Source organism: Rhinolophus sinicus, chromosome 6 (assembly GCF_057876585.1).
Source record: "Rhinolophus sinicus isolate RSI-liver-muscle chromosome 6, RSI-T2T, whole genome shotgun sequence".
NCBI classification, from domain to species: domain Eukaryota; kingdom Metazoa; phylum Chordata; class Mammalia; order Chiroptera; family Rhinolophidae; genus Rhinolophus; species Rhinolophus sinicus.
This window is the reverse complement of record NC_142506.1, coordinates 32,273,071-32,812,511: the sequence shown is the minus strand read 5'-3', so window position 1 is coordinate 32,812,511 and position 539,441 is coordinate 32,273,071. Positions and strand designations below refer to the sequence as shown.

General features: G+C 39.6%; 2 protein-coding genes, 2 long non-coding RNA genes and 1 pseudogene across 5 annotated transcripts; 1 reads left to right on the top strand and 4 right to left on the bottom strand.

Moving 5' to 3' along the window:
• Window positions 1-10,977: 10,977 nt before the first annotated feature.
• LOC109436426 (ubiquitin-ribosomal protein eS31 fusion protein pseudogene) lies at window positions 10,978-11,438 on the bottom strand (annotated as a pseudogene).
• A 97,870-nt stretch (window positions 11,439-109,308) lies between these two features.
• LOC148757853 (uncharacterized) lies at window positions 109,309-137,140 on the bottom strand. The gene is made up of 3 exons (XR_016021514.1): window positions 136,995-137,140; window positions 114,435-114,740; window positions 109,309-109,879 (listed from the first exon to the last, which is right to left on the bottom strand). It is a non-coding gene; the product is annotated as an uncharacterized LOC148757853 (long non-coding RNA).
• Window positions 135,416-142,059, top strand: KCNS2 (potassium voltage-gated channel modifier subfamily S member 2). Of its 2 annotated transcripts, XM_088799028.1 has the most exons (3): window positions 135,416-136,359; window positions 136,562-136,705; window positions 137,020-142,059. In XM_088799028.1, the coding sequence occupies exon 3, from the start codon at window positions 137,063-137,065 to the stop codon at window positions 138,494-138,496; it is 1,434 nt and encodes a 477-aa protein (XP_088655154.1). In that variant the 5' UTR covers window positions 135,416-136,359; window positions 136,562-136,705; window positions 137,020-137,062; the 3' UTR covers window positions 138,497-142,059. The 2 variants fall into 2 exon arrangements, with proteins under 2 accessions (XP_088655154.1, XP_074172498.1); XM_074316397.2 differs by lacking the exon at window positions 136,562-136,705 and having other exon boundaries at window positions 135,418-136,359.
• Window positions 142,060-183,551: 41,492 nt separating this feature from the next.
• Window positions 183,552-186,897, bottom strand: LOC141567820 (uncharacterized). The gene is made up of 2 exons (XR_012490663.2): window positions 186,313-186,897; window positions 183,552-184,633 (listed from the first exon to the last, which is right to left on the bottom strand). It is a non-coding gene; the product is annotated as an uncharacterized LOC141567820 (long non-coding RNA).
• A 50,299-nt stretch (window positions 186,898-237,196) lies between these two features.
• Window positions 237,197-538,953, bottom strand: STK3 (serine/threonine kinase 3). The gene is made up of 11 exons (XM_019757652.3): window positions 538,742-538,953; window positions 505,513-505,593; window positions 495,649-495,777; window positions 483,514-483,628; window positions 453,117-453,281; window positions 452,466-452,633; window positions 373,918-374,055; window positions 363,917-364,042; window positions 339,703-339,895; window positions 318,939-319,114; window positions 237,197-239,073 (listed from the first exon to the last, which is right to left on the bottom strand). Exons 1-11 carry the CDS (start codon window positions 538,765-538,767, stop codon window positions 238,915-238,917), a joined length of 1,476 nt encoding a protein of 491 aa, XP_019613211.1. The 5' UTR covers window positions 538,768-538,953; the 3' UTR covers window positions 237,197-238,914.
• Between the last annotated feature and the right edge of the window lie 488 nt (window positions 538,954-539,441).

Sequence of the window (539,441 nt, the reverse complement as noted above, 5' to 3'; positions counted from 1 at the left end):
AATTTAATGAAATAAAAAAAGAATTTGAAATGGGAGGTAATTGTTGTTAATGGTCTTAAAGAACTCTCACCAGATATTCTGGGTTTACCTATATTCAAATTCTGTATTGCTGCAAATAATCTGCAAGAACTTTCTCACCTTGAGAATTCTATGATTCTATATTTTTGCCTAAATCTGTGGAACTTGCAATTTTTTTGTTTACACAAAACTGAGATTCTTCTTATATAATAATGTGCTTTGACTGCCATGACTTCATGAAAAAGAGGCCTTCAAGAAAAGAGAATTGCTGCCTAGCAGGGAATAGGCAGAAATTTTTCAGTGTTTTTTTTTTTAGGGTAAATGTGCAAATGAGAAGAAAATGAGAAAAAATCATTCCAGATAGAGAAAAAACAAGACATGTCATCTGGAAAGTTGTATAGTTTCTTGCTTGAGCAACCGAAAATGTTCAGTGAGCAATTAATGTGGTAGATATTTCTAATTTTAATAGGTTCATTTATTTCAAATAAATATCTAAAGGAAATGTGTCTATGTTTAATATTCTCTATAATATCACATGAATTTGTATTGCTGATTTTATTATTGCTTCTTTAGGTTAGGATACTTTAGGGTACAAAACAGATTATTCAAATAAAAGTGGCTTAAACAATAAGCATCTGTTATCACCAGAAGGAATGTGGCTTTTTGTGGTTCTATGATGTCATCACTTCCATCTTTCTGTTCTGCGATCCCAGAGATATTGGCCTTGTCCCTTTTCACGGTGGCAGCTTCAGGCATCACATGCAAACATGACCACATTTAGAAAAGAAGGAGAGCATTTCTTCTTATGCATCTTTTTATTAGAGAGGGAAACCCTTTTTCAGAATCCTCCCAGCAGCCTTCCCTCTTGGGTCCCATTAATCAGGACTGGATCACATGTGTAAGTTCTACCTGCAAGGGAGACTGGGAAAGTGACTCTTGGGCATTTCCAGCCTTCAGAGGGGGAAGCGAGCTCTGTTGGCAGGGAAGAACCAGGATGGGATGGGAGGGCACTCCCAGCAGAGCCTGGCACAACCACTCTTTAGTATAATATATTCTATCAGCCAGAGTGTAACTAGTTATATAGTCTCTAACAAGCAAAATAGTAAACGGATCATGTTACTGTTCCGTTTGAAATGTTTCCAAACCTCACTATTGACACAATAAAGTTTGCACTTTTGAAGTCTGGCATATGAGACTATGATCCGGCCTCCATACTCTTACTGTATTCAGCTCATTCCCATTTTATATTTTAATTAAAAAAATCATTTTCAGTTTCTTGGCATTTGTTTAAAAACCTCTAATCTTGGAGGAAGATGGCACTTGGTGCAGAATAGGTATGCGGTGTATGTAGCCTGTGATGTGTTGTTCTCCAGATTCCAAGATGACACTGCAGTAGCTGTGGCTGTCCTAGCGAGTGGAGGTGGCGGAAACAAAGAATTCGTGACCAGTGTTCCTCCCACACAGTTCACAAGGAGGCAGCAGCAATGCCTTGCGAGCTATTTTGGTCCCAGCAGTGTAGGCGGAGTTGAAGGCTGTTCAGGGCTTTGTGATGGCCTCTACCTCCTGTGGGGGTGAGGAGGGGGGTGTCTGCAGGGGATATCCTGTTCACTTTACAAGACGCCAAGAGCCATTGATCAACATCCTGTCCTCAGCACTGAAAAAGTGTAGGTCTGTCTTCCTCAGTTAATTCAAGGAATTCTATTTTGAATTCTATTTTGCCACATCATTGGAGGTTGGATTTCATCATGAACTCAAGAGAGCAGGATTCCATTTTGCCCACCTTGCCGGGGATCACCTCTTGCAGCATCCACACAATAATTTGTTTAAGTTCATCTTTAGCATGAATCAGTCAACATTAGTTTAATGATGAGTGTCTAAGGGGAAAGGTAGTTGTGATGTAGGAGATTTTTCTGTGAGTGTGTGAGTGCCGGGATCGTGTCTCGTGAAAGCAAAGAATGGAAACACGGACCAAGGTGAGGTGAAGAGTTGTAAAAGAGGATAGTTTATTAAAAAGCAAAGAAATGCAGCTCCCGAGCAGGGAGGGGGTTCCCGAATGGGATGCCCCATGACTGAGGCAAAAGCTCTTACTTTTATACCTTTCCTTGCCTGTTTGGGGAAGGGGAGCTAGTGACTTTTAATAGAATTAGTCTACCAGGTTTGTTCTGTTTGCCCATCCTGAAGGGATTAGCAAAATAACCCATTCCTATCTATCAGATGTGTTCTGTTTGTCAGGCCAAAAGGAATTTTATGAGATAATTTATTAACCTCAAGGTGCTGTTACATTTTGTCCTGGAGTGAATGAGTTACTTCAGAACCTAGAGTTTTAGGATATGGCTGTCTTTTTAGTTTACCAGGAATCTTTTTGTCTGCCTAACAACGTGCTGACTAACCTGTCTCAGTTATGGTAAAGACTAATTCAGGTATCTCACTTCATATACAAAAGCCAACTTCAGATTATATGCTGCAAGGAGAAAGGCAAACTTTAAATGTTTTAAAATAACACGACACAATCTCTGCAACAGGCAGTTTGAACCGCTGTAAAAATGCAGCTGCTAAAGGTAGCCTATCAGAGTTCAAATCCTGACTCCACTGCTTACTTGCTTTGTGACGTTGACTGAGTTACTTAATTTCTCTGTGCCTTGCATTTCTCATCTGTAAAGGGGAGATAATGCGTACTGAAACATAGAAAGTGCTCAGTAAGTGCTGGCTTTTACTATTTATGACCTTAGGATAAAGATTCCTTAAACACAGAAAAAAATGCAAATGACAGAGGAAAAGATTGATACATGCAATTACAATGAAATTAAATTTTATACATCAGTAGACCATAAGGTATGAAAAGATAAATCACAAATTGAGAACATTTATTTGTCACATATATGACTGACAAAGGATTCACATCCAGAATATATTAATAACTCTTACAGGTCAATAAGAAAAAAGTCAGACAATCCAGTGGAAAAATGGGCAAAAACATAAACAGATATTCTTTTAATAAGAGAATATAAATGGCTGATAAACATATAAAATGCTTCCATCTCACCAATAGTCAGAAAAATGCAAATTGAAACCCCAATGAGTACCATTTTCCAACTGCCTGGTTGGCAAGACATTTTTTAATTTACATATTGTCTTAGTCTGTTTAGGCTGCTATAACAAAATATCACTGACTGTGTGGCTTATAAACTACGGAAATTTATTGTTCACAGTTTTGGAGGCTGGGAAGTCCAAGATCAAGGCTGCAGCATGGTCCTGTTTAGGAAGAGCCTCTTCCTGTTCATAGTTAGCACCTTCTTGCTGTGTCCTCACACAGTGGAAGAGGCAAGGGCTTTCTCTGGAGCCTCTTTTATAATCCCATGCATGAGGGTTCTACCTCCCAAAGGCCCCATCTATTAACACCACCACACTTGGGGTTAGGATTTCAACATATGAATTTGGGAGAGACACAAACATGCAGACCATAGGACATACCAAATGTTGGCAAGGGTGGGGAGCAACAGAAACTCTTATTTACGGCTGATGCTATTGACATTGGAAGTAGATTGACATTATTTGGTAAAGATGGAGATGTGCATAGAAATTTTATAGTTAGATATATACCCCAGAGAAACTTCTGTAATGGACAGCAGAAGAGGTATACAAGGATGATATCACTTTTTGGAATAGCGAAAAATTGGAAACAGTGCAAGTGTCCATCAACAGTGTAGTGGGCAGATGACCTTTGATACATTTATACAACAGGATGCTATCCAGCAATGAAATTGTTTGTACCACAGCAACCCAGTACCCACATCGACATGGGTGAATCCCACAGACATAATATTGAGTTAAAAAAGCAAGCCCAGGGGCGGCCTGGTGGCTCAGGCGGTTAGCGCTCCGTGCTCCTAACTCCGAAGGCTACTGGTTCGATTCTCACATGGGCCAGTGGGCTCTCAACCACAAGGTTGCCAGTTCAACTCCTCGAGTCCCGCAAGGGATGGTGGGTTCCGCCCCCTGCAACTAAGATTGAACACCGCACCTTGAGCTGAGCTGCCTCTCGGGTGGCTCAATTGGTTGGAGCGCGTCCTCTCAACCACAAGGTTGCCGGTTCGACTCCCGCAAGGGATGGTGGGCTGTGCCCCCTGCAACTAGAAAACGGCAACTGGACCTGGAGCTGAGCTGCGCCCTCCACAACTAAGACTGAAAGGACAACAACTTGAAGCTGAATGGCACCCTCCACAACTAAGATTGAAAGGACAACAACTTGACTTGGAAAGAAGGCCTGGAAGTACACACTGTTCCCCAATAAAGTCCTGTTCCCCTTCCCCAATAAAGTCTTTAAAAAAAAAAAAAAAAAAGCAAGCCCACAGAAGATTATATACAGTATGATTCAAAAGTATGCAAATTAGGCAATACATTGTGTAAGAGTACATCCATAAATGGGAAAACCTAAAGAAAAGGGGGATCATAAATACAAAATTTGGATAGTGGTTCAGTGTATTGGCAGTGTTCTATTTTCTAAATTGGGTGATGGACTACATGGGGATTCATTTTGTATTATATGTCTTATACAACATAACTTTTGTAACTATAATATATTTTATAAATAATGCAAAAGACTAATTCAGAAAAAAAATGTAGAGTTTTGTGGTCAAAGTTCAAGGATGGTAGATCTGGATTTAAGTTTAGTATTCTGCTCCTTATCAGCTGCATGGATTTAGGCAAATTCTCTGAGATTTAGTTTCCTATTTTGTGAAGTGGGGATAATAATACTTACATATCTCAAAGACTGTTGTAAACATTCAGTGATAGGTAATGCAAGTGAAAAACACCTTATGGTTCAGTTCAGATCACCAAACACTTTGTGCCAGGTGCCAGACACAAGGATGAATAAGGCATGGACTGTGTACCCAGGAGCTTACATTGTAGTAAGTGGAATGGACAGGCAGGTAAACAAGTAGATTCAAGTTAACTGCAGCATGAGAGCTGGGAGCAAACAAAGAAGATGCACTCAGCTCAGCTTGGGAAGGCAGATGCAGCCTGTGAAGGCTACCGAGAGGGAGGTGATGACTGTTCTGAATCCTGAAGAATGAGTTAGCCAAACGAAGAAACGGGGTAGGGAGTGAACAGGACTGGCAGAGGGAACAGAATAAGCAAAGACCAGAGGCAAGAAATAGCACAGTATGTATGTTTCTATATTAGTCTTGGGTGAGATGAGACATACCCTGAAATAAGGATAGAGGGGTTGGCAGGGCCAGGAAATTGAGGGTTTTGTGTATTGGGTTATTGAAGTTTGGCTTGACTCTTAATGGGAGCCATTGAGTAACTTTAGGTAAGGGAGCAATCAGGACAAGATTGGGGCTATGACATATCCCCTGCTGGAAGGGCAGGGATGAAACATTAGACAAGTTAACAGTCTGCAATGACTCAAGTGAGGATATATGAGAAAGACTGGAGAGTAAAGAGAGATTTAAGAAAGGCTTAGAAGTAAAACCAGCACAGCCTTCTGATGGGGTGTGGGGGTGGGGATAGAGAAGGAAGAGTCTAAGATATGTTCTAGTTTGGGCTACTGGGTGCAAAGCCAGCACCATCACTGAAGTGGGGAATAGGAAAGAGGATTCGGTTTAGGGGGAAAGGATGAATTAAGTTTGAGTTGGAGAATCAATGAATTTGAGGAACTTGTAGGGCATCCAAGCAGAAAAGGAAGTACAGAATTAAGCCAAGATGCAGGGGTGAAGTCAAGGCCCGAGACCTGGATTTGGGAATCATCAGAGTGCAGGTGGATGAGACTGGCCAGGGAGAGCACATAGCCTCCAGCTTTTGGAGAAGGGCTCAGCAAACATTTTCTGTAAAGGGCCAGATAGTAAGTATTTTAGATTTTGTGGACCATGTGATATCTATCACAACTACTCAACTCTGCCAATGCAGTGTGAAAGCAGCCGCAGATAATATGCACACAAATGGGTATGACTATGTGCCATTAAGTTTCTAGAAACAGGTGGCTGGCCGGATTGGCCCACAAGCCATAGTTTGCTGATCCCTGTTCTAGAGAGAACTGAGTGTAGAACACAAGACCAATAAGCACCACCAATGTATTTGCTACACCTCTTGGCATGAGAGTGATAGGACCATGATTGAAAGGGAAATTCAGTAATTCATAACTGTCGTGCGGGGGACCCTGCTCGCTGCGCCATTTGTCGTGCTGGGAGGCCTCCGAGGTCTCTGCTCCCGCTCCCCATACAAGAACGCAGGATATGGTGAGGCCAAAAAGGAACACACAAGGAGCCATAGATATTGGAGTCATACTTAGTATATTCTCACCGGCGGCACTATACTCTCACTGGAGGCTGGATCCACACTGTCCGCAACCAGCCGTCCTAACTGCAATCCGCGCTTGCCAGCCCAGCCACCATCTTCTTGCCAGACCCCATTTTCTCTCTCCCCTCCTTCTTCTCTGCTAGCGTAGCCACAGCAGTTATATTGTGGCCAATGGCTCACTGGTTACAGCTGACGGCCAACTAGCCACAGCTGATGGCCATGCAATCACAGTTGGCCATTTACTACCTGAGCCAGCACCTGTCTATGTGAGGCCGAGAGCCTGGAAACTACTTTCTGGGGCTCTGCCCCCACACTAACTAAAACCTGGGAAGGCAGGGCTGGAACTGGACCACTGGATCCAGGAACCTGAATTTGGGGTATGGGCTTTGTTAGGCACAGCCGGAGGAATGAGTCGCAGAAGACCAAGATTGGTCTATTAGAATTTATTGGGCATGTTTGAGCTGCGGGAAGTCAGGCTAGAGCAGAGGGAAAAGATCATAACCTCTTCGAGCAAAGAGGGGTATGGAGTTTTATAGGAGGGGATAAAAGAGGCTGTTGCCCCTTGTGGGGACAGAACCAGGAGTGCAGTTTCCAGGTTCTCGGCCTCACGTGGGAAGGTGCTGGCTCAGGTAGTAAATGGCCCTCAACTATGATTTGATGGCCATCAGCTGCGGCTAGTTGGCCGTCAGCTGTAACCAGTGAGCCATTGGCCACTAATATAACTGCCGTGGCTATGCTAGCAGCAAATGGGGGCTAGCAAGAAGATGGTGGTTGAGCTGGCAAGCACGGATTGCAGTTAGCACAGCGGATTGCAGTTAGCAGGGCGGATTGCAGCCGGCAAGTGGGGTTGATTGGTTGACAGAGAAGCGGACAGCCGGTTGCAAATCGTGTGGCTCCTCCTGCATCCTGTGTCTCCAACCCAGCCTCCAGCGAGACTATAGTGGTATGACTCCCCTACCTATGGCTCCATGGGTGTTCCTTTTTGGCCTCACCATGTCCTGCATTCTTATGCAGGGAGCAGGAATAGACCCCGCCTGACACCTTGCATGACACCCCTTCAATGACAAAGAGTTTCAGGGCATGACCAAGTCCTCTAGCTCCACACCCTGGCCCCAGGTCACTTTCCAGACCTCCCAAGCCCACTCAGGCCCAGTTAATCACAGGCCCCTAGGAGATAAAGCAAGGGAGGATCAAGACAAGATGGCTTTTAAGATAAGGTTTCTGCTCCTGGTTTAAATATAGCTTAACAGGCTTCATCCTCAGTTCAGCTTCACATGGTGAGGGCATGGCCACAGCTGTTCCTAATGTCCATTCTATGTCAACATAAGAATGTCCAAACCTGTAGAACATTTTTATAAGAGTGTCTGAAATTTTTATTCAAGCCAGAGGATACCCCTGGAAGAAAGCTCTTGAAGGACTGAGGAAAAATGCTTTGGAGAATGACTTTGCAGTTTCTTTCTTACATTTGGAATTAAGGAGGAAACATAAGGAAGATTACTTGAAGGTGGGAGAAAGCAAGGTGGAGATTGGATTACTGGATTGTTAACAAGATTATGTGCTCTCTTGAGGGTGGTTATGCTTCCAAGTGGTCTAAAAGAGAGGCATTTCAAAGGTGTGTGTCATGCAGGGTCTCAGCTCCCGCTCCCCGCACCAGAACGCAGGATATGGTGAGACCAAAAAGGAATACCAACGGAGCCATAGATAGGGGAGTCATACCACTATATTCTCGATAGCGGCTGGTCGAGATGCAAAAGTAAACACCTGCCAGTACCCCAACGAGGGGGTCTTCCTGCATCCCAGTCTTGCTGGTGGCCGGGCGGGACACAGGAAGTAGTATCCACATGATCTGCAATTCGCCATCCATGCTTGCTAACCCCACTTGCTAGCTGCAATCCGTAGCTTAGCCAAGGCAGTTATATTAATGGCTAATGGCTAGCCGGTAACAACTGATGGCCAAGTAGTCACAGCTGATGGCCATCTACCATCTGAGCCAGCACCTTTCCACATGAGGCCGAGAGCCTGGAAACTGCTCTCTGGGACTCTGTCCCCACACTGTGTTAACCTAGATGCATAGAAAGAATGCACAGGGCTGGCTTAAGGCAAAGATAAACCTTTTATTAAAGAAGTTATATGCCTGGGGTATGACTATCCACCATGACCTGCCAAATTAGGAATTTATGATCAGATCACCCTATGAGGTTACTTTCAGTTGAATTTATTACAGGGCCCCCTTTTTGTCCACACTTAGAACCTATGTTTGCAAAGGTGAAGGGAGTGTGGTAAATTAGATATTGTCTCCAGTTCTAGATGTCTCCTAATACAGGGATATCTGCAATATACAACCTGTCTCATTGAACAGTGACTGTAATTCCTCTCACTAGAACAGTGATGTTGTGTTTGGCCACATGGCTTGCTCTGGAAATGTGGACAGATCAACAATGTGACAGTTCTAGGCTAAGACCTCAAGAGGTATCATATGTTTCTGCTTGCTCTGTGTTCCTGTGCTCCATCCTGAGAAGAGCATGCCCCAGGAAGCCACTGGTCCAGAGAGAATGAAGAAACCTGTGAAGCACACCTGAAGCTGATCCTTGCCACATCTGACTTCTAGACCCGTGGACAAGAAAATAAATATTGGTTGTTATAAGCCACTGAGATTTTGAGAGTATTTGTTTACACCGTAAAACTGATTGATTAAAGATATTCCCAATTAGTTTCCTTTAAAAAATCCTGGTGAAAAACTCTGATTGGCCTGATTTGGGACATGAGGCTCATCTCTGGACCAATCACTGAGAATGGAGAGATTTGGTATTGTGCACATTTTGTTCAGGAAAGTGGGGGCCATTACCAATATGAGGAAAAGGGATGCTAAGCAGACAAAAGCAATAGTCAATATTGTGGAGAACCAGCATAGAGTAGTGCCATGGAAACTTAGGCAGGAGAGAGGGACAAAAATGAGGGTGTGTTGAATAATGTTATTGGCAGCAAAGATACACCAAGACAAGAAATGGAATGTGTTTATTTGCTTTAGCAATAATGACCAATAAAAGTCATTGGTGGACCGGCCCGGTGGCTCAGGCGGTTAGAGTTCCATGCTCCTAACTCCGAAGGCTGCCGGTTAGATTCCCACATGGGCCAGTGGGCTCTCAACCACAAGGTTGCCAGTTCAACTACTCAAGTCCCGCAAGGGATGGTGGGCTCCGCCCCCTGCAACTAAAATTGAACTGAGCTACCGTCTGGATGGCTCAGTTGGTTGGAATGCATCCTCTCAACCACAAGGTTGCCGGTTCGACTCCTGCAAGGGATGGTGGGCTGTGCCCCCTGCAACTAGAAAACGGCAACTGGACCTGGAGCTGAGCTGCGCCCTCCACAACTAAGATTGAAAGGACAACAACTTGACTTGGAAAAAAAGGCCTGGAAGTACACACTGTTCCCCAATAAAGTCCTGGTCCCCTTCCCTAATAATAATAAAAATAATAATAATAATAATAATAACAATAAAAACAGTTGGAGGAATAGCTCTTCCCACTGTAAGTCCCAACCTTCTTAAAAAAAAAAAAAAAGTCATTGGTGATCTTTGAACTGTTTCAGTTGAGTGTTGGAGTGACAGCCAGATTATAGTTAATGATAATATTTCAATAAACTCTAATTCACTATTGAAATGTTAGTTATTACTAAGAAGAACCTTAGATAAGGAACAAGTTAGGAGTCTGTTAAGGGAGAGCCAGGAGTTTTATTTATTTGAGCATCACTTTGAAGCTACAGGAGGCTTTGGGGTGGGGAGTGTTGGGATTATCCTCACTAGAGGCAGATGATTCTCAAAGTGAGAGAGATCCTTCCAGGGTGGAACCAGGCTAAAAGGTGGAGCACAGTCCTGGTGTGACCCTCAGGGCCTGCAGCGAATTTCATTTTTGGGAACCATATGGGCGTGAAGGCAAGATCCAAGCAACGTGGAATTTAAAACATCAGAGTTTGATAAGAGATCACAAGGGAGGTAAGAGAGGCCAAGGGAGGAGAGCGCAGATAAGAATATCTGGTCTCAGGCCTGGAGAAATAGAAACAGAGCCAGCCCTAAACACAAGTATTCAATTGACAACATGTTAATTTAGTGCCCACCCCCTTTTAGGACTCTGACCTTTTCTTGACTTCTTTTGAGACCTCTTTCCTTCCCCATCCCTTATGGCCTGTCCTCTATCTCTACCCTGCCTCTCCTGTCTTTATTGATGTCTTACTGTGTAGGACTTTCAAAGGCTGTTTCACCTAGCCCAGTCCTACCAAACAGTACACCAACATCTCTCTCTGTCTCTGCCTTATCTTTCATTGTACTGTCTCATGTCTCATTCCTTTGCGCTCTACTTTCAAAGAGGCATCTGGGAATGAATCCAAGCCAAGATATTAACATAAGGTATCTCCTCCTTCTGCATTATTTGCTTTCCAAATGGACTTTCCTGGTAACATGACATGGTAACCCAAAAAGTGTTATTTGTCAAAGGGGGAAGAATTTGGACAGATGAAGTTAAGGCATGAAAAATTATCCCTCACATTTTACCACCTAATAAGTTTGTCACTGATGAGGCCATTCATGAACCGGAGAAGGTATTGAGGGAAGTTAGATAAGAATCATCTTTTAATGTTAATTCATGTCTTTTATTAACCCATATACAATTACTTATCTTCTGGTTTGTTGAAGCAATAGGTCAGAACAACCTTTGCCAATGTCTGTCAAAGTGGCTGGCCATACAAACTCCAGCACCACATTCATCTGAAGGGCACTCCGATGAAGGTGACTGATTTTGCCATTCTCATCCTGAAATCTTACAATATTTCAGGACAACCAGCTTAATCTGCTTTCTCTTATGCTTATTATTCTTGGGAGTGGTGTAAGACTTCTTCTTCCTTAGCACCATCACTAAGTCTCAACACAAGATGAAGAGTTGACTCTTTTTGAATGTTGTAGTCAAAGTACATCCGTCTTCCAGTTACTTGCCAGCAAAGATCAGTCTTTGCCGATCAGGAAGAATTCCTTCCTTATCCTGGATCCTGGCCTTTACATTATCTGTTGTATCCGAGGGTTCAACCTTGAGAGTGATGGTCTTCCCAGTAAGGGTTTTGACGAAAATCTGCATCTTGGCGGTGATTCCACTGCAGACGGTGGATTGGAAAGGATAAGAATGTTAATTTTAGAAATAAAATATTTAATTTTAGGTGTCAACACAACATATTTTAGATGTAATTGCTAAACAAAAATGCCCTGAAGTAAGAAATATAGGGTTAGACAAATGGCCACAAATCCGAGGTCAAGAGGTGATACCCACATCCTGGTATCACTTTTCCCTTCCAGTTTATAGTTACAAACACTCTCACATCTGCTATTTCATTTGATCTTTACAAAAGCTCTGTGAAGTAACTTTGTGTTTCTTAAAAACATTTTTAAAATTTGCATTTTTAAAAAGCAAAAGCAAAAATTTCAATTTACAGAAGCTAAATTACTTAGCTAATGTTCACTGCTGGTTGATATTTCAGTTCAAGTCTGAAGAAAGGGAAACACCAATGTCTAGTTCAACAGTCAGGCAGCAGAAGTTCCCTCTTACTCAATCTTTTTTTTTACTCAAACCTTCAGATGATTGGATGAGGCCCACCCAAATTAGGAAGATCAATCAGCTTCACTCAATCTACTAACTCAAATGCTGGTCTCATCCAGAAACACTCCACAGACTCACCCAGAATAACATTTGACCAAATACCTGGGCACCCTGTGGCCCAGTCAAGTTGACTGATAAAATGAACTATCACAGTGGTTAATTGAGCTCCTCAAGGAATAAAATAAAGAGTCAGTCTCGTTTTGCATTTAACACTGATGAAATGGCTTACAACACCAGATGTGACAAATCTGGCGGACAGAAGTTTCAGAGACATAAATGTGATCATTTCTATAATTTTTATTTGGCCTCGAGTGTGATCTCTATAGTAGTCAAATTTCTTCTGTAGATTTCTGTGACCATTCTTCTTCTTCTTCTTTTTTAAAAACATTTTTTTTTTTTTTTAATTTAAGTGTGTTTTTCCAGGACCCATCAGCTCCAAGTTAAGTAGTTGTTTCAATCTAGTTGTGGAGGGTGCAGCTCACAGTGGCCCATGTGAGGACTGAATCAGCAACCTTGTTTTTAAGAGCACCTCGCTCTAACCAACTGAGCTAAGTGGCGTCCCTGTGACCATTCTTGAATAGAATTTATTTTCTACCTTTCTCATCCTCCCCTGCTCCTTCTTGTCTGTCATAATTATCATTTTCACTGTCATCACCATCATCAACATCCAAAGGTTACTGAATGTATGGGGTACACATGGCTCTGTACCGGGAAGACATTTGTAATTCATGGGGAAACTAGATTTGTCCCTTGCTTGGAGTGGCGTAATTTCAGCTGAGGAGATAGAACACGTATATAAAAAGATAAAGAAGTATAAACTAAGTATGAACTAGATCGCTAAGTGCTAACTGCAAAAGGACATTAATCTTAGATTCCGGAAGAAGAACTAACTGATCAGCAGGCTCAACATGGTCTGAAAAGGCTTCAAGAAGATTGTGATCCTTGGGCAGAGCCTGAGGGAAGAATGTGACCAAAATAAGTGACGGGAAGTAGAGAGACTATGTTAGAAATAGAGAATACCCCTAACAAAAGTGCAAGGTGCAAATGTGTGCTCAGGGATAGGCAGTGAGTCATGGCTTGGTGGGCACTTGTGCCATTGAACAGTTTCGTGTCTGGAGAGCAGCACCCAGGAACAGATTTAGGCCCAGATTGCTAATTAAAATTATTTCACTGTGTGTGAAAATTCCCAGGATCAGTGTGGAGTGTCGTCACATCCCCTGAAGGCATTTTCTTCCTCAAACACGACTTCCTAAACATGCTTAGCCGGTCAAATATCACTGCTGTTACACAGAAGTCCTCTGAAAAGCCCTTCTGGATTTGCACATGGTTAAAAGAAGAAAAGCAGCCTACCTGTTTTCATTTGCAGACTTAATGCCATTTTTACACTGTTTGTCCTGTTTATCTGGGGGCACAGCACTGGCGTGCGCTGGATTATAAACCAAATAGGGGCAGGTCTGGTACTTCTGTCCCAGGGCCCTGGTCAGTGCTGGGCACAATGTGGGCTCTTCCTGAGTGCTTTGGGGACACATGGAAACTGCATGTCAATGAGACGTGTGGGGACGGAGCCCCAGAAAGTAGTTTACAGGCTCGGCCTCACGTGGAGGGGTGCTGGCTTGGGTAGTGGATGGCCGTCGGCTGTGGCTGGTTGGCCATCGGCTGTGGCCAGTTAGCCAATTGGCCGCTAATATAACTGCTGCGGCTACGGAGGAGAGCCGAGGACGGCCGAGGACTGCCGAGGAGAGCGGAGGAGAGTAGAGGAGCCGAGGAGAGTGGAGGAGAGTCGTTGGTCGGTTGGCAAAAAAACAGACAGCAGGTCGCACGTCCAGTGAACCCAGCCTCCAGTGAGACCATAGCGGTATGACTCCCCTACCTATGGCTCCGTGGGTGTTCCTTTTTGGCCTCACCATATCCTGCGTTCTTGTGTGGGGAGCGGGAGCAGAGACCCCACAGGCCGCCCCACCCAACAAATGGCGCAGCGATCCGGGTCTCCCGCACGACAACATGGTACGCTTTGCCACCTGACAGTCAGTAGTTTACCGTCTCTCCTGGTTACTGAAAGGAAGTGACACCAACCCTTCTAGGGAGGTACTAATCCCTCTCCCTAAAATGTCTTGGGGCATCGGGTAATCTCTAATCAAAGAAGGTTGGCTTTTACCTGCCAAACACTTTGAAAAATAGATCTTTTATGGGTACTTTAGAGAGATAGCCTAGTTAGAGAACTTTAAATGCAGGAGAACTAAGATGCAAATAATACGTCTGAGTAGCTGAACGATCTGGTGCAAGTGACTTCACTTTTCTGCGATTCAGTTTCATTTGCGTGCAGACATACTTTGTTTTATTGCACTTCTCAGATATTGCATTTTTTTACAAATTGAAGTTTTGTGGCAAACCTGTGTTTTTTAGCATTAACACTTTAGCACCAGCATTTTTAACTATAAAGTGTTTTTTAATTAAGGTATGTACATTGTGTTTTTAGACATAATGTTATTGCACACTTAATAGACTACAGTATAGTGTAAACATAACTCTTATATGCACTGGGAAATCAAAAAATTCATGGAGCTCGCTTTATTGCGGTGATCTGGAACAGGACCCACAATATCTGAGGTATCCTATAATAGGTACATTAATAAAAAAACAACAAGAGCAACACTCCTTAAGGTTATTGTGAGGATTAAATATGTAAGTATGAAGTCCTAGGACAGTGCCTACACGTAGTAAATTTCCACAAGCTGGAGACATTAGTGTGACTGTTCCTGTGCATTTGTAAGGAAATGAAAAGCAGTGTATACTGGATTCAAGCAGATCTCTGTTTCAATCTGGGCTTTGTCCCTAACCAGCTGTGTGGCCCTAGGCAAGTTATTTTATTTCCCCAAGCCTCAGTTTTTTCCTCTTTATGGGAATAACAATAGTTCTTGCTTTGCAGGATTATTAATGAAGCTTCATGAGACAGGCATTAAAAATACTTAACCTGTGTCTGATACAGAGTAAAACCATCAACGAATTTAATTATGATAACAAACAAAAACAATAGCAATATTTGAGCTTTCTTTGACCATCTTTTCCCCAAGGATGGCAGCAGTGGAAGGGAAATCTCCCGACTGGGGAGATGGGGTGATTCACGCAGCTACGTAGATGGTGGGCTTGATGAGGACGGGCCATCCCCACCTGGTTTATCCTGTAGCTCCATTACCTAGCAGAATGCCCAGCACATATGTAGCAGGCCAGTTCTACCTGCTGCTTTACAAACAGCTCCACCTAGGAGGACATTCAGAGATATCTAGACCTCCTCTTAAGTCTAGACCAGCATTGTCCAATAAAAATACAATATGAGCCACATATGGAATTTAAAAAGTTTTAGTAGTCACATTAAAAAGAAACAGGTGAAATTAATTTTAACAATGTATTTCAGTTAACCCACTAATCCAAAATATTAATCATTTCAACATACAATCAACACAAAAATATTAATTAACTATTTATATTTTTTGTACTGAGTTTGAAATCCAGTACGTATTCTACACTGCAGCACATCTCAGTTCAGACCAGCACATTTCTAGTGTTCAACAGCTGCACGTGTCTAGTGGCCACTATACTGGAAAGCACAGCTCCAGATCAAGAAAACCAGATAAAGGCTCTCCTTCCACCCCCTTCAAGTCGACCCCTCGGCTCTACTTCCTGTCTGAGGACCCACTTCTTTCTCAGGTGGTTGCCCTGGAGAATGGCTTCTGGCTTCTTACAAGATCGGTTTACCATCCACATGTGTGTGCTTTACTCTTGCATGTCTCACCAGAAAAACCACATCAGAATACATCACCATAACCTCTGCATATCCATTCCACAAGGTAGACATACATAACAGAGAATTAATTTTTCAAGGCACTTCCAAGCTTGTTATTTGAAGTATCAACTAGCATCAACTATCACTATTTGACAGTATCAACTATCATCCTTTTTTTAAGACATACCTTTAAATAGCTTTATGTACTGTGATCTCACCTATATTCAACACTGTATAATTTATTTGTTTATTCAATTTATTGAGGGCCTACTATGTGCAATTAGGAATATAAAAATGAGCAGAAAGGATGCAATGCCTGCCCTTGGGAAACTTAAACTTGAGTTGGGTGGGCAGACAAGTAAGCAGAATTTTTTATATGGTGTGATGGGAGAACTAAGTACTAAGTACTCTGGAAGCTCATAGAGGGCAACTAAACTAACACAGGAGTGTGTGTGTGTGTGTGTGTGTGTGTGTGTGTGTGTGTGTAAGGGGGAGGCAGTCAGGGAAGAAACATCTAACATAAGATCTGAAGGCGGAGTGGAAATTGGGGTGTGGGGTTGTTGGGAAGCGGAGCTGGGAAAGTAGGAGAGCATTCCAGGTAAGGAGAGAGCAATCATATGTCCCAGAAAGTGCAGAGACTGAGCAGGGGGCCTGAAAACACCCACCCAGCTGGTGTCCTATAAGAGTACATTTGTGGCTTAGGCCAATGTAGGGGAGATGAGGGTTAAGCATGATCAACAGTTTGGACTTTATTTAAATTCTATAGTAAAGATCCTGGCAACATCAGCTCTGATTCTGATTTCTCACCTGCCTTCTTATTCTGTATTTCTAGCTGTTTACAGGATATCTTCACATTTCACTTAAATTCCACATGCTTAAAATCACTCATCAGCTTCACTCTTTTATAACTATTCCAAACTGGTTCTGCCCTAATTTCTCTGTCTCTCGTAATGCGATCAGCATAATTCCAATCTCCTACCACAGCAAAGGCATCTTGCATCCCTTCCATATCTTCTCCCGTTGTACCCAAACTGCCACTAAATCTCGCTGATTTTTTTACTGAATATCTGAAGGCTTTGGGTTCAAGCACTTTCTGGCTTCCTTGAAGATAATTCATCACTCATTTTTCTATAATAGCTCTAAATTTTCACCAATGCTATCTAAACTTCAAGAGGTATAACTTGTACTCCTCTGAGATATCCTTTTGGAACAAACCAGCAGTTTTAAAAATCACATCAGATTCTAAAGTAGGAAAATAATTTCAGCAGTCCAGAAAACCCCCAAGTAATTTTTATTGGAAAAAAGACAATTCTTAATGTTTTATTTATTTTTTGATTCCGTCTTTTTATATCTTAAAACAATTCATCAAACTTCATCCTGAAATCATCAGGTTCTATTACCTGCATGGAGACTCCACAAACAGGGACTTTTATTTGTCTAATTGTGTCCCTCCCTTTCTATACCAGCCCTTTCCTGGATACATTACCTGAATGTTCACTCATCCTAAAAAAAATGTTCAACACTGTTTAAACTTGCCCTTGATTACCGAGTACCTTACTTCATACTGGCTCCGCAATTCATTATAACCACACCCTGAAAACTGGACATGGAAAATTTAAAACACAAGAACCAGATTGCATTTTGTGTCTCAGGAATAAATGAGAAGAAATATGATAATTTCCCCCAGTTGTATTTTGTCATATTTTAAACAAAATGTCCACTGGCTAGAAATTCCATTTCAATCAGTAAGTATTTAGTAAGATTTAAGGACTGTGTTCAGCATGAAACTACTTGTTAGAGGTCTGGTAACCACGTTTTCTACAATTAAAAATCAGGCCGTATGATGTGACATGGGACAGAGCATTTGAAATCAGTATGCCTTGGAAAACTTGAGTTATATATTGCAATAATTACAGGAAATGCAAGATAAATATTGTCCCTCAAGTTTACAATTTTATTGGAAACACAAGCCCAACACATATTCATTTACTTGGCCTCTGAACAGTTAGTGAACACCTGGTATAGGAGGTACTTTGTTAGTTAGTAAATTCCAAAGATGAAAAATACAGTCATCTTAAATGCTTTGTCAAACAAGATTGGCCCTTGTGAGGCTAGTTTTATGTGTTAAGTTGGCTATGCTACAATGTCCAGTTGTTTGCTCAAACACCAGTCTAGATGTTGCTGTGAAGGTACTTTTTTGGTATTATTAAAATCATTTAAATCAGTAGACTTTGAGTTAAGTAGTATGAGACCTTTCATAACGGGGATGGGCCTTATCCAATCAGTTGAAGGCCATAAGAGCAAAGAGTGAGGTTTCCCCCCAAGAAAAGGAAATTCTGCCTTTGGACTCAAGACTGCAACAGCGACTCCTGCTGGAATTTCCAACCTACCAGCTTACTCTGCAGATTTTTTATTTATCACTCCCCACAACTGTGTGAGCCAATTCTTTAAAATAAAACTCTGTCATCTCTATCTCTGTCTCTGTCTCTATCTCTATCTCTAACATCTTCTGTCAGTTCTGTTTTTCTGGAGAACCCTAATACAGCTCTCCTAAGTGTTGTCATTTATTTCCCATTCTTTAAGTAATCTATACATTTTTAAGCATAATTGTATAATACCTTTTTTTTCCACAAATGGTAATACCCTACTTTACAATATGTCTTCTAGCAATGGTTTTAAACATGTGGTATTCACTTTCAAGATCCATCTTGCTGAGGAACAGAAGCCAAAGAGGAATTATCTGATGGAACAAAGTTGCCTAATTTCAAGTGGAATGAGAAATGAGGGAATGTGGAGAGCTTGAAGAAACCCAGGCAGTGTTCAAGTCAGGGAGGCCCCAGGCAAAGCAGCACAGAGAAGGCAGTTTGGGCCTTCTGATTACAAAATTTGGAGGAAAGAAACTGCATGGATGATAGGGCACGTGTTTGTATCTTTACAGTGGAAAAAGATCCTGTGAGAAGAAAAGAGGACTGTAGGGCAAAATTGGTCAAAGCAGTTGGGATAACAATATAAATTTCTTAGGATGAAAAAGGAGCAAATGTTTAAGGTCTAGAACTATGAGTTCAGTGCTGGATTACCCTTTGGGGGTATGAGCTTTTGCAGTAGAAAATGGTACAGGTTGATCGGTTTTGAACGGTGGTGTGGGTGCTTTGTAGCAGAATTCTGGGTGGAATAAGTGATAGTTGATTCCACATTTGGTTTAAGCACGTACCTAGCAGGCCCACTTCTCTGCACCGGTAACAGAAACCACTTGGAAGGGGGAAATCTTATGAATAATTAGACATAATTACGTTGTCAGCTCATATATCATTATGTCTTGCCTCTCAGGGACGTTTTTCAGATTAATTAGTTAATGTTTGTAAAATAAGCTCCAAATGCCATGTATCATTGGCACAGAATTTGATTTTCAGTGTGATGAATGTAATTAAGTCATGTTGATTTCATATGAACTTTCACTGCAGGCTTATGTCTGTTCTGGAGTGTTCTGGGGGCATAGGTGCTTGTACTGGCATTTCATCCAAAGAACTCTTGACGTTGGAAGCACCGTGTCAGGCACTTTGCATCGTGTGTGATGCATGTCTCAGGTGAGATGGGGACTTTAAAGTGTAGATTAGAATTGTGGTTTCTACCGATGAATAAAGGTTATGTTTCTACGTGATACCTAGTTTGACAGTATAGTAATCAAAAGCAAACACTTTAAAATCAATAACAGCAGGAGGGAAATCATTAAGGGTCTTATTTGGTGTCCTAAGTCATCCTCGCCTAGTACATGACATGTACATGAAATATTCTTCAGTTAGGAAATTTATTTTTTAAACTCAGAAGTGGCTTCAAATATCCCCAATCCATATCTTAAACAGTATATGGGATTATTGACTTAGAAGCTTAAATATGTGTTAATATTTTTGGAGTTGGTGATTTTTGAGAGAGGAAGCAAATAAAGTCTACCACAGTGGTTTTCAAACATTTTGTCTCAGGGTCTCTTTAAAAAAAAATCTTAAAAATCATTGACGATCTCAAAGAGCTTTTGTTTATGTGTGTTATATCTGTCAATGTTTATTATGTTAGAAGTTAAAGCTGAGAAAAAATTTTAATTTATTTATTCATTAAAAATAATAACCCCATTATATACTAACATAAATAAGAAACTTTTAACGAGAAAAAGTGAGAAGAGTGGCATTGTCTTACATTTTTATAAATCTCTTTAATGTCTAGCTTAATAGAAAACAGCTGCAGTTCCATATCTGTTTCTGCATCCAATCTGATGTGATACATCATTTTGAAATAGATGAAGAAAATCTGGCCTCACACAAATATGTAACTGGAAAAAGTAGGAGTACTTGAACAGCCTTTTCAGATAATTGTGGATGTTCCTTTTTGATTTGACACCCAAATTCAACAAATAGTTTTTTGAAGGTTGTTTTCTTAAAAGTTCGTGGATTCTGAAAATACATCAATGACTTTTTGTACTCTATTGCTTTACACCCCATGGCCTATCTTGTCCTTGTATTATGCATTGGTCACTTGGAAAATATTGATTTACTGAGCTATGCAGATCTTCCAAATGTTGACACATTTCATTATACAATATCAAACAATCACTTTCATTAATATCGCCACTGATTTCATCATAAAATTCTTTAAGTATTGGTATACTCTCAAGTTTAAAAAAATTTTTATTTTCACTATAAAGCTGGAATTTTATTATTGGCAATAAATACTTTCAGTTGTTTTCCCTAAAGTGATGGTCTTACTTTGTTCATTTAAAAGACAAAGTCTGCCAAATACCCACATCTGAATAAGCATAGTTTGTTTTCAAGTAAAAATGGTATTCCACTAAAAAGCAGCTAGCTCAGCTCACAACACATGTGATTTTCCTTAAGACAACTATTGCAATTGGTATGCATCAAGGTTTTTACGAGAACTTATTTCCTCACACAGAATGTTAAAATGATACGTGCTCAAGGGTCAACATTTAATAAAATAAATACTTTTTGCTGCTTTATCAAGGTCACTTTTAAGTGAAATAGGCTCTTTATGAGAAATCTGCAAGTGTATGGCAGTGCCATATAAACCGACCGCTACAGTTTGTGCACTGCCCGCACTTGTTCTAGGGCCCCAGCAGTTTTACGCATGTGGCGTTTGCCCCACCAATGCAAATGTCAGCACGGTGAAAAGCCAAATAATGTCCAAGTCCTACAATAAAAAAGTTTTGAACTTGTAGACTCTCTGAAAGGGCCTAAGGGACCTTCAGGGGTCCATAGACAACACTTTGAGAATCACTAATGTAAGAAATGCACTGAAGGTGGTGCAGAGGAGAGAGGTAGGGTATTTTTTAAGAGCAGTGCTTCAGCAATGGGTAGGATATTGTAAGCAGCATAAATTGATAGAATTAGCTGCTGTTACTGGTTTGTTTTGTTTTGTTTTGTTTTTAAAGCAGCAGGAAGCATATTATATTGCTCTAAATCACTTTTTCAAACTTTTTTGACTGTAATACACTTTTACATTGTAACAGTACACACATACATACAGATATTGTCATGCAGGGTGTCATGCAGGATCTCTGGTCCCGCTCCCCACATAGGAATGCAGGATGTGGTGAGGCCAAAAAGGAACACCCACAGAGCCATGGATGGGGGCTTCATACTACTATACTCTCGCTGGCAGCTGGGTTGGAGACACAGGAAGCAGGCTCCACACAACGTACAATCCTCTGTCTGCTTCTCTACCAACCAAGCAACCCCACTTGCTAGCTGCAATCCACGGTCTGCTTCTCTGCTTGCCAGCCAACCAACCAACCAACCCCTTGCTAACTGCAATCCTCCGTGGTAACTGCAATCCGAATATCCTGGACACAGCCAGACTATCTGGGCACAGCCAGGGTTTCTCAGGGCATCACCAGTCCTTCTGGGCACAGCCAGACTTCGTGGGCTTCAATCGCCACGGCAGTTATATTAGTGCCCAATGGCTCACTGGTTACAGCTGATGGCTGACTAGCCACAGTTGATGGCCCTCCGATCACAGTTGATGGCCATTTACTACCCCAGTGAGCACCTTTCCATGTGAGGCTGAGAGCCTGGAAACTGCACTCCTGGCTCTGTCCCCTCAGATATAATTACTGAAATACATAAAAGTTGAATGAAATAATACCCTTACAATCCGTGATGCACTCTAACATCTTTATTTTATTCTATTTCCTTTCTTTTAAAAATGTTGGTCATGACCCACTAAGTTGATGTCACAATTCACTAATGGGTGGGGAACCACAGTTAGCAAAAGATCTGCTCTAAATAAAGGTGCTTTCATTTTGCAATGCATAACCCTTTTAAAGGCTGTCTACCTTTGGCTGGAGGCTAAATGTGTACCCAGGAGTTTTAAATGGTTGCTTATTTTGCCATTTCTTGATTCAGTTCTAGCAAATGATTTTTAAAGTGTGGTTAAATGAGGAACACTTTGTTTCTAGGATGCAATGTGTATATTATTATATAAAACACATTTAATTTGATAAAATTAAAATGTTTACCTGGGGTTAAAAAATCCTAACACTTTTTCTTCAACATTAGTGGCTAAATATACACAATACAACCTTATAAAGGAGATAGTATTGAGATTGCTATGGTAGTAATTATTGCTCTCATAAAAAGAACTCTTTAGTACATTCCCAGGATCTGGGTGTACTATTTTATACTGCTCTGACTTCCTATTCTGCCAATCTTTTGAGAATGATTGCTCTGACAGGTGTAACTAATTGTAAAGTTGTAAAATGAAGTGGCCATCAATTTGGGGTATTTTGCTTTAATACTAAGTAATGCGAAGTTATATGTATATATATATAATATATATTATAATATTATATTATATATAATATTATATATTATATAATACTTATTATATATAATAAGAATATATTATATAATAATATTATATAATATATATTATAATATATACTATATATATTATATATACAACGTAGCATTACTTAGCATTGTATTATAATATATAGCCAAGGAGGACAAACAGGAAACAGGGTGGGGCATTCAGATATATTCCCCCTTGTTTGTATGTATGTGTATATATATATATATATATATATATATATATATATATATATATATATAATATATTATAATATGACATATATAATATATAATGTTATCTATATTATAATATATATAATATGTATATATACAAACAAGGGGGAATATATGAGAATGCCGCTCCCTGTTTCCTGTTTGTCCTCCTTGGCTTTCAGGATATTCCCTCAGGATCTTTCTCTCGCTCTCTCCTACCACCCTCTACTCCTACCATCCTCTACCTATATTTTCAATATTTTAAAAATATTGATCTATTTTGCCTTTATCCTTAAATGTTTGTTTTCCCTCTGCTTAAGATCAAGGTACCTGCCTAACCCTTCTGTTATTTATTCCCCAGCATCAAGCAATGTGTAGGAAGGGTCAGGGAGACAGAAAATGAGAGAAAAATTTAGATGTCTACTGCAGTTGTTCCAAAGAGAGATGAAGAGGTCTTGAATTAGGGAGATGCCACTGGGAATAGCAAAAAAGGGACAGACTCATAAGATTTATCTCACAATCAGAGTGGGATGTAGGAGAAAGAAAAGATGATTTTGAAGTTCTCACTTTGGAAAATTTTGTAAGGTAAGAGGAGGAGCTGATACGGGAAAAATGATGAGATCATATTTAAAAACAGATTGGAGATCTTACACAGGTAGCAAAAAATATGGTAGATGAACTTGAGAGAGTACAAGGCTAGACACTTGAGCTAAGTAATCTTGAGCAGTTTTTGAAATCATGGATATAAATGAAGTCATCAATGAAGATAACACCAAAAAAGGATGTGACTAAAGATAAACTTTAGGAAACTTTGACATTGGAACAATCAAAAAGAGGATGAGGAGCCCCTGAAAGACGCAGAGAACCAGTTAGAAGAATGTAACTTACGGAAGCAAAGTAGTTGGACAGCACGTGGAATACTGTTACAGTGCTTTGGGAAAGGACCTCTCCTTTCTTCTGAGCAAAGAGTAACAGAGAGTAATGTTCAAGGAGATGCATAATGCTGAGAGAAAGATCCTAGAATTTGGAGCCAGCAGCCATGGATTTTCAGTTTTTCACAAGCGTTGGAACATGGAGGGGATCTAGTAATAGTTACGTGACTTTGGGCAAGTTGTATTACACAGATATGAAACCAGTAGAGAACAACTGAAGGCTAATTGGTGTTCAATATATTGTCAGAAAGATACCAAGTCAAAAAGAGTGTAGCTGTCTGGTTTGAGAAAGTTAGAGAACATTACTGAGTATATCAAACTTGAGTAGAGTGTCAGAGGATGAACAGGATTTTGGCAGATATAATAGAGGAGGGAGAATACATGACTTAAAAGGTGATAGTTCACAGTCTAGAGAAAAGAGAATTGAAGACATAAATTCCTCCAGGAGAGAATCTTTGTGTTTCCTTTTTGCTTGTTTTGGAACTGAGGAACCTCATTTATTTGAGATATTTATTTATATACTATAGTTTGATGCTTGATGGAAGAAGAAAAAGAAGGGAAAAAATATGCATTTGTATGCAAAGTCTTCCTTTAGGACAAATGCGTTGTTCTTTATTTTACTTTATTTGCTGTCATTTTATAAATGTACCCCAAATGTTTTCAACAAGATGCTCCTTATGTTATTCTTAAGGAGATTAGAAACAGTTGACATAGAAAGTTAAGCAATCACTTAAAGATCCCCTACTTTACAAGTAGGAGGTACAAATAAGCAACACATTGTTTAACTTAGAGATCAGAAGGGAAACTCCTACAGTGGAGGCTGGGAGACGTATGTTAGATGTGCTATGGATGTGCATATTGGACCACAATATGAGGAAACTGCAGAGGTTGATTTCAAACTGAAAAGAGACACAGAGGGAATACAATTCAGAGGAATAAACTGTTTAAGAGTATTGTGACTTTTAAGATAAAATATCAGTTTGGTAGTAAACCAACATTCTTGGGCCATGATGCTGGTTCTTTGGGGGAAAAATTAAATCAAGCAAACATAAAGGCATTTTATTCCACTATCTTTGGGGGGAAATACAGTTACAAATTTGACCTTTAAGAATCAGTTCCAGAATACTATGGGCTTTACTGACCATGCACTGGAATCGGATTAGCAGTTAGGTGTGGTGTGTGGCAGACAGTCGGTCATTGCTGAGAATTGTTTGTTAGGCATTACCAGAGGCTCCAGAAAGGGTCTCCGTGTGGTTCACCTCGCTTTGAACGAAACCAGTGATATCACCAGTCCTCACTTCAGTGAGGACAAGCTGAGGATTAGCAGCTTTTCAAAATAAAAAGCAGAGAGTACTAAATGTGTCATCATTGGGACACATACAGGGATCATTATTATGTTATTAAGTGTTTATAAGTTAGTTTATATTTGCCAAATACAAATATAAAAATCACTTCTTAATTATACAGGCATTAAAGTCTTGCATCATTAACCACATATTTAAAACAGCTTTGAATCACTTACAAAAACAATTGAAAATAGTTTTGATTTTTCTCTGTTCTAATGTTCAATTGCCTTACAGCCACAATTAACCTGTTTATTGTCTCATAATTAAATACATTAAAAAGTGTTATTCTCTCATTTATCAAAAATTGAAGTGCAGGGAAATGAGGCAATTTGTGCATATATATTCATTAATCCAGGATTAAATTCAAGAATTGAACTCTCACTTTTTAAAACATGGTCTGTATTTATACAGTATGCCAGGCAGACAGCATACTGTTAAGAGAAAAGAAGGAAAATAATAAAATTAAAAAATTATTAGCTTTGAGTTGAATAACAAAGGAGCACCAAATGGAAACTCATCTACTAGCCAAGAAGGGCTATAGTTCACTCCCCCCATCTATCACCACCAGCTGGCAGATGGGCTCAGGAGAAATGCAAGCCTCCTCAGATGCCAAGTTCTCTGCTTATGTAGCAGTCTTAGTCTTTGCCATGCAGGGAGGGAAGACAGGGAGTGGCCCGAACCTACAGTTCCACATAGCTGCTCATCCCACTGTGAAGGAAACTCTTGGGGTTAGCCAACAAAAATGGAATTCAAATTTGGAACCAGACCTCACCTGATATATTCTAATTGATTGTCATATGATTGGCCATCTGTTTATAATTTGAATGTCTTTTTTTTTTTTTTTTTTGTATGAGAAATGCTTTTGTACAGGGTGGGACCTATGCTCCCCTCAATTTCTATACGGAAAAAAGTATTTTCTGTCTTTTCATTGCTTTGCTGAGTAGCTTTCAACAAGCTTTTGGAAAAAGTCTGGATCCAGATTTATAAAGTATCAACTGATGCTATACTAAAACAACGGGGTATTTTATGGGCTGCAAAGCTCTTATTATTAAGTAATTTTTTGGTTGTGATAAATTTAATAATAGTAATAGTAAACTATTTTAGAGGCTGAAAGATGAAACTCTTAAAATCAGTTGAGATTGTTTAAATTCAATTTACACCTTAAAGACTACATCCAAAATATTATTTGGCTATAGCTTTAGTTCTATAATTTATTTGAATGTCACCATTTAGTTGATTTATAGAATCTGATGCTAGCTAGGTATATGGATCAAAATTACTGGTCCTTAAAATTTCTAGAAATGCAGAAATCATTTTTTTCCCCAATTTAAAATATGCAAATCTTCATGGGTCCAACTTTGATTCTCTTGTCTAAACCTTCCTTTTATGAGGCTCTTATCAAAATTTTGGTAGTTAATATAAGACTTTGGAGCTGAATTTCTTAAGGAAAAAGAGCAGAGGTTCTCAAACTTTGGTACACCAGATAACCGTGGGAGTCCCAGTCCCAGGCCAAACCCATGGAATCAGAATCTGGGGAGTGGGTATCTTTATTTGTCACAATAGGTAATTCTGATGCACCCCAAAGTTTGAGAACAAATGAATTAGACCAGCCCAAAAGCCAATTCTGCCTACTACCTGTTTCTCTAAGTAACATTTTATTGGAATACAGCCAGACCCATCATTTTTGTGTTGTCTATGGCTGCTTTCACACTACAATGGCGGAATTGAGTAGTTGTGACAAAAAACATATGACCACAAGACTGAAAATATTCACTATCTGGCCCTTTACAGAAAAAAATTGCTAACTTCTGAGTGAGATGAATGATATAACATGAAATACATTTTTCCGGATTTAGTTATTTCAGTTCACTCACTCTTTCATTCAGTCATTCATTCATTCACCTAGACAAATAGGAACTAAAAATCATAGAAACACTCATGGGGTTAAAAAACGACTTTTGACATTGCCTTTTAATTGTCTTCAAACCTTTCAATTGTTTCAAACAAAGAAAGGAAAAACTAAGTTGGACATGTTTTTAAAAATTAACTGTGTTTGATTAAGATTTTGGATATTTAATGATTTTCCAACTTATTGCTGCAAAATGACTCATCGCTACTCTCTTCAATTCTGTAATATCATGAATTTAGCAGTAATTAAAGTGACATTCAAATATAAGAAAAAGTAAACCTATTCATCTCAAGTGGTGGGTAAATATTTAAAAGATTATAGGGGCTTAGAAGCGAGTTTGGATTCAGCAAGGCAATGAAGTGGGGAAAAGGGCTAATGATCTTCAGAGCTGCCTAGCCAAAGACAGCACATCATAAAACAGGATGCTTTCTGGTGTACAGTACAAGAATGCTCTGTACACAGTATGAAGCATCTTGAAATGTGAATAAATTGGATTAAGTTCCAAAAACAATACATATACTCAAGTGAATGGGAGGCCTGAGCTGCAGCAAGGCCTTTGATTTACATGGTATGATTGTTTCAAGGCGTGCACAGCCCTTCCCAAGAGCTGGGATGGATTTTCCTCCCAGCGCCTGCAGGAGATGTTGAATTGACATCATAGAAAATTGTCATCAGAGAAGAGAGACTGATTGCCAGGCTGCAGGAGGGAGTTGGAGAAGGGAATTAGGTTCCTTACACCTTGTTCATCATGTCATTAACTTGCTTCTTCAAAGATCTTCAATGACTTCTTATTACTTAAAGGATTAAAGTCAAACCCCGGCTGGCATTTTAGGCGTTCTCTGATCTGCCCCTTGTGCTGGTATCTCAAAGCGTTTTCATGCCTATGACCTCATTTGATCTTTACAGTACCCTCATACAAGTCAGAGGAGGAGGTAGTATTTTCATTATACAGATAAATAAGCTCAGGGATAGCTGGCTTAATAGGCAGGCTAAAGGTCACACAGCAGTAAAGTTCTGAGTCAGGGCTGGAACTCATGTCTCCTACACCATGTGACATGTTTATGAATCTTTTCTTCTAAATTAGACTTGTTCCCAAAAACCACCCTATGTTTGCCTTCCTCGGTTTGCTCTTGCCCCATAGAATGCCTCTCCCTTCTCCATGTGGAATGCCATCTTTTGAATTCTAGTTGACTTCCTATCTTTGTTAGCAAACCTTTCGTGAACTCCAGTATTTAGTACTGTCTTTCTCCTCCTGTAAAAACCATTTTTGTTGTTGTGTGAAAACCATTCCTTTTCCTTAGAATCCTACAATGCTTTGTGGCACCTCTCACCTTGTTGGGTGTTTGCATTGTGCAGTGCAATTCTTGAATTACTATTTAACTTTACACATGTGTATGCACCATATCTCCAATGAAACAGCATGCTCTTTGAGGGAGAGTCTATGTAGAAGATTTTTCATTTCTCCTCCATGATGTCTTGCGTAGTGCATGTGCATAAAGAAGGTGGGAGCCCAATAAATATCTGTTGGATGAATGATTTGATTCTCATGCTATCTCTGAATATGATTAAGAAAAATGAGAAGAAACAGAAAAAGGGAGACCAGGTTGAATGTCCTAAATGTGTTTTTAATAACAAATTCTTTTCTATTGAATCAAAGTATTCCAAGGACAGCAACTGATGCTCCATGTTTAACCGAAGCCCAGAGTCATAAGGGCTGAGTGATCTCAAACTGGGCATAACATAAACCAGCCCATAAGAAATTAAGACTTGGAAAATATACCAATAAGATGTTAAGCCAGCAACTCACAGGCAGTTGGCATAACAGGGAGAAAGAGAAAGACAGTATTTTCCTCCCAAAATGTTGGCCTTGCCATATCTCTACCTTCTTGAAGCCAGTGCTGTGCTATGCTTTTTTGGCCTGGGATCAGGGGTGCAGCTGTGATGAGGCAAACCCTTCCTTGGAGCTTTGCCAAAGTCTTCTCATCTCTCTTTGGTTATGGGATTAAAACTAAACATAGTCGCCTTTGGAAAGTCTGACAAATGGGAAATAAAATTCATGGAATTATCACCTCACAAGTTCAGTGCTTCCTGCAGTGCAGACTTGACTAAGCCTTCCCGACACCCTCTTTGTGCCACTCTCACTCACAGGCAATGTGCTTCTTCCCCAGGTCTTTGTGTTGTGCTCTTCCTTCCCAGTTGCACCGAGACCCTGTTCCCCCCAGGATTAGTGCATGAAATAATTCACGGTTAATCTCACTTCCTACGTTGACCACACCTGTGATCAGTATTCTCTGGGTTCAGAGCCCAGCCAGCTAGGCAGGACTGTGTGGTCTATACCATGTTTCCCATTTCTGGATAAGTACATTGAACAAATTAAAACTAAATGCAAGGTTATACCTACTTACATTGATGACTCCCTTTCAATTTACTAGTCCTTCTGTCACAGAAAGTGATTAATCTGAGTGCTACCTGGGAAGTTGAAAACTTATGTGGTTTTTATTACTCTGCAAGAGCCTCTCAATTATATTCTATGCACATATTTCTTCACTTAAGAGTAAAACAGAGCTGTGTAAAGTGAGCAGCATGTTTACAGTAGATCCCTATGGCTTGCTATCAAATTAGTGGCAAATCAGTATTATAGTAAACAGAGGTCAAAGATCAAACTCACAATTTCACATAAAATTCAAAACACGAGACACAAAATACAAAATAGAGGGCTCGTGTCATGAGACCATCAACTACTCTTAAAAAATAATCAAAACCAGGAAAAGATGAGAGGAAACAAAATTTAAACATGATTTTAGTCCAGAATCTGATGCAAAAGTCAGACCTTACAGAAATCTTTAAAAAACCATGACAACTGACTACATGTCACTCATCTTAAATGGAAACACACATCAAAAGGTGGCAAGAACCAAGACTTAGCAACTCCCGGATTCTGTTCATGGACTTGACACTGACTTTGGACCAGTCAAAATCTGTTTTCATTTTTCACTGAAAAGCAGGGTGGAAACTATTGTTTTACTTTTCTTGATGGACAGCTCTGGAGAGAGTCATGCTAATAAGGAGACAGTGGTAATTCTCTCCTAGATTTGATGAGATGTATTTTTGAAAGGTCAAATGATTTAGTAGCATGAAATTGTACACACCACACCCCATTTTTACTGTGGGCAGCTCTCCACTCTTGGCTTCTAAGCAGGAAACTAGAAGAATCACATTTATTCCACATTAAATTATTCCTTAAAACAAACAAACAGAAAAAAAACATAAAATTGATTATCATTTAAACCTTATTATTAAAATTGGAGTTCTAAATTAGTCAACAGTTCACACCTATCATCATTAATCTAGGATTAATTAACCTTGAGTTAAAATATAACAATTTACTGAAGGCTTTAATGAATGGACTAGGCCAGACAATAAATATAGAAAGAAAAGCAAAGCCTTTTAAAATAGAGTTTACAAACATTCCAAAATAATTCTGAATATTTAAAAGCAATTCAGTCAATAATTTTAATTATAGTACTGCTCATTAATTTGTAAGTACTTGCTCGATTGATTCCACCAGATGTCAGCATATCCTGTAGGATTACCACTGAGTTCTCGAAACCATCCAGATTTTTCATTCCAGTTAATGAAATGATGTAGTGACCAAATAATTAAGTCTCTCCAGAGGATTATAAATCCTATTCCTCAACATTGGTTATTAGGGTAGGGGCCCCTCAGTTTAGATGCAAATTCCCAACTTCCCAATAAATCTTGGTGCTGAGGTTCTTAAAAGTAGGAATGCCATACTCTGAAAATGATGCATGTTTTTGGAGCTCAAGTAGCACATGAAAGAACATAAACTTTAGCACAGCTTCAGCTGGCCCAGCTCTGGACCTTTATCTACTTCTGTGTTTTTCTAGCCTATTGACCTGACTTTCGCATTAGGGAAGTATCTTATTGGCATTTGGTTTTAAACCAGGAGTTATCAATGAGATAAGAGGAATTTTTATTAATGAAGAAGATAACTGGATTTCCTGGAGTATGTTGACGCTGTGCTTACCTCCTCTCATAGTCACATCAAAATTACAACTAAACTACAGAACAACCATCATTGAGAACTTCATGTAGTCTCTAGCTGAACTGAAGTCCTTAAACCATGGACGTACAGAGGAAGCCACCTGGAGACTGATAGGAGGGGCAGAGATGTGGAACGGGTTGGTCCCACACCCGTGTGTAACAGTTAAAAATTGGGAGGGCTATCTCAGCTGCAGTGTTCCATTGGAGGAGCGAGGTGGTCCCAGGCCCACACTAGGCTCCCCAGTCCAGGGTTCCATTGCTGGGGAGAGAACTCCCCACAGTTTCTGCCTGTGCAAACCATTGAAGATTGTGACTAAGTGAGACGTAGGGTAGCTAGAATCCCAGGCAGTCCTCTTAAAGGGCCCACACAAAGTCTTAATTGCTGACGGACTTACTCACTCTGAGCTGCAGTGCTGGGGTAGCTGCTTGAAAGGCTCAAGGGACATAGAGGGAGGAACTGAATTGTCTGGCTCCAGCGAGAGGGCTGGAGTGATAGCTTTCTCCCCAAAAGAAGTGCTGGCAGACTCCATTGTTTCTTTGTTGAGCCTTCCCTTCTCACAGCATGTAGATGGGGGACATTTCTGAGTTTTCATCAACCTAGCCAACACCATTCATTCACCCCAATGTGATCATTCCATGAAACCCTACCCCATCCAACTTTCAGGTTCACCCAAGCCATTTCCAGTGTCTTTTCCATACAATGTCCTGTCTTGGCTCATGTGGCAGACTTTCCTAAAATTTCTCAAAAGGTCTTAAAACCCAAACAAGTAGCATCTGGCTTCAGTATGTCCCATATCTCTTTCTGAGCAGCCTCAAGCTGATACTAAAATCAGCCAGCCTTGGTTCACAGCTTGGCCTCTCGAGGCACCTCCAAGCACAGCACAGGTGGCAGCTATCTGTGGATTGCTTTGTGGCTCATGCCAGGTGGCCCCGGGCAAGGCACAGGTTGCAGCTGCACTTGAGCCATGGCAGGGTCCCTCACAGGAGGCCCCAGGGCTGACACTCCTGGTGGCCAACTTCACACAGAGCCAGAGCATCACTCAGCCACCTCCAAGGATAATGCACTCAAAGGACAGACAGGACAGGCACCAGAGCCCTGCTAAAGTGAATCCTACTCTATAGGGTCAACTCCTGCACAACAATTTCTCCACTGTAGTCATGACCAGTCCTCACAACCAATCAGCCTGAGGATCAGTTCTTCCCATTGATGTGCAAACAGCAACCAAATCTCATTTACAACAGGAGAACAAACACAACCCGTGCAAGGGACACACCTGGAGCACCCAGCTCAAGTGACCAGGGAGACTGGGCCACTGGGCCCCAAAGGACACACACTACATAAGTACACTCTACTAAGACTGGGAGACATAGCAGTTCTACATAATACATGGAAACAAACACAGGGAAATGGCCAAAATGGGGAGACAAAGAAACATGTCCCAAATGAAAGAACAGAACAAAGCTCCAGAAAAGAAATAAACAAAATGGACACAAGCAATCTACCTGACGCAGAGTTCAAAACACTGGTTATTAGGATGCTCAGTGATCTCAGGGAGAACTTTAACAAAGAGATAGGAAGCACAAAAATGAAAATAGAAAATATGAAAAAGAACTAGTCAGAAATAAAGAATACAATAATTGAAATTAAGAATACATTAGAGGGAATCAATAGTAGATTAGATGAATAAGAGATTGAATCAATGATTTGGAAGTTAAGGTAGCAGAAAAACACAATCAGAACAGCAAAAAGAAAAAAAGAATCCTAAAAAATAAGGATAGTAAAGGGGTCTCTGGGACAACATCAAGTGTAACAACATTCACATCATAGGGGTACCAGAAGGAGGAGAGAGCGGGAGAGACAGCGAGAGAGAGAGAGAGAGAGAGAGAGAGAGAGAGAGAAAGGAATTAAAATCCTATTTGAAGAAATAATGACAGAAAACTTTCCTAACCTGGGGAAGGAAGTAGACATACAAGCCCAGAAAGTGCAGAGAGTCCCCGAAGAGGCTCACAGCAAGACACATCATAATTAAAATGCCAAATTTTAGAGACAAAGAGAGAATCTTAAAAGCAGCAAGAGAAAAGTAGTTAAGGGAGCTCCCATAAGACTGTCAGCTGATTTCTTAACAGAAACTTTGCAGGCGAGAAGGGATTGGCACGAAATATTCAAAGTGATGAACAACCAAGATTACTCTACCCAGCAAAGCTATCATTTAGAATTGAAGGACAGATAGCTTCCCAGATAAGAAAAAGTTAAAGGAGTTCATCACCATCAAACCAATATTAAACAGAATCTTAAAGAGACTTCTTTAAGATAAAAAAATGAAAAATGTGAAAAATAAATGGCAATAACTATATATCTATCAACAATTACTTTAAATGTAAGTGGATTAAATGCTCCAATCAAAAGATGGGGTGCTGAATGGATAAGAAAACAAGACTCTTACATATGTTGCCTATGAGACTCACTTCAGATGGAAAGACACACAGATGGAAAGTAAAGGGATGGCAAAAGGTATTTCATGAGAATGGAAACAAACAAACAAAAAAGGGTGGGGTAACAATACTTATACCAGACAAAATAGATTTTAAAACAAAGGCAAACAAGAGACAAAGGAGGACCTAGTAATCCCACTTCTGGGTATTTATCCAAAGAAACACAAAATGCTACTTCAAGGGGACATGTGCATCCATATGTTCACTGCAGCATTGTTTACAATGGCCAAGATGTGGAGGCAGACTTGGTGTCCGTTGATGTATGAATGGATAAAGAGGAGGTGGTACATATACACAATGGAATATTGCTCGGCCATGGAAGGAAATGGGTTCTTGCCATCTGCAGCAGCCTGGTTGGACCTGGAGGGTGTTGTGCTGAGTGGAGTATATCAGACAGAGAAAGACAAATGAAATGTGATTTCACTTATATGTGAAATCTAAGAACAAAATTAATGAACAAAACAGAAACAAACTCATAGATACAGGAAACATTTTGATGGTTGCCAGTTGGGTGGGGGTTTGGGGGTGTGGGTGAAAGAAGGCAAAGGGATTAAGAAGTACAAATTGATTGTTACATGGTAGGTATGGGGATGTAGGTTATAGCACATGGAATATAGTCAATAATATTGTAATAATTATGTATGGTCTCGGATAGGTACTTTATTTATTGGGTTGATTTATGACAGGGAGTTTAGGGGGCAGGGTGAAAAAGGTGAAGGGATTAAGAAGTACAATTGGTAGTTACAAAGTAGTCATGGGGGTGAAAGTAAAGCATAGGGAATATAGTATAGTGACAGGTGGATACTAGACTAGTCAGGGGATTCACTTCTTTAATTATATAAATGTCTAACAACCATGCTGTACACCTGAAATTAATATAAAACAAGATTGTCTGTGAACTCTAATTGAAAAATTATAAAAGGAGGGGAAAGAGGTGAATGGGAATAAGAGGTCCAAATTTCCAGGTATAAAATAAGTAAGTCATGGGAATGTCATGTACAGCATAGGGAATATAGTCAATAATACTGTAATAGCGTGGTATGGTGTCAGATGGTTGCTGGACTTATCATGCTGATCACTTCTTTAGGTATATAAGTGTGGAATAACTATGGTGTACACCTGAAAATAATATAATATTTTATATTAGCTATATTTTAATAAAAATCTTAATAAAAAAAGAAAGCAAAAAGAAAAAAAAAAAAGGAAGATAATTTTTACTGAATGCCCTAAATATGTGCTAGGACTTTTACCTGTGTTATCATATTGAAACAATAAGAAATTGAAAAAGAAAGTTAAAAATGCCCTGTAAACTTAACTTGTGTCTCTTTTGGCAATATTAAAGACTTAAACTGAATTCTCAAGTCTTTCAGAATTTTCATTGCAGTTAACAAAAATGATGACGTGGCAAAACAAATTAAAGGTCTTAGTCAAATTGGCAAAATTTCTCATTTTGAGATTATTATTAAGCAATAACTGGTCTATTCTTTAACAGGATAAATCTGAGAGGCTTTTTAAGAGGTAGTAAGGATAAAATTTTAAATAAATACTATTTAACAATATGCCTTTAATTGTGAGATATATGTGCATTTTGATAATTTTAAGCTTTAGAAATGTTCTAAGTCCCTGGCACTTTGCTATGTTTTCAGGAAGAAAAAAATTTTTGTGTGTAAACAAGGTCAATTTTGGAAGTTCACTTCTTATAAGTTCTCATTGTGATATGGTCCCGGACATGGTCTCTGGGGAGAGCATTGCCAGGTAGCTCCCAAAGGCCAGCTGCATAACGAAGAATGCACGTTTTATCTTAGGAATAAAAGGGTCCTCCTTTATCCTAGAAGGTGATATTGTTGTAAGCTTTGCTCTTGAAGAGAAATCCTTTGAAATATTAATCTTTAGTGTAAGACAAATTGTTATAGTCTTGGTCCTTTAGGACCGGAGGAAAAAAAGACTGACAAAATTTAGTGCACTTTACTTACAAAAACATTGATACACCTGCAATTGTGCTTGTGAAAAGGTAACGGAATTTTTTAAAGCTTATCTGATTTTAAAATATTTGTGAAATTCACTGCAAACAGAACTTCCCCTCTCTCCAAATGCACATTCACACATATTATTTTTTTGGTGCATAAAGATGGCTGAACCAAATAATTAAGGACTCTCTATTGGACAATGTCCAAAAGGGAACTTTAATTTGGGAACATATATATTTCATGAAACAGACCACCAAAGTTATTGTTTAAATATCTGCACTCATGTACCATCCATAAAGCTTTAGAAATCAAAAAACTTTAGCTAGTAACTGAAAGAAGATGCTACAAAAGTCATCTTAGACAAATCTTACTTGTCCTGGAATGTTTCCCTGTAGAAATGCATTTCACAAACAACAGAATTAGTCGTTGATTGAATCGCAGATCATGCCAGCTGGGGAGGACTTTAGTGTCCATACAGTGACAGTGAAATCTACTGCTCCCCCCAGCCCCACTTAGCTTTGGGGAACACTGATGCTCACAGGAGTAACTTGCTTAGGGTCTCATATGTCAGAAGAGCCATGTGAATCCCACCCACTCTCAGGCCCCTGAGCATTTGTACTACTTAACTCTTAATAATAATAGTTTTATTTTAAGTTAATTTTGCTTACTAACATTGGTTTCAGACATTAACTAATCTTAATTAATTTTCTCAACAGGTCATTAGACAAGTAGATAGCAGATATAATTCATCTGTTAAAGCTGGGAAAAGAAAAAAAGAGAAACTGGAAGGCAATTTATACTCACCATCTCATTTATTCTTCATAAAATGGTATGAGCTTCTCCTTTTGACTGATGAGGAAACTGGCTCAGAGAAGTTAATTAACATACCCAAGGTCACTATTTAAACAGCAGAGCTGGGATTGAAACCCAGATCTGTCTGATTCCAGAAACCATGCTCTGTTCAGTCTAAGATGTTTCTGTTTAAGTTATTTATCCAAAATTACATGATGAGGGATAATCGTACTGGATACAAAACTCAGTGCCAATGCACTGGATTATGTTTGAACAGAATCCTCGAATCAAGTCCAACAGTACAGCTTCTAGCACAAACCAACAACATCCTAAATTTTTTCTCTTTTGTTGCTAGTCTTGATTTATCCCACATACTCAGTATCTTAACTAAATTACAGGTTTGCTTTCTCTTTCTTCCCTGAGAAAGACTGCATAAATAAAATGCTAAAAGAAAAAACAATCCCAGCAAGGAATACCATTCAAATTGTGCTTTTAAACACAGATATGGGTATGGTCAGCAGGCTTCTGGGTACTTATGTTCGAATGGAGCATGAAAAGAGAACATAGACTCAGAACCCTATGTGGGCCCAGTGCTCCAAATGTCCGGTTCATACCCTACAGCTCATCTTTCCCCCATTTCTCATCTCTAATTTGAAACATCATTTCCTAAACAGAAGCGAAAGAGAAAGAAAACAAGAATGCATATCTCTGATGATTTTATAATTAAGTTACATGAAGTTGATATTGCATCGACAAGTCTAGGATCAAAAAATTTATGTGTTTAAAAATTCAGTCTTGTTTAGTCAACACGGATCTCAATAGACTTAGGTTGTACTAAGCTCTTAAACAGAGCTCAGTACAAAGGGAGCAATGGGAAATAAACCTCTTTCTGAACCAGATAGTCCTGTTTGTTTTTAACTGGATGATTGAGGCAGTGTCTATTCTGGTGTCTAAATGATGATCCTCAGTGCTCTGGAAAAGTAATAAGATCTTTCGTGGGGCCAGTTTGGAACCAGCCCTCAAAAAGTTGCAGAATACTGGGTCAGAGAGACTCCTAAGGATACCAGCATTTGCTGAGTAAACACTCATGGCCTAATGGCCACCATTTTGTTCTTGAGTGTATGGAGAACTTGCGTAATCAGGGGGAGTGGAGAGGAAAATCATTTCACAGGATTGCACAAGTATTATTTATTGCTTTCCACTGGGGAAGTTCATGGAGTTTAAGATACCATCTTGGTCGGTGTTCACTCGCCAATTGGTCTTTTGAGGGATATTCAACTGGTCATCCAGCTAAAATGTTGAAATTTGTCTCAAAAATTCCAGCTGTTCTGACACAACGAAGAGAAGCTCTTATTCTTGTCTGTTTGCATATTCTATGCAGGAGATGAGGCTTGACTCTGGCTCATCCTTCTGCAAGCCTTTGGTTATGAGTGACCCAAAACCCAGGTCACAGTCTTTGCTTCACTCCAGAGGGCCTAGACTTCCATTGCAAGGTGGCTGTTTCCAAGGTTGGCTGCAGAACTACTATCAGAGGGCACCCTGAACACAGCCAGAGATTTCAAATACTATACATCTTCTGTTTCATTTTGTTTTTAGGTTGAACACACTTCTGTGTGCAAGTAAAGAAAAAATAAACGTCTGGTATTTCATGGCCCAAAAAGGGCAAGCTCTGAAACCTCCACATAACAAAAAGAATCTAGGCTAGAAAGAAGTGACTGACTTTTGCAATGATTTGCACTGACAATATAGTCTATGCATTGCAAAAGGAATTTAGGACACTCAGTATAGGAGTTTGAGGAGTTTGAAACCTATCAAATCATTCTCACCATATCCCTGTTTTTCTTAATCATATCATAATATTTCAAAGTAAATTGACTGGCATTCTTACCTCCAACTGTTCTGATACAATGAAAAAATAAACTTTCTCTTTTTTTATTTTTGGAAAGTGTTTTAATGAAAGTTTGTATTCATCATGACATTGCTCACATTGAGCCTTCCTCTGGCTCTCCACTGTCATAGATTTAGTGCATAATTTCAACGTTAATAATAGAAGTAATAGTAACAGCTATTATTTATTTATCAATTTGTATGGACCATCACTTTGCTGATAATTTTCTATATATTATTTAATTTAATCCTCACTACAGTAAGTAAGCAAATAAGGTTAACACCTAGTGCTTACTATTGTGTGATAGTTAACTTTTCGTGTCAACGTGACTGGGCCAGGGGAAGTCTGGGCCTTGTTAAACATTATTTCTAGGGGTGTCATTGAGAGTGTTTCGGGATAGATTAGCATTTGATTGGTGGATAGAGTAAAGAAGACAGCCCTCCCCAATGTGGGTGGGCATCATCCAATCCATTGAGGGCCTGAATAGAACAAAAACAAAAAAAAGAGGAAAGTTGAATTTGTGAAAGTCAGTCATTTCTTTCCAGCCTAGATTCTTTTTATTACATGGACTTTTAAACTTCTCAAACTCCTAAGTTTTGTATCTGGACTATTTCATTCATTTCAAAATGGTGACACTTTTCTTTCTTACCCATCCATCTTCAGAGATATCAGAGTTACAAGCTTCTTTTCCTTCAATCCATCAATGGTTTGCCATTGCTTCCAGAGTGAATTCCAAATTTCCTAGCATGGCACTGGAGGTCCATCAACATTTAGATGGCCTTGATTCTCATCAATTTTACCATTCACTGTGGGTTGTAACCACCTAATGTGGCATCTCTCAGCCCCACTATTTTCTTTGGTGTCTATGGATGTGGGCATGTGCTACTTGGGTCACTTCTCCCCATCCCTACCTGCCATCACCACTCATTCCTAAACCCCTATTTCTTATTTGAATTACTGCAGCCACCCTCCAACTGGTCTTCCTGGTTCTATCTCTTTCTACCCTCCAGTTCATTTTTTACTTGATAGACAGAATAATCTTTCTAAAACACAAAGTTGAACATGACAGCTCAACCCATGCTTAAAGCCTCTCAATAATTTACTATTGCTAGAGGAATAAAGTCCAAATTCCTTCAAAGCGCTCTTCATGACCTTGTCCCAGCTTACCTCTCCAGTCCTTATCTCTCACTATCTTCCTAAATGGGCCCTTTCACCCCTAGACCCCTGCACAGAATATTCTGCTTCAGTCCTTACTTGGCCAATGCCTACTCAGCCTTCAGGTCTCAGTCAGGGTGTCATCTCCTTTAGCACACCAACCATAGCTCTAAAATAGCCTCAGATTTATGGAACCTATTTAAAACCCTCTGCACATTTTAGCTTCTGGCATCTTGTTTTCCTTTGGTTTGTTTACTCACTTTGATGGAGGGAGAGATTTCCTTTTCCTGAACTTCTCAATTTTACTCTAGTCATTAGCAAAGTCAAGTGGAATAAAGATCTCAAGAAAAACATGGCATTTCATGTCTTATGAGGAAGTGTAATTTGGGGCTCAAGGAGAATTGAGCCTGTGTTATTGACAGAAGAAATATGACCTTGGCAGGGGAAAACAGAACAATATGGATTGGACTGTTCATACTTCAAACATATACCACTGTGTTTAAATAAATAAATAAATAACCTAGAAATATCTACCACGGGGAAAGCACAGTTAACAAATTATGATGTTCATATTCAACTTAGACATTTTATCTCCGTTTGAGGTGTTTGACTTTTGAGTAGTTCCCATAACAAGGCTTTTGCTGTGCTCCATGAGCTACCATTAAGCCTTAGCAGCAGCCTTTGTTGGTATTGTTTCTCCAATATATTATGCTTTACTTCATTAGCAAAGAAAAAAGAAAAAAAAGCCACGGACATAAACAAAGGATATTTTGGGGGTTGTTCTTGTTGATTTAACTTTATTAAAAAAAAAAAAAAGCAGCTGGGGATGGGGATAGGGAAGGGAAAGGAGGGTGAGCGTATTTAAAAACTAATTATAGCATAAAAATCATCCAAGAGTTCTGTTCCAGCCGTTGTCCGAGTCCCAACTTTGTCCTTACGTATGAGTCAGAGCCACCAGGGGTCAAGCTTGTGACTAGCAAGAACTGTTACTACGTTTGGTTGTTTTTGTGCAATTTTGGAATACTGTGTCAACCCCACCCCGTGATATATAGGGCAGGCTTATACAATCTCAGCACTATTGACAATTTTAGTTGGATAACTCTTTGTTATGGGCCTTTGTCCTTGTGTTGTAGGATGCTCATTTAGCAGCATCCTTGGCCTCCATCTGATAGAGAGATGCCCGTAGACTACCCCTTTCCCACAATGTGACAACCAAAAACGTCTCCAGACATTGCCAAATGTCCCCTGGGGGCAAAATTGCCCGTTTGAGAACCACTGACACAGGGCAACACAATCACTGCTATGGAACAAACTTATTCCACAAAATCTAAGTGGGTTGTTCTGAATTTCTTTCCCAAAAGGAAAACAAAAAATAGGTCTTCACCTTTTCCCCATTCAGTCTGTTGTTGCTTTTCTAACCTCTAGAGTCTTTTTATTGCCTGAAAATACACACTCCTCTATAATACTTTGTTTCTATTTGATTTTCTCAGTCCTCTCAGGCAGACCAGGCAGACGTGGCTGCCAAACAAAACCCAGAACCCCACAGCTTGGGAACTGTAGGTGATCTAATAATCAAACATTTTTCAGACACTAAAAGGGAATTTTTTTTTTATGTCTTTTCTTCAAAATACTCTGTTGCAAATGATGTTATTTTTATTTTCAGAAAAACATCAAGGTTATAATCTCCTTGAAGGTAGGAACTATGTTTTGTTCCTCTGAGTATAACTGAATAATTGTCCACAATGCTTGGCACATGGTAGATGCTCAATAAATGTATAATAATTAACTATTTGATTAAGATCAATCAGCTAGTAGTTAAACTTCTAGCAGTCTCAGTTATAGGGAACCCAGAAACAAGCAAACAGACCCCTAGATAGATATTTTTATTTGAATGAATCACTAGTGAAGAAATAAGTATCACAAAAATCCAGATACTCCTCTCAGTTTGGATCTGCTAAGTAAACATTTATTGAGTACTTGGTGCAGTGGGGCTGGTACACAGAGGTGAAAAAGATGCAGTCCCTACTTTTGAAATACTTAAAGTCACTTAAAGGCACATCAGTGGATAATTTTAAAGCGATGTGGTGCATTCTGAGTTACAGGGGCTTAACCAGTACTGCAGGAGTCCATAGAGGGGCACCAACCTGGCCTTTGCTAGGAGATAGGAGCAAGGTTGGAAGGTGTAATACCTGAGTTCAATGTCAAGGGTCAACTAGAAGTTGGTCATGTAAAGTGGAGGACAGTGAAAGAGTGGGGTGGTGGCAAGGATCATCCAGGCAGCGGAGCAGCATAAACAAACCTACAGAAGCAAGTACTGGTAACACATATGAGGGGGAATTACATATGATCTGATGTTGCTGGCACTGGGAATGATGGGAGATGAGTATGGAGAGATGTAGAGGCCAGGTCATAGAGAGCCTGGCACCCCTCCCAAGGAGTGGGGATTCTGCATGGGAAGGACCTTGAGGGTAAGGTGGTCTGATTTGTGTCTTGCTGCAGCATGAAGCATGGGTTTAAAGGACAGAGGCCAGATGAGAGACTAACATGACACTCAAGGGAAGAAGTACTCTAGGTAATGGAAGGAGGGAATGTACAGAATCAAGAAATGGAACAGGATGTCCCAGAACAGACTGAACTATAAGCGGAAACCCCCTGAGCAAGGGAGGGCCCATGGGTGGTTGGGTGCCCTTTGATAGATGTGTCTGATCTGTTGAGATGTGAAAAGTATTTTTCCATCACTCCTGTTCTACTTTCTCTCAGTTTTTTTTTTTTTTTTTTTTTGGTATAGAAGATAAGCTGCCTTGCTGATAATCCTTATAGAGGCTTTTATGTTTTTAAAGTTCTCTAGGCTCATCAAAGAAATAAAGTTGGATATCAAAGAGAGAGCAGCTGCTTTCCCCCAAATAGTGTTGCTGAAGGAATGAGAAGGAAAAGGGATCCAGCTTTTGAAAGGAATGTGTTTTCTAGACTCAGTGCTTCTAAAATGGCAGAGGCTGGGAGGGGAATGGCCTGAGTCAGCAAATTATATTTGATGTGCTTAATACCAGCAAATGCGAGGATTCTTGTGAAGTTCAGGACAATGCTAAGATCTGGAGTGCAGGTGAAGCTACTTGAAATTGAGAAGTTCAAGAATGCAAAAGGCTAGGAGTGTGTTGGATGGACCATCCACAAAGCCATTGAAACATCCTAGAATAAAGCAGGGATTTGGCCCATGCCTAATATTTGTGCAGGTTTGGCAAGAATGCTAATGGAGGTGCCCCAGTTCTTCCCAACTGCAGCCCTGTTCCATTCTGAGATGGTGGGGCAGGGGCTTGCTCTCATGCCTGTGTGACCTCAGCATGCACATCTAAGCCCCACCCAGAGCCCTCCAACCAGAAGCTACTTGGCTATTCCTAAGAGTACAAACACCAGTGTGACTGTCCACCCTCTAGAAGAAAGATGCATAGAAGAGGCTCTAGAAGTAGTCTCAGGGCCATTTGGGCAGGGACTCCCAGGATCATAAATACTCCGGACATGATCTTGAAAGAGGAGGTATGAGCTACCTGTGAGACCCTTCCTTTGGTCCATTGGGCTTCTTGCCCCTTGGAAAGAAACACAGATGTAAGAGGGCTAGATGAGGCCCAGGGTGGGAACCCTGTTGGGTTGGGTCTAAAAGCAGTAATAGCAGGAATTGGGATGGAGAGAAAGGCTGTGAGTCAGGGTCTGAGTCTTTAACAAGTGTATGAGTGTGTGTGTGTGTGTGTGTGTGTGTGTGTGTGTGTGTGTGTGTTTGCGGGAAGTGGGTGGTAGCAATGACAAATAGAGGGTAAAGAGGAAGAACCATCCTTAATCCAACTCTATTGCTTTAGAATCAAATGAAATATATGGATCCTGCTCCAGCAATTGAATTTTTCTTCTTTTTTTCTGTAACCTTTCATTCCTGCAGAGTTCAAAGACAAGCAAGCAGAGTGGGAAATGTTGGGAGATGACACACTGAGAAGTGATAGCTGGCAGAAAAAAAAAGACAAAAGAGTCCCCAAATAGAAAAATACATTAGTTGGGGGTCATTTAGTGCCAGGGCAAATGGCCCTACATGCCTCAAAAGCTCCTTGGGACACAACTCCATTACAGAATGGAACAATGATGAATGTGCTTTTAGAAGTTTCCATTTTTGGGAAAAGCATTTGCTTTCAGTTGTCTGAAAAAAAAAAAAAGAAAAAAAGAAAGAAAAGCATTAATTCAGAACTCCTCCTTCTCCAACAACTCAGGATAAGCTGGTTATCACTGCCATTCCCATTTAATCTGAGATTTTCCGTTGCCTCTTCTTGGGCTCAGAATGGCCTGATCAAGTTTCCTTGTTCTTCCTCCTCCTCTCCCTCCTGGAGAATTCCACCTGCTCCTGCACTGAGCTGCACTGCAGGGCTCATTTCATGGTCAGGCAGCATAAAGTCAGCTCAACTAACCTAAGCCTGAAAATGAAGTAACAATTCTGCTGTTATGCCCTAATTTACAGCCACATCATTAAACTGTACGTCATAACCTTAGATGGGACTTTTAATTTTCTTAGAACAGCTGGCAAATGGCAGGAGCAGACGTACACACTCACTGGAGCTGTCTCAGCAGGAGTAGGAAATAAGAACAAGGATAATGGATAATAGAAAATAAGGTCCTGTCATCCCCCTTTTCCCCAGCTGTCAACCCTGGAATGTCTGGGCTTCCACTTGGGGAGGTTTGGTACAGCTCACCAGGAGTTGGGTAATAGCGTGACTCAAAGAGAGATGTGCATCTCTGGGCTTAGCCTCTTTACCCTGAACAAAAAGGCGTGTGTGGACCAGCCTGGCAAACCAACCATTGTTTATAGTATAGCTTTTATGGACAGGGTTCTAAATGGCAAACAACTGCCTTACAAACGTGAGTAAGTTGGGGCTATCTTGTTTGTACGTGTGTTTATTTTGTGTCTACACCTCCCCAACACTCATCTGCAGAATCAGCAGCCTGGGCTCTGGGGCCAGTCCTGTTCCGAATGGGTGGGTGAGACTTATGATGATAGTGGTGATGGTGGGAGGAGAAGAAGAGCTAACATGTTTTACAATCTTACTCAGTAGTACCAGTGCTTGAAAACAATCATACCACGTAATGTCCATGACTATTCTGTGAGTGTTTACAAACCTCCAGTTAGAGACAGGAAGCTGGCTGGGATTGTCTGACTTCCCCAAGGTCACAGCAGTGAGGCGTTGCAGAGTTAGGATTGTAACTCAGTCAGTGCTCTTAACTAGCGTTGGGCGGCATCTCCTACAAGGCACCTGGTACCTACTCTTTGTACTTTAGGGGGCTCGGCCTCACTCAGTTTTTCTGAGGTCCAGTTGTGATTTTGTCTGTCCATTCAAAAAACTAGGCTTTGCCTTGTTCTCTGTGACCAGCCTCTTTGTTTTAGGCTCCATTTCTGGTCACTGTGTCCTTATTCAGTGCCCTGCATCAAGTGCTTGTCATACTTAGAACCTCCATTTCTCTAGGAAATAATATTTGCCTTGATCTTTCCAATGCTGCCTATGAGTCCCAGATACCAGATGAGTCTCCCAGTACCCTCTAGATTAATAGATAATTACCACTTTCTTGTTGTCCCTGATGGACTATTAATATTTTGTTGCTGCCTGCCTGCCTAACTGAGCCACACCTCCTCTCTCTGACCTCCATACTCTAATATTCTAGGCACACTTGTAAGTTTCTGGTCATCCCTGGTCATTGTGTATTCCCTCATCAACTTTTCCCATTTATCCCCTAGGTTTAAATCCCCTAGGTGACATGGAAGTCTGGACCACACACTCTGCTGTTGCAATAACCAGGGTCATTCCCCAGTCTTCCCTTAGAGGTCTGCCTTTGGGAAACTCTGCCCACCCACTGGGTGGGCAATTAATGATTTTGCTCAGCCTCTTTAGGTCCCTTTTCACCATTATCACTGACCCCAGGGGTTCGTTGGAAGCTTTCTCAAATGTATCTTTCCATTATTGATTAAATATATAAAACAAGAGAGTTTATTTGTAGTTATTCTCCCCTAGACTTATCTGCAAGAAAAGCATTCAAAGCAAGCGAAGAATATAACTTCCAGGGATCCTGCCAGTTTCCCTCTATGAGCAGCAATGGAAGACCAGGGAGTATGGAGCCCCAACGTCCCCCAGTTTTCCTATAGCAGCTGGTAGGTGTGGTAATCCCTGTGACAGCTTCTGGGGAAGCATCAGGGCAGAGAATAATGATCGTGCAGAGAAACACACATGAGGACTCACAGGATGGATGTCAGTGAAAGTTTAGGAGAAGACCGAGAGAGTTAGATGCTATGAGGTAGCTATGGAGTGAGAGAATTGGAGATGAGTGAAAATTTGATTGTACATTATGCTGCTTAGGATTAGAAATTGGATCACCATCTTAGGGAGATACAGGAAAAGACTAGTATGCTTTTAAAAATTGCTTTTAGTTTCTGAACTGCATTTTCTTTTAATGTGATTTTGAAAAGCGATTGGGCCATGTGGGACCCTAAGCCATAAAAAACCCATTTGGACATATTTCCAGGCCACTGAAGAAGACACAATTGTTTCACAAATCACCTGACAAGTCCTTAGAAAGGCACTGCTTCATCTGGAAATGAAGTTTACCTTAATTCCACCATGTTTTTCATTGTCATGGATTCCCTCATCTGGGAATCCATCCCACTTCCTTCCTTGGCTCCCTGCAGCTATGGTTCAAATGAAACACATTTACCTATAATGAATACTCTTAGAATCTCCACAAATTCAGGCTGCCAGGAAAGCCCAGCAGCCCAAAAGGAGAAAGACAGGGCAATATATTCAGCATACATTAGGCCTACTCACTGCCCAGTGCCTCTTTGTCCTATTGGCAAATGGCCTGAGTTTGTTTACAAGAGTGAAATAGACATATCTAATTCGGAAAGAAATATGGCTGGAGCAGGAGAGCATGAGTAGGAAGTTTGGGACTCTTACCGATTCCTCACTCTGTGATGCTAATCCCATGACCTATATCATTGAAATATAGGGTAGTTGAAATCCTGAATTTTTTCTCCAAGTTCAGAAAGGGAGCTATACAATAAAACAAAAGATATGTCAAATATTTTGAGATCCCTAGAAGCACAAAATATTAGAGCTGAAAGTCCTAGGTATCAGTGAGAATGTGGAAATAGAATATTTTCATTAAAAATAAAACAAAACATTGCAGATTACAGAGCCTGAAGTGATTTAAGATCTATATATGCTAGATCTAGCAATACATGCCCAAACTATTGCAGGTCCTCTTGACCCTTACAACAGAAAAATAAACTCATATTTATTAAACAGAAGTAAATAAAGAAGTTCTCCAGGTACCAACACCATCTATTTACACTCAGCACCCACACTGAAGGCATTGGATAATCATCAAATGCTTTTCTCCATTTCATAATAGTAGAAATCCTATCTTTCACTCTTCTTTCCTGGTTTTGGTCTGTCTAGGGCTTTGCTAATAAGGAAGAAGCTCTTTCTTTTTTTATTCTTCAATTACAGTTGACAATATTATTTTATATTAGTTTCAGGTGTACAGCATAGTGGTTAGACATTCACATAATTTACGAAGTGATTCCCCTGATTAATCTACTACTTGTCTGGCGTTAGCTCTTTCAAAATATTGGACACTAGGTACAGAATTTTCAGAAAATGGTGATGATGACAACATAGTTTTCAATCTGTCTGCATCCCCTCATAAAACTAGATAGTGTAATGTGTAACTAGATAGCAAAACTGAAAACCCAGGGACATTTAGATAAAAGTACATGACAAGGTATCCCCACCAACCTCAAAATGTAAATAGAGAGAGACAAAACACTAATAATCACAAAACCTGCCTGGTAGCAGGATCTACATAGGAGGAAGAAGACAGAAGCAACTGGGCGAGGCTTGATGGATCCGAGAACAAATAGCCAACAGGTACACACTGGAAAGCACAGTGGGCCAATTTGAGAAGATAGCTAAAACTTGGAGGGTTGTGGTTTTTCCAACATCAGGTGACTAAAGGACCCGTGTTAAGAATGACTGAAGGAGCTAGACCCGCCTAGGCCTTTGAACTCTCAAAACTAACCCAGAGCTCCCTTCTAGGACAGAGCCACACAGTTAGGGGAAACTTATGGAAATGGAGTAAAAATTGATCAGAACATAGACAACAAGAAAGAGATGAAAGAAAAAGTTCAATCCAATGTGGAGGGAAAGAACAGAGCCTGGAAATATCAGAAAACAAGCTCATCTATTTATTAACACTACACAACAACAGAAGAGGGAGCTCTGAGCAGTTAGAAAAGCTTTCCTGAACCTTATTTCCTGCCTCATTCCACATGCCTAAAAAAAACTAACGTCTCATAAAAATAAGCAGCAGCCAAAGCCCATACAAAGTTATTGTTTAAAAATAGGACACAGTGAGAATAACATCCCTACAAATAATGAAAACACTAGAAAGATGTGTCTACAAAAACAGATCAAAATTGTAACTTATTACTTCAAAATGAACCAAAAGACATTAAGGAAATAATTTAAGACTTGAACGAATAACAAAAGTTAGAAATAGAAAAACTCAGAAATGAGTGTACAAAATTCAGGAGACATGTAAAAATAAAAGAAAAATATTTCAGAATCAAAGACTAAACTATTAATATAAGGAACAATGAGAGCAGAAATACAATAGCTATGGGTACTACCGAAGGCTGGGGAAAGAACCACCTGAAAGGATTAGAGGGAGCAGTACCTGATGCTCACATAGGCCTGTTGTGAACAGGCGTGCAAAGAGGTAGGAAAACATAATCTACAAGGAGGAGGATAATCAATCAGTAGAAACCAACCCAGAACTGACACCGATGTTAGAATTAACATACAAGGATATTAAAAGAGTTTTTATAACTGTGTTCTATATATTCAAAAAGTTCAATAGAAATATGGAAAATAAAAGAGATTCCAATTGAACTTCTAGAGATGAAAACTACAGTATCTAAGATAGCTGGCATTGCAGAAGAGAAAGATTAGTTGATCTTGAAGATATAACTATAGAAACTACCTAAAATGAAACAGAGCAGAAAAAACTATTTTAAAAAGTCAACAGAGTATCAGCAAGCTTTGGGACAACTATAATAGCCTAATAAACATGGAATTGGAGTGTCTGAAAGAGACAAGGGGGAGGGGGACTGAAAAATATTTGAGGAAATAACGTCCAATTTTTCCCCCCAAATTTGATAAAACTATAAACTCACAGATCTAAGAAGCTCAATGAACCCTAAGCATAAGAAACATGAAGAAAGCTACATGAAGGCACACCAAAATCAAATTGCTCAAAACCTCTGATAAAGAGAAAATCATAAAATCAGCCAGAGACAAAAGATACTTAACATGCAAAGGAACAAGATAATGATGAGAGCAGATTTCTTTTGGGGAGCGATGCAAGTGAAAAAGTTATATCAATCTAGACTTCCACATCCACCAAAAAGATCTTTCAAAAAAAAAAAGTGTGAAATAAAGACTTTGTCAGACATAAATGTTGAAAGAATTCATCATGAGCAGACCTACATTATAAAAATTGTTATATTAATAGAAAGTCTCAGGCAGAAGAAAAATGACACCAGATAGAAATATGGCTCTACACAAAGGAATGCAGACAACTGATAATGGTAAATACATGTGCATATGCATAATTTTTTAAATTATTTAAATATAATTGTCTTTAAAATATAATTGCCTCTTTAAACAAAAATAATAGCAATATATATTATGATTTACACATATGTAAAAATGAAATGCATGTCAACAGTAGCACAAAGGCCAGAAAGGGAGAATAGAAGTAAGGGTCTTATAATATGAATGAAATGCTATAATGTCACTTGAAGGTGGAGTATGATAAGTTAAAGATGTATATAAACCCTAAAGCAACAACTAAATAATAAAGAGTTATAGTTAATAAGCCAACAAGGGATTTAAGATGGAATCATAAAAAATATTCAATTAATCCAAAAGAAGGCAGAAATGGAGGAAAATTAAATAAAATACAGATGGAACAAATAGGAAGCAAACAACGGAATGATCTAAACCTACTCATACCCATAACCACAATAAATGTATATGATCTAAACACACTCAATGAAAAGACAGGTTGTTGGAATGGGTTAAAAAGTAAATAGGTTAAAAGCAAAAGGATGGAAAAAAACATATTTTACTAACAGTAATCATAAGAAAGCTGGACTTTTGTGCATCAAAGGACACAACCAATCAGTGAACAGGCAACCTACAGAATAGGAGAAAATAATTGCAAATCATGTATCTGATAAGGATTTAATATACAGAATATATGAAAAACTCCTACAACTCAAACTCCTAGAACTCAAACCAAAAACAAACTATCTGATTTAAAAATGAGCAAAGGACTCGAACAGACATTTCTCCAAAGCACATATACAAATGGCAAACAAGCATATGAAAAGATGCCCAACATTACTAATCCTTAGGAAATGCAAATCAAAATCATGAGATACCACCTTCCACCCATTAGGATGGCTACTATTAAAACAAACAAACAAACAAACAAAAAACAGGAAAAATAACGAGTGGTGGTGAGGATATGGAGAAACTGGAACCCTTCCTTGTGCACTGCTGGTGGGAATATAAAATGGTGCAACTACTATGGAAAAACAGTATAGAGGCTTCCCAAAAATTTAACATAGAATTATCATATTATCCAGCAATTCTACTTCTAGGTATATATCCAAAAAATCTCAAAGAGATGTGTACAATCATATTCATAATAGCATTATTTATAATAGCCAAAAATGGAAGAAGCCCAAGTGTCCTTTGACAGATGAATGGATAAACAAAATCTTGGTATATACATACAATGGAATATTATTCAACTTTAAATAGAAAGGAAACTGTGACACATGCTGCCACATGGATGAAACTTGAGGAGATTATGATTAGTGAAATAAGCCAGTCACAAAAAGATAAATACTATATGATTCCACTTATATGAGGTACCTACAAGGTCGGACAATTAAGTTTGCGAACTTGTTGCAGCGATGTTGCTAACCTTTTTTGATATCAGAGGGATCATTCATTGTGAATTTGTACCAACTGGACAATTAACAAAGTTCTCTATTTGGAAGTGCTGAAAAGGCTGCATGAAAAAGTTAGACGACCTGAACTTTTTGCCAACAATTCATGGCTCCTGCATCACAACAATGCACCAGCTCACGCGGCACCGTCTGTGATGGAGGTTTTAGCCAGTAAACAAATAACTGTACTGGAACACCCTCCCTACTCACCTGATCTGGCCCCCAATGACTTCTTTCTTTACCTGAAGATAAAGGAAATATTGAAAGGAAGACATTTTGATGATATTCAGGACATCAAGGGTAATACTATGACAGCTCTGATGGCCAATCCAGAAAAAGAGTTCCAAAATTGCTTTGAAGGGTGGACTAGACGCTGACATCTGTGCATAGCTTCCCAAGGGGAGTACTTTGAAGGTGACCATGGTGATATTCAGCAATGAGGTGTGTAGCACATGTTCTAGGATGAGTTCGCGAACTTAATTGTCAGACTTTGTAGAGCAGTAAATTAGTAGAGAAAGAAAGTTGAATGGTAGTTGTCGGGTGCTAGGGGAAAGGGAGAGTGGGGAGTTTGTTTAATAGGAATAAAGTTTCAGTTTTGCAACATGAAAAGAGTTTTGGAGACTCATTGCACAGGAATGTGCATGTACTTAACACTACTGAACTTAAACATAGTTAAGATGGTAAATTTCATATTATGTATATTTTACCACAACTAAAAATAATAAAAAAGAAAGCTAGAGTGGGTATATTAAAGTCACATAAAGTAGATTTCATAACAAATAATATTACCAGGGATAAAAATGCTATTTTATAACAATAAAGTCGTCAATTCATCAGGAGGGAAAAGTACATCACATACTTGAGAATACAGACCTAAATGACTAACTCCAATCAATTGGATCTAGGGAGGGCTAGTACTAACATGTAGTGCCAACATGACAGCAACTGCTGGAGCCACTCTTATGAGTAGGTAGTTTGGGTGTAGGACTCACAGGAGAGGTGCAGAGACTTGGCAGACACTGCAAGAAGGTACCCACTACAAGTCTGACTGCAGTTGATCCATTCTGGCTTCCCAAAGCTATACTCCCAGGGCTATGATTGTATTGAGGCTAGGGCCCAGATGGGTTGTTGGCTAGTATAGATACTGCAGAAGGATCTCCACAGTTAGGTAGAAATATCGGATGTAATATCCATGAAAACCACTCACCACGTCTTTCCAACTTTCTATCCTCTGGGCAGGTAGGATTTTATTTCCTGGCACTGCTGAGGTTGGATGGCACCATGTGACCAGTTCTGGCCAATAAGCTATAAGCATTCAGTTACTTGGGGAGGCCTTCTAAGATGGTCCTTTTCCTCTACCATGAGCATTGACAATGTTTCAGATAGTGGTTGTTCCATCAGTTGAATGCTCGTATAAATATTACAATGCAATCGACATGTGATGGACATGTAATAAAGCAGAAACAGTCATTGAGATTTGGGGCTGTTTGTTAGTACCTGCCTACCTTACCATGGCTGATATCATGTGAATGGACTGGGATCAGCATCATTTCTGGAAAAAGGCCCTTGAAGACTCACAGCACCAGGTCTGGCACACGGATCCCTCTTGCCTCTTCTGTTTTGGGTCTCCCACCAATCCTTTATCCTTACCTCAGAAAGAAAAGTGCTATTTCCTCATACTAATATCCCACCAAGAAATAATGCTTTCTCAATTGGAAGAGGGTGGTGCTCAGAGGTGTGCCTACATGGACAGAGTTTGGTTAAGGGAGTTTGGCAACCTCTTCAGACTCAAAAAGAGCTGCCCCTTTTTATGAGACTCAACTTAGCCTGGTTTTTAGAAGGACAGGGTCCCAGGCAGGGCATGTAGCATAACCTCACGCTACCAGGTAAGGCTCCTGTCCTCCTTCCTGCAAAAGTCCATTCACATGATATCAGCCATGGAAGAGAGGTTTAGGAGTCTGGAAAGTCAAGCTGAAAGCCATGGCTGCTCCAGCGCACATACAGATCCCAAATGTGGGAATGCTATGTGATGATTTTATGAAATATAAAAGTCAAATGAATTTTTTATGAAGAAGTTATCTTCCCAAGATGCAATAATGGAAAATTCCTTTCAAGAACTGGTGTTTAGACCTCACAAAAATGCGCAGCAAATTGCATTGTGATTTATTTGTCAATGTTTTTATAGGTTAGGCGTTACTTTCTACCCCACAGCTGGAGTCAATTTTTAATATTTAAAAGTGGAAAGAAAGCAAAACCTAAACACATGCAGAGCTGTCTGTTTTAGATTGAGCTTTTCCCAAACAGTGCTGTTTAGAACTGAACCCTGAGCATGGTCAGTCAGCAGCCAGCTGGCACTTACTTCCCTGCAACATAGAATTAAAATATCTGGGACTGGGCAGATTACATATAAGACCTCCTAAATTGTAGTTGGTGGGTCTGGTGTTTATAACTGCTTTCAAATGCATGTAGCCTGTCTGCCCTCTCGATTGAAGAAGGAAAGAGTCTTTGTGCTTTTTATTCTGGGTTTCCCTTCATGCTCTGAGCTCAAGGTGCCGTGAACATAATTTTCAAGTCCAGTGGTTTCTGGCCCCCTTTGATGGCTGGGTTAGCAGGGATCCCACAAGACAGTTCCTCGGTGATTTCCAGCACACCAACCGATTACATAGAAACAGCCTGCCCTCTCTAGACTTTTACTTCCATGGAGTCTAGTCTTGGAACTACCCTGGGCCCATCTTCCTGAGACTCCAGGTGAAACCACAAGGCCGGCCTTGAAGGTGGGTTCTCATGGAAAGGACTCAAATCCCAAAAGAGATCTAGCCTTGAAGTTTAATTCTGTTAATCATTCCCTCAGACCATGTCTCCAGGCTCAAACAGGGGCCTCATTATATCTGGTGACAGAGTTCATAAAGCAAAACTGGGCCTATGCTTTTGGGAACACCACTGCATGATATTTCCAGAGACACAGCACTCATACCTCAGTGCCTGGCACGTCATACTTCATGCTCAATTGCAGCCCCCATTGTTGAAACCTTCAGGCTGGCACTGGCTGCTGCTAAGGCTGCCATGTGTGTGCTTACCAACAAAGGATCTGTAACACACAACATCTGGAGGGAGGAAAAACAGCTCTAACTGTGACAGGCACAATCCCTTTGGGTAAGTGCTGATACCTTCCGATGGAGGGGCTGTTTCTCTTTGCCCTCTCCTTCCTGCTCCCTCCTGATCACTCTATAGCCACGGCTCACAGGAGGAGTTGACCCATTTCCAAATGTGTGCATTGGTCCACCTGAATCAGTCAGTGGAGGGCCATTGAGGCTGCTGACACATCACCCCCTCCCTTGCACCTCCCCCTTTGAGGAACATCAACCACTTCACAGAGACAAGTTTGGGGTTACAAAGAGCCTCAGCAACCATGGAAATGTCAGATGTGCAAGCGTTGTGGGCTCAGTTTCAGCTGTTGTGGGCTTTCCCCAGGAACCATGCTCAAGGCCTTCAGCAGGAACACCAGAGTGGAGAAAGCCCCTTCAATAGACCCTTAAATTCACAGCATCAACAAATGAAGGTTTGGGGAAGGGCAGTGATTATTCTCCATCACAAAAGGATTTCTCGCCTCACAAACAGGATTTACCATGGATTTCCTTTTAAAAGTGCACACTCCAAGAACACTTACCATGTGATTTGATTTAATGTGCAAATCTCCAGGAACACATTGAATGCACAGAGGAAGATACACAGCAAGTGGAGCTAAGGCTCAGTGGAGCTGCCCACCAGCAGGGGGAGTTCTTCCCCTGGTTCAAGCAGCCATGACAGGCCTCCAACTCACCCACCCCTTCTTTACCTAACGAAAAACACGTGAGGGTTAAGGAGTGAGAAGTCAGGGCTGAACACCACTGTCCAAAAGAACACAGACAACCAGTGGGTTTGTGCTTTATCCTGAGGGCAGTGGGGAGCCAGAGATAATGGAGGATTCTCCATTATTCTCCAGAGATAATGGAGTTGTACTGAGTCATCCTGTCTTTTTTGCCCAATGTCTCTGATGTCTTTGGGGAACCCATTTTCAGGAATGGTGTTCCCTCCATTTTCAACACCTCTTAAAATGCATTACAGTGATGACCCATAAACCAAATACTTTTTAGGGGCCAACGGTAGGTTCAAGTTTATGGGTGTTTTTCAGGAAGTGTACAGCTTTACTTTTTGGGGGGCTAAGGGAAAGGTAAATGAAGTTTAGGGGGATGGGAAGGAGGTGGAGTCAGAAATGCTATTATTTTATGCTCTAGTGGAGCTCCAAACTTTGAAGCAAGCAGCTTGGCATAAAAAAATGGTGCTGTTTGAAAGTTAACAGGCAAGACATTCTGAGAAATGGGTTGTGGAGATAAGCATCGGGTGGAAACTGCACTGTTTGAAGTTCTCCTGCATCCAAGAAACCAAGAAAAGCAGAGCCACCCATCAGCTGGACTGCAGTGCGCACACGGACACGCTCATGGAATCCACACCCTGGCCAGAGACAAACATCTCACAGAAGTAAATGAAGAATGACTTTTCTAAAAAAAGAGTGGGGAAATGTTATTTCCTTCCTGTGCTAGGGGACAAAGTCACAGGTTCTTAATAAGAAGATACAAGTGCCCAAGAACAGAGACTGGGCCCTGTCTGTGTATTCCCACTGAATATTGATAGTAAAAGCAAATGTTTTCACTTCAAAGAGCTCCAAAAACTCAGAGGAACCCAAGAGGAAGTGATGAAAATGAGAAACAAGTGTTCTCTTGAATACTTGACACCAGAATCAGGCCACTGTTATCTTCCTCCAGAGTGACTGCAATGGGTTTTCCACTTCTGGTCTCGATCCTCTCCATTTACCCTCCATAGTGCTGCCAGAGGAGCATTCTGAATTCAATCTGCTTAGAATCCTTTAGTGGTTCCCCACTGCTCTCAGGATAAAGCCCCAATTCTTTGATACAAGTTATGAGACCCTCCATACTCTCCTCTCTGAGGATATCTCTGAATCTCATCTCTTTCCCTTTCTGCTCTAGCCATTCAGAAAATGTTGTAGCTCCCTGAATGTGCCGTGTTGTCAGTGGCACAGGAAAGATAAATGGTGCTGGGTCATTGTGGTGTACTTTGGGTCCTTTCTCCTTACATTGGCTAGAAGTTGCCCATACTCCCATCGTTGATGGACCGCCATGGACTGGGACATGTGCCCTCTTCTGTCCCTCCTTTGCTTTGCCCCTATGTAATTTTCACTCTCCCCTTGGATCTTTGGACATACCCCGGGCTCTCTTTTTACGCCCACTTCTGTTTTATTCTTCAAAGGTAGCCTTGGCCATTACTTCATTAGGGATCCCCTTTCCTGATCCCCAAGACTGGGAGGGCCACTCCTGATGTCTCCCTCCCATGTCACTCCAACCTTATCCCCTTTGTACCTTTCACACACTGTGCATCACTACTTACTGGCCTGTCCATTGACCTCTCTAGACTGTGAACTCCATAGACGTAGTGGGATTTTCTGCCTGCTGTGTCCCCTTGCCTAGACCAGTGGCTGTCATACTAAAGAAAATATTTCTTTCCCCCAAGTTATCAAAGACTATCTTGGCTTTTTGGGACAATCTTTCTCTGATCAAATGAGATCTATTAATAATGCCACAGTTTGGCCTGTGAATTGTGCATCTGTTGACAGATGGGTCAGGTTCTCTGTGCTGTAAGGAATATCCCTCCTTCCTCAAGAATTCTCTCTTACAGGTACTTCCACTAATTCAATCTTTTATTACGCAGCCATTTTTCACAGTGTGAGGCATCATCTCTGTTTAACTGAATATCAGATTAGAGTATTCAAGGCTAGTGGTTCACTTAACATTGCAGCAATTAGGAAGCTTTATTAACAGGCCAGCTGGGCTGAGGCTATGTGATTACATGTTCTCAGACTCTACTTTTTTTGCAAAATCATGTGTAAAAAAAAGAGATCAGGGATTGCTAAAACATTTTCCAGGGGTGTCAGAGGATCACAAAAATAAGTGTTTGGCTCCCTCTCTTACACTCTCCACATCTATAGGACCCAAACTTTGCACATTATTGAATCACAAGGTCAACATTTTATCTCATCAGCCTGATAACCTACTAGTGTCAGATTCTTATAGACTCAGAAACCTGCAAGGTGTATATAATCAGAGTATTAGATTACACTGAACACCCTATCCTCAACCAGAGTGGACAATGGAGAGATTATATCTTTGACTCTAATGAGTGCTCAGAGATGGCCAATGTCTTTGGAGGCTGAAGAGCTGCTTACTGGGCGTTCAAGGCACACGCATCCTGCAGCCCAGGCCCTGCCTCCTGACCACATGGCTATCGGCAGTGGCTTCAGAGATGCAGCATTTCTTTTTTAAATCAGGCATGGCATATATTAAATGTTATTAAGAGCACAGACTATGGTGCATTGCTACCTGCCCCTTACTGACTTTGTGGACCTTGGGAGAATTACTTAATTTCTCTGTGCCCCAGTGTGGGGACAGAGTCCCAGAGAACAGTTTCCAGGCTCTAGGCCTCGCGTGGAGGGGTGCTGGCTCGGGTAGCAGATGGCCATCAGCTGTGGCTAGTTGCCCGTCAGCTGTAACCATTGAGCCGTGGGCCACTAGTATAACTGCCGCAGCTGCGCTGGGGAGTTGAGTCGAGGAGAGTCGAATTGGTCGGTTGGCAGAAAAGCAGACAGCAGGTCGCACGTCGTGTGAATCCAGCCTCCAGTGAGACTATAGTGGTATGACTCCCCTACCTATGGCTCCGTGGGTGTTCCTTTTTGGCCTAGCCATATCCTGCATTCTTGTGTGGGGAGCAGGACTAGAGGCCCCGCAGGCCGCCCTGCACAACAAATGGCGGAGCGAGCAAGGTCTCCTGCACGACACCCAGTTTCCTCATCTGTAGAATGGGGATAGTAACAATATCCATCTTTCAGGGTTGTTGAGAGGATTAGATTAGCTAATGAGGTGCTCAGAACAGTGCCTCACAAAGGTAAGCATTCTAATAAATGTGAGCTATAATTATGATCTGAATAAGGAGTGTGGACAGACTTTAATATCTGTTTGGGTTGCCTTTAAGTCATAAGAATTCAAAATGCCCACCTCCAGCTGCCCTGCTGTGTTTATAATGATGAACAAAGCAGCATATTGTATGTAAATGGTGTATATGTGTCATGCAAGGACTCAGCTCCCGCTCCCCTCATAAGAACGCAGGATATGGTGAAGCCAAAAAAGGAACAACAACGGAGCCATAGATAGGGGGTTCATACCACTATATTCTTGATGGTGGCTGGTCAAGACACAAAAGCAAACATCTGCCGGTACCCCAACAAGGGGTCTTCCTGTACCACAGTCTTGCTGGCGGTCGGGCAAGACACAGAAAGTAAACATCCGCCAGTACCATTACATGGTGGTACGCTCCCAAGCAAACAGTCAAGTGGTCCATCAAATCAGGGATGGAAGGCAATTCTCCATAGTCCATAGTCATTCACCAGGGCTGTGCGTTGGCCTCACAATGTGTGCCCTCTCTGCAGGGCAAGGGCTCTAAGTACTCCCCCAATCTGGTGGTGAGGGATGACCTTGACCTCACCCATATCCTCTACCAAGGACTCAGCAAGTGGTTCCTACTGGGAGCATAAGTCCAGAATCTGGGCTGCCCCATCAAGCACTTCCTAGCCCACATGGCCTCAATGGCCTTCGCTTTCTCCGACCTATGCTGGTCAGAGAACCGTCCACGTCTTCCCACCCCTGCACAGGGGTCCAGCTCTCCTGCAACTGCTCCTCACGGCTTCCTGAAACTGAGTATTCATATACACAAACTGCTCCACCATTCTTTGCAGAGTTCTGGCTGGCACCATATCCTGCTTGCTGCGCCATGTGTCACGCGGGGACTCAGCTCCCGCTTCCCGCACAAGAACACAGGATATGGTGAGACCAAAAAGGAACAACAACGGAGACATAGGTAGGGGAGTCATACCACTATATTCTTGATGGTGGCTGGTCGAGACACAAAAACAAACATCTGCCGGTACCCCAACAAGGGGTCTTCCTGCACCCCAGTCTCGCTGGCAGCCAGGAGAGACAGAGGAAGTAGGATCAATACAATCCGCAATGTAATCTGCTTGCGAACCGCACTTGCTAACCCGAATCCGCTGCTTCTCTGCCAGCCAGCCAGCCAAACAACCAACCAATCAACCCCCTATTGTAGCCACAGCAGTTATACTAGTGGCTAATGGCTAACTGGTTACAGCTGATGGCCACACAGCCACAGCAGATGGCCATCTGATTACAGCTGATGGCCATCTAATAACCAAGCCAGCACCTTTCCACATAAGGCTGAGAGCCTGGAAAGTGCTCTCTGAGACACTGTCCCCACAATATGTTATCAGGACATTGGATATTTTGAATCCTGGCTTTCAGAAGAAACCTAGAAATGAAGTGATTTTGCTGGTCTGGTCAAGCTAGAGTGAGTTGTGGGAACAGGCTTTCAGAATGTGGCCCTCAAGTTTCAAGACAAGAGAGCCACAGGCAAGTTCCATTGCTTCTCAGCTCAGACAATAGACTGTTTGATTCAAGCCATCCCAAAGATTTGATGATCTCAGCAGAGTCCTTACTGCTAGCCCGAGTCCTCTGTAAACTGGAGCTGGCTTTGCAGATGCTGTGCAAGCTCCTTAGCAGAGCTAGTTAGGTTGGATTCTGGGTGGGGAATATTCCTCTGGGGAGGATTGGGCAAAAGTATTCCTTCCCACAAAGTGTTTAAAGGTTAGTTGATCCAGTACAAGATGTACTTAGAAGAGTGTGAAGGAGGATGGTTTGAAGGGAATTCTTTAACAGTCAACAGATCCCTTTAGGGAGAACACTGAAGTGAGCTTGGATGCAGTTAGCTCAGGGGAAAGATGGGAGGAAATGAATAGATTTGGCATCTCCATTGTAGCACTGACAGGACTTGTTGACAGATTGGATGGGGTGGAGGAAGAGAGAGAATGGCTCCAAGGCTTTTGTTGGAACAACTGGGTGGCCACTGGTGCTGCTTGCTGTCTGCATATCCCCTTTATAGGCTAACCTAGGTGGCTGTGACAACCCTGCTGGTCCCTCCTCCATCATCCTATTCAACAAAGCTCTCTTCCCCAAAGGTTAAGACAGACTCACTGTCCTTTAGAGAATTCACAGTGATAGTGGGACACTTTTCCCTGGGGTCAAGTCTGCAACCCTCCAGCAAAATCTCTGGGCATCTAGCTTATTGTCTAGGTGCGTTGTTGGGAAGACGCCCATCTTTTCCCAGATCTAGGACAAAGGCAGCTTACAGGAGGCGAGCATCAGTTCCTTCTGCCTCCCACAGAGTGCTCTGCAGTGCAGTTTTAGAAATTGGGGTAAAGAAGAAAATGAGCGTGATGCTTCCCTCTGAATTATTATCATAGAAGCATGGCGAAATCTAGGGCTGCACAGGACAGGCTGCTCCCTTCACTGTTTAAGTTGCATCTCTTCCCTGTGTCTGCTCCCTCAGCTGGGCACCTCAGCGGCCAAGAAGGAGACTCTGCAGGTCTCCTTCATTTGTAGAAAATCCTTTTATATCTGAAAAAACTTAGCTATCTATTTCTAGAAAGCTCCTATACAACCATTATCAGTCTCTTTCTCTCTCTTTTTCACGCACACACACACACACACACATACACAATTTTATTTACAGTCTAGGAAAGACCCGTACATTCTGAATATATTCTCCACCCTCCCCCAAAAAACACTGTAAAATTCTAAAATATACACATGCATGTAAATAAATCACCCTTAAATAGAGCAGGATCTCTGAATACCCCATGAGTCATGCAGCTAAAATGTCACCCATGGAGCCGGACTTGGCAGCACACATTTTCCTATTAAAAAAAAAATTGAGGTTAGAGCTTTCCATGGCACCCAGCTCTATGTCAGGAAGGGCCCATCTGTGTTTGGTGGGGAAGCCAGCAGTCAGGATATCTATGAGGCCAAATGCTATGCCCTTCACCTGGAGTAAGTCACTTAGCAGAACAATGAAAGTCTCGGTGCCAGAGTAGAAAGAGCAGTAGACTGGGGGGGAGTGTGGAGGGGGCGGGGGGTTGTGCCCTGGGTTCTTGTACAGGCCTGTCCTCACTGTGTTCCCCTAGGGAATAGGGACCAGAATAAATCCAACAATCACCACGTGCCAGATACGTGCTGTGGGAATGAAAATTTTCAAAAGCTAAAATTCAGCTCAGGTCCTCAAGAAGCATGCAGTCTTATGGATGGATAACAATCGTGCTGCATGGTTAGGATTTGGGGCCCCCACAGAGGCTGAGAGCCACCCCTTCCAGATTTAGAAGGCTGAGGTTCTGTGTCTCCCGGACTATGGCAGCCTTAGGTTGTGGTGAGTGGAAGTGAAGTCACTACAGAAATGTCACAGCCAGAGGAGGGCCTGTGGTCTCCTTCTCTCCTTCCACTACTCCCCATTGCTAAGCTATGGAGCCTCTAAATTCACATACCCAGCAGACACTAGAAATTGCTAATGGGAACTGCAGAGAAATACAAAAAGGCCCTGGCCTTAGCTATGTCCCAGGGCTCTTCGCTTTGTCTCACTCAAGCCAAGCCGAACTTAGAATCCCTTGAGAAGCCCGAAGTTGAGAAAAATCTTCTTTAATTGATGGGTGTCACTTTGCTGAAGGGACCCTGGTGGAGGCAGCTAGCTGGGGATACCTGAAGGTATCTGCAGCCCACCTGGAGCCTGGTTAGGGGGACAAGTATTGTTTCTTGTGGGGTCCCAGGCAACCTCAGGCTGGACAGTGGTCTTGGCAGTTCTTACCTGCAAATGCTGGGTCTTACACAAGACCCTTCTCCCTCCCACTCACCTGCTTTCCATCAGCTGCCTGCTTCCTTCTACATCTGTGCACTCAGTAACTATGGCTACCTACAAATTCCCACTTTGAAGAAACAGATGGGGTTTTATAGCCAGTGGCTGCCAATTCCCTCTTGTCTCACCTTAAAACTCCTGCCCCTGCCTTCTGCCCGTTACACTGGGACTAGTGAGGCCTGCTGGCCACTTCTCCCAGAGACTGGGCAAGAGCCCAGATCCCAAGCCCTACTTAACAGTGACCTTTCTCCAAAGGCAGCATGGCCCTGGTCTCTTTTTTGTTCTTCCAAATTAAACTGTGTGCCTATCACTTATTAACTCCATGATTGGGATTTTTTTTTTTTTTTTTTTTTTTTTTAGCGCTTAGCCGCCATAATGATGGCCAGTAACCAGTGATTTTTATGAAATAATACAGCCAACTATTAAATAAAAATGAAAATAATGAGAGGTCCATTTTAGGATTTCTAAACACTAGTCATGTTTCCAGGACAAATCGGGAACTGGCTCTGCTTTGTTCACTGCTGTATCCCCAGTGCCTATCACGGTGCCCAGCATGTAACAGGCTTTATAAATATTTGTTGGATAGATGCATGGGCCTCCCTTAATCTTATGAAGAGCCACTGTATCTTTCATCTTGCTTGGTAATGACTGAGACCATACAGCAATATGGTTCTCAATAAGCACTGGCAATAGTCACAATTTGCTCGAACCCCTACGCCAGCTCTTCCTTACTCTGACCCCTGCAGCTCTTCTTGGGCAGCTCTCAGGGATCTGTGGGCATGAGGCAAGTGGTGGCTCAATGCAGTGTTCTCTGGGTGTTCTGGGGAGTGGCTACAGGCTCTGCATTGGCGCAAGAGCTGAACCTACATTACTTTGTAAAAACGACTGGCCATACTCTGTGACTCCTTGAGACGCACCCCACACCCATCTAGTGCCACATATAGTGGGGCACTCTGGGCTCATGGGCAGCTAGCCCCACCCCACAAGCTGCTGGAGGTGTGTACAGCAGCAGATGGCTCATGGCAGCCTTTTACAGTGGGCAGGTAGCCCCAGCTTGTGCTGCAGCCTCTCTTGGGTGGCTCTTGGAGATCAGTAAGCCAGAGGCGAGCATCTTGCAGAATGGTCACAGGCTCTGTACTGGCACAAGAGCTGAATCTGCATTAACTGTGCAAAAACCACTCGCCACATCACTTGACTCATTGGGACCCTGCCCTGCCCAGCTAGCATGGTACTGACAGGGCCACTCTCAGCTCCTAGGCAGCTGGCCCTATCTCAAACCTGCTGGAGGTCTGTATAGCAGCGGGCAGCCAGTGACAACCAGGGAAACTACCCAACTTGGGTGGCATTGCCAGAGGAACTGTCATCACCAGGACAACCAGCCTGGCTTGTGCACATAAAGAGGCTCTTTCAGCCACTGAGCCTTATGGGCAGCCAGCAAGTGGCAACAGGCTTAGGGGGGCCTTTGGACTTTTGCTAAGTGGCCCCAGGCCCAATACTGGTGGCAGCTGACCTTGTCACAGTAAGGCCACCCACACATTCCACCAGGTCCAACACAGGCAGCAAATAATTGCATATAGCTTTACAGCACCTACCAGGTAGCCCTCAACCAGTCACAGGGAAGGCTGAAATTGGCCTGCATTGGAGCCCCTCCCAACAGGCACAAGAAAAAACATACCCAGAGGCCAGCCTCAGATCACACCAGAGCCCTTCCTAATTAGTCCCACAAGTGTCACACACAAAGGGTAATATCACAGGTCTAAGAGCCCACTTGGATGAATCCCCCTCTAAGGTGTCAGTCCCCACACAGAGGCTCATACGTTATGGCCATAGTCAATCCTCATAACCAGTCAGCCTGAGAGATAATCCCATCCACTGACATGCCAAAGACAATTAATTCTCAACTACAACACACACAAGGGACTCTACTGGAACACACGCACAGGTGATCAGAGAGATTGTGCCACTGGATCACAGAGGACACCGACTATATTAGGTGACCTGGAAAAGATTGAGGGACACAGGAGATCTACCAAATACATTGAAGCAAACACAGAGAGGCAGCCAAAAGGAGGAAACAAGGAAACATGTCCCAAATAAAAGAACAAGAAAAAACTCCAGAAAAGGAACTAAATGAAACGGAGACAACCAACCTACCAGAGACAGAAGTTAAAACACTAGTTATAAGAATGCTTAAGGAACTTAGTGAGAACCTCAACAAAGAGATAGGAAACATAAAGAAGAACATGGAAACCATAAAAAAGAACCAGTCAGAAATAAAGAATACAATAACTGAAATGAAGAATACACTAGAAGGAATCAACAGCAGATTAGAGGAAACAGAAGATCAAATCAGTAACTTAGAAGACGAGGTAGCAGAAAACACCCTATTAAATGATGAAAAGAAAAAATGAATTAAAACAATGAAGATAGTTTAAGGGACCTCTGGGACAACATCAAGCATAAAAACATTCGTATCATAGGAGTACCAGAAGAAGAGAGGGAGCAAGGGATTGAGAATCTATTTGAAGGAATAATGACTGAAAACTCCCCTAACCTGGCAAAGGAAATAGACACACAAGCTCAGGAAGTACAGAGAGTCCGAAACAGGCCCACACCAGGAGATATTATAATTAAAATGGCAAAGGCTAAAGACAAAGAGGAAATCCTCAAAGCAGCAGGAGAAAGACAATTAGTTACTTACAAGGGAGCTCCATAAGACTGTCAGTCAATTTATCAACAGAAATTTTGCAGGCCAGAAGGGAGTGGCAAGAAATATTCAAAGTACTGAAAAGCTAGGGCCAACAACCAAGACTACTCTACACAGCAGGGCTATCATTTCAAATTGAAGGAGAGATAAAGAGCTTCCCAGACAAGAAAAAGCTAAAGAAATTCATTACCACAACGCCAGTATTACAAAAAATGTTAAAGGGACTACTTTAAGAAGACGAAGGCGGGAAACAAACAAAAGAAGATTAATAATATGAAAAATTAAATGGTAATAGCTATATACCTATCAATAATCAGTTTAAATGTAAATGGATTAAATGTTCCCATCAAAAGACATAGGGTAGCTGAATGGATAAGAAAACAAGATCCATACATATGCTATCTATAAGACACCCACCTCAGACTGAAAGTAAAGATGGAAAAAGATATTTCATACAAATGGAAGTGGATAAAAAGCTGGGATAGCAATACTTACATGAGACAAAATAGACATTAAAACAAAGACTATACTGAGACAAAGAAGGACATTACATAATATAATGGGATCAATCCAACAAGAGGTCATGACACAATAAACATCTATGCACCCAACATAGGAGGACCTAAATATATAAAGCAAATATTGACTGACAGAAAGGGAGACATCAACAGTAGTAATACAATCATAGCAGGGGACTTTAACACCCTATTGACACCAATGGATAGATCTTGCAGACAGAAAATCAAGGAAACAGCAGCTTTAAATGACACATTAGACTTCGTGGATTTCATTGATATTTTTAGAGCATTTAACCCCAAGCAGCAGAATATACATTCAAGTGCACATGTAACATCTTCCAAGATTAACCACATGTTAGGCCACAAAACAAGTCTCAATAAATTTAAGAAGACTGAAGTATATCAAGTATTTTCTCTGACCACAATGGTATGAAACTAGAAATCAATTACCAAAAACAACAACAACAACAACAACAACAACAAAAAACGAAACTAAACCAAACAAACAAAACACAAACAAATGGAGACTAAATAACATGGTATTAAATAATGAATGAGTCAACAATAAGATCAAGGAAGAAATCAAAAGATACTGTGCGACAAATGAAAATGAAAGCACAATGACCCAAAGTCTATGGGACACAGTAAAAGCAGTCCTAAGAGCGAAATTCGTAGCAATGCAGGCCTACCTTAAGAAACAAGAAAAAACTCAAATAAATAGTCTAACTTTACACCTAAGGAAACTTGAAAAAGCAGGAAACAAAACCCAAAGTGAGAAGAAGGAAGGAAATAATAAAGATCAGAGTGGAAATAAATGAAATAGAGACTAAAAAAATGATACAAAAGATCAATGAAAACAAGAGCTGCTTCGTTAAAAAGATAAACAAAATTGATAAAACTTTAACCACACTCACCAAGAAAAAAGAGAGAGGACCCAAATAAATAAAATTAGAAATGAAAGGGGAGAAGTAACAACAGACACCACAGAAATACAAAATATTTTAACAAAATACTCAGAGCCATTATACGCCAAAAAATTGAACAATCTGGAAGAAATGGATAAATTCCTATAAGCATTCAATCTTCCAAGGCTGAACCCAGAAGAAATAGAAAATCTGAACAGACTGATTACTACTAATGAAATTGAATCAGTAATAAACAATAATCCCAAGAAACAAAAGTCTTGGAACAGATGGCTTCACAGGTGAATTCAACCAAACATTGAAAAAAGAATGAACACCTATTCTCAAATTATCCCAAAAAATTCAAGAGGAGGAGAGGCTCCCAAGATCATTCTACAAAACCACTATTACCCTGATTACAAAACCAGAAAAATACATACAAAAAGAAAATTATAGGCTGATATCCCTGATGAACATAAATGCAAAAATCCTCAAAAACATATTAGCAAACTGAATTCAGCAATACATTAAAAAGACCATACAGCACAATGAAGTGGGATTTATTTCTGGGATGCAGGGTTGGTTCAATATTCACAAATCAATTAACATGACATACCACATAAACAAAATGAAAAATAAAAATCATATGATCATATCAATAGATGCAGAAAAAGCATTGGACAACATCCAACATCTATTTATGATAACAACTCTCAGCAAAGTGGGAATAAAGGGAACATATCTCAAAATAGTAAAGGCCATATATGACAAACCCACGTTTAACATCATACTCAGCCAAGAAAGGCTAAAAGCATTCTCCTTAAGATCAGTAACAAGACAAGGATGTCCACGTTCACCATTTTTGTTCAACATAACACTGGAGGTCCTAGCCACAGCTATCAGACAAGAAAGAGAAATAAAAGGCATCCAAATTGGAAGGAAGAAATAAAACTATCATTACTTTCAGATATCATGATATTATATGCAGAGAACCCCAAAGATTCCACCAAAAAACTATTGGAACTGATAAATGAATTTAGCAAAGTAGCAAGATACAAAATTAGTACTCAGAAATCAATTGCATTTTTATACGCTAACAATGATCTATCAGAAAGAGAAATTAAGAAAACAATCTGATTTACAATAGCATAAAAAAAAAGTACCTAGGAATAAATTTAATCAAGGAAATAAAAGACCTGTATTTGGAAAATTATAAAACATTGAAAAAAGAAATTAAAGAAGATACAAATAAATGGAAGCATAATCCATGCTAATGGATAGGAAGAATTAATATAGTAAAATGTCTATACTATCCAAAGCAATCTATAGATTCAATGCAATTCCTATCAACATATTAATGGCATTTTTCACAGAACTGAAACAAATGATTCTAAAATGTATATGGAACCATAAAAGACCCTGTATAGCCACAGCAAGCTTGAGAAAGAAGAACAAAATTGGAAGTATCATGCTACCTGATATCAAACTATACTACAAGCCCACAGTAATTCGAATAGCAGGATATTGGCATAAAAAGAGACACATAGATCAATGGAAAAGAATAGAGAGCCTAGAAATAAATCCATGCCTATGTGGTCACTTAATCTAAGACAAAGGAAGCAAAAATTTACATTGGGGCAAAGACAGTTTATTTAATAAATGATGCTGGAAAAACTGGACAGATACATGCCAAAAAATGAAACTGGACCATCTTCTTACTGCATATACAAAAATAACCTCAAAATGGATTAAAGATTTAAAGGTAAGACCCAAACTCATAAAATTCCTAGAAGAAAACAGGCAGTAAACTCTCAGACATTACCCTTAGTAATATTTTTACTGATATTTCTCCATGGACAATGAGGGAAAAAGAAAAAATAAACAAATGGAACTACATCAAACTAAAAAGTTTTTGCACAGCAAAGGAAACCATTAAGAAAGCAAAAAGTCAGCCTAGTGAATGGGAGACAATATTTGCCAATGATACATCTGATAAGGGGTTAATATCCAAAATCTGTAAAAAAAACACAAAACACAAAAAAACCTCATATAACCCCCCAAACAATCCAATTAACAAATGGGCAGAGGGCATGAATAGACATTTCCCCAAAGAGGCCATACAGATAGCAAATAAGCATATGAAAAATGCTCAACCTTACCAATCATCAAAGAAATGCAAATAAAAACCACAATGAGATATCACCTCACACATGTCTGGATGGCTATCACCAATAAATCAACAAACAACAAGTGTTGGCGAGGATGCAAAGAAAAGGGAACCCTCATACACTGTTGGTGGGTGGGATTGCAAATTGGTGCAGCGACTATGGGAAAAACAGCATGGAGATTCCTCAAAAAATTAAAAATAAAACTGCCTTATGACCCAGCAATTCCACTCTTGGGTATTTACTCGAAGAAATCCAAAACACTAATTTGAACAGGTATATGCACCCCTATGTTCATTGCAGAACTATTTACAATATCCAAGATATGGAAACAAGCAAAATGCCCATCAGTAGATGATCAGATAAAGAAGTGGTACATATATGCAATGGAATATTACTCTGGTAGTAGCTGTCTGTGCTGGACCTGGAGATGCATGGGGGAGGCCATGCTGTGAATCGAGGATGGCTGCCACCAGTACCAAGACTTGCATAGCTTCATAAAATGCCAAGAGCACCCCAAGACCTGCTGTCACCTCCCAGCTTCTGTTAGGCTCAGCTGCTGATAGAGCCCCATGCACTACACAAGTTGGGTGAGGCAGAGTCTCAGGGAGTCACCTGGGCTGGATAAGTGGTGTTCACCAGGTTAATGTAGACTCTGGTTTGGTGCCCATGCTGAGCCTGGAGCTACTCAGCAAAAGTCTCAGAGCACATCAAGGACAGCTGCTGCCTGGCTGGGGCCTGCAAACTCCCTAGAGTTTTCCAAGAAAGAGTGCAATGCGGGCGAGACTGGCTGCTCACTGAGAAAGTGCCTTCAGCATTGCATGAGTTGGGTGAGGTCCCAGACAGTCACCAGTGTGGAGCAATCGGAATTCACCACGCCAATGCAGATTCAGATTTGGTCATGTGGGGAAGGGCTCAACACAAGAAAGATGGTTTCTGCATGCCTGCACTGGAGGAGGATTCTACAGAGGGAAAATGATGACTGTCCCTCCAGTCGTCACCCTGCAGCCAGAACTCAGTCTCTTCCTGTATGTCTCTGACACCTCCCGAGTCACTGTCCCTTTGCCAGAGCCCAGGGTGAGTCCCTGCAAGTGAGTGAGTCTGCGCATGGGCCCTTTAAGAGGTCATCTGGGTTTCCTGCAGCCTTCCGTTCCATCCAAACTGTCAGAATCCACTGGTTTTCCCAGCCAGATGTTATGGGGGCTCCTCTTTCTGGCACCTGTACTCTGGGCTGAGGAGCCTGGTTTGGGGCTGGGACCCCTCACTCCTCTTGGGGGACCTGTCTGCCAAGATAGCCCTCCTGATTCTCAACTGCCACACACAGGTGGGAGCCGGCTGGATCCATGTCTCTGCCCCTCCTCCCCGTCTCCACATGACTTCTTTATAGCCTTTGTTTTAAAACTTCTGTTCAGCTAACTTTCAAGTGGTTCTCCAGGTTGATTATTCTATAATTTAATTGTAATTTTAATGTGGTCATGAGATGAAGCAAGCACAGCATTTATCTACTCCATCAACTTGAATCAGTTCATTTTAGATCTTTAAAAAAAGAAGTAAAACAGAGTTAAAATACTCCATGTCCTCCTACCAGACTTGTTCCCTTCCCTCCCCTCCCAAAGTGACCATTATGATGAATTCCATGTGTCCCCAGTACTTGTCTTTACATTTTCACTATGCATTCATGTATTGATAGACGATATATAACATTGCTCCGTGTTTCAAATTTTGTATGAAGAACTGTATCATCCTATGCATAACAGTTGTCAACTCACTTTTATCACTCAACATTATGCTGTCTAAATCTAGCTCTATTGCTACATATAGACTGGATCCATGCATTCTAGTTGCTGTATAGTATTCCATTATATGGGTATGGAATGCTCCATGGTTTGTTCATTTCATACCTACTCTCACTGGTGGGCATTTTGTGTTTTTCACAGTTTTTGTTTTTTAAAGAAAATGTTCATGAAGCACGTACAAAAATTTCTCTAGGCTATGGATCCTAGAAGTGGAATACTCAGTTCTTTGGGTATATATATTTGCAATCGTGTTAAAATTTGTCAAAATTGGTTTTCAAAATAATTTTACCTACCTGCTGAATTCTTGTTTCTTTGAATATTCACTAATACTTTATATTGTCATAATTTTCCATTTTTTATCAAGCTAAAAACATGAAATTGAATTTCCTTGTTTAAACTGAATACTCCTCTTTACTGGTAAGGCCCAGGCATCTTTTCATATGTATATTGGATATTCAGGGTTCTCCTGCAAATTGTTGGTTTATAATCTTTTTTTCACTGGGCTCTTTGTCCTTTTAAAAAATGAACTTTATTTCAAATAATAATCCTTCTTTGTGACTTGCTTTTTACTTTATTTTTTTAGAAGTTTAAATTTTTGACACTTCCCTTTTTGATTTCTGACTTTCAGGTCTTATAAAATAAATCTTTCCCTATCTCCATGTCATAAAAACATTCTCTCAAGCATTTAGGTCTTTACGCCATCTGTTTATTTTGGGGTGTGGTGTGAGGTAGGAATCCAATGTAATTTTTTTTCCATATAGGAAACCATATTTATTAAATGGCTCATACTCTCTCCAGTAACTTATAATACTTCCTCTATCATAAACTAAAGCCCAACTTATGTTGTATCTGTTTCTGGGCCTCCTATTCTGTGTTATTGATAGTTTTGTGTATCCCTGTTATGCCCCCCACAACTCACTCCTGTTGAAAATGTTAGAGAAAACCCATAGCTTCCCATCATCACTCCCCATCTCCAACATCCCCCTCCTCAACTTTGCCCTGCTGTTACCTGCTAGACTTGTCTTTAAAATAATCATCATCACCTAATTTAGCGAGTATCTATCGTGTGCTAGGCTGTATGCTAACTACACATACATTCCTCATTTATTCATCACAGCCCTAAAAGTCAATCCCTGATTTGCTAATTGAGACACTGAGGCTCAGAAGTTGAGTAACTTGTCCATGTCACACAGCCACTAAAAGACAAAGCTGGGGTGGGAATCCAGGTCTGTTTGTCCCAAAGTGTTGATATGGTACTCTATTTCCATTTTCTAGACTTCAGTACCTCTACTTTCTGGTCCCTATCTGATCTCAGAATGCTTCCATTTATAAAATGGGGATATTAAGCCTCCTTTGCAGGGTTGTCATAAGCATTGCATGAGATTATAAAAGTGAAAGCACTTAGCACAGTGCCTAGCACATAAGAGGTACTCAATAAACATCAACTAAATTTGAATAAGAAGTAGGCAGCCTTGCAAGTTTAAAATAAATAAATAAAAATAAATTTTAATTTATTTAATTAAGAGGGATAAAGCCCTCTTATCCCTGCTTTAGAATCCCAGTGGGACTTGGACAAGAGTGAGTGGGAGTGAGTGAGTAAAGGTAGAAGCCGTCTATGGAGAGCTTCTCCTTTCACTCTGCTTCCTCTGGTTAGGGGCTCCCAGGAGCAACAGGATAACTGACAGGGAGAAGCTGCCAAGCATTAGAAACCCTCAGAAGTCTTATGCATTCCTACTGACTCTCAGGGCTGAAGGTCAGTAGCTGTTGTACAGCTCTGGACTTGCACAACAAGCTTGGCTGTTGAATGACCATCATGATCCAGGTTTCACATCTTCAGGCACCCAGACCCATAGTGGGGACGTCTTCCTCCCTCTCTGGGCTGCCTGGGCTTGGACTATAGCCAGCCACCCTTTAGTGATTCCCATGGCAACAAAGCAACTGTATAGGCCTCCCTCAGAGGAAGCAGGTGAAACAAGACAGCCTTTCCGGGCAGCTCTCTGGCTAATGGGAACCACATTGACGAAGGAAGCTGATTGACTTAAAAAATCAAGGGCTAGCATGCAGGCTCCCTTTAATGCTGGAGGATTATGGTCACTTGTAATTTTCTTGCTAATTGAAGTTTTCATAGGAAGGGCAAACACATATATACACATGTGTGTATGTATTTTCACGCTGATTCTATTTCAGAAGCAGTGGGCTGTAGACTTTGGTTATTGGCTTTCTTTGACTCTACCACTCACATCTGCACTGTGTCATTGACAGCTCCGGCCATGGTCCCAAGACACTTCGCAAGGGTCAGAAAAACAGGAAAACAACAGTGGGGAGGGCAGTGCCCTCTCTCCCTTGTTTAACTTGGAAATCCTGCCTGAGTCTTACAAGAAGCAATATGTTGGGTCCTAAAAGAGGTGAAAGTGACTCAGAGAGAAACCCCACAGGGCCACAGCCTATTTTCCTTTGGTGGTCTGTCTTGGGGTGTTGAGACAGCTGCTCATTGCATGGGATTCCTCTGAACATGACTGATTCGGAATGGGCTGGACTTTTCCCTTAAACAGTCCCTATTGTTTTCCCAAACAAAGTGGGGACCCTGGGACCTCATAACCTTTCTATATAGTTGAGAGGAAAGAGGAACATTCAATCTATGTTTAAAACTGCAGAGGTTTGAAAGCAAAGCTGTCCATTATAGGGGGACAAGGGACCCCCCATTCCTCGATATGCTAACATGGTAGCACACAAGTTCCCACCTTGTATCTGCTATCACACACACCCACACATACCACATACCCCCGAGCACGTGGCAGCCATATTTCCACAGACATGTCCAGGGTTAGGCCATTTCCAGCGAGTGGCATACCCATTTCTTCTACATTCATGAAAGCCTATCAGAACACAAGTGAGCTCTAGTAATGTATTAGGAAGGGAATTCACTCACTAAGATCATTCTTGATGATAACATTCATTCTGATGCGTCTCAATAATGATGATGTCATCTGGAGACAAGAGACTTGGTTTCCTGTCCTAGTTCTGATGCTAGCTCAGTGACCTTGGTAGGGTACTTGTCTGAATATTGATTTCCTCATCTGTGAAAGTGTGAGGCTGGGCTGGTGGCCTCTGAGGTCATCGGCAGCACTAACATTCTCTAGGTCAAACTCCTTTTGTGCTTTGTGTCACTAGACTTGTCTGAGGTCCCTGGAAATCAGTACATGCCAGAATTTCCAGGCCTCTGACAATTCTTGCGGAGCCCTATAACCTTTCCTCCAGAGAAGTTTCTGTTTAATTCCTTCCCCCTTGAGCACCAGACATCTTCCTGGCTTCCTTTCCCTCCCCATAAAATTCTGTCTTCAGGAAAGGACATGATAATTACGTGCACACTGGGTATCAGTTACTAAAGGGAGAGTAGGAGTTGCCTTTGAATAAAAGAATGAAGCTTTGATCCAAAGGAGTGGAGCCCTCATTATGGAATTATAACTGGACTGTTGAAGGAGAAGGTGTTTGGGAGCGAGTGGAGCACCTAAGAACACAGAGGCTTGTCTTACCACTGACACCTAAGTTTCCACCATTAGCAAGTGAGTTCTGCTAAAACAATTAAGGGTCTCCTCCCCACAAAAGTAACAGAATTCAGAAGTCATTCAGGCCTTCGTTGGCTGGAGTTACTCAGATCCCCTTTTCAATGCCTTTTCGATAAGTATGTAGAGAGGAGAAGGGAGAGTATGGAGTTGGGCAGAAGACTGGGAGACTTAACTGCCAAGGTACGTGAGAGGAATGCCCTGAAGAAAAAAAACCAAAGGGCATACTTGGGACCCCAGAAAATAAACTTCAAGTATCACACAATTTTGATAAGGCCTGCCTTGTAATGGGAACTCCCAGTCTTTTGGAAGGGGACCCAGTGAAAGAATCAGAAGAAGTAATTCTAGCCATGTTAGAACAGCAATGGCCTTTAGAGATAAAACAAAAGAGGCTGTGTTGAGTCACGCCATAAAGATGGGATATACTCTCACCCAAAATTTTGTTCAGATGTCGAGACTGATGTCATTACACATGCACCAAGAGGGTATTTTAAAGGGTTTTACTCACATGATGAGGCTTTCTAAGGGGATCAGGGCAGGCTCCCAGGAAGATCTGAGAATGGTATAGGATTTTATGGTGGTTAAGCGGTGGGGCCAGGGTCAGCGCTCCTGCCTGATGGCAAGGGTTTGTGTGACTAGAGTTTCCAGCTGGTGCTAGAGGAAGGTGCACCTGGGCATTCTTACCAGTAAATTTTTATTGTTTTACAGGTTTGTTTCCATGGCCGTGAAGACCTTCCCTAATACCACTAGCTCCCAGGAACCCTGGGCCTCCCAGGTCGTCAGTATTGGTCTGGGACTGAAGTGATTTCCAGCATTCTAAGATGAGTGGACCAGGAACTTACATTCTTTTAAGAACTAGGGAAGCCTGTTCAAATATTTTCTGAGTCCACCGACCTCCTAGCTTTGTGTGTGTGCATGTGTGTGTGTGCGTGTGTGTATCTTTAAAGAACACCAACTTTAACATTGACCCCAAGCTTCAGAGTCTTATCTAATGAAATGTCTGGATCCCTTAGTAAGAACTGGCTTATTTTGTGCCTTAGGAATTGAAATGTGCTAAAGAGAACAGGATGGCAGCTCCAAAGGAAAAATTGATCATCTCACAGCTTCTCATCAAACACATATCATCCAGAGTAGGAGAAAGAATAAAACCAAGAAACACACCAGAATGTGAACTCAAACATATGCCATCCTTCGGGGTGGACTTGAGGGGGCCACACAATATCCAGAAAAGTTGACACTGCCTCTCTCTTTTTAAAAAATTTTATTTCTTTTGTTATTTTTATTTTTAAAATTTTTTCAGTTAGGTTGACATTCATTATTATTATTATTATTATTATTATTATTATTATTAGTTTCAGGTGTACAGCATAGTGGTTAGACATTTACATAATTTATAAAGTGATCCCCCAATAAGTCTATGTTTTCCTACAGGATACGAATTGATATTACTATTTTTGTATCACCAGGTTGCATCACAAAGTCAGGTATATAGTAGGTGATCAATAAACATTTGTTGAATTGAATTGGTGAGGTGATAACTGGTTTACCTATCCTTCTGATACCATCTACTAAGGACAGAGAAGGCAAGGAAATGAACACATCATTGAACACTTACTATGTATACTCCCCTATATATTATATCATTTCATTCTCGCAACTCCAAGTAAGTATTGATGGTCTCATTTTCACAAATGAGGAAAAGTGAGGCTCCAAGAAGTGAAATAATACTCCTAAGGTTAAACAGCTCGTGAGTGATGGGGGTGAGCTTTCCTTCCAAAGCCCATGTTCTTTCTAGGCCAGCAGACCACAAGTGCGGGAGGAGACAGTGCATCAGAGGGGAGCCACCAGGCAGGAATGTTGTGCTGATATTTTCTCAGATGTTCAACTCTCCTCAACAAAAACACTTTCCAGATGTTTCCAGGACCTGGCAAATCTTCAGTCAAAAAGTGAGGGATAGTCCCACACCTGCAGAAGAATGGAACTATATAGCATGACCTCTCTGGATGCTTTTTAATTTGTCCAAAGGCCACCTGGCAGAACCATTGTCTTAGCTGCACTGAAGGCTCCAAGGCAATACTTACTGTGAGGCAATATGTTTACCCCACCCAGGTCCTAGGTCATGGTGGGTGTTATGAGTCGAATTGTGTCCCCTCAAAAGACATGTTGAAGTCCTAACCCCCCAGTACCTGTGAATGTAAGCTTATTTGGAAATAGGGTCTTTGCTGATGTAATCAAGTTAAGATGCGGTCATACTGAGTGAAGATAGGTCATTAATTCAATGTGACTGGTGTCCTTCTAAGAGGAGGGAAATTTGGGTCCAGACACTGACATGGAAGAGAAGGCTGTGTGAAGACAGAGCAGAGACTGGAGCTGCAGTAAATACCAAGGATCTAAGGCTACTACCAGAAGGTAGGAAGCAGCAAGGACAGATTGTACCCAGTCTTAGAGAGCATGGCCCTACTGATACTTTGGTTTCAGACTTCTTGGCTCCAGAATTGTGAGGAAATAAATTTCTGATGTTCTAAACCCAGTTTGTATTACTTTGTTAAGGCAGCCCTAGGAAACTACTAGCGAGAGCTCTTCTGGGCAGACTCCAAGTTCCAGAGCCTGGTGGGTAGCCATCAGCTAGGTAGGTCCACATTCCATCAATCAGGACACTGTTCCCCAGCCCCTTCCACCCATCCCTGTTCCTGGACACACATCTCCTCACTGGGCTTTTCATTCAGCTCTTAGCTTTAAACATGCTTCATAAATTTGAGAAATACAATTTTCTGTTAACATAGGCACCAATATCCTTGCTACTATTTATACACTTCCCAAGTGTAGGTGGAGGGTCTAGAACATTAGTTCCACTCCAGGTCTGGAGAACAGAGGCACTTGAGACTTTGTGTGGTGCACAGGGAAGAGCAGGAAATAAAAAAACAGATCTCAGACTCAGTTCAAATCCGAGCTCTGCTCCCTACCAGCTGTGTGACTTTGGAAAACCACTTGATCTCAAAGCCTTGGTGTCCTCGTCTGAGAAAAACAACTCCCACACCATGGGGTTGTTATGAGGATTAGATGAGATAATGCACATGAGGTGCCTGACACATAGAAAGTAACCAATAAATATTATTACTATTACGTTTGTCATCATTGTTATTATTTCATCTTTATTATTACCTTCTCTGAAATGGGACCGTCCACACCATGAATTAGTGTCTTATCTAAGGGGAGAAACCTAGAGAGAGTCAGAAATGACGGGAAGGAAATTCACTGAGTTACCTGCCCAGTTCATACTTCTATTTTATAAGCACAACCCCTCCCACTATAGGTGTTGCATAAATGGCCGTTGTTATTATTACTTTTTTATTATTGCTGTTTATGAGGTCACGTGTCTGAACCAGATCAGTGTCATTAACAGCTCCTCTGCCCCAGACAGGGTCAAAGTCCTGGACACCTCTTGGTAAACTGGATTATTGCTCCCAATCTTCACTCCCCTGTCATATGATTATCTGTCTATATGCTTTTCTTTTCTTTTCTTTTTTTTTTTTTTTTTTTTCATTTATTGGGGTGACAATTGTTAGTAAAGTTACATAGATTTCAGGTGTACAACTCTGTATTACATCATCTATAAATCCTATTGTGTGTTCACCACCCAGAGTCAGTTCTTCCATCACCATATATTTGATATCCCTTTACCCTCATCTCCCACCCCCCACCCCCCTTACCCTCTGGTAACCACTAAACTATTGTCTGTGTCTATGAGTTTTTGTTCTATATGCTTTTCTATGCAAGGTACACTTCCTCTCGCTGTGGGCAGAGAAGGCTTTCTGCATGATTTGTTTTGGTCCATGGGATGTCAGCAGACGTAACATCAACAGTGGGTCTGCCTTATTCTTTGGCATTCTTGATAATACCTATTGAACACTTTGTATATGCTGGGCACTACTCTTCATTATCTTATTGAATTGTCCCAAATCTGTAAGATGGGTACTATTATTTCTGTGCCAATTTTTACACATAAGAAAACTGAGGCCAACAGAGATTAAGTAGCTTGCCCAAAGTGACACCATTGTGGACCCACGACTGAACCCAGGCAGCCTGGCATGCTTGACCACTATACTTCATGCCACCTCATCACCGGAATAGGTTGGCATAAATTTCTCTATCCACAGACACCCACCGCCCCCCAAAATTTGCTTCTTTCTTTTTCTTTTTAACACAGACAATGTGTCAGGCACCACACCATGTGCTTTATATACCTTGTGTCTCATCCCTACAACTGCCTCATGGCTTTTATGGATGAGGAGACTGAAACTCAGGAAACCTAAGTGGCTTACCAAAGTCACACAGCTAGGAATTGAAGAACTAGAATTTGACCCCAGATCTTGAATATCTGAGCCCAAAACCTGTACTGTTTCCATCTTCTCACTATACCACACTGTCGCCTCCTTCTGCATAGTACTATATTATGGGGGAGGGAGGACTCTGTTTCTTTGGATCTAAAATGATGGAATAATCAGTCTAGAATCAAGAATTTAGGTCCTCCACCCACACTGGAGAAATGTGCTGAGAACAGTAGCAATTGTATCTAGGCTTGATCAAAATTCAAGTTAACCAAAAATTTGTACTATTTTTCAAATACATGGGAAAGGTTCTGGGAATGTAATGAAAGGAACATTTTACACGTCTTAGTAAGAGTGGAAGGTTGAGGATCAGTGAAGATCAAACACTGGAGTTAAAAATCATCCTGGCAGAAGCATGTTGGGGAGATGTGCGTCATCTGGTCTGACCAACATGGGGTGGGTGTTGAGGAGTCAAGGTGTCCTAGCTATGGGAAGGGTCCATTTGTCTAAGCCAGTGGTCCAGGCACCAGCCTCTGTATCTGGTGGCTTTACAGAATGAACAGCCATGGCTCAGAAATTGGATGGGGGTGCCCAAGTTACCTTCCAACCTACAGTAAAGTGAAGCCATTTATTCTACAAATATTCACCAGGTAAATGAGGCAGTCTGAGACAATAGCAATTTGAGCATTTATTTCTGGCAGTAACTTAACTTTGGCACATTGCAGCAGACCTGAGTGTATCATATACCTGACTGAACACTTCAGTAAATAGATCCTCCCTGCCCCTTGGGTGCTGTCAGTCCTGAAGAATAAATCCTACTTTCCCAAGGATTTTGCATGTATTGCGAAAACTTTCAGCTAAACCAAACCCAAGACTGCAACTAAACCTTCTCTGAATTTAGGAGCCAAGAATAGCCCTTCTACCACTGATGTGGGGAAAGCCCCAGGATACATTATGTAAAACAAATATGGTATAAACTGTGTTACTCTTGTGAGAAAGCAGAAAAAAATGAAAATAATATTCATATTTGCTTGTATATACATAAGCAAATGTATATACAAGCGTGGGTAGGAATGGGTGAATGGAGGTGGGAGTGGGAGGAATATTTCATTACATACTTTTATGTTTTTATTTTTTATTATACAGTAAAATTGACCCCTTTTTGAGACTTTTGTAGAGTTTTATCAATTTTAGCATATGTATCGATTTATGTAATATCACTGCAATCAGGGTACCAAATAGTTCCATTATCTCAAAAAACTCTCTATGCTATCCCTGTAATGTCATTGCTTCCCACTACCTTTAATACCTGGCAACAACTCATCTATTCTCTATCCTAATAATTTTGTCTTTTCAAGAATATCATGTCATTCACAATAGCCAGGACATGGAAACAACCAAAATGCCCATCAGTAGATGACTGGATTAAGAAACTGTGGTACATTTATACAATGGCGTATTACTTGGTCATAAAGAAGAATGAAATCTTACCATTTGCAATGATATGGATGGACCTAGAGAACATTATGCTAAGTGAAATGAGTCAGACAGAGAAAGACAAATACCATATGATCTCACTTATACGTGGAAGCTAAAGAATAGGATAAATGAATAAACTAATCAGAAACAGTCTAAGATATATAGAGGAAAAACTGAGGGTTGCTAGATGGGAGGGTGGTGGGGATGAGGGAGAGGGTGAGGGGATTGGAAAGCACAATCGGTGTGCTTGGGGAGACAGTTTGGGGAATATATTCAATAATGTTGTGAAGATTTTATAGGGTATACGATGGACACTTGTCTTATTAGGGAGACCACTTCATGGACAGTGTAGGTGCCTGTCCACTGCAGTGTACACCTGAAGCTGAAGCTGAATAATATTGTATGTCAACTATAATTTATGTATATATATACACAGTCATAGGATGTGGAGTACAGCATAAGGAATAGTCAGTAGAACTGTAACAGCTATATAAGATGTCAGAGGGGTAGTAGATTGGGGGAGGGGGGTTGTCACTTTGTGAGGGGTATAAATGTCTAACTATTACATTGTTTTATACACTTGAAACTAATAATAATAAGAAATATCACATTAATGGAATTGTGTGGTATGCAAACTTTTGAGACTGCTCCCCTCCTCCCCCTGCCAGTGAACATAATATATTTGGGATTCATCCAAATTATTGTATGGATCAAAAGTCCATTCCTTGTTATTGCTGAGTACTAGTCCACATATAGATACAACACACATCCATCCCCATTCCCCTGCCCATTCACTCATTGAAGGACATTTGGTTTATTTCCAGCTTGGGACGATTATAAATAGAACTGCTATAAATATTCATGTACAGGTTTTTGTGTGGACATACATTTTCATTTCTCTAGGGTAGATATGCAGGTGTGGGATTATTAGGTCATAAGTATATGTTTCACTAAATGGAAAATGGGGAAACATTTTTCACTGGGGCTGTACCCTTTTGCATTCCTTCCAGCAATGCATGAGTTTGAGTTGCTCCATATCCTCGTCGGCAATTGGTGTTGTCAGTATATATATATTTAAAAACATTTTAACAGATGGGTAGTGGTACCTCATAGTGGTTTTTTAATTTGCATTTTCATAATGACAGTGTTCAACATCTTTCCATTTGCTTATTTACCATCCTTATATCCACTATGGTGAAATGTCTGTACATGTGTTTTACCCATTTTAAATTCTGGATTGTTTGTTTTCTTGGTATTGAGTTTGAGAATTCCTGATATATTCTGGATACAGGACCTCTGTCTGATATATGACTTGCAAATATTCTTTCCAAGTCTGTAGTTTGTCTTTTCATGCTCTTACCAGTGTCTTTCTTAGACACTGTTTTTAATTTCGATGAAGTCCAGATCAGCTTTTTTTTTTTTTTTTTTTAAAGGATTGTTTTTGATGCCACATCAAAGGACTCATCGCCAAACCCAAGGTCGTATAGCTTTTCTCTTAAAACTTCTTCTATAAGTTTTATAGATTTATATGTTACATTTAAGTTCAGAGGTTTAGGAGGTTTTTGCATATGGATATCCAATTGTCCTAACTATTTTTGAAAAGACTATCCTTTCACCATTGAATTATTTTTACACCTTTCTCAAAAATCATTTGGCCTTATTTGTCTGGATCTATTTTTAGATGTTCTGTTGCATTGATCTATGCATATACGAGTATCCCTTTGCCAATACCGCACTGTCTTGATTACCATATATTAAGTCTTAAAGTCAGGTAGTACAATTTCTCCAATTTTGTGTTTCCTTTTCAAAATTGTTTAGGTATTCCATATATTTTTTCTTTCCATATAAACTTTAGAATCAGCTTGAATATATCTACAAAAATTCTGCTGGGATTTTTGTTGGAATTGCATTAAACAGGTAGATCAATTTGGGGAGAATTGACATCTTTGCTATTTAAGTATGCCAATACATGAACATGAAATGCCTTTCCATTTATTTAGGTTTTCTTTGATTCTATTATTAGCATTTTGTAGTTTTCAGCATTCAGATCCTGTATTTGTTTTGTTTGATTTACACATAAGTACTTCATTTATTGGTGCTATTTTATGAGACTGAAGCGCTACCTACTTCGCTAACGAGGCAACTTTATTGATGCTATTTTAAATGTTATTGTTTTCCAGTTATACATTGCTAGTGTATGAATATAATTGTTTTCTTTTCTTTTTTTACTTTTTATCTAAATTTATTGGGGTGACAGTAGTTAGTACAATTACATAGATTTCAAGCGTACAATTCCATAATTCATCATCTGTATCTTGTGTGCTCACCACCCAGAATCAGTTCTCCTTCCATCACCATATATTTGACCCCTTTACCCTGTTATACTATTTCCCTTCCCCCCTTGCCTTTTGGTAACCACTAAACTGTTGTCTGTGTCTATGAGTTTTTGTTTCTTTATTTGTTTGTCTGGTTCCTTTGTTGCTTTCAGATTTATATCCCACATATGACTGAAGTTATATGGTTCTTGACTTTTTCTGTCTGACTTATTTTGCTTAGCATAATAATCTCAAGGTCCATCCATGTTGTGGCAAATAGCAATATTTCATTTTTTCTTAGGGCAGAGTAGTATTCCATTGTGTGTATATACCACATCTTCTATACCCAATCTTCTATCGAAGGACACTTTGGCTGTTTCCGTGTCTTGACCACCATAAATAATACTGCAATGAGCATCAGAGTACATATATCTTTATGGATAAATGTTTTCAGATTTTTTTTGGTAGGTACCCAGGAGAGGGATTGCTAGATCATAGGGTAATTCTATTCTTAATTTTTTGAGGAACTTCCACACTGCCTTCCATAACGGCTGCACCAATCTGCAGTCCCACCAACAGCGTATGAGAGTTCCTTTTTCTCCACAGCCTCTCCAACACTTGTTACTATTCGTCTTGTTGATGACAGCCGTTCTAACAGGTGTGAGGTGATACCTCATTGTGGTTTTGATTTGCATTTCCCTAATAGTAAAGTTGAGCATTTTTTCATGTCTATTGGCCGTTTGTATGTCTTCTTGGGAGAAGTTTCTGTTCATGCCCTCTACCCATTTTTTAATTGGATTGTTTGTCTTTTTGTTGTTGATTTGTATAAGTTTCTTATATACTTTGGTTATTTACCCCTTATTGGAGGCGTTGTTTGCAAATATCTTCTCTCATTCAGTTGGTTGCCTCTTTGTTTTGTTGATAGTTTCTTTTGCTGTGCAGAGCTTTTTAGTTTGATATAGTCCCATTCATTTATTTTAGCTTTTACTTCCCTTGCCTTTGAGCCAAATTCATAAAATCCTCTTTGAACCCAAGGTCCATAAGTTTGGTATCTATGTTTTCTTCTTTTCAGTTTATTGTTTCAGGACTTCTATTTAGGTCTTTGATCCATTTTGAGTTAATTTTGGTATATGGTGATAGATAGTCTAGTTTCATTCTTTTGCAAAAGAATAATTGTTTTTTTAATCGACTTTGTATCCTGCAACCTTGATAAACCCATATATTTATTCTGGAAGACTTTGTGTCTGTAGAGTCCTTGAGATTCCTTGAACTTATGTCACCTTTGAAGGGTAAATGTTTTATTTCTTCCTTTCCAAACTGTGTGCCTTTTCTCTTTTTCTTATCTTATTGTGCTTGCTATGATTTCCAGTACGATGTTGAAATGGAGGGGTGAGAGTGGAAATCCTTGCCTTGTTTCCACACCTAGAGAGAAAGAATTCAATCTTGCACCATTAAGCATAATGTCAAGTAGAGGTTTTTGTAGAGTCCTTTATCAAGTTAAGGAAATTCCCTTCTGTTCCTAGTTTGTGTACTTGGATGAATGGATATTGTATTTTGTCAAAATGCTTATTTCACATCTATTAATAGGATTGTGTGGTTTTTCTTTTTTAGACTGTTAATATGGTGGATGATATAGAGAAAATACCTTGCATTCCAAGGATAAAAACCTCTAGGTCATGGTGCATTATTCTTTTTATATGTTGCTGGATGTGGTTGGCTAACATTTTGCTGAAGATATTTGCACCTATCTTCATAAAAGATATTGGGTGTAGTTTTCTTCTTATCTGGTTTTGGTACCAGAGTAATACTGTCTCATAAAATGAGATAGGAATGTTTCTTCTTATTACTATTTTCTGGATTAGATTATGTAGAATTGGTATTATTTCTTTTTTAAATGTTTGGTAGAATTTCAATGTGAAACGTTCTGTGGCTAGAGATTTATTTTTTGGAAAGTTTTTAACAATAAATTCAATTTTTAAAATAGTCATAGAATTCTTCATGTTTATCAATTTCTCCTTTGGTAATTTTAGTACTTTGTGGCTTTTAAGGAATTATTCCATTTCATCTAAGTTGTGGAATTTGTGTGTGTACATTGTATGTAGTATTTTTTTTTAAAAAAAGATTTTATTGGGGAAGGGGAACTGGACTTTATTGGGGAACAGTGTGTACTTCCAGGACTTTTTTTCCCAAGTAAGTTGTTGTCCTTTCAATCTTAGTTGTGGAGGGTGCCGTTCAGCTTCAAGTTGTTGTTCTTTCAGTCTTAGTTGTGGAGGGCGCAGCTCAGCTCCAGGTCCAGTTGCCGTTGCTAGTTGCAGAGGGTGCAGCCCACCATCCCTTGCGGGAGTTGAACCGGCAACCTTGTGGTTGAGAGGACGCACCCCAACCAACTGAGCCATCCAGGAGAACTCAGCAGCAGCTCAGCTCAAGGTGCCTTGTTCAATCTTAGTTGCTGGGGGAGGAGCCCACCATCCTTTGCAGGACTTGAGGAGTTGAACCAGTAACCTTGTGGTTGAGAGCCCACTGGCTCATGTGGGAACTGGCAACCTTTGGAGTTAGGAGCACGGAGCTCCAACCACCTGAGCCACCGGGCCGGCCCTGTATGTAGTATTTCACTATTATCCTTTTAATATCCGAATGGTCTGTGATGATATTCTTGCTTTTATTTCTGATATTTGTAATTTGTATTTTCCCTTTTTATTTGTAAATGTTGCTAGAGTTTCAACTATTTTTAATTTGTTAAAGTTTGTGTTATGACTCAGGATATGGTCTTTTTTGGTGAATGCCGTATATGCACTTGGAAAACGTGTGTTTTTCTGTTGTTGGGTGACATGTTCTATAATGTCTGTTATATTCATTTGGTTGATGTCATTGTTGAGTTTTGTATCCTTGATGATCTGTCTACTTGTTCTACTGATTACTGAGAAAAGAGTGTTGAAATCTCCAAGTATAATCGAAGATTATTTCTTTTTTCATTTCTGTCAGCATTTATTTTTCAGTTTTGTAGCTTGGTACTTACACATTTAAGATTGTTATGTCTTCTTAATGAACTGACACTTTTATCATTATGTAATATCCCTCCTTATTCCTGAAATTTTATTTGCTCTGAAATTTACTTTGTCTGATATTAATATAGCCACTAATGCTTTCCTCTTAAAAAAATTTATACAGCTTTCTTTTTGATTAGTGTTTATATGATAAGTCTTTTTCCATCTATTCCTTTTAACCAACTTACATCATTATAGTGAAGTGAGTTTCTTGTAGACCGCATATAGTTAGGTCATTTTGTTTTTCATTCTGACAGCCTTTCAATTTGTATGTTTAAATAATTTGCATTTAATGTAATTGTTGAAATGTTTAGATTTAGGTCTACCAATTTTTTATTTGTTTTCTGTTTATTCCCTGTGCTTTCCTCTTGTTTTTTTCATTTTTAAAATTGTGATAAAATACACATAACACAAAATTTACCATCTTACGTATTTTAAGTGCACAGTTTAGTGGTATCAAATATATTCATAACACTGTGCTACCATCACCACCATTCATCTCCGGAACTCTTTTCGTCTTCTAAAACTGAAACTCTATATCCATTTAATAATAACTCTCCATTCCTCCCTTCCCCCAAAACCCTGGAAACCACATTTCTACTTTCTGTCTCTGTGAATTGGACTGCTCTAGGTACCTCATATAACTGGAATCACATAATTTTTGTCTTTTTTGTGACTAGCATATTCACTTAGCATAATGTTTTTAAGATTCATTCACATGGTAGCATGTGCCTTTTTTAAAGACTGAATAATATTCCATTTTTATGCATACACCACATTTTTTAATCCATTTATTCAAAAACAGTGCTGCTAAGAACACAGGTGTACAAATATCTCTTTAAGACCCCATTTCCATTCCTTTGAGGTATATACCCAGAAGTGGAATTGCTGAGTCATATGGTAATTCTATTTTTAATATTTGAGTACTCACCGTACTGTTTTCCATAGCAGCTTTACAATTTTACATTCCCATCAACAGTGCATAAGTGTTCTAATTTCTCCATATCCTCACTAACACTTATTATTTCCTGTTTTATTTTTTAATAGTAGCTGTCCTAATGGGTGTGATGTGGCATTTTATTTTAGTTTTGATTTGCATTTCTCTAATGATTAGTGATGTTGAACATCTTGTCATGTGCTCATTGGCCATTTGTATATCTTTAGAGAAATGTCTCTTTAAATCCTTTGCCCATTTTTGAATCAGCTTGTTTGTTCTTTTTGCTGAGTTTTAGGAGTTCTCTACACATTTGGGATATTAATCCCTTATCAGATTATGATTTGCAAATATTTTCTTCCATTCTATGGGTTGCATATTTTTCTGTTGATAGTGTCTTTGATGCACAATTAAAAAAAATTTTTTAATGAAATCCAATTTGTCTATTTTTTCTTTTGTTGCCTGTGCCTTTGGACTCATATCCAAGAAATCATTGCCAAATCCAGTGTCATGATCCCTTTGCCCTCTGTTTTTTCTAAGAGTTTTATAGTGTTAGTTCTTACATTTAGGTCTTTGATTTATTTTGAGTTAATTTTTGTATATAGTGTTTGTTAGATAAGGGTCCAACTTCATTCTTTTGCATGTGGATATCTGGTTTTCCCATCACCATTATTGAAAAGAGTCCTTTTCCCCATTGGCAGTTCTTGGCACCCCCATCAAAAATCATTTGACCATATATGTGAGGGTTTATTTCTAGGTTCTCTATTCTATTTCATTGGTCTATATGTCTGTCTTTGTGCCAGGGCCTGTAGCTTTGCAGTAAGTTTTCAGTGTGAGCCTGCCAGCTTTGTTCTTTTTAAAAATTGTTTTAGCAGTTTTAGTTTCCATGCGAACATTAGGATGAGTTTTTCAATTTCTGTCAAAAAAAAAAAAGGCATTGGGATTTTAACAAGGATTACATTTAATCTGTAGGTCACTCTGGGTAGTATTGATATGTTAACAATACTGTCTTCCAACTCATGAACATGGGATGTGTTTCCACTTAATCTCTTCTTGAATTTTTTCATCAATGTTTCGCAGTTTTCATTGTACAAGTCTTTAACCTCCTTGGCTAAATTAATTTCTAAGTATTTTATTCTTTTTGAATAAATTCCATTTATAAAAAAGCTATTATATATGGAATTGATTTCTTAATTTCCTTTTCATATTGTTTATGTTAGTGTATAGAAATGCAGCTGATTTTCGTGTGTTGATTATATCCTGCTACTTGGCTGAATTCACTTATTAGTTCTAACAATTTTTTGTGTGTGAATCTTTAGAGTTTTCTACATATAAAATCACGTCATCAGCAAATAGAGATAATTTTACTTCTTCCTTTTCAATTTGGATGACTTTTATTTCTTTTTCTTGCCTAATTTCTATGGTTATAAATTCTAGTACTATTTGAATAGAAGTGGTGAAAGCAGGCATCCCTGCCTTGTTCCTCATCTTAGAAGAAAAGCTTTCAATCTTTCATTATTCACTGTGGGTTTTTCATGTATGGCTTTTGTTATGTTGAGGTAGTTTCCTTCTACTCCTACTTTGTTAAGGGTTTTATTTATTTATTTATTTATTATTATGAAAGGGTGTTGAATTTTGTCAAATGCTTTTTCTGTGTCAATTGAGATGATTATACTTTTCTTCCTTCCTTTTATTAATGTAGTGTATGACCATTAATCAGTTTTCATATACTGAACCATCTTTGCATCCCAGGAATAAATCCCACTTGTTCATGGTGGGTAATCCTTTTAATATACTGCTAAATTCAGTTTCCTAGTCCCTCTGTTCTTTGTCTGTTTCTCCTTTATGCCTTCTTATCGGTGATTAGACCTTTTTTAGTATTCCATATTAATTTATCTGTTTGATTTTGGTTATATCTCTTTGTATGATTGTTTTGGTAGTTACTATATGGATTGTAAATAACACACTTAACTTTTTACAATCTACTTAGAACTGATATTTTACCACTTTATTTGGAAAGTAGAAACCTTAATACCACATAAATCCTTTTACACTTCCCCCATTATGCTAGAGTTACTTTATGTATTACATCTACAAAAATTGAAAACTCCATCAGATAATATTTTAATTGCATCCTTTCAGTTGTCAAATACATTTTAAAGAACACAATAGGAAAAGATTAATATTTCATGTTTATCTAGATGTTTACCATTTCTATTTTTCCTTCTTTTGTGATATTTCAATTTTCCTTCTGGTATCATTTCTCTTCTGTCCAAAGAGCTCTTTATTAATAATTATTTTAGAGCATATTTTCTGACAATTAATTCTTAGTTTTCCTTCATTTGTGAATGCCTTTATCTTGTCCACATTTCTGAAGAACATTTTTGCCAAATACAGAATTCTGGGTTGACAATGTTTTTTCCAGCATTTAAAACATGTGAGAATTTCTTTTGGCCTCTGTGGTTTCTCATGAGATATCTGCAGTCATTCGGAATGTTTCTGTGTGAGTAATACATCATTTTTCTCTGACTGTTTTCAAGATTTTTTTTCTCTGTAGTTTTTAGCAGTTTAAATACAAAGTGTTTGGATATGGATTTCTTTAGGTTTATTCTGCTTAGGATTTGCTTGATTTCTTGAATCTGTATGTTTATGTCTTTACTTAATTTAGGAAGTTTATAGCAATTATTTTTTCATATATTTTTCAACACAGTACTTTTTCTCTTTTCTTTCTGGGACTCTCATGACGTAAATGTTAGAACTTTGTTGCCTTAAAGCTGCCAAACCGTTTGTTCCCCCTGCGCTCTTCCCAGGACTTCACAAGGGAGTGCCTCAGCAAACTGAGGCCCGATGGAGAGATATCGGAAAAGCTCCTTTGAGGGGAAGTCTCAGCAAACTGAGACCCGATGGAATTATATCTGTCCCTCCCCATCAATGGATTCCTTGGAGATGTGTGTGTGTGTGAAGGCAAAGTTCAGGCTGGAACACAATGAGAGCTTTCGGAAAGACAGCCAGCAGGCAACCAATACACAGATCATGAGATTAACAATCATTACCTCTTTAGAAGTTTACCAATAAAAACTGCACTTGGTCCGATTCAGGGTTCAGTCCCTGAGACTGTTCCCCTTGACCCGTGCTTATACTCTACTACTGGCCACTGTCTTTTCTTAACTCTGCGTCGCCCTTCTCCTTCCCCACAACCCACGTCGTGCTGGACATGACAGAACTTTTGTTAATATCCCACAGATCTTGGAAGCTCTGTTCATTTTTAAATTTTTTTCTGTATGTTATTCAGGTTTGATAATTTCCACTGAGCTATCTTTAAGTTCATTGACTGTTTCATGTTATCTCTATTCTGCTATTCAGATAACAGAGGTTTTTATATGCCATTATATTTTTATTTCCATTTGATTCTTCTTTGTATCTTTTATTTCTTTGCTGAGGCTTTCTGTTTTAATATTTGCTGCAAGAGTACTGGCGACTGTTTGTTAAAGCATTTTCATCATAGCTGCTTTAAAGTCTTTGTTAGATAATTCCAATAGCTGTGTAATCTGAACATTAGTGTCTGTTAATTGTCTTTTCCCCTCCAAGTTGAGATTTTGCTGGTTACTCATATGCTGAATAATTTTAGATTGCATTCTGGACATTTTGAATACTATGTGTTGAGGCTCTGGGTCTTATTTAAATTCCATGGAGAATGTTGATGTTTTTGTTTTAGCACACAATTAACCTAATTAATTTCAGTTTGCAACTTACAATACATTTTTGGATAGGTTATGGTTCCAATATAAGTTCAATTTTCAAAATTATTTGTATTGCTCTATGGACCTGTCCCAGATATGTACCACCCAGCGGTCATTCTGGTTCCCAGACAGTGATTTATCAATTCAGTTCTCAAAGTTTTAGGGATGCCAATAAGAATTAGATCCATATTGTGCAGCTCAAGGGTAAACTCTAGAGTTGATAAACACCTTTACTGGTCATTTTCCCAAGCTCCTCCTCCATAACCTCCCAGATACTTTCCAGTTCCCTGGGGCTCTCCTTTTTTTGTTCCCTTGTCAGAAGTAGGGAATCTAGTTACTCTGTTCTGTTGTACTTTGTCACATACTTCCTTGATTGGCCCCTATCTTGGGAGGTCAGAGAGGGATAAAAAGCAACAGGGGTTTATTCCATCCCCTTGGAACTTTAGCTGTATTAAAACAAAGAGGAAGTTTTCCTTCCCTTAGAGTGTTGGAGCTCATGGGTTTGTGTGGGTTGTCATTGCCATTTCAAACACCAGATTGCCTGAGGCCTGGGACACAAGAGAAAGGAAACAAGAAAAATTTAAATGAGATTTTCTCACTCTCTAGATCATGAGAAGTTCCTTTGCTTGGTCCTTGAGTTTGTTGACTGAAAAACAATTTCAACTAGGTGTTACATTGCCAAAAAGGATTTATTTGGGGGAAAGAGATAACGGTTGCAAACCAGTGCATGCAGACATGGTAAACCACATTTATACACTGCTGAGCACGCCAAGATGAAGAAATATAAATAGAAGGAAAAAGGAAGTTAAGGGGAGGGACAATTACAACCATACAGCTTTATTTATTTTAAGAATAGAGTTTTTCCTGTAAGGTTCTTGTGATAACAGAGTGTGAGAACTCCCGTAAGCCCTAGCTCTTCCCACAGACCCATGCTTGCGTGAAGTCTCAGTCATAATCCTTTTCAAGCCAGAACTAGAGCTGGAGCTCTCTCTGCTCAACAGTTCCTACTTTTGGTTTTCTGGATGCTTTGAGCTCAGGTCATGTGATACTGAAGGGAAAAATATGGTGAAACTACCAGTGAGACTCTGTGGTATTTTGAATTCTGGTGTTCTTTCTCAATCTGCCTGCAATTACTTTTCACAGTCTTCAAATTGTCTTTCATATATTCTGTTCAAGCTTTATAGTTGCAGTCAGTGGGAGAGAAAGGGTGAAGCATATTTAGTCCATCTCACATGGAACTGGAACCCAGCATATTTATATTTACATACCTTATGAATGTATTACCTATTCAAAATTTAGATCTACAAAATAGTCAAATTATTTTTTTAAAAATATACTTTATGCACAACTTATGTATACTGTTACACCAACAGGCATTGCGAGCATTAAATGAAGGTGATTTAATGATTAAACCAAGAGGTTTAAAGGTGACACCCAACCCTATTGTGGTCCTGAGACAGCTTCTTCTTCCCTTCACCAGTTGAAAGCAGCTCCAGCCTTTTAACCAGTAGCGATGTTGACTAGGTTGGGGCCTCAGGGTACCCCCAGCCTCAGCCAGTCTCCTCAGTGGAAGCTTGCAGAATGTGAACACTGCAGGCCTGAGGGTGGGTTGGGGGTGGGTTGTTTCTTTAGCAGCTGAGAAGGTTGAAGTTCCCCTCTCTCCTGTCTTTTGCATGAAATCTTTTAAAAATAACTTCAAGGACATAAAGGTCAAGCCAGTGACCACACCAGCCAGGTGCCCAGCTGACTTCCTAAGATGAATCGTCCATAGCAAGGCTGCATAAAATCACATGGATTCTTCAGATCCGGAGGGGTGACAAGAAGAGCTGCTCCAGAGAAACCACAGGTTTAAAATGAGCTGCACTTCACTGAGCAGAACTAGTCCAGGAAAGGAAACAGTCAAGAGCTGAACAAAGATCTCTAGCACTTAGCTTCCTGAAGAGTTACTTTGTGTGTTTTTTTAATGTGTCAGAGCACTATCTGCTGTGTCCTCTTCCTTACTGACCTTCTCCTGTGTTTCATCATCAATATCATTAGGAGGTTAAGAGCTTGGGTCCCAGAGTCAGACAGACCTGGGTTTATATTTTATTAGGTTGGTGCAAAAGTAATTGCGGTTTTTGCAATTATTTTTAACCTTTTAAACCGCAATTACTTTTGCACCACCCTAATAACTGCCACTTACTAGCTGTGTCAGGCAAGTTATTTACATTTCCTAAGCAGTGGTTTTCTTCTCCCCAGGATGGATAGAAGAATAGTGCTCAACCTATGAGAACAATACGAGATGATTATGTGTAACGCACTTAACCTACTGCCTGGCACACAGTGTGAGTGCGTGCTCAATGGATGGTAGCTATCCTTATCAACATACTCCTCCTATTCCTCCTCCTCATCATCATGGTCATGATTATGATTATGAAGGTGCCACTTCCTTCTCTGGCCTCTTCAGTGCTGGGAGGGCCCAGGTTGTAAAACTCCCTGATTGAGCATCACCTGCAAATATCTGACCTACCTACAAAAGACAGCTCCTCACAACAGCCCCTCTCCCCAGGATGGGCATTTCTCCACCAGGTAGGCTATGGATTCTTTGACCCCACTGGCCTTTTGCAATTCTTTCAAAGCTCAGAGATTGGTATGAAAATCCCACTGTGGTGGTATGAAAACCCTGTGGTGTTTTGGGGTGTGTTAAATGAGAGGAGGAAGCTGGGTCCCGGGAGGCTCCAAGCCTTGGCTACTGGAGACATCACTGGGTCCAGGTATATGGGATCATTGTGTTGGTCTCAGCTGGTCTGCTCCTCACCTTGCTCAGGTAGGGGCATGTGGGAAGCATGGTTTGGGTAAGCCAAGTAACTCAGGGGTTAATATCTAAGGAGCCTCCAGAATCATTAGAGGGTCTGGATTCTCAGCTGCTGAAAAGCACCTATAAGGAAAAAGAACCTTCATAAAAATATGCTAAATTCAAGTTAGTTTAGTATGCTGTCAACAATGGACTGATCTGTTCGCATAACTTCCTTAAATGCATCCACTAAGATACATAAGCACTATTTGACCTTAAGGGATTAATTACCTTAAAACTTTTATTAGCAAGTTTTTTCTTAGCTCCTGTAGTGTTAGATAATGTGGTCATTCTATTAAAAAACTTTGTTCTTTATTATTATTATTACTTCAACTCAGCCAAATTCTGCAGAAACCTGCATCAGGCCTTATGAATTCCTCCTACACTACTCTGGCCACATTAGTTAGCAATGACCTGTGGTGCAGCTGGAAATCTGCCTCCACCCTCGTTCCTTCTTCAAGTGCCCTGGGACTGGAGAATTGGACACCACAGCTCCAAAAATCACAGGTGCAGGGTCACCCACACCACACTCCCCTACTCCTTGGGATAATCAGATACTCAAGTTCTTTCATTCTTAAACCAAAATTATTATAAAAGGTAACACATGCTCATTGTAGAAAATTTGAAACATAGAAAAATCAAAAGGCAGAAAATACAACTCACAATCTTTTTTATTTATTTATTAAATTTATTGGGGTGACAATTGTTAGTAAAATTACATAGATTTCAGGTGTACAATTCTGTATTACATCATCTATAAATCCCATTGTGTGTTCATCACCCAGAGTCAGTTCTCCTTCCATCACCATACAACTCACAATCTTAACATCCAGAGATAACCACCATTAATACTTTGATATCATCTACTTATCTTTACATATACTTAAAAAATAATAATCCCCTATTGTTGAACACTTAGGTTATTTTGAACGTCCTGCTAAATAATTTCTTGCTTTATGTCCTGCTAAAGAATTCCTGTTAACATTTTTGCTCACGTCTTTTATGATTACCTTAGGATAAATGTCATTTCAAGGAATGTCATTACTGAGTCAAAGTTTACACATCTTTAAAGCTTTTTATTCAAGTTGACCTCCAGAAACATGATAATCTATTTTCTCTCCTTTCAGCAATGTAAAGATTGCCTGTTGCCTCAGACCCTTGCTATTCCTAGGAATTGTAATTCTGTTTTTAAAGTCATAGTTTGATACAGGGAAAATTTACTCTCCTTTGATGATTGGTAAAGTTGACATGCTTTCCTGGGATTCTTGGTCATTTGCATTTTTTCATCATGAGTTACCTGTCTATGTCTATTGCTTTTTAGGTGTTCTTCATCTTTTTCTTGTAGTTTATAAAAGCAGAACATATAACAAGGAAATCAATTTTCTGTCTATTGTATAAGTTGCAGTATACAGAATACTTCCCCCAGATTGTTGTGTGTATTTTAATTTTACTGTCTTTTTTGGTCCACATTTCTACTCCAGTGCTGCACTTCCAGCCTCTGATGGAGCTTCTGTTGCTTCTTCCAATTCCATCTGTAAGTCACTTCATTAATAGCTCTGGATCAACTTTTTTCCACATTCAATTTAGGTATTCAACAAACATACATGACTCATTTGCCATGTGCAGACATTTGGGCTAGGTGATATAGTGGATTATTTTCAGTTCACAATGTCTTCAGAGATGCTAAGGAGAAAAAAAAAAACCAAAAAAAAACCCTGGTGGGAGCCATGGGGGTGAGAAACAGTATTTAGTGAATACTTCCTGTGTGCCAGGCTCTGTTCTGAGCATTTTGTATACTGTCCCCCATGTAATCCTCACAACAACTTTTGAGGTAGGTATTTATTTGTGGTGGTGAATTTTATATAACAACTTGACTGGGCCACAAGGTGCCCAGATGTTTGGTCAAACATTATCTGGGTGTGTCGGTGAAGGTGTTTCTGGATGAGACTAGTATTTGAATTCATAGACTAAGTGCAGCAAATTGCCCTCCTCAGTACGGGTGGGCCTCATCTAATATGTTTAATGCCCGAAGAGAATAAAAGGCTGAGTAAGAAAGAATTCTCTCTCTGCCCGACTATCTTTGAGCTGGGATATTGGTCTTCTCCCGCCTTCAGACTTGGACTCAAACTTGAACTTACACCATTGGCTTTCCTGGTTCTTAAGCCTTTGGGTTTTGATGGGAGCTATACCATTGACTTTCCTGGATCTGGATTTCTCAGCTTCCATAATCACCTCAGCCAATTCTTTACAATAAATAAATAAACAAGTAAATAAATGTATATACACACATATATATGTATATGTATATACGAGGTCAGACAATTAAGTTCGTGAACTCATCCTAGAAAAAGTACCACATACCTCATTGCTGAATATCACTATGGTCACCTTTGAAGTACTCCCCTTAGGAAGCTATGCACCAATGCCAGTGCCTAGTTCAACCTTCAAAGCAATTTTGGAACTTTTTTCTGGAATGACCATCAGAGCCATCATCGTATTACCCTTGATGTCCTAAATGTCATCAAATGTGTTCCTTTCAATATTTCCTTATCTTTGGGTAAAGAAAGATGTCATTGGGGGCCAGATCAGGTGAGTAGGGAGGGTGTTCCAATACAGTTATTTGTTTACTGGCTAAAAACTCCCTCACAGACAGTGCCGTGTGAGCTGGTGCATTGCTGTGATGCAAGAACCACGAATTTTTGGCGAAAAGTTCAGGTCGTCTAACGTTTTCACACAGCCTTTTCAGCACTTCCAAATAGTAGACTTGGTTAACTGTTTGTCCAGTTGGTACAAAAATTCATAGTGAATAATCTCTTTGATATAAAAAAAGGTTAGCAATATCATTGCAACAAGTTCACAAACTTAATAGTCAGACCTCATATGTGAAATATATCTGTAATTTTTATATATCTATACTACATATAATATATATAAAATATATATCTATCCATTTTACATATATATTATATATATTTATATAATATATATGTATATTATATATATAAATATATATATATCCATCCTATTGGTGAGGTAGGAGATTTTTCTGTGAGTGTGTGAGTGCTGGGATCATGTCTCGTGAAATCGAAGAATGGACACACAGACCAAGGAGAGGCAAGGAGTTGTAGAAGAGGATGGTTTATTAAAAAGCAAAGAAATGCAGCTCCCGAGAGGGAGGGTTTCCCAATCGGATGCCCCCTGACTGAGGCAAAAGCTCTTACTTTTATACTTTCCCTTGCCTGTTTGGTGAAGGGGAGCTGGCGCCTTTTAATGGAATTTTTCAATCAGGTTGGTTCTGTTTGCACACCTTAAAGGGATTAACGAATCATTCCTATCTATCAGACCTGTTGCATTTGTCCACCAAAAGGGATTTATGAGATAATTTATTAACCTGAAGGCTCATTCTTACATCTTTGTCCTGGAGTGAAGGAGCCATTCCAGAACCTGGAGTTTCAGGATGTGGCTGCCTTTTTTTTATTCCACCAGAGACCTCCCTGTCTACCTAACAACATGCTAACTAATCTCATTGGTTCTATTTCTCTTGAGAACCCTGACTAATGACAGTATTTTGCAAATGAGGCTGTGGGTGTTCAAAGAGTTTCAGTCACTTAACCTAAAATCATCCAGTTGGTTAGCAGTAGAATGGACTCCTTGTCTGTTTTGCACCAAAGTCATGCTCCTGTAGTACACACGGGCTCTAGGGACAGTGTACTTCAGCAGGGCTGGGACCACGGAAGGTGAATGAGGTGAGTCATACAAGTGCAGGGCTGGACCTTACCTTTACTTAAGTTTGATGTTTTGTATAGCCTGGATTTTTTTTTTTTTTGCATTAATTTTTACTTTTAAAATATATTGCACTAAAATCTTACTTCTGTTCAGTGTAGAATTTTTTACTCCTCCTCTAAATTTTGTTCCCAAGTGGGTGCCTCACCTCACCCTTGTTAGGCCATATTTAGGCCAGGAACAGGAAACTTCCTATCTTAAAAGCCATCTTATCTTGCTTTGGACCCTGTACCTGGGCTTGTGTTTGTCTTAGGCCTGGAGAAGCCACCTGGAATGTGGAAACCATCTTATCCTGTTTTGCTTTGTACTTTGTTTGTCTCCTAGGGGCTTGTGATCAGCGGGCCTGGTTGGGCCTGGGTGGATGGAGGCCTGGGGGCCAGGGTGTGGAGCCGCAGGGCTTGGTCAGGCCCTGAAACCCTTGGTTGCCAGAAACAATGCAATGAAACCCCCCTGAAGTATTGAAGGGGGAACAGCCTCGAAACTCCATACCCCTTTTTGCTCGGGGAGGTTATGGTCTTTTCTAGCCTGACCCCCCGCAGCTCAAACACACCAAATAAATTCTAATAGACCAATTTTGGTCTCTCACGACTCATTCCTCCAGCCGTGCCTAACAACCCTAAAGGGGAAGGAACTCCATCCTTTTCAAAGACATAAAGGTGGGAGCCTGGGGAGGGGTGAGGTTGGTGGACCAAGTGCAGACTGGGGTCAGGAGAACTGGGTTCAATGGTGGTTCCCATGGTGACTCTGTACGTGTCTGAGCAGCAGGCTTGGTCTTTCTGTGCCTCTAGGCCTGTCAGTGGCAGATCTGCTTCTCCCTGACTCAGAAGCAGGGCTGGAAAATGAATGTGGTACTCAATATGCTCGTTCTTGGGATTACTTAAAAGAAAGATGTGCATAAATGCACACGATTTTGAGGTTTGGTGATGAGCAGCATTCTACGTTATCTCACTGTACATATTTTGTTTAAAAAGGCAAACTTCCTTCTCAACCCAGGCTCCCAGAAGTCAGACTAGCCGGTCCCAGGCCCAGAGTGGTGGGAGTAAAAGGCCTCCAAGTTCAGGCTGCCTCCCCCCATCCAGAACAAGCCTTCCTGAGATTGGTCTGTGTTTCTAAGATGCAGGGAGGTGGGGGGTGGGGGTGGGGGTATCTGCTTGAGGGGAGGCCTGTTTAGCTCTCTGACCTGAGGGACCTGCCTGGGCTGTTCACTGAGGTGGGGTCCGCCCAGTTTGCCCAGCGCTCCCATTGTCTCCATCCACATTCTAACCATTCTCCCTTCGGAGACACTTTCCCACTCCCCCTGCCTGGAAGGTGGCCTGACAGCTAATCACATTCCCTCCCACTTGGTCCACTCCAGCGGCCACATGACTGAAGAGAAATGGCAAGAAACTCAACTCTTGAAACTGGGCCCAACTGATAGGGCCCAGTTCCTGGAATCACAAAAGAGGGTGGGGGCCAGCCATCCCAGGGCTTGGGCTCAGTCTTGCATGGCAAGGTTTCAAAGTCCATGCAGGCCCAGCTGGGCTGCCTGCCTCCCACAGAAGAGGAAAGAAATCCAGGCCCCAAGGCTCCCTCCTCACGCATGAGCCTTCCCTACCCCACAGCCTGGGGGGCTCTGCCTGCTCCTAACCTCCCTTGCATAGACCCTCCCCTCCCTTGGGTTCTGCCTTGGATCGCAATTGCTTAATGCTCTTACTTGCCTTAGAAAGGCAGAATCTGGTCAGCAGGGAATTTATCTTGCTAAGCAATTGCTACATATGCATTATCTTATTTACTCCTCACCCTGGGAGGTAAGCACTAAGCGCTATTATCATTACCATTCTACAGATGGAGAGACTGAGGCTTCGAGGGGTAAAGTAGTTGCCCAAGGTCACTGGTAGGTGCCCCAGACAAGAGTTAAGCCTGTGTCTGTTTATTACCAAAGCCAGTACGGTGCATTGACTCAACAAGCCAGGGGTTTCAGGCACCAAGGACCACAGGAGTCAGATCAGAAGTGTAAACGAGAGACAAGGATCAGGTCTATTATAAGACAGGAAGCGCCTGTCCGTCTGAGGTGTTTCTAGTTGGTTTTGCCATGTGGAAATGCAGGCCCACTGTAGCCAAGTGGATTTTTCAAGAAGAGCTTGAAATCCACATTTTTAGGTGAAATGTCCTGATTTTTAAATTTTGGCAACTTGTTAAAAATCAAAGCAAAACAAACCCCATGCAGGCTAAACAATAGAAGTCCTTGGGTCAGATATAACCCATGAGCTAGCAGTTTGCAATTTCTGTTCCACCAATCACACCACACATGCTAGGTGCACCATGAATGTTTGTTACATTAAATGGAAAATAAACCAGAGCTATTCTAGGAATGGCTGTATTTGCAGGGAGAAAGAAGGTACAATCTCAATTATCCTTAAGGATGCATACCTTTCATTGGCACAGCTTGGTGCTATCTGCTGGGGCAGCAGATGGACAGTCAGATGCATGTATAGACCAGGCTGGTATATTTATCAGACACTCTGAAATGAATCCTCCTCCCAAGTATCCAGGGTGGGACCACATCCTGGGAGGAAGGACGTGTTTACACGGTGATTGATCCTGTAAAGTCTTGGCTTGCCTGAACAGTTCCCTTTGTCTCCCTTTCTCTTAACTGTTCAAGTGTTCCAAGACAGCCATGAGACCTCAGCAACTCTCTCTCATCTTCCAGAAAGAAGAGATCTCAGTCATCCCCTCTCATGGATTTGACTATCACCTCTATACCTCACCCAAGCCTAAAGCCAAGTTGACTATATTTCTCCCAGAACCAGCATGCCCACCGTCCAGCTGGCCTCATTCAGTCACTTGCACTATCATTCTTCTGCTTGGGCAGCTCCAAATCCCAGCCTCATTCCTGAATCTTTACTCCCTCCCTCCATCAATCATCCCCAAACCCTCAGCCAATGTCTCATTCCACCTCTCATCACGTCATACCTGGCCATTGCTATATGCTCTTAACTGATGTAACTAGTATAATATTTGCAGATATTAACTGAGGTTCTCCCTTCTGTTCCTTTTTTCCCCTCATGGCTCTCCCACATTCAAAGTAGACTGTGAGGCGTCCATCCATCACTTCCAGCGAGGTTGTCCAAGCTTAACTAAACCATCAAGTTCAGTCTGAAATTCAAAAGCCAGTGATGAGCCTTCAGGACAGCAGCTCAGACAGAGGAAGTTTCCTCTTTATACCCTTCTTCCCATGAGGTGAATGGTTCCTGTGCCGGGCATTGGAGAAGGAATGTGTGGAGAAACAGGTGGATTCCTGAGAAGAAACCTTGTTCCTTTCTCCCACACAGGCTGAGCCCTAGAGTGATTTGAGAGGCATTTCAGAGCAGAGGGAACAAGTCTCATTTGCCAGGAGGGAGCCCAGCACAGCCCAGGTACTGAAGAATAAAAATGGCTAAATAGTGTGTCTAGAAGATAGACCTCAAATGTTTTCCCAGTTTCCTGTGGCCCTGAGTGATTGTGGGAGAACAGCCAGATTTCCTTAGTTTCCCTAGAAAGGCCAACCGAAAAAGGCCCTTTGAATGAAGGTAAAGGAGGCCATACACAGCTGTGAACTCCTTGACTCTTATGACTGAGGAGCTGCCAGGAAGAAGGGTGTCTCAGTAAGAGCTGAGGTAGGCAAGTGAGGACAAAGGACCTGGAGGGGGTGCCCCAAGACTCTGTAATTCTGACACAATCTGGGCGTGTGGGGAGATGGGCAAAATCTGAATTGACACAGATTATTAAATCTATACCTCCCCCAACCAGAGAAGAGAAAATATAAATAAGAATTGTAGAAAAATAAAGTTACATTTCTTATGATTTGAGCTTGTGTCCTGAAATTCCTAAGTGTTCCTGGTCTCTGTTGTCTCCATATTCCAAACTTCTATATTCTGCAGCTAGAGTAATCTTCCTAAAATACCACTTCATACTTCTATGGATTCAAAGAGTAATTATTGAATGGCTACAATGAGCCAGGAGCTGTCATAAGGGATTAAAAACCTAAAATGGAATTTAATAAAAAAAAGATGTAAAATAACATTACATTGAGATGTCGTTTTTTCAAGCAAAAATCCAAAAGTTGGACAATATACTCTGTTAGGGAGGCTGTGAAGAGGCACTCAATACATTGCAATTGGAAATGCAAAATGGTGCAGCCCCAAAATCAAAGGCAATTTGGCAATATCTAGCAAAATTACATATGCAGTTGCCCTTTGAACAATCTACCCCACTTGTAATAATCTATACCAAAGAAACATTAACAAAAGTATGAAGGGATGTGTGCACAAGACCATTATTAATTGCAGCACTATTTATATTAGCAAAGAATTGGAAGCAACCCAAATGCCTATCAATAGGGGACTGGTTAAGTAATTATGTAGTTTATTATTAAAATATGCAATAGATTACCATGCGTATTTAAAAAGGAATGAGAAATATTTCTACAGTCTACTGTTGAATGATCTCTAGGACGCATTAATAAATGGAAAAAAAGGTGCAGAATACTATGTACTGTCCCAGTATACTATCTCAATGTCAATGGCTGTTAACACCATTAGGTGAAAAAGTGATGGGAAACTTTTAATGAATGAATCAGGCTGATAATACTTGAACTAAATGATCAATATTAAGATGACAAAAAGAAAGATGGCCAAACATTGCGTGCCTCCTGATGTGATGCATTTAGAAGCGCACACCACCAGTTATGAAGTATTTCTCTATACTCTGTTACATTTTATCTGACAAAGAGAAGATTATTTGTATATTAACACATCGGTTATATATTTTTTAAATGCAAGATAACAAAAATTAATAATGGTCCACTTATAGATGAGAGAGGAAATAAAATGGAGAAAACAGAGATAAAAGCAAGACTTTTCTGAATGTACCTTGTTTTATAGATTTTTACCTTGGAGCAATGGAAGTGCTTTACATAATTATAAAACAAAATTAATCAAATAGAAAAACATAATCCTTAAAAATTAAAAGTAAATAAAATAAGCTCATGTATCAATTTGGTGGCTTAATCACAAAGGAAAAAATTATTTCAAATGACTTTAAAGCACACTAATCTGATTATACAACTGTAGTGAGATATTGCTTAAGGAGTAAAAAAAACCTGAATAGAAATATTAAACTGTTTTTGATTAATAATATTTCTATTGTTATTCTGAAATATACGTATAATAAGATAAAGCAAATAACATTCAATTTAGGATTCAAGGTTTTCAAAATAAGAGGAGACACAAATATGAAATTAAATTAAGTGAAAACCACATTGTTTTAAACTTGAATTATTGCATGAGTTCAGGATATATTTTCTCTTTAAAATAAAAAATTACATATTTCCCATCTCTGTTTGCTGAAAAGACCTAGACACAATGAACTACCTAGAAATAATGAGCACCCCTACGGCCCAGATTGTTGTCTCTAACTATTACCTGCCACTGAAAGGAATCAGAGCTCCCTATGAAATGGCTGCCTTCAGAGCTGGAGCAGGAAATGTACGCGATGAGCCTGGAAAGCAAGGAAGATACTAAAGATTGTTGAGATCATGCAAAAAGAACCGAGAAGCCAACTTGAAGGGGCTCCCACTGACCAAAGATGGGACAATCTGAGCATCAAAATTAATAGTAATTGCAATGGATTGAAATATATCAAAAATGTTAAAATTCAGGAGTTCATAATAAAAATAAACTAATTCGTCACCTTTGGAATATGCTAGGGAACTAACTTGTTATTCTGAAAACTTATAAAGACTTAAACATTTATTCTAACCTCTCAGGTAGCCAAATAGTTGATGTGGGAAAGGTCTTTATAGAAGGATTCTAGCTTATAAATTAAGAAAATGTTACAGAATCAGAATATCACCATTTTATAGCTCCCAATGTTATAATGGGAATGGAAAATATCAGTGGCTGCTGTCCCAATATACTATCTCAGTGTCAATGGCTTCTAAAACCATTAGGTAAAAAACTGACGGGAAACTTCATAATGAATGAATCAAGCTGATACTACCTGAATCCAATGATAAATCTTGAAATGACAGAAAGATGACCAAACACAGCATGCCTCCTGAGGTGATGCATTTCGAAGTACATACCACCACTTATGAAGTATTTCTCCAAAAATGAACCAGAATCTAATCAAGCCTCAAGATCTAACACAGTTTCCAATATATAAAGGGGACAAAATAATGTTAATTGACACATTGGGATTAAAAATCCAGGACATACATTACAAATAAAAAGCAAGGGAAAAAAGAGCTAAGGAAACCTATAAATTTTAAGAGACCTATAAGACCTATTGACCAAATCTTCCTTGAATATTGATTCAAACACATCAAAAACTTTTTAAAAGACAATTGAGAAAACTTTACTGACAATTTGATGATATTAGGAAATTCTTATTGAGTATTAGCTGATGTCTTTTGCTATTATGGTAAAAATTCACTCTGACCTTGCATTTAGTGTCTCTCCCTTGAACCAAAAGATTTGGTTTGCGTTCTAGATGTGCCATTTACTAGGTTATGCATGCTTGAGGAAGCCACTGAGTGTCTCAGAACCATCTGTGAAATGGATACTTCATAATATACCACCTCACTGGATTATCGTGAAAATATGAGATGATATGAGAGCACTTTATAAACCATATAAACTATCTCCAAAACTAACCTACGTGATTTCTTCAAGCATACTTGAGGTTTTGCCTTTATTTATGTAATTTCCCTCTACCCAGAGTAGTTTCCTCTCTCTCGTCTGCTTATGACTATTTCACCCTTTAGTCTATCCACAGTCAATTTTCATCTCCTCCATGAAATCTTTTATAATCACTTAAGCCCACAGTGATTTTTTCCCCCTCTTCGTCTCAAAGCCCATATTATCTGTAATGCTCATTTGGCATTTTGAAATGACATTTCTGGGTATAACTGTCATTCCAACTAGACTGAAAGACTCTTGACAATAGGGACTCTGTCTCATTTATCCCCTCTCCCACCACAGGTCCCAGCACTCTGTTTGGATACAAGAATGTATTTGCTACTGATGATGATAAAGTTTCAAGTAAACTGTATTATTCAGAATCTTTTTTTAAATTAGTTTCAGGTGTACAAAACAATGTAATAGTTAGACATTTATCATTTATATCCCTCACAAAGTAATAACCCCCTCCCCCCATCTACTACCCCTCTGACATCGCTTACAGCTGTTACATTTCCACCGTCTCTATTCCTAATGCTGTACTCCAATTCCACTCCTAGGTATCTATCCAGAGAAATCCCAAACTCTAATTCAGAGTACTTTTTGCAGTGACAGAAGCCCAACTCAATGTAGCTTGAGCAAAAATAAATGAACTGGTTCGCGTAGTCAAATTATAGCTAGGACATGGGTGGTGTTAGTCCTGAAGCATGACTGCTACCAGGGACTGGATGATGCAGGACTAGCTGTCATTTCATTCTCTACTACTGCAGACAGTCCTTTCCTTGTGACAGGGAACATATCTGTAGACAGCATCCTACCTCACATTTCCCTGCTTAGCTCCAATTTAAGAGTCCTGAAGAAAGACTGTGATTGGACTGGCTTGGCTAGTGCCCACCCCTAGACCAACTATAAGCCAGGGAGTATGATGGAACTCCTATTGGGACCGTATGTTAGAGATGGGGAGAGGAACAGTTGCCTCCCCAAATGGGCCAACTGCCCCCAGAAGGAAGGAGAGAAACTGGACATATAAACCATGTTGTCCACACTATAAGTCAGTATTAGTATGTCCACTATGTGAGCCACTTTGGACAATGGTTATTTTAATTTACTAAGAGATATTTAACTACTTCTTGTATGAATTACAAACTTTTATTAAGTTAAAAAGTACTGACATCAAATCTACCTACTATGGGCCAGGCACGGTACTAGGCATAAAGCAGTAAACTGAAAGAGAAAATCCCTGTCTTAATGAAGTGGAACATGGCAACAATAAATAAATAAATACATAAGTAAACAGATCGAATGATAATGTTGATAAGCCCCATGGAGAAAAATAAAGTAGGAAATGAGGATAAAGAGTGCTAGGGTAAAAGGAGATTTCAGTTTTAAGTAGGAAATTCTCAATGAAAAGTTGACATTTGAGCAAAGACCTAAAGGAGATGGGAGAGCCCGGCATGCAGACATCCAGGAAAAAGAGACCTAGACAGAGGAAGCAACACATGCAAAGGCCCTGAGGTGGAAACAAGAGAGTCAGTCTGTCTGCAGAGGAGCATGAAAGGGGAGAATGGTAGGGGAAGACATCAAAGAGGTAATGACAGGCCAGATCACATAAAGCCTTGTGTGTTAGAGGAAGGATTGGCACTTAGTCTGAGTGAGATGGAACAGCACTGAACAGAGGAGTGACACTGTCTGACATGATCTTACATTCTACATGACCCCACCTCCCATCAGCATTGAGTTTTCAAAATGCATTTTAACACGAGCCCTTGGAGTACCCTCAGGGCTGATGTAAGAAATAGCCAAAATTGGAATTTTGCATTTTCAATGAAATGGTTGCCAGTCATTTAACATTTCTGTTGTTCTCCCTTCACAATTGGTGTCCTTTTTTTTCAATTTTTTTTATATTAGTTTCAGATGTACAAAACAACATAGCGATTAGACATTTACATCCCTCACAAAGTGATACCCCCCAAGTCTACTACCCCTCTGACATCGTATATAGCTTTTACATTACCATTCACTATATTCCCTATGTTGTACTTTACATCTCATGACTACACACACACACACACACACACACACACACACACACACACACACACACACGAGGTCTGACCATTAAGTTAGCGAACTTGTTGCAACGATGTTGCTAACCTTTTTTTTATATCAGAGGGATTATTCATTATGAATTTGTACCAACTGGACAAACAGCTAACCAAGTTAACTATTTGGAAGTGCTGAAAAGGCTGCGTGAAACAGTTAGACAATCTGATCTTTTCACTAACAATTATTGGCTCTTGCATCACGACTGCATCAGCTCACACAACACTGTCTGTAAGGGACTTTTTAGCCAGTAAACAAATAACTATTGGAACACCCTCCCTAATCACCTGATGTGGCCCCCAATGACTTCTTTTTTTACCCAAAGATAAAGGAAATATTGAAAGGAAGACGTTTTGATGACATTCAGGACATTAAGCGTAATGCGACGACAACTCTGATGGCCATTCCAGAAAAAGAGTACCAAAATTGCTTTGAAGGGTGGACTAGGCGCTGGCATTGGTGCATAGCTTCCCAAGGGGAGTACTTCGAAGGTGACTGTAGTGATATTCAGCAATGAAGTATGTAACACTTTTTCTAGGTTGAGTTCACGAACTTAGTTGTCATACTTCGTGTGTGTGTGTGTGTGTGTGTGTGTGTGTGTGTGTATGTGTGTGTGTATGTATAATTATAGTTGACATTCAATATTATTCTACTTCAGCTTCAGGTGTACAGCACAGAGCTCAGGCATCTACACAATGATCTCCCTGATAAGTCCAGTGCTCATCCGGCACTCTGCATAATCTTTACAACATTATCGATTACGTTCCCCATACTGTATTTCACATCCCTGTGACTATTTTGTGACTACCAATTTGTACTTTCTAATCACTTCACCTTTTCCTCCATACCCCAACCCCTGCTACCACCTCACTACTGTCAGAACGGCTATCATTAACAAATCAACAAACAACAAGTGATGGTGAGGATGTGGAGAAAAGGGAACCCTTATGCACTGTCGGTGGGAGTGAAAATTGGTGCAACTATTATGGAAAATAGTATGGAGGTACCTCAAAAGATTAAAAATAGAAATACCATATGACCCAGCAATTCCATTCCTGAGTATTTATCCAAATAAATCTGAAACACTAATTCAAAAAAATATATGCACCCCTATGTTCATTGCAGCACTATTCACAATAGCCAAGATATAGAAACAACTGAAATGCCCATCAATAGATGACTGGTTAAAGAAATTGTGGTACATTTATACAATGGAGTATTACTCTGCCATAAAAAGGAATGAAATCTTACCATTTGCACTACTGATGTTCCAGTTGGTATCGTTTTTTCATGTGTTTGGAGAACTTCCTTAGCTACTCTTTTTGAATAAGTCTACTGGCAACAAATTCCCTTAGTTTTGCTTATTCAGAGAATGTCCTTTATTTCACTTTTGGTATATTTTCACTGAAGATAGAATTCTGGGATGACACTTCTTTTCTTTTAGCACTTCACAAATGTAGTGCCTTTTCTTTCTGGCCTACCAGTTCTCTAATAAGGAATCCTCAGTCATTTGAACTTGATGTTCCACCACAAGTAACATTTCTGGATGTTTTCAAGTTTCCTCTTCATCTTTAGTTTTTAGAAGTTTGATGATGAAATGGCAGAGCATGAATTTCTTTGGGTTTATCCTGTTTAGGGGTCACTTAGCTTCTTGAATCTGTAGTTTATGTCTTCCACCAAATTTTAGAAGTTTTCAGATATGTTTTATTTGAGTATTGAGATCTGATGGCATAAATGTTAGACTTTTGGTATTATCTGACAGGTCCCTAAGTCTCTTCACTTTTCCAACACTATTTTGTTGTTCAGATTATCTGTTACTTCTATTGATCTATAAGTTCATTGACTCTTTCCTTTGTCACTTCCATTCTGCTTTTGAGCCCATCCAGTGAGTTTTTATCTCAGTCATTATTATGATTATATTTTTCTGTTCTAACATTTTCATTTGGTTCTTCTTCACATCTTCTGTTTCTTTGCTGAGACTTTCTATCATTTCATTCATGTCAAGAGGACTTGCCTCTCTATTTAAAAAGCTAAATATCATGCCAGATGACAAAATAAAAATAGTTACAAGGACCATATCCATTACCACAGAGCAAGCAAAAAGGGTGAATATAAAGCTGAGAGGCAATAAATTGATAACCAGCAAAGACTGATATTTCTTTAGCAGATGTGTCTTCTGGTTTCATGCAGTCAATGATATTACCACAACCCCCATGTCAACAATAATTTTGTGTAAATTACATATTCACCATCAACTTTCTTGAGAAAGGGAAATTTAGTACTTAATTTTTTACTAAATATGCACCTACATTATTTCGGGTTGATGCCAATAATTTTTTAATTAAAAAGCATTACTAAATAATAAAATTAATAAAATATAATCACTGAAGCAAAACAGAGGGGGGGGAGAGAGAGAGAGAGAGAGAGAGAGAGAGAGAGAGAGAGAGAGAGAGAGAGAGAGAGAGGAGAGAGAGAAAGAATATGAATTTTTCCTCACTTTTGGATTGCTTTTATAATAGCTGCTCTAAAGTCTTTGTCAGACAATTCCAATATCTGTGTCACCTAAGTATTGGCATCTATTATTTGTCTTTTCCCATGCAAGTTGATGTTTGCCTGGTTATTTATGTGCCAAGCAATTTTGAATTGTGTCCTGGACATTCTGATTATTATGTTATGAGACTTTTAATCTTGTTTAAATCCTATGAAGAAAGTTGTTATTTTTGTCATAGCAGATGATGAACCTGATTAAGTTCAGGCCTCAAATTCCAACCTGTCTTCTGTAGGCTATTGTTCCAATGTCAGTTCAGTTTTCAATGCCTTTGCAATATATTTAAGTCTATAGGCATCCTCTGTTGGGTAGCCTGGGACCTGGGCAATGGTCTATCTGTTAGTGTTTGGTCTGCTGTTTAGGATCAGATTCACACATGTGTACCTCAGGGGTGAGCCTTCCAGTTCATAAACATCTTTATGTGGTCACTTTCCCAAATGGCCACTTTCTCCATGATCTGTCTGATACTTTCGAACTCCCTGGGGTTCCCCTTTTCAGTTCCCTGGTCAGAAATCTGGAGCTTTGCTTACCCTCAGATTTCTGCTGTGCACTCCCACAACCGCACTCACCTTTAAGCCCAAGCTGCGAACAGTGGTAAGGTCACTGCCAGTTTGATGTACATCAAATTCTGGTCTTCTTTCCCAATCTGCCTACTACTATTTTCTTTCCAGAGTCCTCCAATAGCATCCCACAAATTCTTTCTGGTTTTTATAGCTGTATTTCACTGGGAGAGACAGGCTGGAGTAAGCTTACTCCATCTTACCTAGAACATGAACACAATAAACTAGAGGGTATTCTTGAATATGTTCCTGGATATTCCTTATATAAAGATTCAGCTCAGATCTCAAGGTCAGAAAAAGTGATTCATGTAAACAGATTTATTTTATTGGATTGTTAATTCTCTTTTACGCTGGTTATTGGAAAGCTCAGAAAATACGATTTGGCTCCATAATTGAACTGCAGTGTCTTGCACACAGGAGGTGCTCAGTAAACATCAGTGATCTCCATACATATATGTCTATCCTGCTATCTTTCAGTAGCTACATTTTATGCTTAGTAGAAGAAATCTTCTTCATTTTGGTTTTCGGATATAATTTTCCTCACTCCCATGCCTTTTATTACTTGGCTTTTTCTTACAGTTCTGTGATAGTAGTTTGGGGACTTGCTTTCACCATATTCATCTTACAAGCTGCCTCAAATTCTGTTTGGAAGTAGTCAAGGCATGAATGAACAAACAAATAAAAATATATTGTACTTGTGGAATGCTTCATATTTCCAATGCTTCTTTCACACCTATTTCCATATTTCATCCTAAAAAAGGACCCCATGTGAGTGAAAAAGGAAAGGTAGCAAGGGCCTTCTCTACAGAAGAGAAACCGGGCCCATAGCCAGGACAGGCTGGCTTGAGGATCCTTTCCACACCCCTCCTGCTCAAGCAGAAATGAAATGTTTTACATTTTTGTCTTCCGCTGAATGTTTTACTACGGCTAAAAGCAGTTTGGAAGCCACAATACAGATCTCCAGGTGTCTTCTAGGGCCCCATGCCCAGGAACTCTAAGCCCAGAACTTCTCCACAAAGCCCTCTCTTCTCAGACTGCCCCGTAATTGGTTTATCCATCCCCTTGGCATCCGGGAACCCCTAGAGATGCTGGAGGCTTGATGTCACTTGAGGGAGGATAACAAAGTCTCTACCCCTTCCACTCTGACTTAGAATAGGGACTCATTTCCTCAACAGGGTGGGTCTATCTATTCAGTGGGCTCTTCACTCCTAGGGCTACCCATGAAGCCAAGCATCTCCTCCTGGGTTCACACTGAGAGGTGAGGCACAGAAACTGACCTCAGCTGGCATATGTGAAGGATGATTCTCATACCTCTTTCTTGTTATTCATCTATATGCAGGGGCTCGCTCTCTCAGTTCAAAAAGATGGGCAGAATGAGCCTTGGTCACAGCAAGGCCAGGATGAACTCAATGATCCTCTCTTCTTCCCATCTGCCCTCCCTTAGTCACACCCAGGGAGCAAATGTTGTACCCATTTTCCCCTGACGAAGAGTCCACTCAAGAGTGATATCCTTCGATAGATGAATGGATGAAGAAGTTGTGGTATATATACACAATGGAATACTATTCGGCGGTAAGAAAAGATGATATAGGAACATTTGTGACAACATGGATGGATCTTGAGAGTGTAATGCTGAGCGAAATAAGTCAGCCAGAAAAAGCAGAGAACCATGTGATTTCACTGATATGTGGTATATAAACCAAAACAACAAAAGAACAAGACAAACAAATGAGAAACAGAAACTCATAGACACAGACAATAGTTTAGTGGTTGCCAGAGGGTAAGGGGGGTGGGGGGTGGGGGGTGGGAGATGAGGGTAAGGGGGATCGAATATATGGTGATGGAAGGAGAACTGACTCTGGGTGATGAACACACATGGGATTTATAGATGATGTAATACAGAATTGTACACCTGAAATCTATGTAATTTTACTAACAATTGTCACCTCAATAAATTTAATAATAATAATAAAAAAAAGAGTGACGTACTTGCCTTTGGCAGTCCTGGGGAAGTGATGCCAACCAACAGGGGGCTAGGAAGGAGAGAGTTACTCAGGAGGCGTCTGAGGAGCACATTCCCCCAGTTCTTGGAGAGTTTCAGCAGCCGTATCTAGAGCCTTCTCACATGTGTTGGGCTCAGCTTGAACTTTGGCTGTACCCACTGCCAAGGTCTGAACATGGTGAAGGTTAAATGACCAGTCCTGAGAGCGAGGGTGATTCTGAGCAAGTCTGGGTTTGTAATTCAGATGTCCTTCAGCCCAAATCCATGGACTGTACCTCAATTCTAAGGGGAGGCTGTGAAGTGTTACAAAGATGGCAGCAATTCTCTAGTCCTCCTTGTATCCATATATTTTGCAATATGACTTTGTAGGTCTTCTAATCAAGAGGTGGTGTCTGTTTCCTATCTCCTTGATTCTGGATCATCCTATAGCTTTCTTTGGCAAATAGAACAGATGTTTTCCAGTTCTGAGCCTAGAGCTTCAGAGGCTTTATACACTTCTGCTCTTTCTTTTGGGACTTCTGCGTCATCCATGTGAACAAGCCTGAGCGAACCTGCAGGAAGAAAAGAGACCATGTGAACCAGAGTTAGTCAGCCCAGTCGTCTCAGCTGAGACCCCAGACATGTGGAAGAGCCCAGTCAAGATCAGCAAGGGTGATCCACAGCTGGCCAGAGACACAAAAGGAAGCCCAGGCAAGACCAGAAGAGTTGTTCGTTTAATGCCAGCCTAAATTGTCAACCCATAGAATCATGAGCAGAGAAATTGTTTCAGGCCACTGAATTGTGGGGTAGCTTATTATATAGTATTAGCTAACCGATGCAGAGGCTGAGCACTAAAAGAGCTATACCTTTATCATGTAATTGAGATATTGGGAGCACTGGGTTTTAGTGGTAACAGACTGAGACAGAAAAGCATGGGTATGGCAGTTAGTAACCGTACAAGGTAGTGACTTTGGAGACATTGCTGCTGTTTCAGCAGTAACAGGGGTAGTTAGAGCAGGAAGAGAATGGAATGAACAGGAGCCTCTGGCATCAGCTGGAGAAGTGCTCTTCTTCAAACTATCTCCCGGGACTCAAATAAGAAATTTTAACTTCCTAAAAGTCATTAGAAACAGGAAGTCTTCATAAACTTGCTACACATGAATTCTTCCAAATAATGAAAAAAAAAATCACTAGATCATAGTTACTTTAGTCTTCCTGAAAGGTTTCTGTATTTTTGTCTATATTGCCAATTCTTTGGAGATAGTTAAGAATGAGAAATGAGAAATGGGTGCAAAGACCGGCAGCATTTATCACATACGAGTATTCTTTGCAAACACAAATAAAATATAGTGTACAACAAGCACGAGAATTACACATCTTTGCTCTCCTTGCAGTCACGAAAGGCCAGGTGACTAGGTCTGGCCCATGGGTGGTGAACAGCATTGATCCTGTCATTTCTGAGCTGAAGCATTTGATTGTTGATCTAAGGCCCTCCGGCATTCTCGCCTGCCACACTGACTGAGGAGGCCATTTGTCCCAGATGGTAAAGTTGAAGAATAGTTAGTCTCTGTCTGCCTGGATCACTAGGTCACAACATGGAAGACAGCTGCCCTAGAAGCCACCCAGACCTGCAGTGGGCATTGCATGAATGTGAAATCAACCTTGGTTGTGGCAAACCACTTGTCATTGCTTGTTCCCAAAGCATTCCCTGACCTAGTCTGCCTAATAGTGGTGAAATGCCGAACACTTAAAAATCCGATTAAAAGGAAAAAATTACCAATACTGCAAGTAAATTACAAAAATGAGAAAAAAATTGCTGTGCTGTTGTTGAATGCAGATTATACATGGTTTAATTTTTGGCAAGCAAGGTCTAGTGCTCGGGGGAACATCCAAGAAACTTTATGAGCATGAACATGATAATGAGAATTTTATCCATTTGGCAGGAGTCAGCAAAATTTGATAATATTATGGCAGAACTCTTATGCATAATGTAAATATTGACATGAAATAATATTGCACCTATTTAGGGGGTGAAATGTAAAACTAAATAATTAAAATTGTAGCAGATGCAATGAATGAAATCAGTCTGAATAAAATAAGAACTAAATATTACTCATTATTTTGGCTATTAAACTCAGTGTTGTTATATTTCAGACACAACCCCTGATGAATATAATTGCATAGACAACTATTTTTGTTAGACTTGTAGATTCCCAAAATGCTAATATTTCTATATGTAAACATGTTTGGAGATTTTTTTTTCAAGTAGATAACAAAACTGGAGGAGGATTATAAACAATGTTAATACACCACTTACAAAAACAATCAAGAATAAAATAATTTACAGGGCCACAGACATCACAATACTGCAAATATGCATAGAAAACATGACATTGAAACGGATGATTCTAAGAAATAATTCTAGGGCATTTTCTGTTCTTTGACTGTAGATATTTTAATCTTGGTAGTGAATGGTGCAGTAAAAATCTTTCTGACACCACTGAATTTTTTATACCATCCAAGATCTATACAACTACTCTTCAGCTTCAGTGAAACATTGTGTATTAAAAACATATTTATCAAACATAAATTTGAAACAATTTGAAACATTGTCAAATGAATGATGGGAAAGTTGCGCTTATGGCATTATGGCACTGAAAACTCAATTAGAGACTCTAAGCAATCTTTTAAAGAAAATGTTGGTCTATTAATAAAGACATAGATTGCAGAATTCAAACCAAAGGTAAGCTTTCAAAAACATCCCCTATTAAATTTAGTTGCTCAGGATTAATTTAGCAAGATGTTTTAGGTAAAATCTGTGCTATGTCAAAAATAATACAAGAGCTGAAATTCAACATATTGCCCCAGGAAGCATCCAAAGAGGCTGTGGACCTGCAGATGCTGTGGTTGCAACTGGGAGATGGGGTGAAAGTGTGCGAGGTTCCTCCTGCTGGAGCCTAGAGAAGGCTGTTAGACTTGGGGTGACAGGGAGTGGTCAAGGCCATCCTTTGCCATCGAGATCCCTGAATTTTCATGTCTGCCCATCAATGATCTTTTCGGCATGGACCTTCTTTCAACCCAGACCTTTGATAAAACTTTGTCAAACTCTGTAGCCTCCTCTTCAGTCCACACTCAAATCAGGAAATACAGCATGTCCACACCAGCCTGGGAGTCAGTGACCAGCCAGCAAGAGAGAACAAGGGATGCGGTTGAGATGCAGTCAGAAGAGCTGGCAGAGGTGACAAACCACCACAGTTTCTAGAGTAGAGCTTCCCACTGGTGTGCAATTTTGAAGACAACAAGACAACTTTGTATACCACTGTACAAAGTGACTGGACATGCTTGACTCAGCCATTTCAATCCAGTTTCACAGATATTTTCTTGAGTAAATACTGTGTGTCAGGCTCTGTTTTAAATTTTATGGTGTATTAATGAATTTAATTCTCACAGCCACCCTATCAGTGTGCCTATTTTACAGATTAGGAAACTGAGGCCCAGAGAGGTCATATTACTTACCCAAGGTCAAATTAAAAAGTAGTCAGAACCTTAACCCCAGCAGTCTGGATCTAGAGTCTACACTCCTAATCAGGGTGTGATAGAATATGGTTGTTATCCTTATAACCAAAGAACGATAGTGTTCCGATTTTTACCCTTCAAAGGAAAAAAACCCCACAATTTGCCCCCCCCAAGAGATAAATTCAAAACCTGCTGCCAGCTTGAAACTGCTTCAGAGCATCAAGGTTTCAGGTGAGTTGACATCCAGTGTCAGAATCTGCCCCTCAGCAGGGTCACACCATCTTTCCAGTGACAGCTGCTTCTGCTCATCCATCTCCCCATGCAGACTATGGATTTCTTTACCTTCTAGGGTGGGCTAAGAGGCTGGTAGTGCCCCCTAGCTGGCAGGGAAACTTGTTGCCCCCCCTGAGCACAGGGAAAAAGGCACCATGTGCTTGGGGTAATCCTTGGGGTAAAGACCTGGGAAAAGGGGCAGGATTTGTGACCATACTCTCACCCCCACAATGGTGGGGGTAGACAGGGAATCTGTCTTCCCAGCCAGAGGCCCTGCAGCAGCTTCTTGGAAAGAAAAGAGTTACCCTCCCATCCCAACCGAAGTTCTGGCTACATCTTAAGGCCTGACTTGTCAAAGTCAAGGAACACCAAAGTTAGGATGGCCAACTTGTCCCAGCTTGCCCAGAACTTTCCCAGTTTTGGCACTGAAAGTCTCTCATTCTGGGAGGCCCCCAGTCTCCAGCACACCTAGATGTTGACATGCTGATCAAAGTAGGAATCAAGGGAAACTGTTTTCACCATGAACTCAAGCCTGGAAGGCTCACACCCCACATTTCTCCCAATCCATGGAAGCCAGGATGTCCCCAAACCTACAATGTCAGGCTACAGACCAGTCCTCACTGCTCTCCATACAAGGGGACATGACATCCCCTTGGAGCACTAAGAGAAAGGCATTGAGGACACAGCCCTCAAATTCCACCCTCATGTTCCCATCTCCCCAGAGCCTGCAAATAATTGGACCCTGAGAGATGGAGATGCTTGGTGTCTGGAGTCACTCCCAGCCACGGGCAAATTGTCCAGGCTTTTACATCTTTGCATGAGATGGCAATATTCCTCCTTCATTCCTGAACCACACGTCCCAGGGCCAGAGATGCAGGGAGTTGGCCAAAATGCTCTTCTCTGTGATAAAAAGACCACAGAGTTAATGGACAGGTGACAAAACATTTGGCATGATTTGGTCAGGAGCAACAAGAAGCTGAGACTGCCTCCAAGGTCCTCTCTGTCCCCAGTGATTCTCCAGAGAGACTTGGTGCTCAGCATGGCTACAGATGTTCATTGTATATGATCCAGACTCCATCTAATGATATAAGTAAATAAACTCTGGACATTCAGAGAAAACAGATCACCAGTCCATCAAACTCTTTGGGGTAAATTAGTTCAGCAGACTGGACTAGAGACATGCTCCGTGACTCACCCTTACCCAGAGTAAATAAGGGAAGATTAAGCACAACTTGATTGAATCATGCTGAAGCTTGGCATAGCTCAACAAACAGATCAGCCTGAAGTCTCACATTAGGAACACATAATCTCATAAAATTTATGACTGTTATTGCTCACCACATGTGTTTCTGGGTTACTGTGTGCTGGGCTCCGAGCACACTGCATTGCTGGGGTCTTGAGGGGCCTGTCTGCTGATGTACAACGTATTTCAAGAAGGAAGACGCCGTCCTGGTTGACACTCTTTGGCGTGATCCTCGGCATGGCCTGGCTGCTGCAGGAAGGGGACTGGAGGAGGATACCAGCAATGGGGAAAAAGGCTTGCACTATGCCCCAAGCAGGCCCCTTTGCAAACTCTGCTTGAGATGGTGGTAGGGAGACTGGCAGGTAAATGTTCCTCCCCATGTTGAGCCTCAGTTTCCTCACCTGTAAAAGAAAGTGGTAGAATTAGGTGATCTCTAAGGTCTTTTCAAGACTTACATTCGCCTAATCTATGAAAAAATATGGAGAGGACAACTAATTTAAAGAGAAATCAGAACCAAAATGTTATCAACTGAGGTAAGTAGAGAATAGGGATGCAGAAGACAGGAGTGTGATTTTCTGAAGGCAAGGCTGGGTGCTGGAGGCTATGGAAATCTAGCCCTGAAAATCTGGGAGGAAAAGGTAGATGGTCAACTGCTTTGAGAGGTATCTGCTGCCTAAACCTAAAACCATCCAGAAATGGTTTCCAAATTGTATCACCAACCACCTTCCACTGCCAATTGATCGAGGCCCTCTTCCCCTCTGAATCCAAATGCAACCTCAAGATTCTACTCAACATGAAAGCCAATGCCCACCCATCAGATCTGTAGGTGAGAGAGCTGCTTTCCAATCCAAATGGCCCTGAAGCTTCTCCAGGTCCAGGATCAGAGATTCCAGGCCTAACTACAGAGATTCAGAATTTAGTCAGTGAGAAACGGAGCACAAGAGAGGCAGTAATTTCCCTGTGATGAAGAGCCCTCACTTGCAAGTGATGGTCACAGAGGTCAAAGTCCGGGGACTCCAATGATTAAAAGAGGCCAAGCCCCATAAGCATTTGAACTCACTTGCTGGAGCCCCAGAGTGGGGCAGAAGATTCCAGACCCCCAAGGCCACACCAGATGTCCCCACTAGGGCAACTCACATGTAGAAGAAGCAGGTGCCTGCTGTGCTGAGGGCTCCCTCATCTCTTCTCTCCCTGCACCCTTCCCAGGCTCTGTCCTGCATGGTTCATCTCAGCAATCTCCCTCATGCTCATCCATGCACTCCCTGCCAACAGCCAAGGCCTGACCCTTCTGACCCTCAGGCCCTCTTCCAGGGTTTTCCTGTTCAATTTCCAGCACTGTTGGCTCCATCCAGAAAGAGTTTTGAACGAGAGTCACATTTTTCTTCCTGGCTTGTTCATTTTCATTATTATCTTCACAGCCAATTCCAGTAAATCTGCTACAATAAAGTCCCAATTCATCATCCATGTTCTTCTAAATAGTCTTAGATTTGATGTGACTTCTGTTAATATTTTGCCTCTAAAAAAATAGGTTTGTTTTTTCCTAATTGTAACTCAGATATCAGCTGGGGACTGCCATGCCCCTCAAAGTTTGTGAAATGTCTTGTGACAGGTTGTATTTTCCAAAATGGCCACAACAATATTTTCAATTCTGCATGCTCATTCCAGACCTTTGCAACTTCTCCATCAAGAGCTGAAGACCGTGTTGTCTCTCCTTGTACCTAGGTGGGTCTTTCAACTGCTTTGATTAATATAATGCAGTGGAGGTGACTCTGTGTGACTTCCAACCTGGGTCAGAAAGCTCAATACAGCTTCCACCTGGCTCTCTCATCTCTCAGGACACCACCTTTGGAGCCATGAACAGCCATGGAAGAATTCCAGCCCCTCTGAAGATGCTGGACTGGAGTCACTGGGTGAAGAGACCACATAGAGATAGAGAAGAATTCTCAAGGAGCCCCAGCTGTTCCAGTCCCCGCTGTCTGAGCCTCTCCAGCCCAGGTGCCAGACACGCGAGTGAAGAAGTCTTCATCATGACACCAGCTGCAAGGCTCTCTGAGTGCAACCACAGGAGGGAATCCATGTGAGAACCACCCAGAGGAGTCCAGTCAACCCCCAGAACTGTGAGAGATAATAATAAATGATTATTTTTGCTTTATGCCACTAACTTTGGGATGGTTTGACATGCAGCAATCAATAACCAAGACAAATTGGCTCAAGCTTGAGCAAGTCTATGCTCCATGGAGATCAAAAGGCTTTCCAAGATTTCTGCTGGTTCTTGGAGGAATAGACTGGATTGTTCACTGTGGGTTGTGTCCTCAGATGCATTAACTCTTACGTGAAGTCCAGCCCCAGTTCAGTTGCCACGACAAAAATCACTCACACCAAGCGTTTGAGTGAGTAGCAGACTTCACGGGAAATTTAAAGTTACATTACTGATCACATGGGCTTCAGTCAACTTGCTGCCTCTTTCCCCTTACCTCTTCCCATTCTCACCCTGCCTCTTAGGGTGTCCTGGGATCCCAAATTCTTCTTCTGTTATAAAGGGTAACTCAGCAAACCCCAAGCTCTCAATCCAAGACTTCCACATTCAACAGCATCAAGAATTCAGCCTTATTTTAATATTCCGGGTGTGTAATACATTGATGGGGGGTGGGGTGGGGGGCAGGACAGTGGTGACAGTGTAGAGAAGTGGAATAATATGGAATACACACTGGAGGTAGGATTGACTTGGGTGGTGTGATTGGCAAGAGGGTCAATCAAGGATAACTTAAATGGAACTTAAGTTACGGAGTGCTTTAATAGAATGGATGTGTGGTGGTGCCATTTACTGGGTTGGGAAAGACTGTAAGAAGCAGAAAGACAATCCAGACTTTCTCTGGGCTCCTTGAGAACCTTGTGCATATCTTTGTTGTAGAGTGAACTACACTACACTTTGGTTTATTGTCTACCTGACTGCCTTCACTAAGATCTTTTTCACCCCTTTGGCTAAGAAGCACAAGGGTGCATAGCACAGGCTTTTGAGTCGAAGACAACAGGGGTCAAATCTGTGCTCTGTCATGTACTCACTCTGTGACCTGGAGCTGGTTACTTAACCTCACAGAGCCTAGGTTTCCCACTTTGTAAATAGGCTCTAATAATACCTTTGCAAGGGTTGTTGAATTAAATGAAATAAATTATATAATGTGTCTAAAAAAAAAAAGAATCCAGCCTTTACTGGAATGCATTGAGGTTATAGATGGGCAATTTTCATTATTTGCACATGCATTGTAAAAAAATTTCAAAAAACACACAGGTAAACAAAGGAAAGTAAAAATCGCCCCAAATCTTATTACCCAGATATAACTATTGTTAATGTTTTTGATAAACATCCTATGAATATACCACAGTTTTATACAAATGGGATCACACTATCCTTGTAATTCTACATATTCCCCAGGCACCATTAGTACTATAATAGCCTTACCCTTTATTTAGCACTTGGTATGTACTTAGCAATTGCATAAATGTAACATCATCTAACCACTACCACAGGCCTGAGGTGCAGGCTCATTACTATCATCTTTTTCCTGAGGACCTTGGTGAGAGGCAGAGCTGGGATCAGAACCCAGGCGCACCTAACTCTAGGTCCTGTGCTCTTTCCACTGAACCGTAGGCTCCTATCTGAATCCTTTCTCCAAACCTACATACCATTGTGGAGAGACTATCTAGCCCTTCTTATCTAGAGCCAGATCTAGTGTCCTGACAAACTCCTGTCTCCTCTTTCAGAGAGCCAAACAGTTTGGTGTACCCTTGGGTCTGTGCCTGGTTTGCTTGCCTAGTGGGACTGAGTCTTTGAGAGGAGGGAAGGTCTGGGTCCCACTAAAGGGGCAGGGAAGAGCCAGCCCCCTCTGCCTCCCTGTCTGCTGGATCAAGAGGGTCCTGCTGTTCTGAGAGTCTGGGAATGGTCTCTAGTGAGTTCAGCATGTGTCATCTGCCTCCTCCCACCTGGAGAATGTTTGTCCTGAGTCACGAGGGCCTGCATCTGTGCAGGGCCTGCTGGGTGAGGAGGACATGCCTTGGGGACAGTTTGTTCTTGCTCCCTCAGCCCTATAAGCAGCATGTTCTCTATCAACCTTCTCTGAACAGAGTTGTGGGAGGCCATCGTCTGATCTGTTGGAAACACCCTTCTATAGGGACCCAGGGTAAGGGCCAAGGTAGGAGACCCCAGTCCGAGTTACCAAGTTACCATAAGCCCAGAAGAGGAGGGACAGCCTCCAGGGAAGGGCCGACCTTTCCTTTGACAGCTTATTTCATGAGCTAATTGTGAAGGAGAATTCAAAACTGAGTTATCATCGGTCTGTCTTCCAGCTATTCCTGCAGCTGCTGACACTTGAGGGAAGCCAAGGGCAGCTGAATCCTCTCCCAGCCCCATTTCCACACTCACGGTCCTCCCCTGGAAGGTGGGCCCTGCCTTTGTAGAGGCTCCCTTTGCCTCCAGGGCTGTCAGACCCTCTAGTCAGAGGATGAGAGAAGAAATCAGGCTTGGAATATGTAAGAACCAATTTTAATACTGGCTGCCCACTTGTTAACTGGCACCCCTGGACAATTTGCTTAACTTCTCGGATTCTGAAGCCCCCATCACCTTAGTTTGGTTTCCCCCGCAGAAGCATGCCCTGAGAGAGTGATTATACTGCAAGTAGTTTAATTGGGAGGCAATCCTAAGACGTGCCAGTAGGCCAGTGGGCAAGGAAGGATAGTACACCTGCAGAGCAGCATTATGAAGCAAGCGGATAAAATTGTAGCTTAACTCCCGGGGACTCGGGGAGGTAGTGTAGAGCCAGTGTTCTGGAATTATCTACCCTCCTCCCCCACCCCAGGGGCACGGGAGTTGGCGTATTGATCCTCTGCATCATGTCAGTAATTGATTGGTCGAGGGCTGCCCCAGGGGAGGAGTCAGGGGTGATCACGTGTCCTGGAAGCCCCACACCCAGGCAGACAGGCCCATCAGCAGTCACAGCATAGGCCAAGGAGATGTAAGGGATGTTTGCTAGCAATGTCCCTTCCTCTTTCTTTCTTCTTCCTGGCTGATGTACGGACACGCGCCAGGAGGTGCAGCAGTCCGCTTGAGACAGTGAGGTAACAGCATGAGGACAGGACTGAGACGATCCGGCAGCAGCCAGCACTGGTGTCCTTGAGCTGTGAACTGGGGACTCCCAACAGCTGCCTCTATGCTATTTGTCAAAATGGCTCCTGTTGAGTCTTCTGTGACTTGCAGGAGAATATGACAATGCCATTCCTCACTGAAACCAGCTGGGGGCCATTTGATGCTTTCCTGAGGAGCCTGCTGTTGGGTAAATAAGACATGGCTTATCTAGTTATCCTTTCACAGATGAGTGGAAAACACCTCTCTTGGGTGTTTAAGTCCACCTTAAGTCCAGAATTAAGCCTGGAACTCTCCTCCTATAAAAGAAGGGGGTTGGACCAGGTGACAGCAAAGGTTGGTTCCAGCCCTAGAGTCCAGTGTGGAAGAGGAAGTCACAGTGGTAACATCTTGTGAGTCCCAGCTGCCTCTGCACTCCAGCTGAGCTTGCTAAGGGGCTGTGAGGCCCAAACAGAGACTATCCTAAGCTATTGTTACATCTTTCACCAAACTTCTGGGCAAAAGGACCACTGAACAGGAAGGGAGTAATTAGAGGCTTTGGGACTTCAGGAGGCCATCAGCTGTGCATAAGTTAGGAGGCAAGTGTAAGAACTGATCGGCAATGAAAGCCAAGGATTTGGAGGGTTGTATAGTTTAGATCTGAAGAGTGGGTTGCCATGAATGTATGTGTGGTGTGTGTGTGTGTGGAGGTGTATTTATGGAGCTGATTTTAGAGACAAGAACAGTAGCAGATGGGGAAGAGGTATCTTCCTCTTAACCTGCTATAGATTTGAAATTCAGAAAGTAGCTCTTCAGCCAGTGCACACATATGTGCATGTTTGTGTATGAGTGTTGGCGTGTGTGTGTGTGTGTGTGTGTGTGTGTGTGTGATGACTGCTGGCCCCTCAGCCTCCAAGCTTCATGCTCACACATCCTAGCCCAGGTGGGCTTCAGGACCCCCGAATGACACCTGCATCGCTTGGAGATGGGAGGAAAAGGGAACAACCAAGTATGTACCTATAGGTAAAGATGATGAAACTCACTTGACAGACTTTGAAGACAGAGCTTGAAGAGATCAGAACTCAGGACTGGAGAGCCTCTCACCCTGGGCTCTATTCCTGCTTCCACAACTTAGATCTACATGGCCGTGGGCAAGTCGCTTCTCCTTTCAGAACCTCATCCTACCATCTGGGAAAGAGGGGCAGTTTGCAGTTGGAAGCATATTTGATAATTTCTAGTCTGCTCAGTCCTCTGTGTTAGAGTGAGGATGGAATTAAATAACATTTGTGATTTTTTAAAAATTGTCAAGTGCCATGACAATTAAAGGATTATAATTATTTTCCACAACAATAATAATAAGCTAAATCTGATTCTGGCATAAAAATGCAAATAGCTGAAATTCAATGATGTAGAACAAATCAATTTGGGGAAAATTTTACTCCATCTGCATTTCACAGAGCTAGTGGAAATGCACATTGCCACAGCCATGAGAAGGACCAGAAGAGAAAGCTTCATTAATTCAGTCAGTCTGTCCAATTCTTGTTGACTCAAAGGAATAACAATGTATTCATGAATAACTCTGCTGGGCTTAGGGAAAGATTCAATGATTAAAATATATTCTTAAAGCCTTTAAGAGACTTAAAGTGATCATTAGCATTCTAAATAGGTTTCACTGTCACAACCTCCTTTAAATGTTAGATCACAAGACAAAAATCCCAAACCAGAGGCTAGCTGGCAATGCTTCTGCTGCTTTTATAAAGTTGACTGTGGGTTCCCATTCTGTTTAGATAATAGGCTGGATTAATAAGCACACATAACCAGAGTTTAGGGATCTAATCAAACGAAAACTTCAATCAAGTTAATCTGATACTGCTCTGGCAATTTTTCTGGATAAGTCCCGAATTCAGATAATCTATCCTATTATCCAACTGTGTCTCCCACTATAGGACCCAATATTGAGTTTGGAAGAAAATGTCCTCTCTTGCTCTGTGGTCTCCTCTTGTTTCTATAACGCAGCTTGCCTTCTTTAAGCCTCATAAACAACAATGACCTAGAGTTTTTCTACCTGACCCTATTTACTCTCTCAGGACCTCTTATCCCTAAATTGTTTACTCAGCCCCATGCTCCCATCCACTCAGCTGAAGCTTTCTGGGAATCCACTTCTGATGGTGCCTGTTGAAAAATACTGACTATTTTGGGTAAGAGGGAGGAGCCGTCTTTTGGGGCATCTAAATTTACCAGCCCATGAGATGCAAGAGCTGTCTTGGGTTCCATACAGAGTGAGGGGAATAGCATCTCTCACGTGTTGTGCGTGAGCCCCCAAACAGCTCTGCTTGTACCCAGAGTGTCTTCAACTTCCTCATGAAAATAGCCTCTTTGGCTTTTCTTCTAAGCCCTCTGTCTAAATGGGGAGCTCATGAGGCACTGACCCTGCCATTCCCTCCATCCTTCAGTCTCCCCTCTCTTCCTTCCCAAAGCAAATCTGCTGCCAACTTCCCCCATTCCCTCCAGCCAACAAAAACCCTATGCATGTCACTCCATGTAAACAGGTGCAGGGACTAATAGCAACCCTCCAAACCCCATTTTGGACTCAGCTACAACACCCTGCAACCTGAGCTTTCTAATTCCAGATTTTTTGTCCTACGGTAATCCACGTGTCAAACCATGTTTTTCAATTTTAATGCTTGAAAACTATGATGAACACGGCTGAGTCTTGTACTGGCCTTAAGCCCCTTCTGACTCATTTACAGCTGTCTTCAAGGTCAGGACACTCTCCTATACCTTCTCTGCCAAATGCCTTTTAGACAAGGCTGGAGGAAAAACCACCTTCAGGGTTTCCCTCCTTGCCTTGAGAATGTCACACATACAGGAGGAAAGAACTGACCCAAGGCAGAGACTCAGCAATCAGATTTTGTTTAGGATATAAAGCCATTGACTCACTCTTATTTATTTTCTCTGCACTGTGTTTCCTAAGTTTTTCCACATTATTTCTAATTTGGGCTGTTAGAAAAGGAAAAAAATTAAACACCATGGACCTACAGATAATGGAATGTCTTGGTGGTTATCGTATTAAAAACAGCCACCTAAAATGGGTTTGGAAGATCTTAGAAGACAATCTTAGACTCAAACTCTGTACAAGTCAAGGCTGGGAGAGTCCATAGGCCACGGAGCAGCTGAAATGCTGAAGGATCTGTTTCCCTCCCTTGTGAAAACACATGTAGAGACATGTGAGTGCTGTCTTCTCACCTCCATCTCCTTCTCTGAATAAGCGGCTAGAGAGATGAGAATTGCCCTTTGGATTGGGGATCCCCAGGTCTCCCTAACATGTGGATCTCATCTGCAGAGTGGCCAGGAAGCCTTTACTTGTCTGTCTTCCTCAAAGATAGATTTTCATGAGCACACGAGCTTTAATAAATATTTGTTGAATAAATGAATAAATGAAGGTAAGAGAACTGGGATAGAACACATTTTGGCTGTTGTATCCCAAAAGCTGATTTTGGAGGATTAAGTATGCGTGTATGAATGGGTAGATATATGGATAAGTAAATGAATAAATGAACAATCTTGTCACCCATTGAGTTATATGGTTGATGGGAACACCCACACCATTTCTCTCTCTCTCTCTCCTGATGATGTATAATTAATTAATATTATTAAACGTGTCTATATATGACCCTGCTGTATTCTTGCATCTTACATTACTTCCAACAAGGTCCCCCTCCGCATGCACACACATACTCACACCTACTACCGTATTTCCCCGAAAATAAGACCTAGCCAGACAATCAGCTTTAATGCATCTTTTGGAGAAAAAATTAATATAAGAGTGGGTCTTATATTATATAATACCTGGTATTATATTATTTATATTACATTACATTATATTATATTATATTATATTATATTATATTATATTATATTATATTACATTATAAGACCTGGTATTATATTATAGTAAAATAAGACAGGGTCTTATATTAATTTTAGCTCCAAAAGATGCATTAGAGCTGATTGTCCAGCAAGGTCTTATTTTCGGGGAAACACGGTAAAACAAAATCATTCACAGTGGTACAGGTTCTAGGAGGAAGAAGAAAGGTGGGGATCAAATTCTAAGTGCTTCTTTTCAGTTTTCTTTTACCTTCAGATCAATAGTAGCTTTAGTACATCTCAAGGTCCTAAGACTGGGAACATAACTTCAAGCCACAGTCTTTACAATGACATTTTATTATTACAATGAATTACATACTAACGAAGTATTCACCACCCCCACCCCCACCCCCCAAAAAAAAAGTTTGGTCAATTGTTTTTAATAGTTAGATGAGGCTTATTATTAAACAGCCACATCCATTTTTATGTGCCTTTTAAGTGTAACCCACATAAATTTGAGTGTCCTCATGGCCCTTTCTACTCAAAAATATAAGCAAAAGAAATAAGCATTCAACTCTTAAATCTTTGAAGAATAATGAAGGTTTGGGGATGGATTTTCTGGATGAGGTGGCACAAGATTGTTCTCACTGCTCTTCCCATTGAAGCCACAACCTATCTTGCTCCACAACCTTTAAATGCAATGCAATAAAATCCTTCCTCTTATTACAACTTTTCCAGAGCCAATAAATCAATAGCATAACTCCCTTTCTAAACTACACAGTCACAGTCAGAATATAATATTGACTTGTAGCCAATGAGTTCCCTCCCCACACTCAACTCATCCCCTCATCCAACCCAGATTCTCCTTTCTCCTCCTTCTCCTATGCAGTTTGGAGATGAGGGGATTTAAGGTGGTGGGCATGCGCCCTCTTCAGCCTGCCCCCACTCCTACTTGTTGCATCATTAACATCTGAGACCACCCACCCAGCCTCTCCACCAGTGTCTTTGCCCCTTGGTGGTCTCCATAGACCACATTTTCTCGCAGTTTCAAGCTCAAATGTTGTTTCTTGCCACAAATAAAACACATATGTCATTTACTCCCACATTCAGGGCAGCCTGAGGGTGACACCATCTCATTCACACTGGGGCCCGAGAAATGCCTTTTATGCAACCAACATTACCCCTCTGGGAGCAAATTCAGTAGTGCTGTCTTCAACCTAAGTCCTGGGCTGGATCTGGGGTGTCACCTGAATGGGATAAAGAAAGCCGCTCTCCCATCCATTTTGCTTCTCAGATTGAGCCACACTGGTACCCCAGACCAACCTGGCTGCCCTAGTTTGAATTCCATTATTCCATCTTGCTCCCAGTAGATGCCATCTTACCCCCTTGTTTTCCTCAGCCTTGATTATCCATAGCAACAGAGGGAATTCAGGAAGTCCCTCCAAGTTTAAGATCAGAACGCACATTGCTCAGCCTCTCTTTGCTAAAAGTTGCTGATCTTTTTCCTCCAAGGATTGATCCAAGTGCTTCTCATTATCCAAGCCAGCTTCTGTGGCTCCCTTGGGGATGCCTTGCTATAGCAGCTCCTCCTGCTGCAGCACAGGAAAATATTTGTGCTGGTGGTAGTTTCTTAATATTAACTCAATATATAAATCCTAGCTTCCCTCCACTTTCCCCTTTACTCCCATTAGGGCAGTGAGGTGGTCAACCACTAAAGCAGACGCCTGGTGGCTTGAGAGCTGCATATATTCTCTGTTGTTCAGTACTTCTTCTAAAAATGCCTTTTTTTGCCTTCAGTGCTTGCCATGCCCCAAACCTTCCAAGAACCACTAACCACTAACTCAAAGTCCTTTTCTCTGGTTCCTAGCATGGGACTTCCTGTGAATTTCTTATGTTTCTAGTAGCAATCAACTTGTATAAACAGTTCAATGCTGACTTGATTGCAAGCCTCACAGTAGCAGTTGTGCTCCAGGAAGCTGGTCCCAGTTAGAACAGGGCAACAACTTTGAACCAATCCAAGTGTGCTTATCACTGACTTCTTCACTCCTTGCATAAAAGTCTCTTGTGTCTTAAGACATTTGGGTGTCTATGAGGATTGGAATAAATGCTAATGTTCAATTTGCAATCTCGAGAGAGTTCTTGCAGGCATCCTCCATTTAACCAAGTCACAGGGCCCTGCATTTGTTTAATTCCCTGTGTGGTACAATCTGTTCGTCTCTAAAACTGTAATTTTAATGTCAGAGTAGTTTCCACCATTTCTCTCAGGCTTTCCCATACTATAGTGCTTGTACCTGATTCACCTATCCTTGTTTATAATTCCAAGTAGTTGGCAACTCCAGAGGTGTATCTGTGGTCCAGGTCTATGATTATTATTTTAATCTAAGAAGCAGAAAACTGTGTCTTAAGCAAAACTTCCACTCAGGCCTCCTTCCAAAATATAACCTGCACAAAGTTGGGCCCACTTATTGCTCTGTCTACATGGGGTTACAGTCTAAAAGCATGCTCAAATCCAACTCTGAAAGAATGGAGAGCTTTTGTGAGTGGCTAGGTCTTCACCAAACCTGATTCCTCTTCCTCCTGGCCACACAGCTAGATAACATTTTCCAGCCTCCCTTGCAATTAGGAGGGGTCACGTGACTGAGTTCTGACCAGTGAAATACTGGTGGATATGATGTGTGCTATGTCTAGGTTATAAAAACATCCTGTATCCATTTCCACCCTCTCTGTTCTCCTGACTGAATTTAGATGAGCTCTGCAATGTTGGAAAGATGCGTTGATAACAGAAAGGAGCCCAATTCCTTGAATCACCACTTGTAGGAGAACTGCCCACCAATTTAGTACAAATATTTTGGATTTCATGTGACTAATAAGTAAACTTCTGTCATGTTTAAGCCATATACATTTATATATTATGCAGGTTGGCATTACCTTAACTGATACCTCTCAACGAAAGCTTTCTTGGTGGGGTAGAAATCACACACACTAACTTCTTAAAATTCTTCTTCAGACATCGTCTCACCTCCTTCTTCCCAACTACTCAATCACTGTCCCCTCCTAAAAATCAATGTTTTCCACTCATAACTTGTGCACCCCACAATTCTCTGAGAAATGAATCTACTCCCCATTCTAACCACTTTTATTTGGAAAGTATGCATTTAACCTTATCCTGGAATTCTGGCAAATTTAAAAGCCGTCCTGCTGACACATAAGTTTTACCTAAGTAAGTTACATATATTTTCCAACAATCTTATTTAGTGCTGGCAAAAGTAAACTTCTTCTCATTCCGGACCAAACAGGACAGATGATTTTTGAAATTCCAAAATAATCCAATATAAAATAATTAAAATGATGTGGTCTTATTGTACAATGATCATTAGAAAAGCATTATTTGTTGTATTAATCAAGATAGGAGAGACTCTACTGTAGGAAACAACCAATTCCCCTCAAACCTCAGTGATAAAACCCAACTAAAATGTATCTCTCAACCACATAAAATCTGCTTCACATCCAGGAGGCTCCAGGTAGCTGTGCTCCATGGGGTAGCTCAGGGATCCAGGCTGCTATGATCTTGCGCCACCATCTTCTCAATGTTATTTCCACAGCAGGGGCAGAGAATGCTGCAGCCTCTCACACTATTAGTCAAATGTTCTGGCCTACATATGACACGTTACTCCAGAAATAGCTCATTGGCCAGAATAAGTCACATGGCTCCTCCAAACTTGGAGAGGGTGGGGAAATGTCATCCTTTCATGTGCCCAGAGGGAGAGGAGAACTGGACATGGGTAAGCAGCATGTACTAGAAGACGCTACCTTAGAAACTTTTGATTTTGGTGTCTTAGTATTTATACTAGTGACTTCTGGTAAATCCAAATTTTTCTCAAAAATAACCCCATAATTTAAATATTTGTTTTGCTGAGTCATTTGGATTTTCCAACTCCAGTTAGTCAGAATGAATGCAGTGTACGGAAACTAGTTTCCTTTAATAAAAACAAGAGCAGAAGAAACAAGAATCCCAAGAGGATTGTACCTTTTTTCAGGAGATATGCTCAATGGGGCATGACGGGGAGGCCAGTACAGGGTGGGAGATGTCCAGGGGAGGAGGATCGTGTTCCCCACCTTTCCTATTCCCAAATCACATAGTTGCGACCATGATAAAAATATCCAGAGCCCCCATCATTTTAGCAAGATTTAATTAAAACTGTCCTAAATTAAGAAAATCTAGTCATTGTTTGCATTCCTGGATGCCTATGTTTAGTTGAATCGCACATAAGCAGAGAAATGAAAAATTAGCTTAATTTTTTGGCTGCAGGGAAGAGTGTGAATTGGTTTTCTGTCACTTGTTGGGAACATCTTGTGTCTTCCCTCAGCTGGGTTTCTCTGATGGGATTACTTCTTCCCACCCTCCTGAAGGCCTCTGAGGACAAGGTGTAGCTTGGCTGCGACCTGAGGAAAGCTCTAGAGCCCACAGACAGACCAGCTCAGGGTGCATGGTCAGAGAGCTCCTCCTGAGAACAACAGGGGCCTATCTGGGCTTCTGAGCAACTGAAAGCTGCTGCCAAGTGGTCTAGAGTAGATAGGGGGTTCTCACATATGGGCACTTGTCACCCCCAGAGAGGAGCTGAGTGCTGGGGAGGTGTTCAGAAATCTACTTCTTGTCTTGGAAAATGATTCTGGGAAACTTCCAGAATCCCTGGGTGGGGAGGAATGGCTGTAGAGAGGCCATGAATGCAGCATATAAGAACAAATCTCTAGAGTGCCTGTCTTGCTTTGAATCTCAGTTCTGTCTCTGGTTAGCTCTAATCTTGAACATGTTACTCAACTTTTCTGTGCCTATTTCCTCTCAGATAATAATGCATACCCCACGGGGTTGTTGTGAGGATTAACCTGGTTCATACATAGACATGAAATCCTTAGAACAGTTCCTGGCTTATAGTAAGTGCCCAATAAATGCCAGCAGTTGTTATATTACCAAGGGGCAGCACCTACCTCTGGGAACGTCTTCTTGTTTCATGTGGCAACCCCCCACCCCCCAGACATTTTACTTCCAGAAGTGTCTCTCTATTCAACTACTGGAAAGCTTTTGATTTTATTTCAAATCCAGGAAGCTGATCACCTTGATGGGCCAATGTGTAAGCAATGTGTGATCTGTGGGGAGGGAGAACTGTAAGAAGGGTGGGACCCCATGAGCAATCCAGGATTTGAGTCCAGCAGTAAGGCTGTTGTGAGAACAGCCTAGAGTGGAGAATCGCTCAGCAAACCCTCAGCAGACTCAGGCCCTGGAGTAACCATAGAAACAGGAGCCCACAGAGGCTCTAAGGTGTGGGATGAGGAAGTGGGTGGATGGATGGATAGATCAATGGGAGATGGATGGATAATTGGGTGGGTGGGTGTCACTTTTACAGAATAATGAGAGCCTGGGGATAGCACCCTGAGCTGGGGGAGGTTTGGGGAGCTGGGAATGTATCTGAGGGTAGACAATTGGTCATGATAAAAAATAGGCAGACCAGGTCTGAAAAGAAATCTTTCCCTGAGAGATTTCCGCCAAATTCCCAGCCAAGGGAAGAAGTGCAGATCTAAGAAGGGCGGGGAAGGAGTAGGTTTTCAGCTACTGCAGCTTCCAAGCTTGGTTCCTGGCTGGAGAATCTGTGACCTACCTAATAACCTTTTTACAACTTGTGACCAAGAACCAGGACAGATACCCCTCTTCAGACATGTGGTGTGGATAAGTTCAAGGCTGAAAATGTCATTATGAGAAGAGGGAAACAAAGTCCTGTCTGAGGCTGAGAGATCATTCCTCAGTGCCAGTTCAGGACACCTAGAGATATAGGGCACCATGGGCCTGTGTCTTCAAACAAAGTCCTTCCAGCTAGGGATATCTTTAGCCACCTCGTGATAACTAGTGAGTGGGGACTTTTCTGTGTTCCTTCTCCCCACCTTGGGAGAAAAGATGCAGGATGTCTACCAGCGTCTACTCACCCATCAGCAACAGAGAGTTTTGGTGCCCCAATTTCTCTTCTTCCTGCATCCTCCTCTACCTCTCCCAGTTACATGGGGCCCTATGATTGAATTCTGGCCAAAGGCATGTGGGCAGAAGTGAAGCCTGCCACTTCCAGACCTGGCCTGGAAAACCTCTCATGCCATCCTCTATGCCATCTTCCCTCATCTCCCATCTTTATGCAGAGGATTTCAGGGAGGGATTTCAAGGCCCTAGAAGCTGGCAGAGCTCTAGGTGGAAGGAGCCTGGGTTCTGGAATCACCATGTGGAAGGCTTCTCCAGAACATCCAATTAGACTGTAACATGAGTGAGAAACGATCCTTTTATTATGTTAAGCCACTGGGATTGCGGGATTTGACAGCAATTAGCCTACACTAATTAATCCTGCACCTACTCAAGATCATTAAGAGGGCAGATTTTGGAACCAGAGAGTCATGTTTGAATCTAAACACCCCACTTAATGGGCATCAGTAAATGAGGTTAATAATAGTACCCAAGAGAGGGCAGGAGGCAAGCGGAGAGTTTAGCACAGGCCAATCACATCATAAGCGCTCAGTAATTAGCACTAGTCATGGTTAACACTGAAGCACTTGCTATATGCCAGGCCCTGCTATAGCACTCTTAAGTGTTTCTTTTAATTCTCACAATAACCTTGTAATATATATTAACCTTATAATAACCTTATATTATATATAATAACCTTATAATAACAAGCTAGGGACTGCCATCGATTTTAAAGATGAGGACCGTGAAGCATGAAGAGGCTAAATGTTTTATCCAAGGATACATGGCTAGGGGAGCTGGGGCCAGGTTGTCTAGCTCTGGGGCACACAGCTCAGCCAGTGGCATCATCATCACTCTCAGCTTCATTTTCTCTACTACTTTTGCCTTCATCAGCCTCCTGGGTGGTAGACGGTTGCTGAGACGCCACTGCTCCCTGAACACAGGTGAGGGCCTTGAAGTAAATTGTCCTGATCTGGTGTCTCACTGGCCTAGAGAGTAGGGCCAGGGCTGGAGGCTGACGGCTTCAGTCCAGCTGTGATTCACCCAAAGAAGGGTCAGGAAAGGTGGGACAGCAGAAGTCAGAGGACACACCTGAGGCAGATAGAGAGGAAGTCCCTTGGTCTCTGGGGCTCAAATTCCACAGTAGGTGTCATGCGGGAGACCCTGCTCGCTGCGCCATTTGTCATGCGGGAGACCCTGCTCACTGCACCATTTGTCGTGCTGGGCGGCCTGCGGGGTCTCTGGTCCCGCTCCCCTCATAACGCAGGATATGGTGAGGCCAAAAAGGAACACCCATGGAGCCATAGGTAGGGGAGTCATACCACTATATTCTCTCTGGCGGCACTATACTCTCACTGGAGGCTGGATCCACACTGTCCGCAAACCGCCATCCACGCTTGCCAGCCCAGCCGCCATCTTCTTGCTAGCCCCCATTCTTCCTCTCTGTTAGCATAGCCACAGCAGTTATATTAGTGGCCAATGGCTCACTGGTTACAGCTGACGGCCAACTAGCCACAGCTGATGGCCATGCAATCACAGTTGATGGCCATTTACTACTTGAGCCAGCACCTGTCTATGTGAGGCCGAGAGCCTGGAAACTGCTTTTTTGGGCTCTGCCCCCACAGTAGGCTTTTAGGAAAGCCTGATGTTCGGGTGAAAGATGATTAGACCCTAGAGGCAGGTGATAGTAAACCCAGGAGGGGCCCTTACCTAGGAGGTGTGTTGTCCTCTTGTTAATTTCCCATGAGGTGATCTTAAGTCTAAGTTTCATCAAGTATATTTTAATTATTCCAGTCTTGTCCCAGGATATTTGGGGGAATTCAGTAAAGGGCCCCAATGAAGTGGTACTCAGGTGGCTCACAGGCAAAGCCTCCCAAGGAAAAGATACTTGGAGCAGGAGGACCAAGGGACAAGCCCTCACAGTCCCCAGCCCTCAGGAGCAGGCCCTGAGCATGCCAGCCTTGGGGCATCTGGTCCCATTTTTATTAAAGGACTCAGAAAGAAGTCCTTCAGAAACAACCTTCTCTCCCTTGTCAACCTCCAGGGCACCTCGGGGTGGGGGGGGCTGGCTGTAGGAGGAGAGAAGGATGGCCTCTGGGGATAAAGCCAAATGGCCTAGGCAAGTACTCACATGTAATAAATTCAGTCCAGCATCCGGAAAACAATGCACAAGCTATATAATGCTATTGTATTGCCTCTTGAGAAACACCTAATGAGGAATTGCATTCATAATATAGCAAAACTTCTTGAAACCCGTTGTTCCCCAACTTTTCTCTCAATCTCCCTCACCAGTCCATTTTCCCCCCTGACGTACCTCCTTCCCACGGCTCAAACCCCGCTTCCCCAGCTCAGGGTATCCCCCACCTGCTTCTCTCCTCTCTTCCAGTCTGCTTCCATCCCCAACAGTGTCTCCATGCCTTTCCACTGCAAACCCTCCCAGACAGGCCTGCCAGCTGCTTGTTTCATCCCCCTTACCACTGACAGCCTAATGTAGGCCCAGGAGCAGATCTCCTTCCAAGGAGGGGAAGAAACGGTGACTCTTCCTAATCACAAGTTGTTTCCAAAGTAAATGATTCTGAGAGGTGGAGGCTCAGGGGTTGAGGGGAGATGGTGACAAAGGCACCCAACTTTTATGGTGCCCCAATTCTGGGCAGGCACTGACCTAGAGTTGGGGTGGGGCTGATGTTCCCTGAGTTAAGACAGCCCGTGCCCTCGGTGCTGACTGCTAAGCTGCGCTTGAGCACAGAGCTGCGTGTCCATGCCCCGAAACACAAGGCTGCTCAGGCTCTCAACCTTGACTGCACATTGCCAGCACTGAGGGGGCTTTAAGAAAACACTAATTCCTCTGGCCCCATGCCAGAGATTCTGATTTAATTGGTCTGGGGAGAGGCTCAAGGCATCCAGGGGCATCTACTACTATGAAAGCTCCCCAAGGGATTCAAATGTGCCAGGGATAAAATCCATTAGGCTAATCAATTGTTCTTGTGAGCACTGCAGAGCTTGGGGGCTCCAAGTCACAGCCCCAGGCACAGCAACCCTTCCCCCTCTACCTGTTCTTGAACCACCAGGAGGAAGAAGAGGCGGGGCCGAGACTCTGGCTGGCACAGATTAATGTAAGACAGGAGTTGGGGCCTCATTCATTCATCATTCAATAATATATTCAATAACTATTTAACATAAGAGCTGTCAAAGAAATGACGGAACTGACAGGGGGATCTAGTTATTGGGCAGTTAGGCCTCTCTGAGGCGGTGACATTTAAATCGAGACCAGAGTGACAAGGAGAAGCCTGCCATGTGAAGCTGCCATGACAAGCAGAGAAGAGCCGGTGCAAAGGCCCTGGAAGGGAGCAAAGGGGTACGTGGCTGAGAAGAAACGATGGAGGAAACACCAATGGGATGACATTTGCGAGCTGGGCAGGGGTGCATATGGAGGGTCTTGGAACTGTGGTAAGGAAGTGGCTTTCATTTTCAATTTGATAGGAAGCCCCAGAAGGTTTTCAGGACAGAATGACATGACCTGGTTTGTGTTTTTGAGAGACACTCTGGCTGTGATGGGGAGGGTGGCTGGTGGGTGTGGGATGGACATAGGTGAACAGTCCACCCCAGTTGGGGGGGGGGCACCCCTGTGCTCACACCCAGAGTGAGGATGTGTGCTCGGCTCCTTTGCAGTGGAGAATGTAGGTCAGGCAGCCTGGCTCCCTCAGCCAAGCCGCCGGTGCAGCCCCCTCGCCTGTCAGAGAAAAAAGCCGACTCTGAGATGTGTGGGCTCAACTGACAGATCAGTGTTGGCAAGGAAGACAGAGATAATAGTCTTCCAGATGCAGGGATGTGGGCCACTGCCTGGGGTCCCTGTGTCTCCCTTCCCAGAGTGCCACTCCCCTACCCCTCCACCCTTTCAGGATCTCCCTAGAAGGCCAGCCCAGGGGCAGGCAGCTGTATTTTAAGATGAGGGCTTAGACCTCTAAATAAACCAGAAACTCAGCCAGCTTCCCTGGTACAGAAGGACAGAGATGGCTCCACTTCTCCTCAGCACAGTGACTGGGAAATAAACAAGTGGCTCTGCCTGTCACATACACTTAACCCGCTGCAAAGGCATATGTCAGACCCACAGAGCTTCTGCCTCTGCCTTTCCAAGAAAAAACTGATATGCCCCAAACTTGGGCTTCTCCTGTGGTCTCCAACTCACCATTCTGTTCAAGGAAAGACAAGCATGGGGGCTTGTTCTTGACCCCAGGAGAAGCAAATAAATGGCAGGTATGGACACTGGGTCCCTGAGTGGCTGGGGGCATGTTGGCACAGCCCTGTCAGCTGTGGAAGGGGACAAGGGAGAGGTAGAGAGAAGGGAAGGGAGGGTAAATGGGAAGGAGGGAGGTGGAAGGAGGGTGGCAAGAGCAGGGGCAGAGCGGAGAAGGGCACAGAGTGATCCTATTTAGAAGGGTGAAAGACCCAGGGGCCTGGGCAGAGCCCTGGTGGTCTGCAGGTGGGGTGGCTCTGAGTGTGGGAGAAACAAAGAGAAACAGAAGGCAGAGGAGGCTCTCTCTCCATGGGAGACATCTCCCATGACCACAAAGGAAGAGGAATGAGCAAGAACAAAAGCCAGACAGGAACAGAAGGAGGAAGGCAGATAAATAAAGCAGGGGAGGGAGGACAACTCCAGAGTCATCAAACCCTAGCATTTTGGGGGCAGGGAGGAAGCTTCCAAATGCAGCAGTAAAAGGTGATATATGTATTGAGCTAAACCAGGAGAAGAATCAGGAGCAAGGCCAAGGGCATGGGAGTGGCTGGGAATGGTGGCCATGCAGCAGAAGCCACATAGACATATGGTGGTGAAGCAGAAGGGGGCTGTAAGCCAGTCAATGAGAGGACAGGGGTGAAGCGCTACAAGAACCACAAAGGCTGTCCCACAAGTGCTGCTGCTAAGGGCCCCTGCAGCAAAGAGATCTCACAACCAGCACCACCCCAAGGTTTGGGAGGGGGTTGAAAAAGAGTGAAAGAGGCAGCAACACAGCTATTTATTATGCATGCATACATACACACACACACACACACACACACACACACACACACACACACCCTTATCTAAAAGCATCAGACAAGAGAAAGGAAACTTGTGTGGCCCTTACAACCTATTCTTCCCTCCTTCACGTGCCCGCCTCCCTGGAATCCCCTGCACTTGCAGAAACCTGCAGGGACATGGGTTTGGAATCCTCTCAGCAGTCACAGACTGTACATACTCCCATATACATGTCCAGAGGCAGGTGGCTGGCACAGGGACAGTTCTCCTCTAAGTGAAGCCAGGCTTGTTCCAGGAAGCCTCACATGAAACCAGATTAAGGGTCTTCCCCAGACCCTCCAAGAAGCCCCAAAGCACTTGAGCTCCACAGAGCATCTGACTAGTTGGGATGACATTGTCAGGGCCACATAAAGAAAGGGTGTGTTTCCCACTGTGGCTGTGGTGTCTGCCCTGTGAGTCCAGAGCATCCAGAGCCACACCACGAGGGCTTTCCCAGGACTTCTGACCAAGACCTGTGTTCCACCAGCTCGCTGGTAAGCTCACACGGTGCATCAGTTTTTGCAAATGAGGACCATCAAAAGGGCTGAGAGACCAAGGGGAAGGGACTCCCCAGAAACTGTGGGTCCATTTCTCAGCTTGGGCCCTGCAGGCAGCGTCTTAAGGAATAATCTCAGGAGACCAAGAGCTCAGATCTGGGCCAGAAGCCTCCTGGGGAATGAGGACACAGATACTAAGCACATCTACAGTGGACCCACACCCAACAGTCCCCACTCTATTAGCATACACACAGTTCTCATCTTATTGGACCCTGTCACTGTCCCTCTCAATACTACACAGTAATCAGCACACTGTACACACAGCCCAAAGGCCCCTGCTGTGTACACACACCTCACTGACATGCCCTAAGTTCCCCAGTTCTGACACACTGCACACGTCCCCACCCCTCAGAGGTCCCATTTTTATCAACGCTGCACACAGACACTGAAAAGTCCTACAGTCCTCAGACCACACACACACACACACACACACACACACACACACACACCACCACCACCACCACCACCCACACACACAACCACATACTTCCCTGCACTCTTCCAAAGCCACACACCACGCTGGCCTGTGCACACACAGCACCCACACAGAGATCCCAAACCGAATTCCGTGATTTCCTCCCACGCCGGTGGGGCCTGCGCTCCAGCTCCAGCAAACTAAGCTGAGCTCGACCTCAAGCTTCCTTTCCTCTTCTTCTCCCTCCCGCTGCCTTCCCCCCACCCGCCATCCCCCGCCCCCCGCCCCTCGGCTTCAGGAAACTTTTCATCAGGTCCCTAAGAAGGGGAAACCCGGAGTTCCCCGTCTTGCTCTTCCCGGGGTCGCGCAAGCCGCCGCTCATTTTTCCAGCTGGGATCCCCAGAGACCCAGTGGGAAAAGGTCACCGTAGGCAGTCCCCTGCCTGCGCCCCGGGGAGAGGAAGGGTAGCAATAAAAGCTGTCACCAGGGGGTGGGTGAGGGCTTGGGAAAGGTGTTGGCCCTACGTGGAGCCAGGAGCGCCAAGGGGTCGCGGTGACGCGGAGGAGGAAAGCAGAGAAGCTGCAGCGGCGGTGGCATTGCCAGTCTAGGGCGGCGGCCGCACCAGGGAATGGGGAGCTGTCCTTTCAGCACCACTGCGAGGGGCACCAGCTTGGCTCCGGCTCCGGCTCCCGCCGTTGCTTGTGATGCGTACTGTTGTCTCTCTTGGGGTCAGAAGGGCGTGCAGATCGATAGAGGTGGCTCTGTGAGCGTCGGGACCAGCAGCCACCTGTGAGCCTCCTGCAAGTGCGGGCGGCGGCGGCATCTCCGGCCGGAGACAGGAGGAGACGCTCGGCGGACCCCGCCCGCCGGCCCACCGGGCGCATACACAGGCGCACACACACTCGCACCCGCGTGCACACGCACAGCCAGCCCGCAGCGGCGGCCGCAGCGATGCTCGCCAGCAGGTCGGGGAAGTTTCCCGCCGGCCTTGGCCGCGGGCCCCAGTGCTCGCAGGTAAGCGCTTCCAGAACCCTCAGGGCGAGCCCGGGCAGCTCCGCTGGGTAAGGCGCGGCGCACGCGGCTCCGGAGCACCGCGCCTGGCGAGCCGGGAGGCCCGGGGCGGGGGGGGGGGGGGGGGGGTCGACTGTGCTCCAGCTGTTGGAGCTGGACACAGGGTACGCCAGGCCGCCCCCCTTCACCCAACCCCGATTTACAGACTCCAGCAGTGAATTTCCCCATTCGTCTCCTGAAGCTACGCACCCCCATCTCGGCCCAGCCCTGCCCGTGCGCATCCCAGCTCAGATCCCGCCTGTCTGCGGCGAGCGGGCGGGGGCGTCTCCTCGGCCCGGCCACCGGCAAGGTCAGCTCGTAGACCTCTGGGCTCCCAGAAACGCGGGGGCGCGATCCCTGCAAGCCTAAAACAAGCGGAATGACCCCTGGGATGGGGGTGGAGGCGCGGCCGTGTATGCTACTGGAAACATACCCCCCCCCCCAAGCCTTTCCTTGAGAGGGGGCCAAACCCCAGAGAACCACTCTCCCTATCTCAGTGCCCTTCAGCACTCAGAGACCCGCTTGGAGAGGACTGGACCCGCCAGAGATGGATGGGTAAAAAAAAGAGGGGCGCAGGGTCCTCAGTACATCCTCCTCACCGGACGCGGTTCTCTCCGCTTCCAGGTGTAGCGCCCCCGCGCGGCGCGGGCGGTTGGGCGTCTCCAGCATGACCCGCCAGAGCCTGTGGGATGTGTCAGAAGCCAACGTCGAGGATGGAGAGATCCGCATCAACGTAGGAGGTTTCAAGAGGAGGCTGCGCTCTCACACTCTGCTGCGCTTCCCCGAGACGCGCCTGGGCCGCCTGCTGCTCTGCCACTCACGCGAGGCCATTCTGGAGCTTTGCGATGACTACGACGATGTCCAGCGTGAGTTCTACTTTGACCGCAACCCGGAGCTCTTCCCCTACGTGCTGCATTTCTACCATACCGGCAAGCTTCATGTCATGGCAGAGCTGTGCGTCTTCTCCTTCAGCCAGGAGATTGAGTACTGGGGAATCAACGAGTTTTTCATCGACTCCTGCTGCAGCTACAGCTACCACGGCCGCAAAGTGGAGCCCGAGCAGGAGAAGTGGGACGAGCAGAGCGACCAGGAGAGCACCACATCATCCTTCGACGAGATCCTGGCCTTCTACAACGACGCCTCCAAGTTCGATGGGCAGCCCCTGGGCAACTTCCGCAGGCAGCTGTGGCTGGCACTGGACAACCCAGGCTACTCAGTCCTGAGCCGAGTCTTTAGCGTCCTGTCCATCCTGGTGGTGTTGGGGTCCATCATCACCATGTGCCTCAACAGCCTGCCGGACTTCCAAATCCCCGACAGCCAGGGCAACCCCGGCGAGGACCCTAGGTTTGAAATTGTAGAGCACTTTGGCATCGCCTGGTTCACATTTGAGCTGGTAGCCAGATTTGCTGTGGCCCCTGACTTCCTCAAGTTTTTCAAGAATGCCCTGAACCTGATTGACCTTATGTCTATCGTCCCCTTTTACATCACTCTGGTGGTGAACCTGGTGGTGGAGAGCACACCTACCTTGGCCAACTTGGGCAGGGTGGCCCAGGTCCTGAGACTGATGCGGATTTTCCGCATCTTAAAGCTGGCCAGACACTCCACTGGTCTCCGCTCCCTGGGAGCAACCCTGAAATACAGCTACAAAGAAGTAGGGCTGCTTTTGCTCTACCTCTCCGTGGGGATTTCTATCTTCTCTGTAGTGGCCTACACAATCGAAAAGGAAGAGAACGAGGGCCTGGCCACCATCCCTGCCTGCTGGTGGTGGGCCACTGTCAGTATGACCACTGTGGGGTACGGGGATGTGGTCCCAGGAACCACAGCTGGGAAGCTGACCGCCTCTGCCTGCATCCTGGCGGGTATCCTAGTTGTGGTACTGCCCATCACCTTGATCTTCAATAAGTTTTCCCACTTTTATCGGCGCCAAAAGCAACTTGAAAGTGCCATGCGCAGCTGTGACTTTGGAGATGGCATGAAGGAGGTTCCCTCCATCAATTTAAGGGACTACTATGCTCATAAAGTTAAATCCCTCATGGCAAGCCTGACGAACATGAGCAGGAGCTCACCAAGTGAACTAAGTTTAAATGATTCCTTACAGTAGCCAGGAGGACTTCTTGTCCTCAAACCCACATTGCTGAGCTGCCTCCAGTGCCTCTGGCACAGTCCAGGCACCTTAGGGTTATGGCATAAGGAGTATGCCCAGCCCCAAAGGGGAGAGATGCATGGGATATGTGCCCCAGGTTGCTTTTACAGTATTTAGAATCATTTTTAGAGTATGGTGTGTCTGACACCATGCCTTTGAACCTTTCAATGAAATGACACTCACTGGTCTTTGCATCGTGGGCATAAAATGTTCACTTTTCTGCTGGATGAGTGCCACCCAGAATGCTAATTTTTATGTTCACTGTGTACCCTATTCTAGTGCTCATGGCCCAGTACTGTCTGTGAATTGTTTGTGCTCCTGTTTCTGAGGTTGTCATGTGAGTTCTGCACAAAATGCCTCCACAAGTCTGTCCAGTGGAAACACATCTATGAGGTCAGCAAGGATATGATAGGATTTTGCTCACATCATGTGTAACAAAATCTCAATTCTTTATTCATTGCTTTCATTTAGTTCTAATACCAAAACAAAGAGAATGTGAAATTAAGCACATGACCAATGCAAGTCTATGAGTTGTTTTTATAAATTATTTGTAGCTCTGTGACATGCATGGGTACACTGGTCACCTTTAGAACAATGTATGCTGATGTTCATGTCATAAATGTTGCTCTTTAGAGAATGTTACTCAGTTAAACATGTAGTGCAGACAGAAATGTTTTTACTAGAACAGATGCATTAGGGACAGAGGCTTCAGCTAAACATAGGCCAAATTGCAGGATACTTAAAGGATTTTCAAATCCAGGCCTCTGTTTTTCCTAGGGTGACCGTGGAGACATTTATTTCAGGCTAAGGATCCTGGTCCAGGCCATTTGACCAAACTTTGCTGTGTCTTAGATATTAGCATGTTTTCAAAATATTTATTTTTAAAAATGTTTAGAAATAAGGTCATGTTGTCTTCCTCAACTACAAAGAAATTGTTGTATTGTCTCCCTGAGGTAAATATTGTAGGGTTGCTAGCAAGGGCAGTAGCTTAGAAACTTTTGTTGCCTGCTCTGCAAGCTTATAAAATGAGAACCATTTTATTTCCAAGCAGAATTTACTTCGATAATTTTGCTTCTAGGATAGAGTATGTTGTAAATGATGCTCTAATTGCCCTGGAGTTCCTGATATGACATGGAAACCTGTTGGTGTAGCAGTGTGTCCTCAAAATATACAAATGCATGGAGGCTGTGTTGCTTACCCATAATGGAAATACTATAGTCCTTATTTCCATTTCAACTGCTTCTTTATTGGAGGGGGGGTAGAAGACAAGAAAAAAGGAAAGAGTTGTAAAACAAAACATTGCTACTGTCATAAATAATTATAAACTTCTTGAAAAGCTTAATGCTATTTAAAAGGCCTTTAAACTTCTAAACTTGTGCCGAAGGTTAAGAACTCTTGCCTTCTCCAAAATGCCCTTCCTCTTCCTCAGTTACCAAGCACATAACATTGTGAAGGGGAAGCTGGACCCCTTTGTAAGATAGTTCTCCATTATTTTCGATATAATCGGTTGCCTTCCATTATTGTTCGGTCTTTGGAAAGGCTGCAGAATCCAGGTGTCTCAGTGTGGAGTTAGGCAGGCTTTTTCTCCAAGGCTTGGGCCTTCCCTAAAGATTTCCATTCCCTAAGAGGTCCAATCCTTAGTTGAAAGTAATACATACCTTATGGGGGTGTGGTGAGGATTTTGTCAGAAGGCTTTGTGTACTTGTAATTGCCATGGCTACTACAGAGTGGGCGATGTGTTGGATGAATGCGTTAGTCACTTATGACCTTGAGTCTGTAAGTTCAAATCCTTCCATTAGACCGGAGCCTTCTAGTGCCTGATGGTCTCCTATCTACATCTGTTTCTCAGAAGCATCAACAAAAGTGGGATGATTTGGGGGCAATCAGCTACCAAGCTAGAAGAGCAGAGTTATTTTTCAGAATTTGCGCATGAAACATTTGGCTTTGGCTGATGTTTCCAGCACTGGAAGGCAGAGAATTTACAAAATCAGCAACAGCTGCACTGAAAGCAGGTGATAGTACAAACTCGTGAGGACTGTTCAGTTTACCAAAGCTGATGGTATCAGGTTACTGAGCATGGGATCCATGGTCAGTGACCATAAAGATTGTGAAAAGTGGTGACAAAGAAGGAGGCCGAATAACTCAGTCAATCTCATGAGTATTCTTCTAAACAGGCAGGTTTTGTCAAAAAAGAGATACTCCTAGTCATTACTCTTTGCAGATGTGAAAGCTGGAAAACTTGACTTTTCATTTTGGTAATGACTTGCATTTATCTGGTGCCTTTCATTAGGGGAATCCCAAAATGCTTTAGAGATTCTCTTTTAAATATATATATAATTTTACTTCCTCTTAAATATATGTGTGTGTGTGTGTATGTGTGTGTGTATATATATATAAAACTTTACTTTGCCCGTCCTAAAACTTCAGTCACTTCTGAGCATGAGAATGCCCTCATAGCATTGAGTTCTCCAAGTGGTGGTTTCATATAAGAGGGAAAGACAACAACACAGCTGCTTGAACATTGGCGTTAATTCCCACAGAGAATGGACACTGAACTGTGATCTACAGAGAAATCAACTTCCTCTCCTCCAAAGTATCGCCAAGGGAAAAAGTTCACAAGTGCTTTCAACTGGGCTCTGAAGGACCTGGCTAGATAATATCTTATGTAGCAGTTTCTTTTGGTCCCGGGAGCTAATCAGGGATTCAGGTTAATTTTCTGCTCTGTTCACAGAGTTAAGAATATAAGTATGAGGTGACAACTTTGCCCACCAGGCTGTTAGACTGGCCCATAAATGTCGTTTAGGGGGCAGTGGAAGCTTCATATCACTTGTTTCCAACTGATGGTTTGAGAGTAGCTTCACTCCTGACATTTGAAGGTTGTAACCTCAAAGCCATTGGAACGAATATATGGCCAGACTTCTATCATAATATGAGTAATGAGCATTTTGAAAGTGCTGGTTGAGAAGTGACACTATGACTTTTTTGAATAGAGGCCTATTGGTTATAGATTTGTGTTTTCTGCCAAACCCCCACATTTCTTGTGTTTCCTGCCAAGGAGGGGCATGTTGTAATGCCGAGTGGATTTATACTACCTCCTGAGGCAGTAGTTGGTATTTAATATTTGGATTTGATATTTCTACTTATCTTAGTAGTCAAATAATTGAACTACCTGCTAATTCTTGCCTCATTTCAAAGAAAACAATCCGTTATGCACTTTGGGATAGCAGTAATCTGTACAGGCTGTATGTTATCTACTTGAAGGCTTAACTGCTATTTCTTGTATGTTTTAACAGCATGACTTGTTACAGAGTTGTAATTTGAAAAATTGAGAACGCTGTATTTGCGATGTCAGTTTTAACACACATTAACACACTACTGTGCAAGCACTGACACGGCCCGCTGCAGCATTATGTCTGATGACGGCGCGTCAGCCCTCGTGCCTCCACTCGGGAACGAGCAGTAACACTGACGCTCAGGACTCCAGTCTCAAAGGGTGTACCAATTAAATAGAAAAAACTGTTTACGCGTCCTTCAGGCACTTCAATTACATATGGAGTGGCAAACAGGACACGGGCGTTCGACGCTGGGGACCAGATTTCCTGAGAAAGGCCGGCTTAAGAATTGTTATTTATCCTTTGCAGGCTTATAGAGCTGGGGCCCGTCTTTGCCAGGACCGAGAGCCACCAACCTGCTTTGTAGAAGGAATGGTCATTTATTCTCAGAGCCCTCGTGAAACATAAAACAGACACTCCCTGCAGGATTTCCCCTTCCACACTGTCTTGCTCAGCACCACTAATGGGACTACCACTGCCGACCCCACCGACCCCACCTGGTGCCACCTCCGCGCTCCTGTAATAACTTCCTGAGAGTAACTTGGGCACTAGCTAAACGGAGTGTCCTGGCTGGTTTCGTGTGGATATGGCCGGGACACAGAGAACCTGCCCTTAGCGCCCGGTAGTGACTTAGACTACGAGCCGTTGCAAAGGTCACGGTGAATCTGCGAGAAGGTCACTGGCTAAGTGGGCTCTGCTCCTGCTTTGACATCAACTCTGTGATCCTAGGCGTTACCACTTGGCATCTCTGAACCTCACATCCCACCGCTGCCAAATGAGAAGCTTGGATTAGTTTATCCTTACAGCCAAGTTCTTCCCCTCCAAGTAAAGACAGAATTTACCCATGTCCTCACTCCAGCAGTGGGCAGATCCCATAGCCTTAATGTATCTTTAAGCAGAGCAGAGGGACCGACCTTCTATTTGCTTTTGTTTCTCTGTTCAACAGCCAACCACGATAGACAGTTTCAGGGACAACCATACCAGAGAAACTCTTGGGCTGGCATCTGTGCCAGGTGAATCACATTTTAAAACCACGCAATCAACGAGTGTCTCCTCTGGGCTTCAAGCTATTTACACCTCATCCAAGTTCCTGCTATTAAAAACCATTAGACAGAGGGGAAATCACATTGATCGCTTTTGGCTTCAGGGCTCACTCTTCACCCATTTATGTTTATTCCCTTAGTGAAGCCCCCACCCATTAGCAGATCCCCCACACCTGTTCCCAGAAGGCTGCTGGGCCCCTAACTGCTCTGGGGAGCAGTGGCATCTGCAGGAGTCCCCTTCTTTGTAGCCTGCACAAGGGCGTGGCACCCTTGTCCCTGGTTTCTTGGTGGCTGAGAGAGGGCACTGTGGAACTATGTGCAGCCCGAAAACTCACACGTGGTTACCACATTGCTTGCATTGCCGCCAAGTGGGGGAGAGTGCGCCTCTGCCCTCCAGCAGGGTACACATGGCTGTTCAAGGATATTTGGGGGCAAGGATGCCTTGCATCTTAGAGAGAAAAACAAACACCTCCTCTTGAGGGAAGACCTTGTGTACTGCACTCACATGGTTATTATGTCCTCTTACCTTTAGGAGGAATTTCAACTAGCATTCTACCCCAGGACCTTTGTGGGTGTTACAGCCAGTTGACACTGTAGATCTGAAAATCTGCAACTTTTCCTCCTTCCATGACCACATTTGTCAATATCATCATCCTCCTGGCTCAATTCTCTCAAGGAAATTACTGTGTCTGCAGGTGACAAGCCGAAGCTCTCAGAAATTAGATATAAACACGGCCTGAAAGACATGACCAAGGGGAAAGAGACACAACAAAGGAGGAAAAGAGAGCAGGTGTGCCTAGGAGCTGGTGCTAGTTTCTGCAGAAGTTCCAGGAGATGGGAAGAAAGAAGCCAGGAAAAAAGAGGAAAAGACAGTACATAGGGGCAGAGAGAATAAAAGAAAAGGCAGAGAGAAATGAAGGGAGAAAAAATAAATTAGGGAGAATAAGAGAGGGTATGTTTCATGAAGTTAATTTAGGCCTTCTGTTGAATTCACTTTATTTCCAGTCAACATAGCATGGTCGGAGCCAGGGACCTCCTGGGAGGCCACTGTTGCAGGAGTCAACTCCTATCTCTCTCTACCTGACTCCTTCACTGCTCTCCCCCAACAAAGGTTCACCGTCCGTTAGAAAAGACATATGCAAACCACTGAACGAACATTTTTGGGTGAAGAGGGCAGTGAGAACACAAGGAAAGGAAAGGTAAATGTTTTCTCTGGAAGATGGGACTTCTGAGTTACCGACAGAAAGAGGACCAGGTGTTGACCAGACACAGGTGGTGGTGGGGATCAGGAACAGAGAGAGGGCAGGGAATGGGAAGACACCTCCACGAACAGGGACCTGCATGAGCACAGACAAGGAGATCCAAGCAGGCCAGCATGTGGGAGGCACATGTGAGTCAGCGTGGCTGAAAACACGCAGGACACAGTCAGAGGAAGGCCATGGAAAAGGCTCGAGCTTCGTTCTGTCACTGGGGTAGAACATCCTGACCACATTCATGCTGTTGGAGCACGACTCTGGCAGCAACTTGGAGGCGTGGGAAGGGCCAGGAGACCTACTTGAGGTCACTGCCATAGCACAGGCCAGATACGAAGTGGGCTGGGAAGGAAGGGGCAGAGCAGGTTGCCAAGGAGAGCAACCCTACAGGACTCTGATGACTGGACGTGGGAATGAGGGAGAGGGAGCCCTGGGATGGCTTCTGGCCTCCTGGCCTGACTGGTGACTAGGTGGATGGTGGATGGTGGTGCCACTCAGAGCGATGGGGAGTAGTTGGCTCCCTCCCTGAGGCTGAGTATTGTTGCTTGAATGTTTGGTGGACACACAGATGGAGGTGTGTGGAAGGCAGAGGGATGCCTGGGACCAGATCATCAGATGAGGGATGCAAGTTGAGACCATGAGTGAGGTGGCCAGGAAGGGCATGGAGAGAAACAGAAGAAAGGAAAGACGGACCCTGAGGAACACCAGAATCTGGAGGGCAGGGAGGAGTGAGGTCCGTGGCCTTGCTTTTCTCTGCTGGCCATTACAGCTGTCATCCTGTTTCTTAGTTTTTTCCTGAAAAATCCCTGGTGGGTGATTTCTGCTAGTGGCTGCAGCTTTCCTCTTCATCCATTTCCTTCTTTTATTTCTGTGATCAGCTTTTGTTCTTAGAACTTTTTTCACACTGTTCTCTTGAAGATCACCAGTGCTTTCCTAGTTACTACAGGCTAACTTCAGTAGCCTGTCCTCAGTTCTCAAGTTCCCCCAAATTCTTTGACCCACTGACCGACCTCTAAGTTCTTTGTACTCCTTCCTCTCTGGGTTTCCAAAACTACTCGTTGCTGGCTCTCCCAAGGGCTCCGACTCTCCCTCTCCTATCCCCACTGGGTCTTTGTCCCCCTTCTGACCCTCTTCATCATGCATTTTCCCTGAACTTCCGTCCTTAGCAGCCTGCGGCACTCTTTACCAAGCCGTAGCTTCAACCAGTGTCCAAAGATAGGACTCACGTGTCTCCTGTGTGACCGCACGTCACTCCGGAGGCCCATGCACGTTACCCATTGGTAGTCACCCTGTCTAAAACCAAACTTATCACCTTCACTCTAAACTTGCTCTTCCTTGTCTCCATTTCTGTTAATGGGTCACAGAGCCCTCAGCCACTCAGGTTGAAATTTCAGTCATCTCAGAATCCTTTCCATGTATCTATCTGTTCATTGACTCGCCATAGCGGCAGTCACTTCTTGACAACTGACTAATTGCCAAACACCATAGTAGACATAAGGAAAACATATTTAAAACGTATTGCTCACAGCTCCTAAGGAGTATCGACTTTACAACTATTTGATTGTATATTGAAATCATCTGGGAAATTTGAAAATGTAGATTTCTGGGCATCACTCCATCTACAAAATCGTACTCTGGGGGTGGACCCCAGGAAATGGCACTCTTAAAGATCCCCCAGGTGATTATGCAAGCGGTTTTCAGACCCCTCATAGAGAAACACTGCCTCAGGAACACCCTTGCAGTCCTCTCACTTTCCTCATTCCCACACCCAGTAGGACAGCAGGTTTTATCAATGCTTTCTTCACAGGACCTCGCACATAGGTCCCCCCGTATCCACTGTAATGGTTTCCACCCCACTTTAGTCTTTGTTAATTCACGTTGTGTTAACAAACCAGGCTCACCCCCTACAATCCATCCTGTTCTGCAACCCCAACCAAGCTCATCTTTCCCTTTCCTGCACCTTAGACCTACTGGTGACTACTTTGTCTACTGCTGGTGCTTATGTTGATATCACCACAGATGTGAAGGTTCACAGCTGAGGAAGTGAAAAATCTGCATGGGCCGATTAACGCTAAAAACAGAGAAAAGGGCTCATTTAGGAAGGAGTTGCCTCTCAATGGGAGCAACCAGGGGCAGGTGACAGGGACATAAAAGATTTATAACAAGTGATCCACAGAGTTGTCAGGAGAAAGGGTGAATGTTGGGTCACCTGGCTTACCACCTGCCCAGGGCTGCCCAATCCTAGTCCTAGACGAATGGCCTCCGAGGACCCTTGGAGTCTGTCCTGCACATCCAGGATGTGGTGTGAGGCAGGCAGACTGGGGGAATATGGTAGAAACAAAATTGGAGGTCTCAGGGAGGTTTTTTCCACTCCACTCAAAACTCTTTTCGTCGCCTGCATCTCCAGACGTTTAAAGAATATGAGCTTGTCGTGCAGGGTGGCTGGGGGGGCTATGCTCCCGCTCCCCACCTAAGAATGCAGGATATGGTGAGGCCAAACAGGAACACCCACGGAGCCATAAGTAGGGGAGTCATATCACTATATTCTCGCTGGTGGCATCAGCATGTCTGCAATCCGCTCTTGCTAGGTCAGCCACCATCTTCTTGCTAGCCCCCAGTTTTTTGCAAGCCTAGCCACAGCAGTTATATTAGTGGCCAATGGCTCACTGGTTACAGCTGACGGCCAACTAGCCACAGCTGATGACCATCCAATCACAGTTGATGGCCATTTACTACCTGAGTCAACACCTTTCTATGTGAGGCTGAGAGCCTGGAAACTGCTTTCCGGGGCTCTGTCCCCACACTCCATCCCTACAGGCTCTCGCCTCACAATCTAAGCAACAAGTGTCTTCCGCGAAGGACCCTGTGTGAGAAGCCTGGAGGTGAATGCAATATCCTGTACACAGCCAGGCTCTCTGGACACAGTCAGGGTTTCTCAGGGCACCACTAGTACTTCTGGGCACAGCCAGACTTCCTGGGCTTCTTAGGGTACCACCAATCTCTCCGGGCCCAGCCAAGGCCTCTCAGGGCACTGCCACTCTCTCTGGGCACAGCCAGAGTTCCTGGACACAGCCAGGGCTCTCAGGGCACTGCCACTCTCTCTGGGCACAGCCAGAGTTCCTGGACTCGGCCAGGGCTCTCAGGGCACTGCCACCCTCTCTGGGCACAGCCAGACTTCCTGGACTCAGCCAGGGCTCTCAGGGCACTGCCACCCTCTCTTGGCACAGCCAGACTTCCTGGACTCAGCCAGGGCTCTCAGGGCACTGCCACCCTCTCTGGGCACAGCCAGACTTCCTGGACTCAGCCAGGGCTCTCAGGGCACTGCCATTCTCTCTGGGCACAGCCAGACTTCCTGGACTTAGCCAGGGCTCTCAGGGCACTGCCACTCTCTCTGGGCCTCTCATGGTACCCTGCTGGAACAACAGCGACTCACAATCAAGGTGCTTACATATTCTCAATGGCGGCCAGTCAAGACACAAAAGCAAATATCCCCCAGTTCCACTACATGGTGGTATGTTCCCAAACAAACAGTCAAGCTGTCCATTAAATTAGGGCTGGAAGGCAATTCCCCATAGTCCACAGTCATTTCGCCAGGGCTGACCTGGGGGTGAGGGACGACCCTGACCTCACCCTCATTTCCCACGGAGGACTCAGCAAGCCTTTCCTCCTGGGACTACAAGTCCTGCATCCGTGCTGCCTCAATAAGCACGTCCCAGCCCACAGGCCCGCAACGACCTTCGCTTTCTCCGGCCTGTGCTGGTTGGGGAACCGTCCACATCTTTTCACCTCTCCATGGGGCTCCAGCTCTCCAGCAGCTGCATGCCTTTTCCGGTGCTGGTGGGAGAACCGTCCACGTCCTCCCACCCCTCCACGGGGGTCCAGCTCTCCAGGAGCTGCTCCTCCTGGTCTTCCTGAGACTGAGTGTTGATACACACAAACTGCTCCACCACTCTTGGGAGAGCCTTGGCCGGCACCATACCCTGCTCGCTGCGCCATTTGTCATGCGGTAGACCCTGCTCGCTGCGCCATTTGTCGTGCGGGGCAGCCTGCAGGGTCTCTGCTCCCGCTCCCCACATAATAACGCAGAACATGGTGAGGCCAAAAAGGAACACCCACGGAGTCATAGGTAGGGGAGTCATACCACTATATTCTCGCTGGCGGCATCCACCTCTCTGCAATCCACTCTTGCTAGCTCAGCCACCAACTTCTTGCTAGCCCCCATTTTTCTCTCGCAATCTCTGCTTGCCAGCCACAGCAGTTATATTAGTGGCTAAAATGGCTCACTGGTTACAGCTGACGGCCAACTAGCCACAGCTGATGGCCGTCCGATCACAGTTGATGGCCATTTACTACCTGAGCCAGCACCTGTCTATGTGAGGCCGAGAGCCTGGAAACTGCTTTTCTGGGTTTCTGTCCTCATACACATGTATAGCTAAGTGCCTGTGTATTTGTAAGGGGTATCTTTGCGCTTGCGTGTCTGGGAGGGTGGGGTGTGAAATTGAAAGGGGGCAGACAGGAAAACGGGGTGGAACCAGAGGCTCTCCAGGCCTCCACTAGACATTGCTTCCAGAGAGAGGCTTTCTCTGCATTCCCCTCAAGTTAAATTACATTTTTCTCCCACCCAATATCTCGCCGTTATGCTTCATAGCACCCAAATGCTTTTCCTTCTTGGTTCTTTGTAATTTTTCATTTTTCTTTATTGAATGATGTTGGTCTCCCCCACTAATTTGAAGCTCCATGAGTGCAGAGATATTTATCATAAGTGCCTAACTCAGTGCCTGGCACAGACTAAATGCTGACAAATAATAAATGAACCAAGGGCAGAGGGGCCGGGTAAAGCATGGGGCTAGGGCCCTCTCGTTGCGAGTGATGCTAGAGAAAACACGGGTGTTCGGCCGCTGATTTCACCTGCCGCATAACTGAAGCAAGGATTGGGAGGCATCCACAATGGGGTTTCACTGTGAGGACATCCTTAGCAGGCCTCCCGGCTGAAGACCTGTGACACGCTGCTCAGGCAGTGCCACCCATAACAAGATTGGAGGGACAGCCTTCCTGTGACGCACACGTTTCTGAATGAGCTCCAGAACTGAGGAGGGGCTGCCAAGCAAAGCATCGGGTAATGACTAACGCATGACCAGTTTGCGGGTGAACAATATCTAAATGGATCAACAGCTCAGCATGCCATTCCTCTCGGGCAGGGCCCCAAGGAGGCCACTCACAGTTAGGCTTTAGAGCAGAGGCACTAGATGTGCTGCCGTTGGGGTGGCAGCATGACTTTGTACTGATGAGAGGGCGGTCTTGCCATGAATGTTTCATTGCTGATCCTCCAGCAAAATCAAACCCCACAACTGAATCTGAGACCGTCGTTGAAGTGTATCTAACTGTGGCCCCCTAAGCGGCACCCGGCCGACCTGCTGATAGGACCCTGCAGTTCACCGGCTGGACCGCAGATGATGCCAGTAGGGCCCATGCTGGCGTGGGAAGAGGACTCCCGGGTGAACTTGTCGTCTGCCCTGCACTAGCTGTGAGATGTTGGACATCAAATGGCACTTCTCAATGAAAGGTCTTTGAGGAGAGAACTGTTGATAAAAGAAGATTAATGTTTCACTCAACATAAATAGCTAGTGAGCTGATTTGAGGAACTGAGTTTAGGCCTATTTCTTTAGACGATGCTGCTAACCTTCCACCCACAATTCTCTGGCACTTTGCTCCAATACCCACCTCAGTAAGCCTCTGCAGAATATCATTCCTCTGAGATGCTACCAGATCACAGAAATGGGTATGGCTGAGTGTGACCGGGAGACATAGGCACCAGGAAATTGGCCAGATATTACTTGGAATTAATTTATCTCGAAAACATTCCGTGATTTGGTAAAAGGAAAACAAAACGAAAAACAAAACAGACCGCATAAATTCTGTCACCTCCTAAACTGCAGAATAGAGAGAGCGAGCAAGACAAAGGATCCTCAGTGCGTTTTCTCTAAATGCTTTCATTGTATAACGAACTTCCTTAGGTGCCTTAACTGTGCCAAATATTTCTTCTCATCTCTCTGTCTTTCTATATATTCGCTTTCCCCATAAACCCTTTTCCATCTCCTGCCTTCCCAAGCCTGCGGTCAGTTCAAATAGCCCTTCAGCGACGCCTCCCTCAACTCCTGCTACCACAGGGCTCTGCTCTTATCTTAGGACACTGACCACACTCGAGTGTCGATGCCCTGCGCCCGGCGACAAACACCAGCTCTCAGCCGGGAGCCATGTCGCCTGCATTTCTGTATTTCCACCCTTAGCATGTAGTTTGTGCTCAATAGATGTTTGTTGGATGAGGAAAGAACGTGCAAGTCGCTGGTACTCACCGGTGGCCAGGCAGCGTGCTAGGGGCTTTGCCCACCTGTCTCATTCACTTTTCACAACCCTCTGAGGCTGTCTTCTCTGTTTGATAAAGAAGGTGAGATTTATGGGGAGGTTAAATAAGTCACCCAAGGTCAGGCAGCAAGTTAGTGGCAGAGCCTCAAAGATACCTACCTTGGAGGAATTCCAATCTGTAAAACATGTAAGGCTTTCTTGTCCTTGTATAACGACCTCAATAACTAAAGAAACGAATTGGGTTCAAATTGTACAGAGTAAGGTAGGCCTTCTCTGCCAGAAGAAGCTGTTGCTTCCTTGTAGCCACGTTAGAAATGGTTCCCATAGACAAATACTGTATATATTTGTATATATTTCATGTATCTGTTGTCATTGCTTTGGATAAAGGTCAGGGGACCGGGCATGACATCGGGATTCACTGAGGAAGAATAAAACACTGGCGACCCATTCGATTGTGTGAACTTCAAATCATTTTGCATTAAGAAGTTTAAAACATTAGGTTTGGACTTCTGTGATTGCCTGCCAGATTCCAATTCTGAATCATACCCCAAATCGCTCCTTACTTGTTAAAGCAATTAATTTATCCTCAAAATCAAAAAGCCTTGCTGAAACTTGTTAAGGCCCAGGCTCATTAGTCCATCAATATTAGACTCTAATAATTTGCAAAGACCATATTCTAAGCATGTAAACTAATGTATGGTCTTCCACTGCTGGTGTGCTTTTCAAATAAACTTCTATACACTTCATGAAAAGCCAACAGAAAATGAACTCCTGAATTTGCACATTGATTCATTAATAATGAAACAGTTCTACATTTCATATTCCTCAGTGCATATTGTTTTTTAACGTCAGAGACTTCAATTGCAAATGCTACTATGTCTTCTCATTTGAATATTTTTGGCCAAGAATATTTTCTTTTTAAATAGGAAAGAAAGCTGTCATGGAATAATAAATGGAAAGGATGAGAAAAATGCACAGCTGCAAAAGTGTCCCCATGCAGCATGCTCTGTATACACTGGAGCATTAGAAAGAGAATATTTAAAAGCTGAGAGCTTTAGTATGAGGTTGTATTTAGCTTCCACTCAACTAACTGCAGTTCACCTGGGAAATTCTCAGAAAATTTAAGACAACTAGTTCCTTGATATAAACTTGGGCAGGTACTGGATTTTCTACCAGAAAAATTTAAAAACTTATTAGCTTTCAGTGCTTTCTCAGAAAATGGAATAGACTTGTTTTTCTATTGAGGAAATGTCAGGTATGACACTGTTTTGCAATTTTGGGTTACAATTGTCATTTCTCTCATGCTAACAAAACCTATTACCATGTGTTCTCCCCTATTTATTTTCTTCCTACCCTTCTCATTTCATGGAGAATGTGAAGTGGCTTAGGAATAGAGTAAAAATGGGAAAATCCCAAGAAGTTGGTAGGCTCCTTTCGGAATTCTGATCCGTTGGCTGACCTGGAGCTGGAAGGTATGCTGCTTGCCTGGTCAGCCTATATCAGTTTTTGTGTAGATGTGACTTGAACAGGTTGCTGAGGGCAGGAGATACGAAAGCCAGGGTATTCTTAGCTCATTCCCACTGGGAAGGACAGGGGTTGTCCCAGTCTCCAAGGACCTCAAACGCTAGAGACTCCTTTCCTCCCAGGTGGTAACACTCACATAGGGAAAAGTTCAGCAGGGTTTTAGGTCCAGGACCTGAACCACCAATCCCACTGCCGCATATTACTTTATTTGTCACACAAAAGAACCCTATGAGAAGATATGAAAATTACACATGATGGGGAAGCAGATCCTTCTAAGTATAATGGAGGAACTCATATCTCTGGATATTTACTTCATTTTTCGTGTAAAACATCTTTTCAGTGTTTGCATATATGGGATCAGGGATATGTAAGTGTGCAGACCACAGAATCCTATAAAACAATCAACTATAAATTTGATCCTGAGCTTCCTGGTACCAAAGCAAATTGGAAAACCCAGTAAATTACATAATTCTTATTATTAAGGATGGCGGGTGCTAACATTTTAGTGAAAGAAAGAGTTAGGGGCCTAAATTTGAAATTTTCTGGTGGGTCTGCACAAATACGGCCAAGCTGCGGCCTCCCAGACCTGGGGAAGACCTGCAGAGACACTGCCCAGGCGGGTGAGCTCTGGCGGATGCAGCCTCCGCGCTGGATGGGGCCTCAGAATGGTCCCCACATGGTGGCCGTGTGTTTCCAAACACCTGTAACCCGCTGCAGGAAGTCCCAGGCTCCGGGAAGTCCAGAAGGGGTTAGCTGGCCATTGAGGCCTTGCCCTTTGACCTCTTACGTATGTCTTCACGTGTTGCACTTGTCAGTGCACCTTTCACTGTGAGGCGCTCCAGGGAGGCGTCACAATCGCCTGGCTGGACAGTTAGTTCAATGCGTACCGTACCGAGAGATGAGAGAAACCAAGGAGCCGCTCTCCGAGTTTCGTGCTCTATTCTCGAGTTCGTTTGGCGCATAACTCGCTCTCTATGGGCATTTTGTTTTCTGCATTTCTACTTCTATTCCGCCGCTGCCATCCCTTCCCTGCTGGCCGTCGCACCGCGCCCGGTGGCCGTCGCACCGCGCCCGGTGGCCGTCGCCCGGTGGCTTTCCAGGTCTGCCGCGAAGATGGCCCGCCTGGCCAGCACCACCCTGCTGCTCCAGCACGTGCCCTTCGCCCTGGTCTCAGCCGCCCAGAACGTGTGTCACCAGCTCCATCTCACACCGAGCCGACGAGGAGGGTATGGCTACCGCAGGGCACGTATCCCCCGATGGGGAGCCTCCGCCCGGTGCCCTGGAACGTGAAGGACCCCCCAAAGAAGCCTCTACTGTCCACCTGTAACACCAGGATGTATTTTCCTTCGGGAACAGTATATATCCCGCCTCTAAGGCGAACATTTAGTCGCCCGCTTACATCACCTGAGTGGGTAGTCAAGTGTAAGATGCCGGTGCCATCGAGGACCACCCCACTTCCTCGCTCAAAGGAGATGGCGGTGAAGATCCCTAAAGAGCCCCAACAAGTGAGGGCAAAAAATGAAAAGCGTCGCGTGGAGACCAACGGCCACCAGAGCAGTGGGGATCTACCTTTAACAATTAGGCCCCCAAAGACCAACGGAGTCGTCAGTTCCGTCAAGTGCAGTCCTGCGCCTCTGGACCACGGACCCAAGCACCGAGAATCCAACCTGAGTGAGAAGGCCCGCACGTGTCCCAAGGGTTCCTCCTCCGAAAGTCACGGGGTCACCGAGTCCCGCAGCCCTGCTAGAGACGCCCTGCCGCCCCCGCCTCCCAAGACTGATTGCGAAGCAGCAGTACTGTCTGACCCAACCGCCTGCAGCTCCCTGCTGCCAGAGAGACCCACCAAGGAAGTGCTGGGTGAAGACCCTCGGCGTAGCGGTCCGGAGTCACCCACGTCCGGTAAGCCGATGCACAGCACCCAACTTTCAGACACCCCGTCCAGCTCTGCTTCACTGGTTTCTGCCAGCAGTAGAGTTGACAGACACAAAACGCGCACGCCACCTCCGCTACCCCTGCCACCACTGCTGAGGGATGGCGGGGAGATTCCCGTCTCATCTAAGCTTACTTGCTCAGCTTTTGACAGAAACACGGACAGCTTGAAGATCCCTACCTGTCAGTGGAATAAGGTCGTGGAGGATAAAACGAAGGTCACGGCGGACTGCAGCGCCACTCAGTACGCCCCTTCTTTTACCCGACCTGGGGTGGTTGCAGACACCCTGCCCGTGGCTGCTGACAGTGGGCTGGTCCCGGCCACTAGTGCCAAGTCGGCTGACCTATCTGCCCGGCCCCTGACCAAGTCTGTCCCCACACCGCTCACTCAAAGCATCGATCGCTTTCCTCTTGTTGTTCGTGGCCATTCTCTTCCACCTCCTGATTCTAATCACATTTTGGGAATTCCACCTAATGAGAATGGAGGCCGTTTACATTCAGCCATAACCTCAGCATCTCCTAATTCTGGCGTCTCCGCACCTGCTATGACTTCAACCGTCTCCTTCCAACCGCCCTCCTGCAACAACGAATCCCCGATCCCTATGTGTGTAGATTCTCCTGCCCCTGCTTTACCGTTACCCACCCCTCTTCCAGTCCCTTCTGCCAGTGTCCCTCTTGCCCTGCCCAGCAACTCTGTGGCCGTGCCTTCCACCTCAGCCAGTGCATCTGCCAATCCCCCGGGCCAGCACACTTCGGACTCTGACGTCACTGACATGGACACGACTCCTCCTCCCCCTTCCAAGGTCTTCGTAGTCAGGGCTCCCGCAAGCCCCGGGAGGAGATGTCCCAAACCCCAAGTCTATTGCCGCATACGGTCCTCCACCAGCCCACCTGCAGCGAAGTACCCCCGCCTTGCTTCCAACTACACGGGCGGCCCCCAAACCACCCCTCAGCCCGGATCAAGGACCGGTGGTGCTTCGAACGGGAAAACGTCTCTCGTCCCTGCCGCTGTGACCGCCAACCCACCTGCGGTGAATTCTGCAGCCACTCACGCTCCAGGAAACAGCAGCTCTGCAAAACCTGTCGATGACTCTGAACCTATGGACACCACGCCTGCTCCCTAGGCTGTCAACTGCTGTCCCTGGTCTCATCCCCCGACCAAGTGGTGGAACTGTCCGGATGCACACTGCTGTTTGCAGGTGCTTCCTTTCCCCCTACCCGCTTGCCTCATTACACCCTGATTTTCCCCACATTGTATATTGATCTATTAAAAATATTGTTCCTTTAAAAAATGCAGTGGTAGACAAGGTAATATGATTCAAACCTCTAACATCAGAAACCCCATGAATAAGGTGGCCCAGGAGTTGCTGGAGAACTTCCAGAATTCAGTAACGTTTGTATCAAATGGAGGTGAATGAAGCAAAATCATCCCAGATTTAAACTGGTCAAAGCACAGTATAGACCAGATTTAACAGACACTGACCGTTCTGTGGATGATATGCAAATGTGTTTTTTTAATACAAAAGTTGAAAATCATCTGTTGTTATGGTTTGTTAGGACAAATAAAGACAGAAATGAGAACTGAATTTAGAAAACTAAAAATGAAAGTTTACCAAGACCAACACAGGCAAGATCTAACCCCTATTGCCACAAAGTGATCTGGGAGAGAAAACTTAAAACCCTAAAAGTTTTCACAAATTCCCTGAAATCCCATTCTGTGCCACTGTAACAATTACGTGCCCGTCTGCTTCACCTAATCCCAAATCATTAAACTCTGTTCCCAAGTCACTCAAGCTCTACACCGAATTCCAATCCTAGATTGATAAAAACCCTTTTGTAAATGCTTTTTGTTTTTTTTTTAAGTCCAAGCAGGATTTATTAGTGATACATTCTTAGTGAAGAGAACTGACCTGAAGTGACCTAGGAGAGGTGGGGGCCAGGAGGAAAGAGGGAGGAAGGGAGGGAAGGAATGAGCGAGGGGGGGAGGGAGGGTATATATATATATATATATATATATATATATATATATATATATATATATATAATTTGATTATAGTTGACCTTCAATATTATTCAGCTTCAGTCCATGCAGTGGTCTCCATAATAAGACAGGGAGGAGCCCATCTGTCATCCTACAAAGTCTTTACATCATTGATTATATTTCCCAAACATTCTTTCATGTCCCTGTGGCAATATTGTGGCTACTAATTTGTACTTTCTAATCCCTTTACCTTCTCCCCCATCCCTATCCCCCTCCCATCTAGCAACCGTGAGGTTTTTTCTCTAGATCTTTGAGTCCATTTCTGTTAAGTTTGCTCGTTTATTCTGTTCTTTAGATTCCACATATAAGTGAAATCATATGGTATTTGTCTTTCTCCGTCTGACTTATTTCACTTAGCATAATATTCTCCTAAATTTTAATTGAAAAGCTTCTGCTTCTAAGACAGATCAGCAGGAGGCCTTAGCAACCCTGTCCAGCCTTCTAAAGACAGATCTCCTGTGTTTATTAGACATTGTGGTCTAGTGGAAAAAGCAATGATTTTGGAGTCAAACAGGAAGTTAAAGCTCATGCTGACATTGACTGGCTTTGTGACCTCTTTAATCTCTCCAAGCCTTTCTTTTCTAAGGAGAAGAACATGCATCTTGTTGTGAAGGATTGGGATTACTATTTCAAAAGTGCATGGCTTAATAGATGCTCAAAACCGGTTGATATTATTGTTGTTACCTGGATGTAAGAAGAGAGAGATTAGCTTATATGATTAATGGTGATAATTTTGCTGTTTGAGCTAATTTCATTCAATGAAACTTTATTTACTACCAATTACATTGAATATCCTGGTGAGCGTATTGGAGAAACCAGAAGGAGAAACACCAAGTCTCTGCTTTCAGGAATCTTATAATCCAGTAATAAGATAAATAATTATAATAGAATTTGGAAGCAGTTCAGTTTGGTGGAAGAAAGGACTCAAATAAGGCAATAATGTGAGATGAGGTCATGTCGGTTGGGGTAATTTGCAGGTCTGGAATGCCAGGAGGCAAAGTTCATTCTTAACTTGGTAGGTAAAGTTCTGTGAATGGAAGAGTGAGCCCCCCAAAATCTGAACGTTAAGGATCTCCTGCGAGTGAAAAAAATGGTGGTAGGGAAACTGGCTAATGATATGGTCCAGTGTGAGAACAAAATAGATTCGGAGCTGTTTTTCCAAGATTGGTGGAAGAATTGCGATGGTCCTTTGTTTTCTCTTGGGGGCTTTTTGTGGGTGACTGTGGGAAGTGGTTGGCTGAGAGCGTTTTGTGGGGATGTGGAACAGGGAGGAGCTGATTGACTCCTGGAGGATAAGCCACCCCTCAGTGGCAGAGACTACCAACTAAGGGGGACAGACACCCTTGTCTCCAGATCTTATAAGACTGCTCATTAGACCCTAGATTCCTGGGCTTTGGGACCAAAAAGACAACATCTATTACTTATTAATGTCTTATATAATTACCCCTAGAGAAGCTACATATCCTTAGTGAGTAGAGACTTATTTTAAACTTTGGGGATGCGATTCTGTTAATAAGCAGAGGAAAGAAATACAAAAGCATGTCAGTAACATACCAGTATCTAAGGTTGTTTAACATAGTGTGTGACATGTAGTAAGTGTCCCGATAGGTGTTATTATCTTGAAATCCACCTAAATACATTTTTTTCTTCAGTTTGTATTGGCAACATTATCTCATATTTTGTATATTCAATTATTTATGCTAAAATAAGCTAAGTGTATTGTAAGTCTGTAAAATGAGTCATTTAAGTTCATGAAATCAGAGAAAAAACTTTTTCATCTACAGAACAACATATTCAATGATGCTGACATTTTAGTAAGATGAAACTCTTAACTCATTAGCTTCAATTACAGTTACAATACTATATTTATTGATGAATGGGGGTGTGCAGGGAGTATTTACCTATTCTTGGAACATTCTCAGCAACCAAGGTTAAAATGTTAAGAGGCTTCTTCTTACACTCATTCAAACTAGAAAACACTCTATCCGAAGCCGCATAATAAATCAAGGCTTACTTAGACTTGAAGTTTCTTTCCTGGCTTTTGCTTCTCAAAACTTATGTAAGTTCCCTTTGTTAATTGGTGGGGGACAGGCAGTGAGAAGATAAGACAAATTTTAAAACAGAAGATCCTAAAATGTTCTGGCGCTTCCTAAGACCCTAAAATGAAACAATGCCCATTGTTCTTAATTCTCTTCAGTGTGTGTATGTGTGAGTGTGTGTGTGTGTGTGTGTGTGTGTGTGTGTGTGTGTCTGTGTGTGTGTATTTAATAAGACATAAATATAACAGTAGGGCACAAAATCTATTTACAGAAACATTATAATGTGATTGGAACATTTAGTGTTTACTATTAAAAGGAGGACTCTTCTTAAGAATTGAATTAGTAAGAATTATGTAAAATTTCTAATTGAGCAAACTGGAGAGAAATTATCTTCATAGGTGTCTTGTCATTTCACATAGGTGGTTTTGCTTGGATGATGGCAAATCATTCATTTGATTTCATCAAATTTGGCATGGTATTAGACAGGTTACCGGAAAGAAAAACAATTAAGGGGAAAAAAACAACTAACGGTCGGGTGTTTGAGTTGCTTGACTCAGCTCCCTGTCCCAAACAGATTCTGATAAAGATGGAGCTGAAGCATATGTCGTAAATTCCACTTCATTTTTAAAATCCTTTATAAAAATTTCAATATTTACCCCCATTTTTAAAATCTTACCATTTATACCTAATTAGACAAGTTACTACTTGTAAGGACTCAACACAGCAGAGAGAAACGTTACTCCAAGGCATTACCTGGGGCACAAGTGCCCTTTGAAGAAGGAGTAGGACCTTTCCAGAGCTGATGCACTTTCTGTGGCTGTCATTAGCCACCTTGCCAGCATTTCCTTCCTCTCCCTTCCAGGCACATGGTAAGGTTGCATTTCCCTGCTGGCTGGGAATTAGGACTGGCTGTGTGACTAGTTATGAATACTGGCTGGACTGACCTGACGGGCGTCACTGGAGCTGGCTGGAGCTAATGTGACACTTGTCAGCGCTCCTTCCCTTGCTGTGGTGACCACCAATGTTGCAGATGGTGGAGGTCTCTGGGTGTGAGTGGCAGGAGCAGGGCGCCTGCCAACCTGGGATGGGCATGGAGCGCAAGTCAGAAATAACCTGCCCTGAAATAAGGCACTGAAATTTCAGGGTTGTTATCACTGCATAATGTTGCCTGTCCTGACTGATATACCTCCCTTCCCTGGAACAGACAGAGTCCGGTCATGAGTTTTAGAAAAAGATATAAAGATGAAACGTACCGGGTGGCACAGTAAAATTTATTTGTCTTTATGATTTACACATAGTACTTGAACTCACAAAACAACAAACACTGTAAAGATGGCCGTACGGAGCATAGGAAATGACTGGTCCCCGTTCAATCTCGCAAACGTTCATTTAGCTTAGAAATGAGTTTCTTTTCAATGGTTTTTATCTTTTTTTCAGTCCCTAAGGCTTGCACAGTTCAGTAAAAATGCTTTTGCTATTTTGTTATTGTCAGGCACATGATGTTTACCAATTCCCAGGAATAAATGAAATCAAGAAAGTCCTGTGACAATTGAACACGCTTTCACAGAAATAAATTTGCTGAGCTTATTAGACTTTCACACAGTTTAGCTATCAGACCTACACATGGAACATTATTAAGAAATTACATTTGTTAGGCTGGCCAGGTGGCTCATTTTTTGGGGGCGCTGTGCTCCTAATGCCCAGGTCGCTGGTTCGATTCCCACATGCGCCAGTGAGCTACACCCTCTACAGCTGAGATTGTGAACAAGGGCTCTCCCTGGTGGTGGGCAGGCTGAGCAGGGGGAGATTGCCTTGGGCCAAAAGCCTCTGTGAGCAGCCTTCAGAAACTGACTGCCTCAGCGGGGGGATGGGGGGTGGGGGGGTGCGCAAGGCTCATAATACCAGCCTGGGCCATGGAGCTGTGACCTAGAAAACCAGACTGAGAAACAGCGGCTTGAACTGGAGTGTGGCGGGGGATGAGGTAGAGAGAAAGGGGGGGGGGGGAGAAATTGCATTTGTCTAAGAATTTATTTCTTTTAAATATTTGCCACACATTTTTTTGTGCAAGGATTCCATGGATTTCTTTGGTTTTAAACATTATAGCTCTGTCCAACCTAAATACATAGAGTTCCTTTTGTACCGAACATCACGAGTTAAAAAGTTAAAATTTCAGAAGATAAAAATGGAATTATTGCTTCAGTATAAAAAATGCCTGGCTCATCTGGGTCCTATTGCTATTATTGCTCTGCTTCTATTGGAAAACTATCCTGGACATCATGGACTGTACCCCATAGTTCCCTGCTTAAGGTATAAGCTGGTTGAACATTATGATCTATGGATACATCCCTTCTGTCGTGTGGGGAGGCCTGCGAGGTCTCTGGTCCTGCTCCCCACATAAGAACACAGGACATGGTGAGGCCAAAAAGGAACACCCACGGAGCCATAGATGGGGGAGTCATACCACTATATTCTCGCTGGTGGCTGGGACAGGAGCCATATAATTCTCAACCCTCATTGTTCTGCTTGCAGGCTCAGCCACCATCTTCTTGCCAGCCCCCATTTTTTCTGCTAACCTAGCCACAACAGTTTTATTAGTGGCCAATGGCTCACTGGTTACAGTTGATGGCCATGCAATCACAGTTGATGGCCATTTACTACCTGAGCCAGCACGTGTCTATGTGAGGCCGAGAGCCTGGAAACTGCTTTTTGGGGTTCTGTTCCCACACTCCACTCCTTCAGGCTCTCGCCTCACAATCTACGCGACAAGCGTCTTCCATGAGGGGCCCTGTGCGAGGAGCCTGGGGGTGAATGCAATATCCTGGACACAGCCAGGCTCTCTGAGCACAGCCAGGGTTTCTCAGGGCACCACCAGTACTTCTGGGCACAGCCAGACTTCCTGGGCTTCTAAGGGTACCACTAGTTTTCCCGGACACAGCCAGGGTTTCTCAGGGCACCACCAGAACTTCTGGGCACAGCCAGACTTCCTGTGCTTCTTAGGGTACCACTAGTTTTCCTGGACACAGCCAGGCTCTCTGGGCACAGCCAGGGTTTCTCAGGGCACCACCAGTACTTCTGGGCAGAGCCAGACTTCCTGGGCTTCTTAGGGTACCACTAGTTTTCCCGGACACAGCCAGGGTTTCTCAGGGCACCACCAGTACTTCTGGGCACAGCCAGACTTCCTGGGCTTCTTAGGGTACCACTAGTTTTCCCGGACACAGCCAGGGTTTCTCAGGGCACCACCAGTACTTCTGGGCACAGCCAGACTTCCTGGGCTTCTTAGGCTACCACTAGTTTTCCCAGATACAGCCAGGGTTTCTCAGGGCACCACCAGTACTTCTGGGCACAGCCAGACTTCCTGGGCTTCTTAGGGTACCACTAGTTTTCCCGGACACAGCCAGGGTTTCTCAGGGCACCACCAGTACTTCCGGGCACAGCCAGACTTCCTGGGCTTCTTAGGGTACCACTAGTTTCCCCGGTTACAGCCACGGTTTCTCAGGGCACTGCCACTTTCTCTGGGAACAGCCTGACTTCCGGGGCACAGCCAGGGCTCTCAGGGCACTGCCATTCTCTCTCTGTGCACAGCCAGGATTCCTGGGCTCAGCCAGGGCTCTCAGGACACTGCCACTCTCTCTGGGCCTCTCAGGGTACTGTGTTGGAACAACAGCGACTCACAATCAAGGTGTTATATATCCCAATGGTGGCCAGTCAAGACCCAAAAGTAAATATCCCCCAGTTCCACTACATGGTGGTATGTTCCCAAACAGTCAAGCTGTCCATTAAATTAGCGATGGAAGGCAATTCCCCATAGTCCATAGTCATTCGCCAGGGCTGTCCTGGGGGTGAGGAATGACCTTGACTTCACCCTCATCTCCCATGGAGGACTCAGCAAGCCTTTCCTCCTGGGACAAGTCCCGCATCAGGGCTGCCTGAGCAGGAACTTCCCGGCCCACAGGGTCGGAACGACCTTTGCTTTCTCCGGCCTATGCTGGTTGGGGAACCATCCACATCTTTCCACCCCTCCACGGGGGTCCAGCTCTCCGGCAGCTGCTCATCCTGGTCTTCCTCAGACTCACGCACAAACTGTTACTCCGCACTTCGCAGAGCTTTGGCCGGCACCATACCCTGCTCGCTGCGCCATTTGTCGTGCGGGGAGGCCTGCGAGGTCTCTGGTCCTGCTCCCCACATAAGAACGCAGGACATGGTGAGGCCAAAAAGGAACACCCATGGAGCCATAGATGGGGGAATCATACCACTATATTCTCACTGGTGGCTGGGTTGGAGAAATAGGAAACAGGAGCCATATAATTCTCAACCCTCATTGTTCTGCTTGCAGGCTCAGCCACCATCTTCTTGCCAGCCCCCATTTTTTCTGCTAGCCTAGCCACAACAGTTATATTAGTGGCTAATGGCTCACTGGTTACAGCTGATGGCCATGCAATCACAGTTGATGGCCATTTACTACCTGAGCCAGCACGTGTCTATGTGAGGTCGAGAGCCTGGAAACTGCTTTTTGGGGTTCTGTTCCCACACTCCACTCCTTCAGGCTCTCGCCTCACAATCTACGCGACAAGCGTCTTCCACGAGGGGCCCTGTGCGAGGAGCCTGGGGGTGAATGCAATATCCTGGACACAGCCAGGCTCTCTGGGCACAGCCAGGGTTTCTCAGGGCACCACCAGTACTTATGGGCACAGCCAGACTTCCTGGGCTTCTAAGGGTACCACCAGTTTCCCCGGGTACAGCCAGGGTTTCTCAGGGCACCACCAGTACTTCTGGTCACAGCCAGACTTCCTGGGCTTCTTAGGGTACCACTAGTTTTCCCGGACACAGCCAGGGTTTCTCAGGGCACCACCAGTACTTCTGGGCATAGCCAGACTTCCTGGGCTTCTTAGGGTACCACTAGTTTTCCCGGACACAGCCAGGGTTTTTCAGGGCACCACCAGTACTTCTGGGCACAGCCAGACTTCCTGGGCTTCTTAGGGTACCACTAGTTTTCCCGGACACAGCCAAGGTTTCTCAGGGCACTGCCATTCTCTCTCTGTACACAGCCAGGATTCCTGGGCTCAGCCAGGGCTCTCAGGGCACTGCCACTCTCTCTGGGCCTCTCAGGGTACTGTGCTGGAACAACAGCGACTCACAATCAAGGTGTTATATATCCCAATGGTGGCCAGTCAAGACACAAAAGTAAATATCCCCCAGTTCCACTACATGGTGGTATGTTCCCAAACAGTCAAGCTGTCCATTAAATTAGCGATGGAAGGCAATTCCCCATAGTCCATAGTCATTCGCCAGGGCTGTCCTGGGGGTGAGGAATGACCTTGACCTCACCCTCATCTCCCATGGAGGATTCAGCAAGCCTTTCCTCCTGGGACAAGTCCCGCATCCGGGTTGCCTGAGCAGGAACTTCCCGGCCCACAGGGTCGGAACGACCTTTGCTTTCGCCGGCCTATGCTGGTTGGGGAACCATCCACGTCCTCCCACCCCTCCACGGCGGTCCAGCTCTCCCGCACCTGCTCCTCCTGGTCTTCCTCAGACTCATGCACAAACTGCTCCACCGCACTTGGGAGAGCTTTGGCCAGCACCATACCGTGCTCGCTGCGCCATTTGTCGTGAGGGGAGACCTGCGAGGTCTCTGGTCCTGCTCCCCACATAAGAACGCAGGATGTGGTGAGGCCAAAAAGGAACACCCACGGAGCCATAGGTAGGGGAGTCATACCACTATATTCTCGCTGGCGGCTGGGTTGGAGAAACAGGAAGCAGAAGCCACACTGTTCACAACCCTCACTGCACCAGGCTCAGTCACCATCTTCTTGCTACCCCCATTTTCTGCTAGCGTAGGCACGGCAGCTATATTAGTGGCCAATGGCTCACTGGGTACAGCTGATGGCCAACTAGTCACAGCTGATGGCCATCCAATCACAGTTGATGGCCATTTACTACCTGAGCCAGCACCTTTCCACGTGAGGGTGAGAGCCTGGAAACTGCACTCCTGGCTCCGTCCCCACACTCCAACCCCACAGGCTCTCGCCTCACAATCTACGCGACAAGTGTCTTCCGAGAGGGGCCCTGTGCGAGGAGCCTGGAGGTGAATGCAATATCCTGGGCACAGCCAGTCTCTCTGGGCACAGCCAGCATTTCTCAGGGCAGCACCAATACTTCTGGGCATAGCCAGACTTCCTGGGCTTCTTAGGGTACCATCAATCTCTCCAGGCACAGCCAGACTTCCTGGACTCAGCCAGGGCTCTCAGGGCACTGCCACTCTCTCTGGGCTCATCCAGACTTCCTGGACTCAGCCAGGGCTCTCAGGGCACTGCCACTCTCTCTGGGCTCATCCAGACTTCCTGGACTCAGCCAGGACTCTCAGGGCACTACCATTCTCTCTGGGCTCAGCCAGACTTCCTGGACTCAGCCAGGGCCTCTCAGGGCACTGCCACTCTCTCTCTGGGATACAGCCAGGGTTTCTCAGGGCACCACCAGTATTTCTGGGCACAGCCAGACTTCCTGGGCTTCTTAGGGTACCACCAATCTCTCCAGGCACAGCCAGACTTCCTGGGCTCAACCAGGGATCTCAGGGCACTGCGACTCTCTCTGGGCACAGCGCAACTTCCTGGACACAACCAAGGCCTCTCACATATTATCGATGGCGGCCACTCGAGACACAAAAGCAAACAGCCGCCAGTTCCACCACATGGTGGTATGTTCCCAAGCAAACAGTCAAGTGGTCCATTAAATTAGGGTGGAAGGCAATTCCCCATAGTCCATAGTCATTCGCCAGGGCTGTCCTGGGGGTGAGGGACGACCCTGACCTCACCCTCATCTCCCACGGAGGACTCAGCAAGCGTTTCCTCCTGGGACTACAAGTCCTGCATCAGGGCTGCCTCAGCAAGAACTTCCCAGCTCACAGGGCCTCAACGACCTTCGCTTTCTCCGGCCTATGCTGGTTGGAGAAACATCCACATATTCCCACCCCTCCACGGGGGTTCAGCTCTCGGGCAGCTGCTCCTCCTCGTCTTCCTGAGACTGATGCTCAAATTGCTCCACTGCCCTTCGGAGAGCTTCGGGCAACGCCATACCCTGCTTACGAAACTGACCTTTTATACGTATAAACTGCTCCAGCACATTCTGGAGAGTTTCAGCCGACACGACACCCTGCTCGCTGCACCGTTTGTCGTGCAGGGTGGCCTGCGGGGTCTCTGGTCTCATTCCCCACATAAGAACGCAGGAGGTGGTGAGGCCAAAAAGGAACACCCAAAGAGCCATAGGTAGGGGAGTCATACTACTGTATTCTCGCTGGCGGCTGGGTTGGAGAAACAGGAAGCAGAAGCCACACTGTTCGCAACCCTCACTCTACCAGGCTCAGCCATCATCTTCTTGCTAGCCCCCATTTTCTGCTCGCGTAGCCACGGCAGTTATATTAGTGGCCAATGACTCACTGGTGACAGCTGACAGCCAACTAGTCACGGCTGATGGCCATCCAATCACAGTTGATGGCCATTTACTACCCGAGTAAGCACATTTCCACGTGAGGCCGAGAGCCTGGAAACTGCACTCCTGGTTCTCTCCCCACAACGCGGATGCCACCAGCGAGACTATAGTGGTATGACTCCCCTCCCTACCTATGGCTCCGTGGGTGTTCCTTTTTGGCCTAGTCACATCCTGCGTTCTTCTGTGGGGAGCGGGAGCAGAGATGCCGCAGGCCGCCCCACACGACACTAGGTTTCCTGCCAAGGAGGGGCATGTTGTAATGCCGAGCGGATTTATACTACCTCCTGAGGTAGTAATTGGTATTGAATATTTGGATTTGTTATTTCTACTTATCTTAGTAGTCAAATAATTGAACTACCTGCTAATTCTTGCCTCATTTCAAAGAAAACGATCCGTTAGGCACTTTGGGATAGCAGTAATCTGTACAGGCTGTATGTTATCTACTTGAAGGCTTAACTGCTATTTCTTGTGTGTTTTAACAGCATGACTTGTTACAGAGTTGTGATTTAAAAAATTGAGAACGCCGTGTTTGCGATGTCAGTTTTAACACACATTAACACACTACTGTGCAAGCACTGACACGGCCCGCTGCAGCATTATGTCTGATGACGGCGCGTCAGCCCTCGTGCCTCCACTCGGGAACGAGCAGTAACACTGACGCTCAGGACTCCAGTCTCAAAGGGTGTACCAATTAAATAGAAAAAACTGTTTACGCGTCCTTCAGGCACTTCAATTACATATGGAGTGGCAAACAAGACACGGGCGTTCGTCGTTGGAGACCAGATTTCCTGAGAAAGGCCGGCTTAAGAGTTGTTATTTATCCTTTGCAGGTTTATAGAGCTGAGCTGGGGCCCATCTTTGCCAGGATCGAGAGCCACCAACCTGCTTTGTAGAAGGAATGGTCATTTATTCTCAGAGCCCTCGTGAAACATGAAACAGACACTCCCTGCAGGATTTCCCCTTCCACACTGTCTTGCTCAGCACCACTAACGGGACTGCCACTGCCGACCCCACCGACCCCACCTGGTGCCATCTTCTGCTCTGCTGTAATAACTTCCTGAGAGTAACTTGGGCACTGGCTAAGCGGAGTGTCCTGGCTGGTTTCGTGTGGATATGGCCGGGACACAGAGAACCTGCCCTTAGCGCCCGGTAGTGACTTAGACTACGAGCCGTTGCGAAGGTCACGGTGAATCTGTGGGAAGGTCACTGGCTAAGTGGGCTCTGCTCCTGCTTTGACATCAACTCTGTGATCCTAGGCGTTATCACTTGGCCTCTCTGAGCCTCACATCCCACCGCTGCCAAATGAGAAGCTTGGATTAGTTTATCCTTACAGCCAAGTTCTTCGCCTTCTAGTAAAGGCAGAATTTACGCATGTCCTCACTCCAGCAGTGGGCAGATCCCATAGCCTTAATGTATCTTTAAGCAGAGCAGAGGGACCGACCTTCTATTTGCTTTTGTTTCTCTGTTCAACAGCCAACCACGATAGACAGTTTCAGGGACAACCATACCAGAGAAACTCTTGGGCTGGCATCTGTGCCAGGTGAATCACATTTTAAAACCACGCAATCAACGAGTGTCTCCTTTAGGCTTTAAGCTATTTACACCTCATCCAAGTTCCTGCTATTAAAAACCATTAGACAGAGGGGAAAATCACATTGATCCCTTTTGGATTCAGGGCTCACTCTTCACCCATTTATGTTTATTCCCTTAGTGAAGCCCCCGCTCATTAGCAGATCCCCCACCCCTGTTCCCATAAGGCTGCTGGGCCCCTAATGCTCTGGGGAGCAGTGGCATCTGCAGGAGTCCCCTTCTTTGTAGCCTGCACAAGGGCGTGGCACCCTTGTCCCTGGTCTCTTGGTGGCTGAGAGAGGGCACTGTGGACCTATGTGCAGCCCGAAAACTCACACGCGGTTACCACATTGCTTGCATTGCCGCCAAGTGGGGGAGAGTGCGCCTCTGCCCTCCAGCAGGGTACACATGGCTGTTCAAGGATATTTGGGGGCAAGGATGCCTTGCATCTTAGAGAGAAAAACAAACACCTCCTCTTGAGGGAAGACCTTGTGTACTGCACTCACATGGTTATTATGTCCTCTTACCTTTAGGAGGAATTTCAACTAGCATTCTACCCCAGGACCTTTGTGGGTGTTACAGCCAGTTGACACTGTAGATCTGAAAATCTGCAACTTTTCCTCCTTCCATGACCACATTTGTCAATATCATCATCCTCCTGGCTCAATTCTCTCAAGGAAATTACTGTGTCTGCAGGTGACAAGCCGAAGCTCTCAGAAATTAGATATAAACACGGCCTGAAAGACATGACCAAGGGGAAAGAGACACAACAAAGGAGGAAAAGAGAGCAGGTGTGCCTAGGAGCTGGTGCTAGTTTCTGCAGAAGTTCCAGGGGATGGGAAGAAAGAAGCCAGGAAAAAGAGGAAAAGACAGTACATAGGGGCAGAGAGAATAAAAGAAAAGGCAGAGAGAAATGAAGGGAGAAAAAATAAATTAGGGAGAATAAGAGAGGGTATGTTTCATGAAGTTAATTTAGGCCTTCTGTTGAATTCACTTTATTTCCAGTCAACATAGCATGGTCGGAGCCAGTGACCTCCTGGGAGGTCACTGTTGCAGGAGTCAACTCCTATCTCTCTCTACCTGACTCCTTCACTGCTCTCCCCCAACAAAGGTTCACCGTCTGTTAGAACAGACATATGCAAACCACTGAACGAACACCTTTTGGATGAAGAGGGCAGTGAGAACACAAGGAAAGGAAAGGTAAATGTTTTCTCTGGAAGATGGGACTTCTGAGTTACCGACAGAAAGAGGACCAGGTGTTGACCAGACACAGGTGGTGGTGGGGATCAGGAACAGAGAGAGGGCAGGGAATGGGAAGACACCTCCACGAACAGGGACCTGCATGAGCACAGACAAGGAGATCCAAGCAGGCCAGCATGTGGGAGGCACATGTGAGTGTGCGTGGCTGAAAACAAGCAGGACACAGTCAGAGGAAGGCCATGGAAAAGGCTGAGCTTCGTACTGTCACTGGGGTAGAACATCCTGACCACATTCATGCTGTTGGAGCACGACTCTGGCAGCAACTTGGAGGCGTGGGAAGGGCCAGGAGACCTACTTGAGGTCACTGCCATAGCGCAGGCCAGATATGAAGTGGGCTGGGGAGGAAGGGGCAGAGCAGGTTGCCAAGGAGAGCAACCCTACAGGACTCTGATGACTGGACGTGGGAATGAGGGAGAGGGAGCCCTGGGATGGCTTCTGGCCTCCTGGCCTGATTGGTGACTAGGTGGATGGTGGATGGTGGTGCCACTCAGAGCGATGGAGAGTAGTTGGCTCCCTCCCTGAGGCTGAGTATTGTTGCTTGAATGTTTGGTGGACACACAGATGGAGGTGTGTGGAAGGCAGAGGGATGCCTGGGACCAGATCATCAGATGAGGGATGCAAGTTGAGACCACGAGTGAGGTGGCCAGGAAGGGCATGGAGAGAAACAGAAGAAAGGAAAGACGGACCCTGAGGAACACCAGAATCTGGGGGGCAGGGAGGAGTGAGGTCCGTGGCCTTGCTTTTCTCTGCTGGCCATTACAGCTGTCATTCTGTTTCTCAGTTTTTTCCTGAAAAATCCCTGGTGGGTGATTTCTGCTAGTGGCTGCAGCTTTCCTCTTCATCCATTTCCTTCTTTTATTTCTGTGATCAGCTTTTGTTCTTAGAACTTTTTTCACACTGTTCTCTTGAAGATCACCAGTGCTTTCCTAGTTACTACAGGCTGACTTCAGTAGCCTGTCCTCAGTTCTCAAGTTCCCCCAAATTCTTTGACCCACTGACCGACCTCTAAGTTTTTTGTACTCCTTCCTCTCTGGGTTTCCGAAACTACTCGTTGCTGGCTCTCCCAAGGGCTCCGACTCTCCCTCTCCTATCCCCACTGGGTCTTTGTCCCCTTTCTGACCCTCTTCATCATGCATTTTCCCTGAACTTCCGTCCTTAGCAGCCTGCGGCACTCTTTACCGAGCCGTAGCTTCAACTAGTGTCCAAAGATAGGACTCACGTGTCTCCTGTGTGACCGCACGTCACTCCGGAGGCCCATGCACGTTACCCATTGGAAGTCACCCTGTCTAAAACCACACTTATCACCTTCACTCTAAACTTGCTCTTCCTTGTCTCCATTTCTGTTAATGGGTCACAGAGCCCTCAGCCACTCAGGTTGAAATTTCAGTCATCTCAGAATCCTTTCCATGTATCTATCTGTTCATTGACTCGCCATAGCGGCAGTCACTTCTTGACAACTGACTAATTGCCAAACACCATAGTAGACATAAGGAAAACATATTTAAAACGTATTGCTCACAGCTCCTAAGGAGTATCGACTTTACAACTATTTGATTGTATATTGAAATCATCTGGGAAATTTGAAAATGTAGATTTCTGGGCATCACTCCATCTACAAAATCGTACTCTGGGGGTGGACCCCAGGAAATGGCACTCTTAAAGAGCCCCCAGGTGATTATCCAAGTGGTTTTCAGACCCCTCATAGAGAAACACTGCCTCAGGAACACCCTTGCAGTCCTCTCACTTTCCTCATTCCCACACCCAGTAGGACAGCAGGTTTTATCAGTGCTTTCTTCACAGGACCTCGCACATAGGTCCCCCCGTATCCACTGTAGTGGTTTCCACCCCACTTCAGTCTTTGTTAATTCACGTTGTGTTAACAAACCAGGCTCACCCCCTACAATCCATCCTGTTTTGCAACCCCAACCAAGCTCATCTTTCCCTTTCCTGCACCTTAGACCTACTGGTGACTACTTTGTCTACTGCTGGTGCTTATGTTGATATCACCACAGACGTGAAGGTTCACAGCTGAGGAAGTGAAAAATCTGCATGGGCCGATTAACGCTAAAAACAGAGAAAAGGGCTCATTTAGGAAGCAGTTGCCTCTCAATGGGAGCAACCAGGGGCAGGTGACAGGGACATAAAAGATTTATAACAAGTGATCCACAGAGTTGTCAGGAGAAAGGGTGAATGTTGGGTCACCTGGCTTACCACCTGCCCAGGGCTGCCCAATCCTAGTCCTAGACGAATGGCCTCCGAGGACCCTTGGAGTCTGTCCTGCACATCCAGGATGTGGTGTGAGGCAGGCAGACTGGGGGAATATGGTAGAAACAAAATTGGAGGTCTCAGGGAGGTTTTTTCCACTCCACTCAAAACTCTTTTCGTCGCCTGCATCTCCAGACGTTTAAAGAATATGAGCTTGTCGTGCAGGGTGGCTGGGGGGGCTATGCTCCCGCTCCCCACCTAAGAATGCAGGATATGGTGAGGCCAAACAGGAACACCCACGGAGCCATAAGTAGGGGAGTCATATCACTATATTCTCGCTGGTGTCATCAGCATCTGCAATCCGCTTTTGCTAGGTCAGCCACCATCTTCTTGCTAGCCCCCATTTTTTTGCAAGCCTAGCCACAGCAGTTATATTAGTGGCCAATGGCTCACTGGTTACAGCTGACGGCCAACTAGCCACAGCTGATGACCATCCAATCACAGTTGATGGCCATTTACTACCTGAGTCAACACCTTTCTATGTGAGGCTGAGAGCCTGGAAACTGCTTTCCGGGGCTCTGTCCCCACACTCCATCCCTACAGGCTCTCACCTCACAATCTAAGCAACAAGTGTCTTCCGCGAAGGACCCTGTGTGAGAAGCCTGGAGGTGAATGCAATATCCTGGACACAGCCAGGCTCTCTGGACACAGTCAGGGTTTCTCAGGTCACCACTAGTACTTCTGGGCACAGCCAGACTTCCTGGGCTTCTTAGGGTACCACCAATCTCTCCGGGCCTGCCAAGGCCTCTCAGGGCACTGCCACTCTCTCTGGGCACAGCCAGACTTCCTGGACACAGCCAGGGCTCTCAGGGCACTGCCACTCTCTCTGGGCACAGCCAGAGTTCCTGGACTCAGCCAGGGCTCTCAGGGCACTGCCACCCTCTCTGGGCACAGCCAGACTTCCTGGACTCAGCCAGGGCTCTCAGGGCACTGCCACCCTCTCTGGGCACAGCCAGACTTCCTGGACTCAGCCAGGGCTCTCAGGGCACTGCCACCCTCTCTGGGCACAGCCAGACTTCCTGGACTCAGCCAGGGCTCTCAGGGCACTGCCACCCTCTCTGGGCACAGCCAGACTTCCTGGACTCAGCCAGGGCTCTCAGGGCACTGCCATTCTCTCTGGGCACAGCCAGACTTCCTGGACTTAGCCAGGGCTCTCAGGGCACTGCCACTCTCTCTGGGCCTCTCAGGGTACCCTGCTGGAACAACAGCGACTCACAATCAAGGTGCTTACATATTCTCAATGGCGGCCAGTCAAGACACAAAAGCAAATATCCCCCAGTTCCACTACATGGTGGTATGTTCCCAAACAAACAGTCAAGCTGTCCATTAAATTAGGGCTGGAAGGCAATTCCCCATAGTCCACAGTCATTTCGCCAGGGCTGACCTGGGGGTGAGGGACGACCCTGACCTCACCCTCATTTCCCACGGAGGACTCAGCAAGCCTTTCCTCCTGGGACTACAAGTCCTGCATCCGTGCTGCCTCAATAAGCACTTCCCAGCCCACAGGCCCGCAACGACCTTCGCTTTCTCCGGCCTGTGCTGGTTGGGGAACCGTCCACATCTTTTCACCTCTCCATGGGGCTCCAGCTCTCCAGCAGCTGCATGCCTTTTCCGGTGCTGGTGGGAGAACCGTCCACGTCCTCCCACCCCTCCACAGGGGTCCAGCTCTCCGGGAGCTGCTCCTCCTGGTCTTCCTGAGACTGAGTGTTGATACACACAAACTGCTCCACCATTCTTGGGAGAGCCTTGGCCGGCACCATACCCTGCTCGTTGTGCCATTTGTCATGCGGGAGACCCTGCTCGCTGCGCCATTTGTCGTGCGGGGCAGCCTGCAGGGTCTCTGCTCCCGCTCCCCACATAATAACGCAGAACATGGTGAGGCCAAAAAGGAACACCCACGGAGTCATAGGTAGGGGAGTCATACCACTATATTCTCGCTGGCGGCATCCACCTCTCTGCAATCCACTCTTGCTAGCTCAGCCACCATCTTCTTGCTAGCCCCCATTTTTCTCTCGCAATCTCTGCTTGCCAGCCACAGCAGTTATATTAGTGGCTAAAATGGCTCACTGGTTACAGCTGACGGCCAACTAGCCACAGCTGATGGCCATGCAATCACAGTTGATGGCCATTTACTACCTGAGCCAGCACCTGTCTATGTGAGGCCGAGAGCCTGGAAACTGCTTTTCTGGGGTTCTGTCCTAATACACATGTATAGCTAAGTGCCTGTGTATTTGTAAGGGGTATCTTTGCGCTTGCGTGTCTGTGAGTATGGTGGTGTGAAATTGAAAGGGGGCAGACAGGAAAACGGGGTGGAACCAGAGGCTCTCCAGGCCTCCACTAGACATTGCTTCCAGAGAGAGGCTTTCTCTGCATTCCCCTCAAGTTAAATTACATTTTTCTCCCACCCAATATCTCGCCGTTATGCTTCATAGCACCCAAATGCTTTTCCTTCTTGGTTCTTTTGTAATTTTTCATTTTTGTTTATTGAATGATGTTAGTGTCCCCCACTAATTTGAAGCTCCATGAGTGCAGAGATATTTATCATAAGTGCCTAACTCAGTGCCTGGCACAGACTAAATGCTGACAAACAATAAATGAACCAAGGGCAGAGGGGCCAGGTAAAGCATGGGGCTAGGGCCCTCTCGTTGCGAGTGATGCTAGAGAAAACACGGGTGTTCGGCCGCTGATTTCACCTGCCGCATAACTGAAGCAAGGATTGGGAGGCATCCACAATGGGGTTTCACTGTGAGGACATCCTTAGCAGGCCTCCCGGCTGAAGACCTGTGACACGCTGCTCAGGCAGTGCCACCCATAACAAGATTGGAGGGACAGCCTTCCTGTGACGCACACGTTTCTGAATGAGCTCCAGAACTGAGGAGGGGCTGCCAAGCAAAGCATCGGGTAATGACTAACGCATGACCAGTTTGCGGGTGAACAATATCTAAATGGATCAACAGCTCAGCACCCCATTCCTCTCGGGCAGGGCCCCATGGAGGCCACTCACAGTTAGGCTTTAGAGCAGAGGCACTAGATGTGCTGCCGTTGGGGTGGCAGCATGACTTTGTACTGATGAGAGGGCGGTCTTGCCATGAATGTTTCATTGCTGATCCTCTAGCAAAATCAAACCCCACAACTGAATCTGAGACCATCGTTGAAGTGTATCTAACTGTGGCCCCCTAAGTGGCACCCGGCCGACCTGCTGATTGGACCCTGCAGTTCACCGGCTGGACCGCAGATGATGCCAGTAGGGCCCATGCTGGCGTGGGAAGAGGACTCCCGGGTGAACTTGTCGTCTGCCCTGCACTAGCTGTGAGATGTTGGACATGAAATGGCACTTCTCAATGAAAGGTCTTTGAGGAGAGAACTGTTGATGAAAGAAGATTAATGTTTCACTCAACATAAATAGCTAGTGAGCTGATTTGAGGAACTGAGTTTAGGCCTATTTCTTTAGACGATGCTGCTAACCTTCCACCCACAATTCTCTGGCACTTTGCTCCAATACCCACCTCAGTAAGCCTCTGCAGAATATCATTCCTCTTAGATGCTACCAGATCACAGAAATGGGTATGGCTGAGTATGACCGGGAGACATAGGCACCAGGAAATTGGCCAGATATTACTTGGAATTAATTTATCTCGAAAACATTCCGTGATTTGGTAAAAGGAAAACAAAACGAAAAACAAAACAGACCGCATAAATTCTGTCACCTCCTAAACTGCAGAATAGAGAGAGCGAGCAAGACAAAGGATCCTCAGTGCGTTTTCTCTAAATGCTTTCATTGTATAACGAACTTCCTTAGGTGCCTTAACTGTGCCAAATATTTCTTCTCATCTCTCTGTCTTTCTATATATTCGCTTTCCCCATAAACCCTTTTCCATCTCCTGCCGTCCCAAGCCTGCGGTCAGTTCAAATAGCCCTTCAGCGACGCCTCCCTCAACTCCTGCTACCACAGGGCTCTGCTCTTATCTTAGGACACTGACCACCCTTGAGTGTCGATGCCCTGCGCCCGGCGATCAACACCAGCTCTCAGCCGGGAGCCATGTCGCCTGCATTTCTGTATTTCCACCCTTAGCATGTAGTTGGTACTCAATAGATGTTTGTTGGATGAAGAAAGAACGTGCAAGTCGCTGGTACTCACCGGTGGCCAGGCAGCGTGCTAGGGGCTTTGACCACCTGTCTCATTCACTTTTCACAACCCTCTGAGGCTGTCTTCTCTGTTTGATAAAGAAGGTGAGATTTATGGGGAGGTTAAATAAGTCACCCAAGGTCAGGCAGCAAGTTAGTGGCAGAGCCTCAAAGATACCTACCTTGGAGGAATTCCAATCTGTAAAACATGTAAGGCTTTCTTGTCCTTGTATAACGACCTCAATAACTAAAGAAACGAATTGGGTTCAAATTGTACAGAGTAAGGTAGGCCTTCTCTGCCAGAAGAAGCTGTTGCTTCCTTGTAGCCACGTTAGAAATGGTTCCCATAGACAAATACTGTATATATTTGTATATATTGCATATATCTGTTGTCATTGCTTTGGATAAAAGTCAGGGGACCGGGCATGACATCGGGATTCACTGAGGAAGAATAAAACACCGGCGACCCATTCGATTTGTGTGAACTTCAAATCATTTTGCATTAAGAAGTTTAAAACATTAGGTTTGGACTTCTGTGATTGCCTGCCAGATTCCAATTCTGAATCATACCCCAAATCGCTCCTTACTTGTTAAAGCAATTAATTTATCCTCAAAATCAAAAAGCCTTGCTGAAACTTGTTAAGGCCCAGGCTCATTAGTCCATCAATATTAGACTCTAATAATTTGCAAAGACCATATTCTAAGCATGTAAACTAATGTATGGTCTTCCACTGCTGGTGTGCTTTTCAAATAAACTTCTATACACTTCATGAAAAGCCAACAGAAAATGAACTCCTGAATTTGCACATTGATTCATTAATAATGAAACAGTTCTACATTTCGTATTCCTCAGTGCATATTGTTTTTTAACGTCAGAGACTTCAATTGCAAATGCTATTATGTCTTCTCAGTTGAATATTTTTGGCCAAGAATATTTTCTTTTTAAATAGGAAAGAAAGCTGTCATGGAATAATAAATGGAAAGGATGAGAAAAATGCACAGCTGCAAAAGTGTCCCCATGCAGCATGCTCTGTATACACTGGAGCATTAGAAAGAGACTAATTAAAAGCTGAGAGCTTTAGTATCAGGTTGTATTTAGCTTCCACTCGACTAACTGCAGTTCACCTGGGAAATTCTCTGAAAATTTAAGACAACTAGTTCCTTGGTTTAAACTTGGGCAGGTACTGGATTTTCTACCAGAAAAATTTAAAAACTTATTAGCTTTCAGTGCTTTCTCAGAAAATGGAATAGACTTGTTTTTCTATTGAGGAAATGTCAGGTATGACACTGTTTTGCAATTTTGGGTTACAATTGTCATTTCTCTCATGCTAACAAAACCTATTACCCTGTGTTCTCCTCTATTTATTTTCTTCCTACCCTTCTCATTTCATGGAGAATGTGAAGTGGCTTAGGAATAGAGTAAAAACGGGGAAATCCCAAGAAGTTGGTAGGCTCCTTTCGGAATTCTGATCCGTTGGCTGACCTGGAGCTGGAAGGTATGCTGCTTGCCTGGTCAGCCTATATCAGTTTTTGTGTAGATGTGACTTGAACAGGTTGCTGAGGGCAGGAGATACGAAAGCCAGGGTATTCTTAGCTCATTCCCACTGGGAAGGACAGGGGTTGTCCCAGTCTCCAAGAACCTCAAACGCTAGAGACTCCTTTCCTCCCAGGTGGTAACACTCACATAGGGAAAAGTTCAGCAGGGTTTTAGGTCCAGGACCTGAACCACCAATCCCACTGCCGCATATTACTTTATTTGTCACACAAAAGAACCCTATGAGAAGATATGAAAATTACACATGATGGGGAAGCAGATCCTTCTAAGTATAATGGAGGATCTCATATCTCTGGATATTTACTTCATTTTTCGTGTAAAACATCTTTTCAGTGTTTGCAAATATGGGATCAGGGATATGTAAGTGTGCAGACCACAGAATCCTATAAAGCAATCAAGTATAAATTTGACCCTGAGCTTCCTGGTACCAAAGCAAATTGGAAAACCCAGTAAATTACATAATTCTTATTATTAAGGATGGCGGGTGCTAACATTTTAGTGAAAGAAAGAGTTAGGGGCCTAAATTTGAAATTTTCTGGTGGGTCTGCACAAATACGGCCAAGCTGCGGCCTCCCAGACCTGGGGAAGACCTGCAGAGACACTGCCCAGGCGGGTGAGCTCTGGCGGATGCAGCCTCCGCGCTGGATGGGGCCTCAGAATGGTCCCCACATGGTGGCCGTGTGTTTCCAAACACCTGTAACCCGCTGCAGGAAGTCCCAGGCTCCGGGAAGTCCAGAAGGGGTTAGCTGGCCATTGAGGCCTTGCCCTTTGACCTCTTACGTATGTCTTCACGTGTTGCACTTGTCAGTGCACCTTTCACTGTGAGGCGCTCCAGGGAGGCGTCACAATCGCCTGGCTGGACAGTTAGTTCAATGCGTACCGTACCGAGAGATGAGAGAAACCAAGGAGCCGCTCTCCGAGTTTCGTGCTCTATTCTCGAGTTCGTTTGGCGCATAACTCGCTCTCTATGGGCATTTTGTTTTCTGCATTTCTACTTCTATTCCGCCGCTGCCATCCCTTCCCTGCTGGCCGTCGCACCGCGCCCGGTGGCCGTCGCACCGCGCCCGGTGGCCGTCGCCCGGTGGCTTTCCAGGTCTGCCGCGAAGATGGCCCGCCTGGCCAGCACCACCCTGCTGCTCCAGCACGTGCCCTTCGCCCTGGTCTCAGCCGCCCAGAACGTGTGTCACCAGCTCCATCTCACACCGAGCCGACGAGGAGGGTATGGCTACCGCAGGGCACGTATCCCCCGATGGGGAGCCTCCGCCCGGTGCCCTGGAACGTGAAGGACCCCCCAAAGAAGCCTCTACTGTCCACCTGTAACACCAGGATGTATTTTCCTTCGGGAACAGTATATATCCCGCCTCTAAGGCGAACATTTAGTCGCCCGCTTACATCACCTGAGTGGGTAGTCAAGTGTAAGATGCCGGTGCCATCGAGGACCACCCCACTTCCTCGCTCAAAGGAGATGGCGGTGAAGATCCCTAAAGAGCCCCAACAAGTGAGGGCAAAAAATGAAAAGCGTCGCGTGGAGACCAACGGCCACCAGAGCAGTGGGGATCTACCTTTAACAATTAGGCCCCCAAAGACCAACGGAGTCGTCAGTTCCGCCAAGTGCAGTCCTGCGCCTCTGGACCACGGACCCAAGCACCGAGAATCCAACCTGAGTGAGAAGGCCCGCACGTGTCCCAAGGGTTCCTCCTCCGAAAGTCACGGGGTCACCGAGTCCCGCAGCCCTGCTAGAGACGCCCTGCCGCCCCCGCCAACGAAGACTGATTGCCAAGCAGCAGTACTGTCTGCCCCAACCGCCTGCAGCTCCCTGCTGCCAGAGAGACCCACCAAGGAAGTGCTGGGTGAAGACCCTCGGCGTAGCGGTCCGGAGTCACCCACGTCCGGTAAGCCGATGCACAGCACCCAACTTTCAGACACCCCGTCCAGCTCTGCTTCACTGGTTTCTGCCAGCAGTAGAGTTGACAGACACAAAACGCGCACGCCACCTCCGCTACCCCTGCCACCACTGCTGAGGGATGGCGGGGAGATTCCCGTCTCATCTAAGCTTACTTGCTCAGCTTTTGACAGAAACACGGACAGCTTGAAGATCCCTACCTGTCAGTGGAATAAGGTCGTGGAGGATAAAACGAAGGTCACGGCGGACTGCAGCGCCACTCAGTACGCCCCTTCTTTTACCCGACCTGGGGTGGTTGCAGACACCCTGCCCGTGGCTGCTGACAGTGGGCTGGTCCCGGCCACTAGTGCCAAGTCGGCTGACCTATCTGCCCGGCCCCTGACCAAGTCTGTCCCCACACCGCTCACTCAAAGCATCGATCGCTTTCCTCTTGTTGTTCGTGGCCATTCTCTTCCACCTCCTGATTCTAATCACATTTTGGGAATTCCACCTAATGAGAATGGAGGCCGTTTACATTCAGCCATAACCTCAGCATCTCCTAATTCTGGCGTCTCCGCACCTGCTATGACTTCAACCGTCTCCTTCCAACCGCCCTCCTGCAACAACGAATCCCCGATCCCTATGTGTGTAGATTCTCCTGCCCCTGCTTTACCGTTACCCACCCCTCTTCCAGTCCCTTCTGCCAGTGTCCCTCTTGCCCTGCCCAGCAACTCTGTGGCCGTGCCTTCCACCTCAGCCAGTGCATCTGCCAATCCCCCGGGCCAGCACACTTCGGACTCTGACGTCACTGACATGGACACGACTCCTCCTCCCCCTTCCAAGGTCTTCGTAGTCAGGGCTCCCGCAAGCCCCGGGAGGAGATGTCCCAAACCCCAAGTCTATTGCCGCATACGGTCCTCCACCAGCCCACCTGCAGCGAAGTACCCCCGCCTTGCTTCCAACTACACGGGCGGCCCCCAAACCACCCCTCAGCCCGGATCAAGGACCGGTGGTGCTTCGAACGGGAGAACGTCTCTCGTCCCTGCCGCTGTCACCACCAACTCCCCTGCGGTGAATTCTGCAGCCACTCACGCTCCAGGAAACAGCAGCTCTGCAAAACCTGTCGATGACTCTGAACCTATGGACACCACGCCTGCTCCCTAGGCTGTCAACTGCTGTCCCTGGTCTCATCCCCCGACCAAGTGGTGGAACTGTCCGGATGCACACTGCTGTTTACAGGTGCTTACTTTCCCCCTACCCGCTTGCCTCATTACACCCTGATTTTCCCCACATTGTTTGTATATTGATCTATTAAAAATATTGTTCCTTTAAAAAATGCAGTGGTAGACAAGGTAATATGATTCAAACCTCTAACATCAGAAACCCCATGAATAAGGTGGCCCAGGAGTTGCTGGAGAACTTCCAGAATTCAGTAACGTTTGTATCAAATGGAGGTGAATGAAGCAAAATCATCCCAGATTTAAACTGGTCAAAGCACAGTATAGAACAGATTTAACAGACACTGACCGTTCTGTGGATGATATGCAAATGTGTGTTTTTTAAATACAAAAGTTGAAAATCATCTGTTGTTATGGTTTGTTAGGACAAATAAAGACAGAAATGAGAACTGAATTTAGAAAACTAAAAATGAAAGTTTACCAAGACTAACACAGGCAAGATCTAACCCCTATTGCCACAAAGTGATCTGGGAGAGAAAACTTAAAACCCTAAAAGTTTTCACAAATTCCCTGAAATCCCATTCTGTGCCACTGTAACAATTACGTGCCCGTCTGCTTCACCTAATCCCAAATCATTAAACTCTGTTCCCAAGTCACTCAAGCTCTACACCGAATTCCAATCCTAGATTGATAAAAACCCTTTTGTAAATGCTTTTTGTTTTTTTTTTAAGTCCAAGCAGGGTTTATTAGTGATACATTCTTAGTGAAGAGAACTGACCTGAAGTGACCTAGGAGAGGTGGGGGCCAGGAGGAAAGAGGGAGGAAGGGAGGGAGGGAATGAGCGAGGGGGGGAGGGAGGGTATATATATATATATATATATATATATATAATTTGATTATAGTTGACCTTCAATATTATTCAGCTTCAGTCCATGCAGTGGTCTCCATAATAAGACAGGGAGGAGCCCATCTGTCACCCTACAAAGTCTTTACATCATTGATTATATTTCCCAAACATTCTTTCATGTCCCTGTGGCAATATTGTGGCTACTAATTTGTACTTTCTAATCCCTTTACCTTCTCCCCCATCCCTATCCCCCTCCCATCTAGCAACCGTGAGGTTTTTTCTCTAGATCTTTGAGTCCATTTCTGTTAAGTTTGCTCGTTTATTCTGTTCTTTAGATTCCACATATAAGTGAAATCATATGGTATTTGTCTTTCTCCGTCTGACTTATTTCACTTAGCATAATATTCTCCTAAATTTTAATTGAAAAGCTTCTGCTTCTAAGACAGATCAGCAGGAGGCCTTAGCAACCCTGTCCAGCCTTCTAAAGACAGATCTCCTGTGTTTATTAGACATTGTGGTCTAGTGGAAAAAGCAATGATTTTGGACACAAACAGGAAGTTAAAGCTCATGCTGACATTGACTGGCTTTGTGACCTCTTTAATCTCTCCAAGCCTTTCTTTTCTAAGGAAAAGAACATGCATCTTGTTGTGAAGGATTGGGATTACTATTTCAAAAGTGCATGGCTTAATAGATGCTCAAAACCGGTTGATATTATTGTTGTTACCTGGATGTAAGAAGAGAGAGATTAGCTTATATGATTAATGGTGATAATTTTGCTGTTTGAGCTAATTTCATTCAATGAAACTTTATTTACTACCAATTACATTGAATATCCTGGTGAGCGTAGTGGAGAAACCAGAAGGAGAAACACCAAGTCTCTGCTTTCAGGAATCTTATAATCCAGTAATAAGATAAATAATTGTAATAGAATTTGGAAGCAGTTCAGTTTGGTGGAAGAAAGGACTCAAATAAGGCAATAATGTGAGATGAGGTCATGTCGGTTGGGGTAATTTGCAGGTCTGGAATGCCAGGAGGCAAAGTTCATTCTTAACTTGGTAGGTAAAGTTCTGTGAATGGAAGAGTGAGCCCCCCAAAATCTGAACATTAAGGATCTCCTGCGAGTGAAAAAAATGGTGGTAGGGAAACTGGCTAATGATATGGTCCAGTGTGAGAACAAAATAGATTCGGAGCTGTTTTTCCAAGATTGGTGGAAGAATTGCGAAGGTCCTTTGTTTTCTCTTGGGGGCTTTTTGTGGGTGACTGTGGGAAGTGATTGGCTGAGAGTGTTTTTTGGGGATGTGGAACAGGGAGGAGCTGATTGACTCCTGGAGGATAAGCCACCTTTCAGTGGCAGAGACTCCCAACTAACGTGGACAGACACCCTTGTCTCCGTATCTTATAAGACTGATCATTAGACCCTAGATTCCTGGGCTTTGGGACCAAAAAGACAACATCTATTACTTATTAATTACTTATATAATTACCCCTAGAGAAGCTACATATCCTTAGTGAGTAGAGACTTATTTTAAACTTTGGGGATGCGATTCTGTTAATAAGCAGAGGAAAGAAATACAAAAGCATGTCAGTAACATACCAGTATCTAAGGTTGTTTAACATAGTGTGTGACACATAGTAAGTGTCCCGATAGGTGTTATTATCTTGAAATCCACCTAAATACATTTTTTTCTTCAGTTTATATTGGCAACATTAGCTCATATTTTGTAAATTCAATCACTTATGCTAAAATAAGCTAAGTGTATTGCAAGTCTGTAAAATGAGTCATTTAAGTTCATGAAATCAGAGAAAAAAACTTTTTCATCTACAGAACAACATATTCAACGATGCTGACATTTTAGTAAGATGAAACTCTTAACTCATTAGCTTCAATTACAGTTACAATACTATATTTATTGATGAATGGGGGTGTGCAGAAAGTATTTACCTATTCTTGGAACATTCTCAGCAACCAAGGTTAAAATGATAAGAGGCTTCTTCTTACACTCATTCAAACAACTAGAAAACACTCTATCCGAAGCCGCATAATAAATCAAGGCTTACTTAGACTTGAAGTTTCTTTCCTGGCTTTTGCTTCTCAAAACTTATGTAAGTTCCTTTTGTTAATTGGTGGGGGACAGGCAGTGAGAAGATAAGACAAATTTTAAAACAGAAGATCCTAAAATGTTCTGGTGCTTCCTAAGACCCTAAAACGAAACAATGCCCATTGTTCTTAATTCTCTTCAGTGTGTGTGTGTGTGTGTGTGTGTGTGCGTGTGTGTGTGTGTTTCTCTGTGTGTGTGTATTTAATAAGACATAAATATAACAGTAGGGCAGAAAATCTATTTACAGAAACATTATAATGTGATTGGAACATTCAGTATTTACTATTAAAAGGAGGACTCTTATTAAGAACTGAATTAGTAAGAATTATGTAAATTTTCTAATTGAGCAAACTGGAGAGAAATTATCTTCATAGGTGTCTTGTCATTTCACATAGGTGGTTTTGCTTGGATGATGGCAAATCATTCATTTGATTTCATCAAATTTGGCATGGTATTAGACAGGTTACCGGAAAGAAAAACAATTAAGGGGGAAAATAAACTAACGGTCGGGTGTTTGAGTTGCTTGACTCAGCTCCCTGTCCCAAACAGATTCTGATAAAGATGGAGCTGAAGCATATGTCGTAAATTCCGTCTTCATTTTTAAAATCCTTTATAAAAATTTCAATATTTACACCCATTTTTAAAATCTTACCATTTATACCTAATTAGACAAGTTACTACTTGTAAGGACTCAACACAGCAGAGAGAAACGTTACTCCAAGGCATTACCTGGGGCACAAATGCCCTTTGAAGAAGGAGTAGGACCTTTCCAGAGCTGATGCACTTTCTGTGGATGTCATTAGCCACCTTGCCAGCATTTCCTTCCTCTCCCTTCCAGGCACATGGTAAGTTTGCATTTCCCTGCTGGCTGGAAATTAGGACTGGCTGTGTGACTAGTTATGAATACTGGCTGGGCTGACCTGACGGGCGTCACTGGAGCTGGCTGGAGCTAATGTGACTCTTGTCAGTGCCTCTTCCCTGCTATGGTGACCACCAATGTTGCAGATGGTGGAGGTCTCTGGGTGTGAGTGGAAGGAGCAGGGCGCCTGCCAACCTGGGATGGGCATGGAGCGCAAGTCAGAAATAACCTGCCCTGAAATAAGGCACTGAAATTTCAGGGTTGTTATCACTGCATAATGTTTCCTGTCCTGACTGATATACCTCCCTTCCCTGGAACAGACAGAGTCCGGTCATGAGTTTTAGAAAAAGATATAAAGATGAAACGTACCGGGTGGCACAGTAAAATTTATTTGTCTTTATGATTTACACATAGTACTTGAACTCACAAAACAACAAACACTGTCAAGATGGACATATGTGGCATAGGAAATGACTGGTCCCCGTTCAATCTCGCAAACGTTCATTCAGCTTAGAAATGAGTTTCTTTTCAATGGTTTTTATCTTTTTTTCAGTCCCTAAGGCTTGCACAGTTCAGTAGAAATGTTTTTGCTATTTTGTTATTGTCAGGCACATGATGTTTACCAATTCCCAGGAAATAAATGAAATCAAGAAAGTCCTGTGACAATTGAACATGCTTTCACAGAAATAAATTTGCTGAGCTTATTAGACTTTCACACAGTTTAGCTATCAGACCTACACATGGAACATTATTAAGAAATTACATTTGTTAGGCTGGCCAGGTGGCTCATGTTTTTGGGGCGCTGTGCTCCTAATGCCCAGGTCGCTGGTTCGATTCCCACATGCGCAAGTGAGCTGTACCCTCTACAGCTGAGATTGTGAACAAGGGCTCTCCCTGGTGGTGGGCAGGCCTGAGCAGGGGGAGATTGCCTTGGGCCAAAAGCCTGTGTGAGCAGCCTTCAGAAACTGACTGCCTGGGGAGGGGGTGTGTGGCGCAAGGCTCATAATAGGAGCCTGGGCCATGGAGCTGTGACCTAGAAAACCAGACTGAGAAACAGCAGCTCGAACTGGAGTGCGGCGGGGGCTGAGGTAGAGAGAAAGGGGGGGGGGAGAAATTGCATTTGTCTAAGAATTTATTTCTTTTAAATATTTGCCACACATTTTTTGTGCAAGGATTCCATTGATTTCCTTGGTTTTAAACATTATAGCTCTGTCCGACGTAAATACATAGAGTTCCTTTTGTACCGAACATCACGAGTTAAAAAGTTAAAATTTCAGAAGATAGAAATGGAATTATTGCTTCAGTATAAAAAATGCCTGGCTCATCTGGGTACTATTGCTATTATTGCTTTGCTTCTATTGGAAAACTATCCTGGACATCATGGATTGTACTTCATAGTTCCCTGCTTAAGGTATAAGCTGGTTGAACATTATGATCTATGGATACATCCCTTCTGTCGTGCGGGGAGACCTGCGAGGTCTCTGGTCCTGCTCCCCACATAAGAACGCAGGACATGGTGAGGCCAAAAAGGAACACCCATGGAGCCGTAGATGGGGGAGTCATACCACTATATTCTCGCTGGTGGCTGGGTTGGAGAAACAGGAAACAGGAGCCATATAATTCTCAACCCTCATTGTTCCGCTTGCAGGCTCAGCCCCCATCTTCTTGCCAGCCCCCATTTTTTTCTGCTAGCCTAGCCACAACAGTTATATTAGTGGCCAATGGCTCACTGGTTACAGCTGATGGCCATGCAATCACAGTTGATGGCCATTTACTACCTGAGCCAGCACGTGTCTATGTGAGGCCGAGAGCCTGGAAACTGCTTTTTGGGGTTCTGTCCCCACACTCCACCCCTTCAGGCTCTCGCCTCACAATCTACGCGACAAGCGTCTTCCACGAGGGGCCCTGTGCGAGGAGCCTGGGGGTGAATGCAAATCCTGGACACAGCCAGGCTCTCTGGGCACAGCCAGGGTTTCTCAGGGCACCACCAGTACTTCTGGTCACAGCCAGACTTCCTGGGCTTCTTAGGTACCACTAGTTTTCCTGGACACAGCCAGGGTTTCTCAGGGCACCACCAGTACTTCTGGGCACAGCCAGACTTCCTCGGCTTCTTAGGGTACCACTAGTTTCCCCGGGTACAGCCAAGGTTTCTCAGGGCACTGCCATTCTCTCTCTGTGCACAGCCAGGCTTCCTGGGCTCAGCCAGGGCTCTCAGGGCACTGCCAGTCTCTCTGGGCCTCTCAGGGTACTGTGCTGGAACAACAGCGACTCACAATCAAGGTGTTATATATCCCAATGGTGGCCAGTCAAGACACAAAAGTAAATATCCCCCAGTTCCACTACATGGTGGTATGTTCCCAAACAGTCTAGCTGTCCATTAAATTAGCGATGGAAGGCAATTCCCCATAGTCCATAGTCATTCGCCAGGGCTGTCCTGGGGGTGAGGAATGACCTTGACCTCACCCTCATCTCCCATGGAGGACTCAGCAAGCCTTTCCTCCTGGGACAAGTCCCGCATCAGGGCTGCCTGAGCAGGAACTTCCCGGCCCACCGGGTCGCAACGACCTTTGCTTTCTCCGGCCTATGCTGGTTGGGGAACCATCCACGTCTTCCCACCCCTCCATGGGGGTCCAGCTCTCCGGCAGCTGCTCCTCCTGGTCTTCCTCAGACTCACACACAAACTGTTCCACCGCACTTCGCAGAGCTTTGGCCGGCACCATACCCTGCTCGCTGCGCCATTTGTCGTGTGGGGAGGCCTGCGAAGTCTCTGGTCCTGCTCCCCACATAAGAACTCAGGACATGGTGAGGCCAAAAAGGAACACCCATGGAGCCATAGATGGGGGAGTCATACCACTATATTTTCGCTGTTGGCTGGGTGGAGAAACAGGAAACAGGATCCATATAATTCTCAACCCTCATTGTTCCGCTTGCAGGCTCAGCCACCATCTTCTTGCCAGCCCCCATTTTTTCTGCTAGCCTAGCCACAACAGTTATATTAGTGGCCAATGGCTCACTGGTTACAGCTGATGGCCATGCAATCACAGTTGATGGCCATTTACTACCTGAGCCAGCACGTGTCTATTGAGGCCGAGAGCCTGGAAACTGCTTTTTGGGGTTCTGTCCCCACACCTTCCTTTACCAAAGCTCTCCTGATCCTGTCCTTAAAAAAAAGCGCAAAATGAAATAGCATAAATAAATAAGTTTACCTAAAGGGATATAATAAATAGGCTACTAGATAAGAATCAAGAATATTGTAACATAAAGCCCTCCGTGCTGTACAATTAAACAATAGCTTTGGATTTTCAAGGTCTCTAAACACAGCCTTCAATTAATAACACAATTTTACTGCTGGTATGCAGCTGACGGGTTTAGAGAAGAATACATTTCTGTTGTTTTCATCATTTAAAAATGAAAACATAATGGATACAGTTGTAAATTGGGCCTTTTGGGAATTTACCCTGGTATGTACCATCATTACTTTTTGACCGTTGCTGAGTTCTAGATACCAATCCTAGGGATTAAAAAGAAATCATAATATTCCTTCAATTCTTAATGGTTTCTTGGTCTCCAGAATAATTTTAGAAACAAAAGGAGAAGAAATTAGACTCAAAAGTTTTGCTGCCTTCTTTTCTTCGCATCCATTGCATCCAGAATGGGTTGCCTTTTTGCAGTGTATCTTTGTCAAAGCTCTTCTATTTCTCGTTCCATCATGGGGTCCAGTGCTTCTAACCGCATCTGTAGTTCTTCTAGACTTCGATTTTTTAACTGGACGCGTGTTGTGCATTGTGGCCTGCGGAGTCTCTGGTCCCGCTCCCCACATAAGAACTCAGGATGTGGTGAGGCCAAAAAGGAACACCCACAGAGCCATAGGTACGGGAGTCATACCACTATATTCTCGCTGGCGGCTGGGTTGGAGAAACAGGAAGCAAGAGCCACACTGTTCGCAACCCTCACTGCACCAGGCTCAGTCACCATCTTCTTGCTACCCCCATTTTCTGCTAGCGTAGCCACGGCAGCTATATTAGTGGCCAATGGCTCACTGGGTACAGCTGATGGCCAACTAGTCACAGATGATGGCCATCCAATCACAGTTGATGGCCATTTACTACCAGAGCCAGCACCTTTCCACGTGAGGGTGAGAGCCTGGAAACTGCACTCCTGGCTCCGTCCCCACACTCCAACCCCACAGGCTCTCGCCTCACAATCTACGCGACAAGTGTCTTCCGAGAGGAGCCCTGTGCGAGGAGCCTGGAGGTAAATGCAATATCCTGGGCACAGCCAGTCTCTCTGGGCACAGCCAGCATTTCTCAGGGCAGCACCAATACTTCTGGGCACAGCCAGACTTCCTGGGCTTCTTAGGGTACCACCAATCTCTCCAGGCACAGCCAGAATTCCTGGACTCAGCCAGGGCTCTCAGGGCACTGCCACTCTCTCTCGGCTCATCCAAACTTCCTGGACTCAGCCAGGACTCTCAGGGCACTGCCATTCTCTCTGGGCTCAGCCAGACTTCCTGGACTCAGCCAGGGCCTCTCAGGGCACTGCCACTCTCTCTCTGGGATACAGCCAGGGTTTCTCAGGGCACCACCAGTATTTCTGGGCACAGCCAGAATTCCTGGGCTTCTTAGAGTACCACCAATCTCTCCAGGCACAGCCAGACTTCCTGGACTCAACCAGGGATCTCAGGGCACTGCGACTCTCTCTGGGCACAGCCCAACTTCCTGGACACAACCAGGGCCTCTCACATATTCTCGATGGCGTCCACTCGAGACACAAAAGCAAACATCCGCCAGTTCCACCACATGGTGGTATGTTCCCAAGCAAACAGTCAAGTGGTCCATTAAATTAGGGTGGAAGGCAATTCCCCATAGTCCATAGTCATTCGCCAGGGCTGTCCTGGGGGTGAGGGACGACCCTGACCTCACCCTCATCTCCCACGGAGGACTCAGCAAGTGTTTCCTCCTGGGACTACAAGTCCTGCATCAGGGCTGCCTCAGCAAGAACTTCCCAGCTCACAGGGCCTCAACGACCTTCGCTTTCTCCGGCCTATGCTGGTTGGAGAACCATCCACGTCTTCCCACCCCTCCACGGGGGTTCAGCTCTCGGGCAGCTGCTCCTCCTGGTCTTCCTGAGACTGATGCTCAAATTGCTCCACTGCCCTTCGGAGAGCTTCGGGCAACGCCATACCCTGCTTACGAAACTGACCTTTTATACGTATAAACTGCTCCAGTACATTCTGGAGAGTTTCAGCCGACACGACACCCTGCTCGCTGCACCATTTGTCATGCAGGGTGGCCTGCGGGGTCTCTGGTCTCATTCCCCACATAAGAACGCAGGAGGTGGTGAGGCCAAAAAAGAACACCCAAAGAGCCATAGGTAGGGGAGTCATACTACTATATTCTCGCTGGCGGCTGGGTTGGAGAAACAGGAAGCAGAAGCCACACTGTTCGCAACCCTCACTCTACCAGGCTCAGCCATCATCTTCTTGCTAGCCCCCATTTTCTGCTCGCGTAGCCACGGCAGTTATATTAGTGGCCAATGACTCACTGGTGACAGCTGACAGCCAACTAGTCACGGCTGATGGCCATCCAATCACAGTTGATGGCCATTTACTACCCGAGTAAGCACATTTCCACGTGAGGCCGAGAGCCTGGAAACTGCACTCCTGGTTCTCTCCCCACAACGCGGATGCCACCAGCGAGACTATAGTGGTATGACTCCCCTCCCTACCTATGGCTCCGTGGGTGTTCCTTTTTGGCCTAGTCACATCCTGCGTTCTTAGGTGGGGAGCGGGAGCAGAGATGCCGCAGGCCGCCCCGCACGACACTAGGTTTCCTGCCAAGGAGGGGCATGTTGTAATGCCAAGCTGATTTATACTACCTCCTGAGGTAGTAATTGGTATTGAATATTTGGATTTGTTATTTCTACTTATCTTAGTAGTCAAATAATTGAACTACCTGCTAATTCTTGCCTCATTTCAAAGAAAACGATCCGTTAGGCACTTTGGGATAGCAGTAATCTGTACAGGCTGTATGTTATCTACTTGAAGGCTTAACTGCTATTTCTTGTGTGTTTTAACAGCATGACTTGTTACAGAGTTGTGATTTAAAAAATTGAGAACGCCGTGTTTGCGATGTCAGTTTTAACACACATTAACACACTACTGTGCAAGCACTGACACGGCCCGCTGCAGCATTATGTCTGATGACGGCGCGTCAGCCCTCGTGCCTCCACTCGGGAACGAGCAGTAACACTGACGCTCAGGACTCCAGTCTCAAAGGGTGTACCAATTAAATAGAAAAAACTGTTTACGCGTCCTTCAGGCACTTCAATTACATATGGAGTGGCAAACACGACACGGGCGTTCGACGCTGGGGACCAGATTTCCTGAGAAAGGCCGGCTTTAGAGTTGTTATTTATCCTTTGCAGGCTTATAGAGCTGGGGCCCATCTTTGCCAGGACCGAGAGCCACCAACCTGCTTTGTAGAAGGAATGGTCATTTATTCTCAGAGCCCTCGTGAAACATGAAACAGACACTCCCTGCAGGATTTCCCCTTCCACACTGTCTTGCTCAGCACCACTAACGGGACTGCCACTGCTGACCCCACCAACCCCACCTGGTGCCACCTCCGCACTCCTGTAATAACTTCCTGAGAGTAACTTGGGCACTGGCTAAGCGGAGTGTCCTGGCTGGTTTCGTGTGGATATGGCCGGGACACAGAGAACCTGCCCTTAGCGCCCGGTAGTGACTTAGACTACGAGCCGTTGCAAAGGTCACGGTGAATCTGCGGGAAAGTCACTAGCTAAGTGGGCTCTGCTCCTGCTTTGACATCAACTCTTGTGATCCTAGGCGTTACCACTTGGCCTCTCTGAACCTCACATCCCACCGCTGCCAAATGAGAAGCTTGGATTAGTTTATCCTTACAGCCAAGTTCTTCCCCTCCAAGTAAAGACAGAATTTACCCATGTCCTCACTCCAGCAGTGGGCAGATCCCATAGCCTTAATGTATCTTTAAGCAGAGCAGAGGGACCGACCTTCTATTTGCTTTCGTTTCTCTGTTCAACAGCCAACCACGATAGACAGTTTCAGGGACAACCATACCAGAGAAACGCTTGGGCTGGCATCTGTGCCAGGTGAATTGCATTTTAAAACCACGCAATCAATGAGTGTCTCCTTTGGGCTTTAAGCTATTTACACCTCATCCAAGTTCCTGCTATTAAAAACCATTAGACAGAAGGGAAATCACATTGATCGCTTTTGGCTTCAGGGCTCACTCTTCACCCATTTATGTTTATTCCCTTAGTGAAGCCCCCACCCATTAGCAGATCCCCCACACCTGTTCCCAGAAGGCTGCTGGGCCCCTAACTGCTCTGGGGAGCAGTGGCATCTGCAGGAGTCCCCTTCTTTGTAGCCTGCACAAGGGCGTGGCACCCTTGTCCCTGGTCTCTTGGTGGCTGAGAGAGGGCACTGTGTCCCTATGTGCAGCCCGAAAACTCACACGCGGTTACCACATTGCTTGCATTGCCGCCAAGTGGGGGAGAGTGCGCCTCTGCCCTCCAGCAGGGTACACATGGCTGTTCAAGGATATTTGGGGGCAAGGATGCCTTGCATCTTAGAGAGAAAAACAAACACCTCCTCTTGAGGGAAGACCTTGTGTACTGCACTCACATGGTTATTATGTCCTCTTACCTTTAGGAGGAATTTCAACTAGCATTCTACCCCAGGACCTTTGTGGGTGTTACAGCCAGTTGACACTGTAGATCTGAAAATCTGCAACTTTTCCTCCTTCCATGACCACATTTGTCAATATCATCATCCTCCTGGCTCAATTCTCTCAAGGAAATTAGTGTGTCTGCAGGTGACAAGCCGATGCTCTCAGAAATTAGATATAAACACGGCCTGAAAGACATGACCAAGGGGAAAGAGATACAACAAAGGAGGAAAAGAGAGCAGGTGTGCCTAGGAGCTGGTGCTAGTTTCTGCAGAAGTTCCAGGGGATGGCAAGAAAGAAGCCAGGAAAAAGAGGAAAAGACAGTACATAAGGGCAGAGAGAATAAAAGAAAAGGCAGAGAGAAATGAAGGGAGAAAAAATAAATTAGGGAGAATAAGAGAGGGTATGTTTCATGAAGTTAATTTAGGCCTTCTGTTGAATTCACTTTATTTCCAGTCAACATAGCATGGTCGGAGCCAGGGACCTCCTGGGAGGCCACTGTTGCAGGAGTCAACTCCTATCTCTCTCTACCTGACTCCTTCACTGCTCTCCCCCAACAAAGGTTCACCGTCTGTTAGAACAGACATATGCAAACCACTGAACGAACACCTTTTGGATGAAGAGGGCAGTGAGAACACAAGGAAAGGAAAGGTAAATGTTTTCTCTGGAAGATGGGACTTCTGAGTTACCGACAGAAAGAGGACCAGGTGTTGACCAGACACAGGTGGTGGTGGGGATCAGGAACAGAGAGAGGGCAGGGAACGGGAAGACACCTCCATGAACAGGGACCTGCATGAGCAGAGACAAGGAGATCCAAGCAGGCCAACATGTGGGAGGCACATGTGAGTCAGCGTGGCTGAAAATAAGCAGGACACAATCAGAGGAAGGCCATGCATGGAAAAGGCTAGAGCTTCGTTCTGTCACTGGGGTAGAACATCCTGACCACATTCATGCTGTTGGAGCACGACTCTGGCAGCAACTTGGAGGTGTGGGAAGGGCCAGGAGACCTACTTGAGGTCACTGCCATAGCGCAGGCCAGATATGAAGTGGGCTGGGGAGGAAGGGGCAGAGCAGGTTGCCAAGGAGAGCAACCCTAAAGGACGCTGAATGACTGGACGTGGGAATGAGGGAGAGGGAGCCCTGGGATGGCTTCTGGCCTCCTGGCCTGACTGGTGACTAGGTGGATGGTGGATGGTGGTGCCACTCAGAGCGATGGGGAGTAGTTGGCTCCCTCCCTGAGGCTGAGTATTGTTGCTTGAATGTTTGGTGGACACACAGATGGAGGTGTGTGGAAGGCAGAGGGATGCCTGGGACCAGATCATCAGATGAGGGATGCAAGTTGAGACCATGAGTGAGGTGGCCAGGAAGGGCATGGAGAGAAACAGAAGAAAGGAAAGATGGACCCTGAGGAACACCAGAATCTGGAGGGCAGGGAGGAGTGAGGTCCGTGGCCTTGCTTTTCTCCGCTGGCCATTACAGCTGTCATCCTGTTTCTTAGTTTTTTCCTGAAAAATCCCTGGTGGGTGATTTCTGCTAGTGGCTGCAGCTTTCCTCTTCATCCATTTCCTTCTTTTATTTCTGTGATCAGCTCTTGTTCCTACCACTCTTTTCACACTGTTCTCTTGAAGATCACCAGTGCTTTCCTGGTTACTACAGGCTGACTTCAGTAGTCCGTCCTCAGTTCTCAAGTTCCCCCAAATTCTTTGACCCACTGACCGACCTCTAAGTTCTTCATACTTCTTTTCTCTGGGTTTCCAAAACTACTCGTTGCTGGCTCTCCCAAGGGCTCCAACTCTCCCTCTCCTATCCCCACTGGGTCTTTGTCCCCCTTCTGACCCTCTTCATCATGCATTTTCCCTGAACTTCCATCCTTAGCAGCCTGCGGCACTCTTTACCAAGCCGTAGCTTCAACTAGTGTCCAAAGAAAGGACTCACGTGTCTCCTGTGTGACCGCACGTCACTCCGGAGGCCCATGCACGTTACCCATTGGAAGTCACCCTGTCTAAAACCAAACTTATCACCTTCACTCTAAACTTGCTCTTCCTTGTCTCCATTTCTGTTAATGGGTCACAGAGCCCTCAGCCACTCAGGTTGAAATTTCAGTCATCTCAGAATCCTCTCCATGTATCTGTTCATTGACTCGCCATAGTGGCAGTCACTTCTTGACAACTGATTAATTGCCAAACAGCATAGTAGACATAAGGAAAACATATTTCAAACATATTGCTCACAGCTCCTAAGGAGTATCGACTTTACAACTATTTGATTGTATGTTGAAATCATCTGGGAAATTTGAAAATGTAGATTTCTGGGCATCACTCCATCTACAAAATCGTACTCTGGGGGTGGACCCCAGGAAATGGCACTCTTAAAGAGCCCCCAGGTGATTATGCAAGCGGTTTTCAGACCCCTCATAGAGAAACACTGCCTCAGGAACACCCTTGCAGTCCTCTCACTTTCCTCATTCCCACACCCAGTAGGACAGCAGGTTTTATCAGTGCTTTCTTCACAGGACCTCGCACATAGGTCCCTCCGTATCCACTGTAATGGTTTCCACCCCACTTCAGTCTTTGTTAATTCACGTTGTGTTAACAAACCAGGCTCACCCCCTACAATCCATCCTGTTCTGCAACCCCAACCAAGCTCATCTTTCCCTTTCCTGCACCTTAGACCTACTGGTGACTACTTTGTCTACTGCTGGTGCTTATGTTGATATCACCACAGACGTGAAGGCTCACAGCTGAGGAAGTGAAAAATCTGCATGGGCCGATTAACGCTAAAAACAGAGAGAAGGGCTCATTTAGGAAGGAGTTGCCTCTCAATGGGAGCAACCAGGGGCAGGTGACAGGGACATAAAAGATTTATAACAAGTGATCCACAGAGTTGTCAGGAGAAAGGGTGAATGTTGGGTCACCTGGCTTACCACCTGCCCAGGGCTGCCCAATCCTAGTCTTAGACGAATGGCCTCCGAGGACCCTTGGAGTCTGTCCTGCACTGAGTCGTTTCTGCATATCCAGGGCTGTGGTGTGAGGCGGGCAGACGGGGGCAATATGGTAGAAACAGAATTGGGGGTCTCAGGGAGGTGTTTTCCACTCAAAACTTTTTTCGTCGCCTGCATCTCCAGACATTTCAAGAATATGAGCTATTTTCAGACCTACTGTGAAAAGAACTGAGGTATTAGCAGGCAGACACCCATCTAACCATTTCCTAGGAGGAGAGCTGGCACGACTCACTTTTGATCTGTCAGCTTCGTATCGATTTTTCTGGAAACTTTTTGCATCTGCCAGGGCTGACTTACTGGGAGCAGCTGAATTGTTACCCACTGAGTTCAGGGTCAGTTACTACAAAGGCCACCGTCACGGGGTTGTAGTCCACATTTCTTTTTGTGGACACGAGGCTGGAAGGGGGAGAAATCACAGTGCACAGAACCAAGGGTGTCCCTGGGCTTCCTCGCTGCTTGCCTAAGAAAAGACAGATAGCTTTCTTTATGCCGCTCCTGGTATCGAGATTTGGGGAGTGCTCCTGGAATGACGTACTGGTGGGAACCCCACAAGTAATTCTGGGTTCTTTCTCATGGTGGACGAGGTCTTGTCCACTCTGCCCTTTACTCTGCCGGAAACCTGGGAGCCAATGATTTAAGGTGTTGATATATATTACTGTGTAATTTGCCGGTTTGAAAACATGAGATCACTGATTATCCAGTACCTTCTCCATTTTAAAAAACTCTCTCATGTTAAAAAAAATAAAAATTCCAGTCAAAGAAAAATATCCTCCTGACCTTCACATTTACCTGAACTTCCTCCCCTCCGCAACCCATGGGGGTATGTAAATGTGCATCAAAGCTTAAAATCACCTACGTGCTCTGAGCCCTCACGCTAAGGGCCTGACTTGTGCTGGTATTTCAGGGATGAGCTAGAAGCCTGGAAACCGGGATGTGCAGATGCCACATATTCGGAAAGACTAGCGAGCCGGGCTCAGCAAATAACACAGGAGAGGAACCACGAGGCACAATTAATTTCCCCGAGAGCCATTATTCAGCCAGTGCAAAGCCATTTGCCAGGCCCTGGGCTGAGTGCCACAAGAGTGACTTCTCTGCGTGCCCTGAGCCCCAAATACTTTCAGGCGTGACATTTTGTGAAAAGCCATCTCAAATGGCTCCTAAGGCACAGGTTTGAAATGGCACAGAGGGGTATATATATATATATATATATATATATATATATATATATATGTGTGTGTGTGTGTCTGTATCTGTCCATGTGTCTGTGTTTGTCTTTGTGTGTGTATTTGTGTATGTGGGTCCTGTGTGTATCTATGTGAATCTGTATGTGTCTGCTTTGCTGGCTGTTTGTATGCCTGTATGTCTGTCTGTGTTCTACATGTATAGCTAAGTGTCTGTGTATTTGTAAGGGGTGTCTTTGCGCTTGCGTGTCTGTGAGTATGGGGGTGGGAAATTGAAAGGGGGCAGACAGGAGAAAGGGGTGGAACCAGCGGCTCTCCAGGCCTCCACTAGACATTGCTTCCAGAGAGAGGCTTTCTCTGCATTCCCCTCAAGTTAAATTACATTTTTCTCCCACCCAATATCTCGCTGTTATGCTTCATAGCACCCAAATGCTTTTCCTTCTTGGCTCTTTTGTAATTTTTCATTTTTGTTTATTGAATGATGTTAGTGTCCCCCACTAATTTGAAGCTCCATGAGTGCAGAGATATTTATCATAAGTGCCTAACTCAGTGCCTGGCACAGACTAAATGCTGACAAATAATAAATGAACCAAGGGCAGAGGGGCCGGGTAAAGCATGGGGCTAGGGCCCTCTCGTTGCGAGTGATGCTAGAGAAAACACGGGTGTTCGGCCGCTGATTTCACCTGCCGCATAACTGAAGCAAGGATTGGGAGGCATCCACAATGGGGTTTCACTGTGAGGACATCCTTAGCAGGCCTCCCGGCTGAAGACCTGTGACACGCTGCTCAGGCAGTGCCACCCATAACAAGATTGGAGGGACAGCCTTCCTGTGACGCACACGTTTCTGAATGAGCTCCAGAACTGAGGAGGGGCTGCCAAGCAAAGCATCGGGTAATCACTAACGCATGACCAGTTTGCGGGTGAACAATATCTAAATGGATCAACAGCTCAGCACCCTATTCCTCTCGGGCAGGGCCCCATGGAGGCCACTCACAGTTAGGCTTTAGAGCAGAGGCACTAGATGTGCTGCCGTTGGGGTGGCAGCATGACTTTGTACTGATGAGAGGGCGGTCTTGCCATGAATGTCTCATTGCTGATCCTCCAGCAAAAACCAAACCCCACAACGGAATCTGAGACTGTCGTTGAAGTGTATCTAACTGCGGCCCCCTAAGCGGCACGCGGCCGACCTGCTGATAGGACCCTGCAGTTCACCGGCTGGACCGCAGATGATGCCAGTAGGGCCCATGCTGGCGTGGGAAGAGGACTCCCGGGTGAACTTGTCGTCTGCCCTGCACTAGCTGTGAGATGTTGGACATGAAATGGCACTTCTCTGGCCTTCAGAGAAGAGGTGACATCTGAGTTGAGGTACAGTGTGAGTAGGGGTGTCAGAAAGAGGCGCACGTGCCCAGGTTTCTGTGGGCAGGACCCGGGAGGTACAGCGGCAGCTGGCATCTGACCCGCCCACTGGGCCAGGACAGAATGGGGGAGGCTGAGGGGAGTGGATGAGAGGCTGCTCTGGGCACCTTCCAATGATCAGTTAGTGAGATGAGTAATATTATCTTCATGTGGGGGCTGGATAGATCGTCTAAGGCCACCCAACTGGAAAGTGGCAGAGCTGGGATCCAGCCCAGTTCAATCTGGCACCAAAACCAACAGTCATAACCACTGTAGTATAAATTAACACAAACATAGAGGTTTGCTTTAAAGTCACTCAGCAGTTACTGGCTGCATTGATTTGTTCCACCCACATTTCTTAAGCATCTACTATGTGCCACAATGATGAGGAATCTCTTCCTTGACATTTCTCCTCTCTAGACTTGCAGCTCCCCCTCATAGCTCTTGCTTATTATCAAATCTGTTGGACATTCCTCTCATTCCATATATTCCCCAGGTTTTAATCATTGTCCTCCGCTTTCCCCACTTCACTTGGCGCTGTCTCCATGGTTCTTTTTGTCTGCTCTTCTACCTGACAACAAAAGTCTTCATTTCTAGGCCTCCTTCTCTCATCCAGCTCAGAACTCATGTTTCCAACTGCCTCCAAGATGCCTGCTCCTGGGTTCTCATAGGTACCTAAAATTCTACATGTCTAAAACCGAACTCATCCTACCCCTCACATCCACCCCTATTCTCGTGAACTGAATCACTGTTTTGGGCTGGCCCACGCCGGGGTCATGACTGCTATGCTATCTTTGACACCTCACTCTTTAATGCCCTAATCCATTTAGTTGACCAGCCCCAAGTTCAATAACCTAAACGGTTCTTGGATCTGCCTCTCCTCGCCATTGCCAGTCCCCCGTTGTAATTCAAGCCCTCAGCCCCTTTCCAGGGACCAGCACGAAAGCCTCCGCGTCCCCAGTTCTGCAAGCTCCCAAAGCACCAGATCCAATCCTACCTTAGCCCTCATCTCAGCTCTGAGAGTACAGGCATATTTCTAGTTGAGGCAGGTACCATGTTCCAACCGTGTGAATATTTCTAGCACGTATGTGTCTGGAACCCAGATTCCCTGAGTGTTTGCTGAATGAATGTTAGCGCCAGGGACGTTGCCAGAAATGCTAGATTAAACCACCAGGGAGCTTTACTTAAAGTCCTCCACTTCTACCTCACAGTTTTGGGGAAAGAGTAGGAATAACGACAAAGCAGGAATCGGGGTTAAGCTGACTGAGAACGTCTTACCTTTAAACTTCAATTTTGCACTTTAAGAACACTCCAAATGATATCTTTTTCACTACGTTTGTGTGGTGATGAATGCCGGTCTGACACCAGTCCTTGGATTTTGCATGTTAATCATGTAAATAGCAATTTTATAAAAGAAAAACTAGAACTGGTAGCAAAATATATAGTATTGCTCTAACTTTGCATCCAAGTACAGTTTTATTTTCTCCACACATCAATGGAATGAATACCTTATTGTATAAAACACGTTTTAGTATTGGGGTTGGTTCCTTGTGATACAGGCAGCCCTGAGGCTGCTCTGAAAAACATAGATAGCCCTTGTTTTCACACAGATTCCTGTACCGCTGGCCACAGAACTATGGGAACAAAATTTAAAGTGTCTCTTACCTAAAGCAAGAAAAAAAAAAAGACTATTCCATTTTTCCTATTCTTATGAAGCAGATATGATGCATCAGTCTGTTTTGTGTGAATCAAAGGGTCTAGAACTCGAGAAATGTGACCATGTCACTGCGTAATGACAATAACGAAGCTCATGTCCACTTCTTTAGAAACGGGTACATTCATTCAGGCCTCATAATACAGTGGGATGTAGGGAATACAGCAGAATTTATCACCTGAATGTTCACATTCAATTGGATACTTATTTGTTCAAGGGCAAATAAATGCTTCTCTACATCCCAAAGTACTGGATCCTGAGTAATCTAACTCAGGATTGAGAGATGATACAAATTCACACCTTCTGTGACTATCAGACCTACTCTCATGAAAATAGTTTATTTTGAATTCCTTTCTCTCCTGCATCTTTATTCACTCGCTCGTTTACCTTCCCATCTACCCATCCAATAAACACTGAAGAATATTGGAAACACAGTGACCAACAGAAAAGGCACAATCCATGTCCCCATGGAGACAAGCAAGGATGTTTAGCCCTTAAAATTGGGCTTCTAAGATTTCTTAGCCGTTTGCCTAAATCCAAAAATGAAATCACACTTCTTTTACCTGTTCTTCATGCATTATTCAACACGTGCTTATCAAGCATTGCTTTGTCGGGGCTTGTGCTGGTGTTACAGAGATGAGGAAAACATTGGCACCGCATGGGCCCTCAGGCAGCTTACAGTCAGTGGGAGAGACAGAAGGACAAGTAGATGCTATAATACAATATGGAAAGTCTAGTGATCATGCTCTACGTGTGGGCGTCCAGAGGAGGTATCCCTGAGCTGATTTGACCGGATGAATAGGAACTGGCCACTTCAGTTTCAGAAGGGGTGGTGGGCGTGACCAGGAAGAGACCGCTTGGAGGAGTATTGAGAGCTGAGAAGAGAGAGGGAGGTGGGGCCCTGGCTTTGGAGGGCCGTGTTTGCCTTCTGGAACTTTATCCTGCAGGCGATGAAAGTCCATGGCATTCTGGATTGATTGTGCCAGCTGATGGAGGTGGAGGGAGATTTGAGGGGAGCAAGCCTGGAGCAGAGAACAGCTTAGGCGCTGTGGCAATTGTCTGGGCAGATGATGATGAAAGCCTGAGGGGCAGTGGACAAAGAATAGAGAAGAGAGCACAGACTCTAGAAATATTTGGAAGCCGGAAGTGGCAGAGGGATGGTGTGGCATAAAAGACAATGACGATTCAAGGACTCCCGGGTTACTAGCATTGGTAACTAGATGGCAGATGAAAGCAGCAACTGGACAGAAAATACAGAGGGAACAGTGTTTGGTCACCTTGAACTTGAGGTATGTGTGTGACATTGAGACAGTCTGGGTATGAAGTTTTAAGGAGTCTGGACTGAAGGCAGGAATTTGGGAGCCATTAGTATATAGGTGTGTACGGAGTTGAGTGTGACGTCATTGACAAATATTGGAAACCCCAAAAAAAGACCTGCAAAAGTCATCCCTACTCTGAGAAAATGGATAATGAATATTGATTCATTGACTTGAACATTGATGCTGTACTTTCCAATGGGTGCTTTCAGGGAGTCACTTGTTTCCTTGGTACTGAGAATAGTTGGATTTCTCTGAGCAACAGAGTACGCTTTTAGTTTTTTCCCTAAAGTTTATTTCCCCCTACTTTATGATTGTAACATAGCTAAATACAACGTATTCATTTTTAAGTTTACAATCCAATGGCTTTTAATATATTCCCCAGGTTACGCCACCATTGCCGCAGTCAATTTTAGAACACCTTTATCATCCCCAAAAGAAGCCCCGTGCCCATTATTTCATTCCTTTTTATTGTCGAACCATAGTCCCTGGTGTGGACGTACCACACTTTATCCATCCATCAGTTGATGAAATCTTTTATCTTATAGACCAGCACCGTCCAGTGGATTCGGAACACAAACCACAAATGTGAGCCACGTACATCATTTAAAATTTTCTGGTAGCTACAGTTTTAACAAAGTAAAGAGAAACCGGTGAAATCAATTTTGATGAGGCATTTTAACCCAACATCCAAAATATTATCATTTAAAATGGTAATCAATATTAAAATTATTGAGATAGTCTGTGTTTTCTTTTGTGCTAAGTCTCGGAAGTACAGTATGCAATTTATACTCACAGCTCATCTCAGTTTGGACTAGCCACATTGGAGTGCTAGGGGCTACCAGATTGGACAGCATAGACAATGTCAACTGCTTCTGGTTTCCTTCTTCACTTTGGATTCTAGGAAGCTTTGGACCAAATTCATGGGAAGCAATTTTTCCATTAATATGATTCATAGCGCCAGATTGGTTCTTTAGTTTAGTTTTCCCTTTGCTTCAGTTTTTGTCATTTGTTCTTAACTTAGGCTACTTTGTTTTACTTTATGCCTCAACATTTGTGAGTTGCCTCAATGAAAGGTCTTTGAGGAGAGAACTGTTGATAAAAGAAGATTAATGTTTCACTCAACATAAATAGCTAGTGAGCTGATTTGAGGAACTGAGTTTAGGCCTATTTCTTTAGACGATGCTGCTAACCTTCAACCCACAATTCTCTGGCACTTTGCTCCAATACCCACCTCAGTAAGCCTCTGCAGAATATCATTCTTCTTAGATGCTACCAGATCACAGAAATGGGTATGGCTGAGTGTGACCAGGAGACATAGGCACCAGGAAATTGGCCAGATATTACTTGGAATTAATTTGTCTCGAAAACATTCCGCGATTTGGTAAAATGAAAACAAAACCAAAAACAAAACAGACCACATAAATTCTGTCACCTCCTAAACTGCAGGATAGAGTGAGCCAGCAAGACAAAGGATCCTCAGTGCGTTTTCTCTAAATGCTTTCATTGTATAACGAACTTACTTAGGGGCCTTAAGTGTTCCAAATATTCCTTCTCATCTCTCTGTCTTTCTATATATTTGCTTTCCCCATAAACCCTTTTCCATCTCCTGCCTTCCCAAGCCTGCGGTCAGTTCAAATAGCCCTTCAGTGACGCCTCCCTCAACTCCTGCTACCACAGGGCTCTGCTGATATCTTAGGACACTGACCACCCTTGAGTGTCGATGCCCTGCGCCCGGCGATCAACACCAGCTCTCAGCCGGGAGCCATGTCGCCTGCATTTCTGTATTTCCACCCTTAGCATGTAGTTGGTGCTCAATAGATGTTTGTTGGATGAGGAAAGAACGTGCAAGTCGCTGGTACTCACCGGTGGCCAGGCAGCGTGCTAGGGGCTTTGACCACCTGTCTCATTCACTTTTCACAACCCTCTGAGGCTGTCTTCTCTGTTTGATAAAGAAGGTGAGATTTATGGGGAGGTTAAATAAGTCACCCAAGGTCAGGCAGCAAGTTAGTGGCAGAGCCTCAAAGATACCTACCTTGGAGGAATTCCAATCTGTAAAACATGTAAGGCTTTCTTGTCCTTGTATAACGACCTCAATAACTAAAGAAACGAATTGGGTTCAAATTGTACAGAGTAAGGTAGGCCTTCTCTGCCAGAAGAAGCTGTTGCTTCCTTGTAGCCACGTTAGAAATGGTTCCCATAGACAAATACTGTATATATTTGTATATATTTCATGTATCTGTTGTCATTGCTTTGGATAAAGGTCAGGGGACCGGGCATGACATCGGGATTCACTGAGGAAGAATAAAACACTGGCGACCCATTCAATTGTGTGAACTTCAAATCATTTTGCATTAAGAAGTTTAAAACATTAGGTTTGGACTTCTGTGATTGCCTGCCAGATTCCAATTCTGAATCATACCCCAAATCGCTCCTTACTTGTTAAAGCAATTAATTTATCCTCAAAATCAAAAAGCCTTGCTGAAACTTGTTAAGGCCCAGGCTCATTAGTCCATCAATATTAGACTCTAATAATTTGCAAAGACCATATTCTAAGCATGTAAACTAATGTATGGTCTTCCACTGCTGGTGTGCTTTTCAAATAAACTTCTATACACTTCATGAAAAGCCAACAGAAAATGAACTCCTGAATTCGCACATTGATTCACTAATAATGAAACAGTTCTACATTTCGTATTCCTCAGTGCATATTGTTTTTTAACGTCAGAGACTTCAATTGCAAATGCTATTATGTCTTCTCAGTTGAATATTTTTGGCCAAGAATATTTTCTTTTTAAATAGGAAAGAAAGCTGTCATGGAATAATAAATGGAAAGGATGAGAAAAATGCACAGCTGCAAAAGTGTCCCCATGCAGCATGCTCTGTATACACTGGAGCATTAGAAAGAGAATATTTAAAAGCTGAGAGCTTTAGTATCAGGTTGTATTTAGCTTCCACTCAACTAACTGCAGTTCACCTGGGAAATTCTATAAAAATTTAAGACAACTAGTTCCTTGGTTTAAACTTGGGCAGGTACTGGATTTTCTACCAGAAAAATTTAAAAACTTATTAGCTTTCAGTGCTTTCTCAGAAAATGGAATAGACTTGTTTTTCTATTGAGGAAATGTCAGGTATGACACTGTTTTGCAATTTTGGGTTACAATTGTCATTTCTCTCATGCTAACAAAACCTATTACCCTGTGTTCTCCTCTATTTATTTTCTTCCTACCCTTCTCATTTCATGGAGGATGTGAAGTGGCTTAGGAATAGAGTAAAAATGGGAAAATCCCAAGAAGTTGGTAGGCTCCTTTCGGAATTCTGATCCGTTGGCTGACCTGGATCTGGAAGGTATGCTGCTTGCCTGGTCAGTCTATATCAGTTTTTGTGTAGATGTGACTTGAACAGGTTGCTGAGGGCAGGAGGTACGACAGCCAGGGTATTCTTAGCTCATTCCTACTGGGAAGGACAGGGGTTGTCCCAGTCTCCAAGGACCTCAAACCCTAGAGACTCCTTTCCTCCCAGGTGGTAACACTCATAGGGAAAAGTTCAGCAGGGTTTTAGGTCCAGGACCTGAACCACCAATCCCACTGCCACATATTACTTTATTTGTCACACAAAAGAACCCTATGAGAAGATATGAAAATTACACATGATGGGGAAGCAGATCCTTCTAAGTATAATGGAGGAACTCATATCTCTGGATATTTACTTCATTTGTCGTGTAAAACATCTTTTCAGTGTTTGCAAATATGGGATCAGGGATATGTAAGTGTGCAGACCACAGAATCCTATAAAGCAATCAAGTACAAATTTGATCCTGAGCTTCCTGGTACCAAAGCAAATTGGAAAACCCAGTAAATTACATAATTCTTATTATTAAAGATAGCGGATGCTAACATTTTAGTGAAACAAAGATTTAGGGGCATAAATTTGAAATTTTCTGGTGGGTCTGCACAAATGTGGCCATAGATTTGACCTTAACAATATCCCTAAAATAGAAAGAATAGCCTTGGGGTAGGGGTGAGTTTAGCTAAACCTAATGACTTACTTTACTTTAGGTAGAAAGAAAATACTTTAAGAAATTGAGTATGGTTTTCCTCAATAGATACACTACCTGAGAGTAGGCCAAGCGCTTAATCGAAGACACATCTGGGTTCTAGGAGACTCGGATGTGCTTTAGAAGTTATATAAACTTCTTATCAATGAAGAACAGAGCCTTTTTCTTTGTTCTTGCAAAAGCAACACACTAAATGGACAACGATTAAAAGCCTACTTTATTTTGTAAGCTAATATGTATCTACGTGCCATATGCCAGGAACTTTGTTAAATATTTTTCATGTTCTACTACATTTGATCCTTCCATCCTTTAATTGCTGCATTATTACAGATAAAGATATTGGAACACAGATTGGCTGAATGGCTAGTCTTTTATTTTTTCCATAGTGCATCTTTGCTAATAATATAGAAGCATATAAACATAGTAGTTTTCTCCCAAGAATTCAAAGATGAAGCAATTATTTTTCCTACAGGTTAATTTTGTCTGGTAATATAGCATCTGATCATTGCACGTGGTATCAGAGATCCTAACAGAAGGTACCTAGTAAGAATGAGAGGCCATAATGGGATTTTGAAGGGGAAGAGTTGCCTGAGAAAGTGAAGATCGAAAGTAAAGATTCAAAGAAGGAGGAAAGCTTTCTAGGCTACGAGAACATCCCTATGTAGTGACATAACTTGGCACACTATGGGGAACTAGAAACTAGAGATATATGCACTTTCCCTAAGAAGTCCAGGCCAGGCAAGGAAGTAGCAAAGAAGGAGAGGGAGAGTAGAGAGAGAGAAGGAAAGGGGTGGGGGGGGAGGAGAGAGAGAGAGAGGAAGCAAGGAAGGAAGGAAGAGAGAGAAAAAGAAAGAGGAAAATGATAACACATAATGAATACGTGCTACGGAAACACTGTGATGACACAAGCTGGGTTTCAGTCCTGGCTAAGCCACTACCAACTGTACGACTGAGGAAGGGTCTGTTTAAATGCTGTTTTACCAAGTTTCTAGAAAGAAGTGACGAAAGAACCTGCCTGCCAGGAAAGGATGTCGCGAGGTGCAGCACCCAGTCAGGTCAGGGCTTCCTGCCCACGCTTCAGAAACTTTTGCACCTGGTTGGTGACGCTGGCAGGCAGGGCGGCCATGGAGAAAGTGCACTTGGCTCCAGGCCTCACATAGAAGCCTGGGAGGACCCCGGAAAGGTGGCCACAATCGAGCCGGATCTGAGTCGCTCTAGCTCTGGGCTCTGATCAAGCTGCGGCCTCCCAGACCTGGGGAAGACCTGCAGAGACACTGCCCAGGCGGGTGAGCTCTGGCGGACGCAGCCTCCGCGCTGGATGGGGCCTCAGAATGGTCCCCACATGGTGGCCGTGTGTTTCCAAACACCTGTAACCCGCTGCAGGAAGTCCCAACTCCGGGAAGTCCAGAAGGGGTTAGCTGGCCATTGAGGCCTTGCCCCTTGACCTGTTACGTATGTCTTCACGTGTTGCACTTGTCAGTGCACCTTTCAGTGTGAGGCGCTGCAGGGAGACGTCACAATCGCCTGGCTGGACAGTTAGTTCAATGCGTACCGTACCGAGAGATGAGAGAAACCAAGGAGCCGCTCTCCGAGTTTCGTGCTCTATTCTCGAGTTCGTTTGGCGCATAACTCGCTCTCTATGGGCATTTTGTTTTCCGCATTTCTACTTCTATTCCGCCGCCGCCATCCCTTCCCTGCTGGCCGTCGCACCGCGCCCGGTGGCCGTCGCCCGGTGGCTTTCCAGGTCTGCCGCGAAGATGGCCCGCCTGGCCAGCACCACCCTGCTGCTCCAGCACGTGCCCTTCGCCCTGGTCTCAGCCGCCCAGAACGTGTGTCACCAGCTCCATCTCACACCGAGCCGACGAGGAGGGTATGGCTACCGCAGGGCACGTATCCCCCGATGGGGAGCCTCCGCCCGGTGCCCTGGAACGTGAAGGACCCCCCAAAGAAGCCTCTACTGTCCACCTGTAACACCAGGATGTATTTTCCTTCGGGAACCGTATATATCCCGCCTCTAAGGCGAACATTTAGTCGCCCGCTTACATCACCTGAGTGGGTAGTCAAGTGTAAGATGCCGGTGCCATCGAGGACCACCCCACTTCCTCGCTCAAAGGAGATGGCGGTGAAGATCCCTAAAGAGCCCCAACAAGTGAGGGCAAAAAATGAAAAGCGTCGCGTGGAGACCAACGGCCACCAGAGCAGTGGGGATCTACCTTTAACAATTAGGCCCCCAAACACCAACGGAGTCGTCAGTTCCGCCAAGTGCAGTCCTGCGCCTCTGGACCACGGACCCAAGCACCGAGAATCCAACCTGAGTGAGAAGGCCCGCACGTGTCCCAAGGGTTCCTCCTCCGAAAGTCACGGGGTCACCGAGTCCCGCAGCCCTGCTAGAGACGCCCTGCCGCCTCCGCCTCCCAAGACTGATTGCGAAGCAGCAGTACTGTCTGACCCAACCGCCTGCAGCTCCCTGCTGCCAGAGAGACCCACCAAGGAAGTGCTGGGTGAAGACCCTCGGCGTAGCGGTCCGGAGTCACCCACGTCCGGTAAGCCGATGCACAGCACCCAACTTTCAGACACCCCGTCCAGCTCTGCTTCACTGGTTTCTGCCAGCAGTAGAGTTGACAGACACAAAACGCGCACGCCACCTCCGCTACCCCTGCCACCACTGCTGAGGGATGGCGGGGAGATTCCCGTCTCATCTAAGCTTACTTGCTCAGCTTTTGACAGAAACACGGACAGCTTGAAGATCCCTACCTGTCAGTGGAATAAGGTCGTGGAGGATAAAACGAAGGTCACGGCGGACTGCAGCGCCACTCAGTACGCCCCTTCTTTTACCCGACCTGGGGTGGTTGCAGACACCCTGCCCGTGGCTGCTGACAGTGGGCTGGTCCCGGCCACTAGTGCCAAGTCGGCTGACCTATCTGCCCGGCCCCTGACCAAGTCTGTCCCCACACCGCTCACTCAAAGCATCGATCGCTTTCCTCTTGTTGTTCGTGGCCATTCTCTTCCACCTCCTGATTCTAATCACATTTTGGGAATTCCACCTAATGAGAATGGAGGCCGTTTACATTCAGCCATAACCTCAGCATCTCCTAATTCTGGCGTCTCCGCACCTGCTATGACTTCAACCGTCTCCTTCCAACCGCCCTCCTGCAACAACGAATCCCCGATCCCTATGTGTGTAGATTCTCCTGCCCCTGCTTTACCGTTACCCACCCCTCTTCCAGTCCCTTCTGCCAGTGTCCCTCTTGCCCTGCCCAGCAACTCTGTGGCCGTGCCTTCCACCTCAGCCAGTGCATCTGCCAATCCCCCGGGCCAGCACACTTCGGACTCTGACGTCACTGACATGGACACGACTCCTCCTCCCCCTTCCAAGGTCTTCGTAGTCAGGGCTCCCGCAAGCCCCGGGAGGAGATGTCCCAAACCCCAAGTCTATTGCCGCATACGGTCCTCCACCAGCCCACCTGCAGCGAAGTACCCCCGCCTTGCTTCCAACTACACGGGCGGCCCCCAAACCACCCCTCAGCCCGGATCAAGGACCGGTGGTGCTTCGAACGGGAGAACGTCTCTCGTCCCTGCCGCTGTCACCACCAACTCCCCTGCGGTGAATTCTGCAGCCACTCACGCTCCAGGAAACAGCAGCTCTGCAAAACCTGTCGATGACTCTGAACCTATGGACACCACGCCTGCTCCCTAGGCTGTCAACTGCTGTCCCTGGTCTCATCCCCCGACCAAGTGGTGGAACTGTCCGGATGCACACTGCTGTTTACAGGTGCTTACTTTCCCCCTACCCGCTTGCCTCATTACACCCTGATTTTCCCCACATTGTTTGTATATTGATCTATTAAAAATATTGTTCCTTTAAAAAATGCAGTGGTAGACAAGGTAATATGATTCAAACCTCTAACATCAGAAACCCCATGAATAAGGTGGCCCAGGAGTTGCTGGAGAACTTCCAGAATTCAGTAACGTTTGTATCAAATGGAGGTGAATGAAGCAAAATCATCCCAGATTTAAACTGGTCAAAGCACAGTATAGAACAGATTTAACAGACACTGACCGTTCTGTGGATGATATGCAAATGTGTGTTTTTTAAATACAAAAGTTGAAAATCATCTGTTGTTATGGTTTGTTAGGACAAATAAAGACAGAAATGAGAACTGAATTTAGAAAACTAAAAATGAAAGTTTACCAAGACTAACACAGGCAAGATCTAACCCCTATTGCCACAAAGTGATCTGGGAGAGAAAACTTAAAACCCTAAAAGTTTTCACAAATTCCCTGAAATCCCATTCTGTGCCACTGTAACAATTACGTGCCCGTCTGTTTCACCTAATCCCGAATCATTAAACTCTGTTCCCAAGTCACTCAAGCTCTACACCGAATTCCAATCCTAGATTGATAAAAACCCTTTTGTAAATGCTTTTTGTTTTTTTTTTAAGTCCAAGCAGGGTTTATTAGTGATACATTCTTAGTGAAGAGAACTGACCTGAAGTGACCTAGCAGAGGTGGGGGCCAGGAGGAAAGAGGGAGGAAGGGAGGGAGGGAATGAGCGAGGGGGGGAGGGAGGATATATATATATATATATATATATATATATATATATATATATATATATATAATTTGATTATAGTTGACCTTCAATATTATTCAGCTTCAGTCCATGCAGTGGTCTCCATAATAAGACAGGGAGGAGCCCATCTGTCACCCTACAAAGTCTTTACATCATTGATTATATTTCCCAAACATTCTTTCATGTCCCTGTGGCAATATTGTGGCTACTAATTTGTACTTTCTAATCCCTTTACCTTCTCCCCCATCCCTATCCCCCTCCCATCTAGCAACCGTGAGGTTTTTTTCTCTAGATCTTTGAGTCCATTTCTGTTAAGTTTGCTCGTTTATTCTGTTCTTTAGATTCCACATATAAGTGAAATCATATGGTATTTGTCTTTCTCCGTCTGACTTATTTCACTTAGCATAATATTCTCCTAAATTTTAATTGAAAAGCTTCTGCTTCTAAGACAGATCAGCAGGAGGCCTTAGCAACCCTGTCCAGCCTTCTAAAGACAGATCTCCTGTGTTTATTAGACATTGTGGTCTAGTGGAAAAAGCAATGATTTTGGAGTCAAACAGGAAGTTAAAGCTCATGCTGACATTGACTGGCTTTGTGACCTCTTTAATCTCCCCAAGCCTTTCTTTTCTAAGAAGAAGAACATGCATCTTGTTGTGAAGGATTGGGATTACTATTTCAAAAGTGCATGGCTTAATAGATGCTCAAAACCGGTTGATATTATTGTTGTTACCTGGATGTAAGAAGAGAGAGATTAGCTTATATGATTAATGGTGATAATTTTGCTGTTTGAGCTAATTTCATTCAATGAAACTTTATTTACTACCAATTACATTGAATATCCTGGTGAGCGTAGTGGAGAAACCAGAAGGAGAAACACCAAGTCTCTGCTTTCAGGAATCTTATAATCCAGTAATAAGATAAATAATTGTAATAGAATTGGAAGCAGTTCAGTTTGGTGGAAGAAAGGACTCAAATAAGGCAATAATGTGAGATGAAGTCATGTCGGTTGGGGTAATTTGCAGGTCTGGAATGCCAGGAGGCAAAGTTCATTCTTAACTTGGTAGGTAAAGTTCTGTGAATGGAAGAGTGAGCCCCCCAAAATCTGAACGTTAAGGATCTCCTGCGAGTGGAAAAAATGGTGGTAGGGAAACTGGCTAATGATTTGGTCCAGTGTGAGAACAAAATAGATTTGGAGCTGTTTTTCCAAGATTGGTGGAAGAATTGCAATGGTCCTTTGTTTTCTCTTGGGGGCTTTTTGTGGGTGACTGTGGGAAGTGGTTGGCTGAGAGTGTTTTCTGGGGATGTGGAACAGGGAGGAGCTGATTGACTCCTGGAGGATAAGCCACCCCTCAGTGGCAGAGACTACCAACTAAGGGGGACAGACACCCTTGTCTCCAGATCTTATAAGACTGCTCATTAGACCCTAGATTCCTGGGCTTTGGGACCAAAAAGACAACATCTATTACTTATTAATGTCTTATATAATTACCCCTAGAGAAGCTACATATCCTTAGTGAGTACAGACTTATTTGAAACTTTGGGGATGCGATTCTGTTAATAAGCAGAGGAAAGAAATACAAAAGCATGTCAGTAACATACCAGTATCTAAGGTTGTTTAACATAGTGTGTGACACGTAGTAAGTGTCCCGATAGGTGTTATTATCTTGAAATCCACCTAAATACATTTTTTTCTTCAGTTTATATTGGCAACATTAGCTCATATTTTGTAAATTCAATTACTTATGCTAAAATAAGCTAAGTGTATTGTAAGTCTGTAAAATGAGTCATTTAAGTTCATGAAATCAGAGAAAAAAACTTTTTCATCTACAGAACAACATATTCAACGATGCTGACATTTTAGTAAGATGAAACTCTTAACTCATTAGCTTCAATTACAGTTACAATACTATATTTATTGATGAACGGGGGTGTGCAGGAAGTATTTACCTATTCTTGGAACATTCTCAGCAACCAAGGTTAAAATGATAAGAGGCTTCTTCTTACACTCATTCAAACAACTAGAAAACACTCTATCCGAAGCCGCATAATAAATCAAGCCTTACTTAGACTTGAAGTTTCTTTCCTGGCTTTTGCTTCTCAAAACTTATGTAAGTTCCTTTTGTTAATTGGTGGGGGACAGGCAGTGAGAAGATAAGACAAATTTTAAAACAGAAGATCCTAAAATGTTCTGGCGCTTCCTAAGACCCTAAAACGAAACAATGCCCATTGTTCTTAATTCTCTTCAGTGTGTGTGTGTGTGTGTGTGTGTGTGCGTGTGTGTGTGTGTTTCTCTGTGTGTGTGTATTTAATAAGACATAAATATAACAGTAGGGCAGAAAATCTATTTACAGAAACATTATAATGTGATTGGAACATTCAGTATTTACTATTAAAAGGAGGACTCTTATTAAGAACTGAATTAGTAAGAATTATGTAAATTTTCTAATTGAGCAAACTGGAGAGAAATTATCTTCATAGGTGTCTTGTCATTTCACATAGGTGGTTTTGCTTGGATGATGGCAAATCATTCATTTGATTTCATCAAATTTGGCATGGTATTAGACAGGTTACCGGAAAGAAAAACAATTAAGGGGGAAAAAAAACTAACGGTCGGGTGTTTGAGTTGCTTGACTCAGCTCCCTGTCCCAAACAGATTCTGATAAAGATGGAGCTGAAGCATATGTCGTAAATTCCGTCTTCATTTTTAAAATCCTTTATAAAAATTTCAATATTTACCCCCATTTTTAAAATCTTACCATTTATACCTAATTAGACAAGTTACTACTTGTAAGGACTCAACACAGCAGAGAGAAACGTTACTCCAAGGCATTACCTGGGGCACAAATGCCCTTTGAAGAAGGAGTAGGACCTTTCCAGAGCTGATGCACTTTCTGTGGCTGTCATTAGCCACCTTGCCAGCATTTCCTTCCTCTCCCTTCCAGGCACATGGTAAGGTTGCGTTTCCCTGCTGGCTGGAAATTAGGACTGGCTGTGTGACTAGTTATGAATACTGGCTGGGCTGACCTGACGGGCGTCACTGGAGCTGGCTGGAGCTAATGTGACTCTTGTCAGTGCCTCTTCCCTGCTGTGGTGACCACCAATGTTGCAGATGGTGGAGGTCTCTGGGTGTGAGTGGCAGGAGCAGGGCGCCTGCCAACCTGGGATGGGCATGGAGCGCAAGTCAGAAATAACCTGCACTGAAATAAGGCACTGAAGTTTCAGGGTTGTTATCACTGCATAATGTTGCCTGTCCTGACTGATATACCTCCCTTCCCTGGAACAGACAGAGTCCGGTCATGAGTTTTAGAAAAAGATATAAAGATGAAACGTACCGGGTGGCACAGTAAAATTTATTTGTCTTTATGATTTACACATAGTACTTGAAGTCACAAAACAACAAACACTGTCAAGATGGACATATGTGGCATAGGAAATGACTGGTCCCCGTTCAATCTCGCAAACGTTCATTTAGCTTAGAAATGAGTTTCTTTTCAATGGTTTTTATCTTTTTTTCAGTCCCTAAGGCTTGCACAGTTCAGTAAAAATGTTTTTGCTATTTTGTTATTGTCAGGCACATGATGTTTACCAATTCCCAGGAAATAAATGAAATCAAAAAAAGTCCTGTGACAATTGAACACGCTTTCACAGAAATAAATTTGCTGAGCTTATTAGACTTTCACACAGTTTAGCTATCAGACCTACACATGGAACAGTATTAAGAAATTACATTTGTTAGGCTGGCCAGGTGGCTCATGTTTTTGGGGCGCTGTGTTCCTAATGCCCAGGTCGCTGGTTCGATTCCCACATGCGCCAGTGAGCTACACCCTCTACAGCTGAGATTGTGAACAAGGGCTCTCTCTGGTGCTGGGCAGGCCTGAGCAGGGGGAGATTGCCTTGGGCCAAAAGCCTCTGTGAGCAGCCTTCAGAAACTGACTGCCTCAGCAGGGGGATGGGGGGTGGGGGGGTGCGCAAGGCTCATAATACCAGCCTGGGCCATGGACCTGTGACCTAGTAAACCAGACGGAGAAACAGCGGCTCGAACTGGAGTGTGGCGGGGGCTGAGGTAGAGAGAAGGGGGGGGGGGAGAAATTGCATTTGTCTAAGAATTTATTTCTTTTAAATATTTGCCACACATTTTTTTGTGCAAGGATTCCATGGATTTCTTTGGTTTTAAACATTATAGCTCGGTCCGACCTAAATACATAGAGTTCCTTTTGTACCGAACATCACGAGTTAAAAAGTTAAAATTTCAGAAGATTAAAATGGAATTATTGCTTCAGTATAAAAAATGCCTGGCTCACCTGGGTACTATTGCTATTATTGCTTTGCTTCTATTGGAAAACTATCCTGGACATCATGGATTGTACCCCATAGTTCCCTGCTTAAGGTATAAGCTGGTTGAACATTATGATCTATGGATACATCCCTTCTGTCATGCGGGGAGGCCTGCGAGGTTTCTGGTCTTGCTCCCTACATAAGAACGCAGGACATGGTGAGGCCAAAAACGAACACCCACGGAGCCATAGATGGGGGAGTCATACCACTATATTCTCGCTGGCGGCTGGGACAGGAGCCATATAATTCTCAACCCTCATTGTTCCGCTTGCAGGCTCAGCCCCCATCTTCTTGCCAGCCCCCATTTTTTCTGCTAACCTAGCCACAACAGTTATATTAGTGGCCAATGGCTCACTGGGTACAGCTGATGGCCATGCAATCACAGTTGATGGCCATTTACTACCTGAGCCAGCACCTTTCCACGTGAGGCCAAGAGCTTGGAAACTGCTTTTTGGGGTTCTGTCCCCACACTCCACCCCTTTAGGCTCTCGCCTCACAATCTACGAGACAAGCGTCTTCCGCAAGGGGCCCTGTGCGAGGAGCCTGGGGGTGAATGCAATATCCTGGACATAGCCAGGCTCTCTGAGCACAGTCAGGGTTTCTCAGGGCACCACCAGTACTTCTGAGCACAGCCAGACTTCCTGGGCTTCTTAGGGTACCACCATGTACTCCGGGTACAGCCAGGGTTTCTCAGGGCACCACCAGAACTTCTGGGCACAGCCAGACTTCCTGTGCTTCTTAGGGTACCACTAGTTTTCCTGGACACAGCCAGGCTCTCTGGGCACAGCCAGGGTTTCTCAGGGCACCACCAGTACTTCTGGGCACAGCCAGACTTCCTGGGCTTCTTAGGGTACCACTAGTTTCCCCGGATACAGCCAGGGTTTCTCAGGGCACCACCAGTACTTCTGGGCACAGCCAGACTTCCTGGGCTTCTTAGGGTACCACTAGTTTTCCCGGACACAGCCAGGGTTTCTCAGGGCACCACCAGTACTTCTGGGCACAGCCAGACTTCCTGGGCTCTTAGGGTACCACTAGTTTTCCCGGACACAGCCAGGGTTTCTCAGGGCACCACCAGTACTTCTGGGCACAGCCAGACTTCCTGGGCTTCTTAGGGTACCACTAGTTTTCCCGGACACAGCCAGGGTTTCTCAGGGCACCACCAGTACTTCCGGGCACAGCCAGACTTCCTGGGCTTCTTAGGGTACCACTAGTTTCCCCGGACACAGCCACGGTTTCTCAGGGCACTGCCACTTTCTCTGGGAACAGCCCGACTTCCTGGGCACAGCCAGGGCACTCAGGGCACTGCCATTCTCTCTCTGTGCACAGCCAGGATTCCTGGGCTCAGCCAGGGCTCTCAGGGCACTGCCACTCCCTCTGGGCCTCTCAGGGTACTGTGCTGGAACAACAGCGACTCACAATCAAGGTGTTATATATCCTAATGGCGGCCAGTCAAGACACAAAAGTAAATATCCCCCAGTTCCACTACATGGTGGTATGTTCCCAAACAGTCAAGCTGTCCATTAAATTAGCGATGGAAGGCAATTCCCCATAGTCCATAGTCATTCGCCAGGGCTGTCCTGGGGGTGAGGAATGACCTTGACCTCACCCTCATCTCCCATGGAGGACTCAGCAAGCCTTTCCTCCTGGGACAAGTCCCGCATCAGGGCTGCCTGAGCAGGAACTTCCCGGCCCACAGGGTCGCAACGACCTTTGCTTTTCCGGCCTATGCTGGTTGGGGAACCGTCCACATCTTTCCACCCCTCCACGGGGGTCCAGCTCTCCGGCAGCTGCTCCTCCTGGTCTTCCTCAGACTCCCGCACAAACTGTTCCACCGCACTTCGCAGAGCTTTGGCCGGCACCATACCCTGCTCGCTGCGCCATTTGTCATGCGGGGAGGCCTGCGAGGTCTCTGGTCCTGCTCCCCACATAAGAACGCAGGACATGGTGAGGCCAAAAATGAACACCCATGGAGCCATAGATGGGGGAGTCATACCACTATATTCTCGCTGGTGGCTGGGTTGGAGAAACAGGAAACAGGAGCCATATAATTCTCAACCCTCATTGTTCTGCTTGCAGGCTAAGCCACCATCTTCTTGCCAGCCCCCATTTTTTCTGCTAGCCTAGCCACAACAGTTATATTAGTGGCCAATGGCTCACTGGTTACAGCTGATGGCCATGCAATCAAAGTTGATGGCCATTTACTACCTGAGCCAGCACGTGTCTATGTGAGGTCGAGAGCCTGGAAACTGCTTTTTGGGGTTCTGTCCCCACACTCCATTCCTTCAGGCTCTCGCCTCACAATCTACGCGACAAGCGTCTTCTGCGAGGGGCCCTGTGCGAGGAGCCTGGGGGTGAATGCAATATCCTGGACACAGCCAGGCTCTCTGAGCACAGCCAGGGTTTCTCAGGGCACCACCAGTACTTCTGGGCACAGCCAGACTTCCTGGGCTTCTTAGGGTACCACCAGGTACTCCGGGTACAGCCAGGGTTTCTCAGGGCACCACCAGAACTTCTGGGCACAGCCAGACTTCCTGTGCTTCTTAGGGTACCACTAGTTTTCCTGGACAGAGCCAGGTTCTCTGGGCACAGCCAGGGTTTCTCAGGGCACCACCAGAACTTCTGGGCACAGCCAGACTTCCTGTGCTTCTTAGGGTACCACTAGTTTTCCCGGACACAGCCAGGGTTTCTCAGGGCACCACCAGTACTTCTGGGCACAGCCAGACTTCCTGGGCTTCTTAGGGTACCACTAGTATTCACGGACACAGCCAGGGTTTCTCAGGGCACCACCAGTACTTCTGGGCACAGCCAGACTTCCTGGGCTTCTTAGGGTACCACTAGTTTTCCCGGACACAGACAGGGTTTCTCAGGGCACCACCAGTACTTCTGGGCACAGCCAGACTTCCTGGGCTTCTTAGGGTACCACTAGTTTCCCCGGGTACAGCCAAGGTTTCTCAGGGCACTGCCACTTTCTCTGGGAACAGCCCGACTTCCTGGGCACAGCCAGGGCTCTCAGGGCACTGCCACTCCCTCTGGGCCTCTCAGGGTACTGTGCTGGAACAACAGCGACTCACAATCAAGGTGTTATATATCCCAATGGCGGCCAGTCAAGACACAAAAGTAAATATCCCCCAGTTCCACTACATGGTGGTATGTTCCCAAACAGTCAAGCTGTCCATTAAATTAGCGATGGAAGGCAATTCCCCATAGTCCATAGTCATTCGCCAGGGCTGTCCTGGGGGTGAGGAATGACCTTGACCTCACCCTCATCTCCCATGGAGGACTCAGCAAGCCTTTCCTCCTGGGACAAGTCCCGCATCCGGGCTGCCTGAGCAGGAACTTCCCGGCCCACAGGGTCGCAACGACCTTTGCTTTCTCCGGCCTATGCTGGTTGGGGAACCGTCCACGTCTTCCCACCCCTCCACGGGGGTCCAGCTCTCCGGCAGCTGCTCCTCCTGGTCTTCCTCAGACTCCCGCACAAACTGTTCCACCGCACTTCGCAGAGCTTTGGCCGGCACCATACCCTGCTCGCTGCGCCATTTGTCATGCGGGGAGGCCTGCGAGGTCTCTGGCCTGCTCCCCACATAAGAACGCAGGACATGGTGAGGCCAAAAATGAACACCCATGGAGCCATAGATGGGGGAGTCATACCACTATATTCTCGCTGGTGGCTGGGTTGGAGAAACAGGAAACAGGAGCCATATAATTCTCAACCCTCATTGTTCTGCTTGCAGGCTCAGCCACCATCTTCTTGCCAGCCCCCATTTTTTCTGCTAGCCTAGCCACAACAGTTATATTAGTGGCCAATGGCTCACTGGTTACAGCTGATGGCCATGCAATCACAGTTGATGGCCATTTACTACCTGAGCCAGCACGTGTCTATGTGAGGCCGAGAGCCTGGAAACTGCTTTTTGGGGTTCTGTCCCCACACTCCACCCCTTCAGGCTCTCGCCTCACAATCTACGCGACAAGCGTCTTCCGCGAGGGGCCCTGTGCGAGGAGCCTGGGGGTGAATGCAATATCCTGGACATAGCCAGGCTCTCTGGGCACAGCCAGGGTTTCTCAGGGCACCACCAGTACTTCTGGGCACAGCCAGACTTCCTGGGCTCTTAGGGTACCACTAGTTTTCCCGGACACAGCCAGGGTTTCTCAGGGCACCACCAGTACTTCTGGGCACAGCCAGACTTCCTGGGCTTCTTAGGGTACCACCAGTTTCCCCGGGTGCAGCCAGGGTTTCTCAGGGCACCACCAGTACTTCTGGGCAGAGCCAGACTTCCTGGGCTTCTTAGGGTACCACTAGTTTTCCCGGACACAGCCAGGGTTTCTCAGGGCACCACCAGTACTTCTGGGCACAGCCAGACTTCCTGGGCTTCTTAGGGTACCACTAGTTTCCCCGGGTACAGCCAAGGTTTCTCAGGGCACTGCCATTCTCTCTCTGTGCACAGCCAGGATTTTTGGGCTCAGCCAGGGCTCTCAGGGCACCGCCACTCTCTCTGGGCCTCTCAGGGTACTGTGCTGGAACAACAGCGACTCACAATCAAGGTGTTATATATCCCAATGGTGGCCAGTCAAGACACAAAAGTAAATATCCCCTAGATCCACTACATGGTGGTATGTTCCCAAACAGTCAAGCTGTCCATTAAATTAGCGATGGAAGGCAATTCCCCACAGTCCATAGTCATTCGCCAGGGCTGTCCTGGGGGTGAGGAATGACCTTGACCTCACCCTCATCTCCCATGGAGGACTCAGCAAGCCTTTCCTCCTGGGACAAGTCCCGCATCCGGGCTGCCTGAGCAGGAACTTCCCGGCCCACAGAGTCGCAACGACCTTTGCTTTCTCCGGCCTATGCTGGTTGGGGAACCGTCCACGTCTTCCCACCCCTCCACGGGGGTCCAGCTCTCCGGCAGCTGCTCCTCCTGGTCTTCCTCAGACTCCCGCACAAACTGTTCCACCGCACTTCGCAGAGCTTTGGCCGGCACCATACCGTGCTCGCTGCGCCATTTATCGTGCGGGGAGGCCTGCGAGGTCTCTGGTCCTGCTCCCCACATAAGAACACAGGATGTGGTGAGGCCAAAAAGGAACACCCACGGAACCATAGATGGGGGAGTCATACCACTATATTCTCGCTGGCAGCTGGGTTGGAGACACAGGAAGCAGAAGCCACACTGTTCACAACCCTCACTGCACCAGGCTCAGTCACCATCTTCTTGCTAGCCCCCATTTTCTGCTAGCGTAGCCACGGCAGCTATATTAGTGGCCAATGGCTCACTGGGTACAGCTGATGGCCAACTAGTCACAGATGATGGCCATCCAATCACAGTTGATGGCCATTTACTACCTGAGCCAGCACCTTTCCATGTGAGGGCGAGAGCCTGGAAACTGCACTCCTGGCTCCGTCCCCACACTCCAACCCCACAGGCTCTCGCCTCACAATCTACGCGACAAGTGTCTTCCGAGAGGGGCCCTGTGCGAGGAGCCTGGAGGTGAATGCAATATCCTGGGCACAGCCAGTCTCTCTGGGCACAGCCAGCATTTCTCAGGGCAGCACCAATACTTCTGGGCACAGCCAGACTTCCTGGGCTTCTTAGGGTACCATCAATCTCTCCAGGCACAGCCAGACTTCCTGGACTCAGCCAGGGCTCTCAGGGCACTGCCACTCTCTCTGGGTTCATCCAGACTTCATGGACTCAGCCAGGACTCTCAGGGCACTGCCACTCTCTCTGGGCTCATCCAGACTTCCTGGACTCAGCCAGGGCTCTCAGGGCACTGCCACTCTCTCTCTGTGATACAGCCAGGGTTTCTCAGGGCACCACCAGTATTTCTGGGCACAGCCAGACTTCCTGGGCTGCTTAGGGTACCACCAATCTCTCCAGGCACAGCCAGACTTCCTGGACTCAACCAGGGCTCTCAGGGCATTGCGACTCTCTCTGGGCACAGCCAACTTCCTGGACACAACCAGGGCCTCTCACATATTATCGATGGCGGCCACTCGAGACACAAAAGCAAACAGCCGCCAGTTCCACCACATGGTGGTATGTTCCCAAGCAAACAGTCAAGTGGTCCATTAAATTAGGGTGGAAGGCAATTCCCCATAGTCCATAGTTATTCGCCAGGGCTGTCCTGGGGGTGAGGGACGACCCTGACCTCACCCTCATCTCCCACGGAGGACTCAGCAAGCGTTTCCTCCTGGGACTACAAGTCCTGCATCAGGGCTGCCTCAGCAAGAACTTCCCAGCTCACAGGGCCTCAACGACCTTCGCTTTCTCCGGCCTATGCTGGTTGGAGAACCATCCACGTCTTCCCACCCCTCCACGGGGGTTCAGCTCTCGGGCAGCTGCTCCTCCTGGTCTTCCTGAGACTGATGCTCAAATTGCTCCACTGCCCTTCGGAGAGCTTCGGGCAACGCCATACCCTGCTTACGAAACTGACCTTTTATACGTATAAACTGCTCCAGTACATTCTGGAGAGTTTCAGCCGACACGACACCCTGCTCGCTGCACCATTTGTCATGCAGGGTGGCCTGCGGGGTCTCTGGTCTCATTCCCCACATAAGAACGCAGGAGGTGGTGAGGCCAAAAAAGAACACCCAAAGAGCCATAGGTAGGGGAGTCATACTACTATATTCTCGCTGGCGGCTGGGTTGGAGAAACAGGAAGCAGAAGCCACACTGTTCGCAACCCTCACTCTACCAGGCTCAGCCATCATCTTCTTGCTAGCCCCCATTTTCTGCTCGCGTAGCCACGGCAGTTATATTAGTGGCCAATGACTCACTGGTGACAGCTGACAGCCAACTAGTCACGGCTGATGGCCATCCAATCACAGTTGATGGCCATTTACTACCCGAGTAAGCACATTTCCACGTGAGGCCGAGAGCCTGGAAACTGCACTCCTGGTTCTCTCCCCACAACGCGGATGCCACCAGCGAGACTATAGTGGTATGACTCCCCTCCCTACCTATGGCTCCGTGGGTGTTCCTTTTTGGCCTAGTCACATCCTGCGTTCTTAGGTGGGGAGCGGGAGCAGAGATGCCGCAGGCCGCCCCGCACGACACTAGGTTTCCTGCCAAGGAGGGGCATGTTGTAATGCCAAGCTGATTTATACTACCTCCTGAGGTAGTAATTGGTATTGAATATTTGGATTTGTTATTTCTACTTATCTTAGTAGTCAAATAATTGAACTACCTGCTAATTCTTGCCTCATTTCAAAGAAAACGATCCGTTAGGCACTTTGGGATAGCAGTAATCTGTACAGGCTGTATGTTATCTACTTGAAGGCTTAACTGCTATTTCTTGTGTGTTTTAACAGCATGACTTGTTACAGAGTTGTGATTTAAAAAATTGAGAACGCCGTGTTTGCGATGTCAGTTTTAACACACATTAACACACTACTGTGCAAGCACTGACACGGCCCGCTGCAGCATTATGTCTGATGACGGCGCGTCAGCCCTCGTGCCTCCACTCGGGAACGAGCAGTAACACTGACGCTCAGGACTCCAGTCTCAAAGGGTGTACCAATTAAATAGAAAAAACTATTTACGCGTCCTTCAGGCACTTCAATTACATATGGAGTGGCAAACACGACACGGGCGTTCGACGCTGGGGACCAGATTTCCTGAGAAAGGCCGGCTTTAGAGTTGTTATTTATCCTTTGCAGGCTTATAGAGCTGGGGCCCATCTTTGCCAGGACCGAGAGCCACCAACCTGCTTTGTAGAAGGAATGGTCATTTATTCTCAGAGCCCTCGTGAAACATGAAACAGACACTCCCTGCAGGATTTCCCCTTCCACACTGTCTTGCTCAGCACCACTAACGGGACTGCCACTGCTGACCCCACCAACCCCACCTGGTGCCACCTCCGCACTCCTGTAATAACTTCCTGAGAGTAACTTGGGCACTGGCTAAGCGGAGTGTCCTGGCTGGTTTCGTGTGGATATGGCCGGGACACAGAGAACCTGCCCTTAGCGCCCGGTAGTGACTTAGACTACGAGCCGTTGCAAAGGTCACGGTGAATCTGCGGGAAAGTCACTGGCTAAGTGGGCTCTGCTCCTGCTTTGACATCAACTCTTGTGATCCTAGGCGTTACCACTTGGCCTCTCTGAACCTCACATCCCACCGCTGCCAAATGAGAAGCTTGGATTAGTTTATCCTTACAGCCAAGTTCTTCCCCTCCAAGTAAAGACAGAATTTACCCATGTCCTCACTCCAGCATTGGGCAGATCCCATAGCCTTAATGTATCTTTAAGCAGAGCAGAGGGACCGACCTTCTATTTGCTTTCGTTTCTCTGTTCAACAGCCAACCACGATAGACAGTTTCAGGGACAACCATACCAGAGAAACGCTTGGGCTGGCATCTGTGCCAGGTGAATTGCATTTTAAAACCACGCAATCAATGAGTGTCTCCTTTGGGCTTTAAGCTATTTACACCTCATCCAAGTTCCTGCTATTAAAAACCATTAGACAGAAGGGAAATCACATTGATCCCTTTTGGCTTCAGGGCTCACTCTTCACCCATTTATGTTTATTCCCTTAGTGAAGCCCCCACCCATTAGCAGATCCCCCACACCTGTTCCCAGAAGGCTGCTGGGCCCCTAACTGCTCTGGGGAGCAGTGGCATCTGCAGGAGTCCCCTTCTTTGTAGCCTGCACAAGGGCGTGGCACCCTTGTCCCTGGTCTCTTGGTGGCTGAGAGAGGGCACTGTGGACCTATGTGCAGCCCGAAAACTCACACGCGGTTACCACATTGCTTGCATTGCCGCCAAGTGGGGGAGAGTGCGCCTCTGCCCTCCAGCAGGGTACACATGGCTGTTCAAGGATATTTGGGGGCAAGGATGCCTTGCATCTTAGAGAGAAAAACAAACACCTCCTCTTGAGGGAAGACCTTGTGTACTGCACTCACATGGTTATTATGTCCTCTTACCTTTAGGAGGAATTTCAACTAGCATTCTACCCCAGGACCTTTGTGGGTGTTACAGCCAGTTGACACTGTAGATCTGAAAATCTGCAACTTTTCCTCCTTCCATGACCACATTTGTCAATATCATCATCCTCCTGGCTCAATTCTCTCAAGGAAATTACTGTGTCTGCAGGTGACAAGCCGATGCTCTCAGAAATTAGATATAAACACGGCCTGAAAGACATGACCAAGGGGAAAGAGACACAACAAAGGAGGAAAAGAGAGCAGGTGTGCCTAGGAGCTGGTGCTAGTTTCTGCAGAAGTTCCAGGGGATGGGAAGAAAGAAGCCAGGAAAAAGAGGAAAAGACAGTACATAAGGGCAGAGAGAATAAAAGAAAAGGCAGAGAGAAATGAAGGGAGAAAAAATAAATTAGGGAGAATAAGAGAGGGTATGTTTCATGAAGTTAATTTAGGCCTTCTGTTGAATTCACTTTATTTCCAGTCAACATAGCATGGTCGGAGCCAGTGACATCCTGGGAGGTCACTGTTGCAGGAGTCAACTCCTATCTCTCTCTACCTGACTCCTTCACTGCTCTCCCCCAACAAAGGTTCACCATCCGTTAGAACAGACATATGCAAACCACTGAACACCTTTTGGATGAAGAGGGCAGTGAGAACACAAGGAAAGGAAAGGTAAATGTTTTCTCTGGAAGATGGGACTTCTGAGTTACCGACAGAAAGAGGACCAGGTGTTGACCAGACACAGGTGGTGGTGGGGATCAGGAACAGAGAGAGGGCAGGGAAAGGGAAGACACCTCCACGAACAGGGACCTGCATGAGCACAGACAAGGAGATCCAAGCAGGCCAGCATGTGGGAGGCACATGTGAGTCAGCGTGGCTGAAAACAAGCAGGACACAGTCAGAGGAAGGCCATGGAAAAGGCTCGAGCTTCGTTCTGTCACTGGGGTAGAGCATCCTGACCACATTCATGCTGTTGGAGCACGACTCTGGCAGCAACTTGGAGGCGTGGGAAGGGCCAGGAGACCCACTTGAGGTCACTGCCATAGCGCAGGCCAGATATGAAGTGGGCTGGGGAGGAAGGGGCAGAGCAGGTTGCCAAGGAGAGCAACCCTACAGGACTCTGATGACTGGACGTGGGAATGAGGGAGAGGGAGCCCTGGGATGGCTTCTGGCCTCCTGGCCTGATTGGTGACTAGGTGGATGGTGGATGGTGGTGCCACTCAGAGCGATGGGGAGTAGTTGGCTCCCTCCCTGAGGCTGAGTATTGTTGCTTGAATGTTTGGTGGACACACAGATGGAGGTGTGTGGAAGGCAGAGGGATGCCTGGGACCAGATCATCAGATGAGGGATGCAAGTTGAGACCATGAGTGAGGTGGCCAGGAAGGGCATGGAGAGAAACAGAAGAAAGGAAAGACGGACCCTGAGGAACACCAGAATCTGGAGGGCAGGGAGGAGTGAGGTCCGTGGCCTTGCTTTTCTCTGCTGGCCATTACAGCTGTCATCCTGTTTCTCAGTTTTTTCCTGAAAAATCCCTGGTGGGTGATTTCTGCTAGTGGCTGCAGCTTTCCTCTTCATCCATTTCCTTCTTTTATTTCTGTGATCAGCTTTTGTTCTTAGAACTTTTTTCACACTGTTCTCTTGAAGATCACCAGTGCTTTCCTGGTTACTACAGGCTGACTTCAGTAGCCTGTCCTCAGTTCTCAAGTTCCCCCAAATTCTTTGACCCACTGACCGACCTCTAAGTTCTTTGTACTCCTTCCTCTCTGGGTTTCCGAAACTACTCGTTGCTGGCTCTCCCAAGGGCTCCGACTCTCCCTCTCCTATCCCCACTGGGTCTTTGTCCCCTTTCTGACCCTCTTCATCATGCATTTTCCCTGAACTTCCGTCCTTAGCAGCCTGCGGCACTCTTTACCAAGCCGTAGCTTCAGCTAGTGTCCAAAGAAAGGACTCACGTGTCTCCTGTGTGACCACATGTCACTCCGGAGGCCCATGCACGTTACCCATTGGAAGTCACCCTGTCTGAAACCAAACTTATCACCTTCACTCTAAACTTGCTCTTCCTTGTCTCCATTTCTGTTAATGGGTCACAGAGCCCTCAGCCACTCAGGTTGAAATTTCAGTCATCTCAGAATCCTCTCCATGTATCTGTTCATTGACTCGCCATAGCGGCAGTCACTTCTTGACAACTGATTAATTGCCAAACACCATAGTAGACATAAGGAAAACATATTTAAAATGTATTGCTCACAGCTCCTAAGGAGTATCGACTTTACAACTATTTGATTGTATATTGAAATCATCTGGAAAATTTGAAAATGTAGATTTCTGGGCATCACTCCATCTACAAAATTGTACTCTGGGGTGGACCCCAGGAAATGGCACTCTTAAAGAGCCCCCAGGTGATTATGCAAGCGGTTTTCAGACCTCTCATAGAGAAACACTGCCTCAGGAACACCCTTGCAGTCCTCTCACATTCCTCATTCCCACACCCAGTAGGACAGCAGGTTTTATCAATGCTTTCTTCACAGGACCTCGCACATAGGTCCCCCCGTATCCACTGTAGTGGTTTCCACCCCACTTCAGTCTTTGTTAATTCACGTTGTGTTAACAAACCAGGCTCACCCCCTACAATCCATCCTGTTCTGCAACCCCAACCAAGCTCATCTTTCCCTTTCCTGCACCTTAGACCTACTGGTGACTACTTTGTCTACTGCTGGTGCTTATGTTGATATCACCACAGACGTGAAGGTTCACAGCTGAGGAAGTGAAAAATCTGCATGGGCCGATTAACGCTAAAAACAGAGAAAAGGGCTCATTTAGGAAGGAGTTGCCTCTCAATGGGAGCGACCAGGGGCAGGTGACAGGGACATAAAAGATTTATAACAAGTTATCCACAGAGTTGTCAGGAGAAAGGGTGAATGTTGGGTCACCTGGCTTACCACCTGTCCAAGGCTGCTCAATCCTAGTCCTAGACGAATAGCCTCCGAGGACCCTTGGAGTCTGTCCTGCACTGAGTCGTTTCTGTACATCCAGGGCTGTGGTGTGAGGCGGGCAGATGGAGGCAATATGGTAGAAACAGAATTGGGGGTCTCAGGGAGGTGTTTTCCACTCAAAACTCTTTTCATCGCCTGCATCTCCAGACATTTCAAGAATATGAGCTATTTTCAGACCTACTGTGAAAAGAACTGAGGTATTAGCAGGCAGACACCCATCTAACCATTTCCTAGGAGGAGAGCTGGCTCGACTCACTTTTGATCTGTCAGCTTCGTATCGATTGTTCTGGACGTTGCCAGAAATGCTAGATTAAACCACCAGGGAGCTTTACTTAAAGTCCTCCACTTCTACCTCACAGTTTTGGGGAAAGAGTAGGAATAACGACAAAGCAGGAATCGGGGTTAAGCTGACTGAGAACGTCTTACCTTTAAACTCCAATTTTGAACTTTAAGAACACTCCAAATAATATCTTTTTCACTACCTTTGTGTGGTGATGAATGCCGGTCTGACACCAGTCCTTGGATTTTGCTTGTTAATCACGTAAATAGCAATTTTATAAAAGAAAAACTAGAACTGGTAGCAAAATATATAGTATTGCTCTAACTTTGCATCCAAGTACAGTTTTATTTTCTCCACACATCAATGGAATGAATACCTTATTGTATAAAACACGTTTTAGTATTGGGGTTGGTTCCTTGTGATACAGGCAGCCCTGAGGCTGCTCTGAAAAACATAGATAGCCCTTGTTTTCACACAGATTCCTGTACCGCTGGCCACAGAACTATGGGAACAAAATTTAAAGTGTCTCTTACCTAAAGCAAGAAAAAAAAAAAGACTATTCCATTTTTCCTATTCTTATGAAGCAGATATGATGCATCAGTCTGTTTTGTGTGAATCAAAGGGTCTAGAACTCGAGAAATGTGACCATGTCACTGCGTAATGACAATAACGAAGCTCATGTCCACTTCTTTAGAAACGGGTACATTCATTCAGTCCTTATAATACAGTGGGATGTAGGGAATACAGCAGAATTTATCACCTGAATGTTCACATTCAATTGGATACTTATTTGTTCAAGGGCAAATAAATGCTTCTCTACGTCCCAAAGTACTGGATCCTGAGTAATCTAACTCAGGATTGAGAGATGATACAAATTCACACCTTCTGTGACTATCAGACCTACTCTCATGAAAATAGTTTATTTTGAATTCCTTTCTCTCCTGCATCTTTATTCACTCGCTCGTTTACCTTCCCATCTACCCATCCAATAAACACTGAAGAATATTGGAAACACAGTGACCAACAGAAAAGGCACAATCCATGTCCCCATGGAGACAAGCAAGGATGTTTAGCCCTTAAAATTGGGCTTCTAAGATTTCTTAGCCGTTTGCCTAAATCCAAAAATGAAATCACACTTCTTTTACCTGTTCTTCATGCATTATTCAACACGTGCTTATCAAGCATTGCTTTGTCGGGGCTTGTGCTGGTGTTACAGAGATGAGGAAAACATTGGCACCGCATGGGCCCTCAGGCAGCTTACAGTCAGTGGGAGAGACAGAAGGACAAGTAGATGCTATAATACAATATGGAAAGTCTAGTGATCATGCTCTACGTGTGGGCGTCCAGAGGAGGTATCCCTGAGCTGATTTGACCGGATGAATAGGAACTGGCCACTTCAGTTTCAGAAGGGGTGGTGGGCGTGACCAGGAAGAGACCGCTTGGAGGAGTATTGAGAGCTGAGAAGAGAGAGGGAGGTGGGGCCCTGGCTTTGGAGGGCCGTGTTTGCCTTCAGGAACTTTATCCTGCAGGCGATGAAAGTCCATGGCATTCTGGATTGATTGTGCCAGCTGATGGAGGTGGAGGGAGATTTGAGGGGAGCAAGCCTGGAGCAGAGAACAGCTTAGGCGCTGTGGCAATTGTCTGGGCAGATGATGATGAAAGCCTGAGGGGCAGTGGACAAAGAAGAGAGAAGAGAGCACAGACTCTAGAAATATTTGGAAGCCGGAATTGGCAGAGGGATGGTGTGGCATAAAAGACAATGACGATTCAAGGACTCCCGGGTTACTAGCATTGGTAACTAGATGGCAGATGATAGAAGCAACTGGACAGAAAATACAGAGAGAACAGTGTTTGGTCACCTTGAACTTGAGGTATGTGTGAGACATTGAGACAGTCTGGGTATGAAGTTTTAAGAAGTCTGGACTGAAGGCAGGAATTTGGGAGCCATTAGTATATAGTTGTGTACGGAGTTGAGTGTGACGTCATTGATAAATAATGAAAACCCCCAAAAAAGACCTGCAAAAGTCATCCCTACTCTGAGAATATGGATAATGAATATTGATTCATTGACTTGAACATTGCTGCTGTGCTTTCTAATGGGTGCCTTTAGGGAGACACTTCTTTCCTTGGTACTGAGAATAGTTGGATTTCTCTGAGCAACAGAGTACGCTTTTAGTTTTTTCCCTAAAGTTTATTTCCCCCTACTTTATGATTGTAACATAGCTAAATACAACGTATTCATTTTTAAGTTTACAATCCAATGGCTTTTAATATATTCCCCAGGTTACGCCACCATTGCCGCAGTCAATTTTAGAACACCTTTATCATCCCCAAAAGAAGCCCCGTGCCCATTATTTCATTCCTTTTTATTGCCGAACCATATTCCCTGGTGTGGACGTACCACACTTTATCCATCCATCAGTTGATGAAATCTTTTATCTTATAGACCAGCACCGTCCAGTGGATTCGGAACACAAACCACAAATGTGAGCCACGTATATAATTTGAAATTTTTCTGGTAGCTACAGTTTTAACAAAGTAAAGAGAAACCGGTGAAATCAATTTTGATGAGGCATTTTAACCCAACATCCAAAATATTATCATTTAAAATGGTAATCAATATTAAAATTACTGAGATAGTCTGTGTTTTCTTTTGTGCTAAGTCTCGGAAGTACAGTATGCATTTTATACTCACAGCTCATCTCAGTTTGGACTAGCCACATTGGAGTGCTAGGGGCTACCAGATTGGACAGCATAGACAATGTCAACTGCTTCTGGTTTCCTTCTTCACTTTGGATTCTAGGAAGCTTTGGACCAAATTCATGGGAAGCAATTTTTCCATTAATATGATTCATAGCGCCAGATTGGTTCTTTAGTTTTGTTTTCCCTTTGCTTCAGGTTTTGTCATTTGTTCTTAACTTAGGCTACTTTGTTTTACTTCATGCCTCAACGTTTGTGAATTGCCTCAATGAAAGGTCTTTGAGGAGAGAACTGTTGATAAAAGAAGATTAATGTTTCACTCAACATAAATAGCTAGTGAGCTGATTTGAAGAACTGAGTTTAGGCCTATTTCTTTAGAAGATGCTGCTAACCTTCCACCCACAATTCTCTGGCACTTTGCTCCAATACCCACCTCAGTAAGCCTCTGCAGAATATCATTCTTCTTAGATGCTACCAGATCACAGAAATGGGTATGGCTGAGTGTGACCGGGAGACATAGGCACCAGGAAATTGGCCAGATATTACTTGGAATTAATTTGTCTCGAAAACATTCTGTGATTTGGTAAAATGAAAACAAAACCAAAAACAAAACAGACCACATAAATTCTGTCACCTCCTAAACTGCAGGATAGAGAGAGCGAGCAAGACAAAGGATCCTCAGTGCGTTTTCTCTAAATGCTTTCATTGTATAACGAACTTCCTTAGGTGCCTTAACTGTGCCAAATATTCCTTCTCATCTCTCTGTCTTTCCATATATTCGCTTTCCCCATAAACCCTTTTCCATCTCCTGCCTTCCCAAGCCTGCGGTCAGTTCAAATAGCCCTTCAGCGACGCCTCCCTCAACTCCTGCTACCACAGGGCTCTGCTCTTATCTTAGGACACTGACCACACTCGAGTGTCGATGCCCTGAGCCCGGCGATCAACACCAGCTCTCAGCCGGGAGCCATGTCGCCTGCATTTCTGTATTTCCACCCTTAGCATGTAGTTGGTGCTCAATAGATGTTTGTTGGATGAGGAAAGAACGTGCAAGTCGCTGGTACTCACCGGTGGCCAGGCAGCGTGCTAGGGGCTTTGACCACCTGTCTCATTCACTTTTCACAACCCTCTGAGGCTGTCTTCTCTGTTTGATAAAGAAGGTGAGATTTATGGGGAGGTTAAATAAGTCACCCAAGGTCAGGCAGCAAGTTAGTGGCAGAGCCTCAAAGATACCTACCTTGGAGGAATTCCAATCTGTAAAACATGTAAGGCTTTCTTGTCCTTGTATAACGACCTCAATAACTAAAGAAACGAATTGGGTTCAAATTGTACAGAGTAAGGTAGGCCTTCTCTGCCAGAAGAAGCTGTTGCTTCCTTGTAGCCACGTTAGAAATGGTTCCCATAGACAAATACTGTATATATTTGTATATATTGCATATATCTGTTGTCATTGCTTTGGATAAAGGTCAGGGGACCGGGCATGACATCGGGATTCACTGAGGAAGAATAAAACACCGGCGACCCATTCGATTTGTGTGAACTTCAAATCATTTTGCATTAAGAAGTTTAAAACATTAGGTTTGGACTTCTGTGATTGCCTGCCAGATTCCAATTCTGAATCATACCCCAAATCGCTCCTTACTTGTTAAAGCAATTAATTTATCCTCAAAATCAAAAAGCCTTGCTGAAACTTGTTAAGGCCCAGGCTCATTAGTCCATCAATATTAGATTCTAATAATTTGCAAAGACCATATTCTAAGCATGGAAACTAATGTATGGTCTTCCACTGCTGGTGTGCTTTTCAAATAAACTTCTATACACTTCATGAAAAGCCAACAGAAAATGAACTCCTGAATTTGCACATTGATTCATTAATAATGAAACAGTTCTACATTTCGTATTCCTCAGTGCATATTGTTTTTTAACGTCAGAGACTTCAATTGCAAATGCTATTATGTCTTCTCAGTTGAATATTTTTGGCCAAGAATATTTTCTTTTTAAATAGGAAAGAAAGCTGTCATGGAATAATAAATGGAAAGGATGAGAAAAATGCACAGCTGCAAAAGTGTCCCCATGCAGCATGCTCTGTATACACTGGAGCATTAGAAAGAGACTAATTAAAAGCTGAGAGCTTTAGTATCAGGTTGTATTTAGCTTCCACTCGACTAACTGCAGTTCACCTGGGAAATTCTCTGAAAATTTAAGACAACTAGTTCCTTGGTTTAAACTTGGGCAGGTACTGGATTTTCTACCAGAAAAATTTAAAAACTTATTAGCTTTCAGTGCTTTCTCAGAAAATGGAATAGACTTGTTTTTCTATTGAGGAAATGTCAGGTATGACACTGTTTTGCAATTTTGGGTTACAATTGTCATTTCTCTCATGCTAACAAAACCTATTACCCTGTGTTCTCCTCTATTTATTTTCTTCATACCCTTCTCATTTCATGGAGAATGTGAAGTGGCTTAGGAATAGAGTAAAAATGGGAAAATCCCAAGAAGTTGGTAGGCTCCTTTCGGAATTCTGATCCGTTGGCTGACCTGGATCTGGAAGGTATGCTGCTTGCCTGGTCAGTCTATATCAGTTTTTGTGTAGATGTGACTTGAACAGGTTGCTGAGGGCAGGAGGTACGACAGCCAGGGTATTCTTAGCTCATTCCCACTGGGAAGGACAGGGGTTGTCCCAGTCTCCAAGGACCTCAAACGCTAGAGACTCCTTTCCTCCCAGGTGGTAACACTCACATAGGGAAAAGTTCAGCAGGGTTTTAGGTCCAGGACCTGAACCACCAATCCCACTGCCACATATTACTTTATTTGTCACACAAAAGAACCCTATGAGAAGATATGAAAATTACACATGATGGGGAAGCAGGTCCTTCTAAGTATAATGGAGGAACTCATATCTCTGGATATTTACTTCATTTGTCGTGTAAAACATCTTTTCAGTGTTTGGAAATATGGGATCAGGGATATGTAAGTGTGCAGACCACAGAATCCTATAAAACAATCAACTATAAATTTGATCCTGAGCTTCCTGGTACCAAAGTAAAATTGGAAAACCCAGTAAATTACATAATTCTTATAATTAAGGATGGCGGATGCTAACATTTTAGTGAAAGAAAGATTTAGGGGCTTAAATTTGAAATTTTCTGGTGGGTCTGCACAAATACGGCCAAGCTGCGGCCTCCCAGACCTGGGGAAGACCTGCAGAGACACTGCCCAGGCGGGTGAGCTCTGGCGGATGCGGCCTCCGTGCTGGATGGGGCCTCAGAATGGTCCCCACATGGTAGCCGTGTGATGCCAAACACCTGTAACCCGCTGCAGGAAGTCCCAGGCTCCGGGAAGTCCAGAAGGGGTTAGCTGGCCATTGAGGCCTTGCCCTTTGACCTCTTACGTATGTCTTCACGTGTTGCACTTGTCAGTGCACCTTTCACTGTGAGGCGCTCCAGGGAGGCGTCACAATCGCCTGGCTGGACAGTTAGTTCAATGCGTACCGTACCGAGAGATGAGAGAAACCAAGGAGCCGCTCTCCGAGTTTCGTGCTCTATTCTCGAGTTCGTTTGGCGCATAACTCGCTCTCTATGGGCATTTTGTTTTCTGCATTTCTACTTCTATTCCACCGCTGCCATCCCTTCCCTGCTGGCCGTCGCACCGCGCCCGGTGGCCGTCGCACCGCGCCCGGTGGCCGTCGCCCGGTGGCTTTCCAGGTCTGCCGCGAAGATGGCCCGCCTGGCCAGCACCACCCTGCTGCTCCAGCACGTGCCCTTCGCCCTGGTCTCAGCCGCCCAGAACGTGTGTCACCAGCTCCATCTCACACCGAGCCGACGAGGAGGGTATGGCTACCGCAGGGCACGTATCCCCCGATGGGGAGCCTCCGCCCGGTGCCCTGGAACGTGAAGGACCCCCCAAAGAAGCCTCTACTGTCCACCTGTAACACCAGGATGTATTTTCCTTCGGGAACCGTATATATCCCGCCTCTAAGGCGAACATTTAGTCGCCCGCTTACATCACCTGAGTGGCTAGTCAAGTGTAAGATGCCGGTGCCATCGAGGACCACCCCACTTCCTCGCTCAAAGGAGATGGCGGTGAAGATCCCTAAAGAGCCCCAACAAGTGAGGGCAAAAAATGAAAAGCGTCGCGTGGAGACCAACGGCCACCAGAGCAGTGGGGATCTACCTTTAACAATTAGGCCCCCAAACACCACCGGAGTCGTCAGTTCCGCCAAGTGCAGTCCTGCGCCTCTGGACCACGGACCCAAGCACCGAGAATCCAACCTGAGTGAGAAGGCCCGCACGTGTCCCAAGGGTTCCTCCTCCGAAAGTCACGGGGTCACCGAGTCCCGCAGCCCTGCTAGAGACGCTCTGCCGCCCCCGCCAACGAAGACTGATTGCCAAGCAGCAGTACTGTCTGCCCCAACCGCCTGCAGCTCCCTGCTGCCAGAGAGACCCACCAAGGAAGTGCTGGGTGAAGACCCTCGGCGTAGCGGTCCGGAGTCACCCACGTCCGGTAAGCCGATGCACAGCACCCAACTTTCAGACACCCCGTCCAGCTCTGCTTCACTGGTTTCTGCCAGCAATAGAGTTGACAGACACAAAACGCGCACACCACCTCCGCTACCCCTGCCACCACTGCTGAGGGATGGCGGGGAGATTCCCGTCTCATCTAAGCTTACTTGCTCAGCTTTTGACAGAAACACGGACAGCTTGAAGATCCCTACCTGTCAGTGGAATAAGGTCGTGGAGGATAAAACGAAGGTCACGGCGGACTGCAGCGCCACTCAGTACGCCCCTTCTTTTACCCGACCTGGGGTGGTTGCAGACACCCTGCCCGTGGCTGCTGACAGTGGGCTGGTCCCGGCCACTAGTGCCAAGTCGGCTGACCTATCTGCCCGGCCCCTGACCAAGTCTGTCCCCACACCGCTCACTCAAAGCATCGATCGCTTTCCTCTTGTTGTTCGTGGCCATTCTCTTCCACCTCCTGATTCTAATCACATTTTGGGAATTCCACCTAATGAGAATGGAGGCCGTTTACATTCAGCCATAACCTCAGCATCTCCTAATTCTGGCGTCTCCGCACCTGCTATGACTTCAACCGTCTCCTTCCAACCGCCCTCCTGCAACAACGAATCCCCGATCCCTATGTGTGTAGATTCTCCTGCCCCTGCTTTACCGTTACCCACCCCTCTTCCAGTCCCTTCTGCCAGTGTCCCTCTTGCCCTGCCCAGCAACTCTGTGGCCGTGCCTTCCACCTCAGCCAGTGCATCTGCCAATCCCCCGGGCCAGCACACTTCGGACTCTGACGTCACTGACATGGACACGACTCCTCCTCCCCCTTCCAAGGTCTTCGTAGTCAGGGCTCCCGCAAGCCCCGGGAGGAGATGTCCCAAACCCCAAGTCTATTGCCGCATACGGTCCTCCACCAGCCCACCTGCTGCGAAGTACCCCCGCCTTGCTTCCAACTACACGGGCGGCCCCCAAACCACCCCTCAGCCCGGATCAAGGACCGGTGGTGCTTCGAACGGGAAAACGTCTCTCGTCCCTGCCGCTGTGACCACCAACTCCCCTGCGGTGAATTCTGCAGCCACTCACGCTCCAGGAAACAGCAGCTCTGCAAAACCTGTCGATGACTCTGAACCTATGGACACCATGCCTGCTCCCTAGGCTGTCAACTGCTGTCCCTGGTCTCATCCCCCGACCAAGTGGTGGAACTGTCCGGATGCACACTGCTGTTTGCAGGTGCTTCCTTTCCCCCTACCCGCTTGCCTCATTACACCCTGATTTTCCCCACATTGTTTGTATATTGATCTATTAAAAATATTGTTCCTTTAAAAAATGCAGTGGTAGACAAGGTAATATGATTCAAACCTCTAACATCAGAAACCCCATGAATAAGGTGGCCCAGGAGTTGCTGGAGAACTTCCAGAATTCAGTAACGTTTGTATCAAATGGAGGTGAATGAAGCAAAATCATCCCAGATTTAAACTGGTCAAAGCACAGTATAGACCAGATTTAACAGACACTGACCGTTCTGTGGATGATATGCAAATGTGTTTTTTTTAAATACAAAAGTTGAAAATCATCTGTTGTTATGGTTTGTTAGGACAAATAAAGACAGAAATGAGAACTGAATTTAGAAAACTAAAAATGAAAGTTTACCAAGACTAACACAGGCAAGATCTAACCCCTATTGCCACAAAGTGATCTGGGAGAGAAAACTTAAAACCCTAAAAGTTTTCACAAATTCCCTGAAATCCCATTCTGTGCCACTGTAACAATTACGTGCCCGTCTGCTTCACCTAATCCCGAATCATTAAACTCTGTTCCCAAGTCACTCAAGCTCTACACCGAATTCCAATCCTAGATTGATAAAAACCCTTTTGTAAATGCTTTTTGTTTTTTTTTTAAGTCCAAGCAGGGTTTATTAGTGATACATTCTTAGTGAAGAGAACTGACCTGAAGTGACCTAGCAGAGGTGGGGGCCAGGAGGAAAGAGGGAGGAAGGGAGGGAAGGAATGAGCGAGGGGGGGAGGGAGGGTATATATATATATATATATATATATATATATATATATATATATATATATATAATTTGATTATAGTTGACCTTCAATATTATTCAGCTTCAGTCCATGCAGTGGTCTCCATAATAAGACAGGGAGGAGCCCATCTGTCACCCTACAAAGTCTTTACATCATTGATTATATTTCCCAAACATTCTTTCATGTCCCTGTGGCAATATTGTGGCTACTAATTTGTACTTTCTAATCCCTTTACCTTCTCCCCCATCCCTATCCCCCTCCCATCTAGCAACCGTGAGGTTTTTTTCTCTAGATCTTTGAGTCCATTTCTGTTAAGTTTGCTCGTTTATTCTGTTCTTTAGATTCCACATATAAGTGAAATCATATGGTATTTGTCTTTCTCTGTCTGACTTATTTCACTTAGCATAATATTCTCCTAAATTTTAATTGAAAAGCTTCTGCTTCTAAGACAGATCAGCAGGAGGCCTTAGCAACCCTGTCCAGCCTTCTAAAGACAGATCTCCTGTGTTTATTAGACATTGTGGTCTAGTGGAAAAAGCAATGATTTTGGAGTCAAACAGGAAGTTAAAGCTCATGCTGACATTGACTGGCTTTGTGACCTCTTTAATCTCTCCAATCCTTTCTTTTCTAAGAAAAAGAACATGCATCTTGTTGTGAAGGTTTGGGATTAATATTTCAAAAGTGCATGGCTTAATAGATGCTCAAAACCGGTTGATATTATTGTTGGTACCTGGATGTAAGAAGAGAGAGATTAGCTTATATGATTAATGATGATAATTTTGCTGTTTGAGCTAATTTCATTCAATGAAACTTTATTTACTACCAATTACATTGAATATCCTGGTGAGCGTAGTGGAGAAACAAGAAGGAGAAACACCAAGTCTCTCCTTTCAGGAATCTTATAATCCAGTAATAAGATAAATAATTGTAATAGAATTTGGAAGCAGTTCAGTTTGGTGGAAGAAAGGACTCAAATAAGGCAATAATGTGAGATCAGGTCATGTCGGTTGGGGCAATTTGCAGGTCTGGAATGCCAGGAGGCAAAGTTCATTCTTAACTTGGTAGGTAAAGTTCTGTGAATGGAAGAGTGAGCCCCCCAAAATCTGAACGTTAAGGATCTCCTGCGAGTGAAAAAAATGGTGGTAGGGAAACTGGCTAATGATTTGGTCCAGTGTGAGAACAAAATAGATTTGGAGCTGTTTTTCCAAGATTGGTGGAAGAATTGCGAAGGTCCTTTGTTTTCTCTTGGGGGCTTTTTGTGGGTGACTGTGGGAAGTGGTTGGCTGAGAGTGTTTTCTGGGGATGTGGAACAGGGAGGAGCTGATTGACTCCTGGAGGATAAGCCACCCCTCAGTGGCAGAGACTACCAACTAAGGGGGACAGACACCCTTGTCTCCAGATCTTATAAGACTGCTCATTAGACCCTAGATTCCTGGGCTTTGGGACCAAAAAGACAACATCTATTACTTATTAATGTCTTATATAATTACCCCTAGAGAAGCTACATATCCTTAGTGAGTACAGACTTATTTGAAACTTTGGGGATGCGATTCTGTTAATAAGCAGAGGAAAGAAATACAAAAGCATGTCAGTAACATACCAGTACCTAAGGTTGTTTAACATAGTGTGTGACACGTAGTAAGTGTCCCGATAGGTGTTATTATCTTGAAATCCACCTAAATACATTTTTGTCTCCAGTTTGTATTGGCAACATTAGCTCATATTTTGTATATTCAATTACTTATGCTAAAATAAGCTAAGTGTATTGTAAGTCTGTAAAATGAGTCATTTAAGTTCATGAAATCAGAGAAAAAAACTTTTTCATCTACAGAACAACATATTCAACGATGCTGACATTTTAGTAAGATGAAACTCTTAACTCATTAGCTTCAATTACAGTTACAATACTATATTTATTGATGAACGAGGGTGTGCAGAAAGTATTTACCTATTTTTGGAACATTCTCAGCAACCAAGGTTAAAATGATAAGAGGCTTCTTCTTACACTCATTCAAACAACTAGAAAACACTCTATCCGAAGCCGCATAATAAATCAAGGCTTACTTAGACTTGAAGTTTCTTTCCTGGCTTTTGCTTCTTCAAAACTTATGTAAGTTCCTTTTGTTAATTGGTGGGGGACAGGCAGTGAGAAGATATGACAAATTTTAAAACAGAAGATCCTAAAATGTTCTGGCGCTTCCTAAGACCCTAAAATGAAACAATGCCCATTGTTCTTAATTCTCTTCAGTGTGTGTGTGTGTGTGTGTGTGTGTGTTTCTCTGTGTGTGTGTATTTAATAAGACATAAATATAACAGTAGGGCAGAAAATCTATTTACAGAAACATTATAATGTGATTGGAACATTCAGTATTTACTATTAAAAGGAGGACTCTTATTAAGAACTGAATTAGTAAGAATTATGTAAATTTTCTAATTGAGCAAACTGGAGAGAAATTATCTTCATAGGTGTCTTGTCATTTCACATAGGTGGTTTTGCTTGCATGATGGCTAATCATTCATTTGATTTCATCAAATTTGGCATGGTATTAGACAGGTTACCGGAAAGAAAAACAATTAAGGGGAAAAAAAAACTAACGGTCGGGTGTTTGAGTTGCTTGACTCAGCTCCCTGTCCCAAACAGATTCTGATAAAGATGGAGCTGAAGCATATGTCGTAAATTCCGTCTTCATTTTTAAAATCCTTTATAAAAATTTCAATATTTACCCCCATTTTTAAAATCTTACCATTTATACCTAACTAGACAAGTTACTACTTGTAAGGACTCAACGCAGCAGAGAGAAACGTTACTCCAAGGCATTACCTGGGGTACAAATGCCCTTTGAAGAAGGAGTAGGACCTTTCCAGAGCTGATGCACTTTCTGTGGCTGTCATTAGCCACCTTGCCAGCATTTCCTTCCTCTCCCTTCCAGGCACATGGTAAGGTTGCGTTTCCCTGCTGGCTGGAAATTAGGACTGGCTGTGTGACTAGTTATGAATACTGGCTGGACTGACCTGACGGGTGTCACTGGAGCTGGCTGGAGCTAATGTGACACTTGTCAGTGCCTCTTCCCTGCTGTGGTGACCACCAATGTTGCAGATGGTGGAGGTCTCTGGGTGTGAGTGGCAGGAGCAGGGCGCCTGCCAACCTGGGATGGGCATGGAGCGCAAGTCAGAAATAACCTGCACTGAAATAAGGCACTGAAGTTTCAGGGTTGTTATCACTGCATAATGTTGCCTGTCCTGACTGATATACCTCCCTTCCCTGGAACAGACAGAGTCCGGTCATGAGTTTTAGAAAAAGATATAAAGACGAAACGTACCGGGTGGCACAGTAAAATTTATTTGTCTTTATGATTTACACATAGTACTTGAACTCACAAAACAACAAACACTGTCAAGATGGCCATATGTAGCATAGGAAATGACTGGTCCCCGTTCAATCTCGCAAACGTTCATTTAGCTTAGAAATGAGTTTCTTTTCAATGGTTATCTTTTTTTCAGTCCCTAAGGCTTGCACAGTTCAGTAGAAATGTTTTTGCTATTTTGTTATTGTCAGGCACATGATGTTTACCAATTCCCAGGAAATAAATGAAATTAACAAAAAAGTCCTGTGACAATTGAGCACGCTTTCACAGAAATAAATTTGCTGAGCTTATTAGAGTTTCACACAGTTTAGCTATCAGACCTACACGTGGGACAGTATTAAGAAATTACATTTGTTAGGCTGGCCAGGTGGCTCATGTTTATGGAGCGCCGTGCTCCTAATGCCCAGGTAGCTGGTTCGATTCCCACATGCGCCAGTGAGCTGCACCCTCTACAGCTGAGATTGTGAACAAGGGCTCTCTCTGGTGCTGGGCAGCCCTGAGCAGGGGGAGGTTGCCGCGGGCTGCCCTGTGCTTCTCTGTGCTGCTGCGGCTACTGTGCGAGGCCGTGTGTCGCCGGTGGACAGCATGACTGGCTGGCAGCAGGCAAAAGCTGCTATGATCGGCTGACGGAGACTGACTGCCTCAACGGAGGGGGTGTAGCGCAAGTCTCATAACGCCAGTTTGGGCAGGTAGCTGTCTCCTACACAACCATACACAAGCAGACTGAAAAACAGAGGCTTGAACTGGGGGGGGGGGGGGGGGGGGGCGTGAGGTGGAAGAAAAGGTGGAAAATGAAATTACATTTGTCTAAAATTTATTTCTTTTAAATATTTACCACACATTTTATGTGCAAGGATTCCATTGATTTCTTTGGTTTTAAACATTATAGTTCTGTCCGACATATATATATATATATATATATATATATATATATATATATATATATATATATATATATATATATATATATATATAGTTCTTTTTGTACCAAAGATCAAGAATTAAAAAGTTAAAATTTCAGGAGACAAAAATGGAATTATTGCTTCAGTATAAAAAATGCCTGGCTCATCTGGGTACTATTGCTATTATTGCTTTGCTTCTATTGGAAAACTATCCTGGACATCATGGATTGTACCCCGTAGTTCCCTGCTTAAGGTATAAACTGGTTGAACATTATGATCTATGGATACATCCCTTCCTTTACCAAAGCTATCCTGATCCTGTCCTTTAAAAAAAGCGCAAAGTGAAACAGCATAAATAAATAAGTTTACCTAAAGGGATATAATAAATAGGCTACTAGATAAGAATCAAGAATATTGTAACATAAAGCCCTTCCGTGCTGTACAATTAAACAATAGCTTTGGATTTTCAAGGTCTCTAAACACAGCCTTCAATTAATAACACAATTTTACTGCTGGTATGCAGCTGACGGGTTTAGAGAAGAATACATTTCTGTTGTTTTCATCATTTAAAAATGAAAACATAATGGATACAGTTGTAAATTGGGCCTTTTGGGAATTTACCTTGGTATGTACCATCATTACTTTTTGACCGTTGCCTAGTTCTAGATACCAATCCTAGGGATTAAAAAGAAATCATAATATTCCTTCAATTCTCAGTGGTTTCTTGGTCTCCAGAATAATTTTAGAAACAAAAAGAGAAGAAATTAGACTCAAAAGTTTTGCTGCCTTCTTTTCTTCGCATCCATTGCATCCAGAATGGGTTGCCTTTTGGCAGTGTATCTTTGTCGAAGCTCTTCTATTTCTCGTTCCATCATGGGGTCTAGTGCTTTTAACCGCATCTGTAGTTCTTCTAAACTTAGATTTTTTAACTGGATATAGAAAAAAATGAAGATATTAATATAGTAAGATTATCTACACTAGGTTAAAGTCTAACGAGCTTCACTACAAATATTTCAGCAAACTCTTTACATCATCTTTCATTTATGGTTCAACAATTGAAACAGGAATTCCTTCTCTGAAAAATCAAGAAGTCACATCTTGCAGGAACCTCAAGTAATTTGCACATAATAATAACAATGCTAATACTGCGACTACTAATAAACACCTCTGCTTCTAGAAAAGAGCCAATGAGAAAAGTAAGCTGACACAGTATTATCTGTTTTTAATAAAGGCAGAAAGATAAATCCACCATTGCCAACAAACAGACTTTCAGGGGCTGTTCTGCATACACACACTCTCATCTCTCACCTCCTCCCCAGCTGTGGAGCGCTGGGGTCATCGTGAACACCTGCAGGGGTCACCCAAATGTGAAGACACTGAACACTGGTTAAAGTAACTATTCTAGTCTGCATTTTTCCAAATGCTTACATTTTCAGCACTCCAAAAGTGAACCAGAAAATGAAATTATTTAGAATACTTTTATCCCAAGCATTTTATAAAATAGGGTTTTTAATTTAAGATGTAAAATATCCCACGGCTGATACAGTATTGTGTAAGTTCTGACATGGCCTTGTTTCATGTCTCTACTCCAGATATTCCAAAAATATTTCAGCTTCACAGATTGTACACGCACACCTAGAAACTATTCAACTATATTGCTAAATGTCATGACATGAAGGTGGGTAAATAGGAATACAGAATAATGACTCAAACAGGAATACAGAATGACCCAAATGAATAGGTTGCTCCAAGGTTAGGAGAAACAACATCACACAAAGCAAACAATTATCATCACTTTAAATTTTTTGCTTTAAGATACCTTACACAGCCTTTACCGGGAAACTAGTTGTCAATAATTTATAAATATTATATTACAGTGATGGTCTGAATTCAGGGAAAGAAGCAATTTAGAAGAAAACTTTTCCTCCTCTGACAAGGCTTTTATATTTTCAGTATGTAAATGTATGAATAACAGGTCTGTGATGTTGGAGAACCATTATCTGGCGTCATCAGGGAATTAGGTGTTCCACCTAAGTAAATTAATTCATGAAGCATCTAAACCTTAGGTCTTTAAGGGATAAAACACTGTCTCAACCATTTTGAACAGAAAATCTTTATAAAAGTATTTTACAGAATATGCTGCTTTCTAAAGCAGAGGACACAGGACCTAAAACAACCTTTCATTGATAGTAATGAATCATTAATAATATGCATTCCTAGTCTGTGCCACGTAATAGTTTTGCCTTTTAGTTTTGGTTTTTTGTCTTCATTTGAGGGAAAGCTATCAGCTCGTTTTCATGGCCATGGCCATGGACATCACTGAACAGACATCCTATCTCTACTTCAAAAGTGTTAATTTATTGGGAACCTGACAAGCAATTAAACAATGTTATAAGGCACTACACTAAGCAAGAATAAATAGATTCTGAGGGAAAGCCTGAGGCTGTTTTAGGAAAGACAGAGCATGGCTTTGGTGCTAAAGCTTGTTATACCTGTTTCTGGGTTTGTTTTGTTTTTTAATCTGATTTCAGATTTCTGGCGGCCTAAGGTTGAGTTACAGGAAATCTGACTTCCGCATAAGGTACATATATAGCTATGGTTTCAGCTGGGCTGTCACAGAACTTCAGGGGATTGATTTATTAAAATATTTATTGATATTTTCTATGGGCCAAGCTCTGTAGATACAGAGATGAACAAAACACTCTTGGTCTCCCACAGAGAGCTTGCAATCCAGCTGGCAAGACAGGTCCATGCACAGCTAATTCACTGAGAAATGAGGAAGTTGAGAAGACGGGAAATAGGACAGGGGAGAAGAGAAAGAGCAGGAGCAGGAAAAGTGTGAGGCACACAAATGCTTGCATCTTTGGAGATGCCGGCTGCCTGCTGGGTGCGTGAGGGATCCAGGGGCAGAGAATGAAGCAGGAAGTGGTGTGTGTGTTGGGGGGGGGGGGGCGACTGCTAAGGGCTTCAAGAATGTTGCTACAAACTTTCTGTCGACAGGAAATATTTAGGATAAAACTGAAGCCCTGGATGAGGATAAGATTATCAGGAATAGGTTTCATCCCTGATTTTATGATCTATGGTATCTAATAGCAAATAATCCCCAAACCTTAGCATTTGTGGTCAGAGGCTCCTCTCATTTTGGTAATAGAACCGAAATATTGGTAGGTTCCTAAATAACTGCAGATTATGGTGTTGTTTAGGCCAAAAAGACAAAAAAGAAAGAAAGGAAGGGAGGAAGGAAGGGAAGGGGGAGAGTGAGAAGGAGAGGGAGAAGGGAGGGAGGGAGGGAGCAAAGGAAGGAGGAACGGTGAGGTTAATCGGCAGAATTTTTCACTTTTTATACAGTGGGTATAATTTATGGACATGAACTTCTGACTGGGTTTTGACTTCTGATTAAGCCTTAATAACATATATTTAGCACTCTGTTTCTATAGCTAGCAAGCCTCCCACAGGCACGGAAATGTCTTGGGGAGGGTAATGTGGCAAAAGCCCATTTTCAATCTCTTGGAAAACAGTACTGCTCAATATGCCTTGGTAGTAAAAAGATTCACAAACCATATAAAATTTTATGGAGACTCATATTGCCCTATAATATCATACAATCCACTATCACTCTTTTAACATGCTAATCCAAATTATAGTAATTTTGAGGGTTGTAAAGGATAATACTGGAAGGAAAAGTTGACCTTCCTGAATTAATATCAACATTATTTTGGCAAAAGTTTGCTTCAGCGTTTCCTGAATATCTTTATAAAAAGGAAGGGAAATCACTTCAGAATTGTTATGTGCATGGATCAACAGAGCTTGTGGTAAATCAATCTGAATTTATATTTTTTAATATAGAAAAGAAAGGATACTTATGAGCCATTTTTCTACACCACATAGGAAACAAAGTAGCTATGTTACCACAGCTACATGCCACTTGACTAATTCCAAAATAAATGCACAGTAAGCTAGAGTTGGAGTATTAAGTGTTGGGTCTACTATGTTTGTCAGTTTAAAATTCAGTATCAAGTCAGTGAAGGGAAGAATTTTAGAATATGCATACATTGTGGTTTTTACTGTATATGAGCAAATGTACAAAAATGAGTAACTCATCTGGAAACGGATTTTATATGTGTCAGGCTAATTCTACTTAATACAATTTAGTATTGAATTTAATGATAAACTAGAACTTGCACAACTAATAATTGTTCTTAAGTCTTTGGCCTTAACATTGTGAAAGATTACAGTAGTTTGACAATTTTTACAAACACTAAGGACCCGAAACTTAAGTGAATAAATGAGCTGATATGCAGTAAGAGGAAAAACTTGAATGCAAAGACAGAAGGATCCACACCTTCTTCAAAAACACAGTCAAAGAAAAAGAGATGAGTTTCAGAACAATATTACCTTATTACCTGAGGCATTTTTTTCTATTCACAAGAATTTTTGTCTTTCTTAGATATTTGAAATGACAAATAGCAAGGGCAAGGCATAACAGGGTTTAAGCTGACATCAGGTAAACTGAAGCATATGGGCCTGAGAGAAACATTTTGAGATGTGGAATTATTAAAATTATCTGAGATTACTAAGTAATTTGTTTAATAGACACATAAATTATAAAGTTGGGTTATAAGTTAAACGTCACAGAACCTCACTGCAAAAGAGAACCTGACAGATGATCTACTCTAACTTCTTTATTTTAGGTGAGGAAATGAGAGCCAGCTTGCTCAAAATTACACTCCTGGTTAATGGCAAAGACATGACCTAACTTCAAGGTCAATGCTTTCTTTCATTATACCAAGGTTGATACTGTTTAGCATTGTCAGGGAGTTCAGAATGTTAAGTCACCACAAATGGCAGGTGTGCTGCTGAGAAAGTCCCAGGATCTTCAACCTGAGCTGAAGGGGACAACGGTTTTTAAATACTCAACACTGAAGGCCACAGTGAACAGAAAACCCTGTATATGACATTTTTATAGAGCAGTCTTTTAAAAAAGAATAAATTGCAGAAACTCAGAAAAAGGTAGAGTGACACCTTCTTTAAGCTTTGGGCCAGTTGTTAGATTAGGACCTCCCAGTTTTACAAAACGTTTGTCTAACAAGTAAACGACTTTAAAGAAAACCTCTAAACTTCTTAATAATAACTAAAGGGCATAATAATTAGATGTTCCTAAGTTAAACAAAGGAGTCAGAATTTTTCAATAGGAGTCAACATTTTGTTTGAAAATTGATATCATTTGGATTATGAGTGACAGCTTGAATAAACAGCTCATTTTGTTAATGATAACCCTGGATTATCACATTTCATCCAGGAAGTAAGATTACAAATCAATTTCCAAAAATATTATATTTCTCAGTATTCCTTAAAAAATCCAAGTAAAAGACATGCAAACTAATAACTTACTTATTAGCTCTTGCATAAAAAAGCAACACAACCAATTTAGTTGACATAAGAAGTTAAGATGGGAAATAAGATTAAATCAATGCACTGATAATTTTGACAGTTCAAACTTTTAAAAATTGGAATTATTTCTGAACTCTATGAGAAATACTGAAAGGCTGCTTATTACTAACCAGGAAGAGTTGTCAGTAAAATTACAACTTTAAGTTTAGAAATCCTGTCTACTATAAAAAACTAAAATATCACATTCAAATGATAAGAAGGAATTACTTGCTAATTTTTTTTTAATCTTAAAAGCTCTAAGGGAAAACACTTAGATTTTTGTATTATTTTCTTTTGTTAAAAATTGTCCTAATTACATGAGATTTAAAGAATGAGTCTTACTCTTAAAAAACAGCAGAAACAGGGTTACAAAGTTTTTAAATGCATCATTTCAAGACTTAATGGGTCCACCAGTTGCTAGTATAATCAGTCTGTCAAAATAAATGAGACACCACCACAAAGAAGCAAATGGTCATACATGTTAATGTTAACACATTTAGTCAAATAGTCAATCAAGAAAATCCTGTACAAGGTTTGCTGTGTTTACTGGGAAAACAAACTCTTCCTAGCAACTGTTTAAATAAATCTCACAGATGCTACAGACCTTATTAGTGGCCTGTGATTAAAAAAATATGGATTGCTAATACTGTATCCTGACTCATCTATTTTCCCATCTGCTAACAATTCTAACAATATGAAATATCAACAGAATGGCTAACAACAATAATTTCCTATGGCAATTTTGATGCTGAATTGCCTATAGCATTTTGTAAGATTTACCAGTGCATGCCTCAGATTTTGAGTTGTTTGTGGCCTGGAGTAACATACTCCTTTCCCCCCTAATATTCCATTTTAGCTCAAATTTTTACTGTGCTGAACAGAATCTGGTTTGGTTTTTACAAAACACTGTTCATGGGAGGCTGCCACACTCTTTTTACTAACAATGAGAGTGGGAAACCCAACAAAACACTGCAAAAATCCAGTCAGTTTAGATACATAAAAACAAGTAAAGGGCCTTCTGCCAGTAAGAATGGGAAACAGGAATAATAAGGTAGTATTTAAAGTTAAAAAAAACACACAAAATGTCAATATAATAAGGCATTTCCTGATTTAATTTCTACAGTAAAAGAGCCCTCAAGTTAATCCAAATGACTAGGAAGTCTGCTTAAAGAAAATCTTACATTTACAATATGCACTTACAAAAATAATTAAGATAGTGGTAATTTCTCATACTTACACCATAGAAGTAAAGCTGAATTTCTCAATGTAAATTCCTTATAAAATGTGCCCCTTATAAAAAGCTGCATTAATACTAAATCTACTGGCAGAGCCTCCTTCCCAAAGTAGACACTATTTACATATCTGGGTAGAAGATTACACATAACTCTGCTCAGAGCTGAGTGGCCCCTATCTTCTGACTGCAATACTATAAATATTCTGGGATTTTAACTGGAAACTGCCCTGAAGCATCTGTTTTGGTTGTTTAACCTCAGAGCATCTAGAGTAAATTTAAGACATTTAGATCTTATTTTCACTCCCAAAGAAAAGGGAGTAAACCATTTCTTGTAGATATTAATGGAAGAGATGGGGAAAGTGCCAACTATTGATCATTTACAGAGTTAGAAACTGCCCTGCATCCTGTACATTACATCATTTAATCCTAGCAGTCATTCAAACCTTATGGGGCAGATATTACCAACCCCATTTTACAGGTGATGACCCTCAGCGAGACCAGGTGACCACGCTAGGTCACATAGCTAGAGGTGCTTATGTAGGCACTCAAAAAGGACACCAAAGCCACTAACACAGCTTTGGATTGGAGACCACTGAGTACTGTTTCTTGTGTCTCCCAAGAACTGCAAAAGCACTTCACAATCCAATTATCACATAAAACAGTTTTAAACAGATTTTATATAAATTAAAAATAAAAACATTGCTTTAAAAAATCCAACCTTTCCTCCCAGATTATACCTAGTGGAGTATTTTACTTATACGATATTAAATATATTTTAGCTGTAATTGGTCTTATGAAATAAGTGCATATGTATTTAAGTGTCTTTCTATTCAATGAGCTCTCTAGCAAAGTAACCACGTTTCCACGTAGTGCTTTGAAATAGATGCCATAATTTTATCAATAAAAAGAGATATGTTGTGACAAAACCAACAAGACATGTCCCCTTGACATATAAGCAAGACTTTGCCTGTGTCTATTCAGACTGCCCCATAGTTTGCTGTTGTGCTTAAATCTAGCAGATGAGCTACAAGCTGATGAACATTATTATAATTATTTTGTCCTGGAGAAATCTGAGCCACCCATGTAAAAAAATGATGAAATTTCAATTGCATTCCTCAATGGCAGCTGAACATCCATTCTTTTTATGCTTTTCAGTTTCTAGTAAGCACTTTTGCCTGTTAAAAATATCAGGAAAAAGTTAATTCATGCATAGCTCTGCCATATTGTAAACAGTTCTAAAATTCTAGGCCCAGGACAACAAAATCTGTGTAATTCAAAACCAGCTGGTAATTAAATCTTTCCAGATCTATTAAGGGGCAGATGAAGAAGTTCTATTAGCTTTGACTGATGTCTTATCTCAGTGATTTTGACCAACACTGTTCGAAAAATTTAAAACATTGATAAGGCCACAAATGAGGGGTTAACAAACTAAGTGGTTAACTTTCTTCATTTACTTTGTTTCTTTAAAAATTAACTACAGCAGGTAGTGAATAACATTTCGTTTGATGTTCTTTCACTATAATATTGATGAGGGGAAAAAAATCAATTCCTGGCTGGGGCCGCTGTGTGGAGTTTTAACGGTCTCCCTGTGTCTGCCTGCATGAGTTTCCTCCAGGGACTCTGGTTTCCTCCCACAAGATGTGCACTTTAGGTGACTCACTGAGTCTACACTGTCCCAGTCTGAATGTGGCTGTGAGTGTGAATGGCCTGCAATGGAAGGTATCTTGTCCAGGGTGGGTTCCCCCTGGCGCTCTGAGCTGCCGGGATCAGCTCCAGCTATCTGTGACCCTGACCTGAAAAATAAATGAATTGGAAAAGAATTCTCTTACTTTATTAATTTCCCTTAAATGGATGTATATAGCTCACATTTATTTCAATGTTTAATATTAGAAGTGTTTGTGGTCTTTATTTAGGAGTCTGGTGATGTTTTTGTGACCAGAATTATGCCGTAGGAACTGAACTCTGGTTTATATCATTCAGCCTACTGTAAAATTCGTTTTGTTACACGTAGTTTTGCTTAAAGTCGCAGTTTCAAAGAACCTATCAACAAAGTTAAGTGAGAACTTACGTATATGATTAATTACGGATGATCATAAACATTAAAAAACAAAAGCCCTTAAAATATATTTGTAACTAGCTTATTGGGCTGGTCAAATCTCTGTGTAACTATTACATAAACTTAACATAGTTTCATTTTCTCAAGCTTTTCACACTGAAAAGGAAAAATAAATATTTAGATACATTTTATGAATAACGTTTGTTATGAATATGGCTGATAACCATTGTATATATTATTAAAAATACAAAATACTGGAGAAAAAAGTTTCCTTTTTTTCCAATCACATTTTTTCAGCTGTGCTACGCCAAATTTCCCTGACACGTCTCTTAAGGAATCTTGGGTAGATCTCACTGACTTCTCATCACTTTTAGTTATTAAAAGTCCAGACCAATTATAAATTTCAATCTTGTATTAAATATAAATTTTGTCTCATGCAGAAACTTGGAAGGGTTATGTCTGTATCCAGTACCTTCTCCCCATCTCTTTCCAAGGTCTAGCTTCTCTGGTGTTGGGAGCTGGGAAGGAGACAGGATCTTTTGATGTAAATGGTTACTCATCAGTGGGGGGAGGTTTCCCTGGCCTTGCTCTTCTTTCGTTGACTGCTGGTGGTTACTGCACAGAGGGGTGTGTGTGGACTTCCTGCCGTGGGGCTCAGTATCATCCTGGTGTTCACCCCTCTTGGAGAGGGGTGGGGTATTGTCTCCTTTGACATGGAAGACCCCTGGGCAGCATTATGACTTCTGACCTCTTTTTTCAGAGTCATAGTGATGGCAGAGGTTCTTCTCCACACTCTTTAGGGACCACCAGGACCCAGGAATGGGAGAGGTCCCCTAGCCTCTTCTTGCGTAGCACACTACACCACAGTCTTCAGTTATCCTGCTCTATCTACAGAAGTCTCCTACCTACAGAACTCTTTGGAAGAGAAGCAGAAAATGTCTATGTCTACGTTAATATACCCTCCAGACTCCCAGCAACTTGCTGACTGAGCTCTGGTCTAGTGACACTTTACTGGGTTTGCAGAGTCAACCAGCTTAGCAAGGAGCTGGCAGGGATACTAGATGCCAGTCTTTCTTTGCTGCAGGCACCACCAATCTCTATGAAGGGCTCTCTGGAAGCACCCCTTTCGGACTTTAACCTAAGCAAGGAGAGGGCCAATTTACTCCCCTTCCACTAGAGCACTAGATTGTGAATTCCATCAGGACAGGAACTTTTGTAAACAGCTATATCCCCAGTCCTAGAACACTGCCAGGAACATAGCAGGTAACTAATAAATATTTACTGAATGAATGATAAATGGTGGAGCTCTGGAGGGAAGTATCTGGCCTCAGTTGTTGGTGGCTGTCTTTGGAATACTTGGCACTTGTTGTTTTCAGCCTCGGACTCTAATGCCAAAGTGCAGCAACAGGAAATGTCCCTTTCAACACTGGTACATATGAGGCCAGACAATTAAGTTCGCAAACTCATCTAGAAAAAGGACTACATACCTCATTGCTGAATATCACTATGGTCACCTTCGAAGTACTTCCCTTGGGAAGCTATGCACTGAGGCCAGCACCTAGTCCACCCTTCAAAGCAATTTTGGAACTTTTTCTGGAATGGCCACCAGAGCTGTCATCGCATTACCTTTGATGAGCTGAATGTCATCAAAATGTCTTCCTTTCAATATTTCTTCTATCTTTGGGTAAAGATTGGGGGCCAGATCAGATGAGTAGGGAGGGTGTTCCAATACAGTTAATTTTTCACTGGCTAAAAACTCCCTCACAGACAGTGCCGTGTGAGCTGGTGCATTGTCGTGATGCAAGAGCCATGAATTGTTGGTGAAAAGTTCAGGTCGTCTAACTTTTTCACGCAGCCTTTTCAGCACTTCCAAATAGTAAACTTGTTTAACTGTCCAGTTGGTACAAATTCATGAACTTAACTGAGACACTATATATATACACTTATGTATGTAATTATAGTTGACATTCAACATAATTCTACATCAGCTTCAGGTGTACAGTGCAGTGGTCAGGCATCTATACAATCTATGAAGTGATCCCCCCTGATAAGTCCAGTACCCATCTGGCATCCTAAATAGTATTTACAACATTATTGATTATATTGTAATTCCCCATACTGTATTTCACATCCCTGTTACTATTTTGTGACTACTAATTTGTACTTTCTAATCCCTTCATCTTCTCCCCCACGCCCAATGCCTCTCTCATCTGGCAACCATCAGCTTTTTCTCTGTTTCTCTGAGTCTATTTGTATTTTGTTTATTTATTCTGTTCTTTAGATTCCACACATAAGCTAGATCATATTTGTCTTTCTCAGTCTGACTTATTTCACTTAGCATAGTATCCTCTAGGTCCATTCATGTTGTTGCAAATGGTGAGATTTCATTCTTTTTTATGGCAGAGTAATACTCCACTGTATAAATGTACCACAATTTCTTTACCCAATTGTCTATTGGTGGGCATTTCAGTTGTTTTCAGATTTTGGATATTGTAAACAGAGCTGCAGTGAACATAAGAATGCATGTATCTTTTCGAATTGGTGTTTTGGATTTCTTTGGGAAAATACCCAGGAGTGGAACTGCTGGGTCATAAGGTAGTTCTATTTCTAATTTTTTGAGGAACCTCCATACTGTTTTCCATAGTGGCTGCACCAATTTGCAATCCCACCAACAGTGCCCAAGGGTTCCCTTTTCTCCACATCCTCACCAACACTTGGTTGCTGATTTATTGATGATAGCCATCCTGACAAGTGTGAGGTGGTATCTCATTGTGGTTTTAATTTACATTTCTCTGATGATTAGTGACGATGAGCATTTTTTCACGTCATTTTTTCACATCTGTATGTCCTCTACAGAGAAATGTCTGTTCCGGTCCACTCCCATTTTTTAATTGGATTGTTTGTTTGTTTTGGTGTTAAGTTTATGAGTTCTTTACATATTTTGGATGTTAACCCCTTATTGGATGTATCATTGGCAAATATCTTCTCCCATTCAGTAGGATGTCTTTTTGTTTTGTTGATGGTTTCCTTTGCTATGAAAAATCTTTTCAGTTTGATGTAGTCCCATTTTTTGTTTATTTGTTTTTTTGCTTTCCTTGCCCGGATACATTCAGCAAAAACACTACTAAGGATAACGTCTGAGGGTTTACTTCCTGTATTTTCTTCTGGGAGATTTATGGTTTTGGGTCTTATATTTAACTCTTTAATCCATTTTGAGTTTATTCTTGTATATGCTGTAAAAAGGTGGTCCCGTTTCTTTCTTTCTCTCTCTCTCTCTCTCTCTCTCTCTCTCTCTCTCTCTCTCTTTCTTTCTTTTTTGCATGTGTCTGTTCAGTTTTCCTAGCACTATTTATTAAATAGATTGTCATTACCGCAAGGTAAATTCTTGCTTCTTGTCATAGATTATATGACCCAGTGTAGGCCAGGATTTATTTCTGGGCTTTCTATTCTGTTCCATTGATCTGTGTGTCTGTTGTTATGCCAATACCATGCTGTTTTGATTACTATGGCCTTACAGTATAATTTGATATCAGATAGCATGATACCTTGCACTTTGTTCTTATTTCTCAGGATTGCGGTGGCTATTCTCGGTCTTTCATGGTTCCATATAAATTTTAGGACTATTTGTTCTAGTTCTGTGAAAAATGTCATGGTCTTTTGATACAAATTGTGTTGAATCTATAGACTGCTTTGGGTAGTATGGACATTTTCACTATATTAATTCTTCCTATCCATGAGCATGGTAAATGTTTCCATTTTTTTGTATCTTCTTTAATTTCTCTCTTCAATGTCTTATAATTTTCTGAGTACAGGTCTTTTACTTCCTTTGCTAAATTTATTCCTAAGTATTTTATTTTTTGATATAACTCTAAATGGGATTGTTTTCTTAATTTCTCTTTCTGATAGTTTGTTATTGGTGTATAAAATGCAACCAATTTCTGAATATTAATAATGTATCCTGCTACTTTACTAAATTCATTTAACAGTTTTAAAAGAATTTTGGTGGAATCCTTGGGGGTTTGCTCTACATATTATCATGTCATCTGCAAATAGTGACAATTTTACTTCTTTCTTCCCAATTTGGATGCCTTTTATTGCTTTTCCTTGTCTGATTGCTGTGGCTAGGACTTCCAGTACTACGTTAAATAAAAGTGGTGAACGTGAGCATCCTTGGCTTGTTCCTGATCTTAAGGAGAATGGTTTTAGCTTTTCCCCATTGAGTATGATGTTAGCTGTGGGTTTGTCATATATGGCCTTTATTATGTTGAGATATGTTCCCTCTATTCCCACTTTGCTGAGAGTTTTTATCATAAATGGATGCTAAATTTTGTCAAATGCTTTTTCTGCATCTATTGATATAACCATATGATTTTTATTTTTCATTTTGTTTATGTGGTGTATCATGTTATTTAATTGCAGATACTGAACCAACCTTGCATACCAGGAATGAATCCCACTTGACTGTGGTGTGATCTTTTTAATGTATTGCTGAATTCAGTTTGCTAATATTTCATTGAGGATTTTTGCATCTATGTTCATTAGGAATATTGGCCTACAGTTTCTTTCCTTTTTTTTTTTTGGTAATGTCTTTTTCAGGTTTTGGAATCAGGGTAATGGCCTCATAAAATGAGCTTGGGAGCCCTCCCCCCTTGTGGATTTTTTGGAATACTTTGAGGAGAATAGGTGTTAATTCTTTTTTGAACATTTGGTAAGATTCACCTGTAAAGCCATCTGATCCAGGACTTTTGTTTGTTTGGAGCGTGTTGATTACTGATTCAATTTCACTGGTAGTAATCAGTCTGTTCAGATTTTCTGTTTCTTTGTGATTCAACCTTAGAAGATGGTATGCTTCTACGAATTTATCATTTCTTGCAGATTGTCTAATTTGTTGGCGTATAGTTGCTCATACCATGTTTCCCCGAAAATAAGACCTAGCCGGACAATCAGCTCTAATTAGTCTTTTGGAGCAAAAATTAACATAAGACCCGGTATTATATATTATATTATACCCAGTCTTATAGTAAAATAAGACTGGGTCTTATATTAGTTTTTGTTCCAAAAGACGTATTAGAGCTGATTGTCTGGCTAGGTCTGATTTTTGGGGAAACACAGTACTATTTTTAAAAAATTTTCTGTATTTCTGTGGAGTCTGTTGTCACTTCTCTTTCATTTCTGATTTTATTTATTTGGGTCCTCTCTCTTTTTTTCTTGATGAGTCTGGTTAAAGGTTTAACAATTTTGTTTATCTTTTCAAAGAACCAGCTCTTGTTTTCATTGATCTTTCATATTGTTTTTTATCTTCTCATTTATTTCTGCTCTGATCTTTATTATTTCCTTCCTTCCGCTCATTTTGGGTTTTGTTTCCTGTTCTTTTTTCAGTTCCATTAGGTGTAAAGATAGACTGTTGATTTGAGATTTTTGTTGTTTCTTGAGGTAGGCCTGCATTGCTGTGAATTTCCTTCTTAGGCCTGCTTTCGCTGTGTCCCATAGATTTTGGGTTGTTGTGTTTTCACTTTCGTTTGTCTCAAGGTATGTTTTGATTTCTTCCTTGATCTCATTGTTGACCCATTCATTATTTAGTAGCATGTTATTCAGTCTCCATGTGTTTGTGTGTTTTTCAGTGCTTTTTTCCTGTATTTGATTTCTAGTTTCATAGCACTGTGGTCAGAGCAGACACTTGGTATGATTTCAATCTTCTTAAATTTATTGAAACTTGTTTTGTGGCCTAGCATGTGGTCTATCTTGGAAAATGTTCCATGTACGCTTGAGAAGAACATATATTCTGCTGCCTTGGGGTGAAATACTCTAAAAATATCAATTAAATTCATCTGGTCTAATGTGTCATTTAATGCTGCTGTTTCCATGTTGATTTTCTGTCTGGAAGATCTGTTCATTGTTATCAGTGGGGTGTTGAAGTCCCCTACTATGATTGTGTTACTATTGATCTCTGCCATTATGTCAGTCAATATCGGTTTTATATATTTAGGTGCTCCTATGTTGGGTGCATAGATGTTTACTAGGGTTATGTCCTCTTGTTGCACTGATCCTTTTATTATCATGTAATGTCCTTCTTTGTCTTATTATAGTCTTTGTTTTAAAGCCTATTTTGTCTGATATAAGTATTGTTACCCAATCTCTTTTCTCCTTTCTATTTGCATAAAATATCTTTTTCCATCCCTTTACTTTCTAGTCTGTGTGTGTCTTTCGATCTGAGGTGGGTCTCTTGTAGACAGCATATGCAAGGGTCTTGTTTTCTTATGCACTCAGCTACCCTATATATATTTTTTGGAGCACTTAATCCATTTATATTTAAAGTGACTATTGACAGGTACATAGTTATTGCCATTTTATTATCATATTTTTGGTCTTTGTGAGTTTGTTTTCTCCTTTCTTCTGCTTAAAGAAATCCTTTTAGTATGTCCTGTAATACCAGCTTGGTGGTAATGAATTCCTTTAGCTTTTTCTTATCTGGGAAGCTCTTTATCTCTCCTTCAGTTTTAAATGTTAGCCCTGCTGGGCAGGTCTTGGGCTAATGCCCTCCAGCAAATGTCCCAAGCCTCCACAGGCCCTCCACCTGGCTTTAATTCCCAGCCTGTGGTTCCAGGCCAACAGCCCAGTAGTCAAGAGTTTTCCCAGAGGGCGGGGACCCAGGGCATCACCAAGGCAGTGGGCACATGCAGATTCCCTCAGACCAATATGGTTCCACGCTTGGCCCTTTTGGGGAGGACTTAACCCTGAAAAGATGGCGCCCCACTGTAAGCCACATGTGTGCAGGCTCCGCACAGGGACAATGGCTCCTGACCCTCCAACTCCTGTGCCAAAGGCACTCAGTTCAGTCCTTCCCCACACATCTCTGGCCTCCTGAGCTGCCACCCCCTCTGTCAGAAACCAGGTGAGTTGCCTGCCACCATGCTAGTCCATGTGCTGGCTCTGCAAGAGGGTCTCTGGGTTTCCAGCCAACTTCCTCTCTATGGAGCAGGCAGACAGAGTCTTCGCTCATTTTCACTGCCAGATGTGTTGGGAATTCCTCTTCCCAGCACAGGACCCCTGGGCTCAGGAGCCCGGTGTGGGGTTGGGGGGCTCCTCCCTATTCAGGGGGCATCTCTGCCACCAAGGTGTCCCTCCTAGCTTTCAATCTCTCTCTGTAGGTTTGGGGTCAGCCTATTTCTCATCTCTGCCCCTCTTACCAGTTTCGAGGTGGCCTCTTCTTTATATCTTTAGTATAGTGGTTCTGATCAGCTAGTGCTCAGATGAATCTTCAGGTTGATTGTTCTGTAATTTATTTGTAATTTTGGTGTGACCCTACGATGCAGTAGGTATTGCATTTACCTAATCTGCCATCTTGAATCCTCTTGCAAAAACAATAAAAAATTTTGAGCAAAGTTATTCATCCTTCTTTGCCACATGAGCCTTAGAAAATAAAATTTACCAAAAAGGAAACACTTAATCTTTCTCATTAATTTTAGAAAGACATGATTTGTGGCTGACATTTTTAATTTCCTAGATGTTAACCAATGTATAAATTCAATTAAAACCCTATGAAGAGATTCAAGAATTTAAAAGGATAGAGGGAACAACAACAAAAAAGGATAGGAGGGCTCCTATGAAAATGTTCGAAAAATAAAATCCCAATTTAATAATATTCAAATTTCAAAGCAAAACCATGAACGAAGTAAAACCGAAGCTGACAGCTTCTGCTTTTGTCCTTTCATTTATAATTGTTTTAAAATATGTTCATAAATGCTATTAATCTAAGGTAAAAGAAAATAGAAAATAAGACTAGTGAACATAAAACTTACATGTCTTATGGGGGAGGCGTAAACTTTCAAATGTAAATGGTTCAAACCTTCTGGTTTCGGTTAAGGACAATAGTGTTTGTGGGTTATGTCATCATCTTAGACTGAACAATCAATATGTATAAATCACTGAAAATAAAGATGAGAAAGTAATATGCCAGTGTCATTTGCAAACTTTAGCCTAGAGTAAAAATTTATTAGAAACTAAAATTTTCACACTTAGATAGCCACAGTAAATTAATGTTCTATAAAGACTTTCTTTTCCTTTAATTTGAGAATGGCAACAAATTAGATTTTTTAAAATTGTTTTTGGTATCAACTAATAGAGAACAAAGCATCAAAATGTTATCTATAATACTGCCTTGTAAAATGAGTGCATTCCCGTATGTTCCCAGAACTTTTCAGCGCTGAGCTGGGAGCTGCCAACTCTCTCAGGGGCAATAAGGCTTTTGGCTCAATCCTCCCTTGAGCCAGACACCTACTTTCTGAGGGACCTCATTGCTGATGTGGACATGGAAGCAGAGGCAGAGAACTGAGACTAGGGAGACTTGACAGAGTGGCTAATCTCACTTTGTATCTACTGGGAAGCCAGGAGACTGTGGTCACTAGTAGAAACTTGGGGATCAGAATTTGAGCTGTGGTTTGAATAATATACATTAATATGAAGTAGTTTTTCTAGTAAACCTTTACATTTTTAGTTTTCAGGATGAAATTTCAGCAGAGCCTGAAAAAGACCAATTTTAATAAGATTAAAAGGAAAAATGCATCTTTATTTATTGGCTAAATGAAAGACATACTGCTGGTTTACCTCCTGTGGAAAAGCAACAAAAAAGCCATGTGGCTGTTAAATTCAATGTGCTCTTGAGGAAGTTTTCACAACATGGTGTTAGCAAGTGACAGACATATGCTGTTATTCAAAGCATAGCTATCCACTGGATAACTATTCTGAAATTATTTTGTATTAACATACAATACTCAATCTTGAATAAACTACCTAATAGACTTAGTGACTAGTACCTGGGACCAACAGATGCTCTACAGCATTCTTAAACAAGACTATTGTGAGCGAAATTTCCTTTGCCTTGTTAGATTCAGAGTAGCGGTGCAATACTGCAAAGGATAAAGTAATTTTGAAAAATACTGCATGCAAAGGAATTGCCTTTAAAATGACTTAAATACTACAAACTGGTCCATACAACACTGCCCATTTCTGGGTTCCCATGATACCCAGCTTATTTAGGAGCATCCATTTGAACGAACCTCTTTCTGCTGTAGGTCTTTTAACCAAAATGCATGATCTTGTAACTATCAGGTCCACCCCCAGCCCTGCTGCCAACAACCTGCACAACTCTTCTAATCGCCTACAGCTGTGAGAAACAGGCCTGGGTCTGCGCCTTATCCTCTCACTGGTGTGTTCACTGCCTCGTCTCATCCATATACACCGTGAGGAATTTTAAGTAGACCACCTTCACTCTCACAGCCCATTTAATAGTCAGAAGAGTCCGTTGTGCTGGACCATGTCAAAGGAAGGGAGAGAGGACTCAAATATTGAGGAAGCTGTATATTTTGTTAACTATCTTCTAATTCTTCAATCACAGAAATTTTGTTTTTCATTGGCCTTTAATAAGTGTCATACTGAAGTATACCAATGCATACAATGGGCAGATTTCCTAAGTGGTTTTGCTACGCTGACAGCAGAAGTTTCCCCATCCCCTGTGAAATCTCTGCTGATTAAAAAAAAAAAAGAAGAAGATACTGCCTATTGATTCTTAAGAAGTGGTGGGGAGGCTCATAGCAAGATGGCAGAGAGGCCACATTGAGACTAGTAGGAGGGGTGGAGACATGAAATGGGCTGACCACACACCCACAGGTAGTGGTTGAGCACCGAAAGTGACACCTTGTTGGCGGAGGTTGCCCCTATAGAGTGAGGGATCCCAACCCCATACCAGGCTCCCCAGCCCAGTGGTTCTGTGCTGGGAAGAGGAGTTCCCATGGCATCTGGCATTGAAAATCAGTGAGGATTTCATCCATCCATTCAGGTGAGATGGAAGGCAGCTAGAAACCCAGACAACCTCTTAAAGGGCCTACACACAGACTCATTCACTCCAGGGGAGGGATGGTGAAACAAGAGGCACCAGAAACATACAGGGAAAGACTGAGTTGTGTGGCTTGAGGGTGAGGGCTAGAGAGACAGCCACCATTATCCCTGTGTGGAGGCTGCCTTTCGTGTAATCTACAGGAGATCATCATCTTTCCATGTTGAACCCACCCCGATGAGGCCAAGTTGGAGATCACACTGGTCTGGTAAAATCTGTACATGAATGCACCACCTTGGTGAGTCCCTTGGACCCTGCCCCATCCAGCCAGTGCAGCATCGCCAGGGACACCATCAGTTCCTGGGTAGCTACCCTACCCTGCAAGCTGCAGGAGGCTTGTACAGCAGTGAATGGCCTGTGGCAGCCTGGGAAACTTTTGGTGGCAGGAGGTCAGCCTTAGCTTGTGCTGCTGCCCTTCTTGGGCAGCTCTTGGGGATCTGCTGGGCTGAGGTGAGGGGAGACTGGCTGCAGTGTTCTCGGGCATTTTATGTAGTGGTGCTAGGCTTGGCAACGGTGCAGGAGCTGAATCTGCATTAACTTTGTAAAAACCACTGGTCAAACCTCATGATTCACTGGGACCCCACCAAGCCCAGCTAGAGAGGCACTGATGGGGGCACTCAAGGCTCCTGGGTGGCCAGCCCTGCCCCACAAGCTGTTGGAGGCTTAAAAAGCAGTGGGGGGCCCACGGTGGCCTGGGAAGCTTTTGGTGGCAAGTGGTTAGCCCCAGCTTGTGCTGCTGCCTTTCTGGGGTGGCTCCCAGGCTTCTGAGGGCCTGAGGTGAATGACAGCTGGCCACGGTGTTATTGGGGCCTTGTGTGGGGTGGCTACAGCCCAGGACTTATGTAAGAACTGAATTTGCATGAACTTTTTGAAAATCACCAGCTACACCCCATGAATCCCTGAGCCCCAACCCACCCAACTCAGGTCTCATTTCTGGGGGCACTGTCAATGCTAGGTCAACCAGCATAGGTACCTTGGGAGGCTATTTCAGCCCCTGAGCCCTATGGGAAGCCGGCAAGTGGCAACAGGCCTAGGAGGGATCTGGGCCCAATACTAGTGGCAGCTGCCCCAGGCCCAATACTAGTGGCAGCTGACCTCAGTTCACAGCAAAGCCACTCCCACATGCCTCCAGGTCCAACACAGGCAGGAACTAACTGCATATAGCTTTGTAATTCCTACCGTGTAGCCCTGGGCCAGTCACAGGCAAGACTGAAATTGGCCTGCATGGGACTCACTTCCAACAGGCGAAGAAACAAGACACTCAAAGGCCAGCTTCAGACCGCACCAGAGCCCTACCTGATTAGCCTTGCACGTGGCCACCTCATAGGTGGTGGGATCAATAGGCACAAGAGCCCACTTAGGTGAATCCCAGTCTGAGGGCTCAGTCCCCACACAGCAGCTCATATGCTGTGATCATAGCCAATTCTCACAGCCAGTTAGCCTGAGGGTAAATCCCACCCGCTGAAGTGCCAAAAGCAATTAAGGCTCAAATATAACAGAATACCCACAACACACAAAAGGGACACTCATGAAAAACATGCACAGGTGACCAGAGAGCCTGTGCCGCTGGAACACACAGGATACCTACTGTATAAGGCCACTGGCAAAGACAGAGACACAGGAGATCTACCTAATACACAGAAACAAACACAGAGAGGCAGCCAGAATGAGGAAACAAAGAAACATACCCCAAATACAAGAACAAGAAAAAAAATTTCAGAAAAATAACTAAATGAAATGGAGGCAAAACCTACCAGAGTTTAAAATACTGGTTACAAGAATGCTTAAAGAACTCAGTGAGAACTTCAACAAAGATAGGAAGCATAAAGGACATGGAAACCAAAACAAAGAACCAGTCAGAAATAATAGAATAACTGAAATGAAGACTACATTAGAAGGAATCAACAGCAGATGAGATGAAGCAGAGGATCAAATCAGCGATTTAGAAGACAAGGTAGTAGAATGCACCCAATTGGAACAACAAAAAGAAATAATAATAATTTAAAAAATGAAGATAGTTTAAGGGATCTCTGGGAAACATCAAGCATAACAACATTCACCTCATAGGAGTACCAGAAGGAGAGGAGAGGGAGAAAGGGATTGAGAACCTATTTGAAGAAATAATTATTAAAAATTTCCCTAACATAGCAAAGGAAATAGACATATAAGCCCAGGAAGTGCAGAGAGTCCCAAACAAAATAAAGTTAAAGAGGCCTACCTAATTAAAAGGCCAAAGGTTAAAGACAAAGAGAGAATCTTAAAAGCAGCAAGAGAAAGACAACTAGTTACTTACAAGGGAGATTCCATAAGACTATCAGCTGATTTATCAACAGAAACTTTGCAGGCCAGAAGAGAGCAGCAAAAAATATTCAAAGTGCTGCAAATCAAGGGCCAAGAACCAAGACCACTCTACCAAGCAAAGCTATCAAATAAAATTGAAGGAGAGATAAAGAGCTTCCCAGACAAGAAAAAGCTAAAGGAATTCATTATCACCAAGCCAGTATTACAAGAAATGATAAAGGGACTATTTTAAGAAGAAGAAGGGGGAAAACAAACAAACAAACACAAGAAGATCAATACTATGAAAAATAAAATGGCAATAACTATGTACATACCAATAATCAGTTCAAATGTTAATGGATTAAATGCTCCAATCAAAAGATATAGGGTGGTTGAATGGGTAAGAAAACAACCCATACATATGCTGTCTACAAAAGATCCACCTCAGATTGAAAGACACACATAGACAGAAAGTAAAGGGATCGAAAAAGATATTTCACACAAATGGAAATGAAAAAAAAGTTGGGGTAGCAATACTTATATTAGACAAAATAGACTTTCAAATGAAGAGTATAATAAGAGACAAAGAAGGACATTACTTAATGATAAAGGGATCAATCCAACAAGAGGTCATAACACTAGTAAACATCTATGCACCCAACATAGCACCACCTAAATACATAAAAGAAATATTGACCGAAGTAACGGGAGAGATTGACAGTAACACAATCACAGTAGGGGATTTTAACACCCAATTGACAATTGACAGATCTTCCAGATGGAAAATAAACAAGGAAACAGTGGCTGTAAATGACACTAGACCAGATGTATTTAATTTAATTTTCAGAGCATTTCACCCCAAAGTAGTAGAATATAGGTTCCTGTCAAGAGCACATGAAACATTTTCCAAGATATACTATAGGTTAGGCCACAAAACAAGTCTCAATAAATTTAAGCAGAGTGAAATTATGTCAAGTGTCTTCTCTGACCACAGTGGTATGAAACTAGAAATAAAAAAGAAAGAAAAACACACAAACATAAGGAGGCTAAATAGCATGCTACTAAACAATGAGTGGGTTAACAATGAGACCAAGGAAGAAATGGAGATACCTTGAGAAAAGATAATGACCCAAAATCTACGGGACACAGCGAAAACAGTCCAAAGAGGGAAATTCATAGCAATTCAATCGTTACTCCGAGAAACAACAAAAATCTCAAATCAACAGTCTATCTTTACACCTAATGGAACTGGAAAAAGAACAGCAAACAAAACCCAAAATGAGTGGAAGGAAGGAAATAAAGATCAGAGTAGTAATAAATGAAAGAGAGGGGGGAAAAACAATACAAAGGATCAATGAAAACAAGAGCTGGTGCTTTGAAAACAAAACAAAAAAAATTGTTAAACCTTTTACAATTTTAGAAAAAAAAGAGAGAGGACCCAAATAAATAAAATCAGAAATGAAAGAGAAGTGACAACAGAAATTTTAAAAATTTAGGAAACTACTACAAGCAACTATACACCAACAAACTAGCCAATGTGGAAGAAATGAATTCCTAGAACCATACCATCTTCCAAGGTTGAATCAAGAAGAAACAGAAAATCTCAAATGACCAATTACTACTAATGAAATCGAATTGTAATCAACAAGTGCCCAACAAATAAAAATCCTGGGCCAGATGCTTTCACAGGTGAATTTAACAAACATTCAATGAAGAATTAATATCTATTCTTATCAAACTGTTACAAAAATTCAAGAGGAGGGAAAGCTCCCAAGCTCATCCTACAAAGCCACTATTATCCTGATTCCAAAACCAGACAGACAGTACAAAAAAAGAAAATTACAGGCTGATATCCCTGATGAACATAAATGCAATAATCCTCAACAAAATATAAGCAAACGAAATTCAGCAATACATTAAAAAGATCATACACCACAATCAAGTGGGATTCATTCCTGGTACGCAAGGTTGGTTGAATATCCGCAAATCAATTAACATGATACACCACATAAACAAAATGAAAAATAAAAATCATATGGTCATATCAATAGATGCAAAAAAAGCATTTGATAAAATTCAGCAACCAATTATGATAAAAACTCTCAGAAAAGTATGAGTAAAAGGAACATATGTCAACATAATAAAGGCCATATATGAGAAACCCACAGCTATATCATACTCAATAGGGGAAAAGCTAAAAGCATTCCCCTTAAGATTAAGAACAAGACAAGGACATCCACTTTCTCCACTTTTGTTCAACATAGTACTGGCAGTCCTAGCCACAGCTATCAGACAAGGAAAGAAATAACAGGCATCCAAAATTGGAAAGGAAGAAGTAAAACTGTCATTATTTGCAGAGGACATGATACTAAATATATAGAAAACCCCAAAGATTTCACCAAAAAAACTATTAGAACTGATATATAAATTTAGTAAAGTAGCAAGATACAAACTTAATATTCAGAAATTGGTTGCATTTTTATACACCAACAATGAATGATCAGAAAGAGAAATTAAGAAAACAATCCCATTTACAACTGCATCAAAAAAACAAAACAAAACAAAACAAAAAAACCGCTAGGAATAAATTTAACCAAGAAAGTAAAAGACCTATACTCAGAAAATAAAATTGAAAAGAGAAATTACAGAAGATATAATTAGAAGCATATACCATGCTCATGGATAGAAAGAATTAATATATTTAAAATATCCATACTACCTAAAGCAATCTAGATTCAATGCAATCCCTATCAAAATACCAATGGCATTCTTCACAGAACAAGAACAAATAATCCTAAAATTTATGGGAACCACAAAAGACCCCAAATAGCTACAGTAATCTAGAGAAAGAAGAACAAAGCGGGAGGTGTCATGCTTCCTGATTATCAAACTATACTATAAGGCTATAGTAATCAAAACAGCATGTACTGGCATGAAAACCAATATATAGATCAATGGAACAGAATAGAGACTCCAGAAATAAATCCATACCTATATGGTCTTTTAATCTATGACAAAGGAAGTAAGAATATACTCATACATTGGGGTAAAGACAGTGTATTCAATAAATGGTGCTGAGAAAACTGGACAGATGCACGCAAAAAATTGAAACTTGACCACCTTCTTATGGCATATACAAAAATAAACTCAAAATGGATTAAAGATTTAAATGTAAGATCCAAAACCATAAAACTCCTAGAAGAAAATACAGGAAGTAAACTCTCAGACATTACCTTTAATAATATTTTTACTGATATTTTTCCACGGGTAAGGGAAACAAAAGAAAAAATAAACAAATGGGACTACATGAAACTAAAAACTTTTTGCACAGCAAAGGAAACCATAAACAAAATGAAAAGGCATCCTACTGAATGAAAGAAGATATTTACCAATGATACATCTGATAATGGGTTAATACCCAAAGTCTATAACAAACTCACACAGCTTAATAGCAAAAAAACAAACAATGTAATTAAAAAATACGTAGAGGACCTGAATAGACATCTCTCCAAAGAGGACATACAGATGGCCAACAGACATATGAAAAAAATCCTCAATGTCACTAATCATCAGAGAAATCCAAATTAAAAGCACAATGAGCTATCACCTCACAGCTGTCAGGGTGGCTATCATCAATATATCAACAAAAAACACATATTAGCTAGGATGTAGAGAAAAGGGAACTCTCGTGCACTGTTGGTGGGGTTGCAAATTGGTGCAGCCACTATTGGTGCAGCATGAAGGTTCTTCAAAAAATGAAAAATAGTTATCTTATGCAATTCCACTCCTGGGTATTTATCCAAACAAATCCAAAACACTAATTCAAAAAGATATTATATGCACCCCTATGTTCACTGCAGCTCTATTTACAATAGCCAAGATATGGAAATAACCAACATGCCCATCAGTAGATGATTGGATAAAGAATTGTGGTATCTTTACACAATGGAGTACTACTCTGCCACAAAAAAGAATGAAATACTATCATTTACATATGGACCTAGAGGGTATTATGCTTAGTGAAATAAGTCAGACTGAGAAAGACAAATCTGTAAATTAAGAATACACAAGTACCATATTATCTCACTTATATGTGGAATCTAAAGAACAAAATAAATGAACAAACAAAACAGAAACAGACTCATAGGCACAGAAAACAAACTGATGGTTACCAGATGGGAGGGGACTTGAGGGGCTGGGTGAGAAAGACGAAGGGATTAAGAAGTACAAAGTGGTAGTTACAGGAGAGTCACAGGGATCTAAAAGTACACTATAGTCAATAATAGTGTAAAAACTATAGTGTCAGATGGGTAGTAGACTTACTGGGGGTATAACTTCATAAATTATATGAATGTCTAACCAGTATGCTGTACACCTGAAATGAATATAAAATAATACTGAATGTCAGCTATAATTTAAAAAATAGTCACAGGGATATATAGTGCAGCATAGGGAATATAGTCAATAATGTTCTAATAACTAATAATATGTACAGTGTCGGGTGGGTATAGACTAGTTGGGGTTATCACTTTGTGAGTCATATAAATGTCTGATCACTACGTTGTTCTGTACATCTGAAACTAATAAGAAAAAAAATAGTGGGTTTTTAACCTTGACGAGTGACCAAATATTGAATAACTGGTAAATATTTTGTAAAATCTCTTAAATCCCATTAAGAAATTAACTTATTGAATAACTGAGGAATAGCAGCAAAACTAGAAGCAATAGGATGGAATAAAATTAATCCTCCTAAATCAACTGAACCACAGTAACTACAGTGACTTCTGAATGGACAGGCCTCTTGTGAAAAGGGCAGGGGGTGAAGGGAAAAGCTATATTGACTTCAGGAGTCTAAAGGTTTACAAAGGATGGGACCAGGTTTCCAGCCTGATCACTGGTCCCTGAGAAGTAAGGAGATGGGCCACTATCAGATCAATGGTATTTGGAACTGATAAAACATGAGGCCACTCAGCTCCAAGGATATGACTAGTGGCAGCTCCTGAACTCCTCTCACAATGGCAAGACCTCTGCCTCTAAGGGAGGGCTGGGTCACTGGCGATCCAGTACCCTCTGGTGGCCAGATTTGGCACCACAGATTTTCTGCCCTTCAAGCACAGTATATTTCAAAACCTTTTTTCAGCCAAGGGAGGAATCACCACTAGCACTGCTGGGCTATGGATAGGTGGGAACCTACTTATTAGGTATAAAATTGGCACCCCAAAAAGTAAACTATTATAATGATTCAAAGAGAAAGTGTTTAAAATCACATGGATGAAGCTACTGAAATGAAAACATCTGGTCAATACTTAGCTATTTAAAATTTAATTCTTTGCAGCACTTACATGAAATATTCTTTTATATATGGACTCAAGTTGCTGTAAATTCCATGCACATAATAGCTAACAGGTACTGAGTGCTTAGCACTGGCAGACACTGTACTGTTGCCTCAATCAATAGGTAATAGTCCTATGAAATAACACTGCTACTACCACCATTTTCCAGAGCTAAAATTTTCAGAGGCACCAAGAGTTTAAACTTACACAAGACATTTAGCTACAAAAATGTGTGGCCAGGATTTGAATCCAAGACAATCTAATTTCAGAGCTGGCACTTTTAAACATTATAAATAGAGATACATAGTTTATCAGCCATAATAATTTTTCCCCCCAAAAAAGGGATTTTATTAAACATTTTGAATTAGACTTAGAGTAGCATAGAGTCTTGCAGGTTAATGATGCTTAAGAACTAAGGGACGCTAGCAGAGTGTTAATTTCCTACAATGTTTATTCACATACATCTGACAGGCAGAAGGGGAGTTTATAATTGGCCATGAGAGGCTCAGATCTAATATTTTTTCAAAATCATAATATATTGAAAATACAATTTACAAAGCATGTTTATATATAACAGATGAACCTCATAATAATTCTGAGAGCTGGGACAGATAATTCTGTAAATAGGCATTATTTTTAATTTACAGATAAGATTAATGAGGTTTAGAATGATTAAATAACTTCCTTAGGTAACAAAATTTCCTAAACATCTAAGATGTCCCAAATGATTGAATGTACAATAAATTAGCCTGTCTATAATCTTTATCTTGTTGTACAGAAATAAAAATGAGAATTTTCATGATAAACCAAAAGAAACTTTTACTTATGCTAGAAAATTTGGTTTAATTTCTGCATGATCTACAATAAATAATTCACTAGTAATTATTATTGTTGAACAGGAAAAATCCACATAAGAAGGAAAAAAAACACAAAAAAACAAAAGGTCATAGAAATCCGAATAACAGGTATGGATCATAAAATTCACACTGAGTTACTTGGGAGCAAAATGGCCAGACAATTATGAGGTTGAGATGAATGATTACACAAAGTACTCAGCCTTTTTAAATTCTTTAATTTTGTAAAATGCCTTCAAGAACTTGTTACTTTTTATAACCCCTAAGAGATAATTGAGAGGCATAATCGCCTTTGAATGGCAGATCAAGAACATTTCAAACGTACTTTGAAAGCAAGCCATTACTTTTGTTTAAAAGAAAACAGCTTGTGATTTTAATTACAAGTCCCGGATTCTTTCTGAGTATAAAACAATGCAGTTTACCGATTGTGCTTTCTAATCACAAGATTGCCACGGGGATTCAAAAGTCAATTTGGGGAATGTAATCAATAATGTCGTGAAGATTTTGTAGGGTATCCAATGGACACTTACTTGTCTCATTAGGGAGACCACCTCAGGGATAATGTAGATGCCTGATCACTGCACTGATACCTGAAGCTGAAGCTGAACAATAACGAATGTCAACTATAATTATATATAAATACACATATATACACATATATACCTATATATGTGTATACACACACACACACACACACATATATAGTTACAAGAAGTGGAATACAGCATTAGGAATAGAGACAGTGGAAATATAATGGCTGTGTGTGATGTCAGAGGGGTAGTAGATGCGGGGAGGGAGGTTATCACTGTGTGAGGGATATAAATGATAAATGTCTAACTATTACATTGTTTTGTACACCTGAAACTAGTAAAAAAAATAAAAATAAAAAAACCAATGCAGTTTAGAAACATTCTGCCCCATCCATCATCCACACCCACTGTTAATGGAGGACTGTGCCTGCCTCTGATCCAAGGTCAGATTGCCCTGGAGTGGTCTCAGAAACCTAATTACATGGTTATCTTCCTTCTCTTATGCACCTTCAGACTCTCTTAGTACTTAGTCTTCAGCATCAACATTGAAATACTTTCTCAATAGCTCGTATCTTAAACAAACCAAAACAACAACAAAAAACCCTGCCTTCACTTCCACCTATCCCTCCAGTTGTCAAAATATCACTCTCTTCTCTTGAAAGTCAAATTCCTCAGAAGTGTGAAGAAAAGACTCTACTTTCTAAACTGGTCATCACACTTCAACTCACACCATACTGCTGCCGCCCACTGTCATGCTCTCTAAACTACTCTGGCTGAGTCACCAGTCAAACGAATTCTTTTTAGTTCGTATCTTATTTGACCCCTCAAGCTGCACTTTATACTTTGTCTACTCCTACCTTCTTATTGTTTAGATCATAGCATTTAGCAGGTGCCTAACAAATGCTTGTTAAAGACAAAAATAAGCTTAAGAATATCTCCATAGTTTAAAAGCTATTCCTAGCCTTGTAAATCTCTAAAAATGCTTTTTGGGGTCTATAATTTATCTTGATTCTATTTAATTTTGAGGTGGAATTTTGTCTTGGTGGTACACTGAAAAGCTTGAATTAAGAATCAGGGTGTAGCTTTTTTTTTAATAAAGAGCTGGCTATCAAGGACAAAACACTAGATAATACTATTTTAGTAGTATCTCCTATCTAATTGGTCCAAAGGAATTGTGGTTTAACAGGCTAAAAATAATTGCAAAAACCACAATTACTTTTGCACCCCCCAATAGATATTAACATCATCCAGTCTGTGAATCATCAATAATATATTAATAAGAGACATCTCACATTTCAAAAATTACCATGGAAGTTTCTATTTATCAATTTATTAGTGTTTGTCATCACTATGATATATTTAAAGCAAAATCATTTATTTATCATTAAAGACGCTACTGTGATGAAGTATCCTGAAATCAGAGTTCACCTGTATATCCACATTTTGACACAGGATTCTGATGCCTGGTGCCCGGGGTTCGTGGCCTCATGCACCGAAGAACGAGAACGTGGACCCGGAGAGGTAAACTGAAGCAGTATATAGCAGTATATAGCAGTATAGTTTTACTGCAGAAGCAAAAAGAGCAAGAGTACAGCTCTCCGAGAGGAGATCTCGGAGAGGGAGGATCCCAGCGGAACACCCCGCAGACTAAGCTGAGCTGGGATCTACGTCCTTGGATCCGTAATCTCAAAGTTGACTACCAGGAGCAGTCGGGCTCCCTCCCCTGCCCTTCCGGCACCTGGGCTGGTATCTTGGCTGACTCTAGAGCCTGAGGTGGTAGTCCCTCTCCTCTAGTTCCCTTTTCTACATTTTTCTGCTAGCTGCTGTTCCCTTTGGCCTTGAAGCCCTCTGTCATGCATCCCTGACTGCCCACGATTTTCCATTTCACTCAGCTTGTTTGTCTGGGCTTTGATTCCTCCACCATGGCCCTGTCCTTAACTGTCGATGACTTTCCTATCTCAATTTAACAAGCTAAAATGTCTTAATAAATGTATTAGCACAATTCTCAAGCCTTACTAATAATCTAAATTCAAATGGCTGACATCTTAATGTTGGGTAGAGGCCAGAAGGTTGGTAGGCTTTCTGGTCCATGTGCCCGAAGGCTTGTGCTTAGGCGTAAGACTAACCTTGGTCAAAAGCACCATGAACAGTGGCCAGAAGAGGAGGCAGAATGCACAACACCCATTTGTGTAGAAAAACAATAGCAGAGACTGTGATAGCAGAGATGCCCTATCTCAGCTTTCCTGAAAAGCCTTTTACTTCTCAAGCACCATGAAAACAGTTTTGGAGCTGACTAGAATACATTTTTTACTAGATTGTTCTGAAGGCTATTTTTTGGAAAGTAAAAAATCAAATTGTCAGAAACATTAATGCACAGTAAGATTAAATTCCATTTGTTGGGCCGGCCCAGTGGCTCAGGCGGTTAGAGCTCCATGCTCCTAACTCCGAAGGCTGCTGGTTCGATTCCCACATGGGCCAGTGGGCTCTCAACCACAAGGTTGCCAGTTCGATTCCTCAACTCCCGCAAGGGATGGTGGGCAGCGCCCCCCTGCAACTAAAATGGAACATGGCACCTGAAGCTGAGCTGCCGCTGAGCTCCCGGATGGCTCAGTTGGTTGGAGTGCGTCCTCTCAACCACAAGGTTGCCTGTTCGACTCCCGCAAGGGATGGTGGGCTGTGCCCCCTGCAACTAGAAAACGGCAACTGGACCTGGAGCTGAGCTGTGCCCTCCACAACTAAGATTGAAAGGACAACAACTTGACTTGGAAAAAAGGCCTGGAAGTACACACTGTTCCCCAATAAAATCCTGTTCCCCTTCCCCAATAAAATCTTTAAAAAAAAAAATAAATTCCATTTGTTAAGGAGCAGCCCCATGTAATATAACAAATATGAGGTCTGAGCAGAAACACCATCCATTTGAAATATTTAAAAATAAAAACAGACAAATTTCTTAGGAGGTCTTTTAAAACATCCTTTGACATTAACAGTATGATAAAACTCAGCATCAAGTTTAAAAAAGTGAAACACAACATTGCCACCGTGCCTCTGTGGGCTAAAACTTTAAGATACTTGTAAATAATGGGTTTACTAATAACACCGCCCCCATTTTTGGCCAACTTTGAAACAATGTTAGTTGCTTCCCTAGAATTACTTCGTATTTGTGCCACCCCTAAGTGGCACCATACAAGTGGCTTTGATTGAATTTTTTTTTTTTTTTTTAATTGGGGAATATTGGGGAACTGTGTTTTTCCAGGACCAATGGAAGTCAAGTCAAATCAGCTCCAAGTCAAGTTGTCGTTTTCACTTTAGTTGTGGAGGGCGCACCTCACTGGCCCACGTGGGAATCAAATCGGTGATGTTGGTATTATGAGCACTACGCTCTAACCAACTGAGCCAACCGGCCGCCCCAATTGAAATGTTATTTAATCATGACAGTTTGTCGTGATTAAATATGGTTAACAGAGTAGCATGATTTTAGTTCACTTTAAAGGGAACCAGCTAGGACTATAAGGACTTTCTACACCTTAGATACATTTTAAGGCAAAGGCAGATATATTGGACAGAGAAAACATCAAGATTTGATAATTAATCCAATATGTACTTAATGTAAGTTAAAAGTTTTTATTAAAACCAGTAGGGGACAAAAGTTTTATGTTCCATGTGTATTTCACATAATAATGCCCTCTGATTTTTCCAGATCATTTGTCAAAACCAGAGGTACAAGGGGTAGGTGAGAATCCTGCAGTGATTTTCTAGCAGACATGAAGACTTGGGAGGACCGTAGTCCAGTGCAGAGCTTTACTGCCCCACAAACTCTAATACTGGACAGATTTGGGATTATACTGGTCAGGTGATGAAAGGTCCAAGGCAATTATCAGGACTAATCAGAATTGCAAAGGGCATTGACAGGAGGTTTCTGTAACAGAGTTATACTTTATATTTAGCGACAGTCTTAAATGGCTATGGGTAAATGTTATGGCTGTGTGGCCCGGCCCCTTTGTAACTAGGATTTTCATTCCAACAGAAAACTGGAAAAAATTGGTTTCAGGTGGGAACAATGTTGCCCCCCGCCTTTTTTAAAGTTGAGAACTGACAATCTTATTACCAGCAAGTGAAAAGGGCAAATGCACAAACAGATTTTAGTGTTGCGATAAAACAAAACTTACCACGCCCCCCAAAAATCAACATGGCACTTCTAATGACATGAGTAACAGATACCGAGACAGGTGATAATTACTCATAATTGATTTAATTTCAAAAATAACCATAGCCAGGATTATTTTTATACAATCAACCTAAACATTTTTCAGGTTCCCTAGTATCTTTAAATTTTATCACTGTTGATGGTTTCCCCTACCACCACATACATATCCTTTAAGACCTGTCTTAACTCCAGCTCCCTAGCAGCCAGGTGCACCCTCAATGCCCAAGACTGAGGGCTGAAGGTTCCTGTACTCCTCTTCTTTACAAATCCCTCATGGATTCCTCCCCAAGAGTCCATTAGCCGTTAATTCAACTACGTCATCCATACTCTCCACCAAAAAGAACTACCCCTGCAGCTCTGACTGCTGGGTAGGCTTAGGGACGCTGAAATTCTCGGGTATAAAGGTGCAATGGCTACCCTAGTAAAATCATTACACGAGGTGGGGGGAGTGGCCTAATGAAGGAGAGGAAGAGACAGGGAAGAGAAAGGACACAGAGAAAAGGCTCTAGGAATCTGCTCCCGAGTTTCTCAACCTTGGGAATAATGACGTTTTGGGTTGAAAGTTGTTTGTGATGGAAGGCTGTCGTGTGCACCATAGAAGGTTTATTTAGCAGCAACCCTGGCCTTTACTCACTAGATGCCAGTAGCTGTCCCCCAGTTGGGAGAACCAAAAATGTTTCCAGATATTACCAAATGGTCCCTGGAGGGCAAAATCATCTCTGACTGAGAACCAATGGTCTATCCTGAGAGTCTAGGGCACAGCATAGGGAGATATAGGAAGAAAATTACAGAGAGGAAAGGACCTGAATTCAGACCTGTGAGCTATGTGTGGAGAGGCCAGTGGCTGCAGGTAACATGCTCCTCTCTCTCTGAACACTGCTCAGTGTAAGAGTGAATGTGAGGACAAGGGCACTAGAGGTCAGAGGAAGTGGGAGCAATTTGTACGGAAGGATTCCAGCCTCTGTCCGTCCGTCACTGACAGCGTGATCTCCGTGTATCTTCTAAAGAGCACTCAAACCCTTATTTAGGGCTCTGGCTTATAAAGTCCATCAGGAAGAAAACTGAGATTGAAATCTGAGTATCACGGGGGATGGGAAGGGGAGTTGAGAGGTGGAAAAGGGCTTACCTAACACAGCTAAACTCAGATCAAGTTTGCCTTCTGAGCAGAGGGTAAAGGACTGAAACAGAAACAGGTCATAGTGCAACTTCTTAGCCCCCTTTCCAGGCTAGAAGCCCAGGGTTCTCACTGAGGGAGCAGACAGAACCTAGAAAGACCCCTCCTGTTTCCCAGTGTTTCAAGAAGGACTTCAGATGAATAACACCAACCTTAGGAAAGCAAAAGGACATCTTATCTTCTGCCTAGTCATTTATAAAGTTGTGTGACTTGGAGAAAATCATCTAAGTTCCTTCAGTTCCTGAGCCTCTCAAATAACATGGAAATACTATAACTCATTTCACAAGGCTGTTCTGAAGATTACATGAGACCACAGATGTCAAAGGCCAAGCACAAAGCTGGCACAGCTGGCTATTGCCTTCCTGCATCCCCTTCTTTTGAAACTCTTTCCCTTTCAGCGCATACACAGGCCCACATCTGTGCCCGCCTCCACCCACAGAGCTCTCCTCCATCTGCTCTTATACATTATATTTCCTAGCTTCTGTCATCACCTTGTTCTGGGATTTTCCTACTTCCTATGTTCCTGATGAGGTGGCAGTGGTACTTGCTGCTAAATTCATCTAAATCCATGCTTCCCTGGTGACAAAAGAGTTCATGTCAAGGTAGTAATGGGGAGGATGCAGAAAAAAGGACGCCGGTTGTGAGGATGACAAATTCCATCTTTATCACGGCCTTATCCGCGGCAGCGCTGAATGACTCCACTTGGGTGAAAACATGAAGGAATTTCTTGCTGTGTGACAGTGTAGGCTGTAGTTTAGCAGGAAACGTGAGAAGCAGTTAAAAGATGAAAAAGCATATCAGGAATTCAGTTTTTGGTATGTCACAGTAAGCTGCTAACAGACCAACTCCTTCACAGATAACAACCTTAAACTGTGGACAAAATACAAAAACCAATTACTGATGGCTCTGGAGAGTAAACAAAAACATATTTTCTCCCCTCTGCCATAAATACAATACCTGGGATGTAACCCAAAATTATGTGACATATCAAGAATCAGGAAAATGTGATCCACTCTCAAAGGAAAACACAATCAACAGCGACCAACTTTGATACGACCCACAGACAGAAACTGACAGGACTTTAAAGAAGCTCTAATTATACTCAGTAAGGTAAGGGAAAATATACTCACAATAATTGAAAAAATGGGAAATCTCAGCAGAGAAATATGAAATACAACAAAAAAAACCAAATGGAAATTTTAAAACTGAAAAATTCAATATCTGAAGTAAGATTACTGGCGATGCTTAACAGCAGAACGGAGATGACCAAAGCTCTATTGGAAAAGATCAATAGAAATTATCCAATGTGAAGAAAAGATTGAAAAAAATAATGAATGGGCTTCAGGGATTTTGGGGACAATATCAAACGGTCTAGCAGGAATATTATATTTGGAGTCTCAGAAGGTGGAGAATGAGAAAATGGGGTTAAATAAATCTGAATAAACAATAACCAAATACATTACCAAATTTTGTTTAAAAAAAGTAAATTTACAGGTTCAAAAAGCTCATGAACCGTAAAGATTAAAAACAACACCAATCACAAAAATCTATGCCTAGGTTGGCTGAAAACCAAAAATAAAAGAAAAAAATCTTGAAAGTAGACAGAGAAAAATGACATAATATATCCCATGTATATAACAATTTGAATCACCATAGACTTCTCTTTAGAAAATATGGAGACCAGAAGATAAGTGGAGCAACATTTTAAATGCTTTTTTGTTTGTTTGTCTGTTTTTGGTGGGGGGGGGAAGCATACTTCACCTTAAATATAAAGGCACAGACAGGTTAAAGTAAAAAAGATATAGCACATAAACAGTAAACACAAGAAGGTTGGAGTGGCTGTATTAATATGGGGGTGGGGGAAGCATATCACCTACCTAGATGACACAATATAATTTGGGGGGGGGGAGGGAGAAAGAACACTTACCAAGAAGAAACAAAAAAGCCTCTGCAAATGTACCATGGCACTGAATTCAAACTGTATCAGATAGTCTAGATGACAATGTCTTTCTATAATAATCTTGACTGGCATATATCACAATTACTGCAGAGACCACCAAGAAAGAAATCCAACCTTGGTATGCTCTCCACTACTGTCTCCTCACTGGCACAATGAAACCCAACAGAAATAAGAATAACCTACTAAGCCAGAGATTCTCTATTCGGGAGAAAGATTCAGGTTATACTCCTGCATCACAATTGGTGGGGGGAAAATACACATACATATAACACGTACACACAGATACACATATACACAAGTAAAGCAAATATGGCACAACGTTAATATTTGCTGAATCAAGGGGGTAAATGTGTGTTTATTATATACTACTCTGCAGCTTTAAAAATTTTTTCACAATGAAACAAAGTTGGAGGAAAATAAGCTGGAAGAGCTTTATTCAAAATACCCTCCCTTCACTTTCCTCCACATTTTGATATATTCTTATTGGGGGAGGGAGATGTCTGAGTACCAGCTATATATTTTGAAAAAGAACCTCATGTGATTTTGATATACATCATCCACTGCTAGAAAATCCACATGGATAAGCAATGTCAGAATTTAAGTTAAAAAATTTTCTGTCTTGAGATTTTAAAGTCTGGGACTCTTACCAAGTTCTTAAACATCCAGGATAGCTACTTTTCATTCATTCAACAAATACTCCTTGAAAACCTTCTATGTGACAGACGTAATAGTGGAAACTAAAAGTCCTAGCCTCCATTCTAGCAAAGACAGGAAATAAACAAAAAATATAGAGTATGTTGCTGGGTAGTGGTAAGTGCTAATTCAAACAAAGTAGAGGAAGTAATCGAGTGATTGAAAGGTGACCTGAATGAGGGGCAGGAGTATCTGTGAGAAGAGCATTCATGGCTGTGTCAGCCAAAGCACAGCCCTCAGGGAAGGAGTAAACTTGACTTGACTTGAAGATCAACGAGAAGGACAGCAGAAAGGGAGCAGAGTGAGCAAAAGAGTGGTAGGAAATGAGGTCAGAGAGATGGCTGGGTGCCAAAACATGAATGGTGCCAATAGACCATAGGAAAGACCTCAGATTTTATTCTGTGATGGAAAGGTCCTGGTGTGTTTTAAGCAGGGGAATGACAGAATTTGATCTACATTTAAAGTGAATCAGTCTGGCTCCAGAAAGGAGGACGGAATATCGGACGTAAGAATGGAAGCAGAAAGAACAATCAAGAGATCAACTGGTTGTTGCCAAACATAACCCACCATGAGTGGAAAATAGGTAAAGAACTTCTTTTAACTACCCCCTCCTTCAAAGGCAGGGAAATACCTAAGGGTAGGGAGTAAATGTACAATTATCAATTACTGAGTCTCAGTTACCAGTCTCTGTCAGCTTGAGGAAGGAAGGGAACGGAACATCATCTGGAAGAACTGTTGGTCTGAATACATTTGGTATTTTTTAAATAATGGAATGAGGTTCTGATAATCGTGTTTTTCCTCCTGTACTTGTCACTTAGTTCACCCATACTAAAAAAAATTAAAGTCACTGAAGTAATATTTATTCAATTGAAGCTAGTTCCACATATTCCTCATGCTTCCCTTGAACTATCATCAAAGATTACCTTAAAAGGTCATGAAGAAATTCAAATTCAAGGTTTTTCTTGCCTGCCCTATCTCGACCCTTTAAAATGAATGTAAACATATACTAATGTCACTTCATCTATAGCATTCACCTTTCTAAGGAGCCCTAAAAGAAAACACCCTGCAGGTGGATTTTTGACATGCGTTATCTTGCAGATAAAATAATACAGCATTCTTACAGATCAGTTATATATTTTAAAAACATCATTGCTCCCACAATAAAAATAAATCAGAGTTTGAATCCTAAGAGCAATTAAGGTCAAAACTAAATAGTCTCAAAACAATTTTAAATAGCTCTTTTAAAATGTTCATTATTAAATTTAAAATAAGGATGACAAATAAGAGACAGGTGTGTTTATGAATCCTGTGAAGAAATTATATAAAGATAAAAACTGAAACATACATATAAAATAAAACAATTTTTAAATGAGCACAGGGATTGGCATTGCCAAAAATGGGTGCGGACTAGTTTCTGGCATTAAGGGCACTGCATCCATTTCTGAGATGGCCCTTAGGAGTTAAATCTCAACATTTATTCAGCAGTGACTCCATGACCAATATTCAAACAGTGCCCCCTTAGAGACTCTGCATGACCTCTAATTGCTTGGTGCCTAACTCTCCACACATGTCAAACAGGGAGAAGAATAATTGCTAGCCACCTTTCAGCAATTCTAGTAGATTTAATGAGACAAGGGAGCCAGACCTCCATGGTGAGTCAATTATTCCCTGGGTGTAAGTTATGTTATTTGCGAGGTGCTGTAACTATAAGGATAATAGAGTATTGTATAAGCATTACAAATAGCTATTTCTTGATTCCCCAAAGTGTTTACATAAAAGCTTTTGGAATAACGTACTCACTAAGTAACAAATGGTCCAATGGTTTATTAAAAAGTTTGAGTTTGATGTAATGAAATCATCATACAGATTTTATAATGTTATTTCTCTTCTGACTGTTAATGAGAGACTGAACACCAATCTTTTAGGACAAATAGGTTTAAAGGAATAGGCAGATAAGGAAGAAGCATTTTAACTGAACCCAGACCTATTAAAATGGCCTGGTACCATTAACTGTGTATTTCATTGAGCCAAGTCCAGAGTCCTCTAATTTCAGCTTGTCCAAGGCAAAGTTCGGATACTGCCCTGGCGTGAAAAGATATGAAACTGCTCATGAAATATAATTCAATTCTTAAAAGGAAGTGTGGCCCAATATTAATTGACATGATTAATATAACATATAAATAAACGTAGTAACAAACACTTAAATTTGGATTAGTGAAGTCATAGGCTCTTTAAATAGTTCATACAGGATGGTCATGCTCTCATAAGTTAAAATGGATAAAATTGATTTTTTACACCTGATTAGCCACACAATATTAATCATATAAAATATTTCTCTGAAAGTCTTGGCACAAAAATAGGCCAATGTGTTCTGTTGTGGAGATTTTTTTCCAAAGTAAATTTAGATTGGGAAAGAAAACTTTAGAAAGCAATCACACATTTCAAAATCAATAAATTCAAATTGTTTTTAAGGCAGTGAATACATAGGCCTGCCAAATGCTGCAGGAAATTGATGTACAATCTGTCTGGCAACTGGATTATGTGAAAAAAAATCTTAAGAACGACCTTAAAATAACCAAGACTCTGAAGCCTCAACAAACCTTGTTTTAGTAATACTATTTTTCCTGGTTCATAAAAAGGATAGGGAAGTAATAGGGGGGATAACCAATTTAATTAAGGGTGTGGTTAATTATCTTGGGTGTCTTTAATTGGTACTTTCATCTGGGTCTGGGCTCAGAAGAAATGCTTTATTTACCAGCTGCTCAGGGGCATGGAATTAAGTTATCCAAGAGAACCCAAGGGTGTGTTTGAAAACGGGGTAAGACAGCTCCAAAAAAACTAAGATTCTATTCAGTGAAAATTAGTCGGTTTCTTACTACCTTTTTAAAAGCTATCTCCACTGATCTGGCCTTGAACATTAACAGATTGACTGAGAAGATGTCGTTTCCCAGCACATGTGCCACCGTGGCTTAAAGCCCTTAACCTATAGTTTCAATATAGGCCACTTTATTGTTAAGTCCTACAATTTTTTAAAAGGGCCAGGAAACATTTAAACAAGGAAAATAATTTCTTTTCTACAAAAACTGGGGGGCAGAGGGTAGCCAAACTTTGTTTTTAAAAATAGTTTGACACTTAAAGTATCATTAGCACTTTGAGCAGAAACACTAACATATTTTATTTTATTGTTCACTTAAAAATTACAAAAAAAGTGCACATTTAATAAAAACATTCAAAAAGTTCTAATACAAAAATGTATAGTACTAGTGAAAGTTCACTTCTGACTCTCCATTCCCGACCATCCAATTCACCAAGGATAACTGATTTGTTGCATACACACACTTTACAAAAATAGAAGCATTTTTTCTGTCCTACAACTTATTTTTATTTCACCAGAGAGTGTATCATAAACAGCCTTGTGTATCTGTACACACAAGTCTGCCACTTTGCTTTTAATGGAAGAGGTTATACACACACACACACATTTAATTGCTAAGTTTTCAAATTGTACAAACCTTTACTAAATGTCTACCATGTTTCAGGTATGATGCTAGGTTTGGCAAGACAATTGCCAGATGGGAAAAAATAAAGAAACTGCAGGTGATGTTAATATAGATGGGGGAAGACTTTCCTATAGGAGGTATAATTAAGATTAGTCCAAAGAATAGATAACAGGGGCCAATCCGGTGGCTCAGGCGGTTGGAGCTCCATGCTCCTAACACCGAACCGAAGGCTGCTGGTTCGATTCCCACATGGGCCAGAGGGCTCTCAACCACAAGGCTGCCGGTTCGACTCCCGCAAGGGATGGTGCGCTGCACCCCCTGCAACTAAGAATGGCAACTGGACCTGGAGCTGAGCTGCGCCGATTTAAAGGACAACAACTTGAACTTGGAAAAAAAATAGTCCTGGAAGTACACACTATTCCCCAATAAAGTCCTGTTCCCCTTCCCCAATAAAATCTTTAAAAAAAAAAAAAAAAAGATAACAGTTACCTAGGTAAAGAGTGAACAGTCCACATTAAATTAGAATATAAAAACGCAAGATTTTGAACTTTTTTTTTGAAAGTACATTCACATGTACTTTCATGTGAATGAACTATTTCATCATATTACGTTGTTTGGTTTTTTCCCCCAAAGTAAATATAAAGAAAATAACACTGGAACTAGATTTCCACTAGTGCAATTAATAAGGATTAATCTAATCCTTAATCACATAATGAAAAATATAAGTTTAAAAATTTAAGACCCTCTTTTTCATATATGCATATGTATAATACATACATTTATATGGCCACGTGTATATACACACACATTCATATACACAAATTATATACTACAGCATACAAAATATGTACTGCAGCATAAAATGAATCTGTTTTTTGGTATTCTTGGCAAAAGCAAATCTAGTCATTCAATTTATGTAGAAGAATTTTATTTATAAATTTAATGGCAGGCCAGGAGAGAACCCACATTCAACTAGTCAACTTGAGTTTTACGTAGAACCATTGTTGTTGCCCTAGAAGCAAGATACATTTTAATCTCCAAAGTCTGATGGAGTATGTTTTATGGCCAAATTATTATACGAATCTCAGAAAAATAGCCAGCTGAAGGCACAGTCCTTACTTTCAAAGGGTTCCAATGTATCATCAGGACAAATATCATCAGTCACAAACAAGTATAATACAAAAGCGGCACACAGAAAGAGATTAATTCCAAGGGGAAATTGGACAACGTTTAATGGAAGGGATAGGTTTAAGCTGGGTAGAATTTCAATTAGCAAAACAGGAAAGAAGGGGGTTCCAAAATAACCCAGAAAGGCACAAGTAAAGACAAAGAAGTGGGATGCTGTCATGTACACGTAGAGGATAATGATGTGGCAGGGCGAGGCTACAATTTGTGGGGCACAGTGAAAGCTGGAGTGGAAAATAAGGCTACAGAGGTAACGGGGGCAGATTATGAAGCAGAGGCATTACAGTTCATCCTACAGGAAGTGAGGCGCCATCAAGGATTTGTCAAAGGCAATGATGCATGAGTAGGAATGAAAAAGAAGACACAAACAGGTAGACAGAATAGGGGACTATAACAGTGCTCTAAAGAAGAGGGAATGAAGAGATGATTCAGGACTGTAGCAGTGGAAACTGGGAGACACATTTTGGAGGCAGAATGATAAAGGTAAAGAACTTGGGATCCAGGAAGCCCTGGATGTTAATTCTGTCTCCTCCACCTATTTGCTTTCTGGCATTGGGTAAGTTTAGTTCCTTTCAGCGATAGGTTCTTCAGCTGTGAAATAGGAATAATGCACCTGCCTTTAGGAAAAAAACTGTAAGAGAAACACACAGGAAGTTGAATAGATAAATTACATCCAAGTACAGTGGTACCTCAGTTTTCGAACGTCTCTGTTGATGAACATTTTGGTTTACGTTGACAAACATTTCGGTTTAAGAACACTGTCAATTTTATGGATCTATGGTATCATTAGATAGTAAAATTCATGCTAAATTTGCAGTTTTAGGGGTTGATTTTAAAGGTCTGGAACAGATTAATCCATTATGCATTACTTTCTATGGGGAAACTCTGCCTCGGTTTTCGAACGTTTCAGAACTCGAATGGTCTGTAGAACGAATTACGTTTGAAAACCCAGGTACCACTGTATTTATTCAGTAATATAGAATAATACAAAGAAGAATAAAATGTAGTCCCTATGTGGCTGGGGAAACAGATTTATAAACAACTAAAGTTACAGCAACATAATGTACTATACTAGAAATAAGATCAAACACAGAAATACAAAGGAGAGAGATTGTGTAAAGGCATTAAAGAGTGTGTCAAAATGGTGAAAAGATTCAAGAACGTTTTCATAGAGGTGATGTTTGAACTGGGCTACTCACAACTTCGAGGTGTTTTATTTTCACCTTCAATTACCAGGTTCTCCACTTTACCATATATATTTTATTACACAGCCACTAGTATATAGTGTGCCATTTGAATTTAAGAGGGTGAAAGAAAGTAATGAGAAAGTGGTAGGAAAAAGGTGGGGCAAAAGCAGGAAGGAGAAGAAAGATCAGAGGAATATGAATGAATTTTAGGCAAATACTTTTTCAGGAAATAATATTTGAAAGAAAGCCAGATACTGTTTAGATTCTCAGTGTGATACAGTGTCAAGGCAGCAAAACTCAAATGCAAGAATCTAATGAGTTCCAGGTGGCAGTTTAGAATTTTTTTTTCAGTAGGTGAAGCTGAGTGGAGGTGGCTACTGTCAGTGTCAATGCCCTGTCCGAATAAGTTTTAATTTAACTTCACGCAACAAATATATAGACTTTTGTTTAGACTGTTTGCATGCATTTGTCTACTGCTGATAAGACCCAAAATAACCTTTCTCGAGAAAGAAAAAACTATGGTCGTAAAGATGTTGTCCTCAAGTTTTTCATGCATCAGGTAATTTTATCTAACTAACTTATTCAACCAATGTTTACTGAATACTCTGTGCAAGGCACTGTGGGGGACACAAGAGTGAATATGACACAGATCTTGCCAAGAGTCGCATAAACATAAGTTCACTGTAGAGAGTTGTAAATTCAGTGAGAGGTACAGATAAAATACCACATAGCATGAAAGAGGGGGAGATTCCTTTGAGCTGGGAAGATCAGATGTGGCACTGGTGTTAGGACAGACGGGCGTAGGCAGTGACATCCATTTGACAAACACTTAATGAGCACATACAACATAAAAGCCACTTACATAAAAGGCAAGGAGACTTTGAGGTGATTTAGTCTAACTCTTTCATTTAATTCACTAGGAGATGAAAACTCAGAGACTTAAATAGCTCATTTGAGCACATCATAAACAGGTAAAATGAGAATTGATATCTCCAGGCTGCAAGTCCAGTACTTTCTACTTTACTCTGTCTCCTTCAAAACCCTCGGTATGAATATTTTGTGAGGGACAATCATTTTAAAATGCTTCCCATTCCATTTCTGAATTAAGTTTAATTTTCTGTAAAATTTCTCCCTTACAGTTTAGTTAAAATTTACCTTCATTTCTAACCAGTGGCACCCTCTGGAGCTACCTAGAATATATATAATCCAGTGGCCAAATGCACATCATTCACATATCTGAAGACAGTCTCATGTCTCCACTCTGTTGTTTGGGATTCGGTATATTACCCTGGTTGGGGAACAGGCATTGGCATTAGGTGGTTAGCGGACATTTAGTCCTAATGTACATGCTTAGAAAACGTGCCTGGGCTCAAATAGCCCACAACGTAACTTTTGGTTTATAGGATTAATACATAAAACATACTGTCATGCTTCATTGGTCCAATAATTGTGCTGTGTCTGTGTTGCCAATAATAACTCTTCTTGCCTCGGTAGCCTAGTTGGTAACAGCATTAGGTCAGGGTTGGAATACTGCAAAAGAGTGGGACTTAAATATCAAGGACCTTTTAGCATGAACCAAATGTCTCCATGGACATTTTGGACAGGATCAAATGTCCTGCAATGGAATTAGGTAGACGTGGATTTGAATTCCAGCTTCAACATTCACTAGGTGTGTGATCACGAGCAAAGTTACTTAATTTATGTAATCTGTGTGCTCATTCAGAAAATGGGGGATTTATGCCCTTCATGCCTCCTACTGAATGTGATAGCTAATATCTTTGATGGAGACTTGGTACAACTTTTGCTATAACTGTTGGAATACTCGAGTTTTCTATATACATTAAGCTAGCACTGAATAATTTTGGGGGAAATATTACAAAACTGAAAAAGATGATAGTGTTTCCTCCTCACACTCCCCTCTCTCATTTCTCTCCTTCTTTGGCACAGACCAGTCGATGAGTGACAGTTGTTAAATACTGAAAACATGCTAGATAACTGTCATGGTTTTACCAGATGACCTATGTAGACAGAGCAGCTAGCAAAAGTGCAGTGGTTTTATTGAGATAAAATATTGAAAAAGTATTTCCCTAACATAGAAGGCACATACATGCTTCTTTTGTTTTAAACTAGAAAGATTCTTGATGGTGGGATTCAGATACAGTACTATAACTTGTACAGTGTCTCAAATGCATTAAAAGACAGAAAATGGTACAAGGGCAGCTCGCTCTGTGTTCTTAAGTTCTCCTAAACAATGCAGCACAAAGCTGACAGTGTTTCCTAGTTACTTGGGTAGGGTGGGAGGGAGTGGAAAGGAAGAACAGAAGAATTAGAGTTGATTCTTTTTCTACTTCCAAATGTTACAAACCAGCTGGTAATGTTTAGTAGCAATAACCTCATCTGCTAGGCACTGTAACTAATTTCCCATATTTGGGTAGGAAAAATGCATCATGTCTCAAAGAATGACATAATGACAGAAAATTTAGTGACTGACACTGAAGGTAGATATGCAGCTCCCAGGCATGAGAAAGTAGTCAAAGACACACCTAGATGGTCTACAGATTGGACACACAGTTTGTGGAAGTAGAGACAGAATGAGTAAGTGCACTCAAAATAAGGGCTAAACTAAGAAATGGAAGATGCAAACGCAGAGGAGAGATAGTGTGGCAGACTGGTAGCTGTCTGCCAATCTCTGTTCTATCTTTCTTCCATAGAAATAACATTTGTAGCTGGGCACATGGCCATGCAGAATAAAGACAACATCAGTCTCTCTTGCAGCGAGGTGTAGCCATGACACTAAGTACTGGCCAGTATCATATGGCAGTTTCTGGGCACCTTCCTCAAAAGATGGCCGGGGCACGCCCTTTTTCATCCTTTACTCCATCCTGCTGCCTGGAATGGAGATGCCTCCACCTTCGACCATGAAAATGAGAGCAGCACCCTAGGAATGGTGAGTGGTGAGTTTCAAGGAGTGGGTCTCTAGACATATAAATCGTTTTCAATTTTACTTGAAGAATGCTGTCAAAAATACCCTTAATACTATCTCTTGCACATATCTACTTCCTTAGTTTACATAACTAGAAGGGGCAAAAGGATATGAAAACATTCTAAAGTTTTTGATACATATCGCCAAATTGCTCTTCAGAAAGTTTAAATTTATATGTGCTCCCCTCCTTCTTGGCGCAATATTGGGAGTTAATCTTTTTATCATTAATTGGGAAGAGCTCTTTTTATATTAAGGGTGTGGAACCCTATTATAAATACTTCTTCCCAATTTATTTGCCTGTCAATTTAGTTGACTTTGTTGTTGTGCAGAAACTTAAAGTCTTCACATAGTCAAATCAAACTCTTTTAAAGAGTGGTTTCTGTCTTTATTATCATACATTTAAAAAGTCATCCCCACATCAAGATTATGTACATATTCACCTAATTTTTTCCTATTAGTATTCTACTTTCAGTTAATTTTTAATCCATAAGGAATTCCCCCCCACGCATTTTGATAATTACAACACCACCAGATTCAATACATTCAATAATAGATATTGTTGAATATCTCTTTTCCTAGTAATTAAAAATTCCACTTTTATATATTCTGATTTTTAAAAATTAGTACTGTTATGATTATTGTGGTTTTGGAAACGTTTTAATACCTGCTCATGCAAGTAATTCCCATTACATCGTTTTGGTTTTGGTTTTGGTTTATTCACCCAAGTAAACTTCAGAAATACACTGTCAGGTTTGGCAAAAAGAAACCAAAAAAAGTGCAATTTTAGTTAGAATTGTATTAAATGATAGGGAGCAATGGGGGGGCATGTATAACTCTAAAACATTAACTCTCATCATCCACAGATATGAAATGTTTCTCCACTTAGTAAATTATTTTTTATGTCCCTTAAGGTTCTGTAGTTTAGTTACTTTGTATAGTTAGTTCTATAGTTCACTTAAGTTCTATAATTTAGGCAAATTTCTTAAGTATGGTTGTAGGTCTTTTTTATTTGTGTTATTTTAAGTTGGATCTTTAAAAACATTTCTCTGTGCTGGTATAGAGGAAACATTAATTTTTGAATTTATTTTGTAACTGACCATCTTACTGTTATGCTTTCAATAATCTTCATAAATGTTAGTTGATTATCTTGAGTTTTCTAGTTAAGCAATATTTTCAACTTCAAATAATGATACTATTTATCGTTTCCTTTGCAATATATATACTTCATTGCCTTGTCTTACTGCATTAGATATAATTTTCAAAACAATATTAAATCCTAGTTAACAGAAGTAATAGCTGACACTCTTATCTTTTATTTCCTAACTTTACAAGTCTTAGGGCATTTTCCCCTTTTGCCCTGTGTAACTGCTATTATGTGTAAGATTTTCCCACCACTTTTTACAGTTCCACCAACCCCCAACTAGATTGGAAATTCCTTGTGGTCAAAAACTGTGCTATAGTAATCTTTAAATAACTGTAGCCCCTCATGTAGTTTCTCGCACAGAGAAAATAAATCATTAAAACTGGTGATTCTCAAACCTGGCGGATCATTAGAATCACATGGGAACTTTTAAAAAACTGACTGCAAGTTCCACAACCATTTACAAACTACATACATACTCTCTGTTCATGGGGGAGGGACTCGTCATGGTTTAAAAGCTTCTTAGGTGATTCTGATGACCCACTAAGTTTGAGAGCTGCTGCTCTAGTATTTTCATCACTCCTGAGATTCTGTTTCAGAGGCAGGGATCTGATTTTGAACAAATCTTTCTAGATGATACAGACAGAGGCAGGTTTGGAAATTATTGATCTATACAGTAATTCAGAGTTTTTCTTTTTCCTTTATGTTTTTTGCACATATTTTTCTTCATACACAAAAGTGAACAAAAGACCAAGATATATATAAAAAAAAAAGCTCATCTCCCATCTCTACCTCCTTGAAGTAACCACTGACAACTGACTAGTGGAATCCTTCCACACCCTTTTCCTTGCTTACACAAAACAAACACAAAGGGGTGCGTGTGTGTATGTGTGTGTATATGTGTGTGTGTGTGTGTGTGTGTGTGTGTGTGTGTAGTTTTATTTTTGTTTGTTTTTACCAAAACAAAATAATAGCAAACCCATTATTTTGTAATTTGGTAGTATATTTAAAATGTTATTACAAAAATAATGCTATCAGGACCATTTAGCATATATATTAAAAAATGAAAACCAGTATCTGTTCTCATCTGTTAAAGACTTAAAAATAGCAACGACTATAACTTTTTCATTTCATTTTTAATCCTTTAGCAAGTATAGGAATAATTTTGGGAAACTCATTTAGGAAGTTCAAAAATTACAAGTTACTATACCAAAGGATATATGGGTTCATAGATCAAAATAGCACCTTAAAAACCATGAGGATAGTATTAATATAGGAAGGCTAAAAATGGCACATAAAGCTTTCTTTTTTATACAGATAATAAAGTAATTAGAAACTACAAAAAGAAATCCTATTATAGATGTTAGTTATACTTAGCTATTACTCATCTTTTAGATAAAGACTACTTTTAATACACAAGCAAAATTAAGGCTCAGCTGACCTCCACTTAACTAACCTTAACAAAACATAAAAGGTAGCACTCAAATGCATGCCTGAAACAAAATTTTCTAAAATAGAACTGCTAATAAAAGGGAAAGAAGTAAATTACTGGCTAAGACAAAAAGATCATATTTTAAAAGACTAAATCATGATTTTGGTAAAATCACATTATTCATTTGTTATTACTATGTTTTTATAACGTTTCTTCTCCAAAAAGCTCAATGAAACACACTAATGATTGTTAAACAGTGCAAATGAATAATTCTAAATTCTCCAATACTGAAAATTAAAACAGTGTGGGAGTGGCTGAGAAGAATGAGAAAGAAAAGTAAAAATAAAAGCAACAAAATAAGATATCTTCCTTTATCAAAAATGAATTAAATTGCAATTTCTAACTCATTTCACAAGGATCTTTTTATAAAAGCAGGATTTAAAGAGAGTTTTAAGAAAATTATGTTTTCCTGGCTATGATGAGTTTGTCAGATTCTATTTGATTCTATTAAGTTGGAACTGGAGAGGGAACACAGCAAACTAAGTTAACCTAAAGAGGTGTGAAACTGGAGAAAGGCCTAAAAACCAAGTGCAAACAGGTTGAAAATAGCAATAACTTACAGAGAAAAGAGTTTTGAGAAAGGGAACACGTGTGGTGGTTAAAGGAAATGAGCCTAAAAATAGTGTTTTGTTGTTCATTTGTTTGTTTTGATGGAAACGGAATGGACAGTGAAGGTAGGGAAAGTCAGTGAGACCTACAGTGATAGGTTCTCATGTTTGAAATTGCTAGATATTTGGCAGGAGGATTGATAAACAGAAAGGGGAATCATTATTAGATGGCATCTCTAACTGCCACTACACTCCCCACCCCCAAGCTAGCACCCACCCTCATTCCCTAGTTTCTCTGACCCAAAATAACACTTCATCCTCTTCCCATCTAGACTTGGTTTATCTATCAATGCTTTGGGTCCCATCTACCTTCTTTCCTTAGGGATTTCATTTCAATGATTATCTTTACTCTCAATCTTCAAACTCCTGCCATTAGCTCTTTCTTTTCAGCATATAAAAATCCTCAAGCTTTTCCTCTCTGAAACTAAACCAAAATAAAGTAAAAAGTTTTCTTAACCTTATATTCCCCTTTAATTATCATCTTATATCTCATCTTTTCCCAAGCCACTCCAGAAAGAAGTCTGCTTCTTCCCCTGGATTCACTCCTCACCCTGAAGCAATCTGGCTTTAGGCCTCACGACGTCACTGAGTCTGCTTCACTTAAAAGCTACACTGACCTAAGTTTCAAATCCAAGCTCCAGTTTTTAGCTCTCATGATTTAATCTTGCTGACTTTTACACATTCACCTCCTCTGTCTTGAAAACCTCTCCACTCTCAGTATCTAAGATATGACATTCTCTCTTCTGTTGATACTGCACAGGAACCTATCTCAGTCTGTCTGTTAGTCTCCCTCTGTATTCATGATGTCAATTACACCAGTTCCAAGATGACCCAGGATTCTGAATCTTTAGGCCAGACAGGTATTTCTGTGGTGCTCCCGTTCTGGATATGTCTGAGAAACAGCTCTTTCTGAATGTTCATGAGTCCAATGCTAATTCATCATGTTCCCCCTTAAAAAGTCACTATTCCTTAACTTGGTGAATGGAACCATCACTCACCCAGATAGTTGTTCAAGGAAAACATCTGGGGATCATCTGAGATTCTTCCTCTCCCTTACTTTCCAGATTTAAGCACTAAGAACTAGAGATTCCCTCAAAACTGTCCCTTTCCATCCATTCCAGTACCTTAGCTCATTTCTCTCTCATTTGGACCATGTCATACTGCAACAGTCTCCTTAATGATTTCTCTACCTCTAATATCAATCCCACGCAATCTAGTTTCTAGAGATCAGTTCATTATAATTTTTCAGTGGCTCTCAGTTGTTAAGCTAAACTCTCAACTTCTTTGTATGGTGTAAGTGTACCTGCCCACTCTCCTTCCTCCTTCCCACCACTTTCCAACCCAACTTTATGCTCCAGAAATAGTGAACATGTTTTCCTGTGCCCAATTCTTCTGTACATGCTATAACACCATTTTCTCACTTGTTCTCCTTGGTACATTCTTACCCATTTTTAGATATCTGTTTAAATGCATTTTTAACAGCATATCCTTTATCAGGTAGACTTTGGTGCTCTTTGTACATTCTTCATTGCAGTTTTGAAGATTCTTCCATTATACAATGACCTTACTGCATTATAATTGTTTGCATGGGCACCTTAACTACTTAACTGGCTTAGCTTAGGAAATTAACATAGATCTTGTATCCCAGACCAATAGTTAACTTAAGAAGTTTCATAACAACATACACCCAGAAAAAAAGGTCTTTTAGTTATTTTAAACTATTTGAGATGAAAGATTAAGAGATATTATTTTTGTTTTACTGTTGCCTAGTACAGTGTCTAGCAGAAAGTATATTTCTGATGTATGTGTTGCTTTTTATTTAAATCTAATTTAAATTATAGATCTGTGGCATTTACTCACCAAATATTTCACTGAACAAAATTTGAGCAACGATTATTAGCCAAAACCACTCTTGGTGCTAGGATCCAGTGCTGAACACGACAGTCATGACATGCATGGGTCATGGTGATGCTAGACAACTTCAGTAAAACTGAAGAACAGATATTGCAGAAGGGAGAACTTTGAGAAGAATTCTAGAGAGGCACCAAGAGCCAAACTGTACAGGGATTTCTAAGAGAAGTTTAAGCTTCGTGCTTCCAGTAAGCAATTCTAATTTTCTCCATAAATCAAATTGTTAAATGAAACACCTGTTTTCTAAAAGCACCACATTCCTGAACCATAAAAAGAAAAAATATTCTGAAGAAAACTCTTCCCAGACTTCCCATCCATGGCACCCACTGTGACCAAGTGTCGAGGAAACAGACTAACCTAGAAATGTCTTACTTGCGCGTCTCTAGGATGAGTGAGGGGAACAACTGAGACTCAGAACTCTCAAAAGTGATCAGAGTTCTAACCATGAACTCATTGTGCCAAACAACATATTAAAGGTTCACTTTTGAAGCAGAAGGAGTATATTTTAACTTTTTTTTCAGAATAGAAGATTAGAGTCTGATATTTTTTGTTTTTTTCATTCAGATGAGTATAAGTACATTTTTTTGAAAGTCTGTGAACACTTTAATTTGAAAGCCATAGACAGCAACCTAGAGGAGCTCTGACCGTGCAAAATGTCTTATAAATAGTTCCATGTGCACTGTTCATCTGGAGTCTCACTGGAGATGGATAATGACCTTGTATTTTGTATTCATTTACTCTGAATTAGCCAAACCTTCTGTTTTTAATTACATACTTAATTCACCTAGCATGGTCTAATTACAGAAAACAAAACATCATTTAAACAAAAGGTGGCCTTGAACTTAATCTATCAAAACACCAGTTAGTTTTAAAAGTTTTTAGTTCTTAACCAACTGCCAGGACATGCAATAGCAATTTTCCAAATGTGATCCTATGCTTTTATAGCAACAGATTTACTACAAAATCAAACATCTGTATATACTTTGAAACCTCGTTGTGTTGTCTTACTATTAATGCAAATCAGCTTAAATTTTGATAGACCTAAAAAGCTGAAGTACTACACAATAATTTTTAAATATCCAAGATCATTTTGGCCTTGAAATGACAAGTTATGATAATCGTGGCTACTTATTTACAACATAGTCCAGAATTCTGTATAAACTCATGTATGGAATTTTTCCTAACTCCCCCCCCCCCCAATGTAGTAGCCCTTCTTTGTGCTATCATAGCACCTTATCTATCTCTCAATCACAGTATTTATGATGCTGAACTGTGCTTATTGGTTTCAAGATCTGTCCCTAACTATATTGCAAACTTCATGAAAGCAGAATTTATGCCTTTTATCTCCCAACATGGAACACAGTGCCTGACACAGAGAAAGTCCTCAATACATTTGTTGAGTTAATGTATTTAAACACAGTATTATAAAACTATCTCAATTTGTGGATGACATGACTTGCATATAGATAATCCTGAGGAACCCACCAAAAAACTACTAGAACTAATAAATGAGTTCCACAAGGTTGCTGGACACAAGATCAACATACAAAAATCAATTGTGTGGGGCCGGCCCGGTGGCTTAGGTGGTTAGAGCTCTGTGCTCCTAACTCCGAAGGCTGCCGGTTTGATTCCCACATGGGCCAGTGGGCTCTCAACCACAAGGTTGCCAGTTCAATTCCTCGACTCCCACAAGGGATGGTGGGCAGCGCCCCCTGCAACTAAAATTGAACACGGCACCTTCAGCTGAGCTGCCGCTGAGCTCCCGGATGGCTCAGTTGGTTGGAGCGTGTCCTCTCAACCACAAGGTTGCCGGTTCAACTCCCGCAAGGGATGGTGGGCTATGCCCCCTGCAACTAGCAGCAGCAACTGGACCTGGAGCTGAGCTGCGCCCTCCACAACTAAGACTGGAAGGACAACAACTTGAAGCTGAACAGAACCCTCCACAACTAAGATTGCAAGGACAACAACCAACAACTTGACTTGGAAAAAAGTCCTGGAAGTACACACTGTTCCCCAATAAAGTCCTGTTCCCCTTCCCCAATAAAATCTTTAAAAAAAAAAAAAAAAATCAATTGTGTTTCTATATTGTAGCAATGAACAAACCAAAAATGGAATTAAGAAAAACAATTCCATTTACAATAGCATCAAAAAGAACAAAATATTTAGGAATAAATTTAACAAAAGTAGTGAAAAACGTATACTATGAAACTTTGCTCAAATACATAAGAGAAGACTTAAATAAATGTAAAGACATCCCAGGTTCATGGGTTGAAAGACTTAATACTGTTAAGATAGAAATACTCCCCAAATTGAGCTACAGAATCTAGAGATTCAATGTAACCCTTACCAAATCTCAGCTGACTTCTTTGCAGAACTTAATAAGTAATCCTAAAATTCATATGGGAATTCAAAATAGCCAAAACATACAATGGAATATTATTCAGCTTTAGAAAGGAAGGAAATCCTGTCACAAGCTACAACGTAAATGAACCTTGAGGACATTATGCTAAATGAAGTAAGCCAGTCACAAAAAGACAAATACTGTATGATCAAGGAACTGTCAGACTGTTTTCCAAACTAGCTGCACTTATATAAGGTAGCCAAATTCATAGAAACAGAAAGTAGAAGAGTGGCAACTAGGGGCCGGGAGGAGAGAGATGGGAAGTTGTTTAGTGGGTATAGAGCTTCAGTTTTGCAAGGTGAAAAGAATTCTGGAGATTGGTTGCACAACAATTGAATGTGCTTAACACTACTGAACTGTGCACTTAAATGGTTAAGATGAAATTTTATGTTATGTTTTTTACTACAATAAAAAAATTTTTTTTTACAATAGCCAAAATTATCTTGAAAAAGAGCAACAAAGTTGCAGGTCATATACTTCCTGATTTCAAAACTTACTACAGAGCTACAGCAATCAAGATAGTGTGGTACTGGCAAGAGGATAGGCATATATATCAATAAAACAGAATGGAAAGGCCAAAAATAAATCTTCATATTTATGGTCAATTGATTTTCTAGAAGGGTACCAAGACAATTCAATGTGGGAAACAAATGGTGCTGGGACAACTGGATATCAACAAGTAATAGAATACAGCTGGACACCTATCTAAGACCATATATGAAAATTATCTCAAAATTGATCAAAGACTTAAATTTAAGAGTCAACACTATAAGGCTCTTAGAGGAAAACATTAAGTGTAAATCTTCATGACATTTGATTAGGCAATAGTTTCTTAGATATGACACCAAAAGCACAAGCAAAAAACAAACAAAAATCTGGACTCCATCAAAATAAAAAGCATTTGCGCTTCAAAGGACCCCATAACGAGAGCGAAGACAACCAGGGAATGAGAGAAAATACCTGCAACTCATATATCTGATAAGCAACTTACGTAAAATATATTAAAAAATTCTTAAAACTCAATAATAAAAATACTAATAACCCAATTAAAAAATTGGAAAAGTATCTGAATAGACATTCTCAAAAAAAATACGAGGTTGGACAATTAAATTCGCGAACTCATTCTAGAAAAAGTGCTACATACTTCATTGCTGAATATCACTATGGTCACCTTTGAGGCACTCCCCTTGGGAAGCTATGCACTGTTGCCAGCGCCTAGTTCACCCTTCAAAGCAGTTTTGGAACTCTTTCTGGAATGGCCATTAGAGCTGCCGTCATATTATCCTTGATGTCCTGAATGTCATCAAAATGTCTTCCTTTCAATATTTCTTTTATCTTCAAGTAAAGAAAGAAGTCATTGGGGGCCAGATCAGGTGAGTAGAGAGGGTGTTCCAATAGCGTTGTTTACTGGCTAAAAACTCCCTCACAGACAGTGCCATGTGAGCTGGTGCATTGATGCAAGAGCCATGAATTGTTGGTGAAAAGTTCAGGTCGTCTAACTTTTCCACGCAGCAGCCTTTTCAGCACTTCCAAATAGTAATCTTGGTTTACTGTTTCTCCAGTTGGGACAAATTAATAATGAATAATCCCTTTGATATAAAAAAAGGTTAGCAACATTGTTGCAACAAGTTTGCAAACTTAATTGTCGGACATCATATAAGCAATTGCACTTTAGATACATTACAACATCGACACCTAAACGTTGCCTTTCTCAGATAAGAATGTGTGGCTAGTATAGTGATAATAAATAACCTAGTGAAGGAAGTAGTAGTTAAAATTTCAGAGTACACTTTTTTTGAAAAGGAATGTAGGCAAAATTAAAAGAGAAAAAAAATCACAATAGAATATTAGAAATGGTCATATAGAAAATGGTAGCAGCAATGACAAAGACAAATATTTTTGAATATGAGAGGTCACAAGACAGTCATATGGGTAGTTTCAGCCTAGTAAAATAAAAAATAGATGTGGCTCTAGTAAAGTGAGAGCTGGAGAACTAGAAGAGAATTCATAGAAGAGTAAGTCTAGAAGTACAGAAAAGATGATAAGGAACAGTCATTAGAGCTAAGGCTCAGAAAGGCATAGTAGTTAAGGAGAGCTATGGTTTAGAATGAAATTAAAAATATATATATAAAACAATCTCCCAAGTCTTTTTGTTTTAAAATCCCCATGTCAAGACCTAGACTGAGGCAGAGGTAGAGAAAATGCCCTTTCTCAAGTTCTTCCAGTGTGGCTGAGGCAGGAGCAGGAGGGGGACACGAAGGAGCCGCTAGTGAGGAGAAGCAGTCCCAGACACCAGTGTCTATGCTCCATTCTGGAGTCACATGACATCTCCACTGCGGGTGAGAGAACAGGAGAGGAGGTGAGAACCCCTAGTGTGGTAGGTACCCCACAAAGCCCGACATGGCCCTGCCCGTCAGGAGATTTTGTTCATAAAATAAATCATTATTTCATGTTACTGTAATAATTTTCCATTCTCACTATTTGGACCACTAGGAAGGATCTTTTGCACTTAAAGAGTTTATGAATCTAAACCACTTTCCAAGATCACCAATGACCGCCTTGTGGCTAACTATCCAATAGCACATTATCACTCGTCAGCTTTCCTAGATTTAGCGGAATCTGAATCAGTAGGTCACTTCCTCCTTTTAGAACATATCCATCACTTGGTTTCCAGGATACCACACTTTCCTGGCTATTTTTCTACATCCTTGATTGTTCCTTCTCTGTCTCTTTTGCTGGTTTCTCTTCTTCTGCCCAACTTTTTAATGTTGGTGCGCCCTGGGAATCAGTCCTTAGACCTTGTGGTAGGCTGAATAACAGTCCCTCAGGATACCATGGCCTAATCCCTGGAACCTATAAATGTTATCTTTATGGCAAAGACTTCAAAGATGTGAATAAGTTAAGGATCTTAACTTAGGATCCCAAAGATGAGGATATCATTCTGAATTATCTGTATGAACCCTGAATGCAGTCACAAGTGTTCCTACTGGTGGGAGGGAAAGGGAGATTTCACACAGAAGAAGGTGGCCTTGGAAGCAGAGTAAGAGGGAGGAGATAGTACACTGCTGGCTTTGAAGATGGAGGAAGGAGGCTATGAAGGAAGGAGGTCAGTTCTATCTAGATGCTGAGAAAGGCAAGGGAATAGATTCTCCCCTAGAGTCTCTGGCGGACATGAGGCCCTGCTGAAATCTTCCATTAGCCATGCAAGACTTAGTTTGGATTTCTGTCTTCCAGAAACATAAAAGAACATTTTATTGTTTTAAACCACCAAGTTTGTGGTAATTTGTTATAGCAGCCATAGGAAACTAATGCCCTGTTTCCCCAGAAATAAGACCTAGCTGGACAATCAGCTCTAATGCATCTTTTGGAGCAAAAATTAATATAAACCCAGTGTTATGTTATATTATATTTGTATATTATATTACATTATACTATATATATTGTATTATTATATTACATGATATTATATTATGTTTATTATTATATTATAGACCCGGTCTTATATTATAGTGAAATAAGACCAGGTCTTATACTAATTTTTGCTTCAAAAGAAGCATTAGAGCTGATTGTCCGGCTAGGTCTTACTTCCGGGGAAACATGGTAGGTGTATGACTAATGGATCTCCTCAACCATCAACACAGGCCAGGAAGAGAGAGAGGATTATCCAGGCAAGATCTGTGGAGAATCCTCTTGTCTAATGGTATAAATTCCTGTGACATATACAGGAAACCCACAAGTTTTCTGACAAAGTGATAGCAGAACCACTGCCTGCTTGCATCAAAAGGGGCACGGATAGGATGAAATGAAGGAAGGCTGTCAGACTCTCAAAATTCTATCAGCATAAAACTACTTAGCTCCAAATATGTGCTACCCTTCAAGAAAAGGAAGGGTGACTCGGAGGGTGGAGCACCTGACCTACAGGGCAGAGCCTCAAGCCATAGAGGATGACTCTTAGGCCTCAAAGCCTAATGGAATGTTCACTACTGGATTTCTAAATTGCTTACAGCTAGTAACTCCTTTCTTTCTTCCACTTTCTCCTTTTAAAATATCTCTGTTATCCTATACCTATTCCACCATTGTATTTTGGGGGCAGACGACTTGTTTACTTACTTAATAACTCCACGATGGAGAGGAATTTTGTCCCAGAACGGGTCATAATTAGAGTATAACCCATATGTGATTTGGGATTTATGAGCTGCGAATATTTAGATGAAATTTTGAACTTTGAGTTGATGCGTACTGGGTTAAGACTTTCAGGAATGTTGGGATAGGCGACTGTATTTACATGTGGAGGGACATGAATCGTTGGGGACGAGAGGACAGACTGTGGCAAGCTGTATTATGGCTTCCCAAGATGTTACGTTCCCAATCCCTGGAACCTGTGAATATTACCTTACATGACAAATACCTGCTGACAGCATGATTTAGTCCTATAAGACTTAGTTCAAATTTCTAACCACCAGAACTATACAGGAATAAATTTCTACAGTTTTGAGCCACTAAGTATGTGGTAATTTGTTACAATAACCATGGAAAACTAATACAGATTCCTTCTTTTCTCTATATATACTCATTCCTTTGGAAAGTCCCTTGAAGACCCCATTCAGTCTCATGGCTTTGAATACCATCTATATACTGATAACTCTCAAATTCTAGCTTAGACCTCTCTCTCAAATTCCCAACCTATATAAACAACTTATCACGGTTATTGACTGTTTTCTCCATGAGAACGTAAACTCTCTGAGGGTAGAGGTTTTTGTGGGATGTAGTTATTGATATAGCAATAGTACCTAAACAGTGCCTGACATATTTGTCATTTTTGGCTATTCTTGATCCTTTGCAGTTCCATATAAGATTCAGAATTAACATGTTAAATTCTACAAAAGTCACTGTGACATTTGTGAATGAATGAATAATGATGAAAGTTCATTATCATCCCCCCTGCCAAAATCCACACCCCGAAAAAAAAATCCCCAAACAAAACATGGCCAAGTAGCTCCATATCCATTATGGAAGCTTTTCACTGCTTAGAAATATATACACTAATTCCATATACACTAATTCCATAATTCCAACTGTATTTGGAACTACAGTTGACTCTTAAATAACACAGGCTTGAACTTTGAGGGTCCAATTACATGTAAAGTTTTTTCAATTGATTGAAGTTCAGTTGATCCATGACGTTCAAACTCTCATTCAAGGATCAACTCTTGCAGATGAAAATACAGAGAGCAGACTGTAGTTATATGTAGATTTTTAAGTGCATGGGAGATTGGTGCCCCTCACCCCCAGGCTGTTCAAGAGTCGACTGTGTTACCGGGATGAAGGCCTTAGAGATAAATTATTTTCAGAAACAATACAAAGTCACACTTTCATCTGTTGTGTTTATCTATGTTTCCTTAACAATAATTTAACATTTAAAAACTCACCCAATTAAAATAAAAGTAGTTTCAAAAATAATTTAATTTTTTTTATTTTAAAAATACCAAAACAAAACAAAAACACCTCTAAGTAAATCAAGAGATATACCACATGCATGAAATAAAAGATTCAAAATCCATAAATATGTCAATTCTCCCCAAACTGATCTACAAATTCAATGGATTCCAATAAAAATCTCCACAAGACGTTTTGTGCAACTTGATGTGCTGATTATAAAACTGACATGGGTGCGCAAAGGGTCAAGAACAGCCAGCAGCTCTGGAACGAGCTGATCACAGTGGGGGAACTTGCCCTACCAGACTACCAGACTTCTAATAAAGCGATAATAGTTAAGACAGAAGATATTTCTTACTGAATTAAACAGACAAATGAAATAGAATAAACCTCCCAATAGATTCTTTCAAATATAGTAGTCCCCACTTATCCACTGGGGGTACGCTCCAAGATCCCTAGTGTAAGGGATGCCTGAAACCGCTGATAGTACCAAGTCCTGTAAGTACTATAAGTACACATACCTATGAAACGCTTAATTTATAAATTAGGCACAGTAAGAGAATAGCAACAATAATTAATAAAATAGAACAATTATAACAATATACTCTAATAAAATTATGTTAATAACTTAAAAGATTAAAATATTTTACTGTACTATACTCATCTTTCTTGTGATAATGTGAGATGATACAATGCCTGTGTGATGAGATGAGGTGGGGTGAATGACACAAGTGTTGTGACATAGTGTTAGGTTACTACCGACCTTCTGACAATGCAACTACTAAGTGACTAATAGGCAGGTGTCGTATACAGCACGGAAATGCTACACAAAGGGATGATTCATGTCCCAGGCACAACGGAGCCGGACAGCTTGAGAGTTCATCACACTACTCAAAATGGAAAACAATTTTAAAATATGAATTATTTCTGGAGCTTTCCATTTAAATTTTCAGACTGAGTTGACTGCAGGTAACAAAAACCACAGAAAGTGAAGCCATGGGTAAGTAGGAACTACTATACAGACAGTTGATCTATGACAGAGACGGAATTTCATGAAATGGAGAAGAAAATGGATTTTTCAATACATGATACTAGGACAACTAGTTGTGAAATTGTACCCTTATCTGATTCAAAACCCATAGTGATTGAAACTTATGTCACTCAAAAATGTGCACATGAATGTTTACAGCGGCTTTATTCATAACCACCCCAAACTGAAAGCAACCAAGACGTCCTTCAATAGGTGAAGGGATAAACAAACTGTGGTGCATCCATACAGTGGAATATTATCCAGCAATAAAAAAGAACTATCAAACCATGAAAAGAATGGAGGAATCTTAAATGCGTATTACTACTATCTGAAAGAAGCCAATCTGAAAAGGCTACGTATTATATATGATTCCAATTATGATAATTTGGAAAAGGAAAACTACAGAGACAGTAAAAAGATCAACGGTTGTCAGGGGTTTGAGGAAATAGAGGGAGGGATAAATAGATGGAGTACAGGGAAGTTAAACTATTCTGTGTGAAACTGTAATAGCGGATATATTATGCATTTGTCAAAATCCATAGAATTGTACAACACAGAGTAAACCCTAATGTAAACTATGGACTTCAGATAATAACAATGCATCATTATTGGATTATCAATTGTAACATGTACATACTAACACCAGATGTTAATAATAAGGGAAAAGGGCAGGCAGGTCAGGGGTGGGGGGGTTGGGGGGGTAAAGGGGCGGGCGAAGAAATACTGCTCAATTTTCTGTAAAACTAAAACGTCTCTAAAAAAAGTAAAGTCTATTAATTGAAACAAAACAATGTGGAAAGTAAAACTATAAAATTTTAGAATTCAACAAATAAAATATATTTATATCCTCTTAAATATGACCCAGAAAGTGTGTACCTTAACAGACAATGAGTTCAAATATATTAAAATTAAGAACTTCTGTCATTAAAAAACACTATGATAGTGAAAAGCCACAAAATGGGATATCTGTAGCACATATAACTGGAAAAAAAAATACACTATCTATTATATATATATATAATAGATAGTGTATTTTTTTTCAGTTATATGTGCTACAGATATCTATCTATCTATATATATATATAATGCTACAGATATATATATAATGCTACGGATATATATATATATATATATCTGTGTATATATATATATACATATATATATATGTATACATATATATATGTATAATATATATACATATATATATGTATAATAGTTCCTACAAATCAATAAGAAATATATGTATATATGTATATGTATATGTATATATGTATATATGTATACAATATATGTATATATGTATACATATGTATACATATATATATATATATGTATAATATATATACATATATATATATATGTATAATAGTTCCTACAAATCAATAAGAAAAAACAAACAGCCCTAACAGGAAACTAAAAAACTTGAACAGCCACTTCACTGAAGAGGAAATTAGAATGGCCAAATACTATGAGAAACACATCAAACTGTATTCAATCCCACTAGTGATCAGGGAAATAAGAACTAAAACTACAATGAAATACCCTTTGACAGCCATCAGATTGGTGAAAATTCAAAAATTCAAAAATCTGTCAATAGCAAGAGTTAGTATGAGTACAGAGCAATGGGAAATCGTAGTGTAAACCGGAACACCTCCCCCTTGGAAAATAACTGTGTATAATCTAGTAAAAATAAGATGCAAATATCCTACCATTCACCAATTTCTAAACACTTCTAGGAAAATAATCTGAAGAAATTCTTGCACTTGTACCCTGGGAAATGTACAAAAAATGTTCATAACAGCATTATTTGTAATAGCTAAGAATGAAAAATGACTCAAATATTAGTCAATAGAGAATGGATGTATAAAAATGTAGAATAATCATTTAGTGAAATTTTATATAGCAGTGACAATGCATGAAATGCAGTTTTATCCATCAACATGGATGATCTCCCCCAAAATATGCTATAGAACAAAAGAATTAAATCATAGAAACATACACAAAATATAATTCCACCTATATGAAGTTCAAAACCAGAAAAACCAAACAATATATTGTTTAAGAATATATACCCGGTTGGTAAAACTACAAAGAAAAGAACAGGAATAATTACCACAAAAGCAAAGATAGTGGACACTTTCATGAAGATGAGAGGGAATACACAGAGGTATTCTAAGGAACTGTAATTTATATTGCTTAAACTAAGAGGTTAGTATTTGGGCATGTGTATAATTATTCTTTAAACTGTACACATAATGTTTGGTGCACAAGAGTTAAGAATATAAACACGAATATAAGAATTATAAAAGGTAAACACAGAAACAAATATAAAGAAAAGCAACTGTATAAATATAATTTATGTATGTTATCTTGTGTCAAATATTTTTAAATGCTACACACCTTGACAAAAAGGAGCATAATTTACAGAATGGGAGTATATATACTTTCTTTTTTTCCTGTAAGTCTTTATGATAAATAATTTCAAATATCCACAGAAAAGTGGATATAAAATAACCGTATAATGAACACACCCATATACCCTCTGCTTTGGTTCAACAACTATTAACATTTTACCATATTTGTTTGCTTGCTTTACACACACACACACGTTTATTTTGAACCACTGGAAAGTATATGCAGAATATCATGGCTTGATATCACACTTAAATACTTCAGCATGCGTCTTCTGAAAATAAGGACACTTTCCTACATTACCGCATACTACTATTGTGCCCCCTCCCAAAATGGATGATAAGTCTATAAAATCATCTAATATTCAGGGACTATGTATTTTTTGAAGAACAGAAAGCTTGGGAAACAAATACAATAATAAACCTAATTGAAAGGTTACCCATAATAAATTCACTGAATATTCTGAGGGAATAAACATTTATTTGCTTAAAAAAACTCACTTAGTTTATTACTTCTGAACTCAGTTTAACTAGGCCAAGGTGGGTGGAGCCAAATTTCCCAACAATTTTTTAAATAAAGAAAATCATAACATGTGATTTGACATTGAAATAGTACACGTAAAATTAGAACCGGGAAACTCCAAGCTGTGTGGTCACTCAAAACAGGCTACAAAGAGACCAGGAAAGTTCTGTTACAAGATAGGTTTAAAAGTGATTATGTATGAGTAAGGAAACTATCCTCAGCCAGACCCAGGAAAAATAATAGTGTGAAAATCGAGGCTCCATGCAAGATGAACTAGGCTCTTGGGGTATAACTATATATGTATTACAACTGATTTACAATATACGGAAAATAGACTTCACTAACCCAGTATTTAAGGTCCTGAATAGTCCACTAAATAGGATTTTATTTCAGATTTCAAGTTACTCTATGCTACTTTAAGAAATACTTTAAGAATGAATACTTAAGAAATTTAAGAATTTAGAAATTTAAATAATTAAGAATACTCAAGAAATACTATATGTTATCTGTTATTATACTTATAAATTCCTAAGTCAAAAAGATATTCTAGTCGTTCTTCTACTGTAATTGCCTATTAGGTTGGTGCAAAAGTAATTGTGGTTTTTGCAATTATTTTTAACCTTTTAAACAGCAATTACTTTTGCACCAACCTAATAGTAGAATGGTGGAAAAATAGTTGTAGCTTGTATTGTGTGATCCCATTAATATGAAATATCCATAGACACAGAAAGTAGATTGCCTAGGAAAATAAGCAGTGGCTGCTAACGGGTACAGGTTTCTTTTGGGGGTGATGAAAACATTCTAAAATAAACTGTATACACTAAAAAACCCCAATGAAATGAACATATTAAATCAGTGAATTGTATAGTATGTGAATTATAGCTCAATAAAGTTGTTATAAAATTAAAATATAGTTGTGGCTGATTATGTTTTAGATTAATTAAAAACAAGACATAATTTAGGAAAAAGTATTATGCAAAAGTGAATTTAAAATAAAGTTCTTAACAATGTAAGACTAAGAATTACTATCACAATTTGACAGAAATTGAAGTAAAATTATTGGTACACATATTCTAAAAAGCTTTCCAATAAATATTTTAACCATATGGTCTTGATCTCTTTTAAAATGCAAAAGAATTAGGAAAGTTCAAGTTAATAATTAATGATGTATTCTTAAATGCTTTATAAAATGAGTAAACAAAAGCTCAGGGAAATTGATCTAAAAAAATAAAAAGCTTTCCAAAGCCCATCCCAAATTTGCCGAATCAAGTATTTTCCTAATCATCCACCTTAGACTTTTTTTTTAATCTAAGAAGTCTGTTTAATGATCTAACCTGTTAGAGATTCAGCCTATGATGAAAGGGAACTTGAAGAAAGTAAAATAATTACAGGAACAAAATACCTTTCCTTTCCTTCACATGGAAAAAATATGTTTAGACAGGATTCAATAGCAATTTTTTAGTGGTTCTCTAAGGTTTTCCTAAGCACTCTTAAGGTTGGCATATCAATATAAATTTTATTTTACTTTTTACAAATTTTATTAGATTTATTGGGGTGACATTGGTTAGTAAAATTATATATGTTTCAAGTGTACAATTCTATAATACCTCATCTATATATTGCATTGTGTGTTCACCACACAGAGTCAGTTCTTCTATTACCATTTACCGTCCTCTACCAGCTCCTTTTCCCTCTTACCCTCTGGTATTTTACTTTTAAACCTTAAAAAAAGAAACGTAATTTATGCTCATAATTTCAAACAAAGATAGGTGTGTAGGTATTTACGTGTGTGTGTGTGTGTGTGTGTGTGTGTGTGTGAGAAATGTATAGTCATTTAAAAATCTAGATTCATAGCATTTAAAATATTTAGGCTATTTTATCTAAGCTACCTTGTGAACGTCGTGTTCACTTAGATGACTACCATGCAGATTACTAATAGGTTAGTAAGTTTAATGAAAACATTTTAATGGAATTATTTTATTAAGAAGAATTACTTTGCCATACCTTAAATTTTAATTTGAAAGAGTCTTACCTAATAATTATACAGTTCTTTTAGCACCAAGGGCATAAATAAATGTTCTAATAAACCTAAACCTAGAGTTTATCACAGATTAAGACTTGCAAACTTTAAATTGACCATAAATTAAAGTACATGCTGGGGAATAAAACAAACAGAATGAGAAGTACTGCGACTAGCAAATAGTCTTTTAACAAATTGTAAGTAAACCTAAAGTTTATCAATATTAAATAATGCATCGACATTTAAAATTAGTATTCCATATCCTATCAAAGGTTATATTTTTCTACTCACAGAAGTTACTTAAGAATAAAAATGTATTTGGAAATTATTTTTCTAATACCTGTTAAGATTTTATCTGAAATATATCTATTGTTCATTGACATTTATTCAAATCACTTATTTAATAAAAACAAATTCTTCACTTTGAAATTTTATAGATTCAATAACAAGGTATTTTATTAAATGTTAACCTAGAATAAATTCAAAGGAAAGGTTTTAAAAAAGAAAAGCACTAGGCCGTAAAATAAATCCTGTTAATATTGTCCAGGATACAAACAAATATAACAAAATCAGAGCAGAAATTGACAAAATGAAAGAAAGATTTCAATAACTCATCATTCTAATACATAATGAATTTCTATAATGGAGAAAGCATTACTAGGAATACTAGAAGCCATTGTTTTATGCTGCTATTAGTTTTATGCTGCTATTAACAGTCAAATTCGATTTAATGCCCAATCCAGATGCACACCACAAACATGTGAGTCCTATTTTTGTCTATGTCAGAGACCGTCATGTATGTTCTTTTTTTCCTTCTAATATCTTAATCAGTCTTGCAAATAACTACAAAATTTTTATCAGGCCACGGTCCTGGCTCCCTACTCCCGCCTGCAGACTTTCCTCCATTTTCCAGTCCCCATAATATTGGAGGATTGTTTTTAACTGTAAATAAATCCTTACTAATTAAGGCTATTCATATATGCTCTCAATGATATTATGAACTAGTATCCTTTTGAACTATTAATAATTTATACAAGATATTTAAATCCAGTTTTTTACAGCCAGATTTCACAATCTGAATGAATAAAAAAACCAAACAGACTGACGGTAAATATATCAAATTTACAATTCTTCTTACAAGTAATTAACTCTTTAAGTTTAATAAAGTCGTCAGTGGGTAGGGAGCTGCTGTTTGCTTTAATTTTGCATGTATCTGATTTGACAGGGTGGCAAACCAGCTGACTGTGTTAGACCCTAAAGCATAACAGATCCATCACAGATAAAATAGGATGCTCTTTATTCTGAATAAAGTGGGAAGAACAGGTGTTTTACTAGTGAGTCCCTTGAATGAGTCAGTTTCTAAAGGGAGGTGACAAGGCACACAGAGGATACTTACAATACTTTTGCTGAATAAATGAAACATGAAAAACTAAAAACTAAAAACATGTTGGTGTTACTCTAGAAAAAATAATTAAAACCAGAACATTAAATATTAATTTATATTTAAACCAAGTAATCTCAAGTAAGTCTCAAAAATATGAAGAAAACAAGTTCCAACCTCAATGTTAACCTTATTAATATTTTCCTATGTTCTGTAAATACTAATTAAATAGTTAAATATTAAGTGAATGAATGAAATCTAGTAAGACAACTCGTTATTCACATGTGTTGTTTGAATCACTCCAAATGCAGTATCTAGTAATTTAATGTTCAGTCTCACAACTTTTAAAATATAATAATGTAAGATACATAAATTTAGAACTACAAACTGTAACATATTTCGTGTATACCTGTGATTATTTTTGCTCATTAGAGAAGAAAAAAATTAAATGTAATTTCTTTCTACTCTAAATATCAAAAAGAGAATATAAATACATAGTCATACTTAAGTATTTTAGAACATTTTCCCTTAAAGGAAAGCTAACTGGTGGTGCTACCCTAAATACAAAATGCCAAATATATTAAGTACATTAATAAGAAATTGAGTAAAGGTATGAACTGGTACGTTTCTTGAATGCCTTCTTTTATATTGTTGCCATTTGTTTTTAAAATGTATCATGAATTAAAATAATAGCTTCCTAAAAATGAATTCAGGGAAATATACAACCCACTTTCCCCAGGAATATATTGTCAATCTGAACACTGAACATAGAACCTGAATAGAAAAGCTCAAGTGTTTTAAAAGTACTTCCCCTGCCATAGCTGGTTTTATATTTGATACTTATTTTAAATATTAATATAAAACATGTTTTCTCCAAATTATAAAATAAAGGAATTTAGAAAATAAAGGACTTTAGAGAAATATTCACTTAATTTAGAGAATATGTATTAAAATGCTACAGCTAAACTAATATACATGATACTATTTTTAAACGTTTTAGTTATAAAACAGAAACTAGAATGAAAAAATCCCGTATGTATCATGTTTTAAAATAGCCTTTAGCTTTTAAAATGGATGTGATTTTTTTTTAACCTTTCAGAATAATGTCCTTAATTGGAGATGCTAGTATTCGGCCTGAAGTTTTCTAAGCTCCTTCACAATAATTCTGTTTATGTCCATAGTTAAACCTTCAGATTCAACTTTTATAGGACAAACCAACAAACAAATTATAAAATATTACCTTGGAGGTACAAGATGAGTATAATGTTTTGAAGTCTCATAGAATTCTAGATGGCACGAACCAGAGCTAAATAAATACATAAATATGTGCCGCATGTGGGCAGTACCCGCTTAATATTTTATTAGCAAGAAGCTAGAAGTTTCATACCAAAAAGTTCATAAAAGTAGACTTGACCTTACTGTCTTATTTAAACTCCTCTTGAAAAAACTTAAAACTAAATCTCCAAGTAAATGATCTATAAGAATTATCAGTCTGGTGCATGTGATTTGTTTGGCTCTATGTACCTGAGGCCACCAGAAACTCTGTAATCTGAGATAGTATGAATTCTGAATGTTGGTCAAACATTGTTTCGTCAAAAATAACTTCAATTAAAATTTTACATTTTTACTTTCATGTTATTATTTTTGAGCCTTTTGACTCTACTACAATCAGATTTTTCAGATCAGTAGGTCTGGTCACTTTATCTGCGGGTGAAATAATCAAGTGTTCATAGGTCTATCCCTATCAGTGGTCTGGGGGCTTCTCAGGGCAGCAACTTGTTCAACGTACGTATATAGCATGTATATAATTACGAGCACATGACATGTATGTAGCAAGGAAATAAAAATGTTCACTGGATAAAGATGAATGAAGGGACAAACTAAAATATTTCTGTAGATAGAAACACAAAATGCTCTAAAATGTATTATCAAGTTAGAAATGTTTATTCTTATAAAAGAATACTGAATGGGAGTTTTTGGCTGCCCCTGAACTGAAGAGTCAGGCTCACAGCAAGGACTAAGATGACGTACAAACACCCCCATCTTGAACAGAACCACCAACCAAATGGACCAAATTGCCACCCCTGGGTTTACTGAGATGTTTAGAAGGCGCCCCATGACTCCCAAATCATCACTAGCCATGTAAGGAGATGAGTCAGGGGAAGGGTCAGTCAGGAGCGGTGAGATGCAGTGTTTGTTATGAGAGCTTCCAAGATATTCCAGAAGACACTGTGGGTGCTGCAGGAAGGGGAGACTGGCATTTCACTCTTGGATGACTGATACTAAACAGGGGATCTGCACACTTGCCCTGGTGCTGCCACTGCAGTAGAATTTAGTCTGGTGAAGATGTTCTTACACAACTTGACGTACGTCCCTAGAAGTGTGCAGGAGGAGGTGGGGGAAAACATATTTCTGAAGACGGGAGACTTGATGGAGCAGTCTGCACCCGCAAACCTAAGAGGGCCACAGAAATAATATACCTGGGAAGGAGAGAATGGGGAGTACCCCTCACACTCCTACCCACTCATTCCATGGGACCCTAGAAATAGAACTTCACTGATTCCCGTGGCTTCACGTGAGAGAACACAGAGATCAGAGCGAAGAAGCAAAGGCTGCTGGGCAAGTGCATCCATGCCCTACCTACACTGGGGTTTAAACTGGTGGAACAGAAAGGAGATAAGCTGCCCATTTCTGAAGTGAGAAAGGGAGCCAGGATAAGACTAACACTCCAAGAAAACCACACATACTGTCCACATGAAAATCACGTCAGCTGAGACATTCTGTTGCAGTTAGATCCAAATTATTCCACAGTAGGACAAACCATCTTCACATGACAAGGTTCAGATGATGACCTCTGTCTCTTCTGTTCCTCCTCTAATCTACCTAAGCACCCCCCCCCCCCCCATCTCTCCAAGAGCTAGGGAGAGGAGAGAAGAATGGGCGCCAATTGTCTTAAATCACTTAGGTGTCCCGGCTTGAAATGTAGGATAGGGAACAATCAGGTGAGATTTAAATCAAATTTGAGATTAAAATTTTAAACTAGTCAGACGTTTACCACAAGTGACCAGAAAGTTGTAGCATTTATTCAAAGGCATAGTTAAGGGACAGAAACGAGAAGTTAGAGAGTGCATGGTTCAAAGTAGGTTTAAAGAAAAAGCTATTTCAGGTTTATTCCCAATTAATTGTAACTATTTAAAAAGTGCTTACATATTTATTTATACCCCCGATACCAGGATGAATCCTCAAAGAGCTGATAACAAAAAACTTGTAGCTGAAACTATTCTTTTAAGTTCAAGCATAGGCTGATATGCTCCCCAATAAAAAATTTTAAGAAGTAAAATGTTACCCATGATAAAGTCTCAAGTGACAGCTGTTACTTAAACTTGGTTCAATTTATATCCATAGCTGGATAAAGCCAGTGTCCTCTGTTCACTGTTCCTTCTCTGCCCACCTTAAATTTGGGATTTCCGAGAAATCCATTTTTGGTAACCATCTCTCTTTACTTCAAGGCTCTCTCGGGTGATCTCATGTACCCTTTTTAAGTCAAATATTACCATATCCATAGCTTCATCCTGTATTTTCAACTACCTAGTAGACATATATGTCCTACAGACAGTACAAACTCAATACATCCAAAACAGAACTCATTAGCTCACTCTCCACACCCAACCTCCAAAATCTGTTCCTCCCTCCTTTCTTCCCTTTCTATTCTGTATTTCATTCAATGGCAACATTATCAATCTCATTCTCTAAATCAGAAAACTTCTCTACCTTAATCCCCTACACACAACTGGTTACCATATCCAGATGATGCTAAATGATCTAATCTAATCTAGATGACTTCTTAACTGTAGCCTCTCTTCTCTAATTCCACTATCTTTGCCCCATCCACTCTAACAATTTCATCAGTCTTTAATGCTGTCCTCTTAGGACTCCAGTCTCTCCAATTTCTGTCTATGCTTCACCTTGACACTAAAAAACAAATCTGATAAGAGTTACTTTCCTGATAAGAATTCTGTACTAGCTATCCACTGCCCAAAGGATTACGGTTAAATACTCTCTAGAAGGCTCAGCTTGGCAATTAAGGCCTTTACAACTTAGGTCACTCCTGCATTTTAAGCAGTATTATTTTGTTCAGTGGGCATTATTTCCTTTAGGATCTGGTCTCTGGCCCAGTTTAAGTGTGCAGAAAAGCCTTCAGTGTCGCTGGCTAAGCTGATTCATTTTGGACCCTGCACCTCTGCCCGCCCCATGTCTGAACCCCTACTTTATTCTAATGGTCTTCAGTTTTGCTTCTACCCAGTTTGGGTTCTGTGTCATGATTTACCTATTTCCTCTCTTTCTTGATTAATAGCTTTATCTTATGACTCAAGCTAACCTTTCCACTAACTGTTAAGTTACAGGGCAAACTGTAAAGTCATATTTCCTAGGTTCAAATTTTGGCACCGACACCTAGAAGCTATGTGACTTTGACCAATAAACTTAATCTCTCTGTGCCTTAGTTTCTTCACTTGTTTAAAAAAAAAATAAAAGGAGGGAGAATATGATCATCAAGGGATCACTGTCAGGGGAATGCTTTGAAATGTGTACTCAGCACACAGTAAGCTCTCAATATATATTAGCTATTATGTTTACTAATACTTAGTTTATTAGCCAGAAGCAAAAGGATAGAAAAATTCTGAACAGTCAAATTATACCTGCAGACAAAACTGCACATACCACTTTGAGCTTAAAGAACTGGTTACTCTGCAAAACAATTTCGGATGCTGAAGTTTTAAATAAACTTCATGCAGCTTCCTACCACAGGCACAGCAAATTGTGGCCAACTACCTAAATGAATGGAAGCTTGACAGTTTTAATGTGGAATCAAGAGGAAAAAAGTATAAATGACTATAGACAAAGAAGAAATTCTTTCAGGTGAGTGTAACTGATATAAAATACAAAAAGGAGTTCACAGGTTAACTAAGTTCTGGAAAATGCTTTAAAAATGACAACAAAAAAGGTGGATTTCTAGCATATCTAAAGAGCTGCTATTAAATGACAACTGCTAGACTGCTAACGGTTGCATAATAACAATAATTTCCTTAACTCAGTTATTTAAATAATATTTTGTAGAAGATTATACCTATAATTCTGTAATAAAGGAAAACGGAAAAACAATTTGCAGACATTAACCATAATGCACTGATTTCTGCAAATCAAGGGAGAACTTATCTGCATCTTGTTTCTATTGTGCCTTATATAGACATGCTAAAGGGAAGTCAATATTCTGAGTCAAGGCAAGAATGATGAAATGTTTAAAATCAAAAGTAAGGTAATTTCGTGAGTTTTGTACCATCATTGAAGTTCTAATGAGTTAAAGACAGTAAAGTGCTTTTCATCAAAGAATATAATCACTAAAATGACTATCTGTTTTAGATCTTAATTAGCAAAGACAATTCACAACTGACTACTCATTTCATTTGACTGGTTAGTAAAAGAGTATGACTTACTATTAGCTTTTTACATACCGGGGGTGCCAAAAAAAATGTATACACATTACTTGTATTCAACTTTTGTTATCGGTATATATTACTATAATTTTAATAGTTTTTTTCCTTTCTTAAAATGCGTATACATTTTTTTGGCCCCCTCTGTATTTATATATTTGCACCCTCAGCTATTATGTAGCTTCATTTGTATTCTCACATTAAGATACACAGTTAAAAACTAAATTGAAGGACTGCAGAATAAAACTTGATACTGTAATCTGGGTTACTGAGCCTTTAGTTACACACCTTAATAATTAATAACAGCTTTAATTACAACATATCAAATTAAACATGCAGCATTACTTAATTCATAAAGAAAAAAACATTACTTTGTTAAGAACCATGAAAATACATCTTCAAAATAAATTAATGCAATTAAGATATCTGTTTTCCATAGTTCTTTTATCTGCTAGCATACATTAGTTTGGTATCCTCTTTATCTCCTTAAGATCTGTCTATACTTCTGGGAAGAAAATATTTCTGCTATTGATGGAAAAAATTACAAAACAAAACTAAAATTTGCTTTTGAATCAAGACAACTAGGTTTTGGATTAAGAAAACAAAGCTGTTATTTACTGGAAAGTTTTCCAACATGAAGAATCCAACCTAATGAAAGTTGTCTATTTTGATGAGTAAGAGATACTATGGAAGAAGGTTGACAACCTAAAGTCAGATCAGGGGAGAAAGGTGTCAGTATTAGTTTATCCAGTCCAACAAATACAATAGACCCCAAAAGAACTATGTACTTCCGTGAAAGGTACATGGCAGGAAGTATGATGGAAGTTAGTTATGGAAAGGGTTCTGACACTAAACTACTATGTATATTCCGAAAACTTGAATTAAGTATGAAAGTACAAAAATAATTTCAGATTTAAAGAAATTTCATTTATGACAGTTAAAGTAAAAAAGTATTATCAGTACAACCTGATACATGCATTACTAGTAACCTCAATCAATCCTAACAACTGACTTGAAATCTAATGGTTTATTTAAGAAATAAACACCTTCTTAAATTAAAAGGTAATAAATTATATTGCCTCTTTGAGCCTAAATTCTACTATTGGTTCTTAACATCTCTTTTGATATAATCACCCACCAGTTCCCATCACTTATTGACTAATATTCAAAATAAGGTTATGAACAGAAAGCCCACATAGCCAAAACAACTTCCTCAGACATCAACATTAGCCATAACACATGCTTTGCATACAATACCTTTGTTTTAATATAGTCAGTTTTTCAACACAATCTCCTAAATAAATGGCATTTAAAAAAGAACAAATTACTATGAGAAAAGTTTATGCCTTGTAAAACTCTTCCTAGTAAGCCATTTTTCTTTTTGCCATGTGTTTTAAATATCTTAATAAATTCCAACACAGTGACAAGAAACCACACACTGCACCTGTGCTCTCTATCTGAATTAATCCAATAAGTACAGGCATGCTCACTTTAATTTGTAAAGGAAATGATGATACAGGGCATTTGAACTTAAGGTATTAATTACCTAAATAAGCAGAATTAGCCTAATGTTTCAGTAGACATTGCCTAACTACAACCACCAAGTAAAAATTTCTGAAATTATGGAAGCCTTAAACAGCATAATTAGGAATAAGAAAGCAAAATGCTCATTGTAACTTAGGTGACCAAATGGACTAAATTATACTGAGGGGAAAAAACCCAGGGTAGCAGTTCAGAGATACTAAAGTTTTTGTTGTCTTGAACTACTACAGAATCAATTAAATTCAGTTTAGTTGCCAAGTGACTAATTAACTCAACATTTTTTTCCCTACTTGTATATAAACACTTATGTTTGAAGAAGGCCACCCTCCTTTCAAAACAAAGGTTATGACCGTCTTAAATGCCTCAGTAGATTGATGGTCAAAATCTTATAAAAATTCTACATGGACCTAGACAATAACATGACACAACTGTGCACACGCCACACCATCTGTTGGATATGACGGCCAGTACAGATTTCGTGAGCTGGCAAAGGACTGAAATAGTTGAGAATTCTGCAAGTATTTCAAAGTGCAGGCTTCTCATTAATTTTAATTTCCTGTTGGCTCTAAAAGGAAAGAGTGAGCAGTAAAAGCACAACGTGCCACATACACTCGAGTCCGTACCACATGTACACCTGTAATCATAAACTCCTACCCACGGTGATCTACTAAAACTTTTGAGATTTCGCTGTTTATTTCTTCTTTACCCTAGAAGAAATAAATCTGAAGTATCTACAGTTATCTCTTCATACTTTGTTAACACTCTTGCAAACATCTGGAAATACTTGATAATAATCATTTAATTAATGAAAAGCTAATCGATGACAATATGCTTAAATGTTTCACTCAACTGAAGTGGTTTCCTCACTCCACACAAGGGACTGAAGAGAACAAGAAGTTCTTTGACTAAGGAGTACACTATAAGAGAAGCATCTCTTTGCAAAGCAAACACATGATCTGTACTTAAGTAAATAAAGCAGATGGTAGCATACTGCTACACTGGTAAGGACTGGTATCTGCTGCTGGCTTCAGTGTTTCTCTCAAGGCTTCCCACAGGGCCTGTGTTGCTGAGGGCATTCCAAAGGGCTGGCACTGCTGCAAGTATTTTTGTGGGCTCTTGTACTCCACCACTGTCTCCACTTTATTACCCTCCACAGCTCTTGGCTGCTTTGGGAGTTGAAGAGATCTGAGAAAGAAACATGTCTCCTAAAATGCCCACAGTGGCTCCAGCAGCAGGGCTGGTACTTTCTCTAGGTTTACTGCTTTCTGCATTTTGCAGCAGTGAGGACTTCTGTTGTTGCTTTTTTTTTTTTTCTTTTCTCTATAACCATACAGATTTGCCAATCCAGAAATTAGAGGCAGGACTGTAGAAAACTTAGAAAAGTCTAAGGCAAATTTACACTTGGAGGAGGGGACTTTTTTCCTGTGTTGCCCTGGAGAAGTCTTGTGTCCCTCAGCTCAAAAGAACAACACAAATTGAATAAATATTCTGTTTGAGTCAAAAATAAAAAATGGTTACTTTATCTCATTCCTCTTATGCCAGTAATTATTGTCAATCTAATTGCTTTCTTTTTAAAAAAAAAGTTGGAACCAATATAGTAGGTTAACAGATGGCTTTTAAAGTTTTTGTTCTTATTCCAAAATTTTTACTTATATATCTATTTAAGTATGATACTGTAACTTCTGCAAAACATGATCGACACGCTCTCTATTTAACACTAAACAATCTGGATGCTAAGGCTGTTTGGACATAATTCTAACGAAAACGGAAACATTAGGCTAGTGCTATAATAAACAGATTTGCCTTTTACATTTAGTTTATAAATCTTCACAAGCACACCCTAAACAGGACTTTCTTAGTGGAGTTCAAGTAATTGGTTCACTTAGTCAAATACATTCTATTCTATTTTACACTACCCCCAAATTGGTGAAGTCGTAAGTTAATTCTCCTATCATCTCATTACATCCAAGGACATAAATGAGACCACAGTTCACAGAAAATCCAAAGGACAAATGCTAAAAGAAAATACACAGATTATGCTGCAGACAGCCTTTCGGAGAAGGACTGCTTCCTGCTCTGCACATCTGTGCGGCAGGTGCCTCCACGAGTAAGTTTTGTCCATGACGAATCTGCTCTGAATACTACAAAAGACAATGAAGTGCTCGCTTTCATTTTTCTTTCTTGAAACCTGTTTTCCTACTGCAGAAGGATAAGCCTTCTGTGTCCTGGAAACACAGTCAAAACAACTTGTTTTAAGCAACTCCTATTTCATAGACATAGGAATGTCTACCTTCCAGTTGTTTTGGAAGGTAGCCTTGAGCTAGATCTTAAAGAGGGAAGATAAACACATAAACCTTAGCACACTGTTTACTTTGATGAGTCACATTTTTTAACATCCTATATCTAATAATGTATGATGGAATGAATAAAACCAGATTTCCCTTATTATTACCAGCTGGTGTCTTAAGTGGAAATCTGTCTTTGCTTTTAGTGCATTTCCTTACTTTGTAAGCGAAATATTCCATCAAACCCTTTACACTTTGCCCCACCTCTGCTTCCTCTCTTCCTTCTCTCTGTTAGCCCCTCCTACACACTTGTCTTTGTCTTTTACTACACTCACTACTACTCCTAGCAACTCTCTGTTCACCTGGCAATCCTTCCTTTATTCGTTATTTATTCCCATTTACACCATCCTCAGTAGTTATGACAAACATTTTCCACTTTCCTCAGTGATATGAGAGGATTGAGCAGCTCCAGTTGACAGGTGTAGTAAATGGTGGGAAAAGAATTACTGTTCTAGTCCCTCTGTCCCTCCCTCACCCCAACTCCCTTTTCAAGGACTGTGTAAGTCAGAAAAAAATAATCCTGCAAAAATTGGATCCAGTCATAGGATCTCTTGAAGCCTCTTTCCTACTGTGAGGACATTTTCTTTTTTTTTTCCCCCACCTATTATTTAGTTCCTCACCTTAACCAAAATAGTACTCTTTAATCTAGAAACTCAGCTATTTCTGTTGATTAACCTTTTCTAATACATCCTGCATCTATCCCTGTTTTTGTTTCTTTTTTCTCCATTTTATTACTGCAGATGCTCCTGGATTTATGATGAGGTTATTGGAAAATACTGTAAGTCAAAAATGCATTTACTACACCTCATCTACCAAACATATTTTGCCTAGCCTGCCTTAAACGTGCTCAGAACACAATATCCAAAAAATGCTGACAACACAGTACACTGTACAGAGTATTGGTTGTTTTACCCTTGTGACTGTGTGCCTCATGGGAAGATGTGGTTTGCTGCCGCTGCCCAGGGCAACGAGAAAAGATCATACTACATCTCCCTAGTCCGGGAAAAGATCAAAATTCAAAATTCTAAGTATGGTTTCTACTGAATTCACATTGTTTTCATACCATCTAAAGTTGAAAAATCCTATGGCAAACCATTGTAAGTCAGGGACTGTCTGTATATTATTTCAAGCCTGTTTCACATAACTGATTTCCCCTACCTCTACTTTTCCTATCAGTCAAATCCTACATGCTGCCATTAAGATTAATATTGTTAAAACACTTCATCATGTCATCCTCCAACTTAAAAACCTTCAGTGGCTTTCTACTATCTAAAAATTCAGACTTCGCAATCTTGCACTCAGGGCTCCCCCAATCTGTCTGACCCTTTCTACTTTATCTCCCATATTGTTCCAAACGAATCTGAAGGTCTCTACTTCATTGTCACCCAACACAACTTGTGGTTTCCTCTCTCTCAGCTTTTTATTACACTCATCATTCTTTGCAGTGCCTACGTTCCTTGCTTCTGCTATCCATCTTTCTATGCATAGACAAGTCTCCATCCACAATAGTATAATTTCATAAACTACTCTAGCCTTTATGGACTACACCTCTTATGCAAAACCACATGACATCTGAAGTATTGCTCTAGATTATAACTTAACACTTAATTTATACCTTGTCTTTGTAATTTAAAAAATTATATGTATAATTTATACGAGGTCTGACAATTAAGTTTGAGAACTTGTTGCAACGATGTTGCTAACTTTTTTTGATAACAAAGGGATTATTCATTATTAATTTGTACCAACTGGAGAAACAGTTAATCAAGTTTACTATTTGGAAGTGCTGAAAAGGCTGTGTGAAAAAGTTAGACGACCTGAACTTTTCCCCAACAATTCATGGCTCTTGCATCACGACAATGCATTCGCTCACATGGCACTGTCTGTGAGGGAGATTTTAGCCAGTAAACAAATGACTGTATTGCAATATTCTCCCTACTCACCTTATCTGGCCCCCAATGACTTCTTTCTTTACCCAAAGATAAAGGAAATACTGAAAGGAACACATTTTGATTACATTTAAGAAATCAAGGATAATATGACAGCAGCTCTGATGGACATTCCAGAAAAAGTTCCAAAATTGCTTTGAAGGGTGGATTAAGTGCTGGCGTTGGTGCATAGCTTCCCAAGGGGAGTACTTCAAAGGTGACCGTAGTGATATTCAGCAATGAGGTATGGAGCACTTTTTCTAGGATCAGTTCAAGTTCTTAATTGTCTGACCTCATATATGTGTGTGTGTATATATTTATATATGTGTGTGTGTGTGTGTGTGTGTGTGTGTGTGTGTGTATAGTGCCTAGCATAATCTAAAGCAGAAAGTAGAACATTTATTAAATTAGTTTGTTTTCTAACAGTTTTTGGAATTTTCAGATAGAAGGACTTCAAAATCTTGATTTTGGACTGGCCTGTGACATATTTTGACTAACAAATATATGGTAGAAGTGACACTATGTGAATTCTTTTTCCCCTTATTTATTTTTTATTGTGGTAAAATATACGTAAGATGAAATCCACCATTTTTTAAGTGTACAGTTCAGTGTCACTAAGTACATTCCCATTGCTATGCACCAATCACGACCACCCATCCCTGGAACTTTTTTCATCTTGCAAAACTGAAACTCTGTACCTGTTGAACAATAATGAATGTCAACTATACATATATACATACATACATATATACACAAGAAGTGGAGTACAGCATTAGGAATAGAGACATTGGAAATGTAATGGCTCTGTGCGATGTCAGAGGGATAGTGGATGGGGGGAAGGGGTATGTCATTGTGTGAGGGATATAAATGATAAATGTCTAGCTATTACATTGTTTTGTGTACCTGAAACTAATAAAAAAATGTTTAAAAACAAAAAAATGAAAGAAACAAACAAACAGTGACTCCCCCTCTTCCCCTTATCCCAGGCCCTGGCAACTACCATTCTATTTTCTGTCTCTATGAATGTGACTACTCTAGGTACCTCATGTAAGTGGAATCAGACAGTATTTGTCCTTTTGTGACTGGCTATTTCCCTTAGCATAATATCTTCAAGGTTCATTCATGTGTCAGAATTTCCTTTATTTTTAGGGTAAATAATATTCCACTGTAAGTATAGACCACATTTTATTTATCTATTCATCCACCGATGGCCATTTGGGTTGCTTCCAACTTTTGGCTATTGTGAACACATGTTGCTATGAACATGGATGTACAAATATCTGTTTGAGTCCCTGCTTTCACTTCTTCTGAGTCTGTACCATAAGTGGAATTGCTGGATCACATGGTAGTTTGGGTTAATTTTTTGGAGGAATGACATACTATTTTCTTTTCTTTTTTTAAACCGCAATTACTTTTCTGTGTTTTTTTTTTGGGGGGGGGGATATTGGGGAACAGTGTGTTTCTCCAGGGCCTATTAGCTCCAAGTTATTGTCCTTCAATCTAGTTGTGGAGGGTGCAGCTCAGCTCCAAGTCCAGTTGCTGTTTTCAATCTTTAGTTGCAGGGGGCACAGCCCACCATTCCATGCAAGAATTGAACTGGCAACCTTGTTGAGAGCCTGCTCTGTAACCAACTGAGCCATCTGGCCACCCCTCCGGAAGCTCAGAAGTCGCTCTTTGTCTTCAGTCTTGTTGTGGAGGGGGCAGCTCACTGGCCCATGTGGGAATCGAACCAGCAACCCTGTTGTTCAGAGCTTGCGCTCTAACCAACTGAGCCATCTGGCCGCCCCAACATGCTATTTTCCACAATAGCATTTTACATTCCCACCTACAGTGTGCACAAGAAAGGGTTCCAATTTCTCTACATCCTCACCAACACTTATTCTTATTCTCTCTCTCTCTCTCTCTCTCTCTCTCTCTCTCTCTCTCTGTTTGTGTGTGTTTATATAATAGCCATCTTAATGGATGTGAAGTGGTATCTCATGGTTTGGATTTGCATTTCCCTACTGATTAGTGATAGTACACATCTTTTCAATTGTTTATTTTTTGTTGTTGTTGAGTTGTAGGAGTGCTTTATATAGATCCTGGATGTTACCCCTTAGCAGACACACAATTTGCAAATGTTTCCCATTACATGAATTGCCTTTTCACTCTGTTGATAAGTGTTCCTTGATGCACAAAAGTTTTAATTTTGATGTAGTCCAATTTATCTATTTTTTCTTTTGTTGCCTGTGCTTTTGATATCATATCCAAGAAGTCATTGTCAAATCCAATGTCATGAAGCTTTTTTCCTATGTTTTTTCTAGGAGTTTTATAATTTTAGTTCTTATGTTTAGATCTTTGATTCATTTTGAGTTAATTTTTGTATAGGGTATAAGATAGAGCCCAACTTTATTCTTTTGCATATGGACCTCCAGTTTTCCCAGCATCATTTACTGACAATACTATCCTTTCCTTATTGAATGGTCTTGGTACTCTTGTTAAAAATCATTTGACTACACATGTTTATTTCTGGGCTCTCTATTCTACTTTATTGGTCTATATGTCTGTGTGTTTTGATTACTGTAGCTTTTGTTTTGATTACTGTAGCTTTATAATAAGTTTTGAAATCAGCAAGTATGAGACCTCCAACTTTGTTTCTCTTTCGTCAAGATTGTTTTGACTATTTGAGTCCCTTGAAATTCCTTAGGAATTTTAGGATGGATTTTTCTATTTCTGCAAAAAAAAAAAGTCATTGGGATTCAGATAGATATTACATTAAATCTATAGATTGCTTTGGACAATACTGACATCTTAACAATATTAAGTCTTCCAATCCAAGAGCAGCATGAGATGTCTTTCCATGTTTTGGTGTCTTCTTTAATTATTTTCAGCAACGTTTTGCAGTTTTCAGTATACAAGTCTTTCACCTCCTTGGTTAAGATTTTTCCTAAGTATTCATTCTTTTTGATGCTATTGTAAAGGGATACTGTGCAGATTCTAAGCATAGGTCTCACGAGGCCTTACAACTTCTATTATTACCCTCATAGCAGGCTGCTACCGCCACATAAAAATCACAGGCTGGCTTGATAGGGTCATACAGCCTAGCCAACTGTCAGCACAACCGCCAGACACATGAGTGAGATAATTTTAGATCATTCAACTCCACTCAAGCTGCCAGACAACTGCAGCCACTTGCAACACCCCAGGTGAGACCATCAGGAGAACCACTCAAACTGCTTACCCACAAAAGAGTGAGCAAATAAAATTATTTCAGGCCATTAGCAAAAACTAATTGAAACAGAATTAAATAATTTTATTTGCTATTTCTTAACAATGATAACTTTTTCATTATTTTGTAGCTCATTTCAAACTGTTTCCCAGAGGCTACTAAGATTTATTCCAACTGAGACAAGATAAAGTTCTTTGATGCTAAATATTCTACATAATTCATCATGTTCATAAATGATTTAAAGCTTGAATGTCAGCACTCTAAATAATTTATAATTTTTTGAAAGTAGATAGCTTAAGATGAAATCTTACAACTACTGTAGGAATACAGATTTTTCTAATTTGTAACTTCAAAATTGAAAAACAGTAAGTAGATATTACAATTAGCGTTTTTAGGCTAAACTGTGCTACTGCTAATATTTGCTAGCAATTAATAGTAAATTTATTGAAGCAAGATTTTAAAACTTTATTATCTGATTATTAAAAACTCAAATAATCACAATATTTAGGAGAAAAGTACTTAAGGACATTTATAATCCCAAAGCATTTAAAGACATATTGACTAAGCAAAATGGTTAATATTGCTTAAAAATTTTAAAGATAAAAAAAAATTTTAAAGATATATCTATATATAATTTTATTTACTTATAAACATATTTATTAATAAATATAGCTTTAGAGGACTGTAGTTACTTCATGTGGAAAAATCTTACAGAATAATATGCAAAACTAACAAACTATTTAAAATACGCTAAAGCAAAAATTCACTCCATAAGAATTTCTACACCATTAAAGAACTCATTTTGAGAATTTATGCTCTGAAGATGTGAAAAGAGCTGCTTTAGAATTGTTTATCTGTAGTATATGCATTCTTTGAAGCAAATAAAAAGGGGCAGGGCAGAAGAAATAGAGAAAAATGTAATAAAAGAGGTGTTAAGGCACAGTTTTACACTGAAGTTTATATGCTAAATAGAAACAGAATAGGACTATTATTTCTGACAAACCAACTGGAATTAACACTTACTCAAGTAGAAACTAATTCAGTTAACTTTCAAAGTTGAGGCAAATTTCTCCAAGTCTATGTCATAAATGTCTTTGTATCATTTGTTTTGGAAACTGAATTTACTGACTGTCAGAAGTATCTCATATTTGCATTATTAAAAACATCTTTTGAAATAGTTGTCATTTTAATTTTGAAGAGTCCTAAATATTTCTCTAAATGTGGGCTACAATTTATTTAACTATAATCAATTATTTACATTTCTCAAGTACATTTCTACAAGTAAACTACAATCTCAGCATTCCCCAACTCACATATATGGCTATATATTAAATATTATTATACAGCCTATAATTTTATACACACACATGACTACGCATCTCAACATGACAATAAAGGTAAAAACATAAATGAGAGAATTAAAATGTACTTACAAAGTCAAAGTCTCCATCTTGAGGAACTTTCCAGTTATCAGGAAAAACATTTTTGGACATAGGGTAGGGTTCATGCATGTTCTGATTGCAGTTTTCATGACTCTTATTCTTGAAATCCTGTTTATCAAAGTAGTCCATAAAAGACGGTCTTTGTACTTGTGGTGAAGTTGCATTTCCTTAGGTAAACAAAGAACATAAGGAGGGTATAAGTTCCTACACTTAAAGAAGTATGGCTTTTATTCAAGTATAATTTTTTTATTGAGTAACATAATAAATTTGCACTGGTCATATTCAAGGCCAAATAGTCAATTTAATGAAGGACAAAGTAAAATAAGACAAGAATGAACAAATAAATATATCCAGGCCAAATAAAAATTCAACTAATGATGAGGTAGAGATCTATAATATTCTTAGATTACAGAAACATTTCAGAATTTTGGCAGAATTTTTATCATAATTTTATTTAAAGTCATTTCAGATGTATTTGAAATCTGTCAAAGAAAGTAAAATTTTAAAGCTCGTTCTGTTTTAAACGTTTAAGCCTGCGTTGTTACTGTCATTGTACACCACTACCAGCTGTTAGTTATAAGGACTCAACCAGGTTTCTCTTCTATCTCTTTGCTTCTTCATAGTCTTTCTGGTGAATTTGACGTCCTCCTGGACTCCCATGGTTTTACCTGTCATCGTATTTGTATCTGTGACTCCCAACTCTATTTCTCTAGCCCAGAACTTGCTCCTAAGTTCTAGATCTGATCCCAACTGCTTGATATTAGACGACTGAATCTGAGGTGAGTTAGAGTTTCCTCAAAGTTACCAGTTCTCAAGCTAGATTCAAGGTCTTTCCCTTCAAAGCTACTGTTCATCTACTAAAGTCAACATTATTTACTCAATCCCCAAAGTGGTAAATTGAGAATTAACCGAGATTCCTCACTTCCGATCACACCACACTGATCATTAAGGCGTTTTAATTCTACTTCTAATACAGTTGTTTAAATCTAACTCTTTTTCCTCTATTCACCATTACTATGCTTTTAGTTTAGCTTCTAATCATTTCTTGCCAGGGCCATTGCAGCAACCTTGAAAGTGGTCTCCCTGCTTCATCCAGTTTTGATTTCAGTCTCACAGTGATATCACAGTGTGACCTTTCTAAATGCAAATCAAACTGTGTCATTTTCTGCTTAGAATCTTTCAATGACTCCTCATTCTCTACACTGAATGATTAAAGTGGAAAATAAACATTTGGAATAACTAAATTTTTAAATCTGGCTGGTATGGTCTTGATCATTGGTTTTCAAACTGGATTCCTTAAAGCCCCCGAGTTCCAAAAAAGGTCCTAAAAACCATTACAAAGGCATTCCCTATACAGTTCTCCAGAGAGTAACTGACCCTACCTTTTTCTTAAACATTTCCTATGATGGAAAGTACACCTCCCCACGGTAAGCCTATTAGGCAACTCTTACGTTACAACAAGTATTTTTTTTAATGCAAACTTGAAATCTGTCTGTAATTTACACTCAAGTTCCAAGTAAATTCCTCTTTCATATACCAGTACAACAAATACATATCTGAGGACTGGAGAGAATGGCAACTGTTGGTTGTCTGTTTTTCAGTTGCAACATCCCCAATTCCTTTCATATTACATGTTTTTCAGACTCATCATCATCTTGTTTACTTGCCTATGGAGACATTCCAGTCTCTCCATGATCCTCTAAAATCAGAGGTAATATTGCTAATAGTGATCTGGCCAATCTAGAATGCATTTGTAACAGTGCTAATGCAATTTAAAACTACTGTTACCATTATGACAACTAAGTAACATTGTTGGCGTAGGATGAGCTATAACGTAATGTTGGTCAAAAGAATACAATGCTAAAAAAAACAAAAACCTTTTTTTTTAATTCTTTAGGAATATGGGATGAAACTGAATTGATGCCTACTCTACAGACTAAATCAGCAGGTCTAGAATTCTTTAAATTAAAAGGGTGGGGAGAGGAACTTGTTAAGTAAGCATCCTATCACCCTATTCCCAGCTTTTAGATCTCAGTATGCATTATTTGGTGGATTTGGAGTTTAAGTGAGTTTGCTCAGGTAAGGATATAAGAGAGGTTGGTAATGGCAGAATTTATTCATTTAAAAATTTTCATGTCATTGGTTTAAAATATGATTTTTGCCTATCAAAACAAAGTTTTTTATTGATTTCTCATTAATTATGTTTAAAAAAAACTACGGTAAAATAAACATAACATAAAATTGAGTGTCTTAACCTTTTAAAGGTACAGTTCAGCAGTCTTAAGTGCATTCATATAATTGTGCAACCATCACCACCGTCCAACTCAGAAGTCTTTTCACTGTGTAAAACTGAAACTCTATACCCATTAAACAACAAATCCCCATTCTCCCCCCAGGCCAGCCCCAGAAACTACCATTTCAGTTTCTATATCTATGAATTTGACTACTCTAGATATCTCATATAAGTGGAATCATTAAAGTATTTGTCTTTTGATGACTGGCTCATTTCACTTAACTTAATGTTCTCAAGGTTCATCCATGTTGTAGCATGCGTCAGAATTCCCTTCCTTTCTAAGCTGAATAATATCCCATTGTATGTAGATACCACATATTGTTTATCTATTCATTCGTCAATAGACACTTGGGTTGCTTCCACCTTTGGACTATTGAAAAGGATGCTGCTAAGGGGTGTACAAATATCTCTTTGAGACCAAGTTTTCTTCTATACATGTACAGATCCTTATTTGCAAGAGATCTTATTTCTTAATACCTACACAGAGGTTTTTTTCATTTTCTTATGGGTACTTTGATGGTTGAACCTAATCTCTAATCAAATAAATCATTATGATAAAATAATGTTTTGGGGATTTTTTTTTTATTTTCAGCCCATGAATTATGTCTTTTAAATATGCTTCCATCTTTACCTTTTCGTTAAACTGTAAGTTCCCTAATGCAGGAACCCAATCCTTTACCCAAATAATTCCACAAATAACTGTGACCCTCAGTGAGTGGTTTTGACCACACCAGATGTTTCACACTGATGACTATGAGGAAGAGCTAATGAGATGGTACGTGGGTTTTCAACATCATGACTTTTAAATTAGTAGAGGCTACTAGTATTTCATTACTAGCAACTAAGTATTGGCATAATAAATTTGAAAAATTTTGTGACTACTACAATTTGAGAATAATCTGTCCCAGTAGAGTCAGAAGGAATCTGATCTTTAGAATATGCATGCATTAGTGGAAAAACAGGAAAAAAAACCTGTTTATCTGAAGACTCATTCTCTAATTAGAGCTGCTTAGGCTTTATAAGATTTGAAAATAAGTGTGACAAGACATCTGGGACCCAAATGGTACCCACTGAAAAGATCCTGAGACAGTCCATCAAAATTAGGATAGTATAAACACCAATGTTCATAGTAAACCTTCTGAACTTAGAACACTCTCATATCTCACTTATAAAACTCACGGAAAAGGAATTCCTTGGAGAGTTTATCAAGGTATCAGCCAAAGCTGCCTTTAGATTCCTGTCAGATCAGACTTTACTAGTATGTTACAAATGAACAAAATATACAGGAGAAAGGTATAACATTTTAATGATCAATAAATGTTACATAAAGATTTTGTGTTGACGGTATTTTATCTTCAACTTCCGTCCCTAAAATCTCTTATTGTTAAAAAAAGGAACAAAGGAACAAGACAAACAAAGAAACAAAAACTCACAGACACAGATAATAGTTTAGCGGTTACCAGAGGGTAAGGGGGGAGAGGGGTGGTAGATGAGGGTAAACGGGGTCAAACATATGGTGATGGAAGGAGACCTGACTCTGGGTAGTGAACACACAATGTGATATATAGATGATATATTACAGAAATGAATACCTGAAACCTATGTAATTTTACTAATCATTGTCATCCAATAAACTTTAAAAAAAAAAAGAGACTCAGATTGAAAAAAAAGGAACTGATTAATTTGACAAGGTTACTTTACTGACATTTGGACTAGACACATACAATCCATTAACATTTTCAACAGATTTTAAGAACCGTTGATTTGTCTCTGGGCTTCGTTATTATAAGACATCATTCTCTATCTTCAGAATTAAAATTTGGTTCCTATGGCAACGTTTTTATTCCAAAACAGAATCCAGGAATTTATCCTCTATTCTCCACCTCTGATTTTATTCTCTCATTTTATTATGAGAATAAATAATAAAATATTACAAGTGTAACTCAATAAATTTTCTGTAAAATAACTGAGAAAATCAAATCGGGTGGGAGCGAGATAATCCCTTACATGTAGCCTTTGCTCAGTATTCTTCTTTTTAAGAGAAATTTTGTAATAGAATTGAGTATTTATTTGCGTTTTAAGTTCCCATTTGAATCAGCTAGGCTTAAGATGGGTCACATGCATAAAGATATCTAAAAACTTCAGTGCAAGGGTTATCAATGATTATATAGTAAAATCATAATCAGAAAGAAGAGTAAAAATGGTTTCTTTGGGAAATAACGCCTGTGCAAGTAAGAAACCCCTGAATTTCGCCATTATCAACTGCATTGACAAACGTGTAAAAAAATGTTTCATCGAAGCAAATTTCCAGACGGCATTCTTTAAAAAATAAATTTAGTTTATGTAGGTGCTTTGGTTAAAAAAAACAAAACAAACAAACAAAAAAAACCACATCCTGGCACTACTAATCCACTGAAGAAAGCAGCACTCCGTGAACACTGTCCTTCCCCACATCTTTCTCCACTGCCCATAGGCCAGGCCTGCACTGCTCTTAGTACTTTCCCCTCCAGTCAGCATTGGCTTCACTGCAGACTCTAGTTAGTCTCCTTTGTTTGCTCCTCAACTAGGAGGCATGGAACTCTTCGCCCCAGAATCTTTATAATAGCTGGTGCTGTAATGAAATTGTCAGTGGTCTTTTGATATATCAATGACTCTTATCTGAGATCTGTGTATCTGAGTAAACGGAAGACTAATCTTTTCCTATTAGAAATTTAGATTTGTGGGGCAGCTACTCTAACATGGCCTACATTTCAAGAGCAACAACATGGATAGAAAAGAAGGAAGAAACAAAATCTCAAAAGTTGCTTTTCCACCACAGAAAAAAACATGGGGGAAACTTCAATCATTTACAAAAACCTTCACAACAAAAAGTAAGATGGGCTGGGTAGGCACTTCCTTCAGAGACAGGAAGAGTAAGGAAAAGGATGAAAAACAGGTAGTATTCTTTTCTGCAATGAGTCAGAGAAGTAAGAGCCCAATCAGAAAGTCGTGGTAATAGAAAGGGAAGAGGCAAGCCAGTCCCTGGACTGACTAAAGACAAAAAAGAATATTACTAAGGAATTTCATTCCAGAAATCTTCTCTTCCATCCCCACAGTCCCGTGCTGCTCCTAACCCTACCCCGTCAGGGGCTGCCCAGGTCATATGAGACACCACTAGCGTCCTAGTTTTTCAAAGTGAAAAAGTTGCCTACCTAACATCTATAGGCTCTCGCTTCCTTGAGGTGACAGGTGTCTCTATTGTAGGGGGGGAGTGACCATGTGACACAATTCTGGCCAATGACACATAATATGAAGGTTTCTAGGAAAGCTCTATTTTCTTGATGTAAGTACCACCCCTGTTTCCTGTATGAAATTTGATGGCTGAAAACTAGCAGTTACTGTCCAAGCAGGGAGACAAGACTAATACCCTAATGAGGATGACACAGAAAGGATCACTGCCTAATGATGTCATGATATCACTCTACCAATGCAAGGACACTCTGCTGCTAGATTTCTTGTTAAATGAGAAAAAAAATTAGTCCTATTTTGTTTAAACCACTCTTATTTTGATTTTCTGGTATATACAACCAAATTCAGTCCCTAACTGATACATTTCTATTCCCAAATGGAGGATGTAGGAAGAGGCAGGCTCAGCAATCTTCAATTGTACTACAGGAACACCCCAATTTGTAACTTGAACTCCACTATTATACATAGTGGTTTAATTATTACTACATTTCAGATATATTACAATTTTAAGCGTCTTTTACAGGCTAACCTAAAAACCTACGGTAAAATGCCTTTTGGGTTCTACACTCAAATTTTTGAAAAATAACCTATTCCTAGATTATAAATAAACATTTTGTTATTTAAAAATAAAAGTCTAAAAATCTACTTAAATAAAAGAAGGCAGTCTATTCTGTTTAATTTTTCTTTTCAGATGTCTTGAGAACAAGATATGCTGACACAATTTTTTATTCAAATGTATATGCTTGTATCTCCAAATATTTTCCATTGTTTAATTTAAAACATTAACATTTAGAGTATATCTTTGTTATACATAAAGAATTTTAAAAACAAATTTTAAAAATGCAGCATTATTCACGGTGGCCAAGAAATAGAAACAACCAAAGTGTCCTTCAATAGATGATTGGATAAAGAAGATTCGGTACAGATATACAATGGGATACTACTCAGCCATAAGAAAAGATGAAATACTGCCATTTGTGATAACATGGACGGATCTTGAGATTATCATGCTAAGTAAAATAAATCAGAAAAAGTCGAGAACCAAATGACTTCATTCATATGTGGGATATAAAACTGAAAGCAACAAACGAACAAGACAAACAAAGAAACAAAAAGTCATAGATACAGACAATAGTTTAGTGGTTACCAGAGTGTAAAGTGGGAGAGATGATAGAAGAGGATAAAAGGGGTCAAACACAGAGGGTACCAAAAAATGTATACACATTTTAAGAAAGGAAAATACTATATTAAAATTGTACTACAATGAATGATGCTAGCATTTGATAAACGCCATTTGCTATTTTTGAGCGAATGTCATACTACACATTGCTACCATAATTCAATTCAACTTTGAAAAGTAATACTTGAGATTATTATGCTAAGCAAAATAAGTCAGACAGAAAAAACCGAGAACCATATGACTTCATTGATGTGTGGTATAGAAAACTGAAAACAACAGAAGAACAAGACAACCAAATGAAGAAACAAAAACTCATAAACACAGAGAATAGTTTAGTGGTTACCAGAGGGTAAGTGGAGAGGGGGGTGGTAGATGAGGGTAAAGGGGATCAAATATATGGTGATGGAGGGAGAACTGACTCTGGGTGGTGAACACACAATGTGGTATGTAGATGATGTATTATAGAATTGTACACCTGAAATCTATGTAACTTTACTAACAATTGTCACCCCAATAAACTTTAATTTTTTAAAAAAGAAAATACACAGATAACATCTCTTAAAATGTGTACATATTTTTGGCACCCCTGATATATGGTGATGGAGGGAGATCAGACTCTGAGCACACAATGTGATATATAAGTGATGTATTATAGAACTGTACCCTTGAAACCCATATAATTTTACTAACCAGTGTCACCCCAATAAATTTAATATAGAAAAAATTTCCTAAGGAGGAAAATAGGTTATATTTGTTTTAAAAGTTAATGGGAGGGGGCAGGTATAATTGCCCAGTAGTATTTAAATACACAATATGAAACACAGGCCCACATTCGGCAGTCAAGTCTCCAGGAAGATAGATGTATGTTCACAGGAGTGGGACAGAGAAGATGATGTTTCTGACCTATAATTTACTTTTCAAAAAAGGACAAAAAAATAAATAGTAAGGCCCTTCAACAGGAGAGTAAAGCAGGAAATCTCAAGATAGTAACCACTGTCATATGTGACTGTGGTTGCTATGGCAAATACTTTTTTTAAAACAGAGAAAGAATAATCACATACAATTGGTATCAATTTCTCCAGTTGCAGCTGAATTCTAACCTTAGCTTACACAAGTATATTTTCATTTTAACAATAAATTTAATGTGCAGAACCACCTCATTCCTCAATTTTACCCCCAATTCTTTCAACTACTTGCTGTGGAACTAAAAACTCATTAGCAATAAAGAAAAAAAAATCACCATGCAATGTTAAATTTTAAAGAAAAAAATTGTTTTCCCTTTCCTTCCCACATTCCCCAAAATATATACAAGGAAATTAAATTGTGTGAATATAATACCTTTAGAAAATATGCCAGTTCATTCACAATTATTCATAAACTTTTCTAATTTGCATATTTTCAAACAGGTGAAAAGTCTTAATGGAAATTCAAATACATAAAGGAATTTTTAAAATACTTTAACAAAATATAATTTGTTTAATTTTTAATTTCTTAGCATGATTATGACAAAGATAGTCAATGTAGGAAATGAAATAACAATTAATCATAACTTTAGCATAATATACTTCATCGAAGGGATTATATTACCTAATTTGTTCTTAAAAAATATTTTAAGATGTGGTGAGCCACCTAATTAATGATCTTGGAAATTTGTTCTTGAATTTGTTGCCAAGACTATAATGAATGTGTATATGTGTGTGTGTGTGTGTGTGTGTGTGTTGTGTGTATATATATATATATATATATATATATATATATATATATATATAAAACAGGATGTTCATACAGAAGCTACTGGCATCAGCTTTTTCTTAAGTTCAGACTGAATTTTAAAACAAAGGAAGACAGAGACAACATGGAAAAGATTCAGAGGCTATTCATAAAAAAAAGATTAAAAGCTTAAAAAATAATACCTGCACAAAGGTTAAAGGGACGGCAATTGTTCAACCAGGAAAAGAAAAGTCTAAGGATACAATTTAGTAAGTATCCAAGTATATTTGAAGGGTTCTTGTGCAGAAAATAGTGACCAGCTGTTTTCCATCTCCAATGAGGGCAGAATAAAAGGAAACAGACAAACTGAAACCCAAGAATTTTAGCTAAATAAAAGGAATGATTTCCTGTGTGAGTAATGAGCAGTGTAATGGCCACTGTGTGTCTATGGAAACCCTTTCTTCAGAGGTTTTTACAAGACAGACAAATTTTCATTTGAATGAGGAAGACTAATATGTGCATGCTTGTCTGTGCTCTGCGCTAGTAAAACAGGTACCCGAAGACCAAAATACCTACCCTGACAGGCCCAAGCTCAGTCACACATCATTAAACATGCCACAGACCAAGAGAACACAGAAAAGCAGACCATACTCAGTACCACAAGTGACTCCAAACCACTGTGGCCACACCTCGTGCCTCTGGAGGAAATGAAGGGTTTCTCATTGCCCACTAATACTATGGGTATTTGCACCCAGCTGCAAGTGAGACCTGTCATTTACTGTTCTCACCTTTATTGCTATGTTGTGGGCAAGGTTAATAGTACCAATTAAAGACGCATACAACAGTTTTTCAGGAAAGAATGGCATAGGACATTTTTTAGTATATAGGAATGCAATGGACTTTTCTACGTTGATTTTGTAGCCAGCAACTTTACGATATTTGTTGATTGTTTCTAATAGCTTTTTGGTGGAGTCTTTAGGGTTTTCTATGTATAGCATCATGTCATCTGCAAACAATTTAACTTCTTCATTTCCAATTTGGATGCCTTTTATTTCTTTCTCTTGCCTGACTGCTCTGGCGAGGACTTCCAACACTATGTTGAAAAGCAGAGGTGATAGGGGACAGCCCTGTCGTGTTCCTGAACGTAGAGCACAGGGCTTCAGTTTTTCACCATTAATTATGAGATTAGCTGAGGGTTAGTCATATATGGTGTCGTGCGGGAGACCCTGCTCGCTGTGCCATTTGTCGTGCGCGGAGGCCTTCTCGCCACGCCATCATTCAGGCGGGGCGGCCTGCGGGGTCTCTGCTCCCGCTCCCCACACAAGAACGCAGGATATGGTGAGGCCGAAAAGGAACACCCACGGAGCCATAGGTAGGGGAGTCATACCACCACGGTCTCACTGGAGGCTGGGCCCACCGGACGCCGACCTGCCGTCCGCCAACCGACTGACCGACGACTCTTCTCCACTCTCTCCTCTGTTCCTCTCTCTCGGCTCTCCTCTTCCGCTCTCCTCGGCCCTCCGTAGTTGCATCAGTTATACCAGTGGCCAATTGGCTAAACAGCCACAGCCGACGGCCAATCAGCCACAGCCGACGGCCATTCACCACCCAAGCCAGCACCCCTTCACGTGAGGCCGAGAGCCTGTAAACTACTCTCCGGGGCTCTGTCCCCACATATGGCCTTTATTATGTTAAGGTATTTTCCTTCTATACCTATTTTGTTAAGTGTTTTAATCATAAATGGATGTTGTATCTTGTCAAATGCTTTTTCTGCATCAATTGATATAATCATATGATTTTTGTCCTTTATTTTGTTTTGGTGATGTATCACATTGATGGATTTGCGGATGTTGAACCATCCTTGTGCCCCGGGGATGAACCCCACTTGGTCGTGATGAATAATCTTTTTAATGCATTGTTGTATTCGACTTGCTAGAATTTTGTTTAGGATTTTTGCATCTGTATTCATCAGAGATATTGGTCTGTAGTTTTCTTTTTTTTGTGTTGTCCTTACCAGGTTTTGGTATCAGAGTAATGTTGGCCTCATAAAATGAGTTAGGGAGTACTGTCTCTTCTTCAATTTTTTGGAAGAGTTTGAGCAGGATTGGTATTAGATCCTCTTTGAAGGTTTGGTAGAATTCACTAGTGAAGCCATCTGCTCCCGGACTTTTGCTATTGGGACGGTTTTGGATGATGATTCAATTTCGTTACTGGTGATCCGTCTGTTTAGATTTTCCAGTTCTTCATGGTTCAGCCTAGGAAGGCTATATGTTTCTAAGAACTTGTCCATTTCTTCTAGGTTATTGAATTTGGTGGCATATAGTCCTTCATAGTAGTCTTGGAAGATCCTTTGTATTTTTGTGGTGCCCGTGATAACTTCCCCTTTTTCATTTCTGATTTTGTTAATTAGTGTCTTCTCTCCTTTATCTTAGTGAGTCTAACCCAGGGTTTGTCAATTTTGTTAATCTTTTGAAAGAACCAGCTCTTTGTCACATTAATTTTTTCTATTGTCTTTTTGTTCTCTATTTCAGTTAGTTCTGCTCTGATTTTTGTTATTTCCTTTCTTCTGCTGACCTTGGGTTTTACTTGTTCTTCTTTTTCTAGTTCTTTAAGGTGTAAAATGAGGTTATTTATTTGGGATTTTTCTTGTTTCTTGAGATAGGCCTGTAATGATATAAATTTCCCTCTTAAAACTGCTTTCACTGCATCCCAAAAATTTTGGTAGGATGTATTTTCATTGTTATTTGTTTCTATGTATCTTTTGATCTCTCCTCTAATTTCTTCTTTGACCCGGTCGTTCTTTAAAACAATGTTGTTTAATCTCCATGTATTTGTGTTTTTTCCTGCTTTCTTTTTGCAGTCGATATCCAATTTCAAAGCCTTGTGATCAGAGAATATGCTTGGTATGATTTCAATCTTCTTAAATTTGCTGAGGCTGATTTTATGTCCCAATATATGGTCTATCCTTGAGAATGTGCCATGTACACTAGAAAAGAATGTATAGTCTGATGTTTTAGGATGAAGTGCTCTATAAATGTCAACTATGTCCATTTCATCTAATGTGTCATTTAGGGCTACTATTTCGTGATTTATTTTCTGTTTGGATGACCTATCCATAGCTGTCAATGATGTATGTAAGTCCCCTAGTATAATTGTGTTTTGGTCAATTTCTCCCTTTAGTTCTGTTAATAGTTGCTTGGTATATTTTGGTGCTCCCTGATTGGGGGCATACATATTGATGACTGCTATGTCTTCTTGTTGTATAGTCCCCTTTACCATTATGAAATGTCCATCTTTGTCTCTTGTTACCTTTTTCACCCTGAAGTCTGTTTCATCTGATATCATTGTGGCTACACCTGATTTTCTCTGGGTACCATTTGCTTGGAGTGTCAATTTCCGCCCTTTCACTTTGAGTCTATGCTTGTCCTTGTAGCTGAGATGTGTCTCTTGGAGACAGCATATGGTTGGGTTTAGTTTTTCAACCCAATCTGCTACTCTGTGCCCTTTTATTGGTGAGTTCAGTCCATTTACATTTAGGGTGATTATTGATATGTGATAATTTCCTGTCATTCTATCTTTAGTTTTCTGGTAAGGCTGTGTCTCCATTGTTTCTTTGCTTTTTTGTTCTTGTCTATTATCTCTGTGTGGTGGTATTCTATGATGTTTCCCTCTGTTTCTTCTTTTATTACAGTATGTATTTCAGTTCTGGGGTTTTTTTGTGTGTGTTTTTTTTTTTGTTTTTTTGAGTGGTTACCCTTAAGTTTATGTAAAAAAAAGTTTGATATTTAGAGTATTCTGTTTTCCTCAGCATGCTTACTTTCTCCATTCCCGTATTCCGGTTCAGGCCTTTACTCTCCCCTCTTTTATGTTTTGGTTGCCACAAATTGTCCCTGTTGATGGTGGTCGAATAGCCTCCTTTAGTATTTCTTGTAATGCAGGTCGTGTATTAGAAAATTCCCTCAGCTTCTGTATGTCTGGAAAGGTCTTTATTCCTCCTTCATATCTAAAGGATATCTTTGCTGGATATATTATTCTTGGCTCATAATTTCTCTCTTTCAATTGTTTGAATATTTGGTTCCACTCCCTCCTGGCTTGTAGAGTTTCTGCTGAAAAATCTGATGATAATCTAATGGGCTTTCCTTTGTAAGTTACCATCTTCTTTTCCCTGGCTGCTTTGAGGATTCTTTCTTTGTCATTGATTTTAGACAGCTTCAATGCAATGTGCCTTGGAGAAGGACTGTTGGAGTTGAGGTAATTAGGTGTTCTATTTGCTTCTTGGATTCGAGGGTCCAGTTCTGTCCACAAGTTTGGGAAGTTCTCATCGACGATTTGTTTGAATATATTCTCTGTTCCCTTCTCTCTTTTTTCTCCTTCTGGTATGCCCATTATTTTTATATTGCTCTTTCTGATGGAGTCAGAAAGTTCTTGTAGAGTTCTTTCATTTCTTTTTAAGTCTCAAGTCTCTTTCTTCTTCTATCTGTGTAATTTCCAGGTTTCTATCTTCAATGTCACTGATTCTCTCCTCTATCTCGTCAACTCTACTAATAAGCTGGCTATTTCATTCTTACTTTCTTCTGTTGAGTTCTTAATCTCCAGAAATTCTATTTGGTTCTGTTTTAAAATTTCAATCTCTTTTGTAAAACGCTCATGTTGTTCTTTGATTGTGTTTCTGAGTTCATTAAACTGCCTTTCTGTGTTTTCTTGCATCTCACTGAGTTTTTTCAGAACTGCAATCTTCAATTCTCTGTCATTTAAGTCACATATTTCCATATCTTTAAGTTCCTTTTCTGGAGACTTTTCACTTTCTTTCTGAGCTGTCTTGTTGCCTTGGTTATTCATGGCAATTACTGATTTATTATTTCTCTGCCTAGACATCTATAGGAGTGGCTTCTGCAACAGGTTGATAGGAAAAGGTCTTTCTTTTGTTTTTCAGTACTTGTTGGTAGAATGTTTTGTTTTCTCTCCAACTGCAGCCTTTTTTTTCTCTCACAGGGTAGTGCTATGTTTTCTCTGCACTACTCCAGCTTCTCACACTATGGGGAGATTCCCTGGGAGACGGGCTTCGCCTCTGTTAATAGTTCGCCTGGGTCACAGGGCGCAGTGTCCGTGTGGGTATGTGGAGAGCTTTTGAAGTTCCAAAGCTCTTCCTGCACCAGATTCAGAGCCCATGTGTTTCAGCAGTTCTGTTTACTCCTGCAGGGATCCACCCAGATAGGTGGGGCCAGGGGCGGGGTGAGTTGTGAGAGGTGGCCCAGAGCAATGGCAGTGACCACCACCACAGCCGGTCCTGCTTCCACAGCTCCCTCCCCTTTGCTGTAACTAGTTGGGCTGTGAATCTGTGCCTGCGGTCCACAGTTCTCAAAACAGCAAATGTTCTGTTCTTTTGATCTGACTTTGCTACTGTTCCACTTCTAGCTCCGGGCAGGTGGGGGCGGGATGAGCTCTGGGAAGGTAGGGAGAGGGCGGCCAGTCTCAGTGCCTAAGGCTTCTGTTCTCTGCTCGGCATTGAGGGCTTAAACCACCGTTTTCAGCCTTCTTCCCTCAGTCTTTTCTCCAAGGTCTCTGCCGTGAGCGTTGGGTTCAGCCGTGTTATATGCTGTGCCCTCAGCCCTATGGGCCATAAGCGGAGCCCTAGCTGTCCGAGTTCTTCCCTCTCCTGCAGCTGCGGTAGTTCCGGGATACAGTGAGCTCGGCGCACTGAGCTAGGTCTGCGTCCTGCGCCCGCGCGGCTCCATCTCCGCACCTCTCCCTTCTCTCCTCCCCAGCTCACGCGATTCGCCCACCTTTAGGTGAATTCATTAATGGGCCTCTTCGTCTTGCCTGTCTGCTGTGCAGGGAGTCCTCTGTGGAGTTATAGTTGTTCAATTAGTTGTAAATTCCAGGTGAGCTTTACAGAGGCTCACCTCACGCTGCCATTTTGATGACATCTCCTAAATCTAAATCTATTTTTAAAATAAAGATGCCCAGGCCCTGCTCTGGTCTACAGAACCAGCAACTCTGAGAGGCCACTGCTATGGTGTACACATGTGGGGTTAGTTACATGGACCCCAGACTAGGGTTTATCTTGTAAATCAAGTCTGCTCCAGCCAGTGCAGATCCCTTAAAATACTGATTCTGTCTCAGAATGTATTTTTATTTTGCTCCATTTTATGTCATTTGCAATTCTAATGGACTTTTATTCTATAGCTTAATCCAAGTTTGTACAAAAAATGTTAAACCAGACAGGACTGAGGCCTAAGCCTTACAGTACACAAGGAGAAGTCTTCTGGTTGACAATAATTTATTACTTAACACTGTGTCACTGCCTCTGGTGAGCCTTCTTTTTGTAGAAGCTGGCAAGTTCAACACTGTATTTCTAGAACTCCTTTCACCTTATCTTGGATAAGTGTACTTTTTCACAACCGTGAAAGACATGTGTTTGGTTTTGTTTTTTGTTTTTTTAACAGCAGCATCCGTCAGTAGCCTCACAGGTGCTAAGGGGTGGTTTCCGTAACAGTGGTAGTTTTCTAATCCTTGAATAGCAACAGAGATTGAGATCAATCTGAATTACTGAACTCAACAGTGCCAATGGCAGCCTCTGGATTCGCTGTCTTCCTGACTGTAGCAGCTGCAGGAGTTGCATACAGGGTCACTTCTGCGGTGTTGGGGGAGTCATGTCTGGAGGCCTAGCTACACAGCCTTCTTGTCCAACCCTTCCATTGATTTTATGAATATCCAGATCTCTGACTTAAATCTCTATATGGTTATAATACCTAGAGCAGTTTCTGTTTCCTCCAATAAACTCTGACTGATACAAGCCCATTTGGGTATAACTGTTCAACCCTTACAACAGAACTATCAACTACATACTGTTTATAAGGATATCATCAAAGACCTTGTCAAATTCTCTTCCAAAACCCTAAAACACAAAATCCAAACCCTGCCTTTTGTCTGATCTAGAATTTTAGCGATGCTGTCAGAAAAAGGAAATTACATTATTCTGATATGATTTGTTCCCACTTAACCTGAGCTGACTTATAATGATCCAGGTCTCCTTTCCTAAAGAACTCACAGATGTTCTAGAATCCTGTCCAAGAGGGATGTCAAGCTCACCAGCCCCAGAGTAGTGATGTGATTTGGGGGTCAAACCTGATTCCACCACTTTCTCGCTATGAAATCTTCAATAAATCATTTACAATTCCCAAGTGTCAGTTTCCTTAGTGATAAATGGAAGTAACAATCCTACTTTACAAGGTCCTTGTGAAGAGTCAATACAATAATGTATGCAGTCCTGAGCACAATGCTTGGCCCCTATTATACCTTCAATTTCTGATAGCTATAACCTGAGAAATTGACCTTTTTTCTCTTTTCTGAAAATAAAGAAAAGTAAAATAAAATTTAAATACACTCTTTCATGCTTCCGTGACACTTTCCCCATTTTCTCAAAGAGACATCAAATTTCACAAACAGCAAAATCCAGTTCCCTTGTCTGCCAGCTATCACAATACACATTATTGATCATAGTCCCAGTAGGGAGATATCAGATCAGCTAAATGCTCCCTTACTATTTCCTCATCTTGCCATTCAAATCGCTTGTATTTATATGTGTTATTCTGTTCATTTTGCAGATCATTATTCTCTATAGAATCCCCTCTGGCTATCTTACTGAATAAAGAGATGGAACAAAGTCTTGGAGGAGGCAGAGAAAGTCTGGAGCAGGAGTTTGCCTTGGGAAAGAAAAGAACAGAGCTATTCAATGGCTCAGCATCGGCAGTCCGGGAAGATCAGGCCTCCCTCGCTGGAAGCAGGTCTGGGCCCTCTAGATGTTCCAGCTTTCCAAATTGTTGGAAGCACAAACTGACAGTCAGGTGAAAATTATTCTTTATTGATTACCTACTGTGTTAAGGCACTGTGTTAGGTGCTTTATATATTTACCTAAATCAATCCACATTTAAACACACACACACACACACAGACAAATATTCGTCACTAAAGCTCAGAAAAGATTAAATAACACACAATTAAAAGTGGTCTGACTTTAAATCCCATGCTCTTTTCACTACACTGCATCATTTGCTCAGAAAATATTTAGGGGATTCTTACTATTGTGCTAGGTATTAAGTACTGGGAATACAATGGGGAATAAACAGATAATCACGCAGAAACAGGTAATTATAATATAGTGCAACAACTGCTATTCAGAATAACACTGTGAAGTGAGGTGGTAGACTATGGGAGAGGCACCCATCCCTAGCCTGGGTCAGTAGAGGAAGCAACCTCTTGACTGAGCCTGAAAGGAGGAATATGAATTAGCCAAGGAAGCAGGAATCCAAACAGAGGGAGGTATTGGGCAGTGCAAAACAAAGGGATTTGGGCAGAGTAAAAGCCCAAAGTTAAGGATGGAATTTTGAGAGCTGAGGAGCTAGAAGGAATAGTGAGACATGAGAATAAAAAGGCAAGCAGAGACCAGAGCACATACTGCCTTTTAACCCAGGTTGGGCTCTATAGTAAGAGCAATGGGGAGCACTGGAGGGCCAAAAGCAAAAGAGAGAGATGATGAAATCTGTATGGAAAGTAGGAGACCAAAACTAGAAGCAGGGAATCAATTAGGAAGCCTTGTAAGTGCGAAACGATGAAGACCTACACTAGAGAAATGCAAGCAGAGACGGTGAGAAGAGGGCAGAGATATTTAGGAGGCAGAACTGAAGAGACTTGATGTTAATTCAATGAGGGGGTGAGGGAAGAGAGAGAAGTTAAGGACGACTCTAATTTTCCTATCTTATTAAAGTCCATGTTTAAAACACCTATACAGCTTCTCCACATTCTCACATGATAATGTTGAATTTTTTTCTGGAAGGAGGAAGCAAGATCATATACTGAAACTGAGAGGAGAGGTGGCAGAAAGAGATTTAGTGGAGGTCTAAAAGAGACACTTTGTAGCATGAGAAAGAGCTGAGCAGAGAAACACAGGCCTAGAGGAGTTCTGAGGGCCCCACTGGGGCTGAAGGTCCTCATCTGTACATACGTCTCCATCAGCACTCACATGCCTGAGCCTGTCTCCATCAGTACTCAGCAGCCACAGTGAAGATGCAGAGAAGATGGACAAATAGATTGATCCATGCTCACATTTTGCCAGGAGAGGGTGGAAAGAAGACCAATTGGGTAGAAGAGTTAAGGATATAAGTAAGAGAGGAGCTAAAGCCACAAAGCATAGCCTCTAACCTGACTGAAGAGTGCGGCTCTTCACTGGAAACCAACAAAAGATAGTTTCCCCTCAAGGTAACTAGAGCTAACAATCCAGCCCCAGCTCTGTAAGACCAGAAAATTCTACCACAGAGACAAAGCTGAGTAGATCTGAGCTGAACAAGGTAAAAAGCCCCAGTCTTCTCTTTGCTAAAACTACTGCTCTCCCAACGTCACCCACAAATAAATTGTCTCTACTACCTCATCAATTTGATGACAGTGGATTCTTGACCTGGTCCTAAGCTACTCCTTCAGGATAAAAAGATTTAAATGTTGATTTCCTTAATGACAACCAACCTGCTTACACTGTGTCGCCATTTGTATTCCAACTGGCATAGACCGATCTGGATAAAGTATAATACATAAGGAAGTAGAGATCCGTGAGTAAATATTGGCTGGTGCCAGAGTGTGAAAGATCTTGGTTACCCAGCTGAAGCTGGGCCATATATGGGTAATGAGGAGGTCAAGAGAGCAGTGAATGGGGAGAGTGGGAAGGGGAGGGTAAAAGTAATGCTATCACTGCTGTAACCAAGTTTGGAGAGTTCTTGGGACATGCCCTCGGGGTCCAAGCCCATTTAAAAGCAAAAAAATCAAACTAAATATTTTTTGTCACTTTTCTCCACTTTCCTTCAAAAGATCTTTTAACAATTTTGCTTCCTACAGTCAAATAACCACACTTGTCAGAAGTGAGGAAAACAGGTTTGTAATTTCTGTCTTCATGGGTAAAATACAAAAGAATATGCAAACAATTTAAATTAACAAGAATACTAAATCAGGCAACTCATTTGAAACTCCAATGAAAATCAGAATCCTCAGCTCACAATATAACATTCTAGGGATTAAAACAAATTGAAAATAATATATTGCCATAATCTTTTTAGGGAACAAAAATGATAAAGACACAATAGCAAATAAGGCTTTGACTGATGTGACATAACCCGAGAGCTCATACCAACTCATCTAAGAAGTTTTAAAGAAGATTAAGATCATGAGGAAAACCAAAACTAAAAGTAATCATGTGGTTTCAGAAAAAGTAAATTCTCCCGCATAACTTCACTATTGCTATACTGCAGTATGATAATCCCTGGGGAATACACTAACATCATTTGATTAGACTGGGGGGAACATGAAGTCCTACATTACAGAATGATGCCTAAATTGCAGAAACTTAAAATACATGGCAAGTTGGCTCAAGGGATTTAAAATTCGCTGAAGTACATAAAACAACTACAACTATATAAACCACTATCTGATCAACTTAAACATGGCTTTCAGTAAGATCTCAATAATATGACCATACAAACATAAGCTCATATTGAAATAAGTTTTTAATAATACGATTTTTTTAAAAAAGACTCATACTTAGGACATAAAATTATAACACATAGTGAATGATTTCTGTGGCTGTCAAAGCTAACAGTCACTACACAAAATATGTAGAAATCTGCTATGTAATTAATGATAAATTGTCATCACATATCTCTTCCTTGAAATATAACAATCTAATATGAATTAGATTCCATAAAGACTCATTTTTAAACCACTGTTTATATGCTGATGTTCAACTATATGACTACAGGGAAAAGTTGTTTATGTAGTTTCGTAGGGAGCTCAGTAGCTCACTAGAGATGCAACAAAACACTCAATGATTTTCTAAATAGTCTGCTAAGAATCATGAAGTTTGACTTAAAGGTTTATAGCAGTTTGTGGAAAAGTGATATAAACTGTCATATCATAGGGTATTTTTGATCCACAGGGCATATGACTCTAACCAGTAACACTTGCTGTCTTTGGATGCCACAAGACCTTCCAAAGCGTTGGGTAAGCATGTTAGGGATGCAGAAAGCCTATGCTAGTCAGAAGCCTAGCTAGAAATCTCAGGAAATCCAGGCCAAAGCCTTAGGAGACCCACCAATTGTGGGAGATAGAAAAATTCATTACCACCCCCACACCACCAGGATTAACTATCTGGCAATCTGTTTGCATTTTGTGCTTCATGACCCTCCCTTTCAAATGTATACAACCATAATGGGATAGATACTAGGAAATGTGAAGAAAGCCACAGCAGTGAGCTAAATGACTTAAAGCTATGAGGTAAGACTTATCAAGCAACATCACAGGAGTAGCAAAAAGAAAGGGGCAGGCAACAAACACACACACACACACACACACACACACACACACACCCCAGAGGAATTTCTTACCTATATACATTTTACAATATCAGCAAAGCACTTAAATATCTATAACTTTCTCGGTTCTACAATGCAAGAAGTCACGTATTACTGCTTCTGTGCCCTGCTGTTCTGTGTAGTGGAAAACTGCCTAGGGCTCAGACTTTGACATTAACTACACATGACTAGAATGGTGGGGGAAGAAAAAGGTCAGGAGGCATCAAGAGGTAATAAATCCGTTTTTGCCTCTAACTGAAATCACAATGTCCTACATTGTTAATTGCAATCTTAGAATGCCACATATATAAAGAAGTGCTAGCCTGTGAGAGTATCTCTACCTCATCACTCTGTAAACAGTGCACACCAGAGAGAATGTGTCAGGCATCACTGTAGCCCCTGCAGCACCTGGGCACTGTGCCTCACACATGACAAGCAGTAGTAAATATGCACTAAACTGAATTTTATGCATGACTATCCCTGTCTCTTGATCCTTCTTTCTAGTGTTTCTTTCTTTCTCACGTCAGCCCTTATTTCTTCCCGCAGCTTACATGCCTCTGTCACTGCGGCTTAACTGATAATTTAGACATGAAATAATATTATGTCGTATTTATTGGAACAGAATTTTAGGTTCACTTTTTTAACTGGAAAAGTAAATGTTAGAAACACAATATTTTATCTCTAAAATACTTTACAAATTAAGTTATGGGTTAGCATCCTTCAAGAGAAAAAAGTTCCATAACCCTAAGTTAAAGATGTGCTTGCTTTTTTGTTATACTTACAACAAATTTTTTTAGTTCATTTCTGCCATACGCTTTTTACTATTAATTAAAGCAAAGAAACAAAATTTTCCACGACTGCCTATAAAAAGTAACACAGAACTATCCTGGTTCTTACAGAAGTATACTTTCAAAATAGAAAATTAATATTCAATGGGGAAAAGCCACATACTTTTCATAGTTCCATCTTCTTCTTCTTCATCCTCACTGTTTATAACCATGGTCCCCAAGTCAGATTCTAACATCGTGCTGTTATGTTCGATCATGGTCTGCGCCCCTTCACTCATCGTGCTTGTGGCCCGCATCGTGCCCACACTTTCCGAACTAGTCTTCACCATGGTGTGGGAATCCAGCTCATCTTCATCCTGCAAGTAAAATACTGCAATGAAGGAACTTTCCTAAGACAGCTGGATTTCTTAATTCTTAACAATAGTATGAGCATATTATATTTTTAATAATGAAAAATACTTCTATCACTAATTTTAACATAAACATACACATGTTATCCTAAGAGCCAAAGTTATCCAAAATAACCTAAAGTTTTAGGTAATTAGAGCTAAAGAAATGGAAATTGACGAAATAGAAGGCTCCTAGCTGATTTTAAAATAAGTAAGATAGGTAAGTTATCAACAAATGCACAACAAAGAATAAAATAAATAAGAGTACACTAATGACAGAACATGTTATCACTATTGTAACGGCCACAATAATGTTTGTAACGTTATACAAAGGCTATTTGCTTTTTTAAAATTGTGATAAATATACGTAGAATTTACTATTTTAATCATTCTTCAGTGTATTCTTTTGTGGTATTAAGTACAGTCACAGTGTAGTACAATCATCAACTACATCCAGAACTTTTTCATCTTCCCAAATAGAAACTCTGTACCCTTTAAAAAATAAACTCCCAGTACTTGATAACTTCCATTCTACTTTCTGCCACTCTGAATTTACCTATTGTACTTCATATAAGTAGAATCATGAAATAAATGGTGTTTTGTGTTTGGCTTATTTCACTCAGCTTAATGTTTTCAAGGTTTATCCACGTTGTAGCATGTATCAGCATTTCCTTCCTTTAAGACAATAATATTCCACTGTGTAGAGTGTGTATGTGTGTATATTCTGCACCATATGGTAATTCTATTTTTAATTTTTTGAGGAACTGCCAAATTGTTTTCTACAGTGGCTGTACCATTTTACATTCCCACCACGAGTGCACAGTGTTCCCATTTTTCCATGTCCTTGCCAACACTTGTTATTTTCCATTTTTTTTAAATAATAGCCATTGTAAAGGATATGTGGTTTGATGTTTTTTTCCCTAATGACTAGTGATGTTGAGCATCTTTTCATGCACTTATTGGCCATTTGTACTTCTTCCTATATATTATAGATAAATGTCTGTTCAAGTCCTTTGCCTATTTTTGATAAAGGTTGTTTTTTGTTATTTTTGAGTTGCAGAAGCTCATATAAGCATAGTCTGGATATTAATCCCCTATAAAATATATGATGCAAATATTTCCCTTCATTTTACAGGCTGTCTTTTCACTCTCTTGATAGTTTCTTTATGTACAAAACTATTTAACTTTGATAGAGTCCAATTTATCTTTTTTTTTCTCTTGTTGCCGGCACTTTTCTTGTTTCCTAGCCATTAGCTTTTAAATGTAAATTCACAGAATAATCAAGTCAGTAATATAATAACAAAAGATGCTCTTTAGAATGTTCACCAAGAAATAAACTGGAATATGGCCATAAAAATAAACTAACAAATTCTGTTTGACAGACCAAACAATCTGCTATTTTGAAAAGTTAGATCATGTACTGAAATTCATTTATACTTATTCTACTTATTATATTTAAGTAGAAACAAACAAGCATAACCTAGTTTGACAGAGGTTGAAATGCAAATATGGAGAACAGGACATCCATGTTTTCTCAGCTGTTTGATAGCCCTCTTCTTCCTAAATCTACATGATAAAGTAAGCATTATATCTCAAAGTCTTTTGGTCCTCTTTCAGGAGCCTCTCCACTAGAAGACTTCTTCATTCTTACGACTTCACCTATCTAATATGTTGAGGACTCCAAATCCTGAAATTCTCCCTACTTTACTACTTAAATACTGAATGGTGTTTAGACCGCGACATTCCCAAATCAGGTATCATCTCATCCATCTCCTTAGCCCCTCTTGTCTGCCTCCATCCCCAACAACCACAGTAATCTTCACTAGCTATCTGAGGTTTATTCTTCTTAGGTTTATTCTTTGATTCCCTCTACAGTCTACAAGTTCTTCAAAAAATTTTCTCTACTCCATCTCTTCTTTTGCATTCCCACTGGTACTGAGTAAATTCCTCATTACCTCATACCTCGGTTACTACCAGAAAAGCCTCTTAACTGAAGAGTCTCTACCACCCTGACCTTCTAGAATCACACAGATGTTAGTTCAAACCCTGGCTCCAATCACTTATTAGGCACAATACCTGTAGGCAATTTATTTAAACTCCCTGAACTTTAGTTTCTTTCATTGGCGTTATAATGATTCAATGAGAAAAAGTATCCCAAATGCCTGCATACTACTTGGAACAAGGTCAAAGCACACATACTATACCAATCTTTCATGAAAACTATGTGTATCACAATATCTTTCTACTGAAGAATCTATAATACTCCCAGTTCATGCCTGCATGAAAAAAAAAGCTAAACATTTCTGCCTAGATTTTAATGACCTCCATGTTATCTTACTTTATCGGGCAAATTCTATTTTCCCATTGTTCACATATGCTCCAATACAGTCAGGCTGAACTTAACTGAGTCTCCAGCTGCCAAAAACCCATACAATGCTGTGCCCATTAAATCTTCCTCTGTACTCATGTTTTCTTCTCTACCCAGAATATTCTTTCCTCTCTATCCATTTTGACAAATTCTACCTAGTCCTAGATCAAGTATATGTTACCTCATGGCTAATTCAGTCTTTATTAATTATCCTCTTTTCCAGATTTCTGTAGAATTTATAATCTGCATTACACAATTTTGCATTTAAATTTATGATCTCATAACTGTTTTGTAAAATCTTTTATAAATGTAAGAACCTTATGGATAAGAGTGCCTTACAGTACTTCTGAATCTACTAAAGTGTTTCATTTAGTATCCCATATACAGTAAGCATTCATTATATATTTAATTTTTCACAGAATTATGAACTCATTTAATAATTTAAACCCTCATTTTATATCTTAAAATAACTGAGGCCCATAGAACTTAAGAGACTTCCCCAAGGTCACACACCTACTTAAAAGTAGAGCTGGAGGTGTACAAAACAGTGTAATAGACATTTACACCCCTCACAAAGTGATAACCCCCCACCTCCAATCTACTACATCTGAAACTAATAAAATAAAAAAGAAAGTAGAGCTGGAAAAACAAAACAAAACAAACATAGGGCTGGGAATAAGAAAGTAGTTCCTTTATTTATTAGTCCTTTATTCTACTAAGTACATGTACCTTACATTTAAATTTTGATCTACTTGAATGCTTAAGTTAAAGGTATAGGCTTACAGTTTTAACAGCTCATGACACCAGTTCCTACTCCTAAAGAGGCCCATACATATTATTTGGTCCCTCCTAGTCAAAGCCACTATCTTCTCTCACTTGGACAATTAAAACAACCTCCTAAGTTTTTACTGCTTCCATTATTGCCCCCTTTGGTCTCACACACAAAAGGCAGATTGATCCTTTGAAAAGACAAATCACATCATGTTACTTTCCTGCTCAAAACTGTGCTTTTGGCCTCCTATCACACTTAGAATAAAATCTGAAATCTTTATGATGGCCAAATGTGACCTGGCCCAGTAATATCTGCAATTCCATCTTCTATCACATTCCTTCTCACTCATCAAGTTCCAGCCATGCTGGCCTCCTTCGCTATTTCTTGGGCATTCTAAGCATGTTCCTTGTCGAGCCTTTAAATTGGCTAATCTCTCAGCCTGGAACACTCTTCCACATGACAGCTTGATCCTTTACTTAAATCAAGTTTCTCCTCAGATGTCACCTCCTCAGTGAGGCTTTTTCTGATCACCAATCTAGAATTGAAGGCTCCATCATTCTTTTATCCTTCTGTCTTCTTCATAGCCTATTCCTGGCCTCCTCTACCACTAGAACGTAAGCTTAATGAAGACAGAAGACATCTTTTACACTGATGAATCCCCAATGCTTAGAACACCTGCCACAAAGTAGGTCCCTGACAAATATTTATTTAATGAGTGAATCAATTTATATATTCACTTATTGATTCATTCAATGAGCATTTATTATAGTTTTACATGTCAAGGAATGGACTAGGCATTGGGGATACAAAGATGAATTAGAAACAGTTTTGTTCATTTTGTTTTTTTAAGGAGTTTGAGGTTTAAAAGAAACTGATTGACATGTGAATAAATTACAAGGCAATATATGTTAAGTGCTACAAGAAAAGCGTTGGCAAGTACAATGGGAGTACCAAGAGTGGTGCTTCTGACTCTGCCTTTGACAAGTGAAGAAACCCTCACAGAGGAGGTGGCCCTTAAACTGGGTATGGAAGGATGAGTAGACTAGGTATGTTTTATATATATATATAAAGGATGATATATATATATATATATATATATATATATATATATATATATATATGTATGTATAGTGTTTTATATATACTGTGAGTGTGTGTGTGTGTATACACACACACATATATATATAATGTTTTCCCGAAAATAAGACCTAGCTGGACAATCAGCTCTAATACATCTTTTGGAGCAAAAATTAATATAAGACCCGGTCTTATTTTACTGTAATATAAGACTGGGTTTTATATAATAAATATAATATAATGTAATACCCAGTCTTACATTAATTTTTGCTTCAAAAGACGCATTAGAACTGGCTGCCAGGCTAGGTCTTATTTTCGGGGAAGCATGGTACAACAAATAAATGGAGGAGCAAGGATTCTAACTAGGTCATTCTAATTCTAAAGCCCAAGATCTAAGTTCCAATTGGAAAAGCCTTTTTAAAATTATCTACAGCATGTCTTAAGTCTAATTTAATTATATTACAGGTTAGCTAGAGCATGTTTCATTTTTATAAGTTAAGAGATGAAAAAACTGACATATATAAATAAACTGATTTGCAGTGGTCAAAAAGCTAATGATAATAATATTTTTTTTAAAAAAGGTGGGATTTACTTTTCCCAATAGACCCCACTAAGGAGGGAGAGAGAAAAAAATGGATTTTCTATCAGTTCTTTTTAAAAATCTACTGCTGGTTTAATATTTTATCATGGTTGCAACCAATTTATCACCAAAACACTAAATTTATTTTTATATGTGTGAGTCATTTGTCTCTTATCCTTGTAAGATTCAGTGCTATGACCACTATACTTAACAAGAAACGTAACATCTGGTTGGTATGAAATAATACTTTTAGTCTGCCTATAGTTGATATTAAAGTTGAATCTACAAAGGGATAATGAAGGCTGCACCTCTGGATTCACAGAATTGGTTTAGATAATCTATAAAATTAAAAAAACATTGAATCAAGTTTGGAAAGGGTTACTTTTACTGCTTATTAATTTTACTTACATAGTCATTTTGCTAAAGGATGCTAATTTAATTTACAAACTGACAGTAAAAAAAAATAGCAATGAAAAAAGTGGTGAGCACTCAATTCACTGAGAGGATGGCAGCCAAACAGTAATTAACAAAGTAGAGATGGAATGAGAACTAATTTATATGAAATTAGAAAACTCACTTGGTGATGGTGTTAAAAACCTTTTAGTAACACTTTTTATTTGTTAAAAATCATTAACTCTGGGCCAACCTGGTGGCTCAGGTGCTTGGAGCTCCATGCTCCTAACGCCGAAGGCTGCCAGTTCGATTCCCACATGGGCCAGTGGGCTTTCAACCACAAGGTTGATGGTTCAACGCCTCGATTCCCGCAAGGGATGGTGGGCTGCGCCCCCTGCAACTAAGATTGAACATGGCACCTTGAGCTGAGCTGCCTCTGAGCTCCCGGATGGCTCAGTTGGTTGGAGCACATCCTCTCAACCACAAGGTTGCTGGTTCGACTCCCATAAGGGATGGTGGGCTGCACCCCTGCAACTAGCAATGGCAACTGGACCTGGAGGTAAGCTGCGCCCTCTACAAAGATTGAAAGGACTACAACTTGACTTGGAAAAAGTCCTGGGGAAAAAAATCATTAACTCTGAAATTCTTGATATTTTATATTACGTTAAAATTTCATTTGATACTTTTTACATTTTGTAATAAAACACAAATTTATAATGTTTTTCCAATGCTATTCTTCATTTATATGGACTCTGTTATTCCTCACAAAAGAAAAGCAGAAGAAAAACATGTTGATACTTTATAGAAAAAGGTCTGCAGAACAGATGCTTCCCACTGCAGAAAGCAGCCAATTCCAGTAAGGAATACAATAGCATTTTCAATCAGTGGTCATCATGTGCCAGGAATGCAAAACAGAGTACTGATGATAATCCAGGTTATGAATCATAAAATCCACATGGAATACAAATATTTGAAAACATTATTAGGAAATCCTACTCCATTGCTAGGACAGATTTATGCTTATCACAGTCTGAGAAATAATCAGAAACTCTGCATTAGGTATCTTTACATTTGTTATACCTAATGCCATAAAAGATTTTCTAATTATCCAGCTACTATTTGACTGATTTTAAGGATATTTACACGAACATTTTAGAAACCATTTGTCACTTGCAATATTAATGAGATAGTCCAACTATTCCTTAAATACGTATCTAATTGGAAATATTCTAATTATTTTATTTCTTTTCTTAAAATAAATACATCTTTATTGCTAATATAATTATGTAACAGCACATTATCAGTATAGAACAGTGATCTTAATGGCTTTGATTCAACTAGACAATTCTATTAAATATGCATTCTGCTACAGTATGAAAAAAATTATTTTTCAGGAAAGAAATGAATGTGTAAGATACATAAGTGAACCAATTATGCAAAAAGTTGCAATATTATGGTGGTCTAGATTCTTTGAAACCTCTTAGAGATGCTTATTACCTAGGGATGGCACTAACAGCAAACAATAAACAGAGCAAACATACTATGAATGCATAACTGGGTTTTCAATATCCATCGTCTGGGAAATCCTCAATGGCCCCAAACAGAGCTGGGAACCAAAGTGAGAATAAGCTAAATTTGAGCTTAGGGCTGCCTTAGAGGTATGTGATGATAAGGGTGGGGTGAACCAGTGGTATCTATTTTAGTGGATTACAGGGAACAAAAGTTCTCCATAGAACTGACACCCCTGCTCACACTGGGAATCTTGAAGATCTACATCCTCAGTGAAAAGGTAGACAAGAAAAAATGTACTCATAGGCCAAGGGGATGACATGCAAACTTGTCCGTCTCACCTGGGCTATAGGGAAAGCTGGGAAGTGCATGGCGAGGGTGCTTCCTGTAGAACACACAGACACGGGTTTGGACTTCCTAATATTATCCACATGCTCTGGGGAACCCCATGCTGAGAAATTAACCTAATTCAGTGCCAGTATGGAAGCACTCTGGTACCTGATAGAAACAAATGAAAGTCTACCCTAGAGGGACTAATACTCAACCTTCAACCCAGAACTCAATCATTCAGAGATAAAATCCAGCTAAACTTGAGCCCACAATCCAAAAGATAAACAATTAATAAACAAACTACTGAGACTGGGTAGAAATAACAGAATTAACACTCCGTGCTCCTTAGAATTAAGTTAGTCCCCTTAGATAGCTGGATCTTTCTAAGATAAAAATTTCTAGGAGAAAAATTAGAAGTACAGACAGTGGCATTCTAGATTGAAAACAACAACAACAAACAAACAAACACAAAGGTAGAAATATTCTGGCTAGACTGGAAAGCAGTGCGTTTGACTGCATTAAGGGATGGCCTATAGCTTATAGAGTGCTTGAACAGTGGGAGACAGCATAAGTTGCTTGACAGAAGATAGGAACCTCAGGAACTAAAGGATGAATTAGAAAAGGAGAAGACTGGACACAGAGAGAATGAAATCAGATTATTACTGAAATCTGTATTTGAGGTAATTAGAGCCTGTACTAAAAAGGGTCCTATAGAAATAGAATGCCAAATTGAATCTGAAAGAAACTATGAAAGAAGAATAAAAATATTCTAGAAACTTTCTGGACACTCAAATATAATGGATCTAAAATAACTCCCATATTATGAACCTAAGGAGACCAAACTGACTCTAAAGAGAAAATTGTGTAAGATTCTAATTTGAATAGACGAAGACAAAAAACAAAATAGACAATGCCAATTATTTGGAACTCCCCCCCCCCCAATGACTTAATGAAATTTGCTACTTCAGCATATAATGAAGACATTAAAATATAATTATTAATTTGTGGTGAAAGAGTCAAATGAGAAGTCAACAAGGCATGTGCAACACAACTTCAAGGAAATGAGCATAAAATTGGCGGAAAACTGGTAGGAATCTTTTACTTCTCTCCCCGTGCATAATTAAATCAGGAGTCGGTGATTATGCTAACATGCTAACCTGTGACAATAGATAAATTTTCATCATTTCTTGAGGTAAAAAAGGCAAAAATCAAAGGGTACTATTACTGTACATTTGTTTGATGTCTCACATGGAAGAGCCCTATGTACCATTACACTAAAAAATACTCTTTTGTATAGTAAAGTGAAAGTATTGATATGACCCAACAGAGCATTACCTTCAAATCCCACTTCCACATATGGTAAAGGATAGCATTTAAGCCACTGTCCCTGTTATCAATATACCCTGTAGTATCTACTGTTTCTGTGTCACAAGGGAAATGGCCCACAGCAGGATCAACTGGTTAACTCTAGTCTCAATACCACACTCAACCCAACTAAGCTCAGAACTACTGAGAAAACATCAAAAATAATCTCAATGGACACTTGTCTTATTAGGGAGACCACTTCAGGGATGGTGTCGATGCCTGACCACAGTGCTGTACACCTGAAGCTGAAGCTGAATAACAACGAATGTCAACTATAATTTTATATATATATATATATATATATATATATATATATATATATATAACCACAGGATGTGGAGTACAGCGTAGAGAATTGAGTCAATGGAATTCTAACAGCTGTATACGACGTTGGAGGGACAGTAGACTGAGGAAGGAGGGTTATTACTTTGTGAGGGGTGTAAATGTCTATTATATTGTTTTGTACACCTGAAGCTAATTTTAAAAAATGGAAAACGCTGAAGTCATGATGGAAATAAAGTAAACTCCTAAAAAATTAAAAAATAATAATAATAATAATCTCCTTCAACCACCGCCTCAATGCCTGACAGGCTGAAAAAAGTAATAAATTGGTATTCACCAATTAAAAATTACTAAAATTTGAAGTATCTGAAATATGTACAAAGAATGAAATTTCCTCCCATTGTTATGAGTAGGTGGCCCGATTTCACTGCAAAAGCAGCATAAGAACTTACACAGCTGCTGTCTTTGACATACCTGTCTTTAACAAACAGAAACTTCTGCCTTCACAGATCCTAACTGTCTGCATGTTCACAGGCGTGTTTTAAAGTTACATCAAAGCTTTCAGGATCTCTAAAAATCATAAAGGATTTGTTCATCAGTATAACAAGCCTAAATGGTGAGAAGCCGAGTGGGCAGGACTTCAGAGGCTCCATGAAACAAGACTGCACAAGCTCTTGGCATTATATTAAAAGTTTCCAAACAAAAGATTATCTTACGTCCCCTGTGCAAAATACTGATATATAATAGAGTACAATAAAAGTAAAAGCAACCTTAGCCATGACTTTTCTTTTATCTCTCACAGCCAAAAGCATGTCAAAAGATTAACAAAATATAAAGATTATGAAATCTAATATTTTTAAATAAAAGTAACACCTTTAAAAACTGTTGTTACAAGCAGTTTATAAAAAATCCACAAGAGGGCACCAAAGACAAAAGACTAGAACAATTCCATTAATTGGATGTTTACACACATAAAAGGTTCATAAAATAGGTTATTACATTTAGTTTACATTTTATATTACATTTACAAATTTTTATGAAGAAATGATATATCCTCTGAAACAAGGAAAAAGAAAAACCTAATGAGGATACAGAAACATTAAAATTAAAAGACAATTGAGGTCTAGTTAGCTCAGTAAAACAAGAAAAAATAAAAGTTATCAAGATTGCAAAGGAACAAATAAAACTATCTTTAGTCACAGATGACATGATTGTCTGTAGAAAATTTCAAACAATCTACAAAAAATTCCTGGAACTAATATAATAAGCAAGTATAGCAAGGTCACAGACTTTAAGGGCAATACAAAAAATCATTTACTTTCTGTATCCCAGCAATAAGCAATTAAAATTTGGAATTAAAAAAACATTTTGAATAGCACTAAAAGTAAAAGAAATACTTAGGTCTAACAAAATATGTACAGAATCTGTGTGCACTGATGAAAGAAATCAAATATCTTAAAAAACAGAGACATTCGATGTTCATGGATTAGAAGACTCAATACAATTTCTTCCTAACTTAGTATAGATTCAATTTAATCCCAATAAAAATTCCAACAAGCTAACTGTAAACATTGACAAAATAATTCTAAAGATTATATAGAAAGGCAAAATGCCTATGGCAGTTAATAGTGAATAAGAAAAAGTTTGAAGACCCACAGTATCCAATTTTAAGACGTCTATAAAACTACAGTAATCAAGACAAAGAGTAATAATGACAAAAGAATAGATACATGTATCAATGATACATCAATGGAACAGAACAGAGCGCCAAGAAACAAACCCACACAAATACAGTCAACTGATCCTTGCAAAGGGCACAAACACAACTCAATGGAGAAAGGAGAGTCTCTTAAACAAAAGGTGCTGGAACAACTGGACACCCAAATGCCAAAAAATAAAAATAAAATAAAATACCTAGACTAGACACAGATGTCACAACTTTCACAAAAATTAACTCATAATAGATCACCGACCTTAATATAAATGCAAAACTAGAAAACTTCTGGAAGCATAGGATAAAATCTATGTCACCTTGAGTTTGGTGGTAGATAAAACACCAAAAGCAAGAGCTATGGGGAAAAAAAATGGATAGGGGGTATTAAAATTAAAAACTTCTGCTCTGTGAAAGATACTTCAGAGAATGAAAAGACAAGCTACACACTGGAGGAAAATATTTGAAAAACACATATCATATGAAGGACTTGTGTCCAAAATAACCAAAAAACTCTTAAAAATCAACAAGAAAATAAACATAAAACAATTATAAATGGGATAAAGTACTGACCAGATACCTTGACAAAGAAGATAAATAAATGGCAAATAAGCACATAAAAAGATGCCCAACATCTCTGTCATTAGGAATTGCAAATTAAACCAATAATAAAATACCACTTAACACTTATTAGAATGGCTAAAATGCAAAAAACTGATGATATAAATTACTGGTGAAGATGCTTAGCAACAGAAACTCTTACTCATTGTTGGTGGGAATGCAAAACAGTATGATACTGGAAGAGAGTTTGACAGTTTTTTACAAAGCTAAACATACCATAAGATCTACCAATTATGGTCACAGATATTTACACAACTGATTTGAAAATCTATACAAAAACTGGTATGCAAATGTTTATAGCAGCTTTATTCATAATGGCCAAAAACTAGAAGTAGCCAAGATGTCCTTCAATAGGTGAATAAACATACTGTGTACATCCATTCTGTGGATTATTCTTCAGTTTAAAAACATGAGCTATTAAGTCACAAAAAGACATGGATGAACCTTAAATGCATAAATGAAAGAAGCCAGTCTGAAAATGCTACATGTGTAGAATTCCAATTATATGACATTATGGAAAAGCCAAAACTATAGATGGTAAGCAGATGAGTGACTGAAAAGGGTTCATGGATAGAGGGAAGATTAAATAAGTAAAGCATGGGAATCTTTTAGGGTGGTGAAACTATTCTGTATGATACTGCAATGATGGATATGTGACACCATGCATCTGACAAAACCCACAGAACTTTCTACCATAAAGAGTGAAACAATGTATGCAAATTTTAAAAATTCATTTATGTCAGGAGATCCAAGAATGGAATGCAGAATGTAACATATATTAAAAAAAAACTGTATTACAAATGTATGAAAGAACTTCATTGGGGAAAAAAGGTGCTAACCTAAGTTATTTTGGAAGGGAATAAAGTCTGTAAGGCTAAAAACAAAAAGAACTGTACATAAGCACTATGCTCTAGTTGATAAAGCTGTTTCCCATGGGAATATGGGTTAACAATTCTGGAACTACTGTACACGTATACAGGAACTGAAACATTTAGTAATGTTTGGGAGCTAGGTTTCTCACCATTGCAGTGAGGGTTATGCACAAGCAAGGGGAGGCAGAATGATCCATGTGGTAATGAATTAAGAGTCAGATTCACCAGTATGAATTCATGTTTAGCTTATACATAGTTATAAACATGTGTTATACATAAGTTAGTACATACACACATATCTCCTTTCTTTGTCAGATGAGAGGGTCTAAAAGTAACAACATCCTACAATAGCAACCATCACACCTATAGTCCAGATCTTGGTTTCTAACACCACTGTCTAATGAAAGGGACTCGGCTCCTAGGATTTCAGGACTGTGGCAGAAAATATACAAAATGAGCCAAGAGTATCTTATAATGTCAGAGAGTAAGAAAATACTTAAAAAAAAAAAAAACATCAGTGAATAAATGGAGGAATAGATAAATCCGTGTAGAAGACTTCCAAATAATTCACTCGTATATAGATACTCTGCCCTCCACGATGGGAAGCGTAACTCCCACTCCTTTAGTAAGTGCTGTGTATTGTGACTTGCTTCCAAAAGGTACAGTATAGAAAGGGGAAAGAGTCATTTTATTGTGGAAAAATCTGGCAAACACTACCTCAGCCAGGTGATCATGGGTAACATCAACAGTGATAAGCCATGTTGACAGACTTTGTCTGATATTTTGATATAGCAAGAAATATATTTGGTCTTTGTCCCCAGTTTCTGGCACAGAGCTTCTAAAACTGTTATAATTTCCTGATAGGGGTAGGAGGAGCATCTTTTGTGATACATTAAGTCCCTTTCAACCATACCTGAGCTTCTGCTAATAAAGTGACTCTTGGAAGAAGGGGGTTGGTTGCCAGGGGAATCAACCACCGGTAAATTAGAGGGTTGGAACTTTTAGCCCCACCACCCTGACCTCTAGGAAAGGGAGAGGGGCTAGGGATGGAGCATATCACCAGTGGCCAGCGGTTTAATCAACCATGCCTATGTAATAGAACCTCCATATGGTGATGGAAGGAGAACTGACTCTGGTGGTGAACACACAATGTGATATACAGATGATGTATTACAGAATTGTACACTTGAAACCTATGTAACTTTATTAACCATTGTCACCCCAATAAACTTCAATTTGGAAAAAAAAAGAACCTCCATAGAAACCCTACAAAGGGTTACGAGAGCTCCCAGGTTGGTGAATACGCATCGAGGTAGTAGGAGGGTGGCAAGATCAGAGAGAGGACATGGAAGCTCCATACCTAGCCCTGGGCCTTTCTTCCATTTGGCTGTTCTTGAGTTATATCCTTTGTAACAAACCAGTAATAGCAAGTAAAACATTTCCCTGAGTTTTGTGAACTGTTCTAGACAACTATTGAACCAGAAGAGAGTGTTGTGGAAACCTCCTATTTATAGCCAGTTGGTCTTGAGTACAGACTTGTGATGGACATCTGAGGTGCGGGGCAATTTGGTGGGACTGAGTCCTCAACCTGTAGGCTCTGTTCTAAGCCTGGGTAGTTAATGTCCGAAAGAATTAAACTGTAGGATAATTAGTTGGTGTCCGCAGGGAAATGGGTAATTGTTTAGTGTGGAAAAGCTACACAACTGGTATCAGAAGTGTTATGAGTAGAGGAAACAAGTTTTTCCTTTAGTACTCTTGATATAATGTGATGAAACTAGACTTCATCTCTGTGGTCTTCCACCCCAAACCAATAACCAGTGTCATCATTAAGAAAAAAATCAAACAAACCCCAACTGAGGGACATTCTACAAAATACCTAACCAGCATTTCTCAAAGTTCTCAAAGTCATCAAAAACAAGGACAATCTGAGAAACTGACATCAAAAGGAGCCTAAGAAGACGTACTGTGGTACCCTGAATGGATTCTTCCTACACAGAAAAAGAACATTAGGTAAAAACTAAATCTGGATAGAGTATGAACTTTAGTTTAAATATTTATCAATATTGGTTCATTAGTTGTGACAAATGTACCACACTAATAGGTTATTTATTAATAGGGGAAACTGAATGTGGGGGTATATGGAAATTCTCTGTATTATTTTTTTATTTTTATAAACCTAAAACTATTCAAAACTTATAAGTTAATTTAGAAAAAGAAAATGAAGGAAATCCTTCACTTTTTAGTTTGAATAATTATTTATGTCACAAAGCCCAATGCTAGAACCTACACATCACTGGTTTTTATCTACATAAGAATCAGCTAGGGAGCTTTTAAAAAAGTCTGATGCCTGGATTTAAGCTTATATCAACTAAATCAGAAACTTCTCAGAGTAAAAACCAAATACTGTTTGTTTTTTTCTCCAAAAATAATACCCAGGTAGTTTATATGTACAAAGAGAGATCAAATGATCTAGCCATTTGCTGAACATTCTACACATTCATTATATTAAATATCGCAAATCCCAAGGAATCATTTTTCCATTAGGGGTAACTATAGTATACAGACTTTAAGTGATTCAGATATATATATATATATATATATATATACACACACACACATATATACACATATACATATATATACACACATACATATATAGATCACTATATATGAATCACTAAATATATACATATCGTATTGAAAAGAACAGAACTCTACATTCCATTATTTAACCAGAAAATTGTTGGAATCTCTTTTCAGAATAAGATATTTAGAAAATATTTAGTAAATTTCAATATGTACATGCTTTAAAAAAAAAAGAATGTCCTGAAGCATATCCTATTTTTAAAAAGGTATCCTTTATTTGATAAAATGTTTTAAATGCTTATACGACAGAAACAATTAACATAGATTCATTTGCTTTATATCCTACTATGAATGCTCCTTGGTGACAACAAAATATACTTTAAACTTGTACTGAGTAGAAAGAGCAACTCTGTTAGTAGATACTCTTTAAAAAAGTGAACTTTCTACAGCTAATGTAGGTATTTACACTACATACGAACAAATATAGTTATGTTACTTAATCAACTCACACTACAGATTTGGGAATATCTGCCACTAATATCCAGAAAACAAATTCTTTCTTACTATGTAATACAGTTCACCTATCTCAGCACCAAATTTGTATCACATGCTCAGAAATGCCAAAAAAAGATGATCTTTGTCATGTTTAGCAATGCTTAAACTACCAGAAAAACCTTGATATTGGGATTAATCTGCTGCAGAAATCTCTGTTTGCAATTTGTTTAATTTTAAAAATCTGTACAATTACCTCAGCACCTATCAAAACATGTCAGTTTGTCAAGATGTATTCTCATCAGACAAGCTTTTTCTGTAATAGGTATAAAAATCAAATTCATAAGGCACTATTTCCAATCATGTCCTGTACCTTTCTTGAATAAAAAATACTTAAAAAGGTTTGTTTATAATAGTTACCCAGGACACAGATGTATAACACTAAATTTAAAAAAAAAAACAAAAAACGTTATCTTGAAATGGTTATCTATCATATAGTGTTTCCTTTTCAAAAGTCACATTGAGAGTTGATGGAATGTCAATTTAATTTTAGGCCACAAATTTTTCTTCAATTTTAAGAAGCTGAACTATGGAGAATTAAGGTTGGAAAAATTATAACTTGATATTGGTATAATCCATAAATTATCTGAAATTGACACTCACTCAAAATGGAAAAGCAGAATCTACAACGGGCTCAAGTATTAATACTGAATATCCAATATAAATCTCTTATGATACAGCAATTCAATATGGTGAATTTCACAGCTCTAGAATTTTGAAATCAGGGGAATAATTTTGATCTACATTATTTCAAATTATAGCTGTATGAAATTTTTCAATGGTCCAATGACAAACTGGCTCTGGATCATATTAGTCCAGTCACTGGATAAGGACTAATCCAGGGTCAAGACTAAAGATGGCTACTATAAAGGCTGTCAAAGAATACAGGTCCCCTGGGGTAAAAATAAATGCAGAAGTAAAACTTGGCAACACATAATCAAAAAGGAGGAAAATCTCAATGAAACTAACTAGGATATCAAAACATCCAAATTTTCTGCCACATTCTAAAAGGCAGCCAGTCCCCCAGTACCATACCTAGCAGGTTGTGGCCAAATGAATTGCCCAAATCGCCCCCCAAAAACAACCAAGCTTCATTGGTTAAAAGTAACCAAGATGAATTATGAATGAAAATAAGGAGAGACTGCAAAGTAAGAACCTGACTTCACAGATATGGATGTTAAGGCGAGCAATGAATCAGTCAGGTAATGGCTTGTAATTCTACAGTTGTTCTCTTATGGTGGGTGCTGGAGGGTCCAAGACTATACCTTTGTTCCACCACCTAAAGAAAATTATTTTGTAAAAGACACAGTGGTTCAGAAAAAGAGAAATATCCATTTATTTCTATTCTTATCAACTAATAACTTGATATGACTTGCCTTAAATTGTCCTGATTTCTTGTAATGATATCTTTTATAAGTTTTCCCTTCCCTTCTTAGATCACGTTGTTTTACAAGTTATCCAGAATAAACCAGAATTGAACAGACTATAGATTTTCTATAAATTGTGCCAATTTATGAGTACTGGAGGATTTCACAATCATTATAATATATGAAGAGTTTTATAGATTTATTCATAGATATATTAAATATCATCAAATTAAAAACTCAATATTTAAAATTGTAATTCAGAACACCCAAGAAATGACAAATGACAGGAATTTCCATTAAAATGAAAGATTGAACACATGGGTTTATGCTTTTCCCTGCTAAAACCCTATCAAAATTACAATAAAGACACAGAAAAAGGATCAACTCATAAAGACAAAGAGCATGGGGGAGGACAGAACAGCAAATAGGAATGTCAAAAACTTCGGAAGCTAGAAACCAGCTAAATGTAAGTAGTAGCTAACTCAGAAGACCAAAGAAACCCAAAACTTAAGCTTGCAAGGAGAGAAATCACAAGAAGCAAGCAAACTCAGGCTCCAAAGCAGTGAATGTTAACATCTTTTACAGTAAGGTTCACAAGCCAAGTAGTTCTCTTACACAGAGTTTCCAGTAAGCTACTTTAGTGCTTCTCTCAGATAGAAAGGTCCGACAACTAAGTTCACGAACTTGTTGCAACGATATTGCTAACCTTTTTTGATGTCAGAGGGAGTATTCATCATGAATTTGTACAAATTGGACAAACAAATTAACCAAGTTTACTATTTGGAGGTGCTGAAAAGGCTGCATGAAAAAGTTAGACGACCTGAACTTTTCACCAACAATTCATGGCTCTTGTATCACAACAATTCACCAGCTCACCCGGCACTGTCTGTGAGGGAGTTTTTAGCCGGTAAACAAATAACTGTATAGAAACACCCTCCCTAACTCACCTGATCTGGCCCCCAATGACTTCTTTCTTTACCCAAAGATAAAGGAAATATTGAAAGGAAGACATTTTGATGACATTCAGAACATCAACGGCAATACGATGGCTCTGATGGCCATTCCAGATCAAAAGAGTTTCAAAATTGCTTTGAAGGGTGTACTAGGTGCTGGCGTTGGTGCATAGCTTCCCAAGGGGAGTACTTTGAAGGTGGCTGTGGTGATATTCAGCAATGAGGTATGTGGCATTTTTTCTAGGATGAGTTTGCGAATTTAATTGTCTGACCTCGTATAACTACTAGATGTTTGAAGAAAACCAATAAAGTGAAAAGTCAGAGATTAAACAAACAAACACGTGTAAGTCAGAGATTAAACCAGTGTAAATCAGAGATTAAACAAACAAAGGTAATAGAAAGAGGGGAGCAAAAGAAAACTCAAAGTGATAATGATAACAATGAGGACGTGCAGGAGATCTTGAGAATTAAATATTTGATATGAACAAAATAGAAGGGTTAAAAGATATACTTGTGGAGACCTCCAAGAAAGAACAAAAAGAGTAAAAAACACAAAACAGAAAAGAGATCACTGAAAGATAAATCTAAGAGGTCCAACAATCAAATAAAAGGAGTTCCAGAGAGAGAACTATTAAGAAATAGCAAAAATAAAATTGCATAGAACAGAAGCGTGTTTCCAAATTAAAATGGCCCAAAGACACTCCACACAATGACTGGAGAAGATCTACACCGAGGCACGTTATCATGAAAGTTTTAAACAACAGGGAGAAAGCGAAGATCTAAAAAACTTCCATAAAACATTCAAAGGATTAGGTATCAGAACGTCATCTGTCTTGTCATCACCATTACTGCTAAGTTAGGAAATAGACCATGCCTTCAAAACGCTAAGGGAATAAGTAAATGAACTAATCAGAAACAGTTTTGGAGACATAGAAGAAAAACTGAGGGTTGCTAGATGGGCGGAGGGGGGGGATAAGGGGGAAGGTGAGGGGTTTAGAAAATAGTCGGTAACCACAAGATGGCCACGGGGTTTTGAAAATTAATTTTGGGAACGTAATCAACAATGTAAAGATTTTGTAGGGTATCTGATGGACACGTGTCTCATTAGGGAGACCACCTCAGGGATGATGTAGACGCCTGATCTCTGCACTGTACACCTGAAGCTGAACAATAATGAATGCTAACTATAATTTTATATATATATGTATATGTATATATATATATATACACACATTTATATATGTATATACGTATATATATGTATGTATATACTTACAAGAAGCGGAGTACAGCATTAGGAATAGAGACAGTGGAAATGTAATGGCTCTGTGCGATGTCAGAGGGATAGTGGATGGGGGAGGGGGGTTCACACAGTGTGAGGGATATAAATAATAAACGTCTAAGTATTGCTTTGTCTTGTGCAACTGAAATAAAATTTTAAAAAAAAATGCGTATGACCTAAAGGCTATGTGGTACCCTGGACTGGATCCTGGATTACAGAAAGGGCATTACTGGGTAACTGGTGGAGTCGGAGTAAAGTCTGTAGTTTAAGTTAATAATATTTACCAATGTTAATTTTCTTAATTTTGATAAATGAACCCTGGTTATGAGAGATATTTACATTACGCAAAGCTGAGTGATTGGCATGTGGGAGCTTTGTACTACCTTTGCAACTCCTTAGAAAATCTAAAATTGTTTCAAAATAAAAAATAAAAACATTAACAAAAAATGGTAGCCACTGTATACTGGAAACTATAAAATATTGCTGAAATAAACAAGACTGAAATAAATGGAGAAAAAAAAATGCTAAGGGAACATTATTTCCAACGCAGAACTTTATACTCAGATTTTATACTCAATTAATCAACAAAAAGGTAGAATAAAAACATGCCCAAATATACAAGATCTGAAAAAAACTGCTAATGTTTGCAAACTCCTGGAAGATATGGTACATGAAAACAAGGAAGTAAAACAAGAAAGACAAGATCTAGGCAACAGGTAATCCATTACAGAAGAGAAGGAAAGGAAATTCCCAGGATGATGTTGAAGGGAAGTCTTAGGATGAAAGCTGCTCAAGACTCTAAAAAGCAATCAGTTCAGATCAGAGGAGGACAGAGGGCTAAAGAAAGAATGAGTCAAGAAAAAAGTATGACACTGATTAACTGTCTGTGTTTGAATGTACATAGAGGAGTTTACATCTCTTGTGGAGAGTGTGGAAATGCAGCATTTGAGAGCAAACTAGTGATGGGTACATACAAAAATTAACAACAAAGAACGGTAACAAAAGCTGAGAAAATTATTAGTTTCAGAAATCACAAAAGGAAAATGAGAAGTAATCAATTATTTTTGTAAAGAATTTCAATTTGTGATCAATAATTTTATGTCAAATATAAATGTCCCTTACTAATCAACTTTTCAAGAAGTAAAGAGATGAGAATAAAATTTTTTCTTTATTTTCTTCAAATATATTTTTTAGTAAGTAGGTTGATAGAAATCTCTACCAATTCTTCCAAATACAATTGGCCATTTAAAATTGTTTTAAAATACTTAAAAAGAAATTTTTAATATAAATTGGTTCAAGTCTGATCATCGTGCGTGTGTGTGTGTGTGTGTGTGTGTGTGTGTTTCAATTTCAGGGCAACAACTGACAAAATGATCTCAAGATGGACGCTACTGCCTGAAAACATAATCTAAAGTAAAGCATGTGAATATTGCTCAAAGGGCAACTCTACCAAGACTTTTGTTTTCTTATAATTTCAATTAAAAACAACAAAAAGGAACATAATAGTTTTACCCAGAAACACTAGCTTGGTGTCAGAGAATAAATGCTTATTTGAAAAAAAAGAAATCATAAAAACCTGATGTGAGTGTGGTCCACAATATTTTGAAGCCCTCTTCTCACCAGGTGGAACCTCATTCCCCTCACCTTGAATGTGCACAGGTCTAAGTGATATACACCTAAAACAATGGGACAGCTTTGGAAGCCTGATGGCCTTTAGGGAGGTTGCAGGAAGGTGAGGAAAATGTTGGAAAACTAGGAGAAAGGATATTCTTATTATGTAGTGGCAGAGAATTTAGAACACTGTTGTCTACAGTAACCAGAAAGGTAATAGAGAAAGTAAAAAATATGCCTAAATGAACTGGTTAGTCTAGCTAAGGCGATTTCCAGGCAGACTTTCAGATGCTGTCTGGTGTCTTCCTGCTGCTTATAATAAAAAGCAAAAGGAGAAGGGAAAGCCGAAGAACAGACAATTAAACAGAAAATGAATTAAGATTTGCTGATTTGTAAATCCCCAGCCTCTGTAGACAGCAAACAATACTACTATTACGAAAAAGCTTTCAAGCAAACATTAAATCCAAGAAAGACAGCCCTGCAACTTTCTTCTTCTTTTCCAATATTGTTTTAACTATTTGGGGGCCCCATGTTTCCACATGAATTTGAGGATCGGCTTTCCATTTCATAGAAAAAAAACCACACACACACACAAAAGAAACACTGGAATTTTGATAGGGATTAGATGAATCTGTAAATCGCTCTGGGAGTACTGCCATCTTAACACTATGAAGTCCTCCAATCCACGAACGTGGGATGTCTTTCCATTAATTTAGGTATTCTTTAATTTCTTTCAGCAGCGTTTTATACTTTCACTGCACCAGTCCTTCACCTCCTTAGCTAAATTTATTCTTAGGTATTTCATTCTTTTGGATGCTATTGTAAATGGAATTGTTTTCTTAATTCCCTTTTTGTATTGTTCATTACTGGTGTAGAAAAACATAACTGATTTTTGTGTGTTGATCTTATATATCCTGCAACTTTGCTGAACTTGTTTATTAGCTCTAGAAGATTTAGATGTTTTTGAGAGACAGCATTCAGGAGGCGGCTCCAGCTCAAGGGAACCAAAACAAAGCCAAGCCTCTATGCTCGTTCCTCAGGAAGTGCCAGAGAGTTAAAAATTTTAAAAAGCACATTTTTTCTGTGACCAAGGGTTTTACTCCTCTCCCCTGCCCTCAACCTCTGCCACTGTTACATGACTGCCACTGAACTCGAAAATTGGGATGGCAGGCACGTTACCAAAAATGCCACAACACTTTCTTACCAAAATTTAGCAGCCCTATTCTTTGTTAAGCACTTAGCTGGCTGCTGTATAACTTTTCTATTAGAGTCCAGTATTTTGAAAAAGTTGATTTGTCAGTTTCTGCCAACTTAATGGTTGCTTCCATGAAGGCAATGATTCTTAGAGCTCCCTCCTCCACAATTTTCTATAACCAGTAACTTCAGTTAACAAATAGAACGTGGCGGAAATGACTATGAGCAACTCCCCAGACTATAATAAAAAGGCACTAGGACTTCCTCCTTGTTCTGCTCTTGGATCACTCCCTCTGAGAGCAGCCAGGTGCCATGCTGTGAAGACTCTCAAGTAGCCCTATGGAGAGTCCCACCTGGTAGGAAACTGAGGCAGCCTGCCAACAGCCATGAGTGAGCTATCTTGGAACTCCAGTCCCTGTCAAGCCTTCAGATGACTGAAGCTATGACCAACACTTAGGCTACAACCCTATGACAGACCTTGAGCCAGAATCATCCATCTAACCCACTCCTGAAATAATCATCTACAGATATCATGAAATAATAAATGTGCGTTGTTTTAAGCTGCTAAGTTTTGGGGTATATGATACTTAAAGCTGGGGCCCAAAATAGGCGAAGAATCTAGTCATTCAATGAGTTCTCGGGAAGAAGAGTGTTTCAAACAGAGAGAATAGCACATGCAAAGGCCCTAAGTAAGGAAAGGTCTTTGGCATGTTAAAAAAATAAAAATCTGAAATAAGATCAATGAGGCTGGAGCTCAGTGAAAGAGAGGAAAACAGTGAGTGAAGAGATCATCAAAGTAGCAAAAAGTAACCAAAGTGACTGTATAGCAAGGCCTTAGAAACTAGTAAAAACTGGTAAATTCTGGGGTAGTCAATGGTTCACCATTCAACAAAAATAAAAACCAGCCTATAATTAAGTATAGAAAGAAAAGAGCAAAACAAAAATAATCACCAGTCCCCTGACAACTAATTAAAGAAAATTCACTAGTCTAGCACTCAGAAGATGCTTGCATAAGATGAAGAAAAGGCCGATGGGTACCACCACAAAGGGATAAAGATTAGACCTTATTGAGAATATCATCAGAAACTGTCTAACTCTGATAAGCCAATGTTGTTTATTTTTAGAAGTACTAATAAATATTTGATTAAAAAGTGAGCAAAAAGTATCAAAAACTCAAAAGTAAAAATTCTTGTTTTATTCTTGGTTCCTCACCAGCTTTGTGAACTTTGGTAAATCACTTCTCTCCTAACATAATTTCATTCAACTGAAAAATGGGATAATAATATACACATGACCAATCTTACTTTTTTAAAGAGCAAGTAAAATAACGTGTGACGAAAGTACTTTTGAAACTGCAAAAAAATTAACATTTACAAATGTTAATTGGAAAGAAATAAAAAACAAACTTCTATCATCGCACAGCAACCCAGGGTGGGAACTATAAAACCCTTTGAAAGCAAGAACCAAGGTCTTTACATCATCCCATATCACTTATTTATCTTTATAGAATTAATACATAATCACAAACTTATGAAAACAATCTTTACGAGGATGCTAATTTTGAATGGTGAATTTATTGGTAAAAAGTTTAATATCTAGAATATAAGCTTAAAGCATCTACCAGGCAGTCCGAAGTCACTGCCAAATTAATAACTGATGCAGTCCAATAACTAAAGAAAATGATTATAAATCAGTTTTGCATACATGCACACTTGTCCTTATCCTGGGCTACCATATAAAACAAGGTTTAATAATTAATGAAAAGGGTAAAAGAATTTCAAAAGAAATCTCAATTAGATAACTAGACTCTGAAATTAAAACTAAATTTGAATTAGCAAAATAATACTATTTGTATACAAAAACTATTAAAAAAACTTCTATGGGAAAATATAGATGATATTATCAAAGGTATTTTCAATCAGTAAAAAAATAAAACAATATCTGTGTTTTCAGATTTTATGACTACCTGAATACCAAGAGGTATTAATCGCTTATCTTTAAGCAGAAAAAAAAATGTATAATTTGAAACAAGAAAAAAGTTAGTGAAGAACAGATTAGACATTATAAAATGTGATACATAGATACAATTATTTTAATGTTATTAAAATGCACTGATGTACCAATACAAAGTAAATGGAATTAGCTGGTTTAACATGCTAGGTCCTCCTGCTTTCTCTAGTAACCCATCTTTTACTGTGGTACTCTTTATCTACAGTATAGTTGATGACAAGTTAAAAGAAAGTTCCAGAAGGTATGACACAAAATTAACCAAATTCAAGACAACATTTATTCAACAAACACAGTTAGTGTCCACTAGACACTCGATACTGTATAAGCCTACTGTATCATCAACCTTACATTCCACTAATCACGAATTCTTAAGAAACAGAAAAGGATAGCAAATATTTAATGCAAAGAAAATTTATTTTAGATTTAAAGAACAAACATACCTCATTTATATAATAAAATAGTAAGTACTATTGATATATTTAAAGAAAAAAAACAAAATTATGGAAAAATTACTCAGAAGAAACAAATCAAGTTTTTGAGGGTAATTACGAACCGAATTATCTTCCTCCTCTTCCAATTCTCGCTGCTGTTCTTCATGTCTTTTTGCTTTGATCTCCATAGCTTCTGTGATCAGATCTCTTAAAATCGATACAGGTTTTGCATTCTTGATAAAAGGATGCTAGAAAAGTAAAATTTAATGGTATAAATATAAAAGATTTCTCTGAAAAAATGTTAAAACAACACATAAATGCAAACCAGGATCATAGCCTTCAATGATTGTCCTTTCATCCAGAATTAAATGCATAAGTTAAAAATGGAGACTATTTCAGCTGCTTTAGAAATAAAAATTCTGCTTTTAAAAATTTTACTTCTTTTTAAAAGCCATTCAAGCACACATTAATACATTAATAAAACTACCATAAAGGTATAATTGTCTACAGGAAGTGTAAATTAGCTAGTAAAAAAGATAAAAAATTAAAAAAATAAAAAAAAACCACAACACAGATTGGTGGGTACATTACATATAAAAATAAAATTTGGCATTAGGTACAGATTTTAATTAATCTTAAGCTGACAGCCAGAATCAGTGATAAAAAGGAGGGCAACGATTTTGTTACTTCTTTTACTTACTTTCTGTTTTATTATGTCGTGAATAATGTAATCATTTCTAATAGAGAAATAAAACACAGCAATAAAATAAAAATATCTTTTGGAAAATAAATATTGCCTAATTTCTATAAGATATATATAAAACAACTTTTCACACCACCTGATCTAGCTAAAATATCTGAGTTTGCTACAATTCTGATAAACAGAATGGAAACCACCAGCCTAGACAGAACTGGGTTTTCGATGACCTTTTTTAGGAAGGGTGTGAGAGAAAGTAGAGGGAAAGATTGTAAGTATAATTTGGGATAGATAACCTTATTTTTGAGGAAGCAGTACAGCTTCAAAATGTAATTTTCATTAATTATATGTCAGTAGAGTCAGGTAAAAGCCATCTGAGTTATTTTAACAAAGATCAATAGAACATAAAAATATTCTTAAAGACAAAAAAAATTTAGTGCTAAAGAAGAAATTACAAACATTTGGAAGAGGCTTCATACCATTTAAGAAAAATATGAGTAAGAATTTTACCAGATTACAGAAATACTAGGATCAATTGCTAAGAACCAATAAATTCTTTTATAACAGTTATAGAGTAATTAACAGATAAATTAAGTTCTATTAACACAGCTGTGGTGGAGACTCCTAGGTCCACCAAAATAGAATTGTGTGGCTAGATGTATGGTTAAGCAGCTAGATCCTACATTTCTCAGCCTCTTTTTCAGCTGGTTGTGACTGTGTGATTAAATTCTGTCAATGGAATGGAATGTGTGTCACTGTTGTGTTCCACTTCCTGATCTGGGCCTTAAGACACTGAGTGTGCATTCTTCCATGATTTATTCTCTTTCTGCTAAGCTGAAAAACAAAGACAATGTCCTAGAGAATGGGGAGCAACAAGAAAGAAGAAACTCCAGTCCTACTCTGAACATTTTTGAAAAACACTGGTGGAAAGGTCACAAAATATAATAAGTGAAGATATGCTCTTTGCCCTTAAAGAACTTATTATCTAGAATAAGGAATAAAACACAAACACATATAAAAAATTACAATGTGACACACAAGGTACATTTATGACGGTGTAGCACAACCTATATGACAAAAAGATATAAAAATAGAAGAATCAGTGAGGGTAATCTCAGGCGCCTCATGAAGAAGAATAGACCATTTTAAGGAGGTGGAAAAGGATGAACAATATGAACAAACATCTCAAAATAGGGAATGTATGTTAGAACACAGTAGGAAGATCTGCCCGGCCACGACAGAAACCCTATTTAGAGAAATGGTATTCTGTGAGTTTAGATACAGGAAACAACGGGGCAAGAAAGATAAATGCTTAGTATGAAAGGCCTAAATTTTGTCTGACAGCCACTTTAATTACATAAATGAGACTAACATAAGTAAAAGAATGTCTTTGATAGCATAATTCTGAAGAATTTAGAAACAAAACAGAGTGGGAAGAAACTGTAATAATACAGCAGTTAATTATTAAGAACCTGGGTTGAAAAAAAAAATAGCTGCCACAATAGAGAGGAAAAAGTGAATCTGATGGAAATACTCTTAAGGATTTAGTGACTGTATATTAAAGTAAGTAGAAGACGATCAACACTGTAAAAACTGGGTATCAGGAAAATTTTATCAGACACACTGGCAGATTCTTTTTTAAAGTAATGGGTGGTTAAAATTAAAAACTGCAAAGCAACATTAAAATAAACAGAACAACAACAAAAAACAGAGAAAACAAATTGGCAAAAATAAAACATGACAACTGTGATTGAAATGTTATTAGCATAGACCAATGTAAATAAATGGGTTGAGTTTCCATTTATTACATAGTATTTTAGTTAAGAAGTACTATAAAACAATCAGTTCATAAGATAAATTCAGCTACATGCTTTCTAGATGAGATATACTTAAATCCAAGTCATGTTTACCTAAGAGGCATACTGAAAAGGAACTGGGATAAAAGTCAAAGATAGGCAATAAAATATTAGTCAAACATAAATAGATCAAGAATAACATAATCAAAAAAAGAATTAAAAGCAAAAAATAGTAAATGGGGAAAGTTATTTAAATTAACAAGGGACATAATATAAAGACATTATAGTTATAAACCAGATATACCAGTATAGCATTATGATATGTAACAAAACTTATAGAGACATAAGTTGATATAAATAAATAGGACAGAGAAAATTTAATATTCCTTTCTAGTCACTGATGAAAAAAATATGTAGAAAAAAATATTTTTAAATTAAGTAATATAATCAGATTGAATTAACAGAAAAAAAATAAGTTGTATCTTTTTGTTAAATGCCTGTCAAAGCATGTGCCAGCATAGGAATGGAAAGAACAATGAAACATTGCAATGCCCAGAAATAGAATAGAATATATAAATAATACAAAATAAACTGACATATTATGAAGATAGAATTTCTAATTAGTGAGGAAAAATTTACTTACATCAAAACTGGTGCTGAGATAATACACGGGAAAAAAATTAAACTAGATCTTTACCACCAAAACACCAAAATAAATTCCAGATTGATTAAGGAGTTAAAGTTTAAAAAATGGAAATATAGAAGAACTAGAAGGTAACACAGGAGAATGTTTATATATTCAATCCAGTGCCGTGAAACAAAAGAAAAAATAAGATAATTTGAATATATAAAACTTAAATACGTATGAACGGCCAAAAAAAAATGAATAAACTAAAAACTACATTTGTAACATTTATGTCCGACAAGAGGGTGATTATATGAAGAGTTTTTAAAAGATTATCAGTAAGAAAAAGATTAACACACCAAATTCTAAAAGGCAATAAATTTTTACTATTTCCAAATGTATCAAAAGTAAAATCTAAACTAAGACGATGAGCATTCTTAAACCACCTGAACTAATGAAAAGAGAGAAAATGCCCCAAAATCAACTTAAAGCATTCTTGATCATGTATTTTAAAAATTAAGGTTGCTTAAAATTTTATTCTTTTAATAAGTGCTACTTGAAATGCTACTTCTTAAATTTTGTTCATGTTTTAAATGATCAATTTCTGAACTGATAGAGTTCAAATTAATGATTTATTCAAAAAAGCTTCAGTGAAAACAAGAGTTTAAAGTGAACTGAAGAAGAGACTTCTGCTTCTGGACAGACTGAGTAGCCATACTTTTCCTTATACCTTTCCGTAAAAGTACAGTTAAAATCCTGGACATTATATATGAAATAAACATAAGAAGACTACGAAATGTGTATAGAAGGCAGAAAACTGGCTAGGGACTCTGCGACTTGACAAAGGACATAGCTGTGAGTTCCATGGTTTGTTTTTTGTTTTCTTGTTTTTCTAATCTCATTGAACCCACACTTGTACTGGACAAACCAACAACCCAGAAAAACCAATAGACACAAACTAAAAAACCTACAAAAGCCCGCTCTCTTGAGCCAAAAGATCAGGAAAGGGACAGCCAGTGCAACAAAACTTATAGATAATAAGCATTCTAACCCATCCAAACGCCACAGAGAAAACACTGGCCCCCAACCCCACTGGCAAGGCTGAGTGGGGAACCTAGACTTCCACCCTCTAGTGGGTGTCCGATCCTCCTGAGGTGGTGTCAGAGAAGACCAAGTGCCGAGCTAGGCATTCATCTCCACCATGCTGTATGAGAAGTGCCCCTCTCTCCTCTGGTGGGGAGTTTCATTGGAGACTGTGGGAACCTAGACTGGCAACTCTACCGGATAGTAAGAGAAAAACCCTACCCCCTCCCAGCTAGAGTGGAATCAGAGGAGGCCTAGCGGAGAGTCAGAACTTTCACCACCACCCAGCTACAATGAGGCCCTGCCGTGCCAGTAGAGGTCACTGGGGGAGCCCCTCTAGCAGGGAGCTTGTTTCCACCCTGTCCAGTAGTAATAAGGAATCCTTCCCCCACCCTACCTGTCCAAGGAGATTAAGTGGGGAACCTGAACTTCTACTGCTACCGGGCAGAAATGAGATGGTACACTTTTCTCCCACTGAAGCATTTGCTAGAGGACACCTGTTACAACAGAAAATTTAAATAAGATCCAGAGTCTTATAATACTGAAAATGTCTAGGTCGCAAATGAAAATACCAAGAAGGAGGAAAATCTCAAATTAAATGGGGAAAGATAATAAATAAACACCAACATCAAGAAGACACAGATGTCAGAATTATCTGACAATGATTTTAAAACAGTCATCATAAAAAAATGCTTCAATGAACAATTACAAATATGCTTGTAAACAAATGAAAAATTAGAAAGTAGCAGCAAAGAAAGAAGATATATAAAAAAGAAAATTTTAGAACTGAAAAATAACCAATATTTAAAATTTGATGGATGAGCTTAATAGCAGAATGAGGACACAGAAAGAATCAGTGGATTGGAATATAAAACAGTAGAAATTATACAATACAACGCCTGACAACTAACTTCGTGAACTTGTTGCAACGATGTTGCTAACCTTTTTTTGATATCAGAGAGATTATTCATTATGAATTTGTACCAACTAGACAAACAATTAACCAATTTTACTATTTGGAAGTGCTGAAAAGGCTGCGTGAAAAAATTGGACGACCTGAACTTTTCACCAACATTTCATGGCTCTTGCATCATGATAATACACCACCTCACACTGCACTGTCTGTGAGGGAGTTTTTAGCCAGTAAACAAGTAACTGTATTGGAACACCCTCCACTCACCTGATGTGGCCCCCAATGACTTCTTTCTTTACCCAAAGGTAAAATAAAATATTGAAAGGTAGACATTTTGATGACATTCAGGACATCAAGGATAATATGATGACAGCTCTGATGGCCATTCCAGAAAAAGAGTTCCAAAAGTGCTTTGAAGGGTGGACTAGGTGCTGGCATCAGTGCATAGCTTCCCAAGGGGAGTACTTTGAAGGTGACTGTAGTGATATTCGGCAATGAGGTATGTAGAACTTTTTCTAGGATAAGTTTGCAAACTTAATTGTCCAACTTTGTATTAACAACAGAAACTAGATTGGAATAAAAATGAACAGAACCTCAGGGACCTGTGCAACTAAAACAAAAGATCTAATATGTGTGTCAGTGGAGGCCTAGAAAGAGAAGAGAAAGATGGTAGGGCTGAAAAAGTGTTTGAAAACAATAATTGATGAAAACGTCCCAAAATTGGCAAGAGCTATAAACCTACATATTCAAGAAGCTCAACAAACCCTAAACAGGCCAAATCTAAAGAAATCCACACCAAGACACATCATAATTAAACTTTTCAATATTAAGACCAAAAAAAAATCTTAAAAAGAGCAGAGGTAAACAATTCAGATAACAGATTTCTCTTAAGAAACCATGGATGTCAGGAGAAAGTGGCACAACATTTTTTAAATGCTGAAAGAAAAGAACTGTCAACGAAGAATCCTATTGTCAGTAAAAATATCCTTCAAGAATGAGGAGAAAACAAGACATTCTTAGATGAAGGAAAACTAAGGGGCCTATCCTAAAAGAATGGCTAAAAGGAAGTCCTCTAAACAGAAAGGAAATAATAAAAGAAGGAACCTTGGAACATCAGGAGAAAAACCAATGGAAAGAGCAAAAATAGGGTAAATACAATAGATTCTCCTAATTCTCTTGAGTTTTCTCAATTGTTTAAAGGTTAAAGCAAATATTACAACACTGTTGATATGGACAAAAAGGAAGTATTTAAGACAATTATAAATGAGAGGGAAAGCAAGGTAGATGAACTGGTAAATATCCATAGCAACATCCATAGATTCTCCAACTGTGAGGCTACACTCTCACCTTACATGTCCCCAAAAGATGGATTCAAATCTTTCTCTTTCTTAACAATGGTACTTATTTCAATTTCTGGAAAACTAACAGGCCCAACTTCCCTTCTGACAACAGTTATATTAAACAAACAGATCATATCAATGATAAATATCACTATTATAAAAACTACTTAGTTTATAAGAAAATTCTGTCTCAGAGATTAAAAATAATTGTTGTTGGAGAGGATTTTGACTGTTTTTTTTCTGCTTCTCTCTTGAGGGTTTGGTCTACTTCCCGACTGCGTAATGGGAATGCCACTGAAGTTTTGAGTCCTATAAGAATAAAACTGGCATTTGCAGGATTGTGCTTTTGGGAATGTTATATTGTGATAATCTTTTCCTCCATACAATAACGGTACTGAATATATGTTCAAAGAAAAAAAGGGAAAAGAAAAGAAATTACTCCTCACTTGAACTGGTAAAATAAAGAATAAGTCACACAGCAGGACATCATCTGTGACAGCCAAGCCCAGGGCCAATTCAAATAATGGCAGATCTCAGCCAACCTAACATTCTCATAGGAGGCCAGCCTGGGATGGGAGATGACTTTCAGCTTGGAAACTGCCCACTGGCAGGTACGGGATCATCTTCAGATCAGGAATTCTAGGGCCACCTTGCCTTTAATATCTCTGGGGTTTCAATTTCCTCATCTTTTAAAAACTACTAAGAGTTCAACTCAACAATCTCAAAGGATCCTCTCAGCCTATGATTCTTTTAAACTTACACAATTATCTATTGTGTATCATAGAAAGTAAACCACTATTAAAAAATTCAGCATGAATTTTTTATTTATTTGTCAGGGTCTATAAATCAATATGTATAATCTATACATGTAGACTATAGACATGTGTCCACTAAAACTTAGCGGTAAGATTGTCCTCTGTGAGTTAAAATATAATTTAATTCATAACATATAAGACACATGCAAAACTCCTTTAAGAGACAGATGGCCAAATATGTGGTGATGGAAAGAGAACTGACTCTGGGTGAATACACAATGTGATAATATACAGATGATGTATTACAGAACTGCACACCTGAAATCTATGTAACTTTACTAACAATTGTCATCCCAATAAACTTTAATTAAAGGGGAGAGAGAGAGAGAGGTGAAAGGCTTTCTAGGAGTCCAGTAAAATAAGACTCTAAGCAGTCTAATGAAACGAAAGATAATTATCCTATTTTAAAAACTTTTTAAATCATAAGTTTGTTATGTTGAGTAAACACATCTTCAATTCAATGCACAATATATTAAGCAATGGATATGAGGAGTGCAAAAGTAGTCCCCTCCCAAAAGACATAACGCCTGAACTTGAATTAGTCACAATCCAAGACAGTGATACAGATATGTTATTCCATTCTAACATGATAAATGATATATACAGGGTGGTTATGGGAATAGAGAGGAAAAACTGGCCTCAACAAGGATGAAGGGAAGGTTTTCTGGGGGAGCAGCTAAATTGAACTAGAAACTGTAAGACAATAAGTAAGAAGAAGCCTGTTGGTGAAGGGGAGGAAGTCTTTAAACTGGGCGGGGTGGGGGGGTTGTTGGGAGCATGAGACAAGGTACAGAAGATTGGGAAAGCATGGTCTGTACAAGAAAGTACAAGTCTACTATTTCAGTATTTATACAGGAAAAATGGATGTAACAAGGGGTCAGTTATGAGGCCAGACAAGGACATCAAATTACAACACAGGGACTTGAATGGTCAACAAGAAAGCAAATACTGGCTCATAAGCACTACACAAAATACTATACAAAACCAGGGGCGCTGTTTGCCCTTATTATAAAGAAGGATGCTTGGGCCAAACCCAACTAGAAGGTAGAGAGTAACAGAACTTGTTCATGTAGCCCATACAGGTCATCTTCCTGGGCAGAAAGCAGAGAGTGGGATTAGGGGGCAAATGGAATACACCTAGCACAATCACTTAAGCAATGTGTGGTCATCAGTGTCATTTAACCTTTTTGGGCTTCAGTACCCTCATCCACAAAATTAGGGAATTATACTAGAATATTTCTTAAACACTTTTCTATCCTAAAAACTCTAAGTTAAAAACAACAGAATTTCTTAAGAAAGATCAGAAAGGAATACTGGTTAAATTATCCAAAAATCAGTTGTCAGATATATTTGCATTTACTTTCACCACCATATTTTATGCTATTTGTCTCACTTTTTCTGGGCTTTCCCCCTCTCCTTTCTTGCCTTCCTTGGAGTTCAATAATTTAGATATTCAATATGATAACAATACCAATAGGCCCTTGATTTATGTGCTCATATTCCTTTGAAATGCTGACAATATTTCAACATAAACGTTTCAATTAATTAATTTTGAAAGGTAGTATTTACACATAAAAAAATCAAAAGGCTCAAAAAGAACATTCAACAAAAAGTAAGTTTCCATTCCACTCCTGCTTCTCAGCCATACAGTTACCTTCTCTGGAGGCCAGTTTCTTGCTTATTTTTTCAGTTACTCCACTACAAGCATTGACATATGCATATATACATGTATGTGTGTATAGGTGTGTGTATTTTGCCAATCACTCCTCTTGATGGACCTTAGATTGTTTCCAATTTGTTGACAGGTATTTATGTTGTTTCCAATCTTTTGCCATTATAATGTGCTATGAATATTTTTACACATGTTATTTCACACATGGTTAAATTTTTCTGTAGAGTAAATTTCTACAAGAGTAATTGCTGGGTCAAAGAATATGTGATACTTTATTTTAGACAGACATTGCTAAATTGCCTTCCATGGAGATTGAGTACTAAGTTACATTTTCGTAACAATAAACATTATACTTAAGAGCCTGTTTCCTATACTCCTCAACAAATCCCTGTTTTTAAATAGTACTTTGGAAAAATCACTTATTATAAGAACCATGGTTTGAATTCTTTTGTCACATAACAAAAATAATTATTTTCCAAATATCAAGTTTTGTTAATGTGAGACATATTTATTATTCACTTAGAGGTCTAAGCCAATTCTGTTGGGAAAATAAAGATTCACAAAGACTTATTAAAAGTACTAAATTATTTCTACTTGCACTAAATTTCAAGGCAGATAAAAATCCTCCTGACATTCTGGATACAAAGTCTACTTGTAGTAGGGATAATGAAACTCTTCATTTAGGTAAATTTGTAACCAGTATTTACAACACGTGATCTTTTCAAAGAGTTCAGGGATCTTGTACTTACATATCTTATAATAAAGCAAAAAGTCAAAGAAGAAATGCTGGGTCAACGAATAAACAACACATCAGGAAAAGACATGAGAAATAGTAACAATGGAGATAAGAATTCATTTCTGAAATTAGAACCCTTGGAAGTTTTGTTTTAAAACAACTTTAGAGGGAAAGAGTTGACTACAACAACAACAAGAACAAACAAACAAAATAGAAAAAAGGGAAACAAGAGAATGCTGAACTTGGGAAAAAAGAAAAAAATGAGACACATAGAACATACAGAAGAAGAATGGGGGCAGTGAGTGTGTGTCTTTATCAATGCGTGATTTCCTGGGAGGTTGACATCTTTATAAATCAGTTAATGAAACTCACAGCAATCCTGATCAATGTCAGAAAGCTAAAAGGTATAAAGAAAATACTCTTCCGTTAGCAGCATAAGCACTGACCTGTAAAAGTTGTGTTGCAGTAGCTCTCTGCTCAGGATTCTTCACTAGGCACTTTTTAACAAAATCGGTGAAATCATCAGACCAAAGTTCTGGCTTCCTGAATGTTGGTGGTGGGTTTGTGGGAATCATGAAAATAGCCTAGTAAAAATGAAATATCCAAAAGACATGGTAAGAATCACAATAGCATACTAAATAAACAAATCTCTTCATCTATCTTTTTATCAGACTCTAAATCTGAAAAACAAATTTCAGCTGTTCTAGGATTTCCAGTAAGAATGCAATTCAGGAAGCAATTCCATCTGCTACTAATGTAATCACTTCCCATTAAACTTCCTCTGTTTGAATTGTCACTCATTGAGCACATCATTCTTTATCTATTATTTTTAATCAGTCTCCAAAGAAGACTGCATTTCTAACCCTTTTACCAAACTAAGGACATTCTCTAGTTAAATAGATATATCCCCAAATTTTGCTATTGTGTGCCAGATTTCTTTCCCATTTAAATGTTTTACCTATCGCTGCTCAAAGTGGCCAGCAGCAATTCAATTTGTTTCTGCAATCCAGAATATTTACATATAAATAAAATCACTGCTGTTGTTTGAAACAATACTTGATGGAACCAAGACTTTTGTTTCTCCTTCAAAATATATTATCAGAATTCCAAATAAAAAGTTTTAAAGCTAATATATCACTTTAATTCATTTAATTTAAAATGATTTAATTTACTATTAATAATTTAGTACTAATGATAATGCATCCAGAAAATTCACAATTCAAAAGCTCTAAAAAGTCTCCCTGTCCTCCTAGCTATCCAGTCACCTTTTTTCAACCAAGAGAATGAATCCTTAATGTTCTTAGGAAATTACTGTATGTAATGAATTAACCTCTTTCATGGGCATCTATAATAATTCCTGATAAAATACCATCACTAAAACATCATTTTCTTTGAAAAGATATGAAAACAGTAATAAATTGAAACCAAATGTATCAAGCACTCAATAAACACTAGCTATTATCATTTGCATTTCCACATAATATTATTAAAAAGATAGGAGGCAAACACTGCAAAGACAAAAATTTTACAAAGTAAAATGAATTCAACCATATTACAACTAAACGCAGGCTAATAGGTAAGTTTATACAATTACACAATCGACATACAGGTAGATGAGGAAAAATGGGTTTTCGGCAATATTAACATAAGCATATGCAGCATACAAACATGGGTCTCTCAAAGATGTATTCCCTTTCTAGACTGTAGAATTCTCTGACTTTCCAGAAGAGAGGTGTGTGTCTGTCTCTGTTCTATCCTCATTTTTTCACCTGGCTTTTAGTAGTCTTCTCTCTTCATGTGCAAACAAATTTCATGTACATAAACTTATGTCCCTTCTCCTTAATACATAATGAAAATTAAAATGGTAATACTACAAACCAAGTTTCTACTACCAAGTTTCTAAGTTTCTACTACAACTTAGAAACTAAGTTTTTTACCATTAAAAGAAATTAACCATAGCTATGTTTAAAACTTCTGTTCATATACGGAGAAAACACCAAAACTGTAGACAAAGATAAAATATTTTGGGGGATATCAATTTTAATGTATTCCTTTCATATAAGTGTTCTACTCTCCACTGGATTGTTATTAACTGTTCGAAAGCCATTCACAAGTTCCTAGAATCATAGAATTTCCAGAGTTAAAAATATATGACAGATCATTTAGCTCAGTCTTCTCATTTAACAGAAAAGGAATCAAAAGCCCAGAGGGAATAAATGACTTAAAAACAATATTTCAGACATACAAAAGGGCCTTCATTTAGAAGATAAGCATAGCATTCTCATGCTCCTACTGTGTTTCAAAAAGCAAGAAGGTAAAGTACAACGCAAAAAACGTTACTAAATCTAAACAGCTACTAAGAGGATAAAGAGATGATAACTAATGATTCTGTTTTCAAGGTATATGTCTTCCCAGGTCCTTCTCTTATTTTCAAGTGGGGAAGAAAGGATTAGCAAGTTTTAAGTTTTTAAGACAAGGCAGTGAGGAAACATCTGAAAACTTACTACAATTACAACTGTGACAGTCGATAAAGTTGAAGATCATTCAATCAAATATGAATGAGAAAAAGACTCTTTAGTAGAGAAAACACAGTCTTTTCAACAAATGCTGCTGGAAAGACTAGATATCCACATGCAATAAAAATGAATTTTTTTTCATTTCAAAATAAAAATGCTTATGTTATACCACATACAAAATTTAACTCAAAATGTATCAATGACCTAACTATAAGAGCTAAAACTATAAAACTTAGAAGAAAACATAGGGGGAAAGCTTCATGACACTGAATTTGGCAATGATAATTTGGATATGATAACAAAATCCTAGGCAACAAAAGAGAAAATAGATAAATTGGGACTTCATCAATATTTAAAACTTTTGTCTATCAAAGCACACTATCAACAAAATGAAAAGGCAATCCACAAGGAGAAAATATTTGCAAATCATACCTGTAGGTCAATATTCAGCATATATAAAGAACCTCTACAGTTCAACAACAACAAAAACCGAAACAACCCAATTAAAAAATGGGCAAAGAATTCAAACAGATATGTCTCCAAAGAACATATATGAGTGGCCAAAAAGCACATGAAAAGATACTCAACATAATTAATCATTAGGGAAATGCAAATCAAAGTCACAATGAGATACCACTCACATTCATTAGCATGGCTATTATTAAAAAAAGAAAAGAAAAATAACAAGTGGTGACAAGGATGTGGAGCAACTGGAACCCTCATGCATTGCTGGTGGAGATATAAAATGTTGCAGAAGCTGTAGAAAAAAGTGTAGCAATGACTTAAAAAATTAAACATAGTATTACCATATGATCCCTCAATTCTACTTCTGGATATATACCCAAAAGAACTGAAAGCGGGGATTAGAAGAGATATTTGTTCACTCATGTTCATAGCATTACTCACAATAGCCAAAAGGCAGACGCCATCCACGTGTCCGTTGACAGATGAATGGATAAGTAAAATGTGGTGTGTGTGCATACATAAACACCCACAATGGAATATTATTCAAACTTAAAAAGAAAATTTTGATACATGCTACAACATAAACCTTGAAGACATTGTGCTGAGCGAGTTTCCTAGAATAGTCAAATTCATGGGGTCGGGGAGCATAACAGTGGTTGTCAGGGTCTGCGAGGAGGGTGGTAATGGGGAGTTAGTATTTAATGTGCACAGTTTCAGTTGGGGAAGATGAAAACATTCCGGAGATGGGCAGTCATGACTGTACAGCATTGTGAATGTACTTGATTTTACAGAATTGTACACTTAACAAGGGTTCATTTTATGTTCCATATATTGTAGCACAATAAAAAAATAAATGAGGGAAAGTACGAAGTAATAATCCAGTTCAGAAATGTTTGGTGAATACCTACTACACATAAGGTATGGTGTCAGGCACTATATGGAGTTCAAAGATGCAGCAGGAAATATAGTCACTACCCTGAGGAAACTTGTAATGTAGTCTGTAAGGAAAGGGCAAGCAGTAAAAGAATTAAAGAATAGTACAATAATAGAAGAAATGATATAAGGCATAAAGAAGAGAGGTCATTCCCCTCAGAAGAAACAGCATAAGGAAAAGTGAGAGCAGGGAATAAGACTGTTGGGAGGAGCAGAGAACAAGCTGATTACCGTGTAAGGGACAAGGAAATGATAAGATTAGAAGGAAAACGGAGGATGTGGAGCTTGGTCAGCAAGAAAGAGCACAACTGAAAGGTTTTTTTCTGGTCTGTGTGTATGTATTTGTTTTTGCTTTTAATCAGTTTGTTTATGATCCAAGAAGTAGATTTAAAAAACAAAAACAAAAACCTGGAGACACTCTAAATATGGAATAAAAAAGGTAGTTAGGGGCTTGTGTAAATGTCCCAAGATGAATAATAAACAGTTCAACTAAGATGGCATTTACAGAATTGAAATGGAAGAAATGAGGTCTGAGATACTACAAAGGAAGAACCAAGAGGACATCCTAACATTGTTTGGGAGGGGTGAAAAAAAGTAAGAGTTCAAGAAATAAAAAATAAACACCTTAACTGAAAAAGGCACTCAGGTATTCTAACAATTCACTATATCATTCTTTTTAAAGTTCTCAGAATATGCAGCAAGTTACTACAATGTGCTATCACTAGTTTCTAACATGGAAAATGATCCAAAGGATTTTCTGTGGACAAAGCCGTGAAGATTCGATATCCAAGTCTACTGATTCTAGGCTGAGTTAATCTCTTTAAAACTTCATGGATCTCCTTTCAAAAAGGGAAAATCCTTTAACAGAAGAGAACATTCTTACACATCTTACAGGTATTACATCTAAGATAGTCCTTCAAAAGCAGGGTAGCCAGTTTTATGACACAATAAGCATCTATCAAATGACAAGTTATTATCAAGTACTTTCTGTGTGTTCAAAACTATGTTCTAATAAAAAAGTAGCAAACTGATAGGCCACAGGCCAAATAGCGTCAGTGGATGTATTTTGTTTGGGCAACACTAAATTCACATTCCCACAAGGTGAAAGTCTGCTGGAATGAGACTGATTTTACCCTGGATGTTCTTCCTTTTACATGGGCCCCACCTAGCCTGGCTCAATTATCTACTTTACCTGATGGCCCCTTCAAGCATCTAAGTGTAATTACAGATTTTAAAATAAGATACATATCTCCAACCCACAGAGTTCACAGTCAACTCATAGGGGAGAAAAACAAACACATATGAAATAGACAGCAAACATTGGAGTGCTAGAAAATAAAATTCTTTTGTAAATAACCTAATCTCAGACAGCTCCACAGTTAAAGCAAAACCTAAATACTCTGGGTTTACGGATGGGAAAAATGGGGTTAATATTGGCTGGAAAAGGCACAAAAAAAAAACCTGCTATTTTAAATTAAAGAATAAATATAAATTTGAACTCTCATCTCTGCAAAAAAGTTCAAAGCACCCACATAAGCCTCAATATAGACTGACCTCAAACTGCAGGTAAACTATAGGAGATTATCTAGATAAATGTTGTTCATCTGCACTTCTGTTACAAATTGATGGATAACAACTCAGTGATTTATGTCCTTGAAGCTAATGCTCTCCTTTGAACTTTGAGACAATGAGTTGCAGTCTTATCTTCAGATAATCTTAACATATAAGGCTCACCTCAGCAGTAGCTATTAGAAACCCAAGAATAAAAAGCTTAACTCTAACTCTTATTTACCCAGTACTATCATAAAGTGATCCTAAAATGTTCACATCCTATTCTCAAACAAGCACTGAACTGCACACAGTTCAAACAAATAAGTCTTAACATATGATCTACAAAAATGCAGAGACCCTAAAGTCTCCAGGAAAACCACTATACCTTTTATTTCCATGTCTTTGGGGTTAGATAATAACAAACTGACAGGGTTTCTCACAGACTTGACTTTGTTCAGTTAATTTAAAGTAATCATGAATCAGAGTGTCATCTTAAGAATCTCCAGGTTTTGTATGAGCCGATTAGGTAACAGGCCTCTGCTGTAGAAAGTTGTGGCAATCAGTGGCCAGCCTTAAACTAACAATTCACTCCCTTCCTTGCCACCAACCAAATCACATGGACACACATTACAGCCATATAATTTATCTTATCTCTAACACCATTTTGATTGAAGAATGTTAGTACAATAAATGATATGATTACCCTTGTGTTTGTTTCTACACAATGTGTTGCTTAACTACACATTGAACCTCTGATTAAGTTTTAAAAAGAACTTCCCTGCTCACAAGTAGTCTTAAGAAGCCATAAGTGTCTCAGAACAACTAATTATCTTCATGCCTGGAATTTCATGCCTTAGACTCCAGGAGCACCCAGAAAACATAGAAAGAACTGAAACAGCGAAACTACAATGACTGAACTTTATAATGTCAGTGGAGTGAGTCAACACATGTATCTGAAGCTAAGCATTTGTGAATGTGCAGAAGCAATGAACATGCTGGAATGACAGAAACTGTGCCAGTACTCAAGAACCTCAGGTATATGAGCAAAAGGTTATCTTCATAACAAATAAATGAGATAAAGGATGAGAAAGCACTTTTAAAAAACTGCAAAGAAGTGAACAAATATAGCTGTTTCCTGATAGCAAACATAATAGGTAGCAAGTTATTAAGCCAAATAAAAACATGTAATTTCTGAAAAGGATATACAGTAATAGTTTTTTAAAAACTATTACAAATAAGACAGCAAACAGTACAATGGAATGAAGCCAAAACTGGATCCAGGTCAGAGTAACAGGCTAAAGTTCCAGATCACACTCTAACCATGCAGCCTCAGTTTTCCATATAAGTGAGGAGGTTAGACTAGATATTTTTCAGTTTTGTTTTGTGGTCTAAAAGACTAGCAGTCTAATTGCACTCTAATTCCAGGAGTTAAAGCCTAGCTAGATAAGTGTTAAATGGTTAGATGGAAAGGAGATGGAGGTGAAAGACGAGGGGGGAGGATATCAAAAGTCTATCAATTGCTTCTCAGCTTTTTGACTAAGATCAAGTGTTAGTATAAAAATAGAAATCTAAATTTTTATCACCACTCCCTCAAAAGCAAATCTGAAATAGACAGGTATTTTGAAGAGAATACTAAAAAAATAAACTTGCTCTTAGAGTGCAGTTTCTACAGTGAGCACAGGGTTAAAGTATCACAAGCATGACCTCACAATTCACTCGGGCTCCAGCAGGAACTTCAGTAATCATTAATCTGGCCAATAAAGAAAGGCCAGTGTGCCTGCCGAGGAACCACATTAAGGGGAGGGGTGCAACTGGTGCCCTGGCTGCACAAAGTGAATAAGAGAACCAGCTCTAGAAGTCTGAGCCAGCTCTACATGGCACTGGGTACAATAATGCCACCATTATCAGTAGCTATTTGACCTACTTGCCTTCTCTATGCCCTCTTTCCACATTTGAAAAATGGGAATAATAACAGTATCTACCTCACAGGGCTGTTCTGCAGTTTAAATAGGTTACTGCATGTAAAATATTTAGTGAAAATGAGAAAAAAAGTACAGAAGTTACTTCTCATAAAAATGACAAGTATGCAGCAATAAAGATGGAAAGATGGTACAGAATCTCAAAAATTCAGAATATCAATTTACAACAGCAACTATACACAAGATTGCAAAAGATTCATTTTAAATATTTTATTATGAAGAACACTGTGTAGTCAACTTTTAAAAATTATAGTTGTAATTGAACAAAGGCTTCATTTAAAAGCACTGTTTGTCGCAAATGGCAATATTTCATCTTTTCTTATGGCTGAGTCATATTCCATTGTATGTAAGTACCACATCTTCTTTATGCAGTCATCTATCAACAGACACCATGGATGGATCTTGAGAACATCATGCTAAGCGAAAAAAGTCAGACAGAAAAAGTCGAAAACCATATGACTTCACTCATATGTGGAATATAAAAGAGAAACCAACCAACAAACAAACAAAAACTCACAGACACAGACAACAATTTGGTAGTTACCAGAGGGAAAGAGGGGTGGGAGAGGTAGAAAAGGGTAAAGGGGGTCAAATATATAGTGACGGAAGATTTGACCTTGGGTGGTAAACACACAATGCATTATACAGATGATGTATTATAGAAAAGTACACTTTGAAATCTACATAATTTTATTAACCAATGTCACCCCAATAAATGTAATACAAAGATAAATAAAATAAAAGCATTGTTTAAGTTATTGCCTATTACAGTCTGCCCCTACAGCCACCTCTCACACAAGGACAATTTAAATCTCAATACTTTTGATTGCATCCAGTTAAATCTTAACCATCTTTCAAAACTGAAATATAATGTCCCTTTAAGACAATTAAAAATATTTGTAAAATATGGCTACAGAAGAAATCAAAAGTAAACAAGAGCTAACACTTAACAGTACTTGATCATTTCACTCTCTCAGATGTCCCAAATTAGAATTCTTGTGTGTGATCAGTTCAACTAACTTTTTTTGAGCACATAAAACGTATCCATACCGGCAATAAAAGAATTTCTTCAAGAAGCTTAGAATCTAATGGGCTAGGGCTATGTATACCAGATCACTTCAATAAAATAGTCTAAGTGCTAAAATAGATGGGAACAATGGGCATTATGGCTTAGCTCAAAATGATGTCTAAAGAAAAATGAGACTTGAGCTGAGTCCTAAACAATGAATGAGTTAACGAAGCCAGAAAAGAGAACAGCATGTTCAAAGGTGTGAGGTATGAAGTACCATGGGGTCTGTGAGGGAAACTGACTTGTTTCAGGTGTGGGGCAGGGAAATTACAAGGTGAGTCCGGAGCATCTTACTGGCCCTTAAAGAAAGGAACTACTCAAAGACTAATTGAGTCATGTAAAAAGAAGTTCAGAACCTGTAGAACTTAGCTCCACCCACAAAAGATTCTGATTTAATTGATCTGAGGTAAGGCCCAGGCAAAGTAATTTTTATGTCTCCCAAGTAATTCTACTGTGCAGCCAACATTGAGAACCACTGTTTTAGAATGTAAAATACAGAAGGTGCCAAAGAAATGTATACATTATTTTAAGAAAGGAAACAACTGTATTAAAATTGTAATACTCAATATATACCGATAACAAATGATGAATACAAGTCACATTTTACTTCTGCAATTACAAGAGGTGCTCAAAGTGGTTACCATCAGCGTCCAGACACTTCTGGATGGTGAACTACTGCTTGAGCAACGTTCACCAAAGTGTCCACTTGTATGCATTTTTCTGGCACCCCGTAATATGGCAAGTGTTATAACTCCATGAACCTCAACTTCAGCACCTTCCATATTTTAACTTGTATTCTGATTAGTTACAAACTCATTCTAAATGCCCTGGATAACATGGACCTGCTTGAAGACATAGACAGTGTTTATTAAGTTTATACCTCCCACAGCACTAAACAAAGTTACTTGTGCAATAGTATTAATAAAATCTAAACTTATATTGAGAGTGTTGACATAAAGACTTCCAGTTAAATATGGTGACTTGAACATTCTGATTATGTTCAGAATGTTCCTCAATTCCATTCCAAAAATCCTACTAAAGGGCAGTAAGAAAAAAAATTTTTTAAAGGCTAAAACTCCAAAGAGAGAAGAACAGTGGTATATATAGGATAGCAATAAAATTTTGGAAACAGAAAAGTAGATGGATGAATTATAACCGGCTCAAAAGATCTGAGAAATCAATGAGAAGCAATCAATTCCCTGCGCAGAATAACAGTAAGGCGAAGAAACTGGAAGCCCAGATACATTTAAAGATATGGGACATCTGGCACCCAGATCTTGGTTTGTAAAATGCCACTACCCACTAAAAGAAACGTGTGCTCCTTGACTAAACAACTTAATTCAGGATTGGAATGGGGAATATACAAGGTGAGCCTGGGCATCCTGGTGGACCGTAAAGTACGGAAGCACTCAAAAGCTAACAGAATCATTAAAAGGACACAGGACTAGCCAAACCTGGAATAATTCAGCATCAAAATATTAATAATGACTATAGTTGATTATAACATACTGAATAAAATTAAAATCAACTAGTCTGTAGTGATTTTTCCTTAAATGGAGAGAGTTTAAGAAAAGCTGTTCTTTATAGAAACATACCAACTAGGAAATACACAATAACTGAATTAAATAGAATATCAACATTTGTCACCCTCAGTGTAATGTGCTGATGACCAATTCAGGCACGGATCACCAAGAGTTACTACTACCAGGTGAAAGGTTATTCAAGAAAGGATGCTTATAGTATACAAAAGTACTACCCCACAGATTACTTAACAATTACAAAAGAGAAAATGTACCACTACAATAGGGAGAACTATTCTTTACTGCACTAAGTGATGAAACATAATTTAACCTCACTAAGAATGAGACAACCTGACAGTATGTAATTTCTGTTGTGATGCAATAGGAAATATACCTCACCACTTATGAAATTCTTCCTTAAAATATATAACCCGAATCTAATCTATTGAGTACTGGAAATGTAGCTATTGTGACTAAGAAACTGAATTTTATTTTTATTTAATTTATTTAAATTTAAATTGCTACCATATTGGACTATCATACTGGACAGAACAGATATAAAAAATGTCCATCATTACATAAAGTTCTACTGGATCACCCTGCTCTAGATCTAACTTCCAGGTTATAGGAAGTATATGGACTAGAGGAAAAAGTTAAAAGACACCAATGAGGAAACATTAAGGCAAATCCCGATTATAGAAAATTCTACCAAAAACAAAACAAAACAAAACCTTGCCCCATCCCCTTACAAAGCCAATGTCACAGGGAAAAAAGTATGAGCAAGTTGGGGGACAGAGAGTATGGTGACTGAACCAGATTTAGAAAGGTCAGATACAACGTGTGTCAACCGAGGAAATGTGAATATGAACTAAATAGTAAGTAATATTAGAAAAATCACTGTTAACTTTCTTAGATGTGACTATGGTACTGTGGTTATGCAGGAATATGTCTTTCTTCTTCAGGATGCTTGTAGAAGCAAATGTTCAGGAATGAAGTACCAAATACTTAAAAAAAAAAAAAAAAAAAAAGATAGATGAGAGCTAGCCAGACAGGAGAGTTGGGGGCGGGGGTTACAGATAGATAGCCCGATAGATGGTAGGTAGAATAACAATCCCCCCCAAATCCACAGTCCACCTCCTAATCCCTGGAACTTGTGAATATCTCCTTATATGGCAAAACGGGCTTTGCAGACAGCATTCAGGATCTTAAGACTGGAAGATTATCTTGAATTATCTGGGCAGGCCCAATGTCATCATAAGTGTCTTTAAAAGCGGAAGAGGGATGCAGAAGAAGAGAATCAGGGAGATGTGACTATGAAAGAATGGTCAAGAGAGGTAAGGCTGATGCTTTGAAGTTGGAGGAAGGGGTCACAAGTCAAAGAATGCGCATCCTTTAGGAGCTGGAAAGGACAAGGAAACAAATTCTCCTCCAGAGCCTCCAGAAAGAAAGGCAGGCCTGCTAAGACTTCATTTTTGGCCCAGTGAGACCTATGTCAGACTTCTAACCTACAGAGCTGTAAGATAATAGACTTGTGTTGTGTAAGCCACTAAGTTTGTAGTAATTTGTTAGAAGAGAAATGGGCAATTAATATAGACTGATAATTGGAGTGGGGGAAAGAGGAAGGAAAGGGTGAGGGAGAACGGAGAGGGAGGAGAAAAGAGAGAGGATGGGGGAGGGAGGGGGAGAAAGAAAGGGAGAGAGAGAACAAGAGGAGGAAGTTGACATCCAGTGACTGGCAGTGCAGGGCAGGTATGGTAGTGCTGCGGTGCCATCAGGATGTTGCCTCACCTTGCAGGTTACCTAAGATGGCTGCTCACACACTAGCAACCACATCCTCACTCCAGGCAGCAAGAAGAAAGTTGGGGTAACAGCAATAAAGGATATCAGTTAGCTCTCTACTCAGCCTCCCCAAAGTCCAACACATTTTTCTTTATATTTAACAGCCAGACTTGGGTATAAAAGGATTGATGAGAAATTTAGCCTACCACTATTGAGTGTTAATGTAGTATCAAAGAAGTATATTCACAATTATCAGGAAAAAATGATTAAAATACTCCCTTATCCAACTACATATATGTCAATCAAAATAATGTGTTGCAACAGAATAAATGCAGAAATAAGGACATTGAATTATCTTCTATTAGGCAAGCAACTTATTACATCTTTTGGGGGAAATAGTTATTTTCATTAAAATATATGACTTATATTAACATGTAATTAAATTATTGTTAAATTGATTAATGAATACATATTTAAATTTTTCTCACTTTTAATTTTTGTCCCCCTTTGTCCCCCCTTGTCCCCTTGTATATAAATAAAACCCACATAAACAAAACCTTTTTTGGGTCTCAATTTTTAGGAGTGGAAAGGGGTGCTCAAACTAAACAGTTTAAAAACACCACAATTCTATAGTGAATTTTTACAGAAACTAAGAGTACTTCCTCCTATTTTACTTATGTTCATCAAAAATAGTGCTATGATGAAATAGTGCCATTTGCAACAACATGGATGGATCTTGAGATTATTATACTAAATGAAATAAGTCAGACAGAAAAAGTCGAGAACCATATAATTTCACTGATATGTGGGATATAAAACTGAAAACAACAAAGGAACAAGACAAACAAATAAAGAAACAAAACCTCATAGACACAGACAATAGTTTAGTGGTTACCAGAGGGTAAAGGGGAAGGAATGGTACAGAAGGGTAAATAGGATCAAATACATAGTGATGGAAGGAGAACTAACTCTGGGTGGTAAACACACAATGTGATATATAAATAACATACTACAGAATTGTATACCTGAAACCTATGTAACTTTACTAACCATTGTCACCCCAATAAACTTTGATTTTAAAAAAATAGTGTTACAACAAAGTTAAACCTGTTTCACTTTCTAGTGTATCCTTTTAATCATTATTATGTTTAGATTTTTTACATATTTGAAATGTTAACATAGATGAAATTTGGTATAAGCTTTGTTTTTTCCTAAGTAACTGTATTTTATTATGTCTGAAAAAAACTGAAAGGAAATGGTGTATAAGACATCAAAGAGGAATGCAGAGAAATGAAATTGGTAGCATGTCTTGAATACTGTCCAAGAAAAGATGCCCTGTCCCACTGAAGAATGTATCTGGCTCTCGCAATAGGTACATTCACAGGCAGACATGGATGATCACTACTTGATGACAGTAGCCAATAAGATCATCCAACTAATTGCCTTTGTCTGTTTCACCTAGAAGCCTTCTGAATAATCTTTGGGTTCCCAGGTAAAACTAAACTCAGAAGAGAATGTGAAAACCAACAATCTCATGCATGAGAGTTAAATATCTATTTAAAGTAATAAATTGGAATTCTGCTGTGTATACTAGTGAACTTGGTTAATTTAAGTTCATGCTATAAGACAGTTTCATATTTATTGTGCTGATAGATCAATTTGAATAATAACTGCTACTCCCTATGATCTCTGGGTAGCCAACTGACATTCCTCAGAGAATATACACCTTCCTGCAGCATTATGTTCATACTACATCACTGATAATCTAAATTTCTACATTGGCAAAAGTAGAGTTCCCTGCTAATAACAAAGCAGAATAGGTCATATATCCTCAGAATAATGTAATGAGAAATAAGCTTTACTAAGAGTTGTGAATAAAAATCAATAGTATTTATAAATGTTAAATAAGTTTGGAGATTAAAAACTTTTAGTGCTTAATTTTAAATATACTCGGCATTTTAAACAATATAGTTCCTTCTTTAAAAAAGGAGTATTATTTGACTGCTATATAAACCGTAAATTTTTTATCACAGCTATTTAAATAAAATATCTCACCTGGAATATGGTACAGTATATACTTTACTCTGTATTAGATATAACAGTAAGTAGTGTATAACAAATAGTTACCACATTATTAAAAAAAATAAAATGTAAGACTATTATGTAAAATTAATATTGGACCAACAAAAGTTTAGAGAAAACAGGAAGATTTAATATACAAACAACAGTAAAACAGTTTGAACAAGACTTGAACTGGCTTGTAGATTCAAAAAACTTAAGGGAAGATAAAATGTTAGAAATAGTTGATCCATGATAGCCAAATTAACCCTATGCAATATCAAAATAATTTCAGACTGACAAAAACACAATTATAGTAGGGGACCTAAATACCCCATTGACAGCTATGAAAAGATAGATCACCCAAACAGAAAATCAATAAGGAAATATCACATTAGACCAAAGGGACATAAGTGACATTTACAGAGCTTTTTATCCCAGAACACCAGATGATGCATTCTTTTCTAGTGCATATGGTACATTCTCAAGGATAGTGCATATGTTGGGACACAAAACTAGCCTCAACCAATTTAAGAAGCTTGAAATCACACCAAGTATATTCTCTGACGACAATATTTTGAAATTGGAAATCAACTGCAAAAGAAACTGGGAAAAACCACAAACATGTGGAGATAGAAAAATATGATACTAAAGAAAGACGAGGTCAAAAAAGAAATAAGAGGACAAATCAAAAGATACAGAAATAAATGAGAATAAAAATATATTGTACCAAACTTATTGGGATACTGTAAAAGCAGTATTAAGAGGAAATTTTATATCATTACATGCCTATCTCATGAAACAAGAAAAATCCCAAATAAACAACATAACATTATATTCTTTAAAAAACTAGAAAAAGAACAAAATGAAACCCTTCCCAGAAGGAAGAGAATAATAAAAATTAGAGCAGAATTAAATGAAATAGAGAACAAAAAGACAGTAGAAAAAAATTAATGCAATAAACAGCTGGTTCTTTGAAAAGATTAATAAATTGACAAATCCCTGGGTAGATTCACTAAGGAAAAAAGAAAAAAGACACAAAATCAGAAATAAAAGAGAAGTTACAATGGATACTACAGAAATACAAAAGATAATACAAGAATACTGTGAAAGACCATATGTCACAAAATTCAATACCCTAGAAGAAATGGACAATTTCTTAGAAATATATAACCTTCCTAGACTGAATTGCAAAGAACTGGAAATTCTAAACAGACTAATCAACAGTAAGGACATTGAAACAATCATCCAGAACCTCCCCAAAAGCAAAAGTACAGAACCAGGTGGCTTCACTAGAGAATTCTACCCAACATTCAAATATGATTTAATACCTGTCTTTCTCAAATTCGTCCAAAAAATTGAAGAAGAGGCAATAATTCATAACTCACCTTAGGAGGCGAACATCACCCTGATACCAAAAACTGCTAGTAACAACAACAACAAAAAAGAGAACAACAGACTAATATCTCTGATGAATACAGATGCAAAAATCCTAAACAAAATATTAACAAATCAAATACAACAGTACTTTAAAAAGATTATACATCATGATCAAGTGGGGTTCACTTCAGAGGTGCAAGAATAGTTCAACATATGCAAATCAATCAATGTGATACACCACATAAACAAAATAAAGGATAAAAATCATATGACCGTATCAAGAGATGTAGAAAATGTATTTGACCAGATACAACATCCATTTACGATTAAAACACTTAATAAAATGGGTGTAGAAGGAAAGTACCTTAATGTAATAAAGGCCATATACCACAAACCCTCAGCTAATATCATACTCAATGGTGAAAAACTGAAAGCTTTTCCTCTAAGATCAGGAACAAGACAACAATGCCCCCTTTCACTACTGTTATTCAACACAGTGTGTGAAGTCTGAGCCAGAGCAATTAGGCAAGACAAAGAAATAAAAGGCATCCGAAATGGGAATGAATAAATAAAACTGTCATTATTTGCAGACGACATGATTCTTTACATAGAAAACGCTAAAGACTCCAGCAACAAATTATTAGAAACAATAAATACCATAAAGTTGCAGGATACAAAAATCAATGTACAAAAATCTATTGCATTCCCATATACTAACAATGAAATTTCAGAAAAAGAAATGAGAAAAGAAATTCCTTTTGCAATTGCAACAAAAAGAATAAAATGCCTATGAATAAACTTAACAAAGGATGTGAAGAACCTATATACTGAAAACTATAAGACATTATCAAAAGAAATTGAAGAAGACACAAAGAAATGAAAAGACATTCCATATTCATGGTTTGGAAGAATCAAAATAGTTAAAATGGCCACATTACCCAAAGCAATATACAGATTTAATGCAATCCTCATCAAAATCTTAATGACATTTTTTAAAGAAATAGAACAAAAAAATCATCAGATTTGTATGGAATCACAAAAGACCCTGAATATGTTAGCTATATTTTAATAAAAACTTTTTTAAAAAAATGTGACTCCAAAGACAAATGATTAGTGACATCTACAATTTCAAATATTTTACTTTCTATGAGTCTAAAAAAAGAATGTAGATTTTATTTTCCTGGAGTTTTGTGAATAAAAATTTAGCTTCAAGGGGGAAAAAAATGGAATAGCCAGAGCAATCCTGAGAAAAAAGAACAAGGCCAGAGGTATCACACTCCCTGACTTCAATTTGTAATACAAAGTGACAATAATCAAAACAACATGGTATTGGCAGAAAAACAGACATACAGACCAATGGAAGAGAACTGAAAACCCAGAAATAAATCCACATATATATGGGCAGATAGTTTTCGACAAAGGAGCCAAAAACATACAATAGAGAAAAGAAAGCCTCTTTAATAAATGGTGCTGGAAATTTGAAAGCCACATGCAAAAGAATGAAACTGGATTGCTGTCTGTCACCACATACCAAAATTAACTCAAAATGGATCAAAGACCAAATATAAGAACTGAAACAATAAACTGTATAGAAGAAAGCATAGGTACTAAAGTTATGAACTTTGGGTTTAGAGAGGATTTAATGAATTTTACCTCAAAGACAAGGGAAGTAACAGCAAAACTAAATAAATGGGACTATGTTAAACTGAAAAGTTTCTACACAGCAAAAGAAACCATCAACAAAACAAAGAGGCAACCAATCAAAAGGGAGGTGATATTTGCAAACAATACCTCTGATAAGGGACTAATGTCCAAAATACATGAAGAACTCATACAACTCAATAACAAGAAAACAATCCAATTAAAAGTTTGGGAAGTGGACCTGAACAGATACTTCTCCCAAGAAGACATACCAACAGCCAACAGATACATGAAAAAACGCTAAACTTTAATAGCTATTAGGAAAATGCAAATCAAAACCATGAGATATAACCTCACACCTGTTAGAATGGTTATTGTGAAGAAGATAAGTAATAACCACTGTCGGAGAGTTTGTGGAGATAAAGGAACCCTCATACACTGCTGGTGGGAATGTAAATTAGTACAGCCACTATGTAAAACGGAGGTTCCTCAAAAAATTAAGAACAGAATTACCATAAAACCCAGTAATCCCTCTTCTGGGTATCTACCCCAAAAATATGAAAACATTTATCTGTAAAGATATATGTATCCTTATGTTCATTGCAGCATTATTCACAGTTGCCAAGACATGGAAAAAACTAAATTGTCCTTCCATAGATGATTGGATAAAAATGTGGTACCTATATACAATGGAATACTACTCAGCCATAAGAAAAGAAAAGATGAAATACTGGCATTTGCAATAACATGGACGGATCTTGAGATTATCATGCTAAGTGAAATAAGTCAGACAGAGAAAGTTGAGAACCATATGACTTCAGTCATGTGAGATATAAAACTGAAAGAAACAAATGAACAAGACAAACAAACAAACAAAAACTCACAAACAGACAAATCTGGTGGTTACTAGAGAGTTAAAGGGGGAGGAGGGAAGGTAGGAGAAGGAAAAGGGGGTCAAATATATGGTGATGTAACGACGATTGACTGGGTGGTGAACACACAATGTAATATATAGATGATGTATTATAACACTGTACACTTGAAATCTATATAATTTACTACCCAATGTCACCCATAAATTTAATAAAAAGTTTTTTTTAAGTAAAAAGAAAAAATTCAAAAGCATGAAGAAAACTTTCAAAATAAATTACTGTAGGAATAAAAGAGCAAATTACATTAGAGCTTTGAAAGGCAGAAGGAGGAATCAATAATCCCACCCAAAATAACTGGGATGTACTAAAATGTTTCAGCACAGAAACAAGCAATATGATCACAAAGTAGAAAAAAAAGTAAATTCTGTACAAGATTCATGAAATATCACTTCCTATAACTTGACCTAAGATTAGGGAAATAAATTAATTCTAGTCATCAGCAGCTTTCGCTTACCTGGTAAAAGGGCTTCTAAGACAAAACATTTACAAGAATATGAAACACCATTAAAAGGTCAAATGCCATGTGGAACAGCAGTAATACCTTTACCAAATGCAACAATAATTCAAATTAGTCCAAAGTAAATTAACAGCATCTATCCCTATCATAACGGGTCCACTGCTACCATTTGTGGTGCCTGGGACAAGAAAACAGAGTCCTGCGATCTATGGCTTAACTCTGTTTTACTCCCACCTCTGACTCCTGAACACCCTAGAACACACATCTTGGCTCTAGCCCAATGCCCCCCACCACCACTAGCCAGCCCTGCAATAACTGTCTCTTGTTTACCCCTGGCCTGGCAATCTGCCCTCACAAGGATGACCCTAGGGAAGACACCTGCACAGACTCAGGGCCACTTGAACAGGGAATTCTGGGATCCTGGGCACCCAGAGCATGATCTAGGACGGGAAGTCACGGGCTGTGGCACAGGAATGGAGCAGGGCCAGAGCAAGGCCAGAATGGGAACCTTCTAATGAACAAGCTCGGGGCAAAGACTCCAGTTACCCAGGTCTAGTACCTACAATTGCCATGTCAACCTCAGAATAATCATTTGGCATAAAATCATCCTGACCAGAGTGAAAAAATAATGTCACAATTTACCACCAAAGTGCAAATACTGGGTTATCATAGAATCTATGATAGTTAATCAAGTCATCAAAACATAGCAAAATATAAAAAGGTAATACCGATTATAAACCACACGTCACTCAATCCCTGGTCATATCTAATGGAGATTGCAAAACTCAGGCAGATGCTTACACAAAAGTCTATGAACCCAAATTGATATTAAGAACTAGGTTAAAGCTAAACAAGCAAAGGTCAACATAGAGCTCCAGTGACTGAGTTAAGATAAAACAATAAGCTAGTCCTAAGGTAACAAGAGAGTCATGCAATAAATGAGGCTCTGGCCCAAGAATAGTATAATGCCCAGTTAAAATCAATTTAACAAAAGAAAGGTATTATGAATGAAATCAATACAAATTACAATTAAGAAAAACTAAAATTAATTAACAAGATATATGAAGAACAAAAAAGAAATATAACTGAAATTGTAGAAAGTCTATAATCAGAAAGAAACTATAGATCTCAGGAATTCAGCTTGACAATTTAGAAATTAAATAGTAAGTTTTAGAGGGGAAAAAAATCTGTCAACATGGTCCCTCAACATTGCCTAGAAAAAAAATGCTTTAATCTACTGCCTCGGTCAAACATGAGAGCTAAATAAACAAATAACTCATCAGAGCCTACCAAAAATTAATGAAAACATTCATATTATTAAGTTTCTGGCTCCATATTCTTTAAGAAAACTTTAAAATTTATAAGCAACCACCAATTTCAAACACTCAGCCAATGGTTCTCAACATTGGTTATACATTAGAATCATCCCCTGGACCCAGCCCAAAGCATCTGATCTGGAGGGAGCCTGGATATATACATATATATATATATATATATATATATATATATATATACACACACACACACACATATATATACACACACACACACACACACACATATATATATATATATATATATGCATATGTATGTGTATATGTATATGTATATGTATATGTGTGTGTGTATATATATATATTTAACTCTAGGTGAATCTAAGATGCAGCCAGAGTCAAAAATCACTGTAAGAAGCAAGTGGTATGGACTCACAGTATTTACTTCCAAACCCCCAGTACTCTTAGCACAACTTTGGGGATAGTGTGAAAAACATACCATTTTTAGAGACTGAAAGTTCATAAACAGAGGAAAGGGAGAAACTGAAAACTCACTAATTCAGGAGCCAGCTCTAGGCAACAACAACCAAAGTGTTTCCCTTGTGATATAGACAGAGAGAGAGAGAGAGAGAGAGAGAGAGAGAGAGAGAGAGAGAGAGAGAGAGAGATTTACATATAGATAGATAGATCACCATTTTGTATTTTACCTAAAATTCCATCAACTAGAAATGTCATTGCCATTTAAAAACTATGTGTAACTTCTGCTTCCAGGAAGCAGATGGATGCCATCTACTAAGTACAACTAAAAACCATGTATGACTCTCAAAGGTAGAAATAAAGCAGACTATTAAGAACTGGTCTGAGTGTCCAAGTTTTCTGTTTTGCTTCATATATCTCAGACACGGAGCTGCAGAAGCCAACAATCAGAAGAAGTCAAAGGGTATAAATAAAAGAAGCCTCAACAAAAGCCTGCTCTCTCCAGCCAAAAGACAAGAAAGTGGGTCAAGTGATGGGGCAGAGTCTCAGCTAGGCAGGAGAGGGAAGTGAATCCCTGAGGAAACCAACAAGCTAGAAAATGAGGGGGAAAATAAAGTGATTGGCTTGAGGTTGAAGATCAGTTGAATTTTAAGCGAAGGAAGTGAGAAGATGGAAAGAACAGAAATTAGAATCAAAACCTCCTGAGAAGATTGTTGATACTGTAATCAGCAGTTACTTCTCACATTTAACACAACAGGGAAACATGAAATAAAAGAAAACCAGAGTAGTCCTGACTTTGTCACTAGCTAACAGTGTCTCATTAGACAAGTCACTTAAACTATCTGGGCCTTATTGCTAATTTGAGGATTACTGGAAAACTGCCTCCGTTTTTCTTTGTCCACTTCCCCTATCCCTTTCCCAGCGGCGCACAAGCACACACATACACACACCCCCTCATCATTACAGGTAGAGATAAAGAAAAATAGCAAAGAAAGGCAAAGATGTGAAAAATGGCAGATTTCAAAACTGATATTCATCTTAAGAAACTTCCCAGTTCCTTTCTCTCTCAATCCCACCTCTGCAAGCCATGAAATCCCAGTCCTCTTTGCTAGCTACTCTCCCAGAAAAAGCCCCAAATTCCATGTTTCTCTCTCCTCCCTAACCTTACTTCTCTCCCTCCCACCATCAAAACTTCAATTGTTGAGCATAGCTCAGTCCAATAATACAAAGGCAACTTGCTTAAACCATTCCATATTAAGACAAGGATGAATAATAACTCTCTTACCTAAGCTTAAACCTCCCAATCTATTTGGCAAATTTTCAGGCAAAATGGAAGAAGACAACTTAGGGCAAGTAAATTTGCTTTTTCCCCTATTTTAAAATTGTGAGAAAGAAAAAGAAGTATTTGTAGTCATTTTCCCACAAAAAAAAAAACTCCTTTAAGTACCGCCCTTTAGGGAGAAGTCCATCATTCCTCTAACTTTCCTTAGACAGACAATAAACCACAGAAAAGACAGCTAAGAATGCTACTGAGCTAAGAATGCGACTCTAACTTAAGGGCACTTTTTAGGAGTGCCTGCATGGCATGCTAAAGTTGGAGACTTAAGACAGCAGAATGGTGACGTGAGGAATTTATCCTGAAAGCATGGTGTCATACCCACCTACTAGGTCAAGGGCATTCTATTAATAGAACCCTTCAGCCTTAGTTATTTCCTGTGAGAAGTGAAGAAAGAGGGCCTGCAACCTAAAAGCCTTAAGAGAAGCCTTAAAATAAAGCAAGAAAATAGTCATGGAGAGAACCACATGAAGAAATGACTACAGAGAGAGGTGCCATTAAATAAAAGAAAAAGAGGGAAAGTATCACTGAAGAAGAGAAACTCACTCCCCACCAAAAAGGGGGGGGGGGCGGGGCGGGGAATACAAGCTAAATACTTTAGAGCAGGGATCAGCAAAACTTTAGCTCACACACCAAGTCTGGCCAGGTACCCACTTTAGTGAATAAAGTTTTACTGGAACATAGCCATGCTCATTCTTTTATATACTGCCTATGGCTGCAGAGTTGAATGGAGTGCTTCAATTACCATGGCAGAGTTGAATGGTTGCAACAGAGACCATATGACATGCAAAGACTAAACTACCGAGGGTGCCAAAAATATGTATACACATTTTAAGAGATGTTATCTATGTATTACTTTTCGAAGTTGAATTGAGTTATGGTAGCAATGTGTAGTATGACATTCGCTCAAAAGGTGGCATTAATCAAATGAATGCTAACGTCACCATGTGACAGGCAGGACAGACAGAGAAAATGACAGAAGCATGGTTGTTGTTCGAGGAGTGCAAGACCATTTTGAAGTGGTATTTGAAATTCAAGAACATTCCCCTGACTTAACACCCCTTGACTCCTACCTGTGGGGGGGAACTTAAAGGATGTGGGGTACCGTAGAAAACTGGCTATACTGGCGGTACTTTGGGAAGAAACGGAAACGGCATGCACAGCGACACAAGTGGACATTTTGGTCAATGTTGCTCAAGCAGTAGTTCGCGATCATCAGAAGTGTCTGGACGCTGGTGGCAACCACTTTGAGCACCTCTTGTAATGGCAGAAGTCAAACACGACTTGTATTCATCTTTTGCTATCGGTATATATTGAGTATTACAATTTTAATAGTTGTTTCCTTTCTTAAAATGTCACCCTCTGTATTTACTATCTGGCCCTTTGCAGAAAAAGGGCCCTGTCTTTAGGGGGATGAGGGTAAGATGAGGGCTAAGATGAGGCCACTGAATCTGACATTAAGTGATCCCTGATAAATATGAAGAAACAAATTTAAATACATTTAAAAGAAAGTATATGTATATTAATAAAGTAGAGGCAATGAGTATAAGCTATTCTTTTAAGCAGTTTACTGACTAGGAAAAGACAAAGACCACATGGGAGCCTGTGGGGAAAAAGAGAGATTTTCTTGTTCTCACCAATCCTGCTCCTCCTGGAGTCACTCTCTCTCTTTCATTCTCTTTCATCACTACCCAACCAGCCTCCCAAACTAGAAACTTCAGTCATTTTGGTCACCAAATCCATGGATTCTAACTCCAAATATCTTTTGTACCCTCAGTTGCAGGCACAATGTTTAGTGTACGGCAGGTTCTCAATAAATGTTTATTGAATAAAAGAATGTAAGAGTACAGAACGTAGAGAGAAAAGATGGAGAAGAAAACAGAAAACGATTCTGTCCCAGCTCTACCCCTATTGGATCTTGGGCTTGGACTCAAGTTTTTTTTGTTTTTTCATAATTTAATATACTCGTATAAGAAACCCACAAGTGTTTTTTGTTTGTTTTTTAACTTTTTAATTTATTTTAAGTGTGTTTTTCCCAGACCGATCAGCTGCAAGTCATGTAATTGTTTCAATCTAGTTGTGGAGGGCGCAGCTCACAGTGGCCCATGTGGGGATCGAACAGGCAACCTTGTTGTTAAGAGGATCACACTCTAACCAACTGAGCTAACCGGCCACCCCTGGACTCAAGTTTTAAGTAAGAGTCTTAATCAAAAATAGAGGTAACAGTAGTGTTATTTTCTTATTTTTTAAACCCATCCAACTTCATTTATTAGTTATCATACGACAGCTTAATTGAGACATAAGTCACATACCATACAAAATACAAAATATATCCCCAATCTGTCCACCTCTCAATGCCTGTACCTTTTTATCACCTTGGTCCAAGCCACCACCATCTCCTCCAGACTACTGAAGAAGTAACCTCACTGTTCACCCTGCCTCCATCCTTGCTCTGCTACCACCCCTTCTCAACAAACAATAAGCCTTTTAAATCATATGTTAGACCATCTCAATCATCTTCTCAAAACCCTCCAATGGCTTCCTGTCTCACTCACAGTAAAAGCTAGAATTCACCATGGCTTATTAAGGCCCTAAGTGATGTGGTCCTCTGTTACCTGTCTAGCTTCATCTCCTACTGCTCTCCCTTCTTACCAGCTCCAGCCACATAAACCTGCTTACTATTACTATTACACCAAGCATACTGCCACATCAGTTTTCTCTGACTAGAACACCTCGTGCCAGAAATCTGCCTGGGTCATTTACTCACCTCCTATAGATCTGTACTAAAAATAACCTTATCAGGGGGGAAAAGGTGAAGGGCAATAAGAGGTTCAAATTTCCAGATATAAAACAAATAAATCATGGGAATATAATTCACAGCATAGGGAATATAGTCAATAATATTGTGATAGTGTGGTAAAGTGTCAGATGGTTGCTGGCCTTACCATGGTGATCACTTCTTTAGGTATATAAATGTTGAATAACTATGGTGTACACCTGAAACTAAAATATTGTATGTTATCTATATTTTAATAAAAGTCTTGAAAATAAGCAAATAAATAAACGTCACCTTATTAGACAGGACTTTATTGACCATCCCACATCTAACCACAAACAACCCCATCATTTTGTATGCCTCTTATTCTGCTTTATTTTTCTTACATAGCAGTTATCAGCACCTGATATGTTATAGCTTTTTGTGTGTAATTTATTCTCTTCCCCAATACAATATGAGCAAGTATACGCAGGCACTCAATAAATATGGGATGAATTAATACAAACTCAGTCTCTCTCTCAGCCTTACTAAGATTTTCAATTTCCAAAAAGAAGGATTTATATGTAATTACCCTAAAATACCTTTAAAATGAATAAATCTAGCAAAGAGGCAGAACTGAATAGCTAATGGTAATGTATAAAAATGTAAGCTTGGCCTTCTCAGAAAAGAAGGAAGATTTGACAGTAAATGATTAACTACCAAAAGAATAAAGTATATATGAGAGGTACCTCCAAATAAACATGTGAAAAACTTTATAATAAAACTATATAATTAAGCACAGAGAACACGATTATCTTGCCAAGATTTGCTATCATTGGCAAAAATCCATATTAAACTCAGCTTCCCCAATTCCAGATACAAATGGAATTGTGAATTTGGCAACTCACCGGAGAGAAAGACTGAAGTACAATCTGGGTTCACATTAAAGTTACCTCATTCTTCTCAACTTAGATCTGACCCAGAGGAAAATTTTTAACAGATTGTGTTGGACTAGTGCCATACTATACTCAGTAAAGTTCAAAATTAGCATTTTAGATGCTAACCTAACGGATTTCTATTTTGTTTCCTTAAAATTAAAATGGACTAAAAATAAAACATGATGAATTATGGGCATAAAATGGATTATCTAAAGGAACATTTTGTCAAAGAAAAAGGAAATTATAACACCAGTCCTTCCCTCTTATTTCTTTTGATTTCATTCATGCAGTGTCTCACCAAGGCTAAACACATGGTAGCACTCAAGCTGTTAACTGATAAAAGAGAGATAAAGCTCTTCTTTTCTTTCAAGGTTTTTCCAAATTCAGAGATGTATAATATAGTCATGTCCACCTCAACCTTCCTAGTCATTAAAAAATGCAAAGAAAGTACTCAAAATTTTTATATATATACATTAACCATTTATTTTATAACTACTATGTCACAAAGACACTGAAGACAAAGACAGAAATTATACATGCTGCTCTCAATAAATTCGTAATCTAGTGAAAAAGTCAGACAAACTATAATAGAGTATGATCAATTCTATAATCTTGGGGTGCATGGGGAGCTAACGGAGCCCAGAGGAAAAGCTCCCAGGTTAGACTGTGTAGAAGAGAGATGGGAGAAAACGCAGGCAGAAAGAAGTAACACAGAACAGAAGGCAGCAGTAAGAACCTAAAATGTCTACAAGTGATAGTATGGTTAAAACATAGGGGATATCACATGACTAAAGAGGTAGGCAGAGGCCAAGGCTTTGTATAACACTCTTAGAGTCTGGCTCTTAACCTAGAGACAAATGAAAGAAATTGCTTTTTAATGGGACGATTTTAAGTAAGGGAGTAATATGATCTGCGTTTCATTTTAGAATGATCAATCTGGCACTATCACGAAGGACACTTTGGAAAGGGAGGGGGGAAACTGAACACTATTAGAACAGTTACGAGACTATGGAAATCCACAAGAAAAATTATAAGGTCTGAAATAAGGAGATAAAGATGTATATGGAAAGAAGGAGATATATATGACAGATACTATGGAAGTAACATGGATGAAAACTGGTGAATAAGAACCTGAATTAGCTAAGCGACAGAGGAGTTGGACAGGAAGGAAAGTAATTGCAAGAAATTTAGGAGGCAGCATCAACAGGACTTGATGATTGATTAATGGTGCAAGACTGGACGAAGGGAGCATGCGTTCCAGATTTTCAACATGGCATCTGATGACAAAACAGTGAAAACAGATTTGAAGATATTAGATTTGAAGTGTCTTGTGACAGTACAGAAAAGATCATTATCTAAGCAGAAAAGATCATTATCTAAGCAGATAACTAGAAATGAGTCTAGAACTCAAGACACAGATAAAAGGAGAGCCAGGAGGTAGAGATATCGTGTAACTCAAACGGCAAAAGAGATTTAAGGAGAAGAAAATGGTTTCCAAAGCCAAACAGAACTAAAACTGTGAGCCATTTCAGTAGAGTGGTGGGGAAGAAACAGTCTGTTCAGGGGTAAATGGGAGGGAAGTGAGGAAACTGAGGCAGCAAGTACCCATTAGCCTTTTTATACATGGCTCTGAAAGGAAGGTGTGAGGCAGGGAAGCAAGTCAAGAGTAGTATGAGTCCAAAGGAAATCTGTTTGTTTCTTAAAATGAGAATAACCTGATCCTGTAAAGTCCCATAACAGAGAAGAGATAAGTGATGATGGATAGAGGATGGAAAACAAGGAGGTACAGACCATGCTCTTCTACTAAAACCAGAAAAGAGGGAAATGAGCCCTTAAAGTTCAGGCACATAATAGCCATTTAATCAATGTTTTTTTTCTTTTTCTTTTTTAATTTTTATTAAATTTATTGGAGTGACATTGGTTGGTAAAATTACATAGGTTTCAAGTGTACAATTCTATAACACATCATCTATATATTGCATTTTATGTTAACCAATTACCTTTATAATGATAAACATCCTGTGCTTAGGTTACCTTAGAACTATTTTTAAATTTTTTAATGTAATTTTTGATGTACTTACATATTATATGTAGTAATAATTTTTGTTAGTATTACAGCTACTCTGTGTAGACAATGTGTACAGCAAGTACTAAGTAACTGCTTTACAAAAATAATTTCTTTTAATCCTCACAAACACAATGAGAGATTATTATTCCATTTTATATCTCGGAACACAGAGGCATAGGGAGGTTAAATAACTTGGCCCTTAAATACTCAGCAAATAAAGGACAGAGTTGGAAAACAAACCCAGACAGCATAGTTCCAAAGCCAATGTACTTAAACATCAAGCTATATATGGCCTCTCTACAGATAGATATAGAATACTTTGGTTCACTAAATTAATCTGAAGACAACATTTTCTATCAGAAAATATTTCTAGGTGAAAATAGAAGGAAAAAACTGGAGTTTACTGATCAGAAACTTGCTAAACAACTTATGATATAAGAAGAAAACCTAGAGAATAAATAGAGAAAACCTAGAGAAAACCTAGAGAAACATCTTACCCTTTACTTAACATTACTAAATACAGTTTTCTCATCTGTACAAATACGTATAGCAATGGTTCTTAAACGTTACCACGTATCAGAATTCCTCAGAAGGCTTATTAAAAATGCAGACTGCTGAACCCTACCCAGAGAGTTTCAGATACTATCCTAAAATGGGGCCCAAGAATTTGCATTTCTAACAAGTGCTCAGATTATCCTGATGCTGCTGGTCTAGCAATCACATCTGAGAGCTACCACTTTACAAGCATATTACCATATTTTGCTGTGTACAAAGCGCTCCCGTGTATAACACCGACCCACGTTTTAGGCCCAAACTTTCAGGGGAAAAAAACCTTTTGTTTTAATTTTTTAATTTGTTTTTATTTGTTTATATTTAGGTATTTGTTTTCTGCATTATAAAGGAATTTTAGCATTTATTTTTTAAGATATTATGGTACAAGAAATTTTATGTAACAAATAATTACAAAATATGGGAACAGATACAAGGTACAAGAAATTTTATGTACCGGTGACAAATTTACGATATTTATGCATCATAGAAGGCCAAGAACTCTTCGTTGTTCCAAGTTCGTTGTAAGTTCAACAAAACCGATGATCGGATTCCAGGGTATTATTTTGCATGTGGATATCGTTATTGAATTCTAGAGTTACACTTTTAACTCATAAGCATTAATAAAAGAATTAAAACATTTATATAGATACGGAATTAGTACTACCCTTATATAATGCGCACCCTTATTTTTCCCTCACAAATTTGGGCAAAAAAGTACGCATTATACAATGCAAAAGATGGTAACTCTGTAAGGATTAAGTGAGGTGAATATAAAAACAATGGCATATGGTAAATTAGAAGTGCTATCTGCAATTATTATTAATAATAAATACGATTAATAATAAATATAATTAATCAATAATGATGAGCATTACCACTATCTACATAATTACTTAGATTTTTATGTGTTTTTACTCAAAGACAATAAAAAACTGACGTATCATTTTAAGATCACAATAACCTGCCGGCCAGCTCTATCTGCCTCTGGTGTCTTTCCTCCATCCAGCTCGCAAAACAGCCTTTCTAAAATGAAAACCTGGGGGTGGCCAGTTAGCTTTGTCGGTTAGACCGTGATACTAATAATACCAAGGTGGCCAGTTCGATACCTGCATGGGTCACTGTGAGCTGCGCCCTTCTTAAAAAATTAAATAAATAAATAGATAGATAAATAAATAAATAAAATGTACATCTGCACATTGGCCCCTGCTATCTTTCCCATCACTTACAAAATAAAGTACAAACTTCTTGGCACGGCTTACAAATAGATCCCTTTGCCCACGAGCCACTGTCTAATTACTCATCTTTCAGTATGTTTTTAGAACATTATTCTTTGAAGATTTCCTTAATACACCTCTGTCTAATAAAGCCACACATTCTTTCCATGACTCCAAAGTACTTCTAAAAGAGAGAGAATAATAATGATAGGATCAATCAACATTTGTGGGGCATTTCCCAAGGATTTTGCATTAATTATTTCATTTAATCCTCATAACAACTCAGGACAAAGACTATAATTATTTTCACTTTACATATAGAGAAAAAAATGATATGGGGAGGTCAAATTTGCCCTAGATGATAAAACCAGCAAACACAAGGGCCAGAATTCTATGATTGCAATTACACTATACTAACAATTACTTAGATTGCTTAGTACTTGAGTGCTGTTTAGATAACAAATTTTTGAATTAAATACTAATCTAAATAGTTTCCTAATTCATTTTTACATTATTTAATATTTATTGTCTATTATATGCCAAGCACCGAGGAACACCAGATAAAAAAGGGGAAGACCCCAGTGCTCCTCCCTTGAGACATGCAAACTAGTGTGGAGTACAGACATTAAACAAAGCAAAATGGAAAAAAAAAAAATCACAAATATCCCAATAAATAAATGTTAAAGACAAAAAGTACAAGGTTCTCTGAAATCATAATGGAAAGACCTAACCTGTTATCTTTTATTTTCAGTCTCCTAATACAAGGGTGTAAATTATATAGAATATGACTTTTCAGACTGTCAAATAACTCCATTTTAAAATGACATTTTCAAAATCAAATTAAGTGATTAAATTATAAGATCAAAGTCACATGGTTAAAATTTTAAACATATTATTAAAAATTACATTAAAATTCTTCAGTTCTTTGCTCCCTTGGCAAATGTAGCTATTGCCTCTCTGAAACAGAATGTAATAAATATAAACTATAAAATATTAATAAGATGGCATTTGAAGGAGTCTTGCAATATTAGTCATGATAAAGGTAAAAAAATATGCCAAGTTCCTGACAATCCTAGTAGTGCAGGAAAGTACTTTTGTTTTGGACAATGCTAGCTTTCTAAGATTAAAGAGGAATTAGATCCATGACTTAATATACTTCATTTGTAACATTAAAAAAAACTTCTTTCATAGTAAGTTTCAAAGGGAAACCAATATTTTTTATAGGTAAAAACTCCTGAAAGTCCAAATACTGATCTTACAAAAAAACATGAAAGGTAAAATCAAGTATGAACCAGGTCTGGATCCCCATATCTTCAGTTTCTATTTATCAAACAGAAAAATCTTTCCAACTTTCTCTTTTCCTGTATAAGACCAAAACTATGCGATATTCTGTTTGTATTACAATTACACTAATTCAATGCAGGTCACTTGCTTTTTACTGAGTCCAGATGACATTCAGTAAACTAAACATGGGCCAATTAGTTAAAAGTGGTGGTGGGGGGGTAGAGAAAGGAAAGGAAAAGAGGAGAGGAGAGGAGAGGTGAGGAGAGGAGAAGGAAGAAGAGGAGGGAAAAGAAAGTGGGTTCTAATTGCCCCTTTGGGTAGTTCATACAGTGGCTACAGGGCATCACAGCCTGAACTTCATTTTGGCTAATACCAACCACACGCTAACATTAAGGACTAACATTTTTCATTCCTTTCAGATTTCTTACATTTGGAAATTCTAATTTAAGTACATTTTCTGGTGAAAGTGAGGACAGCACTTGAGCACAATATTGGTTTTCCCCACCAACTCAAATGTCTTATTTTGGAGCTACTAACATGGAATGTGCATATTGCCTAAAAATGTATAATTCTTTAAAATTGATTGTTTTTTACTTATCAGTTATAAATGAGTAAGTAAAATTTTTGATTTAGCTGATACATACAAGCAAAAAAAGATGCTGTAAGATTACAAACTTTAAAGATCAATATTTGTAATTTTAAATCAACTTAAACTATTATGTAATTAGGCATATGACAAACTGGGTAATAGGAAGAAATATTAATAACTAAAGAAGCAATAATTTTTTAATACCTTCCCAGGAGTTGGCATTCAACATTTTCTTATAGTCTATCTGTAAAGAAATTTAGTTTACTATTCCTTTTAATTCTGCTCACTTATATACACTGGGGTGCCAATAAAATGTACACACATAACTTGTATTCACCTTTTGTTATTGGTACATATTGAGTATTACAATTTTAATACAGTTTTTTTCCTTTTTTATAATGTGTATACACTTTTTTGGCACCCCTGATATGTATGTATGTATGTATGTATGTATATATGTATACGTGTATACGTGTGTGTGTATGGCTTTAAAGTCATAACAGAAGCTAAAATTTACATAAAATCACAATTTGAAGTCGTATTGCATGCCTACAAAAAAACTACATTAATTCCTCACTACATTTACACTTTATCAATCGCTGGTATTTTAAATTAAAACTATTCACTCACCATTAGTACAAAAATACAAGGCTCCAAATGTTTAAATTACCCTGATTTTTAAATTTTTATTTATTTTTAGCCTGATTTTTTTTAACTTGTATAAATTTAACTGAAGAATATTATGTTCCTGCAAGTGTTCGTGAATACAGAGATACAGTAATGGAGATGGAAATTATTTACTCTGAAAATCCTGACTGCATGACTGTTAAATCACTTACATACGGCCAAATGATCTACAAGGAAGCAGGGAGGTCCTGAAATTGTGTACTCATATCCATTTTCAACTACTGCACAGGTGACACAATCAATCAAGTCATTACTGAAACAGAATGGGAATAGAAGGCACTTAGTGAGTAAAGGTGATTTCTTTAGACAAAATGAAAAATAGACTATCACCATCTCATATTAAAAGGTAGCCAACAGCTATAGATTAAAAAGCATTTTCTACTCTCTATGGTATTCAGTAATGTGGGTCCAACTTTGGACACTATATTATATTCAACATATAGAATACAGATAAAAGCCTATATACAGAGGGTGCCAAAAAAATTTATACACATTTTAAGAAAGAAAAAAACTGTATTAATCATAATACTCAATACATACGGATAACAAAAGATGAATACAAGTCACGTTTGACTTCTGCAATTACAAGAGGTGTTCAAAGGGGTTACCATCGGTGTCCAGACACTTCTGATTACAGCGAACTACTGCTTGAGCATACGAGTAGATAACAATGCTTAAAATGTGCATGCATTTTTTTTTGAACCCCGCAGTATATATATGGAGATAAGAGATAGAGATAGAGATTATATATATATATTTCAGTAAGAATAAATCCCCTAATAAAATTTCTTTAGCAAAGTTGATATTCTCTGCAGAGTTTAGCTGATGACTAAGGAGGAAGGAACAGCAGCACTATCTCTAGCACAGATCTATGAAAGGCCGGCAGGGGACCAGGCCCACCCCACGGGAAGAGCTCAGCCAAGCAAAGGAGGCATGTGTGGCGCATGAATTGGTTAATGGAGTGGCGGCCACCCAGTACAAGTGAAGAGGATCAGGAAGTTCATCCCACCCAACTATAAACGCATGAGAAAGGAAATACCCTGAAAAACTACATGAAAAGGAATTTATATCCTAGAACATATCTTTAAAGCTCCTATCTTTCTAAAACTCTTGACAATAGAGTATGCTATCAGAAATTTCCTCAACGTAAGTGCTTCCTATTTTAAAGAAATGCAATTTTAAGTACCATGGAGCATAAACATTAATACAAAATAGGCCTACAATGTTTACTCATTCACTTTGTGTAAGTCAACTCTATATATTATCCACACACACACAAAATAACAATACAATATGTCTATGAGCAACCCTAGATCGCATTAACTTTTCTGCATATAGAATTCACTGTTAACCACAACTCCTATATGCTTTTTATATCGTTAATCCATCTCTCTGCCCAGGACTGACCACCCTACCTTTCCTCCTTCATTGGGAGTGAGGCTGGGAGAATATTCAAACCTAACATACACATACGTTTATTTTCTTGGATAGAACCAAGCTTTATTCTGCAAGATTTTCTATATTCTGATTTTGCCGTTTACTAATATTTTACTATCCCTCCTTTCTTCTTTATATGTGCAAGTTTGAAAAACATGCTTTCTTTATCTTAACTCAAGTCATTTATAAAAAAATGTTCAACCTCCGAGAGAAACAAATAGAAACTCAACAGCATACTTCATGCATCTACTTACAACAGGTGAGGGAAGATTTCATAATGCAGATTATCACCCAAACTTGGGAAACCGGTTACATACCGGCAACGGGCCATGAGCGTACGTAGTTCAAACAATGTAATAGAAGCAAGCAACTACTATAGCTATTCATACTAATAAGGAATTAAGATAATCATGAGGCAAGGGAGTGAAAGAGAATAACACTAGCAAAGATAAAGGCAGTAGTGAGTTTAGAGTGCGAGAACAGCCTAATTATTTATGAACAGAAAACCAGTATGGATAAATTAGGCAAGCCATGCCTATACTACCAAACTAAACATTTCAGACTTTATCAAATAGCCAAAGAGTTGAACAGGGAGCACTAAAGGGGGAGGGGAAAAAAAATGTCAATTTCACTCAAATATTCATAGGCGAATCCTCACTCATTATTAAATCAATAAGCATTATTCCCAAAACCTTGGAAATAATATACAATGAAATGTTGGGTGTATAAAAATCTTATTTAAAGTAGTACAGTAGTGCCCCCTTATTCCATGGAGGGTACGTTCCAAGACCCCCAGTGGATGCCTGCAACCACAACTATTACCAAACCCTGTATAGTTGACCCTGAACAACACAGGTTTGAACTGTGAGAGTCCCCCTACACACAGATTTTTTTTTTTTCAATAAATACCTGTACTGTTTTCAATTCGAGGTAGGGAGTCCGAGGATGCAAAGGGCTGACTGTATGCATTGATCTACAACATTTTATATAAGAGACTTGAGCATCCATGGATTTTAGTGTCAGTGGGGGTCCTAGAACCAATTCCCCACAGATAATGAGGAACAACTATAGTAAAGTTTTCAGAGAGTCAAAAGTTATACGTGGATTATCAATTGTGCAGGGTATTGACGCCCCAACCTGTGTTGTTCAAGGCTGAACTGTATATATACTGTTTTTTCCCACACATACATATATACATACCTATGATAGTTTAATTTGTACATTAGTCACAGTAAGAGATTAACAAAAATAACTAATAATAGAATATATTGTAATAAAAGTTATGTGAATGTAGTGTGTCTTTCTCTGCATCTATCTGTGTCATTCCCCTTCCCTCAACACCCCCACCCCCCACCATTCACTGAACAAAGGAACGATTCACATCCCCAAAGGCGCTATACAGGACAGAGCTACTCAGAATGGTGTGAAATTTAAAACGTATGAATTGTTTATTTCTGGGATTTTCCATATAATATTTTCGGACCACGATTGACCACGGGTAACTGAAACCGAGGAAAGCGAAACTGCAGATAAGGGGGAACTACTGAAATTATATTTTTAGAAAAGAGCAAATGTTTTCAATATCAAATAAAAAATTAACAACAGGTTACATGGGCTATGGTCCAAAATATACTACTATACATTAAGGGAAAGGTTTACTGCTATAACATGTATGCATATAGCTGTAAAAATGCAATAGTTATGCTTGTCTGTAGAAACAATAGTCTGAAAATCACAATACAGATTTAATCCTCCTAAAATAAATAGGGTTTTAAAATGCAATACTATAACTGCTTCCATTTCAAAGTTAAAATTTGCTCTTCCTCTGCTGATAGTGATGACATGGTGATCCTATTTTTAGGATTTTTAGACTTTCACATGAATTTTCATACTTACTACTTTCAATCAGTTGCATGACTACTAATGTTTGGGGAGGAAATTTGCTGTTTTGTTTCTTCATTTGCTTTTCAAAACCATAAATACATAATTGTTCTTTATGTTTCTATAACTAGGTTTGATTTGAGGTCACTGATATCTTTGATTTTTTTTTTTTAGTGTTTTTCATGTTAACTAAAGATTTAACTTTGTACAGCAAGGAATAAAGTAAGATCTTTCTTCAATTTTCAAATTTTGGTTTCTCATTTTAGAGAATGATGCTCCCAGTTGAAGGCATTCAAAGCTTCAAAAATTCTTCACAATCTTTCATCTTTTAAGTTTTCCTATGTTATTCCATATTCCTCTTATTCAAAATTGTGGCAAGGTTTCAAGGAAGGTGTTTCTTTGTAGTTCTATAATCCAATGAAAAAAATGTAATATAAAAAATGTAGTATTTAATAATGCACTAATGAAGCATTCCTTGTATTCATTTCTACAAATTTAATTTATTCTCAATCTATTTTATAATACCATTTTTCCTATAAAAATATTATCTTTAACATTTTCATTGTTGCCAATAAATAATGTTATAATTTACAACCTGCATTTATTATTAAAGTAACAAATTTAAAATCCCAAAGCACCTTCTTGAAAGGAATATTACAATATAATTTACTTCAGTTAATTATCCTTGGTCAATTGCTCCTTTTTCCCTTTGTATAAATATACTACAACTAACAAATTCCTATATAATCATAGTATTGAAATTTTCAAGCTTTTACATATTTTTATTCTCAGAAAGAAAACATGTGCTCAAATAAGTTTAACTATAAAATCAATTTTCTAGCTCAAAGAAAAAACATGAAACCAAAAGGATGATTAAACTATTTACCAATCTTAAATATTTAAGAGCATTACCATAAAATTAGTTTCATGACTTTCCAAATACATTCCTAATTTCCTTCAATTAGTATTAACTTTGTAGTTTACAATTCACAAACTTCCCAAGACTGTATCTTCCCACAGGAGGATTTCCCTTACTAGTGAATACAAAATGTTTACATGCTACTTAATCATAGATTGGTTATCGAATTTGTAAAATATTTATGTCTTTTATTTCCATTTTTCTCTCCTGAAAATTGACTTTCGACCATTTCACTGTTTATTACTCTAAAGACCCAAACTGGCTAAGTTCCTCCCTCCAAACCAGGAGCAGTTACTCTAAAGCAGGGGTGTCCAAACTGCCGCCCGCAGGCCAACTGCAGCCCGCAATCCATTTTTAATTGGCCCGCAGCAATTCCAAAAATATATTTAGTTTACTTAAATAAACCAGGTGAGGCAATACGTACTTTACCTCGAGTGAGTGGCCCGGCTGTTTGTGTATTTTACCACATATGGCCCTTGGTAAAAAACGTTGAAAAAAGTTTGGACACCCCTGCTCTAAAGCAAAGATGTCAGCTGACTCTAAGTTCTGTTGGAGCTCATCTACTAATTTGAGCATCAGTTTTAGACTACTTTGTCAAATCTGACCCAATCTAATATCAGAAGAATATTCTTAAATATTAAAGGTTCTATATTTGGTATATAAGATTTATTCAACAAATATTTATTAAGTACCTAGTATGTGCCAAGCACTGTTCTAGTGCTTAACATACATTAATAAATGAAAGAAATAAAAAATTCCTGCCCTCATGGAAGTTACAATAGTGGTACCAATTTACCATCCTGGACTTCAAATGAAGAATACAAAAATGAAGACATTGTCCCTTCCTTAAAGTATGTTTAATCTAATTATGGAAGCAACAACGAACTCGCAATATAATTTATCATATAATGCTAAAATACAAATATGTAAATGGTAGCAAAAAGCATATACAAAAAGTGCCATGGAAATCGAAAAGACACTCTGTGGAGACGTCACTGAGGATACTACCACAAAGATTACAATTCTCTGTCCTCATCAACCAAATAGAGGCATTCTTCTTGAGAACAAGAATCCCCAGGACAGAACAAGGTTTTACATCTAACTCTTATGATATCTCTTGCAAAGGTTAATAAAGCTGCTACTTTATCTGACCTTCATAATCTATATCCCATTAGCATTTTCAATAGTAGATGAAAAAAGTAAAAACATTGAAGTATCTCCATTGTGGCAACTGTTAGTAGGTAAGAAAAAAGTTCTCTCAGGATGACAACTGAAACAATCTCTGTAAAGTTTTTAGATTAACTGTGGCCCTCAATAATCCATACCATTCATATGAAGATATTAGCTACCATTTATTAAGTGCCTCCTGTGACCCCTTACATACATTATTTCTAAGGCTTACATCTCTGGAAGGTAGATTATTGTTATTCCGCTATTTTGCAGATAAGAAAACTGAGGGTCAGAGAGATTATGTAATTTGGCCAAGGTGGTAGAGAGTTGGGCCAGAATAGAAACAAAATCTGTCTGAACACAAAATCAAGGGTCTGAACAGGATATCAAGGATCTTTTCACTATATTTCATAGCCTCTCACTCCCATAGAGAGTGTAATATTGAGGGATATTAATTCCTCCTCTATGGTTATTTTTAACCATTAGATAGAAAGATAGATGATAGATAGATAGATAGATAGATAGATAGATAGATAGATAGATAGATATACATGTGTAAACTAATCTAAAACAGTTTATATCCCTGTTGAAAATAGGATCACGTAATTAGAGAGGGGGAAGGGAGGGGAGAAGGAAGAGAAGGGGAAGTGAGGGGGAGGGGAGAGAGGGCGAGAAAAGGAGAAAAGGAAAGAGGGAGAGAGGGGGAGAGAGGAAAAAGAGGGTAGAAGGGGAGGGAAGGGGAAAGAGAAAGGCAGATAGGAAGAGAGGGAGAGGAGGAAGAGGGAGAGAGGAAGAGGATGGGGGAGAGGGGGGAGGGAGAGAAAAAGAGAGGGAGAACAAAATATTGAGTACGTTATCCAAAATTGTTTAAACCACTCCACAGTATTCTTGTACCTACAAGGGCAAGTACATAGCTATTTGATTGACATTATTTCAAAAAATGAAAGAAAAAAATAAGCATATCGTGAAATCTTTGTAACAACTTCATTACCTCAAATACCTCATCTCCTACCACTGTCCCTCTGGCTCACTCCAGCCACACTGGCCTCCTAGGTAAGCCTCAAAGAGCCAAGCATCCCATCTCATACACAGGCTGTACTCTCTGTTCCCTCACCCCAGATATCCACATGGCTTGCTCTTTTGTGTCCTTCAGGCCTTTGCTTGAATGTCTCCTTCTTACAAGGCCTCCCCTATCGTATTTAAAAGTGCAACCAGACCTTCACATTCCCCATGAGCATTTTCCAAAGTGCTAATCACTGTCTAATACCATATATTGTACTTGTTTCATTACTGTATGTCTAATCCAACTGGAATGTAAATACCATAAAGGCAGGAATTTTTGTTTTATTTGTTTCAGTGCTGTATCTCATGCCCATAGAACAGTGCCTAGCACTCAATAAATATTTATTGATTGAATAAATGAACTTTATTATTTAGAACCTAAAGAGGAATTGAGTTAGATTTTATCACTGCTGTGGAATTTAATCATGGCTTCTTCAAAAGTATAGCTCTGCTATTTGGTACATATTGAAACTCCCCATCTTGTAAAATATTTACCTCCTTAGTCTGGTCAACAATCTTTGTTTTGCTGCCTTTTAGAAGTATAACACAAAGAGAAATCAAAAACATTGATTGTAAAAGTCAATGTTTTAATGAAACTAAACTTGTATGAGTACAGACACCCACATTAGTTCTCACTTCCAAAAACTGTTATTAATAAACACATAATCTTTTGAAAGACACATACATAAAGAACTAAAATTAAGATTTTATTTGATGGTGTGCCTTATATTAAATGGAAATCAACACCCATTATATATGAATGCATTTGTTTAATATTTCTAAATCATTAGGAAAACTTCTGAGAAAACTGATCTCCTTCTGCCATAGAGACTAAATACTTTTGTGTGACTTCTGTGACCAAACATTTTATTCTAAGACATTCACATGAATAAAGCATCTCAAATGCGATAGGAATGACAATGCCACATCTTACTTAAGCTTTTAACTATCCATGTCATTTATGTTTAACAAAGAATCTCTTATCCAAAACTATTATTTAAAAATCTTTTTCTCAACAGTAACCTTTCCCTCCTAAGTTAAATGAAGGCATGTGACAACCCCCAGCTATTATACAACTTTTTTATTATATCAATTAAATAATTAACTGATACCAGCATCTTTTAATACCATCCTTACACATTTTGAAAAAGTAAATAACCTAGAGATCAAAATACACAGTAAAACCATAGGAACAGCAGTTTTTCATTGTCAGCTCTTTCTATATAAACACTGAATGCAATTCTATGGAAGTATGGCTCCACATACTAAGATGAGGAATATGTCTGTTTACATGTGTCTCTTTCCTGCTCTAGATTATACTGAACCTGTGTGTGCCTCTGCGGTTACGATTTACTGCATGTTCATATTAAAGTCCCATTTCTAACATTTAAACACATAGCCACAAAGACCAATTACAATAGTTACTAGTACAACCCCTGGTATACCAAAAATTTGGGAGTTCATAAAATTAGAATTGATTGTTTATGAACAATTACAGGTACTGAGATTATTTAAAACATTTCGATTTTTGTTTTGCTCTGCTGAACCAGACAGTCTCATTTAAACAACAGAACCAGATGCAGAGATTTAAATATCAACTTCTAATCAAAAATCACCACTAATGTCTTAGCAGGGTGGCCATTCCCTTACTCATTAAAGAGTCCTGTAAAGGTACAGTGGCTCTGGAAGCATGGTGGTATTAAGTTCAAAATACTTTTAGAATAAACAAAAATATGTCAATAAACAAACATGTTTTGGCCAGCAAAAATATGTCAAACCTGGACTTTCACAGCTTAAAGCAACATGTAATGTCTGAGAAATAATTGCATGTTTCAAATACTATGAAGTAAATAAGTGCATTTTTTAAGTGTATAAAGCTGCTATAGGCTAAATGATACATATACATTATACTAGAAGCATTTTCTTGCTAACCACCAAATTAAATACTAAACTGTAGTGAAGGTAAATGAATCGATTAGAAAAATTTAAATGAATATTTGCAAGTACCCACATAATGTCATAAACTGTGAGCTATTTTAAGACAGACTGTGTCTGATTCATTCATCTTTGAATTTTTACCAGTGCTTGAATAAAAGGCTGAAATTCAGTTATATTGACTGACTGAATACATGAATGAGTATAACATAAAGATAATTATGTAATAAATTTCTGGAAAAAGATTAGTCTCACCACTTTTCAATGTCAACTTAAAGAAAATTGTATCTTTCCAATAAAGGTTAAATCTACCTTCAACTCCTAAGAATCAATGCTACAAGGAAGGTTAAAGGCACAGTAAAAAGTCAGTCTGCTGGACATAAGCGTACTCTCAGAGTGCTATTCCTAAACTCTTCAATGTAAAATGGCAACATACTATCTAAGATTGGGAATGTATTTTATAAAGCCAGCATGTTGTTCCTTTAATTCAGTGCCAGTATAATATCCTGCAATGAGATTTTATAACTTCTTCATATAGAACTGTATTTCTCTTATTAAATTATTTCCCAAATATTTCCCAGTTCTTAAAACTACTTTGATCCGTCCATGTGGTTACAAATGACAGTATTTCATCTTTTCTTATGGCTAAGTAATAGTCCATTGTATATACATACCACATCTTCTTTCTCCAGTCATCTACTGGAGGACACTTTGGTTGTTTCCATGTCTTGAGTGGTGAACACACAATGCAATATATAGGCGATGCATTATAAAATAAAATTGTACACTTGAAACCTTTATAATTTTACTAACCAATGTCACTCCAATAAATTTAATAATTTTAAAAAACTACTTTGAATTGGTTTTTTCCAATTTTTCTTTAATAAGACTGTTATCAGCATTGAGAAAGGCTAGTGATCTCTGTGAGCATACAATCATACCTATAAAACAAAATACATTTTGTTCTCTTCTTTTCTAACATTATACCGATTATTCCATTATATTATCTTACTGAACATCCTAGAACACACAAAACACTGAATAATAATGATAGTAGCGGGCATACCCGTTATTACATATAGCTTTAACATTTCAATGTTAAAATAATGTTTGTGTTTGTTGTTTTCTATATAAATATTTACTATATTTATGTACTTAGGAAAAATTGTTGAATTTTATCAAACTTTTCTTCAGTATCTATTGATATAACCCCCGAATTTTCTTCCTTCAACTTGAGGAACTCTATACGCATTGTTCTTTTATTTCAGTCAGAGTAAATATTTTTGGTTAAAGGCTATTAGTATGTCCTTTCCATTTCAAGAATTCTTATTTAGCATACTTTTAGTCATTCTATTAGTAATCACTGGGATGTGGCAACGTATATTGAATTGAAAGGTTTATTGCATATAACTGTTTCTTCTCTGGAGGCCTTGGTTCTAATTTATTTGCTGTTTGGATAGAACCTGTCCAAGCATTTTCCTCAAATGGAGTAAATAAGAAATACGGTCTATAAATCTTTGAATACATAAAAAATATCTTTCACTCTCAGAGATGAATGGAATATACACTTTGTAGTATGCCCTGTTCTAGGCATTGGAGATACAACAATCATGAAGAAAACATTCCTTGCCTTTAAAAAATGTACACTACCAAAAAAAATGTACACTACAGCTGAGGGAAACAGACAATAAGCACGTAAATGAATAAATAAAATATAGTTATTACAAACTAAGAAAAGTAATAAGGAAGGAAAGGAAAATGATGGTAAAGTAGAAGAGCTATATATTACATTATTATATTATATTATTATATTATGTTATTTATACAGAATAGTAAGGAAGGATCTCTCTGGTGGTGACGGCGATGATGAAGAGGAGGGTGATAATGATGGTGACAACAGCAATTAACCTACACATAGTGCTTTTTAAGTGCCGGGTCCTTTGCTAAGTACTGAACACATAAACTCATCGAATCCTAAACAACCCTATGAGGGAGTTAGTATTAAAATATAAAGTGTATTATATGTTTAGATTCCACCTTAGAATATGTGACTGAAATAATTCCTCACATCTATAGAAAATGTTTTAATTAAAATGTTGTTATATCATCCTATTGGTCAATAATTGGTCAAAGTATTCAGAATTAAAATGCTACAAAAATAGGCACTGAGAGTATGTTAACGGGATTAAGATTTCTTTCTAAAACTAAACTAGAATTATACAAAATGAAGAAACAAATTCTCGGTAAAAATGTAAATAAGCCTGGGATGTCTGTATACCACCTCTCTGTACCAACATCTTACTGACTCCATTACACACAATCTCTCTTTAATTTTTCCAATAAACCTGTGATTCCAACAAGCTTATTATGCCCATTTTACTCATATATACAAGGAAATTGAAGTCTAAGATAATTAATATGTTACCTAAAGTTACATTATAGGAAAACTAGGAGAAGATGTAAAAACAGAAATTTGTATAGATGGCATGATCCCACAGACTATTATATTCAAGAACATCAACTTACTACAGGTAATAAATGAGTTCAGCAAAGTTGTAGGATATAGGGTAAATCCAGAAAAAGTGCTTCCCTACTGAAGCTGGATTGTGCGGTGGAAAGAAAAATGGGCTGCGGAGTCAAATATGTTTGAGTCAGTCAAGCAGACTAGCCTAGGAGTTAAATGAAAAGTGTGTGTTGTGGAGATTAACATCTGCACGGTTCCTATTGCAATAATCACAGGGGGAAGCACCAGTGACAAAGCTGCTCAGCAACAATAGCAATCTAAAGCAATCCTAAACTGTCTGATCAAACAGCTCTGTTCCTGGTTTGGAGACATCAGGGCAACCATCTCAACTATGTAAGAAGAACCCTAACTCTCTAAGCTCCCGTTCGCTTCTCTTTTTCTCAATAAAAACCACCTTCACTCTGTTAACTACCTCACTCTTCTTTCTTCCCTATTTGACTCTTTTTCTGAATTCTTTCCTACTACCTCTCTTCTTGTTTCCATTACTTTAATCAAGTACCCCTTTTTGAACTGCTGTCTTCTCTCCCACCAGTTTGATTTTGAGAGCATTCATCTATAACTTCATTACTTCCAAATATATCTTGATCTCAAAGACTGTATCTCTTCTTTAATACTAGTAATTTAAGGACAATTTAGACAACTGCCTATGTTATAGAGTGAAAATGGACTCAAAACACTGATCGGTGTATGTTAAAATATTATATGGCTTTAGAAAAAAATTATGCCCTAAACGTAACATATTAAAAATTCTTTCATACAATTTATTATTTTGCAAAATTCAAAGAGTAAAATATAACATACTTAACAAATTTAACAGGTAATCTAAGAAGATTAGCGTGAAAAAGAAACTCAGCATTGCTTTAGTGTCCCTCAGCACTACATTTCTTTTCCATTTGCACTTAATAACACCTCACATATAATAAACGATTCACAAAGGAAAGACAAATCACTGGCAGTTTACTATCGTGGGAATCAGAAACCAGCAATCACACAATGCTTTTAATTCTTATATTACTAAAATTTTATTAGAAACAGATGTCAGCAGCATAATTTTAATGGAATTAGTTAAATTTTCTTTCACTTTCATAACAAATTATGCATTGCTCAGTTGAAAAGTTATGTCATAAGCCTTGAGGCAGTGTTAGGTGCTATAACTTAAACGGGTGCATTGCAGAGTTTGTGTGCTATTCTGAAAGAATTTATTAGCCTCATTATTGATAATTATTTAACTGGTAAAGTCCCAGGTTCTTTTAAAGCTTCCAATCAGTTAAATGTCTAAGGAAACTAATAAAGTAATTCAAAGATCTTTAAATTCAAAGATCATATTAAAAGATAATTAATATGGCAATATATAAATTAGCAATATAGCAGCAAAACACGTGGAAATTATAACCATTAATATGACTTCCAAAGGACAAGGTAGGCAAATGGTCTATGTCCCTAAATAAGCTAAAGCCTAAAGAAATTTTGTGGATGAAAAAGAAACATAATCTATACTTAAAAAAATAAATGAAGAGGATGAATGAATAAACAAAACGTGGTATTAACATACAATGTAATATTATTCATCCTTAAAAAGGAAGGAAATCCTGTTATCTGCTAAAATATGGATGAACCTTGAGGACATTATGCCAAGTGAAATAAGCTGGTCACAAAAAGACAAATACTGTATGATTCTATTTATATGAGGTATGTAAAATAGTCAAATTCATAGAAACAGAAAGTAGAATTGTGGTTACTAAGGACAGGGGTGTGCAGGGGAAATGGGGAGTTGTTTAATAGGTATAAAGTTTCAGTTTTGCAAGATAAAAAAAAATCTGGATATCCATTGCATAACAAAGTGAATATACTTAACACTATTGAACTGGACATATAAAAATGGTTAAGACAGTAAATGTAATCTTATGTATTTTTATAATTAAAAATTTTTTAAATAATGGAGAGTGAAAAATAGAAGATGTGTAGCAAAAATTTTCTTACAAAGAAATCTTGCAGATACAACAAAGTTGTGTGACAACGTTAAGAAAACTAAAAGGTTTTAATATCTGATGTTCAGTGCTTCAATAGCTTGCAGTTGATAGGAGACATACATTGGCCAGTAAGTGTTTACAGCATATTTTGGTAAGTACTGTGGTAATTATATCTATATAATGATAAAACTCCGCATTATTGGGAGTGGGTGGGTGTACTTACAGGTATTGAGTACTACAGAAAAGGAAGTCTGCTGGAGTAGAGATGAGGTTGTACAAGGTACAACCTCTAATCAGAGAAAGTAGCATGTGTAAAGGGATACAGAACATTCTGGGATCTTGAATAGCTCCCAAGGGCTGTAGCATGGAGTGTGGGTATAAATCATGAATATATGTGGTGGTGCTAATGCTGGAGAGAAAAGTAGTGTCACAAAGACTTGCATTTTTCCTGGGTGTTTAAATGTCTTTCCCCCTAAAATTATGGGGAGCCCCTGGAAAAATTAAAGCAGAGTGATGGGATCTGATTTTTTGTGTTTGGTTATATCACTAATAGTAGCAGTGTAGGAAATGGATTAGGGTGGGGCAGGAACCAAAATTAGGAAGACCCATTAGGAAGCTCCCAATAATTCAGATAAGAAATGATACCCTCCATTATGGTATTAGCTGTGGTGACAGCGCAAAAGAGATTCAAGAGATATAAAGGCGGTAAAATGAACAAGGTAAGTGTTTTAAAACCACACTGAGCCAAACTGTCAAGTTATGACTATATGCCTGGGACAATGAAGAAGTATCTATAGATTTACTCTTAAATCACGTCACAAATAAAGTATTACGAAAATACAACAATAAACACACACACAAAGGGTTAGCACTTGAACCACAATCCTGGCCTCCAACGGAACTGGTACAATGTTACCACACTCCAGGTCTCTATTTCTTCATCTGTCCAAAGGCAATCATCGTACCTATCTGATCTCATACAGTTAATTGCAAGGATTAAAGAAAGTAATTTATACAGAACTGTCTACCAAAGATAAATGTTAATATTTATGATAATACTTCATAAATATACATTAATACTATTGCTATAAAAAGGTCTGAAAATAGATATTTCACATTTTAAACACAAACCTTGCTTTTTTTCAGAACCAGGTCTTGACTTCTTCACACCCAACTTTATTCGATTTGGGTACATACATGGACACCGCATAATGTGTTCTCTTCAGGGATAATTATACGAGTATTACTATGCATAAGAAATGCTTTCCATACTGATTGACAGAGAGATGAAAAGGACTAACAATTTCAACAAAAGTATAAATGATCACGAGGTGAGAGAGAATAATCTCTGGCTTTGGGCATTTCTCTTAGAAGTGTTTAGGTAAAGTAAACAGCATAACTAATAGTGTAATAATCCTCAGAACATAGATCCCAAGTCCTACCCAAAACTCCACCAGGACACAACACTCTTGCAATTATATGTACTCTACTTTCTTGCTGGGGCACTCAGCACTCAGAAGGCAAATTCATAGAAAGAATGAAGTGTAGAGATGAGTATGCAGTAACATTAACTTCCTACAATGTGTCAGACACTATGCAAGGCTCTTTCATCTAGCTTCATTTAATTCTCACAACAACCTTGAGAGGTATCATTTTCTTTTTTACAGATGATAAAAAACTGAGGCTAACAGAGGTTGTTACTTGCTTATGTCACAGAGATAGTACGTGGTTTAGAGAGGTTAGAAAGCTAAACCTAAAGGTCTGACTTCAAAGGTAGTTCTTCCCATTTTACCACACTATTACCCAATAGTGTGGTAAAATGGGAAGAACTGCCTTTGCAGCCAAATTTTTAAAATTCCACCAGGGTTTATATCTCACTGAAGGTGCTGGTTATATAAGCCATCAAGACGTATAGGGAATGTCAACACACATTTTTCCAGTCCCTTCTAGATGAATGAACACAATAAAGAAGTAAATTTCTCCTAATAACTGGTTTAAGCATGATGAAAACGTATTGCTTATACAAATAGCATTCTATTACACCAGAATGATCTCCTAACCCTGACACAATGGTTTTGGCAAATGTCAAAAATCATACTAAGAAATTCTGATCCATCCAAGGACATTTTCTACATTAGCCTAGTAGTACAGAGAGAAAAAAGTAGTATGTAAGTAAACTTGGGGGAAGGGGGTGATTCCTCGGCCACATGCTCCTCATTAAGAAAAAAATTTTATATACTATAGGAAAAGAAATCTTATATTAAAAAAAGAACAGTAGAAAATCACTTTTAATAGAGGTCAAATATTTAGCTTCTTTGTTGGTTCTGTATAAAGCTCTACGTAATCAAATCAGGTTTAGGGATTCAGCCTCCTATAAATCTCCATGGCAGGAGATAGAACCTATATTAAAAAGCACCAGCAAATATAAATAAAACAAAGATTCTCTGGTTTATACACTCAATTCTTTCAAAGTAAACCAAAATTTTCCCATATGAATTTTCCTTTGAAAAACAAAGGAATAAATCCCACTTGATCAAGGAAATTGCCAAAAAAATACATGTTAATCTAACATGGCTGGATTAGTTTGCCTTTTACAAGACACTCAGTTCTGGTCTCTGGACATGGGAAATTAATCATTTTCAGCCACTTGTTTTACTGTATGTAAGTCTGAATTACCCACAACTAAAACAGACAGAATAATGACATTTCATGATGTCTCAAACACATGAATCAATGACAGAAGAAGGAAAAAAGTGCAGACCCTATTAGAAAAAATAACATTTGTGTCGGCTTTATTTCTCTTCCACAGGAGTCTCAAGAGTGTAAACCCTAATTCAAATAATTTGACTCCTCAGAACCTTCCAGAAAGAAAGATCATGCTGTCTTTTTGCTTTTTTTTAAAATCTCAATTGTCAGTATATGAATGACAGGAAACATAGCTTTCCAAGATGACGTTCTCAGTCCAAATACTTTATTGCTGTAGTTACTTTTCTAATTTCTAATTCTAATAAAAATTTTAGCATAACTAAGAAAGACAAACTAAAATTACTCAGATATTTTTATGCAAAACTTCCAATTGTGTGTCCTAAACTCTTTTACTCCAAAGTGAGTTCACAAACTCTGACAGATGTTTTATAACTCTGTTTAAATATTTAGTCAGTAAAAGGATGAAATTAAAAAAAAAAAAACTCAGAATGATTTCATTCTTCTCAAAAACCAGGGTGGTCTATGGGCAATTTTGGTACCAGTGGTGTTGCCGGGGGAACAAAATGAAAACAGGTGCCATCAAATTCAAATTAAAGATTTAGTTCTATTTTAAACCACCTTAAACAATGTTTCCATAAACTTTCTAACTGATACTACTATAAATTTGACAATATTTTATAACAAGAAAAGGATTATAAATTGTCTGTAGACCATCAAATTTTAACTGTAACAAAATTAGACTGATTGGCAACACTTCCTTTTAAAAAACTTTCTTTCATTAAATATGCAGCATCATTTAAAAAATGGAATGAATATATAATAAAAGGCAGGTCAAAATAAGGAAAGAGAACAAGTATAAACTTTGACAGTCTTTTTTGAAAGATTTTACATTGTTTTGAATCTATGCATTTTTAAAATTAAAAATCAAGCACAAAACCATTTAAATTCACAACACATAAGGAAAAAGTGATGTAATTAATAACATTATGAAAAGCTTTACCATTCTTCATAAACCTAATTGTGATAAAAGCTTTATTGTTAAAAACTGAAGTTTCCACTATAAAATATCCAATAACTTTTATTATTTATTAGTATTTAGTATTGAAAGAATATAAGTACTTGGCTTCTACCATTAAACAGCACTTTTTTTTTACTCCTAAAAGAGATGAAGTGAATGCTTCTTAATATAAAAGTTAGTTGGTGTTTTAAGAAATATATTACAGTATTAATCATTTTCTTACTTCTTTTATACCATAGCAGTAACAAAACACTATTTTGTTCAAAGTTCTTTTTCTATGAAATTAGCTTATAAAAACTTTTAGATAGATGATATTGCAGGTAGGTTGACGTTCTTGATAAGATTCTATAAGAGTCTTTCAGAAAGCATTAAGTACTTTGCTCCCAATGAAGATTCTAGATATATAAGTAAGATGAGATGTACATTCTGCAGCATTATTAATTTAATTAGAAAATAATATTTCTCTTTTTATCAGTTTTGAAACTTGAAAATTTTTTCAACTTGTAGGGGCATTTCTTCTTGCACAGATGATAGTTCTTTTATTCTGATCATAAAAAATCAAATTCCATTGTCATTTCAAATCTTTCAGACAGTTCAAAGTTTTATTTTTAGCAGTGCTCTGGGGAAACACAAGTTGGTTCATTAGTGTGGAATCAAAACTTACAGTCAGCTCCATTAGTTGGATACTTTCCAATTCTTAACCACACTGAGGATTTCATCAACTAGTTTCCCAAAAAACTTCATGTTCTCAGTATTAATAGATAAATGTCTTTGAAACTAATACTTCTAGTTTAAAAATTTCCCCCAATTAAATATTTGCAAAAATAACAGAAATAGAATCTTTTTTCAGATTAGCACTTGTATTTGAATCATAAAAGAAAAATATATAAAGTTAACCAATGTAAAACTTCCTTCACAGTTACATTAGTTAACGTTTCAAATAATCTCACTTGTGTATAATTATAAAATTACTGTACTGGTCTACTGCTTACTTTGAAAGTGATTAATCAAAGTCAGAGAAAGCCAACCATCAACTGAAGTGTGTTTCGAATTTCCTTCTCATAGAAATGTCAAAAAAAGATGAGCCAATTTTACTTTAATTAAAACCTCATTTGGAAATATGAAATAAATGTTTTCTATTTAATTCCAATTATATTTCAATTGTGTCCAGCTTTCCAACTGCTTCTGCTACTTGATTACCCGTGCCAAATTACTCTTTTCTTATGATTCATGTAAACAAACTTAAAATCAAAAGACTTGGATATTTATCTAGTAGGTATTCAGTATTTTACATCTTAATTTAAATCAAAAAAGATCTCATTAACAAAAAACTTAACTATAAACAAATGTATCAATTCATTAATGGCTTATTTATCTCTTAAGCAATGCATTATCTAAGAATAAATAATTTTATTCTTTAAATTTTAGATATCTTAATTTTTAAATTTTTTTCTTACATTCTCCACTATCTCATAAAGACACAAGAAATCTATTGGCCTACATTTCTAATTCTGAATTGTCTTCCCAGAGGAGTTCAAAGTACATCTCTTCCTGCTAGAACCGGGATATGTTACAGCAGCCCAATCATCAAGTACCTTAAAGTCCTGTGACCCAGGGAAGACTCCTCCTCGAACACCAAAAGACCATAATGTCAAACCCACAAAAATGTTTTCAGCTAAGCTTCAGATGTGTGTATTTGGTTTGTTCAAATGCAGAAAGACTTGTCCTTTGTACATCCTTTCTAAGAATAAGAAGGTAGGAGAAATAGATCCATCTAAAATATTTCTGTTTCACTAATAAGCAACAATCTTCCAAAAATTGAAAGTAGAACTAAAGATATTGTCTATCATGGCTTAGGGTGCTTCACACAGCTAGTCAAAAACGACCCTAAAAATCAATGAATAAGTAAGAGAATGTAAAGCCTACAACAGAATCAAGCAACATGTTGAACAACTGAAAGTAACGTTACCATGCCATACGACACACGAATCAAGCAAATCTGCTCCTCGCTTGCCTTCATTTACGTCTTTTCTCCTATAGTGTTCTACTTGTGGCCTAGCCCTTCAAAGGCATCTAAAGGCAGGGAAGATTCCGGATGCCTTTCACATGAGAGAAGAAATAACTAACTGATGAAATGGAGAGATGTTCAGGGAAGGATCTAGCTCCCAGCATCCTGCAACCGTAAGCTCTTCCATCTTTATCTGTACTTATAACTTTTCAACCCTTTTCAAAGATTCATGCTGACAAATATTTGAACATTAGTACTTACCTCATGTATAAAAAACGAATGGAAAAAGAAATACTGGCTTATGATCAGAAGTAACAATCTAGAAGCAAATAGAAGTCATTATATTTAAAATCAAATCCTTAGGCTGAATTAGAGGATCACTAAATCCAAGCTAGTGAACACTATGTTTAAATGTGAGTCAATAAAGAACATGTACAAAATACTTGAAATATATTATTGACAAGGCAAATGAAATTAGAGAATTATAATAAAGTTCTCCGGGATAAGAACTTTCTCTTACGACAAACATTTCTGTCAACTGTCTGACTTTCAGAAACATTACCTATGAAATTAGAGGAGAGCCTGTATGAACAGAAGCGTTAACTCCTTACATGGAGACTTTGTGTAAATCTATCTGAGGAAAAAAAACCACTTCCCTCTAGTAGGAGCAAAGCAAAGACACAGTTATCTATAACTACATACAAACTAAAGTGCCATAAATTCAATAAATAGTCCATATGAAAAAGAAATTACCAATGTGGTTATTTGTATAACCACAAAAATACCAGCAAATAAAATCTTCTTTGAGATTATGTAAAACAAAATGCTTAAGGACTCATTGATCAACTTCTGTGAGATAAGTGGTGAGATATTTGGGTATAAATTTTTTTCTGCTGTGGGGGGAACATTTTCTATAATATCATATATCTGACATTATAATAAAATTAGGGCTCAGAAATCTGGTTCACATAAAACCTCTCATCTACATGACATCAAGCTAATTACTTGGACAACATCACTATCACTTCTCCTGGCTGTAGAAGACTTAGAAAAGAAAGAAGTTTGCGTTTTGCTTTGTTTTCCTACACTCAAGGTTCAGTAAAGCCCATGAAAGAAATCCTTATTTATCCAAAGGTTTCAAAGCAATTGTCTCAGTAAATCAAAAGGATGCTTTCTCTATTACCCAAACCATATAATTTAAGAACAAAGGTTATTTAAGATGATTTAATTTTTCTGAAAGAAAGAAGTGGAAAGTTAGGTGGTAAGAAAGTTAGTGATCAGAATTCTGAGAAACTGCCAAATTTTGGCACATTCTGATCATCAAGCTATTACTATTGCAGGGAGGGGGACATTCTTCTAGACCTTTTGATGGAGGCTTAAATTTTACATAAAGAGAAGTCATATAATTGTTGTGAAACGCTTCAGAGCTCCAAGAAGCAGCTACCACACTTTGCTGTGTTTCTTAAACAAAACAACATGTTACTGACTTTGGGTGGTATTTAGCTCCAAAAATATTTGCTATAATATAATAATGTCTATAATAAATGTTTGGTCTTACATATTTTATGTTTTGCCTCTAAACTTTCTCATTGCCCAGACATCCCGACATACCACTTAATTTTCCCCAACTGCCTCTGTGTCACAGAATTCCCTTTCCAATTCAGTTCAGTACATACTTGAGGATCTACTTTATAAAAGGATGAATATACACGTAATACTATCTTACATCTAGGTTAAGAGGCCAGGACTTGGGAGTCCAGTGCCTGGATTCTAATTCTTGTTCTTCCAAGTACTAGTTATTTAGTCTCTCTCTACATTACTTTTATTACCTAGAAACTGTAGATAATAGTAATAACACCTATTTCACAAGGTTGTTGTTAGGATTAAAATAAATTAGTACACACAAAATATGTAGAACACAACCATACAAAGGAAAAAAGTATACGTGCTACAACACGGATGAACCTTGAAAAAATGATGCCGAGTGAAAGAAGCCAGTCACAAAAGACCACATATTGCATGATTCCATTGATATGAAATGTCCAGAAGAGGTAAGTCCATACAGATAGAATGCAGACTGGTGATTGCCAAAGTCTGGAGGAAGGAAGGAATGAGGATAAAATGCTTAAAGAATATTGAATTTTATTTTGGAGTGATGGAAATATTTTAGAACTAGATAGAGGTAGCAGTTACACAACATTGTGAATGTACTAAAATGTCACTGAACTGCTCACTTTAGAATTATTAATTTTATGTTACACAAATTTCATCTCAATAATTTTAAATTAAAAAGAATAATCTTTTTTGAAATTTCCAAAAAGTATTTAGAACAATGGTAGGTATATATAAAAGTTCAATAAATATCATCTATAATAATTATCCATACAACAAAAACTAGTAAATACACAGGATACTATGTATTAGTCCAAAAATTCAAATAATATACACAGGTGTAGACTTTTATGATTACTTTTATGTAGTCATTTGAACAATTTATTTCTTTTACATTCAGCATGAAATTATGTAATTCATTACTAGGAACTCATTTCCTCCAAAAAGTGTACTCATACAGAAAATACCTATGTAAAATGGCAACTAAAAAGTTACTCTGTATATTTACTGTTCCATGTTATCCAAGTTATAAATATAATATTGACATACAGTTCTTATGTGTTTAACTATCTGGATTTTTAAAGAGCTAAATTACTAAGAAAATATACATAAAATGACAGCTCAAGAACTATTTTGTAAATTTAACCCCACAAATCATAATATATTGCTATGCCTAGATTTTAAAATAATGTAATATGAAAAGTACTACTAAAAGACTGACACATATCTTTATAAACTCGATGAAAGGTTCAATTTGTGATGAATTCATAAAGTTCTTCATAATGGAAAACAAAATGGGAATCAAGAACTAGATCAGCCCAGGGAAGGCAAATAAAGAAAGGATATAAAAATCACTAGGTTATATTTATGGATATTAGCAATCACTAGTTCATTTTCCTGTTTTAAGGTTGGAAAAAAAAAAAGACAAGTAGAAAAAAGTATTCCATATTCCAAACTTGAAGCACTTATCCTATAGTTCAGGGGAAATATCAATAAATGAAGAGGGACAGTCAGTTCCCAAACTATCAATTACAGCAGCCAAGAGATCAAGTCTGAAAACTCTTCAACTCAAATAAAAAGCTACTAGAAGAAACTATGTGGCACTTTCTATAATACTAATGTATCAAAAGGAAAACCCAGAAATATTCCAAATGCAAGAGAATAGTTCATAATTTCCATTTCTTTGCTTCACATATTTTACTATTAGAAAGGCTTTTTGTTTTTTCTCATGCTTAACATTTATATTATAAATTTCTATTAAATGTGTTACGAAAGGTTCCTGATGGGAATGAAAACTATATTTCAAGTACACATTTATAAACAACAACAAATGTCAATAATTTTAATATGAAATTAAATTACTGAAATAAACTTTCAAATACTATGCTGACATCGGTGAAAGAATTGTGGCATGATGCATGTGACCTTTACTGGTTCACAAGCACAGAGTTTAGGTCAAGCTTTTAAAAACAGCCAAATGTTTAACAAAGAAAAATACACATTAAGTGCTTTATAAATAAAAACAGTTCAAATGAAGAAGATTTGGGGGAAATAAAACATTCTATATTCTACATCACACACCAACATTATTAACAGCATTACACTTCATGTGCTATGACAAAGAACTTTACAACTATAAAGATTTTTTTCTATTTTTTTAATTTTATTAAACTTATGGGGGTGACATCGGGGAATAAAATTATACACATTTCAAGTGTACAATTCTATAATACATTATCTGTATATTGCATTGTGTTGACCACCCAAAGTCAAGTGTAGTTCTGTCACCATGTATTTGATCCTGTTTACCTTTTCTACCTTCCCACAACCCCCTTTACCATACTGTTGTCTGTGTCTGAGATTTTTTGTTTGTTGCTTTCTGTTTTATAACCTACATAAGACTGAAATCATATGGTCGTTGTTTTTTCCATCTGAGTTATTTCTCTTTGCATGATATTCTCTAGATCCATCCATGTTGTCACAAATGGCAGTATTATATCTTTTCTTGTGGCTGAGTAATATCCCATCGTATGTATGTACCACATCTTCTTTATCCAATCATCTATTGAAGGATACTTCAGTTGTTTCCATGTCTTGGCCACCGTGAATTATGGGAATACATATATCTTTACAAATGTTTTTAAATTTTTCAGGTAGATACCCAGAAGAGGGACTGCTGGGTAATATGGTAGCTTTATTCTTAATTTTTTGAGGAATCTCCATACTGTTTCCCATAGTGGCTGTATCAATTTACATTCCCACCAACAGTGTATGAGGGTTCCTTTTTCACCACAACCTCTCCAACACTTGTTACTTCTTGTCTTGTTGGTAATAGCCATTCTAACAGGTGTGAGGTAATATCTCATTGCGGTTTTGAATTGCATTTCTGTTAATAGCTAGTGAAGTTGAGAATCTTTTCATATAGCTATTGGCCATTTGTATATCTTCTTGGGTGAAGCCTGTTCAGGTCCTCTGCCCATTTTTAATTGGATTGTTTGTTTTTTTGTTGTTGAGTTGCATGAGTTCTTTGATGATTATTATTTTTAAAATATATTTTTCTCTGAAGAATTTAAGGGAATAAGTCAGATAACTTACTGGAATTATTTAAATATGATTCACCCTAAACACAGAAATATAATTTTCTTGTGTCTCAATAATTCCATAAGTATTTAAATATAAATATTAAGCATTCTATATGTCCTCTAATCTGAAAGTCTACCACCAAAAGAGTAGGGTGAGCTATGGAAAACAGTATGGTGGTTCCTCAAAAAATTAAACATAGAATTAATTACCATATAATCTAACAATTGTACTTTTAGGTATATATCCAAAAGAATTAAAAGCAGGAAATCGAACAGATAGTTCAGCACTATTTACAACAGTCAAAAGGTAGAAACAACCCAAGAACCATCAACAAATAAATGTACAAACAAAATAAGATATATACATACAATGGAATATTACTCAGCCTTAAAAGGAACAAAATTTGACACATGCTAAAACATGGATGAACCTTGAAGACATTATGCTAAGTGAAAGAAGCCAGACACAAAAGGACAATATTGTATGATTCCACTTATATGAGTTGCTTAGAATAGTCAGATTCATAGAAACAGAAAGTAGAATGGTGGTTACTTGGAGCTGGGAAGAGGACTAGGGAGCTACTGTTTAATAGGTATAGAGTTTCAGTTTTAAATGATGAAAAAGTTCTAAAGGTCAATAGTGGTGATGGCTGCAGAATAATGTAAATGTATTTAATGTCACTTAAAAATAGTTAAAATGGCAAATTTTATGTTATGTATATGTTACCACAACATAAAAAAGGAAAAAAAAAAACTTAAAAGTTATGGAAATGGATGTTACCACAACATAAAAAAGGAAAAAAAAAAACTTAAAAGTTATGGAAATGGATGGTGGTGATAGATGTACAACAATTTAAATGAACATGTCATCATACTGTACACTTAAAAAATGGTTAAATGGTAAATTTTGTTACATACATTTTCTAACAATTGTTTTTTACAAAGTCGTGTGAAGTCTTTCAGTAATTAGTTTCACTTTGAATATAGTTGCTAAGAGGTTCTGAACACTTTGTAAGTAACTGAACTATCACTGCAGCTAACCAGCACTACTAAACCAAGCATTGCTTAGAAAAAGTATTACTGCCCTTCACTTTAGTGGTCCTGCTGAAATCTGGCAATCATATGAAATACTTTATACTGATTCTGCAGCAGTAAGTGATAGGCTCGTAAAACAGAGCACTTGATGTTCAAGATATGAGCATGTTATAAACAGAACATTTTAAGTCCACCTTCCCCATGACTAATAACTGTACTTATATCCTGAATCACATTCCATTCTATCTTGACTAGGGCCTTGTTTCATTGCTTATCATTCTTGACCCCATTCCTTCCATCTTTATCCCCTCCGTGGATCCTTCATCTTTCTAAAATTAGATTAAGTCCCCTCTTCCTATTAAAACCTTTCCCCAACCGTGATACCTTCAAATTTTCCCCCCAACTTTCCTCCTCTTCTTGGCTGTTACCTCAAATAGAGTCTACTGGTGCTGCTTCTACTTCTCCACTTCCCACTCATTCCTTGATTCCTGATGCCCCACCACTTAACTGAATTACACTCCTAAAAGTCAACCGTGACCTCCAATCTGATAACCTCTTCATACTACCCAATCTAAAGGAAAAAATTAAAACAAACATTTGTAAAAGGTCATCAAGCTCCTTCTTAAAACTTTTCTTTCTTAACTGAAACACCATACTCTCCTAATTCTTCTCTTACTATCTTTTTTCTCCCTCCCAAATATGGGTCCTTGCTATTCTGTCCTTCCTCTTTTTTCCCCCTCTCCTAGGAACTTTTCTTCTTGAAATACTGCAAAATATTTTATAAGTGCAGAACACCATCAGCACAAGAAATACTACAAAGTCAGGCTGTTGGAGAACAATTCCACTTACCCCAATAACTAATTAGATGGCAATAAAAGGACTGCTTCCCTACTACATACGCATATATCACTGTTCGAGGTTAAGAAAACCACATTTGTATTTTTTGGCAGGTGAAATACATTTTAAGTGAAAGAAGCATTTTTTTCTTTTTTTGGTCTATTAGAATTTATTTGGCGTGTTTGAGCTGCAGGAGGTCAGGCCAGAAAAGACCATAACCTCCGAAAGAAACATTTAGAATGTTTTGTTTTTAATGATTGTACTGCTAGAAAGAAGTATCTAACAATCTGTTCATTATTAATTGCATGTTTTCTGATATGGCCAGTTATTTAGGTTTGATGTAATCATTCAGCTGGTTACGACTGCTTACTGATACAAAGTAAAAGATAGGATGTATAAATTGCAACATAAATGCCAGTTATTTAAGGATCAAAAATAATTTCCTCTAGAAGAAAGTTAAAAAGTTTTTTAGATAGAAATAACATTTGTAGAAAAGAAATGGAAAAATGAAACCCATAGAGAATTGATATAGTACACCTTAATTTAAAAAGTTTACTTACATTCTTTAAAAGTATAATTTGCGATAACTAACAAATAATAATTTTTTGGTATGAAAAATTAAGACCAATAGCATTTTTATATACTTTAGGGTGTTGACTAACAATGGCTTCTTTACCCAAGTTGTTCACTTTTGCCTTAAAAAAAGAAACTACTCATTTTAAAGCTTTATCATAAAAGCAGAATGTATATGAAATTATTTCATTTAAGAAAATTTAAAAATACTTTAAGACTCAAAACACTTAAGGATATGGGGAAGTTATCAGTGCTAAACAATATATGAAAATTAAAAAATAATATAATCTTATGATTCCAATTTTTGAAAAACAGTGTGTTCTCGTGGGTATGATATACAGAGGGTGCCAAAAAAATGTATACGCATTTTAAGAAAGGAAAAAAATGGTATTAAAATTGTAATACTCAATATATACTGATAGCAAAAGATGAATACAAGTCACGTTTGACTTCTGCAATTACAAGAGGTGCTCCAAGTGGTTACCATCAGGGTAAACTGTTCCGACACCACAGCAGAAGCAGCAGGACGTGTTGCTGAGTGAGGCCGCCCGGACCTTCCTTGTGCACATCACACACAGGACCATGCGTCTCAAACTTATCACAAATGTGTGCAATTGTCAGGCGTGTTGGAGGTTCTGGTGCCTACTCACGCCTCCATTGTCATTGTACTTCCACTACGTTCTCGAATTTCAAATACCACCTCAAAATGGTCTTGCGCTCCCGAAATGACAACCGTGCTTCCACCATTTTCTTTGACTGTCTAATGCCATCTTTTGAGTGAACATCATACTACACATTGCTGCCATAATTCAAATCAACTTTGAAAAGTAATACATAGATAACATCTATTAAAATATGTATATATTATTTTGGCACCCTCGGTATACACAAAACAAACAGGAATACCACATATAAAATGTTAACTGTAAATCTCTAGGTAACAAGTGCAAGTGATTTTTATTTTCTTCTTTATACTTTGCTTTATTACTTTACACCTTTCTTCCTTTCTACAGCAAACAATACATTTGTAGTTGGGCTTCCTGTAAAAATAAACTCTATATTCCACTCAATTTTCTGCCTCATTTTGACAGAGATGGAAAAGACCACCTTCCAAAGCTATATAAAATAGCTTTTTATCATTGTCAATGTTCTCATGTATGTGATCCATCAACAAATCCTGTTAGTCTAATTTCAAAATATACCAGAAACCAACTACTTCTCCCTATCTTCACTGCTTCTAACATCCTCACCCAAGCCAACATCATTTCTTTTGGTTTATACACATCTCCTGAGCTACTTTATTTGATTTTACCCTTATAACTCCTCACGCTATTCTTATGCTGCTTTTCCACTTACAAGTCCTCAGTGACATCTCACCTCCTTCAAAATCAAAGCCTAGACATTTACTCTAACCTTCAATTCTCCATGATCTGTACCAGGTGTTGCCAGGAACACTCCAACTTCAGGACCACTGAACTTGCAGTCAGTTGCTTCTACCTAGTATATTCCGCACCCAGATATCCTCATTTCTCTCAAGTTTTTATTCACGTGTCATCTTCTCAGTGAGGCCTTCACTGACAATCCAACATTATATACCATGTTCTCCCGAAAATAAGACCTAACTGGAAAATAAGCCCTAGCATGATTTTTCAGGATGACATCCCCTGAACATAAGCCCTAATGTGTCTTTTGGAGCAAAAATTAATATAAAACCCGGTCTCATTTTCAGGAATACATGGTATCAACCACTCCACCCCACCTTGAGATTTCCTATCTCACTTCTCTATTTTTCCACTGTAGGACTTATTACTATCTAACATACTAGATTTGTATTTATTTTTCTTCTTTATTCTCTCTCCCTTATTAGATAAGCTCAATAAAAATAAATTTTCCTTTTTTTTAAACTACTACATCCTCAGTACCTAGAACAGTCCCTAACACACAATAGGTGCTCAGTAAATATGTGCTGAATGAATGAATAAATGCATTCTTGTGTAAGTCCAAATCTTCCCAGTCACAGTAAAAGTTGGCTCACTGAATGTCATGGGATGACAGCAACTCATTTACTCATATTCTGAAAACCAGTATCTAAAATGACTTTATAGAGGGCTAAAACAGCTGTGGTAAACAATAATGTAGACCTATTTTTTCAAGCCTAAAAGGGAGCATCTAGGATCTTCCCTTTAAATTTTAGGGAAAAAAATTATGATTTGGTATGTCAAAGGGACTCTAGGGGATCGATGACATTGCCATTATTGTTGATACTAAAAAGTAAGCAACATTGTCTAAAACCATACTGTTACTCTTCTAAGTTTTCCACTAGAATATTCAATTCCAGTCTATGAGACTGGACATAAAACTTTCCTTATGTATAAACAAAAAACAAGCTGAATATCGTTACTACTATGCACCTGAGTATCTGCTATCTACAAGATCTTGGGATATTTTATAAACATCAATCAATGCTGTGCACAGAATGCTAAAGGGGACTACGCAATTAGATACTGTGAAAAAATGAAGGCAATCAGAAGAAATACAGTCCATGGTGGCAGTGACACAAGCTAAGCAGGAGGTATGGATAATCTGGGTAAGTGCCATGGAAAAATAAATATCATGATTGGACTTGAGGCAAATGGAAACAGTTCAAATTGGCTTCATACAGTACTCTGTGGAACATATGATGTCCATATGTCCATTACCAACAAACTAAAACATGGAAAATAACAAAAGCCAATGCTGTGATGGCTATAAGAACACACCCAATGCCAGTCTCTACCACACCACAGCAGCATAACTTAGTACAGCTGCCAGGTAAGTTGGCTAAGAAGTCAGAAGCAATAAGAAAAGAAAAGGGGAAAGGCCTAACTTATAAACTGTTCTTTTCCCTACAGGAAAAAAGCTGGGATCCGCACTAGAAAGTACAATGCGGACACAATAAAGGCCGAAAAGTAAAGTGCTTTTTTTTTTTTTTATAGACAGATTCCAAAAGTATAAAGTACTTTAGAATTAAAGAAGTCAGCATGTTATCTAAAACTACAAATGATTTAAGATCCAAAGAACTAAATTCCAATAGAATGGAATAACTTCCAAGTTTTAAAAACTGCAAACGTGACCTTTCAAGTTTGAAATACATAATAGGAGAACTAAAACAAACTGACCATCTTTTGGGAAGACTGGGAATATATTACATTTAAGTTAGTGCTAACAAGCCTATCAAAATTTCTTTCCATATTCTCCAACTCCCAAAGTGAGTCATCTTCAGAGTACAATCATAGTTGACATAAAAGAAGTCGTGCTCAGGCAAATGTCATGAAGGACCAATTTACAAAGAAAAGCCAAAACTATAAAGAAAAAAAATAAAAATTAAAAAATTAAAAAAACCGATATTATCATCTTAGAGCCTTTGTGGTGGTCCTGACCTTTTCAACCAATCAAAACCAGATTATTCCCAGCCAGGTGAACTGCATAAAAATAACCTCAGCTCTAATTCAGAAATATATTGGTTGTCACTCACTGAAAATATATAGTAATAAAACCCAGCAGTTAAAAATACATAACTATTTTATAGTAAATATCAATGTCATTCCTGTTTCAACCTGACGTCCCATTCTACCCCCAAACCCCCAAACTTGAAACCAAGTACAATTTCTTGAGTAGCTGGAGTGTGGTTAAGGAAAGGAAGCTATGCTTGTTTGTATGGAATCTGCCATTTCCTCCCTGCCAAAACACTTGTTTAAAAAGTCATGTAATATTTCTATTAAATTGTAAATGCAGCCGACAAGGAAATGGCCTACTGGCAGTGTATTACCTTTGTGGCAGTGCCAGCAGGCCTACAGCAAAATAGTGCACATGATAATTTCAACATGCATTCCCAAGTAACAAAATTGTGCTTTACATAAATACCACAGAACCTGAGCAAGATCCAGAAAAAGCAATGAAAATTTGCCCAAGCTTTCATGCTTGCCTATATCAATTGTATGTCATAACTAAAGCAAAATAGAAAAGCATCTACATATGTCCAAGAAGCTTGTGAAGTTAGATCATATAACCCTGGGAAAACTATTGCAACTTAAATCTGTGTATTTCTTGTTAACCACTGTAACAACTCACTAATAAAAATTAAGAAAAACTGTGGGTATCAAATGAACCAAAATGTACTAACTACATTCAACTCCTTAAAGACCATAATGCAACTTATTAACAAGAACATATGTTCAGTGTAAGCCACAATTGTTATGTTAAATTACTTCTTCCTTTGATATCATTCATTTGATTACAGAATTTAAGAGATTCACAAACCTTCCAATTAAAATGGTGACCTTCAGTTTATAAGTCACTTACTGCGATGCTTATAAAGTCACCTCTGATCATTTATCCCTTACTTCTCATTACATAGCACAACTACATGTAATTATGCTATTTAAATGATCCCAGATGTAATAAAGATGATTCTATTTATGTAAAAGTTTATTGAAAACTAAGTTAACATAATCAAATCATTAATCTATAATTAATATAGTTCTCTAAGACAGTTGAAGAGTTCTACTCTGCAGGAATTCAACTAAAACACAAATTTTTTATGTCAGGTATGTCTTATCTTCATTTTTTAAAATGTCCAGCCATAATTTCAAAAGTCAAATTTGCTGTAGACAGCATTCCTCCAAAAACATTATTATTTTTAAATGTTATACATTTGAAATTAGAGTCAACACCTGTCCTCAGATACATCCCAACCTCCCAAAACATGGACAGACACCTAGATATTTGTCTTCTAAAATAAATGCCAGCTCAGGTCTTTAGTCTAAACAGTTTCTATGACTGGTTTAAAAACAAACAGAACTTACTAAGATCAATATAATAAGTCTATACATTTGCTTTTAAAACATAAGACTTTAACAAGGCTTAACAATTATATCCCCATTAGCGAACAAAACCCACTGTCCACAGGCCAACACTAATGGTGCTCACACTACTCTTTCTAATCTCCTTCAACAAGGGACCAAAAAAAAAATTACACACACACACACACACACACACACACACACACACAAATATATATGAATTATATCGATTTAAAACTTAAATTTAAAATAAATAAACTGCACTTAGTAAAAGTTTGAAAGTCAAGCTGTAAGTGATGATAGGCCTTTCAAGTTGTATTTGATTAGCATTTACTTACTTTCATTTTTTAGTTTATTTCACTGACCCTTATTCTAAGTTATAAGTACAAAATTTATTATTGTAAGAAAGAAGAATGTGAGCTTGCCAGATTTCAATATTAACACCACAGAAATATCTTTGAGATAGGAAAGGGAATCGAGCACATACTGAACAAAAATATTTATTGGATATTCTTATGTGTAAGTCACTCTGCTAAATGAATTAGATCTAGCAGGGGAAATAAAACAACTACATAATAACTATGATAAAACAAAGTAAGTTAAAAGTGTCGTAAGAAAGTCATAGAAAAGATAACATGAGAATTCAGGGAAAGAAAAAAATATTTTTTTTTAATTAGTGGAATGAGAAACTTTGGACAGTAACTAGACCAACCTAAAACTATCCTTTCCAGAAGTAAAAAATTATTAGGGGGGAGGGAAGAATGGGGGAATAATAGATGCCATATACATATATATTTACTGCTTTCAGATTAAAACACGGAACAGTGATATGCTATGAAAAAGCAAGTAGTAAATAAAACCATATCTTAAAAATACAATATTAATAAGAAACTCTCTTGAGGGTCATTGATTATTGAGAGCCACAATTCTCAATCTGTGTGTGTGTGTGTATGTGTCTGTGTCTTTTTATTAAACTTATTAGGGTGACACTGGTTAATAAAATTATATAGGTTTCAAGTGTACATTTCTAAAATACATCATCTATATATTGCATTGTGTGCTCACTACCAGTCAAATCTCCTTCCATTAGCATATATTTAACACCCTATACTCTTTTCTAACCCCTCCCATACCTTTCCCTCTGGTAATCATCATACTGTTGTCTGTGTCTACGAGCTTTTGCTTGTTTGTTTGTCTTGTTCATTTGTTGCTTTCAGTTTTATATCCCACATGACTGAAATCATATGGTTCTCGCCTTTTTTTCATCTGACTTATTTCACTTAGCATGATGTTCTCAAGATCCATCCATGTTGTTGCAAAAAAAGATGACAGTATTTCATCGTTTCTTATAGCCGAGTAAAATTCCATTCTGTATCTGTATCACATCTTCCTTATCCAATCATCTATGTCCACATATCGAAGGACAACACTTTAGTTGTTCCCATGTCCTGGCCACCATAAATAATGCTGCAAAGAACATAGGGGTACATATATCTTTATGAATAAATGTATTCAAATTTTTCAGGTACACAACCAGAAGAGGGATTGCTGGGTTGTATGGTAATTCTACTCTTGATTTTTTGAAGAACCTCTATATTATTTTCCATTGTGACTGTACCAATTTACATCCCTACCAGTCGTATATATGAGGGTTCCTCTTTCCCCACAGCCTCTCCAACACTTATTACTTGTCTTGTTGATAATAACCATTTTAACAGGTGTGAGGTGGTATATTATTGTGGTTTTGAGCATCTTTTCATATATCTGTTGGCCGTTGGTATGTTTTCTTGGGAGAAGTGTGTGTTCAGGACCTCTGCCCATTTTTTAATTGGACTGTTTGATTTTTGTTGTTGTTGTTGTTGAGTTGTATGAGTTCTTTACATAGATTGGAAATTAGCCCTATTGGAGGTGTTGTTTGCAAATATCATCTCCCATTCAGTTGTTTGTTTGTTTTGTTGAGGGTTTCTTTTGCTGTGCAGAAACTTTTTAGTTTGATACAATCCCATTCATTTATTTTTGTTTTTATTTCCCTTGCCTTTGAGGTCAAATTCATAAAATCCTCTCTAAGACCAAGGTCTGTAAGTTTAGTATCTATGTTTTCTTCTATGCAATTTATTGTTTCAGGTCTTATACTTAGGTCTTTGATCCATTTTGAGTTAATTTTGGTATATGGTGACACACAGCAGTCTAGTTTCATTCTGTTCATGTAGCTTTCCAATTTTCCTAGCACCATTTATTGAGGAGACTTTCTTTTCTTCATTATATGTTTTTGGCTCCTTTGTCAAAAATTATTTCCCCATACATAAGTGGGTTTATTTCTGGGTTCTCAGTTCTGTCCCATTGGTCTGTGTGTCTGTTTTTCTGCCAATGCCATGCTCTTTTTGATTACTGTTGCTTTATAGCATAATTTGAAGTCAGGAAGGGTGACACCTTCAGTCTTGTTTTTTTTTCTCCAGATTGTTTTGGCTATTCAGGGTCTTTTGTGGTACCATACAAATCTGATGCTTTTTGTTCTATTTCTTTAAAAAATGTCATTGGTATTTTGATGAGGATTACATTAAATCTGTATGTTGCTTAGAGTAATATGGACATTTTAACTATGTTGATTCTTCCAGTCCACGAATATGGAATATCTTTCAATTTCTTTGTCTTCTTCAACTTCTTGTAATAATGTCTTGTACTTTTCAGTGTATAGGTCCCTCACATCCTTTACTAAGTTTATTCCTAGGTATTTTAATTGTTTTTGTTGCAATTGCAAAAGGAATTGATTTATTTTTCATTTCTTTTTCTGAAATTTCATTGTTAGTGGATAGGAATGCAATGGATTTTTTGTACATTGATTTTTGTATCCTGCAATTTTACTGTATTTGGTTATTGATTCTAATAGCTTTTTGGTGGAGTCTTTAGGGTTTCCTATATAATCATGTCATCTGCAAAAAGTGACAATTTAACTTCTTCATTCCCAATTGGGATGCCTTTTACTTCTTTCTCCTGCTGACTGCTCTGGCGAGGACTCCAATTCTGTGTGGAGTAACAGTGGTGACAGTGGGCATCCTTGTCTTGTCCTGATCTGAGAGGAAACGCTTTCAGTTTTCCATCACTGAGTGTGACATTAGCCCAGGGTCTGTGGTATATGGCCTTCATGTTGAGGTAGTGCCCTCTATACCCATTTTATTAAGTGTTTTAATCATAAATGGATGTTGTATCTTGTCAAATGCCTTTTCTGGTTAGAGAGATATGAAGATGCTCTCTGCTGTCTTTGAAGATGGAGGAAGGGCCACACACCAAAGATGTAGTTGCACTTTAGAAGCTGGTAAAAGCAAGGGAAGGGAATGGATTCTCCTCTCCAAAAAAAACATAGCCCTCATAACCCCTTGATTCAGCCCACTGAAACTCATTTCAGGCTTCTGATCTTCAGAACTACAAGAGAATATACTGATTTTGTTTTAAACCACTAAATTTGTGGTAAATTGTTATAGCAGCAATAATAAGCTAATGCAATTAATACAACTAATAGAGTAATACAACTAATACAATAATGAACTAATTCAACTACTAATAAATGCATACAATTAACGTTAAATAACACAAAAGGAAAATATACCTACAAATATTTTTCCACTATTGCCTAGAGAGAAAACAATTCCTAAAGAAATATTTATATTAACTTTGCCTTAACAGGCTGGTGGGAACACCGTAGTGTTAGGAGAAGCTCTGTGTTTAAATCTGTCCCCCTAGGGTCCGTGCTGACTAGAGAAGACACGATATCTGAGACGCTCTAGGGAGAACAGTGGTGACTGTAAGGTGATAACGCCAGAGGAGGTATGTTAGACATCACGTACTGGTGTGCAACACTGGGATAAAAGCAAAGAACTGCCAATTCTTATGCTAACCTGAGTTGTTGTTTTAACTTCTGAGATTCTAATTTTGTATCTGTAGTAAGATTTTTGGCAGAAGAACAGCTCCCTGGGAGCAGATAGGTAAGCCTGGAGTTGAAGGGAGAGGTCCAGAAAGATATATAAAAGTGAGAGTTGCCAGTGTATAAATGGTATTTAAAACCACGAGAATAGATGAAATCACTAAAGGCAAGGACAATAAAAAAAAAAAAAAAACAAGAGGTCCAAGGACTTATCCTAGGAGTACTCCAGGAGTAGGAGACAAGGAGAAACCAGCAAAGGTGAATGAGTACGGCATAGTAAGATAGAAGGAAACCAGACAGCATAACGTCCTAGAAGCCAAGCGAAAGAAGATAATTAAGGAGAGGTCATAAGCAACTGAATGACCAAACAGATAAAGCAAGAAGGGAACTGACCACTGGATTCAGCAATATGAAGTCGCTCTGACCTCTGGTAGTGCAGGTGGGCAAACAAGTCTGATTAAGGACAGTTCAAGAGAGAACAGGAGGATAGGAACTGGAAACGATACCTACAGCTTTTCTAAAAAACAGTTTTGCTGAAGAAGGGAACAGAGGAATAGGGCAGCAGCTGGAAGGAATGTGAGATCAAGAAAGATTTTTGTTTCATTTTATTTTGCTTTGTTTCTCAGATGACAGAAATAACAGCATATTTGTATACTGACAGGAGTGATCCAAAAAATGGGAAAACTGACAATGGAAACATTACCATTGCTCTGCCTTTGGGTACCAAGGGGAGATGAGGTCTAGTGTCCAAATGCAGGGATTGGCTTTATCCTAAAGAAAAGCAAAGACAGTTTATCCATAATACCAGGAAGGGAAAGCTGGGTATGTGGGTACAGCTGTAGGTAGGGGCAGCTCATGTGGTGGTGGGAGTATGTGGGTGTTCTCTTCTCAGAGCTTACATTTTTTTCAGAAACAGGACTCAAAGTTATCAGCTGAGAGGGAAGAGGTGGATGATTGAAGACAGAGGACATGTAAAAAGCCATCTAGGAGGATGGATGAATGATGTAAAATTGCTGGACAGAACTAAGAACTCCTGAGGTCAGCAGTCATGAATATAAAGTAAAACTAGTTTATCATGGCTGCATGTTTTCCTCCAGCCACTCCAGCTGTTCAAATGCACGCTGCAGCCACAGAATTGGTGGGGAAATTGTACCTAACCAGGTTTGAGGTTTTGTCAAGTAATCACTACTAGAAGGTGGGAGGAGGGTAAGGGAGTTGAACGTGTATTCAAGAGGAAGTGGTTCTAATGATTGATCATGGTATTGACATTTCTTTCACATTTGTTCTCTCTTTTTCATTCACACAGGCCTTGCTCCCTCTCTGTCAGGGGCTCATGAATGCTAATCTGAACTGCGAGAGCTGGTCACTACCATGCTAAGCTAACTCTCCTCACCAATCACAGCATGCATGGGGTCCACATTTATTTTTGTTTTTCCCATCCTCCTCCTAACTCCTTGCCATTAAGAGCCAGACATTTCTTATACAGTGCCTCTATCAGAATACTCTTACTAATTTGACTAAATGGATATATCAATAAAGAATATGTGATTGCATCTTTCTTAAACTCCATTCATTCAATGGCATTAAAATATCTGTAAACAAAAAACAAAAAACAAAAACGCTTTTTCTGCAGTATATCACATTGATCGATTTGCATATGTTGAACCATCCTTGAACCCTTGGAATGAACCCCATTTGACTGTGATGTAAAATCTTTTTAATGTACTGTTGTATTCAATTTGCTACTATTATGTTTAGGATTTTTGCATCTACGTTCATCAGAGATATTGGTCTGTAGTTTTTATGTGTTATCATTGCCAGGTTTTGGTATCAGGGTAATGTTGACCTCATAAGATGAGTTAGGAAATATTGCCTCTCCAATTTTTTGGAAGAGTTTGAGAAAAATGGGTATTAAATCATATTCGAATGGTAGAATTCACTAGTAACACCATCTGGTCCAGGACTTTTCCTGTTTGGGAGGTTTTGGACAATTGTTTCAATTTCCTTATTGTTGATTGTTCTATTTATATTTTCTAATTCTTCACAATTCAGTCTAGAAAAGTTATTTCTAAGAACTTATCCATTTCTTCTAGGTTACTGAATTTGGTGGCATATAGTCTTTCACAGTATTCTTGTATGATCCTTTATATTTCTGTGGTATCCATCATTAAGTTTCCCCTTTTTTTTTTTTTAATTGGGGAAGGCGAACAGGATTTTGTTTAGATTTCATTTAATTCTGTTCTAATTTTTATTATTTCCTTCCTTCTGCTGACATTGGGCTTCATTTGCTCTTCTTTTTCTAGTTCTTTAAAGATGTAATGTTAGGTTGTTTATTGGATTTTTCTTATTGTTTCCTGAGATAGGCCTATAATAATAAGTCTTCCTATTATCAATTTTGTTGCATCCCAAAAGTTTTGCTATGCCATATTATCGTTCTCATTTGTCTCTATGTATCTTTTGTTCTCTCCTTTTATTTCTTCTTTGACCCCGTCATTCTTTAGTAGCATGTTGTATTGAATCTCCACAAGTTTGTGGTTTTTCCCATTTTCTTTTTGTAGTTGATCTCCAATTTCAAAATATTGTGGTCAGAGAATATACTTGGTGTACAATCTTCTTACATTTGTTGAGGCGAGTTTTGTGTCTATCCTTGAGAGTGTTCCATTGCACTAGAGAAGAATGTATAATCTGGTGTTCAGGGATGAAAGGCACTGTAGATGTCAATTATGTCCATTTGATCTAACGTGTCATTTAAGGCCGATATTTACTTATTGATTTTCTGCTTGGATGATCTAGCCATAGCTGTCAATGGGGTATTTAGGTCCCCTACTATAATTGTGCTTTTGTCAGTTTCTCTCTTTAGTTCGGTTAGTAGTAGTTATATATATATTGGTGCTTCCTGATCGGGTACATATACAGAGGGTGCCAAAATATATACATACATTTTAAGCAAGGAAAACAGTATTAAGATTGTAATACTCAATATATACCAATAACAAAAGATGAGTACAAGTCACATTTGACTTCTGCAATGACAAGAGGTGCTCAAAGTGGTTACCATGAGCATCCAGACACTTCTGATTATGGCGAACCACTGCTTGAGCACCATTGACCAAAGTGTCCACTTGTACACATTGTTTTGGCACCCTGGTATGTTGATAAATATTACGTTTTCTTGATGTATTGTCCCCTTTATCATTATAAAATGTCCATCTTTGTCTCTTGTTGCCATTTTTTATCTTGAAATCTACTTTGTCAGATATAAGTACAAATAAACCTGCTTTACTCTGGATGCCATTTGCACAGTTCTCAATCTTTATGGGTCAAGAAACCCTTGTTTCAAGGAGTCCTTATTTTCATTTGATGAAAATTATGAACTCTGTCACCAGAAAAATGACAAACACCACTAATTAAATGCAATTTCAGGGGATCCACTGACTGAATTCTCTGTCCCAGAAAAAGCTCATTCTACTCTCTTGTGAATCAAGGCTTCCATCACTGGACTAGTATATAGTGAAAACGAAGTAGAAAAGATCTATATATGACAGTTTGACCTGAGGTTACAAAAGAGAGAATCCACATATATCTCTGTCCTCACAGGCTCATGGTTTCTATATTGTTTTCAACAGAGGCTGCAGAAGTCATATCAGCAGCCATAAGCAAGGGATTAAAAGCTTTCAGCAACCTCCCCTGGCTCACAATAAACTCCTTTGAGTACTATGCAAAGTCCCAATACCTCCAACTCTACTAGATACCCTAAAACAACATCAGGTGGTATTAAAGCAATTGTCTGATTCTTTCCACAGCCAAAATCTTCTTAAGTAAAGATGGTAAATATTATTAAATAGGCACCATCTGCAAGAATGAATTATTTAAACTAATTTATTGTCTCAATGTGAGACATGAAAAGTAACTTAATGCTACCTAATATTTCTATAGTATTTAGCATTTTACATGTATTGTTCATTTACGTTATCTTATCAGAGCTTCACAACAACTCTGTGAAGTAGACATATGAGAGTGCTTTACAACTCATTCACAGGTAACATAATCGTTTCAGGATTCAAAGTGTCAAACACCAGGTCACACCACTACTATGTGGCAAAAATGGAAGCATTATGGCAGTGGAAGAATTCAGATTTCCAAAGCCTGATTCAGTCATTTTTTGTTTTCTCTACAAATGCAGGTTACAAACTAAAATTGGTCATGAAATCAATTTAACAGATTTGAACCTCTTTTTTTTACTGCAAGGATGAAATAGAATAGAAGGAGAGAAGACAGACATGACAGTGATAGAACAGAAATCAGAGTGGATAACAAAGAGTAAAGATAAGTACTGTTTTATGTATATTTTGTTTCAGTTGTGTGTGCACACGCACAATAGGTCACAATGTGAAATATATTTCATACTATGGATCACAGTCAAAAAAGTCTGAAATGAAATGTCATCTTTAAATCATTAATAAATCAATTTAAATTGTCTTCATAAAACAGAGAGAAATATTGCCTTTGTCAGTATTCCATATTAAAATCTTAAAAAGATGAATTCTAGTATAATTCTTTCTCAATATTTCTCACTCTAAGTAATACTTAATAGAAATATGTCTCCAAGACTACAATTCAAACTCATGCAATTTGTATATCAGTAGGAAAATGATGATTCCTTCTTCAACAGTTACTAAGCTAATCATGTTTACAGAGCACTTGGCAACACCAATAGCAAGGTTTAAATATAAATTAACAGTGGGAATTTGTCTTCCCCTGTGAAACCCTCTGGGGTGACCCCAGCAGGCTCAACCAAGAGAAACTGAAATCTATTTATTCTGCTCTGCTTGCTTATTCATCTCTTCAAAATAATAACTCCAACTGGACAGAGATATGTTGAAACTGTCACTGTAATAAACTTTAATCCCCAAGTTAGGGGCTGGAATGCCTGGTACTCCCACATGTATCAGGACCACAGGGGAGAAAAATTCTAACTTTAAAATAGAGTGAAAAACCATATGTCCTGGAAGTAGTACTGAAATTCTCCAATGATCCAATTTGCCCCATTTCTCTGGATACTTGACTATTTCCAATATGAAAAGTATGGTTAATAGAATCAAGGTATCACATAAAATAAATCAGGCAGAAAATATAGGGAACAGATAGGAAAGAAAAAAGGCAATACAAAAACAAAGAAAAGCACAGAGAAAGAAAAGCAAAGGAGGGAAGGGGAGCATGTGAGCATTCATGTACATGTGCTGTCAGGGAATAGGGAACAAAGGAAATAAAGGTGGAAATGAGAAGCAGAAAAAAAAAGATGAGGATAAATTCAAGGAAGAAAAACAAGTGATGTATGTAATGACAAACTAATAAAATTCTCATCTATAGCCATATGTTCCTATATAATTTGTAATATACAAACATATAATTGAATAAAAGTCATTACAGTGTATTGTCTTTTATTCTAAACAACTGAATATAGATCTACCCTACATGCACACACATGCATGCACACATACACACACACACACACGTACACACACAGAAAAGAAAAGCTAAATAATTCTAACATTAGAATACCAGTTACCACTGGACTAGAAGTTCCAAGAGAACAGGAAATGTGTCTGTTCTGCTTACCACTATATCTTCAAAGTCCAAATGGTATATGATAAATGTGCACTAAATATTTATAGAAAGAAATAAGGAAAAGGGAACATAAGTAAAAGAATACAGGAAGAAAATTCTAGGGTACTTGTCTTCAAAAATCAAATATCCACAATTAGATGACACTTAGTTTCTCTGACAACAAAATAACCAATGTAGGACAGTAGATATATACTCTCCAACTAATGCAAAGGTTGACTTCCCTGCTTCCACATTAGAATATGCATTTCTTCCACTTTTACATTAATACTAAATCAAAAACATTTTTAACATTAATGACTAAATTTTGTATTTATAACATGGGTATGTCCCATCATAAAAATATCCACAATTACATGGCACATAAGTTTCAAGAGTGTTATTCTCATTACTAAAGAAGTCATTAAAATTATTTTTAAAAAATGATGTCCAAAGAATGTAAAATGCTGACTTACAACTATTAAGCAGTTATACAACTTTGGAACACATCTATTGCATAAAGCAAAGTAATATATATAATTAACTATAAATTAGCACTCCTCTACTTGTACACTTGCAAGTGATATGCATATAAACAGGAGTAAAAACCATTTGACTCAAAGGCCTCCCAAAGGATTGATTACAAAGGAAGAATTATAAGGGGATTCAGACTGAGTATTAGATTGGTGTGTAAAAAGTGATAGGGGGATAGCTGGAAGGACAATAAACAGAGGCAGTAAAAAGTCAAAGGACCAGGAGACGTAAACCAGCAAAGAGGAAAGGCAGATCAATACTAGAGGAAAGTCAAGAAAAATGAGACCAGAAACTCAACAACAAAAAAACAACCCAATTTAAAAATGGGCAAAGGACTTGAATGGACATTTCTCCAAAGAAGATACACAAATGGACAATAAGCCACATTAAAAGAAGTTCAACATCATTAGTTATTAGGAAAATGCAAATCAAAACCACAATGAGATACCACTTCACACCCATTATGATGGCTAGTATCAAAAACACAGAAAAGAAGTGTTGGCAAGAGCGTGGAGAAACGAGAACCCTTGCACATGGCTGGTATGAGTGTAAAATGGTACAGCCACTGTGAAAAACAGTCTGGAGGTTCCTAAAAACTTAAATATAAAATTACCATATGAACGAGCAATCCAAGTTCTGGGTATATGTCCATAAGAATTGAAAGCAGAGTCTCAAAGAGATTATTGTACACCCATGTTCACAACAGCCAAAAGGTGTGAGAGACCCAAGTGTACATGGATGGATGAATGGATAAAAATGTGGTATATACATGCAATGGAATATTATTCAGCCTTAAAAATAAATGAAATTCTGATACATGCTACAACATTGATGAATCTCAAAAACATGCTAAGTGAAAGAAGTCAGACAAAAAAGGACAAATATTGTATGATTCCACTTACATGAGGTGCTTAGAATAGTCAAATTATAACGACAGAAAGTAAAATATGGCTATGAGGTGCTGAAGGGAAGAGATAAATGGAGAGTTATTGTTTAATGGGTGCAGAGTTTCAGTTGGGATGATAAAAATTTCTGGATATGCTTGGTGTGATGGTTGTGAAACAATATGAATGTAATTAATGCTTTTGATTAGTACATTTAAAAATGGTTAAAATGGTAAATTTTATGTTATATATATTTTACCACAATAAAAAGTGACAACAGAAAGACAAGGAAATATGTCCTGAAATGAGTCATTATTAATCTTAAAGTATATATATTTTGAAAGAATAGATTATAGGTAGTGCAGTGACTTGAATGGTGGTGCCGTCAAAAAGATATGTCCACATATTAATCCCCGGAACATCTGAATGCGACCTCATTTGGAAAAAAAGGATCTCTGCAGATGTAATTAAGATAAGGATCTTGAAAGGAAGAGATCATCCTGGATTATCCAAGTGGGCCCTAATGTGAAGTTTTAGGCAGAGACTGGAGTGATGCAGCTACAGTCCAAGAATGTCACGTATTGCCAGCAGCCACCAAAAGCTGAAAGAGGCAAAAAGTGGATTCTCCTTTAAAGTCTCTGCAGAGAGTGCAGCCCTGTCAATAACTTGATTTTAGACTTTTGGCCTCCGGGATTGTGAGAAAATAAATTTCTGTTGTGTTAAGCCACCAAATTTGTGGTAATTATTATAACAGCCCTAGGAAACTATCATGAAGGGTAAGAAGACAAATTAAAAACTAAAAACGTGAACCTCACAATCATGGAACATGTCATTCAAGCCAAAATTTAACTGCAAAGCCAGAGAAAAGGGGGAGACCTGGGCTTGGCCACTAAGCCATAGCTCCTGGCCATACCATGCCCATGAGTGTGAGTGCCGACATCAAAGTGCTGACGCCCCCCCATCCTGGGTGGGGCAGGACGTAGTTTGACTGTGTGCTCCTGGCCCAGTGTCGGGAGTCTGGCACAGCACTCCCACAGAGGCACAAAGACGGCACAGCACAGAAACAGGCTGCGCCTCTGCTATCTGAGGCTTTGAGAGGTCTTCATCCAGGACTTTCCCACCAGTAGATTTTAATGCTGTGAATTAACACCCCATATTCCTTTATCCATTCCCAGATGAAATGAAGATACCTGTCCTGCACCCCCCATGTTGAATGCGTGTAAGGAATCTTCCAGAAGCAGTGTCATGCACACACACTAAGATGGCCTAGGTATCTACTGAGCCATATACAGTAGGGAATGGGAGATGGAAGATGTCTAAATGTGCTATGTGTGGTATTACTCTCTCCCCCAGCTACCCAAGCCCACTCTCCCAAAATGTCGCAACCACATTCTATTATTAATTGGGTAAGAAGAAGTTCATGGATTTTTTTTCTAATTAAAAAATGGTTAACTCAGTTTTCACTCCTCAGAGGTAGATGGAACTACCTTTTTTGTATGTCTTTTTTTTCTAATCATGTTGGATTGGGAGTATTCTAAGTATATTGCGAATTACACCATGTGATTGGCAATGGAAGAAAGCTACTGTGGTTTATTTTTCAGTATGCAGCCATAAAGAGTAATTTTTTTCTAATGTCTGTTTTTACCTTGCATGTAATGGAAAATTTATTTCACTAATTAAAATGCTATGCTTCCTAAAAAAAAAAAAAAAAAAAATGGAAGCTAGTTGGAAAAATTAGCAAGGTTCAGGAAAAGGTTCTTCAGAAAATAAAGATAACATCATTTTCAAAAATATCACTCATCAAAAATAACTTTTCCGCATTGAAAATATCTACAGGGTTTCTTTCTTCCTAAGTGGTGTGAGCACACATACACACATACACACCTATTTTAGTCTAAAATAACACCAAATTTACTCAAACAGAAATCGTCACACTGTATAAGTTGAATTTCCAGAAAATTGCTATTTAAATGCCTCCAACTGTCTCTGTAAGTCACCTTTGACAGAAATCTTCCCAAAATATACTATATGCTTGTACATCTTATTTTGAAAAGGTAATAAACATTCAATATTACATTTGTGTAAAAGTTTTCAGTTTGAGTTTTATTTTCTTCAGTCTATGTCAAGATCTCAGCAGTCCCTTTATCTGCTGGCCTTAGTCTGACTCAAATAGTTCTCTCCTTCCCGTCACTATGCTGAGTAACCAGTAACCAAACACATAAGCTTATAAAACAAAACAAAAGCAAAACTGTATTAAGAATCAACAGAGTCTTAGTGATGTCTAAAGGAATAAAGTGCTTGGGTTTGGTGGAGGAATATAGTGATAGATATTTAGGAAAACGATACTATTCACTCATTTCCTGATTTCTTTTTTTGTACTTATATTTCCTGAAGAGCTGAGAAGACTGATCTTCACAGAAGTATGTGGTTAACTGAATTCAAATCAAATTTTTTAAATCTTTTATTTACTTAACTGACCAAAATTAATTCGGTTGCTTCATATTTAATTTTTTAAAATAAATTGGGTTTTGATAAAATTTGTTTCACTTAACTTTTTGAGCAGATTTACTTCTATTTGCCATTACTCATTAATTTTAATCTAACAGCTGGATATAAATGTATAAGCACATTTTCATCCCTTCGTTTACAAAGCTTTACATGCTTTAATGTATACTTCATCATTGTCCTTTACTACACAGGTAATTATTACTATCTACCACAATAAAGATTTGGTTTGCATACACTACAACTTTCTCTTAAAAAATAAGAGAGAACTGTATCAAAACTAATAAATTTAATTCATCCCTTATCATCAAATCCAGTGTTTTTAATATCTCCTTTTATTAGGAAACTCCTCCTTGAATATCTCTAAATATCTCTTATTCTCTCAGGAATGATTAAAGAAAGTACCAATTTTTGACAAAAATGATAAACTAAAGCATGTAAAACAAATGACCTCAGCCTTAACACCTTCAAAAAACTCATTCTCAATTGACTGCCAAGTTCCAATTTAATATAATTACTATCATTTTCTAATTTAGTACCACCTTTAGATTCTTCACATCCCTCAGGCTATGACACTCAAAATATATGTCTTTCAAAAAGCTTAATCAGGAAAAACCACAATATTAATTTGTGACTATTTAGGCAGGAGCAATTCCATTCTAAATTATCCAAGCTTGACGCATCTCTTCTTGCCCCTAATTCTTGCTGGCTTAAGCAAGCATGTGTCTCAAGCAGGCCTGGAATCCGGGCATACTAAAAGTGTGGTATGTCTGAGAAAGTGACTGAGAAACCAACTCCCAGTTCATTCAGTCTAGGAGTCAGCATCACTGTTCTGGAGTTGTTCCTATTTATATGCATCTAGAGGGCAGGCACAGTGGAAAGAGGCATATGCCTGTAAGAATACCCAAAGGGAATTTCAGGCAGACCAGGTAGAATCTTACTCCAATCAGGCAATATCAATAATAGCTGGACACTGCTTCCCGGTGTATGGAGGCTAGGGAAGGTGGACCCCCACATGCTTAGTGTCCTGTTCTAGATAGACGTCTATTTGCAGTAAATTGTATAATATCCTTTACTTATATTAAAATAACTAGCTTTCTTTGCCTCCATCTGTTGTAGTGATCTTTCCATCGATCACATATTCATTCCATTGTGACAACTTTGTAGACTGTTAGTTATCTCATAAGTCTATATTGCTACCAAAAAATAGGTAGGGAAAAAAACACAAAAATTAAATCTGTCTATATGTCCAACTACTCTAGAACAAACTTAGAAGGTTCGTATTTTAAATTAATAATTATAATAACAACATTAGATGGTTTGTAGATTTCTTATTTTTGCTAGCCACTGCTCCATTTGCATACAGTTGAGATACACAGTTGACTCTTGAACAACACAGGATTGAAGCATGTGGGTTCACTTACACACAGATTTTTTTTCAATAAATAAAATATATTTTCTCTTCCTTATGATTTTCTTAACATTTTCTTTTATCTAGCTTACTTTATTGTAAGAATACAGTATGTAATATATATAACATGAAATTTGAGCTTTCAAGTGAAGATTCAAATTTGGGGAAACTTGTATCTGCACATGATCTTGATAGTTTCCCAATACTTGAAGTTGGTACTCTAATTTGTAAGGTAGTTAACAAACATGAGAAAAATTAAATAATAACAATTTAAATAGCAACTTAAAATCATATTGTGTTTGCAAATGTATAAAGCAACACTTAATAAACTACCCAAAGAACTGTGGAGTCAAGAATTGCATATACACAAATTGTGAGGGAAAAGAGAAATCTACTTAGGTCATAGCTATTAAGGAAGGCTCTATCTAGAAATAAAAACTGAGCTGGGACTTGAAAAATGGGTAGAATTAGATTGGTATAAAAAAGCAAGCAAAGCATCCTATAGATTGGTAGAAAAAAGTGAGCAAGTCATCCTAGAAAGTCAAATTTTAAATAGATAGAATTTTAAAGAGAAATACTATATTTATATTTAAGTATATTTTTACCACTTCACATGTGTTAATTCAAACTGTCAAGTGATATTTTAAGATCCTGGAATGTAGGGGCCATGTATTACAATTCTTTGCTATCTGCAAGAGAGACTATTTGATGGAAAACTAAGATTTACACAAGGAGGAAGCAGACAGCAATAATCCAAGTCCTGGGTTAAACCTCAGTTCTGGCCCTCAGCTAGATTGCCGTGGATAATTTAGTTTACCTCACTAACTCAAACTCTAATACACCCAGTTTGAGGATCACCCTAAAAACATTCTGACTAAAAGTAACAAAGATAACTAGGAATCAGAGAAGAAATGAAAATCTGTGTTGCTGATTTTATGCTGAACTTGTTACTTTTCATTTTTCAAACAAATAATTCATGTTATTTTTATTTTTCACTTTAGCAAAAGGAATTTATATGCACAAGAAGATGATAACATATGCTACACAACTGTATTACTCAAATAATTCTCTTTAAAGTGGCAAGCAGATTTAATATTTTCAGTATAGTACACTGTTACCTATAGTATTGAAATTCAATCCACAAGAGCATGTAACATCAAAAATAATCCCAATTTATTCTTCAGATATTCTAAAGTACTGCATTATTTTTCCTCCCATCTACTTACTTAGCACATTTCTCCAGTCGCCCTAACACCCCCTCCCAGCCCTCCCCTCCCCTCCCCTTCTCTTCTCTTCCCTCTCTTCTCCATTCATTCCTATATCCTTTCTCGTTGAGGTGACTATAGCCACTAGAGGGCAATAAGTTTACAAAGATAAATATACTTATCTATAATGAATTGAGATTCTCATACTAATAAACCTAAAACCTATATCCCCACAAACCCTAAAGTATAGGCAATTAGACTTCAATATGAAAAGTATATACTTCAAATTCAAAACTTATCCTGGAAAAGGAATTCACAGAAGCATATAATAACGTTCAAAAAAGGAATTCCATTTTCTCACTAAGCACTAACTTAGTAACATTAATTGCTTACAAGTACATAGAATATTAGAAATCAAGATTTCTTACTTAGCCTCAGACAAGAGAAGAAAAAGGGAAAAAACAAAAGCACAAAAAAGGTAGAATTTGCAGGGTGGGCAGAAAAGAAAGCATTGTTTCCTTCAACACTTCCACTGTCACACTCAGAAAACGATGACATGAAGAATACAGTGGGCTTACCAGCGCTTTCTTCTATTAAAAGCAAGGGAAATTTTTACAGGTATTTTGGCGGGGGAGGAAAACCGTGACTGCAGAGAGAAATATAGCCTTCACTTCTTTTCTCACAATTAAGGATGGGAGTTGGAAAAAAGTGAACAGTCACTAATCCTTGCCAAATAATTTTACTAGTTTTTGCACAGAACCCAAATTCGAACAAACTTATTTAATTTGCTTTATATTTACTTACACTGACATTACAAAACGGCAACACTTATCTCATCGACATTTTTAGCAAACTATCCTTTTCTTACCCTCATTGGATGTATATCAGCATACGGAGGTTTTCCTTCAGCCATCTCTATAGAGGTAATGCCAAGGGACCAGATGTCAGCCACACAGTTGTAGCCTATTTCTTGAATTACCTCAGGAGCCATCCAAAATGGAGTTCCTATCACAGTATTGCGTTTTGCCATCGTATCCTGCAAAAACATTACACTGACATAAACACTACTATATAAACACTAAGAAATCTGTTTGCCAGCATAGTCTTTAAAATATATATATGTATGTATGTATGTATTTATGAAACTGTCAAATACTACTGATTACATATGAAATTGACTATTTTTCTGAAATTTCAAGTAGTTATGACATGACGTATTTAGCAATTTTGAATTTTGAAATAACCGAGAGTCCATAAGTAACTTATCGCCACTACTATCATTAAAGATAGTCATTAAAAACAGTACTATAACAATGAAAGTTACAAAAATGAACCAATGCAGCTTTCCTCTTAAATTGCAAATAAAAGCAATAAATAATACTCAAATTATGGCCCCTTCTCCCCAAGAGCAATAAAGTTATGCATTTCTTTCCATACCCCCCAAAAAAGTTATTAAAGTCTAGTCACAATCAAACCTGGACATATAAGCCAAAAGTATTTTCAAAATTATTATACTTACTGTTAATTGACCAGCCACGCCAAAATCTGCCAATTTTGCATGTCCTTCTGTATTAAGGAGAATATTTCCAGCTTTTATATCTCTGTGTATTTTTCTCATGAAGTGTAAATATTCTAGTCCTTTCAAAGTAGATTTAAGAATAGTTGCAATTTCATCTTCCGTTAACTGGAAAGAAATATTTTAAAAACTAGATTCAAATACCATCTTAGATAAACTCTTACAAGAGAGTACTGGTATAACAAGCATTTCTTTCTAATGACCATCAAACCTCTAGGAACAGCTAAAAAGTAAAGAACTGAGGACTTCTTTTTCCCCTATAAATACTTTGTCACTCTTATTACAAACTTTACTGATGAAAGAAAATTTCATTAAATTTCTCCTTTCTTTAAAATTTTAAATGTCAATCGTAAAGCATGTAACATATCCCGAGTATCAACATGACCCTAAGAAATCCACATCTTCTAATACTGAGGTAGCAAAATTGCAGCTATCTGTCCCGAAAAAGTAAATTCAGACTGTCTTCCCTGTGATGCCTCCCATTCTTGAAGAAAATAAAAACCAACAGTTTTACATGCTAAAGAGGAAAGGAGGAGGGGTGGCTTGCCCAGAGTCCCCTGCATGAAGCACCAATAACACTCCGCCTGCCTCTATCCAGGTCATTCCTCACCCACACAAGCTCTGGATTTCTGGCCCTAATAATGAGAACGGAACTGATATATGAAAATGTCAGAGAAAGACTAGGAAAATAGAAACACAAACAAAGGAAGTTCTTGCAAAGAGGTTCAGTAACTTCCTTCTTTTCACACACAAGTGAGATGGAATCAAGATGTGACTCCTGTATGATCATATCCACTATCGTATACTGCCTATCTTGACAAACCTTGTTAAAAATTATTAAAGCCACTATTTTTATTGAAAACATCCTCTTAGTTTTTAAATGCATCCAAGTGATATCAAAAGCTCAGAATAATAAAACCTACTTCTCACTACAAGCACAAAACCTACTTCTCACTACAAGCACAACCAGCAAATATAACCCAAATAAGTAAGCTTAGGATAGAAGGAAAATCTCAATTTATATAAAGATAAAGGACACTGTTCTAGAGGAAGGGGGAAAGAAGTTCAAATGCTCAACAGTGGGATAATAAATAGAAACATATAGTGGAAATTAAAAAGATAAAAATATAAAGATTCTGTAGAATGTGACACTAACAACGGGAAGAAGCTTCTACTTCCAGCAACCCCACAGTGGTTCATGTTTCATTAAGAAACAACTTGGGGGACAAGTTGGATAGTCACATGCAAAAAAGAAAGAAGTAGTTGGACCTCTACCTCATACCATATATAAAAATTTACTCACAATGTATCAACAACTTAAATATGAGTTAAAACCATAAAATTCTTAGACAAAAAAAATCAGGGTAAACTTCATGATTGTGGGTTTGGCAATGGATCATTAGATATGACATCAGAAGTACAAGAAACAAGTGTCAAATTGATAAATTGGACTTCATCAAAATTTATAAAGTTTTTGTGTGTTAAAAAACACTATTAAGAAAGTGAAATAACCTACAGAATGGAAGAAAATATTTGCAAATCTTACATCTGATAAAGGGTCTAGTATCTAGAATATATAAAGAACTCTTCCAACTCAACAACAAAAAGACAATCCAATTTAAACATGGGCAAAGGACTTGAATAGACATTTCTCTAAAGAAGATATACAAATGGCCACATATGAAAAGATAGATGTTCACCATCCTCACCATTTGCCATTAGGAAATGCAAATCAAAACTACAACAAGGTACCACTTCACACCCCCTAGGACGGCTATATTTAAAAAAAGAGAAAACAACAATGCTAGCAAGGATGTCAAGAAATTAGAACTCATTGCTGGTGGGATGCAAAGTGATGCAGCCACTGTGGAAAACAACATTTAGTTCCTCAAAACATTTTTAAAAAGTTAAACATAGAATTACCATTTGACCCAACTACTCTATTCCTAGGTATATACTGAAAAAAACTGAAAAATAGTACTCAAAACAAATCTATGTACATGAATGTTCATACCAGTACTATTCCCAATGCTCAAAAGGTTGAAACAACCAAAATGGCTATCAACGGATGAATGGATAAACAAATAATATACACATACAGTAGAATACTATTCAGCCATAAAAAAGGAATAAAGTGCTGACATGTGCCACAATGAGGACGGACTTCAAAAACATTATGCTACGAGAAAGAAGCCAGCCATAGAAGGGCATGTATTGTATGATTCAATTTATATGAAATATTCAGAACAGGTAAGTCTACAGAGAGAGAAAGCAGAGTGGTGGTTGCCAGGGCTGGGGAAATGAGGAGCACTGCTTAAAGGGTGTGGGGGTGATGAAAATATTTTGGACCTAGATAGAGGTGGTGATTATACAACATTATGAATACATTAATATCACTGAATTGCTTGCTTTTAAATGGTTAATGTCGTTATATGAATTTCACCTCAATTTTTTAAAAGCCCTGACCATATAATATTTCTAAGCAAATTGGAAGATGTTTTACATTTGTGCATGGCATCGATATATAATGTCATACACATATTGTACATGTCTTTTTGTATGCAGTAATCTTGAATAATGTGTTGGCTTTGCGTAAATTTTCTTTCTTCATCAAAAACAAACAAACAACTTGGAACTCCTTCCCCTGACCTCTGAAGTACCAACTTTCCCTAACCCTTTCCAAATTAAAAGACCCTAAGACTATTCTAAGCCATCCCTTAGTTGCACATTCCTCAGTGAAAGTCTAAGAGCCTTACTTACTTGATAAATGCACTCTAGTGCAAGATACCTGATCCAGAATGCCACTTACCCATTCATTAAATATTTATCAAGCACTAACTACAAGTCAGGAATTACACTAGTTGCTGGGGATACAGTAGTGAATAAAACAAGAAGTGTTCTTGCTCTCATGGAGTTTATATTCTATAGAGGAAGGGGTAATTTGATAATTTGATAGAAAACAGTGTACTACAAGAAAATGTCAGTGGCAATTGCTATGAGGACAATAAAATAGAGAGCTACTGAGAGAATTACTGAGCAAGGCTCTTTAGAGTAAACATCAAAAAGAAGCCGGAGACACTTTTTGCTGAGGTCCAAATGACATAAGGAAGCCAACCATGTGACTGGCTATCTGGACACACAGCATTCCACACAAAGGAAACAAAAGATAAAAACACTGATTCAAGAAGAAGCCTCCCACATTTGAGGTCAAGAAGGAACTAAAGTGTAGCGAGTCAAGAGACTAGTTCTAGATAAGATCTGAGTGACAGGCAAGGGCCAGATTATATAATGCTTTACAAAAGGCCATTTCTAGATTATGTAGAAATTCTAGTACTTTCAGAATTTATTCTCTGCCTTTTACCACATGGTCTGACTTGGTACACAGAAAGCAAGCACTATGATCTAAAGCTGTACCTTCCAATACAGTAGCTCCCAAGCACCTGAAACACAGGTAGTCCAAATTGAGATACACTATAAATGTAAAATATACACTAAAGGTCAAGGCTTAATACAAAAAAAGAGAATGTAAGATATCTCATTAATAATTTCCATATTGATTCCACTTTAAAATGATAATTATATTTTTATTTTAAAACTTGTTAATAATTAGCACAACAAATATTAATAGTAATAAAATACTGTTATTAAATATATATTAAAAATATTTTTATTTTTAAATGTGGTTACCAGGAAATTTAAAATTATATATGTGGCTTAGTCTATGTTTCTATTGGACAACACTGCACCAAAAAGAGGGTCCACAAATGCAGGGATCTTTGTTTTGTTCATATCTGCAATGCTTGGAACCATGCCTGGCATATAGTTAGCACTCGATAAATAATTAATGAATATAGACTTGTAGTTAAAAAAAGAGAGAAGATACCACATCTGGTGTTCCCAATCTTTCTAAATTAATAAAACAACCAAGGAGGGGGACGAGGAGGTAGGAGTGTTGTTCACGGCCACCACATTGTAGCTGTGCAAGGCGGTGGTACTGTCATAAAGGCCTTGGTTTTCTCTCCTCTCCCCTCCCCAATCCCCACTCTGAGTGTAAAAATTAAAGAGGTTGGGGGCATTACAAAAGAAGCACCAGTCCATAAAACTGTGTCATGTTTAATTACTTCAGTGCTGACATTTTCAGTTATCTAGACTTCAAGTTTTATCCTCTTAACATTCCACTATTTCCAACCTGTAAGTTGCTAATCCTTCATTAACTCCTTGATTTGTTATCTCTGCTGCTGTGCCTATATTTCAGAGCCGTACTAGAGCAAGTTCAGAATTAAATGGACGCACTATATTTCAGGGTCTCAGGACCTGTTTGATTTCAGTGTTGTAAAGCATGTGCCACTGGACAAATCCACAACAAGACTAAAGGAAGATTTGACAAAGGTATACTGTTTCATGAACTCTGGCTTTGCTACATGATTTCAAAGGTTCATTCCAACTCTATGATTCTATATTAACAAAAGACCCTCAGAGTCTTTCTTAACACCTAAATAAATTCACAATAATGTGGACATCCATTGCGGGCACAGAGCCCCAGAAAGCAGTTTCCAGGCTCTCGGCCTCACGTGGAAAGGTGCTGGCTCGGGTAGTAGATGGCCGTCAGTGTGGCTAATTGACCATCAGCTGTTACCAGTTAGCCAATTAGCCACTGATATAACTGCCGTGGCTGCGATGGTTGGGGAGCTAGGAGTCAAGTCGAGGGAGTGAGTCGGTCGGTTGGCAGGCAGAGAAGCGGACAGCGGGTTGCAGGTCGTGTGACTCCAGCCTCCAGTGAGACTATAGTGGTACAAAACCCCTACCTATGGCTCCGTGGGTATTCCTTTTTGACCTAGCCATATCCTGCGTTTTTATGTGGGGAGCGGGACCAGAGGACCCACAGGCCGCCCTACACGACAAATGGCGCAGTGAGCAGGGTCTCCCACATGACAAATGGCACAGTGAGCAGAGTCCCTCGCACGATAAATGGTGCAGCGAGCAGGGTATGGCGCCGGCCAAAACTCTCCGAAGGATGGTGGAGCAGTTTGTGCGTGTGAAAACGCAGTCTCGGGAAGCCCATGAGGAGCCGCACCAGAGATAGGGAGCGCAGTCTGCCTGGGAGAGACGTGACCCCTCAGTGAATCGGTGGCCCTCTCGAGCTTCCGGATGGCATGCCACCCTGTTGGCCATAGCAGGCATCACTGGCTCTTTGGTAAGCTCCGAGGGTTGCGGACATCTTACACCAAAGCCTCCACCCACTCAGACACCTGGCATGGTGTTGTGCGGGAGACCCTGCTTGCTGCGCCATTTGTCGTGCGCGGAGGCCTTCTCGCCGCACCATCTTTCAGGCGGGGCGGCCTGCGGGGTCTCTGCTCCCGCTCCCCACACAAGAACACAGGATATGGTGAGGCCGAAAGGAACACCCACGGAGCCATAGGTAGGGGAGTCATACCACTATAGTCTCACTGGAGGCTGGGCCCACTGGACGCCAACCTGCCGTCCCCTTTCCGCCAACCGACAGACCGACGACTCTCCTCCACTATCTCGACTCTGTTCCTCTCTCTCGGCTCTCCTCTTCCGCTCTCCTCGGCCCTCCTCTTCCACTCTCTTCGGCTCTGCTCGGCTCCTCGGCAATCCTTCGTAGCCGCAGCAGTTATACCAGCGGCCAATCGGCTAACCGGCCACAGCCGACGGCCAATCAGCCACAGCCGACGGCCATTCACCACCCGAGCCAGCATCCTTCCACGTGAGGCCGAGAGCCTGTAAACTACTTTCTGGGGCTCTGTCCCCACACATGGCAAGCAAGATTCCGAACAGGTAGGAATGGCATCTGACTCTGGGCAGGAGGACGTGTGGCTCCCACACTGTGTGGTGCCTGGTGGCCACTGTTCTCAGGAGTTGGACCCCCAAGGAGGGGTGGGAGGACATGGCTGGCTCTCTGGCCAGCGTGGAGAGGGCCCTGCAGGCTCTGGCCGAGTGGTTGTGGGAGGAGGCGAAGGCTACAGCCGGCTGCATGGGCTGGATGTTCCTCACGGCCTTGATTCTCAATACGGAAAGTGCACTTAATGAAATGGCCCAGGTGCTGGACCAGGTGTCCCGATTGGATGCACTGGAAGCTCGGGTCCACCTGTTAGAAGAGGGGCCCCAAGGTGGAGACTCTGAGGCAGAGGCGGAGGAAGCGAGTGGAGACAATGTAGCTCCCAAACCCCAAGCCCGGCCAATCTTGAAGCAAAGGGTAAAATGTGAGCAACCTTTGGGCCCCGGGGACGTTGCTGCCGGCAACCCAGCTGTGACTGAGTTCACGACCTACACCCCTTACACTCCCACTGAGTTGCAGGAGCTGGGGAGGTGGTACAGACGGCACCCTGGAGAGCCAGTCTTGGCTTGGCTATTACGTTTATGGGATGAGGGAGCAGACATTCTCTGCTCCCCAGGAGAGATGGAAAAGCTAGCCTTTGTGACAGTGTATCCGTCCCTGCGACAAAGGTTACAGAACTGCCATAAGTTGGCCCCAAACCAGGGCAACCACTCTCTAATGGAGTGGCTCACTGCTGCGGTACGCACAGTATGGGGACAGGCTGGCGAGCTGCCAGACACCGTGAGTCAATGGCAGTCATATACGGAACTTACTCAAATCATCCGTGAAATGGGTATGAGACATGCTATGTTCAACCCTAATATGCAGGGGCCGGATGACCAGCTTTTTACAGCCAGCATGAGAGATCTGGTTTTGGATATTGCACCTGCGAGTGCTTTTCGATCCTTGGTCGCCATTCTTATGCCCTATGCGGGGCAGCGGATTCATGAAGTTACAATTGCCATGGCCACCCTAGGGGATGTTGAAAGCCGGAGGCAAAGGAAGTTAAGACAGGAGGTCCACGCAGTCGAGACCTGGAAGCCCAAATCAAAAGTAAAGGGGTGAGGTCGTGGGCCTGAGAGAGTTAACATGCGCACAGATGTGGCGTAATCTCGTGGCAGCAGGGGTCGATAGGAAGAAAATATACCGACAACCCAATGCACTATTGTTGGAACTTTGGAAACAGTTGCGTCCAGAACAGCAATTCCAGAGAAACCTAAAGAAGTCTGGGAAAGCGCGACCCATTTCCCTCCAGGACTTCATGCGGCCGTGTGAGGCCGACTCCTTTCAGCTTGATTAGGGGTGGGGCCAAGGACCCGGTCAGAGGGGACGAGCAGGGACCGGAGGCCCCATGTGGAACTGTCCATACATTGGTCCCCTTCTAATGTGCAGAGGGTTTTGGCCCTAGTTGACACTGGTGCAGACTGCAGTCTTGTCTATGGGAACCCAGAACTGTTCCCTGGACCAGCAATCTGCATTGATGGCTACGGGGGAAAGACTGTGACTGTGAAAGCTATTTCCTTACCACTGGGTATAGGAAGGCTTCCCCCTCATACCTACAAGGTTTATGTCTGCCCCATTCTGGCGTATATTCTAGGGGTGGACGTGCTACATGGCCTCAGCTTACAGACGTCGGTAGGAGAGTTCCGTCTCCGGATCCGGGTGGTGAAAGCAGTGACACGCGGGCATGCTCACCACCCTCCTCAAGTGTTGCCACAGCCCTGGCGCGTGGTTATAGTGTGACAGTACCGCCTGCCAGGAGGGCAGGAGATTGGTCGTACAATATTGGAATTGGAGAAGGCACGTATTGCGAGGTCAATGCACAGTCCCTTTAACTCCCCAGTAAGGCCTGTCAAGAAGCGAGATGGCACCTGGCGAATGACTGTGGACTATAGGCAGTTAAATAAGGTGACGACACCTTTGCACGTGGCAGTACCTTCAATTCATGATTTGATGGATCGTCTGTCCACCTGGGAACGTATCACTACGTAGTGGACTTGGCCAATGCTTTTTTCTCCATTGACATTGCACCCGAGTGTCAAGAGCAGTTTGCTTTTACAAGTCCTTCCGCAAAGATACTTGCACAGCCCCACTATCTGCCATGGGCTCGTAGCCCAGGATTTGGCACAGTGGGATCACCCGTCCTCTGTGGCCTTGTTTCATTATGCCGATGATATTTTATTAACATCTGATTCTCTTTCAGATATAGAGCAAGCAGCTCCCTCTCTTCTCCGCCACCTGAAGTCACATGGCTGGGCGGTGAATGAGGAAAAGGTCCAAGGCCCTGGCTTATCCATCAAGTTTTTGGGTGTTGTGTGGTCAGGTAAGACAAAGGTCATACCTGAGGCAATTATTGACAAAATACAAGCCTTTTCCCAGCCGACCAAAGTCTCCCAACTGCAGAAGTATATGGGTCTGCTAGGATATTGGCGGGCGTTTGTACCCCATTTAGCACAAATGGCAAGGCCCTTGTACAATATGATAAAAAAGGAGGCTTCGTGGGATTGGACAGAGGCTATAGAGCAAGGCTTAGTGGACCCCGGCCACCCATTTGAACTTGATGTTCACGTAACCCAAGAGGGGTATGGTTGGGGCCTCTGGCAACAGCAGGGGCGTCTCCGGTTGCCAGTGGGATTTTGGTCCCAATTATGGAAGGGAGTGGAGGTTCGCTACTCTCTAATAGAGAAACAGCTGGCTGCTGTGTATGCAGCCCTAGTGGCCACGGAAGTCATCACAGGAATGGCACGCGTGTTGGTTCGAACAACCTATCCCGTCCAGGGGTGGGTCTGTACGTGGACCCAGGGACCCAAAACGGGGGTGGCACAGACCACCACGCTCACCAAGTGGGGTGCCTACTTGGAGCAATGTAGCACCCTTAGTTCAAGCCCTTTGAGCACAGAGCTACAACAGGTCCTGGGGCCTGTGGAGCTTGTAGCCCAGGCTGAGCCAAGCGCTCTGCCTAGAGGGGAGGACTTGGAGCCCTCGCCCTACAAAGAAGGACAGTCCCCAGTACCTGAGGATGCCTGGTTTACCGATGGTTCTAGCTGAGGGGCTGCAGCTGTTTGGACAGCTATTGGTGTGCAGCCCAAAACAGACAGCATTTGGTTTGATAATGGGATGGGCCAGAGTAGCCAGTGAGCTGATCTACGGGCTGTGTGGATGGTAATCAGCCACGAGCCCGGGCCCCTAGTTATTTGCACTGACAGCTGGGCGGTGTTCCAGGGCCTAACATTGTGGCTCCATACATGGAAACACCAAAACTGGTTGGTAGGACACCGTCCACTGTGGGGTCAAGCCATGTGGCAGGACCTCTGGGACCTAGGGCAAAGAATGGAGGTGACCCTAATGCATGTCACAGGTCACTCCACCTTAGTGTCCCCAGGTAATGATGAAGCAGATGCCCTAGCACGGGTTCGATGGTTAGAACGGGCTCCGGTCACTGATGTGGCCCATTGGCTGCATAGGAAATTGCAGCACGCTGGAAGCTGAACCATGTGGCAGGTGAGCAGACGCTGGGGCCTGCCTTTGAAATGGCAGGAGATAGGAGATGCCTGCTATGACTGTGCTGTCTGTGCCCAGGACAGACCCCAAAGGCGGAGGCTCCCCTGGGTGACACAGCAGATTACGCGAGGGTGCCCCTCACTAGCTGGCAAGTGGATTACACTGGACCTTTGCCTAAGGCCCACAATGTTATGTATGTGTTCACAGCAGTGGACACTGTTACGGGGTTGATGTTTGCTTGGCCGTGTCCGGCTGCGGATCAGCGGCATACAGTGGTCACTCTTACACAGCTGTGCGCCCTCTATAGGCGCCCCCAAGTTATTGAAAGTGACGGGTACCCATTTTACAGGGCAAGAAGTGCAGCGCTGGGGTGCCAGGATGGATGTACAATGGTTGTTTCATACCCTGTATAACCCACTAGCAGCTGGCATGATTGAACGCGACAACAGCCTTCTGAAGCAAGGCCTCCGGGTGTCAAAACACCCTCCCACGATGCATGACTGGGCCTCGCGTCTATGGGACGTCTTGAGAATCCTGAATGAGAGACCACGGAAGGGAGGGCCTGCACCAGTAGAAGCTCTGCTACATGGAACGGCCACTCCCATTCAATTACAAGTTACCACAAGTGAGGCTCTGTTAAAGCCAGGCTACGGCAGGAATGGAAACATTTTGCTGCCAGCATCCACATGCTTGAAAACAAGGGAACGGCAGCAATGGACTTGGCCCTGGCAGGTCAAAAGCCCCCACTGTCAGTGGTTGGGTCTGATAGACCCATGGGGGGCCGGTTTGACTCATGATTTGCAAGTGACGCCAGGGGTGGTGGCTGAGTGGCCACAAGTGACTGTAGTATACGGAGGTCCCAATACCAGGATGATTTTTGTGGGGAACTTATGTGCTCTCATATGGCCTATTATGGGGTCTCCTGTTCTGTTACATGTTGAAACTATGCAAGGAATGCCAAACAATGCCATAAAGGTCTGGTACCACAAACCGGGAAAGGTGCCAGTGGCAGTGACCCTCCTTTCCGAGGACAAAAAGCTAGCATGTATCCTCCCAGGTGGAAGGGATTTGCCATTGTTGGTTCCTAAGACTACTGTTTCTTTCCGTCCGTAGGTGCCTGTAGGCAAATATGGCACTCGCAGAAGATGCTTGTCACGTAAATTTTGAGGCGAGACCCTGTAGGGGTGGAGTGTGGGGACAGAGCCCCAGAGAGCAGTTTCCAGCTCTCGGCCTCACGTGGAAAGGTGCTGACTCAGGTAATAGATGGCTGTCAGCTGTGGCTAATTGACCATCAGCTGTTACCAGTTAGCCAATTAGCCAGATATAACTGCCCTGGCTGCGCTGGTTGGGGAGAGAGTCGGGATTCGAGTCGAGGGAGTGAGTCGGTAGGTTTGCAGGCAGAGAAGCAGGGCCGGTTGCAGGTCATGTGACTCCAGCCTCCAGTGAGACTATAGTGCCACCAGTGAGACTATATAGTGGTACAACTCCCCTACCTATGGCTCCGTGGGTGTTCCTTTTTGGCCTAGCCATATCCTGAGTTCTTACGTGGGGAATGGGACTAGAGGCCCCACAGGCTTCCCCACACGATAAGTGGCGAAGCAAGCAGCGTCTCCCACATGACATCCATTTTTTTATTCTTTCAACAAATACCTACCTCACTGGATCTCTCATACAGATTCTGTTGAAGGTGCTGGGTATACAGTGGTGAGGAAACTGACAGGCCCTGTGGGGACAGAGTCCCAGAGAGCAGTTTCCAGGTTCTAGACCTCACGTGGAAAGGTGCTGGCTCGGGTAGTAGATGGCCATCAGCTGTGACTGGTTGGCCATCAGCTGTAACCAGTTAGCCAATTAGCCAGATATAACTGCCATGGCTGCACTGGTTTGTTGGTTGGCAGGCAGAGAAGTGGACGGAGGATTGCGGATCATGTGGATCCTACTTCCTGCGTCTCACCCAGCCACCAGAGAGACTGGGGTACAGGAAAACCCCTTGTTGGGGTACTGGCAGATGTTTGCTCCCTGTGTCTCCAACCCCGTTGCCAGCGAAAATATAATGGTATGACTCCCCTACCTGTGGTTCTGTTGTTGTTCCTTTTTGGCCTCACCATGTCCTGTAGTTCTTATGTGGGGAACGTGAGCTGAGACCCCCACATGACACCCTGCATGTCAGGCCCAGTCCTATTTGAAGCTTACAATACTTGAGGGCAGAGGCTATATTTGACCCTGAATAATTAAAGGTGGAGAGGGCATACATACCTGAAGCAAATGAGTGAAGTTTGTAAAGTCCCTCTTTATGTTCTTCTCTTTGTAATAAACCCCTCCCCTAACTTCAGGGGGTCACTTCATATCCTGCCCTAATAAAAAATGATGCAATATCCAATCATTCTGTTGAAAGTACACTGATATCTTAAGACGTTTAACCATAGAGCTGGAAGTACTATGAGTGGAGCTGGGCCCCTTGTTAACTCTCTAGTATTGACTTCCTGTTGAACTCTATGGTAACCACCAGGGGGAGGGATGCAATAAAGGGAAGAGCCGTGTTTGGGTCCGCCCCTTTTTCCATGTGGGCAGCCAGAGGTTAGTTCTGTCGCCAGTGTGCTTGCACTCCAGTGGTTCTGTTTCTTTTCTTTTCCTGAATAAACCATTTTCTTTTGGTGGATTATCTGGGAAATTATTTGGCCAGATGACAATTCGTACTAATACATGGATATGTCTTACTTTAAAATTATTTGTGCTATAGTATTATTTTAACAATCCATTTGAATATCAAGCCTCAAATGTGGTATCTGCACTTTAAAAGCCTTTTAACTTCAATGATGAAATGAAAGGTTTCTTTCCCTTAATAAAATCATTTAAACAACAAACAAAAAATATTTTCTATAACAGAGATATAATGTCTTAAGTTTTTATATTACTTTACAATTATAAAGAGTATTTATGTGACTCTCACAACCCAATTAAATAACAGAAACACATTATCATCCCTTTACATAGATGAGGAAACAAATTCAGAGAAATTAAGTGGTTTGTCAAATGTCATACAACTATTAAGTGGCAAAGCCCGCATGTCTTCTGGCTTTACAGTCTATACTTCTATCTGACCAATGTCACAAACATAAATGTATGAATTGGTCTTGATATAAGAAAACAGGGAGTTGCAAGGCTTGTTCCGAGGGTGATATTCAAAGTATTTGACAATCAGTAAAGGGCAATATTTAATCAGAGTAGTCACCAGCCATTATACCAATCAACCTGAATAGCTACCACTGGTTAATAACAGTAAGAATGGATACCAGCCATAAACAAGCAGTAAAACTTAATATCAGACAGTGCCTATGCATCTCAGCATTCAAATTTACATGATTTTAAACTGTGTGCCAGCCAAACAGAACGAATATACCTGTTAATGAACCCTGCAAGTAAGCAGACTCACTTGGTCTGAAAAGTTACCTTAATAGAGGACATTACAGGTGGCTTTAAGTGTATTTTATTGAACACAGATGCTTAATCCCACTAACACAAACATGTAGGTCAATGATTTAAACATTTTAAAGTATTTAAATTAAAATAGAAGAAATCAAAGTATCAAATCAGGAGGCAGGAAGAATAGTTTCTAATAAAAAGAACACAAAGAATTATGATAATTTCTTAGCTTTTTCTACATAAAAACTATAAGCTTAGAAAACTTAGAAAAATATTCACAGAAAATATAAGATATTTAATGTATAGAATTTAGAATATAAAGAGCTCACATAAATCCTCAGAAAAGTAATAAAACCCCAATAAGTAAATAGGCAAAGATATGAACACACAATTCACAAAACTGAAAATAGAGCTGTATCATATATGGAAAATATTAAACTGCACTAATTATCAAAGAAAAGCAATTAAAACAATGAGGTATCAATTATAAAATTATCCCGTGGGTCACGATGCTGCTGACTGGAACAGCATGTGTGTGGCAGACAGTGAGAGTATACACCATGTGTAAAAGTGATTTAAGAATGCAGAATTATTTTCCAAAAAGCCCTAGATAATTCATTCACTGAAATAAAATTCATTGAGCACCTGTTCTACAATAAATTTTTTTTAAGTCTCTAGTAGAGTATTATAAAAAGCAGTTTCAAAGTGAAATGAAACTACAGCTGAGAGCAATTAATTAGGGAAGGAAAGAGGAAGTGGCATTAAAATTAGGCTTTGAATAACAAAAGTAGTTCACTGTCCAGAAAAAGGAAAGATTACCAATAGAGTAATTCAAATAATTAACTGAAGAACACAAATAGAATAGTTATGAAAAGGCACTCAGAAATTAAGTAAGGCCCATTTTCCTTAAAATAAGAAAAATGGTAAAAAGTAATGGGCCACATTTCAGCCTTGTAAGTGCCAAAATGCAGGTAAATTTAGCAAATTTGGAGGAGTAAATGTTTACCTGGTCTCTTTGAGATATCAATGGTATCATATCAAATGAACTCTGGACAAGAGCAATATCTGTATCAACATTTAAGCCACTCTACAAGTATTTTGTGTCACTAATGGAGAAGAATAAGAAAGGAAGGACACAGGAACTTGTGTTGAATACTGTACAATTGGCCTTGATCTAGATGCTTATTTCCTAGCCTTTACACATAAAAACTTTTTTGTTTTAAAGGAAGAAAAGAAAGGAGGGAGGGAGGGAAGGAGGGAAAGAAGGTTTCTTTAGTTATTTGATATTTTCCTAAATAGAGTTTTGTTTACAAACAACCTTTAAATGTTTTAATTCATTTACATATAAACACAGCCAGTTACCAAAAGTGGTCATTTCTATTTGGCAACAGAGAGAACTATTTATACCCAATACTATATAAAATTTAAAGTAGTATCTTTTTCATTTCTATAGTTCAGATTTTTCTCACTTCATACTGACACATATCCAACCATTTCAAAATGGTTAAGTTTATATTGAAAACATTTAGATTAAAAAAAAAAAAAAACACAGAAGGGTAGGCTTTACACAGAAGGAGGTAATGTAAGATTTCAGTTCTAAGATGAAAAACCCTTAGACCCATTCTCAAGCCACAGCTAACACTTCTTTTAATTTTGTCAAGAATCCTTTCCAATGAAGTTTTACCAACTGAGTACTTCATTTGTGGATTTAATTAGGTTACCTTTAATACATTACAGGTTTTATTTTATTTCTGTCACTATACAAATAGGGCAATGTCATTTTAAAATCATTTGAATCACATTTTATAGTCTTAAAAAAAAAAAAGGAAGGTGGGAGAGAGATAATAAACCAAGAATGAAACACTCAGTAATCAGGGATAAAAATGAGGCTTTTATAGCTGAGCTAATACATTAGAAGACGGAAGTCTACATCTGGTTTCAATACTGGTATGAATTCACTAGCAAATTTAAAAAGAATCTCATTGTACAAAAACAAAAAGATGGTTTTGATACGCTTTAGTCCTCTGGTTACTTTTGTTTCTAGAGTTTTATGATTAGTATAATAATATGATACAGTTAATATGTCACTATGTATATGGTTTTGATAAAAATGTGCCCACCAACTTGTCTCAAGGGCACATGCACAATTTTAAAAGACAGATACTGCCCTAATGTTTTTATGCCAGTAAAAACAAATTAAGTGAGGTTTTGTAAATTTATACAAAATTTAAAATTTTTACTTTCTAAAAATGAATCTTTAACAATCTTAGCTAAACTTACCATTAATGTAATTATTTTTGCATATAAAGTAATGCGTTAATTCTATATTTAGTACCTATAAGGAAAAAATTGTGACACATAACAGATAACTATAGATATTTTATTATAAAATTTTAAGTTTCAACTTTCACAGTGACTTTTCATTAAGTCTTAAAAACCATTTGAGCAAAATTCACTGCTGTAATCCTTACAGTCTTTCAAGGCTTGGATTAGATCTCCCTTATTTCAAGAAATCACCCTATATTCCCCAAGTCCGGATTTACCTATCAGTGATGATAATAACATCAACAACAGCTTACATTTTTTAAGTTTTTACTATACCAGCCACATTACAGGTATCATTAAATACCCAAACACAACCGTAGAAGGTCAGCACTAACAAGAATTTACTGAGAGCGTGTTACACTGCCCTTGCCTTCAAGGTACTCCGAATTTAGTGGGAAGGGAAGGGCACAGAAACAAAAAATTACAATACTAAGTGATGCCTGCAACAACAGCATTAGCTCCAGGAACACTCCAGGACATCATTTCCTAAAGTTGATTATGCATCAGAACTGGTACTCTTAAAATAAAATCCAAACCATCTAATTTAACCCTCAAGGCCTTGAATGATACAGTTCCTGCCAGCCTTGATGATCTCACCACATGATTCTCCCTACTCTAAGAAGCCTTCACAGAGGAGGTGACTTTTGAGCTGACTTTTGAAGAATGAACAGAGTTTGTCAGGTGATCAAAGATAGAAGAAAATAGTAGGAATATGTAAAGGCAATGGGCATAACAATATATGAAGTCCAGTACTAGTGGATGATTCTTTGTGTTTGAATGTAATGTGTATGGGAAAATAGTGTAAAATGTGAAAGCAGGTTAGGGCCAAACTCTGCTTTATACACCTACAAATTTTTAAGTAGAAAGATGATAACATGATCATATCTGAACTTTTAGAAGGACAATTCTGACTACTAGTAGACTCTCAGCCAGAAAGTAGAAGTAGGAAGGCAAGCATGGACAATATAATAATAAAATCATTTATAGCAGCAGCAGCTAGCTGTAGTAGTAGTTAAAGGTATGTAACTATTCCTAAAATCTCAATGGAGATTTCTGTGGTGGAATTAATAATAATGAACAACTTTAGCAAATTAGACAAAATTAGGGAAGATGAAGAAGAATCAGAGCATGCAGTGAAGTAGGAAGGCACCGAAAATAAAATCCATTATTTCTTTCGTAATTCTAACTGAAATTACCCCAGCACTAAAAAAAAAAAAAAAAAATCACATATGGCTTACAAAGTACCAGTCAACTAAAAAAGAAAGAAAGAAATGAACATGCTTTCTAACCCAGAAGGTATCCAATGGCCATAACAACACAAGTATGCCAATATATATGTACAAAAGTTTTCTGCAGCTTTAATTACTAAAAAAAAAAAAAAAACTCAAAAGTTAGAACTCATTTTATCCAAAGTACTGAAAAAAATACATTCTGCTACATATAGGTCTGCTACTCACAGACCTATATGTACTGGTATGGGAAGATATGTAAGATATGTCACAAGTTAAAAAAAAAAAAAGGCAAGGTACAGACCACCACATACAGTACGAATCCCTGTGTAAAACAAGATATGCATACATAAAAAGTATAATTAAAACATAAGGTGAGGGCCGGCCCGGTGGCTCAGGCCGTTAGAGCTCCATGCTCCTAACTCCGAAGGCTGCCGGTTCGATTCCCACATGGGCCAGTGGGCTCTCAACCACAAGGTTGCCAGTTCAGCTCCTCGAGTCCCGCAAGGGATGGTGGGCTCTGCCCCTTGCAACTAAGATTGAACACAACACCTTGAGCTGAGCTGCCTCCCGGATGGCTCAGTTGGTTGGAGCACAGCCTCTCAACCACAAGGTTGCTGGTTCAATTCCTCGAGTCCCGCAAGGGATGGTGGGCTGTGCCCCCTGCAACTAGAAAATGGCAACTGGACCTGGAGCTGAGTTGCGCCCTCCACAACTAAGACTGAAAGGACAACAACTTGACTTGGGACAGGGGGTAGGGGGGAAGTCCTGGAAGTACACACTGTCCCCCAATAAAGTCCTGTTCCCCTTCCCCAATAAAATCTTTAAAAAAACGTATTACAGTAAAAGACACATTGCCATTAATCTCCCTCAAAAATACTCCCCCTCATTTCGAACACACTCATCCCATTGTTTTTGCCACTTTCTGAAACAGTTTTGAAGTCCTCTTTCATGAGTGTCTTTAGTTGCATTGTCGTGACTGCCTTGAGGTCAGGAATCGATTCAAAATGTTCATCTTCCATGGTGAACATCTTCTGATATTTTGACTTTGGAGAAGAGCCATAGGTTGCACAGTGCCAGATCCGGTGAATAAAGAGGATGAGGACACACCATAATATTTTCATTTGACAGAAATTGCCATACCAGAAGCGACGTGTGACATAGGGCCTTTTTGGTATGATCAACAAATACAGTGAATGCTTCTGCCGAGTGTCATCCAACAGAAAGGCAGAGATCTTCAATATGGGAAGCAGTACATCAAACCTTAGAACAGTGTGTGACAAGTTTCAAACTATTCGATGCAGTCAGTTGGGTGTGAGCTACGGTTGAGAGAAAGATGCTGGAAATCATCCTCCAGCATGACAACGTTCCGTGTCACACATCGCTTCTGGTAATTTTATTTGGCAATTTCTGTCAAATAAAAACATTACGGTGTGTCCTCATCCACCTTATTCACCGGATCTAGCACCATGTGACTTCCAACCCCCAGAGTCAAAATGATTCAGGACATCGAGGCAGCCACAATAGCCCAACTAGAGGCACTCACAAAAGAGGACTTCCAGAACTGCTTCAGAAAGTGGCAAGAACGATGGGATAAGAGTGTTCAAAGTGGGGGGTGGAGGGGCGACATTATGAAAGGGATTAATGGCAATGTGTCTTTTACTGTAATAAAATTTTTTTATTTAAACATTCACCGTATTGTTTGATCACACCGCGTATGTGCTGAAAGAACCCACAAGAAACTGTTAACTGACACTGCCTCAAGGAAGTAAAATTGAGAAATGAGTGAGGAGACACAAAGTTCCTCTTCTCCACCATTTGGAATTTTTACAATGCGCTCATGTTGCTTTTTTCCCCCCTTAATTTATATAATTAAAAGGGGAAGAGATTCATACATCTGGGCAAATGTATAGAGAATTGTGTGAAACAATTTAAATGACTTCCATCTAAAATTATTAAAATTAGAGATCTGCCACACCTAAGGAGCTAAATTATTTCTAGCTAAGGAGCTAGAAAATCAAATTACACGCATTTCTTGATTTCCTAAGATTAAACAGGACTTTACTAGATAAGACAAAATGAACTTTTAATGTTTTTCTAATACTAGAGAACATCCACTATTTCAACAAATATCATAAAATTCTTAAATCACTAGTAATTAAAAACTAAATACCATTTTTTAAAGTTTTTGCTTTAATAGTAATAAAACAGCAATTTACATTTATATTGAACTTTACATATTACAAAATGTTCTGATACTCATTATCTGTGCTCCTCACAAGAAAACAATGAGGTAGGTAAGGCAACTAATACATATTAGGTCCATTTCAGGATGAGGCATCTAAAGTTCAGAGGAATTACACAGCGTATCCAGAGTCACAATGCTAGTAAGTTAACAACCCACGACTGGTGCTTGGTCTTCTGGTTCCACATCCACAAGTCTTTCCACTAAAACCAAATCGCTCCCAATAACCATTGTCATGGTGTGCAAAGGATCAGGCTTCTGACAGGGAGGCAGGGCTCACCATAGATCTGGCAGTGACGGGCAGTCTGCCAGGAGAAGAATGTACAAAACAAAAATAAAGTGTATGAAGGTGGGCCTGACTGACGAAAGGGAAATAGAACTGGGAGAAATGCCAAGAAGAATAGCAACTAAGGTGAAGCCTGGGCAGCTTACCAACAGGGGAAGCCAAGGAAATACCTCTGTAAGCTTAATTTACTTAGTTAAGGCAGAAGAGAAAGTCTATTGGAGAGACTAGGTTGTAATGTGGAAAAATCATAGAGAAAAGTGTTTATAATCCAATCAAAAGGTTTAGAAAAGATGTAATGGAGTGTGGTGTGGATGATGTATTTAATCAGAGATTAAGATGTGGCACACGATTGCTATGAAAAATTCTAAGAGATTGATCCTATGGTGCATGGTCCTGCTAATGCTGTGGCTTGGAACCTTAAGCGGCGTGTGTGAAATATACTTAGAACTCAGTCTCACTCTGTGGGAGACACCAAATAAGGAGCAAGAATTACTTTCCACACAAAAGGACTCATTCTCCTAAGGTTCTAGTACAGCACTGAACAGTACTTCCTACTCAGGGTGAGAAAATACTTGTAAGAGAAGGGGCCACGGACACCAGAGCTTATGCCAGGATGAGGCCTCCCTGGTGGAAAGCAACCATGGGTCTTTAATCCAGATGAGCAGACTTTCCAGGAGAATTCTTACAGCCAATATTTACTGCTTACATAACAGAAACAGGTTCCTTGAGAAACATCAACATTATTGTCCCTTACTGTAATAGAAAAAAGAAAGGATTGAGGACTCAACAGTTTTGACTCCCAATGTCACCAGATACCTCTTCAAACATTTAACATTTATTTTGGGAGAGTAACATTAGAGATTTGTTTAATGTGATCTATTCCTAATATATTTTGTTTTCTTTTGATTTGAGGTTTAGTAAATATATAGAAATAGCTGTTATTTTTTATTTTTTGCCATTATAACACCCATTCACCCTTCTCCTGCTAACATATTCTAATTTCCCTTTAGGAAATCACTGTATCCTCAGACCATGTATTTCTAGCAGTCACCTCCATCCTAGCTCCAGGTTAGCTATATGACCTAGATCTAAGGCAATTTCCACATCACAGCCCAATGGACACACCAATTTGCTCAGAGAAAGGCATGTGACCCATTCAGAAGCAGTGAGGTACAAGACTGCTGGATTTCAACTAGAAAAGTATAACCCAGGTAGCTGCTGGCAGCCATCTTGTAACTATAAAACAAGAGTCTGGGAGAGTGGAAGCAATACAGAGGCATCAGAGCAAGATGAATGCAAGTAATTCACCCTGAATCAAGCCATGCATGATACTAGTTCTGCAACGATTTTTGGTATGTGAGCAAATAAATCCTCTTTTTGGGTTAAGCCAGTTTAGGGTGGGTTATCTGTAACTTAAAATCAAGAGTTGAAAGTGATGCAATAAACTTGAAGTTGATACCAAAAAGTGGGAAAGTTCCTGAAAAAGAGGTTTGTATAAAGTACAAACCACTAACCAACTCTAGAAATGCTAGAAGTTATTCCAGATATTTAACAGTGTGAGATCTCTGAAGCTGATTGCTGTTTTCTGCCCCCAAACAAAAGGAGTACACTAATTGGAGGCAGGGGAAGTCTTTTAAAAGAAGCATGTAGACTTTATTAAAGTCTCCTGTTTGCCCTCATTTTCCTAGGACTACCTCCCCCAGCTAATAAATATTTATTCCAAATTATTAATATTGCATTTAGATTTATTTTACAGAACTCCTCAAATGTTTCAGTTTCCATTAGTTTTTATGACATACAAACAAAGGTGACCAAAACCCCTTGCTAAAAATCAATGATTTAAGAGAAACTTGAGGAGTTAAGTAGCAAGCTCTGAAATACCTAAATCTCAAAAGTAATACTTAAGCTTATATGTAAGACTTTATCTGAACATTCATCAAGCCTCAGATTCCAATTTCTTTACAACCAAAATTTCTCCCGCTCTTACTCCTTCTCTCTTGGGAAAACGAATACATACATTTAATGGGGCTCTCAGGTACTCAACATTAGAAAAACACTGGGAAAAACAGCAGGGCAACTCAATAACTCCCTCCTACCGCTCACCACTCTATCTCATCCCACCTAAAAAAGGAGGCTTGAGAGTATAAAATAGCCACGGTTTTAAACAATAAAAAATTTATGGGATTCTTCCAGAAAAACACAAATCTGCTCAATACAAAGTACATACATTAGGAAACATAACTAGAATAGTTTAGCCATTATTATATACAAAAGGGCAGAGAGAGGTTGTCTTTCATGAAATCTGGATTGCAGATGTCTGGCAAAAAAAAAAAAAAGATTAATAATCTATCACAAAGTCCCACAACTAGTGATTCAAAATGAAAGCTTTCACTACTTACACCATATGTAAATATACATATATACATGCTGCTTATAATCCCTTGATCTGAAGAGAAAGAGAACTGATACTCTACTGTGAAAATGGTCAGTGGGCAGACATTTTAAAATCCTTTCCCACATGAAAAGATTCCTGAAAAAGAGATCAGAAGACAACAAAAAAGCACTCAATATATATGGAGCTGTAAATCCTGTATGAACTAGTATCTATTACACAAAGGGGGAACATGCAACAAAGTGATTAGGAAAGTCAAACATGAATTAGTCCAATAACACAGAGGCAAATGTAAACCCCAAAAAGCACTTTATGGAATAGAAATCCACACATATCAAAAAGACGTCTATTATTAACAATGAAATAATATCAAACTTTGAAGTTCTAAATAAATCTTAAATCAATAAAAAATTGGTATGCCTTCACCAAGAAACAAAATCTATTTGAAGTAGTACATAATTAACATCAAGGCAGAACACATATTTTTAAATTACAACAAATCAAGCATTTATTAAAAAGGCTATGGTGTACAAGGCATTAATTCTAAGGGCACTAAGATAAAATATCCTAGTATGAGTATATTTTGAATAGCCTGAAACTATTAAAGAAACTCTCACTGTACCTAAAAATGTAAGCTCTATCTTATTGCGTGCACACCTCTTTCATTAACAAAGATAATTCAAAGTACCAGTAGTAAATGCTAGGATTCTGTCCTTGGTTCCGTAGTCCTTTGTATTACTCCACTCAAACCATCTGATAGACAATGTTCACAATGCAAAGACACTTCCAATTATGTTAAGTGAGATGATAGAATGATGACAACAATATGAACAGCAAATACACACCGGGCTTTTTCTGTGCTAGGTGCTGTTCCTATACTTATATGTAGTCCTCAGAACTCAATGAAGTCGGGCAGTCTTCTTATCCCACTGAAGAAAATGCGTCACAGAGAAGTTAAGAAGAAACTTGCCCAAGTTCACACAGCTAGTATGTAGGAGAGCCAGGATTCAAACCCAGACAGTCTGGCTCCAGAGTCTGTGCTCTTAACTACCACAGTGCAATTCCAGCAGTTAGCTATAATTTTAACCCTTTTCTTTCCCTCTAATTTGCTTTACCACTCTATGATTCAGTTTCTTACCTGGAAAATTTTGTATTCCTTCACCTCATCACGGCCAGTATCACAGAAATATATCTCATCTTGATAAAGGCAGATGCTAAAAATGTCTCCTAAGTACCAAACTGAATGTTTATGTAAGCTTTAAGACACAAAATTTATTTGGTAGTTTAATGTCAGTCTCACCTGTACAGCTGGGGCACTGAGTACTCTAAAAGGTTTCAACCAGAATACTAGTCTGAGTCTGCCTCCACCAAAGAGCTTAAAAATTATGAAGACTGAAAGAATAACAGCAATCCTCTAGTCAGGGTCTAGTGCTGATCAACATTTAAATTGCCTTCTAATTTTCTGTTGTGACAACATTCTTGTGTATGCCTCACTGTACAATTGTGCCAGGACTTCTCTAAGCTACAGATAGAGGAGAACCACTCGACGGATCCTAGCTAGGGCGCATTCATATATAACTTTAAAGAGACCATCAACTTACTCCTGAAAGTAGTTGTATTAATTTATACTCCTAATAATGTGAACATATATGTAGTACAAATAAGGTAAGGGGAGCGGGGAGTAAATATCATCAATTCAGGTTCAAAAACCAACTTGAATTTGTAGTTAATTTGTTATCTGTCTCTCTTCCTCCTGAAACCCCATTAAACTTATAGAGAATTTTTTTTAAACAAAATAAATTAGTAATGAAAAGATGAACACAAGAGAGTGTAATAATACCCTTGGCAGCATTTTTATGGAGAGTCATAGCCACCAGCAGGCAAAGAAGGGGTCTGCAACAAAAGGCGTGATTACCAAGTAAACGCCAGAGGGGCTCCAAGTAGAACCACAAGGGAGGGAGGACAGGAGTGCGAGGATGGAAAAGGTGGTTAGCGTTTTCAAAGAGAGCTGAAAAGAAGAAAATGGAACAAGAGTTGGCTCCTCATCCCTACTCTGCCTCTACCCCCAACCCTGTACGTACAGTTTACATGCATTCCGGCATTTATCCCCAGGCCAAAAACAACAAAGGCAGGAGGATTGGAGTGGCTCCTCTCTCAAGAAACTGAACCAACTGCCTCTGGGAGCCCTTTCGCCTAAAATCAAGTTCCTAGCCCATTCATCGTAACATTATTCCTGCCAGTCAAAAGGCATTGTCCCAATGCTTCCAGTGAGAGCAAGTCAGCCCTCCCACTGGTCAGCTCTGCCATGGTCAAGACTAAAATAAGTAGAGTGAACCGATAACCCCAGAGAAAATAGAGATGATTCAGGAAACAGAAAATAAGTTTGTCAAAAATTTATTATTCTTCGAGTGATTAGGAACGCTTTTGTATCCATGTTTCAGCATCAAGATGTTATGAAAAAGGAATAATCAAAAGTGAAAGACTTCTTGTATATTCAAATATAACTGCTAAAATTAATAGTTCAAAAAAAAATAGTTCAGTTAGAAGAATCAGAAAAAATAGAAGAAACCATCCCCACCCTACCCTCAAAAAACTTAAAAAGACACACAGGGAAAGAGAATATGAATCTGGGAAAAATAAAAAAGAATAAAATTTAGGAGATTAACCATCCAATCAAGAAAAAAGGGGGAAACTGATTATCAAAGAACGGTTTCCAAAGCTGAAGAGAAATACAAGTGTTTACGTGAAATGAACTACTGAGTACTGAGCACAACTAATAAAAAGGACTCACACCTAAGCACATCCTTGTGAAACATTTTTTTTCCATTTGCAACATCAGAAAACTCAGGATAAAGAGAAAAGTCTAAAAAGTTGCAGAAGGGGGAAAGAAAACCTACAAACAAATAAGACTCTGATAAACATTAGATATAACACTAGCAACACTAGATGCTAGAGGATAATGGAGGAAAACTCAAAACTCTGAGAGAAACTTATTTTCAATGTAAAATTCTACAGATTATCAACCAAGTGTGAAAGCAAAAGAAAGACATTTTCAGATATGCAAGGACTCAAATAGTTGACCTCTTTCTTACGCTTATATCATGAAGAAGATGGTTTAGGAAGAATACAAAACAAGGGTGAAAAACAAGGAAATAGGAAATATACAAGAAAATAGTGACACTAACCCAGGAGGCCAGTGAAAAGAAATTCCAAGGATACAGCTGTACAGCGGACCTAAAAAGCAATGAGTTCACATTACAACAAGAAATCGGGAAGCTCCAAAGAATATCTTCTCAAAGAAGAATCACTCAAATTCCAGGAAACAGATAAAATGAGTAAGAAGCTAGAAGACATTAGCAAAATGATAAAAATGGCATATATTGCTTCTCTCAACATGAAAAAAAAAAAGAAAACCTCCAGGAAAAACAAAAAATTATATAACAACATCGTGAACCCAACATATATAGGTCCAACAAATTAAAACGTGGCAATGGTTTTGAACAATGGTTAAGTGTGAGAAAAGTAAATCCATTCAAACCAGATGCTAGGAACATTCTCCATCAGGTGACCTAGGAATATGACATTGGACTTTTACAGATGGAAATATAATTGTAGCATATCATTGTTTCCTCTTTCAAGATGTCCTTTGCTCTCTCTTCTCTGACTCAATTCATTCACTTGTTCCTTCATTCATTTATTCATGTAACAAGTATTTACTGAGCATCCTATATGCCAGGTGTCGTCCTAGGAGCAGAGATAAAACAGTGAACAAGGTAAACAAAATCCTCACATTGTGGAACTTGCATTCTAATGATAGATGACACCTCCTCTTCCAAGAATCTGCTAAAGGGATCTCTCTCCTATGAAGCTCTCGCTGAACTTGCATGCTAAGTGCTTTGCCTATTCTGCTCCTAAAGAACTTTACAGAATGGAATTTAGCTTTGTACATACATATTATGGTACCTCAACTAGTGTGTAAACAATGCAACAACAGCAACATTTGTTAGCGTTGTTTGCACCTCTAGTGCAGAACGCTGGATCAGTAACTGTGTTTTGAACCTTTCCATTCAACCAAAATGTAAGTAAAATGTAAAGCACTGTACAAATGTTACTTATTATTTAGCAGATGAGGAAGCTGAAGTCCTTGTCAGTTAACTGACTTGCCCAGATCACAAAACCAGTTTGTGGAAGAGCCCAAACGAAAACCCACAGTGCTAGACTGAATTAAAATAAGTGGTCAAATCAATAAACGGGCCAAAATTGGAGAAAATAACCTTAGGCATTTTCTTAGAACATTTCCAAGTATATAATAAACGTCTAAGACATAGACTCTATTTCTTCCATATGTCAAGGCATAACTTTACAATTATATAAAGATCATTCTGAAAGCCTCTAATCAAAAATATAATCAATCTTTAAAAAGCTTCCATTTCACAGAGTTGTGTATTTCTACTTTGCAATATATAATACTTGAAATGCATAAATGTGTAGAGATGTTAATGGCATTTATTTTAAATGATATTTTTTTAACTATTTCCTCACAAGAAAACCTTCACAATTATTCTTGTAAATATTTTATTTATTTAGTTCCACAAATCTGACTTTTTGTTCTTTGAAAACTCAAAAACACTCAAAAATAATAATGCTTACATTAACTTCCATTAACAACAACAAAAAACAGGCTTCTCCTTCATCAGCCAAAGGAGGCCTATGATTAAAGCTATCAAGACATATATTTACAAAAACATGCAAACATTTAAATTCACATATATATATTAGAGTCTCAAGTATATGTGTGTATACATATATATATGTGTGTGTGTGTGTATATACACATAAAACTTCCGTAAAACTCAGGGCACTAATGCAAGGTTGCTAGTAAGCACACTTTATGGCTTTTCTTTGATATCTAACTATATCTGTTCAATAACCTACATTATTAATACCAAATAGTGACCATGCAAATTACAACTTACCTATAAAAATGTAACACTGACTAGATGGGTAGGGTTGTTTTGTATTTACAGGATAAGCAGCTAAGGAATTAAACCTGTTTCCGTTCAACAAACATTTTTCAAGGGTTTGCTAGACGCCAGTTGCTGTTCCAGGCACTTGGAATATTTCCAAGACGAATATATAAAAATTTCTACCCTTGAGTGCCTTAAAGTAGGAGAAGGCAACTGCAACAACTCTTCTCCTAAACACTGAAAGCTGACTATCAAAATGTGGTTTCCAAGTACAGGATGCCACAGCAGGGTTATCTACACAGAGATTTCACCAAACTTAAAAGATGGTTTAACATAATGTGATAAAAATCAGTTACTAAATATACAGGATACCAAGACTTGAGCTGTGTTTGTGAGTCTGATCACAGAAATCAGGAACTTTTTTTTACTATATTTATTGGGGTGACAATTGTTAGTAAAATTACACAGGGTTCAAGTGTACAATTCTGTATTACATCATCTGTCTATCACGTTGTGTGCTCACCACACAGAGTCAGTTCTCCTTCCATCACCATATATTTGACCCCCTTTACCCTCTTCTACCATCCAGAAATCAGTAATTTAACTCACATATATCTATTTACAGATGCCCCAATACTTATAAACTGAAAGAGTCAATGAATACTAACTAAAGAGTGATTTTTACTCATAATGCAACTCAGAAGAACTTTTACACCCACTGGAACATAGGAGAGTTTAACCTTCATCCTACCTCTAGCACCACTACCATTAATTATCACAATCACCAATCATTATCAGCGCCTATGCCAACTCTGTGATCTGCCCCATGTTAAGCAGCAGCACTTAAATAGACTCAGTATCCACTCAGCCTCCGTTCCAACAGCTGGAATATGCCTAATTAACCCCAAACTTAATTCTATGCCTTTGTCTTTTCCTAGACGTTTCCCAAAGAAAAAGTACAGGTCAGGGCATAAAATCTCTGAAAGAGATATTTGGAAGCTTCTTTAGTATCTATGCTGACAATCAAATAATTGGTTTTATGACTTTTAAAACATGAAGAACTCATGTAACTATTAGCAAAGTGTCAGGCAGTCCTGCAAACTGATAATAAAAATGCCAACAACAAAAGGCAAAAGATAGGCACAAAAAGGAAATAAAACAGCCAATACACATATAAAAACATGCCAATCTACCTAATACTCAAAATATGTAAAATAATAGTAAAAATTATAATAACAGCAGCTAACATTTATTGGGCTCTTTCTTTATGTAAGAGTGAATATGCAGTAAAGACTTACCTAATTAATTAACCAACCAATTACCAAATAGATATGAAACTACCTGGGAAAGTAGGTAAAGTTTCAAAGAAGATGTTAGGTATTTGAGCACGGATGCAAATTCACTAGGCAAAGACTCGGGTGGAAAGAACACTCAAAGGTGGGGCTCAAGAGGATGAGGCAATATCATATACAAAAACACTAAAATATGAATTCAATTTTTAATTCTAGGAGCCAGTTCTTATTGTGAAATTGGAGTCTCAAGTGAATAATAAAAGTGACAAGTTATGACATTGTAGTGATAGGAGGGAGGTAAGATATAAACAGTATTATACTTCAGACTAAAAAGATTGAACTCCAATGTTTTTAAAATATATATATAACTGAATCAGACTTGTTTTTTCCTGTGACTTTAAATTTCAAGGAAACAGTTGATCAAAAACAGATAGCAACTGATAATTAAAAATCAAGACTACTTCATCCCTAATGAGATTTCTTTCAATAAAAAATATAATTCTACAAAAAGTAGGTTACTTAGGTGGTTTTCCAAAAGTCACTCCTCTTAAAACAAATCAAAATCTAAAGAAACAGCCAACCTAGAATTCTTTACCCAGCAAGTATATAGTTCAACAATGAAATGAAATAACAATATTTTAATATTAAAAAAACCCTGAAATCTTACCATCATACCCACCCACACATAAGGAAACATTAACGGACACTGTTCTTCAGGCAACTGAGAAATTTATGCAGAAAATAATAAAGAGCAATAAAAAGCACAAATACTATATACTCATAAAAGTAAACATAAACACTGACAATATGAAACAGTAAGACTGCCTTGTGCTATTTAAAATGTATATAGAATTCAAAGAAACAACAAAGCATATAACAAAAAACAAAAGAGCATATGAACTCTTAAAAAAGAAAAAGAAAAAAAAAAAGGTTCCCACACTCTTGGGAAAAGACTGATTGTTCTGTGACCATGAAAACAATAGCTACTAGAGTGAATTTTAATAGATCAAGGACAACTGTTTCACTGGTTACATTTTTGAAAGCCAGCCAATCAGTAACAGCCATGCCTCTGAAATTCAGACAAGATTATTACTCCAGTGACATTCCTATAAAATGATCAAATATTTACAATGTGAAGGCGGTTTTTTTTTTTAATGGGATGATACACATCCTTATATTGCTAACCTTCATGACCATGATACTCCTTTTAGATAATACATAAATGAAGGGAAAGCAGAATACAAGTATTAGTGAGATTTAACAGCAACTATTATCAAGGCAACACCCAGAGACAATATACCTACAGCTCCTGAGATATCTCTCATGCAGCTCTGGGTTCTTTTTCGAATCTGGGAATTAGATTCTTATACGAGTATGCCACCCCAGGCCCAAGGATCACTGTTCTGTGAGAATAACAATTAGACTATTCCAAATGTATGACTCCCCAACATGTTCAGTAGATTCTATCTGCTAAAAAACAATGCAGATGAAGTAAAACTCTTTCCCTTCATAATTGGTGAAGGATATTCCTCAGGATAAGGCTCCCATCCATATTTACCTTATAGAACTACAGTATACCTTCACAGTTGGTAATTATTGGCAACAACGAATAAAGTACTTGGATCAAATACTTTCTAACTACCCAAAATGTTAACATTAACATTTAAAATCAAGAAAATAGATTTTCCATTTCACACACTTTACTACCTAGTAATTTTAAATACTAAATGCACTGACTTTAGCCCTAAAATGGTTTTAAAACATACCTCTAACTGGAGTATAATTATTTTTAATTAAAGCATTGTTCTGCCATTCAAGAATCATCTGATTTACATAAAAGCACCACAGAAATTCTAAAATATATAATTAGAATGTCAAAAATCACTTAATCCATCTGTCAAAATAGGGATTATTTAAACTTCTGTTTCACTTCCTTTAAAAGAAATCCTATTTACTTTATTTTCTCTAACAGAAAAAAAAAATTAGTAGGATAAACTTACAACTTACTTACCCAACCAAACTTTAAAATGATTCTGGTTAACCACAAATTGACTCAAGTCGTTAAGTATTTTTCTGAATATATTTTACTGAAACATGTCTGTCAACATATAATAATGTCTTATAGTAACTGAGTTACTGTTCTACAGAATTACAAATTATTTTACTGATTATTATTCTTAGTCATTCAAAAATAAAAAGGTCACTGTTTCCTTATAAATTATCCTAGTAAACTAGATGCATTGCTAGCCGAAAATAAACAATTCTGTAAATAGCTGTTCTACTTAGGGTTAAAATGCAACCACAAAAAAAGCTATTATTAATAACACCTTTTGCTAAGCTGAATTCACACAAAAAATTTTTAATTTCAAATATCCTCACAATATTTTGAAAAATAAAGACAAAAATTGTTTTTCAATTACTTTTTAAAATTCAGAAACACAAAACTTCAACTGTTTACTACCCATAGATTATAATACAAAATACTTCATATAAAGAAGTGCCATCCATAAATACTACAAACTTTAAATAAAATTCTAGGCATTATTTATTGAAATCACATTAGTAAAGAAAACACACAATAATTCCAAATAAAGAAGAGAAGTACCAAGATAGTTTCTCAATAATTTAAAAAATTATCCTAATAGATAAATTAAACAATCATACAACACCTAAATTTGCCCAAGATATGTGGCTGGTTCTCATACCTCATACTAGATCCCTTTATACTATAAAATCTTTTCCTTTTTCACACTAATATTTTCTTTGTAACAAAATACTACCTAGTCAGATTCTAAATATGAATCTTTAGAAATGAGATTAGCAAAACAATTTAAAAATACTTACTGTCTTGTTTCGTAATCTAATTATGTCGGAGACAGAGCCAGCTCCACAGTACTCCATAACAATCCAGAGGTCTGTGTTCTTAAAGTAACTGCCATAGTACTTTACAACATATGGGCTAAAGAAAAATATATAGACAATCAAATTTAGTTAATTCCTAAAGAAAATTATCTTTTAATCCCAATATAAAGTATTTTCAACATTTCATAATGATCCAATAAGTAAACTTAATGACTCAACTTCTATTGTACATTGAATTGTCTGTTTGTGGGGTTCACCAACTGTGTATAATTAGCTTTTAATTCATGGATGAAATTTAACAGGATTACAAACCAGAGGAGACCCAAATGTTTTCAGTGTTTCCCAAGAAAAAAGTCTTTGTTTTGGTAAAGGATTTACTATTTAACATAAGGAACAAATGAAAATATTTTCCTTTAACAAAAGCATTTTAAATATAAATCTTCTAAAGGATTTTGCATTGAGTCAAATATAAACACTGAACTTTAAAATAACTCTCTATTTCAGTCAAATTAAAAAAAAAATTTAAACATTCTTTCATTTTAGCCTTTGAGAATTCTGGAGAAAAATAACTCTTTTGTTTTAAATTCAGATAATTAAAATTATTAACTATTTAAAGTATTAATAAGGTTTTACGTCTTTCAGAGCAGAAAAACCTGTGTTTATAGTCAAGTTGTTTTCTGCAAGACTTCCATAGGGAAAAATGACCATCATCATTAATATTTATTAAAGGTATGCCATATACACTGATTTGTAAAACATCTTGCCAAACTCAAAGAAGCAGACTATCCATATTCACAGAATACATAAAAAGATGGAAAACACAAAATAGCACAAACACAGCTTAAATGCTACAAGAGCTCAAAGGAAGAAGTGACTACAGTGGAGCCATAAGGGAACTTTGTAGAAACGTGGTAGAGGGGGAAACCAGAATTATGAAAAAAAGGTTAAACTTCAAAATGTGGGTGGAGAACAGAACATTCTAGAAAAGAAAAAGGCTATGAGCAAAGGCACAACTATAGAAAGGAAAAAACTAAGAATGCATGTTTAGGGGACTTGTTCAACAGTTATTTCCATCTAGTAGTAGTTATTTCCATTTAGTAGCACCAGAGTAGGGTAAATAAGACAGGAATAAAATAAGGAAAAATTAACAATAAAAATGGAAAGTACTATAAAAGACCACCAAAAAAAAGAGGTTAAGAGAAGACTGTCAGGGAAGACTGCTCAGCAGAGCCTTTATAATTTCAGCTGTCTTGAAGTCAAGGGTAGAGCATATTGGTTAGAGGCTTAAAGGGCCGGAACTAAAACCAGCAGCTACAGGGCTAGAATTTAATCCTATTTTATCCCTATTGTTCCTCATTACCTCTTGCAGAGACTTCCTTCCCAACTGGCTCCTTGTCAAAGTTTTCTGCCCCCTTCTAATCTATGCTCCATACAGTTGACAAGATTACCTTCCTTTAAAACAAAAGTAAAATTAGCTGATCAAATTGTACTCTCCATTAAAGGAGAAAAAAAAAACACTGCAATGGCTCTACATTACCAAAATGAAAAAATTTTAACTGCTTCATATCACGTACAAGACCTTTCAAAGTCTATCTCTCTACCCATCTCTCTCATTACTCCCCATCTCACACCTCAAATTTATACTCAACTTTGCTAGATGTTGAGAATAGAGTACATATTAGGAGTTCATAAGTGTTCACTAAAACATTTAAGGAAAGTGCTGTTTACAAACAAATGAAACTGATATACAGACCCAGAACTTCAACTTATGAGAAACATTAAAAAAGCTTTCTTTACGTACACTTCTTTGGAGTACAAGTGCCTGTGTGGAGACCTTTACAGGGAGTGCTGCTCTCTTACCTGGCTGTGCATCAGAACCAACACACCCCACGCCTCACACCTAAGAGGTTCTAATTCAGTAGGTCTTTTAAAAGCTCTGTAGGTGACTGACATAGACCCACAGTTAAACTTCATTCCAGAAGATAAGATTGCATATCCTTCAGAAAACTCTTTAGACATTAATTTTCTTTCAAAATTTGAAAAGGTAGCAGTGAGTTCAAGATTATGTTCACTGAAAAGCACATAGAAAATGTATATGTACTTTATCTTGCAATCACTAAGTAATCGCAATTCTAAGGGTAGAATTGACAGCTCTTATGAAAATTAGGGATTCTAACCTGGGCAGCTCCCTGAAAAGACAGCTCTATCTCTCTTAAGGGGTGAGTCAAAAGAAAGCCTTTGGGGAAAGTAAAATTCTCTTCAAAAAATAATCTGTGATCCATTCTAATACACAATCAAGTAGATGGATAAAAATTCAACAGTTCTAGATAATAAAACATGGATTCAATAATTTTAACCTAGAAAAATCATTGGTTAAATTATTTTCTAGGATAATTTAAGGAAAAATTAACAATAAAAATGGCAAGTACTATAAAAGACCACCAAAACATCCACATTAAGGACATACAGCCACATGTAGTTTCTATCATTCATTTAACATTCGTTCATTGACTCTCTACCTAACCAAGGAATTAGACCACATATTCGATATGCAGTGGTGAACCAAACAGACACAATTCTGACTCCCATGTAACACACACCAGCATGAAATACACCGATATTAGACCACTCAACCCACAAATAAGTATAATTACTGTGGAAAGAAAAGAAGGGTGCTATGAGATAAAACGGCTGAGACTTTATTTTGCATTCATCACTTCTGTAAACAAAACTGTTCTAGTTCATATGAAAGAATGGCATACATCCATATTCCATGGTACCTCCTGACTTGGAATATATGAAAAAAACTTTGAAAATAGACACGGGTGAGCTTTAACAATAAAATATCCTCCCTCCATTGTGGATTACAAATCTGTGGATTATAAATCTGTGGATTGTGGACTATAAATTAGATTTGGAAAAAGAAAGAAATGCTTACATTTATATGTGTATAGTGACCTACCATTGGTCACCCTCTGATATGTTCTATATCAGTACTTTATTTTAAAGCATTTGTAACATCTTGTAATTACTTTGTCATTGACTTTTATCTGTGTCCCCCGAAGAAAAGAAGCTCCATGAGGATAGGAGTCAATTTGTCTTGCTCTCCATTTTATCCTTAGTACCTCCCTTCTTATATGTACAAACAAAAACAATGAGTAAGTGAAAAACTGAACAATCACAGAAAAATTAACAAAAGGGACCTGAGGCCTCCCCAAGAGAATAACACTTAAGCTAAGATTCAAAGGTTGACTAGAAGTTAACCAAAAAAAGAGCATCCAAGAACTGTCCTGAGAAGAGAAAGAGCAAATCATCTTCAATGAATCAAAAGATCAGTTTGCCTAGAATAAAGTGAGTGAAGAATAAGGCCGAACACAATGGAGTTGCAGATGGAAGCAGGAGCCTATTAAGGAGATTGGGCTTTATTAGATATGCAAGAAAAGATGAGAGAAGAATTTTAAGTAGAGGAATAACATGATCTAATGTATACTTTTTAAGATTTTTCTGGCTATTGCATCAAAACTAGATTGTAGGAAAGCAAATGTGGACATAGCTAGACCACTTAGAAGGTTCGTCTCTGTGTGGAAGAGATTGTATTATCATTTTATTTTCTGTATTTGTGATGCTCTCACATTTGGGACCTGCTGACAAAGCCTCCACTGTCCCTCTCAGGGTTAGCTAATTCCTAGAGACAGACTTATGAGCACACCTTTCATTGCAAACAAACCAATCTGGAGTCCATATCATCAGCCACCTCCAGGGCCACAACTCCCTGGTCCTAATCACCCCAGGGCCAAGTACCAGACAACTATGAACAGCCCTCTGTCCAGAGCCCCCTGAAATTATTCAAACGAGCCAATCCTAACCCCGTTTACCCTGTCTCGCCATTCCTTCCCAGGGAAACCACAATAAAGGCTCTTGCCCACGTTTTCCCTCTGCCTCCTGGCTGACCCTGGTGCTTCCCTGGATGGGTCCTCCCCTACTCAACCCCCTTGAATGGCAGGCTCCCTCCTCTTGGTATCTGTAAGTATCACAATCTGTCTTTCTATGGCACTCTATCTCCTGATCTGTTAGTCTAACCCTACCTGAATAATAATAAAACCTACATTTTAAAAAAGAGATGTCAGTGGCTTGAAGTGGGAGTAAAACAAATAGAAAATCAAGCAAATTCAAGAGATGTTTTCAAGATACAGTCAACACAATTTGATAATGATGTAGACTGGCAAGCTAGGAGGCAGTAAGCAAGTTTTTGGTCTGTGTTTTATCCACTGTGCCTCCTTTCATTTGCACACTAAACATAAAGTTGAGACTGCAAAATTAATGATTAAAATTTAAAGCCATCATTTTTAAAAAATTAAAAACAAGTATAAATGGGCTCAAAGAGTTCAAGACCTGGGACTTCAAACTCAGTCCTTTTCCAGACATAGATATCATTCATTCAAATTCATTTATCATTCATTCATGTATTTTAAAATAATTCAATCAATGAACATTCACTAAAAAACATATGTGACCTATGGCCGATGCTAGAGAGAAAAATGGGTGCACTTTAGACTAGTGACAAAAAAGAAAAGTAAGTCCAGGCTATGGGGAACCCCTGAAGGAGTTTATGCAAGGAAATAACAGACAAATAGCATCTAAAGAGGATTTTCCTGTACAGGATTTTCAGAGGCTAAAGGTGACGCTGCTCATTCTAGCCATCAAGTTAACTAACTGTACAGTTATTTAGATATTCTAAAATCTATTTTTAACCATCACATTGATTATTAAAGGCTTGAGAAGAGGCATTGAGAGTTTCCTCCAAAACACTAGCTCAGTGTTCTTTATATAATTTTAAGCAGCACACAAAGTTTTAATTTAGCCATAATGCCTAAGAATCTTGACAAAGCCACCATATTGACTTACAGGATGTATGAGAACCTACCAATTCTGTGTATTCTTAGCACAGTAGAATAGTTAAATATGACTTTGAAAATTTCATTGGGGGTAGGGACAAGGAAGAAACAAGTCATATTACAGCATACACCAGGAAGCAAAGGTGAAGTACGATGTCTATTTTTTAAAGATTTTTATTAAAAATGTAGCTCATACAAAATTATATTAGTTTCAGGGGTACACCATAGTAATTCAACATTTATATACCTAAAGAAGTGATCACCATGATTAGTCCAGCAACCACCTGAAACTGTACCATGCTATCACAATATTATTGACTATATTCCCCATGCTGTACATTGCAATCCCATGACTTACTTGTTTTATACCTGGAGATTTGGACCTCTTATTCCCCCTTCTCCTTTTTCCACCTTTTTAAATTTTTAAATTACAGTTGACATTCAATACTACTTTATACTAATTCCAGGTGTCCAGCCTAGTGGTTTGACATTTATATAAGTTAAGAAGTGATGCCCCTGCTACCCACCTGGCACTAGATACATTGTTATTACCATATTGTTGTCTATATTCCCTATGCTTCACTTTACATCCCCATGACTATTTTGTAACAACCAATCTGTACTTATTAATTCCTTCATCTTTTTCACCCTGCTCCCCAACACCCTCCCACCTATAACCCCAGCAAATCTAGTACCCACCTGATACCATACATAGTTATTACAACATTATTGACTATATTCCTTATGCTGTACCCTACATGCCCGTGACTACTTTTTAACAACCAATTTGTATGAAGCATGATGTCTTGATAACTGGGGTGACAATTACGAGCCATATTCTACTCCTTTCCCCTGTGCTATACCCACAGCAGTTCCTTCTCTTGTCCCATTTATTTGCATCCCTTCCCCTATTTAACACATTCAGCCAAATGAAACTAATATCTTCTCCTTTGTTTTCCCTTTCTGTTTTGTTTTTTTGGCTTCCTTTCATCTCATGCCTAACGATCACATCCTTTCCATTCTTCTGTCTCCATTTCACATCTCCCCTGAACCTTTATCCTAACAGTCTTCTTCTAGTACCACAACTCAAAATACTGTAGAATTCATATAAAAAGAGAAGTGAGGAAAACCAGAGGGAAAAAATGGAAGAAGCACTACAAACTCTTACCTATTTGCACCTATATAAACACTACTCATGGTATAAGTTATTTGGACTGAATCATTATGTTTAAGCTTCTTATGGAAATTCAAATGTCAACTTTTACTGTCTGAAAGATAATTAACATTTTTATATTAACTTGAATATCATCTTAATTGAAGAAACCCATGTACTGCTAAAAGTATTTTTAATAGATTTTTATTTTTCAGAACAGTTTTAGGTTAACAGCAAAATTCTGTGAAAAGTAGAGAGTTCCCATATACCGTCTGCCGCATACATGTACAGCCTCGTCCATTACCAATATGCCCCACCAGAGTGGTACATTTGTTACAATTGATGAATCATCATTATTACTCAAAGTCCATCCTTTATAGCATCATACAGAGTAGCTTCACTGCCATAAAAATCCTCCGCACACTGCTTATTCATCCATCCTAGCTTCTTAACCCCTCGAAACCACTGATCTTTTTATATACATATAAAAGTTTTATATATATATATATATATATATATATATATATATATATATATATACACACACACACATATATATATAGTTTTGCCTTTTCTAGAATGTCGGATAGTCAAAATCATACAGTATGTAGCCTTTTCAGGTTGGCCTCTTTCACTTAGTAAGGTACATTTAAGTTTCCTCTATGTTTTTTCATAGTTTGATAATTCATTTCTTTTTAGTGCTGAATAATATCGTTATCTAGATGTACCAATTTGTTTATCTATTCATCCACTGAAGGACACCTTGGTTGCTTCCAAGTTTTTGGTAATCATGAATAAAGTTGCTATAAACATCCATGTGCAGGTGTCTGTGTGGACATCAGTTTTAATTTCTTTTGGGTAAATACAAAGGAGCACCACTGCTGGACCATACAGTTAAAAGTATGTTTACTTTTGTAAGGAAACTACCAAACTGACTTCTAAACTGGCCGTACTATTTTGCCTTCTCACCAGCAATGAATGGAAGTACGAATACCTGTCGCTCCACACCCTCACCAGCATTTGGTGTTGTCAGTGTTCCTAATTTTGGTCATTGTAATAGGTGTGTAGAGGTATCTCATTGTTGTTTTAATCTTCATTTGTCTGATGACATATGATATGGAGCATCTTTTCAGACGCTTATTTGCCACTGTATACCTTCTCTGGTTAGGTGTCTGTTAACGTCTTGGGCCCATTTTTAACTGGGTTATCTGTATTCTTGTTGAGGTTTAAGAATTCTCTGTATATTTTGGATAACGATCCTTTATCAGACAAATCTTTTGCAAATATTTTCTATGGTGTATTTTTTTAAAGTCCTCTTATTATGGGCATGTGATATTAAAATAGTTAAGAAATGGCTATTTTTCATTACATAAATTTCATTAATATCCTTCTACCATCTTAACAGTTTTCTAAACTTAATAGGGGTAATACAGAGTCTCTACAAAGGGAATGTGAACATTCTCCTGTGAACACCAAATTTTTTCTACTATAAATCACAGCCATTTATTTCTTGGCCCATCCAAAATTGAATATACATACACATGAACTGATACAAACTGTCAAAGTTCATCAGAAATCCTTCAATATGGTGATTTTCAAACTTTGTGTGTGTGTGTGTGTGCGTGCGCGCGCGCGCACCTCAGAAACAGTGTTAAATGGAATGTTACCCACAAACATCAGCAAACAGAAGATTAGGAGGAGCTGCCCTGGTAGTCTGAGAAGGCCAGCGAGAAATGCTGGCCTCCACGTGGATCACCTCTCCTCTCTGCCCAACATATCTAAATCATCTTTCAGAACTCAGCTTACGTATGACCTCCCTAGGGAAGTTTTCCCTGAATCCCCAATGGTGAGGTGTTAGATAACCTTCCAACTCAACTCACACAGCTTCCCATACTTACCCCATCACAGCTCTTACCACACTGTATTGAAACAGCCTGTCCATCCACCTGTCTTTTCTATCTGACTGAAAGTCCTTCCATCATCTGAGATTCTCTTGTGTGCAGCACACTGAGCTACACTCAGAAGTAGGTACTCAATGTATTGGTTGAATGAATTAGTAGTGAATAATTGTGTGCCCTAATGCATGTGATAACAACACATATCTCTTGGTTTAGATATGAGAAGTCCCTTCTCTAGAGTATAAGCAACAGGAGGGCAGAAGCTATGTCAACTGTGGTTCCCCTGTATCCACATTACCTGGCACATATGAGGTCTGACAATTACCTTCGAGAACTTGTTGCAACGATGTTGCTAACCTTTTTTCATATTAGAGAGATTATTCATTATAACTTTGTACCAACTGGACAGTTAACCAAGTTTACTATTTGGAAGTGCTGAAAAGGCTGCGTGAAAAAGTTAGATGACCTGAACTTTTCGTCAACACACGGCTCTTGCATCACGACAATGCACCAGCTCACATTGCACTGTCTGTGAGGGAGTTTTTAGCCGGTAAACAAATAACTGTATTGGAACACCCTCCCTACTCACCTGACCTGGCCCTCAATGACTTCTTTCTTTACCCCAAAATAAAGGAAATATTGAAAGGAAGACATTTTGATGACATTCAGGATATCAAGGGTAATACGACGACAGCTCTGGTGGCCATTCCAGAAAAAGAGTTCCAAAATTGCTTCGAAGGGTGGACTAGGTGCTGGCGTCAGTGCATAGCTTCCCAAGGGGAGTACTTCAAAGGTGACTGTAGCAATATTCAGTAATGAGGTATGTAGTCCTTTTTCTAGGATGAGTTCGCGAACTTAATTGTCAGACCTTGTAGTATTCACAAGTATTGCTGACCAGCTCTTGCCTCCACCCCTAGTAATGCCTTGAGGGTGCTTATCTTTGAACTGTTGGAATCTTTTTATAGACATTGTTTTTTTCAGCACTGGCCCAGAAGTCAGCAGATGTGGGTTCTTATAGCATCCCAGTTATTAACTATTTATGCGATCTTGGACAATTCATGTAAAATCTCTAGGTCTCATATTCTGTACTTGCAAAATAGTTCTTTAACATGCTTTAGTACCAGAAGCCTTTTCCTCAAATAAAATTTTAGAAAGAGCCCCAATACAGTAAAAAAGATGAGTAATGACTAAGTTTCTCATTCTGCTCAATTCTTCACTGTTTGAGGGAGATACCCCTAGAAACATTTCCTTAAAGCAGAATACGTTTAAAAAATTCTAAACCAAAATACATACATAGGTGCAGTCTAGTATTAACATTCTATAATTTATACATTCAACAAATATTTATTAAATACCTACTTTGGCCAAGCACTGGACTAGACACAGAAGATGCAGCAATAAACAGCGCAGATGGGTTCCCTCAAATATTTACGCCAATATCCAATATTAAACACACATTAAATATTCACTAAAATGAACCAAAACAAATTAAAACACCCTCTGGTCTCTTTTTATAGTGCAGAAAGCAAGACTATTTACCAAACGTCCAAATAGCTGAACAGAATAACAAAAATATTTCAATTTTAGGAATGCAAATCTCATTTTTTCTCTAACCCAAATTCCACTGTTTTATGTGGGAATTTTTCAATTTGTACTGTTTTCTTAATGATTTTCACATCAAGTTCTCAATAACACATCTACGTTAATAATACCACAAATTTTAACGCTCTTTCCCATACTACTCATACATATCACATCCATTCATATTCATTCAACAAAAAGTACAATGCTAGGCACTGTAATGGGTGCTAAGAAATATGATTCCTTCTCTCAAAGAATTAAAAGAGCATAAAAGTAGTGAGGACATTTCAGAAGAAAATCTATAAGACAGTGTCATCAGCAGTATCAGAAAAAGAAACAAAGATGATACTCAGTTTTGTTATTGAAAGACTAAGTAGATGATGCCATTAACAGAACAGGAATTTGAAAGATTTGTCTACTATTAAAATTCTAGTTTTAGAATGTTAAATATGAAGTTCCTCCTGGTATTCCAGTTGAGTGGCCCAGACATGAATCAGAATGTGTGGCAGAATCCAAGACATAGTCCCAAATTCAAAGAATTTAAGAGTCAGGTGACAGAGAATGCAAGGGAACAGGTGCTTAAAAGAGAAACTCAAGTAAGAGGGAAGACTGGAAGCATGAGTACGGATCAGATCATAAAGGACCTTAGATGCCATCCTTATGAGATTGGATCGAGCTAAGCAATGGGGAGGGAGCCACTTAAGTTTTAAACAGGGAATGGCTTGATTAGGCTTACATTTTAGAAAGATCACTCTAGCTTCAGGGAAATAAAAGGGTTAGAAGAGTCAAAAATGAAAGACAAGGTGAACAAACAGGATGCTATTGCAGAAATCTGAGTAAGAGCTGATATGTTCCAAGATGCACAGAGGTTAGAGGAACAGATGTATAATAGGCACTATCTGAGAGCCTGCCCTTCCTACACCACCCCCAATTAAACTCTGCACACGCTAATCCCGGAACTATTCTTAACCATAATAATAAAATAATAATAGCAACATGCAAATATTAAGCACCTGATGGGCCCAACAGTATGGTATCCTCAATCTTTCCTTTTCTACATCATTGTGGGAATTACATTCTTATCAAGTTACCAAATTAATAGCAAGGTCTGTGGAAAATTTACAATTATATATTTTTATCTGAGGACTGAGGAATGTATTATTTTTTTCTGTAACTACTTGAATTTCCACTTATATAGCTTTATGGAAAATATGTAACATAATCTTAATATATAGCACACAATAAATTAAACATACCCAAGCAACAAAGTTCCTCTATGATTATTCAGTTATTTCATTAGCCAAAAAGCTTATGTGGATCTTATATACTGTTGGAATAGAAAGTTTTCCATAGATCTCTTACTAATAGGGCCCTGACTGGCACTGATAATCTGTCCAGATTCCCCTAAGACACGAGCTCTAAGTTAGCAGGTGTCAATTCTGATTAATAAAACAAGCCGACGGTTTCTGGGAAATCCCTTTCCCCGCTTCTTCCCTTCTTCCTTCTGCCTGGAATGTAGACATAAGCGTAAGCCTGGAGCTGGAGCAGCGCTCTTACAACCATGAGATAATAAGAATGAGAGCAAAGGCCATATGCTAAGGATGGCACAGTACAAGAAAAGAAGCCCGAGACAGCTGTTTCTTTGTTGCTGCTATACCAGCCCTAGCTCTAGACCTTTGGTAAAGGGAGAACAATAAATTCCTCTTTGATTAAGAAACTATAGCTAAACACAGTCCTAATTTATATATTCTACATTCCTTATAAAGACCGGGCTACTTAATAGGGTGTATAAGACCCTTCATGATCGGCTCCATTGACTATACAAACTCATTTCACACAAATCTCTGTCTCCTATTTTCCCACTGCAGTAATTCTAAACCTTATCAGAATAGCACATACCAGGGAGCTATTTTTTACCTCTCTACCTGTAATTCTCTCTACTCTCTCAGTCCTCCATTTCCTCATCAACTTAACTCTTTCTCAGCATCCCAGACTTCCTGACTCCTGGCTCAGAGAGGTACCCTGCCTCCTCCTTCTCACATCACCCCACGCACCAGGCAGTATATTGACTGAGCTGTATTATAGCTATTTGTTTAAGTATCTGTCTTCCCAACCAAATTACCAGCCAGCTCCTCAAGAAGAAGAGCAGTATCTTAGTTTTCTTGGTATTCCTAGATCCTGGCACAGTAACTAGCCCACTGGGTGCTCAATAAATGTTTGTGGAATAAATTAGAGTTACATAAAACATGACAGTTTTTAATTAGTGAAAACGGTTATATAAACAAGACTGCTAAATGACCCTCCGTTAACATAAAAAAATAATTTTCACCCATGAATTTGTCCTAAAAATGGGAAAACTGAGTATCATTTATCACCACATGTTGCTTTACAACATCATTTATGCTTAAGAGCTGCAAGTACTAAAAACAGCCCTACAAAGCTACCCCCATCTTCATTGAAGGATTAGTCTCACTTCCATGGCAAGTCAGAAAAGAAAACTAAATAGATGGCCAAATAATACATTTTATTGTACATTATTAGCAAAACTCATCAAAGTGGAGGTACATAAAGAAATAAAATCTCTTCATACCTGTCACACTGCTGCATTATGGAAATTTCTTTGATTATTTCCTGAAGATCGGACTCAACCGGCACCTGCTTAATTGCCACAACTTGACCAGATTCTTTGTGTATTGCTTTAAATACACTTCCATAAGATCTAAAAGAAACCAAGAATTTCTTTATTTTTTTTCCTTTCAAATATCATAACTATTAAAGAAAAACAGTCTGTGAGTTTTTGCCTGCAGTCTTTCCTAATTTAAAACATGATTTAATTGCGACAAATCAAAGTAAACAAATAAGAAAAGTGAATTATACCTTCGTTTTAATACTTCAATTATTGACTTAAAATCAAGTTAATATATAAAGACTTATTGCTTTTCTTATGAATGAAAGAAATACTTACAGTTTGTCAACTCAAACAAACGCATTAAGAAGATATAAATGGAAATTGAAAGAATGAAATATAGAATAAAAATAGCCAAAGTCTCAAGTTAGGGGAAAAGGCTGGTATCACCTTAAGCAAAATCATCCCATGTCTGTTCAGACTGCTTAAAAGCAACTGAAACCCTCAGCTGGGGACCACATGATACCAAAGTTAGAGAAGCAGGAAATCTGGTCCCCCTCCCCCCCCACAAGTCACTGATCCAAGGTATCCTCAAATGCTCTTTTCACTATCTTCTCCTCAAGAGCAAGACCACATACGCACGGGTAAATAAAATGAGTAATAGGATCTAAAGGCCATTTGCCCAAAAACAATCTGTTGTAACTTGAAACATTGTCAATTAAATATTTATGTGCTTTTAAAAAGCAAAAACAATGAGAGAGTGTAGCCATTTATACACTGGTATAAATTAGAAAACAAGGTAAAAACTGCTACCACTTACTAAGTTCTTATTATAAGCCAGGTACTATGTTTGGTGTTTCACATGCATTATCAAATTGAACGCTCTCAATTGTGATGTAAAATATTATTATAGTCATTTTAAAAGAAGAGGAAACGGAGACTCAAACACCCATAAGGAGCAAGGTCAGATTCAAACACATTTTGACTCCAAAGATCATGTTCTTCTCACTGTATTATCTCTTCAGAAGGCAAAGAGCAAGCCGCCGGAAGACACGGAGTATTTCCCAATACTGGGAAACTATGCAGAATCACTTTCAAATTTACAATCTTTTAAAATAAGAGAAAAAGTGAAAAATACGTAATAAAGCAGCTACTTTAATAAAATGGATTTTCTCCTATCCTCTATTTCTTTGGGCTTTCTGAAGTAATTTAATTTAGTTTGCTACCCAAAGTCACCTTTGGGGTTAGGTGTGTGTGCGTGTGTGTGTGTGTACAGTCCTAATTTATACACAACACACACATACATTTCCCCTTAAAAGCCATACATATACCTATAAATGATATACGTGTGTGTGTGTGTGTGTGTGTGTGTGTGTGTGTTCTCTCAATACACTACAGTTCAGTGCTAGATTATCAACTGCCAATTAAGCACACTATCATTTTCTTCTAAGTCCTTCTCATCACTGAAAAATAAAGGCTGGGAACCACATTTCCCAGAATTCTCTTCCTTAAATGGATCCCAGTTAAGAGTTTGACGATGAGAAGAACATGCATGAAATCAAATGGCACAAAGTTGAGGAGAAAATCCATCATTCTCCAGAAGTAGTTGTAGCAGATGCACTGGTAGATATAAGATACACAGCTGCTTTCTGCTGAGCTTTTGTTAACTACCATACTGATACTGCCGTCTGAAATAGTCGGTGGGAGCTTCTCAAAGATTCTTAAGGATTCCAGAAGATCCCCAGTGAGCTACTGAAAAATAATCATTTCACTGCTTCAAGCTGAGATCTTCAGCATTGGCTTATCTGACCTTCAGCAGCAGATTCCACAACCTTTGCACCTCTGGCCCTTCCACAAGTCATCTGAGTTCCTAATTTTATAATAAACTCTTTATACCCAGAATACATAGAGTAGCTTTTCTTTCCCTGACCAAGCCCTGCTACCAATAGTTTTTGGTACAGGAAGTAGTTCTAGGGCAAAGAATCTTAAAGATAGGAATCTTGTATTAGTTCTTTCTTAGTTTTGAAGATAGTAATTACTTCAATAATGCAAATGACAAATAGAACATTGATAGTCTATGATGTTAGGTGGCAAAACAATTATTGAAAGTATTACCCTTAGTTGCCTGGAGTCTAGACAAAGCTTTAGAAGATCAACTACCTGTATCAATAGAACGTTATGGTAAAATAACAGTACAAGGACTGCAGAATGGGTTGGCTACCCCTGCCTACACTGGAAAAGTTACATAACATATATAACAAGTTCAGGCCTTAAATTCCCAGCTCAAGACTAAGAGAACCAGAAAACTTCTGAATGCCCCCCAAAAGAATGTCTTAATTCTTGTAGGCATAGGGCTGAGACTTCTGAGAACCAAACTCAAAGTCTAATTTTGTGGGAAGTTGAGTTACAGTGCAAACGAATTCACAACATCACCAGATCTACTACATCAGTTAGATTTTTAACTATAAAGAGAGGTACCCAGAGACATTTAGGTAGATTATTATTAATCTGATATTATTTATTATTATTTATTATATATATATTAATTATTATTAATCTGATAAACCCCACCAAGCCTCCCTTGCCAGCAAAAGCACCCCTGTCACCCAGTCTGAGAAGATCAGCCTCACAATGCCTAACAGACTCTAACAAGCCAGCTGAGGCAGTCACTTTTCAGGGAAACATACATCCTCCTCTATACCACCTCACCACCACCTCTCACTGCTTCCAAACCTATAATTACACTCAAATCCCCCAGACACCAGGGAGGTGAATAAAAATCTGACCCAAGAGCATCTACTATTCATACCAAAAAAAAAAAAGAAGTTGTAAGATTTGTCTGTTTTTATGAGCAGAACTCTAAAGAACATGTGTGGAAATGAATTCGAAGTTTTCCCGAGAGAAAGGAATTTATCGATACGGATACAAGACCAGAAATTCCAGACTCAGTATTATCTCAGTTGGGAGTGTCCCTAACAGTTCGCTCAGCTAGTGAAGTGAAGAAACCTGGACTCAACAGTGCCTTACATTAAGTGAGGTGCCAGCGATCCTCAGGATACACTAGAGGAAGAAGATCAAAGGCTCAAGCAGATGGAATACTGAGATGTATCCATTACAAGGGACTTGCCTGCCTCCCCTTCCCTCACTATGTTTACTATGTTCAAAAGGGTCCAAGAGGATATTCCTTTACTAGCATCACTGAAAGTTCTATAGCGCAGCTGACAAATAACAGAGATGCCAACTCCTTAAATTTAACGGATGAAGGGATCCATTCAGAACAGAAGAGAAGTGGCACATCTTTCCACCCGAGACAAGGTGGGCATGGTAACTATAATGGGTCTCAAAGGAAGGCTAAATTACAGCTTTCTTTTCTTTACATCTAGGTTTTGTTATTAAAGCTATGCTGGCTTCATAAAAATAACTGCAATTATTTGTCATTTAAAGACTAGGTAAAATTTAGCTGGTATATTTTTTTTTAAGTAAAATGCACATAACATAAAATTCACCCTTTTAAACACTTTAAAGTATTTCAATTTAATGGCATTTAGTGCATTCACAATGCAGTGTAATCATTACCTCTATCTAGTTTTAAATCAATTGGAATCTGCTTTCTGTCTCTATGGGTTTATCTGTTCTGGACACTTTATATAAATGGAATCATACAATATGTGACTCTTTATATCTGACTTCTTTCACTGAATATAATGTTTTCAAAGTTCATCCCACACTGAAGCGTGTATCACTACTTCAGTCCTTTCAATGGCAAAATAATATTCCATGGTACAGATATATCAAATTTTGTTTATCCATTCATCAGGTGATTGACATTTCCACATTTAGCTACTGTGAATACGACTGTTGTGAGCTTTTTACCCTTTGTAATTAATAAATAGATATTTAACTGCTTTTCCATCTTTTCTGTGGTAACTGAACTATTTCAGTTTTAACTTCTTTGGGGGTCAATTCACACAATTTATATTTTGTTATAAAATCACCTACTTCTAGATTTTCAAATAAGTTGTCATAGAACAGCATATAGTAAATAGTCTCTTAATTCTTCAAATCATTTCTTTATCATTGGTTGTATCTTTTCGTATTCCAATTCTTCTATATTTTTGCTCTTTTTCTTCAAAGTCAGAAGGGGTTTAACTATTTAATTGATCTGTTCAAAACAACAGATTTCACACATACTTATCATTTCTAATTTGTTTTCTATTTCATTAATTTCAGCTTTGCCCTTGATGAATTTTTTCTTCCAAGTTCCTTTTGGTATATTTTATTATTTTTCTAAGTTCTTTAAATAAGCACTAAATTCTTTCTTTTTTTTTTTTTTTTTTTTTTGTTCTTTCCTCTTTAAAGTAATAAAGGAATTTAAAACTATGTATTTTCCCCTAATTACAGCTTTCCCGTATTCCACAGGTATTGATATAACTTGTTCTCTTCTTCATTGTCTCCTGGATAATTTGTGATTTCCTCTTCCTAACACATAGATAACCTCAGACATATTTCCTAATTGCGTAAGTGTGGGTTTTCTTATATTGTAATTAGTTATTTCAAATTTTAGAATAAATAGAAATGTGACCTGCAATATCTCTTTTTTTAGAATTTCTCAGATGTTTTTAATCAATGGTCCATGAACAAACCAAAAAAAGGGAGGAATGCAAGTGTATGTGTATATGTATGTACATATATAAGTATACATATATACTTTATAGTTACGTATATAATCAAGTTTAATGATTACAATATTTACTCCTTCTATGTCCTTTCTCTTTTTTTTTTTTGTCCAATTCTGAAAGAGACATATTGAAATCTCCCATATGAATATACTTTTATTAGATTCCCTTGAAGTTTTTAATATCTTTCCTTAACTAATTTAACTGTCATGGTGACATGTTTCAATATAAGTTGTTTTTTATTTCATTACCTGATGTCCTTCGTTGTTCTTTATTTACTTACTTCAGATCTTTTAACTAATTTACCTGATGTAAATATTACCACTCGTGCTTTTTTATTTGTATGACTCTTCCTTATCTGATATCTATAATAGGAAATACCCCTATATTTGTACCTTTTGTATTGCATGAGCCTCTTATAAACAGCATAGAGAGCTACATTTTGCACTTTGACCCTGATAGTTTGTCTTTTAATGAGCGAATCAACATTTGGTGAAAAATATATTTCATTCCTTCCAGCTTACATATATCTTTTTTTATATTTTTGTTTTCTATACTTGCTTTTCCTTGTAAAACAGCTGACTACAGCTGTTTTAATTCTGTCTTGTGCCTTTTATTTGGAAGCTGTCCTATACCTTGCCATTTCATTAAATGTCCCAATGTGCTCAAAATGAAACATGTTTCGCTACCATTATTTTAAAATCATATCAATTGTTCCTCTGCCAACATACCGTTTTCCTCACTAAGACACTCTACTTACATCTATTACTCATTTTTCCCTAAGTAAAATGAGTCCCAATATCCTGAAAGATGGCCTTTTGTTCACTTGCCTAACAAAGTCTAACTTTTTCAACCTTATTGATAATGAGACTGTCATATGGAATGAACTCTTGGGAATCATTTTATAACACATTTCTTGCTTTCCTTATATCCTATTTACTCTGAAAAACACTATTACCAAATCTAGCACAATCTAGTTTTTACAAAACCTACTGATTGCTAAAGAGTATATTAATTTTAATTATTATTACTATTCTTTTTGTTCTCCAGTTTTATCGACATACAATTGACATATAACATTGTTTTAGTTTAAGGTGTACAACATAATGATTTGATATATAGTGAAATGATTACAATAAGTTTAGTTAACATCTGTCACCTCACTGAGTTAAAAAACACTTCTTTTCTTGTGATGAGAACTTTAAGATCCACTCTCTTGGCCACTTTAAAATACACAACACAGTATTGTTACCTATAATCATCATGTCCCCAGAACTTATTTATGCTATAACTAGTGGTTTGTATCTTTTCACCACTTTCACCCATTTCACCCATTCCCCATCACCCACCTCTGGCAACCATCAATTTGTTCTGTTTCTATCAGTTCAGTTTTTAGACTCCACATGTAAGTGAGATCATACAATATTTGTCTTTCTGTCTGACTTATTCACTCTGCTTAACGCCTTCAAGGTCCATCCTGATTGTTGCAAATGGCATGATTTCCTCCGTTCGTATAGCTGAATAATATTTCCTCGTGTTTATATACCACATTTTCTTTATCCTTTCAACTATCAATGGACATTTAAATTGTTTCTATGCCTTGGCTATTGCAAAATTATGGTGCAATGAATGTGGAGCTCCAGATATCATTTCCTTTGTGTGTGTGTGTGTGTGTGTGTGTGTGTGTGTGTGTGTGTATATATCACCTTACTATAATACTATAATATATACACACATATATATACACACACTGTGTGTGTGTGTGTGTGTGTGTGTGTATACTGGGGGTGACAAAAAAAATGTATCCAAGTGGATAATTTGGTCAATGTTGCTCAAGCAGTAGTTCACCTTAATCAGAAGTATCTGGAACCTGATGGTAACCACTTTGAGCATCTCTTGTAAATGCAGAAGTCAAACGTGACTTGTATTCATCTTTTGTTGCCAGTATATATTGAGTATTACAATTTTAATAGTTTTCCTTTCTTAAAATGTATATACATTTTTGGCACCTTCTGTGTATGTGTGTACATATACATACATATATACATACATTTACATATATATGTATATGTATATATACACACACACTTATACACACACTCAGAAGTGGGATTACGGGATCATATGGCAGTCCTCCATTTACTTATTTGAGGAACCTCATACTGTTTTCTACAGTGGCTACACCACTTTATAGTCCCATTAACAGTGTACAGCAGTTCCCTTATCTCCACATTCTCACCAACACTTGTTATCTCTTGTCTTTTTGATGACAAAAAATAGTCTAACAAATATGAGATGATATCTCATTTTGGTTTTGATTTGTATGTCCCTGATTAGTGACACAGAGCATTTTTTCATGTATCTGTTGCCCAGGTTTATGTCCTTTTTGGAAAAATGTCTCTTCAGTTCCTCCACCTATTCTTTTAATTGGAATGTTTGGTTTGTACCTATTGAGTTATATGAGTTCTTTATATATTTTGATATCAACCCTTCTCAGATACAATATTTGCAAATATTTTCTCCCAATACCCTTTCATTTTATTGATGTGCAGAAGCTTTTTAATTTGATGTAGTCCCACTTATTTTTGCTTTTGTTGTCTTAGTTTTTGGTGTCAAATCCAAAAAATCATTGCCAAGACTGATATCAAGAACCTTACCCACTCCATTTTCTTCCAGAAATTTCAGAGTTTCAGGTCAGAGGTCTGACAATTAAGTTCGCGAACTCATCCTAGAAAAAATGCTACATACCTCATTGCTGAATATCACTACGAATTACTGATAGGTCACCTTCAAAGTACTTCCCTTGGGAAGCTATGCACCGACACCAGCACCTACTCCATCCTTCAAAGCAATTCTGGAACTTTGGAATCTTTTCCTGGAATGGCCATCAGAGCTGTCATATTACCCTTGATCTCCTGAATGTCATCAAAATGTCTTCCTTTCAATATTTCCTTTATGTTCAGGTAAAGAAAGAAGTCATTGGGGGCCAGATCAGGTGAGTAGGGAGGGTGTTCCAATACAGTTATTTGTTTACTGGCTAAAAACTCCCTCACAGACAGTGCCATGTGAGCACTGTCGTGATGCAAGAGCCATGAACTGTTGGCAAAAAATTCAGGTCATTTTCATGTAACTTTTTCACACAGCCTTTTTAGCACTTCCAAATAGTAAACTTGGTTAACTGTCTAGTTGGTATAAATTCATAATGAGTAATCCCTCTGATATCAAAAAGGTTAGCAACATCATTTTGACTCTTGATTTGGACTCACAGAACTTTTTTGGTCATGGAGAATTGGCTGACTTCCATTGTGCACTTTAACGCTTTGTTTCAGGGTTGTATTGGTAAACCCATGTTTCATCACCAGTGATAACATGGCCCAAAACATCATCTTGCCTCTCCAAAAGGTCTTGGCAAACTTCGACTCTACTTTGCTTTTGTTCCTGAGTGAGCTCCTTCAGGACCATTGTTGCACACACCTTTCTCATGCCAAGATTTTCCGTTAAGATTTTCCTGTTTCTCTGTCAATGTTTACTTGGTCTGCTACGCTTCTCACAGTCAGCCGATGATTTTGACGTACAATTCAATGAATTTTTGCAATGTTTTCATCAGTTCTGCTTGTTATTGGCTGCCCTCACCTCTCTTCATGAGTGATGTATTTTCTCCCCTCAGAAAAATGTTCAATCCATTTGTACACTGCCATTTTCTTCATGGCATTATGCCCATAGACTTGGATTAACATATCCCTGATTTCACTTCCACTCTTGCCAAGTCTAGCAAGAAATTTAATGTTTATTGGTTGCTCTAATTCAAGCTCAGACATTCTCGCAACAGCACACAAAAACATGCAACAATAATGAACGCCACTCAGCAAGACATCACCCCACGTCGACACGAACACAGCTGACATACTGAGACACTGATATACCAAGGTTATGCAACCTTACCAAGATGTTTGTACCGTGCTGCCAATATAAGTGCACTGTTGTAAGTTCGCGAACTTAATTGTCGGACCTCGTACATTCAAGTCTTTAATCTATTTTGAGTGTATTTTTGTGTATGGTATAAGATAGGGGTCCAGTTTCACTCTTTTCCATGTGACTACCACTTTTCCAAACACCATTTTTTGAAGAGACGATAATTTCTCCATTGTATATTCTTGACTTCCCTGTCATGAATTAATTGACCACATATGCATGGACTTATTTCTGGGTTCTCTATTCTGTTTCATTGGTCTATATGTCTGTTTTTATGCCAATATCATACTGTTTTGACTACTACAGCTTTATAACATAGTCTGAAATCAGGGAGCATGATGCCTCCAACTCTGTTCTTTTTTCTCAAGATTGCTCTGGCTCTTCAGGGTCTTTTGTGGTTCCATAACAATTTTAGGATTGTCTGTTCAATTTCTGTGAAAATGCCATTGCACTATTGATCAGATTGCACAGAATCTGTAGTTTGCTTTAGATAGTATGGACGTTTTAGCACATTAATTCTCCCAACCCATGAATACAAACTATCTTTCCATTTATTTGGGTCTTCTTCAATTTCTTTCATCAATGTCTTATAGTTATCAGTTTACAGATCTTTTACCATCTTGGTTAAATTTATTCCAAGTGTTTTATTCTTTTTGGTGCAATTGTAAATGTGATTGTTTTCTTAATTTCTCTTTCTGATAATTTGTTATTAGTGTATAGAAACACAACTAATTTTTGTATATTAATTTATATCCTGCAACTTGATTGAATTCATTTATTAATTCTAACAGTGTTTGGTGGATTCTTTCAGTTTTTCTCTATATCTCATGGCATCTGCAGAGACAGTTTTGCTTCTTCCTTTCTGATCTGAATACTTCTTATTTCTTCTTCCTGCCTAACTGCTCTGGCTAGGACTTCCAGTCCCGTGTTGAATAAAAGTGACAAAAGTGGGCATCCATGTCTTGTTCCTGATCTTAGAGGAAAAGCTTTGAACTTTCACCACTGATATGTTAACTGCGGGCTTGTAATATATGGCCTTTATTATGTTGAGGTACTCTCCCACTATGTAATTACTATTCAATTCAAGCAAATATGCTCTAATGAAAGATTAATATTATATAGTATCTTTATCATTGTTCTGTCATTATCTAACTGCTACTTTCATATTTTTTGTACTTACCCTTCTCCAAGTTTCTCTAATACATCAAAAACTTCTTCAGGCTGCTTGGTCAAACTGTCCTCACTCAGCTTTTTTAGCTTACTGATGAGAAAAAAAAGAAGGAAGAAAATATTTTCTTTAAGACCTTTAATATAATTTTTAATTTTATTTTAAAGAACAAGCATTAAAAAGTATAAATAGTACCCTTCCAACCCCTGTCGTTAATCTCTATGAATGCCAAAAGAGATCTCAGATGGAATTATCATTTTCAGTGTTGTAAGCACATGGAGCTTGAAGACATGAGAAGGAATAAAATCATCCAGAAACATCTCAAAGAATAACAATTTTTATTAGTGTCTTGTAAAACCTTTATATAAATATTAATACATATTTTTATTTCTCCCCATTCTTAACACACAAAACAGCATTTTACATACACTCTTTTTTATCCACACTGTATATGTTGTTCTTTTCACTTAATTACGTTACCTATGTTGGAGATCTCCACAACATAAGTACATAAAAAGCATCCTCATTCTCATTCTTTTTTTTACATTCACATCCTATTTTATTGCAAAGATGTAGCATCTCTTACTCAACAAGTCCTTATTTATGGCTATCTAAGTTCCCTTTGCTATTATCAACAATGCTGCAATAAATAGGCTTATGCATAAATCAATTCACACATGTGCTGGTGTATCTGTAGGATAAACTCCCAGAAGTGAAACTGTGACGTCAAGCAAATACACTCATACACAAATACAAAAGTACATATACGAATAAGTATATATACTTTAAGTATAATCATGTCATAAAAAAATGTAATATACCTAATAAAATCACCATTATAACTATTATATATTATATGTAACGTAATATAATTATTAAAATTATTGATTACACTATGGTATACTTTACTATAATTGTACATTATATAACATATGTATATTGACAGATATCAGCAAGTTGCCCTCCAGGGGACTTGCACCAATTTATTCTCCTACCAGTAATACATGAAAGAACCTCTTTTCCCACAGTTCCACCAACAGAGTATTTAATCAAATATTTGGATTTTAGCCAATATGTTAGGTGAAAACTTGTAACTCAGAGTAGATTTAATTTGCATTTCTCTTATTATGAGTGAAGTTGAGCATCTTTTAATATAGTTACGAAACTAAACCATTGATGCATGTTCTTTGCTCATTTTTCTACTGGGTTTTTGGTCTTTTTTTATCTTTATATGAGTGAAATTAATCTTTGTTTAGGTTGCAAATATTTTCACTTGTATTTTGACCTCACTTATGACTTTTTAGTTTCATGGTCTATTTGACTGACACAGAAATGTCTTTGTTTTTGTTTTGTTTTTGTTTTTTTTTTGCTTTTTTTAAAAACCATCCACATATATGGCATGTGCAGGTACATGGAAGAAAGAGATCAGAGAGATTATGCATGGTGTTTTGACAGACAGAAAATAATTCAGTATGAATAAAATAAAAGTTACTAGGACATAGAGGTAAGTAGGGTCAGGTTAAAAAGAGCCTTATGAGCCATGTTAAGGAGCTCTATTTTAAAAAGTTCATTCCCCTGAAATGCAGAGGAAGGACATTAAGTGAGTAACAGTAGAGAAGAGAAACCAGTTAGGAGCTGACTGAATATATGGATGCATAGAATATAGTAGTGACAGTAAGAATAGAGAAGATAAGCTTCTCAAGATACTAAAGAGGCATAATCAACATGAAGTGGTTTTGATTAAATATGGGGTGATGAGGGAAAAAGAAGACTTGACCATGTCTCTTAAGCCTTTGGTTTAAGCAAATAAGTGAATGGTAATTTACTAAGCTAAACAACACCAGGAAAAAATTGGAGGAGAATATGATGAGTTTAAGTCCAACTCATCCACATGAAGATTTCTAGTGAGAAATTGTATGTATGAATCCCAAAAGAGAGCTGAGTTGCAAATATCATTTTTGGTGTCATCAGAACATAGATGAAGCCTGAAGACATGAGAAGGTATAAAATCATCAAGAAAATGTCTAAGAAGAAATAAGGGTCAAGGAGAAAACAGGACTCAGGAAAACACCAATATTTAAGAAATGAGGTCATGAAGGACAAGAAGGTAGTACTTGACCTTGTCAAAGATATTGAAAGTTCAAACAACTTAAAAGATTTAAAAGTGTCCATTACAGAATTTCCACTTCTGACCACAAGGAAGTAACAGGAATTATGTCTGCTGTAAACTAGGAAACACAACAAAATATAGGCAACAATTATTTTCAGGTATTAGATATCAGAAGTGAGATCCCTGAGAAAAAGGAAAGAAATAAGTCATACTGTCACCCAGGGTTTAGATCAAGAGGATTCTCCAGATTGTAGCACTGGGGGAAAAGATCACAAACAGAGCCCAGCAATTTTGCTGAGTTGAGGAAACAGAGATAGGAGTGTAGGGAGGCAAGGTAAATAAAATTTGCATTATACAATACCCACAAGAAGAGAGCTATACAGAGAAAGTGGTCCAATAATCTACCCAGGAGTTAGTTCCCTTGACTATTTAGCTAAGTGCCAATCTGTGCATGCTTACAAAAAAAACTCTCTACAAAACCCCCCAACAAAGTCAATTTCCTAAAATAATGACCAGGGAGCCATGAAAGAACACCTTCCAGAGGTTACACAAAGCTGAGGTTCTTTCCCACCAACAAAAGCTGAGAAAACTCTTACAATATGAAGGTCATTCAGTAGAGATCCAAGAACTTGTTTTAGAAAGGAGACTACGTTACCAAAACGTAAAGGATACTTTAGATTCTCCCAAAAGAAACTTAAAAACATGCCTCAAAATCACTGGGTAAAACCACAAGGTAACTCAACTGCCTACCAGAACAAGTCTGTAACTCCTTAAACAATTAAAACAAAATCTAGTGCTCAACAATGTAAAATTTACAACTTTAAGAACTCAATAAAGAACCGGCCTGGTGGCTCAGGCGGTTGGAGCTCCGTGCTCCTAACAGTTCGATTCCCACATGGTTGCCGGTTCGACTCCTCAACTCCCGCAAGGGATGGTGGGCTCTGCCCCCTGCAACTAAGATTGAACATGACACCTTGAGCCGAGCTGCCGCTGGGCTCCCAGATGGCTCAGTTGGTTGGAGCGCGTCCTCTCAACCACAAGGTTGCCGGTTCGACTCCCACAAGGGATGGTGGTCTGCACCCCCTGCAACTAGCAATGGCAACTGGAACCTGGAGCTGAGCTGCGCCCTCCACAACTAAGACTGAAAGGATAACAACTTGACTTGGAAAAAATCCTGGAAGTACACACTGTTCCCCAATAAAGTCCTGTTCCCCTTCCCCAAGGGAAAAAAAAAAGGGCAGATGGCTTCTGCTAAAAAAAAAGAACTCAATAAAAAAATTACTAAACTATGACTTGCAAACAGGAGGGAAAAAAAGTCAAAACAGACAAAGAAATAAGGATGGCAGAATTAACAGAAAATACAGTTGACTCTTGAACAACATGGGGGTTAGGGGCACCAACAGCTGTGTTATCAAAAACCTGCATATAACTTAAGTCAGTCTTCCACATATGCAGATTCCTAACTACTTATGGAAAATACAGTTGCTCCTTGAACAACAACAGTTTGAACTATGCAGATCCTCTTATACAGCGATTTTTTTTTTTTTTATTCTACATATAAGTGGACCCACACAGTTCAAACCCATATTGTTCAAGGGTCAATTATATCTTATAAAAAGAAAGTATAAATATGTCCCATGTACTCATAGACGTAAAGTAAATGGAAGTTAGAGAGGGGGAAAAGAGCTAAATGGAAATTTTAGAGATAAAAAATAAAGACTCTGAAATAAAATTTTCATTGGATAGGATTTGAGCAGATTAGTGCAGCAAAAAAAGATAAAGAACTTGAAAAAATGTTAAATAAAAGAAAAAAATGTCTAAGACTCACACGGAAATGAAGGATAGATATATAGACAGACATAGATATAGATCTACAGATCGATAGATCGATAGATCGATAGATAGAGCAGACAAATAGGAGGATAATGGCCAAACATATTCAATGAAAAAAGACAAAGCTTTTCCTTAAAGTTCAGGAACAACGCAAGGAAGCCGACTCTTGCCAATTCTATTCAATATAGTACTGAAAGTCCAAGACAGAGCAATTAGACAAGAAACAGAAATAAAAGGCAACAAAGAATTGGAAAAGAAGTAAAATTATCTCTGTTCACAGACAACATGATCTCATATGTTGAAAACTTTAAAGATTCCACCAAAAAAAAAAAAAAAACACTTATAACTAGTAAATTCAGGATGCAAAAATCAGTTGCACCTCTAAACATCAACAATGACTAATACTAAAATGAAATTAAGAAAACAATCCCATTTATTATAGTATAAGAAAGGATAAAGTACTTAGGAACTTAACCAAGAAGTTGAAAGACTTATACACTAAAACACTGGTTAAAAAAAAAACCCAAATAAGATACAAATAAATAGAAAGATATCATGTGTTCATGGGTTAGTTTAAAGTCTAATATAGTCTAAACGTCTATATACCCAAAGCAATCTACAGATTCAATGCAATCTCTACTAACATCCCCATGACATTTTTTTTGCAGAAATAGAAAAATAAAATCCTCAAAAAATACATAATGGGAGAAAAGATTTGCAAATCATATATTTAATAAGAGGATAATGTCCAGAATATGGAACTTTTACAACTCAACAATAACAACACACCCAATTAAAAATGGGCAAAGGAGCGGCCGGATGGCTCAGCTGGTTAGAGTGTAAGCTTTTAACAACAAGGTTGCCTGTTCAATTCCTGCATGGGATGGTGGGCTGAGTCCCCTGCAACTAAAGATTGAAAACGGTGACTGGACTTGGAGCTGAGCTGCACCCTCCACAACCAGATCGTAAGACAACAACTTGGAGCTGATGGGCCCTGGAGAAACACACTGTTCCCCAATAGTCCCCAATAAAATTATTTTTAAAAATTTAAAAATGGGCAAAGGACTTGAGTAGACAATTCTCAAAAAGGGAAACACAAATGGTCTACAAGTATATGAAAAGATGCTTAACATCACTAGTAATTAAAGGAATGCAAATCAAAACCACAATGAGATATCACCTCAAACCCACTAGGATGGACACTATCAAAAAGAACAGAAAATAATAAGTGTTGATGATGTGGAGAAACTGGAACTCTTGTCCTTTGTTGGTGGGAATATAAAATGGCATAGCCATTATGGAAAACAATGTGGAGTTTCCTCAAAAATTAAAATAGAATTATCATATGATCCAACAATCCCACTTCTGGGTGTAGGTACAAGAGAATTTAGAGCAACCTCACTAAGAGATATCTGCATATCTATGTTCATCAAAGTGTTATTCAAAATAGCCAAGAGGTGGAAGCAACCCAAATGTCCATCAACAGATGAACAGAGAACCAAAATATGGCATATATATACAATGGAATATTATACAGCTTTTAAAAATAAGAAATCGTGTCCCGTGCTACACATGGATGAACCATGAGGACATTGTGTTAAGCAAAATAAGTCAATCACGAAAGGACAAATACTATACGATTCCACTCATATGAAGAATCTAAACAGTCAAAATCATAAATACAGAAAGTGGAAAGATGGTTGCCAAGGGATGGAGGAGGGAGAAGGGGAAATTAGTGTTTAGTGAGTATGGAGTTGCAATGTTGCAAGTCGAAAATGTCTAGATACCTGTTGCACAGCAATGTGAGTATTCATAACACTACTGAACTTAAGAATTACTAAGATGATAAATGTGTTTTTCCAACAATTTTAAAAAACCTTCAAACAGAAAAAAGAAAACTTTCCCATTTTTCATTTATTAAAAACATAATTCACTGTTTATACAAAAAATAATGACATAATGTGGGGTTAATAACATATGTACAAGTAAAACATAGGACAAAACAGCACAAAGGAAGGGGGCATAAAATGGAAGTGTACTCTTGTAAGGGCCTTACACAATATGTGAAGCGGTATAAAATTATTTGAAGAAAGATTTTAATAAGTTAAAGATTCATACTGTAAACCTAAGAAGAGTAACTACAAATAGAAAACAGTAAGATATAACTAATACATCAACAGTGAAGATAAAATGGAATAAAAATTGCTCAAATTATCCAAAAAGAGCCGGGGGGGGGCAAAGAATAGATTGTGACAAATAGAAAAAAAATAGCAAAATTGTAGATTTAAACTAAACCATATCAGGAGACCCCCTACTTCTGGCTATGGTGGTGTGAAGAGACTGGCAAATCATCCTCAAAAACACTGGACAATATTATCAAAATCAACCATTTCATGCCTCAAGAAATTGATACAAAAGGAGCCAACATTCATTCTTGAAATCCTGCTCTGGGTTTGAGTAATAATGCCAGGACTCTGTGGCATTCCAGCCTAGGGCTGCTACCATCACCCATGCCCCAATTCCATCAGTAGAGAAACTGCAGTTTTATTAGGACAAGGCTGAATACGAAAAATAGCAGCTTTGCTGCCAGAAAAGATGGGCTCAATTTGGGACACGAATTGAAAACTGGCGGCTTTATCAGCTAAACGTAATTATTACCAAATAGTAAACCAATTGTCACACCCACAGCTTTGACAGCAAAGCTTGGGCAATAGACAAACCAGCCAGAAATTTACCAGGGAGATTCTGAAAACGAGAGAGCCACAGAAAAAGTGAGATGAACTCTCCACATCAGTGGCTGACTGGGAAACTATGCACATGAACAGAGAAGACCCAACAAAATCCAGTGAAAAGTAAAAGCCAAAAGAGACTTAAGAACTAACCACAGCTCTGAATATGCTCCCCAACCCACACATAGATACATCAGCAGAAAGTGGAAAGTCATATGTTTTCAAGGTATCTGAGGAAAACCTCAGCCTAAATCACTGGCTGACCACTAAGCTATACAAATACAGAGGCCATCCCAAGGAATCCTTGTTAGAAAATAAAAACAGAGGCATCAGCAGCAAACACTCCTGGAGATACGGGGTGTGATCAAAAGACACGGGGAATGCTTAAATTTTTCAAGAATTATTACAGTAAAAGACATATTCCCATTTATCCCCCTCAAAACACTCCTCCTCACTTTGAACATATTTATCCCATCGTTCTTACCACTTTCGGAAACAGTTCTGGAAGCCTTCTTTCATGAGTGTCTTTAGTTGCGCTGTCCTGGCTGCCTCAATGTCCTGAATTATTTTGACTTTGGCGAAGAGACAGAAGTCTCCCGGTGCCAGATCTGGTGAATAAGGTGGATGAGGACACACCGTAATGTTTTTGGTTATTTTGTTTTGTTTTGTTTTTTTTATTGGGAAATAGTGTGTTCTTCCAGGATGCCAAGTCGTCGTTTTTTCAATCCAGTTGTGGGGGGCACAGATCAGCTCAAAGTCAAGTTGTTGTTTTTTCAGTCTAGTGGTACAGGGCACGGCTCACTGGTCCATGTAGGAACAGAACCAGCGAACTTGGTGTCATGAGCACCACGCTCCAACCACTGAGCCAACCGGTTGCCCACCGGAAGCTCAATGCCAAGCTGAAGCTGTTGTTTTCAATCTAGTTGTGGAGGGCGCAGCTCACTGGCCCATGTGGGAATCAAACCGGCAACCTTGTTGTAAAGAGCTCATGGTCTAACCAAATGAGCCATCCAGCCACACCCATAATGATTTTATTTGACAAAAATCACACACCCATAGTGATGTGTGACACGGAAGGTGGTCATGATGGAGGATGATTTACGGCACACTTTAAAACACACCTTCTCTCAACTGTAGCTCACACCCGACTGACTGCAGCGAACAAGTTGAAACTTGTCACACACTGTTACTAAGGTTTGAAGCACCGCTTCCCATATTGAAGATCCTGCCTTGCTGTTGGATGGCACTCGGCAGCAGCATTCACCGTATTTGCTGATCACAACGGAAAGGCTCTGTGTCACATACTGCTTCTGGTATACGGCAATTTCCATCAAATAAAAACATTACGGTGTGTCCTCATGTACCTTATTCACCAGTTCTGGTGCCATGCTACTTCTGGCTCTTCCCCAAAGTCAAAATGGTCATTAAAGGTAAATGTTTTGAATCGATTCAGGACATCGAAGCAACCACCGATTCAGGACAACAGCGCAACTAAAGACAATCACAAAAGAGGACTTCCAAAACTGCTTCAGAAAGTGGCAAGAACATGGGATAAGTGTGTTGGAAGCAATGAGAAGTATGTTGAGGGAGATTAATGGCAATGTGTCTTTTACTGTAATACATTTTTTTCATTTAAATATTCACCGTATTTTTTTATTCATACCTTGTACATTTTCAACAAGCTAAACTAATTCCAAGTAGGATAAACCCAAAAATATCTACATCTAACCATATTGTAGTTCAATAGCTAAAAGACAGTCTTGAAAGCAGCATGAGAAAAATGACTTGTCGTGAACAACAGAGCAAGAATATGATTAACAGCTGACTTCTCTTCAGAAACCATGGCAGTCAGAAGGTAGTGAAAGGACATACTCAAAGTGCTGAAAGAGTAGTATCATCCAAGAATTCTAACTCCAACAAAATTATCTTCAGAAATAAAGAGGAAATCAAGGCATTACCAGATAAACAAAACTGAGAATCTGTTGCTAACAGAACTCCTCTACAAGAAATAATAAAGGAAGTACTTCTGCATGAAAGAAATGGTAAATATTTACATAAACATAAAAGATATATATATATATATTTAAAAAATAAGATTGTTTACATCAATAATCCCAATATTGTATATTTAGGTATAATATATACAGAAATAATAGAACAAAGGAAGAGAAAGAAAATGGAGTTATTCTGAAGCAAATTTGCTAATTTTACTGGAATTACGTCAACTTGAAGTTGACAGTAATAAAGATGCATATTGTAATCCCTAGAGCAACTACTAAGAAAAACTGGGGAATATGTAGTTAACAATACTATATTGATTAAATTCATTAAATATATATAGTCAAATCATTCCAATTGAAAGAGACTGACTCTGGGTGGTGAACACACAATGGGATTTATAGATGATGTATTACAGAATGGTACACCTGAAATCTATGTAATTTTACTAACAATTGTCTCCCCCAATAAATAAAAACAAAAAGAGACTGACACTAGATAAAAAAGCAAGACCCAACTACATGCTGTCTACAAAAAACTCACTTTAAATATAAAGACACAAAGAAGTTAAAAGTAAAAGGATGGGGGTAAAATTATATATATATATGTATATATATACATATATAATATACATATGTATATTACACATATATATGTATATACGCATATGTGCGTGTGTGCGTATATATATATATATATATATATATATATATATATATATATATACACGCACACACGCATACATACATACATACATACAGGGGCTGCCAACAAAATGTATACAAATGGAAACTTTGGTCAACGTTGCTCAAGCAGTAGTTCGCCATAATCAGAAGTGTCTGGACGCTCATGGTAACCACTTTGAGCACCTCTTGTAATTGCAGAAGTCAAACATGACTTGTATTCATCTTTTGTTATCAGTATATATTGAGTATTACAATTTTAATAGTTTTCCTTTCTTAAAATGTGTGTACTTTTTTTGGCACCCTCTGTGTGTGTGTGTGTGTGTGTGTGTGTGTGTGTGTGTGTGTGTGTGTGTGTATCATGTTAAACTAATCAAAACAAAGCTAATGTGGCTGTATTAATATCAGGCAAAGAAGACTAAAGAGAAATTAATATTACCAGGGATAAAGAGGGATATTTCATAATGATAAAAGGGTCAATTTATCAAGAAAACATAACAATGCTAAAACATGTAAGCACCCTAAAACACTGCTTATAAAACACAGAACAAAAACTAAAAGAACAGAAAGAAGATAAGGATAAATCCAAAATAATTGTTGGTGATTTCAATGCTCCTCTCTCAGTAATTGATACAGTAAGTTTACAGAAAATCAGTAAGGGTACAGAAGATAAACAATACTATCAACAACTTAAATTATTTATTTCATATCTTATATTTCTAGCATCTCTATTTGAGTCTTTTTTACTAATTTTCATTACTCTGATAAATTCTCCTAACTGTTCACAAGTGTTACCACCTTCACCAGACACTTTTAATATAGCAATCATTGCAACTTCCAAGTCCCTGTATGATACTGGACCTAGCCAATCAGCTCTAGTGCGTCTTTTGGAGCAAAAATTAATAGAAGACCCGGTATTATATTATATTATATTATATTATATTATATTATATTATATTATATTATACCCAGTCTTATATTAAAATAAGACCGGGTCTTATACTAATTTTTGCTCCAAAAGACACATTAGAGCTGATGATCCGGCTGTCTTATTTTCAGGGAAACACAATATACTACTCAGCAATACAATGTAACAAATTACTAATACATTCAAGATCCTACATAAATCTCAAAATTATTATTGTTGAGCCAAAACAAGCTAAACCAAGAGTGTATTTTATTGGATGTAAATTATACCTGAATGACATTAATTTACTAAGTATCTAAATATAGTGGTAAAGAAATTATTGGTGATCATAGTAAGAGCAATTTAGTGAAACGGTAATGGGAAAAACCAGACTGCAATAATTTAAGACAGTAAGATAAAGTAAAAAAGTAAAGACAACAATTATAGAGCATCCTATACTTCTAGAAAGGATAAGTGATTGGAAACATGATTTTGAGAAAGAAGATAAAGCCAAACAAACAAAACACCCATCAGAAATGCCTGAATAAGTATAAATGCTATTGGAATGAACTAGTAAGATAAGGGAAAGTTGAAAACACAAGAGACAAAAATAACTACTAAATCATGTCCCTGAAACAGTTGGGAGGAATGTGGATGGGACAGCGTTAACCTCAGAGGGTTGGGGACACCTCTCCCATTATAACAGGAGGGAAGGATGGGCAGAGTTCCAGGTAAGACAGCAGACTGATGACGGAAAGTTGAGGGAGTTCTCATTAGCTTCTTTCTATTTGCTTTATGAAGTAGGGGGGAGTAATCATCTACTGTGAGTGAGGAAGTTAAAATCTGAGATTTGAGGATATACAACTATATTTGAAATATCCAGAATGGAGAACAAAAAACCTCATGAAGTTTAACAGGATTACTATATAGCACTGCAGGCCTTGTTGAGGTTAGAGACCATAAATTTAAAATGGCAATCTTAGAAGTTTCATATTTTCTTAAGCACCACTCAGAGTCTTAACACAGACAAGGAAAAGGTAAGCAGTGGAATTTGGCATCTCGTCAGGCAGATGCCACAGAAGAACAATGAGACCAAGTGGTTAAAGATATTGGCAACAGAATGCCTGCCCACATGGACCAGGTAAGAAAAAGAAAGAAAAACAGGAAGGGGCTAATGAGCAGGGGGAAGAGCTAAGTAGAAAGGTACTGTGAAAGGTTCTCTTCCCTACCAGAAAGAGAAGCCACTCTCTTGAATTTTCAAAATTATTCATAGTGACACCTCAGAAAGCAAAGGTGCTTCAAAATCTTTCATGACTAAGTAAGAACAAGTAGCTCAAGATGGCTATGCACATCAAACAGGGACAGAGACAGCATTCTATTAGCAGGTCTATTTTACTACTACGACAAAAATTAATCAAACCACTACATAATTCCTCAGGACTTATAAAAGTCTTCCAAGCAGGCTCATAATCTGGCTCACTTTAAGCAAACAAATCATAGGTCTCCCAAAAGAATCCAGTAAACAATAAGAATTTTCTATTAGTCCACACATCTCATTTTCTCAACATGTGGAACAACTGAAATGTAACTAATTTAACTTAGGCAAAAAGATGGTCTCTTGGGAGTTTGTCAAGTGAAAACACATGATTTATTTTGGTAAATGATTTGTGTTTTATGCCACTTTGTCTTTATTTCCTCTTTTCCTTTCTGGTGTTTTAAATGAAAACTGATCATTTCAGTTATGACTTAATTTTAAATAATTTTTATATTGTATGCTTTTAAAACCCTTACAGCTTAAAAAAAATCATAATTAAGAGCCAATTTAAAATACACACACACATTCTACTATTCTCTGCCTTGGCAAATACAGGAGTGTGGGGAAGGAGTCCCAGAGACCAGTTTCCAGGCTCTAAACCTCACGTGGAAAGGTGCTGGCTCAGGTAGTAGATGGCCGTCAGCTGTAACCAATTAGCCATTGGCCACTGATACAGCTGCTATGGCTGCGCTAGCAGGCGCGGGTTGCAGTTAGCAAGTGCGGTTAGCAAGCAGTTTGTGGATTGCGGATCCTACTTCCTGTGTTTCGCTGGCAGCTAGCGAATCTGGGGTGCAGGAAGACCCCTCATTGGGGTACTAGCGGATGTTTGCTTTTGTGTCTCCACCAGCCGCCATTGAGAATATTGTTTACTGGATTCATTTAGGAGACTTATGACTTGTTTGCTTAAAGTGAGCCAGATTATGAGCCTGCTCTGAAGAAAACTTTTATTAAGTCCTGAGGAATTATGTGGTATGACTCCCCTATCTGTGGCTCGGTTGTTGTTCCTTTTTGGCCTCATCATATCCTGTGTTCTTGTGTGGCCAGCGAGAGCTGAGTCCTTGCATTACAAGGATAATGAGTATAATTTCATCTGTACTTAACATATTGTGGTTTTAAACACCTCAGAATTTCATCATAACTACCGTGTTTCCCCAAAAATAAGACCTAGCCGGACCATCAGCTCTAATGCGTTTTTTTGGAGCAAAAATTAATATAAGACCCGGTCTAACTTTAATATAAGACTGGGTATAATATAATACCTGGTCTTATACTATTTTTGCTTCAAAAGACGCATTAGAGCTGATGGTCCGGCTAGGTCTTGTTTTCGGGGAAACACAGTGTCGTGCGGGAGACCCTGTTCGCTGCGCCATGTGTCCTGCGGGAGAGCCTGCGGGGTCTCTGCTCCCGCTCCCCACATAAGAACGCAGGACATGGTGAGGCCAAAAAGGAACACCCACGGAGTCACAGGTAGGGGAATCATACCACTATAGTCTCACTGGAGGCTGGAGTCACACGACGTGCGACCTGCTGTCCACTTTTCTGCCAACCGACCTACTCACTCTCGACTCAACGACTCCCCAACCAGCGCAGCCACAGCAGTTATATCAAGGGCTAATTGGCTAACTGATAACAGCTGATGCTCAACTAGCCACAACTGATAACCATCTACTACCCAAGCCAGCACCTTTCCACTTGAGGCCGAGAGCCTGGAAACTGCTCTGTGGGAATTTGTCCCCACACACAGTCTATGTTTTTAATGACAGGTCCCCCAAAAAACATTATTCTTGACTCAGTGTCTCTAGAACGTGCACTCTCTCAGGTACTACGGAGTTTTGTGGAGAACAAGTCACCCACAAGATATCTCTTTCATGAAACTTGACAGACAGGGTTTATTACATACTTAAGCAGACATACCGTAGAATTGTCTTTTTAAAATAAATGACTAATATCATCTGGTTTCCCTGTCATTTGACTTTCTAGCTCATAAAGTAGGGAAGAACATAATCTATCATACTGCCATTGCTAAATCACAGTGAAAAAAGGCAGTCTTCTCCCACATTGTTTTTAAACATTAGAATTCTTTTTTTAGCTATATCCAAATTCTTGACTACTTCAACATTTAAATGCCCACTTCAACCTTACCCCCATCCACAAGCTTGTTTATCTCACTTTTGTGGTTCCTGCTCAATTTAAGAATTTCTATTAATATTCATTTTAAGATCTCAATACACAGTTTTCTAAGTCTTCAACAGGGAGTGTGTGCAGGGGGAACCTGTCTATACAGACAAGTCTCAGTTTTCTCCAAATTCCCCTTAATATTTTATCTTTCAAGAGTAAGTTACATTTGGGGCAGCTGGATGGCTCAGTTGCTTAAGAGCCCAAGCTCTCAACAACAGGGTTGCCAGTTCAATCACAGCATAGGATGGTGGGCTGTATCCCCTGCAAGTAAAGATTGAAGACAGTAACTGGACTTGGAGCTGAGCTGTGCCCTCCACAACTAGAATGAAGGTCAGTGACTGATGGGTCCTGGAAAAACACACTGTTTCCCAATATTCCCCAATAAACAATTTTTTTTAAAAAAGTTACATTTTGTGGGGACAGAGCCCCACAAAGTAGTTTACAGGCTCTCGGCCTCATGTGGAAGGGTGCTGGCTCCGGTGGTGGATGGCCGTGGGCTGTGGCCGGTTGGCCAGTTGGCCGCTAGTATGACTGCTGCGGCTACGGAGGCGAGCCGAGGAGAGCCGAGAAGAGCCGAGGAGAGTGGAGGAAAGCCGAGGAGAGTCGTCGGTCGGCGGAAAGGCTGACGGCAGGTCGCACGTCGGGTGGGCCCAGCCTCCAGCGAGACCATAGTGGTATGACTCCCGTACCTATGGCTCCTTGGGTGTTCCTTTTTGGCCTCACCATATCCTGCGTTCTTATGTGGGGAGTGGGACCAGAGACCCCGCAGGCCGCCCCGCCCGACAAATCGCGCAGCGAGCAGGGTCTCCCGCACGATACATTTAATACCTCAGATAATGCTGTTATGGTGATGCATTGTTTAACATTCTTATCTTTTAGAGCTGCATACTGAAATAGTTAAGAATGCCATAATATATCTGAGATTACTTCAAAATAGTAACGGGTAGGGTGTGTGTATGGGAATATAAATTATGCAAGATTGGCCAAAAGTTAGTAATTGTTGAAATTGGGCGATTGATAGGTAGAGGTTTATTCTCTCTTACTTACAAAACTATGTTTGAAGTTTACCACAATAAAGAGGTTTTTTTAAAGACTAAGTGGTAGGAATTAAATCAACCTCAATTGTTCCTAGAAATAACCGGAAACCTAAAAAAGCACATATTCACTGTAAATTGTTTATAACAAAATTTAATGTAAATCAAATGACTGAACAGATTATTAATTAATTATGGAATATCCATTCAGTGAGGTCAAGTAGCCACTAAAGATCATGTTGTAGAAAAGTCACTGATATAAAACAAGTTAACAATATACTGCTAAAAGAAAAGGGACAGGTTAAAAAATAATGTGCCCAGAATTAAACTGTTTTCATTTTTTAAATATGGGTGTATATGCATATGTGTGTGAAGTTTGGTTTTGGGGTGGCTCTCCTCTATGCTTTTATTTCATAAGGTTTCTAAAAATAAAGATTCATTTTTTTTCTGTAATTGAGAAAAACTTTTAAAATTGTATTTCACATAACAATATTAAGATTTTTCTGCATGACTCAATAATTATTTCATGAAATGCATTCCATAAAATCATTTTATACACTGAAAAGAAAGGCTTCTTCTGTAAGTTAAATTAACAAATTGACCAAGGCAATCAGAAATAGTAAAAATGATTATCTGTTAATCAGTCTTATTCTTGTGAGTGAATTCTACACCTGTTTAGGAAACACAATCTGTAGGAAAGCTAATATTTCTAAAGTGTATCTTCAACATGGGTACAAAAAATGATAAAACCAGATTTAAAAATTCATTCAATATACACTTACTGAAATCTGCTGGGGTAAGCCAAAGAAAATTAAGATATGGCCCTAGACAACCAAGACTTCCTAACCTAGTAGGAAAGACAGATACATAAGAGCTAAATAAAAATAATGATAAAGACAGTTAACATTTATTACGGCTTTTTATGGCCTTGTGCTGAGCACTTAAGCATTTTCTCATTAAATCTCTATAACAACCTTTTTGGTAGTTACTAAAATCCTCTGTTTTTAGATAAGGAAACTAAGGTTTTAGTGACTTCCCAGTCACCTGGGTAATAAATGGCAAAACAGAATCAAACCAAGGTCTGTTCAAGATGTGGTATGGAGGCTGCCATTCCTGGGCAGCTAGCAAGTATCAGAGCATACTTAATAACGTCCAACAATTATTGAGTATCACACACCAGTCACTTCTTTTAAGGCAGGTATTCGTTTGTAAGTGTTCCCAGGAGTTTCTCATTTTCGTATCAATTAGTTATCTCCACTCTGAAATATACTATTACGACCATGAAACTGTGAGCTCCTAGAACAGGATTTAGCAGTTTCTTTATTTATCCCAGTGCACTCAAGAGATTAAACAGATGAACTTTTAGCTTGTTTTGTGCTTCTTAAATTCCAAATCATGGCACCATTTTACATGAGATGATAGGTGGCCCAGGTAAATAGCAATTTACATTATGTTTTAGGAAAATGTGGTATGGGGGGAGTCAAAGGGATGAAATTCTGAACTACATTTTGGTGGTTATGGTAATGGTGGAACACTGCTAACTGTAAAAAATAAACCTTCCTCCAAAATAAACCTTCCTTCCACTCTTCCTCCAAAGATTTCTTCCCAATTCTCTAAATGTCCTATAATTCCATAATGGAGAAGAGAGGAAAAAAACTGCTGCAAAACTAGAGTGCTTTTGTTTTTTGCAACCCAGAAATATGGTGATAATAGTGGAAATGACAGAAAAGAACAAATTCCAGAGAAATGTTGAGAGAAGAATCATTTCTCACTACATACAAGATGAAAATCCTAACTGTGGAACTTTAGTTCTGCTCGGTCACCTCATTCCCACTGCCTACACTCTAGCTACAGCGGACTGACTATTCCTTAAAGGTCCTTAATCTTCACATAACACATTTGCAAAAATCACATAATCACTGTACTATAAAAAAGCCGATGTTATATAGTTATTTGCACATAATGTAAGATATCATATCTCTATATGTCCATCCTTTCTTACATGATCTTCCCCCCTTTCTCGCCTGTCAGTTAACCACTGGCTTAAAGATACAATCAAAAATCTTCTCTAGAGAAATAGACTCAGAGATAGAGGGGGAATAAAAACCTGTCAGTTGCTAGATGGGAGGGGGGAGGGGGGAGAAGGTGAAGGGATTAGAAAGTGCAAATTAGTAGACACAATATAGTCATAGGGACATGAGATACAGTATAGGGAATATAATCAACAATGTTGTAAAGATTGTGTTGGGTGCCAGATGGGCACTGGACTTATCAGGGGGATCACATCATAGACTGTGTAGATGTATGACCACTGTGCTGTACACCTAAAGCGGATATCGAATAATAATGTATGTCAACTATAATTACATACACACACACACACACACACACACACACACACTCACGGGAGGCTGAGTATAGCATAAGGAAGATAGTCAATGGTATTGTAACAGTTATATGTCAGAGTAGTAGTAGCTTGAGAGAGTGGGGTTATCACTTTAAGATGGGTGTAAATGTCTATTATGTTGCTTTGTACACCTGAAACCAATAAAAAACAAAAAAAAGAAATACATACGATCCTCTCTGGGAAGTTTGCAATGATAACCTGCTCCCTTCTAACACCATCCCCACCTACCCACTCACCCAAATGCAGAAAACTAATCCCACTGTCATCAGCTGTGGTCCTTAGCACTTTGCACACTTCCCCCTCCCCCAGTCCCTGGTAACCACCATTCTATTTTCTGTTTCTATTAATTTGACCACTGTATGTACCTCATATAAGTGAAATCATACAATATGGGTCCTTTTATGTCTGGCTTCTTTCAATTAGCGTGTTTTCAAGATTCACCAATGTTACAGCATATATCACAATTTTATTCCTTTTCAAGGCTGAATCAGTATGTATAGCACATTTGCTTATCCATTCATCCATCAGTGAACACTTGGGTTGCTTCCACTTTCTAGCTATTGTAAATAATGCTGATAATAAACTCTGGTGTACAAATCTCTTCAAGTCCCTGCTTTCAATTCTTTTCTGTATATACCTAGAAGTGGAACAGCTGTATCCTTATATAAATTGTATGTTTAATTTTTTAAGGATCCACCACACTGTTTTCCATAATGACTGCACTATTTTACATTCTCACCAACAATGTACACAGGTTCCAACTGTTACACACCATAGACAACACTTGTTATTTTGTTTTTGTTTTGTTTTGTTTTGATAATAGCCATCCTAAAGAGTGTGTGTGGTTTTTATTTATATTTCCCTAATGACTAGTGATGTTGAACATCTTTCCATGTGCTTATTGTCCATTTGTATATCTTCTTTGTAGAAATGTTTATTCAAGTCCTTTACCCATTTTTTATTTGGGTTGTTTGTTTTGGCCAAAGACTTTTAGAGACACAAAGGAAGGCTTTCTACACTGCTAGATCTAGCTCCCTAGTGAAAAATTATTAGCATATGCCCTCTAGATCTCTTAGGAAACTAATGGAGAAGAAGATGTAGACAGAGTGCCAATCCAGAAGAGAAGAAATTCTATCTGTGAGAACAGAGATTCTTTCTTCATAAAGGACCTTATACTAGATCTTAGCTCTGTAATTTTCAGTGTCTTTTTCTCTTCTAGCAAATTTCCTTATATTTTAATGATCACACTATTGGTAGCTTTATTACTACTAATAGTTGTAATTTAATAAGTCATAACTGTTATTAAAAGTCATGCTACTATTATCGCTATGTGCTATTTAAGTACTATGCTTCATCTTATATATGACATCTCATTTAAAATTAAGTTCTAGTCTTCGACCCCAGCAGTTTCATTTTGAATACTGTTAGAAAGGTCAAATATCTTTAAAACACATGAAAAGTTTTCATCCTTTAGTTTTTACACATTCCATTATTAAACAATGTCAAAAAGTCTCAAAGTTAGCATTCAATAATGAACATTTTCTAAATTACACAATATAATGAGTCTGATCCTGAATCCACAAAATCAAACATCTTTTCTATTTCAACAACAGAAAGTACATTTTATCTCAAACTAATAAAATTCAAGGATCTTTTTCTCTGCTCCCTTTTGCTTTTTAAAGGACAAATATTTCATAAATATTTAGTAGATGTTTAGTCCTAAAGTAATAACACAGATTTTCTTTTTTCCTTTTTTTTTTTTAACTCAACTAGAACACATGTATCCAAGTGAAAGTGGTCTTTTTATTCCCTTGGAAAGTTACACGTTTCTTCAAAAGATGTTGACAATGCCAAACACATTTTGAAACACTTTGGAAACTGTCTTCAGAGACAAATGCTTTGCAATCACTATTCCATTTAATCTTCACAAAATCCAAAGAGAAGGTATTATTATCACCTCCATTTTACAAGTGAACATACTGAGGCCTAGAAAAGTTATGTAACTTGCCCACCATTCCATTGCAGTAAATGGCAGAGCTAAGGTTAGAACCAAGATCTGAAAAGCTCTGGGTCTTAATTGTTTCACTAGTATCACTGTTTTAATAATAAAATAGATGTAATTCGATGATCTCATAGTTTATTTACTTTTATAAAACTGTTATTAAAATTTATGAGGGTTAATTAATTATTGGCACTAGAATGAGCTGAAATCCGCCTAAGAAAATACCATACAATGGTTAGAAGACTTTAAAATTAAATTAAAGTCTTGTTTTTTCAACTCTATCATACCATTTCCTTTTAGATTGGGCTCTTTGCCCAAAAGTACTCTAAAATTATAATTTCCTGGCAAAGAGGTTTAAAGAAAAAGAAGCTGCAATTTTTCTCCTTCCTTCATCCTGCAGTCTTTCATTTTTAATTTCTAAGAATTTTTTCATTTATCCTCAACTGGAAAGTGATATTCCTTTTAATTTTTTATAAAACCTATACAAAGTTAAACACTGCAACATATTCCCTACCCTTAAAGACATGTTACTGCGTTAACTTTCTTAATAACTAATTTTTAAAAAAACACAAATCCAGAAAATGTAGACACATAAAACAGCGCATTTGAAAATGCTGCAATATATTCATGTCCTACTAAAATAAAAATTTGTAATAATTTTATAATATGCAGGCCTGTAAGCTTCATAACTTTTAATCCAGTTCATACAGATTCAACAACCATAGATTTGAGAACTAAAAAGGGGAACAGAATCTTTAACTGATTAAAAATAAAAGAGGATACTTTTATACGAAACTTGCCAAGGTCTACCCATGAACCTGCCATACAGAAAAATCCATGATTTCTGCCAAAGAGACTACCTAAACTTAAAAACTGGATTTACTTACAGATTTTCTTCATTTATTTCCCTACACCTCAAATTTTGAAGATAAAATATGAAGATTTAGTCTCTACCTACACACAACCGCTCACTCCCATCCCTAGAAGAATACTAGAACTGCATTAATCCCAAATATTAATACATTAACTAAAGGTATAACTACGTTAACAAAATTGTACTTTCCGTACATTCAAGGAAGTCTTAAAGTCTGACAATAGTAACATTTGTAGCATTCAATGAGGTCTGTACTCTTCTGCTCGGCTTTCATGAACAGAGATGGGGGTGCTGTGGAGACGGGCTGTTTGCAGCTGTTTGCACAGATGGACGCTATTTTGCTTGATTTTCCAGCGCACTTGATTTCTCAGTAACAGCACATATGAAGTCATTTCTCAATATTTCTCTGTGGTTCTTTGTAAACAAATTAAAGGGAAGAGACTGCGAAATAGTTCATGATTTTGGTGCTTTATGAAAGTGATTCTTACTTTTTAAAATTGGGATTAATTTTATCTGCTTGGTTTTGGTTTTTCAGAAATGAAAATAAAATGTTAAAATCCCTGCAGTATCTAACAGGGGGAAAAAAATCACTCATAAGAAATTAAAAATAAACTACTATAAATATATAAAGATTGATCATTGTAAGAAAAATAGCCTCAATACTTTACCCATAGAAATGAAAAACAAATTACTATAAACTACTGCAAATGTAATGTTACTGTATTTGTACAAGTATAAATACCCTAAAAATTCTAATTCACTTTGGTAATACCAGGAGTCCTCAAAATCTAATACTCTAAAATGACAGAATTTTTTTTAATTTAGGAATTTTATGGGCTTTTAAAAGTAAAATTCTGTTCTTTTTTGATTCTAAAAATTTGGTCATTTTCATATTAAATTTTAGAAACTTGGGAAAGTTTGGAGTAATTTTTTTCTCTCCTTCACTGCACAATAATGTTGTTCTTAGCCAAAAAATGATTCTAAGATGTACTATAAGCCCAGAAGAGAAAAACACCTCTGGTAAGCAAAAACTAACACAAAGGGCATGTACTTCAGGAAAGGAAAAGGTACTGTGAGGTCAGGTAATTATTTCTAAGATAAGTAGCAGTTTAGACAAGGATATAGCAATGAGAAATGACAGATAACAGTAAAAGACAAGACAGTTTAGAAAAAAAAGCAGCTACAAGTAGCAACAAAGCTTCAAACACACCTAAAGAGCACACTTGACTGTTTCTATGAACAAAAACTAAGAACAGTTCCATGAACTGTTTCTGTGTCTGTTTATATGAACTAAAATTCATAAAAAAATAACATTAAGTAATCAAGAAAGCAAATGATCAGTCTCAGAAGACTGGATCAAATGTCTTCATTTTGGAATGATTTCCATCAAAACTGGTTGTTTTGAAAGTGTTTTTTAAAGTGGTTTACATAATTTATTTAGAAAATCCATTACAGGCTATACCATACTTCGCAAAATTATCTTTTAAAGTTTTCACCATATCACTAATTTGGCAGGCTCTTTTGCATCACATGAATTTTTTATGAATATTAATTAATGCTAACTAGTCAAGTGCTGAAGCCTGTATATAGGGGGGAGGGAGAGACAGGAATCCCATTTTCTTATCATTACCCTGGTACTTGAATTATTTTCTATTATAAAAATGAGAAAAAAAACTTGAAAGTATTCAATGAGAATAAACCAGGAAAAGAAAATCATCAAAACGCTTTCTTCTAAGAGTTAATTAGTATATATATTTTTAATTTCCACTGGAATTTTATGGAATTCCATTGCTTAATTTGACACTTGTTTCTTATAATTCTTAGGAATTACATGAACTACAAATTTTATTCAGAGCAATCATTTCTCTCCAACCTCCTTCTATGATCCAAATTTCAATGATTATTAAAAATGTTTGAATAGATGATTATTAGAAAATGGTTACTGACTGCTATTTGATTGCAAAATGACTAATTCACATAACAACTTATAGGTACAACCTAATGTCTTTTAATACATTAAGTAATTACACCAAAACTAATTCTTTCTAAAGTTATGTGACACACTGACAATGTAAACTGTCAACTATGTCACTGAGACAAATACCTCATTTTATTTATTCAAAAGCACAATAAAATTTAACAAGAGGGGCTAATATCAAAACAAAAAGATGTAACATATGGCATTTAATATCTGGATGTGCTTCATTTTGCAATTCATCATACTATAGTCAGTTAAATTTATACAGCAACCTCAAGATGCCCTTGAATATTGTTTGTACGCAGACATATGTTTATGTATGCAAGACAAGGGAGGCTAAAGTTCTACCTTAAAAAATAAGGCCTCTAATCTGATCTTATAACTAATGGTGTCGTTTGTCTTGGATTCTTTTATTTTCTATATCTTCTTCATTTAAGAAAAGAAGAAACTAGGTCACCTGAAACACTTAGCGGTGAGAAAGAAGTAAGGCTGGATATTAGGATAACAGTAAGGGTAACTAGAGTAAATAAGATAGGGAGAACATGAAGATAAAAGTCCACTCTACATAGTCTCTACCACAGAATTTGTCCATAGATGCCCAATTTCTGGCCCAAACTTATAAACTTATGGGGAAATATTATCCAAGGAAAGAAACTCAATGGAATACTATTGTGCCATAAGAAAAGATGAAATAGTACCATTTGCAACAACATGGATGAATCTTGAGATTCTTATGCTGAATGAAATAGGTTAGACAGAAAAAGTCGAGAACCATATGATTTCACTGATATGTGGGATATAAAACTGAAAACAACAAAAGAACAAGACAAACAAATGAGGAAACAAAAACTCATAGACACAGACAATAGTTTAGTGGTTACCAGAGGGTAAGGGGGGAGGTGGGTGGTAGATGAGGGTAAAGGGGATCGAATATATCCCCTTAGTTATCCTGATGAGAGGAGAACTAACTTTGGGTGGTGAACACACAATGTGATATATATATATATATATATATATATATATATATATATATATATATATATATATATATGATGTATTACAGAATTGTACACCTGAAATCTATGTAACTTTACTAACAATTGTCACCCCAATAAACTTTTTTTAAAAAGGGGCGCTGGATGGCTCAATTGGTTAGAGCGTGAGCTCTGAGCAACAGGGTTGTGGGTTCGATTCCCACATGGGCCAGTGAGCTGCACCCTCCGCAACTAGTAGATTGCAGACAATTTGAGCTGAGCTGCCCAGGGGCTGCCGGAATGCTCAGTTGATTAGAGCGTGTGCTCTTGACAACAAGGTTGCAGGTTCGACTCCCTCATGGGATGGTGGGCTGTGCCCCCCGCAACTAGATTGAAAACAGCGACTGGACTTGGAGCTGAGCTGCACCCTCCACAACTAAGATTGAAGGACAACAACTTGACTTGGAACTGATAGGTCCTGGGAAAAACACACTGTTCCCCAATAAAGTACTAGAAATACACACTGTTCCCCTTTCCCAATAAAATCTTTAAGAAAAAAAAAAAAAGAAAACTCAAAACTACCAGTGCCATCACATTTTTCAACTGTTCCCCTTCCCCAATAAAATCTTTAAGAAAAAAAAAAAAAAAAAGAACACTCAAAACTACCAGTGCCATCACATTTTTCAATAGACTATCCCGTAGTTTGAAAAAGATGAGTCAGTTCTCCTACCTATGAATTCAATGCTATTTAAAAATAACACCATATTAATGCCCAGGTTAGGGTCTTGAAATACCATTTCTCACTAAAAGAAAGTAGGACTTCTTGGAGAAATGGCTGATTCTGAACCTAGGACAGGAAATGGACAAGATGAGCCCTGACTATCTTTTCACAGCAGACAGCAAGGAAGCGATCAGAGACCACTAAAGTCATGTTTGTTGTCTCCTGAAGAGACAGACTTCCACTGACCAAAAAGATGGGACATTTTGAGATTCAGAGACAGTATCTCCAATGAATTAAAATCCATCAAATATGTTTAAATCCATCAGCTCATAATAGTATTAAAAATAAAAAAAGAATTGGTCCCCTTTGGAGGAAAATAGGGCACTGATTCATTATCTTGAAAATGGGTAAATAAAGAAGAAGAACCAAGCATTTATCCTTTCTTTCCTTTATAAATTATACCACTGGGTAACCAAACAGAAGATGAGGGAAGTAATTCTTTATAAAAACATTCCAACTAATAAATGAAAATAAAATGATGTATTTAAAATTCACCATTCTGCAACACTCAATGAATTAACAGAAATAAGCACTAACCATCAATAGCTGCTCACATCACAAAAGAGAGACAACTAGCCACTAAGTGACTGTGACCAATACAGTCCATAACAATAGCGAAGGGATCAAACGTCAATCTGATCCATTCTTTGGTCCACAGACCATTTGCGAGAATTACAGAAGACAAAGGAACATGGTGAACTGCACCTTAAGTAAGCAATCAGCAAAATCCAGGCTGTGCGAAACTGTGGGAAGCAATTCAAATAGCCTGGATTCTTCAACAAGAAAAGGGATATAAGACTAACCCAAAGATTAAATGTGACAACTCATATAAAAACTATTTTTTAATCAGCAAAAGTAACGTAGAGTGTCTTGTAATGCACACTGCGGTTATTACTATAAAGGTCGGAAGAACGGTTACTTACGGGGAAAGGCAGGTACAACTGGGATGGAGCACTCAAAAGGGACTTCAGGGAGGCTGGCAAAGTTCTATTTCTTAACCCGATTGGTGATTACAAAGGTGCCTGCCTTATAGTACTCCATCAAGCCATACACTTGTTTTTCACTGATGTTTTATTTTGCAATAAAAAATTTTCTTTCAACAGCAGGTTACCAGGACACCTGAACATTTCAACAACTAACAAAGACTTGGTATGTTTCCAATTCTCTAGTCTAATGCAGTGAAAACAAGAAGTTACAACAAGAAGTCAGTGCCCTTAATTTCCTCCCTACCTACTTCTTCTAAGAGAACCACCTAATATCACATTTTGGGCCAAAAAGATTCATTTTGCGAGTTTGGAATTCTAAGAAAGAAACTATAGATACCCAAACTTGTTTCTCTCCCAGCCTTCCCCCACCCCCCAAGTTGCTCAAACCCAAAAACAAGGAGTTACAATTGATTATTTGTTCCTCATTCCCCACATCTAGTCTATCTAGTCTATCAGAGGGTCCCTCATTTCTAACTCCAAAATACAACTTAAATCTGTCCACTTCTCTCCATCTCCACTGACTCCACCTTCTCTAGTCATGAACTATTACAATAGCCTCCTAACTTGTTTCCCTGCTTTTATTCTTAACACTCTACAATCTATTCGACCCAAAGCAACCAGAATGAGCTTTTAAAAATATAAACTTGAAAATTCTGCTTAATGACAGCACTCTATACTCTAAATTAAATCCAAATTCCTTTCCATGGCCTGCATCAATGAATCCCCGCCCATCTCTCTGACCTCATCTCCAACCACTTTCTCTCATTCTGAGGCAAGTTGGTTAGCATGACATCAGGCAGTCAGGAATTCCCTGGTAGAATGAACAAACACAGTCATACCTTCAAAGCCTTAGCCCTGAAATAACTCACTCCTACCAGAACAGAAACATCAATTACACTCTGAGGCAGCTGGGTTATTTCAAAAGCCTCCTCCAGTCTGAGCCAGAGCAGACCTGATAAGACCGCACCAGTAGACGCCAGCCTTTCTCCTCAGATATACAAGAAAAAGTATAAAAACATAAGCCTTTTGCCTTAGCTAGTGGGCATCCCAGTCAGGTACCCCCTCTTGTTTGAGAGCTGTATCTATTTGCTTTAATAAACTGTCCTCTTCTGCAACTCCTTGCCTCTCTGGTCTGTGCTTCCATTCGTAGGTTCCGCAGGACAATCCAGCACACGCATAAAGAAATGTTCCTACATCAATTCCACAACCAAGCCACAGTGGCCTCATTTCAATTCCTCCCACACAGCAAACATTTTCCTACCTTCAGAGTCTTCTTATAGCTTTTACCTCTACCTAGAATACTCTTTCTGGCTACTCACATAAATAACTTCTCAACCTCCTATAGCAGCTTAAGTATTACCTTTCCAGAGAAGCTTCCTCCCACTGCCCTATTAAGCAGGTTCCACCATTTTTCTTTATCAATACCTGCTACTTCTGTCCTTCGTAGCTCAAGCTCCAACTAGAGTGTATGTTCTATCAGGGCAAAGATCCCATCCGTTTCATTGAACAGTGCTCCCAGCACTGGCATTTAAAGGCTGCTAATTATTAATTACTGAATATATGAATAAATGAGCAAAATGAATCAACTCAAGGCTGACAGTCAATCTCTGCTATGAGCAACGAGCAGAGAGTAAAGAGAATCAGTTTTTAGAAAGGAACGGGAGAATGGGGCAACGCAGCGGGGACAGGAGAGAAAGAGTGGCTCCAGAGAGAAAGAGTCAAGGACATTAGCTACCTACTATCTTTCATTTCTGTTTTCCTCAAATATATAGAAAGTCCGCCAAAACTACAAAAATAATTTTAACCTGTATTTCTTTCCAATTGCAGGACTCTAGGAAACCAAATATCCTAAAGATGAAAAAAAAAGATCCAGACAGATAATAGCATTCTATATTTTGAATACAGAAACTACCTCATCTTTAGAATCACATATGCTCAACAATTTCCCCAATTTTATAAGTGTGGGTATTTGTGTATGTATGTATCAAGATATCAATATTTACATCAATATTTCTGAAATGCCTGAAAAAACTTACTCAATTTCACCTCTTTACTAAATGTTTGGTATCATATTAACAGTTCCCTGTAATTTTCATTTTGCTACAAAGTCATTTCTAAAGATATATTCTTTACTGTACTTTTAAGAAGTTCAAGGTAATCTACAGTTTAATATTCATGGCGTGCAAACAATGAACTTATTTTTATTATTCACACGTCTGTTTATATATTTGTTACTTTCACTTATTCAATTTGAGACTCTGTGTAGGATAAAAAAGTTGTAATAAGACATTTCAAATATAGAATCTTTGTTCTAAGAGTGAAAAGCTTCTTAATTAGAATAAGCCTAACATATGAGGCAATTCAAATAAAATCACAACAAAAAATAAGCTTGGGACAAATAAAAAAGAAAGTTTCTATCAGATAATATAAATGTTCTCTTTAGAAGAAAAATCTAAAGACCTTTGGTAGTTATAGAGGGTGGATCTGGTAGGGAGTCAGAAATTGAGGTCGCCATAATTATAGTTGGATGTTTCCAGGGCATGGGGCCATTCTACACGGGAAGGCAAATAAGCTTTTGCCTCATAGTAAACTTTATGTATTACATTTTCCTTTGTGAACTCTGTCAGACATTATAGGTAATCATTTTGCACTCTTCCATACTTTAATTGGGATATATATAAAGTGTTCAAAATATAGTAGCTTTAAAATTATAGTTTCCTCTCTCCCCTTCACCTCTTCCCCTTTTAGAATCTTAAAGAATAACTCTAGTGCGTGTACAGGTTGTTATAATTACACCACTCTGGATTCCTTTGACAACCCCATCATCAAGCTTTTAAGTATCAGGATGGAATTAGAAATAAAATCAATTTCCTGACTGGCTCTACTACATACAACAATGTTTTTTCAAACTGTAATCACAACCCATTAATAGGCCATGAAAATAATTTGGTGGATCATGACCAGCATTTTTTCAATGAAATGGAACAGAACAGAAAATAGAAAACTACCAGAAAACATCGTACATAGTACGTGTCATGAAATTTCGATTTTAGTTTTACATATATGTGGGTCTGCACTGGATCTCATCATCAATATTAAAAAAACAAAAAATTATTTTTTGAAAGCCACTAATACATAATGGCCTAAAGTGACAGTACCTCTAGTTCAACGCACTTCTTTGAAATCAGAAAAATTAAATTCTAAGCACTTTTTCCCCCTTACAATCCAAACAAGAAGTACTCAATTTAAACCTTTTATTATTAAAGCTTTACTGATACACACTTCTGGAATGAGTATTTAAATTACATCAGAAAAACAAGCTTCAACCTAGAAGTGTTTAATAAATGTTTACCTTTTTCTTAGATTTCTAACAAATTCTTCAGTACTAACATATACCATATTTCAGCCCCTTAAAGAACAGTGGGTAAATTAATCATTGCCTAGAGTTGACTGAAGACTGAGTTTCTTACTCACCAGGAACTGATCCAGATTTTGTTGTCACATTTCCTCTCTCTAAGCAGGAAGAGGCAATTGATTAATCCCATCTACAGGGCCCAAATCAACTCTAATGATGCTGGTGCAACCCCAAATTAACCAAGAAATGCGAAAGGGAGCATATGCTGTAGGGACCAAGTCATTAATGCAAAAAGATGTTCCTGTTTGCTCAATTATTTTCCCCTTGAACTAAGGACACCTCTTGCAATTGCTTGCCTCTAAAGTTAGGAGCTTCCCCAGGGCCCCCTCCTGAGGCTATACTGCTTTTATTTTGTAAGAGTTCTTAGAGTTCAACTTCTCAAAAACAAAGCCCCACTTTGAGAATCTGTCTGATAATAAGCGCACAAGAATATCATCTTTCTAACATTCCAGGGACACATGAATTAAGACGATAGACGTAAAATGACGTCCACCCCTCTCTCATTGCAGTGTCTTCATGGTTTTGCTGATACCCTACTTATCGACTTTCCTGGCTTGTTGCTGTCTATTTATCTCCACTCCTAATTTCTGGCCTACAGTCAGGGCTATTCATGCTATAGGCTAATGTGGGCTCTATGTGCTGAGACAAAATATGAATACTTTCCACTTTACCATTCTACATCTTCATCCCTTTCCCTTTGCTTTTGCATTCCATAACAATCTATCTTCTGGCTGATAATCCATTCATTCATAGCAACATTTTCCCATGAGAAATGATTGTTTCCTTGCCTTCATTCTTCATTTATGTGCGTGCACTTTGTAACCCTAATGTTTTGACTTCAATCTTCAACTTTACTTCCTCCAAACTACCTTTTCATACTATAAAAAAATAAAATTTGCCACAGAATTCAACTATAGCTTAAATCAAAGAACTCCTTTCACCTGTCTTAAGAGTAAGCTTCAGTAACTTACTCTCTCATTATCCTTCCAATGTTTTTCACTGCTTCACACCAACTTTTCCTTCAAATATACCTTAATAGATGTATTTTAAATTTGAAATAACTATTAATCTCATATTCTAATTGAGGAAAGTATATCTCTCCAGCAAAGACATTCCATCTTCTCTTTAACAAGTATTGCATAGAACTACCTCCCCTCCAGCACCCAGAGTTCTCATTGTGGCCCAGCTGTCTATCAGAGACCCATTTCCTTTCCTATGAATGTTACACTTGGTGAAGAGCCCATGTTTTGGCCATTGCCTTTCTACCTATCAAACTTATCTATTCTGTGGTCATTTTTATCTCAGCTAGAGGTTCCCCTACAAAGGAATTTGATAAACTCAACCTACACAATGTTAATAATTAATAACCATTTCATGGATTTCCCTTCCCAGAGAGACTTCACTTTAATAAAGACTTCTGCAGACCTCTGTGACAGACCTGTGAAGGAAATCCGAAAGCCTTTCTGGTACCTCATGTCAGTGACATGGGTGACCACATCAGTTGCTTATGTTTAATACATGACTTGCTGGGAAGACCAAATCAACAATGGGAGGGAAAGAGGAGCCTTACAGATCAGCTAGTCATGACTCTCAGATCTGGCTGCATATTGGAATCTCCCAATTCGCAGAGGAGAAGAATGATAGCCAAATTTCAAAGTTAGCACAAAGCTGAGCCTCACACCCAGGCCTAACACTACAGCAGATATATAGGAACAACATGCTAAAAGTATAAGATAAGTATGAAAATGACAAATACCCAGTTCAGGACAGAAACAACCCTGTGGGGGATGGGGAAGTAATGCAACTGAGAACAGATATACTTAAGGGGCTTCAAGTGAATTGGTAATATTTTATTTCTAAAGCTGGGTAGTGATGCATAAGTCTTGATTAAATTAGTCCCCATTCATTATCTTTTGTATGTTGAAAATTTTATAATTAAAAAAGAGCAACATGACCATGGCATATACTCAAGTGAATATCATATTAGGAATACAGAGAAATAGCTCAGGCTAGGAAGTACTCAAATAAGATACTTTATGAAGCAGGCCTGGAAAGAAAAATAAAACAGCACAGGTTACTAGCACAAAACAACACAAACTTTTCTAAAGGAAAAGCATGAACAAAGGCAAAGTTTGGAGTACCCACAGCCTACAACCAAAATAAAGAACAAAAGGGAAACTTGAGGACAAACTGATCTTGGAGAATAGTAACAGAAGGCTGGAGGTTAAGTGATGGGAGCCTTGGATACAAAACTGACTAGTGTGCCCCAACCCTCCCCCCCACAAAAAAAAAAAAAAGGAATAGCATGAATGAACTGCTACTTTAGAAAAATAAATCAGAAGCCATGTGGAGGGTGAACTAAAGCAAGCATGAATCATTAGGAGGTTCTGTAGGACAGCAAAAGGAGAATAGAAGGAGGCAAGGCCCTGGGGACCAAGTTCTGGTTCCCTGCCCTACTCCACACAGAGCCCTTCTGCTGCTCAAATTTTTGAAAATTGGACTACAGTGCCCAGATGGAAGGCACTGCTATAAATCAAGCGTGAAGGTCATAAAACCCTGCAATACGGAGGGTAGAAGTATTGAAAATCAAAAGGGGGAGAAATGAATCCATATACTTTTTGATGAATAATTTGATAGGATCTAGTGACAAACTAGAAGGGATAATGAAAGAGTGGATCTACATGAAAAAACAAAACTACTAACTGAGCAGCAGCTGCTACTCGGACAGACTTGAACATCAGCAACATAAATGTGACCATGTAAAAATGGCTGAGCCTTAAGGAAGTGCTACTCAAGACAGAAAGAGAGCAAAGCAAAGGGCCATTCTTACAGGGATTAAGTTAACAAGCAAAGGGGACCAGAAAACTGTAGAAAGAGATGACCACCACATCATGGAATGCTTAGAAAGCAAGCAAGGGTTTCAAAAAGAGGCATCACTGTACTTTGCAGCCAGTCTGGGGATTCTGGCACCTCCTCCACCTGACCAAGTTATTTAACCTCTCTGAGCTTCATTTAATAAGAAAAACATAAACTAACAACATTATACAGCACATTATAGAGCACTGTGCTAAGTGCTTCTCACATGACCTCATTTACTCCTCACAACACATTTTACAGATGAAGAGATTAAATTTAGAAGTAGCATAGTAAACTGCTAACCAGGATTCCTATTTCTTAAGACAATAAAATAAAGGAATGTATATATAAAGCTCCTGGCAAACAGTATGATCTCAGAAATGGTAGCTATATTTCATTATTAGAAGGTAATGATTAATAGGGACAATACAAAAACTCACTATCCGTTCTCTCTCTCAAAGCCTACAAAATAGGATTAAACGCCTGTAACCTAACATACTCAATAGGGTTGCTATAAGGATTAAACGATATTACGAAAATGAAAATATTATGAAAAAAATTTAAGAGATATTCAAATATATGGGATGGTCATTTATCTTCTGCTCTGCAGAAATGCCTTCCTGGATTAACATGTGTCTCTGAAGAGAGCTAAAACTATGTCTGTTAAATGTGTAACCAGTACTTTAAAAAATGTAAGTTACCATGGAATGGTGAAGTATGCCCCCACATTTCACCCTGACCCCTCCAGGTTCTCTAATGTACTTGCAAAGGCAGAGGTTCTCTTACATCTATAATGAAACTGTGACAACTTAGAGTAGAGCTAATCAGAATAGAGGTCTACTTCAATTTAGAGTTGTTCACAAGTTGGCCTCACGGTGTTAGCTTAGAGGTGCCCCTTACAGTACTTCCAAAACAAAAAAGGAAAAAAAGTTTCCTGTTTTTTTCACTAGTATTAAAACTGGGTGCCCAATCAATACTAGAATTCAGGTACTTTACAAAATGCCAGAGAAGAATCTATCAAGGGCTCTGTCTGATAGCAGGTCTCTTTTGGAAACTCTCTCTCTCTCTCTCTCTCTCTCTCTCTCTCTCTCTCTCTCTCTCACACACACACACACACACACACACACACACACACACACACTCCGCCTCCCTTTTCACCTGAACAGATGGTTTCCAGGCCTCAAGGCTCACATATCTAGTCACCCAATTCACAATGGCTCACAAAGTTCCTACCTTTTTAATTATTTCATGTTCTTGAATATACCACCTTTCATCTAAAGATCTCTACGTATCAAAAATCACAAACTCTTTCATCTTCACAACAGCACTGGGAGAGAGATTAATACCCTTATTTTATAAACTAAAACTGAAAAACTGAAGTTAAATGTTTTATCCAGCATCACTTAGTTGATTGATTCATTTGGGGGTGGGGGGAAAGCACATTACCAACTGAAGTAAATGAATAGCCTTGATTTAGCTTCCTAAGATCACTTCAAATATTAGCTCAAACTATCTACTGTGTACTCTTACACTTCCAATACATCAAAGATTAAATACAACAGTAAATACCAAAACATTACTATTTTTATATGCTAAAAGAAAAAACAAAAACAAAACTATATGGGGGAGGGGTTCTAGTTTAAGATTCCTGTCTTGCATCCATAAATACTTCTGAACTTGAGGGGGGGAGGAACACCTGTCAGTGCAGCATATCCACAAGTTTTACACACTGTGTAGCTATGACTATATAATTCCTTAAACTGTAAATAAACCCGCCTTCTCCAAAAAATAAAAAGGTAATATTATATTTTAAATTTGACAGGAAAGTCTACATGGTTTTAAGAAGCCCATTAATTTCCTAGTTTTACGTCTCCTTGGCTTCGTGAACTTGCCTCGGGGGAAAACCCTGCCCGTCCCGGGAGTCTGGCCGCGGGGAGCCCGGTACTGCCCGACTTTCCACGCGCGCCAGGCCGGGCGCGGGGCAGGCGAGGGTCCGTCTCCCGTCTCACCCCCCCGTCCCGTGCAGAGACGCGGCCGGGCACTGGGACCAGCCTCCCGACCCCCGGCAGGCCCGGCCCCGGGCCCGGCAACCCGGGAGGTTGTCACCGTCCGGCCCGGCCTAGCCGCCCCCGCCCTGCGACCGCCGCCTCCCTCCCTCTGCCCGCTCCCCGCGTTTGTTACCTCTTGGGCGCCGGCGGCTGCTCCATGGCGGCCGGGGACAGAAGGGACCTGGTGGGCGGCGAAAGCGGGAGGGAGGAAAGAAGCCGGGGCACTGGCCAGCGGAGCCCAGGAACCACAGAGGGAAACTCCAGGAACTCGGAACAACTTTCCCGTAACTCCGCGGCGGATCCCCCTCCCGCTCTCGAGTGCGGCTCCTCCCGGGCCGCCCCGCCCCTCAGCCGCAGGTCGCGGTCCAGGGCGGGTGGGCGGAGCCAGGCTCCGGGCAACTTGAGCGGATTCGGGGGCGGAGGGAAGAGCTGGCCTTCGTACAGGGAAGGGGGGAAAAGGAGGAGAAATTGAAAGAGCGAGAGAGCAAGGCCTAGTCAGGACCCAGAGCCTCTTTAAGCTGGCCAGGGGTATGTGCGTTTGAGCTGGCACTCCTCACTTGCCCTCATTGTTTTTGCCCCAATTCGATTTGATTCATTTTTCTAGATTTCTTAAGGATACATCATCTGCAGCTGTTTGAAGTAGCACTTACTGCCCACGCACGCTTCGTCTAGTTCTGTTTATAATTATTCATTATATTTTCCTCCAGCCATTTGACATTTGTAGCTACAGTTAAGGATACTTAGTACTGTATCTGGAAACTCTTTTTGATTTTGTGGACAATCTCCTCACTACATTTCACAATAATTATGTCTAATTACAAAGAAAACGATTA

Coding starts and splice junctions, on each gene's coding strand:
- KCNS2 (XM_088799028.1), top strand. CDS start 137,063: ATGACCCGCCAGAGCCTGTGGGATGTGTCAGAAGCCAACGTCGAGGAT.
- STK3 (XM_019757652.3), bottom strand. CDS start 538,767: ATGGAGCAGCCGCCGGCGCCCAAGAG. Junction 453,282..483,513: donor TTAGATTACGAAACAAGACA/GTAAGTATTTTT, acceptor ATTTCTTTCCAG/TTAACGGAAGATGAAATTGC. Junction 374,056..452,465: donor CTGATATACATCCAATGAGG/GTAAGAAAAGGA, acceptor CATTTTTACTAG/GCTATTTTCATGATTCCCAC.